The sequence below is a fragment of the Cuculus canorus genome, chromosome 2 (assembly GCF_017976375.1).
Source record: "Cuculus canorus isolate bCucCan1 chromosome 2, bCucCan1.pri, whole genome shotgun sequence".
Lineage (NCBI taxonomy): Eukaryota > Metazoa > Chordata > Aves > Cuculiformes > Cuculidae > Cuculus > Cuculus canorus.
Window position 1 is genome coordinate 141,801,554 of NC_071402.1, and position 517,758 is coordinate 142,319,311.

Consider the following 517,758-nt stretch of genomic DNA (forward strand, 5'->3'; position numbering starts at 1 on the left):
GAGTAATGACCTATGGACCTGAATCTGGAGGGACTCTCTGCTTGGAATAAAAGTTTGCCATACTGACAGTTCTCCTCAAAGGAAGTAGCAGATAAGTAATGGGATTTGGATAGATTGTGGTTTTTTTTTTTTTTCTGTAAGAACACCACCTCCTGCTTGTGTTCCATGTTTTCTTCTTTTCAATAGCAAAATAAATATTTTTAAGGCAAAAGTCACTGTGATAGCATCCAAGTAATTTAGCAGGTTCCAAAACTCTGAAGAAATACAATATTTGCACAATTTTAGTACTCCCATAAAAATGTTTGACTGAATTTGCAATGCACGGTATAACAATGTATATCAGTTCGTGTCTGGAGAGGGTTTTAAATAGCAGTGTTCTACCATAGACAACAGGAAGGTGAATTTACAATCAAAACTGTGAGACCGCACAGTGAATTCTACCCTTTGCAAGACACTCTATAAGCGAACAGAACATAAACAAATAGACAAATCGTTATGTCTCTCTCCTTTGTATTAAGCTATGTAGTACCCCTCAGAAGGCCCTGCAGGAAAGCATGATTGATGCATGTAACAGTGAATTTCATCCTGCACCCGGAGGACACAAGCAATTGCCGAGCCTTTGCTCTTCATCTTATGCAGTACACCATACTCTGCTTCATGCTTTTCAAGTCCTTGAGCATAATCAAAATAGTGCAGGCCATCTGTAATCTTGAAGTAAAGAAGACAGTTTAGAAAACATTTTCATGTATCCTTTTCCTCCTGTTTTTTTTATTTGGCCTCAGATTAGTTTGTTTTTCTTCTTTAGGCAGCCAACATGTTGGCATCTAAACCCAAAGATTATACCACTAAGGTCAGCCCCTGCAATATGTCTACGAAAGGCAGCCCCACACACTCAGACTCATAAGGGTGCTTGACTAGATGGCACCATTTGAAAAAATAAAGTCTCATATGCCTGCAATAAAATATTAATTCAAAATTTTGCATTAGCTGTTCTTATTTCCTTGTGTGCAGCATACTTTCATACAATTCTGGTATGTTTGAATAACTCTACAGACCTAAGAGGGAAAACATGCTTCTAAAAACTTCTTGCTAATGGGATATTGAACTTACAAGTCGGTCATCTTAAAACCACTGAGTTACAGCAATTTCCTGTTTACTAAAAACACTGTTTACTTTTTTTCCAAATGTCTTTATCTTCCTCTTAGATTTTCCATCTTAGCCTGTTCACCTGCAAAAATAAATAAATAAATACAATTATCTGTTGTGGCCAAAACCTGGGTCTGCAACAGCTGTCTCTGGGAAGCCTGTAGAACATTTCTGTGGTACCAGCACTCAGGTACATCATCACTATTTAATTTAGGAGCTTTCAACGTTCCACCAAAAAAATTTGAGTGTTCAACATATTCCTCTTTTACTCTTTTCCTCTCAGTTAATTTTATGAACTTCCACTGAAGCCAGCAGCAGAATGGCTCACTTAGCTGGGAAGAGAATTGAGAGTATTTGGGTTGCCTTCCCATTAATGCTGTTGTGTCACTGTTAATTTCTATTGTATTGAAATGGTTATGATTTTTGGTATTTTAATGTAATTTCAGTGGACACAGTCCAGTACAGAGTTCAAACCTCTTTTTTTATGTGAGCTTTTATTTTCTAGTGTGTTCTTCACTACATTTTATTCAAAGCTAGATGAGTTCAAGGTCATTGTGTTCTTGTAGCACCAGAAACAGAGCCTTCTTCAGCAATGCGTAGAAAAGACACAAGTAAATTAAACTGTAAAGTAAGTGAAACTGAATTGCTAGGAAGGGTAGAAAAATGTCCTTTCCCCACTTCAGTGCCAAAATGGGCAGAGGAGTCAATTGATTCTCTATAATGTCTTAAACAAACCCAAGTGTAATGCTTGGGGTAGGGAGAAGGCAAAAGGAAGCTTTCAGCTATTTGAGGGATCCAAAACTTCCAATTAGTGTTGAAAGAAAAAAATTAATTAGGGGATTTTTCCAGCAGAAGCAGAGAAAAATGCACACACCCACATCGGAGATGATGACTGGCACTAGAGTTGGAGGTTGTCCCCTGACCTTCCAGCCTGGATTCCACCAGTGTCTGCTCAGCTGATATGTAACACTCCTCATTTACAAACCCAGATCTGGGCATTCACAATAGGCCTGACTTTGTGTTTTCCAGCATTTCACAGAGCTGCCCTGGAAAGTGTTGGTGCTCCAGAGAAAACGGTAGCTCAGGGAATCGTAATCCTAGGAAATGCTGCTGCACTGGAGATGACTTAGCTGAATTCTACCTGTCTTTTTCTGGATATGAACTCTCAAGCAGTCGATTTTCATAGGAATTCAATTATTTTTGAGACCTCTCTCTTGCTTTAAAACACTGTTGAAATGTACAGGGTGCTCTGCCACATCTATTACAAAACCCTGTGATAGTCTATGATAAACATAAATGTTTTATGTGTATTTTCTTAATTTCTCTAAAAAACTCTCTTTCCTCTGCTGCTTGGTGTTTCAAGGAGGATTATGTGCTCCAAGACAAGGGCAAATGTTGCCAGAATGAGACCATGTCTTGCAGTATTTCTTTCTTTTTAAATGCAGAAAGTTCTGAAGGACAGTTTTTCTGCAGAGTTCCCTGCTTGCAGATTCAGGAAAACAGATAATAAAGTCCAAAGATCATTCCACAAAAAAAAAAAAAAAAAAAAAACCCCAAAAAAGAAAACAAATTAAGAAAAAGAAAAAAATTAATACTATAGCCACAGAAAATGTAAAAGTCTAAATGAATTCCTCATTGACGTGGATGCCAGTTTGTGCTGCAAAGGGGATGAATTTGGCTCAGAAGCTGAACTGCAAGTTTGCAGCTTCCCCAGGGGTTTGGTTCTGTTGCAGTGACTCTGTGCTGCTGCAAACAGCGCTTTCCGGGAGCTGCATCTTCCCTAAGTAATTCTGCAGCAGTGCAATCCTATATTTAATCAATTCAGGTACGTTGAAATACTTCATTGCCCAGCATGAACGTCACTGCACAGACACTGGGATCAAGTGAATGCGTATTTGGTCCTTGTTCATAAAAGTTATATATTCCTTTGTAGAGGAACAGAGGGTAGGGAGCAGATGAAAGAAAGAATGAAAATACTGTATTAGAATTTTCCTCCCTTTTGTAAGGGGATAAAACTTTGGGGAAGTTTAAACATAAGAATAACTTAAAGCAACCTCATGTTTTTCTCAGAAAGACAACAGAGCAATAAAATCAATGAATGCAGAAGTTTTATGGATATCACACCTACAAAAATGTCCTTCTTTTCTCACTGTGTGATTGGGAATGAGAACTTTCTCATAAATGGGATGCTTAGTGAAGCACAACACATCCTCACAAGAACCCTGTCACAATACCAAATATTTTTAGGAAAGTAAATTATCATCTTAGGATGCAATATCTCCAGCTTACTCAATATTTTGCTTACTGCTTTCCACTTGTGAATATCTGCATATCAGTACCTGCTGTTTCTGACCGTCACAGAAGCTATAACAGCCAGCAGATATCAGATAATTAAATTTACATGCAGAAAATGTTGAAAAGGGATTCCTTTTGCAAAATCCCACTGAATGAAGAAGTTGGTACTTTTAGCATCTCTATGACCCTTGTTCCGCCTGAAGGAAAAATTATTGTTTAGTTCAGTGGGAGTATATGAAATATTAGTACTTGTCTGCAGATAGAAATGCAGTATTTTAATGTAAAGTTGTGTGAACAGTGGGCATGTACTTTCTAAGGTCATGTTACATTGATTAAAAATGGGTTTGGATTAATCCCAGACAAGAATTTCTTCAGTGCAGTTTCCATTGGCGAAAATAAGTTGTTGCAAGTTCATGTTTACAAGGCTTTGGGCTGTAAACTGCTTGTTAGGCCAGGAGTGGGTCTTGGTCCTCTACCACACCTGATGGATATCACCGGGATTTTCCTATAAGATGAAGTAATTTTCCGTGTACAGATCACTGTGTAGGACTGGGACATTCAGTACCCCCATCAAGCAGGGCTCGGGGAACATCCTGTGAGACGGCAGGAGACCTTGACTCTGCCACTGTCGGTAAAAGCAGAAATCACTCAGGACCTCAGTGGGTGCTGTGAAGCAGCATCTCCACAACAGGACCACTTCATGCAGAACACGGCAGTGTACAGATGAGCACTTGCAGGGTAGAATCTTCCTTTCAGACCCTCACAGCTTCCTTTTTTGTTTTTCTTTCTGGAGAGAAATTATACAGATTTGGTCTCAGCTGGACTGAATAGCTCCCTTTGAAAATGCTGAGGTGGATAATTTCAGCTGGTTTTCAAAGAAACCATCTGAAACATTGCTAAATGCAAAGGCATTTTTTTTTCAGTTTATTATAATGATATTGTTAATATTATGAGTGCATCCATTACAAAAGTTTCCTTTAAGGTTACCCCAGTTCAGAGTAATCATCATCCTGTTAGCTATATAAAAGCACAATCTGCTGCAGGAACTTATGGACCAAGAGGAATTACAAGTGATGACAGTAAACAAGTCCTTAGGATTACTTGAAGTGAAAAATTCAAAACTGGAAAAATGTAGCTAGCATTATTGTAGGTATAATATTTTACATAAAGGCATATAGGGCATAGATGTTCTTATTTTATTTCTGGTGTGTAGAGTCAAATGTCATTCAAAAAATATTCCTTTCACAAGTATCTTCAGTGGAGGGGCAATAATTTGTAGTAACGCTTGGGAAACCCAATCTGAATTAATTAATTTTGCAATTTGGTAATAAATGGGCAGATTTAGGAAGAAAGAGCAAAACTCTACTGAAATTGCCTGGCTTCACGACAGCAGCATGAAACTGCATTGAGCATCTTTTGCTGCTAGTGCTTAGCGCAGTTGAGAAGAACAACCAAACCTCAATAAATGAATGCACCATAACAACAAACACTTTTACAAAAAACACTGTTTTACCTTTCACCTCTCCATGCCTTTTTTTTTCTCCTGCCATCTCTTGCCTGTCTTATCTGCTTTGTCTGGAGTGCAAACCTTCAAGATGGGCAGTTTCTCTCTGTATGGTCAGTTGAAAGCCCAGCCAAAATGCAGCTGAGCTGCACGCCTGTGCATTGCTATAACAAATATACAAGTTCTATCTCTTAACACAGGTGTAAGTGCAGTGTACCCTACTTAGCAAAACCAATGTTCCAGTAACAAGGTCTCCCTCTAAAGAATCTGTTCTAATATCTCAGAGAGATGGGCAAACTGCCAATTAATTATTTACTTATATTGGCAAGCATTAAGTTTGGAAGAATATGCATAAATGATGTTTTGATGCAGCTCTAACTCATGTTTAAGTGGTATTACTCAACTTCATGGCTGCTGGGTTTTCCCCCAGCACTTCATGCAGACAAAGCTGTATCCTTCATGACAGAAAGGTCAAGCTCAAACTGTCCAGTTTCCAGACAGAAGTGTCAGCTGGTTGGGAACAGGAGGTGCAGAAAAGCAGAAACCAAAATGGTGTTACTAGCTAATTCCATTTTAGAGATCACCTGCGAAATAAAACCAGCACTCTGTCAAATTAAGCCAAGGCAAGCTTATGCCTTTGTGATCAGGGTTTTTCATTGCTTTCTGTCTTGATCTTTCTCACTCTGATAAGCAAGATTTACATAGATGCCAACAGTTGCAGGATGTATTGCAAGCTTGGGGAGCCTCTCGGTGTTGTAAGCCATTTGGCATCAAGAATCATTTTTGTAAGGAAGAAAAACAAAAACAAAAAAAGAGATTAATCTTGTACATTTCATTCCTAACCATTTTTCCTGTCTTGAGAGACACCCATTCCCCTTTTCCTCACACATAAACAATTGCAGAAAGTTCCTACAATTTCTTATCTTTTAGAGGGATTTGACAGTTGACCGCATCCTAGATTTGCTTCTTATTTCAGGGCTTCCTGTGCATTTATGTTCTCGCTTAAGATATTTTTCACAGCTCTATTAGAGCATGAAGGCCCAGTTTGGCCAAACGGAGCTGATAATGTGATGCTCCTTCAGAAGAAGATGGTCCTCTCCTTGCAGATGGATATGTTCTTATGGAAACCACCCAAAACAGCAAGCATTTGGCTGCCCTCAAAAAGGAAGGAGGAGGGTTTCAGGTGTTGGGGCACCCGCTGATGCTCTGATGGTGAATCTCTCCACCTGAGCAGGGCGGGAGACCCCTTCCTCGGCACAGAGCCAGCCGGGGCAGTACAGGAGCAAGTTAAAATAATGCAGGTGTAGGGCTGGTTTTGGAGTCAGAGGAGCAACACGAATAGAAGTGCCCTGCTCAGCTCGATGCAGCTATTAGGATGCATAATAAATATTTATAGCCCCTCACCGGGGAGGTGATTGACAGCACGGGGCAAATCCCTCCCCAGCAACCGCAGGAAGGCTCCCGCGGGGCAGGCGAGCGCGCAGCTGCCTCCGCACCCGCGAAAGGACTTGAGACGGTCCCCGGCACCCCGGAGGTCCTTTCTCGCTCCGCAGGGCCTGCGGACACCCCCGGGGCAGGGCTCACCTCGTCCCCCGGCGGGACGAGGGGCTGCGCGGGGAGCGCAGGGCGCTGCCGCAGTGACTGCGGTCCCGCGGAGAGCTGCGGAGCAGCCCGCCCCGCCGCAGCCGGGCCGCCTGCAGGTGAACTGAAAGTCGTCGGAGAGAGGGAGGAGGAGGAGGAGGAGAAGGAGGAGGAGGAGGAGGCGCGCAGCCCGCCCTGCGCGCTGCAGCCGGCGGAGCCTCCGCGCCGCCCCCGGCTCTCCGCGGCCGCTGCCGGCGCTCTGCTCCACCCGAGTGAGTGGTACCCAAAGTTTGCTTTTCCCGGGGAGGGGGTGACCTTGGGGTGGGGCTGAGCGGGGCGGGGGTCGGTGGGGCTGCGACACCCTCAATTTCCCCTGAGGCTGCCTTTGCCGCCCGGGACCCTCCGAACTTGGGGAGGCGAAGGGCAGCGCGGGAGGAGGCGCGCGGGGGTGCGGAGGCGCCGGCAGCCCCGGGACAGCGAGCAGGGCGCGCCGGGGGGGGCTGGGGCTGCTGCCCCGCTGCATCCTCGGGCTGTCCCCGAGCCTGCCGCTGCCTCCGGCTGGAGAGTAAACTTATAAATATGTCAAACTTACGAGTTACTTATTGGTAAGCGTGGAGTACCGCAAAAATGGCTTTACCCTCAAAGAAAAATACGAAGAGAGGGGTGTATGTTGCGTGTGCTGACTGTAGTCAGACTCTATCCACAACAGAGTTACCGTGCTTTTTGGAGGAGAAAAAAAAAATCCATTAAAGCTTTGCAATTTGAGTCAGAAGCTTTTCCTTTGATGAAAGCACGGCTCTCCAGACATCTCAAGTGCAGGGTCCTTCGGCCTCCACTCGCTGTCCGGCTTGCAGGAACTGCGTGAGAGTGAAAGATGCTCAGGGGGGTGCTTTTGTGTGTGTCTTTGCCCATGTGTTTGCCCTGAGGTATGATCTGCTGTCAGCCAACTTTTTCTGCTGCTTCTGGAGTTAATGCAGCAGTGTTGTTAACTTCAAGAACAGCAAAATTTGGCTTGTCCCTGTTCGGCAAAGTTCAGCCCCTGCGTGCGGTGTTGGTGGGCATGGTGGTACAAGCTTCTCGGAATAGTTAAATGTAATGTTTAGTGCTTTATTTTTGTGCTGCTTTTAAAAATCAGTCGTTGTTAATTCACTTTAATTTTTTTTTCTTTCTCTGTCCTGACACCTTCAAAATACATGTTTGGAGCTCTGCAGATGAGCATTGTGTACTACTGGAGAAATCGCCAGCTGATCATTTGCGTGTTTTTGGTTACTCAGAAAGGCTACATGGACAGTAGCTTCTTTTTTTTTTTCTATTGTGAAAGCACAGTTAGACTATTAGAGAAAGTATTGCATAATATCAAAGATTAAGATGTAAACTTTAACATGCTTTCTGCAAGGTAGAGATGAAAATCAAAGCCACGTTTATTTATTTATTTATTCTGACCTTGTGAACTGTGCAAAGCAAAGTGCAGTGAGTATGCAGTGTGTAGAAGTCTGTACCATCTAGCTCTCTAAGAATGACGTCTTTATACAGAGACAAGCTAGAAGACATCTGACTAGATGTAATGGCTTTTTTTTTTCTTTCGTAACTGTATGTTTACCAAGAAATATAACCTAATCTCAAATTCCTTTGATAACACCCAAGCTAATTGCATATTATGTTCTATGTGCACGGCTTGTCGTCTTGTATGTACAGTGAATGTGCCATCTGCAGTGTTAATAGTGCACAACTCTTTCTGCAGCCAGAAACTAGCTCTTACTTTGTACTGTGTGTACCAGGAGCTCTGATTGATGTGCAAAGGCTCAAAGATTTTATATGATGTCATAGTTCAGGCTTGTGGTTTTTAGAGAACCTTTATTCACAGATCACTGCAAAATTAGAGGAAGAGATTTAGTACTAAGTATTTTCAGTGCTTCTGTGCTGGGATCTACATACTGTTTTTTCCTATACAACAAATGAATTATACTAAAACTGTTTTAACAATTTGCTACAGTTTAGACTTCCTATGTTTTCTAAAGCTTTCAGTGTACAACAATAAAACTGCCATTGGAGAAAACTACTGCATTTAGAGACTTTTTTTTTTTTTTTCTGGAATATGCTTCCTCTCCCTCCATAAAAGCATTGCCTTTGTATTCCTATTCATCATGAGGTTTGTGGGGTGGGTTGTTTTTTTTTTTTTGTTTGCTTGGTTGTTTTTTTTTTTTTAAAAAAAAAGATAGATGTTCTGAATAGCTAACTTGCTGTCTACCTACTTTCACTATCTGAAATAGCAATCTCCTATTTATTGCTTTGTGATAAATTACTGTGCTGTTACTCCATGTGCGTAGCTTTTGGTTTAGGCAATAGGAAGAGGTAGGAGAAGATAGCTTGCCTTTTTTTTTCCCCTGACACATTCCTAAGGAAACCAGTATTCTGATATGGCAGAATTGTGTCTTGAGAGAATAAATTGATTTCCTTTCATTGAAGGTTAAAGCTTGGCAGCTCTCTAATGTGGAGTCTTGTGTAACAGCTGCTGTCCGGACAGTGGTTTTGCTGGGGCGAAGATGATGTCTAAGCTGCTGTTGGTAATAGTTTGGATTTTGTAAGGCTGCTCTTAGTTGAACAGCTCTGTTATGTTTGACATTTTTGCTGTGACCTCTTGCTGTAAGCAAAAGGAGAGACAGTTAATGATTTTGATGCTTGTCTTTCACTCGGAGTTGAAAATGAAGATGTTTAGTTCTAGTTCCCCTTCTAATTCTCAGCAATGGCTGAATTTTTTCTTTTTTGATATTTTGTTTCATCTCTGTGACAACTGGGATTTTTACATACACATAGAAAATTTATCCATGTACTGAGAACTGAAGCTCTTAGAAGTTCTTTTGTAGATACTTGAGTCTTAAATACAAGACTTACTTAATTTTATAATCGTTATCTTGATTAATCAGTTAGTGTATACGGAGGACTATTAGAAGTTAGCTTACAAGTGGTGAAGAAAGTAATGAGGAAGAAGTAGACGATGGGTGGCAAATATGGGACTAAGTAAAAGGACAATGTAATGAAGCAAGGGACGTAAAGCAAGCTGAGAGGGAGGGAACTGGAGGATAACTGGGAAAATGGGGTGGAACTAATGTTAACTGGCAGGGAAAGAGGGAAAATGTGGACTTTCTTTTTCTTTTTAACCCATCACTTATATTGAATTGTAATGAGTTGACAATCGGATGGAGGATGAAAGGTTATTTTTACTTACCATTCCTTATGCTGATCCTGCATTTGGCACTTGTGGTGGGCAGCAGCTCAAGCCTGGAGAGAGGACTTGTACTGCAGACCAATCTTAGTTATCTTAGTCCAGTTCTGGTAACTGATTAATTAATTTTGTGCACTGCCTTGGTCCTGGGGGTCTTCTGCTGAAGCAGAGCACGTGACTGGTATAGAATTGTAGAATGGTTTGGGTTGGAAGGGACCCTAAAGATCACCTAGTTCCAACCCCCCTGCCATGGGCAGGGACGCGTCCTACTAGATCAGGCTGGATGTATGGTATCTGTACCTGTTTGTGCCCTGATAATGGTACTGAAACGGGCAACTTGAGCATTCAAGTGTTGATTGCTGGTAACTGCTTTCCCTCATAAATAGCCTGGCTGGCATGTAAATTGCTGACCTGGGGTGAAGGCCTTTCCAGTCCATTGCAATTATTTGGGCCTTTGGGGCTCTTCCAGAACAGTGCTTTCCAGCCAGCCAGGCCTCACTGATTCTTTAATTCTGAAAAAAAATAAGTTGCTTTTCCTCGAATGTGTTGCGCTGTGGTGCAAAGGGATATTCTTCTGTTGTACCAGACATCTAAATCCATCCGACTGAAAATGGTGAGGTCATTGGTCTTGATCCAGTGAAGTCTCGCACATAATGCTTGACATTAAGTTTTTCTATAAGTCTCTCTAGGTTTGTATTCGTAGACTTGGATCCGCTGAGAACTTGTAGCTTATAGCCACCTTTTTTTTTTTTTTTTCTATAAACACAGTTGAATAAGTAGTGTTTCTTCCATTTTCCATTTAATATAAGCTGGAATTGGCTATATTCTTGAATGCCTCAGAATTCATTAAATAATGGAACAGTAGTTTTCCAAGCCACCATGAAATGAAGTAACTCCAAACATGCATACAAAAATCAAGGAAAACGCTGAAATGTTTGCTGCCAGATCTCGGAGTAATAATGTTAGTTGTGCCAGTGCGGTGGGTTATGCTGGGACAAAAACTAGGATTTGTGGCGGGAACAGAATGCATTGGGACAGTGCAGTGGTCCCTCCAGAAATAAACCTTGATGGTAAAGGTTTTCCTTTTTTGATTAAGGGGACATTAAAAAGACCAGTCATTATCCCTTTTGCTCCAGTTCCCTTGATTGGAGGAAGGGGAACAAAACATCCTTTAGCTCCCTGTTGCAGATTTCTTAGGGAAACCCTTCACTGAGTCACTGGAGTGTCTCCAAATCTCTGGAGTTTGAGTATTTGCAATTTAATGGTAAGTCTGTAAAATCTTGCAAGCCATGGATGTCTTGTTTGGTTTTTTTTATACAGTGTGTTTCTTACCATATAGTGTGGTGGTGGGTTCCCTGCCCTTGCATCTCTTTTCTAGTATTCTGCATTTTTACTGTAGGCTCTGAACTGACCCAGCTGATGCTGGTGTGTGCTCTCTCTCTCTGTTCCTGTGTCTGGATATACAGTTCAAACTGACCTCTCCCTAGCTGGATTCCCAAGTGTCAGAGGAGATTTTCTGGGAAACAAAAAATGATGTATTATTTACTAATTTGGACTACGTGATGTGTTCATAGTATTTCAAAAACGTTACATACTGCGAAATGCATTGGTGAATGACTAATGTTGCTACCTAATGCTGTAGTTTCCTTAGAATTCATTGAAATTATATTGAGTAAATCCAGTTTTATTGCATAAATCCATTCTTGCAGCATAACTTGCGTATAATGTACAGCATAATATGCAAGACTACTTATAATTAGGCATTTACTAATTGTTTTAGAAACTAATTGTGTATAGCTTTTCAAGCTAGGAAAGTTATTAGATGTGAAATGTAGCAGTATTAAGTTTTTCTCATAATTGGCATGCTATTTCCTGTTTAAATCAACTTTTTTTGCAGTATTGTGTAAAACAGAATAATATAAGACCCCCTACAAGCATGTCAGAATTCAGCATTGCGATGCTGTTGGATATTGGGGTGCCAGTTGGGAAAAGCTCCAGGATTCTCCTGGGGTCACACAGAACGTGGACTCTCAAGACTGTTAAGACTAAGTATCAATTTACTAAAGATAAGTCCTACCTTGGAAACTGCATCTGTCTGGCATAAGTCTAAATTCTGCAATTGGGAAATATTTTCTATCCTTTATGGCTATGATTTTGTATGGAGGCTACTTGGAAATTTTTGCTGGAAAAAAATTTGTAGAATTATTTGTCTTCATTTTGAAATCCATAAGGATGGATTATACATAGTTGTTACTTAGTCGTAGAGTATGCAGTTAATACTTTGGCTGAACATGTATTATGCATTTAGTGAGGAAATGCTTTCTATTGTAACATTTAGTCCAATAAAGCGTATTTTAGTATAGATACCCTCTTTTAACATAATTGAAACGTGGTGCTAGTACTTACACATCTTTAGTTTAAAGACTGATGGAATAGTTGTAGTATGATACTGATTATCAGCAAAGCAAAATTAAAGAGAAGCACAAAGTAGTCATGTATTATTTTTTTTACCTCATCCAGTCTCATTTCTAGCAGTCTCGTATGTGGTGGTATAGTCATTATAAAGACTTTAATTGGCTAAGAGCTTGCCAGCTTGCATTTGCCAACTATGCTGAAATCCTGGCCAAACTTTTCAAGAGCATGTAGTTATCTGCAGTTGGCTGAGAACAGTGGATATAAATAGATGATATGGTGCTGAATTACAATTGATTATTGAAATTCAGCTAGTATGTCACAGATAGCCTTAAAAAGGCAACATCGTTTCCCTAATATGGGGCTTTAAATGAATGCAGTCTCTTTTTTTATTTGGCAAATTTAATGTTTATCACAAAATCATAGAATCTAGCTCATAGTTTCATGACTCTCTGCAAACAAAAATCTTTCTCAGCTTTTGAAGAAAAGAGTTGTGGTCTACAGTCTGGTTGGTTTCCAGTAGGAACAGTTCATTATTTTTATTAGAGACAAAAGTTGGATGAAAACAATGTATTTAATACATAAATTGCTTTTCAAATATCTTGCTCCAGAAATCATATTGGAGAACAGTGGTATCTTGCTGACATGCTTGTCAAAATTATTTGCATTATGTCCTCTTAATAACAAAGAATGTTTTTGGCCAGTTGGAACTTTAAAAATGATAAAATATAAAGTCTTATTCATGGAATCAATTTTTACTAATCTGTGTTTAATTTCATAATGGTAGCTTCCAGAGGCTAGAATAGCATCAAGGTCCAGTTGCGTGACACGCTGTGGCATGTATCTTAAGAACTTATGGGATAAATCAGGCTGAAAGGAACCTCAGAGGAACTCTAGATCACAGCAGCTGTGCTATCAGACCAAGTTGCGCAGGGCTTGATTCAGTCATGTCTTGAAAAACTCAAAGGACAGAGCCTGCGCAACCTCTCAGGGCAACCTGTGCTGCTGTTTGACTCTCCTCACAGTGAAAATAGCTTTATGGGTTATGATTTTCTCTAACCTGTATGTTTGATGTGTGCTTCTGTGTTATATCTTGCCTTAATTGTTTATGTTGCCTAAGGGGAGGTTTTGCAGTTTGATTTTAGAAAAGGGTCAGTTTCCTGACTTAGGTGTTTCACCTATGTGCTTTGGCAGTTTCTTTTGCATGCAGAGAAGTTGGGTGTCTCAGAACCCAAGCTAAAACCGACTTCCTGGGCAGGAGGTGTGAAGAGTGAGAGTGTGGATCATGTTTGATATCCTGTCCTCATGGAGTTTAGGTACCTGAGACAATGCCAAGTATTGGGTGTTCTTGAAGCTTCATAACTTTGTGATGTGCAGCTAGAAAACCCAACATTTAGTTTTTTGCTTACCTCTGCTCCTTTGAAGCTTGACACCTCGTTCTGAATAGTTCAGGTCATTGTAGGTCAAACACAGGCCAGGTTAGTTGGAAGCTCTTTCAGTAATATTGCAAGTTAGCTTGTATGCTGCTGCCATCAAACTAGCAGTTCTTCTGTAGTAGGTGTCACTTAAGTGCCAATTTAAGGAATTACTACTCTTCAGCCCCTAGTGAGCACTTACAGCATCACTTGGCATGAAAGTGGAAAGACATTTGGCAATTCCTCTGCCTAGGTAGGTTTAACCTTGCATACCCTGTTCCTACTACCTTAAGTTGCTGAGGGCTTTTTATGTGTCTTCTGTTGAAACTTTGCAGCTGAATGAACAAACCTCAACATTCATAAGGACAGGAAAGCATAAAGCTGTTTGCTTTATTTTAGTGTGGTGGCAATGATGAGAAAACGGACCAATGAGTGCTAAAGCCACTGAGCCAGAGGTCACTGTCTGCAGATGCAGTCTCTTGGGCTTTATCCCTGTTACTGTGAAGTTTCTAGCTGTTGCTGTGTTCACTAACGGTATTAAGGATGGATACATCAGCTGTCAGTATGCTAATAAGCATCATTAATGATACTCAAAGCAGGTAAATGACACAGCTGTTGAAAAGGCAGGGGTTGCATGCAGCCTGAAGTCTGAGCTCCTCTTTAAGCTCTAGTGAATGGAGCTCGGTGAGGGAAAACTTGAGGGCTAAAACTTGGAGGCAGATGAGTCTAAGTGTGAGAGATTGTTCCTTTTTGATGTTTCCTATAATGTTAACAGAGGACTAGAGTACACTGCAATTGTTTAACTGCAGTGGTATTGTTTGGTCTCCAACAACCTATGACTGTTTATTTCTGATGTTATTACTGAAGTTGCAATGTGTCACCTAAAAGTTACTAAATGATGCAGTGAGCACATTAAATCTATTTTAACTTTGGTTTAACTTTAAAAGTGTATCCCTAACGTATGAGAAATGTTTTTTTCTGTGTCTACCTGTCAAAGGTCGCTTGGTTACTCATAGGTGCGGATTTACTGACAGGTCAATTTTAATTTTTTTTAAACTAGTTTCAAGGTGCTGTCTCACTTATACTAAATGTCGAAAATTTTCTGTTTAAACCGAATGTCTCCATGGGTAGCTATTAAGATCCTATTAGTGTATTTTTCTGATTTCATAATGCAAGTCTTGTAACCAATTCTTTTATGGGTTTTGCTTTATGGTCTCTGGCACAGAGCTTGGTCTCTGGATTGCTCAATAAAGACCAGACCTCTGAACGCTTTATATCATTCACAATAAATTAGATCATTCACTAGCATCCAGCACAGCAATTCAGTGTTTTAAATTTCTTTACCTATGAAGGAACAAATCTTACTGGTGTTTGTGGGAGGACTGGGAAGAGAACCGGCACGCATCTGGGAGGGCGAGGTTAAATGGAAGTAGAGGCATGAGATCCGCGGCACAGGGAGGAGTTCAGCACCCGCTGTCCCTCCTTGAACTCGGGATTCGTGTGCTTAAGGCAAAGGAGGGGAGGAGCCGGCTGGGCTGCCGCTGGAGCGAGTCCTCCTCGGCCCCGGGAGGGAGCGCAGCGGCTCCGCGCCGGGGATGCTCTGCCCTGGGCTGGGCGGACAAGGCGGGGTTTGTGCTTGACGGTGGCTTAGCTCTCTTATTTGCGAGGCCTTGTTTCTCAAGGCTCTGGGATCAATGCTACTTTATGTATCCAACAGCGTTGTAAAGGTTATGAAGGGCGTTGTGAGCGGGGCAAGAACAAGAGCCTCTTTCTCAGGCAGGCTGCCGGCGTGCAGTGCCTTCTGGAGTTGCTGGCAGCTTTTGACCAATGATAAAGTTTTACTTTTCCTCACTAGCTTTATTTTTATGGCTGGCATTTTAAAAATTCAGAACAAATAACTGTAAAGGGCACCAAGTAAGCTGAAAATTATTGAGACACAAAGATGTGAAGTACAGCGATGTAAATACTTATAACACAAATCTCGTTTGTCCTTTCCCTTCCTCGGTGAATTATGCTAGTCGGAGACAATCCTGAATGGCGTTCTGTTGCCAACTCCCCCAAAGGGAACCCCCGTTTTTGCACATTTAACTTGTCTTGCTCTGTTATGCAAGAGGAATTCAGTGAAGGTATTCTTTATCCCAAAGAATTTTGAAGAATAGCAGAGACCTAAATTATATGAATTTATAATAGCTTTATAGCTTACCTGGTTGACAATACCAGTTCTTTTCTTGACTAGATTTCTGATTTCAAGGCACCATGGCTAAAGGCAGATGTTATCCTGCACAGTTGCTAGGGGTGTTGGGCCCCTTGGCTTACACCTGAAATGATGTCGATGATGCAGAGCTGCGTAAGGAACATTTGGATGCTTTTATGTATCCAAAATGGAAGCTCTTGTGTTTTACAGGAGCATTCCATTCATTTCAAGCCAAAAGTATGTTAAGAGCTACTTTTGTTTACAAAAGCACACATCATTGCTGAAGAGACTTGGAAGGATTTCAGATCTGCTTGTACTCTTGCATTAGGTTGGTGGTTTCTGGTATTTCTGTTTCTCTGCCTTCTATCCATTGCTGTTTTTGTTTCTGCATTTCCCCATCATGTTGCCCCTCGTTGTCCCAGGAAAAGTCCTTAAGCCTTCCCACATAGGTACTCTGTATTTTGCTCTGTAGATGCAGGCATCGTCTCTGCTTTGGCCCGTGGATAGGAGGGGAAATGTACTGTTCTTCCCAGGTTACCCTGTGTTATACAGTTCAATGAGTTACACTCTATATAGTTTATTGTGGCATAACTGCCTCCCCAGCAGAATTTCTTTCTCTTGGGGCAGCTGTCGGACCTTGCCCCTTGTGTGAATTCTCATGTGTCAGGAAAGGGAAAGCCAAAAGGGGAAAACACTTTTTTTCACACAGGCACTTGCCTCCCCAACATGTGGTGGTGGTGGTGAGAGGTCTTCTCTGAGTCCCAAATGTTAAAACAAAAGTCTGCAGCCCACCCAGACCAAAGCCCTGTTCCAGTGCTGGGGAAGAGCAGCGTGGGAGGCGATGTCTGGGATGCACAGGGGGTTTGGTTAGTAACCCAGCTCTACTAGCTGCTACTTCCATGCCTGGCTGCCATGGTGAAACCCTTGCCTCTTTCAGAGCTTTGTATGGAAGTTGGTGGTGTTCCCTTCTGGGAGCCTTAATCTGAGTTTTAAAAAAAGGTGTGGGCTAAGGGGGCAAGAGTGAAAAGCAAAATGTGTGAGAGCATCGCTGTAAGAGAATAGGGCAACTCATGTTTTCTGAGGTGCACAAGGAAGCTTAAACATTTAGAATTTAACTTCATTTGATTATTTCTTTATTTACCATTAAATTAGTTTTCAGTTATTCTTGTTGTTAATCTCCCATCTTTACTTTCTACACCATTTAGGAACACATATTGTGCTGCCTGGTCACAGGGAAGGGAGCATCAAGAGAAGGAGCTGGCTCCTCCCTCTTCTTAAAAACAAAATTCTGAAATATGCTAATGTTATTAGTAGCTTGCAAAATTCTTAATTTTTAAATAGCTGGATTTCTATTTCTTTTGCTTTTTCTGGATATACTGAAGTCCCAAAGTCTTTAGAACATGTTAGTATCCAAATTCTCTCATTTTAAATGAATTTTCTGTTTCCTATCCATCTGCTTGTTGGCTGTATCAGGAAGTTCTATTATCTAAGCACCTATGAAGTTATTAGGAACTCTGCCTTCTATCAAAAGACTGGTGTATCACGTAGGAGAAACGTGTTAAAAAAAACCCCGAAATAAAACCCAAATAAACAAAAAACAAGCTCTCAATAAAAGTGAAATCCAGTTGATAAATATTTGAAAGAGAAAAAATGCTTCGAGACGTCAAATAAGTTTGGAGCTGAGTGTCTTAAAGGGCAGTTAGACACACAAGGTAATATCACAAGATAATAGAAGCATATTTTATAAATTGAATTATGTAGCTATTTTTTTTTTCCAAATAAGTAGTTTAATTTCAAAAATTATAGTGGTGATTCAGAATTTAGCTAAATTTCATTGTGAAGTTTATAATTTGTAGTCTTGAAGCTGCAGCACAAAGAGCCAGGTCATGTGAGAATTTGAATTGTTTTTTAAGAAATAATAATAATAATAAATTAAAAATGTAATAAAATTAAAAAAAATGATGATAATAATAATTAAAAAAATCCAGTGGAGAAATCATGTATTCAGTGAATGTTCCAAAGCATTAGAACATGAAAAGGATTTAAGGTAATATTTTAAGAAACAATAGTCTTCCAGATCAAACTCCCTCTTCAGTAGATAAAGAGATAACTTATGACTTTTCAATACTTGGGGTTTGTGATAATTGCTGTTCTTCACGTAAGATGACTGAGCAACATCAACTAATAATGCAGGTCTTTGATTGTCACCTGTAGTTTTATTTTAAAAGTTATAAGAGTTGTCATTTAGTCAGTCTGGGATTACATTAAATCTACAAACTAATATTAAAATAAATGAATAAAAAATCCTAGAAGAACTGTACACTGAAGTTAAGTTTGGGAGTGCAGTATTTTCTTGTCATATGGTATTTGGGAAAGTTGAACTTTACTGAAGTTGAATCTTTACATGGTATTGTTTCCTCTGAAAATTTATTAGGGATGTATATAATGTATGTTGTTCAGAATTTTGCTTGAGGGTTCACCAGAAGAGTAATTTTCAAGTCTTGAAGAGTTAGTCTGAACTACTGGGGAGAGTGGTAGTGGTGAGCATGTGGACGGTTTGATTTTGTGTTGGGGTTTTTTTTTTTTTTATTTTGTTATTTGGGACCTCTTATTTAGAATGGCATTTTGTAATAAAGTCCCCATATCAGGCCAATAAGTGTTGGTGGCTGAGTTTGTAGTACTTTACTCCAATATTTCAATTCTATTTGATTCTGAAATTAAAGGAAAAAAGAGATCTCTGAAAAGACAGGAGTCCATGATAGTTTATAAGCAGAATATCTGTTTGTAAATGTGCGTGTGTGTGTGTATATATATAAAAAAAATTGAGCTATGTGGGTACATAAGTCATTTTGTATTGTAATACAAATATATTGACAAACTACAAATTTCTTTTGGATTAACATTATTATTCATTCAAAGAGTCTCACTATGAAAAATAATGAACAAATATTTTAAAGGTGTAGAAACTTTTGTTTTTCAATTTTTAGGATCTAGCTTGAGCATAGTGAGGCTCTAAGAAAGAATTAAAGCGACCGCTCCCACCTTGGTTCCGTCTACATTAATTCCCTCATAGAACTTCCCTAGAGAGCCAGGTGCCCGCAGCACTTACCCAGCCCAAAGTGAACCATTTCTTCTTTGTTGTGGGCAGTGAAGGATCTTGCTGAGGTCATTTGGGGAGCAGGTCAAGATCCCTAAACTTGGTGTTGAAGGCTGCTTGAGCTCCTGCCACTGAAGATGGAAGGGTAGCATGTCAATTCCACTGTCTGAGAGTAAACAGGCAGTAAATAGTTCAGTTCATGTAATGTATACCATCCCTGCTTTAAAGTTGAAACTGAGTTCATGTTTATTCCTTTGAATGTTTCATATTTAAAAATGTAGAGTAATTATCTGTAGCGGCACACTAAATAAACTGCTGCTTTTTCCCCTCTTCAGAAACACTTTTCCCCTGGAGTATTCGGCAGCAGAAGCAGTACAAGGCAGTTGCTGTGTTCAGAGAATATGATTTCTTTCCTGGCCCTGATGTTTCATTGAACTTTTATCTTGCTAAAACGAATATTTTACCATTAAGAACACTTGGTCACATCTGGTACTTCTCGAAAATGGTTGCTTTTCCAAGAATAGCATGCAAACATGAAATCAGAATTGCAAGCAGATGTTTGCTAATGTGGCCATAGATAACCTTTTGGCTTCATGCTTAATTTTCATAAGTAACCATCTGTAAAGAATGCAAATTAATAGAGAACAGAGATAATCTCTGTCAGTGTTAATATGTTAACTTCACTGTGTTGCGGATGTTATACTTTTTACTATAAAAATCATGTTATTTATTGTATAAAATTGTCAGCAGTGGTTTTCAGAAAAGTGACATTTTGTCATTGCTTTTTTTACAACCTGAAAATGCTTTTTAAAGAACACAAGATGACTACCTGGGTCAAAAAGATTGCTAATTATGGCTTAATTCCTCCACCCATCTATATATTATTTGTCAGAGTGCTGCAGATTGGAGGGTATTTGTGGCTCTTTCTCCGTGTTTGCCTTTGCATTTTTCCGTGAGCTTGGTGTGGCTCTTGCATTGGGGCTGGTAAAAGTGGGATATTGGCTTTCTTGACTGCTGGCCTTGATGAAAAACAATTAAGCTTATTTAAAAAAAAAAAAAAATCTGTTCATAAGGCAGACCAGTATCCTTTGGTTCTTTTCTCGTAATATTAATCTAATAAATAATATTTAGTTGTGGATAGTTCAGTTTAGAGATGCAGCTCACAGTAGTTCTTTTTCACTGAAAGACCCGTCTGTCACTGCTAGAGTGGGAGACAAAGGCAGATGCTGTGCTGCGCACTGCCTGTGCCCTTCAGGAGGGGTTCCGGTCACTGTGGAGCCTTAATTGGTGGCAAAACGTAGTCAGATACCGTCATAGGGAGAGCATGATGTGGGACGATGTTAGAAGTGTCCCCTAAGCAGTAAGAACCGTGGCCTAAGCAGTAAGAGCTGTGGTGTCTGGGCTATCTAAGCATGAGGTGACTGCCTTCTGCTTTCTGCTGAGGTATCCAGTGTGTCCAGTCTCAATGCAACTATCAGTGGTGGTTTGGGAGTTCAGGATGGAGTGACTACTTGTGAATCTGAAAATGGCATATTGGCAGAGGCAAGTTTGGAGAGGGATGTGAATTACCAAATCTGCTTGCCCAAGGGAGGAATCTACAAAAGGACAAGTGTGGAGGACATTGGTGTGCTCCAGAGATCTGTGCTTCCTGGTGAAGCTGTGTGGTTTAGCAGAACTGGTCAGGAACAGGGCAGGTGTTCCTGATGGATTAAGCGCTGTAACAGGTTCATGTGAGAAAATAACAAACCCATAGAAGGGATTTTTTTAAAGTTCAGAAGCGTGTTCCTTGATGAGAATATTGACATTCTTCATAGAGACTCACATAAGCATAGGAACCACATCTTGGCATCCAGAGTTGTAGATGATGTAAAATAACTATTTGGAAAAATAGCACAGTGCTGAGAATTCATTAGAGCATTGCTCGCATTAAAATACCTTCAAAGAGAAGCTAACAATTAAAATAAGCTCAGAAGCAGAAGAGCCTTGCAGGCATTAGGGATGGGGTGGGTAGAGGCTTAAGTGTTAACAAAATATCCTTAGCTAGAATATTATTTTACATCCCATGTTCTCTAGTTAGCTCCCTTGGTAATTTACAAATGGAAAATAAAATTTACAATTATAGCTGATTAGATATTATGAGCTCTCAACAAAGCATGTTTGTGTTCTGTATGCAATTATTACAAAGTTGCTGGGCACAACTTGATTGTTAAATTTGAGTTATATTTTGTGTTCAAGCAATTTAGCCTCTTCTGTTTCATAAGAAGAATGAACTGTGTTCTCTTCAAAGTACAGCAGTCTTTGGATAAAGGATATTTTATGTAATTTCTTAACCAGTAAATATCTTCAAACTTCTTAGTGAGAATTAACCCAATTTCATCAAGTATTGCCTGCACAAAAGATTTTGATTAAGCCAGTTGTGATTGTGTAGACTGCGTTCAGGTTTTGAAAAGTCATGTTGCCATCCTCGATTTGGAAGACATAGACCCAGCAACCCTCTCTGGCTTCTGTCCTCCTCCTGGCTCATTTGCCTCTATATATTCAAATACGTCAGCTCTTTTAATCCTAGATGTGAATCTGTGGTTCTTATTTATGGATTGTCTGGGCTTGTTCTGAAAAATGTCACTTGTGCATCTTGACATGGATGTTGGAGACAATACCAAAGCATCTTTCTAGTGCCACGCTCTTTTTCTGGGAAACTGCAGCAAGGAGATGCAGAGGCTCTGGGATTCTGCCTTTTGCTTTCTCCTAGGTGATTTGAGTCTCACTTCCCCGCTGTTGAGCGTTCTTCTTAAAAATATTTTTGTTTTACAGTTTTGAGAAAGCATAGACTTTGTGACTATGGACTGTTGACCTTCAGTTTGTGAAATGTCACTTAAAACCATTGTCAAATGCAAGTTAAAGGGAAAATTGCATAATTGTATCTCAGCTTTCCAGTTGATTTAATGTAATTGTTTGGTGTACTTTTGATAAGGCTGATTGTTTCAAGGTATCATCATTTTGAACCTAAATTGCATTAATTGCATAGTTAATCTTTAAACTCATACTGCTACTCCTGATTGATTGGAAATCTTGTTGCTTCTAGATTGTTTTACTTGAAGTGGCTAAAAGTAACTTACAAATGGGTGAAGCCTGGAAGTTGGTATTGGTGAAATAAAGCTGCAAGACAGCATTACAGTGCTTAGAACTCATAATTTCTTCAGGCGTGTGTCACCTCTGCCTTGTGACACACTAAAGGGCAGCTGATACTTTAAAAGTCTGATCACCTGTTTGATAACAACTGCTTTATGGTGTTGCTGCTGGGTAAAAAATGTTTGGATTTGAGATCATTGCAATATTTTCTGGTGTGTATAGCCGGTAAATTGCTCGTAGTTTCAACTTTAATTGCGTTTTAACACACAATATTTTGGTTAGTCAACCTTAATGATGTGTTGTTTGTAGGGATTTAAGCTGTGGCAGTGCTGCAGCTGCCTGTGGGAGGCTGTCAGTGCTGCTTTCAAAAGGGGCTTCAGCACATTCATTCCCTCTTGACTCACTTTTTTCCTGTTTTAGGTTTCCTGAAGTTGCAGCTTTCCAGCAGCTGCCGTGCTGCGATGTCCCGGAATGCCTCATGGCAGAGGTACCAGGCCGCCCCGCTGGAGCGTGGCGCTCCCCTGTAAGGAGCTTGGTAAGTGTGAAACCTTGTACCTGGAGTGGAAAACACTGCCTGCTTGCATCTCTCCTGTGTCCAGACACAGTGGTAGCTGTCACAAATCTGGTGACGCGGGCTGCTTTCATCAGCCCCTTCTTAAGTGTCATCTTGTTCTTTCCTGGCTTTGTGTACATGGGAAGAAGCTCTGCTCCGTAGTGATGGTTGCATGCACATTTTCTTTAATTTTTGAAGTGCTAAGAAGACACTCCTCTGAAGAGCTGGTTATGCATTGGATGGATAGGGAGGATACGGAAACAGAGTTAACAGAAGTTGGAGATATTCACTAAGATGGGGAGTTGTCCATTATCTGTTTTGTTATACAAAAGATAAGCATTGGGATGAGAAACTGTAATTTAGAGGACATGTGTCTGTGACATCCTCTTGCTCCCCTCTTTTAAAAGTAAAAGGTTTTGGGAAAATCATTGTCTTTTCTGCCATGAGCATGTTGATTTCCTTCACATGCCATGAATCCATCATATCTTCCATGTACTGCTAGAATTTGTTAGGTGATGCTACCTATTTTTGAATAATTAGTCTCTATGCAATACTCCTGTTAAATTACTTCCCTCTTGCAAAACTAAGGTGTGGTGGGTAGCTGGGATCTCCTGTTTGACTCTTTAAGAAAGGCATTTGGTTGTTTTCAGTGCCTGAATTAGAATTGGGCCATTCTTTATGGCTTTATCAGTGTATAGATCAGTATGTCTGCTAGGGAGTCTTGCTGAGCCACAGCAAACACTGCTGATGATTCTTGTCTTTGGGAATAAATCTAAATATTTATGTCAGTGGTTGTGGGTTTATGGATGGTTATCAGCTGTTAGACAGAACTGTGGGCTTCTGGACATGAGTCCTTGTCCTGATAGCCCTGTCAAGGAGTCCCTTGGGTCTAAGGGTAATCTCTAGGAATTAATCCAGCTGCACAGTATGTCCAAGGGGGAAAACACAATTAGAGAGCTGATTAGCATCTGATAGGTTTCTTTAACTCTGTGCATATATGGGCAGGATGGAGGCATGTATTTGAAATGAAGAAATATTGTCTCTTGGTTTTGTACAACAAAGAACAGTTCAGCTGAATCTTGTTAGACAGCATGGACCCTGAATACACCAGGTAGAGCTGAGAAGAAATTATTCCATTTTATGTAGCTAATGCAGGATGATGCTGGGGACACTTCCTCAGACCTTTGGTTTAGAAAACTTGTAGGTTACTGATGTACTGTTACACTTTGAGTTTAATTTAGGCTCTCTAACAAGAATGCATTTTGATTCTTTGAATTCCCTGAGGCCAAATACTTGGATTTTTTGTCTATTACTGTAGTTGCTTTAGCAAGTACCAGCTCATTTATGCGGTGATTGACATCCATTGTCAGTGTCTGAATTAATGGGGGAAGATTTTGAAAAATAGTCTGCTTCTCAGGAAATGATCTTTCAAAGTAATGTGGTTAACCAGTTATTTCCCACCTTGTCCCATCATCTTGTTTGGGAGAAGATGTTTGAGAGGGAGAGGATTTTCTGTCTGGAGGCCTGTGAATTCAGAGGACAGTCTGACACTGTTTTCCTGCCTACCTCTGGAATGGAGACTGCATGGACCAAGGGTCTGTCTGTACGATCAGGGCTAATTTATTTTGTTAAACTGGGTTATTTTGGCTCTTGAGGGCACTGATTGTGGTCTTCCCTGAGGGGTGGTGCATTGGGGCAGCTCCTTTGCAAATACTTGCAGCACAGGCAGGTGATTGCTGTGGCTGTGAAACAATGTCAATTGTTGTCACTCCTATGTTGATATGAAGCTGCTTGTGAAATTGTTATCAGCATAGCACCACGAAGCTTCTGATCATGTTCTGTTCCAGGAATAATATGTTGAAGACCATGATTGCTTTCTGTGTCCCCGGAAGGATTGCACCCCTGCTTGCCTTTTGGGTAGGTGGTGGTAGCAACTCTTGTTCCTTTTGCCTTCGAGATTTCATTAGTGCAGTTACAGTCTCACCAGGTTTCATGAGACTGAGCCACCAATGTCAACTCAAATGTTTGAAGTTGCTTCTGTTCATCATGCTTTGCATTTATTACCGGCTGGCTATAAATATATTGAGTTTAAATTCGTCTTTCTGCTACACTTGTGGTTCTGAAGGCCAGGCTCTGAATCTGTGCAAGAGACCTTCTTTGAATCTGAGGCTCTACATTTTCCTTTAAAAGTAGATTTAATACTTGCAAGTGACCTCCCATTTGGGGTTTTGCAGTCAACTGAAGCTGAGAGGCAGCAAAGCTTTGGAGTGGGGTCCCGGAAGGTGATATCTCAGTCTTTCCCTGTAAATCTGGTTAGTGCTACTCCAACTTTAGTATCTGCTTTAAGCCTATCTATTTAAGAGATTTTTTTAAAAAACTCTTTCCACATTCATTCATTTATTTAGAACAGAGTGGTTTTAGTTTGGTAGAAATTTGCCTTGTTAATGGTGCTTTTATGTGTGAGTGCTTTCCAACAGAAGATTTTTTTTTTTTTATCAGTTGATTCACATCCAGCCATGACTGCCATTCACTACAGATTGATTATTGTTTATGCCAGTAGCTCTTTTTAGCCAGTTTGATAGTATCAAAAGAAAATGTTCCATTTTGGGCAGCCTGATGTCAGAATGGAAAGAGTTGTGTGGTAGGTTGGAGCTGCAGGACACGACTGTTCCCTAGCCTTGACCAAACCTGCCTGGGTTCCTGATGCGAAGCTGAAGTTCTCCTCCAGATCCAACCCAGTAAGGTGTTGTTTAGGAGTTGAAAAGAAGCCACTGCAGTAGCTGGGTAGCTGAGGGTGAGGGCTGTTGAGTAGCTCAAGCTTCATGAAATTGTCTCTACTATACCTCTCCGTCCACTTGCTCCTAGACTTTTACTTAGAAAATCCTGTAAAAATAAGGAGGTTAAAGGGAATCTTGTGATAGTTTATTGCTATTTATTGCCATTACCCTCACTGCTATGAATATGCACTACATGGCTAGTTGCATTAAATGTACATCAGGACTGTTTTCTCTCCTTGTTCTTTTAGATGTATGGTTTCTACATTTCTACTTCTGCCTTGCTTTGCATGTTGATCAAGAGGGAATATCCTAGTTGTATGGCACTTCTCTACCTCCCCTTTCTTCCTTTTTATTAATTTCCTTCCTCCCCTTCTGGGATGACTGTAAACTTTGCTCATCCTGTGATGGAGTACTTGTAACGCAGATGTTCACATGAGGTGATCATATCATATGGGAGGAAACTACATCCTGAGTAAAGCTCAACTGGCTGATCTTCTAAGCGCTACTCTGTTTTTTTAAAAAAAATATGTATGTGTGTGTGACCATATTTATTTGGTCAGGCTGGATTCAGTCTCAAACCTGGCAGCACATCCCTATCTCTGCAGCCACTTAGATACATGCTTTTTTAAAAAAATAAAGTATGCAAAATTATTCTTTTGAATACTGCAAGATCCTGACAGAGGCAGATGGTCTGCAAGAACGAGTAGCACAAGATGCTTTTTATCTTCTTCTGTTCTTATTATGAACTCCAAGATGTAGCTCTTGGATGCTGCTGGACTCTAACATGATGGACACAGCTGGAAAGGGGCCTTGCGTTCATTCTTATCTCTTCTGTGCTGGAGCAGATTTGTTTACCACTTGCTGTAGCCTCAGTTCTGTAGCTTCAGCGCTGTCCTACTACTGTTGGTGAGATAATAAAGATGTCTGTTTTGACTGGAGACTTAAATTTAGCTGCTTTAGATGGTATTTCCACTCCCTCCTCCTCAAGCTGTGGAAATGCTGTGTCTTCCACAGAAATTCCAGAAAAGAGGCCATCTACTATCACGTTGTCTAGAAAGTCTGGGCTCAACATTTACCATAGGCATGACCTGGGCAACATTAACACAGTAAACGTGATTCCTTGTGGTGACCCCAGTGCATCATGTTCCTCCTTTTGCAATTCTCAAGGCATCTACGACTTAAGATTAAAAACCGCCCACAGAATGTAGCCAGAGAAGCAGGGATCTCACCCGTCTGGATGTTGATGTCTGCCACCTTGCCAAGAGCTGCAGAGCTTTTACCACCTTTTTTTTTTCTCGTTTTATTCAGGAGAACTTACAGGACTTATGTAGAAGAGAGGAACGTTTTCTTTTAACACTGCCAGTCCTTCAATGGCGTAGTATCTTGAGGAACTGCTCCATTTCTTCATCTTTGTTCCTCATTAGCTGTAAGGCTATCTTGCGCTCTGACTACCCAATTGCTCCTTTCAAGAAGGATCGTTCCTTTCCTCTGAAATGGGAGAGGGTGAATTTTGATCCCTCAGTAACTTGAGGAGGATGGGTAATTCTTCCAGTGAGAACTGTAGAAGAACTTGTATTTTTGGCAGTGGGTAGCACGACTAAGGAAGCGTATTGGAATTTTCCATTATCTGAAGTTTAAGTCCATACCATTAATGTAGCGATGTGGGGACTGAACCTTGTGTCAGGATAGGGAGATATCTCTTTGCTTCTGTGCAGAAGTTTTATTTGTTCAACATCCACCAGTGATGATCAGTTGGTGTTTGCTGTTCTCTGCAGGGTTAAAATTTGTCAGTCCGTTGTCACTTATGGGGCCCTCTGCCCGAATCAAACTCAGGTCTGATAGTCGGTAATGTCATGTGTCAGTTGCTTGAACCTGGGACCAATTCCTCACTTCTGTCTTTCTCTGCTGAGGTGTTTTGTTCCCCTCTCTTCTACCACCATTTTTAGGGGGGTAGGAAACGCTGCATGGCTAACCTCCACTGCAGAATTTTATTCCTATCAGACTTTTTGTTGTCCCTCAAAGCTCCCTCCCAGTTTTGTGTCAGCACACCAGTTTCTCCCTAGCTTTTTTATTTGCTTGTTTTTTAACTCCTACTGCCTATCTCTGCTGATTAAATATTCCTACAGTTTTTTGGTTGCCAGGAGGGCTGCAGGTACCTGCTGTGCAGCTGCTGATGGGCTTTCAATTGCTGGCCACAGCTAGTGAGAGATCAGTAGCATCACTTAACCTCTGCTGATCTCTGGGAGCCTTAGCTGAAGCTCCCTTACAGTTTCTGCCGTGGGCTGTTGCTGAGATATGTAGAGATTATTTGACCTTTAAGTAATACAGGGGAGCAATTATTTATCAACTTTTTTCTTTAAAATGTTTGAAGTGCAAGGACTGTTGTGCAGCCCTGTTGGTGCCATTCAGGTACAGAAGAGCATGTGCTGGAACACAGTGATGCATAGGCAGAAAATGCATTGTCAAATACAGCATGTATCAGCCAATAACCTCTGTAGGTGTTTTCTGTTAAAATTAACCTTTGGCATATCTCAGCATTCAAAAAAAAAAAATCAGTGGTGGAATTTTGATGGTAGGACTTATAATATGGGGAAAATGTTACAGCAGTGAAGTTTGTCAGTGCTGTTCAAATACTTTTCCTTGTACCACTTCTGTTGCTGTCTTGCTTGCACAGCTTAGGTCGCCTGTTGTAGTGGAGTAGCCTATGCGTGGCTCTTCACCTGCCTGAAGCTTTGCTAATACAAGTGTACATTCTGTGTTGGGGCTACATGCATGACTGGCAGGGGAGCTGTGATGGGGCAGGGGCTGGTGGTTAATTCTGGTTCCTGACCATGGGGCAATAAATAAAGTAGTGCCAAGGCAAAGTAGTGATGCTGGCTTGGAGCTAGGGTACAATCCTGATACAACTGTGGTCAGTAAAGGGGCCCCCAAATCCCCCTATCCTCAGTGATGTGCTTCCTGATGCCTCCTGAGGTATTGTAGCAGGGCAATCATGGCTAGTGGACACATAATTTATGGCTTGTGGATTGAGGCTTGGCAGGGTGGTATTAGTGGGGACTCTTTTGCTAGATATTAGTGGTATCATGGAGGTTTATTTGCTATTCCAAGCTTGTCACTCTAAGAAGTGTATTAAATATGAAATGAAAATGGAGAGATTTTTAAAATAGGAAAGAATTTAAGCAAAACCAAAAATCTGTCTACCAACTCTTAAAGTTTTTATTCCTTAAATATTAAAGGCTAGAAGTCTATTGTTTTTTTTTGGTGAGCTTTTTAAAAGTAAGTGTGGCTCTTCCACAAACACCTGACTTCAAGAACTAAGACTTTGAAAGAGCCAGACAATATCATGAGACTCTGAGGGGAGAAATATGACGTTTATAACACTATAGATAGCCTATTAAAGTACTCCCTCTTCTTTCCACATCCTTTTATTCTGGGACATGAAAGAAAAACTTGAGCCTATACAGGATTACAGAACTAGGTTACAAACCTGGAGCTAGGCTATTTGTAGTTAAAGCGTCGGAAATTTATTTTATATGCTTACTTTAGTTTAAAAATTTTATGCAGTTAGGAAACTCCTTCTCCCCTTGTGAGAATTCTTCTTTTCAAGTAATTAAACCAAGACAGTAAGCAGCAGAGACAATGAATTGTAAAAATTCATTGCTAGTTATAACAAGAATTTGAACCTCATCCGTCATCAGGGGAAAAAAAAAAAAAGCCTGTATAAAGCAGATGGTCTTGTAACTAAGACAAGTCTGGATTCTAGCAGACAGGGTGAGAAATGAACATTATGAGAACCAGGGAAACACTGCCCTGGGAACTGTTCATCTTAGTGGAGTGCTCTAGCTGTGAATACCTCTGCTAATGTTATCGCACATGGTAGGAATAATCAGAGGTTAAAATCAGTAACTTCAATTCTATCTGCAGGCTCACAAGAAATTAGTGTTGTTTCTGGAGCACAGCTTTTATGTGCTGTATCTGAAAGGTGCTGTCTCCTGATAGGTATTTCAGAGCGTGCTAGGCACAGTTTAAGTGTTCCCAACAAAGAATGCCATGTAGGAGGATTTAGTCCTCATGGATGAAATTGTGGACTAGCATTGCAAGAACTTCATTCAAAATAAAACTCTGTTTACAGTGCTATGTTTATACGCAAGTGTTTGATCTTATGAGTACAGTCTAGCAAGATTGTTAAATTATCAAAATAATTAATAAGTAATGCCAGTTCTCTATCGTTTAATGGTACTTTAGATGACAGGAGAAAAAAACCCTAACTTGCTAGAAGCTCATTTCTGCCTATTACTCTTCTGTTGGTTTTACCTAGCTGAATGCAGCTGTATGACTTTTTTGGGGACTTATTCTCTCTAGGAATTCCTGAGTCTTCATCAGATTCATTGGCTACAATAGATAACTGAAATTTTAGCATTGCTCTTATACTTGCCACATATACTATCATCTATGGCTGATAATTGAAATACTTATGGGCTGTGCATACTGCTTGCATGTGGCTTGGACACAAGTAGCCTAGCAAGTAGCCTATTAAAAACACTTTTATAAGTGATTGACTTTACTCAAAATCATATTGAACCTTCTCTCTGACAGAAGAAATGCTCTCTGGAGTTACTCTAATGTCCTCATCTAGAGCTAGTGGCCTTTTCAGTAGTAAATATTGAGAAACACTCGAATACTGTTAAAAAATACAGTAGCTCAAACACAATCCTCGTTTGTAGTAGGAAAATCATTAATTAGTTTTAGGGCCATCCTATGTTTAAAAACAGATTAGAAATCTGAAGACAAGTATTTTGATAACAACAAAATTGCTACCTATTTATGTCCCCCAAGGCAGGAAAACGATCATGAACAAGAAAGTCATTAGCATCACATGGAGTCTCCCTGGTGGGAGCATCCTTTCTGTTGTGCAGCATTGGTTTGTGCCTGCTGACTGAAGCAGAAAACAAGGATATGCTATGGGTGGTCCCTCAGAACGATTTTTTTTTTTTCTCCCTAAAGAGACAACGTTTGCTGTGCGAATATAAAAAAAAAAGCCAAACTAAAGTCTTTTGCATGATTAGTGAATATGTAGTGGCTCCTGCATGGATTCAACATGAATTAAAAAAATGCAAACACCTTGACAGTCATGGCAACCAGCTTTAAAACTGCCCACAAGAAAAGGAATATAGTTGTCAAACATGCTAACTCTCTCTTCTGTCTCTTTAGCCAAACTATGTTGACCAGAAGATGTGAACATCAACCCCCTGCCCCGGCACCCAAAATACAGTGCTATGTGCATTGGGAGGCTTCTTCCAGAGCTCGTAAATCTTTTTTGTTGTATCCAGGAACCTGAGAACAGTAAGGACTCTTCCAGTCTTCATCTTCATGCATATCCAATATTATATCTTAGATGAATCCTCAGCTATGTGATCTTTTAGTCTCACTAAAATACATGAATAAAAGATGTGAATATCGGTGTGGGTTTTTCTTCTGAAGCACTGGTGATGCTGTTTCACAGCTTCTGTATTGATGTGCTTTAAAAATAATTTCTTTTAATGCATGTCATTACATTTCACTGACCCGCACAATGAAAGTCAGGGAATGTCCTTAGCTTGATAAGTAAAATATTAGAGGGAAGAGATCCAATTTCGAATCCGTTCTCTGCCCTGCTCACAGCAGAATCTGAGCTGTAGTTTCTTGCCTCAGTATTTTGTGTTGAGCTGGGCTAGAGGGTCTGCCTTGATGCTGTACTGAAGGTGCATCCTTTGGCCTCAGTAACTTCTCTGTTTCAGGAGCTGGGTTGTGACTACTGGGGCATGGTCTGGAACAAGAGACGTCCCTGTCCCATCCCTTGTCCTTGTGGGGTATGAACTTGCTAAGGCAGAGCCCCAAAGGTAAGGGAGAAGGGGATTCCTTGTCTCAGAGCACTCTCTCATGCTCCATGAGGACAGATAAGTGCTCAGGATCCTCTAATGATGGGAAGGAATTAGATGTATGCAAATCCTTCATGCTCTGCACAGCCTTTACATTTGGCTGCTAAAAGAACAAGTCGATGCCTTCTTTTCCTCCTTTTGCTCCCGTCAGCTATGAGCTTGCACATGAGTGAAATGTTGCAGCATGTGAGGCAATCAGAGCTGAGCTTCCTACGCTGCCTGGAGCAGTGCCTGGCTCAGCTGCTTGCTACCCTCCACACATGTTGGGACCTGGATGCACAGACCTGGATTTCAGTGCCTTCATCTTCCCGCTGAACCCCATGCCAATTCCTGCTGTGGCCTGTCCCAGAGTGATGTGCCTCATTTTGTATCAAAGGGAACTCTTTATGCTTTGGTTAAACTGAATGTTTTCATTTATTTTGGTGAAATGTAATTTTGGAGGGCTTCTGAGTTTGTGTGTGTTTGTCACATAGCTACCAAATAAAATCAGAAGATTGAATAGCTCTGGGTGTAGTGTTGAGGCACTATGGCATGAGTTTGTACAGGTATATGCTAACATATATTCAGTTTTGCTTGCGGTCTGTTTTATTGTTGCAGTGTTCCATTTATTTAAATATTTAGTTTTATTTAAAATCATTCTTGTTCCTCTCTGGGATGCTTTTACCTGTCAAGCTGCTGTGCTGCGCTGTTTCTCATATTAATTCTTTGGTCCTTTGTAGGAGGCAGGAGAGTTACAGCTGTTCAGGTTAATCATCACTGCTGCAGTGCTATCCTTGCTCTTTTGTGTGACAAATGCATGTTGGGTTTTGTTGAGGATGAGATGGTCAGTAAAGCTTGGCTTCTGCCAGGGTGGAACAGCTTTCTGTTTCTTTGACTTCACAGCTAACAAAACAAAGTGAATCGCTGCTGGCTGTGGGAGGACGGTGTGGTATAAGGGCAGCTAAGCCCCATAACGCTGCTGCGGGATGCAGAGAAAAACCCCAGACAGGAGGTGTAATGTTGGCATGACCTCACTTCCCAGGCATGGACCCTCATCCTTTAGTCACGTCCTTGGCACGTTGTGACAGTGTGCTTATGCTGAGCAGTGAAACTACTGAATTCAGAGCATGTGCGTGCTGTGATTTGAAAATTTATCTCTAGTTTTCTGTCAATCCAGTGTGCTGTTGTAAATATTACTGTAAGAAGCTATTATTTAGTTCTCAGAGTACCTTTAGATCACATTTCAAGTTGTATTTTTTTTTTTTTGTGGTCAGTGACAATGTGCTGTGTTTGTCAATACTAATTTATTCAGATCTGCTAATGGATTGAAAAAGAAAATGAATTTTGCAATTCTGTGCATCTCCCAGTCGTCTTGCTCAGACTGATTTTTATCAAAGAGCTCCCTGTCTGTAGTTGTTCACACCTTTTAAGGTTGCCTTTGCTAGGCTGTTGGTACAGTAATTTCTTGAAAATATTAGTGGAAAAATGGGATTTGAAGGGAAGGTCAGACTTATGGTCTTGAGATAGGAGTAGCAAAGGAATGGAAAAAAGTAGAAATTCACAGACATTCTTGCTATTGTAACTTTCTGTGAAGTTCTTGGAGGAAAATGAATTCTGGGTCATGTTTAGAGATTCTCCTCCTCACCCCCCACTCCCCCTTTTTAAAAGGAGCAAATTGAAACCTTTTGAAAATCTGCAAAAAGGCATTAGTAAAGCAGTAAATCTGAGGACCGCAGCCCCTGCAGGACTTAATCTCTTATTATAATTTCTCCATAATGCACGTTATATTTAAGATCTTTCTGTGTTATCTTTGATGCATCCAAGAGCAATTATTATCTGCTAAGTAGATAATACGGTGAATATTTCTTGGAATGTGGTACTTCTTAGAACATATTAGAGATGTAAAATTTCTATGAGGATACCCTTGTAGTAAGTATTCAGTGTAAGTTTAATTATGGATTGGGAAATCGGATACTGCATTAGTAAGCCAACATTCTGCAAACTAATTTTTGGCTAAGACACAGCCTTTCATGCAAAAGGCAGTTGAAATGGGAGAAAACAAAAACAGTTGTTGTCTTACAGCAAAGGATTAAAATTATCCCACACTAGTCTGGGGAACAGTGTAGCCAGGATGGAAAGAGTGATATCTTCAGCTGACTTTAATATGCCAGAAATCATCCTGCCTGCTCTTTTAATATTAGCTGTTGGAGAGCTGTGATTAAGTGTTTTCCCTGTTGATAACAGCTCACTGAGAAGTGGCTGACAGGTAGAAACAGCAGCCAAACTGCTGCATGTTTTAGAAGGTGTTTGCTCATGCACCAGCATCCCTTGTCAGCACTGCTGATAAGCTCTAAGGCAAACTGCCACCCAGAATTTCTTTGGCAGCCCAGTGTATGGCCAGATGAATTGTGCTAGGGACAATGTGCTAATTGCCACAAATTGACTACATTTGGTTGGGAATGACAGGGTGACTGTGTATGGTAGGGTTTTTTATAATCTAGTTCTTACATACTTTGTTTGTACCAATTTTATTCTGAGAACAGGCATTGAGACTTTTTTGTACATTGGCAGCAAAAAGAATTTTTGTTAACCTCAGAAATACTGTTGATTAACCACAATGCAAAATTCAAAGCAGTTTTGTTTAAAACTAATTGAAAAGTGCGAGAAAAAGTTCTGGATTACAATGTGAAGACCACTTATATAGTTGAAGTGTTTTAAAAATACTGTAGCAAATATTTAATTTTTCTTTCAAAGACTTTCTGAAGTCAGAAGTACCTTCTAGCCAAAAAGGAGTTGGCCTCCAACAGCTCACAACTGAGTGTCCCTTTGCATCCCCTCAGAGATGGATAGGATGAACCTGCGCCTTCTTCTCGACGGGCATTGCGTATTGGTTTATCATTTTCTACCTTCTGCCATCTACATTAAAATATTTCTTTAACTGTGAGAGCAGTTCAAGTCCACAAGATGGGGGTTTACAGAAATGTGGAGGAGCGTTGGTGTTTCTGTCTCCTGTGTGAAGGAGTTTAGGAGGATTTAGTCCCTTTGTTTAAGGTGGGAGCTGGAGCACTGTTGAGCCATCTTCTGTAGTGGATGGAGATGTTGGGGGATCCCTGATGTGGAGGTTAACCCTGTTGCACCTTTGTTGCTCCCTGTCATGTGGCGGTGGCATTGGCATGGTACCACCCAGCTACTGCTATCAGGAATGATGATAGTGACCCATTGGACTTTGACAACACTCAGCTTTAGACTGCAGGGCAGACATGGCCGGTGTTTCTGAACATCTCATCTTTTCATGGTCAGGAGACACAACTTGTAGCACTGTCCAGAGAGGCACAAAGCAGGCAGTTTTTGCTTGCCCAAAACTAAAGACACATAGCAAATACAGATTAAAGGTAGTATCTGCCTTTCCTTTCCCAGCCAATTTATGATGTTGATCCTAGGACCATGGTGGATATGCTTATTTCTCTTTGAAATACAAAGCTGTTGCCTTTCTGCCTTCCTCTAGCTGCAATTCAAAAAGAACAATGGAGGTACGCAGGGACAGGAGTTGTGAATATGGATGTGATGGCAAGAATATTTCATGTTATTGTTCTTTGCTATGATACAGCAAATAATAAAGTGCTTTGTAGTCATAATACCACATGTTCACTGTGCTAAGGGAATTGGCAAAGGCTGAGAGACAGAACAGTATTAAGAGAAAACAGTACGTTGGCATGTTTGATTTCTGTCCAAGAGCCTAGTAAATGAGGAGAGTGAATAAATAGTGGAAGAAGATCCTGTACAGATTGTTAGTCAAGTTGGGCAAATAGTCTTGTCAATTGAAAGAAAGCAAATGGTGAGAGTAGGACTTTCAGAGGGCTTTGAACAGCACCCAAGGCAGGAAACAAAGAATGATGTTTAGAGACTGAAAAGTGTCTTGTGTGGGTTTGTTTGTTTTTTTTAAAAATTTTTAATCTTTTGTACTCCCAGTGGTAATATATGTAGTTCTTTCATCCAGCAGAAATGATGTATGTCACTGTAATACTGTGTGAAGCATGAGATAAATGAGAGAACATTCTGAAGGAAAGAACATGTTTATTCTGATTAAGAAAGGCAGTGGACTGACTTCCATTTAGCTTTCTGAAGTAGAGCTGCATTCACTGCGCATTTACTTTGTCTTCTTTTTTTAAACCCCCTTTTTAAAGAAGTATATTTAATGTCAGGAAATAATTGTTATATAGTCCTTGAATAATCATGCCTTTTAGTTTAGAGTTGTTTAACTTTTTAGATTTCATCTATAATCATAATAAATCCACAATAAGTTTTTTGAAGATATTCCCAATTTTGTTATATATTTAGTTATTTTTTTTTTCTAATTACAGACTTTGTCTTGTGGTTTTCCATTGGAGTTCAACATACATGACAAATATCAGGGATGCACTCTCTTAAAATTAACCTGTTTATCAGCGTTCTTGGCTGCTTAATTCTGAATTAACAATCTATGGCCTTTTCTCGAAAGCACTACTAAGGAGAGCTCTGCAATCTCCGTAGCCATGACACTTCTTTCATGAGCAATGAGTTGCTCTGTGGGCTGCGATCTGAGCCTAGGCACCCTCCTGTCCCCTGAGGTGCCAGGGAGAAAACAGAGCAGCTTAACCCACAAACCTGCTTACATCCCCCTTTGACTCTACCATCACTGTCTTTGAGTGGATCTTACACATGTGGATTCAGTTACCCAAGTCAGGATTTAATGCACCCGAGATGCTGTTGGCCAAATATATTTGTGTTGGGTTTCTATCTATGCTTTTTTGCCCTTCTCAGAAAAGACTTTCTTGCCCAGACTTTCTTGAAAGCAGAGGAGGTGTTATGTGGGGTGCAGAAAGCTTGGAGGTTGTATAGAGTCTGGTTTGTTTGGGAAGATGTGGCATTTCTTACTCATGTGGTCATAAACTTTGGACTTCAGGGGCAATTTGCTTCTCTCCTTCAAATTAGGTGTGCTGATATTTCAGCCCTGTGATGGGACTCTGATCATAGCGTGTCAGTTCTCCATGAAGTTACAGCATCAGTTGCTGTCTTTAATACTGTATTTTACTTGTAGGACAAACATTTTCTGATGTGTCCTAAAGAGTCTTTGGGCTTGAAGTGGGGTTGAGGGAGAAATGTGATGTTTCATGAATGCAGGTGATGGGACTAGATGATTGAATAGTCCCTTCTGGCCTTAACATCTATGAAAAAGTAGAGCTGTTTTGCTGGGGCTTGACTTCGAGGACTGATTTAGCATTGTGTCCTGCAGATGGATATGGCATGCTTTGAAGGCATTTTCCAGGCTATCCAGTAAGATGGAATAATTACCAATTGCACAAATCATTAGAGGCCTTTTGTGGTATTCAGAGAATGCTAAAATAGATGGAATAAAATAAGCCTTGTCCTTTTGTAGCTATTGAAAGATTGCCAGAAGGCTTCCTGAACTGAAGTGTAACGCACAACCTCACCCCACCCTCAGTTTGCCTCTTCTGGAGCTTTAAGTTGTAGATTTATGTTGTCAGAGCTGTTCACTGCTTTTTGTTTTTGAAGAGATTATTTGCTGCTGTTACAGTACATTTATATATTTCAAAGATTTTAGAGGGTTCCAAATTGTTGTACTTTAATCAGATGCCAGAAGTTATTAACAATAACTTGCTGCTTTTACTGTAAAATTAACAAATGCAGGAAGTAATAAATTTTATGTCTGAAATTTCACATTAACTTGCTAAACTTCTCATTAGCCATGAAGTGCACATTCATTGCAATGTTTGTCAAAGTGCAGTACAGAGTAACTTGCTTCAAAGCAAAACCAGTATGAAATGAGACTGAAGGTAGGGGGGACCATTCTGCCCTCCCTCTAATGTAGTGGGTGATGTATTCTGTCCTGGGTGCCTGGTGAGAGCTCCAGACTTCTGTCCTAATAGTTCACACATGAAGTGCTGGTACAAAATTTCAAGGTTACGTTGCCTACTGTCATACGGTACTTAGGTTTGGAAATTAACTATGGCTTAAACCACTTTTTCATAGTGGTGCTTTGGACAGACACACTTTTGCAAAGCCATTTCCAATTTTTGCTAGTTTTCTTTCAAAAGTTTATATTCATGTTTCGTTAAAATTCTTGTGAATGGACCCTTCTGTGCAATAAAAGTTACATCTCAAACTATGCAAAAATTCCTACTTCCACATATATATAAAAAAAAAGAGTAAAGTGCAGATCACTAGAGAGAAACACTGAATTTTCTAGGCTTACTTTATCCTGACATAAGCCTGCTGAAATTGAATAGCTGTGTCAGCCAAAACCAGTTTTTAGCGGAATTGAAGACTCTGACTCAGTCTGCAGGAGCTTCTGGGGTTTTTTTGACCTCCCAGTGTTCTGCATCTTGCATTGTTTGAATGATGTCACAGCAAATTTTACAGGCCTTCAGTTTTCCTGGCTTTGTTCTTTTTTTCTTCTCTCTCCTCCCCCCCGCCTCCCTTCTTATATCCTATGCTGTTCCCATATGCAATTAAAAAGGTGTATCTTCCTGCTCTTCTGCTGGTTACTGTAAACTTGAAACAAGAGCTGGCCCACTGCGTAGGACACATGGAGGAAGAGGTGGTGATGAAGTCCACCTGCCACTGTGTCTGGTGGTAACGGACTTTGTGGTTACAAAGGAGTGCCCTTTCGCCGACAAGTGGCTGCTGGGAATGTCTGTGATGGGGATCTTGAAATACTTTGATTGATTTTTTTGGTAGCTATTGAGATTTTATTGAATTGCCTTGTGTTGCTATCTACAGCTTCATCTCAAAGTCCTGTGATTGTGAGTAATGCAGCTTTAGTTCTTCACACACCAGTAATCCCTTGCTGTTGTCAGTATTGCAGAAAGACATGAAGATGTGAAGGGTGAAATCTGCAAGATGAAAAAAACCCTCACATGAGTAATGTTTTCATAGAATGTTTGGGTTGGAAGGGACCATGAAAGTCACTAGTACAACCCCCCCTGCAGTAAGCAGGGACAACTTCAACTGGATCAGGTTGCTCCAACCTGACCTTGAATGTTTCCAGGGATGGGGCACTTGCCACCTCTCTGGGTAACCTGTGCCAGTGTTTCACTGCCCTTAGCATAAAAACATTTCTTCCTAATATGTAGTTGAAACCTCTTCTCTTTTAGTTTAAAACCATTGCCCCTTGTCCTATTGCTCCAGGCCCTGCTAAAAAGTTTTTCCCCATCTCTCTTATAAGCCCCCCTTGAATATTGAAAGGCTGCAGTAAGGTCTCCTTAGAGTCTTCTCTTCTCTGAGCTGAACAACCCCAGCTCTCTCAGCCTCTGATAATTTTTCTGGCCCTGTTCTGGACCTGCTCAGACAAGTCTATACCTTTTCTGTGCTGAGGGCTCCAGAGCTGGACACAATATTCCAGGTGAGATCTCACCAGCGCAGAACAGAGGGGCAAAATCACCTCCCTCAACCTGCTGGCCACGCTTCTTTTAATGCAGACTAGGATACTGTTGGCATTCTGGGCTGCAAACACACATTTTGCCAGCTTATTTCCAGCTTCTCATCCACGAAGACCCACCAGGTCCTTCTCTGCAGGGTTGCTGTCAATCTCTTCATCCTCCAGCATGTATCGATACTGAAGGTTGCCCTGATCCAGATGCGGGACCTTGTACTTGCCTTGTTGAACCTCATGAGGTTTTCACAATCCCACTTCTTAGGCTTGTCAAAGTCCCTTTGGATGGCATGCTGTCCATCAGGGGTGTCAACCTCACCCCTCAGCTTGGCGTCATCCACAAACTTGCTGAGGGTGCACTTGATCCCATTGTCTATGTCATCGATCAAGATATTAGACAACACCGGCACCCGAACAAACCCCTGAGGGATACCACTTGTCACTGATCTCCATCTGGACAGTGAGCCCTTGACCACAAGTCTCTGGGTGTGAAAGTCCAACCAATTTCTTATCCACTGAATAGTCTGTCTATCAAATCTGTATTTCTCCACTTTAGAGAGAAGGATGTTGTGGGGGACCATGCCAAAGGCCTTAAAGAAGTCCAGATAGATCACATCTGTGGGTCTTCCCTTGTCCACTGATATAGTCACTCCCTCATAGAAGGCCTCTAGGCTGCTGAGGCAGGACTTGCCCTTGATGGTGCTGTGCTGACTGTCTTGAATCACCTACTTGATTTCCATGTGCCTTAAGGACGTTCCTGGAGGATCTGTTCAGTGATCATCCCAGGCACAGAGGTGAGGCTGACAGGTCTGTAGTTCCCAGCGTCCTTCTTTTTACCTGTTTAAAAAATGGTTGCAATATTTTCTTTTTTCCAGTCACCAAGGAATTCTCCTGACTGCCATGACTTTTCAAATATTATGGAGAGTGGCTTAGCGACTACATCGGCCAGTTCCCTCAGGACTCTGGGACGCATCTCATCTGGTCCCATGGACTTACATACATCCAGATTCCTCAGGTGGTCATGAGCCTTCTCTTACAGTGGGAAGGACTTTGCTCTCCCAGATAGTGTCTTGCAGCCCATCCCCTCAAGAGGTGTGGGAGGGGAGGTTCCTAGTGAAGACTGGGGCAAAAAAGTTGTTGACTGCTTCAGCCTTCGCATCGTTTGTTGATGCCAGCTTGGCAGTCTTGCTCCTTGGGGCAGGTACACACTCTTTGAACTTTCTTTTCTTATTTCCTTGAGCTACATTTTTTTTTTCCAATGCTTAGGGTTGGGAATGCTGTTTGAAATGAGCGAACAGCGCGAACGTACTGTTGTGTGTGCCTGTTTTGTGACTTGGGAATGACTCCTTTAATTTTCAGCGAATAAAGAGCTTTATGCATTTTCATCATATAATGGGAACTGTTTTTTCCACTTGGTAGGGAACAATTTTTGTTCCTTTTAATTGTGATTATGACGTTAGCAGAGTCTTTGTCAGAAAGCAGTTAAGATGTGCAGTAAAGTGTCCATTTTGTATTAGATTCATAACTTTGTTTTTAAATGATCTAGTTCAGGTACTATAAAATAATCTAAATAAAAAATGGAATATGTGTCAGGTGTATTATATAATTTTCTGTGCTATACATCAGGTTTGTAGTCTTGTACCCTATGCGTGCCCAATCTCAAAGTAAACTTTTTGAGGTCTGGTCCATAATTTTGTGTACATTCTCAAGATTTATCTGCAGTTTGAACTTCAAGTATGTATTCAGAAATAATGTTTTCCCGAGGACAGTTTCACTTATAAGCTTTCTAATGTGATGAAGAAAGGCGTAGTGTGAGTTTGGAGAGAAACAAAGTGAACTAATTTGCTGAAAATTGCTCTGGAAATTACTATAAATACAATATAAATGTTGTGCAATTCTTGGAACTTTCAGCGATCCTGGTCAGCAGATAATCTTTTGATAAAAAGTGTCTACTATAAGGCAAAAAAAATGCACAAAAAAATGAGAAAAAGCGTACTTCATGTGAAAGTCGATTAGTCTTATAATTGCTTCTTGTTGACTAATCTCTTCTTAACTTAGGTATTATGAATCCCAAATATTAAGCAATGTGGGAGTATGTCCCAATGTAAAGGACTCTGCTAGTGGTGTGTGTACCTAAGCAAAATGGGAGAGCATTTACCAGTGTTGCCCCCTTTCTCCCTTTTTTAAAATGCCTTGTCGGGGGCACACGTAACACATGCTCTGTCTTGCTGGAGCTTGGACAAATTCTGGTTAGCCAAGTTCCATGCTGACGTGCAGTGACAGGAGTTCACTATTAGATTGATTGGTCTTCTTACCCAGAGCTGATCTTGACCTCATTTCTGTGTGCAGTCCATTCATATAAAACCAGATGCCAACAAATGTATATTAACTGTAAATTATCAGTTATCAGTTCTTATCAAAATGAGTTGCCCCAGTTTGTGGTGAAACAAGCAGCCCATATGCCTTTTTCCAAAAATTGTACCATCTGGCTGATAAAGCTGATTATCCATAAGTGTTACTAAAAATGTCTACAGAGGAGCAAACTATTGGCCTTAGGAAGGAAAAAAAATCCTGCTGTTACTTCTGAAAGTTATGCTGATTGATATGGTGATTTGGTGTCCCAGAATGACTGCAGATGAGGAGCTGCGGGGGAGGTTGTTTATGGGGTGGGATTCTGTCTCCTGCAGATAAGAGAAGGGCTGAGTTATGAACCTTGTCTGTGCACCATACTTTTACTCGTCTTGCATTTCAGAAATGCTGACTCTTACAACCATGAAACATAATTATCTCTAAGACTTGCTTGATAAGGTTGTGGGAGCAATTCTGAAGCAAAATGTCTACAATATAGGTGAATCAAGAACTCAGATGGTTTGTCTTAAAATTGCAAGGCAGGTCATGTTTAAGAAGAATTAAATATTAAATGAGAGAGGAAATACATTGCAGCAGAACCCAGATTCTAAAGGTAAATTGTTGAAGACCATAACCTGGTTTCCTCAATGAGTATTAATCCAATTGTGTATAGCAGATATGATGGCGAGTAGTAGTAGTTAAGCTAAGGATCAAGAGTCCCATTTCCTTCACGTGTTTCTAGGAAATATAAGACCTAGTGTTGCATAGCAACAGTGGAAGGTATAGCACTATTTACAATTGAAAATGTTCAGTGCTTTGGGAAGCATTAGATGGCTGATGAGATAGGTAGTGAGGAAATGATATTATTCTCTCTTAGGGTTTAAATTCAGTCTTGACTGTCATGGCTGAAGACCAATAGTATCTGAATAACTAGCTAGAGGTCTGCCAAAGGAGTTATTGGTCTCAGTCCAGTTTTCAAAGCACTCATATTCATATTTCAAAAACTATTCCTGTAATTGGCAATGTTGTTGCTGTGCTCTGAAGGCAAAGCAGATACAAATAGCTATGGAGGTGGCCACAGAGCTCCCTGCTTCAGAGCACTCCTGCCCCATCACAGAGGGCAACCTGCTCTTGCCCTACTGCCAGGTAGAGGAGTTTCTGCTGTTGCCAGCTTATGACTTTTCTCTACAGCTGTGTGGTAAACTTGAAAGGACATTATTTAAATTTCCCAAGATCCTGGTATCTTCTTTGCATTTTGAGTTAACTGTAAGTATTTTGTATAAAAGATGATGCCTATAACTTTTTTTGATCTTTGGACAGCCTCCTAAATTGTTTTATATTTAATTTTTTCATAATAAAATGTGAGTTCCCATTGAAGCTAAGAGTTTTGCAGAAATCTGCAATATCTGTGATAACCAGTTGTCGTAGTGTTTCATAGTGTTATCACCCAGCACACCTGGAAATAGTTGCTCTGAAAACCAGGAGACCATCAGAAGAAGCAGGAGAGTTAAGTTACCTGGAACTGCACTACAAGATTTTGGTAGTGCTGTAATTACATTAGCTGTTTATTGCTTAAAATTTAGCCACCTGTTGTCAGAACAGCTTGTCAGATGCTTAGTATTGCCTGAGTGTATGCTGTAGCTGAGCTAAGGGATGTTCCTGGTAGAATAACTATGAGCAAAAGGCAGCCAGAAGCATACAACAGTCATAAGGCTATTTGCTAGATTTTTTGTTAAACATCTAGTTTTACCTTATTTTAATAGTATTTAATATTCTTTAAAGGAAGTGTGTGTAGTAGATCTTTAGATGTTGTGGTTTAACCTCAGCAAGCAACTAAGCTGTTTGCTTACTCCTTGGTGGGATAAGGAGGAGAATGGGAGGAAAAGTAAAAATCATGGGTCGAGATAAAGACAGTTGAATAGGACAGAAAAGGGAGAGGATAATAATAATAATAACATAACAGAATATAGAAAACAACTAAAAACATTGCTGTGTTATCAACATTAATCTCACACTAAATCCAAACCACAACACTATACCAGCTGCTAGAAAGAAAATTAACTCTGTCCCAGCCAAAACCAGGACATCAAGGTAAATCCAGTACAATTGGGAAGCGTGGAAGGGCTCAAGGATGTTCTTTACCACATGCAATTTTCACTCGGTACCAGTGCTGACTCTTCTTTTTCTTAACTGTCTGGAGTAAGCTTGGTAATGAACTCAGTATGAACATTGATAACGGGAGAGAGGCTCAGATTTAAGATCTACTGATCTTTAAGTATTCTGTCATTACTCTGGTTCATTGCTTTAATATAGGAGACCTCAGGACATGCCAAATTAAATGAATGATGGATTTACAGAACATCTTAAACTATTTTCTTTTCTCTAAAAATTAATCTTTGAATCTTAGAGTAATTTCAAAAAGTTGTAGCCATTTCTGGATAAAGATTTATAGCTATTCCACTTCTATAGCTTTCCCTCAAGGTAAGAATTTGTGCTTATGATGTTTGACTGGTAGTAGCAGGGATGAGGAAAGGTGTTTATTAGCAAAGTTACTCATATTAGTAAAGTAAATAAAGGAAAAGAAAATCCACTGGACACTGGTTGAGAGGCTAATTCTTGTGTAATTTGGAGTTTTGAAGGTAGAAAACTTAGTTTTCTTTGGTAGAAAGCTATTCACCATTCTTGAGCTTTCCTTTGTTATCTGAACAATATACCAGCATGTTTGGAAGTTTCTGGCCTCTCATATGTAGAGATGAAGAGTAACATTCCTTACCCGAATCTGGCAAAAAAGCAGCAGATCCAAAAGAATTTAGAGACTGCACCACCTTGAATATGAATTTTCCATATTTTCTCTAGGTACTGTACAAACAATGTGCTTGGCATATGTGTTATCTAACTTAATTTTAATATTGGTGCATTCAAAACTACATCTAGCGGAAAAATTCATTTTCTTATCAATAAACTGCTGTTATTTTAAAAGAAAATTCCTTTTTTTCACCTCACACTTTTAATAATCCTCTCTCTCTTGAATATTTTATATTTCTCACATTTTAAAGTGGTGCAGGCACACATGAAATGCGTTTTTCTAGCATTACTTGAGAGATAATGAAGGGCTAGGGGGAGTGGACTGTGAGTGGAAGCAGGTGGTGTCCTTAGTTTTTCTGTCTTCTTAAGGAATTCTGCAACAGCCAGCTTTAAGATACAGGAAAGATTGTGCTTAGTAATATTTTATGATATTTGGAGCCTAAACAACTTACCGTGTATTTTTAAGTACCTTATTTTTTTCCGGAGCTTCTAATGTATTCTTTTTCCTTTTGACTGTAAGACTTTTTATGATACATGGTTTAAAATACGCTTTTGTCTGTCTATTAAATGTGAGACAAAGCGGTTTTAAGCTGTGATTTTTCTTTAAGAGGAAAGTGATGCCTAAAAAGGAATTTTAAAAAATGTTTGATATCATTTCTTATCCAAAGCACATATGCTTTTTCTTGTAGGGGGAAGTTAGAGTTTAATTGAAGAGATTGTGGAATTTCTGTTACCTTAGTGACAACCTGTATCCACAACAAAACAGTTAGTTGTGATCTGCTTTTCAGTCTCAGAGTCTGTTTCGGTTTTCCTTTTCGTTTCAGGACCAATGATACGAAAAGTGGAACAGGAGGAGTATGCCTCATTTGTACAGTTAGGGTCAGCATCAGCATGTAAATACAGACAGGAGTACCTCTTACTACATATCTGTGCTTTTGTTTAAAGTGCATTAAGCTCTGCAACTTCTTTGGCTTTAGTGGGAATTATGCATGCCCCACAAACCTGAAAAAACAGTCACGTTCACTTAGATTCCTAAATACAGTTTTGATTTAAGTACTTATTTTAGGCATCTTTGGGCCTGACTTCAAAGTTAACTAGATCCAAAAAGAAAATAAACGTTCTGTATGGAGGTATGGCATCTTCTATACAAAGCAGATAAAGTTAGTGCACAAATTACTTTTTTGCTTTTAACCTTGGCTGAAGAAATTTGCTAGTGCTTCTTGACATTTACAAGAAATCTTTTTAAAAATGTATCCAAAAACATGGGAAGATTCATAAAACACTTTGTTTCTTTGCTGTTGCTGCACTTCAGTTGTGCTTTCATGAAGTGTCCTAGCTTTGAATTAATTTTTGAATTAAGCTATATTAAGGTAATTTTTTTTGAGATTTCATGTGTTTTTACATTTTTCAATCAATTTTTATAGCAGCAGGAGTTCTTATTTGCTCAATGCATGTTGGGTCTGATCTCATGCCTTTGTGTATTATAAATTTTATACATATATGTACAAACTTAACTTACCTTTTATGTATATCTCAACTGAATTTATATATATAATAAACTTAACTGATGTTTCGCCATTTGCAAGGAGAACTTGGTTGTGCATTAGTGAATTTGTAAGTGGTTTTCTCATATGGGAGTAGTACTTAAATATGTAACCCTGTGTCTTCTGAGTTTACACAGTGAAAGGAAGATGATATTTCTACTGTAATGAGCTACTTATAAAAACAAACAAATGCCCTACTTAGTGCATTAAGCCAGTTTGCCAGCTTTAGCATAGAAGTAGTTGTTTATTTGAAGCATTCTAAAAATAGGTAAAAAAGTGATGATAGCTATCCCTTTTTTGTTTTGCTTAAGTTTTCATGAGTCCATCATAGAACAAAACAAAAGGTTATTTCTTTTGCTTTGAAATATTTCCTTGTGTAATTTTTTAAAGATTCTATGTTAAATGCACGTATATCACATGAAAAATACATTTAATCTTTTTGGTTATGTAGAATATTCATGTAAACAATGTCCTACTCTCAGGAAGTTCATAAGATAAAATGTGGATTTCTTGGTGTACAATTTTTACTTAGCAACTAGCTTGAGAAAGCCCCAGCCCTCCCCCTGCCACCTGCCTTCCCCTTTCTCCCTCCCTGCAACCAAAACCACCAAGAATTTGTAGGTCATTTTGTTGATCTTTAGTTCATTATACAGGTTGTCTTTCTTTAAATTCCTAAGAGACAAAGACCTTGCTAAGCCGTTTCCAATATTTTAAGGCTCAGCACTGCAGAAGTAGAAGGGTGCTTTGGTATACTTGTATATACTGGGACAGAGGGAGGCATTTTTAATTTCATGCATGTGAAGTAGTTTGTGCAAAACATATGGATGAAGGCATTATAACGTACTCTGAAATAATCTTGACCTGATATGTCTCTTGATGCTTTGTGTCACTAGATATTTTCTTGAACTGTTGGAATGACTGAATTGCAGAGTATGAAAAGGCTTTGTATGAGAGAGATTGAGGACCCAAAATACACATTCATGGTTGTTTCTCAGCACAGGTCTACCTGTCGCCTTGAGGAAGTGATTGTGGCTGTGAGGTTTGTGTGCGTACACACATAAGTACGTACGAGGCTGTTGCTCTGAAGGTTTAACCAGGATTGTGCTTCTAGGAACATCTTCGTCAAAATGAGCTGGAGATCTTCAGCATTATACCCACTGTGTATGGGTTTTAGGTTTTGTCCATCTTTAAAGGACCACAAAAAGAGGGCAGACTGGGCAAAGTATCCTCAATTTGAAGCACACAACATCCTACAATTTGTTCTGCCACTTCCTGGGAGTGCAAAAGCAGATAAAGCAGCCTGTGAGGATTGGTGGTGGTCTGCATCCATACTGTCTCCCGACAACAGGCCTGAGTTCTTTGTACATTTGTTCTGCCATTACAGTGCTGGGGAGGTCAAAGATGGCATTTTGAATCTGCACGAAAACAAAACTTTCCCATAAATCAAACTTTTTTCAAAAGTCATGCCTGGATCTGTGATCATCAAAGCAAGATGCCAGTCTGGGCTTCCGTGTCCAGTTCTGCTTTCAGGATAGGTTTCCATGGCTGCCAATGAGAAGGAATTGTTGATATTTTGGAGTTCATGAACATTATAGGGAGATTACAGAAACATGCAGTCTTTTAGGACCTTCCAAGGCCCAGTCCTGTTGTGAAACCCAAGGGAAATTTTCCATATGTGAATTGGTGGGACATCACAGTGGCAGTGTAGAGGATTTACTTGACCACCAGGTCTTGATGTTACGTGGGACTTGGCAGGCAATTGACAACGCACACTAGAAAGCTGAAAAATCCCCAACATGAAATCCTAAGGGAAGTGTTAGGCAGGGTGTCAAACTGACTGTCTGAACCATAAAAAGAAGTGAGTAGGTGCCTGTTTCCAAACAATGTGGCATATAACTGGCAGAGTGTGGGGGAGGCTGTCTCTGGGAGGATAAAGAGCTGTGAGTGGAAAAACTGGCAGATGGAGAGGAATGGAGATGTATTAAGAATATATATATAGAGAAAGGAGCTTCCTGTTCTTGGGGAGGTGCTGGGAAAGGTTAGCACCAACTGGAGGAGATGGTGGTGAGGGGGATGGGTGAGCCTTCTTGGGTCCAGGCATACTGTAGTTCTTTGATCTGAATATACTGACGTTGTGTGGCTGCACACCTGAGTTTAAAGCTTGTGATACTTAAGTTTCCTCTAATCCTGATCTTCACTATGATGTTCTTCATGTCTTGGCTCTGGGTTTCACCTTTATGGCTTCTTGCCATACTTTTCCTTCTGGTTGCAATTGGCTGCAAAACAGGGCTTTGGCTGGATTACGCAGGCTGGTGTACTCTGCTTAGCTTGTTCTAACTTCCTCTCCTTGGCTGTTTATTTCTTGGTATAGTACTGTCTTCCCAAATGTGACTGAACAAATGCTGATTTGGGGCAGATTTTCTGCCTGACCCTCCTGGTTTTCAAAACAGAAAAGAAAACCAACAAAAGAAAAAACTAGAGAAGAAAAAATGTTGCTAAAATTATAATCACGCTTCTAAAGTGAATTCCTTTCTCTGTAGATAACTTCAGAACAACGCTGTCGTGGGACCCTAGGCAGGACTCATCCCATCCGCTGAAGAAATGGGGCAGGAGCAGCTCACGTGATGCAGAGGCTGATGGCTTTGTCATTCCTCCGACCTCTGCTGTCAGTGGCTGACTGCATATGAGTATTGTGTTAACAGATGTCACAAATAATTAACTGTATATAACAAACTTCTTGTGGGATTCATAGAAGCATCTGTTTCATTTAAGAGTGCTGCAATTGCAGGGAGTATGGGAATGGCAGAGGGAAATGGCACGATCCAAAATGCTGCTAGTGTATTGAACAAAACTACTCGCTGTCTCCTTATGTTAATGAAAAACTTCCATAATTGGGTACCTCCAGAGTGCTCTGTGAGATGTCCTTCTTTTAAATTCTAATTTGCATTTTGGTGAAATTAGAAACTTTTAGCACCTACTTTAGCACTCTCTTCTTTAAAGAGAAGTCAGTAAATATTCATGAAGATGGATCTTGTGGAAGCGTAGTTAGGCCAAACATGAGGCATGACAGGGTAGAAAAATCTTTCCGGTCCAAATAATTGCTAACAAAGGTTTTAATTTTCCGTAGTTGAAAACAACAACCTCAAATTTGGAATGACATTGATCAGCTGGTATGCTTATGCTTAGTTTTTTTGATGCAAGTACTCTAGTTCAAAACCAGTGCAATTACTTCTATTGATATGTCTGCAACGGTCAGTTCTCTTTAAAAATGGGTTGAAAAGTCTTTCTGTAGGGAAAAAAAGAAATACATTTCCTAAAGTAGAAGTGCTTGAATAGGTTATGAGGGAAGTCCTATGGATGGCTGGTTTGGTTTGATTTTGTTCTGTTTTTACAATGAGATCTGTGGTGGAGATAGAGCTCAGGGTTGTGTTTGGAGGAACCACTGGCAGTCATGAATATGGGAGGCAGAACACCAGGGCAGTCTCTGCTGGCGGTGTGGGAGCAGCTGTTCCTGTTGGCTGCGCTGTGTCTGCGGAGCTGGTTATATACATGGTCAGCGATGTCCTGAAAAGCACTGGACTGTGCTTTAAATTGGATAGTATTTCCATGGAGAAAGGCAAAGGATGAATCGTTTCAAATGAGATCTGGCACTAAGTAATGCGTTTCAGATGTGGCAGCACAATACTGTTTAATTTGCAGATGAAGGGCTTATACTCTCTCCAATCTGAAACTGAGTTTCTACTGATGCTGGCTGCCATTGTGATCATGGAACAAATTGCTTAATTTACTAACTCAGAAATGTCTGCCCGGTGCTGGTGTTTTGTCTTTTCTTGTTTCGATAGTCCTTTGAGTAGCTGAGTTGACTGCTGTGAACAAGAGCAGAGCACATTCTGCAGCTGGAGGGCCAAGTTACCACCAATAATTGTTTCCATCACTTTGCTCTCAGAACAATTGCTTTCCTTCAGGATGTTGTTTGTCTGTGACTTGAAAACTGTTAAAATTCTCATTTAGAAACTTAGGGCTTTCAGTTCATCCTGGTATGCATACTGTCTTTTTTAATGGATTGTACTACATGCACTGAGTGCTTTTTAGTATTTTTTTCAGAAATTTTGAGTACTGTTTCCTGCTTCTTTCAGAGCTGTATGTATGCATGTGGCTTTAGCACTCGATTTTATCCTGCAATTCAGTAATTTTTACTGTAGTAGTGGTTTTACTGCTTAAATACCAAATACTATAGGTACTCAGTCATCGTGTTTTCTTGTTTCAGTCAAACTAGGATTACTTCTGTCACTGCTGCAAATACGTGTGAGCTCTCTCTTTTTATTTTTCTAAGATGAATGCATTATTTTAACAACTGCTTCCTCAAGTAGTAACTTGAAGAGATAAAATGTATTTTAGCTAATTCAAGATTATATTTTATCTTACTTGAAACTGATGTTCTAATAACCGTAGAATAGCATGAAGTAATTGAAAACTTTACTAAATATTTGTTTTTGTGCTACTGAAAAGGCTTTTTACCTAGTGTTTAACTTCCATTTCTTTCTGTGAATGAGAAATGTGACACCAGCCATTTGTGACACCAGTTTTCCATGTTGTTGAAAATAAATATAGGACTAGTTATTGTCCTGCCTTTCCATAGATATGAAACATGATTTCATTTTAGTTGTTATTCTAGGAGGGAATATCATAAATTTAAAATTACTTGGAACATTTCTGTGAGGTTTTTTGTTCTCTTTCCCTTTGTAAGTTTTCTGGATTAAAACTTTGAAATGTTGGGGCAAACAGCGTGTCACAGCATTTTTCCAGTAAAATGTCTGGACATCATTTAAAAAAAAATAGAATTGTGACAGCTTGATAATGACAGACAAAAAAATTTTTTTTTTTTAATCCTAGAAGAGTTGATTGGTGCATTCTTTTTTTAATTGGTACTTGTCATTTTCTGACCTGTACTGTGAGCTCCTGTTTGTGAAGTTACATCACTGGGAAACAGCAGGACACTTGTACATGCTGATAGTAATTTCCAAAGGAGTGTAAACTGGAAACTATTCAACTGTTACTGGCATAAGTCTGTCTGGCGTGTTGCTCATGGAGTTTCAGAGATACAAGCAAGCGTTGTGAGTGTACAGACTAGTTTGGAGCTTAATCTGAAAACAAATATTCTGTGTCAACAGAGGTGTTTGTCTTTTAGCCCAATGTAAAAAGAAAATTTGATTATAAGGAATTACTGATATTGGCCAACTAATTTGTTGGCTATTTAAATTAAGACTTTTGGGGACAATATTGTTAGTTCAGTATCCTTGCACAGATCCTTGCAAGAGCTAGGAATTGAAAACAATGTTGGCTTGGAGTAATTTCTGTATATAATATCCTTCTGCATTTGCTGAAGGAAATCTAGTGGAGACAGCTAGTCTGTTTTTATGAGTAAATTTTATTCACATATGCATTGTTGTGAATTTATTCACGCACTCATTTTCAAAAATTAAGGGCACTTTAAAATGTCTGTGAAGGAAAATTGCTGACCATTAAATGGTGATAATTTTTTAAATTTCCCATACTGTTTCCCCATACATTATATACTTTCCTGTGTGTTCTGCCCTAGATTACAGCAAAATAACTTCTTCCAAGCACAGGTAGTAACCTTGTGCCTGCTCCTCTCCATGCTTAGATCTTCTCCAAGGGAAGTAAGTGTGGTTCTATGACTATGCTTGGTGGATGTCAATAGGGCAAAGAGGGAAACGTAGACTTCTAGCACTATAAGAAAAGCTTCTAGAAAGTCCTCCGGGATGCATATGTGAGTAGAGAAACAACCGCAATCCTCTTTTCTCTGTTAGGAAATCAATAAGCAAACTGAGTAACATCCCACTGTGGAACAATTCAGTCTACTCTTTACAGAAATTACTGAGGTACGTATTAGTAGTTGAGGTTGTGTGCATCTGTGTAAACCTATTAACAACAGTAAATTACTTATATTTTCTGCAACCTTACAAAATCTATGTAGTGCTATGTAATTGAGTTGTCATAATTGTGCTAGATTTCTTGATGTTGTCTGTCATAAGACTTCTCAGCAAGTAGAGAGATAAGTAGTATTTTGCTAATGAACTTTTGAACCTTTGCTAAGATAAGATGTGCGAAAAATAGTAACAAGGTAGAGACAAATTTATGAGTTGGTAGGCGCCAGCAGTCTTATGTGGGAGTGTGATAGGAAAACACCCTGCAGTAAAAGCAGTAAATTCAAACTTCGAATTCTAGCCAAATGTCTTAAGGCCCCTTGAGAACAAAAAGTGTAAATATTACTAATTTTTTTTTAAAAGGTTAAGATTACTTGGAACATGAATAGTTGATAAATATGCAAGACACCCATGGCGTAATTGGTGAGATGCCTGTTAACAGATCATAAAATCTGATCTGGGTACTGCTGGGAACTTGAAAATATTGTTGGGGTAGTATCTTTAGCTGTTGTTCTATGTTAAGAGGGATTAATTAGATTATGTGTAAGAAACACTGGAGTAGTAAATCCTGGGCATCCTTTCTCTGTTTGGTGGGGAGGGAGAGGTGGGGAGGGTGAGCTACCTGCAACATATTCCAGTGAAAAAGAGGAGACATCTTGCTTGTAGAATTGCACCTCTTTAAATAGTTGTCTCTGCACTGAGAATTAATTTCTCCTCTCTTTCCCTAATGTTTTAAGCTTTATTTGTGTTTACTTTCATTGTGTGCACATAAGTGCCCGAACTCCAGAGGTGCAGCTTCTGCCCTCAGCTAGCTCTACATGGTCTGGATGTGTCCTGGTGTCCTGCTTTCCACACTTCTGAAGAGTAATTATGAAGAGTACTCAATTGTAGTCAGTTACAAGGCTTCCAGGATGACTTGCTGGAGTGTTATAGGAAAATTTGAAGGAAATAGTGGATTTTTCAATTACTTGGCTTGTCCATGTTGTGACCCCTCTCCTGGTTCCTGTGTCAATAGTGGAGAGTTGGGGCTCGCCCCAACATGCAGCCAATACTGTGCAGTGCTGTGTTTCTTTTATATGATGAGTACAAGTCAGAGTAAGAGAAACTCTAACTCATGTCATAACATGAAAGATTTCTTAGGCTACTTATTTTTTTTTAATATTTAATGAAGCCTCTCTCGGTGTACCAGAAATGAGGATCTTGCATCAGAGTAGTGTCGTAGAAGATCATAGATAGGACCTTAGAAATGTCATTTTATTGCATGACAGGAAAAGCTTGAAGTGTCAAGGAGTTTAAAAAGTGTCAGCTGTAATACTGCGAAGAGGTGAAGGAGAAATTTGATTATAGAAATCATGTCAGGGGAATCGCCAGTGTGTGTGTCTTGCATGTATTTTGTAATAGTTATCGTGCACCTTTATAGTAGCAGCAGTTCTGCACAGAAGCAGTTTCCTCTTTTCATCAGCTACGCATTGCCTTATGCATGGTGCTTTTAGTGACTCGTTCTCTCCCACTTCGCATTGTGTTTTGCTTACTGTTATTGTGGCGCTTTGTTAACTAATACATCAGAAGTGATGATGGTGCAGTGAAAGGGCAGGGAGAGCTGTGTGCAGTGCAGATCGGGCTTTCTTTTAGAAAAAGCCCAGAATAAAGCTTTGACACCAAGCTTCTCATAATTTGGGCTCCTTTTTAGTGTGATTAAGTAGAGATTACTCTTTTCTAAAAGCAGAACTAGAGCAAATTGATACTGTCAAAGAACTCAAATTTCCTTGTTCTCATATGTACTTTTCCTTCTGCATCTTGAATTTTAGGCCTTGAATAAATAATTAAGACAGAGAACAATCTGTCTCATTTCATTGTCAGCGTGAGGTTCATTCTCTACTGAAATACAGTAATGGTCACTGCAAAACAAGTGTCTGCATGAAAACAGGCACCAAAACAGGTATTTTACCTCAGAAGCATCCCATCTTGGGGTTTCCTGTAAAACTTCAGCCATTCCAATCTGCTCAAAAGCTTGCTTTTTTGCAGTCTTGTCTGAAAGTGAACCAGTTGATTTCCAGTGTCAGGCAAATGAGGTTGAACTCCAAGGGAGCTCATTTTGGGGCTCTCTATGAGCTTGATTGCCTCTCTTTTGTACTACGGTGAGTTGGGCTGAATGTCTCTACTCAGCTGCTGTGGTGGAAAACCACTGGTGTCTTAGGCAGTTGCAAAGTTCATAGGTTGCAGCTCTTGTCTAAGGAAGGTAAGAGCTGGCAAGTGCCTTGCCTTTTGAATATAGCCCAGGGGCTTTGCTCAATTTACCGCATATTCCAGGGTTTGGGCCTGGAGGTGACAGAATACATATTGTAGCGGTAATGCCAGCATGTCTAAGCAGTCACAATCATCTTGTTAACGATAGATGGAAAGCAGAAACTTGCTGCTGTTCTTTAATCATCCAACCAGGCCTTCATATCATTGAAGACAGATAATAAAATGATAGTTACGATTTGTCATGGGGCCTTGTAAGAGGTTCAGCCAAATCCTTTGGCAGCTTCCCCAGGCTTATTGAGATGTGGGTTTGGGTAGGTTATGAGGCTATTAAATCAGCTGCCTCTAGTAAATAGCATTGGATTGAGTACTCACAATTAATGGAAAGATAAGTACAAACATGCATGTAAGTAAGGTTTTGGGCTTGGAAAGAACAGACTATATTAATCTGATTCCTTAGTTTATCTAAGTCTGCTGTGCTGTGCTGGTTGGATATAGAAGTGGCTTAAATATAGAAGTCTTTTTTTTTTAATTCCCCCCATCCCAGATTAGAAATAGTACATATCTGGAATGCATATCTGAAGCCAAGAAGGACATTTTGGAGAACAAAGCATTGTGCTTGAATGACATTTTAAAGTAGAAATTAAAAAGAGGATCTCTAAAAAAATAATGAGGGGTAGCTTTGTATTGAGTGTGTCAGAGGCAAAAAATGAAAGTGCTTATGATATGGAACTCATCAAATAAATTAAGAGGAGCTAGATATGGTGCTGGAGATAAACAGGGTATTGGGCTTGCTTAGGGAGTTGTTCTTTATCCAGTTACCATAGTTGTCTTGGTGCTGTGACAACCCCAAGACTTGCCTGGGCATCAGCAAAGCAAATCACATCATGACATACAGTTTTGAGTTAGCTCTGATTTGTAATTGCTCTCATAGGCCATGCCTTAACTAGTAAGCAGGACCATGGCATAGGTGTGAACGCCAACAGCATCGGTTAGGGCTCAGCTTGGCCTGGAACAACCAGCACTGACCTGGGTGGCTGACTTGTTGCTCCCCGTCAGCAAGAGGTCTGTTTGCAGGTGCAGGACTCCACCAGCTTAAGACACAGCAGACGGGCTCTGCCCCAAACTAGTTTGGAAAGAAGGGGTGTTGCTCTGGTTGTTGCTCTGGTCCATGGATTGGGTCAGGTCTGTTGTCATGGTGCACTTACATGCTCCAGACTAACATTGAACAACAGTTTGCTGATGCTTCCTTTCTGTGTCAGCTGTATGCCTGTGGATATGATATTCTCTTGATGTATACAAGAATTGAGTCAATGATTTTATTAGCATTAATTGATTTTAAGTGTCTTTATCTTCTCATAGCACATTGTGAGTGGTCTGATCATATAGGAAGACAGAAATGTAACGTAATATTTTGAAGTAATTAAATCCTCTATAAAGCAACATACTTAAGATTTAAAAAAACCTTAATCTTTTAATACTTCTGTCTGTAGCTCTATTTAGTCTACTCCCTGCAAACTATTCTCTTACACTTCTCCTCCCCGTGTTGCACCAAGCTACATCTCTCTTGTCTGTCTCTTACTTCCCAGTCACAAAATCTCCTATGTTACATGTTATCACTGTAATAACGTCTTCTGTTGTTCTCAGAGTGTCCTTTAAATCTTATCTGAAAGTCTCTTTACCCAGGAGTTCTGTACTCTCTACTGCTGCTCACGTGCCAGTTCAGTGTTTGCTTGTACTGGGTTGGAGGTTTTCCTTGCTCTAGCCATGATGCCAGGGTCTAACCCTGTTTTTCATAGGCAAATCCCTATGCATTTTTTAGGGATAATTGTAGTTAGCTGAAGCTGAAGGACCAGTGGTCACACAGGCAGAGTTGACCCTGAAAACCTTTGTGTGGGTAGAATAGTAAGAAGCTTGCTGTAATTGATGTCCTTGTGAAGGACAGCAAGGGTCAGGGACACAGAGACATAGGAGAAGCCTTTGAGAAGGCTGTATACAGGCTTTGATAGAAGCAAGTACAAATTTAACTTGATAAATGGTGTAGAGTACCACAGAGGAGGGTAAAAATAGTGGTTGCTGTTCCTGAATATCCTTGTTAGCTCACTTTATAACACAAGTGGCAGCTGTGGCACCCACTTGTGATTGACCTTTCAGGATGCTTCTCTCATAGCTGGTGCTTGACAGCTGTGTGCCACAATCCCATGCAGCTGGAGAGAGTTGGTTTTGGTACTGTCACGGGCTGTCTGGGATGGCTACATTACATCAGCCACTACTAAGGTAGATATGGGTGATGCTCACAGTAATGCAAAACCAGTTTTATTATGAAATGGCATTTTTACTCCTCCGTCCCCCTTTCTTCTCCCTCCTTTGAAAGGTACTCATAATAATGAATTATTAGAGTATGATGCAAGCTCTTTCCACAGGGCTTCTGTTGAAGTGGGATAAGTGAGTAGCTTGTGTTTTCTGCTCAGCTACCTGTTTTGCAATAGTTAATTCTAAAAATGTATAAAATTATGAACTCTAGACAGTTGTTGATAAGAACTCCTGATAAAGTAATTCTGTGCATCTGCTGCCAGATAGTCTGGCTCTGTAGCTATCGCTCTCTTGTAGGTGGACTTTTAAAAATAAAGCTGAATGATCTCTTCATTTGTCTCCAACTGACCTGCTTGGCATTGAGTTATAAAGTAATAATGAAATATTCTCAAATGTAGCTCCTAAATAAATCTGAAATATAAACCCATCATCAGATTCCCAAGGAACTGCTCACTAAGGCCAGGCACTTCTCTAGGGAAGCTGCAAGGGAAGAAGTAGCCATCTGAGGAATTAAAAAGCAGAGCTCAGAATGTACTCCAAGAGTAAGAGAGATGGGAAACTAAGGAAAATAAGAAAGGGAAGAGGAAGAGCTCCACCCAAAAAGAAGAAAAAATCCAAAGAACAGGAGCAGTTACAGGAGAAGGGATGCTGTGAGAATAACTTTCTCAACCACTCTTCCATAGAAATAAGAGGTGAATTAGTTTAATTGTGATGAAATGTTTCCGAATGATTGTTAAAGAAGTTGGGAAGTCTGTTCTATCAGCATCATAAGGTAATGATATTTTTCATGTGTTTTTATAGAAAATAGTCAAATGTTTATGCAGTTCACACTAACATGGAATTCAGTATTGTCTCTGCACTTTCCATTTTGGAAAGTTTGGTTTTTTCAGTAGTTTGTTTCTGAAAGCAGCTGTTCAGAGGTAAAATAATGAATTATCAGTCTTATGTAGTAGTCTATCCAATCACCCCAATAATTTTTTAAAACGTTTTCAGTGTGGCAATATAAGAATATTCAACCTTTGATTTTCTTTTTAATTATTTTCTTTTGTCACTTTAAAGCTTTATTTAATTGAACAATTTCTTTTTCTTATTCTTCTGACCTTTTCTCACCTTACAGTACTCTCATTTTTGTTTGTGGAGTGGGGAAGGTAGTACATTTTTAAGTAAGTATGTTTCTTTCAATATTAATTTTATATGGTATCATTGCTCATAAATCACTTGGATTTACCAGTTTTCGTTTAAAGTTTGATGCAGTCTTTATGAGGTAATTATTCTTTTTTTTGGTCATAAATAGTAATTAATATCCTAGTTGTCAGGTATTAGATGTTTTAGAGTAGATACATCCTCTCACAATACACTCTCTCCTATTTTTCTGTTTTCTTTCAGTGCGTTTTCTTGTTGGGTACAGTTCTACCTCTTCTCTTTTTTTTTTGCCTTTCTCTCCTGGGCTTTTGGTGATTGCTGGCTATCTTTCGAGCAATCTTATCTTCTGATTATCTTTCCATCCTCACAAGGATATGTCTTCCTTTTCAGTTTTCATGTTAATTTAATTGTATAACTGCAGCAAGGGAGAGATTAAATGGTATGCTTTCTGGGAGATCTAAAAAATGGAATTTTCTGAATGATGAAATGTCCATGAGCCTATGGGCTAGTCTCTTATGAGAGAATGGAAGTTCAGTATTTCCATACACATATCTTTTATTGGAAAAAGCACTACCTGTAAACCATGTATGGGCAGTAGGGGAATTTGGTGGCAACAAGCCCATCTGGTTGAATGGAAGCTTCTTGCAGTAGCAACTTTCAGAGTGGACTATCCTTGTAACTGCTTGTAATTCAGAAGCTGTGAGAGGTGAAGCTAAATTAAAATAAAAAAAAAAATCCTCCTCTGCTCATTCAAAGCTATAACAGTTTAACTTTGCCTAATTTTGTGTGGGAGCATCACAGTCTCTTGGAAGGCAGTATAGCTCCTTGTGTGGAGTTCTCCTCAGTGAAAGAGGTTGGCTCTGGTTAGTAGGTCTTTCCCAGCCACCTCGGAGCACTTTCTGCTGGGTCACCCCAGAAGGTCACCAAGTCCTCTCTGGTTCACTGGTCTTGCTTGCTCCCTTCCCTTTTGGACAGATTTTGTGTTTCAGCTGTGGCCCCGGCAGACTTTTCAATTTCTCCCTGTGCTGTAGAATATGCTCAGTAGTATTTTGTGGCATAGCATTTTGTGTCACTTTTAATTTATTCAGTTGTTTCTGATTATTAGTCAGTGGGGAATGCATCCATTTCTGCTCTAGGTCATGTGTGCTTGCTTCAAATTTTTTTCAACAGCGTATAGATGCTATTCAGCGCTGAAAACTGCCTAAAAACATCAGTAAGATTTAATGGTTTCTATTTCAATATGTGCCTAGGTTAAAAATAAGTGAAGATTATGATTTTTCTGGTTTTAATTATTATTATTTATTCCATACTACACAAATTCATTCCGTGATCTAAGAGTCAAGCTGAGTTCATTCATTCTCAAGCAAACTTTTCTGAAGAAATTATGTCTTAATTAACAATTGTATAATAGCCAAGTCTTATCAAGTCATTAGTGATAACTGCGTAGATCATCTGAGACTCATTCTTACAAAAGAATAAGTGTTGAATTTTGTGTAGCAGTTCTGGTAATTAATTTCCTCCCCCGCTCCCCAGCTTATGCCCTCATGGTTCTGAGGAGAGTGATGGAGCACTATGCTGTGCCGTGCTGTGCCAACCCTAAGTTCTTTCTGCGTTTTCTTGGAGTTGCTAGATTTTTCTCTCTTAAAAAAGAAAAAAATAGAGAGATACTTCTTGCCTTTTTTTTTCCTTTTTTCCTGGTATGGCTTTGATTTTTTTCTAATTTAAGTAATAAACTGACGCACTTAATTTTTAAGGCAATTCACTTGATAATAGGATTTCAGGGTTGCTGCTTTTATCCTCCCAGAGAACCAGTGTGCGTGCATCCTGAGTGGAATTAATGCTTTGTAATGTATGCATTTTGGTTTTCCTATAAACTGATTCTCTCTGTTCAAAGGGAAGAGAGTTGCAACTCAAACTCAGGGAAATGCTGAATGTATATTTACTAATAATTTAGACAGTTATTTGTCTTACATATCCTACACCATCTAGTGGAAACTTTTTGCATTGGCAGTGCGAGGTCAAGGACCTGAAGGAATCCAGATATTTGAGAGTGTGAAAGACTATGCAGGTTGTGAATCTGCTTTCCCTCAGCTGCTATATAAAAAGTGCCACAAGAATTAATGGTTGATTTTTACTCCACCTCCTTAAAAAGCACTTACAATGGCCTGTAACTCCAGAGAGAGGGAACCTACAGACAAACCTTTTTTTTGTTAACATTAAACCGATTCTTATTGAAAGCCTCATGGACAAATTTAAACTGGAAAATATAGTGGTTGGAAGAGGGGCCAGGCAGAAGGTTAGAGCCCCTGGTCTTTAAAACACTGTAGATTTTGAGTGGGGATTGACCATGCTGTATCTTTTGATACCTTATGGTAATTCTTACAAAGTGTATCAACAGTTTTATTACACAAGAGGAATGCTGACATTTATATACTGCAGTAGTTGTGTAGATTGGCTGGCTGCTGGGTGGCAATCTGTGGCTGGCACTCAAGTGTAACAACTCGGGACAGCTGGCAACACGCCGTGTGTTGTTTTCTTGCAAAAATACTTACATGAATATTATTTCATCAGGAGTAATAAACTACTTGATTTTTATGAAACTGCTGCTGGGTTTCTGGCTCAAAGCAATAGCTAAATATGTTCCTTAGGTTGGCTTCTTAGTTAAATGTGAATTTTACCTGAAAAGTCATATCACTCACTCCATAGGCAGTGCAGAGGGCTGAAGCAAATTGAGGGTTGTTTCATTACATCAGATTTAGTAGAGCTTCCTGCTACAGGGATAGCTATAGTGGTATGTGTTAGAAATGAATTCACAATTTTATGAAACAACAGATAATTTTGTCAATGATTTTTTTTTTAAAAAAAAAAGTAAGAGTATTAAAATTCTGAATTTTGTGATGCATTTTTTGTGCTTTTCACCTGTAATGGCGAAGTGGTTTTTTTCAGTATGTGTTGCTGTCAGATTTTAGAAGACCGAGTGCTTCCCGTAAAGTCTGCACGTTATTCCCTCATTTTCTCCTGAAATGTGGGGCAAAAGTGGAAATATGGCTTGGCTTCAAATTATTTTCTGAAGATATAATTTTCCTGTAAGCAGTATATAGAGAAGAAGATATAATCTACCCAGTTTGTGCTAGGCAGTGGTGTGGCAGGATCCTGGACAGCCCTTCTTTGTGCAATACAAGAGATGCAGAAGAGGTACTGGATGGTTGTAGATCAGTGATACCCTGGTTCAAGCTGTTGTAGCACTGCAGTTTCTCTTCATGTATCATCAGCCCTTCTACTCATGTACAGGTTTTCCTCCAAAGCAATTAAAGTAAGTGCATAGAGTTGTTAGTGGTCTGGAAAGTACCTTGTGTATCAGTTGCTGCTTTGACATACAACCCTATTTCAGCTTATGTGCATTTTATTAGATAAGGGTTAAGCAAGAATGTTTTGGATGATCACTACTGAATTTTGGCCAAATAAGGAAAATATAGATCAGTATCATTGTTCCCTGACAAATGCCAGAAATGTGAAAAGAGCTGATCTGTCTGAAATGAAGGAGTTGTCCGGCTTCTGCACACCATGTAGCTGCAGCGTTTTGTTTGTTGCTCTATGCCAAAGCAGGACCCTGTTGGAAATGTGCAATGCAATAACCTTGGTCTTCTGGGTTGAAAGCCTCTGGAGGCTTTTGGGGATTACTGTGTCAAACCACTCTCTGACCAAATCTGGCCTACACTTCATCCGGGAGCAGAGATAGAAATGCTTTTGCTTTGGCAGCTGCAGCCAATTGGCATTGTGTCATTGATTAGAAAGGAGCAGCTCCTGAGAAAGCATTTTGGATGGTTTCTGATTCTAGCATAGTGGCCAGCAGAATTGGTGGCACTTCACATCTAACCTCGAGATTGTCACTTCTTTGTTGAATAGTCACTTTGTCATCTTCTTGGGTGTAGTGCTACTATGTAATGGTTGCAAACTCATACAGACAGCGGTGTGCTTGGTTGCAGTTGTAAAGGAAGAAATGGTAGCTGATAGATGGCTTTATGTGGAGATAAAGGAGGAGCAATGAAACTTCAGCTGTGTTTAAGTCTGACTAGATATTGTACTGCAGGAATTACCTTCTGTGTTTATAAATGTACTGTGCCATGCACTGGAAAATGGATTATGGTCTATGATGTAACACCACCTGAGCATTTTAACTTAAATTCCCTGCTGTTCTGGTAATGGTTTTCATTAGTGATGCCTTTAGTTCTTCTTTCTGATCACCATAGCTCAGACTTGCAGCATTTTGTACCATAGGTCCTGGGTTTGGCATAGTTGTATGTGTGCTTTGAGTTAGGTATGTGAGTAGATGGGTTCTGACTGCCTCTGGGCTGGACAGGTGGGCTGCTTGACATGGATTCAGTACTCAAGCAGTTTATTCTGGTGTTAGGGTATGATCTCATTGGACTCCATGCTACAGCGTGGCGTTGTTGTAAAGTCTGAACTTCATCTTGTGTGTGCAGTTCAAAGAAGGATGAACCTTCTTTTATGTAGTTCTACATTAGAAAGCCTATTTTCTTATGTTGCTGGGATGAAGGTGAGACATAGGGGAGAAGAAAACCATTAATTCAACAGTAAAGCACTTAGCTACTTCGAAACTCTGAAATGTGATTTATTGAGCAGGGTTTTTTATGCTGTTTCTGAGTTTAAGAGGTTCAGTTTAAATAAACTCTGAGCCAAGCATGTGTCTGATGTCTGTGCTAACTACTGGCTTCCAAATGGAATGGCTTGGTGAAAATGAAGCTTCCTGTACTTTGATTTCTGTACCTAAATTTCTACTCCAACATAGAATGGTCACCTTCTCAAGAGGTGGGAGGTATTTAGTGGGGTCACAACACAGAAAAAGTTTTCTTTTTTTGCATGTTTCTTCCTTTTAGAAATATACCTTAGTTCCTGAAAGTTATCTATCACATTCCTTACAAAAGACAAACTGGTTTTATTGCATGGATTTTCTAAACATGGCTGTGGTGATATTGACAACAGATCTGGAATTTAATGTTTGTAATGGTAAGCTAGGCTGTGTTTTGCTTTGTGCTACCTATTTCTTCTGTCATGAAACAGAGATGAAGATCTGTTTCTTTTCTGAAGAAGTTTGTAGTGTCACTAAATGGAGTTTTTTTCTCACTTGCATCAAAATCTTGGCAAACTGTTTTCCAGGAGATTTTGTTTTGCTGCTTCTTGTCTCTCTCAGTTTGCTGTCACGTGAACCCAAGTGTAAACATTTTTACATTTACAAGCATTTTGTAGCATTCATAAAAACATGGCTTATTCCACCTCATGCAAACACCTGCTGTTCCTCACTGAAGGCTAAATTAATCTCTTCTTTGTATACTGTGATGTCTTGAAGTCTGTTGTGAGCATCTGCAGGATGGAAGAGGTCTGTCAAAACATACAGCAATTTGGTCTTGGAAGGCTCAGAGCTTTTCTGACTTCAGTCAGTTTGTCAAGGCTGGCCATGGCTATGTGTCCCAGACTGCAGACAGCAAGCTGGGTTGTGCTCTGGGGTTTTTAATCTGGTATCAGAAGGTTCCTATTTGAAACAGTCACATTCTTCAGCACTTATTAGTCCCTTCTGAACTTGTAATAATAAATTGATGCATAGTTACCTATCTGAGGTTTTTACTAGGCGCTTCTTGCTGTGGATTTAAAGTTACCTTATTTCTGAAATTGTCACCGGAATTTTAAACTGAAGTCGTGCTTTCTTCTGGTGATGCTAATTTCTAGCAGAGGTCCGGCTGCTGTAGTCTGTGACTCTGCTGGCTGCAGTGTCTGTTTAATTCGGGAACATTCAAGTAGAGGTTTCCCACTGCCTCAGGGGTTGCTGCTGGACTGGGAATTTTTAAATGTTGCTTGGCTGTTTCCACGCTGGCAAAGCCTTGTGAAACCTGCATGTTTTAACAGTCCAGCCAGTGAGATTTGTTGTTCACATGGACGTTCATGGAAGAGTCGTTTAGCTCAAGAACTACTTTTGTTTCATAATAAATTGCACTTAAAAAGTCAATATTTAATGATGAAAGAGGGAAGAGGGTTTGAGGAAGAAATTCATAAGTGCGAAGTCCTTCTGAGGGTGAGTATCTTAATGTCCCTGTTAATAGCTGCAGTTTTAGACTGATTTCCAAATTCAATATATGTTAACTCGAAACGTATCATGTCTTTCTGCCACTTCAGGGAATTAGCAAATTGTGAATCTGTAGATACTAGTTATAAATTGGAGAGGGGAAGATTTAGACTAGACATAAGGAGGAAATTCTTCACCATGAAGGTGGTGAGGTACTGGTACAGGTTGCCCAGGGCAGTTGTGAATGCCCCATCTGTGGAAGTGTTCAAGGCCAGGTTGGATGGGGCCTTGGGCAGCCTGATCTAGTGGGAGGTGACCCTGCCCATGGCAGGGGAGTTGGGACTGGATGATCTATAAGGTCCCTTCCAACTCAAACCATTCTATGATTCTGTGATACTGATTTATAGGGAAAAAATGCCTTGTATTCCTTATACAACCTTGGTGTCTCGTACATTCATCTATGGAGAGAAAAGCAATTGACTTCTCATTTTCTGTGTTTCACATTCTTTTATGATGCAGAAAGAAGCTTGTGATGAACTGTTACAACTTCTTGTTTAATGCATATATTAAATCATTATGCTGGAACTTTAGCTCAGTAACTGTTTCAAGGATGGTTAGCTACAAGTCTTGCAGGTGTCAGTCAGTAGTTCTATGACATGCAGAAATTTTTTGTAGCACAATAATGGGCGTAAGAAACTTTATCATTATTTTCACTTCCTAGGCTTTTTAAAAGTTACGTTTGGATGCTGATCAAACTGTGCAGGGCCACTAATGAGCACTTTGGAGAAGGGTATTTATACATGCAGGTGTGGCTGTTCCTAGGCTTGCTTAGATTAGATTACTTGCTGGATAACTCTGGCTTTGCAAAACAAATTTTTGGGAGGTCAAGATGGGTGAGAGTGATTTACTGTAAGTAGGGAGTGAAAGTAATTTGTGCTGTCTGTTGTCTGTGTGGCAGCTTGGGTCGTACCTGGTGACTCCACTGCCTGTAATAGCTGGGGGCTGCACTTGTATTCTTTGCAGGATCATTTCTCCTTGATTTATTTTCACATGCTTTCTCTGCTGGGGAGGCACAGAAGAAAAGATTTCTAAGTGAGTTACTATATTACATGGATAACCAAAGTGAAATCCCTTTTTGTAATGCCTGTTTTGCTGTTGTTGTGCTCTTCCTCTCACCCAGCCTTTGGTACATATAGCATGTCTCTGTCTTGTTTATGTCTGAGAAAATACAGGTTTAATTTATGTTGTGGATCTAATTATGTTCATGTACCTCTTTTTGGTGCCTGTAAGCCAAGCTGTGCTAGCTCCTTGGCATAAATCAAACTGGTTGTCTGCAGGACTTCAGTAAGGAACATACATTTTACATGAGAAGTTGTCTGTGGGATATTTGAAATACTTAATGTGCAAGAAGAGTGCTGAGAAGGGCTCTGTATGCTGGTGACGAGGGTGGGGTCCTTACTCCCTGGGTGCAGGAAGAGAAGTGAGTGTGAGTTTCCTGCAGAGCGCAAGAGTGCTGTAGTCGCTGTGCAGCCATCCATGAAGGATGGAAGCAGCGTAGGTGTCATGATTGCCGCTGCAGTCCCCTGTTCGCTACTGCTTTGGGGCCAGAAGTCCAATGGATTAGCTTGACAGTGCCACCTGTGTTGGACTCTTCAGGGAAGGTTATGTTAGGAGTTTAGCCAATGCTCAGGAGAGAGGGCTCTGAGCAGCTCTGCAGTAAGGAGGCTGTCCTTGTGGTTGAGCTAAATGGCAAGGGGACTTCACTTATTTCTCTGATTTTCAGTAATTAATTATCTATGGCTTTCATTGCTGGCCAGTGTTAATTAGTTTTGTGCTGCAGCTCCATGTCAGTGGTTTTCAATGCCTTCCTCACTGGGTACTTTCCAGAAACCTCTTTAACAGTTATAGTTTGCTTTCTTTTCCTTTTTCCTATTCATTCAATAGTTCAAGCTAAAATGTTAATAAATAAATATATAGTCAATAGTATATGTAGCTAGATCATTATTCACATTTAAGAATGTTTATATGGAAGACAGAAATATATATCCCTCTACCAACAGGAGAGACATTGATTGAGATCCTGCTGTGAAACAAATAAATAACTGGGGAGAAAAATGTTAAAGCTTACTGGTCATGATAATTAGGTCAAAAAAATCCTCCTGTAGTCCACTAAGCTATCTGTTACCTTCTAGACAGAATTTACTATGAAAAAGTTTAAGACTGGGAAACAGAATCTTCTGCCAAAATCCCCTTCAAATAGGTAAGAAAACCTAATTGGATATAAAAAACCAGTTCAGACAAATTTAATCTGTAATCTTATGAAAAGAAGCAACACCATTCTGGTAGTTATAATGCAAATAATTGTGGATTTCTGTCTCAAGGGAACGTTTTATTCTCTTTAAAGTATTTTATGAGCATTAATGTTTTGTTTCTAGCTTTGCAATCTTTTAAATGCATTCCATAACTACATTAATATTTAATTCACGTCCACTTTGAATTAACTATCTGTTTTAATGGAGAAATGATTCTACCATGTAAATGAAAACAAAACTAAATTTCATAATTTAGTTTTCAGAACAAAACTCTTGAATGATGTTAGCTATAGCTAATTTTGGCATATAGTCATGAACTGTAACCTGACTTAAGAAAACTAAAAAGTCAAAGTATAAAGTTTAGAAATGCCTAATTTATCTTGTTACCAAGTGTCTGCATTACTCAACCTACCTTCCTTTAAATATGATACATTATCACTAAATTTATAGTAATAGTACTTCTTTTATTCCTACCATTTACCTCTCTTTTATTAACTTAAATGTGCTATAATCTTATATGGGAAAAAATGTGGCTGTCTAGGGCTAGAATTCATATTTCATTTTCCATTTTTTTTACTATATTTTATATTTTTTCCTAAAACCAGAAAAGATAAATTAAAATTCGCCTCTGTGCTGTACCTTGAGAACTAATGTTAATTTTCACTTCGTGATTTTATTGACCTGGATAGGTTTAAAAATGTGGCAAAGTATGTGTTTTAGCTTTGCAAATAAAATTTCACAAAATTTGGTTCACTGCTATAGTATAAATCTGAAATTTATAGATTGCATTTACAGTCATGCTCTTTGAAGCTAGATGATGTCTTGGATGTGAATTTGGCTTGCGACTGACTGAAATCCAGCTCAGTCTTCTGGTTTAACACATTATGAAGTTATTGAAATATCTTTTTTCCTCAAAGTTAGCATATAAACACAGGAGACAGATAAATGAATTGGAAGTTGTCATGTGCTAGTTGCAGTGTTTCAGAGACCAGATGTTATTACTTATGCAGGATTTCTGTGTTTGTGGTCTTCCAAACAGCATTGAACTTCATAATGTGGGGCATCTGCTCAGCTCCACCTGTGAGAGTTTTTTTCAGGATATTACTAGCTCCTGCGTGCTGTGCTCCATGCCAGCCATCCAGAAGCGTGCCTGGGAGCTCGCTGCACATTAACTCAAAACCCATTTAGAAAAATCAGTGCTAACTTCTGTCTGAAGAGACTGCTCTTGTAGGAGCTAGAGCAACGCTTTCAAATCAGGCTCCACATGAGACACAATATACCCTTAAATGTATTTCTTCCGTTACCTTGAGTGACCCGAGTTGGCATGGTCGCCTTATGTCATAGTCAGGCTTTACATCAGTAGAGAAACTTGATGCATTTGAGGGTCATGAGCTTTCATAAAAGCATACAGAACCGAAAGTGTGGTCCTGGATGAGAGTGGATGCTGCATAATCCCCTTGATATAACCAACAAATAGATAAGAGTACTTGTAACTGCAGAAGTATTTGAAAGCAGTATTTTCATTTCTGCCAGAATTCTAATGCCAAATTATCTCTTGAGTGTAATTTTCAGTAATTTTACAGATCTTAACATTAATCATAATTAGTGACTCCCAGGTACAGTGAGTCTGGCCAACAGTTGTGGTTCACTCTGTTATTTTGAAAGAAATACACAAATTCAGTGTGAAAAGCAGAAGCCAATTCTCCATATCTTTTTATTTTTATGTTCCTTTACTATATTTCAAAGAAGCAATCCCCATTTTTATCAGTTTGTCAAGAAGATAAAAATGATGCCAAAATAACCTTGCTGAGCTACTTGTACTACATGAAAATATCCAATTCCCTTTGATGCCCAGATGTTCAGAGTAATTCTGCATTTTCAAGGAAGTAAAAAAAAGGCTATAACTTTTCTGTGGTGGCAGATTTCAGCCCCTTACTGAAACAGTGAGGCATACAGTAATCGAAGAAGAGTAAAATAAACTGAAAATAATGATTCTGTAAAACTTCTGTAAATTTCTTAATTAATGTAACAAAATGTCCTTTTTTTCTTTTCTGAAATGTTTTACAGTAACCTTGTAAAATTTATTGGAGATAGATTAAACATATAATAAGTGAGAAGAATGTTCCTAACAGTGATTTAGGAAGTGCTTAGGGAAAATAAATGTTCAGTGGAAGAAGGTGTTGTGAAATAAATGGTAGAACATTTTGAGAAGATGCAAAAGAGGCAATAAAAAAAACAAACTGGTTTTCTACGAATGAAAATGGGCAATGACTTTGTTAGTTGTGGAAAATAAATGGTATAAAGGTAAAACCAAATTAAAAAAATAGAAAAGCACTTTGCCCCTGTTGACATTTAGCGCCCAAATAACTAGGAAGACTCTTCAAGAGCCTTGAAGGAGCACTGTAGATAGATAACATTTTAAACATTGCTTAGCCCTATCCCTGAAGACTTGTCGGGATAATGACACAGTTTAGGAAACTGCCTCAGGATATGTTAGGAAATTACAGGCATTCAGTTATAAAATAAGCTGTTAAAACCGTTTTTAACATGTCAAGTGGGAGAACACTTAGGCACCCCGGCTTTGTTAAGTGTGGGTAGTGTCGGTTAGGGAAAAGAGTGGTGTGTTAGCCAGGGGCAGGGAGGTGGAAGAGGAGATGATAATTGATTAAGACTTGAATTTTTATATAGGAAATATGCATGGCAGCCTCAGAATTACCAGGAAGTTTTCAATGTAGCAGAACAACCCTGTGGTTTCTTTTATGATATTCCAATTAGATTTTGCTTTTCTTAGGAAATTACACCTACAAACATTGTCAGACAACTGCACTGTTTACAGAAGATAGCCGGGCACAGGAGAATTGTTCACTTTTCCATCTCTGAAGCAGAAACCTAGAGTAAGTGTATACAAAAGTCCATTTTTATGTGCTCATTAGCCATTCCTGCAGCTTTTACTGCTCTGAAAAGCAGAGATGCTCTGTTCATGATTGACAGAAACCACTTACAAATGAATGAATGAGAGTTTAATAAATATTTAATGTAGGGATGTTTACTAACAGAAATGTATTTATAAATTAAAATACTAATGAAAAGATCCTGGGTTCATTTTGTGCCTTCATAGTTCATGGACAACTGCTAAATAAAGAGAGGGAAGCACCACTGGTAGGTGTATTGGGATCTTAACAGGCTGGACAGCAGGGCTGAGACCAATGGCATGAGGTTTAACATGGCCACATGCCGGGTCCTGCACTTGGGGCACAACGACCCTGTGCAGCTACAGACTAGGAGAAATCTGTCTAGAAAGCTGCCTGGAGGAGAAGGACCTGGGAGTGTTGGTTGATAGCCAACTGAACACGAGCCAGCAATTTGACCAGGTGGCCAAGAAGGCCAATGGCATCTTGGCTTGTATCAGAAATGGTGTGACCAGCAGGTCCAGGGAGGTTATTCTCCCTCTGTACTCGGCACTGGTGGGACTGCACCTCGAATACTGTGTTCAGTTCTGGTCCCCTCACCACAAGAAGGATGTTGAGGCTCTGGAGCATGTCCTCAGAAGAGCAATGAGATTGGTGAATGGGCTGGAGAACAAGTCTTACAAGGAGCGGCTGAGAGAGCTGGGGTTGTTTGGCCTGGAGAAGAGGAGGCTGAGGGGAGACCTTATTGCTCTCTACAACTACCTGAAAGGAGGTTGTGGAGCAGAGGTTGCTGGCCTCTTCTCCCAAGTGACAGGGGACAGGACAAGGGGGAATGGCCTCAAGCTGCGCCAGGGGAGGTTCAGGCTGGACATCAGGAAAAAAATTTTCACAGAAAGGGTCATTGGGCACTGGCAGAGGCTGCCCAGGGGGGTGGTTGAGTCACCATCCCTGGAGGAGTTTAAGGGACGGGTGGATGAGGTGTGGAGGGGCACGGTTTAGGGATTGATATGAATGATTGGACTCGATGATCCGGTAGGTCCTTTCCAACCCAGTGATTCTATGATTCTGTTGGAGGGTAGAGATGGTATTTAAAGGATGACAGTGAACTTTAAAAGTAAAGTTTGACCCTCTTCCTGTGGCTGTCTTGTTGCATATTTTGAATTTGTAATAATTTACTGATGAGATGTATATATATGTATGCATTTTTTATCTGTGTGAAAATATTTCACCATTAGTAAAGGAAATACCAGTGGTTTGCATACTGTAGGTATTTAGTAAGGAAGTTTGCATGAAGTCCAGTTTACAGCGCAAAAAGCCAAGCTCATTAAAAAAAAAAAAAAAGAGAAAAAAAGCGACATCAATTTCAGTGATCCCTGAAGTCTAACTTTTAAATATTCAAGCAGATTGGATATTATGAAGAGCTGTCAGTAATTCACAGTTATGGATGCCAAAGCAATTATGTTTGCAAACCTTGAGATGCATCAGCCTGTTTTTTTACCCTCCTACTTGGGAGCAGGGAAGCAATTTGGCTGAATATTTAGGCAATTAATGTTGGAATTAGCTCCAACTCTTGAATTTTAAGGAGTTTATAAAACTATTACCAGATATAAATGAACTTTCTGGCACTTTTGAAAAAAATCCCATTTTCTGAATTGGGCATTAGCTTGCAATCAGCAAAAACTGGACTTTAAAATGTGAATGGAGGCAAGAGTAGGGCTCTCACAATCCTGTACCTGCCTGAGCTTGGAGCTTTTGTGAGGCATAAAGTGCTGGTGCACCAGCCCAAAGTCTTGCTGACAGCACCTAGGACCTTGTAGCTTAGGGACAAAGTAAGTGAAGAGGTCCAATGAAGATGGTTTGGGAGATGGAAATTTTCTGACCTATATTCATAGGATCCCCTCTCATAGCTGGTTCCAAAGATGACTGAAAAAGGTGATGATCCTCTTATGAGAAACAGAGAAGATATTGCTGCTTTTTTACTCAGTCTTGAAAATAATTTATTAAGAATCAGTGAAAGATTCCAGTGCAGAGAAGTCATTCATAATTTTTGAGGAATGACTGTTTATGCAGTTCAGCTTTACATTGTTTTAAAATACTATACAACACTGGTGAAGGTGGAAATGAATGACTATTTATTATTCAGCTTTTTCCATTATCCTATGGCCAAAGTAAACCACAGACTCTTGTGGCCAATATGTTATTTCCTCAGTATTAGAGCACTAAGTCCCAGGCAAACTTTTTACATGGATGTGAAATTATCTTCTAAGATGCCCAGGTGAGTTGTTCTATTTAGTTGATTTATGTTTTTTTCTTTTAATCTCATTGGAGGCTTTTTGTTTGAAAGCAAGGCACACAGAGCTAAAGTAACATTGATACTAAACTTGGACTTTAGAGAGCTAGAGGCTGATATGTTTGAGGTTTGAAAGGATGGAGAACATTTCAGACAAATTTTAATTATTGGTTTTTGAAATAAATACTTCAAAATTGTAAAATAATTTGTACCAGTTTTAGAGAATGGTGTTAGTATTCAACAACTCTGAACAAAATTATTATTAATTATGATTAAAATACAGAACAAACTGTTAATATTGGCAAAATAGTCATATGGCTGCAAGTAAACTAGTCATTATTTATGCAGTATACAATCACATTTTTTTGGTGGATTATGACAGCAATTTGATTTAAATTTTTCTTTCCCATTTTCAATTTGATGTTTGTGCTTAAATGGGCTCCAGTAATGTAAGGTTTGATTCCCATCTCTGCCTGCATAACGCCGGGAAAGTTATATCATCATTGTGTGATTTTTAGTTCTTCACTGAATTCATAATGGTAGTGATGTCAAGCCTGTAGCTGACAGCCTGTTCTGTTTAGGTGTAGGTTTTGCCTGTAGACACCTATATCTAAACATAAATTAAAAGACCATTTTGGCAAACAATGCTTGAAAAACAGCCTATATGTCTCACATAATTTTATATGATGATACCTAATGGTGTAAGTAACCTGACTGCATTTATGAGATATACTGTGGGAGGGATTTGAGCCTTTTTGTTTGATTAGAAGAATTATGTAGTCTATAATGAATTTTGATATGAATTTTTATATAGTCCATTCCAAAATACCCATGATCCACCGGACTATAAAAACATAATTAATATCAGTCAAGGAACGAACAAAAATTTCATTATGATATTTGGCTTTACACAATGAGTAGGCAAATATTCCTTTGAAATTTAAGAGACTGTGATTGATGTGAAGCAACAAAGAGTAACATATTTGGGTACTGTCACATAGAGAGGTATTAATAATGCAGCTAAATCATAGAATCATAGAATAGTTAGGGTTGGAAGGGACCTTAAAGATCATCTAGTTCCAATGCCCCTGCCATGGGCACTTGCTGTTTTCCAAAAGCTTAGTTATTCTCCTGTCCAGAAGGAGGGAAGGAACAGAGATGTACAGTGTCCGCAGGAATAATTAGCGAATGATGCTTGTAGGACCCGACTCTGAGTAGAACTGCAGTGATGATAGATTTTACCTATTATGGATGTTGGGATGGTTTGGTTGCTTATTAGGAACTGATCTGAAAGAAGGAAAGGGGGCTGATCTCTACACAGATGAATTCCTGGGTTGTATGGAGCTTAAGGAGCACAACCCCCTGATAAAGAAGCACAGATTAGTGCATGTGGCTCTGCCACTTGGATCCTTTTTTATTACCCTCCAAAAATTCCCTTTGAATCTGAGAAATAAGTTGATGAATTGTATGGCAAAGAGTCACAGGAAGAAGACACAGACCAAGGGAGGAACTGCTGTTAGGAACATCTGGTGGTTGCAATATAACCTGCATAGTTTTTCAGTATTATTTGAACACTGTTAGTCTCCCTGTGCGCTTGGTGATTTCCAGGTTATCTGTGATTTGTCTCTGGATGCAACAAACTTCTGTCATCCCCATCATTCAGTGTAGCCTGGTTCTGCAGAGTGCTGTATTGCAATGACTCCTGCAGACATCCTTCCTGTGATGGTGGTGGCATGTGTGTTTTCAGTTTCTCTGTGTTTTCAGGCCATTTTATGTGGAAAAAAAAGAGGAAGGATGAAGGTTTTGGTCAGTGCAGCTGTGGCACAGGAGGTCAGGGTGACATCTACATCACCCCAGTGGAGGTCAGGAGAAGGGTTTCTACAGTTTGCTATATGCGATAAGGTAGGAACTGAGTTTACCTCCTTACTCTCTGAATAAATCTCTGAAACTGAATAAATGATCCAGTGGTAGTATTGTTGAACTAAAAAGCAGTCCTCACTATTGTGACTTCCCCTCTACTCAGCTCTTGTGAGACCCTGCCTGGAATATTGTTCTGGAATCCTCAACATGAGAGGGATATGGAGCTGTTGGAACAAGTCCAGATGAGGACTGAGAAGATGATGAGAGGGCTGGGGCACCTCTGCTGTAAGGACAGGCTGAGAGAGTTGGGATTGTTCAGCCTGGAGAAGAGAAAGCTTCAGGGAGATCTTATAGTGACTTTCTAGTACTGGAAGGGGACCTACAAGAAAGCTGGGGAGGGACTTTTTACAAGGGCGTGTAGTGATAGGATGGGGGGGAATGGCTTTAAATTAGAAGAGGGAAGATTTGGATTAGACATTAGGAAGAAATTCTTCATGATAGGGGTGGTGAAGCACTGGAACAGGTTGCCCCATTCCTGGAAGTGTTCAAGGCCAGGCTGGATGGGCTCTTGAGCAGCCTGATCTAGTGGGAGGTGTCTCAGCCCATGGCAGGGGGGTTGGAACTGGGTGGTTTTGAAGGTCCCTTGCAACCCAAACCATTCTATGATTCTGTTGTCTTATACTGGCTTATACTAATTCCCATTTTTCAATCAACTGACTTATAGTAAAATCTATATTTAACCAAACCTGGTTATATGCACATTGTGAAGATGAAGAGATGGGATTTTTTTTAGAGGAGTTGTGTATGTGGATTCCTTGTAAGGAATTTTCTGTTGCTCCATATAAATTGTCTCTTTATTTTTCTGCTCTCATTTTAACCTCAAATTTTCTTTTTGTGAGTGTTTTGAATATTTAAAATTCTGATTATTGTTTTGGGAAAAATATTGTTGTAGAACAGCCATGCCTTAACAGTGCATATATATGGCCTACAGGAGGGTGAGTGCCTGGAGAGAAAGGTTTCTTAGTTCTGTATGCATGTTGTTTTATTTATATCTGTGTAGCAAAAATCTACATACAGCCTATGTCTTCTGATCATATATATTATTTAAGAAATATATATAAGCATGTTGTCACAAAAGATGCAAATGACGTGTCTGTAATTTCCTGACATACCCTTCAAGGCACAAACCAGTTTGGTGAAGGGGTTGGGTTGCAGTTGCTTGAAGTTGCTACATCCCAATGAGGTAAGAAGGAGTGTCTGTGCTTCCTCCTTTAACGTGCCTGTGCATGCTTCATCCTGTTGTTTTCTCTCCCTCCTTTGGATCCTAAGTGATAAGAGCTGTGGAGTTCTCTTAGAGTTTCTCCTAGGATATCTCCAACGGTAACATTTGAAAAGTTACGGTAAGTGTGTGGTATGTTTTAGAGTATTTATGGTTTAGGCTATTTTCATCTTATGAAACGTCAGCCTGGTAGCAAGCTGGGACAGTTGGGTACTCTTCTTGATAAACCAGGCAGAAGTGGTGAAGTGAAGGTGTAAATAGGCAACAAAAATACCCAGAACTTCTCTTATTTCCTATAAGGCTTTGGGCAATAGCAATACGCAGGGTGGAGGCTTTTACTGCCAGGGAAAGGTGTGGCTTTGTACCAGCCACGACCAACCTGAGAACAGAAAATTTCTCTTGGCTTACTTAAAATACAGGAGGAGCTGTATGGAGAAATCCATTTGACTGTCCTTCTTCAATCAGAAGAGATAAAGAGATTTATCTGCACCAGGTATGCTGTTGCTGCTACAGCACAAACACCTGAAAAATAATGGCTTCGTGGTGAGAAGGAACTGCAGTCTTGGGTTATTTCCTCCTGTAGTAGGTGGTAACTTCTGAGGTTTTGAGCTAGCATAGCTCAGGATTTTGGGTGACGGAAGCTGGGTTACAGCTGGGCCTGTTGCGCTAGTTTTGGATGGCAATATCTGGGACTGGCTCGGGATGGACTCTGCTCCGGTCCTGGTGAGTGGCAAACATTTTTCAGTCTGTGGATGCTACTTTAAGCAGGTCTTCTGTCTGCAATTTTCTGAATTTGGCTTATTTTATTAAACCCCCCCACCCCCCACCATTTAGAATCCTTGAACAGAGAAACAATAATGGTTCATATCCTATTTTGAAGGAGTTAGGTGGGAAGAACCACCAGACTTCCTTCTGCAAATGGATAATCACAGTGTTTCTAGATGGCTTGGGTAATTTTGCCTTGGGTAGAAGCACCTAACTAAGCAAAAGTTAGGCAGCATCCTTTCTCTTTGCTCTAACAGGGGATTTGTTGAAGTAGGAGACAGGGAGCCAAAGGGTGTAATAGAGCTGTTCAACAAAACACATGGCATGCTTCTTGGCATTGCCACAGAAATAGTTTTGTGATGGTTAGACTGTTTTCATGCTGTTATTTTTTTTCTCCTGGAAAATCCCATTTGGTCAAAATTATGCTTCTGTACTGGAATAATCAGATTTCAATGGTTCTTTGGGGTTTTTCTATAGGTGGGGTAGCAGTTAGGAGGGAGACAGAAGCGGTGTCCTGTAACACTGAAAACACTGGTTGCAAGGTGATATGTTTCTGTATTAGTATTGACTTTTTATTTTGAATGTGTGTGTGTCTTGAAGCTAAAATCAGCTGAAATAAAAACTTCAGTTTTACCATATACTATGCTTTTAATTTACCTGAAATCCCTTTTAATTGTTCTGGTTTTTTGCCTCAGAAAACCCTGTTGTTGTTAATACTGACTTGGAATGTTATTGGTTTAAAAAAAACCAAAAAACTGGAATTTTTCAGTGAGAATGAATATCAGTTCTAGAAAATCTTTCATTGTCACTGTATTGTTCAAGTGTTGAAATAATTAACCAGGTGGTTGTTTTGTCTTATCAGGCTAAGTGCAGGCTACAATACAATAACATTACATTCTAATAAGATAGTAATTATCCTATTGTCTTTGTTCTGATCTGCACCTGAGATGGATATTTCAAATGTTCCATATGACTGTATGTTATATCTACTGTAATGTCATATATAAGCCACACCCTTATTGAATTTTGTTTTGTGGACATGCGCCAATTGATTAAACTCATTGCTTTAAAAGTTTTTGATCCCTATTGAAGACCTTGGAATTGTGCATCAGCAGTGTCAACTGCAAGTCATCAGCTATTGGAAGAATTTATACTCAGGTTTATTTTGTAGATACTCCCTCTATCATAGTACTTCATTTGGTGAGTACCTTTAATGGGTCCAGATTAGTAATGCTGAGAGAGGTGCACAGCAAGAAATACAGTGGTTGCTTTGGATAACTTATTATGCAGAATCCTTTGGGTCTTTTTTTTTTTTTTTTTTTTTTTTTAGTCTTTTGGATGTTTCTGTGTGCAGCATTAGACCCTGGCACAACAGTGGGCCTTATGTCCAGTACTGCCATACTAGGTGTGGAGTAGTGATTATGGATGTGAGCTTGGGAGCTTGCTGAAACAGACTTGCAATCTAGAGTTGAGAAAAATAGATCCTTGGACTCTTAGCCATCCCTTTCATGCTGCTGTTGTTTTCTGCTGAAGAACAGCATGAGGCACAGGTCAGATGTAGAAACACAAGGGACTAGAAAAGAGCTGTGGAAACATAAATGGTTGGTATTACAAAAGAGACCAGAAATATTCTCTCTCTCTTTTTAAATTTTTTTCTTTTTTCTTTTTTTTTTTTTACTGGAGGTTGACAATTGCAAATTTTGCTTGGAGCCGAGCTTGCTGCTGAAGTATGAAATTTATCCAGTACAGGATTAAGCAATGCATTGTTTCATTGAGAACAGTGCTTTAAAAAACTGAAGCATTTTGCGAGTGGATCAGATGGGAATTCTGAACTCTAGATGACTATGGTCAAAGTCTTTGTGGTGCTTTGAAACTGAGGGTCTTTAGCACCTTGTGGAAAGAGATCTGAAATTAGCCACCTCTCTTCAGAGCCAGTGTAACTATCTCAATAGTTTTCTGTCTAGAAAACAGGGTTCTTAAATTCATGCTAGCAACTCAGTAGTCTTAAGCCAAACCATTATGCTTTCAAGTCAATGTGGAATTCTAAAAGAGTAATGATAGTATGGCCAAATAAAATAAGCGTAAAACTTGCCAGACTGCTACTGAAGTGGTAAGCTTATTGATGGGTGGGTAGGAGTTACGTTCCTACATTGTGGTGGTGTCTACGTCAGAATTTTTGCCAAAGAAAATTTTCTAAGGATGTATTTGCATCTGGATGATCTGGATAAAGAAGTTATTTGCAGAATATCCTTGGTGTATTTGAAATGTTATCCCTAGAAAATTACTGGACATAGCTAGACCTCAAAATTTATTCTTGTTAGCTTGTGCAAGCAGCTTTTTTTTTGTGCACCTCCAATTCTCCTCCCTCTCTAACAATTTCCATTGTCTATTAATTTTCTCTTCTTTCTTGCTTCCTCTTTCTTTTCTGTCATTACTGTTTACACAGTCATTTTCTTTCTACTCTTTGCTTCTCTTTCTATTAGCTCCAAATCACCTGTCTATCTCAACCAGCAAAAATCTAATGTTGATGCCCTGCTCATTTCAGTTTAGTGATAATCTTGTCTTTCTCTTGATAGTTGCCTCTCTTCTTTCAAACCTTAGTAGAAATTTAGACCGGTCTTAAGTCTGAGGTGGCTCAAGTGTTGCATCTGTGAACTACAGCTGCTGCATGGGGCAGTGACTGGCTGTAGAGCAGGCGGTGCTTGTGCTGCTGAAACAGCCTCCTCTTGTGCAGGCTTCAGTCGACTGGTTTTGCTTTCTTTCCCCCAGGATTTGGCCTAACAGTTTGAGCTCTTAACTGCTTGCTCTAATTATGTTAAAATGCTCATATATAACATATTATTGAACATTAGTAGTTTTTTTCTCTCATCTGAATGTTTCCTATTTTCATTTAAAGTTGATGTTTCACAAATACCTGAAGAGAGACACTAGTGCATCCTGAATTAGTGCAGTGCACAGTGCTGATGTTCTTGACTTCCATTTGACTGATGAATAATCCCATTCTCAGTCTGGCCTGTGTGTATTTTTATTTGTCATTATGTTTATCTGTCCATTAGCCTATTATGACACTGTCAATTCTGAGTAGTAATTTGCTGAGCTTAAACAACAGAAGTTTTGAACTTTCTGACCAGTATTATTAAATAGTGACAGGATTGGTCAAGGAGAAAAAAGCCTGTCCTTGATGAACTGCTGTAATGCTATTGAATAGACTAAAATTAGCCCTGTCATTCTTCTTCTTGCTTTGAGGCATCTCAGGGTAATTATAAATGGCAAAGCAGGCCAAGCTGTACCTCAAATAAGCTAAAGTTTTAGTGCAATTTTTTTTGATGATTTGCCTTTCCCGCTAAGTAAAACAAAGATAATAAGGATTAAGGTAATGGTTGCTTTTTCTTACAGAGTGCGTCTCAGGTAAATAATAACCAGTGGTAAATTAAAAGTAAGTTCAAGCAGAATAAAATAATAATAAGAAAAAGTAGAGTAGGCAGCAAATGCAGCTGATGCTAAAGAGAGTTGGGTGTAGTCCTACTTCTGACGTTTTGGTTAGTTGAATGTTGTGATTATGTTCCACATGAACTGCAACTCTGTATATGCGTTTTGCATTTATTAACTACGTTATGAAGATGGTACAGAGACAAAACTGTGTTATGGAGGATTTGGATGGAACAAACATGCTAATGAGCCTAAGCGAAAATGCATCTATTAGCCAGATGGTGAGTTACACTGGCATTAGCTTCTGTTTGCCATCTGTTTAATCCTCAGAAAGAGGCAGGAAAGGAGCAAGTGGTATAGAGGAACAGCAAACAGTAATAGTGTAGTAACCTTCACAGTATGTCCCGAATGTTGCTTTTCTTAAGTAGACTGAAATACCTGTTTTTTTGTCTCTGTCAGTGACTACCAAAATACTGCAAGTTCCGTAAGTTTCTGCACTGCTCAGATCTCCCCTGCATCCCCCACCTTCAGCATTCCCTGTAAAAGGAAGACATATAGTCCCTCATCATGAAGAAAACAGTTACCATGATTAAAAGCAAGTTACAATTCTTTAAACTAGACAGTGTGAATCACTGGGATGAATAAGAAAAAGTCTGAATTGAGAGAGGGAAGGACTTTAAGGTCAACTAGTCTAATCACCTCCTCAATAAAAATGTTTTGTTAAAATGCAATTTGCATTCTTAAACTTATCAAAATTATAGAGCAACAGAGTCATGAAAAATAATTGCCTAAAGTGGTATTGACAGAGTCTGTATTTTGGGCTGGAACTGGGAAACTGAGTTGATTAACATTGTCCTTATGCAAAGGCATTTGAATTTTACAGTTTATTTTTGCGTGTTCACTAGAGGGTAGCAGAGAGACCAAGCGAGAGCATTTCGGCACAGCTTGTGCTGGGTAGTAATGAGTTCACTTGCTGATTTCTACATTCTTAGACAAATCTGGTGCCCTTCAGGCTCCTTGGCAGAGCAGAAAGGGTACCCTTGATGTTTTTAAGTCTAAACCAACAGTATAAAACTTAAGAGCATTCTTAATGTGATTTGATAGAATTCTAAATAATTTCTGGGTTTAGCATTGTTGATAATCACATTTTTTTTTAGCTTATAAATATAATCATTTTCTAGATGCACATTTTTCAGGAAGCGCATTTTCAAGAGGACTAAATCGTGCATAGGGGACACTGTCAAATTTAATTCTTTGATCTTAGAAGGTAACTGCTCTTCTAAGCTGTATTTTTATACATTCCATTTGCAATAAACTCCTGTGGTCCAAAGTTTCCTGCTGCCATCACATTAAATACCTGACAAAACTAACCGTGCTATTGTATACCAATAACAATAATAATGAACTTGTGGCATCTCTGCTCTTACTGCCTGAAAATTCGATGGATTTCAGTATGAGTTACCCGTATCCTTTCCAGGGCACAGTTCTCCAGAGGAATATAATGAGAAGAGTTTCAGAAAGCTGTATTGAAGTGTAGGCATCTACTCTTATGGTATTCATAGACAAGCAAAAATGTTGGCCAATAGAAACACAGCCCTGCCATCAGTATTTATTGCAGTGTCCACTCTCTGGCATATGAGAAATACTTTAAAGTTATGCAGGTTTATGAGGTGTTCTTTCAGGTAATACTTAACTGGCTGAGACTGATGTTAGTATGTTAGAAATAATTATTTTTTTCCTCAAAATAATTCATATTGTGGTTTGCCTTTGTTTGCCTGTGATGTTGTAGAAAAAATGGATCAGGAAACAACTAGCTTAAAATTGTTTGCCTATGTTTGTTGTATGTAATCTATTGGGCATATAGTAATAAAAAGGGACATTTCATTAAGTAGTGGGACCATTTGCCAACAACAGGAACCAGTGAAGTATTGCTCATTTCCCAAATAGCACTTAAGATCCAAAGAAACACCTTTTTGTAATCTATTTATGTTGTTCTTATCTAAGAAAACTATGGACTGAAAACCTGTGTTGCCATCCTCCTTCCTGTCCCCATACACATGCAAAGATGAGATGTCCCCTAATGTGTCTGCTGCCCCTTGCAGCCTTTGAAGCTTTTATATGTGCGTTTGTGCCAGTCTGCATTGCAGACGGAGACTGAGTCTTCTTCGGTGTTGCTCAGCTTGATGTTCCGCCCATCAAGTGGTTTCTGTAGAGAAAAAAATGTTTGTGAATCCTTTGAATGGCTCATCCCCTGGCATTAAAACCTTTCACAATTTCTGCCTAACTTCTGATCTGAATTCCACAAAGAGACTGAAATCCACAGAGGGGATTCATAAACGTGCTCTTTATTAAATATTATGGAAAACAAAAAAGAAAACATGTTGATGTAGAGAACCATCCTCCTTGTTTTGCTGATTCAGATGTTTCATGATTAAACATTTAGAAACCAAAACTGAAATATGAACTCACTTTGTATGCTGTATAAGAAATTAAATATGGTCCTTTTAATCAAATTGAATTACCACATCAGTCTTCAAAGACTTTGGAGGCTTTGGAAGCTTTGTGTTGCAGCACAGCAGACAGATGTCCTGCCTAGGGTTCGAGCTTTATTGTGTTTCACTTGTGTGATGGATCATGTCTGTGCTCAGTTCTTTTATCTCTGTTACAGAAGACATTTAGGACTTTGATTCATACTAGGGACTGTAAATAATGCAATTGCTTCTGATAGGCTCCAGTGAGGGGGAGAGATCAGGCAAGCAAAAGCCAGATAATATCTCATCTACCTGAAATCTGTATTGAAATTAGCTGCAGAATCGGTTATATTGCCCATTTAAAATGGGTTTCTTATGCATTTTTTATGAATTCTTTTAAGACAACTTCTAAAAACAAATTTCTACAAAATTATGAATTTCAGTTTTATAGATATAGCACTCGATACTTATTTTTACTGTAAAGCTGCCCAGGAAACTGAGGTTTGAATAGCAGTTCTGAGACTGCTGCTCCACTGCAGCAGTAATTAATGCAGTCTCAAGCAACTTCTTACTACTCTTTCCGTCATCACAAGGGGCTCACATCTGCCTTTTCCCCATTGCTTTAAGTCTGTGATTTTCAGCTCCTCATCCTTACCCCCTCCAGTCTGCAGATTCCTGTGTAGCAAATGTACAGCAGCCTGCCAACAATTTGCTTGCTTGTCTTCACTGAGGGTGAGAGAAGCCTAATACTTTCTGTTAGCATACTTGTTCAAAAAAGTATATTAGGAAGTGTTGGGAATATAAGGAGCTGTCATGTGTAGGTAAGAAGTGGTCAACTTATCTTTGACTGGGTAAATTTAAGACTTTTCCAGTCCCTATCTCTGCAGTGATGTATAGTATTCCAGTTAAAAATAACTGGTTTTAAGTTCATATTTGTCTAGGACCCTGTTAGTGCTTGTACAATGTATATATGTTCAAAAATCCCTATACTCCATGCCCCAAAACAACAGAAGCACCAGTCTCTCCCAGTCCAAGAACTTTGATATCTCAACCACTTTGGTGTCTGGGGCTATAGTGATTTGAGGAATCTGTTTGAAATATTAGCTCCTGTCTCTGCTTTTGTTTTATGGTCTTTTCTTGGATTCCTTCACCCTGTGCTTTTTGTCCTCAGTTTGGTAAAAGATGAGCACCAAGCTGCTGTGTTTTGAGTCCTGCCATCTGGGTGCTTAAACCTTTCATATAGGCTGATGCAATCTCCATTTCTTTGGCTTCTCAAGCAGTTTTTCTACTCAGAAGTATGTGTCTGTTGTTTAAGGACAACTTTTCACGAGAAAAGGCTGAAGAATACTTTGCAAGTGTCATGCATGATAATATAATCTAGATGTTAGTATATAATCTAGAAGTTAGTACCATTGGACATTGATGCTTGAAACCAAACTGCTCAGTTCAGGATCGTGCTTTCCCTAGTGTTAGCCCTCTGGTGAGTCTGACAGTTTTTCTCCAGATGTTCCCAACAGATGTTGTCTCAGTAGTGGGGAAGAGGGGCCTCACCTTCAGAACCAAAGGGCAGCTTATGTAGATTCATGGACCAGTCTACTGTATGTATTAAATAGAATTTATGCAGTATCAAAGTAATTAACAGTTATGAAGTAGAAATGTAATGATCTCATCATCCCTATTATTTATCTCATTTGCTTTTTCCTTCTGTTGTCTGCTTTTTATATGTCAATATACGTGTGGTTTTTCGAGGGTGAGGCTGTTTAGAAAATGCATCATATTATTGATACTATCAAATCATAAGTAATAGCAGTGTGATTCAATGTGCATAGCATATGCGTACCAGTATTTAAGAATTTTATTAATTTTATTACACTGTATTTGTGAGCCCCCAGAGTATTTTACATGCATTCAGGCCACTTCAGTTCCTTGTGCTTGATGTAATTAAACTGGACTGTAGAATTGATGACCTCTCATTAATATACAGCTTGTTAAATGATACATTTCTGCAAGCATGGACTTATTATTGAAGAAGTTAGTGAAAATAATAGTTTGGAAGGCACTAAGACATCTACAAATTTACAGCTTATGAAAGGATAGCCTAGAATATGGAAAAGTTGCAGTAAAGGCTGAAATGTTTTTAAAGCAGGACAATCATGCAAAACCGTGTATGCATATTACTTCTGTGAGCCATTCAACCAATTTTTGCTCAGTGCGAAACCTTGCATCTTTGTTATTTCCACCTTCCAGTTCTTGACCCTGCAAATGTTTGTGAACCCGTTGTTGCTGGCTTGTTCTTTAGAAATACTTTTGCCTTTCCCTGTCCCTAGTGCCCTGTTGACATGTGAACACCACACCTCTTCATGCCCGTGTATCAGTTCATCTGAGATACACAAAATCTGAAAAACTTGCATGGTGGGTTTCAGCCTCTTCTGTCAGAGTGATAAGACTGATGCAATGCGTTAAATATTTTGATGCCTACTCCCATGATTATCCTCTGTGCATGGCTGTCCACTTCAGAGAGTGAGGATGGTGGAGGGGTACAGCCAGGATCCATCCTGTCACAAGGATGCCCAGCTCCTGCTGCTGACTTTATGCCATTGTGAGGCACTAGCTGGGTAACACTGCCCCCTCTCTTCCTCTGTGTTTTTGTTCTGCTTTGATACTGTCCTCTGTATACTTCCTCCATGGCAAGGTACAAACTACCTTGGTTTGTAAGGAAGAGGAAAAGAGAACCTTGGTTGAACAAACCACTTTAGCTTTCACAGCGCTATCCATTGGAAACTACAGCAAGTTATTTTTAAAATATTTTATATATTTACTTTGTGTAGGTAGGATCTTATGTAAATTGAGTTTAATAGACAGACACATGAACATGGCCATGTGTGTACAGCCTCATGCCTGAAGTGCATCCCCTGCTCCAGCTTGCTGCGAGTTCCTTTTGATTCCTTGTTATGCTGTGACTGAGTAATCTCATTAAAAATTGTCCAAAGCCTGCACTTTAAAATAGTCCCATTGCACTGTGTTAGGTTAATATAGATATCCCCTGAATATAGGCATCCTAGGGAAACTAGGACAGTGCACTTGGTGAGTGTGTGCTTCCATGTAAAATCTAAAAACTGAGTTTGGATACTTAATTGATGTTGATATTGTAGCAGGTTATTTAAATTCTTAATCTGTGAATATTTTAATAATAAAACCTGCATATATTCTGATTTATGTGTGCCTTTATAATTTGCTATGAAGACCTTTTTCCACCACTTATGTTTCTGGTTAAGAAGAAATGTGGGTTTTAAATCTAGTAAGCAGATGCTTTCAGATAGTCTATATAAATGAGAGTTATGAAAGCACAGTGTGTTTAGCGAGGGAAGGTGCATGCTGACCTTGCCTCCCTGAGGACAAGGAGCATTCTGGATGCCATCCACAATCTTTCATTCTTATTGGATATTTGGAATATCTTCATTGAGAAGTTCCTGCCCTTTGTTGTGGATTGTAAGAGTATGACCTATGAGGTATGGAGGCAGCATGGATTGTCCACAGGGTGCCTAGAAGTTTTAATAATTTAAAATGTTTAATATATCCTACCTATCAGGAATGTCTGGGGAAGGGAGTACAGGGGAAGTCATCCTCACCAGCAGTGCTTTCTGTCTAGTGGTGGAAGACCTTGTTCAGTGGGTATGAGGACCATTTTATTCTTTTTAATCTCCCTTGTACTGATGCATGTGGAAAGTGTATTTGGCACATCATGAGCGCTGGTTTTCTCCGAAGGAGGAAGAAGACGGCAACAAATGAAACTGCACAACAGGCTCCAATCCCTGGGGTTATATGAGGAAAGTCCCCTTTATATCTGAAGGGAAAGGGGTATTTAGGGTGCAGCCTTGCCTGCTTTGTCTCGGTCAGGCATGCAAAACCATGGGATTAGCAGATGCAGTTCAAGTGGCCTCACGCTGGAAGTGACACAATAGTTTATTGGTGCATAACTTGTGTCTGTTGACCTGGTTGCTGGTGCCTCAGTGTTAATACCCAGACAGAGGAGTCAGCAGTCACTTTCACTATGTCTGCTTTGTAAGAACAGCCAGGAAAATAAAGCAAATGCCCAGTGGAGATTAAATCTATACACACTGAGTTTTCATTCGCAAAGTCCTAACAGTCGTGGTAGAAACAGGAGGGGAAACGACAAGTTTTTACAGAGTTATTCATCCTCTTTTGCTGAGGAAAAAGACAAAAATGCAGTCTCAGGAACTTTCCATCTCACTGGATGGTTTCTCATTCTCATATGAATCTGGTTGGTCAATAGGTGATGCGGTCAGCAACAGCTTTCTGGTGCTCCTTCTGACTGCAAAAGCCCTGACATGTGAGTATACAGTTTGCAAAGCTTCCACATCAGCTCTCAATTTCAGCAGTAATTTGTTTTCAGTATCTCAAGGTAGAGCTAATGATTTTAATTTTTCCTGAGTATTTCTGAATCTGTCCCTTGTTTATCTTAGTGATTTGTCTAACCGCCAGTAAGTTTTTTTAATAACGGTGTAGGTTAGAGAAGCCTCGAGAGAAGTAAGGCAGTTAACTTCACAGAAACTTTGTGGAATTTGGATATATGAATTATTTATCGTGTTTTGAAAGTCTAATTGGTAGTGCTACTTGTTATTTTTTGTTTTCAAAAGAAGCGCAGAGTAACACTGGTAAGTTTTATGCATTTGTTTTTTGTGCAAGATACTGTATTGCGCGCGTCTCTTGGGGTCTGCTTGTGTTGCGGCTCTGACTGCTATGCTGCAACAAAGAAACTGCTTAATAATGTTAATTCAGTGTTTTGATCAGAAATAGTTTTTTGTTGTTGTTTGTTTCCAAACAAGAATGAGTGCCTTCCTCTGTTTCCTTGTAGTCCTCTTGTAGCATTACAGGCTCCTTTGTTCTTTTCTGTTCTCGCTAGGGAACTACCCCAGTTTCAGCAGCAAGGCAGACTGCTTGCCAAGCCAACTCCTCTTGAGTTGAGCTCCACCACCACAGATCAGCTTCGAGTGTGAGATTAGGGACCTGCTGTATGGCAGCAGGCAAAGGCATAGCAAGCAGCAAGAGCAGAAATGAACTTTTTAAGGCTGTGTTTGAAAATCTGCTGTTTGTTTGTGCCAACAGAATAGGATACATCCAGAGAAGAAGCAATTTTTTTTTTTTTAAAATCTTATTTACACTGTTCTTGACTTTAGCAGAAAGTCTTGCTCTACAGACTTGTTTTCAGAGGTTGCCTGGTGACAGTATTGTTGAGTTTTATAAGGACAGCGAGACTAGGGGAAAAACAGTGGTAGTGTCTAAAACATGCATTATTTTTCAGCATTTTTTATAATACTAGATCCTCTCTTCTCTCCTCAACTTTCCTGCTGCCTTTTCAGCACTGCACAGGCATTGCTGTCAGCAACAGAGAGAACCAATGACTCTTGCCTAAAAGGAGATACAGCAGGGCCTTTGATCCCAGTCTGGAGAGCATAAGGAAAACATTGAGGAGAAGTATCCAAACAGGGACTTGAAAGAGATTGCTGGCAATAAAAAGGAGATGGGGAGAGGAATTGGGAGAGGATTTCCTCACAAAAAGAAAAACTCAGCCAACTCTGAGCCCCGCTACTTAACCTGGCTGCAATGAGCTTCCCATCTGCAGGTTTTCCTTCTGATTCTGAAGAGGAGATTAGAAAGTAATCAGTGAGTGAGTGTGCATGTGGTTTTTTTGGGAGGAAGAGAAACAGAGAGGGATCCAACCTGCTGTGTTCTTCCTTGCATGGGATTTTTTTTACTCAGGCATTTAGGGGATCAATAAAATACTACAGACACTGTTCAGTATCGTTAGTGCTCTGTGCCTTCAATAGACCCTTGGGTCATTCAGCAAATCTAATCCACTCTTTTTTTAGGCTTTAGGCATTCTCAGATTTTGTTCTTAGAAGCTGACTATTCTTATTGAACAAACACCATGTATAATTATTTACATGAATTTTTATTTCTAATGCAAAGGATTAAAAATTGCTTGCAAATGAAGTAATAACTTTTTGCTTTCTTTAAAGTACAATTCAATATTTCCTATAATTTATTTATAAGAAGCAAATATTTATATCTGTTACATATGCAAGTATGAGAAGCAGTTCAAAAAGTGCAGATAATGGTGGACAGCATCTCTTTTACTTCACTTTTTAAAGAGAAAAGCCTCTGGTTAGTTGATATTTCAGAATAAATATTTCCAAAAAGCACAAGATTTAAAGTTAAATCAGAGTACGTTGTGGAAGTATTTGGAAAGGTTTGACCAGATTTGGTTGTCTCATGTGACAACTGCTTGGAAGGCTGAGGCTTTATACCTATGTCTGTTTCAAGATCTGAGTCTATACTTACGTATTTATTACATAAGAAGGATGTTGAGGCTCTGGAGCGTGTCCAGAGAAGAGCAACGAAGCTGGTGAGGGGGCTGGAGAACAAGTCTTATGAGGAGCGGCTGAGAGAGCTGGGGTTGTTTAGCCTGGAGAAGAAGAGGCTGAGGGGAGACCTTATTACTCTCTACAACTACCTAAAAGGAGGTTGTGGAGAGGAGGGAGCTGGCCTCTTCTCCCAAGTGACAGGGGACAGGACAAGAGGGAATGGCCTGAAGCTCCGCCAGGGGAGGTTCAGGTTGGATATCAGGAAAAAATTCATCACAGAGTCATTGGGCACTGGCAGAGGCTGCCCAGGGAGGTGGTCGAGTCGCCTTCCCTGGAGGTGTTTAAGGAACGGGTGGATGAAGTGCTTAGGGACATGGTTTGGGGAGTGTTAGGAATGGTTGGACTCGATGATCCAGTGGGTCCTTTCCAACCTGGTGATTCTGTGATTTTGTGATTTTTTAAAAATATAATTTATATCACTACAGCAGCAGAACTCAGTAAAAATTCCTGATGTAACCGTTGAAAATATGTTGACATTGTATATAGAGATGTATTGAGCAAAGATTAATGATTGTTCTCTAGCCTGCTCTTGAAGTGCTGCTCAAGTTTCAGGAGGTACTTTATGACTGGGTTGACATCTAGGTCATGTTATTAATGACTTAATTAGAATATAGATACCACCTATTCATGTTTACATCTTGCTGACTTTATGCTGCAAAACAGTTTCAGAAAAATGTCCCTTATAAAGGTGGAGGGTGAGAGTTGGAATTGCAGTATCGATTCAATTATGTGCGTCCACTGTGGCAGCCTCTTGTAGTCTGTGCCAACAGCCCCCTCCACATAGGTGCTGCATAACTCATCTGCAGGACAGGGAAAAATGGCTTCAAATGATGGATGAAAAAAAGATGACATGAGGTTTCATAATTCCCATAGATCTTCATGTAAAAAGGCTTCCTAGCAATAGCACAGGTTTTCTAGATGCACTTCTTCAATATTCCAAATGGATCACTAGGTAACTGGAAGGTGATTGCCTGACATATGAGTTGTGCTTCTACTGCTGATAGTAACAGTTCTTATACTAAAGACAGTAAATTTTATCAGGTAAGCTCAATTTAGCAACTGTTTAAGAGCACAAATCTTAGTCTCTTCCACCACTTTTCTTTACAACTAAGAAAACATTTTTAAACAACTCACTGGGTCAGTATTTTGGATATGTTTTACTCTCAAAGTTAGACGTCTAGTGTTTAGTGGTCATCTCATATAGTAAATGTTGTCTATTTCTATGAACCAGAAGGAGTAGCAAATATTCTGTTACTTTCTGAGAAAAAGAGTGTGAAAATATTTTAAACTATGCAAAAATAGTAGTAAAAAATAATCACTTAAACTTGATTATGTGTTATCTGATGCTAGCCTGCCAGCAGACTAAAATAATGTAGCAGAAGTATATGAACTGTTCCTGTATGTGAAGTAAAAGCAAACTTAAATTAAAAACATTAAATAATTTTGTGCATCAGGGACCGAGTGGTTGAAAGCTCCCCAAATTCAAGTTCTCTTTGGATTGAGTTAAGTGAATGAATCCCTGGGGCTGGTGAGAATTTTATTAGTGATTCTTAGGGACATTGTACACCTGGTGTCCTGTGATGAAGATGCTTGATGCCAAGCATCATAGGAGAGCAGGGCTGCAACAGCATGGTTGGTTCCTTGGAAGAGATCCCAACATCATCTGTGGTAATAAGCAGGATTCACTCTGCTGTCACAAGAAAGGAGAAATTTCTACCCTTTTAACTTCGGATGGTAACAAAAAAAATACTTGTTTTGATTTGGAGCACTAGGAGGTGAATACCATTTACTGGATAAAATTATGTCTTGCATCTGCATGTTCAAATATTATACACATTTTAATTTCCTGAGTCAAATTGCCTGGGCCAGACTCGAAGTCCAGCAGGTGACATAAATGGGATTGAGCCATTCAGCGTCTTTTGAGGAATGGTCCTGTATATTTGTCTGTCTTTTAACATAGAAAATGGAGCTGTGGCTCACTGAAGTGAACAAATTGTGTTCTCTATTATTGCTAGCAGTGTACTTTAATCACTGTAACTGATTGCGTCTGCATTTTCCAGTTCTAGGGTTCTTATTTTTGTGTTTAAGTATGTATTTAAAGTAAGGATACAAATATTTGTTATTTATTAAGTTTTAGATGTGAAAGCATTTGTAAATAAGTGTAAGTATACATAAAAGATTACAGTATAAAATTAATAAAAAGTGAACTATATTAACATCCTGCAGTGAGCATGTGCCTCATCAATGCAGTTCCTGAGGCTCAGTGGGCCTGCAGTGATTCCTCACTTGCATTAGGGATATAGAAAGTCTACCAGCAGAGTAAAGGAGATTAAACAGGAGATGAAGCCTAAACTCATTTTATTTTGTAGTAATGTTTTTTAGCAAAAGCCTGGCTTTAGCTGCATTTTGGATAAAACTTCTTCATTCCTCCTCTATGTTTTGCTCTCAATAAGCTGCATATAAAGTTGTTGCAAATAAGTCAATGCATACCATTGTATGGGAGAAATGCTTCCTAGATAATTTTTTTTGTATTTCATCCATCATTCACATTCCCAATTTATGCTAATTTAACAGGACTATTCACTTATAAATTCGTGGGTTTACAATTTTTTAAGGTGTTTCATAAAACAAATATCAGCAGAAATTGAAAATAAGACTTTGTTCTTCTTGGATAGATGTTGGAAACAGCCAGGTTTGCAGCATCACTCTTCTGTACTTCCTCTTGAGTAATGAAATTACAGGAAGTAATTTCATTATCTGATGCAGAGTATAACTAGTTGAACGAGAAACCTTGTCTCAGCATTCCCTGCAATATGTTGGTGAAACCTTGGTCTGGTTGGTTGGGGTTGTGGTTTCAGGCTGAACGTGGCAGCGGACATTTGAACTTGCCTCTCCTGCCTGCGGCACTGCTTGTGGTCTGGGTCTTTGTGGTCGCAGGTGAAATAGCTGGCATGCATGGAAAAAAAGGTGGTGTAAGATCCTCCTCTCTTCTCTTGTTTCCCATCTGCTGGCTTAGACTTGTCCCCACTGAACATGCTGGTACCTGTGGTTTCTGTGGAGGAAACCAACGTGCTGAGTTTCCTCCCTTGCTGTAAAGGGACCTTAGAGGTCTTCCCATGGTGTAGAAAGCCAGGAGCAATAATGCCCAGCAATAGGCTCTCATCCTTCTTTGAAGCTGAATGTAGGCCTAATAGGCACTATGTAATTGTGGTTTTCCCAACAAATGAAGGAGCAGATCTGGACTTTATCTGAAGAAGTATGCGGAAGCGTCTTGTATGTATTGAGTTAAATGGTGAGATTGAAAAAAAAATCCAAACAACCCACTATTTACTGCTAATAGGTTAGCTTTTATAATAGTTAATCCTTTTGTGAGTTGTTTTGATGCTTTAGAGTTTCATGTTAGTTCCTTATTTAATGAAAACTATTATTCAGCAGCTGAGTGGCATATGATGAAGGGTTTGTGGTTAACTGCCATGTGAAAGGGGTTGTTAGTAAGCCATTTTCTCTACCCTGTGAAAATTAGTTATGTGACAAGCTAGTTTAGGTAGTGATTAAAACCGAGTTGCTTAGATACCTAGGCATGTGAACACAAGATAAAAATGAAAATTTTGGTAAGTGTTTTCTTGGTTTCTCTTATTTAGGTAGGTATTTTTGTTTGATTTTAAGATCAATGTCTGTAAATTACATATTCAACACAAAAATTGAAATTCAGGTATAAAGGCAAGCATAGTTACTTTGATGTGACAGCATAACCTCACTAGTCCTCTTGCACATTAAAATTAAGGGACAGCTTTGGGGGAAATGAAAAATGAAACAATTTTACTTCCTTCTTTTCACAGCTTTTTGTAGTTATATCTCATTTTTCAGTAGAAATTAAAAAATCTTGGTTCACTTAACTAATTGTATATTTTTGCTCTGAAAACACTATCCAAACTCTGCAGTAAAAATTAATGTTTTATGTTTATGGGATTCTTAGTGACCTAAAAAAGAATACAAGCAGTCAGTTTCTGTGGCTAAAGTAGTTTCAAAGTTCTCAGCTTTATTCTACATTTAATATTACACATTAAAAAATATTTCCCCACAGGACAGTTATGATATAGCACACATTAATTTAATGTGGGGGATAAATAACACCAACATCTGTTCCAGATGTTAAATTAGCAAAAACTTAAAATAAGAGCAATGCACAGCTGTTGTGGCTCTGCTCCCCTGGGGCTGGGACATGGGATGGGATCTGGTCTTTTGGTTAGGTGTCTCACCTAGGCACTGCCTCAGCAGAATTTTAGGTGCCTTTCCCAGGAGGGTGATCCACTCCCATCCAGCCCCCCCGCGTAACTGCCTACATTGCCTGGGCAGCTGTGGAGACCTGTGCCTCCAGGGACATGCAATGAGCAATCCTGCTTGCTTGGCTTAGATGTTTGCTCTGCTATGTCAACTGTATAAGAAACACAAATACTTCAGAAGAGTGATCCATGCAGTTTACCTTACATGAATGCCTGTTTGTCACATCTTGTGTGAGCATCTCAGCTGAGAGTGAAGGTTGTAAGCACTTTCTGCTCTTTAAGTTCAGTTTGGTCCACTCCACGGTTGCAGAGCAAAAAGATGGAGTCAGGTTCCCAGGCAGCGATGAGGATGCTTACCTGTCTGGCTCATGTTTCCAAGACAGTTCTTGCTTTTAAAATGCTTATTCAGTGACTAAAAGTGTGAAATGCCTATAAGTGCTTCCATCATTACTGCCACTACTGCAGTCTTGGCCACATCTCATTTTTCAGCATTTTTAAATAGAGTAAGGTGTTTGCTGGAGTCTGTGTGTCTTGGAGCACAGCTGATAAGCAGATGCCTATCTAGCATAAGCATATGTGTGAGTAGTTAAGGTTAGTGTACAGGGAACTTCTAGAAATAGGAGTCACCTATTGAGTACTAGTACCTTGAAGGTTAGGTAATTCTGGGTAATGAGTTCTAAAAAAAAAAATAGGTTTTAAGGTTCAACTTTGTATCTTATGTCCTTGTCATTTTGTCCTTTTTGCTGCCTCTGCGCTCCTGTCAGGGCTCTTAGCATGTGGTAACTTTGTGGCTTCCCTCTCTCATCAGCAACTTAACACCTCTTCTGGCAGAAAGCTGAAATAAGTATATGCTTCAGCTGGTGCTAGCTAGAATTTTCTTCCCCTCTCTCTCTTTTTTTTTTTTTTTTCTTTAAATGCAAGGGATGGTGAAGTGAGGAGCATCTTGGAAACATTTCTGAGCTCATACTCCTGGCTTCTCTGATATTTATCAAGGAGGGAGTTGGTTATGTCTTTTATCTTGGCGTTGGGGGTTATATCATATTGAAATACACATTTTAGTAAAAGGAAACGATACTTAGATATTGTGCACAAAGAGTCACCTAAATTGATAATGATAAATTGATCAGTTTATGTTTGATCAATTTAGTGTGCTTACTCTTTTTAAATAATATTAACTGAAACAAAAATTTCATGAAAATATATTTTATTGGGAAATAGTGTATGAGCAAATCTAGGATCTGGTTATCAAATAGTTTTTTAGCTAGATAATACACCAGAATATCACCATGACAAAAAGCTAAGTAGAAAAAAAGAGATTTAGTTTGTAGAGATGTGCTTTGCAAGATTTTGTCCATCTCCAAACAAAGAAAGCCTGGATCAGACATTGGGTCCGTTGTGATATTTTTGCTCAATTAATTTCCAGTTGTTTTCCCCTTGCAGCAGCCTGGGATGAAAAGGCTTAGGAGAGGGAAGTATTTTTAAGGAAAAAAATAATTTCAGCCAAAGTGAGAAATTAGCACCTGTGATAGATAGTGATAGATAGGGAGGAAGGAATGAAAGTGGCAGGGGAAGAAAAGGGAAGTGATTTAAAATAATAATAAACAAGTAATAAAGGGAGGACCACAAAAAAATGTTACTTGAAGCTCAATACTAACTAAATTATTATGGAGGAGAAACTGAGAAGCAGGAGTAAAATTGCCACTATTTTTTTATACCTTAGTTAAGGAAAATAAAAACTGTAACTGTTCCCAGTAGCATCATTTCCTCTTCAAAACCCACTTGACACATGCAGTAAAAAATAAAAAAATGCATAGATGGATTTCTCCACACTGGTTTTCCAGGTGAAATTTATGGTGTAAAGACTGCTGGGTGTTGCAGCAAACTAGTTTTATCTTATGAGTAAGTCTACAAAGACTGCAGTGATGCTAAAGTCATAATTTCTTAGGTGTTACCCTATCCCCCTTTGGATATTGTTGGACTAGTGATTAGCAACTTGTGTCATGAGAACCGTGTAAGTATCATGATTTAGGTGGGATTGATTGCTGGTAGAACAAGGTACAAATGAATTATGTTTAACAAATATTCTAGTATTACAAAATATAAAAAGTTACTAAACCAGAGAAAATAAAATATCCACTTTACAAGCCCCATAGCAGGGTTCAGTAAACAACATTATTAAGTTAATATTCTGGATTTCTATCTTGATGCTTTCAAAAGTAGCATCTAGTGAATTAGCCTTTGGACAAACTCTTTTGATACTGAAGTTTGCTCATTAAGAGCAAACCTTCTGCTTCTGCATTTCGAAAACCTAAAGAATTAAGTAATTTGTTTCAGGACAAGGATATTTTTAACTTCACAGGCCAGGAACTAATAGCTTTGTAGACAGGCTACAGAAGACGCAGTATCAGAGCGCTGTTTCCATGGATGGAGAGACGTTTCCTATTCGTGCAACATAGCAATAGCACGAGTGGCTTCCCAGGGCTGCTCAAGCTCTGCTCCCTCGGCTGTTTACTGACATTCTGCTTCCTTGGTCCTGCTGCAGATTTTTTTCTTTAGGTATCCTAAATTATATCCGTTATTACTTATCATTCATATCTATTAGATCATTTGAATTCAAACTGTGAAGGGAATTCTGCAGCAAATAATGGCCTACACCTCGAACAACTTAAAACTAATAAAATGCTTGTGTAAAAACAACTTTGGAAAAAAAATGCCAGTTGTATTGGAATAGAAGATCAATTGAATTTACTTCCCTGAACATAGCACACTTCGTGGGTATTTCCACAATCAGCCTAAGTAGAAGAGTAACTTTATTCATGGGAATGTAGGTCAGCCAGTATTACAAAACCCTTTTTTTTTAATCCATAAAGGGCCCATATTTGACAGTCTATATTTAATAGATAAGTAGTGATTGTGTGTGGACAAAACAAGCTAAACACTATAAAACTTGGAGAAAAACTAGCTAGACAGTCTTGATCCTGTCGGTGCCTCTGATTCACTTTGAGGTGGTCTCCAGAGCCTCCGCCGCAAAAACGATATCGTTTGGCACATCTGCAGCATCTTCCCTTGCCTTCCAGGCCTGCAGCTGGCTATCTCATATGTCACATATGTATTCAGTCTTGACAGAGGGGAGCATTTTGCTGCAGAGATGGCCACGGAGGTGAGAGCCCAGGGACAGCCAACTCATGTGGAGGGGAGATGAGGCAGGTGTGCTCATCTTCAGTTTCCCACTTGTGTCTCTGAAAAATACCAACTTTTTCTTAATGGAGATAATGAGGCAAGTCAAAGTATTTGAAGGTGGCAATGTGTGACCCAAGAGATGGGAGATGTGCTGCAGCATATTTCTTGGTGAGTTGTTTCTCTAGTGAGGGAGTGAGGGGGGCTGGGAAGATGAAGGCATTGCATGAATGAAGTGTGTGCGGAAAAGGATTGCTAGCTTCTGTGAGTATCATAATTGAGACAGCTAAACTATTTTATGTTGCTTCCAAAAGACTTTGCCCCATCATGTTTTGTCATGTTCTCCATGATGACTCCATCCCATTAAATCTCATTTGAGTGAGCTCTTCCAGAGTCAGATGCTGCTGAAAAGCGTGATTTACACCTGAAGGATGATGTTATTGGAAAGACCTTTTTTCTTTGTAAAAACACTCTTCTCTTGGCCCGTTTGTATGTTACTGCATTCAAATCCAGTGATTTATCCAACAATGAATGGATATTACTGCTCTGTAAATTGTGTTGTGAAAAAGGCACCACATAGACATATTTATACACACACCCCATACTGTAAACTTGAATTTACTCTGGAATAACTTCTGGATTTAATCTATCTGGACAATACCACTGTTAATGGTTTTGGGTAGCATGCTGTGCTTTTGTGACAGAATACGTACGTGATGAACGGAGATACGTTTCTAGGACTGCTATTTTTTTCTGTAGCAGATCGTAGTGGTGTTCTGTGAGCTGATGGACAGCAAACAGATGAGAAAATGTATGAAACTCCTGTGGATCTGTAAAGTGACAACTCTATCCTTGCTATCCTGTCTCATACATAATTGCCTTCTTTTCCTAATGAATTGTGGCAATTTAAAAGTTAAAGCAGTTTTATGGTACTAGAAGGATGACAATCTGATGATACCTTCCACTGAAAACTTTGGCAACAAAATTCTAACATATCTTTACTCAATACTCTCCCAATCCCAGGTGTGTTGTGGCTGCCTTATTTGCTGCTCTTTCATGCTTTCTTTTTTCCCCCTCAAAGTATGTATAAACATTAAACAAAAACCTTATAAACTTCATATGTAATGGCCCCGGTATGCATTCATGTGTATTTTGGTGAGTCTGTTCTACACAAGATAAGAAATACAAGTTTCCAAAAGGTGAGCAGGATGAGATGATGAGAGAGAAGACAACTTTTATTTATTTACTCTTCTGTTAGGCTTCATCTTCTGAAAAGACTCCAAGTACATTTGTAAATGCAACTTTGTGATGCCTTGGTGTTACTGTTGGCAACGTCTAACATGTTAAGAGACATTTATTAGGAATTTAATTTTTTATCATGTACAACTATAATCATAGGTTATCTATGATTAGAAGTATGATACAGCCCTTTTATATCTGTGACGTTAATTATAGCAACTCTAGTCTTAGCTTATTAAAAATGTTTGTGGATCCTGCCTAAAGAAATGAAAAAAAACCCCAATGAATGAGTCCTCTTTTTCTCCCTTGAACCTATGTGAAACAGTTGCTGCATTCCCTTGCATGCTAGGCAAGGCTTTACAAGTTCTTGTGGGACGTAAGTAAATGGATATGTGGCTGAGATGGTGCCTTGGGGCTAAATGTTCATGTAATGACAAATCTGAACAAGGAACAAAGCAACCCGCCAAAAATAGCGCTCATTGTTAGATGTTGTTGCTTGAAGGCTGGGAGAGATGGATTGCGTGAGGAATGATACAAATGATGATGCTTACAAGAAGACACGTTAAGTTGCATAGAATGAGTACATATTTCAGTACAGAAATTGCATTAAAGGTAGAGGGAAAATATGTCTGCCTCCGGCTTTTGTTTCCAGGCTGGGAAGAGCATTGCAGGCTGAACCCTGGGCTTTCCTTGCAGCTCACTGGCGTTGTGGTATGGCAAGGTCCAGCCTCTGTCACTGAAGCCTTTATGGAACTGGAGCCAGGCTTTAACTGGGTCCAAATTGGAGGATGATCTGTTCTGATCTTTGAAACGTCTGGAAATATTGCTCTCCTGCTGACTCTGCGTAGACTTCTGTACGTGCTATAGCTTGTAGCTTGTACTTGGATCTCCATCTCTTGTGTACAGCCAGCAGTCAACTGCTGTGCCTTCTTTTATTTTGTGCCCCAAAGCCACCTTTTTTTTTTTTTTATCCCTGAAGAGTTTCTATCTATTTGTTGTTTATTTTCAAAATATTTGACCATTTAAATCAGATACTTTGTATTCTACAAGGACTTCTGAAGAACATCATTTGTGTTTCTGCATTTTGGATGGTGGAGTAAAGAGCCTCTGTGAAGCCAGTGCTGCATGGAAGAAGTACAGATTGGAGTTGATATGCAAGTAATTTTCTCTGTGCTTTTTAGGTCAACAAACAATTCCAGCTTCTAAAGCTTTCCTCAGAATTCTCTGTATTACTAAGACATATCTCTCTCTTAAGTTGTGTAAACTGCAGTTGAACTATGTGTATTTATAAGAAAAGGTCGGTTGTAATTCTTGGAACAGGTTTTGGTGGTTGTTGTGCTGAGAGGTAGGATTTTTTTTTTTTTTTACTTCTATCTGAAGTTTATCAGAAGTACTCTATAAATGTTTCTTTTTCTACTCAGGTGTTAGACCTCCAACATAAATCACTATAAATATAATTGTTCTGGGAGGGAATTGCTTTTGGTGAGACCAGGAAAGAGAGGCTCAAAGGTTACATGCCAGAAAGATGTCTCTTGAGATCATGTGGGTGGATAGGTATGTTAAAACTGGGTATGCAATTTTGATAAAGAAACCGTTGTGCTGTTTTGGATTCCACAGCTCTAAGCAAACACTCTTGTATGCTGAGAGAGGCAATTCTGCTCTGATCCTTTTCTTTCTCCCTGCAAGGTTACTTTGAACCTGGACACTAACCAAGTCCCCCACCCCTAGCCATGCAGGGGAAGAGGACAGCATGGGGGCATACGACTGGCAGCTGAGGACAAAGAGGTGGCTTCTTTCTAGGGACAAACATGTTGCCTCTTTATTTCTTTTGGATTATTACTTTTGCCTGAATGGTACAAAAAGCGCAGATACACAAATTCAAATACCTGCATAAAATGGCAGGTTTAATTTTCATTTAGTGGAGAAACAGGAACCTAAATTTTAACTTCTCTAGAGACTCAATTTTTAGAAACTGCATAGAATATTACTTAGTGAAAAGCAACTTATTCTACAGTATGCTTATTTTCTGATAATGTGAAAAGGTTTATAGCATGGCTTGAAATTAAGTACTAATTTAATCATTCATTCTTTGTGGCCTGTAGCTGAAATGTAGTTTAATTTCAATGACAAACTTCAAACTTCTATTTTAGCCAAGGCATTTTCAATTAAAGTGGAGCATTCAGTGAATAGAATAAAAAGAAATACAGGTACTTGTCTTCATCTAGTTGGTTAATAGATTATTCTGGAATGCTGATAGAGAGAAGCAGACTTTTCCCCAGGTTCTGTTTGGAAAGAGACAAAGTACTGTGGTTAATGATAGAAGCTTCTTCAGATTGTCATATCTCCCTGTTACATGTCTTTATGCAGGTTTTTATGCCTGATTGCTTAGTAGATAAACCTCATGTCTCCCATGAATAGATATATTTCATCACTTATGTCAGCTCTGGCCTTTAATGTCAATACTCTACCTCCTATATAAGATAGTTTTTAGTGCTGTTTCTTTTCCCAGGTCTTTGTGTTGTGAATCTGGATTCTGCTTAATCATGTATGTAACAGAGAGTCTCATGAAAAGTAGCAGAGTAACATTCAGAATTTGCTTTATGTCTCTATCCTTTGAGGTAATGCACAGATTATGTTTTTCATATCCAAAATGCAGCAAGCCCAAACATAATATTTTGCCAGAATTAGTGGAAATTTTTGACCTACTGCCTGGGATTGCTGTGGAGAAACTGTTCTCTGGAATTTTTCATCCTGTTACCAAGTGAATGCAAGTGATGGCTCCAACCCAAGCAAAGCACAGAGTTTTGCTCCAGAGGAGATGCGAGTAATGCAAGCTCCCAGGTTTACTTGAAGACTGCCATTTCCCTCCCATGGTGGTCTTGGTAATGCCACCAGGATGGCAGGAAAGCTGCTGCCTTTCACTACATGGTACTCTTAATACAATGAACTGGCTGCTCTCTGGTGCTGGATCCTCTTGGAAGAAGTATTAAGTGGCTCTAATTATAGTATAAAGAGCTGGTAACCTCTTTCTTGTTATGCTTGTCTTCACGAAGCCATGGACCATGCTGATGATCAGTGCCACAATGACCAGAGACCCTTTGCAATTATGAGGCTGCCCTTCCTAATGGGAGGCTTCTGCACAGCCGTGGAAGATCTCCTGCATTCAGAGTTGGAACTTAAACAGTTGAAGGGCTGCAGAGGAAGTTTATTAATAAAGTTGGTGAGTTGGAAGGGGAGCGCCAGTTTTCTGGAAGCCCGCCTTCTGTGTGTTGCTTTCCTAGCTGATGCTTGGAACAAACACAGCTGAAGGTGTCGTGGGTGTTGCCACATGACTCCCATCTCCCTAAAAGTCCAGAAAGATGAATCATTGCAACAGGAGCCTCCAAAAATTGGTATCCTGATGTTCTGGGAGCAGAGAGGAAATGTAGCAGTTGAAACGCAGGGAAGCTTGCTGAGGGAGCCAGAAACGAGCCTAGCTGATGGTGAGGTCATCCTCTGGCTTTTATAGGTTTTGCTAGCCAAAAGGGGGAATGCAGAAGAAGATGGTTTATCTTAAATGTCATTTAATGAATGCAGTGATTAAAGTGCTTACACTAAGAGTGAGATTTTGATAAAATACTTTTCTTTTCCTGACAGAATTTCAACCCACCTCCTCTAAATTAAATGCTCAGGAATTAAGTGATTAAGGTACTCAGAAATCAGCGGATGAGGTTTTTTTGTGCCATTCTCTGCTGCCAGGACTGCTTCTGTGTTTTACGTTTAATAATTATGAGAGTACAAGTTCGTTCCTTTCTCTCTCTTCAGGTTCATGAAACTTAGAATCCAGACAAGCCACAACGTGAAAGGTTTTTAAAATAAGCTAAAAATGTTCACATATACTATCCATCTAGACTTTAATGCTATTCATATTCCTATTGTATTGACAGTTCTGACATATATGAGTGTTTCTCACAGCTGTGCTTCTCCATTTCATTTTGGCTTAGAAATAATGAAGGTAAGCTTGAAAGTGATGATGTCCTTACTGGGCAGGTTTGGAGCCCTTAGTAAAGATGAATTGTCCTTGGGGCGACTGTGAGCACGTTTGATTGTTTGCATGGTTAGGGCCTCCACAGCCTGGGCAGTGGTTCCAGGATTTATCTCTATAACGTGGATGAGCTCAGCTAGGAAAAGCAGTAAGTTCTGAGGGATGTTGCAGAGGAGTATAAAAGGATTTTGATATTTTATGTGCCTGGGTTAACAGATGGCAGATGCAATGCAGTACACATTAATGTAGAATAAATAATGAATCTTAGAGAAAAGAATAAGAGGAAACATCTGCTGAATTGAAACATGATGTGTCATATTGGCCCAGAGAAGAAGAACAAGTTACCATGGAGAAGTTCTCAAAATGGGCAATACGAAGAGCAAAAAACCCTGTTACTGCAACACTGTTGTTCTAACAAAACAAAACCAACACAATTCATTCATTTAGGGGTATATCATTGCTATGCAGGAACGTGTATAATTTACTGATTTAAAGAGCTACTCCTACTTGGACATTGAGTTGTAGAGCATGTACAGCCATACCCTGTTGCCCGCCAAGGATATGTTTCTGAGAAAAGTGCTAGTGAAATATCAGAGAGCGAAGCAACTTTTCCCCTCTGAACTAAAGTAGCAAAAGTGGTGTGGTGCAGGGGCTTAAAAAATACACAGCTTTGTGCTTAAGGGCAGGCTCTAGTAGCTTCTCAAAGTCATTTTGCATGAACATGTAAATCAGCCAATTTCTGGCAATGCTGCTTCACAGTAACCAGGGAGGGACCAATTTTGTTATAAGCAAGTAAATTGTCTGAGTATTTTGTTTAGTGAAAAAGTTACTTCCTGGGGAAATGATCTTCTGGTTTCTTCCAGCGCTGATTATTTGTGTATAGACGTTAGTGAATTTTAATTATATCTTAGTGTTTCTATTTTTAGATTGTGAAATGAAAGGTGGCATTTATAATGTTGGCAGGTTCAATCCTTCTTTTTAGGACCGTATTTAAATATCAGTGCTGTAGCTGGCTTTATGCAAGGGAAGTGAAAAAGGGTCAATTTCCACCTTGTGAATCCTATGAACTAAAACCAGAAATATTGGTAAAAAACTTTTTTTATTTTTGAGCTTTAATTTGTTTTGGGCTTGTTTTATGAATGCTAAATCAAAGAAATTTAATACAATTCCAGTTAACATTAAACTTGCATGCTAGCCAGGAGAAGATACATATAAACTCATAAATGCTGTACAGCTGTGTATTGCTATACAAATTTGAGCAGTGCTGTTAATATTTAAAGACTGCTACTGTGGTGTTTCAATTTTAACATATGTCAGAAAAACAGTCAATACTTTTAACCTTTGTATCCAGAAACTGTGCTTATTGATACATTCACAGAATAAATGATCTAGAAATCAGTAAGACTGTGATGTACTTACTGTGTATATTTTATAAAGATACACTGACAGAGATTCTGAGATACATATCGCAGTTTCTCCATTTAAAAAATAAATTCAGTAATATGACATTTACATTAGTTCGCTGCCCGATTATTGCAGTTGCAGTACTTGCGTGCTGCAGGACAAGTACTATAAAATGGAAGGGAAGTTTTTTGAATTGTCAGGTCCAGTGTGCTGCAGTGCAGGGCAGCAGCACAGGGGAAGGGTCCACACAGTGTTCATTTTGTGATACACTTTTCCTTAATGACAGAATCAAGCACCTACAAAACTGAATGGTGTTAAGATGACCTTGTTAAGTCAAATGAAAATGTGCTGTTGCTTGAAGAGCTAACCATGCCAAATTCTTCTAGAACAGAGGTGCTGTTGGCAGCAGCATTTTAAAGTGCTTGTTCTAGCGGTTCTTTCCTGCTCAAAATAAAACCAGGAATTATTTTTTAAAGAAATAAAAAATATCACAACAATGCTACAGTAACAGGAGAAATTTGTGTCTTGATGCTTGTGTCTTCTACAGTCTGCTCCCGTAGACCAGGTCAATGAGGAAATACAGTTGTTCATCAAATATGTTCTTACCCTTGCTTTTGCACCTGTGTTTTTCCTATCAGGTTTGTTTCTGACTGATTCTCTTAGGTTGGGACAGAATCTGGGTGTTGCGATATTGACGTCTTTCTTGAAAGCTTACTGTGAATTAATTTTGTCCTTCAGTGTTCTAATGAAAGTAGTACCATAAGAAGCCACAAAGCTATTCACTGTTATCTCGGTAATTTTATAGGTCACTTGCAGTTGTGTTATCTAATTCAACACATTTTAAAAAAATAGGAACCTGGTAGAAAAAATGGAACATGATTTATATAAAAAAATTAAGAGTGAAATGCCTGGAAAACTTGCTGAATCAGTATGTCCTGTTTACTTTATCTATAGAGTATCTGCTTAAAATAAGACCAGCAAGCATGCAAACAAATATATGAGATGTCATTCGTAATAAACATACATGAGCATTGGATTTAACATATAAGGAAATAGATTAAATTGCATTAAACATTTAAGGAACTATATGGTGTTGGAACAAGGAAAAAATAAAATGAGAAATGGGGTGACTGGAAAAAGTCAAACTCAGTGAAGTGGAGTACTGAAAATTACATAGTAATTTCTGTGTATTATGAATGTTATAATGATTAATAAAATGATCTTAACAGAAATACTAAAAGGCAGTATAGGTTCTGCTGAGAGTTGTGAAGTTTTCCATGGAAAGCAGGCTTTAAAACTCTGTGCAATATAGTAAAACTAAGAATTTTCATGGGTCACTATGGATCCCGTAAAATGAATTTTCACCAAATGTTATTCTATTTTGAACTGTTGATGTCTGTGAATTATTGGCAGCTGTGACCTAACAATTATGCCATCTTTCCTTATTTGTTTCCTGTCTGATGTAAAATCTTAGCAGTTATTGTATATCATTTGGCCTTTTCCCGTGCTCTGTATTTTTCATCTAAGTCAACAAGAAAAATATTTAAATTTGCATTACAGAATAATCCTTTAACACATAAATATGTTTGCTGATTGAATGTACAGAAAGTGACTAAGGAAAAACAGTTATAAAATATCTCTCCTACTATGAAATATAATCATTTACATTTTTTAAACATTATGTTACTTGAGTAATGTTACTTGTAACATATCGAGCATGTTGCTTCGGTTTGATGTGTGACTGCAAATAAGTTAGTGGAAGACTGAGTTGATTTTGACATGGGCTCTGTGCGTAAGCGTGTGTGTATAAAATGTACTTTATAAACATATATGTGCGATGCAGCAAATGTGATAAATAGTGCATGATATATGTACTTCTATGGTTTTGGCAACTTCAGTTGCAGTGTTTAAGCCACTAGGCTTATTTTTCACATTCCAGATCTAGAAAGGCTTCAAAGAGGTGCTAATTATAAAACAAGCCAAACCCCTGCTTGCTTTGCTAAGTATTTGAGAAATGGGTATGCTCTCATTCTTCAGAAGAGAAACCATATAATTTGAAGTGCCTCAGCTGATGCAGCACGTTGGCAGAAGAACCAGGAATGGAGTTTTCGGGCTACCCTGGTGTCTGAGGCTGGGCTCCAGCACTGGGCTTGGGCAGCCTCTGCCCTGGCCCCAGGAACCCAGCCTTTGTGGGCACGAAATGCACTACAGCAAGGATTACTTATTCTGGCTGCAGTAGTTTATTTCCAGTCACCATCTTTTTTCCGGGCATTCTCCCTTACCCCTTCATTTTCAGTAAATTCAAAATTTTCATTCATGCAGCTGGAAGCAGGCTGTGGCTGCCAGAATAAGGTATGTTGCCTGTGTAACTGAAAAGAGAAACAGGTTTTAATTCAGTAAAACTTATCACAATATTTCTGTATAGACATCTTTATCTTCTTTGTTTAGAGGCTCAAAACCATTTGCTAAAATGTAAATGGTCTAATTATAACTGAATAAGGAGCTGGAGAGTTGCCATCAAAATAAGTACCTCAGTCATAAGGTAGGTGCTTTCTTTTATTGAGACATTGCTTAGAGTCTACTTAATTAAGCTTTGCTTAGAATTGTGAATGCTAAATATTTGACTATAAGCAAATAAAAGGGTTCCACCTCCCCTCCAGTGTTCTCATTTTCATGATTAACTTAATGGTTACACCAGTAGGCTTTATCTTATACCGGGAAGCTCTGTGCTTCTCAAATGAGACTTGTTATTACGCAAATTTATAATTGTTTTGCCACCTGGATTTTGAAAGGGGGGGGAAAAAATTGTAGGAACATTAGGTAGAACCAGGGAAGAATATTTTTATATCGACTGAAAAACAGTACAGAACCAATATTATTATTATTTTTATGACCAATGTGACATTTTGCCCATTCAACCACTGAAAGGCATATTAAATGAAGACTCTCTGAATATGTGCAAATATTTGTAGTTATCAGGTACTCATGACATTTGCATATTTAAATAGCTGATGTTTTTAATGTATCAAGCTTTGATCAGGGGTTAAAGATACAAGATCTGCTTCTGATACCACTACTGCCACTCTGTAAGACTTTCACAGTCCCTTGCTCCTGTTCCTTTTCCCATACTTTACAGTCTAATACAGAGGATAACATCTTTGGGACAAATGGTCAGTCTTCAGCAGCCAAACCATGTCCAAAATAAAACTATCCCAGTCTTGACTGGAACTTCACTACCATGTGAAAACACATGTCTTTTTTAACCATAGAATATTTCCTGAAGCTGATTTCAGGTTTAAGAGAGAAATTGACTGCATAGAAGTTGGTCTTGAGAGTTACAGAATTGTTGTAGGTAAGCTTTATAGCCTGCAGTGTCTGGCAGCACAATCACTCACGTTTCAAATAATTAATTAACATTCCTCTTTACTGCATTCTATGCCCATATACAGAAACAGCCCGTACCACAGCCCAGGGAGTTTAATGATGTTACAATAAAAGTGTCCTTGACTTGACTGGGCAGTCTTACTCAGGCGTACCTTCTAGGAGGCGTCTGGCAGCCTTGCACTACCCTTTTTGCAGGAGCTCTTCTCAATGCTGCTTTAGTGCAAACCAACATGCAGCCCCCAAAAAAGCCATGAGAGCTCCTTGGGAAATAGATGGCAGCTGACTTGGGAATCTCCCTTCTTCCTGTGTTTGTCCCCTGTCTTCATTTTTCTAGTGCTGAACATAAGTCAGACCATGAGTCTGTGTTGTGCTGGAGCCTGGTGTGTGATGGCATTAACCTGAGAGCTGGGCACTCCCTGTGTAGATGTGCAGTGAGTGACAGTTCAACCTTCTAAAGCACATAATCAAGTATTTGGTGCCTAATCATGATTTTGCTATCTTTGGTCTGGTGCCAGAAAAGTCTCCAGTATAAGACAAAATTAAATGGAAGAGTATTAAACATTGCATTGCCATACTGGTGGTGATGAAGCAGTCTGTGTGCTATTGCATATGGTAGCACCTGGATAGGCATCACATAGTTGTGTTGATGAAATCTGTATCTCAGATTTTAATGAGACTACAGTAAAGGAAGTCCACCATTTATTTAAAACCTGCTGTTTGAAATATGTTTGGAGAGGATAAATTGTGGTTTGTGCACATTTTTGATGAGATGTTTTGGTTGCCAGAGCCGGCTTCTGCTTTGGCCTTAGTTGCTTTAGATTCTGTGCTGAGGACAGTTGTCAGTGCTTCAGAGAAGTGTGTGCTGTGTAGTGAGTCAAATGAAGGATGGTCCTCAAATAGCCATGACAAGTTTGTTTGGGTTTTCTGCAGCATGGGTAATCAAAATGTTGGGTTCTGATCCTAATAACAAGCTAGTAATATAACCTGTTTCCATCTGTCACTTCTGTGTTACACTGGTATTTTGTGAGATGAACTCCTGTGTTTTGATCGTGCGTTCTCTGCAGGGCAGCAGCCCGTGCATCTGCAGGTAGTGAGCTCAGCGGAGCCAGCTCCCATCCCTATCTGATGAAGCCACAGAGATGAATCCCTGTGGTTGCTTTCCCAGAAAAAAACCAACACAGTAGGCAACTTCATTTTTGACCACAGAAGACAGTGTGGAATAGTTATTTCCGTGTTATCAATCTAATTTCAGAATGCCCAGTAGGGAGATTCCAGTGGGATTCTGTCCTGCAGGATGTCAGGCTAGTTCTTCCTTCAGTTGGTCTCTAAACTTCCTTTCCGACATTGCTGGAAAGACTTTGAGTTCATTTCCATCTGGAATTTAGGTAACACACTTTGATTGGTTGTTCTTTTCAGTGCTGCTGATAGAAACTTTCACCTGGTACAGGTTAGAAATTTATTTTTAGAGACACAGGTCTGACCTAAAGGCAAAATATAGAAATCAGTAGAGCTCAAAACTGACTTTGCTGCTTTTGTGAGTTGTCTGCAAGTCCCATGGTGCCTGCGTAATGCTGGTCTGCAGGGAGTCGGAACACCAGATCTGATGGACTCATTGCTACCCTGCAAGAGGCTGCTTGGGAGGACAGAGTGGTGTCACCGGGGAGAGGTACAAAAGGACAGCATGCGGTGCGATCATAGAGCTCACACCTTGAATTTGTGATTTGGCTGCTTGACTAGTGGATGACTTACACCAGGATGGCCTGTCCTTTGGAGGTATGTGGACTGCATCCAGGTTTTGGGAGTACCCGCTCTGCCTTGCCAGCTGACAGGGTGCTGGGACAGGCAAACACGTGCCCTGCACTGCCTGATGCTGATGCAAGCTCTTAGCAGCACAGCACTCTGTGGCTGGAAGGTGATTACATTTTTGGCAGAAATAGAATAGTTGAGATTAATCTGAAACCCAAGCCATTATTAGTAGTGTTGCAGTGAGATAGTATTTGCGGGAAAAGTGGTACTTTCAAAGTTATCACAGCATGAAATGGAGGGGGAATCGCTGGGTTTACTGAGCAGCTCCCAGACCTCAGGGCTTTTTTTTTTTTTTTTTTTTTAATTGGTCGTGAACATCCTAAGTAGGTCAGAGCATATTTCAAACATTTCACAAAATACTAGATCTCTTAAAGCCTGATTAGGAGAGGTTACTAAATGCTTGCTTTCGATGTTTGTGCCTTCTTTCAATGTGCCTTTTTTTCAGTTTGTGTTCTTTGCATCTTAATATCGCTTTGTTGCTTGTGGAACAGACTGCAAATAATTTTTATTATTTTCTTTAAAAAAATCTAAATAGCTTGGAGGTTTTCTGTTTGCTTTGGGTTTTTTTTGATGTAATGGCTTTTAGTACTTGGCATCATTTTATTATAGAGTGAAACTTTATGTTGTTTCCTCATGTCTGTTTTGTAATACTTTGTGTCTTTTAAAAATGTCCATTAAATATAATGACTTTGCTTTACTTACTCCCTATATTGGACTGCTGAGACTCATGTAATCTTTTCCTTTCTTGCTTATGAGTTCTGTTTTCCTTTTTGGACATGGTCTCCCTTTAAGTGAATATTTTTCCTGTCCAATAACCTTCTTTGCTCTCTTCCTCATACTGTCTTTTGGAAATGGAGAAGTGAGGACAACCATTAGAATGGTGCTGTTTGTGTTTGGTGTTTTTTACTCATATGCTGTGCTATTACTGTGGCTTTCTTATATGGTATCTTCATAGAGTATCCTGGCATATGCAATTAATTTAGTCTTTTAATCACTCTTTTAGGTTTTCTTTTAGCTGACTTCCCTGTTTTTATGTAATTCGTCTCCTTAACAAGTGAAACAGGGACAGACTCTGCATATGGGGACAGGCATTTTCTTCAGTGCTGTGTTGAACAGCAAGTACTGCAGGTGGAGAGGAAGACCTGGGCTTGCTGAGGGAATTGAGAATGTGCTGTGCAAAGGGGAACTCCAGGATTGTAAGGAGGAGGAAGTGGCAGGAAAGTGGCAGTAAAAGATACCAGCTTCAAACTAATTAGAAAAAATACAAGGTATTTGAGCCCTTGTGGGGAAAGGAGAGAGAAAGAGAGACAGAAAGAAGAGAAATCAAAAGGAGAATTGGAGAAGAAAATAAAGACACTATGACTATTACAGTGTGGATGGATGTTACATGTGAGCAATAGGGATATGTTAGCCTCACGTCTGTGCCTGGGAAGATCATGGAACAAATCTTCCTAGAAGCTATGCTAAAGCACATGGAGGACGGAGAGGTGATTAGTGGCAGCCAACATGGCTTCAACAGGGGCAAGTCATGTCTGACCAACTTACTGGCTTTCTATGATGGGCTGGCCACAGCTGTGGATGTCGGAAAACCAACAGATGTAATCTACTTGGACTACTATAAAGCCTTTGACATGGTCCCCCACAACATCCTTCTCTCTAATTTGGAGAGATATGGGTTTGATAGGTGGACTGTTTGGTGGATAAGGAATTGGTTGGATGGTCATATTCAGAGAGTAGTGGTCAATGGTTTGATGTCCAGATGGAGATCTGTGACAAGTGGTGTTCCTCAGAGGTCTGTGCTATTTAATATCTTCATCAATGATACAGTTAGCGGGATCGAGTGCACCCTCAGCAAGTTTGCAGGTGACACCAAGCTGAGTGGTGCAGTTGCCACACTGGAAGGATGGGATGCCATCCAGAGGGACCTGGACAAGCAGGAGAAGTGGGCCCATATGAAACTCATGAGGTTCAACAAGGCCAAGTGCAAGGTCCTACACCTGGGTCGGGGTAATCTGCAGTTTCAATACAGGATGGATGATGATGTGATTGAGAGCAGCCCTGCAGAGAAGGACTTGGGGGTGCTGGCTGATGAGAAGCTTGACATGAGCCAGCAATGCACATTTGCAGCCCAGAAGTCCAAGCATATCCTGGGTGATATCAAAAGAATTGTAGCCAGCAGGTCAGGGGAGGTGATTCTTCCCCTTTCCTCCACCCTCGTGAGACCCCACCTGGAGTATTGTATCCAGTTCTGGAATCCTCAACATAAAAAGGATATGGAACTGTTGGAACAGGTCCAGAGGAGGGCTATGAAGATGATCAGAGGGCTGGAGCACCTCCCACATGAGAACAGCTTGAGAGTTGGGGTCGTTCAGCCTGGAGAAGAGAAGGCTCTGAGGAGACCTTATAGCGACCTTCCAGTACCAGAAGGAGGCCTACAAGAAAGTTTAGGAGGAACTTTTTACAAAGGCATGTAGTGATAGGAGTAGGGGAAATGGCTATAAATGGGAGAGGGGCAGATTTAGACCAGATATAAGGAGGAAATTCATCCCAATGAGGGTGGTGATGCACTGGCACAGGATGCCCAGGGAGGTTGTGGATGCCCCATCCGTGGAAGTGTTTAAGGCCAGGTTGTATGGGGCCATGAGCAGCCTGATCTAGTGGGAGATGTCGCTGCCCATGGCAGGGGGGAGCGATTGGAATTAGATGATCTTCAATGTCCCTTCCAACTCAAACTGTTCTATGATTCTATGTTCAGACATCCCTGCTGATATAGAACTGCTTTGATACAAAAAGAAACTCTCCTCCATAGTGGCTATTCCTAGTCTGAGCTTTACATAGTATGTCTGCACACAACATTATTTGTTTCTGTCATGAAAGAAGGAGCAAGAACTATTTGCGTGGCCCAGTTTAGTAAAGGGATACTTAAACTTGAATTCTTATCCCTGCATGAAATGCTGTTGGTTTGACTCTGGAGTTGTAGGAATTCGGAGTCCTCTGGTGGTCTGAAAGTCCACATCAGAAAAAATAAATGTGTATGAGTTACATATATACTTTAATAATATTTGTACAGCTGTAAGAGTTTTACTTTACTTAAAAATTTCAGTAACTGCATGTAATCCAGAAATATTTCCATCAGCCTTTTGAGCAACAAGTTTAAGGTGTTACAGTGAAAGTCCAACAATCTTACCTGAAAGCCTGTGCATGTAACACATTGTATTGTGAGTTGATAAATCTAAACACCGGTTCCTTGTTTCTACCTTTTTTTTTTTTTTCTTTCTGAAGTTTATTTACTTTGCTGCCTTAAAACTGATACAGTAAGCAGCTCAATAGCATCGAGGTGTATTCCTGAAAAATAGGATAGACATCTATGGTAGCTGTAGATGTTATGAAAGTTTGACAAAAGATGTCTGATAACTTCTGTAGTGTTCAATGTCATAGAGCAAAAATTTCTCACATACTGTAGGAACTTCATTTTAACCTGAGAGTCATAAAACAGAGGCTGTAAAACAAGTCTGTGAAATATAGTAGAAGAATATTAGTTGTTTTCAACTGGCAATTCATTTTGTAGGTACTGAAGTAGACTCTGCTGTGTATCAATCCATTCCTGGGGGAGAGAAAGTGTATGGTCAGCATAGACTAATGTCTTTTTATGAGGGAAGATTTTTATTCCATTAGTACAGTAGGTTGTTGAAATAATAAAGTATGTACTCTTCACCTCTTATTTTCATTTCCTGATGTATGATAGCTTGAACTGCTGTTGAGTAAAATTTGCAGCAAATGTTCTCCTTGTGCTCATTTGATATAGTTCACACTCCATTAACATCTTGATAGAGAGAAAGACATTACTGTGTAACTTTTTATTTTCCTGTACCTCTGAGATGACTTTGGGACACCCTACTGTGACTGCAGATGACTGCAGAACCTCACACGGGTGTTAGGTCCTGTCAGTGCAGTGGAAGAGATTCTGCAGTGCTACTCGCAGACTCCTAATAAACTTCATAATCATATTCTGAATTAATTGTTCTGTTTTAATTTTTTAATCGTTAGTTTATAGCTGAATGTATCCCATTGTGCACACACTTATTGGAGCACTCGCACTGTGAAAGCTACTTTGGTTCTCGTAATTACTTTAGCTACGCAAGTCTGCAGGCTCCCCCTTTAAAGAAAATTATTTCATATTGTTAAACAAACAAACAAACAAAACCAGCAAAAATCACCTGTCCATGACATTGCAGTAGAAAGGTGTTTTCTGTAAAAATTATTTATTTTGTCTGTTTCCGGTTGTTTCAGGCAATTAAATATTCTTTATTTTTCCTCTTAAGCATTTTTTTTTCATGTTTATCTTTAGTCATTACTTCAGTCACAGATTATATAAAGGCAGTGTTTGTATTTGAAAAAATGTCTCTTCTACAGGTAGGACCAAACTAGACTCAGCAAGTCACCTGATGGAGAGGAGATACTGAATAGAATACAAAATTAGTTTGAATACAAACAGTAGTTAAAGAGGTAAAGATCTAAAGACAGATACTAAAAGAGCTGTCTGGGTTGAGTAGATAAGGTGGCAGGGATCACTTTAATGAGCGTTTCAGCCAAAATTGAAAATTAAAGTGCCTATACTTAGCAGCAAGAAATGCTGAATGCTTTTCGTTCTTCTTAACTGGAATTAAAATAGCAAGTCCTTTGTTCTTCTGACAGGGTTATGTTTATCAATCCAAATACATGGCCTGTCAGAAACAATAAGTATTTGCAGATTCCTTTGAGGTCACTGGGAGTTGAGTGTTAAGCAACCTTTTAAATCTACCCTGAGTGTCTGTGACAGGGTGCATGAGCCTTGGGACTGGCGATGTAAGGAAAGGGTTAATTAGCCAACGCTCAGTGAAGGGGCCCAGGCTGCTCATTCTTGTCAGAGGATCTGTAGGGGTCTTTGGTAGGATCTGTGGGTGTCTGTGACTCTTTCCAGTCTCTGTCAAGTGAGACAGAGGAAAAAAGGAGTAAAATGAAGCTGGAAGGAGTGTGGCTGTTGCTGCAGAGGCTGAGATCAAGCAAATACAGGGATGGGGGCACCCACATAAGGAAGATCTTGTTGTTTAACTTAGCCTTTAAATGGACATCACTCTGTTATGATAAGAAGGGTCTTAGTATCTTCAGTAATGTGTTCTACCGCATCACATTGGCCAACAGGCTATATTTTATTCTTTTGATTCCTTTGTGATCTGTACAAACAGCACTCAGAGGAAACTGATGCTTCCGTGACCCTCTGCTAGTTTGCCCTGTGTTTTTAACTGAGTGTAAGTCCCAGAGGCCACAGACCAGTGCCAAGCTGGTCTCCTTATCATCTGACCCCCAAATTAGCCATAGAAATTGTTTATTATCTGCAAAACAAACCATAGAAACAGGTAAACCCTTTTGTGAGGTACCTGTGCTATTGTAATGTTTGTGTGGATAATAAACAGATTTCATCCCCACGGTGTGACTTCTGGCCATAGCTCAAGAGTAACAACATTAACGGTAAGAGCTGCTACTTTCCAAGAGGAATAAGGAAGGGGGAAATAAGGACACTAAGTTATTTTTGTTTTGCTAAGAAATGCTTTAATTTCAATTGTTGTTAAACTTATTTTCTAGGATTTGTATTTTGGATTCCTAATGTCATTTACAACAAGCTACTCTTAATCAGATTTGAGAATCCTGGAAATTGGATACATCTTTTCAGTAGACAAAACATGAGGTATTTTTTGCTTGTGATTTAAGCTGGATTTTCAATTGATATATTTGAAGACTGACCTGAGTCAACCCTAGAGGCAATAAATCAAAGCGTTCTGATGTGGTCTTTGGATCAGATTGTGCTCAGCATCTTCTAATTGTGTAAACCAGGAGCCTAAGAAGCCTCAGTTCATGCTAGCAGCCTAAGCTAGCATGCTAGCTAAGAAGAGCTGAGACTGTCTGAGCATCTCATGGAACACTGTACCGTTTGACTCACTGTTTTCTTGGCACCTTTGTAAGTCATTGTAAAGCACTGTGCAGAGGGGAGAACATCTACATCTGTTCTGGTGATTGTGTTTCAGTTTGTGTTCAGTTCAGAAAATGTTGAGATTTTGCAAACTCATGGTGTCTTGACTTGCGTCAGTTTTTCATCCTTATTCTTTAAAAAACAGCCAGACTAACTGAAGAGGCATCCCAGCTACTCGCTCTTGTGACACAGAAGCAAAGACATGTCGATGTACAATGCATGCTTGAACCATTGTTGAGAAGGGGTTCCTAAGCAGAGTGTCGTGAACGTGTTCATGAGACTCAGAATAACAACTTGGAACACACTCAGGGTAAGTCACTTTAAAGGCTTTGGAGTCTGGGAAGAAATCCTTGATGTGACTTCAGGGTTGTGATTGTGCTGTTAGATGAGAATTTGGTTTCGTCTTGGACTGAAGGTGAGCTGCGATTTTTGTTAATAAACAGAACATCACAAGAAACTTCTGAAGAAGATAATGGGCTTTGTAGACACCCTTAACTGATTTATGGCTTCTTTGTCATTATCTTAGATTTCTGTGTGCTCCATAGGGATAGATAAGAAATAGCGGGTGATGTGTTGATTTTTTTAAAAGAAACTTTCTGAGAGATCAGGAGATGTGGCAGACCACCACTTTAGGCTGATTGCATCAAGTAAGAACTTAGTACTTGTCATGCCCAATTTCATTCCATATATGCAATGATACATTTGCTTTTCTATATCTGGAAATTTTCCTCTTTCATTATTTGCCCATGAGGAAAAGTAAACTCATTGGCACTCTTTGTCAGCCTCCTAGAGTTGTAACACTTGTGTCTAACTTACAGTTCATGTTTTCTTTGTGATTTAAAATGTTTCACATAGCATCTGCTTCCTTGCTCTCATTTTTTTTCTGCCTGTCTGCTGTACAAAAAATTCTTCCACTGGTGTGATCTTTTAGGAAGCTTCAGTCTCTGAAGTTTTTTAATTGTTTAGTAAAGAAAAAGCATTGAATGGTATTTGGATGAAAATTCCTTTTGCTCTTAATTTTGTATAGTACATGAATTGCATTTTGACTCCTGGAATTTCTGAAATATAATAAATATGGTACTATCTAGAAGTGATAGGTATCAAGTAAGCAGCCTCAAAATAAACAGTGCATTTGCTGGCACTGCAGATTTCAGCCCATGCTAAAGAAATAAGTGTTGTCCTGGGGAGGCATTCTTTCCTTTTCCATGACAGTCTTCTCCTTTCTTTTGGAACACCTCAAAAAATGTGGCACTTTTTTTTTTTTGCTGCACTATCTCAAGAAATTTTACTTGCTTGAAAATTCTTGCCTATTCTAGAAGTTGGCAGGCTCTTAATTGAGTGTATCTGGCTGTATCCTGGTTTTAGTAGTGACGTGTTTTGACTCATCCATCTGCCACCACACCACCATAGACCAGGTCCCATGCGAGCAGTGTAGTCAGTGGGAAGGATGAGCTAATAGCATACAGTCCATCCCATTTTTGTCAGAGCACTAGAGTCCAAGTTTGCACTAGTCTGGCTCAAACTAAACATCACCTGTTTCTTCAACCTTCCCATATGGCATTTATTGTGAAAAAGCGTTTAAGTGACCATCTATATAAGATGTTGCTGAGCAGCCACGTGTAATATGTCAAAACGCTAGGAAAATGACCATTTTTCATAAGATTAATAATACTGAAAAAGGAAGTGCAGTCTTTGTGATTGAAGACAGCTGTTTAGTGGAGAAACATAATCCTGGGGACAGCTCATAGGAGCTGAGTCTTGCTTCAGTTTGTCAGCATGGCCTCTATGGCAGTTCATTATGGAACAGTGTTGATATTCTTGCCAAAGTTGTGATGCTAAACTTGCAGAGTGTTTTTATTGTCGACGTGATTCCTAGTGACCTGATAAAAAAAGAAAGGGTGCAAATGAAGTACCAAGAAGTATTTGGACACACCAGGTGTCTAGTCTCCTGCTTCCCTGCTGCCACAGAAAATAGTCTGCAAACTTATGGCAGGGGCTACGTGCCCTTCTGTCTGTCCTGGACATGTGAGGAGCCCTTGTTGTAGGGAAAGAATCTAAAGAGTTTTGAAGGTGCTTCATGCCAGAAGAAAACACATGCTTTAGTTCCAAACTCCAGGTACTTGATCTGGCTCATCGATTTACTCGCAAGTACAGCATTGTATATTTTATCGAGGTGACTGGTAAGTATGCATTTCAGGCAAAGATCCAGCAGTTCTCTTCTATCTGTCTATTGTTTAGTGACACCTGAAGAACAGAATAAAAATCACACAGGCATATAGGCTTTGTGCAGTGGTCTGGGTAAAATGCAAGAAACTGAATCCAAATTCTGTGACACTGCATATTTGTGCAAATGTGTTTGTTGGACAGGAATAAATGATGTGAATTAATACAGTGTTCATAAATAATATTTATTTGCCTTTTAGTCTTGGATGAACTTCAGCTTGCTGAAAAGCTTAACTGTCTGAAGAAAGAGTGGTGTCTGTGTAGAGGAAGCTTGTATGGCTTGTGACACTTAGTGAAAAAAGAACTTTAAAATCACAGTGTAAAGTATTTAATGATTGTTCAAGGTTGACTTAGGGAACAGACTGAGGTTATATCTAATTTGATAAAACTACGGGCTATGGAGAAAACAGGGGCCCATTTCTGAGTAGTCCTTCAGCTTCCCTTCTGTTAGATGTAGTGCTTATATGGATTCAGGGTAAGCAGTTAAACCAGCTTGGCAGGTGAAAAGGTGGCCACTAAGAGAGGGATTTAACGTTGTATGGCTTGCTTTGAAGGTTAGATGCAAGGTCTGTATCTGTCTTGGAGGAAGGAGAAAAGCAGATATTTTCAGTAGTCAGCTTTTGCATTTATGAAGTATTTGTAATGTAAAACTTCACACTTATAAATGCAACGACATACTGATTTGTATGCCAGTTTGTCATTCAAATGTTATTCTGTGAGTCGGGGGACTATAACCATCCTTCCTGCCTCAGTGCACACCACTTCTGGCATGTGGGTGCTCAGCCACATTTTGTGGTTGTGGTTGGTTCCAAGGTAGGGAATTTCACAATATATGTTGTACTTGCAGTTTAATTTGTGAAATAAGTAAATAAGCTCTAATTTGCTCTTGATTTTTTTTTCTTTTTTTTTTTTTTTTTTGTAAAGTTTCAATGGTAATCATATTTGGCCACATTTTTTAATAATGCCATATATATACCTACATAGATACGTATGCTTTGAAACCTTCTCAACAAAGCATTTGTAAAACTTGCACAGTCTAACCACTGAGCACATGAATTCAAAGTCCTTGTGCTTCCGTGCTGCTGGCAAAATAAGAATACTGCTTGCATAAATTCTATAGAGAACTACTGGGGTTTTTTGAAAAAAAAGGGTGGGTTTTTTTTTGTGGTTCTATGGAAAAAATATGATTCCACATAGTACAGAAACTGTAGCCAATCGACTATATTTGAGTTCCATTTAAAGTAAAATGTGCAGAATTTTTAAAAGGTCACTATTTTGTGAGTTCTGGGTGATAGCTGGTTTTTTCTCAATAGCAATTTTTTTTTCACACTCATGCATAAAACAAGGAAGTCAGAAGAGTCAAGATCACATCATCAGCTTCAAAATCTAGCTCATCCACTGATAATGCCTAAGCCACAAACACACAAAACAGCTTGTCGTCTAGTGTCTGATCCTGGTCTAGGATAAGTTGTGTAGTACAAGTCTTTCCTCTAATAGTAAAAGTCTCATTTTTAAATCTTTTTTAAATGACTTTAATATGCAATGCATTTAAATTAGTCCATAAATAATGGAAAATCTGTTTTCAGAAAAATAAAAATGCTGTCACGTAAGATTAGTTCAAGTATACCCTTATTTTATATAAAGTTGATACATTTCTTGTATTTTTTGTAAACTGTGATTAAGTCAATTGGAATATGCATAAGACTATCATTTAACACAGACAGGAATTTATATCAGGTGCTGAACCACAGAAGAAAACAGAAACATCTCAAATTAATATAGCTAAAATGGATGCCAAGTAGTTTGTTCTCTTCATAAGATGATTTATGCTTTTTTTCTGAGTGCTTAAAATTCACTTTCTCTTTGCCTGTTGACATGTTTAAATTTACACTCTAGGTGCAAAATGTCTCTGAAAATACATAATGCTGTGTAAAGAGCTGGGCCTGGGCAATGCTCATTCATTCATCCTCTTCATCCTTCCTACAGCTTTTGTGCTTATTATTGCGATAGCTCCATTAAAGACTGATTTCTGTTGTCACCTTTAGTTTAAATGAAAATGTTTCATAGCTGTAACTGAGTCAAATGTCCGAATGAAAAAGTGGTTTGTCTGTATGTGTCTGCCTACCTATTTCAGAAGCTCTTGTGCCAGTGGAATATTTCTCCTACGAAAATCAATAGTAAAAGTGTGGTTTGGGGAGTGGGGGGTGGGGGGGAATCTTTGCCTGGCCTGGTTTTTTTTTATTGCTTCCACCATTCTTCTTGTCTCCCATGGTAATGATGGATTGATATGTTTTTACTCATTTTGTTAAGTTCTGTAACCAGATATTTGTGCCTGACCAACTCAACTATCTTCTGTGGCAGAATGACTGGATTTGGAGATGAGGGCATAGCTGTCCACACCATTTGTCTTGATGTTAAATGGTCATTCTTTATTGTCTCCCACAGTATTTCTTTGTTCAAGTTGGTCTGTGGTAGGGGTGGACAAAGCACTGGTGGAAAGTTGGGGCTCAGGGGGTGTGGCCAGTGCTGTGCTCTGCCTGGAGGCTGGTGGCAGGGTGATCTTGCTGTGGCTCATGTGGGACTTGTCATATTTAACCTCTTTATCAGGACTAGAAGAGGTGATGGAGGGCACCCTCATTGAGTTTGGAAAGGACGCCCAGCTCGGAGGGCCTCAGGGGCAGGGCAGCCATCCAGAGGGACCACAAGAGGCTGGAGGGGTGGTCCAAGAGGGACCTCATGAGACTTGACGGTGGCAAACACTAAGTCCTGCCTCTTGGAAAGAAGACCCCCTTGCAGAGGCTCAGTTGCTGGTGGCAGTGAGGGACAGCAGTGCCCCAGGCCCAGGGGCATGGCCAGGAGATCAAGGTTAGGAATCAACCTCCTCTGCTTGGCACTCATTAAAACTCATCTAGATACAGGCTGGCTGCATGCTGGGAGTGCAGGCATTCCTGAACAATCTCTGTATGTCTTTCACACTTCGCTGTCCCTTTTTTCAAGAGTCTGTGTTACGTGTTATCTTAAAAGTTACTGCAGAGCTTTAAAGTGTGCAGAGAGTCAATTTAAATGAAGAGGCATGGAGTATTTTCTTATCAGTGATTGATGTGTTGCTGTGATACAGCAATGGCATAACTGGCTAAACACAAATAACTTCTACAAAGCCATCTAACATGGGATGCTGCCAACAGTGGTACCATCAAAGACTTGCTGTTGCTTTTTACTAAGCTTGAAGTTAATGAAAATTTAATGAGTTGTAATTAAGGACTGAAGGAATTGAAGATTCTTTATCAAAGTTCCCAAATTCTGCTTGGTGAATAACAGTAATTGATAAAAATAAACATATCGATTTTTTCCTTATCCTAATTGTTAATTCTGTGAATGGAATGGGCATTTTACCCCTAAATTAATACAAGATCACTTTTGAGGGTTTAATTAACTGTTCTTTGAATTCTTCATTCATCTAAAATTAAACTTCTGTGACAATTATGCAACTTTAAAAACATTCCTCCTATGTAACACAAACTACAGAGGCATACTTTGACTTGGCAACCTACTATTATCTTGCAAATGGAAAGACTTATGGCTGGAAAAAGCCAGCTGCACCTGTTGTTTTTGCTGAACAAATCGCCCTGAAGTTCCCCATTGCTCCAGTCTGCCACTCTGTCGTTTGTTTTGCTAGGAAAGATTATTTTCTCATCAATAGTGTATGCTTTCTTAGAAATGAGTAAAACCATACAGTTCCCTCAAGTCTGCCTGGTATATTTATGATTTTAATAGGGTCTTATGTGGACCATTGGTAAAATAAAGCATTTTGATTCATGAGTAATATTAGTTATAAAGAAAAGTCTTAAATAAGGTTTCAGAGGTTTTTTTTTTTCCACCTTTCATAGAGCCAGTCTGAGATTTGTGCTTTGCAGATTGCATGGATCCACTAGCACTGTGTTGAAATTTGACCTTGTTTTTTCATAGTAACCAAAATAAAAAGATTGTCCAATTATAAACTTTCTGGAAATAATGGATAGTAATCACAGCTGTGGGCAAGGCAGCTTTATGGGATCACATTTGTGTATCACCTGAGCGCAGTTTTAAGTTTATTTTGTGCTGACCTGAATTGGTCCTGAGTGTTGTTCAGGGCTGCGCTCCACCGTGGATGTAGAGGTGAAGGGGACCTCTTCCCGAACACTCTGTCAGGCATTTGGAAAGGGGAGAGAGTCAAAGTGGCTCTCTCAGGAAAATCCACAGAGTAGCTCCCTGCAGTTGTGTGAGCAGGCAAATGGATATCTCTTGCGTTTCCACACAGCACATTTCTGTAACAACTTATCATCATATATTCTCTCTTATTTGAAAATATGCCTAATGTGGTACAGCCATAATAACTGACTGCCTTTCCCCGTCTTTCTTTTATTCTAATTTTGCCCTATGATTACTAAATCTTTGCTTCTTTCCCTTCTTCTCTGCTCCAAATTGCCTTTGGGCAGAGGAGACCTCTCTGTGTGGGTGCTTGCCAGGCTTCCTTGCTGTCATGGTTCAGGTGCGTGATGGGCAGTTGTCACCCTGCAAACTGCAAGCCTTTCTTTTTGATAGGCTTAGTAGTGTAGTTAACACAGTAAAACTTGATGCTCAGTAGAATAAATGGAAAGAACAACACAAGGAGCAACTAACTGTAGAGTCTGGTGGCTGAGATAGAGATGACACCAAGTATGATGTACAACGTCGCAGCGACTGTAAAATAATTTAGATATGCAATAGTGCCCTTTGAAAGTAGAGGATTAAATCCTGAATCTAGACCAGACTCTTGTTAGATTGCTAGGTTTTACTGAATTAAAATTAGTTGTGCAAAGATGTTTGAGTGTAGTATCATAAATGGATGGGATTGCTAGAATGAAATTAGTGTTACTAAGGGATAAGTGACTGTGATCTTAGCTGCAGAAAGACAAACAGAGGTAGTTGCTGCTAGTGGAAAAAAAGATGGCTAACTTGTTTGCTGGAGAAAATTGTGGGTAAGCTTGGGAAGAAAAGTTCAGACAGAAAATTGTCCGAATCATTGCTAATTAAAAAGCATTTTTCTTTTTTTCCTGTTGAATAATACTGCTCTTCAAAAGCATTAAGATATGTGCCATACTACTTGGCAAGTGTCTGAGAATGGGATTATTTTGTTCAGTTGAAGACATCGCCATATGTGAAAATACGTTAATTAAGTTCTCATCTTTAGACCTGGAGAGGTTACTTGCTTGAAGCTATCTTTGTTGTCACTGCCTCCATTTTTACTATGTTTTATGGCTATTAGTATTGCAGAGTTGTTACATGCAAAGGAGAGACAGTAGTTTTCTTTGGATTCATATGTTGTCTGGGAGCTATTTGAATTCCCAGTTGCAAAACATAATGTTGATGTGGGAGTAAATAATTTACAAACTGGTCTTTAAAGGACAACTAAGATGGAAAAGATCAATTTAATTCTAATGTTAAATAAAGAAGTTACTCAGATTCTATTCTTCCCCCTCAAAGGAGTCTTTATTGAGGTGAGGATTCTGATTTTCTTGACCCAAGTTGCTCTAGACTTCCCCTAGTAAAGGCTTTTATACTGAAAGGCATTTTAAGGACTTTTAAAAGGAGGGATATCATGAAGAGTTACTCTCAGAATTTATAACATTAATTTTTAATAGCTTCTGAATTATTCTGTTTATTTTATGTTTCATATAATAACATAGTAAGTGTGATGTTGTATTTCAGTGCAGAGAATTCAGGTCAGACTTGCTGAAGCCTCGCTGGTAAGAGACTGGTGCCTGTTAGTAGCACAAGAGAGCTTACTGGAGGGGAGTTACTGTTCTCCTTCCTGGTGTTCTTTTTGCCTATTTTCTTTCTGTTTCTTGATTATTATGTCTTTCTAAGTACATGTGTCTGTCTGCTCTTTACGTAGCAGTCCTTACAGCATCATTTTTATTTTAACCCTTTAAGATTGATCAAGAACATACTGCAGTTAAATTTTTGATTAATCCATCAGCACAAATGAAACAACTTTGAACTAAGACTGTGTATTTTTAGCTCTTGCAGTCATTGCAGCCAACCCATATAGCATTAAGAACAGCCAGATCACAAAATGCTGTTTAGAGCATAGTAAATAATGTGCTCTTTGGGAAACAGAATATATATTCAAAACATCATGTTCCTGTTTTCCTGAATGGTGGTTCTAGGTAGAAATGCTAATAGTGCAGTGTGGTCTTTATTTTAACTTGTGTTAACCTGCCTTCACAAACGGCCATTGAGTTTGTTTTCAAATGGGATTTTATGTTTATATATTGCACTTGGCATGGTTTCAGTTTGGTTTTCCAGGCAGAAAATAGTTTGAGGTTGTTAATAATGTACTTCATAGACCCTTATGTTTTAATGGTAAGTTTATTGCTTCTTTTTAAGGCCTTTCTTGGCTAGAAAAACTACTACTTCAGATTTCCTTACTTCAACTATTGTCTGTTGTTTGAGCACTGTATTGGATTTTCCCTTTATGTTCCTGATAAGCAGTACTTAATGATGGAGGCTGGAGGAACCATCAGGGTAACCTGGATGCCACCCCAAATACACATGCCAGAAATAAAGAAAATAGCAGTTGCTGCATTCATAAAGCATGCTCTGTGCTGCAGCCTTTTCAGACTTAAGTGCTAGTAATTGGGACCATTTGTTGTCACTTATGTAAATAAGGTAATGAATCATCAAATATGCAAAGCAGGATATTAAGTCATCTGCATAAAGTCTCCAGATTTCAGAACATTTAGTCTCTAAAAGTATGGGCAGATCGAAACCAAGAAATATCTTTCCAGATGGCTTGATGCACTGCCCGGGCTTTTTAGGGGTGTAGTGGTAAACTTAGATTACCTGAACTATCATGTATAGCTATATAAACATAGATAGACTGAGTTGCAGATTTCTTTGTTGTTGTTTTGCCAAACATGTTCCACTCTCCAGAGCTGCTCAGACAGCAAGGCATGGAGCAGCTGTCCATGGAAATTTACTCAAACCCATGCAGTCAGCATTATGGGGTGCTTGATACGGTGCTGTAAGGGCAGTAAGTAACAGAAGGGATCAAATTCAACACCAGTCACTTGCAATTTTGACATAGAAGAAAACTTTGTGTGTAATATATGTTGTATTGAGTTAAGCAACACTGCAAAAATAAAGCTTGCTGTAGTGTGATGCTGTGCATCTTAAATGAGATTTGCAGGAAAGAAGCTTTACTGTGGCAGTCAAAAAGACATATGAAAAAATACAGATTCTCACATTTTCGCTCTTTGTCTCTCCACAAACACCAAAAAAACCCCCACAAAATCACAGAAAACAGATCTGATTAATATCATGAGATATTCATTAATGAGTCTCTGAAAAAAATCATCTCACAAAAAGACGAATAATTTTTTTTTCTGCTGTTGACTAAGTCATCATTCTCAGGGCTGCTCCTGAGAAGGGGACACTGAATTGATAGAGTGCTCTTTCTGTGCCTGTTTGCAGTTTAGATTGTGGCTCTAGCTAATTATTTTTGCTAAAGAAAGGCCCCAAATGAATTCTTTTCTGAGTTGTTATTGTAGCACCTGATTATAAAGAATCCTGTATTTGCTTATTTGCCTATTTCCATAGGCCTATGAAGATTTTTCTTTACATCCAAAGTCTGTGTGGAGAAAGACTGATAGTCCAGTCAAGAGTGCCAAAGCTATGACTGCCCCAGACAGCTATTCCTTCTCACCATCATCTGCAGAGGATGACCATTATCTTCCCATTGTTCTCTTTTATTTGTAGTTTGGCTCCTTCCTAGGAGAGCATCCACTGCAGCACCCATTCAGGGGTGTTACTAATGTGACTTCGCTGGCTGAGGGATAGTTAAAATTCTTTATGTGGTGTATGAGTGGATTACCTTCACGCCTGAAGTTTGTTTTCCTTTCAGTCGCTCCTTTTACTTACTTTTCCTATCTATCTATCTATCTATCTATCTATCTATCTATTTTCACATGTGGGTGATGTAGAACTTCAGGATAAAAGAGGAAATGATTTATCTGTGCATTGCCCATACGGGCAGGATTCTATGAGTCAAGGATTGCGTTTGACTCCTGGCATATCCTGTCCCTGCTTCCTACCGGTTTCCTCTTCTCTTCATTCAAAGATTTCATTGAAACCATTGTATGGGCTGGGTTTCTGTAGTGCATGTTTTATCTTCTGTAAAACTTAAAGCTCTCCACCTTGTATTTTGGATATGTAGAGTTCTTCAAAAGGTTATTCTTTCATTAAGAGGTGGGCATTTGACAGTAATGATGCACAAAGCTAGAGAAAGCTGCAGCTATGCTAAAACAAATTAGCAACTAACATTTGAAACTAATATTTTTCTCTAAAGTAAAATGTCAGTGTAGTGTTTGATGTTTTTCCTCTCCTTCTCCTTTGTTTAGAGGCATTAAAGACTAAGCCAGCCATACTTTCACTGCTATAATTTCAGAAGGGATTTTTAAACATGGAAACTTTTCTCTTTCATCAAAAAACTACTGAAATTTTAAATTTGGCAGAGGATATTTTTGTGCACATCTTTAAAATGCTTTAAGACTCTAATGCTTTAAGACTTTAAATAGCTGCAGATGTGGAAGGCAGTATTCATATGTTATTTAACAACAAGGTAATAATGGTAAGGATCTGCTGTGATTTATAGCTAAGAGGTATTGCTTTAAGAATATACCGAGCATAGGTTCTTATTTGATTTGATTAAAACATCAGAACAAGCAAAACAACTTTGAACTGAGATTGTATAGACTTTAGCTCTTTTAGTTGTTATAGCCAACCAGTATAGCTCCAAGAACAGCCAAATCACTCAACACAACTTGTAATAATTTACATACGGAATAAATATTTGATTTTTTAAATTCATCTGTGAGTTGTTGATATACTAAAAGGTAACATTCTGAAAAAAACCCTATTTGTTATGAATTGGATGGGCAGCTGCTCGCAGCTGATTGCTCCTTCTGGAATTGCTTAGTGATTAACATCATCTCATCAGGATAATGTACCCAAACCTGTTATCACAGTTAGCACCAACTGGAAATCTTAGCAACAGTCTTGGCAAATAATTTAGATGTTACTTGCTGTATTTGCATGCAAATGTCCCACTGCTTTGTTCTTCTGTACTGTCCGTCCATGGGTGGATGCAGTTACAGGTGTGCAAGCGGGCTTAAGCTTGTATGACCCTGCAGATGGGAAGGGAACCAAGTGCACTATCAAAAAGCACCTGAGGGCACAAGAATACCAGATGAGGGACAGTAGTGATGTAACTATATTGGTTTAGAAAAACTGTAACCATGATATAGTTCAATACAGGTAAACACTTTATTAGTAGGCCATAGACCTGTGTACTCAAGCTTATACAGGACTTCAAAGGTCTTGAACCAAAGCCAAATATAAGATGCAGCAGTGATAGAAAAACAAAGAAAATTCATTCTGCCCTTACTGATGGTATTTCTGGCTTTGGGGCAGAATAAGGTGTTCAGATTCAACAGCTGTATAGTCTTCTGTCTTTAACAAAGATCTTGCTATGGTTTCATTTTCTAAAACTTGAAGAAAAGGAATTCAACTAGACCTGAAGGGTTATTTTTTTTCTGATTTTGATTTTTTTTAAAGTCTTAGAGCTGAGATTAAATTTTTATGGCTGAGTAGTAAATCTCTGGAACAGGGTTTCCTGATAGAAATGACAACTCTGCTTTAATTATAGCGTCTTCTAGGCAGCTATTATATTACAGCAGGACCCTTAAAAGACTTTTCTTTTTAAGACCATATTAAAGAGTAGCAGGACTTGCCATAATTACAGCTTGCTTTCTGTTGAGAGGTTCACCTGTCATTGAATGACTGACTGGGTTCCTTTTGCATGGCTTATTTTTCCAGAAAGAATGTTTTCAGATTCACGTGAAATGTTTTAAAATGGGTCTCAATATATTGAACATGAAGCACCTTCTGTATTATGCAACTATTTCAGAAATCGTGTATGGAAAAATAAAGCACTAGCACATCATTCTAAGAAAGCTTTAACATCTGGAAAATGAACTTGTCACTAATTTTGCATGCTTCAGTTACTAGAAAATGTACCTCTCTGAAGCACTGAACTTTTTTTTTATCACATTACATACCTATCTGTGACTTGCATCTGAAATTGTTTTCGTCACTGATCTTGTTCTTCTGGTGTCTATACATTTATTTCTCATTTCATGCTGAAAATGTTATGCCATCTGGTTACTTGCTGAATTTTGTAGAGAAGACTTCGTTAATTTATCGTTTTAACTTCTGCACCTGCAACTTCCATTTACTCGTGCAGCAGTTGTTGCCTCTCAATAGTTTAGAAACAGTCTGCTGAATCTGAAATATCCAAGTATGCAAGCCTCTTTCTTCTTTAGATAGTTGCAGGCCAAATTATGGGAGAGGATTTGGTGAGGCTGAGAAAACACATCTTAAACAGTATGGCACCAGCTACCAGTTTTTCCTGGTTCACGTGCAAGGGATCCTCTCCCTTCCCCAGTTCTTTATGGGCGAATGTAAACTAGAACTTGACGTGTACCCAAAAAAGGAAATTTCAAGCGATGCAAATTCTTTGTTTGGATTACTAACATCTCTAGTCGTGTTTCTTTTATCCCAGAGGGCACAAAGTTAAGTTAACAGCAGGATAATAGCCTATTTAATATGCTGTGGTAAAAACGCCTTCTGTTAGCCATCTTAACAAATTCTTGTCATGTTTCAGCAGTAACTTATTTTCTAGGCAGGAAAGAGGAGATTTCTATTTTGAAACTAATAGGACAGTGTTTTAAACACTGTATGGGAAGTGTATATTATTCTAAAAATATTATTTGTTTACATATATATATATTCAAAAGCATAGGCTGCACTGTTGGTCCCTTAATATTAATTTCTGCTGTCTTGAGGCAGTGACAAAGTTTATTCATTCACCCAAAGCCTAGAGAACTTCCCACAGCACTTCACAAAAACCTGACAAACTGAGCTACTTTTTGCTTAATGGTACGTTACATCAATGTGATGTCTGTACCCCGCTGAAACCGGCTATCTGCAATCCCAGGGGAAAGGGGCTGGGTTTGGTCGGGGCTTTTTTATTTTATGTTGTTTGGGTTTTGGTTTAGGTTTCTTTTGTTAGTTTGTTTTGTGGCTTTTTAAGTAGTTGAAAAGAGCACCTTGGGGCTTCAGAAAGCTTGAGAGCTAATGAAAGACTTACTGCACGGGGAGCGTCGTGGAGGGGGCTGGATGGTAGGGAGGGACCTGCCCCGCAGCCGGGGAAGCCCAGGGCTTCAGGGCACTGCGATAGGGGGAGAACCAGTGCGACTGCGATGTGGGTTATGGGGTGCTGGCAGCAACCCTGGGCTGCATGTTCTCATCCCACGACTGAAGTAATTTATTTTGTCTAGATCCAGCCTGAAACACAGTCGGCTAAGCAGCCTGGGCTTATGTTTTGGTGTGTTTTTTGGGTTTTTTTGAGAGGCTTGATGCTTATGGCTGGAATCACCAGCTTCATATCTCAGAGCCTTAAAAACAAACACAGAAATAGGACCTTTTTTTGAGAACACCGTGCCACAGACTGCAAGAGGCTCGAGGGGAGCAACGACGAGGATGGAAGCAAATCCTCCCAGAAGTGGCACTCGGGCATGGGATAGTTCAGTTGCTGGGACATCAGAGAAAGAAGGCTGGGCATCTGCTGCTGAACAAATTTAAAGATATTGAAGTATCCACATTGTAAATAGGCTCTGAATATATTTTGACAATACAGAATCACAGAACAGCTAGGATAGGAAGGCATCTCTGAAGACTGCCTAGTCCAACCCCCAGCTCAGGCAGGCTCAGCTACAGTGGATTGTTTGCAGCTCTGCGCAGTCATGTGTGAATTATCTCCAAGGGTGGAAACTTCATGACCTCTCTGGTTAACCTGTGCCAGTGTATGACCACCCTCACGGGGAAAAAAAAAACCCAAAAAACCCCAAGCAATTTTGTCTTATGTTTAAATGGAGTTTCTTGTATTTTATTTTGTGTCCATTGCTTCTTGTCTTATCACTGAGGAGAGCCTGTCTCCTTTACTACCCCATCAGATATTTATACATGCACATAAGACCCCCTGAGCATTCTCTCCTGTGGGCTGAACAGTCTCAGCGCTTTCAGCCCCTCCTCATGGCATAATGCCATTAGACACCTGATTGCTCTTTAGGGTCTGTGACATTACTGAAAATGGTTTTCTTTGAGTGGAGTATTCTGGGAATTTTACGTGTTTGGGGAACCTATTTGACTCATCCCGTTTCTGTATGGCTACATCTCTGCTGTAAATCAAAAAGCTTCTTCCTTGTCGAAAGTGTATGTCAGTCAGGATGTCGCTTCTGTCTCACAGTCCAGAAGTGTCACCTTGATATCTGAATGGACAAGACTTAGGACCGGTGCTTTTCCTGTCAGAAGCAAATGGATAACATCTCCCTTTTCAAATCCTCTCTCTTGTTGGTATAGTCAGGGCCTTAGGAAAAACTTGAATTCATGATGTCTCTGTTTTGCTTAGAAATTCGGTTATTTTAAGATTACAGGTAACACAACTGTCTGGTTGGACTCCTGCTGCACAGATGAGCTTGCTGTTTCCAAGAGCACCCTGTTCAGGTTAAAGTGCTGAGTTAGAGTAAATGTGCAATGTGCAGTAATCTCAGTAGGATTTCACCTTAGCGATATTGATTCCCAAACTGAAAAGCTATTGTTTGTCAGTCAAAGGTGATGTTGCACTTGCCCTGTGTTAGGGAGAAATACAATATGTATATGGAGTATTGGAGGCGTTGTTGTCACTGCTTAGAAACTCTGCTTAAGTACAGAGTATTTGATTTGGTAAACATATCATAGTGGAAGATCTTCAAAATAAGCCTGTTTGCAAAACACTCTGGGATCTTAAGAGGGAATGATGGTACTTCTCAGGCTCAGTACAACTGAGCTCTCACGTGCTTCTCTCACTTTTTCTCTGCCTTATTCACTTGCTTCTCGTTCCAGTTATGTGATTAACTCTCTATTCACCTTATTTCACTCCTGTTTCTGTTCTCCGTCTTCTGCATGACCTGCTGTGCCTGAGTACTACTAATCAGCCCAGAGTTGCTCTCCTGTCCTGAAGTCCCTCCCTGAGAGTTGAAGTCTTCCCACTCACTTAGAGGTCCCACTGTGTGATAAAATAGTATGCAGAATATTATCAATGTTGTGGCAAGTCTTGCTGTATTGCACTTAATCTGTCCCTTTCTTGATGGGGCAACAAAGCAATAGACAATATGCTTTATAGAGGAAACATAAATAATTACCTCATTAATGTGGGATTTTTGAAAAAAAATATGAAAATAGCATGCAAAAATATTTTTCTGTGTTGCACAATTGCCATTTCAGAAAATGAGGAATATATGTAATAATTTAGTCATGTTTTCCTGTATTTTTGCTTGTTAAGTGTTTCTCCTAAATAACTGTTGGTATCTTAACTCTGGTAGTATTGATTTGCTTCTGTGTGTTCGAGCTTTGAAATAAAATGGTCCCTCAAACTGTTATTGATATAGCATACTGGTTGCCTGGGATATTGAGGAATACGTTTTAAAATTCAGAGTGAGGATTTTACTGTTACTGTAGCTGTGATGTTTTCTGTGGTTTACACTATGTATTGTGTTTTGTTTTTCTTTTCTCTTTGGAAGTTGTTTGCAAAATTAGGGTGAATGGAATTATCGTGTGACCAAATACATTGAGTCTTGGCAGCATTCACAAGTGTGGGGCTGGCAGAGAAAGTTAGGCAGGTTTTGCCTAGGCATTTTCAAAGAAAAGCATCCAGGGACTGAGGCTTGAAATAATGTAGCCTGTGGTTGGGATTTTTTTTATTTGGGGAGTCAGTAGAGAATATGGTTGTCTATAGTGTGTGTGTATATATATGGGGCTTTTATATGTACCAGTGAAAAAGGAAAGTATAATAGCAATATTCTGTGCAGTGTTATTTCCTAAGCCATGCCAGTTAATAAGGGATTTGGGCCATTTTTCAAACAGAGATGATATTCGCTCTCAATCCTTCATTTAGTTTGGCAAGTTGGAAAATACAATGGTAGGAGAATATGCATCATTTAATGCAATTGAAGCTTGCACCACGCTTAACTCAGACAAATGGATTCTTGACATCAGACATTTACTATTTAGCACTGAAGCAGTGTGGTTTTGGCGCGCAGTGAAGGAATCTGCTAAAACAAGAATGCATTTGTTTGAGAGAGAGGGTTGGGAGAGGAATGTGGGAAGGTCCTGCTTGCAGAGGTAACCCTGCGCCTGGGTAGTTTTTCACTTTGTACCTGTGTAGGTGGGGCATTCCCTTTCTGCTGCAGTGCTGCCCAGTGCCTTGTTGGTGCACGCGGGGAGCTTGGTGTAGTCCCTGGAAGAGCATCTGCTCCCCACAGTGAGGTTGGGACTCAGTACTGGAACAGTCTCATCTGTTTTACCCCAGAACACATTTACATTCTACAGGTCCGGGAAACTGTCTGTGTGACCACCCAACGCCTGGTGTTTAAAACTGATCGAACTGGCAGCACAGCACTTCACATCCAGCTGCGCTGCATGCACAAACTCTCCAGCCTCTGTGCTGGAAAGGGAGCTGGGAAGGATTTTTTTAGAAATCGCTTTTGGAGCAGGTACACTCCTGCACGGGCACAATGTCCAAACCCTCTCGCTTGGCTCGACCTCTGTCAGCTAATACAGCGCGTAAATCACCTTTGTCTAGGACAGAAGATTTTAACAGCCGATCACGAAAAATTAGGCTAGGTGAAAAGATTTTGAGAGCTGGCAGCGAAGGAAACCTGGCTAAACAGCATCAGCAAGAGCAGGTGGAAATCACAGAAGTGCTTGTGCCACGGAGGGCTTCTTTCCTGAAAGGTAACTGGTTATTTCATGCTGCAAAAGAAATAATCAAATGCATTTGCAGTTACTGCCTTTTTAATGAACCCCAAACATTAATTACTATATAATAGGGCATGTGTATGTATGCATGTGTGTATATATATATATGTGTGTGCATTGTTTCTAAATGGCAGATTCTGGTACCTAAAGCATTTGTTTTGAATATAAAAGGACTTAAGATATTTTTGTTGTTCATTTGTGGCTAGGTGCTGTATACAAGCTAAAGATGTTGGTCTGTCAGAGTGCTAAATCACTATCTTTTTCAGTCTAAATGTGACCCTGTATTGTGAAGCTTCCTTTGAAATGATAATTTGAAAATATTAGGACATGTGAGAAAGATTAAATATTGTGAGAAAATAGACATCAGTGCAGGCACAGGATCTTATTCAACCTTGCAAGTAAAACTCTTGTTGGTGCGTCCTGACAAGGCAACTGTAAGTTGATATCTTGTATAAAAACTGAACAGATCAAGTGTATTTGGAAAGGCTTATGTGCTTTCAGAATGCAAACAAATGTGAAGGATAATATAAGATTATGATCTACTTTCACTGATCTGATCATTACCATTGCCTCTTTTTAACTTAGTTTTTGTGACAGGACTGCTTAAAACTACATTTAAAAGTAGCTATTTAATCTATGTGGTGAAAAATGAGGGCAAATTGCCATTCTATTAGGAAACAAAAGAAGTAGTGTTCTAATTGGACTTTTAGTAAGTTTTGTATTTAACCATGAGTGGAAGCAGAATTTTTTCAAGCCAGAACAGAAATTGCTGCCCCTCCATCCTAAATCCACAGGAAAAAGAAGTGTAAATTGCAGACCTTTGTAACTTGAAACTGTGTATTTTCATTTCACACACATGGCATCCAAGGTTACAGTTTTTATTCCTGGCTGAATAAGGTTTAAAAGATCTTTTTTCCCCTGCGGTATGACTTTTATTGTTTCACAGAGAAGGGAGAAGTGATGACACCTAATCTTACTCAGGGAGATGGATGATCTGTTTGTTGCTACAAAGGAAACTGGGTCTGGAGCACTTTATTAAAGGCAGAAGAGAGCAAACTGAAAAACTGGAGATGGGAGGGCTTAGACTTCTGGTATCACTCACAGACTGTCTTGCTTTTGTTTAGCAATATAATGTGGAAACATCAATTTAAAAGCTTTTTAAACAGTAGTTTGTCCCCTTTCTGTTCTCTTACTTATTTGGTGCCTTGAGAAAAGGAAGTTATATAGCATTTACAGAGCAGCAAGTGTGTCCTTTTAAGGGATGTGATTTTTATGCCTCTCTCAGGGCCTGCTTTTATCCATTTTTTAAAAATATTTTTGTGCTGTATAATGCTTTGCAACTAAAAGCAAGGGTTGCTCTCACTGCTTAGTGTTTTAGGTGAGATTTCTCTAATAGAAAAACCTAGTGGCTATCAGGAGTTCTGACACTTGCCATGTGCTTTTAGTATTTATAGCATTATGCTTACTGTTTTCTGGAGCATGAATTAATCCGTTATGTACTGGCTTTCTGCATTGGGATGATTCGTGTACATTAGGCAAGACATCACTGGGAGTTGTTTTTGCAAGAGATGTTGAACGAATATTGATACTTCTGAAGGGAGTGTATTACGAGGGAGATGGAAATGCAGAGTGTGTGGCTTTTCTCTGAAAGCGGGACTGTCTGGACGGCCCCAGTGGAGTTTAAGGACTGCCCAAAGCAATTTGGAAGATGTTTTATGAGAAACAGGTACAGAACTGGATGGTGGAAGGGCAGCAGATATAGCAGAAGCCAAAAAATGCAGTGAAAGGTATAGGAGCCACAGGGCAGTGCCCTGGGGACAAGGCTGAGTAATGCAGGAGAGTGGGAGTAGCAGCCAAAAAGGGTGTTTGAGTGTTGAAGAGTAAAAGAGGGAAAATGGAAGAGGTGCCAGAGGGCAGGTGCTGGCTGAACGTGGTGGCTGGAATAAAGAACATGGTGAGGAGAGGCTGAGAGCTCCCATGGGAAGAGGACTGGGACTTGGGGGAGAAAAATGGCAAAGAAAGATTGGATTTTAGGAACAGGTAGGTTGGAGGGGTTGGGGTGGGGAAATGGGAGCAGGAGGCTCTGGCAGGTTGGGAGCAAAGTCCTGAACAACATGACATGGAAGAGAGGGATCTATCTGACCAATCTTCATCTGTTGTCATTAATGCCAGTGAAGCATTATGGCCTGGTGTGTGCCTTACTCCTTCAAATCCTGTTCCGTATGCAAGGGAACAACCTGCAACTGCTGGACTAGCTCCTACTAGTGAGCTTTGCATGTCTTCATGGGCAATACAGTGGGATTTCTGGTTTTGTTTAAATTCTTTTAAATTACAAACAAAGAGATAACATGTGTGAATGGAGCCACAGACAACAATCCAGCAAAGCTTGGTGCTTAACAGATTAAGAAATCCAAAACTGCAGTTACAATTTTAATGGGACTGTAAAGCATGACAGCTCATTCTACTTATGATTTTATGTTGCTTTTCTTTTTTTCCTACAGAATTCCTGCCCTGTGTTGTGCATGGCATGAGTTGTGCTTGAGTGATAAATTGATTGTACAGGCAGGGGTGCAGCTTGTGGCAGGGAGAAAAGTAGCCCTTATAGGTAGAGCCATTAAAGGTTGGAGTAGATCTCCCTCTGCCTCAGTCACAGAGGTCTGTGTGGTATCAGTCTGCTATCTCAGCTTTCACAGGGGAATGCTCGCTTTGTGCTTTTTGGTTTAGTTTTTGGAAGTGCAAGTCTGAGACCAATGGTTCTGATATGCAGTGCTGAATGCACATAACAGTAACTGAAGTCAGTGTCAGCTGTGATTTTATTGCGTGAAGTACTGTCTAATAAAAAGGACTCAAAGAGGTCATCTTGTACTTATCTGTTACTCTTCACCTGAATTTAATGAACATCTTTGACCATAATTTCTCTGGATGTTAGCTTCTCATCTCACTAGGAAAGGGAAAAAGAGGTAGAATAGGATCCTTATTTTACAGGGAATGTTGTGAGAAGGGTATTTCACAAATATTTACCTGTTTAATACAGTAGTGAAGAATAATGAGGCCTAGGCTACAAAATTAACTGCTTGGTCTTCAGACCAAGGTCTGACAAGCATGCAATATGTGAACCCTAAGTCCAAATCCAAAATAGTTAATGTAAAGCATTTGACCCCCTGCATGTGAAACAAGCCCTGTTCATTCTGTGCAGAGAATGAGACGATGGCCCGTGCCAAGGATGGGGTGTGTAAAGGGGCAAGGAAAGACTGTACTGCAGCACATTTGCATGTGGGGTGCAAAAGAGGGTGGCAGAAACAGTCTGAGTTTTGGTATTTCCCATTTGGCAAATGACTGTCTTTGCACACTTGACATCATTTTAGGATTTGCTGTTTTGAAGAAAAAATGGAGATAGGTAAACCTTTCATTTTTCATTCTCTCTTTCAAGACTGACTCAATTAAAATATTTTTTTTCACCTCTGGGATATGTTACTAATAGGAGAGCTTTATGAATTTCTGTCAGCCATACTTTTTTTTTTAAGAAAAGCAGAGAATATACTAATGACTGTCTTTTCAATTTCCTTTCTCTGTCCTATTTTATTGAGTTTTGATATTTGCTCTAGTATTTGGCTTCACATCATTTCACTTTGCTTTATTTTTCACTTTTTTTTCCTCTTAGATTTTCCTCCCTGGTTTCTCCTCTGCACTTTACTTTGCAGACTATGGTAATTGGAATGCAGGGCCAATAGTTTTAGACTAAAAATATTGGTATCTCATATTCAGTTGGATCCAAAACTAGACAAACCCAGTTTGTCCTATCCCTGGTTATTAGACATGGGCCAAAGGACTGTAGGGATATAGTGGAATTCATGTATATGGGCTCTTCGTGAAAACAAGCAATAACAGCACCATAAAAAGTGCAATTATGTTTTCCCCATTTTATTTTTATGGCAAACTTCAACATGACTGTATAATCAATATCTGCATTACTAATTATCTCCAAGCTTGTTATGGTTTTAAAATAGAGAGATATTGAATTGTGGGCAAAGTTTGGAAATGACTCTTTCCGACATTCAAGTAATATCTGCAGCATTTTTTAAGGCCAAAGAGTTTTATCTGTCAAGAACTTCCATTTCACAGCATTTCCTGGCAGTGATGTACCTACAAATACAAAACACATGTAAGATTGGGGGTTAGCCTTACAAGGAAGTTCATTATTGAAAGAATAGCAAAGTAAAGAATGTTTGTGTTTAGCCTATGGTATTTTTGCTTCCTCTGCAACTGTTTAATAGTGATCAAGACAGAGAACACAGATCTTACAAGTACTTGTAAGACAAATGTTCATCATCTGACGAATTTGATGCTAGCTGTCTATTTTACTGCCAATACATATTTTTTTGCTTTTAAAATGCTGACTCTCTACTGCAATCTTTAAATAAATAAAAACTGAGAAATTTTGTTAAAAAATTAACAGTTAATTGTTCAAAATTTTGAGATTGAGACACAGACTTGCAAATCAATAGAAATGTATTATTTCATTTTGGTATATTAGTATTAGAAAGGAACAAATATCATGGAGCATTAGGTATCAAAATACAAAAGAAATCTAGATAAAAACTTTTCAAGCTGGAAAAGAGCATTATTAAAATACTCTTGGAGTTTACACAATTGCATTGCAGAAACAGGGGTCAGGTATGAGACAGTAGACATTCTCTCATAGCCCATGTACATTTATTTCTCTAGTTGTTGAGGTATGACTTTACCTGGAGGATGAATAGGGTAACCAAACATGCTTCCTTCCAATTAAGCTTATGCAGTATATAAACTGGAGTTATGGTTATTGAAAATTGAACGTTTGGGCATTTGTTTAGGTAAAGAATGATAGGCCAGCCTCTGTTCTTACTTGCTGTGAGATCATGACTCATACTCAAGCATAAAGTATACCTTAGCTTTTCTTTAAGCATGATTCCCTGCAAAAATTGGGCATGTCAAAGCACCCTGGCAGGCTTTCCTTCATCGGTAACCTTTTTACCTATTACCTGAATCTGTGAAATTATGATAAAGGTAAGTGTCTCAAAAATACTGCATTTCTATGATATACTGTGTACACTGTACACTGCATAGGATACTCTGTTCTGTACCTGTCAAATACTATATGTCTATATTTTTCTGTAATTTTATGGAATATTGCTGGCTGGGTGGAGAAGGAAGACCTGATTAATATCACATAAAAAAAGCTGTAGTACATGTTCGACTCCTCTTACGCATCAGAATGCTCATGTGTGGGTGAGACCCCACGAAAACCATACCCCAGGGAGAAGCTTGGGTTGTAGCCCACAGCTCAGACGGTTCAGCAGAGAGGCAAACTCAGACTGCGGAGGAGTTTGCATGAATTGTGATGGAAACGTTTTGGAGCTGAATGCATGCTGCAGCCTAAGTATAATTCAGTTTAGAACATCAGTAGTCAGTAACAGGAAAAAAAAAGGTGCATTGGAAACCAGGTTACAGTACTTGCGCTGCTTACAGAACTATTTTTCAATTGCAAAAGTATATCCACTTTGAAATCTCTTCCCTTGGGACCTGGCAGAATTAGGAGGAGAGCACTATACATCCCCTTGGGAAACTCAGGATATTTTGTAAGAGATAATAATATGGGATGGGAAAAAAACTCCACTAGTTATGCCTACAACTCAAGAAAAGCTTAAACCGTCCAGAAAAGGCTACATTTTTTGAGGGAAAATTAGGAAAATCTTTTTGAAGATTGATTTTCTCTTAAAGTGTGTCTTTCAGAAATGCGTCAGAGGTTTTGGAGTTTAGAATAAATTAAGGAAATTACTAAGTGCCACAGACTTTAGGTACTTTAAATTTTCTTCATTAGTAGATCCCTATTCCATAATGTAACTTGCCAATATCACTTTGCCATATGTAGGGTGTAAGTATATATGTCACACAGAGTATATAACTTTTAACGTATATACAACATCTATAGTGGTTTAAGAGTGTAGTGCAATATTAAAGTACCATTTGAACCATAGTATTTCAATATCAGAGTTTTAAACAGTCAGCTCCTTTCTTTTGTTGTTATTCTTGCCTGCTAATTAAGTGATGAGATTAATGGAACTTTGTTTAATCCAAATTCCTATCATTATTTGAAGCCCTATTGCATGGATTTGAAAACCAATGTGAAAACTCCAATTATTTTGTAGAAGAGACTTTCGTTTAGGGTGCTTGTGTCATGGTGGGAATACTTGAGCAGCACAAGACCTGTGGTCAGCTTTTAGAAATTAGTATCAGTAGGGCCAGAAATGTTGAGATCACTTGCTCTGAGAAATGCTAAATTCTCTTTCAATTTTTATTTTCTTCATATGATCATTCTTAGAATTTGGATTCTGAGGAATCTCATAGGACTCTGGAAAGTCCATTGGTGAAAACAGTCCTTGCCATCCATACACAAATGGTGATGCTGATGAAAATACTGGTATCAATGAGCTCCTGAAGAGTCCAGTTTTGACCCTCTGGAGTTTCTCAGGTTAGCCTATGTCTCTTCTAAAGTGGAATTTTCAAAGCTGGACATGGTATTCCAACACTGAGGGCAGTGAAAGAATTATGTTACATTTCTTACAGGCAAATATTTGTAAATCTTAGTGCAAGTACAGATTTTTGTACAATGGCATGGTAATGTTTTAAGCTTCTGATGAATTCCTAGAGCCATTTTTGCTGTTAATCATCTTTTAAGTCTTGTAGGCATTTAGAGGGTTTCCCCTTGCCCCAGAAAGATGATCATCCTAGCTGATCTTAATTCCTAAATCCTTTCTTGTGCTTTAAGGGTAGGCGAAACATTGGTGCTTTTTGAATCTTTTGGTATTTCACCCATCCTGAGCGAATTCAGATAAATATTAAGAATACAGACGTTTTCATCAGTTAGTTTGCTGAGTAATGGATCGATCATTCTTTTCTTTGCCCTTCCTCTGAGAGCTCAGTCATTTGTGCAATAAGTAGTGACCCAGGCCTGGTGAGAAAACTTAAGGCTCAGTCATGAAAAAAAATAAAGCAAATATTAATGCTGCCTTAAAAAAAAAAAAAAAAAAAAAAAAAAAAAAAGAAGAAAAGGCATAGCTGCAAATACATGAAAAATGAAAACATCTGGAATGTGCAACTAGCTGGCGGGACATATGCAGGGTATTAACATATCTAGATACTTAAGAACAGACAAAGTAGTACTGTTACTGAGGAATGTGTGTTTTATGATATCCATCTCCTGCTGACATAGGCTGTGGTTGTGTCCTGGCTTGGATAACATTTATCTTGAGCCTTTTACTTCAGGTTTGTGAACAGGCTAATGTTTCTGCTGTCACCTGGACATACAAGAAGCTTTCTGGGCAGTGGAAGCTTTGGAGAGAGACTTCCTCAACCTCCTGTCTTCCAAAACTCAGATTCATCTGCAGCACCTAGTGGGAGATAGACTTTATACGGTTGTTTAAAATTGAATTTGTAAGCACCTCTTGTTGGAAGTCACAGGAAAAGAGGTTTAGCAAGAGGTGAGACTGCAGCGCTGCTCTCTGAGGTGCAGACACTGCCTGGCTAACACGCAAGTTTCAGAAAGGGCTCCCCTACCTGGCTGCATCTTGCCCATAATCTTGCAGAGCCTGAGCTGGCAGTTAGGACGTGGAACATGCATTGCTTCCTTTTGAGGCTGTAGCTTTATCTTTCGGCAATGGAGTTCTGTCTGCCTGGAGATGCCCTCTCTCTCCTGTTACGTATGGTTGCCAGTGTTTGGCGATTAGGATCTGTCTCTTTCAAATCTCTGTTTCATTAGGGCAGAGGGTAAATACCAAGCACAGCTCTGATGTGGGTGATCAAATAGCATCTAAAGGCGTTAAAATTAATCCAGCAATTTGAGACCGAAGTCCAGCCTGTCCTAAGAATGTTTCCAATCCAACAATCCCTATGGTGTCCTATTAGTTATTATTTTGTAATGCAGATTTATGGCATGAGTGTGTGATAAATGGCCTCATCCACGTGCTGGACATTTCAGGCAGTGTTGAAGTCATGCACTCAGTTCATGCAGTAGCCATATAAACTTACGTGTTACACTTTGCCATTTTCTAGCCTGCACATCTCCCTGTGCATTTTGCTTTTTGGACTAAACACATGCACACTGTTTGTAAGTAACTGAGGGTCATCTGCCACATGTTTCACATTGTTTTAGTGAACATAGTTATGTGAATCAGTTTAGCTCTGTGCTGATTTCCCTCGTATTACCATTTGATCTCAGCACAGATAATTACGCTTCCTGTTCTTCAAGGCTGAATAGCTGAGGTATCACTTTGAGTGCCGACCTTGACCACAGTGGTACTCACTGACCTCTTCCTCCACAGAGCTCTGTAGCTCACAGCCCCACATGCTGCAAAGGTTTGCATTGTCCATGGTCGTACTAGAGGCTTGGTATGGGGGAAAGCTGGAGATTTTGGGCAAATCAGGCAATTGGCATGACAAGATATGTCTACACAACCTCAGAAAGTCCTTCAGGATCAAGGAAATAATTTAAATTGTGCTGCCTTGAATGATGACTCTACTCAAGTCATCCACCTACAGCTGGGGAAAACAGCTTCCAGGGAATTTTCCTGGGGACTTGGTAGTTATAGTAATTGCTCTGTGAGTATCAAATTGGAGCTAGCTGGTCAGGAGATAAAAGCAGAAAAACAGTATAACTAGAACTTGCTTGCTGATGACCAGGCATGTAAAATATATGACTGACAAAGCGAGTGGGTGCTCCATGCACTGCTTAAGAAAGAGCAGAGAGGAAACCCTCCTCCCAGGCACTTATAATTGATTGATTTTGTATATCCATTGAATGCAGATTACCCCAGGCTAAGAGGCTTATTAGTTTATGTGGAAGCTACATGAGTTATAACACACAGCTCAACTTGGTTCATGAGTTGAGTACTAGACCCACAAAGTCAAAGCATCAGAAGGTGCAGTGAGTTTTCACACCCCCTTTTTATTCTGCTCCAGAAAGTTTCTTATGTGTTAATCTCCCATATAACACATCAGAAGCAATAGGTAAATGGAAGACACTGAAATAGGTCTGGAAGGGAATCCTTAGATATTATAAATATTATTTTCTTTATAATCTGAAGCTTTCTGTCCAAAACATAAATGCAGAAAGGTTACTATTTTCTTCTTGGAAGTTTGCAGAATGATTGCATTCATAATCATGAAATCAAATTAACAAATTTTCATCGTATATAGTTAAAGCAGTGACTTGGTAACTTCACCTGAAAAATAAAACAATGTTTTCCCATTGCCTGAGGAAATGTATTTAAACAAACCTTGTTCTTTTTGGTTTATATTGTGTTCTTTGTTGGGATTTTCTTTTTTAATATAATTGATCTGATATGTATAACTGCATGTAAAGTAAATAGGAATACAAATGATACTTCAGGTAAGCTTCAGCTACTTCTGTATTAAAGATGTTCAGAGGCTTATCAAACATAGAGGTATTTCTCCATGAAAGATATCTCTGTTCAAATGTCACTATGTTCTAAATATAATCAAAAGCATAGCAAAGAAAAGTTTAACTTACGTAAATATATTTGGTTTGTTTTCCGTGTTTTTGCAAACTAGTCTTTGCTAGATAAGTGTGATGCAGTACTGGAGAGTGATTGTAACTAATCCACTGCCATGCTTGTCTTCACAACTGGTGAAATTAGGGAATGGTCATACTTAGCATCAGGCTAGCTGCTGCTAGTTAGCTATGTGGACAAAACAATTCCTTCCTTCTTGACTAGCAAGTTATTTTAACACAGTGTAAATTAAAGATTTCAGTGGTGTTCCTAGCTGCATGAAATCCCCTTGGATGCCTTACTTGACATGACCTCCTTAAATGTATTGCTGGTCTTGGTGCTTGTTTTCGGGGTACTAGGAGTTGCTTTCTCATCCAGTATGCCATGAAGCTACTCTCGGAAGTTGTGGAAGCCTAGGATCTTAATTTAGCAATATTTTCCTGCTTAAAGGATTGGAGGCCAGTGGCAATAGCCTTGATCTCTCCTTTTAATCGTGTGCTAAATCTGTACTGTGCATCCAGAGATAAAAATGGTGGCCTGTAGTCATCATCTTAATTTAGTAATTCCTGTTCAGCATTTCATGAAAATTGTAATTTTTCCTTTTTTTTTTTCTTAGTCAGCTAATCACTTCTTTTGTCAAAAGAAGGACATTTCCACCAGTGCCAAGCCAAAAGCTTTAGTGAGGAAAATATGGGAAGCTCCAGACTGCTTCCTTGGTGCGTGGTACAGAACATCACTCCTTCACAGCTGACCCAAAAAGATCCACAGAGGTGAAATACAGTAGTTTAATATGATTTCTGTATTTTCTTCTCAGTAGTAACACAGCAGTTAAATTTCAGATGGTAAGTTACAACTAAAAGCATCCATTTTAATTTCTTTAAGTCTCTCCCCTTTTCTGTCCGTGAGCACAAGTCTTATTGCAGGTGACAAGGTAGAGATTTTTCCAAGTCCTCTGTGAAAATATTGGTAGTATGTAGCAGAAGCAGCCCTAATTTTCACTCTTTATCACTGAACATTTAAGCATGCGGTCAAAACACCAGTTTGTCTTTTATCTTCCTCAAAAAGTTGTGTAATGCTTAGCAGTACATTGACTTAAGCCATATCCATGACAGCTGGAGCTGTTCTGTGCTGCTCCATGGCATGTAACAGCTCATATCTTTATGTCCTATATAATCTACATATTTATTACGTGTAATAATTCTGATAAAATGTCATCTCTCAGCAGAAGCGTTGTCACACTACATATTTGAAAGCCAAATCCAGCATTTACTGATCATTTTGAAAAGGTGCTGATAGGCTATGTCGCCGATCAGCTTAAGCATTCAGTAGTTTCTCAGAGTGTTCTGGAGAGATAGGAGAGTGAGTTTACCCAAGTATCCTTATCTCTTCAGGAAGAACATTCTATCTCATAGCAGTAAGGAAATGCAGCCAGCTGATGGGACTAGATATGCTTGCATCATTGAATTAGCTAATATGAGAGATGAGAGATGAAAGATCCCATAGATTGTGACAGGACCTTTTTAAAGAGAGTTTCTGAACCCTCTAAAAAGGTTTTGAGTAGGTTTGTTTCTGGTTTTCACCTGTATGCTTGCTTAGGGGACATTAAAAGCAGATACAGATGCACTTACAGTGTGACTGGTCTTTCACGCATTTGTTTGCTGTATCTGCCGTGGAGATATTTGATGAGGGCAGAAGGGGCTGACCTGCAGGCAGTGTCAATGTGGAATTGCAACCTGCTCATTGTAGGTCAGTGGATCCCCAGTCAAAAGATATGTTTGAAAAATGTGTGCTTCAGTATGTGAAAATATACACTACCTGTGCGGACAGAACAGTGAGGACTCCCTCGCCTTAGCTGTGCACCAGGATGTCTTTAGGGGGAACAGGACTCCACCAGCAGCAAGGGTTGGGTGGTAACTGAAAGACACTGGAAAGTAAGGTGATGAGTTGTGTGTTAGGAAACTTTTTAGAAGCTGAATTCTGACTGAGTCAGAATTGGTGGCAAAATCTGTATCTTCTTTTCACTGTGGTGACAATATAGTTACAAATACTTGAAGCCTTTTTTGAAGGATTCTGAAATTTTTAAATGAGAGCTGACATACATGCAGACAACATTACTGATACATTCAATGGAAAAACTGAAGAAACATCTGATAACAGTTGTGTTGAAATTGGTAAAAATACTGTATAAGATCTCTTAAATTACCACAAAAGTACTCCTACAGAAATGCATACAAATACCTTTTTCATCTTCAATGACTTTCTAAAGAACACATTCAGTAACATCAAAACTGATTCTAACTACTTCCACTCTAGTTTGTGAATTAGAAGAAAAATTATTCGCTTTTTCCAAGGACTGAAAGAATGTCTGATCCCTGGGCTTTTCTCTTCTAATTTCTTAGCTCACTATAACTGGACTTAAAATAGACTTGAAGTAAACAAAGCAAGCACCCTCACTATTTATTGTATTAGGTGGTCTTATCACAGGCAAGCCTTGTAAAGTCAGCTAGCTATGTGTTTAAGCCCCTTGGGAGCCTTGTAGCTGGGGAAAGGTAAGCAAGAAGTTTATACATTTTTTCAGAAGGGAAGTGCTATTAAACTGTCAGAGCTCTTCTTAGAGTTTTTAAAAAGAGCAAGAAACTCCAAACAACTGAAGAAAATATTGTTCATTGATTGATTGTCATATGAATTGCATCCTAACTGCATTGGAACTAAACATTCTAATAAACATTGTTGATTATCAGGCACTTTTACTAAACTGAAGTGGTGTGTATACATCAGTTTAATTAAGTGATTATAGTCAGCATTCCCAGATAAGTGGATTTCATGTTTCTGGATGTGTCTTGATCTGTGGGACAATCAACTGTAAGGGTGGGGGAAGAAAAGTGATTTGCACTAGCTCATTTATTAATGAGTAGTAAGTCAGCTATTCACTAGCCAGGGAAATATTTGGACTCTCTATGCAGCCAAGTCAGAATCCATAGGCTTTGTTTTATAGCGAACAAGAATTGTGGTTTCTCTTAGTTAAAAAAAAAAAAAAAAATCTGCAGCAGGAGTAATGCAATTCATTTTTGATCTGTCTGGTTTTGCTTTCACCTTCATCTATCCACAAAAGTTGGGGTACGCTTCATTTGTTATTAGCAGACAGCCTGAGCACCCAGTTGCTCTGTTATTAGCACTGTTTCAGCCCTCCTGCAAGGGTCAGAACTGGAGAGTCTGTTTCCTTGCCTGAGTACCTTCTCATGGCTGCACGCACCCGTTTCATCAGCCAAGGGATGCAAGGCTAATTCCTGTGTTGTGTCCCACAGACAGCAGTGAGTTATGTTTGCAGCCCCAGTCCAGCTTGCCACAGTCTCATCTGGGCTATTGATGAGCTGCAAGGTTGAGCTACGATGAGGACACTGATACTTTATTGGATGTGGCTGTCTACCAGGTGTGTATGTAATGACAGTAAATAACATTGACCAGCAATGTATCAATATGCTCAAGGTGTCACAATAATATAACACACTCTGTCTTAGGGTATATTTACTGTCTCTAATGTTAGTTTTTAAAATTGCAGCTTGGTTAATCTAACACTATGGCTGTATATTATGAAAGATTTCCCCTTAATATGGTAATAGGAGTATTACCTTTAAAAGGTTCTGTTATTTCTTTCATCCTCTTTCCAATAAGTCTGATTCCAAAGAAAACCTTTTTAACTGTTTCTGGAGTCTATAAAGAAATGTGTCCACTTATTAAAGCCAGACATGCCATTTGTTAAAGGAATTGCATCCCGTGAGGCATCCTGGCAAATGTTCCTTTCATCTTTCAGAAACTGCTTCAGCTAAATAACACAGGTATTCAGTCTCTCTGAGTTCACTTAATAAGTGTTGTAATGCTGACTTTAAAATAGATATTTGGAAGGAGCATGTTCCTCCCCTGCTATGCTGCAGTTCTGGTATTTGCAGAATGGTGCAAGATGCCTTATAAACGTTGTGTATCTGGCCAACTCAATATAATGTATTTAAAGACAACTCTTCAGGTTTCTTGAAAGCCTTCTCATTGTAAATCTCTACTTTCTGACAAATCATTATGGGGGAATATCCTTGCCCTGCTCTAGTCTGATAATAGCAAAGTAGGAAAGTGAAGGTTGTAACTCATTAAATGAAATTCAGCTTTTTAATGCCTGTGGAACGTCGTTGTAGACTTTACGATGAGCAACTTGAGAACAGAGTTTTGCCTTGGAAGGTGATGGGCAGCTTTAATTATAAGCAAAAATAAAATTTATCTTCAATGAGAAAGGTATGTAGGCGACATAAATTTGTTGTCTGTCTGTTGTATATCTTGTAGGCTCTCTGTGGCACTTTCATCTGAAAATAAAACAGTGTTCCCAGGGCCAGCAAGGACAGCAATATGTTTTCTTTCAGAGTTGCTTCTTGTATTGGAGCAGAGAGATAGAGTAACGTGTGCTCTAAAGACTGCTTCCTTGCTGGACGGGTTGGTTTTATCGTGTTTCCCCCAAAGCTTGAACAAAAATGAGGAGTGGGAGCGAAAGGAATTTGCTGGAAGAATATTTGTGGTTGGTCTTAGTATGTATATGGAGGAGCCTGCCATGAAGCTTGGATGTGAGGCATCAGAGTGTGTGGAAGAGAAGCTGATGAGCTGGACTATTTTCACTGTAGTGGCTGTGCTGAAACTATGCGAGTATCTGCGGTACTGCTGTGGGCACTCAGCACTGCTGTGTTTCGTAGAGCCACATGCCGTGGCTAAATCTCCTGAGAATCAAACAAATATTAAACATTGTCTGTGGGCTTGTGTTTAAAGAATACAGGAAAAAAAAAGACATTTAAAGCAATAAGGAATCCTTTTTGAAAGGTCACCAGTTGAATGGTGGCCTTATTGTGCGTCCCAGATGAGTAGTTTGTGATATATCCAAACTTAATTCCTCATCTATCTGATGGGAGCCGTTTTTCTTCTAACTCTGGAAGAGCTCTAAAGGTCTGCCCGAAGGCTGGCATTCAGTGGGAAATGAATCATCTTTAGTAAGGTATAAATGTCTGGGAATTGAATCAGGGCGGGGTTAAGTTTGGCTTAAACTCACGTTAGCAAACTGTAGGAAACAGTGAACCGTTAAGACATATTTCATAGGAAAATTCAGTGGTTCTAGCAGTACACCAGTGAGAGCTTACAACATAAAACATTCAAAAGCTATTCACTAGGGTCACTAAAATTATTAAACTGCTTAAGAATTATAGTATTTTTAAAATGTGTACACATTGGGTTCTTCATTATTTTCTCTCTGATTTTGAGGTTTTGGTATTCCTACTTGAAAATACCATACGTGTACTTTATGAATGATATCCAAAAACTTACTTTAAAAACAGTGAAAAAAAGGTTAAACAGTAAAATTGAAAGGACACACAGCTTGCACATTTAGGCTTAAAAAACACTGCTGGATAATTTAAAGCTCAGGAAGAATCGCAGGAAATTCTTAGTATTATATCAAAGCAAAACTGGAAAATGCATCGTGGCATCAGATAAGATTTTTATTTGCAACTTGACTCTGCATTTAGCAGGAAGAAATTTTCCATCAAAAACTTCCAGTGTTCTGTAGTTTTGTACTTCTCCTACTGTCTGATTCCATCGGTATAATGTTGTTTTTATCAACGTATTTGAATATAGTTGAGTTTATGCTGAAGCCATTGCTCTTAAGACATGTCAGCCCAGATGGATACAAGAATTAATAATTTGTAGTTCAGTTCATCAAAATGGCTTGGAAATCTGAAAGGAGTTGTACTTTGGGTAGTAAAGAGTAGAAAATGTGACTGTTTCAGAAACTGTAAAATAATGCACTACCCAGAGAAGTGGATGCCCCATCCCTGAAGGTGTTCAAGGCCAGGCTGGATGAGGCTTTGAGCAACCTGATGTAGTGGAAGGTGTCTCTGTCCATGGCAGGAGGATTGGAACTGGATGATCTTTAAGGTTTGTTCCAACCCAAACCATTCTGTGATACCTAGAATCAGGCAGTATATAATTTCTTTCTTGGCCCCAGTTTGAGGAAGCTGGAGGGGGAAGCACTAGCATGCATTTGCAAGTGCAACATGAGCTGGATGGCTGGTTTAGGTGATGGAGTAATAGATAATTTTGCTGGGAAGTTATACAAGACTGTTGAAGAGAACTGCTAAGTAGATAAGGAGGGGAAATCTGGGACTTCTAAGAGAATAAGCAGAGCAAGACACCAAGAATTCTTAAGGTTTTTGGGAAACAAGAGATGAGAGAAGGCTTTGGGATCATACAGCTAATTACATCTGATAAAGTTTGCACTATATTGAAGGAATAGTTGGAGATCTGGGTTAATTTATGGCAGTATTGGTAAATGAAAGTAATTGGACTTAGACACGTTGTGATGAAAAAGAAATAAAGAGGATTTGAATTTTGGACTGGGCTGTGCATCTGTTGTGATGGTATTGTTAATGCATTAAAATGTTGATACTTACTGTGTACTAATAGACATGTTGTTTTGTAATTATTCAGTGTTGTTCTCTTCTGTTGCCAGCATTTTAGGTGCATTAAATCACATAAGGGAATAAAATAAAAATGTGAGCACAGGCATGCAGCTCCGTTCCTGCAATGTCAGATGGATTTCTAATACAAATGAAAACGCATGTTGGGTTTAGATTGCGATCATTATAGATTACCTCCAGAGTACAGATGGAAACACCAGAGGGGATCTGGAGAGCAAAAAGTTTGCTGCTTGCAAGGTTATAAGATACCTAAATCTGAAAAGAAACCAGAGAGGAATGGGAAGAGTGCTTATGAACACTATTTGGAGTGACGAATGGCTTTGTAAGACTCTGGTTGGAGCAGATCAAGAGTGACAGTAGAACTATGGGAAGTGGCACAGGTGAGAGCTGAGATGATCTCCAGTAGATCTGTCGGTCTCTAGAGAAAGCGTGTGAAGACATGAGAAAGTTGTGACATGAGATGTGCAATGAAGAAAGCTTTGGGCTATTTCATTATTATATTTTAGTAACAGAATCGGGTTATTGTCAGTGAGTGGACAGTACGCTGCTTCCTCATTTTATGGGATTGATGAGAATAGTTTTAAACTGGTCTAATGGGATACAAGAGAAAGTGCAAGTGAGATGCGTGTGATGCCTGTACAAACCTTGAGGGCACAGGGAAATTAAAATTGGATAAATGAGACTGCAGAAGTGGGTAAAGGAACAATATTATTAGATGATAGCTAGCAAGAAAAAACAAGTCCCACTGTTGGTAAAAACTGTGACATGAAGATGTAGTTACTAAAAGGGTCCCACCCCATCTGGCTGGGAGTATGGGTGAGGTCAGTGTGAATCGTGGAAGCATTGATGCATCAGTGTAGTATCTATGCTGAAGGGGAAAAAGAGGTGTTGCCAAAAAAAAAGGTAATGTCTCCAGGAAGCCTTGTATTGACAAATGGATTCAGTTGAGTGTTTGTGCACAATAAAGGCATAAAGCTTTGAGAAAAGGAAGATGGAATAAACCAGAACCACCTGGAATGAAATACATTTGGAAGAAAAACAAACATAAAAGCTCTACTGAAGTAGTGTTACAGTAAGCCAAAAGTGGATCAGAATAAAGACGGGGAGATAACAACTCAGAAATTGCAGTAGGTCTGTAAGGTTTCCAAAGGAGAAGTACTTGAGAAGTTGCTGACAGTAGTTTATTAATCTGGAATAAAAAGTGCGGAGACTACTATGTAAATCTGGCATTAATGACATCTTTAGTCAAAGGTTCAAAAAAACTGCTGGAGTTAATACAAATATACGATTGATATACATTGTAGAAAATTCCCCATATTTCACTGGATAAATAATCATCCTAAAAATAGTATTAAGCATAAGAAAGGAGTCTGCAACAAATGGAAAGAGTGTTGACTGATACATGGAACTGTGCCTTACAAATCAGAAAACATTGTAAATTGTAATAAATTGTAAATTTCTAAGATTCCACCTAGGATTTTCTTTCTTTTAAACAAAAATTATAAGAAGAAGAATGGAAGTACAGTCAGTGTAAAAAGATGAAAGTTTAGACATCAGCAGTGATATAGATGTGTAGGATTTAGATGCAACAGGTACTGTTCCTCATATTTTAGTGATGCTATCAAACCTGGGACAAAAACAGGGCGGCTAATAGGAATAATTATGCAGAAATGGAAATTCTCACCTCCAGGGGGAAGCAAAACTTAAATTATGTAATTGTTAAAATCCAAAGAGACCATATAGTCCACATCCAATAACTTGCATAATATAATTGCAATTCCAACAGCAAGTACTTTTAATAAATATATCACATCTGAATTTGGTGTTACATAGGGAATAAATTAAAAATAGTACTTAAATTGGAAAAAATGACTTCAGTTAAGGAGCGTCAGTATGGTCTCAATGGTATGCAAAGTCTTACAAAAAAGTTTTAAGGAAAGAGTAAGCAAATGTCACAAAACATGATAAATGAGTTAAAATGCAATGTAGCATCTCCACAAGAAGGTCACGCTTGACTAAGCCGATATCTTTAATTGAAAAGATATCTAAGTTAATTCTCTAAACAAAAGAAGGAATCATATGGAATCCATATGGACTTTAAAAAAATACTGTATGTCATCTGCTGTGTAGAGATTTGTTAACATAGGAATTAAGAATGATTTGTAGGAGAGGAAAGAGGATGAAAAAATTAACTAGAGGAAAAATTAGAGCTGGAAGGCAGGCTGGGGGTCACCAAAGGAGTTCCCAAGGACTGATACAGGATCAATCTAACAGAATGTTTCTTTTAGTGATTGCACTACAAAAGCAACAACATTGCAAAAAATCTTGATGACAATCTTGATGATACAAGTTATCAGAAGGATTATGAGGAAGACTGGAGTTTCATGTGGAAGAAATGGGATGAGCATATGAAGTGGAAAAATAGTGCAAGTGGGATGAAAAGCCACTCACTGTCAGAAATGCAGATCATGCACTTGGGGACTTGTACCAGGGTCATAGGGAGAGACTGGACAGACTCACAAGATAATTGAGGCATCAGAATGATACATTAGCGGGAAAAGGACAAATTTGAATGTAGCATGGATCATCTAACATCTGGCAGTGTTAGGAAGTGTGTTTCCAACGCAAGGAAGCTTTAATGCTGTTTTGTATGAGACATGCGTAAAGTATAACAGAAAAATCTGTGCCAATGTGATCATATGTACTTACGAAAAGTAAATTCAAATTGGATTAGGTGCCAAGGCAGCCTTGGGGAATGGAGAGACTGTTTTATGAGGGGAGATTGAAATGCTTGCTTTGGCTGACTCTGTAAAAAAGAAAACTGAGAGGAAATACAATTGCTGTCTTGCACAGAGGAGGATTTATACATAAAAGATAATATTAGCACACAAAAAAAATAATTACAAACTGATTTTGAGCACCTGTGGGGTGGAAACTTAGACAGCTTCCAAATATGAAGCACAGCGGGATAAGGCACCTGACTAATTTTTAGATGAAGCTGTGTTGAATGATGAAAAAAAAGTATGTGAGGTAGTGCCTATGAAGGAGAAACTTCTTCTCCCAGGAGAAACTGGGGACTTGGGCAGGGAAGACTGTTCAAAATAATATTGGTAAAGGTAACATGGTGATATTCTCATGAATTACATAATTCATGTGTTTTGCATTCAGAAAGCAGCAAAAACCTGTATTTTCTGATCTCTTAAAAAATTGCTTTTTAAACAGAATTTTGCTTGTTTGGGGAGGCTTATCTTAATTTGGCACTTTTTACTACATGGACAGTTTTGTTTAAGGAAAACCTATTTTATATTTCTAAGCATGTTTTATTTTGAACATTGTTTCCTACTTTACCTTGGTAAAAGCCATTTTTACACTGTATGTCTGAAAGAAAAAAAAAAAGCAAAACTACTGCAGCCGGCATTGTGCTAAATTTTTCACATAAAACTTTGATATGTGCCAAGCGTGACTGTATTTTGCTGTGTGTTTATAACAGTAATTATTTTTGATGTTAGCTTTCTGCAGTAAAACACAATTTCTTGCAACTTATGGGAAGCATAAACTTTATGGGTCTCCTATTTAGCATAGAGAAGAAAATCTCACAGCAAAAGAGTAGTTAGTGTCTTGTATTAATATTTCTATGATTAGTATGAGTAGCTGAGCTGATTATTTTTATAGCCTGATTAAAAAAATAGAATGGAATAAATGGGCTTAGTGCAGCGCTATGTAATACAATACTTCTCACAGCAGCAAAGAAGGAAGGCTTTCTGCTGGAAATAGCATTTGGTCTAGCTGGGTAATACAGTCTTTCCTTCAATGCGTAGAAAAATATTGGCAGCCTTAGGCTATGTTTCATATAATGTCACTTCAGTTATTCAGATTTTTTTGGGCTTCCTTTTTGAGCTTGAAGGAATGAAGTCCCAATGAGATGGAAAAGATCCATATCTGAAATAGTGCAAATTGTTTGTTGATTTTCTGAAATGTGTAAGTCATAACTATGTGAGCAAAACGAAATCTTTAACTTTGATGGCATACTGTGTGCTTTTTCTTTCTGCCAAAATGTTTGTCCTCGGAGGTGATACATGGTGGAAGCCTTCTAAGGGTAAAGATAACAACACAGTGATGTTTCCTGGGACTAGTGGGGACTAGTGCACTGGGTTGTTTGGCTTGTTTGAGATTTTTTTTTCCAATTCATTTGAAGTAACTGATTATAATTTACACAGACTTAGCAGGTTTGGTGAGTAAGTGAATCCCAGGAAAATGTTGCTCATAGTCTTGTTTAGAAGAGTGAGCATTTTCAGAGAAGGAGGGTATTCCTGCTGGCGGGTGGTGTTCGTGATGGGTGTTATGGGGTGGGAGCCAGCCATGATCCCCTTACACTGCTGTGCTGCTCTTGTCCTGGCATTTTCTCTGCAAATGAGTAGTCCTGTTTCACGCATAGTTGCCTTTTGTATTTTGGTTACATCAATGCAATTGCATTGCTTTCAGCTCAGTTATGATGGTGTAGCTGAGACAGGAATCTGGTGTAGGGCCCCAGAGGGGGAAGGATGCTCCCTTCAGCAGCAGCGTCCGTGCTGAGCCGGGCACCATGAGGCAGGGGAGAAGTGACCCACATAGAAGGCAAGTACTTGACTCCTGGAGAGATGCAGAACTTGATCTAGTGTTGTCTTTGATTCACACTATTCTAAATCTTTCTGCAAAGTCACCAGTGGGTGTAGGCATGGGGAAGATTTTCTCTGGAAGGCAATTATGAGTCACTAGTGGAAACCGCTGCAGGTGGGAGACTGCCTATTTCAGGAGTTATAAGCTATAAACTAGTTAAGAAATGTAGGTGGAATAGGGATGAACCAAATATGAAGCTAGACTATTTGGAAATTTGTGATTTTCTCAATCTTTTTTATTTTGAATGTTCAGACATCTCTACACTTCATAACTAAGTATGTTGGTGTTTTAGTGTTATGTCCTGATTAGACATAACTAGGGCATGTGGAGGATTTTGGAGGAGATCTAAGATAGCTATCATTTGAGATTTCTATCCTCAATTTGCAGACCATGCTGCAGAACAAGATCTGAATATTCATTTTGAACTTTTGGGGGTTGTTTATCCAAACTATTTGAAATTTGCCAATCAGTATCAAAGCTTAAATCTTGTTGCTTCAATTACTGAGAGAGATTGCAAATTCTTACTTGGGAGAGTAGTTACTATATGGAGATGTACTACATAGCCCCAACTTTGAAAGTGGGACAGTTCAAGTAACGTCCTATTTTTCTGTTTGAAAAGCCCCCTAAAGTAAACAAGAATGGACATCTAAAGATTAATGTTTCCTTTTCGGAATATATAAATAGAGGTGGTCCTGCCTTAGCAAACTGTAATAGCCAGCTTTGCTATTTGCAGGTTTATTTGAGCAATGATAAAGTTACATAACTTTTATTTAAGTAATGTACTCATTTATGTAAGCAAAGTCAGTTCCTGTCCTTTATATCTGGTTTTACAGCTTTCCCATTATTCCTATATCCTAGATACAAATTACATAGGCTTCCTATATATGAATGACACAGTCTTAGCTCTTGAACAATTAATTGCGCCTCAAGAGTAGGAGAATATGGTATCAGTGGAGCATCTAGTTCAGTACACCCCTGTGAAATGGGTTTTTATAATAAAATTTGGGGATGCACATGTCACAGGCTTTTGAAGTTTGTCTTGTATTCAAGATTTAAGTGTCTTCTTTTATTCACTGTTGTCGTGGTTTTCTGTCCCTTAGCTTTATTTCATCTTACTCTCTTATCTTGCCTCTCTCCTCCCTCAGCTTTCTTACCTCTTATTCTCAATGTTGTCAAAGATTTTTTTTTCCCCTTACTGCAGTGCCGCATTTGAATTAAATTTTTGCTGTTTCTCCTGTTGTCTATGCATATTTTTCTTTCTATGATTAATGTTTCCCCTTTGTTCATGGTATGAACCATTATCTGTGTTAGGCAAGCACGGAGAACATGGTCTTGGGGGTGGAAGGTTAAAGCTGCTTTGACGGCCAAATCCATAATTGCAGTCAGGGTGACTACTGTGGAGGCCAGAAGACCACCTCTTTCTTAAAACAAGGTGAGGAGGGTGTGCAGGTTAGCCTGTTTTCTCCTTGCTGTTCCATAATATAAAAATGGTTGCTCTTTAGGGTGATCCAAAGGTCTCGATGGATTTTTTTCTGGGGCACTGGTCTGGACAATTGAGAAGCAGAGGAGCACATATGTAACATAGGAGGCTGGAGGTGGGGAAGAAATCATTGCAAATATTAGAAGGGAGTGTGTGTCTGATTCCTCAAGAGGAAAATCACTGATTCTTGCAAAGAATAGGATGCTGGTAAGAGGTGGTACGATGAGCCCCGTCAGAACAGAAGCATGGAGCCCTGTTTGGAAGGGTTTTGACTACAATGTGCCATGAATTGAAAGGCAGGCAATAGGAAATGATGATTTTTTTCCCCCTTGTTTGTATTTGAAGGACAGGAAGGACAGGCCTTTGCATGTAATTTCAGTTCTGTGCAAAACACAAGGGGAAGGCATTTAAAAATGAGTCAAAATGAGTGTAGAAATTTCCTAAATTTCCAAAGGGCTAGGCTGCTATTGCACAGAATAGAGAATGGCAAAAAAAACCTTCCCAGAAAGTACGACAGTGCCTGGAGAGGGTGCAGAAGGTCTCTTTTTTTTCCCTTTCCCTTTTTTTTTTTTTTTTTTTTTTTTTTTTTTTTTTGAGAGAGAGAGGAAATAGCTTTGATTACTTTCTGAGTATTCAATTGCATCAATATGAGACACCATGTTACTTTGGAAATTAGAATTATTCCTACACTGGGCTGTGTGCTTCTTTCCTTTTGTACGGAAGAGAAATGTTCCCCTGTGCCAGAGTAAGCAGTGCCCCATCTACTTGCGAAGTGAAATGTGTCATCTCCAGAAGCAGAAACATATTTGTGATAGGAGGGGAAAAAATATTAATCCTTTCAAGAATTAATTTTCCAGAACATGCTTTTGCAAGGTAGCGTGTGTGTAACCTGAAGCTGTTTATCTTAGATAAGGATAGAAGGGAAGGACAGAAGACTGTAAGCAGGAAAGAAGAGAAACAAATGGCAAAGCACAGACTCAAGGTGCAACACAATATATTTCTGTGTTCCTATAAACAGAAATGTGACTATAAAAATGACAGTGAATGTGAAAAATGTTAGAAGGTAGAAAATGCCCCTTTGGCATTAGGGGTGAGCATTGCATAGGACTGGGGGATGGCATAGCAAGGAAGCATCCCTCTGTTTCTGCACTCACACTCTGAATGCCAGTCAGTTCCTCACCCCTTGAATCTGTGTCCCACCGGGGAGGCTGCAGCAGGAAATCCTTTAGCACGCACAGCTTCTGAGCCCGTTTCATTTTCCTTCAGATGTTCGCACACTGTTGTAACACACTGTGAGCTAGGTGATGATAAATGTCACTGGCAGTACAAGGGACCCATTCAAAGGCTCAGGCTGATTCTGCTGGGTTACATTTTTATTGATTAGAAAGACATGTATCTTTAATAAAAGACTTTTTTAAAAAAATTACTTTTGAAGCTAGAAGTATGACAAGAAATGTAATGTGAGGAAGTTCAAAAGATTTCAATACCTTCTAAGAAAAAAACCCACAAAATAACTCTCATGTGCTTTGTATTTGTTTACTAACGGGAAACCCTGGATTATTTTAACAAGAAAACTACAAGTAAGTACTTTTTCTTTGGACTTCTGCTGCTGTAAATAAAATGCTAAATACTTTCCCTATGAAGGAAAATTATTTTATTAGTTTCCTTGTGTTTTGCAAACTGAAGCTTACTTTCACCTTTCTGATGATGAAAATGGGTAAGTTACTTCAACCTGCCTATATACATGTATTCTTACTTTGTTATTAATAAACTTTTTTGGTATGGGCTGTAAGCAGGCATCTGAACCAAAATATTTTATCCTGAAGTTCTGTTCTACTAATTTCTGAGTAATTTCTTTCCACTGTTTTATTAAGTAGGTGATTAGAGGAATAGGCACATACTGATTTTTTGAATTATTTTGACTTACACTAAAATAAAATTCCATTTAGAATGAGAATATTTTTTAATGTGTCTTTCAGAATATAGCTATCTCAAGATAATGGCCTAACTTTCACTTGCAGCTATATCCATCAAACACGAAGTAAGGGCGAATTGAAAAATTAGAGTAATAAAAGAGCAGATACTTTTCTTTACTGAGAAACTGTGTGTGACCTGCCCTGGTGAACATTAGGAGAAAATTGCCTTCCTGCAACTACTTAACATTAGAATGGTGTGTTAGCAGCCATCAGATTGAGCAAAAGATCCAGACATTTGGGCAAGGATTTTTTTTTTATTCCTTCCTTATTAATTTATTTTAGCATGACTGTGAACCCATGAATGTATTGTTTTAAATAAGCTACCTGTAGTGTTAATAGGGAAAAAAAAAAAAAAATCTCTTTTCCAGCTTTTGGCTGTCTTTGGTATTCCAGCTTCTGGAATCCTAAAAGTGGATTTAAACCTCTGATTTCAGGGAAAGAGAATCTTGACATCAGAGTCGAAAATAAGAGTTGTGGAAGTATTACTTTCCTGTAACTTAAGTACTCAAAATCCAAAAAAGAAATTAAGAGTCCGAAGTTTATGTTCGATTTCACGAATATGTCCCCTGGGGACAGGGATGTACTAAACCCAAGAACTTTTTAACTCTTTAGGTTCAAAATACCACAGAGTACTTTCAAGAGCTTCTACTCTGTCTCCTCTGCAAATCTCCCAAAGAGGATGTGGATTAGTAATAAAAGCTTTGTGAAAACTGGCAGAAAAAAAATAGGAGTTCTGAGCGGCTTTAATCCTGTGCTTTGAATTAATACAAAGAAGCTAGCTAATTGTCATTTCATTTTTCATGTTGCTTCTCTACCTTCACTAAATACACTGATGAGCAGCTTCACATCAGATGTAAATGCAAGGAAAGCCACAGCCTTTCTTAGAGAAAGTGTCGGTTGTGGCTGAGAGGGTCTGAAGGACGAGAAGAACCCATCCTATTAACTTATTTTACCTTGTTTAGCTTCCCTTTGAATTGTCATTGGCTTTGCTTCACATAGATCCTCTGACACCTGGAGAGGGATGAGATGCCATCTTCTTTCACAAGTTGTCCTGGATCATGATTCTCCCTGGTGCCCTTCACGTGTAACAGCGCAAAGGCAAGAAGTCCCCTGAGCCCAGAAGAGCCTGCTCCTTCAGCGAGGCACTGCAGTGCCACTGCTCCTGACAGCATGGATTCAAAAACTATGAATTTGCTCAAGTGGATGTTTTCTTCTTACAATAGGAGCAAATTATTTAGTTTAAGTGCTCCCAAATTCAGCCACAGTTACTTGTAGATACAAAGAAAGAAGGCTGAGTTAGAAGCTCCTTCTTACAGAACTCTTAAGAAGAAAAAAATGTTTGGCTTCTTCTTGTGCTTGGTGGGACCAACACGGATAGCCAACAATTTTTGGTGATGCTTAGGTTAGGAAGTGCAGGACCACTTCTCCCACCCTTCACCCTGGCTGCCTCCTGGCACTCTGCTGGGGTAAGATGAGGCAGGGGCTGTCCCTGTCATTTGCCACGACCTGGATCAGAAGGGCAGAATGGAAGCTGCAGAGGTGCATGGGACGTGGCCTTCACTTGGGCTCATGGTCTCATTAGATGGGTTGCCATCACTGAGGGTAAAGGATATAGGGATGTGCTGGTGAGAAAAGTGGCAGGAAAAGAGCAGTGTTCCCACTGTGCTGGAAGAGGAATAAACTCCACTGAGATTTTGGCCAGATTGTATGTAGGTAGGAGTCATGGTTCCCATGGGGGCACAGGAGATGCTGTAGCTGTGTGTCTAAACAGGCTGCCTAGCCTGTTTTTCTTACTAGGTTAGTGTTTCACTGGATAGGTTCCTTGAGGCACTTGTCTGAGCAACCACAGAGGTAGCTGGGAGTGGGGAGGTACCAGATGGAGGCAGGTGGTGAGCTCGGTGATGGCATGGGCTTCAGTGGGGCATGAGGGGATGCAGGGACAGTGGAGGCAAAGAAGGTCTGCTGTCCTCGACAAGGACTTTGCTCCAGCACGTCCCAAATCACCAAATGTCCTCCCAAGTAGCTGTAAGACCCTCTTATCCTTCAAAAATGTCTTCTCTGTGATGCATCGCTCATGCTGTATTTTTCATAATGTCATCATTCCAGTCACAGATGGAATATTTTACAAAGTATTCTGTCTATAATATAAGAAATATGCTAAACATCACCATTATGCTGTATTTGAAATGTAGAAATGAAAATATAAGTTGAAAGATAGAACTATTGCCTCTGCTGGGTTTATAGCATGCTGTGGATGGGAGTTGTTAACCCTAAAACCACCTGGGAGCAGCTCATTCACTGTGGGGAAAATGCTGGGACAGAAATAAGGGTTAATAAAAATGTAACAAATTGCATTCTTTACAGCTATATCTGACCGTTATTTTTCAAGTTCTGTAATAAATCATTTTACATAGAATGGTAACACAAACTACTGCAAAAATAAAAATGCATGTTAAATTCCACTTTTGTTTTGATTGAGGCGGAGTCAGCGATTAACTGCATGATCAGAGCGCAGACGCTGAGTCCTATTCTTTCCTTAATTGAGAATTGCTGTTACAGATACTTGACAGTGGTTCATAGTAGCAATAATCCCTTTTGAAAATGGTTGTTATTCTAGTTCATAAGTAGCTTGCCGGGGCGTTAACCTCAGCTTCACCTCTGATGGTTAGGAAAATAATCCGGTCAGTATCAAGTGGTGATGTTTAGTGATTTCCTGCTAGATGATTGCCAAAGTTATAATGCAAGAAAACGTAACTTTTAAACTATTTTACGATACTTTTGGTTAGAAGGAAAGTATAGGCTGTGAAAAATACTGTAACTTTCATTGTTCAAAATGAAAATCTGTCGCTTATCGAGAGTGCTGACTTAAAAATTCTTGCACGTCTTTTGTTGATCTTGCATGCTGATGCACACGACCTGCTAATGCAATGCTTGGCTTTCCATACAGAGCCATTCATCCATGTTATATGTGAATGAAGCTTCCTGGTTTGTACATGTGCTGTGTCACATTCCTCTGGTTTTCTAACAAAGCTTTTAATTGGTATGCTGTGACTAATGAGCATGAAGTCTCAGAGGAAATGGAGCAGAATTTTCCATTATCCACCAAGATAAGCTTCAAGCACATAGATTATCAGGGCTTGAACTCCAGTATAAACTAGGGTCAAAGTGTCCAAGTATAATGGAACCTCATAGCTGAATATTTTGCTTCCATAACATTAAATTAATAGTTTCCCAGCAAAACTGCATTGTCTGTCTGATGCCATTGCACAAACTGTAACTGGCATTTTGCTTGGACATCAGATAAGTTCCTGACCCTTCACCATTAAAGTTCCTATAACACTTGAGTGCTGATGTCCTGCCTTCGTTCTGGTTTGGGAAATGATGTGTTGCATACTTCTGTGGGATAAATCTCTCTTCAGTTTCAAACAGAGAACTTGCTTTTTGTTCTTCTTCTGAAAAACTATTGTAAAGTGTTGCTGACACAGGATTGCTGCCATATGGTGCACCAGAAGTGGCTGCATTTTTGTGGGGAATAAGAGCTCTGACTCAGACTTGAGTATATTCAGGACCACTTTGCTTTTGAGATAAGACAAGGTTGGATGTAGTGAGACCAGCATACCTATAGACTACATATGCCAAGTAAAGCAAAGTAATTATCTTCTATACTGCACGTTAAGCACGCCTACTAAGTGTCCCCAACAGGTGCAATATCAAAGAAATAGTAAAAGCATAGAAAGATATTCCTGTTGCCACTGGAACTGCTGGGAAAATAACAGTTAGCTTTCCAATAAACTATATTGAATATTTTTTTTAACAAGTCACTGTTTTCCTATTTAACCCAATTTACAATTAATCATTTCCTCCTTCCAAATAGAGTCTCAGTTTGAATTATGTTTTGGAGTGAAATCATCAACCCAGAAAAAGAAAAAAAAAAAGAGATTAGTTTGGGGTTGTTTTTTTTTTTTTTAAAAAAAGAGGGTTAGTTTTAGTAAGGTCTCTGGCCTGTTGCAGTTCATTGTGTGGCTGCGCAGAAGTTTGTGGGGACAGGGACTGGGAGAGAGTGGCTGCGGGAAGAAGGGCTGTCTTTTTGCAGTGACATTACCACTTCATGCCAGGTTAAAGTTTGTGGAACTATGTTTTATGTCTTGGGAGTCCAGAATTAAAAAAAAATATATAATATGTAATTTGTCTTGCATGTTGAAGCTTTCTATTGCAGAAGAACAATGTGGAGCTGGATGGGGACAAGCTGTGTGGGTAGGTTGGTCCTTCTCACGCAGGTGGCTCCTCACCTCCCCAGCAGCTGTGGCTGCACAAAAGCAACATTTGGTTTGCTCCTCTCTTACATAGCTGGTTTGCTTCATTTGCTACCTCTGGAAAGGTGGTTGCTTTCTGATGGACTCTAGTAGACCCTCTCTGTTCTCATCTTGGGAGGGAGTTACTAAGGGTTGTAGTCAGCCTGTGCCATAACCTGTCGTGCTTGGTGCACACATGCCCAGTTTCTCTGGGCAGTGGATGCATATGTTGCACAGTGAGGTGTGTGAAATGCAGTGAGGCAGTATACAAAGAGTTCTGTGCGTCTTTTTGAGAAACAATAAGGGATTTGATGCTCCACGGTATCTTTGTGAGTTGTTTCACAAAAATTGTTTTCTTTTCTTTGCATAGTAAACAAAAAGAAAGGAAATTCTATATAACCACTGTATTGATAGAGTATTAACACTTTATTATTAGATTCAAAGGTTAGCAAATGGAAATACCAAGAGCAGTAAGTACATTATGTATTCAGATTGTATTACCTTTTTATGCTGTGAGGATGAGGTTTATGCTTTGTCTGTAATCAGAATTTCTATGTGCACTATTAACTGTGGATAGCTGTAAATAATTGCTTGTCCTTTTCTTACTGTCACATATACCAAGAGGACAACCTAACTGTGCACCAAAGCATGGTTCCTATTATTGCTTTAAGGCCTAATGAGATGGGAAGGGGGAGGGTAGTTTAAAGGTTTGGATACATTTGCAATGCAGGTAGAGAGTACAGTTGGTGTACTCCAGTACGGCATGGAGTCCATCATTTACTTGTCCGTGTCACTGTACCTTAAGTACATAAAACCAAGGGAGCTGTTGTGAAGATCAGGCCTAGCTTTCATTTTTATTTGACAGATTCCGTGAAACTCAGAGTGCAGATGTCTGCTAACCACTGTTACATTGCAGATTGTATTTGGTGACCCTAGTGGTATTGCAAAATATGCTATAGTTTTCATTCGTAGAACACATTCTGGCTTGCAGCAATGTAAAGCACCTTGAAGCCTTGGAGGAGGTCACACAGCTGCAGCCCTTCTGGGAGGGATGATGTCAGGGGCTGCTGGAGCTCCCCAGTAGATGTCCTTGGCCTTAGAGCTGCTCTGAAATTCTGGCATCTTACTTTTCTTTGGGAGTCTATAGCTGAAGAGAGGACTCCCATGTCCAGTCCAGCCTCTTTGTTGTCCCAGACAGCAGCAATGTGATATCACACTGGCAGATGTGCTGCTTTCCAACTCAAAAACCAGCTCGGTTTTCATATTTACTGTGCATGTTGGAAAGCTGCTTGGTTCATCACTCCTTTTCTTAGCAAGCACTGTGGCACCCCTGCTATGCAAAGAGCGTTTACCTTTACCTTTACCAGTTAAAACAACTCCTGTATGTCAAGGGTGAAAATTGTTAAGGCCAGTTTGTTTCTGTGTGTGAGCAAATGCTTGGGGTATCTTCCTCTCATCCCTCTCTGGTTTTTCGACCCCATGTGCTGTCATGACAGTCTGGAGAATTCACTTGTGTGTTTTTAATTTCATAAGGGTGAGAGAGAAGTTATTAAAAGCATGATTTGGGACCCTTCCCTTGATGCCTCACGTGAAAAGTGTTACCTGGCAAAAATTCCAACCTTGTGCCTTTAAAAAACAGACACGTTTTCCCCTTGACTTTTAACAGGTATCCAAATGGAGAAGAGCCTTAAAAAATTGTCAGGCAACAGCAAGGATCTTGAAAACTGCTCTTCGCAGATCCCACAGATTTATTTCACATAAAATGAAAAACAAGCCTTACTTTTTTTGCAGACAGGATTTTGGTAACAGTATAGAAATGCCCTTTTCCCAGGCAGTAGTTCAGCTGTTCTTAGAAGTGTGTATAGAGTAATAAAAGTTCTTAAAGAAAATTAATGCTGATATATGCTAAATGTCTAATATTTTCACATTTGTATAGAATAATACAAGTTCTTAATGAAAATAAATGCTAATATATGCTAAATGTCTAATATTTTCACATTTGTATTGGTTTTATTATTTTCATTAAAAGCTTTAAAACTTTTTTCTTGATTTTATGGTTACAGATTAAGGAATTATAAGGCCATAACCTTTAAGATCCTTACCTGCTTTGCAAAATGAGGGTAACTGTGTTTGCTTTTTTAGTGCTTTGAGAGAGATTCATATCCTAGTAAAATATACCACACTAGTTAATCTGGAGCAAATGTAAAAGTTGAACTTTTTAGAAGAGTGAGAAATACTTGAATTTTTAACATCTCTCTGAAATGAGATGCCATCTACTTCTTTTTAGTGCTTGGTTTGTTGGAAAGCTCAGAAGTACAACCCTTATTGACTTAGTCCTGTGCTGAGTGTAAATTCACACAAAGAAGAGCAATTTAACACGTGACTGACCTTTTACAGTGTGAAATAAAAAAATGTACTGTTAAGGTTACCGGAGTGTGGCAGGATGTTTAATCAGCTTCTTTGCTTTAAAGAACAGTAGGAAGGAGATGATGTATTAAAGATGATAGCTTCTTGTAGATTTTAACTCGTAATGTCAGGATCTGAGCACAATAGCAGATTAAATCTCAGTAGGGGAACTTCCTACTGGACTTTCTATTTTTAGATGTTTGTGGCGGCGTCTTCCTTCACTTCTAACTGGCTGTCTTTTGCTCCCTTGAAAACCTGAGTTGCTTACTTTGAGATACGCTTCCAACTCATAATGTATTTTTGATTAGAGCAATCTTTTTTTTCCCCTCAGTTTTGTAGTAAAAGGTAGAAGACAACAGCATAAATGGAACCATGCATTTTCCAATTTTATATTAGTACAAAGATGAGGTAAATTCATGGCTTTGAGCACTAAATATTTGCAACACACTTAGCATGTGTGTAAAAGCACAGTCAGCTTCCAGGTAATAACAATAAATCAACCCAGATTTGCTTTTGCAGCTGGGTAGGTCGGATAGTCTGGTGTTCTTTCACCTCACAATTGAAAACTCTCAGTAGGTGTGAGTACTTCCACTGAGGCATGCACACATCCATAAGTCAGATGGCTTCAACTGACTGTCTTTTATCTCTGACCAACACTGACTGGGTCCAGAATAGCTCTGTATTTTAGGAACCTAAAACACGGCACATCTAGAGTTATGATATTAATTTTAATTACAGACATTTTTCCTTCTCTCCACTCTTTGTCCTCAGGATGTTGCAGTTCTGTGCATTGACACCGCCCTCTGCCCCTCCCACCCTCTCTACTATGTCTTCAGAGATCACACCTCTTGCATTTCACTGCCTTTCAAAGATGTATTTTGGGTCCATCTGCCTTGCTATTTAATTTAGGTGATCCGTATGCATTTTCTAGAAGTTTAAGTAACCATTTCTTTATCTATAATTTGTATTTTTGTATCATACATTTAATAGTGAGCTTCATCATTATACTAGTCATTGTTGTTTATTTCTAATAAGGTATATTAACATGGTAAAACAATTATAATATTGCAGAAATATCATCCTACTAGTCTTGTGCCTTCAAAAGGATGTTCTTTTTCACTGTAATGAGTTTTCATTTTATTGGCTTTTAATGAATCAGCTTCCCAGTCTCAAGTCTCTTGGATGTTTTGTTCTACTTCATCTGTCACCATTCTAAAGCAGTGTTTGGCTTTTGCTTGCTCTTGAACCCACTAGTGGAGTTGTCTTTATTCTGTTCTAGTGGGTTCTCAAGTTGCAAGTTCTTTTACTTCCTTGCTTTGTCAAAAGTACACCAAGTACTGTGCAGCTCCTGTGTCATTTAATAGTGGCTGTATTTTGTCCTTGTCAGTTGTGAGGACACAGACAGATCAGAGCACGAATTTAAGTCAAAGGTACTAAAAAGCCTGTAATCTTAGAAGCCCCCTTTGAGGATGCTAGAGTGAATGTTGTCACTGACATTCAGCTGTCTTTGTTATGATGAGTCTCTAGCTCCGAGTAATGCCCATGTCTTCAGCATCAGATCTACTGTCTGCCTCTTGCGATGCCAAACAGTCCAGCACACGCAGTGAGATAGTGATAGACGATAGCAGCCACACGTGGTGCAATTTAAATGCCTTAAATCCAAGAGAACAACCTGAGCACCTGCTTCTTGTCCTGTCATCTTAACCTGCTCTTCGGCTCCATGTACTGTGCTGTCATCACAGAACTAACATACACACACGTTTTTGTCACTGGACTCTCCTTTGACTGCATTGTTTTGTCTGTGGCTTCCCGTTGTGCTGGTGGTGCCCTGGCTGCTGGGTTGTAGGCTGATGGAGATGGGATAACTCTTGCTGTGCCTGCTGACATGAGTCCAGCTAGGAGTGCAGAGGACAGAGGTCCGAGAAGTGAGGAAATGTGAAGAAGAGTAGTGGGATAGATGTGTTTTGGATAGGGAAAAGCCTCTTCCCTCTTCTAACTTCTAGGCATCTCTTGGGTCCCCCTTGGATCCTGCTCAGGTTGTTTGGAAGATGGAATAAAGTCTGTATAAAATTTTACTCTGTGTCATAAGGATTGTCAAAACCAGAAGTATAAGCATTAATTATGTTTTCCAACGACACTGACGCATTACTCTTGCAGAGGACCCTTATGTGGGTTATTTAAGGGACTATTCTTGAAAAGTGCAAGGTTACATCTTCAAAGGATGTTTCTGTGGCAGGCATGGGAAAACATGCATGTACAGAGGCAGCAGGTTCTCAGAGGTTACACCAGTACTTTCTGGAAGAGAATTAAGGCAAAACAGGGACGCACCAAGTTTTTGGAAGAACTGGGATAAAACGTCCAAGTCTCCGTTTAAGATGCGGTGTCTGAGCTTTGCAGCAGCTGCTTCTCCCCACCTACATCCTAGCTGTGTCCAGAGCGACTCTGACAGAGGAGGCTACAGTCAGTAATGGTTTTCATTGAAAAAAAAATTAAGTATTAGCAGCAGCAAAAAACCCTTCTGTAACTTTAAAATCAGAGTTAACGTGATGGGTAAAATGAGGCTATGGTAAAGAGCATTACAGACAGTTCATTCACTGCTAAACAGCAATTTCCTGCAAACTGTGGATGCAGCCCAGTACTGGGTCCTGCCGCTACCTTTCTTTCATCTTTCTTCCAAGCACAGATAAAGTCTGTGGGTGCAGGAAAGGTGACTCTGCTCTCTTTACACCCCAAGGATGTTTTCTGGGCATTGCAAAATGAGATTTCAATTTTGCAGAGCTCTAAGTAACCTGTGTAAGGCTCTGTGGAGGTTGTGACCCTACTCTGGGAGCCACTGTCTTGGATTTTAAATGTGAAATCAAGATGGCATCTGTTAGCATTTAGTCTGATACTTAGATGAGCCTGGATTTTGGTATGGAAACCTAATTAGTCTGAGATGGCACTCCATTTTCTCATACAAAATAAAAATCATCATCAACTGAATAGATCTGTAACAAATTTTATTGGCGTTTTGGGAGGTGCAAGCATTGCCAGTGTTAATTAAATATTGTCACATGCTTTCCCAGGACAGGATTTCAGTATATTAGTGCTTTTTCTTATGTTCTGCCTATATAGTAGGAACACTCACTGCTAATCAGATGGCAGGTAGCCATGAGCCATCAAAAACTTCTCTGCATTTCTTACTTCTCCCAGAAGCATGCTCGGTTTTATTTCCTTGCTTCCAAATGGAAGATTTCTTTGCCAGATAACTTGTGGAAATATTTTTCCTGTATTTCTTCATGCTTTTCCCAATAGAGAGTATCTTTCAATTTTGGTTCTTTTCCTTTGTCTCATTGACCCTGATACTGTTCTTTCTGGATTTCCTGCATGCTTTGTTTTTCCAAGTTTCTGTTTTCAGTTTGTGATCATTCTTTTGCACTGATGGAGCAACTGCCCATAATTTGCATTTCTCTATTGTGAAAAGCCATTTTGTTACATTGAGACTTTGAGTCAGGGATGAACTCCACTTTTGTCTGTTACTCTCAAACGTCACTTTTGCTCATCTAACTTCAGTGCCTGAATGAGCAGCCTAGGCTACTGATAAAGCAAATAAACCCTCCATAGAGAAGTCCGGAGCACTTTGGTCTTCCCGATGATGGATCGGATTGTCCTGAATTGATCTGGGGTGGAGGAAGGCATGTCCTCAGGAAGGACTTTCTTTGTCTCATGCTTTTTATGGAAGATGATGATTCTATTGTGCTGTTAAAATTCTTCTGTCTCACATATAAATATTAAAGGCTTAGATCATGGTTTCTCTGTTTCTCAAGTTTACGGCAGGGTTGGAAAAAGGTAAGAGTAAGGAACTGGTAAATCCATGACTGGCATGATGTATTGAGGATGCCTGTAATTACCCATTCAGTGCTTCTGTAAATCTTGCAGAGAACTCTTTGGCTCCACAGAAGAGTCCTGGGAAGTTTGTGTCAGGGCTGAAGTGTTCATAGCACAGCAGAACTTTCAAGCTTCATTGTCAGATCCCATGCTGAAGGCATGGGCTACCGAGGGACAGCTCTCGCCTTCCGCGTTTCTTAAGATTATAAGTGATGCTGGGTCATAGCCCTGGCCTCTCTTTGCCAAAATCCCTTAATGATACAGAGAGATGTCTAAAACCGAGTCTCATGAGCTGTTGTGCAAAGCCCCCTTCCTCAGCCTTTTAGAGAGGAAGGGATCTGGTCCAGCCTGAGGAAATGAAGACAGAGAACATTGTGTTTTTAAAAACAAAACGAAACCCAAACTAACCCCCAAAATGAATGACTCCTCTATTTGCTCAGTTACTGAACTCAGCAGTCTGACAAGTGGGCTAATGCCCACCTTTCATCATTGCTGCAGACAATGCTGATATCGGGGTCTAGCATATGGTTTAGCTATTGATTTGGCTTCTGTTTAATTGAGATCTTCAAAATGAGATTGTTCCATACTGCACAGTGCACGTTTATACAGCCACTCAGTAAATATTTTGCCTTTTCCTTGCCTATTAATGAGAGCTGCTTGGAGTAGAGTTGTCAGGAGGCCATTACCACCTGAGCCTTTTTGTTGTTGTTTGTTTTCTGACTGTTGGCCCTGTTGTATGGGGTGAATTCCCAGATCTTGCCAAACTGTGTGGGTCTGATACAGAAATTTTCATTCAGCGTTCACAGCAAAAACAATCTGCTCACTATTGCCCTTAAATGTCACTGGTTTATTTACAAGATTGGCTTACAAAAATACACATACAGAGTGAGTGAAAACTTATTTCCTTACTAAAAGTGATCTTAGCAAAGAGCTTTCCGGACTTGAAAGGCAAGACAAGTAAGCATTATGCTATGACTTAGGTTTCTGCAGTAGAAAGTCTATTAAAACAGCTCGTAGAGATCTTATTTCTTAAATGGCTGTGTTGACCTTTAATAAAGGGCTAGTCAAAATTTTGGGAGGGAGGGTTGGTTTTGTGGGGTTTTTTTTTAGTTTGCGAGGTTGTTCCTGCCTGTAGATTGAGAGTTGCTTCCTTTTGCTGTTGAAAGCTGAGATTGGAAAGGAAGACTTACTGCAATCTATTTCAAGAATAGTCTGAGGAGGAAATTCCCTTCTTGTCGCTAATAGCTGGTGCGGAACACTCTGCTGGAGGAGGAGAATAGTTCAGTAAGTTAAAATTATATGAAGTTTTGATTTCATGCATCTTGTTATTACCTAGAAATATCATTGTCCGTATTGCAAACATAGTATCTTCTTTGTTGAGGGGTGGGGGAACTGTGATAGTGCTTTGATCTCAGATACTAATTTAGTGATATAGCCAGGGTTTCAGTTAGAAAAGAGAACAAAAGCAGATCAGCTGCAGCTTGTATGACAAAGCATCAGCCTAAACTGATGAGGTAACCTCTGAGAAACATCAGCAGTGCATTTCATTATCCAGTCGCTTGGATTGAGAGACAGAGGTAATTTTGCCCATCCATGCATCTGTGAAGTCCTTATTTTTTCAGATGTTTCAGGTTGCTTTAGGGTACTTCTATCAACTTTCAAATCAAGGGCTCTGTTTAAATATCAATAGCAGGGCAATTCAAAGCTCCCTCAAGGCAGAGCCAGATATCCTAGGTGAACATATTAGAATGATGGTGTTTGTCTAAATGCATTTCTCTTTCACTTTAATCGAAGGTAGAGAGGTGTTGAAGGAATACCTAATTCTGTACTTTATCCAGAAGCCTGTGCTGTCATGCTGGAAGCACAGCAGGCTGTGGTCAGTGGACCTGGAGGCGAGGTGAAAGCCTTTATACTCCTGCATTACACGGAGAAGGTGCTCCTGTTGCAGCAGTGTGTGTGCTGAAGAAGAGTGGGACCCCCTGAAGTCCCCTTGCCCCCATCTCATCCCCCATGGGGCTTGTGAGGGGAGGAGGAGCTTGGGTGAAGTGAAGCAAAGCTCAGGATCTCAGGCAGGTCGGGCATGATCCGTGCCTCCCTGTCTGTTCCTTGACTGTTGATAGGAAATCTGTTTTAATCCCAGTGGCTAGGGATCCACTGCTGCTTAGGGGCCCTTTGTAGAACTGTTGTACAGATGTCAAAGAGCCTGTGTACCCCAAAAGTCTTAAACTGTTGAAAATTCACATTTGTTCTCCTTTTGTTGTCCTAAGGAATTTGTCTGGTAAGCAAATTAGGGAGTTTCTTAAACTTCTGTGCAGTAGAACTCAAAAGAAAATAGTTATTTAAAAAAAAAAAAAAAAAAAAAAAGCTGGAGATAGAAGTATCTTTCACCAGATAATTTATTGAGGTATTCTCTGCAGCACCTTTCAAGGCAAAAAAATATTGATGCAGGTGTGAAGGCGTGAAGTGCCTTTGCCTGTGAAGCTGCTTGTACAGCCAGGTGTGCCATGATCACACACTGTCCCTGTCACGTATGTGCTAGCCTTTGAGAAGAGACACATGCTGGTCTTGAGTGTCTGATCCCATCCCATGTTCTGTTTTGGGACTCGGCCAAGTGGGGCTTATTTTCAATTTTATCTTCCACAGACAGTATCACCTGCTTTGGATTTCTTAAAGCTCTCTGCCAAATATGCATGCCAAAATGTGAAACTATTAATGTTCATTTCATTCATGCATCTGTTTAAGAAGACTATTATTCCTTTTAAATGAAAATAAAATATTTAACTGAGAGAGAGTTTCTGCAATCCATTTTAAAGTATCTTTTTTTTTTTTTACATTATGAGTAGTAGCCTGAAACCCATGCTAGAATTCAGTGGACTGTTATACCACACGCTGTACCGGAAGTTTTTGCTCTTCTTGATACAATTTATAACTTAGTTGATGATGAGCAATATAGAGAGGGAGAGATAATCTGTGAAACACACAGGTGTAGCATTAAATGTTTGCGAATGCAAGTGTATATATGGGATAGTTAGAACATGAATGAATGGAGAATGTCAGATTGTCTTCCAGCCTACCTATATGAATTTATAACTTATTTTGAAGTGTCAGATAACTAAAGGCTGCAGCATTTTCTTTATTTCACTTCTCTTATATCACTTTTATTTTACTCTAACTTTAGGCCTTTGTATTTCTTGCAAGTAAAAGCCCAAATTTCAACTTTTAAACTACACCTTAGACATTCAGGGATTCACTTGCCTTACTTTCATTTTTATCCTGCCATTGGAAATCCTGAAAGAAAACTGGTAATTTATCTGTAAAACATGTTGGGTGCTTTTAGTGCATTTCAAGTATTCAGAAATTTTACAATTATCTCTTCTTTTAAACAGAACTGCATCCATTTTCATTCCAAGTGCTGAGAAGTGGCACTGTAAGGCAATTCTTTTTGTACTTGTAAACAAGCTTCCATATGACAGTGCTTTGAAAGTGTTTTTTAAATTGTGCTACATCTGTGTCTGATGTTAAAAGCATTACAAAACAGCCAAACCCAAGCCCTCCTAACAGCCTCAAAATGCAGAATATGTATATATCTTATATATTCAGAACTGCCTATCTTTAATTTAAATAGCAAACATAAATGTCCCCCTAAGCTTTCTCCACAAGCTTTACTGCTTTATAGACTTCCTCTGCCAAACTTCTTTGTTCTTGCTTACAGTTTCGCTGGCTGGGCAGATACAGTCCTTCCCTTCCACACTCTGACCAGAGCTATTTGGATGTCACCTTGTCTACAGGGTAACATGACAAAATACCTTGTCTGTCTGTTTTGAAGCTGGGAGCACCTGGTGCCCCCCACCTTTGCACCTTATTTAATTGACTCTTGCCACCCTGCCCCAGGGCTGGTGCAGGCAGGGCTCCGGAGGTACAGTGGCACTGCTGAATGAACCACAGCAGCCAAACCCCACCTGTCTGTGGTGCAAGAAAAAATGTGTTTAATTTAGTGTTGGAGAGGCAGTACAGATAAGGGGTGCACTGTTGCTGCAGTCTGTAAGCAGGATGTGCACAATGCCTTTGAAGGGCAGGCTGATCATGCTGTGAGGTGGTGAAGTAGCAGAAACCACAACCTGGCACAGATTGAGTGGGGGTGGGTTTGTGCAAGGTATGTGATATTGTGAACACACTTGTACTGAATTTGTGTAAGGGTGGCAGAAGCTGTAAAGGCCCAGCAGCTGCATATTGTTAAATTAAGCCAATGGTGGGCTGAGAGAGACTAGGTCAGGAAAATAATACTGGTTTGAAGTTTAATAGGTGCACAGAGTTCACTAAAAAAGAAACCTTCATTACATTTTAAATTTTCAACTAATATATATTTAGAAATATTATGTTGAAGTAAATTATGGTGTCTTTTTAGGAGTCAGTAAGGCCTCATATGTATATAAAACAGAAGTTAAAACACATTAGTAAAGGTATGTATATGTGGGAACAACCTTATGGAGATATTACTAAGCTTTCGCCTTGACAGTTTAGCTTTGCCCCCCCAAAGTTAATGTATTGGGTTTTCAAGAGCTTTAAGTCAAAACTAACAGATTTTTTTACATTGTAATTTTGCAGCAAATTATGACTTTTATACAGACTGGTAAGAGGAAATCCAACCATCATTTGAAACCATGTGAAAATGAGTTTTACTTATTGTTTGCATTTAAATTTATTCTTATTTTATTTCCATGCTTATTGATTAATTTAAAGTATAATAATAAAAATTACAAGGTTATATTACAATAGCTAAATCTTGACAATTGTTCTGTAGGAAACAGACCATGTAAATGCAAAATCAGAATGGTGTGTTTTCCTAAAGTGGTACCATATGTTATTTGATTAACAAGTTGTAGGGATATTAGAAGATCTTGGCTGCTGGTAAGAAGGAGCATCTGTTTTTTAAGTCTTTTATCTAATATGTGTAAAGACTTTGCCAAGTCAAGCTTAAGCATTTTGGTTTGGGTTTGTTTGTTTGGTTTTTTTTCGATATATCAGCTATAAGTTCCTTGGGTATTTTTCTTTCTGTAGGCAACACCAATGTGTTCTTGGCATTTAAATCTAACCTCATCCTTGTGAAGAAAATGCAGTAATGTTAAGAAGTAATGCAGAATATCCCATATGCAAGTATTTTATGCAAGCAGTTCAAAATCCTTGCAGCATCACAGCTTGTATTTGGTGCAACAATTTAAGTTTTGTTTTGATTTTATCTTCAACCAGACATCAACCCCAGTAACAAAAGAGCATTTATAAAAGTTGAATTTTCCTTCAGAACTTAGCAGTTCACATTGATGGCAATGGAGTGAGTGTGCAAAATGCCACATGTGCATGCCTGCGTTGTCAGTGTAACTCCAAAAACAAGTGTCATGAGATCTTAAGTAGAGTTTAAGTGGTTAATCAATCTTATTATACTGGCTTGCAGCAGATTCTGTTGTGGTTTAGCCAGTTTTGCGGCTGTGTTGAGAGCCAACAGTCTCAGGCTTCACCCTGAGAACAAAGAGTGGACATTTTAAGTTGTTTCGTGCCTGCCTTATAGAGAATTTCTACTCCTCTCTGTTCAAGAAGATCACAGTTTGAGGTTTCCTAAACACAGCATCTAAGAATAACTTTAACTTTTCTTATCCAGGCCTCATAAATTTTTTTGACTTTTCTCTCAGATCGGGATCTTACCTTAGCAGTCTGCTTTGATGTGACTTCAGGCTTGAGGTTTGTGCACAGCTCTTTGCTCAGTTACTTGCAAGGAGTAGCAGGAACTGCTGAAGCAGGCACTGGCTGGTCATTAGATGCTGTAGATCACCAAGGAAGGTCATATGAACTCCAGAGAGCTGTGCTGGTTCCCTGTCTGCTGAATCCTACAGTGTCTCTCATTTATGCAGTGCTGCACATCATCCTATGTGGCTGTTTCAGTGGAGGAAAGCGGTAGTTGAGGTTAGATGAGGCTTTACAAGCCCCAGATTTAAATATCAAGAGACTTTCCTCTTGGTCTGAGGGAAACTGAGCACATCGACCCTTCAGAGTGGGCGCGAGCCTTTGGTACAAGGAGTAAGTACATCACAGAAATCATTTCTCTCAACATCTTTTTTTGGTGTGTGACTCAGGATTACGAAGAATAAGCTTTGTCTTGGATCCAGATGTAAACCGGCTGGGAATGTTTCTGTTATTGTTTGTCTGTCTGTTTTATAATTTGATTATGTATCGTCTGCCATGGGAGAGGGGTCTATCAGCGGGACCCCTCTAGGAGCAGCCTGTCTGCTCTCTCTCCTTTGGCACTCCCACTCTTTCTGCCAGCTACAGTTCTCAAGTGTCTCTGGAATAACTTCACCATCCCTGGTAATTCCAGGAGCCGTGTAGTTCTTGCCAAGCGGCCGAACCAGTGCAGAGCCAGCCGTTCGCCTTTGTCCCTTCTTTAAAAAATGTCACGCACCGCCACCTCGGAAATGCACGAGGGGTCCTGGATGGCCGCGACCCCCGCGGCCGGGGCTGTCCAGGAGGGGGCAGCAGCGCACCGGCTGCCGGGACCCCGCGCCGGGGCTGCCTCGGGCCCCTGCCCCCTACTCCCCCTGCCCCCTGCTGCCCCTACCCGCTGTTCCTCCTCGTCCTCTGCTCCCCCTGCCCTCTGCTCCCCCCTGCCCCCTACTCCCCCTGCCCCCTGCTGCCCCTACCCGCTGTTCCTCCTCATCCTCTGCTCCCCCCTGCCCTCTGCTCCCCCCTGCCCCCTACTCCCCTTGCCCCCTGCTGCCCCTACCCGCTGTTCCTCCTGCCCCCTGCTGCCCCTGCCCCCTACTCCCCCTGCCCTCTTCTCCTCCTGCTCGCTGCTCCCCCTGATCCTCTATTCCCTTTGCCCTGTGCTCCTCCTGCCCTCTGCTCCCCCGATCCTCCATTACCCCTGCCCGCTGCTCCCTCTGCCCTCTGCTCCCCCCTGCCTCCTTGCCCACGCCAATACCAGGTGCAGGGAGCACACAGGACATGTTTTTGCGTGTTCTTCTTTTGGGGCTCATTTTATTTCCATGAAGATTAGAAGGTCCAGTCCTGTTCAATATCTTTATCAATGACCTCGATGAAGGCATTGAGTGCACCCTTAGCAAGTTTATAGATGACACTAAGGTGGGTGGTAGTGTGGATTTGCTGGAGGGTAGGGAGGCTCTGCAAAGGGATCTCAACAGCCTGGACCGCTGGGCCGAGACCAATGGCATGAGGTTCAACAAGGCCAAATGCCGGGTCCTGCACTTGGGGCACAACAACCCCGTGCAGCTACAGACTGGGGGAAGAGTGGCTGGAGAGCTGCCCAGAGAAGGACCTGGGGGTGTTGGTTGACAACTGACTGAACATGAGCCAGCAGTGTGCCCAGGTGGCCAAGAAGGGCAATGGTATCTTGGCTTGTATCAGAAACGGCATGACCAGCAGGTCCAGGGAGGTGCCTGTACTCGGCACTGGTGATACCACACCTCGAATCCTGTGTTCAGTTCTAGGCCCCTCACTCCAAGAAGGATGTTGAGACTCTGGAGCCTGTCCAGAGAAGAACAACCAAGCTGGTGAAGGGGCTGGAGAACAGGGTCTTACGAGGAACCGCTGAGGGAACTGGGGTTGTTTGACTTTGAGAAGAGGAGGCTGAGGGGAGACCTTATTGCTCTCTACAGCTACCTGAAAGGAGGTTGTGGAGAGGAGGGAGCTGGACTCTTCTCCCAAGTGACAGGACAAGAGGGAATGGCCTCAAACTGTGCCAGGGGAGGTTCAGACTGGATATCAGGAAAAAATTTTTCACAGAAAGGGTCATCGGGCACTGGAACAGGCTGCCCAGGGAGGTGATTGAATCACCTTCCCTGGAGGTATTTAAAGGAAGGTTAGACAAGGTACTCAGGGACATGGCTTAGTGGCAGATAAGAACGGTTGGCCTCAATCTAAGAGGTCTTTTCCAACCTGGTGTTTCTGTGATTCTGTGAAATGCAAATTTAGTAAGTGTTTTGCGTGTTGTTAATATCTCTATTAACAAAGTTTGATTTCTCTGTTCATCTGTTTTCCTCTTACTGTCGTTAGAAGGTTGCACTTTGAAGCTGCAAAGGAAGTTTTGAAACAGGCAGTGGGTGGAGAGCAACTAATTTTCTCAGTGCTTTGGGACTTTCCATGTTTGTTTAATTTTGGAAAGATTGCCTGTATTTCATTGGCAGGATATTGAGCACAGCCGTCTGATGACCACAAAGTGAAAAGCTAGGACAAGTCTTAAGATGAAGTAGCAAGACAGGAAGCAATTTAGCTTTCCTGCTGGGCTGTGTGCTTTAAGGGACTGCAGCTTCAGCACCTGAGGAGGTGGGTGCTTGCTTTCCCTAGACGGAGTCTTACTGATGCTGAACAGGCTTCAGGTGTTGTAAACCCCCAACCCAGCTGTCTGCCTCTCACTAGTCCAACTATCTATTCTGTCCAGCTACCGACAGCTTTGAAGTATCAGCCTTTTAACTGTTCTTTAATCTCTACGTACACAATAGCTTTTCTTGATTTGTTTTCCACAGGGGGCTATAAAGGACAGAAAAATATATGTTGTCAGCAAAATACATTGATGATGATGAGCCGAGTGATGAGAGAAGAAACAGCTAAGTAGGCAATTACAGCATGCATGTGTGTGTGTTCGTGTGAGAGGAAGAAATGTTACCTTCTCAGTGTGGTGCCATATACTGCACAGACCTGAGATCCCAGCACTGCTCAGCAGAGCCTGGCGTGGATGCCGCGATGTGTCTACGTGGATTGGGGTCAAACTGTAGAAGGAAGTGCTGTTTGCAACTCTTTGGGCACAGCCACAACAAATGCTTATGAAATGTTATGGACAGAAGTTTAAGAGCAGGCTTCATGCTTGTGTTTTCAAAGTTTGGCCTGGAGTCGTGCAACAACACCATCTGGTATGGGATTGCAAATAGAAATGTAGTGCGAGGGGAAGACAGACGTCAGCTTGTAAAACTGCATTGTGTGATGGTGAGAGTCTCCTTAGAATATGCTCTTGGTTGGGTTGCTTTATTTTAGGAGAGAAGTGTTTAAAAAACTGATTGTCTAGGCTGTTGGCAGCAAAATAGAGTGACAAAAAGTGTCGGGCAAAAATAGAAATAGGAAGGTCTTCATACAGAGAATCAGGAACATAAGCCTAAAATTTAGAATTTAATATATGCTTGGCTCTTGAGGAAAACAGTCTACATGAGACTCACTCACTGTCAAATATGTTGTGGAAATTAAAAGATAATTTGAAGATACTTCCATATATAGAGAGTAGATGTTTTCACAAATAAAAAATTAATTATATTTTATTCTCAGAACTATTTAAGGAAGTGTTACACCATCCAAAAACCACATGTGCAGATGTTTTCAATATCCCCTCACTACCTCCAATAGAGAGCTGCCCACTGAACAATCAGTGCTCTGCTCCACCTGTGTGTGAGTTACTCCTGTAACATTGGCCTTATATACATTGGGCATTTATTCTACTGTGTACACTGTTCTACAGTCGTGGAGAGACATCTCAGGAGACTATTTCACCCCATCCTAAAACTGGCATCTAGAATGAGTAGGATGAGTAAACTTCAGCAGGTTACTGTTCACCACTGTGGTTTACTAGGCAAATGGCTTACACTAGTTGCTTCCATTTTTGATGGCTGAGACTAGGTGAGGTGAGACTTGGTGAGGTTGCCTTCACTTCAGAAGAAGGAAGCTCTGGGATTCTTTGGTGGTACCTAAGGAGAATTTTTGCAGATGGGCTTAAAGCAGCTGTAGAACAACAGATGCTTCTGCTAGCTTCTAGCCACCTTCACAGGTCAGTGTGCAGGGGCCCTGTCTCCTGCAGAGGCCAGGTTTGGCTGCCCTGATCAAAGAGCAGTATGCAAAGATTGCTTATGCAAGGTGTTGTGAACTGTGTGTGCCTCACACCCATGAAGCTTTTGTGTTTTGTTTTGATTTTTTTAACCACTTCAGATTTTCTGGGTCAAGAGTTACTGAGATACATCACTGTAGATTATGTCATATGTGCATCATTCTGAAAAACAGTATTTAATCATGCAAATAAAATGTTTATGAAGAGTCTTCTCCAACATACGCCAGCAGCTCCCTGTTACTTCAGCAGCTACGAGTATATGACACGCTTTACAAGTCTAATATGTTTCTGCAGTTAATACAGAATTGTGTAATCTCAGGTAAGAAACTGCCATTGCTTCCCCGCAAGTTTGATAATTCAGTAAGAACTGTATTCTAAGGTATTTGAAAATCTAATGAGATTCTAGATGGGCCTCTTTCAAGTCAGCTAGTCATAACGCTCCTTGAGAAATTGCTAGTAAAAAGTTTCTTACTGTGCTTAGCTGCTTAATAAAAGTGTATTATTCTTTGTCCTTGAAAAATCTCCTGACTAACAACAACAACAAAAAAAAGTTTTCTGTTTTCTTGGAACAGAAAAGCAAGGAGGTGGTTAGATATCTCAATAAGGTAAGGGAATAGTAAAGTAAATTTACAAAGAACTAGAGGGAGAATATGTCTGATGCCTTTATGGAGAGGTTGTGTGCATTAGAGTGGATGGATATTTCATGCTTCTAAATAAGCAGAGTGCCAATGATCCTACTACTACCAGATCCCAGTACACTGCGGAGTACTGTGCACTTATCTGCCCAGCCTTGCCTGCCCTTACCCTCGGTGCCATATCCCAGAAAGATGGGGAAGGGCAAGAGTGGCTTGGTGCTACTGGGGTAGCACCTAAAGTCCTCCAGAGTGGCCTCTTAGTAGTGGGGAGTTAATGAGGGAGAAAAGATGATCTCCGCCTCTCAAAGTTGTACAGAACCCTTGTTCAAATAGTTTAATAGCATTCTGACACTTGGTGGTAGCCAAAGCTTTGGACATTTAAGCTACGTAAGATTAACCCTGCATTGTCCACCACCCCTGTGGAATAGCTGAAGCACTGCAAATTCATTCTCTAGCTTCCACTACAGTAACTCTCCTGTGTAGACAAATGTTTCAGGCCATTTACAACAGATGAGATGATGACTTAATATATTGTATGCCATTCATTCTCTCCCATATCCTCACTCCAGGAGATATCCATACGATTCTCACTACACAGCAGAGTGTTTTGATTAGGTCTGGGGTTGTTATTTTTCTGTTGTAATGTAAGTGCTTCTGTTTCTTTATGTTTAGGACATATGACAAAGTGGTACTGTCAGCATTAGGGCTTCTTGTACCTCGTCAAGTGTAAGAGCAGTCATAGCAGGTCAGACCAGAGGTCAAGCCCAACAACCATTGGTGATGGTTACCTAGGGAAGAATACAGGATTAAAGACAGTATATGGTGATACTTCTGGAATATCCTCCCAGCTTCTTGCAATATATGATTAAGAGTTTACTTGAAAGAAATAATAAAACAATGCCCTTTTTTAACAGTGCTCAATAGAAATTTTTGGCCATTAATTTGGGTGTTTTTTTATTTTTTTAAACTCTTGTAAACTCAGCAACTGCAGTGCCCTACAGCAAGAAGTCCACCAGCTTATCAATACTTCCATAGTGCTCTGTGAAATTAATATTCATATCTATGTATTTTTAAATTATTAGCCTACTTGTTTAATTTGATAACCCTAGAGTCAGTATTGAGACAACGAACAGTCTTTCCCTATTCAGCTTCTCTCTGTCACTCATGTTTATAGACCTCAAACAAATGTTTGAATCATCTGTTTTCAGAATGGAGAGTCCTACATAATTTAGTTGTTGCTTGTACAGAAACTCTTCCATAACTTTGATCATCTATGCTGCCTTTTTCTTAACATTTGTATTTCTGCTGTATCTTCTTTGACCTGGAGGGAATTAAAACTGCATGCAATATTCAAAATGTGGGTAGGCTGTGGATTTGTGCAGTAGCATAATAATATCTGTCTTGTTTGCTATTCTTTTCCTAGCATTTTCTAATATCTATTTGTTTTTTTAATCACTAATGAGCACTGAGCTGAAGTTTTTCTAGAATTATTGCAACCTCAAACTCTCTTTTAGAGTGGTAATAATTTGTTCAAAGTCTATGTGCATCACTTTCCATTTATCTACATAGGATTTCATCCCTCATTTTACTGCCTAGTCAGTGAATCTTGTGCAGTCTCTTCTTCATAATCAGACCTTGTCTCTAATTTCCTGAGTATCATCGTGTTCTCAGCAAGCTCTACCACCTCACTTATACCTTCTTTCCAACTCATTAATATTGAGAGCTGCCTGGACCAGTGCATTTTCTGTGGTGACACTGGTAATCTCCATCCCCTTGGTAATTTGGCTTTTGTTCCTATAGGGTCTTTCCTATCTTTAGTCCATTTCTTATCAACGGGAGGATCTCTTCTCTTTGTTTCTCTACGAAGAGATGTTGCTACATGCCCTGTGGAAATCCCAGGAAATGGTATCTGCTGTCTGTTCTCTCACATGTCTGTTCTCTCACTGGGCTGGGAAAAGGAAATGCAGTTCTGCTTCTGCTTTCCACGACCCATATGATCCCTTGTTTCAGGTTCGCTTTGCAGCATTGAATTATTAATTTAACAAGACCACATTGGGTTTTGCTACTTGCCTAACACGTTGTCCACATGTAACGTGTCAAGAGTCGTATTGGGGAGTGACACACACTGCTTTCTGAAGTTCAGGGGAAGTGTTTATGGTTCTTATTTTAGCTCCATCAGCAAAAGGAAATTACAAGTGATAGTGCTTCTGTGGCTGAATTTGTGGTTTATTGAAAACTGTGGCAGAGCCCACAAGATGAGGAGAGAAAATAATGTCTGATTTTAAATTTCAGCTGTTGGCTGCAGCTGCAGCTTTCAGAAAGCTTTTCAGCCTGGTTCCTGCCCCATTTTCTCCTAGCTTCCTTTTACTGCAAAAGGAAGCTATATTGTGACACTGAACACTCTGTGACTTAGGTTTTTTCAGTACATAAGCAACTTAGACTTTAAATGGTATGAGTTTGAGTATAGGCATTATCAGATGTACATTATTTAAGAAGGGGGTGAAGATACAAAAAAATTTAATTCACTTTTTAAAATCTGAATGTGTAGCAACATATTAGGTATTTAAAAAAAGAATAGAAGATGAGTGATTTAAGCTGTCTGCAAGAGACTGAGTTTTTATGTTTATGTTTTATTGACATGTCACTCCCTCAATGAACTAATAGCCTCAGAATTCCCAGTTACTTGCAATATATCAAATAGGGCTGCTACATTCTTATGACTGGTGACAACTTCTGAAGATGAAGGGAAATCAGTCTTTAACCAAATAAGGAATCCCTCCAGTATGGAAGTCCCATGCTGATGAAGACAGCTGAGGAACTGAAAACATGCTACCTTTCAACAACGGAGGCTTTATTCATGTCTTGGAAATGCTCCTGAGATTTGCATGGAGCTATGAGGAAAACGTATTCAGTGATGATTTGCAAAGCACTGCCTCAGTGTTAATAGCTGTGACTAAAATAAGTACAGTGTAAGACAGTATTGAAAATGGACCTCATGCTGCCCAGGAAGCCCAGTGTGGCCTTTTATTTGAGAGGAATATTTCTCAGACTCTTAAAGTTAGAAGACCACCCAGTCTTTTCCTTGCAGGGTGGGAAAAACAAACAAATTACCTTCTTTGATGGTTGGGAAAAGAAAGTGATTGATAATTACTGCCTGTAGCATTTTACCCCCTAATCGTGGTATTCAGCCTGTGTTTTCTGTCTGGGTTCAGTCACTACTTTAGAAAACTATTCCGATTTTATTTAGGTGTTTCAAGTGATGTGAGACTTGTAAAGCCCTCTGCCCTACATTCCATTCTGCAGACCATCTTCTGCACTTACATTTACTCCCACAGTCCTGGATAGAGGATAGCTCTGGATAGAGCTTCTCTACCAGGATCCAGCTATTTTTTATTTGAGCTCTTATGGCAAGACTCCTTGAAAAAAAGCAGACTTAAAGACATTGAAGGAAAACTACCCAGGGGTTGCAAACTCATCCTTTGCTTACACAATACCCGCTTCCAAGGGCATTTGTGCGTTACTGTCTTCTGTGAGAGAGGATTTATAGGAGCTTATAAAACTGAAATGAGGGCATGTAGGTAATATTGGCAACTTGTCTCCAAGAGATTTTGTTACTTTTTTCCTTCTAGTTCTTTGCCCAGAATTTCCTCCAGTTGGCTAAAGGATTCTAGCTGCAGTCTTGAAGTACTACATTTTAATGCCAGTTGTAGAGCAAAAAAAAAGCACAAGAGGGAAAAAGTGTGAATTTATATTGGACTTTGTCATTTATGAAAGGCAATAAGACTATTAAGACAATAGTATGAAAATCATACATAAAATGGAATAAATCACCAAGTTATACTTTTGCAGATGAGTCTTGGAAATCAGAGTAGTGGAGTATAGGTGTATGCATCAAAGCTGTCCATATTACCAATTAGTATTTAATAACCTTTTATTTGGATTGAAGGAAAACCCGTCATTGTCATTACTCACTGCCTGTTCCTTATCCTCAGCTACACTGCATGTAAAGGCATGTGCTATATTATGAGAGATATTTGTATACCTCAGTGCAGACTTGCAGTTTGTAAAGGAAGATAACGAAAACAATGTCATTTTATGTTGTCACTGGAGAGCTCAGCTGTGAGTCATCACCTTGTTTGAAAAGATTTTTTAAGAAATACAACACAGTTGGACTTAAGATGTCTTGGGTTATGCATTTATTCATGAGAGAGACAGAGGCTTTACCTCTGAATAAGCTTAAACCTTATATGACACCTTTCTGTGCTGACATTGCTCATTCTTGCCTTCACTCTAGGCAATTCTATGTGCTTCCTGGTGCCTGACGAGATGGATCATTGTTACTTTTCCTCACTTTCTATCTTCTGCAAAAGTGTTGCAGAGAAGGAGCAGACTTCCCCTTGTAGGAGAAATAGGATTTGATACCTGAGTCATGTCACTGTGGCTTGCGCAGGGCTTGGACATTTTGCCCTTGCCAGACCTGAAGCACGCTCTCCCTTGTGGGGAAGAGGTAGCCATGGCCACAGGCTCCTTGCAGCAGCCTCCGAAAGTGCCTCAGCCTCATACCCCTTTTCCCGGGGGTTCTGTGCTGTCTTGCAGCATCCAGCTGCTGCAGTGGTGTTTTCAGAGGTGAACTTAGGTTGCATACCTCTTTATTACTGTTAGTTGTATTAAGTTCAGAACAGGCTCTGATAATCCTGCTAGCTGTACTGCAAGGAGGAGATGGGAATAGTAGAAATAAAGTGAAGAGAAGACTTGTTTTCCAAGATGAAAACAAATAATGCAAGTCTTCAGGAGTTCAGCTCATGTGAGTGATCAAGGAGGAGGCTGTGAGGTGGCTTTCCCACCGAGTGCAGGTTCTACAGCACCAGTAGGTCTGGCTGACAAAGGGGGAGTAAGTACGATTGCTGGAAACTGAAGTTAAGTCAATTTTACCCTGAAGAAACAAGAAGCAGTTTCTTAGTGCTGAGGGTAATTAAACATCAGTCAATTAACTCTAACATAATCTGTGAAATGAGAATGGGTATATTTGCAAAACCATGTTAGCCCCAGGTGCAGCAAGAAAGCTTGTATTCATGGAGGTGTTTGTTGCAGGGTGGAGGGTTGTGGCAGTCCCACTGCTGCTGGACGCAGTGTGCCAGAGCCATCAGCTCCATGAGCCACCTTTGTGGGCCTGCTTGCTGAAATACTCTCAAATAACACACTTGTAGCACTGGCAGCTCTGTATTAAAGACAGTGATTATAATCAACTGTTGCACTTCAGCTTTTCAGCTGGTAATCTGCAGTGTTGAGGAGCATTTGCCCTCCTCCATGTACATCAGGCTAGGTATGTTTTCAGGTGCTTTTCTTATTCCCCTTCAGGTTTTTTTTCATGCATAAGAGACTGACTGTGCTGGAGAGTGTGACTGGCTGTGTGCACCACAGTTTTGAGGTTAGGATAGTTTGGAGGGGTTTTTTAAGGTGGATGTCTGATCTGGGAAATTAAAGGTAGAGGAAAAAACTTTCATCAAGGTTAAGTCATTTGGGAGCTTGATGTCTTTCACTTTGGTATGCTGATCATCTGGGTAGATCTCATTGCATGTGTGGTGTGGTTTGAAACAAGCGCTAGTGCAGATACAGCTTTGGTCTCCTGAGATCAGTAATGTCATCTTCTTCATCTCATTTAAGTATTTGGCCTTCATGTGAGGACTCCACATCAAATTTAATGGCTTGTGATAGATGGGAAGTTGGACAAGATAATCAAATAGTCCCTGTTGCCCTAAAGTCATGAATCGTAAATACTGAAGAGTGAATTAATAAGCATGCATTACAGCAGAACAGATTGGGCAGGCCTGAGAAAGGAGTGCCTCTGCTGTCAACTCTGATTGTTTTCTTGCTAATCATCTGTCTTAATGATAGCACCAGTATGGTCTGGGAAGGGCAAAGAGGCGCTTTTGAAGGAACAGGATGTACATGCTGTTGAACAGGTCACTGATGCATTTACAAATTGTAAGTTCTACACTAGCTAGAGATGGTGCTCTACCAGGAGTAGAATCAGAAGCTTTACAAACCACAATTTATGACCATCCATGCTGGATTAGAAATCAGATCTGCATGGAAACAAAGCTGTAAGATTTTATTCTGCTCGTCTTTATCTCTTCTCAGACATTCAGATTGTCATTTGCTGTGTAGTACTGCCTTTGTGGCAGAAGACAAGGAGAAACTGCAATAAGAACAATTAAAAATGCCCAACTAATTAAGTCACAGTGGCTCTGACCTCTCGCATGATTTTAATCTGAGTCTCAGAAAAAATCTGGTTCTTACCAGTGACATTGTGGAGGAAAGTCAAATACATGATTTCGTACAGCCCAGAAATTGATAAAATGAATAAAGTTCACAGAACTGTGACTTTTTGAGAAAGATCATCATCATGAATTGTGTGAGTGCTCTGGGTTGGCAATACCAGTGCAATTGTGCTAATTTCTAAAAATTATTTAATACTTAATTTAAAGTATTCTTTTGTGGTAAAATATTTATCAGAATTGCCAGTTGATAGGTAAGCAGTTATGGTAATCACAACATAACTTGAACTGTTATATGATTTCTGGACCTAGGTTCCACCAAAATACACTTTGCATTTCCTATTAATTCAAGTATTCACCTAAAAGCTGTATAAGGTCCATGTGTGCTTGGTAAGAGCTGAAATAAAGTCTCTCTCATATTTCTTTTAAAGTATAATTCTACTTTGCAGAGAGCAATTCTTGATACTTCTGATAACTAAAGTATGCCAGCTCGTACATTTACAACGAGGTCCAGCAGACATCCATGAAAACAGCAATAGTCAGTGTTTCAGGTGTTAAGTCTGTTGTTCTGGCACTGCTAAAAATTTGGACCTATTCACATCCAGACTCTCACAAGAGCTCTGTTTGAGTGAATACATCCAGAAGGGAACTTATCAAAACCAAAATATTTTACACTGGGGAGAAATATAATTTGAATGTACAGCAGATGGACTTAAAAGTGACTTTTTCCTCTCCATTTCTTTCACCTGTCTCAGAAACAATTCCCAACACTGTTCCTTGCCACCCACATATTGCTTCTTATTTGATTAAACCCCAGTGATTGAAACTTCTGTGATGTAAGGCATTTTCCTTTTACAGAGTTATTTTTTTTGGTACTTTACAAAAACAGATGTTCATATTTTCTATTTCTGTGTTTGCAGGTTGATCTCATTCCTTACCACAGGTGATCCTGTATGGGAAGTGCGATGAGTGCAATGGTAGGCCAGACTGGCAGGCTTGAGGAGGAGCTGTAGTGTGCCAGGGTCTTCAGTTCAAAGTTGACTCTGCTGGTGGCAATGTACTAATATTAATGTTAGCTTGGGACAGTGGGATGACAACAATGGGGGGTATAAAAATTCTGAAATAAGGTGTTGCATTAGATAAGTCAGAAACATGCATCATGTAATTATGCTCATTTAGCTCTGTTCCATCTTACATTGGGCAGTGGGAAGAGAAGTCCTGTTAATGTGTATCTAGAGTTAGCTTTGTTGGGATTGTCCCAAATTAGCCGATAGAGTTATGGATGAAAGACAAGATTTACCTTTTTTTTTTTCCTTCTCACTTGAATGATAGCACTTCTTTGTAATGACCACAGTCTTTTTTCTTAGTTTGATTTAGGGCATGCACAAGTGTTTACTGCTTTCAGACCTTTCCATTTATTTAAAAAATTGGAGGGGAAGAAAGGAAACAGAAATAAAACTTGGGAAAAAAGTAAACCTAACCTATTTAACCTGATGTAAGTGTCCAGTTGTGAAAGTTGTGAGTTTGAGCAAAATGACTTTCAGAGTGAGTGAAGGATGCTTTGTTACTTGGAGATGTGTAGCACAGTGCTTGTTGATGGGAGGTGGGCTGGGACACTGCACCTTCCTTTGGCAATGTCAAGTTGCAGGCAATTACAGCTGCTCCCCAGAGCTCCATCTGAAATGGAATTGGAAAGATAAATATATCTTCTGCCTGAATATCTCATGTTCAGCCTCTTCATGACTCTCTTTAATATCTGTTCTAGTTATTAAGGCTAGTGGTAGCTCTTGGCACCACTGTCAGTCTCTGAACGGCTCTGAAGAGCTGAAACCTGTAGGTCTGACAAGCCATGATGAAAGTCTGTTGTGGAGCTGTGTAGAGAAGCTCATACTTATTTTTTCTTTATTTTCCTTCAGCTGGAGTGTTACCATTTCACTCTTTGGGCTAATTTTTTCTTGCAAGTATGAGAATTCTTAACTGAACTTGAATGTGCAGAGCATAAATACTGAAACTCTCCACAGATACTTTAATAGCAGAGGTAATTTCATGATAAATAATCCCAGAGGTTGTATTAGATTGTTTGTCATTATAAATTTTAAAATAAACTTCAGATGTTTCCTTTTGTTTAACCACTGAATAGTTTAACCACTCTCCTTACATGAGAAATAGGACCCAGTTCATTGAAATCCCTTACTAAGATGATGAGACCAAATGTTCATAAAGCCCCTCTCCACATTTTAAAAATCTGTGATTCCTTGTTGTATAATACCAAATCAGTAGATAATAGTGTAAAATTCTTTCCCCCTAGATCTACTTGCATAGATTCCTATTGATACACTTCAGAGATTATTTTTTTTCATATTGCTTGTACAAGATAGTGGCTATTATAGCTATTATATAATTTCTGATAATATATATACCTGAACATAGTCCTTTACTTTTAGGAGTAAGCCTATTTTAGTTTTAAGTATTGAGAGACCACACCAAGGCCCGCAGTGAACTCACTGAGCACAAACTAGAACGGAGATGTGCTCTAATTAATTCCAGCACTGAAGCTGCTCTCTTCTGGCCGAGGTGGAAATTGGAGTTTCACCACCCTTAGTGATGTTTTTCCGTAGTTAGTTAAAGTTCCTTTCTCCATTTCAGATCCGGATGGTTGGTAGCAAATCATCACCCATAACTCCCTGGTGTGCAGGGGAGTTTTCCTGACAGGCTGGAGCATCCTCGTGAGGCTTCCCTCCTCCAGGGCAGGCCTGAGTGATCTCTGGCTGTGTAATAGCTTGGAGAGGTGCTGTGGTGTGACCTGCTCATAATTCCTCCCACTCTTCTACCTCACCACTTGAAGAGGGCTAATATTTATTTTGTTTCTGTACTACGGTAGGCTAGACAGTATCAGCTGGTTCCTACAGAGTATATTGATGATGTTTTTCTCAGTGTTTACATGATTTCACATGGACATTGAGACAGGTCTTTAATTATGGGGTGCTTCTTCTGATTTAACTATTAATTATTAACTTCCCATTTTTTTAGTTGGCAATAATTGCTAGAACCATGTAGCGATTGTTGCATATTATGTTTGACTAATTGAGCACAGCCAGTATTTGTTAATTGTTCTTTTTATGCATATGCTAAACCCAGAAGTGTTTAAGTTGCTCTGGGACATTAATTTTAAACTCAATTATAAAGGCATAACCTGTTAGCAATTATTCTTCATGCATTGTTTTGATATTGATGGGTCCAGATCTGAGCAAAGTAATTAAAAGGAATCACTGTTATTGTTGATCCTGCAGATAAACAAATGCTGATTTCATGCTGTGAACTGGTTAATCAAGTTTATTAGTGATTCATCCCAGTGACTGTGCTGGGGAGCTCTCTCTTTGAGCCTAACTGTATAATGGTTCTGGCCGTCTCCAGTTTCTCAGCTGCTAAAGAGGTTTCACTATTTTTTTAAAAATAGATTTAGGTAACATCTTAAGGAATGGCATAGATACTTAGATTAATTAAATCCAGTTTGGCACCAAAAACTTTTCTTTTAGAGACCTTGCTGCCCCCACTGTTCCCTGTCCTGAGCAGAAGCAGAAGAGATTGTTTCCTTTGAGGATGGGCATGCTCTTTTGAGATCTTGATGATACCTAAGTGTGCCATCTTTAGCCTCACCTTTTTCCAGTGCTCTCTAATGCCACTGGAGATACTCCTTCGGCAGCCACAGAAGTTGTCCTGAGGTGACAAACAGTTTTCAAGTCACGCATCCGCAACCAATTAAGCAGTCTCTCTTTGTTCATCTCTGCATTTTGGGGGTCTATGTTGCTCAAGCTCCCCAGCAGTATCAGCAATACCATTTACGGTTAGTCTCAGTAATGGGAGCATCTTGCTGTGGTGACGAGAGTGGCAGTTTCAGACCAGTCTGTCACCATCCCAGAGGGCGCCTGGCTGCTAATTAGGACACATCAGCAGAGGAGTCAAGAGACCAACTCTCTGTCTCTTACTTGTGGCTGTGGAAACTAATTTTAATTGTTTTTTAAGTTTTTTAGTTTTAAACTAATTTCCCAGTTTTTTTCCCCCTATCGTGGATGGAGATAAAGCCTCTGAAGGGGCTAGAGTACATTTATTTTGATCTTATTAAGGCTCTTGGTACAAACTCTACTGCTCTCCAGAGCTAACCATGTTTCTGTACAAGTCTGGAAAAGCACCTTCATTTCGGGCATTTGTAAGCAAGTAAGTTCTGTGCTTTCCATCATGGTATTTCAGGATAAGGTCTTTTTAAATGTCATTAGTTTCCTTAACTCTCAGTTTCTTACCCCTGTATACAGGTAATGCCTTGGTTCAGCTTTCATGTTGCTTTTCCAGGCAACTCTACTGGCTTTCTTTTCCTATCAGGGGTTTCCAAGTTATTTTATATTTCTTGAAGTTGATGGCGTTCAGTGAACACTATTCCTGTAAGAGCCCTCTTCTCCTTCCAGCTGGCTGTGAATATAAGTTGCAAGAGGCTCATCACGCTTGTCCAGACTCTGGAAAACCTCAGTGTTAAAGGCACATTCCTCCATATCACAAAGGCAACATCAGATAAGTAAGAGTGGCTGGCCATTACTTCTCCTAAAATAGTCCACAATCAGAGTGAGCACGGCCAGTAAAAACACTACTCAAAATACAATGTGTATTACACTGTTTTGTTTATATTGCAGTGCAACTATAGGAGTATTCTGTTGGGACCACTGTACTACAGACCTTAAATAGCAATGCTAATGCTTAGAATGTATTTTCATCTTTTCTGTGTTTTTTGTGCCAGATTTCTGGGACCTTTGCCAGCTCCAAGACCATATAGAATTAATTGCTAAAAAGGAAAATAAATATATCTTAAGTGCTAGAGAATATGTATGTCTGATCTAACGAGCTATAATTTTGTTCATTTATCAGTTGTTAATTGTCATTCAGTTATATGGATTTTCTGTCTGGAAGGGGGAGGATTGAGGCATGAGAAGAGTGATTCTCCTTAAGGTTCTGTATTGAGTTGATATATACAGAAAACATTTCTGCATTCAATAATCTAAGTAGACAGGGTGACATTTCTGCCAGATAGACGTGTAGAAGGAAACACGGGAATTCTCCTAGCCTGTCTGGACTGTGTGGTAGGGAGGTCATTGCCAGCAATTTAGCTGAGGTTACATTGAAGTCATAGTCAAAGAAATCTTGGAAGACCAGATTATGTTAGGTCTATTTAAAAAGACATGCAAGATACTAACTGTTATCTGGTGTTGCACTATGAGGTTGATTTAAATGAGAAACTGCATATTTTTATTGATACGCTTTGTTCTTAACCTAATTCAGAAGTTGTCCATGGATAAACTTTCTGGTCCTCATGCTGAAACTCAACACTTGGTTTGTTCCACCAGCTTTGGCTCTGCATTATGATTTTGATAGACTAATTCAGTCTGGTATTCTCCACTAAATAAACACATGTGGCATCTACTGGAATCCGTGGGATTTGATCTCGTACTTCTTAGCCACATTATGTTTTGCCTCGCAGCCCAGTAGATCTGTTGATTCTCATGCAAGCTTCCCGCCTCTGATCTGCCAAAAGAGAATTAGTTATATATTTCTATATGCTCTGCTACTGAGGCTTCAAAATCCCTCTTAACTGAAGTCCCTGCTTACATATCGCTACCATTCATTTTTATTGGCTTCACTAAAGTTGAATTCCTATATCTTGATTTTTCCGTAATTCATTCTGTGAGCAGCTTGAAAGAATTCAACAGAAAACAAAACCTCAAAGCGCTTATAGAAAGAATTACTTTAAAACTCGATGCTAAAAAAGACAGAGGAGCATTTATCAGGAATGTTTGTGGGCTTGGTGGTTACGAGCTTAAAAAAATATTTTGTGGAAAGGCTTTTGTCCCATGACAGAGATTTAAAAGGCTGCGGATTCGGATTCCAGCAGAGGCTCAGGCCTGCGATCCCGCTCCAAACGCCGCGCGGCTGCCGCGGGCAGGGAGCCGGCCGGGGGCTCTCCCGCAGGAAGCCCCGTCACCTGTTGGGGCCCCGGCGCGGAGGGCATGCGGGGGGTTCGCTCCGGGGAAGGGCCAGTTTCCTTCCTCCGCCCCGAGACCGGCGCTGACAGCCCCGCCGGGGCGGCTTCCAAGTTGGAGAGGGGAGCTTGGGCGGTAGGCAGGGACAATGGAGGAGAACGAAAGCCAGAAACTTGAGCTGTGCCTGGCTGGCTCGGCAGACAGCGGAGAGATGAAGGGTAAGTAGGGGAGTCAGGCAAAGATGGAGTTGCATTTAAACGTCTCCCTCCTGGCTGCTTTTTAGAGCTGGAGGCAGAACGCATGGGGGGGAAAAGCATGTCTTTCTTGTCCTAATGGCTCTGTGGATTTCCCCGACACTCCAACTTTGTGAGTTTAACTTTGTCTTTGGCGAGTTTCTGTCTAAATCCGGGAGCGCGCTGTGCCGCTGTCACAGCTTGCGGGACGCTGGAGCGGAGGGAATAACAGCACTTTCCCTTTAGACGCTCTGCGTGTTTCACCTATGGCAGATGAATAAAAGCGGGTTCGAGCTTGTCTTTTCTGCGGGGTGTCTTAAAAGAGTGGGATTCATGGCAGATTGTCACAGGGCTAGTTTACTTTGCGTGAAACCAATTGAGTTTGTTCTGGAGCGAAGCCAAGAAATTATAAGCATGGTTTTCATGGCCAGTCAGCTGTGGTGCATTTGTACAATTACTGTTGCACTCTATATTTTGTCTAAAAGCAAATGAGAACTACTCTTGTTGAATTGTACGTGGGCTGTTCCATGTGGAGCATAACATTCCGGTAGCACGACAATACCTAATCTCATATCTGTTATAGTATTTGTGGAGCACCTGCGAACACTCCCTGTTCGTGTGTGAGTTGTGTTACTGTACCTCTGTGAAACAAATAGGGCACGGTCAGGTGCATGTGGTTTTTGAACAATTGCACGAGTTTAGGGGTATGTAATACCAGAAAATAGTGCATAAAACCAATACTGTTCTTCCTTAGGGGTTCATTCATTGCTTGATGCTCTTTTCAATATTTTTTTTTTTAGTTAAAATACTTGTCAGTGCAAGTCACCTGCATCAGTGTATGTTTGTGTTTAGTGGGACGGAAATCTTCACTTAAAGGATGTGTCTGTGTAGGAGGAAAAAAAAGTGCCTTCAGTAAAATATTTCTTCTATATGGATTGTATGAAGCTGCCTGAGATACAAATGAAGCTAGAAAAACAGACGTCTGACCAGACCTATGCTACGATTCCCAAAAATTTCTAATGCTGGAAGCTCAGAACCAAATGTAGTGGGTTTGGCCCATATTCAAAATCTACATTTAAAAGTTCTTTGGAAAGAGAGCTAATTGTAGAGACAGTGGAGTAAATTAGAAAGATTCCAAATAACCTCAAATTTACTGCTAGCATAAATATAATGGAGGTGGGTTTGACTCCCGCTGTTAAAATTGTATTCTTTTTCAAACTTTAAGTATTGAGTATGGTTTGCTTCAAGTTTTATAATATCTGTATGGGTCAGGTTCATACTTGCTCCTTTCTGAAATTATTCTGAAAATGTTCTTCTCTCATGTCACCTGGGTTGCAAAACGGGACTATTAAAATATGCACAGCATTTAAAGTAATGAAGCAAAGTGACTTTTCTGACCTTTCTAGACTTCATGAAGGGTGCGACTTAGAAGAATTGCATACCAGGGCGTGTTGAAGGACTTTTTCCCCCTTTTTTTAAGTTCAATTTCTAGCTTACAGCAATTACTCCTTGGTGGTAATCTTTGTGATAATCCTAAGCATACTGCTTCTACGCCGCAGACCTGGGCCTTTCCTATAATTATATCCACTGTAGCAATGACTGATGTTAAGAAACCTTGAAAGTTGTCTTCAATTCAGAGAAGCGTCTTGAGAGTAAGGGTTACACAAGCCTTTGGATAACCAAAGCCTGTCCCTGTCAATCAGCAAGTTTTGCTTTTCATGGCCTTCTAGACTTGCTACTTTATTGAACAGAAAGACCTTCAACTTTTAGCTTCTGAATATGAGGGAGGGAGAGAGGGAGACAAGCTTATCTCACACCTCTGTGTTTTCTCTTGGCTTCTCTTTACTCCTTTTCCAGGAGGGGTACTCGCATAATTTATCCTTTTGCTAGTTTTACCCTTTTTCTGGGAACCATCACATGATCCGTCACACATTTCACAGTTATCAGTGGGGATTGATTTTCTAGGGCTATTATCTCCACTTGGAAGATATGGAAAGTTTGCCCATGCTGTTATTGAGCAACTCCAGGATCCAGAAAACCTCTCTTAAGTTTCTCCTCCCTCTAACTCAGTGGCCCACACAGCAGGAGCTTATGTGCCCTGAGGTGCATGGGGGTGGGGTGGGGTTTCGCCATCCCAGCTTTCAGCCTTGCCATCAAAGTCATTTGTCCCTGTCTAGGAGGTGGCCAAGGAAGATTTTTTTCACCAATTACTGGTGGAAAGGCCCATATTCAAACGTGACAGGGAGTTTGGTTTGCAAAGAAAATCACATGCTGCTGTGTGCTGTAATGCTGCAGGATTGTGCTGAATGCCCAGGTCATCTCACTCGCAAGACTAGCAATTAGTTTGCATAGTTTACATTCCTTTCATTTCACTCGTATTTATACAGTATTTTCGAAATATATGAAGGAAAAATACGAGAATTTGTTGATCTTTCTAATATCATGTAAGAAAAATATGTTATTCTTGATTCCTTCTCAAGGTTTCACCCAATAACAAATAGTGGTAAAACACTTTACTTGATATGTCTCTTTGTGCTCTAAACAACTAGCTTTTCTTTTCCTTAAACTATTGAAATGACTGAAATGCAGAGTAGGTGAAAGGCTTTGCATGAGAGACATTTAGGACCCAAAATACACATTCATGAGCCCTGGCTGTGTTTGTCAGTATAGGTTTACCTGCCTTCTTGAGGAAGTGCCTGCCACCAAGTCAGTGATTTAAACTGCTGCTGTGGCCATACTTTGAAGGTTTATACCAAATTGCTGCATTCAGTCACCCACGCTCACACTGGTTCCCTCGAGCTCCAAGGAAATCCCTTATTTATGTCTGCTGCCTTTGTTCCAGCAGTTTCAGGGATATAACCTCCGGGCTCCTAGTGCAACAAATTAGAGATGGTAAATTCCAGCCAGCCCCTTCCCACCTCTTTTTCCTCCTGTGTAAAATCCATTGAAAATACTGTGCAGCTTTCGGAAACCATTTTGACTGAGTGTAGCTGGAGTAGTCATGCTTCCTTCTTGCAAACAAAACTCTCCTTGTTGCCAGTTTTCTCAAACAAGCTGAGTGTACCTGGCTGTCAGTGCTCTGGATTTTCAGTAGTCAGTGAGGCTGGGTGCTTTTTAATTGACTTGTGCTTGGAAAAGTTGTGTGTCCGAGTGTGTGTGTACATGCAGCCATGAGGCTGCTGCTCTGAAAGTTTAACGAAGATTGTGCTTCTAAGAAGGTCTTAGAAGGTGCTGTGGAGATCAAAGGTGGCTCTGAATCTGTGTGAGAGTAAAACTTCCCCATGAACCAAGCCTGTTTCCAAAGTTGTGCCTGGAACTGTAGTCATCAAAGTGTGGTGCCACCTGCAGTCTGGGCTTTTGTGTCCAGTTCCAGTTCTGCTTTCAGGATAGGTTTCCATGAGTGCAAATGAGAGGGTGGTGTTAATATTTTGGAGTCTTCTAGCTATAGGGAGCTTACAGAAACATGCAAAATCTTAGAGGACCTTCCAGGGCCCAGTCCTATGAAACCCAGGGGAGTTGGTTCCACACATGTATTGGTGGGACATCACAGTGGCAGGGGCTCCACCAGTGGATAATTTACTCTGTTACCAGGTCTTGATGTTGCATGGGACTTGGCAGGCAGTTGACCACACACTGAAAGCTGGAAGCTGAAAAACCCTCAGCATAAAATCCTGAGGCACCTGGTAGGCAGGGTGTCAGACTGACAGACTCAGCCATAAAGAGGAGAGAGTAGGTGCCTGTTTCCAAACAACAGTGCTGTATAACTGTCAGCATGCAGAGGAGACAGTCACTGGGAGGATAAATGGATCTGAGGCAAAAAGTGTCAGCTGAGAGAAATAGAGACGTGTTAAAAATATGTAAAGGAAGGAGCTTCCTGCTCCTGGGAGGTTCTGGAAAGGGTTAACACTCACAGGGATGGCAGCAGCTGCCCAGTAAAGATGGGGAAAGCCACATCAGACTTGAAGAGCTGGAGAGGCCTTTTCAATGCTTCTGGGATGGGTTTTTGGTTTTTGGTTTTTTTATTTTTTTTCTTTGCTGACAAAGGGGTGAGGGGTTTTTCAAAGGTATTAGGTAACAAGGCTCCAGACTACACTTCTTCATGCACCAGAGGGTTCATGTTACAGTTACCTGAAGATAAGCCAGCACTTACATACCCTCCGTGTCTGCCTATCTCCTTACAGATGTCTTAAAGCAGGTTTTAGAGTTGTAAAATTTATCTGAAGGGTTTTTTTTCCTTTTTATATCACACAAAACTTGCCTTTATTCTGTTTCTTAAGAAAAGGTTTATTGAAAAAGTGATGTAGTATTTTCCAGCCCGCTGTCCTGAGACACATAAAATCCAAGGGAGATCCATGAAATTTAAAACCACACCATAGTCAGAAATAGGGGAAAAAAGCCTCCCAAACCCTCTTATTATTTCATAGGTGTTTCAGAGCATGTTGAAAACACACTGAAAAAAGATTAAGGATTTCAAATCTCCTTGTCAAAGGAATTTTATCAGTTGGTATCCTGAAGGATACTAGTTACGGGGCCATTAAGTGAACTGAAGCCTATTGAAGAAACCTGTTTCTTTTCCTGGGAAGCATCCTGTATATTTTAAAGGTCAGGGAATAAGGGCCTTGCCAGATCTTTTCAAGTCACATAGTGGTAAAAGTTATATAAAAGGAACATCTGCTTTAATGATGCTCCATTTTTTTTTTTAGGCAATACTGCGGTTGTGTGTTAAAAGTATGTAAGGACTTGTGCATAGCTGATACAAATGATTATTTCTGGGCTGCTTCTTACAATGTATGGGGGCTTAATGAAGCAGAGCATGCCATTGGACACTAACAGACTTGCAAAAGAACCTAGCTTTTATATTGATTATTTTCTTTTTCTTATTAATGTGAATGTTGGGATTAAGTTCTTATAATATTCTGGTTTGGGTTTTTGTGTTTTTTCAGACCAGGCAAAACCCAGTTTGCATGTAACATCACTAGACGATGCAGAATGTCTTCGATCTAAAGAACTTCTTTCAAACGCGAACAGTCACACTTCTCATTCAAAGTCCACCCGCAACATCCCTCGAAGACATACAGTAGGTGGCCCTCGCAGTTCCAAAGAAATACTGGGGATGCAAACCTCGGAAATGGACAGGAAGAGAGAGGCTTTTCTTGAGCATCTGAAACAGAAATATCCCCACCATGCTACAGCAATAATGGGACACCAGGAGAGACTGAGAGATCAGGTATGAAGCTTGAATGCATATCTTGCTTTTTGTTAAATGGTCGTTGTAAGTTCAACGGAGTTGAGTATGACCTCATTACAAAAGTTGAGAATCATAGAATCGCTTGGTTGGAAAAGATCTTTGAGATCGTCGAATCCAACCATACCCATCCACTAAGTCATATCCCTAAGCAATCTACCCATCTTTTAAATACCTATTGGAATCGTGACTCAACTACCTCCCTAGGCAGCCTGTTCCAGTGCCCGATAACCCTTTCTGTGAAGAAATTTCTCCTAATGTCTAATCTGTACCTCCCCTGGTGCAACTTGAGGCCATTCCTTCTTGTCATATCGCCAATCACTTTGGAGGAGAGACTAACGCACACCTTGTTACAACCTCCTTTGAGGTAGTTGTAGACAGTGATAAGGTCTCCCTTCAGCCTCCTCTTCTCTAGACTAAACAGCCCCAGTTCCCTCAGACACTCCTCATAAAACTTGTGCTTCAGCCCCTTCACCAGCTTCGTTGCCCTTCTCTGGACACACTGCAGGACCTCACTGTCTTTCTTGTAGTGAGGGGCCCAACAGAGGATTCAAAGTGCGTCCTCACCAATGCTGAGTACAGGGGCACAATCACTTCCCTGGTCCTGCTGTAACAGGAATGTAACAAAGCATTAGGGAGATTTTTTTTAATATAGACTAAGATTCGGTTGCTCCCTTGAAACTCAAAGAAGCAATAATAAAAATTAGACTATTCAATATTACCGTGGAATTATTTGTTGAAACTGATGTTTTTTAAAGAGCTTTTAATTTTTTTTTAGAATATACACGAAGAAGGGGATGAAGGTGAGACTCTTGATCTAAGTATGTGGGTCTTCACAGCTGAAGGGAAAATATGGAACAGCTGTTAATTTCTGTTACACTTTCAGTATTGGCAGCGCTGCCCAGGAGAAAAGAAAATATCTGTGGAGTGTGTCTGTATGCTTTAGCTGGCTCTGTTATCGTTTCATTTGCTTTCTTTTCTATTTTTGAGTCTTTTATTACAAACAGAACAGACTTACCCACAGGTATCTGCCTCCTCCAAGCTGTTTTGACATCCACGTTGGTCTGTCAGCAGCGAGCCTTAAGGTGGTCTGCTTTTTGCCTACCTCCAATTGCTTTTCAGCAATGAAAACTAGATGAAGCACTGAAAATGAAAAGAGATGTGGCAGTTTAATGTGTTTCTTAGAGCAGGTGGGGGTGGTGGCTGTGGTCACACTGACCTTCTGAATTCAGGGAATGCCATGCAAGGATCTGTTTACAGCCTAACTCTGGGCTCTGATTTTGGGTGTGATGTTAGTTTCATCTCTTCAGCTTTACAGACAATCTGTGTTCCATTATTTTTGTTTTCAATCAAACAGCAGAATTTAGATTTCAAGCTCAAAAATCTTGTGGTAGTTATTCTCTCTGTAACAAATGATTGACAGCAAACCTTTTCTAAAAGGTTTTCTAAAAGGTTTTCTAAAAACCTTTTCTTTTTTCTTACCATTTTGTAGGTATTTCAGCACTAGCAGCAAATTGATTGTAAATAAGGAATAAAAACTCGTTGGAAAAATACTGTATTTGACTATGGGAAATCTTACTGAATTCCTAGCATCTTTTGAATCCTCCAGACCTTTAGAGACTTGCCCATTGACATAGGTTTGGAAAGACTGTCATTTGATAACTCCCCCTTACAACTTCTCTTTGACAGAGTCTCTGGAGATCCCAGGTGCTATCCCTGCCTCAAACCCCAACTGCTAGAATCCATATGTATTCAGCTAAAATTGCTGCAAGACTTTTGATCTGAGGAGGGTGATTTATTTCTTATTTTTAAACAGCTTCCCCCCTTTCCTTTGAAAGTCTTATTTTTTTTTTTTTTCCTTCCCACTTATCTCTCCTATGAACTTTAGTGACTGTGTGGAATGTGCTGGGTGGTGGATAAAGATAGCATACAAATTAAATAAAGGGGGTGGAAGGGGGGTGAAATTCAGAGATTAGATCTTCTGGAGTCATGTAAATATTTAGTTCCAGTGTTGCAGACACTGCAAACCTAGTTTGAACAGACTACAGCATTACACTCGACACGTTTTGTAATATGAGCTTTTTCTGAAGGCAGTAAATTACAGAAGGAATGCAGTAACCGTTCCTACTATTTGTTTAAAATGTGTCATCCTTGCTAATTTATTGAGGGTAAAATTCATGCAAATGTCTCCTGCTTCTATTTTCTGATGATTAGACATATGTATCGTACGTAATGAGTGTGAATTTTAAAACAAAATAACTTCAAAATTGCTCTTAGAACATCTATCTTTCTTGGGAATGAGAAAGACTGAAGAATCCATCCATTCAGCATAACTAAGAAAAAAAGATAAGCTGAACAGAAGCCACATTAAAAACATGCAGAAATAAGTTATTCCAGCTGATTGTAAGAATCTTGCATATTTGAAATGTATCAACAATCTGGATCGTTAGGTGCAGTAACATATTATTATGGTCATGGCATTACAATTCAGAGTTTTTTTTTCTTACCAGTTGTCTGTGTGCATACACACGTACCTGTGTGTTTTGTGTGTGTTTGTGCATGTGTGTAGCAGTACTGTAGAAGACAAACTACTAACACATGTAGTAGGTAAGTGTATGTAACATCTAGACTTAACATGCAAAATCTGTAAGATGTACAGGAAGGCATATATTACAATGTTACAATTATTTTTCTAGGTTTCTTTCCTTCCTTCTTACTTTTCTAGCTGCTGTAGTATCTGGAAAGTGGCAATATTATCCATGGCGAGAATTTCCCTCACTGTGGGGGATCTATCAAGGACAGTAGACACTGCAACATCATTTTCTAATCACCATGTCAAATGGTGCACCTGGAACATAAAACATCCTGATATTTACAGTCGGGAGATAGTCCCTTGTACATCATATCACTTGTCTTCCAGATTGCTCTAAATCTTGTCAGGTCCATAACCAACAAAAATGGACCAGAAAATCAAGATTAGTAATTGTCTCCTTTTTTTTCCCAAAAAGTGTTTGGTCTTGTCAGAACATACTGTATCACCTCCATCGGCAAGGTTAGCTCTGAATGTTGTCCATATCTTCTGCTACATACTAATGTTTCCTCCAGGCTTCATTTATTCAGATAAATGCCTCCCTGGATATGCCTCCTGAGGACCCATTCTTCCTCTTGATAACTTGCCACAAATCAGAAGTACAGTCGTGGTCAGGTAAAATGTCAGTGGGAATTACTGATGGTTAACTAATGCGGTGACCTGAAACCTCCCAGCTGTGCACACAGCTCATCCACTCCACTGGTTTGTTACCCTGTTTGTGATACATTATTCTGGAAAGGAGAGATTGAAAACTCAGAGAGACAGGGGCTGTCTTTCTTTGCACAGGGCATTGGGATACTGCCACAAGGCAAATAACCTGCAGCTAAGCTGGTTTGTGTAGTATAAACCAGGGTGTGAGTTTCCGGCAGCTGGAGAGGTGCAGGCATGCCATGCGTTATGCACCCCAAAACACCAGCAAGGGAACACAGCACCCCACGGCTTCAGCTCTGTGAACCACAGGTTGGTGACTTGCACTCACACTGCAGGTTTTCCCCCTTACAAGACAACCCTGCAGCCAGGCACCAGAGCTCCCTTCACCTGAAAGCGTGGAAAGCGGAGGAGCAAAATCAGTTTTTATAGGCAATGCAAGTTTCTGCAAGAGCTTTGGATGCCTTGCCTCTGCCAAGGCTGTCTTATCTGCGTTAATGAAAGCAAGGCACAAACGTAATCCCCTGGAAAATTAGAAGGAAAAGGAGAAAGGAAAGAGGAAAACAGTCTTGTTCTTCTGAAGTTTGAGATGGTGTGAATCATCTGCTGCTGAGCTCATAGTAGGATGCAGTCACTGCTTAGGTGAGGTTGACTCTGGTCAGCAGCAAAGGAAAGCAGGAACAAGTATAAAAGCTGGGCCAGCGTCTGCGAGGATGGAAAGGAGCTTGCAATTAAGAGGTTAAAAATGCTAACCTGGCCATGGGAGGGGGATAATCCCTGCTTCGAACCTGTTTTACAAGTCACCCGATGAAAGAAATCTTTCTGAGGGGCAGAGAGCAAAAAAGAGTGTGTAGAAGTTTTTCAGAACCGGGGCTTTTGAGCATGCCTTTAGAATGTGAGCTCGAATATGTTTACCGTGGCTTTCTTTTGTTGTTGTTTGACTAGGAAATACCCTGGGAGATGTGAAAGGTCGGGAAAAGCTCTAGTGTTTCAGAGTAAGTTTATTGGCAAAGGAAAAGAGATTTCCATCAATTTTTTGGAAAAAAAAAAAACCCAAACCAACCAACCAACCAACAACAATCTCCTGGTGTCTGCAAGGCTTGAGTGCCTAGAAAATGGTGGTTGAGGTTTTTTTTGTTGTGTTCAGTTAGGTCAGGACATGACAGGTAACTCTGGCATCTGGGCAGGTGTGGTTAAGGTCACCATGGAGATTCATGATGTCATGCTTGATAGAGCATGTCAAGACAGCTAATCTAACATGTAGGTGTTCAAAAAGTCCCATAGGCCAGAACTATGCTTTATGCAAATAACGAAGTTAGACTGCAAAAGGGTAAAAGAAACTACAGCTACGATATGGCGTGCATTTTACCTGGCAGCTTGAAAGGATTATTACAGGCTTCATCATAAATCTTAACTTTTGGAACTAAAGGAAGTGGATTTCAAACTGTCTCTGGCCTCACCTGTGGAATCTCGCATTTCGGTAAATAAGCCTCTTTCTCTCTCTGCCCTCTCTGTAAAAAATGCTTTCGAAATCATGGAGTTTGCTTCACCACATTGTTCTTTCTGGCAGTAGGGCTGAGTCAATAAAGCAAGTTTTCTGGCATGGCATGCTCCCCTTTCTGTTTCGAAAATGAGTTCTTTATTGAATGAACAGAGAATTCTGAATTATTTGAAAGACTTTGTAATGTATTGTGTTGGTTATATGAATCATGCTGAAAAAATGTCCTAGGTAGTGTTTTGGAGGAGAAAATAAGAATGGAGACTATTTATTTATTTATAGATTATTGCCAGATGTCTCTTCTTCTACTGTTAAAATAGAACCCTAAAATTAAAACAGCATTTATTCCAGCATTTGATGTCTGCAAAAATACTGAGGTTTTTTTTTTTTTATTTTAATGGAACATAGTGTCGGTTGGTTAAACAGATTTTGAGTATATGTTTTGATCTTACAGGGTAGCACTGAGACGTTCCTTAATAGATTTTTTTCTTGGATAAAAGTACATTAGTATAGGGTAAACATATTTGAAGGTAAAAGTCCAGCAACAGAACTGCTATTGGGAGTTTTGGGGTTTAGGGGATCTTTTCAGTCCCTCTGAAGAAAGAGTAAAATCCCTAGGTTCTTACTTGCAACCACTTTTGTGCTTACATCAATCACAACAGATCAAGTAAACATCAGTGGGTAAGGGGTGCCCCCCCCCCGCTCGCAGTGCTGTAATACCATAACGGGAAGCAGATTTGGGGCTACAAAGTTTAGTTGGTTCAAATCACTTTTTTTGAAAAGGGTTAAATCTGCGTGGGCAAGGGTAGGGGCTTGCAGTAATTAGTGTCTGAGCTTAAAAACACAAAAAGAACTGTAAACTTGAGAGAAACTTCAGTTCAATATAAGTCCTTGGTGGGATTTAGGGAAAGAGGAGGCTGCAGAATATGGTAAGCACGTTATCTAATTCCAGGTGAAAAAACAGGGTGTAAAGGATTTCTGACGTTCTGCATTGCTTGATTTGGCAAGGGTAAACAAGCTTTTTTTTTTTTTTTCACAGCTCTTTTGCTTTTATGCTCATAGTTATATGTTGAAATTAAGTCAGTAATAGGACTATTATAGAATTAATTTCAATTTAATCTTTTTTCCCAAAGTCTGAGTATTAATTATTTAGTACTAGAGCATGTACAAATGACGTTTGTCAAATGAACTAGCATATTTTGCATTCATTGCAATGTTGTTGGCTGGTGCCATGGAATCACATAGGGAGAAATTGATTTAGTGTTAATAGTGTGTGAATACTTTTCTGGTGTGTACCAGATAAAAAAACAGAGTTAAAAAATTATGTTTGATTTTAAAATGTGCACAGTGTCTGTGAAAAATGTGATTTTAATCTACATATGTGTTGCAGTTTTCTCTAGATCATAAAATCCATTTTGTTGAATTACTGCTTGATTCACATACTACTGTATATAATGTGTGATCAAAAAATCCTTATTTTTATCTGAGAGGTCAATGACATACAGCTAGGATGTGCAGTTGTGTTAGCACAGGCTGTAGGTATTCGGGGAAAAAATATTTCAGAAGTTGTTTCAGGAGATTTCTGTGAGTTCCTGGCTTCTCTCCACCAATGGGTACTTCTTCTGTGGCCAAATGAGACGTGATCTGCCCTCCTCCCTGGATAGTCTTTGTAAGCTCAACTGAGCATGTTGCATGTTCAGGAAGGGGGGACTTTCTGCAGCATTCACGCGTGTCCCCTGCCTCATGTACAACAATTTATTGCTGCTGTATGTTAAGGGCAACTGCTCTCGTTTTCCATTGTTGAAAGCATCTAAGTAAAGCTGTGAAACTGAACATGTGAAACATGATTACAAGCTTAAATCTCTGCTGGAATCCGAGCCCTTAGCTCATGTTTATGGAAGGACATAAGATGACATGTCCATTTGTTTTGAGTTGAAACTCACTCTTTAGCCCCCAGATAATGCTGTGATTGTGAGATATTTATAAATAGCTTGATAGATAAGTGAAGAAAGAGCTGTTCATTACCGAAGTGAAGTGGATTTACTTTGTGTTGACTGTAAGTGGAAATGTTGAGAAAGAATATTCCTAGTAGAATGTCTCAATCTTTCAATTTTACTTTTTACTTTAAAAAAGTAAGGCAACACATTAAGGTACATATTAAACTCCTAACCCTAAGGTATCTCTGAAAGTAAGTGGAGTTTAACTAGAGTGATAATAGCTGCTTTGATAAACATAAGTATCTTAATTTATAACTATTAATTAAAATAATAACAAAAGCTGTTCATTTGAAAAAGCAAACAAGACAAAGCTGCAAAAAGGCTAATAAAGCAATTCCTTTTCTTTTTGCTTCCCTCCCCCCATGCAAACCACACACAAGCGCAGTTACTTTGCCCCAACAGGATTGGTAACTTTTCTGCTGTGGCAACGCCTCTGCAATTTAAATAGCAGGTATTGTTTGTAACTCAGAAGACTCAGGTAGTTGTTATATCCTTGCTTTTGTTCATGTAAGTTTTGTATGTGTATTTCTTTAAGTTTATGAGAAAGAAAAGTATATTTAGAGTACTTTATATTCAGCTGACTGAATAATTGCCCACAGTAATCTTGTTTCGGTACTTACTGTTAGATCCGATAAAGAATCTAGGACTTTGGTATCCCTTAAAGCAGAGTTCTGGCAGCTGTATTAAAGAGAGTCACCTGTGGAAACCTCTCTGAGGTATAGACACCTGAGAATTCTTTAGGTTTCAGAAATGTAAACTTTTCTGGCCAAAAAAATATCCTGAGACGTTTTTAGATGTGTTTTTGCACATTCTCAGTTTAGTCTTGGTGGGTTTTGGGTTGTCTCTTGCAGATGACTATGAAACACTCTGTGGAAGCAATCAGCAGGGCCTCACTTGGTGGATGGGTTCAGTGCAAGGCTAACTCCTTCAGCAGTGGTAGAGGAGGGAGCCCTTGTCCTCTGCAGTGGCCTAGCAGTGACCACCCCTATGACAAAGGCACCTCCTGCCTCCTCTGAACCTGTGCCTGATGCACTCCTTCCTTTGGGGATGTTTGGAGGCATTCAGAGTAGTTAAACCTTAGATTTTCCCTTTTGAAGTTGAGCCACTGGGCAGTGATGTCTTAGCGAGTTCGGCCTCTGTAGCCTTGTGGTTAGCCCTGTAGGTCAGGCACTGAATGAACCTCATCACAGGACTGTAGAATTGAGCTCCTGATGTCACGCTATCCCTGGCCATGAGGACCTCGTGCTTCTTTCTTCTCAGCAGCAAAGTTTCAGGAGTCAGTGATGGAAAGCCCTGGCCCCTTGTTGCTGTAGCCTGGTTATCAAGGTCCTCTGCCCAGAGATGGAGACGTGGCTGTTGAAAGTCCTTCCGACTTAGGCAGCCAGAAATCTTCCCCTCCTTCTTTACATATCCTGCAGAAGTAAATTGGTGTATGAAGTGTGCTGTGCCACCGCTTACTCTTCCAACTCTACTTTTAAACCAAACCACCTGAGGTTGTTGTGCTTCATGCCCAGCTCAGGGGTGAACAGCATGGGAGATGTCCTCTTAGCATTGTTCTGGATGGGGTTTGTCAGTGACCCCAAAGTTCATTTCAGTCTCTTGTTCACTTATGGGAGCATAACAATTTTGTGATGGAAGTAAAAATGAAGTCCTGGGCTAGAGACATATTTGGCCATACTGGTTTTGAGCAGACATTCTCTGTTGTCCATAGTTCTGGAGGTGTGTTAGAAAAGGTGTGAGGTTAGTCTGTTTGGCAGTGGTGTTGGGTGAGAGCAACAGATTGTGCTGGTGGTACAGCTGAGGTTACAACGTAGCTTCCTTGGTCACTGGTCAGGGTTTCCTTATGTAGCCTGTGATAAGCCTCAATATTTATGAGTATTTCCTGCATCTCAAGCTTATTTCCCTGTGTGTGTTTGTGAATGTGCTTGGGTTGTTCTTTTTGTAGCTGAATAGTCCTGTTACCTTCACACTGGAACATTTTTGTGCTCTTTGCACATTGTTACTTGGGAGGGGAGCACGTATTTATGTCAGTTGTTAGCAAAGTAAATACACCTCTGGACCATCCCTGCTGCATTACAGCATTTTTCAGTTGATTTTCTAGCAAAGGCAGATTGCACCAAAGTCACCTGATTGACTAGTTGGTTTAACCGTAATCACTTGGGATTTAAATCTCCTTTCAGGGCTCAAATAAGAGAAGAAGAGCAAATAAGACAAGCAAATCTCTTATGAACATATATTCCAATTTCCTTTCTCTTCAAATGGGTTGAATACGCTAGGAGAAAAAGTCCTGTTGTTAGAATTGCAGCTAACACCTGTGATTTTGACAGCAGCCACCAAAATGTGCGTTTTTAGCATTCACTCTGTCATTGTGTCAGTTTAGTAAATCCAGAATCTGGTGGTATTAAGTTTTCCAACTTGACACAACAAACTAACACAGGGACCTTTGGTGGGATGAAATTACATTTTAGAGTCCTTTTTAGGTTTTGTGAGGTATTTTTGGTTATTAATTAGTACTTTTTGTACTGCTGCATTTTGTGTGGTCCCTTGTGTTGAGGATTGTAGTGATCCCATTCACTGACTAGGATATTTCAGCCTTAGTAAACACTGAGTGTTGTCATTTGTTTGCATTTAGAAAAGGTTTTCACTGGTTGGTTGATACCCTGCCATTGGTACAGCTCATTAAAAAAAAAAATTGCCTGAAAATCATAATTAGTTGTTAAAAAGAGGAATAGAGAAACCGTTCTCTTAGGCTATGTCTGAAATCCAGGAAGATCAAGAATATAGTTTCCACCATGGGTTCTGCCATGACTTCTTAAGGAGGTTCTAACAACTTCTCAGGAAGTGGATCTTGGATAATGAGCCATGCACATCATATACATTCTGATCTTTAGTAGATACAGAGTATTTTGTCCCATGTCTTGAGATTTATTTTATTTTCCAAAATTATGTTCTTGTTAGTTGTAAGACTGTCCAGTTCTGTTTTGGATTGCTAAATTCTTGACAATGTTAATGTCTCACAACTGTCTCACCTTCCCTCGAGGTGTTTAAGGAATGGGTTGATGAAGTGCTTAGGGACATGGTTTAAGGGAGTGTTGGGAATGGTTGGACTCGATGATCCAGTGGGTCCTTTCCAACCTGGTGATTCTATGATTCTATGTAAGTTCCAGAGCTCAAGTTTTAAGAATATTTCAGCCTTTAAGGGATTTACATTTCTTGCATATACATGTAATAGACTCTCTTAATGCTCTTGCATTGATGTAATTCAAAATAGAAAAGCTAATTGTAATTCAAAGTCAATCAGTGTTAGGTAGATGTCTGTCTTCCAAGGAAGGCGGAGAGCAGCAGGAGGAAGAAGTAAACAATGAAAAACCAAAGTGTTAAAACATTTTTTTTGTATGATGTATTCACTTCCAGGTACACTTACTGCCAGATGCATAAGCAGAGGCTTTTGCAGTTTGCACCTATTTGGTGGATATGTGGATATCTAAAGTCTAGAAACAGACCTGCTGTCAATGTCTGTGTATGAGCTTTGGTCTTTCTTCCACTGTGCTTTGAAACATAATTTCAGCTACATTTATTCATTTATAGTCCTATTTTTAGTAACACAAAACACCATACATTAGACTATTGTAATTATTAATGAATTACTCACACAGAAGGAGCAAATATTTGACTTTGGTTAGAATAAGTAAGAAGAAATGTCACTTATTTCCCATTGGCTGACTAGATAAATAATTGAACAGCATTCGTTGGTTAATTTGAATAACAGTGAATACTATTTGGAAGGAAGATTTATTTAGCATAATGTAAAGAAACTCATAAACATATACATGTAACATAAACACTTCCATTAAAAATGTGTACATGAAAAGCTAGGAAATTGATAAGATTTCCCACGGAAACTCTTATTTCTATTTTTTTTTTTACAGAGAAATGTTAATTTTAGTAAATTCTTAATTTAGGTTATATTTTTTCCCAAGAAGTGTTTAAAAAAACCTCAGACCTCTGAAACCTCACAGATACTGTGTGCTGACTTCACTCTCTCATTATGCATATCATGCATTCTTTATTTTTTAAAAAGCTGTTTCATATTAAAATTGCTTAATAGCTTTGCATTAAAAAGACAACATAATGTCAACATCTACTGCCCAGGGATATGGGAGAGTCTCAATATTCTGTTCTTAGACTGGGATCACTGTTGTATCACAGGAACTGTGATTTGGCAGGAACTGCTGGCAGTGTTTTGGGTTTTTTTACTGAGGATCACTACTGTTCCAATTAGTTTTTAGCTGTTAATCCACACTGCCATCTCTTTGGCTAATGCTAAATCCAGCACTTGGGGGTCAGGTGCCTTCTGCCAGCCCCTGACGTGTTCCTGAGTGGGTCAGCAGTGCCGGAAAGGGCTTCTGCGCTACACAGCTCAGGGACTTGCTCTGTTTTACCACAAGCAATTAGTTGGTGTCTGTCACTGGAGAATTTAAATGAAAACATGAGAGGAACAGTATCAAAAGCTTTCTGGAAGTCAGTGGAAAACATCTCCCTTCTAAATATTGCAAAAAGGCGGGGTGGGAGGGTGTGAGGAGGCACAGATCACAAAATGTTTTTCTTGGCCCTCATGGTACTGCTATCGATGTCAATAAAAATGTTCCTGCTGACCAGAGTACAGTTGGCTCAAACTCCTAGCAGGTTGTCTCACCTATATGCTCTTCCTCTGATATCAGATTCAAGCATTTAATTTCTGGCTCCCATGTACTTCCCTTCTGTTTTATTTTTACCAAGTGTTTTCAGCACTGGACTCAGTGGCAGGCGCATTCCAGCGTGGGCAGATCCTGCAGGCACCTGCTGCTGCTGCTCCCCGGCACGCTGGGCTCTCGCAGCTCCCTCACACTTGGCAGCTGATGGGCATTGCTGCAAAGGCAGGGCTCCCAGCCACATCTTTCTAATCCAGTCCGGAACAACTGGGTTAATCCCATGCTGAGCCTGGGACTCTGCTGCAAGTAGGAGTCAGGTTTCTTCCTGAGGCCAGTGAATAGCTTGCAGTAAATAGCTTTCAGGACCCTTGCTGAGGTCCCATATGAGAATTGCTTGTGCTATAGCTTAATTCTGCAACAGATTTCAACACAGTGTTAAATATTTGTATTATTTTGATGGCACTTTCTGCATGTGTCTTTTTACTGTGCATATTTTACCTTCTTTTTTTCACTGTTAAATCGTGAGCTGCTTGGTCTAAGGTATTAATCCTGCCACAAAAGGATAGTTCTAGCCCATGTGCAAATGTGTATTTGTTCAATCCCCACCCGTACGCAAGCATGCAGCCATGAGAAACCAGTATTTTTTATATATGAGTCATTCATAACACCCGGATGTGTAACAAAATTTCACATTGGATGAAGGTCTGTTGCATATGCGCACCTATAGAAAACCTGCACTGCACGGGGAGTAAGAGGGACTCATGCTTCTCCTGGTTCTGTCGCTCTATGCTGGTGGCAGTCTGCTAGCAAGAGGATGGATTTTGAGGAAGAGATAACAACTTGTGCTCCTGCGGCACATCCAAGAAGGAAAAGCAGCCTCTCGGCTCTTTGCTGCTCTTCTGGAGCCTCTTCTGCCAGCCAGGTATAGGTTGAAGAGCCAGGGCTTTTGTCTGTGGAACTTGTATAAGAGTTAATGGGAGCTTTTGGATAGATCATATTTTCCAAAAGACTGATGCCTGCAAGAATGTCCTCAAGTTTTCAGTATTATTATCCTGTTGTCTATACATGTTTCTAGGTTGACTTTGAAAAATGTGAAAAGCTTTAGGTTACTAGAGTTACGTCAGACGTTTTTGGGAGGGAGACTGACAGTTTATAGAAGAAAGGCTTCCCATGTTAAAATACAATTTGATTTTATTTCATGGTTTTAAAATTTGTCATACGCTGTCCAAAAACCAAGGTGCTTGCTTCTCTAATTATGGAGAGTGGTTATACGTAAGTTTTAATCTGTTTATTGGAAACCTTTTAGGACTCTGGAGTAAGCGCTACGTTCTGGGCCTCTTCTCGGTTGAAGGGGTTAGAAAACAGTAGACTGCTACTGCAAAGATATTTGGACAGTGGAGATGAGTGAGCTACTTTTTTCCCGATATCTTCGCTTGTTTCTGCTGTAATATTTTGGGTTTGAGATATCTTTTATCCTCGTGCTGTCACAGCAGGTATTGCTTTGTTTTAAAAAAACTGAAGTAACAAGTTCAGTTTTGTTTCTGCATGACTTAAACCTGTCTGAGAGACGTTATTTTGCCAAGAATAGTTCTACTTATAATGTGTTTGACAGTTTCTTTGTGACTGTGTTATACAGGCAAAGCTAGCTTGGAATTTAAGGAAACTTAATAGTTTATAAAAGGAGAACTGAGGAATTTTTTTTTTTAGAAAGGTTTACAAGTACTCAAACAGTTACCTGTGAGATGCTTGTCATGTTGGGTTGGGGGGAGGGGAGGGGGGTTAGTGTACTTCTGTGGATTTCTCACAATAGAATAGCTATTAGCATGTGTTACTAGAGAGAGAAGGGGTTGGGCTTTTTGTGATGTATCACAGCTGTGTGAATACATTTGTATCACAGTTGTAGAAAGTGGGGCAAATAACTCTGAATTGATACCAAAAAGATTTTCTGTTTAAGGTGATCTCCCTCTGTGAAGACTGTTTTTCCTGAGATTATGTATAACCTTTTAGATGAAATGTATTTGCTGTGTAGCACTTTAAACACACCAGACTAAAACTAATGTGGGATAAAACCTACACATGTATTGAGTCACCTGGCAAAACAAGAGCGGCTTAGATAACCATTCAGTAGCTTATTGTGGTAAGATAAACATGGAATTCTAGGTATTTTCTACAGTAAAAGAACTTATTTGTTCTTTTGATCTGTACTTTCTGCTGCTGCTTGTCAGACTTTCCTGGATATTGCCAAAATGTCTGTGCTTTTGTCATTGACTTTCCCATTTATATTTTTTTTTCATTTTAGGATCACAGTGTTAGATTTTGAGAGCAGAAAGCTTTTCTAACTTTTAACTTCCTCTGAAAAAAAGCAGCCAGACAAAAGTTATCAAGCCTTTCAAGTGAGGTTTGTCTAGCCACTGCTGCTTTGTTTTTGGCTTATCTTCTCTGTGGTTTGAAACCTTTCTTGAATGTCTGGGTTCTGTGATCTTTAAGAAGTCTTTTAAAATGCAGTCATCATTTCAAAATGTTCACCATGCCTTCAAATAGTTTCAGTGGAGAAAAGGGTGATGAGCTGGTTTTACTTACCTCTCTACATGGCAAGGGACCTATTGTTTGGAAATATAAGCGTACATGTTGTTTGACTGCTCGTGTAACTAAAAGTCAGCCTGATTTCATATTGATATCTCTGCCAACCCACAAAATCACCTACATTTGTTAACCCAAATTCATCAAAGTAGGTGAGTCTGGCAGTGGCCTGTTGCATATTTAAGTTATTTTATCTGAAATGTAAGAGGGAGGGAAAGTTGAATAAGAGTTATGTGAGGAAGAAAAGCCTTGATTAGCCATGAAAAATGTTTTTCCTTTTCAATCAGAGGCTGATAGCGTAGGAGCCTTTTCTGTTTGCAGGTATGGTAGCAGCACACCCTGAGTCAGTTCTAGGTGTGTTGGGTGTTGCACCTAAGAGCCAGAACCATTAGAATCCTTTGAAAACAATTGACTGTCACAGACTGCTAGGTTATCAATGTTTTATGACACCATGCCGAACAAAACAACATAGATTCTCTTTTACATGACTAGACTGCCTTAGTTGACAAATAAAGGGAGAATTTCCAGTTTCCTTGCTAATAACTAAGACAGGTAAGCAGTCATAACCATGGCTCTACTGTTTGATCTTTTGAAATTTCAGGCACCAAGAAGCATTTTAAAGAGCAAATCTGCTCAGCCCCACAGCCCATGTGATCTCTCTTATCCCTCCTATCACTTTGTTCTCATCTAAGAAGAGGATCAGCCATTTGTTACTCATCTAAGCCCCTGCTTCAGACACACGTTAGTCATGAAGCTCAAATATCCCCTATGGAAGTTAAGTTGGTTGTCAGCAGTGTAATAAAGGCATCGTTTTCCCCCTGCCTTTCCTAAAAGCTCCATGTAAATATGTGACAAGGCAAATGCTGTGTAATAACCTAGTTCTTCCTATTGGCAAACCTGAATAAGTATGAATATACAAACATCAAACTTACGTCACCACCCACGTGGATGTTTGGGTTAGCTGTTATTCACTGTAGGTGATTTCAAAAGCATCTGATTATACTACAAGTACTGGTTTTCAGACGTATTTTTCAACTGATAATATGATTGTGGTTTGCTTCTGTGAGTGAAAAGTGCACTGATCAAAAGAAAAGTGATGCTGAGATCTGGAGACATTGTGGGAGTCGGACTTCTTTTCCTCAGTCTAATCCAAAAAGACACAATCAAAATAAGTTAATATTTCATCATATTGAAAATTTCTTAGATAAATACTGTACTATGAGCTTTGTTTGACTTGAAGGAGAGCAGCCACTATACCCTCACTTAAAAGAGAGGAAGATATTCCTTCTTATCAGTAGAGCTATTTCTTTCCTGCCAGATTGTGCTGGTCAAAGAGGATAAGATCACAGACCATGTAAAAGGGCCTTTCCCCCTTTTTTCATAATTAGCAGTATGAGAGTCAACAGGACAAAACCTCTATTTGTTTCTCTGACATGTTGCTGTGCTACTTCACATGAAAGCAATGCAGTCTTAATCTAAGCACTTTTATACAATTTGAACTAATCCAACCATTAAGAACGAGCTCATTGTTTAAAGATTTGCAGGTACTGTTTCACAGGCCAAGAAACTTCTCAAGAGTTTTGTTCAGCTACAGTATTAGATAAACAAAATGAAAGCAAACCGTGATGCAGTTGTTTTGCTTTTTCTTTCTTCTGTAGGCTATTTGTTTGTCATCCCTCCTGCATTATGGCTGCCACAAATCATTTGTAGAGTACAGTGACCTTTACAGAAAGACTGGTAGTAGCAAGTGCTTAGGGATCCCTGTCTTGATAGATAGAGAGAGAAGATCTGTTGTAGCATCCAGGAAATTATCTAAAGGATGAAATAGCAAAAAGATACAGATTCCTCCCAACCTCAACCCCTTGTAGAGGAACTAGAGATGTAATATCCTCCAGCATAGCTGGACCGTAGGAACAGATCATCTGGCATGGTTTTAGTCCTGGGAAGTAGGTGGTCAGTGATACCAGCATAGTTTCTGTTCCTGAAAACTGAAATCAGGGATGTGATTTACCTGCAGACAAGAACAGGGGGAGAGCTGTCATCTGGATATTTCCCTGTAGAGGTTTTAAGGAGAATGATCGGGATGCCTCAAGAATGACTGGCCCTTGGGACAATTAGAGGGAGAAGGAGGTAACATTTAACATCTGCAGAAATCTGTGAATTGCTCCAAAGGCTGGTAATAAAGTGCTCCCATCCTTGTTTGCCAGCTTGAGTTTAACAAAACTTTGAGTTTGCTTTTTCAACCTTTTTTTTTTTTTTTTTTGTAAATTTGCTGTGATATGAGCTCATTTGAGAGGAGGTAAGTACAGCCAGAAGTTAAAATTTTCAATGTAGAAGAATGTTAAATGTGGTTAACTCTTGAAACAGTTGTTGGGAATATGTTAAAAGGCAGCTTTTATAGAAATGAAGCGTTTTACTGGGATCTGGACTTTGGTGAAGAAATTCACCAAGAGCTGCCAAACAATTGCATTACAATCTTTTGTAATAGGAGTTTGATACATTGTCTTGTTAGGTACACAGCATCTTGTTACAAAATCAGAGTGTATCCCAACCTTATAGAGCATGTTTAAATCATAATATAAGATTATGTTTTAGTTAATCATTAAAATACAAAAAAAAAGGTCGACAAGCAAGTTTTTAAAGACGTGAAGAGAGACAGTGTTAGAATGGTGATTTTGCAATGAAAATGACAGATAAAAGAGACAAAGAGTTTAGTCAGATATGTGAACATATCCTTTGGGCTGAGAAGTAAAGCCAGAGGTAATGAACTGTCAGACCCAAGTAACCATCTTAGGAAACCTGCGCATGGTTTTGTGCCCAGACAAGCGTATGCCCCAGACACATTTGCTGCATGACTGAATCTGCTGCTGGTGGTGTAGAAGTGTGCAGCTTCCTGCAGAGTCACTTTTTGGTGATAAAGAGAAGAGCCAATTAATGATGATGAGCGTGGTATAAATACACGGTGTATTTCAGGTAAGTGTTTAATATATTGCAATACTACATGGGCCAAACTTTTCACATATAAGAGCTTAAAAGAAGAGACTGAGTTGGTATTGAGAGAATTAGCAGTGGCATTACAAACATACAGGACCCAATGACTTTGTAAACTTTTGCCTTAGCTTTTGAAAACTTCAGTAGAGCATGACGTAACTGCATTTGAGCAAGCACTTGATCATGTGCCCCATAGCAGAGCCTGAGTTCAAAAGGGCCTCTGGACAGCATCTGAACTGTTGTAGAAAGGAGAAAGCAGAGACTTAGATTAGGTTATGCACAGCCCATCAAACTGAATCTTGAATATTCCCAGTGAAGGAGATCCCACCATTTCTCTAGATGGAATTTCTAGGAATGGACTAAGTTGTACCTGTTAAGTCTGGAAGGCGTGTAAGGATCTTTAGAGCTGCAGGTTCTCAGAACTTCCTAGTATGATGCTATCATAAAAGGGGAAGGCATTATTTTTCAGGAAGGCAGTGGTTAGGGCTCAAGAATGGCCTTACCTCTGGATGTGTGCTGTAGTTTCATACAGTATTTTTGAAGGAGTGTTGAACAATGGGAGTGTTGCAGAAGACAGTAATCCAAAATGGTTTGAGATCTGATGAAACTATTTATTTCTGAGAACCATTTTTTTTTTGTCTATTGACCCTATCAAAGTAGAGAGCTTCCTTGATTAAGAAATGTAAGTCTACTGAAGCAGGAGAAAATGTACTGGTTCTGTATTGGCTCTTTAGAACAGCAGTGAAAGTCATAACACAAACTAAAGGTTATAGTTGGAGAGCTGAGAAGATTCAAATCAGGAGTAATGCACAACATTTTTCACAGTAGAAATGATTCATTATACTGACAAATTATTAAGGGAAGCAAGAGGTTCTTCATCTCTCTAAATCTTTGAACTATGACAGGTTGCTTTTCTAGCTGATATGCTTTAGTCAAACAAAAGTTACTGATGAATAGGGCAAACTGGCAGAGATTTATTGGCTCCTCCTTGGCCTTGGTTATGCAATTGAGCCTTTTGGCTATTCATGCAATTTTAGTGTTTCAAGGACTGTTCATAAGGAACTGAGTTTGAACCAGCTGCTTTTGAATATAGCGCTGTAACAAGGCTGACAATTTTTTGTTTTCGGAAATAAAAAATTGATTTAGTATTTAGAAACAGGTTACTCGAAAATTTAAAATACAAATACCAATACTATGTATTTTCTTGGTATGCTAGTCAAGGTACCAGTAAATAGCTATCATAGACAAGCAAAAGAAAGGTGTGAATGGTCACTGCCTCAAAAATTTCTTAGATTTAAGATGTCCTTAATTCAGAGGAGTTTTCCACTTTGAGCAAAACTTTTAATTTCTCCTAAGTTATTCCTTGGGAAAGTTCTTGCTTACATCAGTAAAAGTTTGGCAGTGTTAGAGTTCTCAGGATTGCTCCACCCTGAAATTGTTGCTTCGAAAGGTACCACTGAAGTCCCCCATTGCTTCATGTACTGTCACTTGCAAGTAAAGGGTCTGGTTACAGTAGTTTGTTCTGAACACAGCCAAAGCTAAACTACATCTTAAAGCAATCAAGAAATAACCCACAACCAAATTATTTTGGGGCATGGTAGGCTAAAGAAGAGACAAAAATGCCCCGTCACTGAAGCAGTGTTCAACAATTCACATAAGTGTGCCTGAAAATGGGACATCGCACTATATGACAATTATTTGCTGGCATAGCCGAATGAGAAATGGGAGTCTGTGTAGAGGAAGAATGTAACAGAAATCAGAAAGAGTTCTCTGAAAACTGAGAACAAAGTGACGTAGTCTGAGAATGAGAAACTTATGTTAGCACCAGAAACAATAAAAAGGCAAATGCTATGTTTGCTAATGTAATACAGGAAATCTCTAAGCAGAAAATAATTTTTGATAGGCTCTTATAACCATAGAAATATGTAAAGAAAGGAAGGGAAGCAAAGGGGGTATTGCATGTGTAGTGTTACAGGCCTGAGGCATAGCATGGATCTTGCTGAAAGGCATACACAGTTTTAGAAGAGGTTAAGTGAACTCCTGCTGTGCTGCAGAGCAGCAGGAGAAGACTTTGTGAACCCAGTGTTGGCCAAACCTGCTAGTGCTGAGGAGCTTCATTTTAGTAGCTGGGAAGGATGCCCTGAGTGACGTATAGGAGGTCTCTATGCCTATGCATGGGGAAGTTAGGCTTTGATTTGGTTGTGTGTAGCTCGGCTAGAGGCAGTGGTAATCTTCACTCCGTAGTATGGGTGGTTTGGATTTTGGACTAATGGTTCTAGAGAGACGTATCTGCTTTAGTATGTGGACTGTGCAAATTTGGATCAGTTTCAGATGAAAAATCCACTGCGTTTAAAAAGATGAGTCCATAACTAAGACTGGGGCATGAGACTTGATTCACTAACATGGTAGGTACTTTGTTAAACTAAGTCTCTTTAGCTCTGCTACCAAACTGTCATTCCTTAGGCCCCTGTAAAAATAAACACCTTTGAATGGAAATTTTCTGAAGGATAGAAGTTATTTTATGTTTTCCAGGTAACTGTGATCAAAAACATTTCCTTTTACCAAGAATATGTCATATTCCCTATAACGTTCATTTTAACTAGTAGTTCCGCCCTTTTAAAATGAATGAATGTTTTGTTATATAAAACGTAAGTCTAGCATATGTCACTTTTGATTAGAAATGTTTTAATTGTCTACCTGACATGAAATAAATAGTTTATAGGAAAACAAAGCACCCAGATAAACTGCTAATAAGTCAGTTGCTTTTTATTATCATTCTTGATGGGGCTGAATATTATTTGGCACAGGCTCTTTGTGTCTCGCTAACAGCCACAGCACGCCTGTAGGATGTGGGTGATAGAGTCAACCAATTAATTCCTCCAAAAATAAGCGTAACACCGAAATGCCACCCTGCCATGTGTTACAGAGTCCTGACTTTGGACCTTGTTCTCTACAAAGTCTCCAGACTGCGTGCAGAGCATTGCAACTGATGAGAAGTGTACTTCCGATGTTTTACACTGCTCAGCCAAGGTCGTCGTCATTTCTACCTGGAAAATGATGCATCCCATTCTCGAGTCGTGGCCTGCAGGTGTAATACAAATTCTGTGAATAACACTAAGCTTATGGAAGATCTTTAAAATTACTTGTTGACTGGCATGAGACAGTATGACTGAGGTTGTAAAGCTCTTTGAAAATCATGCTGGACTGCGACGTTGTTTTTTTCCCCTCCATCCCCTTGACTCTGCTGTTGTTACAGATGCAATATTATCTCACTAACCATCCTCTCCACAAACACCCACCCTGTGCTTTGTTCCACTACTTGGTGAAGCCTCAATTTCATCATTTCTGGAAGCTTCTGACCATTTCTCTGTGGTCAGACTGTCAAAATGGGTGTGGTGCACCCTTTCTTTCAAGGACCTCTGCTTGGCTTCCATGGCTCTATGGCTTTACCCTGCCACAGAGCCCTGAAGTGAAGCCAACACTTGAATACTTGCTACCAAGTTTTACTCTGGAATGCAAGCACATTGTATATTTGAATTAACACTGTCTCACTTCTGCACATAAATGGTACTTTTAAGCTGTTTCCTTAATTGCTGCTTCCAGATTGCTGCTTCCGCTCACTGTCATGACACTGGAGTGCCTGGGGAGGGGAGGGATGACTGAGAACACAGATGAGCATGGCAGAGTGGTGGGGGCAGCCTGTGGATTCGTGCTATTAGCCAAGTGCAGCTGGGCAGCAGTGACCTTCAGCATTTCTTGTTTGTCCTGTGCCAGCGGCCAGGGTCAGTGATATCATGATGTGACCTTTCCCAGGGGAAAGCTTTCTCCCACGGCATTTTTCGTGGGAGTCTTGTATTCAGGCTTGGAGAGGAGGGGTTTTGGGGTTTTGTCCTCTGTTTATGCTAAGGGAGCATATGTATAGTTGCTGCCAGTGAAGCATTTTGCAAAGCATAATGCTATTTGGATAGTAAGGTGAGGACATCAGAGTTCACACCACTTTCTAAATTTCATGAAAATGTTACTTGAAGGAATGTCTGTGTGCTGTTGTGTTGCAAGAGTAAAACAATAACACATTTTACTTGAGACCTTGAAAACACTAATCTTTGTAATAAGATTGAAATAACTTTCCAACCACTTGCCTGCAAAGTAGGCAAGAAGCTGAAGAAGACTTATAGTATTTCACTATTTAAGTTAACTTATATGATCGTGTTTGTACCTGGATGGAGAGACATTTTTTAATCAACTGTGCAGGAGAAAATCTCACCTGTGGGAAACAAATCTTAGAATGTGTTTACTTTTTATTGTTTTCTTCACTGAAAGTTGTGGAAACTCAGACTCCTGGATTAAAATGAACATTCAAATGTCGCTCAATATCTTAAAAAAGAACCCAAGATGTTTCATCACAGCTACAGCTGATAGAGGATTTTACAGTGATGTGTGTTATGTGTGTAGTGTTTGTTTATCATGAAGGCAGCCATCGTTTTAGAAATATAAAATCAAGTATGTTTTAGAGTGTGTGCATATCCAAAAGTGACTTAAAAGGCATATGAACCACAGAAAATTCAACACTGCCACACAAGGTTTTTAATAGCATTTTTATGTTCCTTAAAAGTGATGACCAGCTTTATATTCGGTTCTAAATATGTATGAACAGTAGCATCTATTACAGATATTACTTTAAGGTTTGTGAAGTGAGCTAGTACTTGTGCAGCTCATGCGTCATGGCATGGAGGCTTTCTCTGCAAAATAAAAGGAAAAATAGAACAAAATCTTATCCAGATGGAACTGAGCCAAAGGTGGATATTCAGAGCTGTGAGCACAATGAGGATGCATTTGGTTAGGAGTAAGGGCATCCACAAGCCGGCTTTAAATACGTCTTGTCCCCAGGAAAGACAATTTTTTTTTCTTGGTTTTTCATCCAAAATCAATAGGTAACTCTTGAAAGTGTGCATTGTGATGTTTGTGTGATGAGGGTTAAGGGCACTGTCCAAGCAACTTCCCAACACACCCACGTGAGCAAAGCATCGCAAGTGGGATTTTGACTCATTCTTTTGATGGTGCAGATAAGCCATAAGCTCTGACTAGACAACAGGAATTTCTTCAGTCATAGGAAATTGCCAGGTGGTTTAAAGCAAATATGTCCAACTCTACCCAATTTCCTTTGATGGTAGTGCAGGATGAAGCAGAGGGGTCATGGCAGTGCTGTCAGTGTCTGGTAGTTCGTGTCTATTGGCAATTTTCTGGGGACAGCAGAAGCTTAGAAAGTCCATGGGCTACTCATGGTTTTACCAGGGCTGCCAAGCCAAGTGTTTATTACAGAAACAAGGAGGTAGTTGCCTCCTCACTCATCTCCCTAAATTCAGCCAGGAAGGTGGTTCATGTAAGTTTGGTCATGATAATTTTAATAATATCTGAAAAGCTCGGATTTTGATTCACTGAAGCAGAATATTTACATTTGACAGGCACTCAAGTAAAATGGATGAGAACAGTAAAAATGCCTTGGACCTAACAAATCTGAAAATATCCTTCAGGATTTGTATTAAAAGCAGAAAAAAGGACAGGGTAATTTTCCTTTTTTATTAAAAAAACAGCAAACCAGACAGATGGGAAACATCTCAGATTTGTGTCTTCTTAATGTGAAGTACCAAAGGGTATTTTTTTGTTTTTCATTTTGAACATGGGGGTGGAGATAGATTAATGGGTTTTGGTTTAGCCTGCAGTTCATACATGTCCTGTACTTGAAAACAAAGTTTTTCTCCTCCCTTATACCAGCTGTTACACTCTGGAGAATAATTTCTTAGTATTTTCCAAATTCAATGAACTGGCTTCTATTTTAATGATGTTGGTTAGGAAACGTACCAGTTCGTAACAAATGATGTACCTGAGGTTGTTTGTAGACTGCGCTGTGGGATCCATCATGACTGAAATGGCTTAGGGAGCAGAAGCTTGATCCTTTTGGACAGCTGTGTACTTGCACTAAGAAGGGACAGTCGAAAGAGGAAAGATGGCACTGATTTTTTTACATGATGAGAAGTTTGGGAGTTTGCAGTTACTTAAACAATTCTTCAGCATTTACAGGATCTAAATGATCCCCAGACAGCAGGGCAGCACACAGTAAGTTCGGATGGTTGATGACTTGCTTAAGCTAAGTATGTTAAGGTAATTTGGATAATATTTGTGAGCATATTTTTGTTATTTTACAGGGATGGCTTAGTGAAATATGAGTAATTTCCTGATGGATTTATTTTGTCTTCTTTTTGTGGACAGGGTGTAGCACTAGGCTTTTCTCTGAAATTCTCTATTCGATTTCCAAGCATTATTTCCAGCAAACTAATAGTGAGAGATTGTGTACTATTAGTCACTTCATTACGCCTTTTCCTTTGTTTTGCAACGTGTTTCTCAGCTTGCTTTTTTCACTTTCTTTTATGCAGCTGTTAAGCCCTGGACAAGCCACTTGAATGAGTTTGTCCCTTAAGATTTTCTGCTTTTAAATCCCTCTTGCAGACTGGCACATTCTTCTGTGAGATCTGTGTGTACCATGGCATCTTTGTGGACTAAACTGGAGCAGCTGCATGGCTAGCTAGTGCAAGCAATCTTGCTAATTAAGAGAGACTCCCCTTAGGGAGTGCAATCCACAATTCAGTACTTACCCTCAAGCAGTTATCTAAAATGGATCAGGTGACAGGGGTCTTAAAAATGCCCACTGATTATTAAGGGAATCTGGAGTGACAAGCTCAGCTGTGGGAATCTACAATGTAGGTGTCCTAGGTTAGGGAAGCTCAGTTTTTAAATAATTTTGTCTTCCAAAAAGTTTTAATTAGTGGAGTTGGTGCATTGCTGTCCTTTACTTGTTTCTCTTAAACTTTGAGCATTTTGGGGTAGGAGCCATTTAACTTCTTGTTTGCCCAGTGCTTGATATGTAGTGGATACTGTCATTATGTTAGTTAATTAGGGTTTTAATTTTATAACTTGAGGTCAAGGTTGACAAAACCACAGGTGTTACAGGGCAGTACAGGGGCTGGAAAACTCAGATAAAAATTTGGAATTCTTACTGCAGGATCCTGTCCTGTTTCATGGAAAAATATTGAGACACCTGAGGATCTTTTAGATAAATTACAGTTTTTAAACAGCTGCATCAATCAGGTTACAAATACAAAGTGTAAAGCACTGTGGAATGGTACATTTCCTTTATATAGTAAGAACATTGTGGCAGTAGTTCAAAAAACAGTAGAAGGAAGAAACAAAATATGGTTGGTTAGTTCAAATATGAGGATATATAAAATGTCACATAGGGCATAGAATCAAATAGTTACTGGGAAGGATGCCAGAAAGGCTTATAGTTTCAGTTCAGAAGAGCTTTGAGTTACGTATCTTTTTTTTTTTTTAAATTAATTAAAGTACCATTTTTTTGCCCTATGACTTTTCCTTCAAGGGCTTCTCATGTAGTTGTTTATTAGTAAACAGCTGCTTGCAGTGAAAGATGATTACTTTATAGCCACAGCAGTTTCTGCTAGATGTGTTTGTTGATTGGGGACTGGTTGCTCTTCTGTTTGTTCTAATATAATCCAGATACGAATATGTAAGTATTCTTAAACTAGGCAGATAATTCACAGAAAAGCTGCATAAAGACAGATAACAACCATGATTATACATAGAATTCTGACCTTTAGAATTCCTTAAAGTAAAATAATTCATTAGAGTGTACTAAATACACATGCTTATATGAAGGCTTTTATATATAATATATATAATTACAATCTATATAGTATCAGCCCATATATTATATGCGTATATATAAAAATAAAGATTATTAGAAATGTGTTTATTGAGCTCTCCTTATTAGGTAGATGGTTGAAAATACTGAAGTAAGATGTTTGCTTGATATTTAGGTACAACAGAATCAGAATTGCCGGTGTTGTCAGTTGGTATCTTACTTCCTCAGACTGTTCAAAACGTAGGATTTATTGAAGATTGAAATCTATAATATTGAAATAATTAAAAAATCTAGGTATAAAATATCATTCAAATCCATAAGATACAGATTCATGAAATTGCGCTCTCTTGTCAAGAATTTGAGGCTAGGTAATTGTAGCTTAGTACTGATATAAGTTGATCTTTCGATTGGGAGTCAAAAGGGGATTGAAATCTGAGCACTTAAAATTTTGTATAGACTTGAAGCTTGCTGAACAGATGAAAGATGCCAAGCTACAACATAACTCATATTGGCAGTGTATTCTTACAGCTTTAAAAAAAACAGGAAAATATTGTCTCTAGGATGTGGGAAATATAATTTAACACAAGCAGGTCACTATAGTTTCACTTGATTTGCTTTATTGAGGTATAGGGGATAGTGGATACAGTAGCCTAAAAGACTGAGCTTATATGAACATCAGAATTAGCGTATTATATCCTAGTCTGTAGATTTTTTTTTTGAAGTGAAAAATTTGTATTTCTTTTCTATGGTTACATGAGATGAGCTACGCAAAAACTCTTAAGGAATATGTCACAAAATAATTGATAATTGGTGATTTCTAAAGGCCAGCTGTGAAAAACTGCAAAATGATCATCAGGCTTGGTGTTAAAATGACAGGTGATGTTCAGTTTAAATAACTATAAGATATACCATGCAATGAAGACTAACCTTACCTCCATGTATAAAATAGTAAGCACGAAGCTGATTGTTACCACTCAGGTACCACTCACAATAAGATGTGGAAGTTACTATAGATCCATGGAAATGTCAATGCACTGTTCAATAGCAATCAAAAAAGCAGATCTGATGTTCGTGATTATCAGAAAAAGAGAACAGAGAGCAAGACAGAGCGTCTCTTGCCATTATAAATGCATGAGACACCTGTGATGTGTGCAGTTCGGGTGTCTCCAACACCAAAAAGGTGTAGTAGAGCTAGGGAAAAGGCTTAGAGAAGAACATCAGTGATCAAAGTTTAGGGGGTGGCTCCAGCAGCAACTCAGCAGAGTAAGAAATGAACTGACTGAGAAGGATGTGGTGAAGGGGAGGAAGAATAGAAAAGTTACAGAACTGCAAATTTCTGAGGACTAGGAGAGAGTTTTAGAGAAGCATCACTATTTGTGTCCTGTTCTCAACCTCTTTCTTGGGTATTTGCTTCAAGCTAGTGGTGGAAACAGGCTACTGGAGTAGGTGGACCTTTGGTCTGGTCCTTCTTGTTCCTGAAATAATCTCTAGGCCACAGTAACCCCTGGGTGGCTAGGATGAAGTACAACTTAACACCAAGAGAAGCACCAGTTCTGGGGAGAAAAGAGAAGATTTTGTCATTTGAACCCCCAGCTATAATCACTGAGTCCAGAACATCTCCAGCTCTCCAAATCCACTAGGCTGTCTTTCTCCAGCTGCTCCCCAATGCTCTGCTTCAAGTAGTTTTTCTTCTCCCCAGAAGACTATTGTTTCTTGTCAGTATTTTCCCCGTTGGCATGCCATTGTTTCAACTGTTTCTTGAGGATGCTTTGACTATCTGTTTCTGTGACTCGGACAAGCAGTTTTTTCTTTTTTTCATTCGCTGATCCGCGATACAAATGAAGCCTGTTTGCATACAGCCAGCTTGCTCTGTTCAGAGTATGAAGGTTGGAGAAGTGGCAGGCAGGAATGTATTGTTGAAAAATTTCCAGCCCTATCAATACTTGTGTTGCACCAAGTTAAACTCTCACCTACTTAGTGACATGCAGTTTGTATCATCTTACATATGAGCTGTGACTTTGTCCTGCTAAATTGAGCTTGAGCTTGTGAGACTTAAATGTCAGAAGGCTAGAGCAGGTCAGAGCAGCAGAAGAGCATAAGTTAAAGTTTGCCTTACTATTAAATTTGTGCTTTACTATACACAGCTGCAGTTGCCTTTAGAGAAGCACTATTGACTAAGAATTTGCACTTTGTCTTGAAGAAAATGTGCAAGTGATAAATGAAATCATTAGACAGAAGGCTTAGAGAAAATTTCCCTTTTATTTCAGCTTATTTATCCTCTTGCTGACATTTGTTGTGCACTTGGTCAATACTGCATCTCTGGTTTGGATTTTTTTTTTTTCCCAGAAGAAAACATAACTAAATCCACATCACCAATAAGTAACACAGTGGTCTTAAACTGCTTTTGCTTTGTTGACATCTTTTGAAAGAGAAAATGACTTGGTACTGATTTAGAGATGGGCCTGTATTTGTGTAAGTAATTACAAATTCAATTTAGAGCAAGTTAACATTACCTAATGTACATTTTTAATGCGAATAGGATTTGATGGTCTGACTTCTGTTTCTCCCCTAGAATACATGCATATGCACTAGAAAACTTATTTTTAATATGTTTATATAAACACTCTGACTGTTCAGTAACGTTTTTTTCCACACGTGAGCTATGTGTGCTTTTGGATACTTGTTTATAGGGGTAAAGACCTTCCATTCTAGGATATGCTCTTGGTGCCTCTCTACTGATTTTCATCACTTTGTTGTCGTGTGTTGTTTTGGTTGCAGAAGACTGTTGAAACCCAAATGAACTGGGCAGAGAATTTGGTTGTGACCTATGATCTCTTGCTTTCTATGGACTTACTCATGATCTAAATTGTCCTTTGGTAGTGGTTAATAAGAGTAGCGTGTGGAGTTTAAATACTTAGAAATTATTCTACATAAAGAGCAAAAAAAATAAATATATGTTTCATGACCTGCATACTCATGAGTAACTTTGCCTGAGGTATCTGATTTGTAAACCTGAAGAACAAGGAAGAGGAGTGTGTATGAGCTGCTTTTGAGGTTTTGTGGCCAAGTGCCTTTCTGGTTCCCTTTCCTGGAGGTTTTGTGGGCAGCAGGGAGTAAATAGGTTTTGGCTCTTGGAGATCAAAAATATCGTGTCTAACCTTAAAAAAGATGAAAATATGAAAAATTGACACTAGTCTGCTGTGTAGTTTAGTTTAGTCATAATTGTGGCTCTTTTTTTTAGCACGTAATTACATCCAGAAGTGGACAGTTTTCAGCTGTGTTTAAATTGTTCCTTCCTACTTGAACATAATAAGCTACAGGCAAAGTTGTTTCTCAGTGTGATCATCACATGATTTCTCCAAATCCCAAACCAGTCTGTTGTTGAGTACACTCACTGTTCTTGCCTGCATGAGGATGTTGAACTGATAAGTTTCTAACGCCAAAGCTTCATTTTCCTGAGATTGCCTCAGAAGAAATCTCAGCCAAAGAAGGCTTAGTTTTCAAATTCCTTAGTTTTCAAAAATAAAAATATCCATTCCTGTTGCAGGTCTTGGAAATCTTGTCCAAGTGCTTATGAATGTAACTGTTGAAGTGCACTGATCCTGCATACATGCAGTGTGTTATTTCAGCTCTCCAGTCTCACTCCTGGAGCTAAAAAATGCTAAGAAGTAGCATTTTTTTATTGGATTAATAGGAAGAAGGATCTGCTGCTTTCTTCTTCAGCAGTGGCTGCAGCCGTTAACTGTGTGGCCTGACTGGCTGGCCATCAGGCAGACAGCCAGCTTGCTCTGTTCAGAGTGTGAAGGTTGGAGAAGTGGGAGGCAGGAATCAGCACATCTCTCCTTCAGCACATCTCTCCTTCTACGAAAAGCTCAACACACAAGCAAGAGCTAAGCTAGATAAAGTTTAGAAAATTTAGTGGTGTGGAGTGAGGAGTGTTTTGGGCGGAAAGATAAGCTCAGAGGGCTGGAATGGAAAGATACTGAGGTTTAAAGCTGCTTTCTTCCTCCTGTCCTGAGAACAAAGGTGACCTATGAGCAACAGCTTGTGGCTCAGTCATCCTGAATAGTTTCTCTGGAAGAAAGAGAGGAGCAGAGGGCAAGGACAGGCTGTCTCACTTGTTCTTACCTCCTTGGTAAGAGAGTAAGACTCAAACTAGTCCCTTGGCCACACCGTTGCTGAGGGGATTAGGTCTCTGGGAAACAAGTCTTGGGAAACAAAGCACGAGTAAGAAATGTAGTAATCAATACATTAAATTGTATAGAGAGAAGGTTATGTAAGTGTTTACCTTTTTTTAATAATCTTTTTTTCTTGGGAAGGTCTTTCTAATAGGCAGAGGATACAGCCTAGACTGTAATACTTCACTGCACTAAGGGAAATCCCTCCTCTATGCAGTAGGAAATGCCGTAAATGCATTCCCTGTGAAGTGTAACCATTCTACATGGCAAATGCAAACCCAAACTTTTCAGGAAAAACATGAGCCTTCAAATAGACTCTGTGGTTAAAACACATTATATTTAATCCTTTTCTAACAGCAGAAAAAGCACAGCCTGGTTACACTGTGTGGGTTATTGGCAAGTTCCTCAGGCAGTTCCTGAAGGCAATTTGTTTTCATCCTTGTGCCTTTGAGCATTTGCAAGGTGAAAACATAACCATGTCCTGTGGCTTTGCTAAGATTTGCAGTTTGCAAAGTGTAAGTATGAACTCAGGTGAGTTGATCGAAAAAGAGATATTTGTACGTACTAATGCATATTGCTGTGAACCAGGGCAAAACAAGTAAATCTTTTTGTCATCTGCTAATGTTGGAAATGCAGTAACCCCAGGGTGGAAATAAAAGGCGAGTCAGAAGCTGAGCTATGCATCTGTATTGTCCCAGTGGCTGCCTTGGGTGCAGTATTGAGCAGTGGTTATGAAACTATGCCCCATGTTTACTCATGTCATTTATGATTTGCTGACTTGGTGGCTGAGTGGCAGGCTGCTGCCTGCCTGCCCTGGCACCAAACACTCCTATCGCTCTCATCTGCAGCCATTGCCAGAAGCCCTTCTAGAATGTGCCTTCATCTGAGGAAGAGCGCAGACACTGAAGTGATGATATGTGCAGCAGAAGCGCAAATGGGGATGATTTAATACAGCAGGCAGGCAAGCTCTGTTACTCTGGCCTGTGACAGGGGACTTAGTATTTCCATTTCTTCAAGAAACTTCTGTCTGTTGGAGGTGGTGTACATGGCACTGCTGTGTTTGTTGGTCCTGTCCTGTTTGCATCTCTTATTCTGGCATGGGTATTCCTTAATCTGGGACAGTATTGGGCTTTTAAAGAGGAAGTTAGGTGTCTCATCTCTTCCTAGGTTAATACTGCTGAATGCGAATCAAGCATCTTGATTTCCAGTTTCGTAGAAGTGCTTTGGTGTTGATGCAGACCTGGGGAAAGATGCTCTTACTTGCCACAAAGGTATCTGGAAGGATATGGAAGTTGATCTCTCTCTCTCTCACACACAGATACAATGTTCAAGATGTGCTGTCCTGGCCTTGTATTTAGATTTTAATATCTACTCTTTTTTTGCACCTGTATTTGACATAGCTGATCTGCATAGCAGTTAAGTGCACTATGTTCCTGAGATAGTGACACAAGGTTTGGGAGGATGCTAGGCAGAGAACACAACAAGGTTTCCTCCTTCTTTATTGGGGTTCTCGTTCACTAGAAGATCACAGGATTAGCTTAAATGTGTTTTAGCCTGTCAGTGGTCCATGTGGCAATGAAGAGGAATACCAGAGCACTGACAGCGTTAGGTGAAGAGAAGTAGAAGGTTCTTATTCACAGTGTTCTTCAGAAATTGAAGTGCAACTTAAATTTCAAGACCTTAGCTTAAGTCTTAGAAAATAAATCTGTGTTAAAAGAATGAAAACAGGCCATTGCTTACCAGTGATCTTGGAGGTGGATAGAATGAAGGAGGGAATTCTGCTTTCAAATGAAGCAAGTCTTCAAACATTAGCATTTGCTGGCTGCCTAGAAGCTTGCCCTCTGTGTTTTAGACTGCTTCACACTAGCTAAATATACATCTCACCTGTTTCCCCTGGGCTGTTTTGTTTAGATCTCCTCAGAATGTCTTCTTTAGCCAAGTACAAGAAGGTAGTTCACCTTGAGAGAATCTGAGGAGGAAGATGGATGGCCTGTAATCCACTTTTAAAAAAATGCAGAGACAAATAGTAGGCAGTTTGTGGACTTGTCCAAGAACTCTAAAGGAGCAGCAGTGAAGACATGAGCTGGGGCTGCTCCGCAACCCAAAACAGCACCACGATGTGAGCAGAACTGTCTCTGTGGGACCATCACCTTCAGGAGCATGGAGAGTCATCTCCATCTGCCGCTGTGTCCATCTCACCTGAGGGACCATGCAGTCTGGGAGCGAGACCCAGAGTAAATCTGGGTTCCTGATTGGGGACAGTGCTTTGGCAAGGAAGAGGCCAGCTGGTCAGCCTTGTCATAGGCTTTTAAAATCTTATACAAAGGCTTGTAATTACATTTGAGTTGGATTTAAATAATACATAAAAAGCTAAGCCTATGTTCCTGCATTTAAATACAGCAACTACTCTGCTCTTCTGGTTTTGTGAGGATTTTGTGAATCGAAAATACCTTACTCATCTGTAAAAAAGCTTAGTCCCAGCAAATCGTGGCTTTAATTACAGGAAATAATCATAAACTACTTCATATGCAATTAAAGACACTTTCTTTTGGAGATATTTTTGTAATTTGTATTTTTTCTTAAAACCAATTATCCAAAATATTATACTCTTTTATGCCTGCAGTGCAACTTTGACTTGCATATAAATTGATTTTTTTGAAATGAAATGTTCTTTATGTATAATTGAAACTTGAGACTATTTTACCTTTATCTAGGTAATTGATTAACAGGTCAGATTACGGCTGCTGGCTAGTAGTATCATCTAACAGTTTTATGATACAGTTTGCTCATTTAGATAATGGTATTAATTTAGAATGTAAATTGACACGATTACAACGACATTTTTTAAAATGTCAACATATTTTATGTTGATGTCTAATCAGCATTTAATCAAATACCGAAACTGTTTGAAACAGAAAATACCTTTCATGTTTAATACAATGTTGGTCCAGAGCTCATTAGTCTCGTAGGAAGACCAATGTTGGTTTTGGACCATACTCATAATTTTATTGATCTATGGAAACAACATTCAAATTCAGACTGAACAGTGGTGTAGCCTAGAGCTTTCCAAAGCAGCCACAAACAAGTAATGGAGTGTTTCATGGCAGTGGTAGACTTGAAGACTGGGGAAAATGTGTCCTGAAGAATATGTGCTCCTGTAGTACCTACAACCCATGATGTGGGAAGAAGAGAAAGGAAGAAATTTCGTCTTCTTATTCTCAAATTGACAGTTCAGGGAAGATCCTTCACATGTGATGAATATCTATGAGTCAGGTACAGAAACTAAGTAAACTTCCATTAAAACATCTGCATGATATTTTCTGCTTAGCAGCTGGGATGAGAAGCTGTGCTGCTTTCAGGCCGGATTCGGGCCAGAGCACTGCTGATGCCTGCTCTCCTGGTGCTGGCCTGCCTCTGGCTGGTGGTTTATGTCCCTCATGGGCAATAGATCACGTTTCCTAGTGATCTAGCTTTAACTAGAGAGATCACCCCAAAGAGAGAAGGGCATGGAGGACATCTTGGGAACTTGTGGGCTAAGCGGAAACAAGCAGAAGGTCTTGAAAAAATGGTGTCCCTTTGCAGAGAACTTTGATAATGGAGGTGTTCGATTGTTCTCTGTAAATTCATTAGATGGATGAAAAAGGGGCACAATGGGCCTAGTTAGATTGCTGGCATAAGGTGGGCTGTTATTCGTTGCCTTGGGCGAATTTAGGCAGAGACTCTTACTGCCGGGGTATCTGGAATGCTGTTCTGGAGCAGTGGGAGCAAAGAGGATGCTTCAAAAAAATCATCTCCTATGCCTGACTGCCTGCAAGGAATGGACATGATAATCCAGCAAAAGTTGTTATGCCTGTGTGCTCTCATGGCCGTTACAGCTGAGCCATCTTGACGCCATCCTCCTTTGTAAATACATGACTGGATTATTGACAAGATATGGCATGAACGATTGAAAAGCCATCGCAGTTTTCTAGATACTGCCTTGGGAAAACCTTCTGCCTCAAAACCCAGTCTGTCCATGAAGCGAATTTCACGGGGCTACATTGCACCACCAGCTAGTGCCATCACCGAAGTGCTGCTGTCAGTGTGGGACTCGGCCACCTGAGCACAGCAGGAGTTGGTGCACCTCTGTGAGTACTGCTTGTGCTTTCAATCAGTCCTGATCTGAAACATGATCTGGGGAATTTACAGAATCTTTTAATTCAGCTGTCAAGACTAAGCAAACTTAATTACAGACTGGATTTGGCATAAAAGCTTAGACACAGTGTTTTCCCCCAGCATTTTTATTTGCTGTTGGAAATGCTTCAGCCCATAAATCTGTGCAGGTAATGCCAGTAGGGAAAATCACTAACAAAACATAGTTTTACTGGTGGTTTTAGGTGAATTTTCCATCAACTTTATGTGCCTGTACCATATCATTATATTCTTTTCTCAACCATTAACTTCTGCTGTGAAGCATGAGATATTGGATTCCTTTTGTCTTTATCATTTGTGTCTGTTGCCCTTGTACATGTGCCTGGTTAATGTCCCTTGGCCTTTGGGGTGTCTTGTGACCCCTGAGGAGGTGCAGAGGTGGGAGTCCCCATGGTGAAGAACAGAGATTCCTGTGGAGGCCAGGACAGAGGTGGGCATGGGGGGACAGGGTAAGCTGGAGGCGGCTGCTGGAACAGCCAAGAGACAGGATGTGGTTCCTGGTGGCTCTGTCTGTACCTGATATGAGAAACCCTGTGAATGCCAGTGGTAATGGCGTTGGGTTAACGAAACAAGAGATCTCCAGATTTTGCTTTCTCAAAGGCTATGAAAATGTATCTGTTGAAGGAGAAAGGCACAGTCTGCACTGAAACTTGTAAGTGCCAGTTGGAAGATTAGGGTATCCAGGGCCACTGGTTTCCTCTTTTGTGACTTTGGGCAAGCCTTTTATCCGATCAGTATAAATCAGCTGTTTCCATTAATTTTTACTGCAGCGAGGCTAACAGGGTAAAATTGTGCATTATGGCTATAACTGATCTGTTAGATCCTTCTTTACAGTTTTCCCACACGCTGGTTAAAGACTCACCGAAACAGGTGAAAATTAACCTTGGTGTTTGGGAGTGAGAGGAGAAGGCAAGTTCTTTCGTGTTATGCATAGAAAAGAAATGGGTATGTGTGGTGGGGATGGGGACAGCAGGAGACTTCCCCTTCCAGCTGCACCGAGCTATTAGATCAGCTGAGCCATAGATGTATGTCTTCAGCCTTAGATTAGTTCAGGATGTGATCCTTCATCTTTGCCATTTCCATGGAGTCACTGCTGAAGCTCTTTTACTAATAGCAAAAATATTTATTCAGATACAAGTATAACCATTTGTTTCACTTATCCCTCCAGAGACACCAGAGTATATCCCATTTAAGTAAATGAGAGTGCTGCATACCTAATTAGAGACAGAGTTTAAGTCCACAGTCCTGTGCCAAATTGCTACATCATGAACTAAAACTCATGGAAACTTAATATCTCTATATCTCACAATTTATTTGTTGTATTTAAATCAGACTTTAAAAATTAAATGAAAGCCAATACACCAAATAAACCCCTGTAATTCAGGCTGTAAGTGCATTGACATTAATACCATAGTGCTTCTTGACTTCAGTAGATCTAGGATTTCTTTGGTAACGTGCTCAGAGTATTAATTTACTACTAAAGTAAGTCATTTGGGATTTCCCGTTTTCCCCACTGCCACTGATGATGTGATCAGCTCCTGGGACAATACTAGAATATACTCAGCTGGATTTCACTGTCAGCATCAGCTGCCTGCTTTCTTCATCTGCCTCCCAAAGCCATTCTCTGTTTCTTGCTGACCTGCCTGTAGTACACAATCAGGTCAGGTGCGCTGTCTTATTTGTTTTTTAGACTAGTTTCCTAAGAGGAGCAGGCTTATACAATTGATTATGTGTCTTTTTGTCTGCAAAACTGTCTTGGCCAATTTTATTAAAATTTGAAAGGAGAATAGCTATCCTAAATGTCACGGAATAAAGGAGGCAACCCCAAGTGAGCGCCCTACCTGCCCCGAGCCTGCTTTGGGAGGGATACGGCAGCAGCACTGCAGACAGCTGCCTGCATGCAGCACATGCATTGTTCCGGACTAAAGGTGGCAGAGCCTTTCTGGTGGAGGGAACATGGGTGGATTTGACACTGTTGTGGTGAGTCGGTGAGGGTGGGTCGGAGACAAAGGATGCAAAGGACAGGCAAAACAAACTTCAGAGTTGTGTGTTTTGCAGTACTCTTCCCCCCCACCTCTCCTTTAACAGTTTTGTTTCATGTGACTTCAGTTCCTTCCATTGAACTGTGGCAATATGATGGTCTTTGTCAAAGTAGTTGATTACATTTATTTAAGAGATATCTAGTAGTAGCAAATCAATAATAACAACTGATTTGCAACTTTTCTGTGCTTTGCAAAAGGCAGATGAGTTTCATTTGCACTAGCTGTGCAAATAGAAGCAAGTGAAAGGAAAATAGTTCATAAGCTAAGTGATAATTATTAGTACACAGCTGTAAAACTTAAAGACTTACTTCTTGAAGAAAATTAATTGCTATTATTGCATATTACATTACCATACACGAGTGGTAATTCATTTAATGTCCTTGGAGACATAAAACAATATGGAAGCCTGCATAAATACTCCTAGTATATAATTTTAACAGCTTTTGTGCTCAATTATTACCATTGGATTGATGTGGAATATCTAGTAGTCTGTTGGTTTAGCTGTATTTGAAGCTGGGGCTTATGAGCTGGGAGAAAGGTAAGGTGTATGTTCAGTCTGTACTTTCTTTTATTCTCTGTGTACCCATATTCTTATTGCCTTCAAAAATGTTTGCAGATGTGCAAGAGGCACAAGACTGGTTGCTAATGTGCTGACTGCTCCCTCTTATTGTTTTGAAAGGTTTAGTAACTCCTTTATGGAGACTTTTTCATTCATTCTACATTTTTTTCCTGGTCTTACCTAAAGACCTCATTTTGCAGGCTCCTGCACATGTGTTTATCTATGAAAGCACCACTATTACAGTACTACAGGTGTTACGCAGGCTTCTTGAAGTTAAGCATCTGTGTGTTTCTGCAAAGTTTAAGGAGAGACAGGGAGACATTGAGTTAGCATCTGAAAAACAAATACCTTCATTTTCAGTAGAGGTGAGAAGTGAAATGTTCCTTAGAAGGTTGCAGGTGCATTAAATGAACAGCAAATACATTGGGGACTGATCTATGGCATCTCTTGTCTGCTAGATCAGAGCATAAATATGTCTATTCTTATATATCAGGATAATGAGGGCAGTGCAGGGGCAAGCAGACACCTGTCTGACCAGCAGATTGGAAGCGTGAAGAGAGCATTTGTAGTTCTTCTTTGATCTTCTGAACCAAGTTAATGGTTCTAGTGTGCCTGGAACTAGGGTAGGAAAAAAAGGATGTACTACGAGTAATCAGAAATCAGATTCTAGTTATGTTTCTAATGAAAAGGACAATTCAGTTATAATGTTTACTCCCTTATTATTTATTTTCTTTTCTATAAGAGAGTCTTTTCTCTTTGGTCAGTAGGATTCATCTGTAGCCCAGTCTGCTTACCCTACCCTCCAACCTGTGCATGTCAGGAGAAGGGTCCTACATGTAATTGCTCCTGAGCTAAGTCCTTGCTGCCTTCAAGCAGCAGTGGAGAGAGTCATTTAGTGCTTATACAGTGCCTCCTCTAGAGGCAAGCTCCTGCCTCTAAGTTTTTCCTTCCTGTCCGTTATTTAATACCTATTTCATTTTGGGCACAAAAAAACCAAACCCAAAACCCCACAGGTAAATGGGCACTGTTCTCCACATCAACCGTTTCTGCCCTGCAGGTATAAGAGGAATAGTTTCTATTCCACAGGAGGAGTAGCCAGGGGCCTTTTAGCCAATTACTGCAGTGGTGTGTAGACTGCAGCAAAAGGGATTACTTTTGCCTTCCGTAGTGAACGTTAACCACTGCTGTGCTACACAAATGGACCTTTTATATTTTAGCTACTTTAATATTCTAAGGAAATGAGAAGTCTTGAAATAACAAAGCCCTGGTAATAATCAGGTGAGTTATCACCACATGATTACTATCAAGTGCATTTTCTTTTTATGCTAATGAGTGTTAGAGAATAGTCATGTCCCTTATTTGTCTTGGAAGGAAAACCATTCAAGTTTATTCTTGTCAGATTTATGGGAAGAATAGAACATTGTTATTGTTCGTGAAAGAAAGATGACCTAGTCAAACCTGGCCCACCGGTTGTCTTCCTGGAAGCCTCACACAGTCGTGGCTCTTGTCGTGTCTGAGGTTTGTCTAATTCCTGTAATAACTCTTCAGCAGGTTCAGCTGCTGATGCTGGCAATCACTTCTGCATTCTTCATCTCCAGTAAAGCTACCTTATCTGCAATTAATCAAACAGTGTGAAAAGAAGCTGGACTTGGGTATTTTGTGACCAATATAGACATCAGCTGTAAGGCAGGAATTCTTTAGACAATGAACTAGAGCAGTTCTGTAGAAGCTGGTAAACCTGGAAGTGAGAGGCACTATTTAGCACCCACTATGTCCCTAAGGTAAGGTTGTTTTAAAGTATATCCCTGTTCATGGCCTGATGTCCTTCATGCCATATTTGGAGTAGACTGACCATAGACAGAACCTGATGTAGATGCAATTAATTGCGAATAGACCATATACTTAAATTTTACACAACAAGTGCAGAGGGAATTTGTAAATCACTATTCACTGTGACTTCTACATTAACCTTGTTTTCATGTAAAACCCTCTAATCACGTTTTGTGCGTCAGTCAGTGAGTTTTCACTGAAAACAACCAGATGCATAAGGATCGTTGTGGTAGTGCTGTCCTCCAGAAGCACTAGCACAAGCATGAAGCCATCTCTTTGAAGACAATTGCAACTTCTTTGTTGAATTTCAAGCATGAAATTACATTTCTGCCCAGTGAAGCTGTGGAGCAAACCACAAGAGCCTTTGCAGTGTTACACTGTGGTATACACTTAGAGTGTAGTGTTACGCTACTACGTTGTAGTATCAGCATACCTAAAAAATAATCACAGGGTGTAAATTAACATATGAGCTTTCCAGAATTACATATAGTGAATTTTAGTTTAGACATAGTTAACAACATGGGTAAGGTGGCATAACCTATTTAAATATTGGTGTAACTTTATCCCTGTCTGCTTTTAACGTAGATACTCTCAGATGATTGTGGATGCCATCTATAAAACTTTCACGTACTACAAGGACTTATATTAAGTTTCTCCATATGTCCAGCAGCCTTCACAAGCAAGAAGAACTTAATTGAAAACAGGACACTTTTAGTCTCTGATAAGGGATTGTTTGAAAATTTGTTAGAGTAAAAAGCTGAATTCATAAGGAGTTTGTACTATTTTTAAGCCTAGCAAAGTAACACATTTGGATTCTAGAGTTAATTGGAAAGCAGGTTTTAGTAATTGTTCAAGTGTCAAGAGCAAATGAACTTAAAAATCAACAAACAAGGAGTGCAAGTAACTTTATAAAGCTTTGCAAAAGCTTTATAATGATCATATACTGCATAGCTGGGTGTGCTACCATGAATGATCTGGAAGAACTACAGAAGTAGAAGCTCTGGGATTCTGTGAAGTAATGCCTTGCATTATTATGTGAGTAAGGCTGTTTTTCTTGGCTGTAATTTAGGAAGGATTTTGTATGTTATCATCAACAAATTAGAACTTGAATAACAAATCTTGGACATAATAATCATAATCTGTTCTGGTTGGGGAGGAACAGAAGAGAAAAAGCTTACTGTAAAATAGTTTAAACTTGTTTGATGAAAAATTACGTATAACTTATATGCTTAGAGTTGCTCGTTATTGAGGCGGATTTTTATTGTTGAGTGATAGTCTGCTTTTAGAGTTCCTGACTCAATAATATGGCAGCAGTGAGCTCTTTGTACTGTGCTTCTTGGTATCTCCTGTCTGCTTTGAGTTCCATACTGAAATGGAGTAATTGAACATGCCAGGCTGTCCCATAAACCAAAAATGAACAAAGTAAAATTGATTGCAACTATTTGCCTTAGTGTGTACCTGCCCTAAGAAATTACTCTTTATAGGTCTTTGGAACACAGTGTAACTCTAGCTCATATGGATTCGTGTACATGCTTATGTCCATTTATAAATTATTTTTACGTGTGTCAATAGGTATCAGAACTTATCCTCTCTCTTGCCCTGTGATTGTGAGTATTCTTTGAAGTTGCCTATGTGAAGGTGTCAGGTGGTGACACCACGTGGAACCTTCAGGCAGTCATACTAAGCGTCATGTGCTGCAGTATAAGAATGATATCAAATTACTGGAGAGTGTCCAGAGGAGGTCACAAAGCTGGGAAAGGGTCTAGAGGGAAAGCAGTATGAGGAGCAGCTGAAGTCACTTGGTCTGTTCAGCCTGGAGAAGAGGAGACTGAGGGGGAACCTCGTAGGATTTTACTGCTTCCTCACAAGGAAAGGAGGAGGAGCTGATCTCTTCTCTCTGGTGAACAATGATAGGACCCAGGGAATGGCAGGATGATGTTCCAGAGGAGGTTTAGATTGTATATTAGGAAAAGGTTCTTCTCTCGGAGGGTAGTGGAGCACTGAGACATCTCCCCGGGGGAGCAGTCCTGGTGCCAAGCCTGACAATATCCAAGAAGCATTTGGACAATGCACTCAGACACATTGTGTAAATTTTGGGGTTGTCCTCTGCAGGGACAGGAGTTGGACTCGATGATCCTTGTGACTCCCTTCCAACTCAGGTCATTCTGTGATTCTGTGAAGTGGTGTTTGTTAGTTCTCTGTTCAGGAATCTGAAAGGTGGAGCATATTTCGAACAATGAAGTGCATAAGATAGAGATTTTGCAGAAGAATTTTGCCTGGTCTGGGTAAAAACTAAGAAGAAGTTAAGTTTCTAATATGTGGGAATGAAAGAAATGCAAATTTGTGAGCAAGAGGGATGAGAGAGGTGCATATATACTCATTTGCAATATATGGAATGTCAAAGGTAGTAGGAATTACTTCTGGTTTTTTGCTTGCTTTTTTTTCTTTCTTTTTTTTTTCTTTTTTTGAAGGAAAACCCACCATTTAAGTGAAAAATTATACATGAACAAAACCTTTTTCATTAATTTTATTACTTGGCTATCACACTACGCAAAAGAGATTCAAATTCCTCGTTTTTCCAGCAGTTTCTAATTTCTAACTGATGACTCCATTTGCATCCATTTTTTTCCCAGTTGCACCTAAACACAACATCTGCAGTCTGATTTGGTAGTATTTTCAATAACTTAAAAATTTCTAATACATTTATTTGGAGGAATGAAGTGACTTGTTGAAACTTCTTTAAGTGACTGACTTATAACACTTATAATTAGAAAGATACCCAGCAAATTTGTTCGTCTTTAGATGAGTTTCTTGGTGGCTGAAGGTTTTGTGGGGCACAGGGCTGGGGGGGGATCATTTCATAATAACCTTCATTTAGTAGGTTTTGGTCCACTACATTTCAGATCCAGAAGGATTGACATTGTTCTGCTTTGAAGCATATTGCGTCATTATTATGACAATTACACTGACAGTTACGGGAGAAATGTCCTGGAAGTCCCTAGGCTACATCAACATTTTGAAATTCCCACATACTTCTTCCCATTTTTATTAGTATTTCCTGAAAGTTGCTTATGGACCGTCTTTCAAACTGTTCTGTGTAACTCAGGGCTATCGTGTTGCCTGTAGAGCACTCGTATGGCTGGGCAGCTGATATGCTAATTGCTACCTTATAGGACATAATGGCATGTGCTTTCTTTTGTTCTTGCAACCTTTTTGTATATTCCTTTTCTCTTTCACTATACATTTTGTTTGTTGTTGCTTTCAAGTGGATTTTGTTGCCTTCTTCAAGCTTTGCAGTGTCTTTGTACAGCATCTTGCGCTGTTAGACCCAAGTTCCCAGACGGGATTCTCCCTAACAGTGCAGCACAAATACATCATATTTCAACATTTTTTATTTTATTTTGGCTTCATTCAAAAGAGGTTTTGTTGCTATTTCTCAATTCCTATTTGACATACTAGTTTTGCAGTAATTTTCTGGCTATTTTAAGCAGTTTATTTTGGGGAAACCCAATTCAATGTTTTACAAATAAGGCGCTACATAGCATAAGAAACTAATCCCTGTATATATGGGTTAGGGAGTTGATTTATGGTACGTCTCTATATGTTGCACACACCAGTCTGCTTGAAAGGTGAGATGCGTGAATTGCTTATACATCTTAATAGCTTTGCAAAGCATGGAACTGAAGATCTGTGCTAGTCTGCTTGTTTGCTTTCCCATGTTAAAGTGGTAACTGTATACCATTATGGTGTGTTACTGCACTTCAGAGAAAAAAAAAAAAAAAAAAAGAGAGGAGATTGTGCTGGAGGTTTCTGGAGCATTTGGCATTGCATGTTCAACCTTGGCATTTTGTCATTAAAAAAAAAACGAAGCAGAGCTCAGGCTTTCAAATATGCAGTTGGGCCTCTTGAGATCCTGTAAAAATAAGCTGGAAAACAAACCCCTCTAATAAAATGCTGGTGCTGGAAAAGATACAGAGTCATCACTTCGTTATGCTACTTTTCTCAGCATGTCTCATTTACTTCCGACAGTAAAAGACAGAGATGATTACCAGATTAGCGAGAGTTGTGATGAGGGGAAATCCTAGCCTCACTGAGATGGGACAGTTCAGCCACTGAGGAGGCCTCTGAGCCAGGAGATGACCCAGTGGCCTGGCTAGGTCACTGGTTTCAATGGCCACTAACTTGATTTAAGCCAAAGCAGTTCTTTCTTCTTGCTTTTATGCTGTCCATTATCAAGTGATGTCTAAGGGGCTTATGATTTTTACTTTGGGCTTTTAATTATCCTGTAGCCAGCCAAAATGCCCCCTTGGAACCTCCCAGAGGTTGACTACATTGGGGAGGCAAGAGAAGGCCTCTGGCGTTAGGAACATTTGGGCATTGCACTGCTGTTGATAATCTAGGGGGTGACAGGTGACAGTGCTCTAGAAATAGCCTGCGGATTTTCTCCTTACTGATACTGTTGTTTTTCTTAGTAATTTTTCTTCAGATGGTTCACTTAGAATTTTTGGCTCAATATATGTCTTTATTCCAAATCCGCATAGCTACTTGCCATACCTGTAACCTTTTCTTAATCATCCTGCTTTCTTGCCTTCAAAAGGAACTATGTGTTTTTAATATATATTGTGTAGGACAGTTGAAGGAGAAAATGGGAGTTAAACTTTCTTGAATACAAAGAGAAGGTGAGGGTAGAGAAACAGCTTTTAAAACAAACACTTTGCTGGAAGTGGTAACTCCAGTACTGTTACAGAATTGCACACTGGCAAGTGGGAGACTGGAATAAGAAAAGCATTGACTTGAGCATCAAAATAATTTGGTGGAGAGGGTGTCCATGGAGACACCATGTGTTGCAGACTAGGTGCACTAACAAAGCTATTACTCTTGTCTGTAATAGTCATCAAGTATGTTTTTTTTTAAAAAAAAAAAAAGAAGATACTTTCTCTTTGCAAATGAAATGCTCTTGTACTGCCGTCCCACTTCTCTGGCCAGCTCTGCCAGGCACCCATTACTGCCTCTGAAGAAGCCCACATGCACCTGGCAGACTAGGCATGTTGACTGAAGGCAGGAACTAAATAACAGTCTAATTAAGAGAGTAGTAATTTTTAAACTGCAGAGCTTTACATAAGAAGGAAAGAGTACTTCCAGTCATCTGTAGTGACATCAGTCTTAACTTTTGCTTGTTCCTGTTCAAATATGGGGGAAATATTTAATCATAAACAGCTCACATGTTTCTAAAGCAACTCTCCTCAGTTTTGAAAAATCTAAACAAAAGCGGTCTATCAGGAAAATACTGTCATTGAGTCTCTAACCAGTAATGTGCTCTGTGTATTCTAATAGTGTGGAGATCAGTCACATTAGTTGTTTGTGGATTCTTGCTGAATTCAGTAATTGTTGTCTCACAAGGCATTGAACAGGATGGTTTGCATGTGATCTCTGCTACTCATATAAGAACTCCAGGGATTTTTTAAGTAGTGTATTTTTTTAAGTTTCTTGAGCCTGGCTTAAGCTCACAGGAATACAGCATGTCCTGTGTGCTGCATTCTCCTCATCCCACATCAGAATTGCTCTGAGTGTGCATCCACTACCCCTCTCTCACTTCTTATGGCTTCTCCTGTGCAAGCTGTTTTTTGCAGCCAGCTTCCCTTCTCTGTCTTCTGAAACAGCCTCTAGCATTGGAGCAGGGACCAAGACTCAAATCTACAAAGATCTAGTAAATGAAATTTCTTGTGGGCATACAAATATTGTGACATTGTATTTGTGGTCATGGCCAGATGTTACCCTTAATCCTCTGTGGACAACATTCCTGATATTCCAGCAGTGTTTGCAGAGTAGGGATGGACCTCATTCCTTTAGTTCTGAAGTTCCATGAGAGCGAAGATTGCTCTTGTGAAGCTTCAATTTGCTGTGTATGAACTGCCACTGGAAAATTTTTAGGGGATTGTAAAAAGAAATTCTTTAAGTTAGACAGTTTCAAAACTCAGAAAGAGTGGCTTTGGCGTGTTAGTAATGAGTGAGATGAAACACAGAAATTTCTAACATTTTCACTCCCTTTATCCTCTCTGTAGGAGCCCAGCAGGCAGGATGTACAGTAATTTGGAAATCTGTGTGTTCAGTTCCTCAAACAGCTGAGTCAGCTCCAGGGTTTCTCATGGCTGTGTTTTTAGCTGTCTGTTAAATAAATGGTGATAGGACTGTGGACTGTCAGTGATGATAAAAACAAATATATATTTGTGGCAATTAGACATTGATGTATCTGGAGCTAAGCGGTACTGTTTTGGAAGGATTGCAAGAGCTAGGTTGCTTTGAGATTTAATGTTCTTATTGCAGCTGTTGTAGAGCAATACTGAAAGCGCACAAAACTGGAGGCAGGGCATATCAACAGACCAATTAAACAGTGTGTATCATAGATACAAACGTTTGTGAGCTATACTGCTTGCAGAGTGATCGTTATTTTTGACCTTTCAGCTTGAACTCTTTTGTTTCCCCATCACTTTTTCATGCAGGGTAGTCTGCTAGAGAAAAACGCTGTCAGACATGACTTCATACAGACACTGACTTTATTCAGAATTCTGCAGTCCTACTGATTTAAACTAACTCAGTTTTACTAGAGTGATGTAGGGGACAGAGCAAGCCAAATTTTCCTTTGTGTGGTTTTTACTGTGTAGGTCATCTAAAAAGACAAAGATGTGGTTTTCCCAACAAGTGTCCTTTGCCCCATTAGTTTCATTACTAAAGTGGAGTTTGGGTGGATGATAATGGTGTTGAGTGACATTTGCTTCCTTTAATTACATGTTTGCAGCTTGCAGTCAGTGTCTTTTTCGCCAGGAGAAGGTCAAAGTATTTTTTCTGCTAGTGATGCAGCCACTGGAATAGCAACAAGATAACTCAGTTTGCGACCATGAAGCTGTTAAAAAACAGATGACTTTAGACACCTGCACTCAAAACATGTCTTGTCAGTTCCTGACCAATTTCTAATAAAACAAAGCTTTAGATCGTCTTTTGTCCTGTTTGCATAGAGGCTTGTTTGCGTGATGCAGATGCAAAGGAAATACCTGTTTAGCTTCACTTTGACATTTCCATTAAGATTAGACTCGGTATCATCTTGCATCACAAAAACTGATCCAAACCTAGGCAAGGCCTTCTTTTGTGGTAGGATGTTGCTGAGCCCGTCTGAGGAGGGATGTTCTTAGTCGCTATGACTTGAAGAGGAAAATGCACAGATTTGGGGCTTTTGTTGAATGCTTTTTTACTGTGTCACCAGTTCTCACCGAAAACAAACTCAGCCAGAATGTCAGTGCCCTGATTCCAGTTGAGAAGGTCAATATGGTCCTGAGTATTATCTTCTTGTCATATCATAATTGTGACAGAAATTAAATACTGTCAACTGGAAGCTGACCTAGCATCCTTCTTTACAATATATTTTCTCTCTGACTGTTGAGTTGAATATGCACCTGAGTTAAAATTTTTCAAACCACTATTTCCTATGCCTTTTTCATTATAATTTTTTTTAATACCATGGCAACCAGACCTTGCAATAAGTAATAAAGAAATACATGATGAACAAATTTCAGTTCTTAAAGCTGTCTTTAATAATATGAATGAAAGCTAATCCTGCGTCTCAGATTTTTGTCCTGCTGAAGTTCTGAGTCTTTCCATCAGCTAAAATCAGAGTTTCACCTCCAGAAAAATAATCTAATATTAAAAAATATTGTACATCTCTACATTTTAGGACCAAACTGATTGCTATAATAGTTTTTTTTTCCTTTCTCACATATTTTTCCTTCAGAATGGAAGTGTACTTTTCTATCAGAACTTTCTCACAGGTACCCATATTACATGATCAAGTAACTTTTTCATATTGTATTGGATAAAGCCTGTAGGGAGAAGTTCTCTGGCTTCTCCCATAATTTAGAATTTTATGGCAATTTTCTGAAGTGCTGAAGTTTATCAACATTGTTTTTGAAATATACACACCAGAACTAACCTTGTGTTATTTTGTGGTTCTGTCAGAGCCCTACAAAGGAGTAGTGCTGCTTTCCTGCTGTTACTTATTATTCTCCTTATATATCTAGAGGTTGTATTTACTGGTCAGATCATAGCACTAGGAGTTCATGCTCTGTTGTTGTTTTGGGGGTTTTTTTCAAGCTGTTACCTTAAAGACTGTCAATGTCAGTGGCCAGACTGGCAAAAATCTCCCAGATTTCCTAAATTTAATTATGGAAGATAGGAGGAAATTCACCTCATTTTGTCTTTATTTAGGTTTTTAGTTGGCTCTTTACGTTTCTAAAGCTGTTACATTACATTACTAAGCAAAACTCTTTAACTGATCGCAAGGCATATCAATAATCATATAGTTAGTAATGTGATTTATTATTCCTTAAGGTTTTTGATACTTGTCATAGCCAATAAAGAATTGCAGTCCTACAGTCTCTCTATGGAGTGAGGGGGCACTGTTTCATTTTGAAGTGTGGGAACAGGCATAAATTCATCAACGGTCAGAGTGTTGGTATACCTGTACTGAACCCAGTTCTATTTGAGTCCATGACTTTTTAGTTCATCCTTCTTGGGCTGCTTAGCAGAATAAATGTTTTCTATTTAACATTATTCCATCATGATGTTATGCTGAAAGTAGTTCCTTCTGTGTGAGGGATTGTGTGTTTTTAGGACAGTCCTGTTCACGCTAGTGGTTATCAGGGCGTGAAAAGGAATGTGGTAGCATGAATTGCATCATGCAACAGATCTGCATTCCTTGGCACGTGGAGCAGAATAATACTGCTTACTGTGTCCAGGCTTACTGTTTTTATAGTCCTGTTTCCTCACTAATAGCTTATGAGGCATTGTTTAAGTGCTTTTTTGTTATGTATTCTCCTTTTATCTCATTATTTATAGAATAGCTGCAGAAGGTTTTTGCTTCAGTGTACTTGATATTTTTACCTGTCCCGATCACCCAATATTGCAGGAGCAAAGGGCTCTTTGGGGTATTGTTCTGCTCTGGAGACTCGTCAGCTGATCCCTTGAAGCCCGCTTTGAACTACAGGCCCTCATCTTGCCTGGAAGGGGATTCCCCTTTCTCCTCTTCCCAGTCCCTGCAGACAGCCAGATTTACCTCACATCCGAGATTTGTCTTCTGTGCCTTCCCTGTCTGGAAGCAAAGGCAGGAGATGACAGGAGCTGTTAAGGTTGCTGGAGCTGGAAAGATGCTGCTGCTGATCCTGGAGAAGCTAAAGGAATCCTAGTCTGAGAGGTTTTGTTCTGAGCTGCAGTTTCAGCACCTCTACATTCCGTACTGTGGCTTTGCTGGTGCAAAGCGGAGTGAGGGGATGCTGTGCTGCCTGTCCCTGCCACATGGCATGGCCTGCTTCTACCGAAGGGCAGAGCTAAAGATTTTCTGCAGCTCAGGGAAGTACGAGAGGATCAAACATGGTCTCCCCAAGCCTGGCTCCCTGCTTCCTTTTCACTGCCTGTGCCAACCTGCTGCTCCAGGGCCAGCCTTGCAGTCTTGCACAGCCCACAGGCTGCAATTTCCAACATCTCATTTGCTAGAAGAAGGGAAGAGGTTTTTTTAATTATTATTTTGGAGTTGATTGGAGTTTTTTTCTGTAGAACATGCATGAGTCTCTAAGAGGTCTGGAAACTAGGGTCCCGTACAAAATCTTAAGTTACTGCCCTGATTGAGCCCGTGTCCTCTCCCAGTGATCAGTCCTTTGGCTTGGCAGGTCTGGTGTTTAGGTGCACCCCCTAAACAGGGTACTGGATCAGGATCCCACCTTCTGCCATAAGTAGAACCAGTGATCCACCACTACAAGAGACTGTTAAAGAAGATAGTAATATGGATTTTGGCTAGGGAGTGTTTGTTTATCATGGTTCCTTTTTTTTTAGTTTTTACGTGTAATTAGCAGTTATTCTAAGACATCTTCTTTTCAAGTATTGCCCAAGCATTTGCAGAGGGGAATGATGCTCGCTGTGTGGCCCATTCATGCTTCCAGTCACTGCCTTATTATGGTGTCATTACCCAAAGTTTATTTTAAATGTCTGAAGTCCAGAGCTATGCTGGTATGTTAACCCACCACCTTTGTGTAGTCTGGAAATGTTAAAACCATAAATTATTATAAACAAAGTGCCTTTGGAGGAACTTATATACCATGGTTATTTAAGTAGTCCTGTAGATTTCTGCCTTACTGTTGTGCTGGTAGAATGTATACGTGATCAGAGAAATACTCCACAATTCACTGAAGAGTAAAGGTATATTTAACAGAACATGTATTTCTACTGAATATATACTTTTTAAATTATGATTTTAACTTAAAAAAATAATTCCAGCTTGCCTTCATCTGCTTTCCATATGTAGCTGTTTCAGCTAAAGCACATTGTTAAAGGTTTAATTGAATCAATTGAAATTTCTGTATATGTACATTCCTCATTCTTATAGCTTCCAAAAGATAGCTAAGTGACCATTAGAATAATTTAACAAGAAACGTATTTTTAAGTGTTTTATGAGACATAAGTTCTCCAACATAAAATACAGCATGCTGGAACTAATTTTCTTTGCATGTTTATGGTTAATAGTAAAAAATTTCTAGTCTGTGCAGAACCATTTCCATACTGTTGACCCATCTGTTTTGAAGAGACTTTGTCTTGAATAATACATATTTGATCATTGAGGAAAGCTCCCCCAGTCCAATGTATACTCACTGCATCCTTGAAATAGTTAGTCCTTGAGTTTGAAAGGTGCAGTGTTGCAGTCTCTGGGCGTCTTTAGCCCTCAATGAATATTTTGCCAGAATAGATAAAGTGCATGCCAAGTAAATGGCTATAGTTTCCAACTGCAGTGATGAGAAGCAAAGTGAATTAAGGCTGGAGCCTAAGATTTCTGTGCAGAAGTAATAAAGCTTCTCTTTGTTGAGGTTTTAGATGCTGCTTTGTTCTCATATGCCATGGTGAAAAAAAAGCTTGTCTTTTAAAGTATACTTTACAGACACTTAATCTTGGTTGCGTCTGATGCCTTTCAATATTTTTAAAAGAAATTCCAAGTAGATGAGTTATTTATGTGTTTAGCTTTTATTTTCCATTATGTCTTTTAATAGATTCCAGATCTCATCCATATTGTAATGGCTTCTGTGTTACGGAGCAACACAATTTACTGGGTTAAATATCCATTTGTCTTGCCTCTGACATAAAAGCATGATAGACCTCTACTGTAAATTGTTAACACATTTGTGAAATTTAAAGTCCATACCGTCACCCTCACTGTCTGCATGCATTCTCCACCAGACATGAGGAGCCCCTGGTGCACTACAGCACACCTGGAAGCATCATGTTATTCCTAGTAGTCAGGTTAATGTTCTTGGAAGACATGATGATTAAAGGCTGCAAATGGAGAAGTGTTCAGACTTGTATTCTTTCTAAACTCACTTCCCTAAGCCAACATGTTGAAGCACATGTACAGTATAATAGATTTGTCTGAGACCTGGAGTGTAGAGATGGAATATGTGAGATGATGGAAAAAAGAAGAGATAACCTGAACTGCTGTTTGTGCCTCCCCCTTCCCATCTTTTTCTTCCCAGGCATTTCTTACTTTCCTTTTTTTTTTCCCCATGAGGCTAGGTTTATTTGAGTTTCTAGGGAAAGCAGGTGTCAGGAGACAGAACAACACAGGGAGTGGGGCTGAGCTTTTAGCATCTTGGAATTGCCACTACAAATCCCTGATTTTTTATTTTTTTTTACTGTTCCCTGAGAGTATAAGCTCCAGGAATTGAAATATAGCATTCCGTGCTCAAGAATTGTTCCACAGAATATGTGAGAGAGCCTATAATTAAGCACTTGTGCACAGATAGCAGTATTGGAAGAATAAATTTGGTGCCTGTCTCTCCAAAAGTAGTTGAAAACCATAAATCATTTGTAGAATAGATAATCACAGATATAACACTGTAGCTGCATCTGCAATTATTTTCTCCTCAACCTCTTGTGTACAATTAAGAATTCAGATTTAACAGCTGGGAATGATGTTCAAATGTTGATCTGAAGTAGAAAGTTCTATTTAGAAAATTTTCAGCAGTTCTTTTATCCTCCCCGTTCATTATTTTTTTCTGGAATAGGTTAAAAAATATAGTACTTGACCTGCTCTGCACTGAGATAGGAAAGAGATCATTATAAACTCAGATATGGATTTATGCTTAATAATCCATCTTCTCATGTGGCTGAGTTCAATGGCAGACAGACTGAATGTCTATCAACAGGCTGAACTTTCTTTGGTCAAGAAACTTTGTTAATATTTTATTTTCCTAGTTCAGCGGGGAAATATTTTTCAAAGGTTTCTTGTTGATAGTTGTGGCAAAGCAGCTAACGTATAAAGCTCAAAGTGAGTGCCTGTCAAATTAGAGATGATAAACAAGTGAAAACTGTAAGAAATGGAAAGTAGATATTAATGCAATCACACTTCATTATATACACTGATTAGTTTAGAGTTCTATGCATAAATATAACAATATGCTGAATGGATAGGTGTGTGGACTTTGTGTACACATAAAATTCCCACAGAAAGGTCTCGCATATGTCACGATACTCTGCATGCATGTGAATTCAAAGCATTTGGCATTTAGGGAGTCAAAAGCAGCTGCTCAAGCTTTAGGAGTGAGGTTTTATGAGTTTATATTTCATCAGTGGTTTTTTATTCTGCCAGTAAAACCTCTGTCTTTAATGGGCCAACAAGCAGGTACTGGGTCTGTTATCTGAATATGTATGCACGGGCACTTACACACTTCTTTGCAACAACAGATACTCAGAAATCTTTCCTTAGTCTAGCAAAGTGAATTGTGAAACTTTGCTGATGTGGTAGAGGATTATCGTGATGAACTTGATTCTTCATCAGCTTGGTTCTTGATGAACTAATTAGTCCCTCTAAAATTGAGGGGAAAAAGAATTGCATTTGTTGGAGAGTTATATCCTAACAGGAGGCACTTAGGGCATGGGTATGGCAGGAGTAAATACTGGTAAATTTAGTCTCATTAGACACGTATAGTAGTGGTGTACATTTTACCTCCATATATATTCAGTTTGGGGATTTCCAGTTTCTTTGCAGTGAAATAATGTATTTTTATTTTTTAACAAAACTTTCAGCTCTTACCACGTTCTTTGCAGATCAGGCCTAGGAAACACATCTGAAGTTTGATCACTCTACACAGTTTGAGACTGGAATTAGAAACCGTGGCATGTTTAGCAATTTTGTAAGATAATCTGTGTATCAGCCAAGGAACCATTATTCTTTAGAGCCAATATTTTACTATTTATCTTTCTCCTTTTTTTATATATCTTGTTTCCTTGGTTTATTGGGGGATTTTATTTTTTTTTTTATTACAGCAGTATGCCCAGGGGTAAGATTTTTTTTTTCTTTTTTTTATTTAGTTTTCTTCTGTTCTAAAGGGACAGAATTATGCCCCCTTCTTTAAGTTGGCCTTTTACTCATGGTATCTGGTCTAAGGAGTTTGCTTGTACAGACTAGTGTTCAGGTTAGGGACTTTTCTTCCTATTGCCTTTGTGGTTTGGGTATTTTCAGTGATAGAGACATAACAGTTTTTTACATAGTTTTACTAGCAGAATACTGGAAATATTAATTCAGTATTAATTGAAGCATCCAGTATTCCAGAAAATTTGCACAGAATGGAGTAAATATGATCAACTCCACTTTGTATTCTAGACTGGTGATACTAATTTTCAGTGCACCAAGAAGAATTATGGAAATTCTTCTCATGATAGCCTGTGATATTTACTGATGTTGCAGCTAGAATAAAACAGTAAAACTAGCTAGTGGTGAAAGTTTGCAAATGGTGCGAGATTGATAACTAGTCAACAATGAGAAAGTTCTTCGTACAAAATGGTCTGGATTAACGCAACTCAAAGCGATAGGACAATTTTCAGTGCAGCCAGATGTCAAGACGTACATTCAGGAGCAAACAGCACAGGCCATGCAAGAGGACTTGGGCCTGTAAAGCACTGACTTCAGAAGAAATCAAGAGCTGTCATAGGTATTCAACCAGTCCTGACGCCCCAATAGGACTCGGAGTGGTAGAACCTGCATGGTCTTGGGGTTGTAAAAGCAGGAGACTCTTGAATGCTCGGCGTACTATGCTGCTTAACCTGACCAGAACTGAAAGAATTACTTCTGAAAGACTTTTTCTAATTCTGCTTTCCCCAATTCAAAAAAAGTGTTGAAAAATGGTTAAGATCCAGAAAAGCCTTCTAGTGAATAGCCTGAGGGTATTATTTATCAGTTTAAGCAGGAGTTCCCAGCTTTAGTCAAGATCCAAACAGCTGGAATTCAAGGCAAGATACGTGCTGTTTGGAGTCTGTGTGTGTTTTCACATGAGGAAAATTATCCACTGGAATAGCTGGCTAGGGGGATGAGGAGCTCTAATTTCATCCTTTTTCTTTCTAGGTTCCTCTTAACTTAATCTTGGTTTGCGTATTTTAATTTTTAGGAGGAATGTGAGCATTTCTAATTTTCACCTATTTAAATAATTAGAAAATTTATAATAACAGTTTGTGGGATACTAGCTTTTCTGCTTTTCTGTTATACTTGGGAGATGAAAACTTTCCAATAATAGGGTAGCAAACTGGAGAAACAGTCTTACGAACAAAGAACTATTGAACCCTCTGAATTAAAATAAAAGCAGCATTACTCTCCGCCTTAATCAGTAGAAGCGGCTGCTTGGCCTGTAGGTTGGTTTTTTTTTCTTGTTTGTTTACACGTTTACCAAGAAAAATTTCAAAAGTTGTCTTCATCAGAGCACAGCTGCAATGTAATTGTTGGGTATATATAATGGAGAAGAGGGAGCACGGAGAGATAGCAGTGATGATGGTTTTCAAATAATATATCTTTATACAGCAGGAAGAAAGTGATTACTGAAAGGTTAGCCTAGATTACTATTCATGAGTTTTCTGAGCTTTTAAACAAATTGTTGTGCAAATGTTCATAACCTCATAATTTTCTCTTTCTCAGGAGGTGTTCAGATCCCTACATGTGCAGTAGATCAAGCGTACTTCCAAAAATAGGCACATTGTTTGTGCTTGCAATTCCAGATGATCTTGTTATGGCAACTGAGCCCCTGAAAGTTATCTGTGGCCTCTGTGGATGCTTCTTCACACAGTTCCTCTCATGGCTGGGAGCGGCTATTGTACTGCGGAACAACCCTCTCCTTTTTGGGCACAGTCCTTTGGTTTCAAAGCCAAATGCAATTAAGTCATCCTCATTAGATCATTAGAGCCTTCACTGAAATCTCCTCAGTAACATGCCTGAACTTTCATTGTGGTTCCAAATGGATAATTTTTTGGAATTTGACTTTGCTTTGAAATGTGGATCGCTCTTTGCCCAAAGGCGTATCTGGTTTTGTATAAACATGGAAGTTTCAGGCCATTTGAGGGACACAGTGCAGAATAATTCAGCTGTGCTAAGGATCTAAAGTGTTTCAGCGTTATTATTAACAATGTGTTTTGTGTCTGCTTCATCTTTTGAAAATTTTAAGAATCAGATGGTGTCCTCACAAACACATCTGGCAGATCTTGCCAGGCAGAACCAACTGAGATCTCTCCTTCCTGTATAACTGGTATATGTGACCCCACGTACATTCGGCATTGGGCATAAAGTATTTAAAGAGCACCTCCCTCCCCAGCTGCCTTGCTCCTATGGTATGCCATATGCCATCAGAGTGGTAGGTAAGTGTTGCAAAGCATGGAATGTTGGATATTGAATATTCTTAGTGTAAAAGCTGGCACAGGAAATGTGTATCTTTAGAGAAAATAACAAATTGCTTTGTAAATCAGTGTCATTTTCCGACGCTGGGTGCCAGTGAGCTATTTCCTGTGGCAAGACTCTTCTGTCATCGCTGTGGTCCTTAGGACAGTCCATATAAGCTACAAGAACAGACAGACACCAGATGCATGCGACATTTTTACCTTGCATGTCTTCACAGTATCATAGAGGTAATACATGGCTCTAAGAATCACCAGTTGAAGAAGATACAGGGAGGAGTATGAAGGTAATAATGAATGATGAAAATAAAGATACAAAACTGTGAACACAAAATATACAGAAGAAATCCCCTAAACATCTAAAACCACCAGCTGCGTCTCTACCTACTTGAAAGTAGTTGGCTCATTTCTTATGAGCCCTCTGACTTTGTTTTTATTTGTTTGTTTTCAATGCCAGAAATTCAGAGATATTTACTGTGGGATTAATCACCGCTCGATATGAGTTAGAATTTGACTTGCTGAGAATATTTGAGATCCAAATGTATCTCAGTTTGAGTTCACGTACATTGTGGTTAGTGCCTAGTCTCCAGTTCAGTAAATAGTAAGCAGTTGTTTTTTTCTTCTCTGAGATATGAATATTTGTTGGCAGATTGGGCTTGTCTTGTTTGGACCAGGGTAAATCAAGCAGTTATAGCTGAAGCGTAAATAGTATGATGGGATAGTACATGCTTTATTTAGCAAGTAAATTAAGGTGAATTAGTGTAAGACCTCTTTGTCAAAAACAAAACAGCCACTGAAAATTCAAAGTAAGGCTGGTAATAGTTCACATTATTTCTTTTAGTCACCATGGCATCAAACTAATAATTGATAGTTAACACCATTTTGGTGACTCTTGTTTTAGAAGCCAGACTGTTAAAGCTGCTTACTTTCAGAGTTCCAAGCTTTTGTTTGCAGTTTATAGAAATACAGCATTAGTGCTTTAGATTTTACATCAACTCTGTGCTGCTGAATTCAACTGTATGAATAGCTGACTTCTTCCTTCCAGCAAAATGTGTACTGCACAACTAGCATTTTTGTGTGCTTTTCTGAACCACTCCAGTTAGCATAAGTAAATGAAGACAATGAATGATAGCCTGAAACATAATTGGCAAACATTTTATACTTTAATACCGAAATGTGTTTCTTTTGCCTGTAAGTTTACTAAAATTCCAGTGCCTCAAGAAAGCTGTAGTACTTGCTAGGGAGGTTGTATTTATTAATCAGAAAACAGTAATTGGAAAAGAGATGAAGCATGGTCTGTTGCTTTAGAAATTATTCTTTGAATTGGCCAATTTCCAACTGTAAGGAGCTCTAGAAGGATTTTATCCTTTATTTCTGCCTCATAGCTTTTTTCATCACGCTGATAAAAGGTTTCTTGTGAGGCTTCTATTTTTTCCAATAGGCAGAGGAAATCTAAATTGCCTCTGGGCATTTTCTTAGTTCTAATGAGTTGAGCCTGGTCTGGAAACAATACATACAAAATGGAGAGATACAACTTGGAAATGTGTTTCGCAGTTACAACGGGATGTTGTGAAATAGCAGATTCAGGCATTAGGAATGCAGCACTTTGAGATGGTAGGTTGTGACTGTACTTGCAGCAATTTGCATAGCGTTTTCTACAGGTCCTTATCAGTTTACTTTTATTGCTATTTCATTTCCCATGATAAAGAAGTGGAAGACCTCCTTCTGGCAAAGCAAATAGTCTTTGCAAATTATGCTGCTCAAAGGAAGAGCTGCCCTTATGGATCTCACTATTCCATACCCATCATAAAAGTTTTTAAGTTTACACAGTTACTGGTTTTCCCATCTTTGTGCTGCCTTTAGTTTTAACTATGAAAGAGACACACTGTATCTTACCCAAAAAGAGCAGATATTTAGAAAAAATTCAGAAGTGCTATGATAGGTTCTGATTGCACTTTTTAAATGCTGCTTTTTTATTCCTTTTAGCTAAAAAGACAGATATTTATGACTCTCAGGAAATACCAGATAATTTATAAAGCATATGTGAACGCTAGGTATGGTCTGTCAGATGTTCTTAGCTATGGTCAATGGATGGTTTGTTGCAGTCTAAAGAGAGAGACCTAGGTCTTTGCATGTACCTGATTTTTCTTCTTGCACATGAACTGGATTAAGCTAAACCTATTCCATATATTGCCTTATAGTATTTTCACATAGAAGCATTTGCAACATTTTACACAAGCAACACATGCAAGTGCTGTTGAGGAGATGCCATCCCAGAGGCCATGACTGGAAGAGCTGCTGTGTTATGGGCCATAGGTCCTTGTTTCCCCTGATGATCTGTCCTGCACCAACATGACTCAAGTAGCTTGAGAGCCAGCAAAAATTGCTGCTTGATTTACCTACAGATTTTAACATATGCAGCTCTACAGGCAACACCCGGCAGTTGAAGAGTGTGTGGTTGGAACTGTGTTCCCCACTGCTTGTAGCCTCCTTCAAACTTCCCAATTTGAGGCAATTTAGGAGAGCTCTGCAGCCACCTTATCTGAGCTATAACATGGTATTTATAGCCTCAGCTTGAAGAGCTGAGGGTGTTCAGATTAGGTGATAGCTACTTGCCTTCAGCATCCTTACAGATGAAATCAGGCGTATCCCATCTATTAATGTGTAGTCCAGAGCTTGAGAGCTTGCCTGAAAAATAGTTTGTTCACTTTGTGAATGTTAACATTTGGTAGTGCTTTTTTGTTTGTTCCCTTGCTTGGAGTATACATTTGAGAAAGTAACAGGAGTTTGCAAGCTCTTTTACTTCTTACTTGGAGCACATTGTTAACGTACCTTTCTCAGTCTTTGCATGACAAATACTGTAGCTAGTGTTGCAGACTTTAGTAAGCTGGGATCTATTGTAGATCCTCAGAAGAAAATTTGCAAAGGGTAAGTACTGTTTTGTTCCCTCTTTCCCCTATTTTAAATGCTATCTGATAAGGATTCATTCTGGACTATGCATTATAATTATTTAACTAACCTTTACTGAGGCATAAAGAGAGAGTTGCTCACTTTCAGGATAGTTTTTGTTTGAAGTTTCTACTAAGTATTTTATGTAAACAGAACATGCAGGCTCTGTTAACTAGCTTGAAAGGGTTCATGTTGGGAAAGGGTCTTTCCAAATTAGCATTCTCTACAAAATGCTTTTAAAGACAGTTGTGTTTTTTTTTTTTTACTCTTAGGCCACACAAACATAGATTTTTCATTTTTAATTTACTTTTCAGGCCAGAAAAAAATAAGAATATCTAGCAAATTTTGAAACTTGCTTTTCTTTATTATTCAACTGTCTTCCTTTCTCTTGGTCCTCTTGGTAGAATAATTTCAGTTTTCCTTCTATACAGAAGTTATCTTTACAGAATTAAATCTTCAACATCTATACAGAAGTAATCTTCAACATAAGCAATAGTGGCTTGGGAGCTCTGTCTGCCCTTATCAGTCAAACCTTTCCTAAAGGAGGGTCTATCTTTTTAATGAAAAAAAAAAAGTCGAGTTTTAAATCATTCATTTATAACTCATATAAACTGATACTGAATTACCTCTGTGTCCTACAAACAAGTGGCCACCTGCATGTAAACTTCACACCTTTAAATTCTGGAATTCAGCAAATGCTGTCTTAACAATTATTACCATTTAGAAATTCCTCCATGAGAATTTTCCTAAAAGCTTTCAGTTTTCCAGACAGGCAGATTTTAATGCAATTTACAAATAAGTAATAGGTATTAGGAAAGAATCTAAACCATTACTTATAAAATCAACAAAGGGTCTCCCAGTTCACATCCTGAAAGACTCTGTGGAATCACAGATTTTTTTTGAATTACACTACTGAATCAGAAAAGACAACTAGGTATTGCTGCTGCTGGGTCCTTTTGCTATGCCCTACTTCTTCTGCTAGAGCTCTGGCAGAAAGATATATGGCATGAAACTATTTATCAATAGCCTCTGAAATAATCAAATTATTATTTCTTTTTAGAATTCAGTGTTCCTTCAGAAAAATGAAACATATGTTTATTTCTTTCAGCGGTGTTGTACAACTTACACCCTTGTCTTAACTGGATACTATCAAAATTACTGACCATTTATTCAGTTCCTGAGATAAGCAGAACTGAAAGTCAGTGCATGTTAGTGGATGTGATCATCCACTAGACTTTTTTTTCCACTTGGCTTTCTTACATTACCTAACCTTCGGTGAACTCCCTTTAACATCTGCTTTCACAGAATTCTCCTTAATCCAGCGTCATTGTCAGATTGGGGCTTCTGTTTGATTTTTAGAAATAGAGAAATAATAATGCTTCTGAGAATTTCAGTAACTAGAGAAAATTACTGATGATGGGTAGTCATTTAAAAGAGGGTTAAAGGGTTATTAGGGTAACAGTGTGAACAGAAGTATGGAATATTTTCATGTCTTCATAAGAACTTACATAAGTATTACGTCTTGAGTTACTCTGATCAGAGTTTCTCTTCAGTTTTTAATTACTTTTTTCCAGAATCTTCAGGGTTTAAAAAAAATTAAAATAAAATATAAAAAAAAAAAGTTTCTCTGCCAAAAGATCTTACACTATGGAATATTTATCATACACCTATTATCTGCAATATAAACCATCTCTGCATCTCCTTTCTGTGTGGATGGGAATAAGAGCTGTCTTTTCTAGCTAGTCAATCTGGAGATTATCCCTGAGACCAACTATGCCAATGGCATCAGTTTATGTTGTGAACAACATGTTGAGTAGTACAGCACTGATGAGTGTATCTCAGGGTCATCATCTCTCTCAATCAGAATTGATGCAAGGTGTAAGAAAGAAGATAATCTTTTGGGAACACTGAAGGGAAAAAATGTACCCGTACAGTGCACATTTAGATGCTCTAACCTACGTGCACAAAATTCTCCTTACTAGCAGTTACTACAGAGAATGGGAGGTCTTGATGTTTGGAAATAGAAAATATACAATTCACTGCTGTTTGGAGAATAAAGATGTATTTCTATCCATCTAAAATAGGCAAGTGAATGGTGAGGAACAAAGACCAGAAAAAGAATGCAAGTCTTACTCCATGGCCAAAATAGGAACTATTTTCTAGTTTCCAAGATGACACCAAGACAGAGCAGGCAAAACCTGCCATAGAATGTCTGCAGAATCTATTAACACATTTATTTTTACCAGTTTAGGCACGTTCACCCCTGTTTGGACATGTATAAAAAGGACTACTGCCAGTACGTTTTACTTTGTAAGTTATTTCCTACAGGATCACCTGTTTAAAAGTGAATTATTCTCAGAGAAATCCTGAAAAAACAATATGTTAGAACCCATTCTTTCTTCACTTTAAATCTTTCAAATCCATTTTTAAGGCATAGAGACACTAAAAGAGGGTAACACTGAAGGGATGAAATCGTGGCCCTCTTTTTAATGCCTATGGCAAAGCACATTCCATGAGCTTCTGTGGAGGCAGGATTCCTTTTGTGTGCATACCTGTACATAATGAGGCACATGTGCTCACAAAAGTTTCAGTAACCAGGCAAATGTATAATGCTCAAATACAAACCTATGTTGTGTTCTGGCTAGTGTATTTATTGCCTTGTGAAGACTGTGCCGTGTAGTTGGAAGACTGAGACACAGCTTTTTCAAATATTTGTGAATTATCTTTTTTGATTGAACAGATAACATTGATTTTTGCTGAATTTAGGGGAGAGAAGGCACTGAGAAATATGAGGTTGTTGAATGTTCATGCAAGAGCAGAAGACACTGTATACTGCACATCTGGTTTTGTCTACTAAAGGTTACTCCATTTCAAAGTTTTACACTTTGATTTGGTAAATTTTCACCAGCTTTAAGAATACTAATGCATATGTGCTAAAAGGAAAGTAATTCAGCAAAGAGAAAATTCAAAAGTACATACTGTTTTCCCTGCCTCTACCTCTGATATCCAGAAAATATATCTGTTGGCTCATATTAGGCTTCCTTTCTCTTATGTTTTGATACTTTGTCATTTATGAGCAGTGCTAGCACTGGAACTATAAAGAAAGCTTTTTAATGAACAAAGATGTAAAAAGTAAAGATACCAACTTGGGATATGTTTAAGCTTTTGAAGAGAGAACATGTACAAGAAAACAAGGTTTTAGAAAGACATCTCTCTTTGCAGCACGTAAGAATATGGAATTGCACATTCCTTTGCGCATGATTGTGTTATATTGCCCCCACCCCTAGTTTCTCCTCTGAAAAAACCTAAACTGTATTGCAAATTATTATCCAGTCGCATGGGTCCTGGATCTCTTACAAGTTGGAAACCATTTTATATGCTGTGGATTCCTTTCAGTTTTAGAGCCCTGTCTTGGCTTGTGAACAATGATGACATCAAGTCTTGAAATCCAGCTTTAGCTCTATTCCCTGTTCTGTAAGGCTTATAAAGCCAGTAGCACCTGTCTGTTGTTTCCAAATGGGTTATATTTTAACTGACATTTCTGATTGATGTGCTGACATTATGGTTTATTATTTATTGGTTTTACATTATATCCCTTAAATGTGAGGTGATCATTTAAATAGATTTTGCAATATGTGATAAATATGTTGTCATAAAGACGTTTGAATAATACATAATATTTGACTATCACTCTATGTATAAATGTTAAATTGAAATTAATATTTACATTTCCTTATCAATGAAAACTTACAGTGCTATTTTGCAATACTGATGTCAAGATAATTTTCCATAACTTAATGTTGGTGGTGTTAATTAGCACGTAGTATCGTAGCAGTAATATCTGATTGTATCAAAAACAGAATTCACTCAGGATCTTGAAGAATCTCGCTGTTTGTCTATAGCATTATAAGTACTTAATATCTATCTCACTAATATGAGATAACTGATTATGGGATAATATGACTGACTTATTCAGCTGGATTCCACTGTAATTACCCTGTAACTATTCAAGTGTAAGCTAGTAGGTACTGCACAAATGCATTTTTGAGCTCATATCTCTCTTGTAGTTGTGTAGATGACAGGTATGTGTTTAAGAAACAGTGGAAGGTAATAAATTGAGCTAAAAGTAAGACAGGTGGGATTTTTGTGTTTGATGTAGTTCAGGTTTTAGGTATTGTAAGAGAAAATCTAGGAGACTGTGGTTAAGAAAACCTCACTACTATGCTAAGAGAGACTGTGATCCTTACAACAGGTGAAGAGCAAACTTAATATGGTGTATAAATGTGATACTGTTCTATAGCAGTTTTCCCCGCAGTGTGCTGGAAACTGTTTATGAGTTAATTATTGCAGAAGCCTTATAAGATAGATAGGTATTGTGAATTCTCTTCTATTTCATTGTGTTTCCAAGGACAGGAAAAGTTATTTTGTAAGGACTGAAATGGTAAATGAAGCTTGATAACTCTTATACCATAGAAAGCTATGACTGGACATCTTTGCAGGCCTATATAAACAAGAATTTAGGGTGTTTTTTTTTTAAAAAAAAGGAGACTGGATTTTTTAGGAGAAGAGGACTAGAGCGATTTTGGAAGATTACTGCTGTATACAGTTTAAAGTGAATATAATCAAATTTATTCACCCATTTCTCTATAGTCAAAGGAATTCTGATTAATGAAAGTTTCCTAAGAGCTCTGTAGTATATCAAGAAATAATTGGTAAGAGAACACTCTCCAAGGATTAGGGTTGCCATTAGAGTTCTGCATTGATTTGTCTTACCCAAATTGCCCTTGATGGATGTTGTATAAATTCTTTCTGTTCTGCAACCTATTTTCTTAAAAGAAATTAGGCCCATTGAAATAAATAAATAAAGTCATTTATGACTTTCTATAAGAGCTGAGCAGAAAAGCTGGCAACCGAGTGCAGTCCCCTGCCATCGTGACATAGACAGGTACTATACTGCATGAGGATTTTTGTCTAGGGCAGTAGCTGAAATGGTAGTTCTTGGCAGGCACCTGCAGATCCCATCATTTAGAGTTGTGGGGTTTAAGTTGTTAAAAAAACTATCTGTTAATGTTGTTTTGTCTTACAGAGGAATACAGCAGAAAAGTGGAACAAAATGTGTGTACAACTACATTTTTGTTTATGCTGTCTTCTGAGTAATTGCTTTTTTTTTTTTTTTTTTAACAGAGGGGAAGCAATTCCTTTAACCTTAACATTTTGAATAGGAAATAATCCAAATTTGATCACTTTGAGTAGCTTTTATAAGTTTTAATTGGATGAGCTGATCACAGCATAGAAAATAAAGTACACTTAATCAATAGTGAAGACTAAAATGAAACTTATAAAACCAAAAAGAACTTATAAAAGAAGCATTACAATTAAATCTGAGTGATGAAAGGTAACAAGGCCATGCATTTTTATGTATTTCAGAGCATGTTGTTCTCAGTAGACCATTGGTTGTCATTGCATACACCATAATGTGCTTTTCAGTGATGTTTATTATTGTATGAATAACCAGGTCAGCCGGTTGTTTAAATAAATTTGAGAGAAAAATACCACAGAAAAATGGGCAAGAGGAACGGCTATATTCTTTAAACATCATTTTTTCTCTATTATTCTTTCTTAGTTTCCAAAATACTGGAGGCAGCTCATGAAAATCTTTTCCTCCTTAGGTCATCATTGTTTCTTTAGATTCATAATATTTTTTGTTGTTTGTCTTCAGCAATATATTGTGATTCCAAGAAGAGATGATAACAATAGGAGAAGAGGAATGAATAATAGGAGAGACAGACTGTTGGAAACAAATATACTGTGTTTGTCTAATTGTCTCCATTTCTAACTGTGGGACAGATACAGAAGAATGGTGAACAATATTCTTGCCACTTAGTGAAGTTTAGTATCAAAATCCATATTCAAGCTGCCAGATATCTCAGATATTAAATGTCAGTGGCTGAAAAGCACGAATTGAACTAACAATTCAAAATTGCTCTGCTCCCTACAAATCTTACCAGAATTGGTAGGAGGCATGGTGAGGTACCTCCTTCTAAACTTCTATACCTCATTAGACAACCAACTTTGAGATCTTCAGCCAATGTTTTTTTCAGTTTTCCATGTCTGTACAATGTAGGCTTTTTCACATGCAGAATTTTGTGTCACAGAAGAGTGAGGTTCAGATTCACAGATTCAAATATGGTTGAAACCTTAGAGAAACGAGCAAACTATCATTTTTTCACTCTTTTATTTATTTTATTACTTTTATGTGAAATGTGGAAAGCAGAGAGTCTGGTGAGCACTCAGAAGTATAGTTGTTAGGATCCAAGAATGACCAAATGCATAACTTTGTTAAAGAAAATAGTCTCATGGACCTCTTATATGATTATTAGTAATTACATGCTTAATTATATACTTTAAAGCATAAATCTGAAATGGAGGCAGGGCTGAAATATACAGTACCATGCAAGGTCTTGCTTAAAACTCCCTAAACTGTCATCTTAAGGTGAACAAGAAGTCATGTTTGTCCTTGATATTACAGGTGAACTGAAATATAGATACAATGTTGTATGTCTGTTCACAGTGTAAAATATGGAGCTTAGCATAGCATATCTGCATGGGTGGAGCGGCAGCAAAAGGCAGAAGTCTACATGACCGTGGAGAACTACTGAAGCTCTTGAATACCAGACTGTTTTTTACTTTAAAGGTGCAACTATTTTTCATCTCTAAAAAAGTATGGTTTGGAATATGATCTGGATTCCCTTGAGATGTTTAAAAACATGTCTAGTTCTGGTTGTTTGATTATAATGTTTATTAAATATTATATGAAATTATATGAAATATTAACAGATTTAATTCTTACTGAAATGAAATTAAACAAGTTTTTAGGAATTTTTTTACAGAAACTGAGAAAAAGACATAAACAACAATGAAGAAGAGACCCTTCACTTTTTTTTTAATTTCCAAACAAAAGAAATGTTTGCGAAGTTAACACACATGTCATGTTCAGCTATAATTTTCAAAAAGTTGGAGCCAAAGAACATATACAGTTTGAGGGATGCTGTAGATGTAGAGTATGCTGGAAAACATAAATCCTGAAACATAAGTAGCCCTAATGTTTTGTGCAGACCTCTTTCTTTGTTCTCATCTTTCTGACTGCATTCCTGGTTTACATTTCACTGGGTTTTTTTGTTTCTGTGCTTTCTTTTGAACCATTTGTCACAGGCCATCTCCATTTTTTCTGCAGTTGCTTAAATGCTGTCTTGCAGGTTGCTTGCAGTTGATCCTGTACATTGCCTGTATTTTCATGTGATATAAGACATCACCCTTTCCCTTCTTTGGCAGATAGTTGTGTGCTTAAAATTTCTGTTGGAAGAATCTCTTTGGCCTGAACCCAGCTGAGTTACCATCCTGACTTTTTCCCATCCCAGCATTGTTGAGAAACATCAGTTTCTTGTATCCTCCCCACAAAACCGTTGTTCACAGGAAATAGGCAGTTGATCCTCATTTCCTTCTGTTTCAAGCTGTTTAAGAGGACTTATGAGTCAGCATCTCATTTAGTTGTATATCATCATCTATATGCTCATCTCTAGCCCTTTGTGTTTTCATTATTGTTTCCTTCCAGCGCTGCATGTCTCTGCAGGATCTCACCTAGAGACTGTAAACCTAGGGAACACCAGTTGGTAGTGTTGGCTAACCCAGCTTTTCTTCATACCATAGCCATGCATTTCTCTGATTTTAGCCACTTCTTGTCTCAGCAACTGTATCGTCTTCCTGGGTGACCCATGATAAATGAAACCTGTTTAATGCATTATGTCTTTGTAAGAGCTTCCCTTTAAAAATTCATCAGAAGCATAAATCCAGGATGTATTATACAGACTGGAAAAAAAGAGGAAAGCTTAACATGCTCCTAGATTTCTCCACTTTCACAGCACTGCCAGGACCTCTGTGAAAAGGCACTTCAGCTTGTATTGTCACTGCAAGGCAGAACAGCAGTGCTGCATTCCTGCAATGGGAGCACCTAACACCCTTCTGTGACATTATTTCAGACTGACTCAGGGAGACAGATGTCTCCTACTAAGTCATCAATACAAATGTCTCAAGCATATGCTTTTTCTTTCAGAGACTTTTTTTTTAGTGTTCAACAGACCTGATCCTGCTTAAAATAGTGAATACTTTCCTTTGATCTGCTTAGCAAGCAGATCCCACAAGGCAGACTTACAGTTCATTCACCCTTGTTTTGAAGGCCCTGGCATAATGACTAATACAGCCAGTCACCTCAAAATATTAAACCTTTTCCTCACTAGGTTACTGGTAATCCTCTGGGTACTACTTCAAAAGTGGTATTGACCAGACTTTTCTTATGACTTTGTTTGACAGTGTTCAATGCATTCTTGGCAACTTTGCATTTCTGCTATGACACTTAAATTTCTGCACCACCTGGAAAGCTCCATTTAGATTTAGAGTTCAAAACCAGCATGTTTGGAAGCTGTTTCCCTTATCTCTATTACCTTCCTGTTACAGTAAAGACTGGCTCTTGAAAATAGTTTGTCTTCATTTAACACCCTATCCTGCTCATACTTGCTGTTAGCGTGAGACTCTGCAGCTGTTCTGGTAGCTGCACACCTTGTCCCAGCCCCAGTTTCCACTCTTCTCCTTGGCCTCTAACAATTTCCACTTTTTTCCAGTAGAAATTATTTATACTCTTTTCTTGTTTCTCTCCATATCACCTTTATATGTCTCTCTGCCTGTATTAATGTGTTTATTTGCATACCAGGCCAACACGGACAAGAGGTGGTACGTCTTGTGTTCTGCTTTCACAACTCATGAAGACCTTACACTAGTTTCAACAGGAACATCTCTGCTCTGAGGGTATTTGGTAACAGAAAGTGGGAAATCCCTGTTATTCTTCCAGGTCATTGGGACAGACTCACCTTTTATAGGTTGTACTCATGCTGTTCGGACTGGTAAAGTAACGTTCATTCAAGCCAGCTAGAGATCTGCACACTTATACATGGGAATGAAATCACAGACTCTATACAAGTCCACTTGGTAGAGGGCATAGGATACTATCTGCTAGCCAGCAGAGGTTGCTCAGTGCACATTAGTTGAGTGTTCTGTGCTCTACAGCTCTCTGTTTCTTAGTCAGTCAAATCCAGGGTATTTTAATTGTCTGTGGGATTTACTCCATCATCCTGTTTCTCCTCTCATGCTGGGTGTTTGCTTGGATGCCTCACCTCTTTGAAACAATGATGGAGTTGGTGAGGGAAGCAGGAGATGGGGGATTGTCCCAAGAACCTCTCCTTGTGTTGGGTGCGGTTGCAGTCCTTGCTACATTTGGAAATTGCGAAGTTCTCCTTGAATTCATTTCCCATCATTGTGGACTATATATATCCACTCGCATGCCCACAAATTGGAAAAAAATAGTATTCCCCTACAATCTAGGAGGAAAGGAAGAAGTAGATCATTATTGTTTTCCCTCTCTAAATACCCATGAGGTCATCAGAGTGCTGATGAAGGCATCAGTGTGGTGTTGAGTTTGGAAAGGAATATAGCAAATTAAAAAATATTTTGGAGAGTTCCGAAGGAAGCCATGCTTCAGGTTTGGATTTCAGACCCAAACGTCTTCAAATTTCATTCATGATAAGGTCTTTACATGTTCTGCAGTAGGGGTTTTGGTTATAGTTCTCCCATATTGGCACATCTAGATCTTCTTTAGGTGATCTGAAGTTTGCTGTATAACGCTGTGAAGGCCTTGTTTGCCTCCCTGTGCTACTTTATGCAGGAATTGGTGAAGCCTGCTGCACCACTCCTGCTGGGGTTCTATATTTGTGTGTGGTTCACTTTTTCCTGCAAGACTGTTTATTCAGACTCTTAATCCTGCATCACATTCATATGATTTCAGATCAACACCCATAAGAGGAGGGAGAGATATCTCAGTGTAGGTGGACTAGATTTATATATTTTAACTGCAAACCCTCATCTATCTACTTCCTTTAAAATTAAAATAAATAGCATGTTACGATAAGAGGAGGGGGAAAGGTAGGGCTATAGACAACATTTTTGCTGGATGGAGAGTGAGAAGTGTTGCTGCTTTCGTCAGGCATCCTAATGTCCTTACCCACCATTAGGTCAGAATTGATGTTTCACTTCCTTTGGGAGTAGGAAAGTCCAGAGAAAAGTGACAGAGTAGTAATACCTATGAGGTGGCAGGGTTAGTGGAAACTAAGTAGTTCAAGTTGATCCTATAGAATAGCTTTAGGAAGAGCAACTGTTGCACCCTTTTAATGCTGCCCTTGTGCAGAGTAATGCCCCCTCCAGAGCGTGGTCTTGATGTGTAATGACATCTGAATGTCAAGCAGATATGCAGTATGACTTTTTCCTTTGGAAGTCTTGTGTATTTGGCATTGAGATGGGCTTTAGTCCTTAGAAAATACATAACTTTTTTTTGGTTTTAATCAGGAGTTTTAATTAAAGGGCAAATAGTACTTCTCAGGTCTGCATGTGTGGGGTAGCGACATTATAAAAACATGAAAAACCCTAATACAGTTTCAGTATTACCGAGACATTAGCAACAGACTGTTTTGTCTTTGTGGTTTGGAATTGGAACTTATCCAGTTGTTGCCGGAAGGCTGCATTTAATTTGTACTGTGTTTGCATAAATAGATTATTTGTAAAAATCGCATATTACTTAACAATTCTAAATGATGCATTTATCATAGGGAGTAAAATGATCTATTGTTCTCTTTAAATAAAATGGTACTGCCCTTCCAAAGTATCCAATCGACAACAACATGAAAAATCACAGCGTGCTTATATGTTGCTTATCTCGTCCCTAGAATCAGTTCTCATATGCTCATATCCTCTGGGTTTGTAAAATTCAAAAGATTCTTTGAATTGCTCTCTTAATTATGGTGTTGGCATTATAATTACTTGCTAAATAAGATTCTTTAACAATGACGTCCTTGTTATCAAAGCAGTTGTGTTTCTTTGCCTGGTATAAATAGCTGCATGCTCTGAATGGGGCAGCAGCAGTTGTCGTGGGAGCCTGACTCTGGCTGAAGGAGGAATCAGTTACTCAGAGAAGGTTGTTTAGAGCGCTATACAAAATCTCTTTTACTCCCACCTCCACCCCACAGGCAAATGAAGATTAAGGAAAATACAGGACTTGCACCTACAAGGAGTCAAACAGCAGCAGGCAATTTCCCCTCCAACTGGCATATCATTTGTATGTTGGAGGGAAAAATGTTAGGGCTTTTTTGGCCCATAAGTCCCTTTTAGCACATTTTCACAGTCTGCGTGCTTTAAGATCCATTATAGAATAATAAAAAGAAACGTGATTGGAAAGTACTTTTTAGTCATACTATAGTTTATCTTTTATTCTTTTTAAAATTGTGGTTAATCAAGAGTAATACAGGACTTGTAAATCCTGCTTGAAGGATTCCATGTCTCTGTAGTAAGTGTGAAACCAACACAGAAGAGTAATGACTGCTGCTAACTCCAGCCAAGAATTGCATAATTTCTTAGGAAAAATGCATATTTTTCCATTTCTTGTCAGATATGGTTGCTAGATATATATTTGAATCTGCATGGCTCAACTCTCGGCTGTTAACTTGTGTATGTCTTTGACAGACACACCACCACATGTAGTGCATCCAAACTGAGTCCAGCAAAGGTCCAGAGAATATTGCATATAAAGTATTGATAGAGCATATTGTTTCCTGGCACATGTGCCTTTCCTTCATTGTTTTTCAGTGCCTTTTCTCTTCTCTTCTCTTCTCTTCTCTTCTCTTCTCTTCTCTTCTCTTCTCTTCTCTTCTCTTCTCTTCTCTTCTCTTCTCCACTATGTACAGGTTATTCTCTTAATTTCTGTTGTTCACCTTTTCCTTCCCTGTTAACCATTATCTCTTCCCTTCCCCTTCTTTTCTCTCTTTGATCCACAGGTTTTGCAGTGCATGTTGGTCTCCCTTCATTCAGAACTTGACATTCAAAGGTACTTGATGAAAATTGAATCCTCTCAGAGAGTTAGTACTGTACTTTCTTTTTTTTTGCACTCTGCTGTAGATTGAGTTTTTTACCCTTTAACTGTGTGTGCCTTGCTTCACAACTAGCATTCTCAAATAAATATGGATCTGCATGCATTTTCCCTCTGTATTTCACAGCAGTGTGTCATTCATATGGATTAATTGCATACGGGAGTGTGATGCATGTGCATCCTTTGACAATTTTTTTTTTAACTCTGACTGCTTTTAATGGCATGAAAGACATGAAGTCCGCACTTTTTTCTTAGATGCTTTGAAATCCACCAAAATGCAGTGGGAGGTCGTAGATAAATAAGTGATCCCTACCAGCTGTCTCAATTCTAGCTTTATTTATGTATTTATACATACTTGGACCTCGCTTAAGGGGTAAAAGAGCTGCTGCAAAGTTGAGGACAGCTCCACGGGCACAGGAGCAAATATTTCTGTATTTGTTATGCAAAAAAAGCTTAGATCTGCAACTGGAAAATTTGTTATATGTACACTGTGCACCTGTGAGGTCACCTGTATCTCACCAGTCTTCCTATTGAGCTCCTCTACCACTCTACCAATGATATAGCTTGTAATGCTATATAGAATGGGTATCTACTAGAGTTACTTCCTCCATCCGACAGTCTATGTACTCATGCCTGTTAGATAGGTACTTAAAAAAGGTGCCTCTGCATGATTTCTACTGCAGTCAAAAGTGCAGTCACAAAAGCAAGCAAGGAATGAGGCCTTGGAGCATGCAGAGTGCAACAGCGGCTTATTTGCACCTGATTTGTCACTTCCCAGCTCGTTTTGTTTCCATGTACAGGATTTAAATAGGCTAATAAACATACCCACCACAGGGAAGGATGGGAGAGGCAGAGGTGTGGAGAGCAGTAAGGCTTCTCCCTCCTTTGCCACGGAGGTGGCCTCAAGGGATGTGAAAATAAGGGAAGAAAGGGCATGTGACAAGTCGGAAGAGAGGAGCAGGCGAGGCTCCTCTCTTCCACAGCATCTGTCTAACAGAAGCCCATTAATTCTTCCCAAGTGCTGGAGCAGCAAGCTCTGGTGGTGCTTCATGGCACGTTTACATCCATGAGCAGAGGCTAAAAATAAGTCAGTGGTGTGGGTGTGCTGCTGCTGGAGGCAGCTGTCTCCTGCTTGCTTTTCCCAGGCGTTTGTTCTTGCTGGGGTCTGGCAGCATCCAGCAGGTGCCCAGGCTGGCCCACGCAGAGGGCAGCTCGCACCCTGCCCCACGGAGCTCGCTCCACTCACAAACCTGCTAGTGGATGGCTTTCTTTTCGGTTATTTTTCAAATAGCATGTTAATTAAGAACTCCTTCTTAGCTTGTAGAAACACAGAAAAACAGGTTTAGCCAGGACTGCTGCATCGTGTTCCTTTGCTTTGGGAAACACACCCCACAAAACCAGACCCTTCTCCTGTTTTCCTCTGGGACATGTGTGGGAGAACAGGGATGGGTAGATAATAATTTTCTTGAATCAGAACACACTATCCCCTAGGTACATTTAGACATCTGGTATATATTCTTTCCCCCTCCCCCCCTCTCCTTTTTGCATGTGGTTTTAAGCATGTAAGGATCTTTCCCCTTTAATCAGCATAATGACAGTTTTTGTTTAAATCATCTCTTTTAATCTTCAGAGTTCTTATGACAGTGTTGGGGATTGTGTAGGTAGGAGTTACCTCACCCGCTGCTGATGAAACGCAGCCATCTCCGGGCTGGAACAAGAGGTCGTGCTGGCTCAGGAATACTTCACAGTAGGGTTTTTAGAAGGGAAAAGAGAAATAGCTTCCAACTGAAACTGCCATAAGATTTTAATTAAGACAAATGTTGATGTCCAGGCTGGAATTTATGGATAACTTATTTAAACAAAGTAATAATAAACTGAAGCTATGATGCAAGAATATGACAGAGGCTGTGAAAGAACAAATTTTGCTCAGAGCAAAATTGCTGGAGCCATAGAAGCCTTTGTGGGGAAAAATAGTGAGGTGATCAGTCACTTTTAAAATTTGTCTGTCACATATAAATAAATACTTAATGTCACAAAGCTTTTGAATAAAGCAGAGTAATACAATTGTATTTTAAAATGAAAGATTTATTTCATTCAGTGTGATTTTTGGTTATGACTAATGGGTTTCTATTAGTTTTGACTATCATTTTACTTCAATTTCTATCCTAAAATCTCAGTCTGGGATTTGTAGGAGAAAACCTTAGATTTGGACAGAACATACTGAGAAATGTTTTTACACTTAAACGTGGATGGCTTGTTTTTTTCTGATATTTCAAGTGTACCAATGAGATGACACAGCATGTTGCATATTTCAGTCTGGACTTGTCTGGACCAATTAAGCTGCTCTTTGATGGGCTGCTGGATTCCTTAGGGCAACATTTTCAAATGCAAGTTCCTCCAATTAAGCATCTGAATAAGAGGTCTGGCAGTGTAAGTGCTGAGCACCTACAGCTTTTATTGCTTCTAATGAATATCTTTACTGTAAACACACAGCTGTCCTGAAAAACAGGCTTCTGTTTATCTAGGCCTTACAGTTAGAAACCAAAGTTTGAAATGTTGCATCAGGTCAGTCATTTATAACAGAGTTTCATGACAAACATTCTCTGCTAACTCTGGGGATCACCCTACTGAAGAGCAAGCCGTGGTTCTGCAAAGGGCAAGCGGGAGTCAACATCCTATGGATGTCCTGCTCCTGATTCACAGCACTCAGGATTAAAAGAAATGGGTTTTGGCAGCTTGCCACAGCAGGGAGCATGCAGCTAGCCACCAACAGGAGCTAGCAAAGCTCGTGGGAAAATGTATAGATTTTTAGGATGATTTGAATACCATTCCGACCTAAAAATATGGCAGATAAATTCTAGTATGTCATTAGACGTGTTTTTTTCTGCTAGGTGAAAGAAACTGGGATCAACATCAGTCAATGAAAACCCTGGTGATAAAGATCCTGTCATAAGCAGAAAAGAGTTTTGCATTCAGATAAATTCAAAGAATAGAGTAGAAAAACCACTTGATGTGGCATCCTTACCCTGCCAATGCAATGGGCTCTGGTAATGTGTGCCTGTGACTGAGCATTACTAGGTTTTAATACAGCACCTTCCTTGGCAGCTAGTGCCATTGGCTGAGTTGTCTTCCCCTCTTTCCCCTTCACAGGGCAAGGGAAGGGGAGCCATTTATTTTACCTTATCTGGGAAAATTCTTCTGGTTCTGTTTCCTCCCTTCCTCGTGGAATGAAAAGATCTGAACTGGGGCTATACCTCAGGTTCATATACACTGAATTAATTGCTTTACTTAATTATCGTGCTGCAAGCAGCCTGGGGAGGGCTGTGATTTGTGCTCTGCTTTGTGACTTCTGCGGTGAGTATGGTGCGCACAGGCTTTCCTCGGGACTGCCGGCAGCAAGGGAAGGCCAGTGTTGTTGCAGCTGATTGGCATCTTGAGCAGCAGCTTGAGCAGCATCCAGCGCAGAACATGCCTCAAAGTCAGGGAGGCGGCAGGCAAGTGGGGTCTCTTGGTTCAGTGTTGGGGATGGTGGTCAACCATGACTCAGGCACTGTGTCTCTCCTTATCAAGGAGGAGAGCCATCAAGCCATTCATGCCATAGAAATTAATATTGCCACCAGACTGAGAGTATTTGTAAGCAAGGACCAACTTTGTAAGTTATTGTCATTGTTCCTACAGGAAACAGTGAAATATTTGTGTTTGAAATACAGAAATAAAAGCCAGAGGCACCTCCTAGCCCATGAGCAGGCAACAGGGAATACTATAAATAACTCCTACAGAGTCTCATGGTGTTGAGTGGGCAGCTGCCCTACTGCTATCTTCAGCTCCCGAGAGCATGGGTGCTAGTGTGTGCCTGCTGTAGTCATGGTATTGTCTCCAATTGATGGTATCTGAAAGGAACGTGAAATAGATTTTTCCATATAATAATGGTGAAATAACACACAGAGAAAAGTGAGCTTGTCACGGAAGACAGTTTGATGTTGTTCAGCTGCTGAATCACCTCCCCACCCCCAGTTCCACCAGTGAGAGAGAGTATCCAAATGCATCCATTGCATAGATGTAATATGAACTTCAATTGATATAGACATGTATAAGCATTTAACTTTTCTGAGAAAGTGCTGTGGAAAACACTGTTACAATAAATGCTTAAGAATAAGAATGTGTGGGTAGTACTCACTTTCTCTCCAGCAGTTGTATGTCACTAATAGCTTGTCCAGACAAGCACAACCATGTAGTTGCGATAATATGGGATGCCAAAGACTCCGTATCTTTGGAAAAAACAGATCCTTTCTTCAGACAACTATAACTTGGATATCACACAAATGTGAGGAAGAAATATTATCATTGCAGTAATAAGAGCTCACGCGCTGTGGCAATATTTCAGAGTTAATAATCTCATCATATATTAAACACAACTGATTTATTTGCATATTTTCAGTCTGTCACATATCCTGTGGCCATCTTGGCACAAGTCACAGGACAGAGAGTTTACTTGAAGGTCAAGAAAAGTGGCTTTACATTTTTCTTCTCATGTTTCTTCTTTATTTGCAATGTCAAGAATGGGGCAGGGGCTGCCTATGTTAAGTGTGTTCTTTAGAGCACATGATTGGAAAGAGTTATTTTACTAACACTTCATTATGTTTTTGATGTCTTTGTTTACCATTTATATATTACCAGAACTGTTAGCAACTTCAGAGATGTGTATAGGTAAGTTTCTGTCAAGATGAAGGCTAAGGAAGATCCTGGAGACAGGAAATAAAAACTGTGAATTGATCAAGAGGTGAAGTAAAATCCTTCTTCAGGCCATGGGATTTTTTTCTTAGTTATTTTATTGTCTGTGGAAAATGTGTGAAGCAAATTTGCAGAAGAGATTTTTTAAAAGGAAAAACAGAAAAAAAAAAAAGTTTCAGTTATGTAGAGCAGTATGGAAAATAACTGGAAATGAGCATGGAAGGATGTTATGAAGAGCAGAGCCATAAAACCACGTAGAAAAAGCAGGTGAGAGGATTAGTGGGGGCAAACGTGAGTAGAGGGCCAGAGGCAGAAGCATGCACAGCACTTAAATAACATCTTTGGTGCCCTGTAACTGCTCATTGCATTGGCATCTTTGCAGTATTTCACTTTTCCTTGTTCGGGTACCTTCACTCTTTATTATTTGAAACTTTATTGGATTCAAAGAGCCTTGCACTTTTTTATGGTTTTTTTTTCCCCCTAAGTCAGTGAAAGAGTATAAATATATATAAAATAATAGATGAAATATATAAAAACATATAAAATATTATTATATAAATATATAATATAAAGCAGATGTATTTAAAATGCATACTTGGACAAAATGTAACAGGTAGACATCGGTCATGAGACATGATTAACAACAGTTTTAATTCTTGATCAAATCTCAAGAGCAGTTGAAATATATTGGATCTTCTGTAACTGATACCACCATGCATTATACCTAAATATTCCCTGAAAAGATTACTATAGATATTTATATCCTTGTAAATAGAACAGTATATCCTAAATAAAATAGTTATCTCAAAGCACTACATAATTATGTGTAAGTTCTCTGAAGAACTGTTCATCCTCATTTGGGCCTTTCCTGTCTGCTGAGCTTCTTACCCACAACTGGCATAGGCAGTATCTTTTACCAGGGAAGTCTTCAAGGAGGTTCAGCTCTGGAACCAAGCCTACTGCACAACAAAACATGCGGGAGGATGTCCCCTAGTGTATAGCTGGGGTAGTCATGACTGACTGAGGAAATGGTAACTAGTATTGGCACAGGAGAAAAAGTTGTGGCTCCATAAATGTTGCTTGTCCTCTCCCCACTTTGTGAGCTGGTTTTCCTTTGAAGTGCTGCATAGGAATCCACTTGATTATTAAGTAGCATCAAGCCTGCTGCTCATTGCCGGTAATAAAAATGCTTTCCTATCAGATATGCACTCATATAGCCACTGTTGTTACTGTGTTTGAGGATTCTTTCTAATCTGTTTAAAATTCAGAATTACTCTTGAAAGGCAATGTTTACATGAGTTGAGCATGACAGATAGCTTGAAGCCATTCATAAATGGTATGGGCATATATGGTGAATCTCATTAATAGCTTGCATTTGGTTTACACTTGTATTACTCCGCCTACTAGAGTGGAACTACTGTGGATTTGGTGTATGTTAAGAGGATTGGACTTCATGTCTGAGCAGAATCCGTGATGTTCATCTGCCTTGCTTCAGAAGGCTTTGGCATACCTGTTGGGGCTGAGGATTTGGCTGCCAAAATCAGTCTTTTTTTAGTCACAGTGATGCTGGTATTAACAACTGGAGGGATCTGAGATGCTGGATATTGGGTCCTAAAGAATTGCCCCAAGAACAGTCAAAGAAACACAGCTTTGCTGGGGTTGGCTCCATCTGCACATTGACAAGACACACTGAGGAACTGCACAGCTGAAACTGTCTGTGGCTTCTGGTAATGAAGTATCCCCTTACTGCTTAAGTATGCACCTGTTCATGTGTGTTGATAAACGATATACCTGCAATTGCAAGTCTCAAATGACATCTAGGGATTCAATTAAAAGAGCAACAAAAATAACCAAAAGCAAAGCAAAATAAGTTTAATTTATGTTATCAGGATCTTTGGCTTTTTTTCTTAAAGAAACAGAAGTGATCCCCTTTCTAACAAACTCTGAAGCTAAAGCCTTTTGCAGGTTGATTTTGTTGCTTTTTTCATATTTTGTTTTATTTTTAGTTATGGTTTTCTGGAAAGTGAGAATTATGTGCCTTCTAGCACCCTAATAATGGACACATACAGATAAGTTATTAATCAGTATAAGGAACTGCAGAGTTGTAATGATTTGGCTTCGTATTACTCCGGTAATATGCCTGTGTAAATAAATGCTTCAGCAGTGATGGTTCCCAAGCCAGTTTAGAAAGCTGAATGAAGGAAGTACTGACTAATCAAATTCTTTCTCTGTGTTTGCAGGTGACTTGTCACCTCTTTAAGTTTTCAGGCACAAGTCTCTGTATTTACAACCTGCAGACTAGTGCTGACCATGTCAGAGGCACTTCAAAGCATACTTTAGTTTGCTGAGAACTAATGTTGTAACCTTTAAGTCTTTCAAAAATTCAGTTCAACTGTTGAACAGTTTCACTGTGGGACTTTGGATAATACCTAATATTTTGATATTAGCATTTCAGAAGTAAAAGGTTCTGGAGGATTTACCTTTTTTGTGAGGAATTTCTAATCTATTGTAGTTTGTGAGCAATTGCACGACTTGGCAACAACAGGTGTCTATAGCCAGCTAATGAAAATCTAATCTAGTTAAAGTTCTTCATACTTTCAAGGTCACATAGGGAATATTAAATGATGCATGCATTACTGAAACTAGCTCACCTCATTTCAGTTGAAAAGCCACTGAAGGAACCAGATGTCAGGAAGATAAGTCATCTTGGCTTTCCAGAAAGAAGCAAAATGTTTTCTGGACCTTGACAGTGTCTTCAAACCTAGAGCTGAAGTTGATTTTAATGCAGGGGAATTTTGGTGTATTAGCATCTGACCTTAAATCATAGGGAAGAGGAAAACATATATGTTTTATGATATCTTGTGCCTGGTGCTGATTACAGGTCTTTCTAAAATTCATATTTACATACTGGTTTTGGGACAGGGTAAGCTTGCTTTGCTTTGAATTTCTGCTTGTACAGTGTCTGCTCTAGTTTGTTGTAATATAGAGTTTGCTTGAGAGACTGGAAAATTATAGTTCCAAAGTAATAGTAACATGTGGTCGAGGGAGATTCACTACATTATATTGAGTGTACTTCTTAAAGCAACCTCTCTTTCTAGAAAGCACTTAAATGAAAAGGCAGTAGAAGTGCATAAATGAAACCATCTCTCTCCTCTCCTGAGAGACAGCTTTTTCCAGATACTGTGTTTTGCAATTTACTAGTATGATTGCCTAGTAAAAAATAAAATTAATTTTTGATCAGTGAATTAAGAGATTTCTGACATGTTGGTGCAACAAAACCCAAATAATTGTTTGTGATTTCAGATAGAAATGTTGGATGGCTATTTTAGTCTTGCTGCATGACCTTTACCTTTCATAGATGGCACAGCAGAATATACTGGTAGCTTACAACTACATCACAGTAATTCTTTTCAGGGAATTTTACTTGGTAGCCTTGTCAACATAAATGTGTGGACATGCCTATGCTATAGTGATTGTTTGAGCAGCATTACCATACATCTCCTCCACACACATCTTATCCTCAGGGCCTTGTTAGCAACAAGATTTGCAATGTGGATGTACAACCATCAAAACCTTTGCAGAATATCCAAGGACACCATTTTCCTAAATAACTTACATGGAAATGACCTTCAGCATACCAGTAGTTGAAGAAGTTTGGACTTCTTCCTTCTTCCCACTGTTTTCCCCCCCTCCCATATTCCGATTTCAGTAGACTGATAATGTAATGCTCTGTTTTGCAGACAAGAAGCCCAAAGCCGTCCCAGAGCCCACAGCCCAATTTGGGTGACCAGGCAGAACACCTTTCTGAAGCGTCGGCAGATTCCTTAGAGGCCATGTCTGAGGGCGATTCTCCCACCCCCTTTTCAAGGGGCAGTCGCACGCGGGCAAGCCTTCCTGTGGTGCGGTCAGCAAACCAAACAAAAGAAAGATCACTGGGTAAGACCCTGCTTCAGTCTTTCTCTCTGCTCTTAGCCTGTCTCTTCCCTTTGTGCATTTAAAATAGTTTTTAAATACTTTGGGATTGAAAAAGTGAAAGCTTAGGTAGCATGTTATTGTGCTTTGCCGTGAAATGCTAACCAATGATTAAAACCCAATATAGCAAATACTTTTTGCCAAGCCTGCATGCTATGTGACATGAACCTTGTACTGCATTTTACCCTCATTCTCAAGACGGGAGACAAGGGCTTTATTTTCTTTATCATTTCTTCAAAGCCAGGCCTGGTTGTTATTGCCTGACAGATACAGCTCTTAGTGAAAAGACTTGGAAAGCGGTAGCTCTCCAGGCAAAGGATTTGGATGGATGTGCTGACAGAGATGCCCTTTCCTTTGGGGTAGTACCCTTCCATTGCGTGATGATGCAGGTGATAATGTTAGTGCACGTGGATGACTCTGCTTCCTTCATTGTTTCCGTATTTCAGGGAAGAACTAAGCCCAGCTGTGAACCAGAGCTCTATTTTAAAGAGTGAATTTTGTCCCGGAGACTCTGCTCTCAGCTAATTGATGGTACTAGTAAAGGCTGTTTTTTTTGAGGGAGAACACCAGAGGGCAGTTAAACTGCTGTGAGAAGGCTCCATTAACTCACATGTGGATTGCTGAGGAAGGCAGGGTTTTGCTCAGAGGTAATGAACTGAAATGCTGCTTTCCTGTAGACTCATCTCCCCACATACAGAGTGACATAAACTGAAGGCTGGTCTGTAAATCATGCCGCGCTTGTAAGCTTGTCACAGTGGTTTACTCGTTCCTCAACAGTCTAAGACAGTTTCTGTCAAGAGTGTTATGATATCTGACAAACACATCAAATGAGAAGAAAACAAGGCTAAAAGAGGTCCTTGCACCCCCAGAGCTGGCAAGTGCAGAGCATTGGGGCTGGGGACAAAGAACTGATCCCATGTCAGCTTGTGGAGTGGCATTGCCACCTTCTGAAAGCCTGTTAGGCCACCAATATGTCAGACTCTCTGGGGAGAAATTCTGAAGACTTCAATCTGGAAAAGACTTTTTGTTTTAGAGGTGTTTTTAAGAGCAAGCATGTAGCACATGTATGTTTACTATACATGCAGAAGATTCAGTTCCACCTGTATGTCAGAGCAGGCTAGAGAATCCTCAGAGTGGCTTGTTTCACCCTGAGATTTTCTGCAAAACATGTATTTGCTTCAGTGTGACATCAAGTGGATGGGCATCAAAGTTGGGGGGCTGCTGTGCACCAGTGCTTTTTGCAGTGTATTCTCCCCCAAGAGCCGAGACAGAGACAGCTTTTTTTTTGTCAGTGTGTTACCGCTGAAAGGAATACAACAGCCCTGTTTCTGGAGAAGACTTAAGGGGCTCATCATTACAAATAAAGGTGGTAGGTTATAGGGAGGGCTGTACTGGATTACACCAAGCGTCTGCCTGGCCCTGTGTTTGGTCCCCAAGAGAGACCACAGGCAGCTAGTCTAGGCAAGAGTAAGAACAGGGTAAGTATGTGTATGCGTGATCCTTACCCCGAGTACTCTCCCAGCCTCGAGCTATCTTTAGCGTAAGGATTTCGTAGTTATGATTTCTCCCTGCATAATAACCCTCAAGAGATGCCTCCTCCAGGTATTTGTTCAGTCTCCCTTTGAACCCTTGTAAATTTTTCACATCTGCAACAGTGCAGCTGTGACTTTGGCAGCAAGTTTTGTTGGTTTACTGCCTAACCATTGCTTTTCTCTTCCTTTGTTTTTTATTTGCTTATCTGCTCCAAGTTAATGTCATACCCCCTTGTCCTTGTGTTGGAAGTAACAGCAAACATTAGATCACTCCCTGCTTCCCCTGAGCCATCTCTGATTTTGTAGGCTTATCATTTCCCTCAGGTCATCCCTTCACCGTTCTAAGAAATGCTGCTGTAATCACTTGTTCCTCGCCCAGAAACCGTCTTGGACATTTGATTATCATTGATGCCCTTCTTTGCTCTTTTTCTGATTTAACAGTACTTTTGCTGAGACAAGAGGACCAGAGCTGCAGAAGCTCACTCTTTATTAGTCTACTCCTAAACCAGTTTCTTAGCATCTGTTGCATAAACGAAATGTGTTGTCAGGTCGTAATGGAGGGCGGTCACATGGAGATGTACCATTTATTTTATTTAATAGCCAGGATTTCAGACCTTGCAAGGCACCCTACCTCAGCCTGTGTTTCATATACCAGAGCCCAGACCCCGGCTTATCTCAGCATGAACAGGCAAAATGCAAGGAGGGGTGGAATAAAAAGGAGGGAAACAATGTAAGATGAAGCATTTGACAATCAGGAAGGGTAGGAGCTATGTGTGTGGCTTAAGGGATCATCATATTAGCTAAATAGGAGATAATATACTGTTACCACTGCACAATCTGTCATTTTCAAGTTGTTCCAGGAGCTATTAATAGCAGATAATTTGTTTTCAAGGATGGTATAAAAATAATTCTAAATAGTTCAATTTTAGGTTATTATTCTTCAATTCATTTCTTTTACAATAATGTCCTTTTCAGTCTTTTCTGCCAGTGTGTTGTAACCACCCTCCACGATGTTCTAAGATTTTCATTTTGAGACACTTCTGCAGAGTGTGGCCCTCTTAGGACTGTTTTTACTTCCAACCTTACAAGGGGAGTGTTTATTTTTAAAAACATGGGAATCTGTATATAGTTTCGGTTTTAAAAGCATCATGAAAATATTTCTGTTCACATGATTTTAAACAAGCTATGTATAGTCACCTCCCTTTTCATCTCTATTTTTTTTTAATTTAATCCAATTCAAATACAAATTATGTTTTGATCCTCAGCCAACATAATTTCCTCAGTGAGGAAGTGACCAACTTCTGTGAATTTTTATTAATTTTCATCTCAATCTCATTGTTCTAAAAACTTGATTTTTTTTCTTTTTGAAATTCTGATTCTTCTGTAGGTTCCTCTTTTATTAATAATGAGTCAATTTATTTTTAAGTTGTAGTCTGAATCAACATGGAGCCTGACAAGGAAAAGTGGTAATGCATTTTGGCTACCACAACATCATAATTTTGTCAGTCATGACTAATTTAATGGGACACGGTATTCTGACATGCAGTGCTGTTGCATGCCATGTGGAGTCAACCCAGAAAACGGTATTCCAGTTGTAGGCCTATCTAAAATCTCAGCTGCAGCTTTTGAAATAAAGGTCTTTCTTGGTTTAGAGGTCTATCAGAAATCAGCACTTGTCTCATCAATCAGCAGCCTGGAGACAAAACGAGGTATTAAAATAAATTAATTCACTATGCAAGAGAAAATTAAATGTATTTTAAAATGTCTATTTGAAAGCTGGGAGTTTTTCCAGTGCGATAACTGTGGGAAAAAATTATCTAGCAAAACTGTCAGAGTGAGCATCAGCTGAAACCTGGAAAGCGCTCAAAAGCTTTCAGCAGGCTTCACTTGTAATTTGCCTGGAGGAAGCAGAACCTGACAAGCGCCCAGTGCGGTTATGCTAGCAGCCAGGCTGTGCCCACGCTGCAGCTCGCTACTGTCGCTGCTCTGGTTCCACTGCAGGGAAATGAAGGCTGACAAATATTTTCACTTGTAGTCACTCTTGAGGCACATCTGTATAAATGTAAGGGCAAGTGCCAGCATCTTCTGTGGTGACTGAGCGACTGGAGAGGTTGACACAATGAGTTGCAGCCCAGAAGGGCAGGGTGTGGTTGCAACCTCTGATTGCAGCAATAGCTGTAGGTGCTCCTGCAGGATCGGGCTGTACGTGCCAGGTTGGATTAAGGAAGAATATAGTATTAGGGGGATTTCATAAATGCACAAGGATTTGGGTTTGAGAAGTCTCTGAGGAGGATGAAGCTTTATGGCCCATGGGGGCCAGGTGCCTTTTCTGGGTGTCCCAGCCTGAGTGCCCAGCTGCTCTAGTCCAGATGAATAAGAAGCAGAGGATGACTGGGCTCCTTGCTGGCAAACCTGTGTTTAAAATCAGGTGGCATTGAAAGACCTCTGCAAAAAAGTCTGATTCTGCAAACATTTACATTTTCTTTTCTTTCAGTGGGATTACTCACTGGAGTAAAATTACACAACTGCTTAAGGGTTGACACAGGAGCAGTCTTAAACAGCCATGGAATAGTCTGAATATTATTTATTAACCACCCAACCCCACGTTTTAGCAGGTCCAGATTTTAGTATCTGATTAATTTGTTTGCTGCCATCTTCTATGGGAATGCTGTTACTGATTATAATAGTAACACCTGGTACTTTTGTAGCATTTCTTGCAGGTATTTCTCAAAACCTGTTAAAAGAGAGTAAGGGCCATAGTTACAATTTGCCTTTAGGAAAACTTTTGTGAAGAGAGGAATAGCGACTTCTGACAGTAGCAATAACTCTCTATACATGTATATACAAGGTACTGTAAAACTTAGAGAAAAATATAAATGGTAAAGGTTGATTTATAAGTTTTATTAGTGGTAATTAATTGTTATTTACTATTTATGAGCTTGAAATTAAAACAGACATGTTAAATCAGGCAGAAGATCTGTGAACATCCATAGATTTTATAAGGGAAGTCTGTGATTTGTTAGCAGTGGCACTGCCCTCTTAGTGTCCCTAGGGCGTGATTCAAGCCTAATGAAGTTAGCAGGATCTTCAGTTTAATTTATGGGAGAGAAACTCCCTGGGAAATGCATTTCAAGTTAAGGCTGAATATAGCTTTAATGTATCCAGTCATCTTAAAGAAATTTTCTCTATCTCGTCTTTTTACAGTGTATGCAAAGCAGCCAACATGCAAAAAGTTTATGTAAATATTTGCTGTCGTGGTCAGATACGTAACCATGGGCTGTGAGGTCTATAGGAAAAACAGCCTGAAATGACTAGTTCCAATCATTTAATTGAAACACAAATCCTGGGAAATTAAAATATTCCAAGGTAACAGTAGTTTTCCTTTCCAACTGCTTTAGACTTTATTTTCTCTCATATTTCTTCAAATTATAGCTGAAGTTTTTGGACTTGAAAAGGAAAAAAAAAACCCAACAAACCAACACCTCCTACCTGAAATATTTTGCGTCAAAAGAGCAAAATAAGGTAAACAATCAAATTGACATATCCTAATGCTCCGAGTCTTTTCTATTTCATTTATTGTCCTTTCATGATTTGTGAAAGTCAGTTATATGGAAGAGTGATATATGGATCTTCCCAGGCTAACACTCACGCACTCCGTTATTGTTTACTTCACATATTTTTCCTCCTATGAGAGATTGTCTCATGTGTACCTGAAAAAAATGCTTCCAAGAAGCAAGATCTTACGTATTACATCCTGGTTTTTGAATGCAGCTTCTATTATTTAATTGCACTGCAATAATACTAAAGAACCCTGATGAAAAATAGTACCTCACCATGTCAGGTAGTATACATAGTGAGAAAATACTCCTATTGCAAGAGCTTACAATTGTAAATAAACTAGAATGAAAAGTGGTGAAGATAAAGGGTAATCAGGTTGCAAATTGATCAACTGAATAGAGCTATATCAAGGTGGCAGTGGCTTTCCTCTTTACCCCAAATCATACAAACACAGAAGATGCAATGTCTTTGTTATGCTCTACTGCCATTTCTTATTCTGACTTAGCAGCAGCAGTTTGGACATTCAGCATTTGATGTCTGTTAGAAGAGGGGTTTGGCAGATAGAATAGCTTGTACAGGCCAAACTACCCTTCAGAGGAAAGGTAGGAGGCCAGATGGAGCTATCCCATAAGTTGTATCTGGCACAGTAGCTATCACTTGAACAAATTTGATCTATTTTAACATTAGGTAAAGTTTGTAGGTCTACCTCTAATACAGTAAGTCACACAAAAACCAGACCCTTCCATTTGCACCAGGACATGGAAAGAAAAAAGCCTATGGAATTCTGTGCTTTGCAAGATGTACAAATTTTGGCCAAGCAGAGAAGCATAGTGCTAGCCCTCAGCACAGTGTATTTAAGATTTGCTGCCAGTGCTGACAGCCAGTCCCTGAATGAGGACAGCTCTTAGATTTAGTCATTGGTCCCAAAACTGTTTATATATTTAGCTAGTGATTCTAATGCATAGTTATTGTGCTGGGCCTGAGTTCAGGTTTCTGTTCTCAAAGAGAAATACCGTCATCTCTGTAGCATCATGTAAGGTAATCTCTTGGTTTTGTTCTCTTTCTTTTGCTCACTGTCTTTTGCGTTTTTCTCTATAGAGTAATCCAATTTAAACAGGATAAGAGAATACTCATTGCCTCTAAGGCTTGTTGATAGCCTCCTGACTAGAGTACACACTTGGGATATTATAGGCAATGGTCTGAGCACTTTCAGGGTGGGAGCCCTTCTGAATAAATTTTTAACTTCTCAACTGTTTCATATTGCCCAGGGAGGTGGTTGAGTCACCTTCCCTGGAGGTGTTTAAGGGACGAGTGGATGAGGTGCTGAGGGGCATGGTTTAAGGATTGTTAGGAATGGTTGGACTCGATGATCCAGTATGTCCTTTCCAACCTAGTGATTCTATGATTCTATATTCTACAAAAGACAAGCTCTTGGTACCATTGCTTCTACACACTTACCTTCTGTGATGAATAGACCAGCTGTGGGGACGAGGGCAGAGCAGTGAATATTGTTTATTTTGTTTTTAACAAGGCCTTTCATATGTCTCTTATAGCATCCTTGTATTCACACAGGGAGATGTAAGTGGCCTCCAAGATGGGTAGGACTTAAAGCTTTAAAGTCTAATTGGCAGCTGGTTTTCAGGGGTCTCCCTCTGGGGTAGACTGGGTAGAATTTTTAGCATCAACAACCTGTCTGTTGGGATGGAATGAACCATCAACAGGATCAAGTATGACACTGAGTTTGGGAGAGCTTTTAATATGCTGGAGCGTTGGGCAGCCACTTGGGCAGCCACTCACTGGGACCCAGTGAGCCAGAGGAATGGGCTAACAGGAACTTCATGAAGCTCTACAGAGGCAAATCAAGGCATTCAACAGGGACAGAATAGCCCTGTGCAACAAAATAGGCAGGAGCTGGCTTGGGAGCAGCTTTGCAGGAAGGACCTAGGGTCTGACAAGAAGCAGGTTGAGGAAGAGTGGTTATTACCCTTTACACAACATTTGTGAGGTCACACATGGAATGTTATGACCAGTTTTTATTCCAGTATTATGAAAGAGATAATAACAAACTGTCGAGAAACCAGCAAATGACCTCCTGACGTTTTTCTCCTTAACCACACTACCTAAGCTACTGGGTCCAAGTTTCTCTTTAGTGTGGTCTTAACAACTTAACAAAAATCAGGCTGCTTGTTGGAGGCCATGCAGGTGGATTTCTGTGTGAGGCTGCAACCAGCTGTGCTCTCACATGCTGATGGCTCCACCCTTTAACTTGATACTGACAGTAGTGAAACTTTATAAATGGAATAACTACAGAAGTATTGAAGATAATTCCTACAGGAAATACAGGACATTTGGTAGATGCGGTAGAGTTACCAAGTCATGAATGGCCTACATGACTTTAGTCAAATCTACATGCGTTAGTACTAAAAATCAGGGTTTATAAAATTAGTCACCACTCAAGTAATGTGTGTTTGATACAGGTGATTTATATAAGAAGGAAATGTAATTGGGTAGGATCTCTCTGTGTTTCTTCAAGAGGAAGAACATATACCCCAAGAAATTTAATTTATCTTTTGTTGTTGTTTTTCGCTCTTGTCCCTCTAAGAGTTAGTAATAAAAATGTCAAATACTTGCTCACAGTGTCCATAAATATGTAACATGTCTATGTAGTCTTTGGAAGACATCCTCTGAAGCTGTATTAGCCAGCTTTCTACCTTAGCAAGCCGGTTGGCCATGGCTTACTGGCTTCTTCAGAGGTCAGGACCTCAGTCTGTGGTAGGAAAAAAGCAGTGCAGCTGCAAAAGCCTGCATAGGCATCTCCTCTGCCAGTTTGTGAGTAGTTCTCTGATTTTACTGTGCTGCATTAGTGAATGTGCACTGACGTGAATGCAGCATGGCAAAGCCTATGGCCCCTCTGGAAAATGGCTCTGGTACACGTGAAATTTCTGGTTCATCTCACTGAATTGTTCAGTTGTAATTTTTTATATTTTGTCATTAAGTATCATAGGATTTTTGTGTTCTTCCAAGTTTACTGGCATTGTTTTGTCAGTTAAGGGTATGAAAAAGTCATCTTCCTCGTCAGTTGGGCTATTCTGGCAAGGCCGAGAGTTTAGATGCAGTTATTGTCCAGAAGTCACCCTACCAGAACATTGTTTTCTGTTTGGGGATCTGGGTTAAACTGAAATATTCCCTCAGACTCTCTGGATGATAGAAGTAACTGTCTACACTTGATGGACTTGCTGACATAGGTATATTGGAAAAAAGCTATTCCACAGGTTTTATCTGCAACCAGATAGGACAAGCACCTAAAGTGCTAAAGTTTTTCTTTAGGTAAAAAAGTAATTCATTTTCTTCTTGGGTTTTGCTTTTCTTCTTAGACAGCTAGATGTATCCATTTGTAGAAAAGTGATATTTGAGTGACAGTTAAAAAAACTATTTCTCATAGCACTTTGGTAGAAATTTTATATGTGTACTGAATTTTCTATGTGTTTTTTTTCATTAGGTAACAAATCTATTACAGAATTACAGCAAGTCACTATAAATAGCAGAAAAGAATGAAATAGCAGTAAGAAGTGTTATTGGACTAAATTAAATAGTTCCTGTTTTTATTAGAATTATTATCAAAGAACTTAATACCTTGAGCAAAACTCTTCAGGCTATTCTGGAAGAAAATTATATAAAATAAGTAATTGTTTTTATTTTATTAAAATATCTGCTTTTTGTTTCTCGCAATACTTCAAGACAGCTAAAGATATTTATAGATATTTTCTGAATGTGGAGTATAGATTATCAGCAGGGAGCAGTTAATGGAAACTAGTATGAGAGCTTCAGGGTAGAAATACCAGAAGGGTCATGACAATGACCTCAGACTAGTTGAAAATGTGTGTGAAGAGACAAGTCTCGAGGATGTGGAAAGTAAGAACTGCATACTAAGGAATTTCTTCCACACTGCAAGAGTTGTTACTGTAATAAACTATGTCTGCATAACTTTTGCAGATTGTGATGAAAAGGGTAGCAACTATGTGTTCTCTTCTTCTATTTGACAGCTGGGAGAGTGGAGAGTGGAGAACAATATGGGCCTTTGCCACCATCACAATCTTATGTATTACAATTTTGTCAAATAAAAATCAAAGAAAAATTAGAAGGGTCTTGGCATTTTGATTTATTTAAAAAAATAATAGTAGACTGGATTTTGATGAAATGCTTGGCATTTTTTATTGTGCTGCCCTCTGAATTGTCCTGAATAGCTATTGACAAGATTTTAAAAGTTATTCTCACTTTTTAAAACTGATGTAAGTCTTAACTAGTGATTCAACATAAATATGAGGAAGAAATAATGGTGCATTTTCTCAATTTTGTTTGTCAGCATTGCTGCTGACTTCACTGTGAGGGAAAGTACAGACAGAGCCAGTGACCCGGTGGAAGATCAAGCTAAACCAGCATGAAAGATGAAGAATGTACATCGTCTCAAAGGGATGTGGTTAACTGATGATTAAGTAAAGAGTGAAGGATGATCTTAATGACAACTTTACCAACCCCTAACTCAATATCATGTTATTTAATTCACTTTACAAAGCATAGCTCAGCTTGATTTCTGGCAGTTCTCAGTGCTTTTTCTCACTATATACTCCATATTTCATCACCTTAACATACAGTTTTTCTTTGCTAGTTTGTCTAGTTTTCCATTCCTTATATATCCTGTACTAATTCCTAATATACTTGTTTGATGTTATTGTTCACCCAGCAAAGTCCTAATGGCCTCTTATGCATATTTTCTACCTGCTTTAGTTTTACCTAGTTTTCACCTTTGATTTAAAGAAATCGCAGAGCTCCTATTGCATCCAGGTTTTGATTACTGCAGTCCAACCAGCTTTACTAATTACATTTTAAAAATGGACACAAAATTTCCAGAGGATACATAGAGTGGCTGGGTCAGAAAAGAGTAGCAATGCCGTGTTGATGCCAGTGATTTCTGGTTCTCTGGGGATTTTTCAATGCTTCAGCACCCAAGCATCCAACGTCAGCCGAATATGGATATTATCATCAGTTAATACTCCTTTTCAGATGGGAGCCCATACATTAAAGTGTTGCCAAATGTCAGTAAGATTTTTCATTGTAGAAATTTGCAAGATTTCTTGCCTACAGAGAGCTGTCTTTCTGGTAGCTTCACAGGAAAGAAACTCATGAACTCCAGTTTAAGCTTTGACTGTATTTTATATCATAACGCTGAGGAGTTATTTAACTTCTCTGCCTGTTTTTCTCCTCTTCATTATGAGAAGAGAATTATGAGAGGATTATGTGAGTACCAGTATTTTTTCCATTTAAAATTCCTTGTGTCAGAGAATAAAGTGATATCTGTAAAGGTCACAGAAGGTGACTCAATCATGTTTGTTATTTTTGATTTATCAGGATTTAGTTTTGCTGTAGTGTGCATGTTTTTCTCTCTTAAATAAAACGGTTGTAAGGATAATTTCTGTTCTGTAAATAAAAGCAAGTTGTGATTAAAAGTCTTCTAAGCATCTAAGCTGCCCAGCACTGAGATTGTTGGTAGTATAACCCTGACCGCATGATGCTTAGTGAGGGTCAGCACTGTGTTTTATATGGAGTTGCTGAGAGATGTGAGCTGGGTAGTGTCTTACTACCGGCATAACATTAGCTTTTGCCATGGGGAGTAAATCTTTACTAGTGGTAACTAAGGAGTTATGATCTTACTGATTTGGGTACAGTGCTGAGCCGTTTTGGTTATGCTCCTTGCTCTAAAGCCAGCCTGGACCCTATGTGTTCAGATACGGTTCACTGTTATGCCATGTGGGCACGTCCTCAGCTGCCGAGTGGGGTTTTACAGCCCAGTGGCCATATCTGAGCCAAACGCCTGGTCTGTATGTGAGCTGCAGCTGCAGCGTGGGCAGTCCGCAAAGCTGGACTACAGGTACAGCATTCCTGCTTCAGGCACCCCCTAAACCCAGTGCTGATGGGTTTGCAGGAGGCCCTGCCTATGTAAATCAGGTTAACAGCACATGTTTCATTGCACGGTTTGGCGCTTCATGTAAACCAGCCCTGAGAGAAATCATGAGCGATTTTGCATGTCCTTCTGTTACTGACCCATAGTAAAGTCGGAACAGAAAGCTCTTTGGTTTTGAAAGAGCTCTGTATGCAGGGAAGTAAGGGGTGATCATGTGGTGTGTTCCCATGATCATCATCAGATCTGGGGTTTATGCTTGAAAACCTTTCTTTGAACATGTCCTTTCACCTCTCAGGTGTTTAATTTCCCCTACTATAAAACATAACTTTCTGTTGACAGGACTGTAGTGAAGCAATTTGTAGAGAGGCTTAAGTTTCTGAGGTCTGACTTACACGTAAATGTTTTCTGCTGTGGCCTGTGTTTAATGCTGTTGCCTGTTGCCCACTGAGTGAAGAATGATCAGAAATTCCAGAGGTATTGCTGAAACTAAGTTATACCAGCATGATGAAGGGGAAAGCTTAACATCACAGTTTGCCTTGTAGCTGTAGGAGAGTGCAGGGCTGGCAGTATCTAGGAACACCTAAAAGTGGTAGCCACAGTATCGTCTGACTTGGGCTTTCAAAACAGTTGCGTGGTGTAGTTTCCTCGTTCACTCTGTTTTTCAGATCTGTCTTCCTACAGCAGCAGGGCATTTCCATTTGGTTTGTGTTTTATAAAACATCACAATCTTCACATTTTGGGTAAATCCATTGTAACAGAAGCAGAAGTGCAGGAGAAACTTCAGGGTAGATGGAGGCATACTAACACCCATTGTGTTTTACTTTCTTTCCAGCAGTTTTGCTAGCATATGTGCTCTACCCTAACAAAAGCTGTGCCTGAGTTATATTCTATGTTTTTCTTGCTTTAATTCTTCTTTAGCTGAAGGTAAAAGAAAACTCAGAGTCCCAGCAGCTTCCATGAAGTTGGGCCTGTAGGTATTGCTGTTGTTCAGAATTTCATTGCAGCAATGTGTGGGAGAAAAATAACGTCAATGACTTAAAATAGTGGATTTTGAGTCTCTTTATCTTGTCATGCTGAAACTGGATTTTTAGAAGTGAGTGGTTAGTTTTGTCAAATAGGAAATGCCCTAAGGCATTGCTATATCATGATAGAGATCAGACAACTCAAGAGGAAAGGCAGTAGTTTTTTTTAAGGGTGTGTGGTTTAAGGGATAGTAAGGAAAAAATAATTTACTATGCCTTCAAAAATGTCTTTTACCCCTGTGGTAAGACCGTGTCCAAAACATTTCTCTGAGTCGTCTGTTAAAGCTGGGTATTCTAAGGCATGATCTTTTTGGATAATGTGCATATTTGCTTTGAAAATCTCGGACCCAAAGATAACTGTAATTTTGCTTTGGATCAATATTTTATGGGAGTATTGGAGGACAGGCAGAGTCAAGACTGTTCTGAAATGGTTTAGACTTGTGTATAAGGAAGATTTTTCAACTCTACCATTTCTTTTGTGTTAACAGTTTCAGTAGCTCAATATTCAGCATATTTTTAGCGGCCTGAAATGCAAACCCAGCGTTTTCTGCATTCTGCCCTAATTTTTAAAGCTGGGCAGAAGAAAGAGTCACACGCGCCTGCAAAGCTGATATGCAAAGTCTGTATTTTTAGGCAAAAAATATCTTTTCCTGTTTAAGCCAAGAAAACTTCATATGCCAAAATATGGAAGATTCCTTATGTTCTTTCTAAGAACTGAAAGCTATCATAAAAAATGAATATGTTTATGCACATCTTGGAAGAGTTAAATATATACAATAATTATAAACATTTGTACATTTTTTTTTAAATATGGTTAGTTTCTGAATTCTAAGGAGTTTTTAGTTGCACAGAATATTTGAGCACTAAAAAATCAATTTTAACTAGAACATAACAAAGTAAATTATGTCTCAAATTAAAATTTTTAGAAAAGGAAAAATAGTTTAATTAGTCATTAAATATTTGCATTAGAAATAAAATTCTCAGGAAAATTCTCTTCAATCTTTGAAACAAAACTAGAGGGTTTTCAGTCTGAAACAATTCTTCCACTGAAAGGAAAATGGAAATTTGTGGTAGGATTCATATAGGAGCTGATTGCATGCTTACTGACGAAAAAGATAACTCTTTATAGTAGTAGGAAAGTGATGTGAACACCTCAATTTTAAAAAAGCAGGCTAATATCAAATGATAGTCAGGTAGTGTTGAGTAGTCTGTTTTGTATTCTGAAGAATTAATAGCTTCCTTCCCTAGACGCAAGCACAATTATCTACCCACTGATTGCAGAAACATCTGCCTATGTGTATGTTCATTCCTCTATAGCAATTAATGGCGATATAGGGACAAAACCACTAAAGACAAAAGAGAAATAGGGCTAGTCTTAGATTAAAATGCCTTCTCTTCTTTTCTTTAAATGCCTTTGTATTCTAGGACCTTGGCTTTTCCCATTGCTTTTGCTCAGTGTTGGTATTTCAGGACTATAAACTGCCTATCCCATTGCTGATAACTTTCAGTTGTGAGTCACTGAGTTACCATCAAAGTTTTGTGATTTGCTGAGATTTGATGATGACTGATGGTAACCGCATTGAGGACCTTGTGTTTCTAACCCTCTTGTTTATACTGGGCAGGGGAGCACAGCATATGGTGCATCTACACCTGAAATTACTGTGGTGAATTCAGTTAATGTAAAGTAGAATCGTAGAATAGTTTGGTTTATCCTGCCTGTGTTGGTTATTGGTAGATGCAAAGAAATGGCAGCACAAAATCTGCTTAGGCCCCTGAAAAGTTTGCCTGAAAATTTAATGAAGACTGGTGATTAGTGCAGCTTGAATGCTTCCTACCATTATGTCACTAGAGCATCCAAACTGGGAGGTGTAAAACTGCTCTGATTGGTATATACATGAGCTGCAGTGAATTCAGTGTCGATGTTTCCGTAATCGCTAATTCTTTAGCAGATCTAATATTGTATTCCTTTTCCAAGTACTTTCCAATGGCCAGATAGCTTTTGAGCTATTCACAGAGCGTTTAGCTGTGGCAGTGCCTCTCAGACAATCGGTGCTCAGACTTCAGTGCTGTTTTTTAATTACTACATTTTTTTTTCATTTCCATCTCATTCTGAGCTGCTAAATGTCTGCAGAGTGGATGTATCAGTGTATCTTGGAATAGCTGGAAAGCTGGCAGAAAAGCATTTGAGGATCCTGGCAGATTCAAAATCGAACATGAGCCAGCAGTGTGCCCATACGGCGAAGAAGGGTAGTGGTATCCTGGGCTGCATTAGACAAAGTATTGCCAGCAGGTCGAGGGAGGTGATCCTTCCCCTCAGCACTGGTGAGAACACTCCTGAAGGGCTGTGTTAAGTTCTGAACTCCTCAGTGCAAGAGACATGGTCATACTGGAGAGAGTCCAACAAAGGATCATAAGGACAATTAACGTTGTTGGAGCATCTCTTCTATAAGGAAAGGCTGAGAGAGCTGGAACTGTTCATCTTGGAGAAGAGAAGTCTCAGAAGGGCATCTCATCAATGTATCAAAGTACCTGGAGAGTGTGGAAAGAATGTGAAGCCAGGCTCTTTTCAGTGATGCCCAGTGAAAGGACCAGATGCAATGGCACCGTGTGAAACATGTGAGATTGCCTCTGAACGTCTTGGGAACATGTTTTTTCTGTGACAGAGGTTTCCCAGAAAGGTTGTGGAATCTTCCTCCTTGGAGATATTCAAAAGCTGTCTGGACACCATCCTTGGCAACTGTTGGTGCCCCTGCTTGAGAGGGGTAGTGGCTGGACCAGCTGACTTCCAGAAGTACTTTCCAATTCAAGCATTTTGCAATTCTGTGAACTACCATTTTAGTGCATTTTGACACTACTGCAGAAGCTGTATCTGCTCCATCTCTTGTAGATAGCAAGATATTAAAGGTGTTTCTTTCTGGCTCAATGCAGTGTTGTACAGAGACATCCGAACTGGCTCAGAAAGAGCACCATGTGCTCTCATCAATCCATGTCCAGGCAGGATACCCATACCTTGGGTACAAACTGAACATGTAGGCCCATCCAGGTTTACCAGTTCCTGTTTCCTGTGTAACCAGATTAGCTTGGCTGAGCGTTAACGTCGACATCTACTCCCTAGTGCTGTGGATCCCAGGAAGTTTCATAGTTTCCTGCAATCCAGTGGCAGCCTGCTCCCAGCTGTGCAGGTCCTAATGAGCCTTTTCACATTGGAGGTGCTCATAAGAAGACATTTTGGTGGTCTTAAGGAGCCAGGCCCATCATGGTCAGAGCTAATCAACCTCATTAAGTCCAGTCTGATTTCTGTTGTTGTCTGAGGTGTCTCTTAGTGCTTCAGTCCTTGGAGGACTTTGTAGCTTGGGATGATGTGGGATCGACTGTAGCAATGCTAATGAGTCATGCTTGTTCTGCAGTACCGGCCAGTGGAGTACAGGCACTCCCTGGTTGTGTGGAGTCATCATGGCCCTGGCAGGGCCCATGTATCCCTTCATATCTTAGGAAATGTCCCGTCACTAGGTCTCTGGTCTACATTATCCATGTTTTTTCCATTATCAAGCATCTCACAGCCACCCATTCCCCCAAATCAGAGAGCTAGCTATATCAGAATGGTGTTCTTTCTGTCTTGAGTGAATAAAAGTGTCTGTATTTCATAATTCAGCATCTAGGATTACTCATGTTTTTCCCCAAGTGCTAAGGATGACTATTAACACTATGTGAAAATGAAAGGACCTGAAATTGCTCTTGTTTTTGTGTAAGACCTCAATTTTCCTCCTGCTCAGAGTTTCATCCAGGACTTTATAATGCCAGCAAATTGTATTGCAAATATAAAATCTCAGGTGCTATAATGGAAATCTGTTTGGGGGGAGGTTTAATGGGTAAGGATGAGGCGAAAATGCAAAATTTATGTTCAAAGAAAACTGGGTGATATATAGGGAGAAAGTTCTTCCTCAACTGCTTTAAAAAAAGTACTTTGCAACTTACCAACACCTTCCATTACCAAGCAGACTTGGTGTGTTTAGGACTCTTTGTTATTCTTCTTAAGGTAAAATTCTTATTAATCTAACTGAAGAACAGTGAAAATAAGCTGCTCAGCAAAGTGCAGTACTGGAGTGAGGATATTTACCAAGGCACAACCATATCACAGTTCTAACGCTCTCTTCCAGTGGCACATTGAAAAGGAAAATGTTGTACGTGTTTTATGAGTAAGGAGTGTGAGTTGATTTTTCTCTACTCATTATGGGCTTGGTCTGTGTTTCCCTGTGGACTTCAAAGCCCAGATCATTTCTGCACTCAAGAATACGTAATTTGCTATTATATTTTACTTGTAGGTGTTTTATATCTTCAGTATGGAGATGAAACAAAGCAGTTGAGGATGCCGAATGAAATCACAAGCACAGACACAATTCGTGCCCTTTTTGTAAGTGCCTTCCCTCAGCAGTTGACGATGAAAATGCTGGAATCACCCAGTGTGGCCATTTACATCAAGGATGAGAGCAGAAACATATACTATGAATTGTGTGATGTGAGGTAAGTAAACTTGGAATTACAGCTGCTAGATTTCCCTTTCCCTTTCCCTTTCCCTTTTCCTTTCCCTTTCCCTTTCCCTTTCCCTTTCCCTTTCCCTCCCCCTCCCCTCCCCTCCCCTTCCCTTTTTTGTAGTTCACGTACAGAATAAAAATGAATGAAGTTGATAAGTAGCTGACAGATGGTGGCCTGACACATAATGGCATGTTCAGTGGTATCTGAGTTATGTAGGAGGTTTGGTCTGACACTGCCTTCAGCTGTAGGTGCAATATCTGTTGCACAAGCTATTGATAAATGGTGTACTTTGTTCAAATATTCATATAATAAATGCAGGTTCACATCTTTAATAATTTATTGAATTTTTAGTGAGTCATAAATATTTAAAATATGGAGCAAAAAATAAACATTTACAGAAAAAGTATTTTTTTCTTTGCTAGCAGAGCAAAATCTAATCCTTGTAAGCCTGAAATTACAAATATGAATGTCACCTGTGTCCTCACAGCATTCATCAGTTCATCATCTAAATCTGCTAAAGATCTGTAGCACTGGTGACTGCTGCTGAAGCAACCCCATCATCTTCCTATTTTATGTTAGGATACAGCCACTGATGCAGTCATATTCCTTTACTAATCTGGGACTTTATCTATACATGATCTGACTAACATCTGGGTGCATCTTTGTATCCTTTATTCTGTGGGAGTGCAGCTGCTTAACTGAATCATAGAATTACTAGGTTGGAAAGGACCCACTGGCTCATCGAGTCCAACTATTGACCGTGTTCCTATGGTCCTGAGGTGTGTGCTCTTCAAGCAGAAAGACTGGGTTCTCAGGGTCCCTAATAAGTCCCAAATCATGTAGCAACAAAGTTCTCTGGTACACCTCAGACATGTTACACTCTGTTAAAACTGTGCAAGGAAATATGGTGGGCCTTCTTGCCATCAATTTAATAAATAAAAAAAATTGGACAGAGTAGCATAAGAAGATGGAGGAGAAAGCAGTAAAGGAGTTTCCTCTCTGCTAGTCTACTGCTAATGTAGGAAAATGACATGAAAGTAAGAGAAGTGTACTGTCCACTGCTGGCTTGTTTCTTCTGGAGATCATGTGGCTCAAGTGCTTCTCTATATCATATTGTAGATATAAGAGAAAGTTGGAACTTCTCTAGCATTGCCACTTCTAACTACCCCATTTCTCTTCTTCATCTTTGAACAGCACCGCACTCTATTTTCTCTCCTCTGTCTTGCTCTCCTCTGGCTGTCTATCCAGTGTCTTCTCATTAGCCAGCCTCTTGGATTTCAGTTTTTGATTTTCTCATCTTCTTTGCTTTGCTTTTCCCACACCTCTGTTTAGCCACTGTAATGCCTGTGTTAAGACCCATCTGATGTTTTGCATCAACATTCATCATATGCTCAAGTTTCTTATGCATCAGTCTATTCACAAGATTGGATCAACAGATTAAATCAAGGTACAGGTTACTCTGTTTCTGTTGCCAGGCACATTATTGCCAACTATCATCTGACCCATCGGTTCCTTCTCTCTTGCTTTATCCCTCCATCTTCCCTTGAGTTTCAGACTAACAGTTCATGACTTCATCTGCTCCCTGGCCCAGAGAATGTAGATGTTGGTTATCTAAACCCTACTCCACCTTTTCTCCCCCTTGCTCCCATTGCAGGCGTCAATCTGCCAACCTCAGGCCTGGCGCAATACAAACATCTGCTTCCTCTGTTCCTATGCCTGTATTGTAGAGCATTTCTAGAGGAAATCCCGTGGTCCAGCTGACTTCCTCCATAACAAAATTCTCCTCTTCAGTTCTGCCACCCTTCTCACTAAGGAAACCTCAATAATTCCAGTTTAATAGTCATGCAACATCAGCTGCGTTTTCACTGCTCTTGAATAATTTCCACAATTTCTCCATTTCTGTTCCTTACTTTTCACAAGATCTTGCCAGTATCTCCCCTCAGAGAACAAATGAAATGTAATATCATTTTTCTCTCCTTTGCTTGCTATGTCTTCCCTCAATTCTTTTCTTTCTTGTCTTAAACACAGGTGTTTCAGTCAACTCTTCAAGCTTTCTACCTTCCTTGGAGGCTACCTCATGTTCCTCTGTGCCTTGCATCCCTTGCTTTGTGTTTTTATTAACTTATTACTCTATTTAAAAGTGCCTACTCTTACATTGCTAACATGTTTCTGTGCCTGCCAGCAAAACTGTCCCTGAACACAACATACACTTACACTTCCCACCCCATCACCTTTCTCTCTTGCAATGAGTACTCACTGCAGCTGTGGGCTGGAGTTCTACTCTTCTTTCCTAGAATAATTTCGAACCTGTCTACAATTTTATTCTTCTAATTCCAACTTGTCTTTTGTTTTCTACTGTTCCAGTACAATTGTCAAAGCCAATAAATGTCCAGCTTTTGTGAACACCCTCTTTTTCTCAAATGGCTCGTGTAGTTTTAATGTTTTCTCCTTGCAACTTTGATCTCCCTTTGTTTCAATATCTGGTCTTCCCTGATTTCTTCTTGTCTCTCTCCTCTCCTTTCAGTTATTGTTAGACAGTTCCTCTTGTCAAACATTGATTTTCAGTTGTGTTTTTTCAGGACTTTGTCCTCCTTCCTTTTCCTTGTCTGTACCTGCCTCCATCGTCTTAATCCTTGTAGATTAGTTGAATTACCATACCTATCTGTTTGACGGTCCCAGTTATTTTTCTTTCTCTCCTTTAGGATGGGATTCATTTGACCAGATGGAGATTTTTACATCCACATTCTGAGCTGGTTGTGATTAATCCTATAAAATTGTCTGATAAATTATGCCTGCCAGAGAGCTTAGCTCTTGATATCTTCCCTGTGAAAGTCTGTAGTTGGATGACATGTATCGTGCCTCTTCCATCTGTGCTAAAATCTTTGTCTTCTCCTTTAGTATAGTCCATTTAATATATACCATTAGTTTCAGTGTAGCTTTTGTTCTTCTTTATTAGGCCATCAAGGTCTTCCCCCATCCCTTTTTTTTATTTATTCAGTTTTTAATAACTGGGGACAAAGCGCTGTCTCTAAGCTGAGTACCTAGTCCTTTTATGAAGTGGTTCAGGGCTCTGCATCCAGTGTAAATTTCAGATTTTTTTTTACATAAAATCTCTATGATGCAGCCTTTGCTTTCCCACCATGTAGTGAAGAAACACTCTGCTAATTCATCAGGTTTTTAATAGCAACTGCTGTAATGGTCTTTTCTTGGCAATTGACACAGGTAATCTTGTTCTCTCTTAACCATTCAAATGAAGCAACAAAGATCACTCTCCAAGTTTGATGAGCAGACTGTTTCACATGCTTTTTTTTCATTTGTCCTCTGGCTGTATCTTTTCCATCTCATTAAATATAAACTACTTGTCTTCATTATGAGGGCTCCTTTAAGCCCTCTTCAATGCTACTTTTCATTTCTTGTTCTGTACCAAGTGCCATCTGCTTCCACTTGGTGAATAATGCCAACTTCCATTTTACATGCCTTTAACTTTCAAACAAGTGCCTTCATGCTCGCTCTCTCTCTCAGGCAGCTCTGTAATGCGCTTGAAAGGTGTCCTCTGAAGACATTTGCAAAGCCACTGCATTCATCTCCTTCCAGTCCCACCTTCCTTCTATCTCTGTTGCACTGGCTACTTGGAGCATGCCCGTGGTCCCAGGATCTGTTTATTGCTCCTGTGGTCTTCCCTTATCTTTCTGCATCTATCCTGTTGTCTTTTGTGTCATACTCACCTTGTAAGCTGTTGAAGAGGTTGTATTCCTGGGGTTTTTATACAGCACACACAGATCAGTGAGGCCTTTGAACATGCCAAGGATATCTGGAAGCTACAGTAATGCAAATAATGGTAATAATAAAAGCACGGTAATATATACCTGTTATCAGTAATGTTTATCTTAGAATAGCAACATGAAGTGAAATAGAATTCACTTGAGATCAAATGTCTAGTATTTTGGTGTTTTGCCTTGCAGCGGTGGTTTACTTTAAAGTGTCATGTTTCTACAAGAAATACTTAATGGAGAATGCTTTTAAAACAATCTCCAGTTAGTTGAGGTACCATCTCATAACCATCAGACAGAAAGGACAGCAGATAAAATTTATTTAAATGAATGATATACTGTTTCTCGAACCTGGAGATAGGAGAGCTTGCTTTGTATTGAAAGGAACATATTTCCAAGTCTGAGGCAGAATTTGGTAACTGAGACTCCCAATGCAAACCTCAAAGCGAAAGGGTCACATTTGAGAGATAGAAAACGGTTTATGTTACCGTAAATAATTGAAAAACTTAAACTTGCCACAAGGTAGCTATTTTCCTATGCACTCTACAAGTAAACACTCATAAATACTAAACTTCTTATCAGCCCTGTAGTTCTTAAACAGAAGGCTCTAATCTGTCTTTTAAGCTGTTGGGTTTCTTTAATAATTACTTGACATCTACAACAGCAGCGCAAGTTCTGACTAGCTACCCATTCAAAGCAATCACTGGTTGTAATATGACATTGTAAGAATGAAATTGGACCTGCCCGAGAATCCGTTCCTTCATTTTTAAATGATAATCCCAGTGATTAAGATCAGTTACTAGACTTGTAGCTGCACCTGGAGGAAAGGAATTGAGTCACATATGTAAGTAGATTCTTTAGAGATCACTACTGGGAAATTAAAGGAGTTGCAGCTTTGAAAGGATGCAAGTGAGCACAGAGTGGGGGCTTTGCTGCTCATTAAGTGTGAGCAAGAACTCAGTGCAAATGTCTAAGCCATAAAATTATTAGAAGGTAGGTTTTGAAACAAAAGAGCAAACTAATGCCAGCTAACTCTTTCCTACATGTAGTATTTTAAAAGTGGACTAGTGAATGCAAAAATGTTGGGTCCTTACTAAACAAAAATATTCTCTTTGGGCTTTCCAACTAAAGAGTTTCTTTGGTAGCTTTCATCAAAACTTTTGCTTGTTTGTTTGCTTTTTGTAATTCCTCTGTTTTCCCTTAAAAACCTGCTTTTATTAAGTTTAGAGGAAGGATTTATCTGCTACTGAATTTTTAGCTTTTGTGGATATTTTTTCAGGTTTGTGAACAAGCTGATAATTAGAATTGCCTCAAGAATAACTGCAGTTAGAAAGACTGCTTTTCTTTTGATACTCTTGCTTCTCAGAATAGCAAAAATTCACATGGTCTGAGTACACAATAAAATATGTAAATATTAACTAAATCCTTTTGAGTGCCGTGTAAATGTTGAAGCTCTATTGTTTTCAAAATGTTTTCACTCTATGGCAGGATCTTGAAAGAAACTTAACACTATCTAATTTTTATGGGTGTGGAGTTGTAGCAAAAGAATGATACTTCCCATGGGAAACAGAATCAAAGTAGACTTTTGTTTGTTTGCGTGTGTCTAATTTATGGCATTTAGGCTTTCCTTCTAGGGAGGCTGCAGACCTACTGTGTTTGTCTATTACCTGAAACTTTTCAGCAACAAAGTAAATAAAACTACTTTCATCTGTTATCATTGCTGATTCTTTTGATTCCAGGAATATTCAAGACCGATCTTTCCTTAAAGTTTACAACAAAGATCCTGCACATGCATTTAATCACACTTCCAGAGCTATAAATGGAGACATAAGGGTAAGTACTAGTGCTGCATTTATACTTCTCTTTCCTCTAGCTCTTATGTTAAATGTTTAAATTCTTAGCTGTAGTGTGTACACAATTCATAAAATCAAGAGTATATGGATGACGTGTATACAGAAGAAGGAATTAATAATTCTTACCATAGTGTTTCTTAACTGCTTTACTTTTTCCAATTACTTGCCCCGAGCATTAACTGTTTCTTCATTCTTGTTTACTAGCATCAAAGCAAAAGAAACAAAACGTAGCCTTTAATTACTTATTTTGGGATACAGGCAGTTTAGACAACAACTTTTTTTGTGTTTCAGAACTGCTTATAGCGAAGTACAGCATGGTATTAATTAACTCCAGCAAGGCTTTGGGATGTACTGGTTTGCAGTAGATGAGAAGGTCTACCTAGCTTGAAGCCTATTGAAACATTTTGTAAATGACCATTTCAAATAAGAAATTATGATAAATACCCAGGTGGTGTAGATGGTTTTGTCTTTTTCTGAAATTTCCTACCTCTACTGAACAAGGACTAGTATATTTGCATTTTGAAGTGAATATTTTGTATTGGGAAACTGTAACATCTGAAAGGTATTTGATTTCTCTGTTACTGCCTCTACCTTTTGGTGGGCTATAATCTCCCACCTTGATGCCAAGAGGGCCGAAAATGTGGCTGTACAGTACCTCTTCCACCATGTTATCCACAACTAGCGTTGCAACAGAAGGTGGTGGTGGTGAGATTACTTCAGCTTCTCCATACCCATCCTAGGTCTGTCCTCTGGAAACAGTACAACCAAATGAGCTCAATGCGGCCAGAAGGGGATGCCTCTACTGTCCTACCTGCTTTGTGGCTTTTATGTGTGCTCCAAAGCTAATTTAACTGTGCAGAACATTTCCTGTGAAGTGATTTGCTTAACTGTACGTTTGCTTCTTGTTTTCATTATCAATTCTGAGCATGTCACACTGCTTTGTTATTAACATTTGAGTATGTACTTTTGCCGTTTCAACAGTTTAGGACCTCATCATTTTAGAAAGATTGCAGTAGTTTATTTACAGGCACTGTTCTCAACCACCTTTCATTTATTTACTTCAATTATAAAATGGTCCTTTTGATAGGTCAGAAATCTAATTACTTGATTAGTCACACTGCTGCACACAGAACATGACAGAGCAAAAAGATGTGCTTCAGAGGGCCGATGTGATAGTTTTTAGTGTCTTCTTTAAAGTCATGAAATTTTTCAGTTCTAGTCATATTCCTGTAGTGTAACTGGATGTATCCGATACATCTCATTCATATTCAAAGGTGTGACATACTGTCACTGCACATTATGGCATCAATTCATGCAACGATTTCAATGTGGCTTTATAAAGTTATGCAATACTATTCTTGTTCCATATGCAGTGGATGCTGAATGTACTGACTGTGACTTTATTTTTGTGCTCTAGAACTGTGTTAGCTACATACATTCAAAAGAAAAGATTACTTCTTTGGCCCTTTTCCAGGTGTTTACTGCCTACCAGAGTTGTTTTGAACACAGGTGCTGCTTCTGTGCAAAAACTGTATTAATTCCTATTGCTTATTTTAAAATAACATGTGGTACAACAGATACGTACACTTTACACCTCCTGATTATGTCTGAGTTCTCTCTCTTCGGCCATAACTCAAAAATAATGGTGACAAAGTGATGATCTTTGCAGAAGTTGTTTTTGTGGTAGAACATTGTATTTTACTCTGCTAGGTAGAAGGTGTTTTTGTGGTAGAACATTGTATTTTGCTCTGCTGAAATGCTAAAGATTTCAACATTCTGTGCTTCCAACAGAACAGATATTTTCTCATTTGGCTTTTCCTTTGCGCTGGCAAATTTCTTGTCTTCCTGGTCTGAGAGATGAAGTCAGAGCCAGGATGTTCGTAAGGCCTTTGTGGAGAAAAAACAGTCTTCCCTTTGATCTATGTGAACTTCTGCACTTCAAAGTTATGAGCATGGAAACAAACGCTTTCTTGAGCTCTGGAAGTAATGAAACCTGTTTGTCTAAGGATATGTGTCTTCTGGTTGGATTCTTCCTTGTGCAGCAACACTCAAGTCCTAACTGAGGCTTTTCCCAAAGTAGGAGGATCTAATAACACTCTCTCCATTCCTCATCCTCCAGGGTCTAAAAAGCTGGAGCTCACACTGCAACTTTTCCTCTGTTTGGCAGAAGTACTGTAGGATCTTCCTACAAATCTCTAATGTGGCAAAATTTGTTTGGACATAGTATTTCAATGATTTCTACTCTTTGGTTAAATCTGGTTGAAATTTGCCTGCAGATTCACAGGTTATTAGGTCAGGGAAGATAGCAACCAACAAGCAGATGGATTATCTATCCCTCTTTCCTTAGCAAACCAGATTAACAGGAGTGAAAATGCAGGGAGAGTAAATGAGAAATATGTACCTTTTATGTACTGATATTGCACCATACCCAAAGGATTGTGGAAAAAGCTTTGCTTCTCATCTCTCCTTTTTTGTTTGTACATCTTTGCACTGCATACTTTGGTGTTCTTCAGTCTCATGCGACAACACGAGTGCTAACTTCACTACAGTAGGAAGTAACTCTTGTCACTACTGTGCTCTGCATCATGGTTAACTGTTTCAAAAAACCTACAGAAAAGCAGCCTGTTGTCAGACCAGTTGAAAGAACAGTATTTAGAAAATCATGAATTAGCCATTGTAAGTACATTTTTCCATGGTAGTACTATGAGTGTCATTGTATCTCCTGCCATATGTGAGTTAAAGCTTTGTTTTTCTGAGGTTTGAGAAAGTATTGCCTTTACAGATTTTTCTACTGTTTGCCTTATTCTCCCTTTGGAACCTTTATCCCTGGGTTTGATGATGTTTAGGCTTCTATTCATGTGATTTATAATCATTTCCATGTAACAGACCCAAAATAATCTCAGAAAATAATGTTAGCTGCCAGCTTGGACACCTGTTTTAACTACCAAACAGATGTGAGACCTGTGTAAGAATTGGCAGTAACTTTTGAAGTATTAAGTATTATTCACATGAATATGAATGAATATGAATATGAATATGAATACTCAGAACATGCAAGAGGAGTGTGGAATCTGTGAGTTTTAGATCTATCTAACCATTCCTTCATGTACATAAATTCTAATTTTCTTGGTCTTTTTTCTATTTCATGCATTTTTCTGAATGAGTTGTGGCTTTGAAAAGGTGTTTTGCTTGGGGTCTAAGCAAGTTCTAAAGGACAGTTTCTTCTGAAATCCTTGGGTGCCTTACTGGCTTATTGATACTGTGCCATGACTGTTTACATCTTGAAGAGCGTAGTTTGTTTGACACATCTGCCATGTTGAATGCCACGTTCAATGCTGTTCAGGCAAGAGTTAGCCACATAAGTGCAGTCTCACTGAATATTTGCGTTTGTACTTGTTATTATTGTTTCTTTCCCAAAATATATGCTGAAAACCTATAGCATCTGTTTTCATTGAAGAAATGTATCTTCATATTGCTTATTTCATTCATTTTATTCCTTAGCCTGAGCCTGTAACATTTATCAGCACTTTTTAGCTCTCTGTGCAACGATACTTTCTCCTGACAAAATACTCTCTCATGTCCAGAAGTTTAGATACTCTTTTTATTCTCTCTGGCGTTGTTTTGAATTCCAGTGCAAGTGCATGTACACAGCCATGCTGGTCTGTGCCATTAGAGTTAATGTTTGTGATTTGCATAGATTTGAACAGGGAACAACTTTCTTAGCCTTACAAGGAATGGCGTCCAGGTTGCCTCTTTTTTCACATTTAGAGGGGGTATATAGTTTCAACATCAACAGATGACACTGAAGAACTGACAGCAAATTTTCTTGTATTGCTGGATGAATTTGATTTCTTTGGATGTGTTGCGGATCGTTTTATCCAGTGTTGTTGCTGTGATCCCCTGGTGACTCCAAGTGGAAGTGATTCCCCCATCAGATGTGCACAGAGTATTTTCTGTCCTCATGCCTTACACTCTACCTTTATGGAGTGCCTAAAAGGGGAAGAATCCTAAACAATAATCTACCCCTTCTGTCATTGCAACTTGCCTGCATTTCTGGTGTCACAGTTGTGTCCTAATAATGTTAGTTTATGCAGTGGTTTGGTTTGGGCTTCATCAGTCTGCCAACGTTGAGAACTGGGAGGGAATTTTTACTTCATAACAAACGTGTGGCTGTTTCACTTGGCAATCTTTCTCTTCCCAATCACCTGCCATAAAGTCTGTGGGTGATACTTTATTTTGAAATGTCCTAGACCCACCATGTTTTTGCTTAACTCCCTAACTTGCGTAAGACCTTAGCAGGTCAACTCTTTATCCCAGACCTCTGCTGGGTGGATGAGGCCAGAATATCCAAAGAATGCTTGTTTTGTTTGCTGTTGTATCAAGGCACGCTTTGAGGTATTTTGGATTTTTTTAGAGATTATTTCTCCAAGAAAAAAATTAATAGGGTAAGTGGAGTCAGAGCTGAGCTGGGGGAGTAGGGGGTACCTGGTATCTCATTTTCTGAGATCTAGAATGACAAAAAGGAGATCATGTTCTTGGCAGCAAGGGGGGGGGGGGGGTTGGGCTGCCAAGACAAGAGGGGATGAGTTAAAATGGTTTGTACAGTAAAATGAGACAGACATTTGAGAAGTTGGATAAACTGTTGTGCTGAATAGGTTTTATTACTGAAATTACACAACAGCAACTTTAAATTTTATCCCTGAATGTGTCTGGCTAGTAAGTTGCTAACACTTTACTCTCTAGAGTTAGATGCAATTTTTGAACTTAAAAAAATCCTACAAGTGCAAAACCCCCTGAAACAGCTCCCCAAGAATTTCAAGCATCTGAGGAGCGTGAAATTCAGTGCTGGTTTGCGGGAAAGATGGAGAGATAATAAAAGCGGTATCATCCTTCTATGTTCTTAAGGTACCTGTAAACATACATGCAGCTTCTTTGAGATGTTTAACTTCTTTTCATTGGATTGTTTGCAACCTTAACATCAATAAACATAAAAGCTGCAAATGCTGCCAAAATGACAACATTTGTTCATTGCATACTATGGCCAAAAAAAACCCCAAAACCAGCTCCTTGAACTACATAGAGGTATTTAGAACAAAAGTATTTATTGGAAAAGGATTCAAGCGATAAATTGAGTGAATGCATTTTAGTGCTTGGATGCCTATAGGACAGCATTTATATAAGTTGCCATGTGTTTGCCTTACTGATCCTATTACTATAAAACTTTGTTTTCTTTTGGGAAGAAAAAGAAAAAAGAAAAAGCAAACGCTAATACCTCTATTATCTGATAGAGACCTTCCAAATGATACAAATCTCATCTTTCCTGCTGTTCTGCTGTCTGCTTCTTCTAATGCTCTTTTTGTCATTGAGAGGTTATGACAACATGAGCCATATTGTATTTATAAACATCACGTGTTTCCTTGATATGACTTGCAGCGTCTGCCAAACAGAACACATGGAAGAAACATTTCTCATTAGCTCAGCATTGGTTTTGGTTATACTGATTTCCGGGACAGGAAAAATGCCTTCCTTACTCAGATTTAACTTTCATACAGTAGAAAGAAAGCCTCTGAGTGTCTATGAAATCGCTTGAACAGAGACGCTGCAGCTCTTTTAGCCCACATACTTTGTCTGAGGAAAAGACAAAAAGCAGTTTGTTTTAAAGAGAAGATGTAATGACGTGCATTGCTGAAATTAATTCTGAATTAAAATACCTGCCAAAGTCATCTGGAAACGGAGCTCACTGAGAGATGTAAGGTAAGATGATGCTTATAAATAACGAAAGATGCCTAATTCCTTTTTTTCTTTCTTTTTTTTTCCAAACTGAAAGATATTTTCAGATAAACTGGGAATTTAAATCAGAACAATGAAAACTGTTTCTTGTTCCTCGAGACCTCTGTGAAAATAAATGTTTAATTGCTCTCTAAATCACCGAACTCTGGTCTCAAATTTGTCTCGTTTCAGACTTACATATTAAACATAAACAGTTATTTTCCAACTTGCCATTACAAATTTTGATGAGATGTGAACAAATTATATAAAAGATGTCTCTGATGTTCTGAGGGAGCTTTTTTAATGATATAGATTTTACTACTTTTGCTTTGAATGGGTTGTCAGGAATTGCCAATTATTTATGCAGCTACAGAGCTGCAGACACTGAGAAGTAGCTGCATCAAAACAGACTGTGCTGAAAGACTGTAAATGTACCTGTTTGCTTTCATTCATATATCTGTTGATATACAATACCTACTGCTGTGTGAAGCCTAAGTTAGTAGGGAAGTGGATAGAATTCTAAAGGAAAAATCTTTTTTTTTTTTTTATTTTAGCTACACATAAAAGAATATATAAATTTCAAATGTTATCTGGCAGAAAGTCATTCTGCTTAAAGATATAGATCCTGTGTTATAGTTGGATGAAAACTGCATTGTAGCTTTTTATATGATGGCTATGTGCTTTGGTATATTATATTTATTTTTCAAACATCACACGTAAGGAATACAACCATGTAGATCCTGTTACTTTACTGGCATTTTAAAAGACAACTTTTTAAAATATTTTCAAATAATGAAGATGGATTTTAAGTTTATATCAAGCTCGCTGTTGAAAGAAAGTGTCATGTGCTTGATATTAAACTGTTCAAGGAACATGAGCTTGCCGCACCCATGCAGTAATCTTCCAGTTAGTCTAAGAGGAGTGTCATAGGGTAGATATCACAAGCCAGTTACCTGGAAACCCCTAGAGAGTTTCGTTTGTGGAAACAGATCAACTTGCAACCACAATACAGTTGTTTTAGTGGATTTTTTATTTCCCACTAACAGGCCTGTATTCAAGCTAGCCTGCCTTTCGTGTTGAGGTTTGCTTAGAGTTTGCCCTGGAGCTGATTAAGTTAATGACAACGTATGATCCATCTTATGTGAAGTTCTCTCCAGCCCTTCATTAAAATTAGAAGCCTTATCTTTCATTAAGTCTGAGGTTCTCAGGGAAAACTTTCACTGCCTTCACTGGGAGCTTGCCCTGTATAAAAACATAAGTATTAGATTGGAGTCCATTCTTATTGGCTACTTGTTTCTGGTTTTAATCTTATTCCACCTCTTTTTACATAATATTTCCATATTCTAATTCTTTAGATGTTCTGACTGCCCCCTCTCCATGGTTGTGCTTTTAGTAGAACAATTTGCACTAATTTGGCTAGAAGTTCCTAGCTGGCAGAGTCATATGCTGCCAGAGCTCCCTAAACATGTTGACAGATTATAAAAATTCTCATAGCTGTGACCTCCCTTACTAGGAGAGGAGGTCCTCCCTTACCTCCTTTGAAAACCAAGTAGCTTATCTACTTATGGAGTCCCATAAACCAAAGTCCAGCCAAGCTTTATGACTTTGAGTTAGCTTTCCAAATGAGCTGTTACTCAAATATGGGTTAAAAATCACTTGTGGAGGTGGATGTTTGTATCACGGTTCCTAGAGTACAAGTAAAGTGAGAAGCAATGTTTTTTCTTCAAACCTGCCCTTCACTTGTCGTTGAGGACCTTAGCTTTCCTAGGAATTTTTCACAAATCCTAAATGTGATACTTCATGATCATAACTCAAATTCTCTGCTTTCCACTGAATCTTCACAGCAATATATTATTAGTTACCTGTCTTAGATAAGCCTAATGAATACTAAAGAGAATTATTTCTGTCCTCATCTTCCTTTTAACTTAGAGGAGTTAGCCAGTGCTTGGTGTCTAGGAGAGCACGGATATATGTCTGAGGACCATAATTCTTCGCCATGTTGGATCATACTTTTTCTAATAAGGCCTCTGGAAAACTAATCAGACTTCTGAAAATATGAAGAGTAAAAATATCTTTTCTTGGATACGTATGCGATCTGGGTTAAAAAAAAAAGCCTGAGCTGGCACAAGCAAGACAGTTGCAAATATCAGCAGGCTACAGGACTCCATGAGAAATGATGCGATGCTGAAAATATTTTTTTGTGTGAATATATGCCTTTCTTACATAATTGCAAATCAGAACTCTGTGTGACTAAGTGAAAAGACCAAAAGGGTGTGTTGAGTAAAGGGTTAGTCCTTCAGTCACTTAATATTTACTTTAGATAGCTTGACGTTAGGCTAAACTAAGTTGTTTACTTCAGTCATGCTAAACAATTTGTATATTTTTTAGGCTAGGAGGAAATAAAATGAAAAGGCAACGTAGAGCTCAAACAGTATAAAAAGAAGTTTACAAAGGGGGAAGGTTTAGATTAGACATGAGGAAGAATTTCTTCACGATGAGGGTGGTGAGGCACTGGAACAGGCTGCCCGGGGAAGCTGTACATGCCTCCTACCTGGAGGTGTTCAAGGTCAGGCTGGCTGGGGCCTTGGGCAGCCTGGTCTGGTGGGTGTCCCTGCCCACGGCAGGAGGGTTGGAATTAGATGATCTTTTAGGTCCCTTCCAACCCAAACCGTTCTATGATTCTATGATCTACAACAACTCTTAGTGAAGCACTCATAGTGCCTCTAATGTTGCAAAAGATGTATAACTGCAAATGCTGCTGGCACTTAGCAGGTATGAGAAGCAGTGCAGCTTAGACCCTTGCATTGCAACACCCAGGTGTGCAAAAAGCTCCACGACCATTTCTCCTACTAATAGTGAAATTCCTTGTACTGGAAGAAACAGCTGGCTACAGGTGTAACATGCTGCTTAAGTCTTCTAACTATCAATCATCATCTCTGTTTTATAATATTTTTATATTATTTGTGTCCTAACCTATTCCATATATCTGTAATAGAAGTTGTGTTTTGACTCAGTTCAGTAATGCCGGATGAGACCAAGGGTTATGCTTTCCTTTATGTTCATTTAACCATACCAACTTGTTCAGTTTTATTTGGCTTCAGTGCAGTGAATTAAGATAGAAATACGGAATAAAAATAAGAGCTGAATTGCTAGTACAGCCAGTCAGAAAGCCATGCATTTATTTTGATTTATGAGTGCAGTTACTAACTATTTCTTTTTTTTAAAGAGAAGAAATCTGATATATAGCATATTTAAACCAAATAAAAGTGCTGATCTGTACAAGAACTGTATGTATTTTGAAACTATTCCTTTTTTGGTAAAAAAAAAAGGATGATCCCATCAGTTCAGTGGTGCCCTGAGGAAATGCTGCAATTGAGACTGGTTTGAAGGGTTTGGCTCCCTGTGTTCGTGGTGGCTGTGTCTATGTTATGTACATGATGTGCTTGATCTCTTCAAGGAGAATGAGGAGAAGGGAGGAAATATCCACTACATCTTTGAGTCACCATCCCTGGAGGTATTTAAAAGATGTGTAGATGTGGCACTTACAAAACGTTGTTTAGTGGTGGACTTGGCAGTGTTAGGTTTACAGTTGGACTCAATGATCTTAAAGGTCTTTTCAAACCTAAATGAGTCTGTGATCTTCATAAATTACATGATTCCTGCTTGTTGTCAGAAAATTCTACCTACAAAGCAGCTGTGAAAAGGCAAAAGAAATAAACAGTTGTTTTGAAAGCCAAAGGAACAGTTGATTTGAATGCAGCACTAGTTACAAGGGCTGTCATAATGTTAACTTAAAAACAAATAAATTGGTAACTGCTTTTATATGTTCAGTCCAAACAGTCCAATAGCTTATGGGATGGATCGGCCATGTTATACTGATGAGATAAATGTGGATATTGGCAGACCAATGGTGTAATTATGTAAATCCAGCCTTTTTAACATTGAAATGTGTTATGTTTCAATGTGTTTATATTTTTGTCATTTGTGATACCACCCTGAAAAATCTTGGCTGAAAGGCCAAGAGGTTTCTTAGTGTACTCACCATGCTATTCTGTCTGCAAAGTACATTAAGGAAGCATAGAAAACTCAAGCATGAGAGATTTATTAACTCCTTTCTGCTTAATTTGATAATTTTAACATTTATTTTTTAACTCTCCCAATCTGTTTGTTTGTAGGAAATTAAATGTAAATATGCAGGATGAGTGCCTAGTAGGTTCACCGATCTGGATGTTTGTCTCACCGATCAGGAATAAAGTAATACAGAATGGTAGCAGGGAGATAGCTCAAACAGTGGAATGTTGCTAAGGGAATAAACCTCCATGCGGAGGCACTGTAGTTTCAGTCAAGCCAACGAAAATTTGCTGCATCTCATGCAGCATTTTGCCCAGATTGCCTAAAGCATGTCTAGACTGGAAGCCCTCATGGGACTGCCTTGGGTCAGTCTCTACATAGCCTTGTGCTCCCTTCCCTTCTGAGCAGAGTTCACCCAGTATATCGCCAAAGTTGTTTCAGTGACAGATAATCTGTGACGTCAACTAGGGAGCATTAGCAGGTTCAGTACGGGTGTAACCAGGCTAGTGCAAATACAGAGCCCACTCCTCTAGTTAGGATTAAACTGATGCATGTTGTAAGCTCAACATTTTATGGCAAGAAGTGTGATAATTGCTTTCCCCTTATCTTTCTGTTGGATTCTTGTTTTACGCCTGAAAAAAAGGTGGTGTTAGTCTAGCGTTGGAAAGGCCATTGGACATTTTGATGGCCAAAGAGCTCTTGATGTGCAGGTGTGCTTGGGGTCACAAGGATGGAGAAACAGGAGAATGGAACATGGAGGTGCTTCTGTATTGTTCTGTTGATAAATAAATAATTTTTGTTACCAGCTTCAGGCTAGAGACACAATTCTTAGCTCAATCAAATGGGAACCACAGCTCAGGATAGATCCACCAAGTTGGATCAGAGGCAAGTCCATTGCATGGATTAGCATGCAGCAGCTGGAATGAAGCTGCCATTATGACTTCTAGTTATAGTATCTCAGCTTGACTTATAAAAAAGAAAAAATAAAGGGGGAAATGGGATGAAAAGCAAGGCAGAGAGTGAACTAGGTGAAAAGACATAGAGGCAGGTTTGCTATAGAGAATTAGGAAAAAAGTCTAATCCTCTTAAGCTTAGAGTAGAAATTGCCGCCCACTTCAGTCAGTGGAGAGAGACGGGGAATGCCAAAGGGCAGCTTGTCACACCTGGCTGTAGAGGGAATGAGCTGACTCCGGAGGATGCCTGGCTGTCTTTTAATGCAACATTAGGTGAGACAAGTCCTCAATACAGAGCAACAAATAGTGCTGTCTTAACTTTTCAGAGGTGCTTAATGCATATAAGTCTGTGATGCATACCACGGTAGTTTCTCATAGCTAGGAAAATGTCTTTGTTTAAATCAGTACAGAAATGAGGAGTGAAGCATGAGGCTTAAATTACAGGGTGGAGAGACAGTCTGCAGACCTGACATAATAGTTCAGTTTTGCAGAACCTTCGTCATGAGATTCCAGTGAGAGTTGGCTGTATTTGCTCTAGTAAACTTAAAATAAATTTTGAGAGGCTTATAGAGTTTCCAGCACGGGATTTCCCACTTGCACATGCTTGCCTTGAATTTGTTAAGTCTGTAAAGATCTGGAATTCCCAATTATGTTGATCTGCCATCACGAAAGGATAGGCCAAAAATTTACTGCTAGTATGCAAAACATGTATGTATGTATGTATGTATGTAAGCCTAATGTTAATATACATGTTACAATGAAGCACCATTCTCTTGGAGCTCAAATGCTCACTGTGTGCTAGTTCAAAGGCTTTGTGTACAGGTTGCTCCACACTGCATTCACCAGCTGTTCTATGGAGTGTGCTTTGCCAGCAGTGAAGCTGTAAAGCTGCCTGCTCCCTTCACGGTGTTCATTCTAGCTAGTAGTGATATGTGCTGTGCTGTGGGAGAGTTTGTTGTTTGTTTGTGGTTTTTTTTAAGAACTAGGGAGTCTGGACTAATTATAAGAGAACTTTATGGTACTTGTGTTTACTCCAAGGCATATCTGTTGAACTGCATGCCTTCAGAATCAGTAAACAGAAGAAATAACAAACGGTATGTATCTTTAGCAGAAGATAGTGGAGTCTGTATATAATCTCAGGTCCCATATGTGTCAGGCAGCCAGAACTGTTCTGTTCCCTCCCTGTTTGTTTAGCTTGGCCTCTCAAATTCAAAGAGCTTCTGTAGGATTTTGAGTCTTCAGGGAAATACCACACACATCCTTGTAGGTATAAATATGGGCAGTGGGCTAGAGAGCTGATACAGGAAAGTTGAAGCCAATTTGAAAAAGTTATTCAAGGTCATGAAGAGCAATGTGGAGTGCAGGGTAGCACCAACACAGCCTGGCTGGGTGCCAATGTGTGGCACCTCGGTACTTTTTTGAAGGGCAGCAGCTTAGAGGTCTGTATTCTACTCCCCATTTTTGCCATGGGGAAGCAGCTGAGGCTGAGGTCAGGGTTGGATACGACCACTTTTTTCTTTCACTGCTGAATATTTGAAGGCAAAACAAGGGGTTTTGTCTTTCCTTTCATTGCAGAAAGTGGATAACCAAACTGAGAGGTTTCTGTCATGGTGCCTGCCTAAGCAGAGGGAAGAAACATACTGATGGTTGTTCTCCAGCTACCTTGAAAAGTTTTGTGTATCAGAGACTGCAGATTTAGTAGATCCTGCAGACAGCTCCATACATTCGTCTTTGTCCTCCTACACTGCTTGTTCCTTGGGTCAGAATTAGATGCTAGGTGAGAAATTCATTGACAAAAAAAAATTCCCCAAAACCATAAACCTAACCAAAATAACCCAGGAGAAGATAATGCTGCTTTTGTAATGCAGCTACAAAAGCCACCATCAGCAAACTCTTGCCATTTGGATTCTGCTGGACTGAACTAACTTGTCACATTTAAGCAAAACCCCATTGACTCCATCACAAGCTTTGCTCCAGAGCGCTAAGAACAAAACCAAGTCCTTGATTAGCAAGAAGCAATCCAGCCTGTAAATGCTTCCCTGTTTTCTGTCAAGGAAATGGTTGTTTACAGCACTACAAGGCATTAACTGCTTAATTATTTCCATCCATGGAAGTATTATTAAGGGAATAGGAACCAAAAGAGCTGTTATCAGGAACAGAATGAACTTTGATTAGCAGTCAAGCAATAAGTTACATCTATGCCACATGTTTATACTCCACAGTAGACTTCAAAATATTCTATGGCTGTATAATTATGTGTTTTACTGATGTTGTGACTCTTAAAATTTTTTCGCTTAAAAATGAGGGAAGCAAAGAGAAAATAAATTAATGTGATGGGAAAATTGGTTGAAATGTCCAGCAGACCAACACTGTTAATAACTTAGAAGAATGTAGGGTGACAGGTGGTTTAGCTCAATGGTAGCTTAGGCCTAATAACATAGATGTTAACATTGAATTTAAATTAATATGCTAACCTAAACTTCCAGGCTTGGTCATAGTGAAGCATAGGGGTTTGCACCTTTTAAGGACATTCTCTTTGTTTATACAGGAGGTTAAACTGAAAAGGAGCTTGTGTTCTGTACAGTACTTTAAAACCAAATATATAGCAAGTAATTAAACACAGGATGATACATGGCAAGTTAGGCAAGGCTTGAGGGCTCTGATAAAGTAATTGAAATGGGAAGTGATGCTTGAATGGTTTGTATGCATTGTTAGAACCTATGGATTAAATTACAGCCTCAGTTATGGTTTATCTGCAATATTTCTGATGTAGTGCCTGATGTATTTTAAAATAAAAAGAAAATTAATTCTCTCTTGATAAACTTTTCATATGCATCAGACACACTTGAAGACTCTTGCATATCGTGCCAGATGTATGGAGAACTAGTTACAGTATGTCTGATGATCGGGGATATACTTTATCATGCTGGAGTCCAATTACTGAAAATGTGCATTCTTCCAGCTTGCAATTCATTGCAGAGAAAGTGCAGTGAAAGATAGTGGTCCTTTTTATCCTGCATATTAGTATAATAATGTGAGTTCTTACTGCAGGTTTGTTAGCGTGTAAGGAATAATGTGCGTGAAGAATATACTCTGCAACAGTTGGAAAGCATGTGTGGCGTAGAAGTGTACTAGGATAATTTGCTTGTGTTTTTTACTCTTGATGTTTTTGTGTCTGGTTGGTCAGCAGACCTGAGCAGCTTTTTAACTAGGTCAAGTATATGCATCCATTCATTAAAAGGGGATGCTTGACTGGTTAGTTAAACCTGCCAAATAAAAACCAGATGCTTCGATGTTAAATGCTACTTCACTCCTGTACTGCAAGAAAGAAACATTGACTGATTAAATCTGAAATAAAAATAAATAGGTTTAGCATTGTTTCTGTGCCATAATACTACTTCATTATCATTCTAGTGCAAATATTTAATAAAAATAATATTTTAAAATATTTTACAATGGAACTGAAAACTAAATATTTAAGACAAAAATGAATATTTTTTATATTTCTGAAAAGACTATTTATATTACACTACATGCAAGTTTTGTGAAGTTCTAGTGAAGACCAATAATGGTACACAAATTCACAACGTACATTACAAATCAGAATACACAGCAGATGTCTACAAAACTTGAGAACTTCCCTGCTGTTGGGCTGGGTGTAGTGAGGGGTGGAACACCTGGATTTTCAGTTTCAGCTAGCAGATCTGCTCTGATCTTTGTCCTGTGACTGAAATGCTTTGTGTCAGATTGCCCTTTTGTAGCGGAAATGAATGATGCCTCCCTTACTAATGGCTGAGAGACTGAGAGCAGTATTGTGAAACAGAAATGCTACTCCAGTAAGTTCCCATTATGACTGGTTCTTTACAGGGCTATTAGCTGATGGTCATGTGCTTAAGCTGTATTTTGATCCATTTGAATGCCAGTCACAATGGTATAGGCAATTTTTTACTTGCATTAGAAAAAAATAAGCAAGCAAAAAAACCCCCAATTCGACATCAAAAAAAACTCACTCCCCCCCAAACCAGAAGATAACTCCTAAACCGGGAAGTGCTTGTGTTGTGAGATTTTCCCCGTGATATTTAAGTGCGATCTGTTTTAGAGATGTAAATAATGTATTTTTAAGAAAGACATTTTCCATATTCTGTAGTCTTTTGAGGTGAGAGGATAGAATGGACGGAAACATCCTTTCTGTTCTAATTTTATTTCTAATTTTATTTTCTAATTCTATTGTACCCTTTTTCAAAAAAAAACCCCACAAAACCCAAAACCTAATCATAATGGCTAGTGTGGGGTGCTGCAGAGATAACAGTGAGATTGATTTATGGGGGCCCCAAAGTTCAGGTTAGCCAAGCAGCTCAGGTGCCTGGTTAATGAGTAGACAGCCTCCTCCACGGGAGGGGCTTGCACTTCCTTCTGCCAAATGTCACTACCAATCTGAGTGTGTGAAAAGCTTCTGAGGTTTAGAACTCCTGTATTTTTTTTCAAGTATTGTATGTACTGGGTTTGCTACGTAACCATAGGTCTTCACCTGTTGGGGAAATTAATATATGTTTCACGTTGTTGCCTTTGAAATGTGCACTCTTACTTAAGCGGAAGTTACTCACTATTTTATTTATAGCTTTCTCCTTTGTGAATCTCTCTCTTGTGCTTCATTCCATAACATTAATCTTTTTCTATATATCTTATAGGCACACATTAAAAAATGGTTGAATGATTGAATCACATAGCGTTGCACAGTTTGTGACTGGGTGACATGCCAAGGAGGTTATTTAGTGACTAATTTCGAAGGGGAGGAGAAATTGAAAGCTTGTCATGTGGAAAAATACTTCAGTCTATTGAAGCGGCATTACTTAGATGACCGAGTAAAGCAAGATGGCCTGCCCCTGTTGTGAGGAGAACGAATGAGCAACATTTTACTGTTTCAGAATCTTTTCCCAGAAGTCGTGGATATACAAAATATTATACTGTAGACTGAGAATTTAGATTAAAGGCTGAAAACAAAGAGTGCTTTATTAGAAGAAGTGGAACCAAATGTTCATCTTACTGCTGTAGTCATAGAGGTGATTTCCTTAAGTAACAGTAAGTGGCTTTAATTATTTCAGAGCAAAAATCTTATCAAAGATTTGTTTTATTTGTCTGTTGCTAACAATACTGTCTAAGAGTGTAATGGGAGTGCTGCTGTTTTTAATTGTAGAAACAAATACTCAGAGTAGCATCTGGATAGCTGAAGAAATTATGCCTGAAAGAGCAGACTCTGTAGGATTTGGTCTGAAACTCTCCTCTCTGCTTGTTTGCATGATACATCCTCAGCGTACACATTGACTTAGAGGCAAGGTGAAGCAATCAAACATTATTGTTGATATTACCATTAAATTTATTTTGTGGTTAGCTTAGAATTTTATGTTTTACATTCAGTAAAAACTGAACTAGAAATTCTTTGTTTTCCCCATGGGAGCTTTAGAATATGGTATGAATTAAGTTTATATGTAGCCAGGGGTATAAAGAATATACTTAGACATGTAAAGTACCTTGAGGAAAAATATTTCAATCGCTGTAGGGGATGAGTTCATGCAGAAGTGTGTTAGAGATGTAGGTATAAAATAAGGGACAATAATGTTAAGAATGTATTTGATGCTCTATTACAGGGAAAGGGAAGTGATGGTATGGCTAAGTTTCAAGCCAGTGTATGGGCAATTACAATATGGTATCCTAAAAGTTCTGCTCTTGAGGATGAAATAGTGCTTATGTTGTTACCTTTGTGTACACCTGCACAAGTAGCAGAAGGGTACAGAGATTGGATGTTGCAGTGATACTGGATAGTGTAGTGATGACACCCGATTAAGGTTCACTGAGGATGCCTCCTTTCTGTAGAGTCACACTTACGTGCTCTGAATTCCACCTCCTAGGATAGTGAACATCGTCTTCTTGTTCTCTTATTTTGCTCATGTCAGCTTTTAGCCAGCTGAACCTGGCAAATGAAAGTCTGTGAACATAGAAATTGGAGGACTGTGTGGGTTCACCATCACTTACCGTTACAGGCTCATCCCTGAGCAGCATCTTACATTGGCTGATTGCAGTGCTGTTGATCAGAGGAAAGAAAAAACAGAATTAAGAGCATGAATGGAAGAAGAAAAACCAAGTGATTCTCTTGCCATGTCCATATATGTTCAACTAAGTATTCTGTTCTGGTGTAATCGGAACCAGAAAATTACAGTTTCACAAATGTTCTGAGTTTTTAGCTCAGCTCTTCTTTTGCTATAGTACGGAGATTTTACAGCTAGGCATGTACCAAAACTGTGCAAAAGGAGCTAAAGAACTGAAACCTAGATGCATGCTAATAACAGGAAGTTAATTATAATAAATGCTCAAGTTTATCGGGGGCATGTGCAACTCCTTCTCTGGAAAATTATCCAGCAAAAAACAACGGAAATATGTGGGACATGCTAAGAAGAGTTAGCTGGGTCTTGGAGTTCCCCATTCATGGGAAGTTTGAACATTTTAAATCAGTTTTTTGAATGGGGCTCATTCTTACCTAAAATTGCCAAATAAACATCTAGTCTGGAAGCATAGCTGAGAAGCAATGGATGTTGAAAGCCCTGGCAAGTCTTACTACTTTGTCCAGATCACCACCCCAAAACTACCAAGAGAAGCAACCATGGCAACCGAGTTGCCCCAGGTCTATGAATCTGGAAAGCCAAAACTCTAGAGCACTCCGGGGATGTCTGATAAGAAATCAGTCCGTGTTTGGCTGAAATCTGCTGGGTGTTTTTTTTCTAACTTTTGTCTTTACTGATGTTTTTACCAGATGTTTCAGCTTTTTTGGATTAGGATTGTCTGCTGAAAACATTTTTCATTGGAAAGTTCCTGACCAGAAAAAGCTAAAACTGTGCTAATGTGTTTGCAGTTTTCTAGTATGACATTGGGCAAGTGGAGGAACCCGCAGCAGCAGCCAGCACAGATTTTTTTTTTCCTGTGATGACCCAGTAGTATGGGGAAATTTATAGGAAATAAAGGGCACACTGTGGGGAGGCAGAAACAGACATGGGTGACAACATCTCAGTGATGTCTGATAGCATAAGAATCTGGCTTCAGACAGATATTCATGGCACAGGTACTTAAAAATTGTCATTTCCAGAGAGTTTACCAATTTTGTGATTTTCAACTGCACTATTTCTTACTGTAAATGATATTATTTTAGAAATAGGAAAATGATATATGAATTTTTTTTTTTCAAAATGAGATTTGCACTTTCAGCTATCCAGACCCAACCTGTAGGAATGATCAGTCATTACAGAAGTGGTATTTCATAGTGCAACTACTGATTAAACTGAGGTTTTGGACAACTAGTCAGTAAAGCTGTCAATTTGTTTTTATGAAGAAAGAACAAACTAAGGCGTTGCATCATAGTTGGATTTCTGGTTCTTTAATTAAGACTTTCGTGATTAGAAAAGTGAAGGATTGCTTCAGTTTTTAGATGATTTTCTTCTGGTGAGCAATTTCCATAAAAGAAATCTATCTGTCCTTACAGATAGATTACTTTATCAGTACTTAGCTTTTCTGCAGCGTTTTCATCAAAAACTCCCCAAGCTGTTAATAAAATTCTTTGCTGGTATCCTCTGTTTACTGTTGGGTGTGCGAGCTTGAGGAGCGTAGGTGTAGATTCCTCAGGGAAACGCAGAGTATGAACAGGAGAGTAAGAAAACGAATAGATTCATGTGCCTGAGAGGTGATTGATGGAGTCTGTTGGGAACTCCACGGTGTCGCCAAGAGGTTGCATGGGTAAGGTCCATCGAGAAAACATTCTCCATATAGGTATTTTGGCAGGCTGATATACTTGGGTTAAAGCCAGTTGCTGTGTTCTCTTTTGATGTAGACAAGGCCTGAGAGAGCAATGGGAAAGGCTGCCAGGTCAGAAACTCTGGCCTACTTTTCCCTTTGCCCATGTTTTGCTATGAGATGTTAGCAGATAATGGCATGAGTCAGGCTGTGCCTCTGGTATTCAGTTGTGTGGTGAGGTGAAGGGTTGGTGTGGTGCCCACGAATCAGCGGCAGGCTTAGTGCTTGGTGTTGGCTGGCATTGCTCTGGTGTGCCTGCCGGTACGGCTCTGCTTGCCCTCTCTAGTGTGTGCCACAGGTGTGAATGATGTGTTGAGGCAGCTGGAAAGGCAGAAGTAAGGGTGGTTTCTTCATTGTGAGATGCCCGTGTTGGGAAAGACCACAAGATTGACCTATGGGACAGGACAGCCCTAACAAATTCAGAATAAAGATCAGCACAGTGTTATATTGGTCTTGATGGACAACAAAACAGGCTGGATTGTATGGCAGAAATCACCAGCTGTTGAACCACTACATAGCAGTTTGCTCTGTGCTATCCATAAGTTTTTATGATACCATGATTGTGTCCTTCTTTCATGGGAGCTATGATATTCGAGAGGCCAGGGTATATGTTCTGCTGTATGCAGAGACACTGGCTCTGCCTGCACTTTATGTGATCTACCAGGAGCAAGACTCTTTATAAGGTCATCTGTTTGGGTGGATGGATAGCTGATATGCTAGCTTTTTTGCATATAGTCATATTCAAGCTACAGCAAGTCATTGAGTATGCCAACTAGTTTTGAAATAAAAGAACTGGTTTTATGTTATGTTCACTCTTCAGTATATAGAAACACTCCTCACTATCTCTGTTGTTCTGTTCTAAAAAAGATTCTAAATCTGTATCTTACAGACTTAAGTGCTGTTAGACTGACCAAAAACCTCCACAAGAGATTATTAAACATGGTGTGATCTTTTTTACTACAGGAAGTGAAAGATTCCTAGTGATCCCTTTTTCCTTCAAATGTTTTATACGGAAATTGTTGCTAGCCATTTGCTGTATTTTACCACAAGGATTGACAAACCAAGTTTCCATTTCAAGAATGTAAAGTCTACAGGCAGTAAGAACAAGGAAGAGCTGTGTGCTAAAGAACCCACACCCTCAGGCAAATGTATTACATGGCTGCAGTCCAAAAGCACATGATCCTAGGTTTGCACTAAAAAATCTTCTTCCTTTTGCCCCCAAAGCAATTGGCTGTGATAGCACCTAGTATTTAGAGACTCAGATAAGCCCAGTGTCCTCTTTCTCTGTCTCTGAGTCATGGAGCTGAAGTCCAAGAACATGTGGCTCAAGACAGCCTGCATATTAGAATATGTGTTTTCATTGAGTACATGGGCTTTTTTTGGTGGAGGACAGAAGAACAGCACAGGAGGTGGGGCGTATATGAGAGAGAGTAGTGTGCCTTGATTATCACACAAAAGATGTATAAATGAGAAGCAAGAGGAGACTGGCATTTGCCGTTTTAAAGTTGCCATTAGCAAAGAACCTGAAGATTTTGGAGAAGAGAGAAAAGTGGAAAGATGTAAAATATTGACCAGGTGGCAGAAGACCGAGTAATCTGACCAGTAAGGATGCCTGGCTGCTGGTCATTGGCTCGTGTCCCTGCCCAGCCCACATACTGTGATCCACCTGCCCTGGGTACCCTGGACTCTCTGACTCCGACTGTTCTCCCCTTCTCCACACTCCACCCAGGGACTGAGTCATGGCTTAAAATAGAAAGTTAACTTTTCAAGAAGGGGTTGTCAGCCTAGGCATTCATGCCCTGCCCAGCCCTATGGGGGCTTGACTCAGGCTGTGTACTCCAAGCGCTATTTTAAAGCAAAAGTAAATAGCATTATATATGTCAGTATTCAGACCCAGGGTTTTGAGCTCAGCCTCACATTTGAACTTCTCATTTCCATCCTGAAGTATGGCAATGCGGTAAGGTGAAAACCAGGAGGTTTTCTTTGACATATTTCTTTGAATTATGAGAAATGAATTCACATATACAGAAATATGGAGTCCAGAACTTAGAGGACATTAAACCTTTTGCTTTCAAAGATTCTCATGGAAATGTTCTCCTCTCTACAAGGTAACACTGGAATTTTCCTCTCACTGCAATCCCAGTATCCCAGTGTCTATGGATTTTGTGCCAGATATTGTTACATCTGTTGTAGCTTTAGCTGAAGCAGGTGATCAGGGCATGGTATAGCTTGTACAATAGAAACCCAGGAGGATTTTTCTTTCTCTGGGCTCTTCTCTCAATGCAAAACATCTATGGCTGCTTACCCTGGACGCATGATCCAAAAGCTGCTCAAGTCAGTAGTCTTATTGTTCTACTGGCCCAGGTCCAGAATCCAAACGCACATTACAGCTCAGTATGTTGCAGTGTTTCTTCAAATCAATAGAAAATTGTGTTGAATGGACACTGATAATTTCATTAATACTGTTTAGTTATAACTTATTCTAAATTCCAGGCTACAGTAATTCTCTGTCCAAATGACAGAACTATCCCATGTTCCCCTTTGACTTGAGGACTTTTTGTCTGGCTCATTTATAACCTCCTTTGTTTAGTTACACTTATTTATTATTGCCGCTGCCACAACCGGGTTATCTGCTTTCTCCTTTCTGATACCTGATACTCCAGACTTTTGGTCTCTGGCCGTGGGGAATGTCATTTGTAATTCCCAAGTGCAGAGCCTGCTGTGATGAGAAGAGCTATTGTTTATATACTGCTATTGTAATTCCCTTTCCAGTGGAAAAAACTGTGGTGGGGCAGGGATAGAATATAATTTCTTGCTTCATCAGCCACAGATCATCGTAACTGCGATGAATCCAGTCAAAGCAAGGAGTGAGAGGGGAGAAAAATAGTGAAGATTTCAGAGCAGTGACTTCTACCACACATTAGTGTGTGCTCTGTATCTTCAGGAATGTGTAGTTGGCCTTGATGGTGCTTGGTTTTCTACAATCTCTTGGAATTGATGGAGGGGGAAGCTGAAATTGCCAAAACGAATTTTAAAAGCTGTAATTTTTTTTCTTATGTAGTTGGTGAAACCCAGTTGATTTTTTTCTCCCCCTGTTTATTCACCTTACCCTAGTGGCACCAGAGCAGGCACATGATGCTTGCTAGAGGGAGAGTTTCTCCTGTGTCTGTCATTGACAGTATTCAGCCTACTAGGGAGGGCATTGCTGGGTAGAGTGAGACTCTACAGTCTCAGAAGCACATGTATCCATTGCAGATTTTTGCCAAGGCCTCTGTCAATAAAGCACTGGTATGGAAGTTTTTCTTTTACTTGTTTGCTCATTGCTTACTGCTAGGAGTTACATCTGCTGCTTCCAAAACTATGAAAAATGTTCAGTGATTTTCTGAGTGCGTGCTCCACAAACTGCCTGAAGCACTCTTATCTTTGCAATGAAGGAAATCCGTGGTATGTATTTTGTAGGGTCAAACAGTTTTCATGCAACTGGACTGTGTTACAGTCAGTAAATGTTTGTGTGTATGTTCTTCTCCTATGCTTTGTGTATCCTTTGTGTAATAAAGACCACATCACGTTATCAGCAAAAGGCTAAATCCTGCACTGAAACAAATAGCCAATTAGTTGTAATATTTATTTTTCTTTTCTAAGGTCTTCAGGTCTGTTTGTGATGACAGAGCATCAGCATTTTCTACCATGTTTGGGATTGGTGTACTGTAGTCGGTGTATCTGATCAGTAGACTGTTTAAGTCTGTCACTGGCTACGTGCATTTAGAACGCTTGACACTGAAACTCCTGATTTCAGTTTTGGTAGCTGTGAATATCCGATTAGGGTAAAATGGTATTTGCATAAATAAAAGCATTTTTGAAACTCTCATATTCCTTTAACAGGCAGCCCATTTTATTATTTTCTTTAGTCACTGAGGTCCCAAAGTGTTTTGTTTATGCAGATGACAAAGTATTTGGTCTTGAGGGTTTGGAGGTTTTTTTTTTTCCCCTGTTGTTAATGTAGATGTCAAGCTCATTGCAACCCACATCATGTTTTGCTCATTCAGTAATTTTATATTACTGTAATATTGCATGTTTTTCCTTTCCTTTCCAGATGCAGAGGGAAATTGCTTATACAGGCCGAGATGGCCCAAGTGTATCCCGCCCTGGATCTGCCACGCACCCTCCGCACGTGATGCCCAGCTCTCCACCTTCCACCCCGGTGCCTCACTCAATGCCTCCCTCTCCGTCTAGGATCCCATATGGTGGGGGCCGGCCCATGGGTGTTCCAGGCAATGCCACCATCCCCAGAGACCGGCTCTCCAGTGTGCCAGCTTCGCGTTCAATATCTCCTAGCCCAAGCGCCATTTTGGAGAGACGGGACGTGAAGCCAGACGAGGACATGAGTAACAAAAACCTTGCACTGATCCGAAATGAAGGTCTGTATGGTGACCCCTACTTGTTTCACGAAGGGAGGATGAGTGTGGCTGCATCTCATTCTGGACACCCCTTTGATGTCCCTGATCACATTGTAGCCTACCATCGCAGTGCCATGAGGTCATCAAGCACTTACTGCAACCCTTCTCTACAGCCTGAAATGCTGGAGCAGTCCTTGTACAGACAAAAGTCACGGAAGTACCCAGAGAGCCACTTGCCTACTCTTGGCTCAAAAACGCCTCCCGCCTCACCCCACAGAGTGGCTGACATGAGAATGATTGATATTCATCCTCACCATAGCGCTCACATTCCCCCGCACACCATCCAGCCTGACAGGTCTTCCCCCAGCCGCCAGTCCTTCAAAAAGGAGCCAGGACCACCTGTGTTTGTGGATGCGAAAGCACGGAGTGCCCTTGGCCTCCCGGGCATGGCCGAGGTGGTGCCCTCTCCAGTTGACAAGCAGGCTTTTGGCTATGGATCACCTGTGACGCCCAAGGACAAGGAGACAAGGTAAGGCACAGCAGGGGCTTAATTTATGCAAATGAGAAATGTTCAAAATCTGTGCATCTTGTGTTGTTTAACACCCAGAGGACAATGTAATGTGCAGGAGGCTGCTGCACTGGGCTGCAGTGTTTATTAGACGTATGTCAAGGTAGTTATTAATTTAGAAGAGATGCAACACCACCCGTTATTAATCTGAAAGTATTGTCAACCCATGATGAATCTTTAGTTATTTTCATTTGTGTAAATTTCAGTCATTGGAAAAATTATGATAAAATAAAATGATTAACTAGGATTTTTCTTTCCAGGCAACCAGATCATGTTGCAAGAGCAAATGATGTTCTGTTCCTGCTAATAAGGGAATATATTTCACCCGTGTTAAGAATGACACTCTGATATTACAGTTTTGGTTCTTTATGGAGTGAAGTTGTTCTCATCTAGTGTTAGTGAATGAGAAGAATTTATTGTTACTGCCTTATCTCCTGTAGAACATGAATTTGCATAAAAATAGGACAATTGTTTATAATAATGTTCCTCGAGGGGAACTTGCTGAGTCTTTCCCAGGGAAGAAATTGAAACACAAATGCTTTTCCAAATGATTTTTCCAGCATCAAAAATAGTTGGTGACCTGACTGTTGTTAGCTTTTGTGTGCTGATAATGATGAAAATTATCTCTCCTGTCTTTTTAAGGACCAGATTTACGCAAAGGTCTGTGAAGGCTTCTCCTGCCATAGACCCTGCCATAGGAGAGAAAAATCGTTAAGTTGCCAGTCATTTGCTGTGTATTTGTATGAATTGCATTAATCTCTAGCGTATTGTTTGTGCTGTTAACTTTTATAGAGTTATTTAGAAAAGTGAAGATGAATAGCTGGAAAATGCTGAGCTCACAGAGGCAAAAGGTAACTGCTGACTGACTTAACGACTGGGGAGATATGGCGCTTCATATAGCCTGCAAACTTCCCTTCCACCTGAGCAACTTGCTCAGCAATTAGTCTCCTCTGATCATGCTTGGCCAGAAAAAAGAATTTGTTGTGAGGTCCATTGGTGGGGAAAAAATGGAGGACAGAAGAAAATCAGCCATCCACAAAAATTACAAGCTTATAGCTTGGTAGTTATGTTAACACAAGGGTATGAGAGCATATTATAGTCTACAGTCAGTGAAAGCTGATTTGCACCTATTCATTTTCAAGTAGAAAATGCAGGTATGTGAAATTTCATCTCAAGCTTCCGTTAATTATAACTAGGAAATAATTTGGACTGTATTTGCCAATTCTAATCCAAGAGATCAGAAATTTTACAAGGTTCATGTTAAGGGGTTGAAAATAAGGGAAGGCGCCAACAACTTTTCTGTCTATGTGACTTTATCTCCTGCCAGTGAGCAGCATCTCATTTGTTCACTCAGCTACACAGGCATGCACAAGGCTACGTTTTTATGAATATACAAACAGTGTCTATACAGATAATTCTGCAGCTCCTTAAGGGGAGCTTTGCACCACCATGCTACTAGGGAGCTACAATCTAGTTGCCATCGCGGAAACTTGGTGGGATGAATCCCATGACTGGAGTGTGGCTGTCAATAGCTACAGGCTGTTCAGAAGGGACAGACCAGGAAGGAGGGGTGGAGGCATTGCCCTCTATCTCAGGAAAGGGATAGAAGGTGAAGAGCTGCTGTTGAAGAGTAGCCACAAACAGGTTGAAAGCTTGTGGGTCTGAATAAAAGATAGAGGAACCAATAGGAACCTTGTGGTTGGTGTATACTACAGGCCAGCCGATCAAGCAGAGCCTACTGATGGAGCCTTCTTCCTCCACCTACAGAAGACTTCACACTTGCAAGCTCTCATCCTACTCGGGGACTTCAGTCACCCTGGCATATGCTGGAAAAGTAGCATAGCAAGCCGTAGGCAATCCAGGAGACTCCTGGAGTGCATTAAAGATAATTTCTTAGTCCAGCTGATAGAGACCCCCACCTAAGGGGATGCAATACTGGACCTGATGGTCACTAATACAAGTGAGCTCATCAGTGACATTAGGACTGGATGCAGCCTGGGCTGCAGGATCACACACTGATAGAGTTCCAAAGTCCAGAGGGATATGAGACAGGCGAGGAGTATAGTCAGGACCCTAAATTTCAGCAAAGCAGAATTCCAGCTCTTCAAGGAGTTACTCGGTAGGACCCCCTGGGACATGGTCCTTGGGGACAAGGGAGCAGAAGAAAAAATGAAAACCAGTATTGATGATCTTTTCTTTTGGAGTTTTCCATTTTAGTTTTGCATTGCAGAAACCAGTCTTGTTGGGCTTGTTATTTAAGCCAGAGTTGAGGGGGATTTAATTGGTTCACTTAATTCTTTCTTATATAAGTTTTAGCTCAGGTGTTTTCAAGGTAGCTACTTCTAAGGTATAAAGCACTGAATAAATTCTCACGCTAATTCATTTAGCAGAAGAGTTCCCTGTAAAGGTCTTTTACAATAGCAAGAAGCAACAAGTACCTGGAGATTTAAAAAGATAAATGATGTTAATTTTCATATGCATAAAATCTATTAGAATTTGTAACAGATTGCAGCAGTTCATCTTCAAAGAATGATCGTCCCTTAAACTGATGTTTACAGGAAGAATGAGTGAAGCATGAGTTATTTAAACAGTTACTTGCTGTTACATTTTTGGATGGCCTGCTTATGTAGCTTATGGCGGACAGTTCTGGAAGTTACTACAGGCAAGGCAGATGTTTCGATGTTGATAAATTTGAGAAGAAGCTGTTTACCCAGAGATGCATTAAATTAAATGCAATTTACCTTACAGGCCTTAAAAACATAACCACTATACAACTTTTTTCCCTCCAAATGCATTTCAGGAGTGTACTGTGGTTCTCTACTGTCTGAACACGACTTTTGTCCTCTTCTTTTTATGCTTACATGGCTTGCAGTTAGAGACTAAAATATAATAGCCACATATAGGTTATCAGATACTGCTCCCATCACAAAAACACTTTATCGTTTGATACGTAAAAATACAGATGGAGACTCTATGCCTCAGGAAAAAATGGTAATACTCTGTAAAGCCATGGGCTGTGGGAGAGTCTCATCAGCAATACACTAAGAATTATATAAGGGAGCTGAACTTTGCAGAAATAGTTTCTCTGACACTTTCCAGAGGGACAGAATTGCATGCTCCTACGTGAAAGATGTTGAATAACCAGGTGGAAAAAGATTAATGCAGATGACCAATACAGATTGGAGGGAAGGTAAATTGTACTTTGGCTTCCTTCTGTTGGATGAATAGTTTGTAGGAAAATTAGATGCAGACTCTAGGGTAAGAGTTGTCAAATGGTATCATAGCTGGCAGTGCTTCTGAGCTTCCCTTTTCCCTTTAGCTTCAAGCTGTAAAAAGTCCAAATTTAACCTTATTTTTAGAGGTTTGTAATATTCACCTCTGTGTATCTTTCCCTTGGGAGAAGAGAAATAGTATGGAAGACCTCTGCTATTCTTTGCTTCACACCCTTCCTGGAGAACCACTCTGCTATTTTGGGCCTGACTATGCTACTTGCACTTGGTGCTAGGGAAGCCCTCAGGAAAGACAACCTACTCCTGCTTCCTTTTTTTTTTTTTTTCCCAGCGAGGTATTAGAGTATTCCATCTCTAATGAAACGTTCCTCTCATAGGGTAATGTAGAAAAAATTGTATTTTTTCATCTCTGACCCTCTTTTTTATTTCTATACAGACTTCACTTGAGGTTTAACTATAAATACAAAGTCACTGAAAATCTCTCCAGGATAGTGTGCCAATTAGTTTGTGGTGTCAAACTTGGTGTTTGAGTACATCTGTTATGGGTGATGCGCTGCACAGCCTGGGGTCAGACAGGAACAACAATGAGCAGATACATAGCCCAGTTCTAGTTTGTGTCTGTACGAAGCGTATTCTCAGTGATGCGAATATTAAAGATGTCCCCAGGAAGGGGAAACAACATGCAAGTCACGCGTTGATAGTATTGCTGTGAGAAGTGGGTGCCAATTTAGCAATACACTGTACCCTGCTTAGGATTCCTTCCAGTTAATTGCAGTAGATGAAATGACATGAAACCTCAGTGAAGCTGTAAGGAAGAAATTTAGTGATGAAATTTGATGTCTCAATGCACAGTCCTCAAAGAAGCAAGGGCTTGTTTTGCTTCTGCTTAATTTGTGGAGTGGGATGCTCAGGCAGGGCTTTAGTGCCTGGACTTGGCAGGGGGGTTGGAACTAGATGATCTTTAAGGTCCCTTCCAACCCTAACTACTCTATGATTCTATGACTCTATGATTCTATGATTCTGTGATTCTGTTACATGTCTGGGGCCAGGGCTGTGGATCAGGCTGCTGGGGAGAACAGGGCGGGCAAGCAGCCGTTGCTGGCCGTATGACAAGCCAAGGCCAAGTCTGACAGAGAGGGCTGCTGGAGCTGGAAGTTGCTTCTGACCTTGCTCTCTCCGTTGGTCCCTACCATGCTACCACCGCTGCCTCTCCCAGCATTCACAGGAGAACAATGCGGAACAATGACCTTCCATGTTCAGGCTGATAAAATAGCCATTTCTTTCCCAACTACTGTAGCGGGGACCCTTTCTGCTCTTCCTGGGTGGTGGAGAGATGCAGATTTATCTGGGAAGTTACTCTGGGAACAGAGGTGGAGTTCAACTTTTTCATGCTACCACTGCCAGCAAAGAGGCACCGCTGCATTTTGTTCTGCCTGACCCTTGGTCCTAGTGCTCTGCATACCAGCCTGCCCCATGCCTTGGGCCCCACCCTGCCCAGTGCAGGAAGGGGTGGCAGGGCAGATTTGTCCCCCCAGCTTCCATCTACACAGCAAAAGAAGTGAGAAGGGAGAGGTAGAGAAGATAATGTTGAGAACCGAAAGTTTCTGTCGTGATGATGCCAGCTTCCCTGAGAGACTCCAGCCTAGCGGAGGCTGAGGAAAGCACTCAGGGGCCAAGGTTGCTCCAGACCTTCACAGCCAGGCCCCTCTGGGACCATGTGGTGGGTGGCAGGACTCGGTCACTGGCCCTACAACCACATCAGCCCAAGGAACAGCCTTGCCACTGGGCCAGCCACTTCCCTCCCTGTCCGCACTGGAGTGTGCTGCCTCCCACCACCTTCTGTGTGACCGCCAGGTCACTGAAAATGAGGTCTTCTTATTTATTGCCTAAAAGGTGCCTCCTTTGAGACACTTGTTTTTGAAGTGTTTGGTGCTGATGGCCATAGCGAGTCTGGGCATTACAGTGAAACAATTACAGGAAAAATCCTGCCTTGTCGTTAACAGAGTGACTCCAGAACACATGTAGATTCTTCACATTCTTAATGCTTTTACCATATGAAAAATAATGTGCTCTGTGCAATTGATTCCAGTATTTCATTTGTTTTTCATCATCTTCTATCTCTGGAACATCCCTCTCCCTCTTAACAACATATTTTCCTAGATTTCATGGCGAAGGACAAGATCAGCTTTGTGTTGCCATAATCTCTTTTGAAGCAGAAAATTGTTTCCAGATTATTGAATGTGGGATGGAAAAAACATCATATTTGTGAATTGGTAAAACAGAAGACTTCCAATTGAGTTTAGCTGCGGGAAGGGTTTGTGATGGTTATCTGGGGAGAAAAAATGTTTTCATTATTAAGTGTCAAAAATGCTGCATTAAAGTTTTTTTGGATATATTTATCCCAGGCTTTTAGTACTTGTTTTTGTTCCAAAGGTAACTGTAGCCTGAACCAGATTCTTATTTTAAAACTTATAATAGTGGAAATTCTGTAATGTATTTCTTGGTTTGAAATGAATGAGGTCAGATTCACTAGTCTTCTCATCACTATTCAAAATACCTTTCAACATGGAGGCAAAAAAGACAGGCATGATGTATTAAATCGTAGTAAGAACACGTCTGCTGGCGAGGGACTGGCTGATTCCCTCCCTGTGTCTGTTAGCATCTCGTTACTTGTTTTGCTGCACTGTATTCTCAACGTCTGGATGTCGCGGAGACTTTCCTGTCTATGGTATCTGCGTGCTACTCCATTAAACCTCTGTCTCATCCCCCAAATGTGAATTAAATAATTAGCCTGGATAATCTGGCTGGCCATGAGCTGGGCTGGTTACTCCCTCTATATCATGTCAGTTTGTGTTTGCCTGATATTGGTATCTACATTTGACTTTTATGGCCCTTTTTTATTTGCATTACTGCTTTGGCCACCATATAGCAGCTGGAAATATGGGGTGGCTGGAGCTTGTCTGCTCCCATGTGCCCAGGACACCACAGCAGCGATGGATGGCCCCTGCAGCAAGCTAAGTGTGGGGCTGCATGTGTCTGTCCCGTCTTATTTCATCAGTCATCACTGCTGGTCTTAGTCACTTGCTTTTGTGAGAAGTTTTGTTCTCAGTCATCTTCCAAAATCATCGCACACTATTCACATTTGCTTTTTGTCCCTCCTCTGTCACTTGACTGCTGGCAGATAGGGACACATTTTCAGAAGGTTCTGTCTGAAGTCCCATATTGATGTGTGTCTGTGTTGTGGTGTGTTGACATAGTGGCACGAGAAAGTACGCAACTGTGAGAGCAAAAGGCTGTTTGTAGCCTACTGAGCAAGTCAGCTGGTACGCGACTAATATATACGTTTTGTGAACAGATAAACACTCAAATATTAGTCTTCCTATCCAAAAGAGTCCTTGTTATTGTTTAGTGACTTTTTGTACCTATGGAAAACACTGACTGTATCTGTTACAGTTCTGCTTCATCTCTTTACTTCTGCTTTTTACAAAATTCTCAGGATATGTGCATGAAAGCAAATCTTTTTTGTGATAATTGCTGTACAGTCTGCATTTAGTATCCTATGCCTGTGTTTGCATTGCTGTCCTTTCCAAAGCAGACAGTTGTGATGACAGGTGAAAAGGATTTGGGCTGGGAAATAGTCAGCTTGGGCAGATTAAATGCTTTGCAGACAAAAATCCTGGGTTTGGAGAAAGTGAAAATAGTAACAAGAAGTGTAAAATCTTTAATCCTGAAATCTTATATATAGGCGAAACTATTGGCCCAGTGTATTGAAAATATATGAAATACTGAAAAAAAAAAGATTTTTTCACTAGTTCCAAGAGGCATTAACTGATTGTCTTAGGTGCCTGAATCATGAGATCACTAGGAGTTTATTATCTCGGTGGTTGGTTGTTTTGTTCTTTTTTAACCAAGCAGATGTCTTTTTTATTGTCTGTTGCCATGCAAAAGCTGTTCAAACCAAGAAGCGGTAAGCTGCTGCAGCAAGGTATATGCAAACTGGTACCTCTGAGCCTTTGCACAAATTCTGTAGTGTCTTTCCAGTCCTGTGGTAATCATTCACCTAGAAAAACAAGTCTGAAAGCAAATATATCTGGCTTTAACAAACGATTCTCTTGTCTTACAGAGAGAGGATACAAGCCATGGAGAAACAGATTGCCAGTTTAACTGGTCTTGTTCAGTCTGCGCTTTTTAAAGGGCCAAATACAAGTAATAGCAAAGATGCTTCTAGGTAAAAAAAGAATTCATTAAATCTGTTTCTCTGTAATGATTTTAGTAATCAATCAACAAAAATAATATTTGAACTGTAACAGTAAAAAAATCCAGAATGCTCAATCATTTTTAAATATCTTTATCATCCCCATGAGAATGTGAGGCAGAGAGGAAAAATATGCCAAATAATAGATGGAGATTAACTGCATTACTTTTCTTTGTGTTAAAAAGAATTAATGTAGCTACATCTCTGTGCTTTCTACTACTTATACTCTGTTCCTTGCTTAATTTGTATTAAAAGCTGATTTTAAAAGAAAACAATGACAAGCTACTGGTGATTTAAATTAAAAATATATATGCTAGACAAGGCCATTTCATTGCTGATTATAAACTTCATTACAGTTTTATTGTTAGTAATTTAAAATCATGATTTTTCTTTTTATTACTTAGTGAGAAGATGATGTTGAAAACTGTGTCCAGCAAGAGTAGCACTGATGCTGCAGGTAAGATAACGAACTTTTAATTTACAAAATATTCAGGTATATGAATAGCTCTAACATTACCACCACAGGAATATACATAAATTCCAAATTTCCAAATTTATTGAAATTCCTGTAGCTGTACTGTCAGAACTGAAATTTAAGTTCAGAACATGGGAATCAATCACTTCTTTGTTAAGAAAGGAATTTCTGACAGGTTGAGGTGGCCTTTGGAATGAATTTCACACCTGAGCTTAGTGGTTTAAATGAGATAGAGTCTCTGCATATAGTGAGTTTTGTAGTGACTCATCCTGTCTATAGAATATATCTACCACTAACCGTAGATGTATCCAAATTGCTGTAGAGGGCTAAATATTTCAATCCTATTCTGCTCACCTGAACTTTTCGCTAAGGTTCTTCTGTCAGTAGGGTGCTATGGATGCAATGACACTGGCGTTAGCAGTCAGCAAGATAGCACTTTCCCTAATTAAGGCTTATTGATCTGTTACTAATTATTAGCATGGGGCTAAACTGTTCTGAGCAAGCATCAATTATGAAGCCAATAAGAACTGGTCTTATTTTAACTTTCCACTTCGAAAGCTGTTGTAGTGTTGAAAAGTTGGAGATAAGGCTACTGTGAAAGAAGATCTCCATGTGATTGGAGCTCTTTGTGTACAGGCTGCTGTTGGAGGTGTCTGCAAGGCATGCGTATGTTTGCATGCCTCCCCTTCACCCTTTGTCATGCACTGAATGCAAATAAAGGCAGTAACCTACTTCCTGGTAATGCTGTTCCCACAGGAAGGTCTGTGCTCCAGCAGGTAGTAAACCACACACATTTATTAGCAAATCTATTATGCTCTTAACTAACCCTTCTGTTGGAGCTGTTAGCTCACGTTCAGGATTCCTGTTTACCTGGAATTGCCTAATCAGCAGAAATCAAAACAGACCTGGAAACTATCAAGCATATACACGAGCAATTTAACTAAAGCCCTGATGCTGGAGCATTGCTCCCAAGCCACTCTGCGGTTGTCTTCCAGTTCTTCCCTTCCCACTGACCCCTGGATGGGCAGAGCAATACTTCAGGCTGTGAGAAATAAGTTGCTATTTATCAGTTTCAGACAACTTACTGAAAAGTCCATCATTTTTCAAAAAGACTGGAAAATGCTTTTCTTTATTTCGATGTCATAATACACTGAGAATTTATGGTATTTCCCATGCACTGGCCTCATGTCATACAAAGCACCTATGAAGCCATCAAAATCTGCACACACATTGCCTGTTCTCCTCTTGGTATTGTGCTGCTGTTTGGCCTTTCTGCTTTCCTTGTGTTTGTACTAATTCAGAGAAGTACTTCGCAGGGGGCACTGAGTTGGAAATCCTGACCTAAGTGGGCCCTGCTTTCAGTAGGAGTTTGGGCCAGATGACCTCCAGATATCTTTTTCAACCTAATTTATTCAGTTATTTGTGAGTCACCGAGTTAATGAGCTCTCAATGAAATGAGAAATGAAATAATATTCATTGGGAAAACAGCACTACACAAAGTGAAGGTGGGGATTCCTCAGTGTGGAAGTCATGCCCAGACCACCAGAACAGCATGGTTCACCTGACCAGAAGCTGTTTCCTGCCATTGTTGTACCCAAATGCTCCTCACTACCTTGTTGTATTGGTGAATGCATGTCCCTGAAATGGCAAAATTACATATAACGGTTGCATTTGAACGGTTGTCCAGCTCTGTTCAATGTCTTTATCAATGACCTGGATGAAGGCATCGAGTGCACCCTTAGCAAGTTTGCAGATGACACTAAACTGGGAGGAAGTGTCGATCTGCTGGAGGGTAGGGAGGCTCTGCAAAGGGATCTGAACAGGCTGGACTGCTGGGCCGAGACCAATGGGATGAGGTTTAACAAGGCCAAATGCCGGGTCCTGCACTTGGGGCACAACAACCCTATGCAGCGCTACAGACTGGGGGAAGAATGGCTGGAGAGCTGCACGGAAGAGAAGGACCTGGGGGTGCTGGTTGACAGCCGACTGAACATGAGCCAGCAGTGTGCCCAGGTGGCCAAGAAGGCCAACGGCATCTTGGCTTGTATCAGAAATGGGGTCACCAGCAGGTCCAGGGAGGTGATTCTCCCTCTGTACTCAGCACTGGTGAGACCGCACCTTGAGTACTGTGTTCAGTTCTGGACCCCTCACCACAAGAAGGATGTTGAGGCTCTGGAGCGTGTCCAGAGAAGAGCAACGAAGCTGGTGAGGGGGCTGGAGGACAAGTCGTATGAGGAGCGGCTGAGAGAGCTGGGGTTGTTTGGCCTGGAGAAGAGGAGGCTGAGGGGAGACCTTTTTACTCTCTACAACTACCTGAAAGGAGGTTGTGGAGAGGAGGGAGCTGGCCTCTTCTCCCAGGTGACAGGGGACAGGACAAGAGGGAATGGCCTGAAGCTCCGTCAGGGGAGGTTCAGGTTGGATATCAGAAAAAAATTCCTCACAGTAAGAGTCATTGGGTACTGGAACAGGCTGCCCAGGGAGGTGGTCGAGTCGCCTTCCCTGGAGGTGTTTAAGGAACGGGTGGATGAAGTGCTGAGGGACATGGTTTAGGGAGTGTTAGGAATGGTTGGACTCGATGATCCAATGGGTCCTTTCCAACCTTGTGATTCTGTGATTCTGTGATTTCCAAGCATGAGCCAGGAGGGCACGTATAAGTCATGTACTGACAGAAACATTGACTTTGTCACATAGCTTTGCCCGTATCATAGAATCATAGAATGGTTTAAGTTGGAAGGGACTTAAAGATCATCTAATTCAACCCCGCCTGCCATGGCAGGGGCACCTCCCACTAGATCAGGCTGCTCAAGGCCCCATCCAACATGATCCTGAACGCTTCCAGGGATAGGGTATCTACAAATTCCCTTGGCAACCTGTTCCAGTGCCTCACCACCCTCATTGTGAAAAATTTCCTCCTTATGTCTAGTATAAATCTGCCCCTCTCCAATTTAGAGCCATTCCCCCTACTCCTATCACTACATGCTTTTGTAAAAAGTCCCTCCCTAGTTTTCTTGTAGCCCCTTCAGGGACTGGAAGGGCGCTATAAGGTCTCCTCAGAGCCTTCGCTTCTGCAGACTGAAAAACCCCAACTCTCTCAGCCTGTCCTCATATGGGAGGTGCTCTAGCTCTGTGATCATCCTTGTAACCTTCCTCTGGACCCATTCCAACAGTTCCATATCGTTCTTATGTTGAGGATTCCAGAACTGGACACAATACTGGAGATAGGGTCTCACAAGAGCTGAACAGTGCGGCAGAATCACCTCCCTTGACCTGCTGACCATGCATCTTTTGATGCAGCCCAGGATACGGTCGGCCTTCTGGGCTGCGAGCACACATTGCCAGCTCATGTAGAGCTTCTCATCAATCAGCACCCCCAAGTCCTTCTCTGCAGGGCTGCTCTCAATCACATCATCCCCCATCCTGTATTGAAACTGCAGATTGCCCCGACCCAGGTGTAGGACCTTGCACTTGGCCTTGTTGAACCTCATGAGATTCATACAGGCCCACTTCTCCAGCTTGTCCAGGTCCCTCTGGATGACATCCCATCCTTCCAGTGTGGCGACTGCACCACTCAGCTTGGTGTCATCTGCAAACTTGCTGAGAGGCACTTGATCTCCTGTCTACATAATTGATGAAGATATTAAACAGCACTGGTCCCAGTACGGACCCCTGATGGACACCACTTGTCATGGATCTCCATCTGGACATCAAGATGTTGACCACTACTCTCTGAATATGACCATCCAACTGATTTCTTATCCACTGAACAGTCCACCCATCAAATATCCCTCCAATTTAGAGAGAAGGATCCTGTGGGGGGACCGTGTCAAAGGCTTTACAGAAGTCCAGATAGATCACATCCATTGGTTTTCTTGTGTCCACTGCTGTGGTTACCCCCATCATAGAAAGCCACTGGGTTGGTCAGACAAGACTTGCCCTTGTTGAAGCCATGCTGGCTGCCAATAATCACCTCCCCGTCCTCCATGTGCTTTAGCATAGCTTCTAGGAGGATCTGTTCTATGGTCTTCTCAGGTACAGAGGTGAGGCTGACAGGTCGATAGGTCCCAGGGTCATCTCTTCTACCTTTTTTAAAAATGGGCACAATGTTAGCCTTCTTCCAGTCACCAGGGACTTCTCCTGACTGTCGTGACTTTCCAAATATCATGGAGAGTGGCTTGGCAACCACATCAGCCAATTCCCTCAGGATTCTGGAATACATCTCGTCAGGACCCATAGACTTATATATGTTCAGGTTCCTCAGGTGGTGACGAACCTGATCCTTCCCTACAGTGGGAGGGGCTTTATCCCCCTGGTTCCCATCTTGTTGTCCATTGACCCAGGAGGGGTGAGGAGAACAATTGTTGATGAAGGCTGAGGAAAAAAAGTTGTTGAGTACCTCAGCCTTCTCTTCATCTGTTGATATGAGGTCACCATTTTCATCCATCAGTAAGGATATACTTTCTTTAATCTTCCTTTTCTGATTGACATACCGTACTGACATATCCAGCATGTCAGTAAGGATATCAGCATTCAGGTTGTGCAATAAATGCCTTTCTGATCACCTGGGAGACAGGGATAGGGCAGTAGAGCCAGCCATGCAGCCACCCATCAGCAAGGATCTTTATCAGTGCTATAGAGTATAGCTGTATCCTTCCAGTGTGACTCAGCCTCAAAATTAGACTGTAGCAGGTAAGCGAAACAAGGTGTGATGCTGACCTCAATATACTACAGTATTGTAACCCACATCAGCTATTATTTAAGACTGCTGTATAATAGAATAGTTCTGTATAAATAGAATAGTTTGCTTTTGCACCTGCTTTTGAAATTGCGTGTGATAGGGTGTAATGAGTCAATGTAGTCACTGCTTCATTGAAAAATAGGCAGTCTGCCAGAATATGCTACAGAATGTTTCTTCTTTTTGTAAGTAAGCTTGGGTTTAAGTGTGCCAGCAACATTTACAAACACTTCTGCTGACCGCTATTTTTTCCTTCAGTTCACCCCAATCCTTATTAAGTATAGCCATTTAGACAGTCGACACTCTTAGAACACAATTCCACTAGACAACTGTGCACTGAGATACCAGTTCTAGCAATTTCAAAGTCTATTTGAAAGAAAAAGTGGTATAAAATGTTGATTGAGCCTTCCTTTCTAGAGCACTGGTAAGCAGAAAAGTGAATTGCTTCTCATCCTGAACAATAAAACATCTGTGCAGGATAAAATTGGCTCATCAATGTTGAACCAACATTGTATTTTATAGCGTGTGTTCCAATGACAGGAAACTTCCGTGCAAAAAATAACTAGCTCACATAGGAAGGGAAAAAACCCAAATTTTCTAAATCCTAGATAACTCTGTATAGCTAGATTGTGAATTCTCTGTTTGGTATTTCATATGAACCAAATTGTTGTATTTAACATGTTTCTGCTTTGCCAGTCTGTAGCAGATTCTTCAGGCTCAAATAATAAAGAGCCTAAATAAGAATTGCTTTTTCACTGGGGGAAAATGAGCCTGTAATAATCATGCTTGTCTGCATTTCTTATGTTTCATTGCTTTAGGCTCAGTTCTTTCATGAGGGGTGGGTTCAAAGAGCACTAACCTTCCACAGACTAGCTATGTCTCTTTTACAAATATTGGGAGAAATCCCATGACGGAATCCTTACAACTTTCTCCAGTTCATCAAAAGTTAGTGACATCAAAGGGACTATTCACTTAGGAACATGTGACTCTTAAAAAAAAAAACAATACTAGGAAGACTATCCTTGAAGTTACCAACAAATATGCTGAGAAATGCTTACCTACGATCTTTTCTGTCATATTTATTTCATCATGTGCTGAGATTGATAGATTCAATCCTGGATTCATTGATCAAATTGAGATCAGTTGTATCATGGATTGCCAGAAAAAGCAGTGGTTCCTTGCTAGTTGCTGACTTTTTGGAAGAGGAAGAAGGACATTTCAATATTTCCTAAAAAGGAATCAAGGAGTCTTTCTGCACCAACACCACTAGTACAAACCAAGGGAGGGAGATGACAGCAGGGAGAAGAATTACACTTGTGGGACTTGGATTGGATTTCTCATGCTTTGTGAACTGTCTTGTCATCTGTGCATATCTGTGTGCATTTTTTACATGCATGACTCTTACTATTATGATCTGTGAATTAAAAACATTGTCCAAATCTGCTTGCTTATCTCAGATTCAAAGACAGATATTTGATAGAGTCTTTGAACTCTATTGGCATTTGCAGGTAAAACATGATCCTGAATTCATTCTGGATCAATGAGGCGAAGCTGCACACTAGTGTGTGTGTGTGTGTGTGTGTGTGTGTATATGTATACATATACATATGTATTTATAATAATCTCTTTTTCTAAGTGGTTTAGTGCCTACCATTAATAGCTTGTTAATGATGGAATTCCAACCTTAACATTGCATTTGTCTATATTTTAGTGGATTCTGTGTGGTTGGTAAGAAAGCTAAGTAACTGTCACGTGTCTCTCTAAATGATGCTTAAAAATGTTGTAGGTCTTTAATAAGAAGGGTGAAAGTTGTGTTCTTTATCGTCTGGACAAACAAAACCTGTCCTCTTCCTGCACACCAGTTCTCTTTGTACTTCAAAAATGGCAGCTTAGTTCATTAGTCTTGTAAGAAAAAGTTAACCTTTGAGTTTTGTCCTAAGTTAGAGAATTATGGAGGGTGGTTGCATTCAGGACCCCTTACCTAGCTCCAGCAAGGGTTTATTTAAAACGCTGAGAGCCAGCGCTGTTTCTTTCCCTTCAGTCCATCTGGCTGTACATTTAATTGCAAAGCTACAGCCTGGGACTACTTCCGAAAGAGAGCCGTGCTCCCCAAATGAAGCAGCCCCTCATTCAGCTGCCCCTCTGTTCCCTTTTGATGAAAATATGTATCTCTGAGAAGAGAGTTGATGATCTTTACTGCACTCCCATGCTCACTCAAGGTCTCTGCTTGTTTCACATCCTCCAAAGTCCCTGCTTCACAGGCTCTGAGCATGCCCTACAGCAGGAACACCGTGGCAGCTGAGAACTCCTAACGGTGCCTAAGAGGCAGCTGAGAATGCGAAGCAGGAGGAGAGCTGCTTTGTAGGGAGTTGGAGACATTTATTGTTTACAGAAGCAGATCACAGTCCATCTACACTAAAAGGAAAGCAGGCACTCCTTCCTGAGAAAATATGTGAATTTGGTGGGGTCCAGCATGGGGGAGGAGACACTGTGGAGACTGATTCATGCCTTGGCTGCTTCATCACAGGGTCAGAGGCTGAGGTTTTGGAGCTTTGCTTGAGGCAAAGAATAGCAGAAAGGTAGATGTGCTTTCAAAAAATAGTCCAGATTTGTGGCTAGGGTTCAGAACTCTTGGAGGCTTACCCACATTTTTCAGACTCTCTGGGGGTTTCTGTCTGTAGAGTTTATGCATTAAATAGTCTTTTCTTAAAAAAAAAATACCCAAAAATAGTGTGTGTGGGAGGGAAATATATGCTTGACTGTAGGCAAAACTGCAGTGTACATGTAGACAGATAAGTATTAGCATATATTAGACTGAAGCATGGAGTGGGTACAGTATGGCAGTGAACAAGGACTATTTATTTCTAGACTGTTGCTTTCTGTTAAGCAGCTCGTTGAAAGTCAAGAGAGCATTGAATCATACTGGAGTATAGCAAAAATGTGCAGCAGCTTTCTCAGCAGTGAAATGAAAAGTGCTGTTACTGAAACACCGAGCAAATCTAGCTGAAGCACATTTTGGAAAGATATAGCATTACAATGGCCAGCACTGGGCTAGAACAGCTTTTTGTTTGAGCATGTTTCCGGAAGCCTATGGCATGGCGCACCATACGTAGCACAGGTCCAGTCAAAGAGGGCTGTGCTGTACATTTGCAACAGGAATTGCAAATGTAGATAAAGCAAGAAACACAATTCTTCAGAAACCTTTTAGCCTATTTTTAAATAAAATTAGTCTGTCATTATTTCCATCCTTTAAAAATGCTTCCCTCAGATGAATTTTGCAAAGGCTGTGTTTGAGGTATCCACACCTGTTGGCAGAGGAATAATAATTTGTCGTTATGCTGAGCTGTACTCACCTGGGCAGACTTTACTGGCTGAAAATACTGGGGGTGAGAGGGCAGGGATAAAACTTACCACTCTTGGATTCATACACATTCCAGCCAGGATAATGTGTCATGCCCCATGGTGCGCTGAAAAATTGCCTTCAACAGACAAAGAAAAGCTCACAACACTAGTTTCTGCTTGACTTCTTGAACTTGATAGAATGTGTGCTTGTGGGAACAAATGATGACCACAGTCCCTGTACAGATCCATTGATGAGTTATTTTCTGTTTCCTCAGATTTTTTTGTTTTACTCATACAGAAGGAAGAAAATGAAGTGGGAAATTACGTAGTTCAGGGAGTGACAGCTATCTGAGCCTGAGGGACAAGGTGGATCTGGTGCTGTAATCAGAAGAGTAGACAGGGCTACATAGTGCTGGACTTAGAAAATTAAGTGCATCCTACTGTTATTTTGCTTTTGGCAGTGGGGAGGGGAAGGGACACATTAGAAAGAAAATTTGAAGAATATGGGTGTGTAAGTGCAAATTATCCAAAGAAACGGTAACATATCTATTAGCTGATGAGCTGGAATTTGCTGTACCCTGTAATAAAGCTTCTTCCCAGGTACTTGAGACTGAAAAGAACAAGCTTGACATTGATGCTGTGTAGAGAAACAGCATTATTTAATGAAGAAAGTCTTGTGAGGACACTGATGGTTATTCTTAGAATGTGGTTCAGCACACTTCCTTATGTTACAATGTATTCCCTTGTAAACACAGTCCTGAATAAATGACAGACTAAAGGAGAGAGCTGGAGAGCAATTCTTTGCCACACCATTTCATCTCTTCTCCTGGTTTTATACCTTGCTGTTGGAGACACCTGATAGAAATAAAGCAATTGCACTTTAAGCAGCGAAGCAAGATTCTCTATACAAAACTTTTCCCTGCACGTGGCAGTTTGACTGAATCTGTCTCCACTGATAATTAACCAACAAATACACAGTTGAGGAGTCCTGTGAATTGGCATCAGCTTGGTCTCAGGTGGCTTCTAGGAGGACAATCTTGAAGCTACTTTCAGCACCAATTTGATTTGCTGTTGTTTTGTATAATCTGCAGTTATAGCTTATTATTCCATCTCCATTACATGTGATAGGAGTTGTGTTAATGCAGTGCTCTGATATGGCTGAGTTTCCAACACAGATGCACTCTGATATTGTACAGTCTTCCCTTAAAATATATTGGCAAGAAGGTGCCAGTCCATTTTTAATACTGAGCATTGGCAGCTGTAATTTTATTTTCTTGTCCATCTGTCTGAAATACACATGGATTCAGTTGTCAGAGGAAGGATCGTGTTGCACTTTCTCTACTGGTGAGCTCAACCTGTGCTGCTGGTTATTGCAGGCACTGCTAACATATCTGGGGGAAAGAACGCATTGGCAACTGTGGAGTCAGCTGTCATCCACCATCCTGCTGGAGCCCCATCAATGCAAGTCAGCCTGCATGGTATGAAACGCAACGTCTCAGATCTGCGACTGCAGCTGCATCAGATGAAGCAGCTACAGGTATGCCTGTCTGAGTAAAGCCAGGAAAGTGGTTGGTTGGTTTGTTGGTTGGTTGGTTGGTTGGTTGGTTGGTTCCTTCCTTCCTTCCTTCCTTCCTTCCTTCCTTCCTTCCTTCCTTCCTTCCTTCCCTCCCTCCCTCCCTCCCTCCCTCCCTCCCTCCCTTCCTTCCAAAGCTACTGCAAAGGCTTGTTGTGCCCTGTTTATATTCACGTTTTACCAGTACCTTCCTAACCCACATTGGCACCTCAAAACTTGCAAGAAATAATAAAAATAATGAAGAGTTAACCAAAATGTTATGTTGACACGTACTGTCATGCATGGAAGTGTAAATATATGATGTTCATCTCAGATACTCATGAACATAAGCTTATGCAGCTGTACAGATCTTCCACTCTTCACTGTGTTGAAGAGCCCTGTGTATTGTCTCAGAAGATGTAAAAGGAGGTAAAGCAATTTCTTGTAAGACAAAGTGGACAGCAGGGGTAACTTCAATACTCTGCCAGTCCTCCTTGCCTGGAAAGCAATATCGTGTTTGATGTTGTAAGGCTGTAGCTACTACTGTTATGGCCAGGGTGGTACTATGTCAGTTACCTTTGGTATGCTGATTAATTTTAGAACAGAATAATGATAATACAGATCGGAATTCAGAGCACATTTTGACTTCACTTCCTTAACTGAAGGAGAGAGGACAGGGGAGCAGAAGGGCAAGATAAACATCAGGGTAGAGAAAAATGTGGCTGAGACTGAAGATGCTGTGGCAAGATCCTGTACTCATTTTGCTGGTAATGAAGACATGGCAGAAGGTATTTGGAGTAAACAGTTGTGCCAGCCAGGCAGCCTCTGCCTGTCATACAGCACCCATTTATTTACATTTTTGGTGTAAGGCGAGTATGTTCCTATAGCAAATGTATCTTTCAGAAACTGTTGCCAGCAGTGCTGCCAATATGCTGGCCATCATGGTCCCCATCTGATTTGGATGGGATCTCTGATGGATTTGGCTTGGGATCTCTGTCCCTGGCACATGATGTATAAGTGTGTATTCTTCCACATTTGTACCACAAACCACTAGTTTCTCTGTCCTTCTTTAACTCCATGTGCCAAATGAAGCTCTCGGCAAATGCCTGCAGTCTGGCCACCAGCTGTGCTTAGCATGTGACCTTCTAAAGTCAGATGGAGGTTGCAGTGAGTGCATCACTCTCACAGGGCCTGCTCATCGAGGAGGTGGCATTTCCCCAGTTGCTCCATGTCTCCACAAGCCCTGCCTGGGGCGATAACCTTGCTTTTGATTAGATATAGAATTGTGGCACACAGGAGTGAAGAAACTTGGGTACCATCTGCACAAATCAGTGCTGCCAAGGAAGTCTTGAGAAGAAAAAAAGGACGTATCCCGAGTGTGCTCATTAACTCTGGCTTACTTCCCTTATTTCAGAAATGATAGCAAAATTGGTGCATCGTGCCAGTAGGAAGTGGGCAGATTTGTGATAGTCGAATGGAAGAACCTGTACTCAAGGGAAACTTTGGTATATTATATATAAATTACATTCATGAGAGTGAGTTTTTGTCATGGCTTTTCTGAATGGGTGGCATTATTTTGAAAAAGAGCTCACAGTTTGTAGGGCAGAAAGTGAAACAGGTAGTGTTTTAAATTGAAGAGTGTTGAAATGTCACACTTCAAATGAAGAAAAATTGCACTATGTTTTTTAGAAAATAATTCTAAGTAAAAGGGAAAAGTATTTTCCTGTTTTTCCAGATTGTTTGCATTGCATAATATGTTAGCCAATACTTTGTATTTTTCACTTTTCACAGTGTCTTCTGGATTGGCTGTCAGTTCTTGCTGTTTGTGTGAATGTTTCATGCAGTGACAGACTAAAAGAAATACTTCCAGAGAACTGAAAGAAATGATTGCACAGGGACAAAAGTTGGCGGGATAACTTAAGAAATGGGAACAGAACATGAAACTATATTTAATACTGTCTGTGGTTCAATTTTTAATTGATGATATCACTGATGATATCATTTGTTTAAAAGAATCATGGAAACACGTGATGGAAAAGACCCATTCATTTATGTAGCCTTTGTTTGTGCAGGCATAATCCTCTTTTTGAAACATATGTAGCAGCAATTGATCAAGGTGTATTGATTCACATACCATTTAAACATATGTGTTACCAGGTGCAACCAGAAAGTCAAGACTGTTTCATTCTGTGGTTGGATTTTAACCAGACATTCTTGAATGACATTTGCTTTATGGCTGTAGCTAGAGGTTAGATACACTTACTGATGTTCCACTAGTGTCTTCCTTAAGTGCTCTCATTTTCAGAGATACTCAAGAATGACTAGTTTCATGGTGCCATGGAGTTTTCCTCATTGCCAGAGAAAGGCTATAACCCAGCCTTGTCCTGGATGCATATGTTGTTGGTAAGACTGGAGCCCATGGTAAGTTTGTTGGGGTTGTTCATTCTGCCCTCCCAGATGAGAATTCTTAGTGGCAGTTTTGAACTGAGCCTTAGAGCACATGTTCGTAGTATATATCATTAACTTATTTGTACATTGGATGTTTTTTCTTATTTCTTCCTTTCTGTAATTGAACTCATTTTAAGGGAAAGCAGTTAGATATGATTAAGGCTGTCTTAGGAATGTGTATGCATGCATGGTTTTCCTTCAGTCAGTGTATTATTTGCAGGGAAATGAGTGCTGCAGAAAGCACAGAAAATGTAATAATAATACTGTCACAAATGGTGTATGATACTCAGTCTCACATTTTTAACTTTGAGTTAGAATTTCAAATATGTTTTGAGCTGCATTATAGAACTGGTCAGGGTTTGTTTAATCTAGGTATGGTAAAAAACTTTAGGAATTAGATAATTAGATTCTACAGAGATCCTTGGCTGCAGTCAGACAGTCCCTGTTTGTGCACTGTAGCGTGTGGGGAGGTGGGTGGCCAGAAGTCTCTCCCAGCAGCGCCTATGAGACTTCCACTGGACAGGTCATGCTTGTCTCCTGATGAGAAGCAGGGCTGTAAACTAGTTCCTGGTGTTCAAGTTAACCTGGCTAATAGATAATAGTTGGTTCAAAGTGAACTAAACTGTTTATAGGATTATCCTTGAAGTGCCTGCCAGAGGTAGTACTGGGGTACGTGTGAGAGAATATCATAGATAAGGGCTAAAGCGGTAGCCAAAGAGGAGGGACAATGTAGCTATCTGAAGAGATTGGTAAGGCAGGGAGTGAGAGCCAAGGATAGTGAGTGTAGGAGAGGTTGCTAAAATTATAAAAAAAAAACTTGTTAAATATCTTTCTGTTTGATTGCTATTTGCAGATATTAAGCTAACTCTAATTAGCAAGAAATTGCCATTTGGTGGTGACAGGAGAGCCTGCATTGCATTTCCTTACCTTTGGGCACTTGACTTTGTGACTTGAACACTATTTTAACAGTTTCTTTCAAGTGTGAATTTCTACTTGAAAACAAGCCAAGTAAAAACTTAAAGTACAAAAAGTTCTGCTCTGTGGAATCACAGAATCACAGAATCACAAGGTTGGAAAGGACCCATTGGATCATCGAGTCCAACCATTCCTAACACTCCCTAAACCATGTCCCTCAGCACTTCATCCACCCGTTCCTTAAACACCTCCAGGGAAGGCGACTCGACCACCTCCCTGGGCAGCCTGTGCCAGTACCCAATGACTCTTACTGTGAAGAATTTTTTTCTGATATCCAACCTGAACCTCCCCTGACGGAGCTTCAGGCCATTCCCTCTTGTCCTGTCCCCTGTCACTTGGGAGAAGAGGCCAGCTCCCTCCTCTCCACAACCTCCTTTCAGGTAGTTGTAGAGAGTAAAAAGGTCTCCCCTCAGCCTCCTCTTCTCCAGGCCAAACAACCCCAGCTCTCTCAGCCGCTCCTCATACGACTTGTCCTCCAGCCCCCTCACCAGCTTCGTTGCTCTTCTCTGGACACGCTCCAGAGCCTCAACATCCTTCTTGTGGTGAGGGGTCCAGAACTGAACACAGTACTCAAGGTGCGGTCTCACCAGTGCTGGGTACAGAGGGAGAATCACCTCCCTGGACCTGCTGGTGACCCCATTTCTGATACAAGCCAAGATGCCGTTGGCCTTCTTGGCCACCTGGGCACACTGCTGGCTCATGTTCAGTCGGCTGTCAACCAGCACCCCCAGGTCCTTCTCTTCCGTGCAGCTCTCCAGCCATTCTTCCCCCAGTCTGTAGCGCTGCATAGGGTTGTTGTGCCCCAAGTGCAGGACCCGGCATTTGGCCTTGTTAAACCTCGTCCCATTGGTTTTGGCCCAGCAGTCCAGCCTGTTCAGATCCCTAGAATAACCAGAATAACTCTGGCAGATCATAAAACTTCTTCCACTTGAGGTGGTGGAGTAACTGGCAGAGGTGGTCTGAGGGTCAGATAGGGTGTGCATTTAGCCAGGGAGTCTCAGATCTGATACCTACTGGCAGAAGAAAGGGAAGAGTCAAGTTCAGTTCCAGAATGCAGAGGTAAACATGTTGCAGTGGCCAGAGACTGCCTCTTCTTCGTCACCCACAGCTCTTCCCCTCTGCTTCTGCTCACCCTGCCTCAGTGCTTTGGCTGGTGACTCTGCCCTGCTAAAACCTACAATTACTTCTTTCCTTTGGTTTCTTTTCTTCTTTCCCTGCACTAATCTGTACCTCTCCCTTCTCATCTTCTGTCCCTGTTCCCCAAGCATGAACAAACTCAGGTTCTCCAGAACTAGCTAAGTGTTGCATGAATTTTCACAGAAATGGCAAAATCTTTTCTTTGATACCAAGGTGATTAATTTCCCAGACTTCAGGAGCTCACTACTGATGTTTGGGAGTCATCAGCATACAACTATTTTGAAATATTGCTGAGCTGATTTTATCCCTTAATCTTATAATATTATAAGAAATGGATGAACTTCTATTACTGAAACTTTCTAATACTGTTCAAGCACTGCATAAATGGAAGTGACAAGCACCTTAGCTGTAGGTGTCACTACAATACATATAGATCCCCTGTATACCCCCATAAATAGAAAAAACAGCTTACCTGCCATTGCACAACCTCACACACACACATACTCAGCTTTGATATTTCTAAGGGCCACTGCTAACAGCTGAGGAACACAGAGGATGTAAATTCTGGACACCCGAGACTTAAGTCTGTCTCCATTATCGAGCTTCTCACTGAACTCAGATCAGTTGATTCATGTTTCTGAAGTCACTTCCTTATGTTAAATTTCCCTGCTTTTTTAAAGATCTGCGAATGAACTTTATGACTGAAGTTTTACATGCTCGTGCATTCGTTTATTCATTCATTTATGTTTTCCTTCTTAAAAATATGGTACAATGAAAGAGATCTGTGTCTCAGATAGCAGTGCTGGTCTTGCTGTAAGAGGTTTAATTTATCAAACCCGAACATTAATTCCATAGTGGGAAAAAGTAGACATATGCATTGTCTTCAAAAGAATCCAGTCTGGTTTAAAGCAGCTGACAATGTTTATAAATCTGTGCTGTTTCAAGTGTTTTCCAGCTTCATTTTTTTTCCCTGACTGCTAACACTTATGTGCGGTTGAGTTTTGAGCTAACACCTCCTGCTTGTCACAGCTCAGACCACCCTACACACTTGCAGTGAAGTGTTACCCTCCCTCTCATCACAATTGTGTCCCTGGATAAGGCAGAGTCAGGCACAAGGACTGAAGAGTGGAGGGGAGAGCTGAGTTTGTTCCTCTAATTCCCATACTGATTGGAAAGAATGACATGAGCAAAGCCTTTTTTTCCTGGATTCCGTGAATTCTCTTAAATCAACTTTGAAAGAAGTTTTGTTGCCTTACGCTGTCTTGTAGATAATCCATTTTTGTGATTCTTCCTATGAGGCAGTGGTATTACTTTGTATGTTAAACGTAGCTTTGCTGCTAAGCTTGGATGTTTAGAAGACAGATGATTTGGCTGCTGGTTTTAAAACTATACATTTCTCCCTCAAGTAACACAGGTGTTTTTGAAAATCTTTCGGTCTGTTAACCTAGGCTGCTAGGCTAGCAGAGTTGTGTCCCAAAGCTGTGACTAGATGGAGTCCTGCTAATCACTTTGAATCTTGCGAATTTCAAAAGAGACTTAAATACATTTGGTTTATGTAAGTGTGGGACACAGTTGGTCTAGGGCTACCCACAGAAAAGCATGGTCTAGTTTGCTTTCTTAAGTGTGTTTTGCTCTGCAAACTTAATATCATTAAGAAAACTAATGCTTTAAGTACTTAACATAAGGCTAAGATAAGAAAGATATTAATTTTGCAGGTCTCAGAAAATTACCATATTTTAAAGGAGGGTTTTTTTGGCAGGTGAAGGAGGTTTTATATATTGCAGGTGAGCTGTATGTCTGTCACCAAATTACACTGGATGGCACAATCCTTCCTCTGCCACTTGAGAGACTGAAAAATTCCATTCTGAGAACAGCAGTGCGTTCCAGCCTTGTCATTAATGTGAGGGATTATCCACTAGGCATGTATGGGCTGTGTGACGCATAAGCTTATGAGATACACACGAAGTGGAAGTCAAACTTCTGGCATTCTCGTGAGGCATGATTAGTTCTTGATTTATGCTGGACTGAACAGAATAAAAGGGCCACAATTCTTGCAGAAGTTATGCACTGAAGGTGATTGCAACTGGAAGTTAGATATGTACATTAGAAGTTGATCAGATTTAGGCTTTTCTCACCCCCTACGCTTCCTTGTGGAATAATACTTATAGGTAAAGTTAAAAGAGGGGAAAAGAAGGTAAAAACTCTCTCACTGTAGGGCTGTGTTTATCCCAATGTATTACTGAGTTCTACAATGTATTCTGTTGCCAGGGATGTCAGTCAAGCAGGAAAAATTTAGGTTGATTTCTTTTGTGCAACAGCTGCAGAACCAGGAGATGCTGAAGGCAATGGTGAAGAAAGCAGAGCTGGAAATCAATGGTAAAATGATTGAAGCAGTGAAGAGGCTTGAAGATCCTGTGCAGCGACAGCGCAACCTGGTGGAACAAGAAAGGCAGAAATACCTCAACGAGGAAGAGAAGATTGTAAAGAAGTTATGGTGGGTTGAGAAACCTCTTAGAATTTGTTGCTCTTGTCTGTCTTTTTCTTCCATGAAGTAGGAACTCTCACCACTGTCTTCCGTAAAACTGCACCTGTCTGTATTGCTTTAGCTGTGTTCCGTTGCACTCATGTTGACTATAAAACTGTATCTGTGCTGTTCAAATCACTGGTCCTGACTGGGAGTCTTGACTGGGAGTCCTCGTTACTACAGCCCAGTGGGTGAGTCCCACAAATACAAAGAGTTTCAACCTCTTCTGAAGTCTCTCCCCTTCAGCGTTAAGTCTTACACTTTAGGGAAGGACAGATGGATTTCCTCAAGAGCAAAAGGATGCAAAGGAAGCCAAGGGGTCTGGCTTTAAGTACAAAAAACCAGATTTCAATAGTGAGTGCTCTGGCTATTGTATGGGAGAGGTAGGGGAAGCTCATACATAGAGGATTAAAGTTTAGTTGCAGTCAGCAATGCAAGTCTCCATCTAAAATTTACTCACTGGGATTTCTATACACTTAACTACAGATAAAAATACTTTGTTGTTGTTGTTGTTATTGTTGTCGTTGTCATGTAAGGGCTCTTGGCAAGACTTTTTTTTTCCCCAGAACTTTGGCCTACCAGGACTGATGGAATCCAGTTGTTTGTTCTAGTCCATGTTCAGAGTCAGCAAGAGGCAAGATGAAGCTGAAATCAATAAACAGTTTAACTAGTTCTGAGTCACATTTGTAAGATGCTAGATAACTAATTATTTCTCATTACTTCATTTAGTTCACACCTGAAGAAATGCTCGATAATAGAGAGAAACCTTCTAGTCAGATTGTCATTGGAAATGATGGTTAAGAGCCATAGGAGTACAGTTATTGACAACTAAGGAGAGTAAATCTTTCCTGATGATCAGTGCCTTGTCAGATGAAGATTTGTAATAGAAGTGGTGCATCTGTAAAGACAAAGTAGTTTTACTAAGGAAGTGTATGTTTTCTGTGAAGAAATGTTGAATGTACAGTAACAATCCATGCTAGTGTATATAATACTCTTAGCTGGTACGTAGTCAGAAATACCATTGTGTTGTAGTCTTAAGTAATTAACTTCCTGTTCATCACTTTATTCCTGTGTACCTCATCGCTTAGTTTCTAGATTGTTTGTTCTCTTTGGAAAGAACAGTTTGTGTGATGGCTGTTTATTGCATTGCCTCATAAAATGGATACTGAGTGAGGTCAAGTGCAAATGGCATTAGTTGTTACAGCTCTTTGTTTAGGATATGACTTTGATTGCAGTATGGCTTTGTTTTATCAGTGTTTGGAATTTTTTCTGTTCATAGAGCTTCTTTGAGTTACTTCTGTGCTACTTCGTTTGTAATGTTACAGAAAAATGTCTTACTTGGATCATTCATAGGCTGTAAGTGTTTGTTCAGCCCTTTTAGAAACAGGCTAGAAACAAACCTTGAATCACAAAGAATTATTTTTCATCAGTTGTGTCAATGAGATTTTTTTGGTCATGTAGTTGCATGTTTGCAAGATCAGCATCCAAAAGAAAAAGCACATCTGACAACATTGCTTTAAGTTCAACAGCTGATGACTGTTAATAATAAAGAGTATACATCGCAGAATCACACACCAAATGTCACTGGCAGTATTCAGAAAAAAGGTTAATATTCTATATGATTACTTTCAATTAAGCTGATTCCAGTGCAGATGTATAAACAAATGCAAAGCAACAGAGCAAAAAAATTACCATTTCTTAGTCTTTCAACTGTTGCCCTCTTGACCTTTCCCAAATCATAGGACTTAATCAGTAGACTGGCTTCTTGAAAGGCAGGGAGCTTAAGGATTTCTGCAGTACTTAGGAAAGTGTATTTACTACCGTGAAGTGGTAAATCTGAGCTTAAAAAGCTCTCTTTCTGCAATTCTGAAGATCATCGCAGGGAAATAAAGAAATAAAATTTTTGGCAGTTTCATATTGTAAATAGCAGAAATGTTGGTGTATATTTCAGAGCAAGTTTTCTGTTGAGCAGCTATTCATGATGGTGCCTACAGAAGTGTGTCCATGTATGTCACAGCTGTAGCAGGGTAACCGTTCAGAGATATTTAATGAAGTCTAAGGAATGCTGTTAAACGTAGTGTTTGCGCATGCTTCTGACATGAAATGCACACTCAGAATTAACTGGATAGATATTTTTCAGTCTAATCTTTTGATTCAACGTGAGAAATGTCATCTCTTTGGAGCTGTAGATGCTAGCCTTAAAATTTACCAGACCAAGGACAGATTTCAATAATGTGACAAATCAACTAATGAAGTATTTTGAGGAGCATGTTACAGGAATGACTACTGTATGTTGTAGATTATTGTAAGCACTTTAATGGAGGGGATTTTATAAGCACAGTATTTAAATTATAGCCACGTCCAATCTGTCTAATTGGATATGATCCATAGTAAGTTACAGTTTATGTTTTGCTAGGAGAAGTGTTAGACTTTTTTATAAGAATAACCATACTCAGTAAAAACAAAACTCCGCTTAGCATTCTTAGGCAGTCATTAGTAGCAGATACTTGGAAAAGGATATAAGAACATGGCAAAATGCTCAGCGCGCATCTTCTTGCTTTTAGTGACTTGTAGCTCAGGGGATTTCCAAGCCAGAGATGGTATCTTTATATGCAAAAGCTCTTCATGGATTGTTTACTTTTCATTAACTTACCCATTTTTAAAAATTTATGTAAACTTCGTTGTGTACAGCATCTAGGCAGAATGAGTTCTATAGAGTAATTCTTTTTTGGGTAGAAAGAACCTCCTTTTGTTTGTTTTTCAATCTTTCATCTGTCAGTCAATTCCCAAACTCTTAAAACATGCACAGCACGGTATTCACTCTTGCCATGCTAGTCATCATGTTACAGCTGCTGTCCCACTCCCTTTCCTGATCATGCCTCTTCCAGCCTGAAGAGTCCTAGTCTTAGGTGTTCCTTGTGTACAACCCTTTCCATACATTGTGTTATGTCTTGCCTTTCTTTATGCCCTTTCTAACTTTAGTGTATATCTGTGGGATGAAGGTGGGGAGAGCCGTGCAACAGCTAATATCGGATGTGGGCTCACCATGACTTCATGCAGTGGCATGGTGATGGTGTCCCTGTCCTCGTGTTCCGCATGACCTGTCCATTTCAAATCCAACATCTCACTTACAATGGATGATTATCAATTCAAAGTTCATGACTGTGTATAAAAAATTAGAGCGTTTGGAGGTGATGGTTTCAGGTGGGGTTGGTTTTGGTTTTATTTCTCCTCTTTTCATAATCATTACTTACATTTATTAGGAGTTTAATCTTTGGTTTTTTCCCTGGTCAACTGGTATCAGGTAGTCCACTTGCAGGCTTTTGTAGTCACCTTTCATTTTCATGTCCCTGAATAATGTAATGTCTCTTTGAGACGTTTTTGCTCTACTATTCATCCTCTTTTCTAAATAATTAATAATATGTTGAAAAGCACCAGCCCTAGCATCAATCCCTATGGAATCCACCAGCAAACGACATTTGTTGAGTAAGCTGCTCATTGATCCCTCACTTATTTCCAGTACTTTATCCATGAGAGAATTTCCTCTCTTGTCCCATGGCAACTGTGCCTTCTTAAAAGTTTTTCCTCAAAATACCTTGGTGAAAGCCTTTTGGGCTATAACCTGTCCCCATGCTTATGTTGTTTCCTTGTGGATTAGTGAGACTTACCTTCTCTGTACACAAATCACATTAATTCCTCCCTAACACGCCATATTTATCCATTGCGCCACTAATTCTTTATTGTTGTTTTGGGGATTTTTTTGGTATCTATGAATTACATCAGTCTGACCGTCAGTCTCACTAGAGTACAGTTTCCAGGATAGCCCCAACCCCTTTTAAAAAATTCATTTTTATCGTCTGTGACACTTTCCAATACTTTGGTGCTAAAGCAATTTTAATCAAGAAGTTAGATACTTAGCGTTATTAGTTCTCCTGTTTCACCCTGGGGCTGCTATTGAACTCCAGGGCAAATACCGTCTCACCTGGGTAATTTCATGGAATCATAGAATCACTAGGGTGGAAAAGAACTCTTGGATCATCGAGTCCAACCATTCCTATCAACCACTAAACCATGTCCCCGAGCACCTCATCTACCCTTCTTTTAACTACCTCCAGGGATGGTGACTCAATCACCTCCCTGGGCAGCCTCTGCCAGCGTCCGATGACCCTTTCTGTGAAAAACTTTTTTCTGATGTCCAGCCTGAATCTCCCCTGGCAGAGCTTGAGGCCATTCCCCCTTGTCCTGTCCCCTGTCACTTGGGAGAAGAGGCCAGCTCCCTCCTCTCTACAACCTCCTTTCAGGTAATTGTAGAGAGCAATAAGGTCTCCCCTCAGCCTCCTCTTCTCAAGGCTGAACTATTAATTATTACTATTAATTTTGTCAGTTTGTTTTGTAACCTGTTCTACTGATACTGCAATCTGAGGCAGATCCTCTGATGCTTTTTTGCTTAAAAAAAATCTCTGCATAAGAGTTTGCCTTGGCTCCCCTGTGTGAAACATAGGATCAGAAAAATCATTTATCTTGTAGTAGCCTTCTGAAACTGCATAATGTGAGTGTCTTCTTAATTGGGTTTGCTCAGTCCAATGTATAAAGCCAATTTGTTCTCCCAGTTACAGAAAAGAAATGCTGGAGACTGCAGACTTTGGCCTCTGAAGGCTGAAGTTTCTTTTCCTTTCTAGGTAGCCACACAAGGCAGCTTAATATCCCGTGGGTAATTGCAGAATCACATGTCTTGTTTGATAGTATCACTGGATGGAATCAAAGGGGTTTATGATGACCCTTTATTTCTGCTCAAGGAAGAAAGGGCAAAGAAAGCCATTGTCAGCTGCCTAGAAATCTTTCCTTTATCCCTACATTTCCAAAACCATAAAACTTTCAGAACATCGTAACATTTTTTATTTTTTTTTTTTTTTATAGTTTGGGTTGGAAGGGACCTTAAAGATCATCCAGTTCCAACCCCCCTGCCATGGGCAGGGACACCTCCACCAGACCAGGCTGCCCAAGGCCCCATCCAACCTGGCCTTGAACACCTCCAGGGATGGGGCAGCCACAACTTCCCTGGGCAGCCTGTGCCAGTGCCCCACCACTCTCATAGTGAAGAAATTTTCCTAATATCCAGTCTAAATCTGTCCCTCTCCAGTTTATACCCATTCCCCCTAGTCCTATCCCCACAAGCCCTTACCGATAGCCCCTCTCCAGCTTTCCTGTAGGCCCCCTTCAGGTACTGGGAGGTCGCTATAAGATCTCCTCGGAGCCTTCTCTTCTCCAGGCTGAACAACCCCGACTGTCTCAGCCTGTCCTTGTAGGGAAGGTGCTTCAGCCCTCCAATCATCTTTGTAGCCCTCCTCTGGACCCATTCCAAATTTTTCTTTGTTCCTTTCTCTTCCTTCCACCTCTGAAAAAATTTAAGCTTCTGCCCTTGTTTTTTGGTTGCCTGGTGGATGCAAGTATCTGCGAAACTGCTTTCCTAGTGCTAATCTACAAAAGGGAGGGGGGGAGTCATAGTTACTCTGATTCCCAAAGTAGCACCGCCTAGTCCTGAGTGCATTAAGAGTGACTGTGAAGCATCATTCTGGAAGGAAGAAGCCTTTGCATTGTAGTGGGTGACAGAAAGCTGGATTCTTTTTCCAGCTCTTCTTAGACTCTATCTGTGCCCTTTATTGCAAAGGCAGACACAGAGACAGCAGATATCTGCGTTATTACAGCCTCTTCCACTGGAAAAATACCCCAAGAAACGTTCCCTTGCTGCCATCGTGTGGCCCCTTGGATTGCTTCCTGCAAAAATGCTTGTGCTACTGGAAATTGACTCTCCAGCCTTTCTCTAGGCAGTCTTTGGGAGAAATGGTCGTAAGTGAGAAGGGCATCATTTACCTCCTCTTTTCTGTGATCTGTTCAGAAGCAACTTGTGAATCTTATTTCAGAATTGTTTTATAGTTCCTATGGTTCTTTGTTTTCGGATTGAAATGAACTCTTTGCTGTGTGCACTTGATATTCAGATCCTGTTACTATTTCTGTTTCTCTGTATATCAGAGGTACTTTGTATTGCCGTTTGTTGTTCTGTGTGACTGTGCTTCCACTTTGACCTAAATGTGGAATGGTGCTGCAATTTGGCCACCTACTCCTCCCTTTTCCTCCTTATGTTGCTTATCCATAGTGACGGATCTACAAAGTGACCTTGCTGAAAATAAGTTTTTTCTGCTATATTTCCATGGCAGTGCTGGCACAAGGGAAGTGTGTGGAAATGCAAGACCATGCTTGGTGCAGAAAGCAGTCTTCCCGTACCTCTTTTCAGGCAATTGGCCTGTATCTTGGTTCTCTTACAGCAACTGCAAAACTGGTACCTGAGTGGATGCAAGAAATGAGGCGCAAAATTAATATGAGAGGGCAGTTTGTCAGTTCAGGGTTTAATTTGGATTGTTTTCTACCATGCAATTAAATCACTTATCAGAATATTCATGTTATTATGTTTGGTATCTTAATAGAGGTGGATTTGTCTTCCAATAAATATTCAAGAGATGATCCTTTTAAGGTATTTGAATGGGTTTTTATGTGGTTGTGCGTAATACATTTCAGCTTTCTTTAAGAAATCTTTAAGCTTCTGTGTGGAAACTTCAGGTAAAAAAATGTGGTCTCAGCCTTAAATGGAAAAAAGTGGCTCCCCCTCAAACAAAAATAAAGTGCATGTGTTTGAAGGATTGTGAAAATTTATGTGAAGAATGGAAGCGCTGGAAAAAATACTGGTGAAAGATGATGAGGAAGCACCAGATGGAGCCAGAGGAAGCACAGGACAGCACTGGTTGGAAAAAAAGCATCTGAAGTGATTCATTCTTGAATCTGAATGCTGCACACAGTGAGAGCTGCACACAATGCTCACTTGCTGTTTCAGTCTGGCTATTTGTGGAAACAACCCTGTATTCTGTCTAGCAGGACCCAGCAAATAAACAGGGTAGCATCAAGGGGCCATTAGTGCTGGGGTTTGAGTTGTTACTTCACTGTTGAGCTTTCCTTGGCACGTCATTAACAATGAGAAAATACAAGGTGCAAACCAGTACTGGATGTAGTGGCATATTGTGTCTGTACCCCTCTAGGACTTGCATCCCTAGAGAAATGGCTGCTAGGTGGTCTGTGTACTGAGGTCTATATACTCTGCACATCTGCAGCCTGTCAGAGAAAGCAATGACTTGGGCTAGTTACAAGCCTGTTGTTGTGCTGTGAACGTGAGCGTCCAGCATCCTCCCCTCCCCTCATGGTACCCCGCTGCTTTTCCAGCCCGTGGTGTGAGATTTAAAGATGCGAGAGTTGGGGTTTCTGGTTTACCTTAGTGCATTAATTGGCATATATTTGATTGTAATGAGAAGGTCTTGCTTACATTTTATGTCCACTTCTTTGTTCTGCCAGTGAATTGGAGGCGTTTGTCGAAGACCTGAAGAGGGATTCCAGTGCTTCCAGCAAGACAGTTACACTGAAAGATGTCGAAGATGGAGCCTTTCTTTTGCGTCAGGTGGGAGAAGCTGTTGCCACACTGAAAGGTATGTATTTTTACTTTTCACTCTTCTCTTTTAAACAGTGGCTGAGAACAGTTTTGCCTTTGATCTGGGAGCATTAACTTTCACTTCCCAAAAGATTTAAAGTCGGGATTAAGGAACTTGTTGCAGGGCCCCTAGAGAAAAGTAGACACTCAACTATTTAACATTCACCTCATAACCTGTTTCTCCCCAGGGCTTTTATGATTTTCTCTTGAGCTTTACAGCTATTCTCTTTGCAGGAGAGTTCCCAACGTTGCAGAATAAAATGCGTGCAATCCTCCGGATTGAGGTAGAAGCCGTGAGGTTCCTAAAGGAAGAACCACACAAGCTAGACAGCTTGCTGAAACGTGTGCGCAGCATGACAGATATCCTTACCATGCTCAGGAGGTGATTTTTCATTTTTCTTCGTAACTGAAGATTTTCTTCAAGCAGAGCTGGAGCAGCTTTTGGTCTTGGTCTCTTCCCCTCTCCCCAGGCAATTTTGAGGAATGTAACTTGCCCGCAGTATTTCATAGATTCTTGCTAGAGCCCTCTCAAGGGAAATCAAATTAGCCTTTCCTGTGCTCAGTGCAGTGGTTCTGTTCTGACCAACAGACCAAGTCACTGAGATCTTATGACTGAAATTAGCTCCATCTGAACTCAACACTTCCAGATGTGGGAGGTATCTGGATGAGAAAGCTTACAGAGCTAATTAGCTAACTGCAGACATTTACAGCAATCTAAGCTAATAGGAATGTTCTGAGATGCCAGTACATGCATCCCCAAAAATCTAACAGTAAGAAATAAAACAGAAAAATATTCTAAGTGGATAAACATATCCTAAAGCTTCCAAAAGAAAGAAATGTTTCTTCAGTATGCTTGTGAATTCATGCAAATTCTTTATTCTCTCCGTTGCAAGGAAGATGCATTAGAGAAAGTTGAAATATTACATAAAATTTGCTTCTCCTAAGTGCCACTGTTTAGCTATGTTTGTCAGAATATATGGGCAGCAAATGACTGCTGATTTATATGAGGCAATAGGCATTGAATTTAATTCCTCTCAAAACCGGTGAATCAGACCATCTGGTCAGTGGTGGTGGTCCTGATTTTACTTCAATTACAAGAAAATGTGAATCTTAAGCCTATTGTTGCTACCATTATTCTAAGGAATGGAGGGTTGTCATTGTTTCCATATATCCTGGAGCATATGTAAAATGGATTTGTACTAGCAGGTGGATAAAATGGTTTATGTAACAGGTCTTGTAAGAGCCATCACTTAATTTTCCACGTAGATAAACATCTGTATCCTTTTATATTAGATTCCTTTTCTTAAAAATGATGACAGTTATTTCCTGTCTCACCCTGTTGGGTAAAAAAAAAACAATGCTATGCATGCCAAAGTTTTACCAGAACTGTTTTTTTGCAGCAAAATTACGTATTAAGCCTCATAAAGTCTGTTTCAGTAATGGAAAAAATGATGGTGTTTCATGGCTAGCTACACTCCAAAGCTCAGCCATTTCACAGCTAACTGCCAGAAATAATTGACTCCTTAGATCTTTAGCTGATTTTACCCCAGGCTCTTGACAGATAGGACCTTCATGAAGTATCGTTTGAAGACTTCGTTTGGGCAATTTGCCAGGCTGCTAGTTCACATTCTATGTAGCTGCCACTTTCTGCGCTAATGGACCAGGAACACCTTGTTTAGCTAGATACCGTGTATAAAATTTAAGTCAACTGATTTCCATTCTCCCTCTAAAATCAACCCACTGTAATTCATTGTTTAGTCAAAAAGTTCCAGTGTGTCTGTGAAGGTTTGTAAACATTTTAAAAGACAAAATATCCTAATTAGAGTGGCCTCTTTAAAGTCTCTGATTCTGAGAGGAAGCTATGAAATCACACAACTGAGAGCACCAAGAAGGAAAAAACACCATTTTGATGTTTCCGATGTAGGTGCTTTTCCCTTGCAAAAGTTTATTGTTAAATATTGCTCATGACTCGCCTCTATGCTAACCACATTTCACACTGTTGTTTTCAATTTGGCTGGGCAGACATGTTACAGAAGGACTGCTGAGGGGTATGGATCCATCCCAAGCCGTGCAATATTCTGCTGTGGAAAAGGTCACTGCAGCTGATACTGTGAAAAAACAAGAGGAGCTCAAGCATGCCCAGGGGCATGCACAGCCAAACATCACAGCAATTACATCAGAGTCCCAGGTGTCATCAGTCAAGTCAGAAGTCGTCCCCGTCTCAACAATGACGGTCCACCATGTGCAAAGCTCACCTGTTGTCATCCATCAGTCTCAGCACTCATCAGCCTTGGTCAACCATGCCCAGGGTTCACCCACTGCAGCCAGCCACAGCGAAGGTGTGCTGGCAAGTGGCCACCTCGCAGCCACCCCACCAGCCCTACCACAAGAGCCCACAACAGGATCCCAGCCCACACAAACTACGTCAGCACCACAGGTGTCTGTCAATGGCACAACCATGCAAAGTCTTTTCATTGAGGAAATTCACAATGCAAGTACCAGAAACCGAGCTGTATCGATTGAGGTACGAAGTATTCTACTCAACCAGCTGTCCCTTCTATGGGTCTGAGCTCCCAGTCTCACTCTTGAGACTGCAGGTGGGATTTTTCAAATGCATTCTGAGGATTATGTGCTTAACTCCTAACTACACTGTGCTCTTCCAAAGATACCTTCTGATTTTAAATGCAACATGATAATAACATGTAACCAAAATTAGTAGCTACATTTTTAAAATAACCTTTATTCTTAAAAAAAGTTCCTTTTTAGAATACCTTGGTTTTGAACAATAATATAGGATTCTCTGGCAACACTTGCATCAGTGGATTTCATTCACACTTTAAATCTCTGTATCCCCCATTATGGAGAGGTAAAAGTGAAAGTGTGAAGTTCTAGTGGTTTCACACAGAGATATTGAGAACATCCACACGTGAACTCTCATACCTTATTACAGATGTGCACCTCAATCACCGGTGCAATATAGCAAGGCAATGACTCAGATTTAAATTTTACTTTCATTCTTTTAGCAAGCAGTGGCTGCTGCCAGTCTGTCATGTGTTTATGCCATATCTGCATGCACAATGGAAGTCAGAACAGTGTACAATTAATGTTAATATATTTCCTCTTGTTGCTGACTAGAAGTGAAAGAATCTGTCCATACTGACCTCTGTTTACACATGGATTTTTTTTAAAGTAAGTGATCATAACAGAAATCAGAAAGCTAAATAGGTGCTTTACTATTTTTTCTAGAGAGCTGAAAAGAAATGGGAAGAGAAAAGACAAAACCTTGATCACTATAATGGAAAGGAATTTGAAAAGCTCTTAGAAGAAGCCCAGGCCAATATAATGAAGTCAATTCCTAACCTGGAGATGCCTCCTCAGCCAGCAGCCGTGACTAAAAGGGATGCAGCGGAAAAGCTGGAAGTCTCAGGTAAGAGTAAATGGTGCTAAAGGATTGCACACATGGAAAAGAGGGGTTATTTTTCTACTTTCCAGAATGGTTTCAGTTTGCAGATTTCTGTGTTGTTGGTCATACCTGTGAGTATGTCCCTGAAGAATAATGCAGTTCCTGAGGACAGGATGCAATGATTTTACAGATCCCAGTGTGGGTAACCAGCTGCACACAAATTTCCCTGAATTGAGGTAGGGAATTTGTCCCCTGGAGATAAAGAGTCCTCATGAGCAGGAGAGTAAGAGTACACCTTGCTTTTGACAGAGATGAGAGTGTCTGTATAGTATGTTATATCTATATTTAGTACACGGTGTTCAGTTTTCCACTTGGAAGTTAAGTATTACAGAGAGGTCTGGACAAAAACACAAAGAGACTGAGCACAAATTACCTTAACATCAGAAACCTGAAAAGCTCCTTTTGTAGACATATTTATTATCAAAAGAAGATCAAGACGTGCCTGAAGTTTCTGAGGGTGAGGAGGTCTTTTAACTTTGCAGAAAATTTTCCAACAAGTTCCAGCAATTGGTTGCTGAAGCTAGAAAAAGCCACATTAAAAATTAGCTGTCAGTTTTAACATCTAGAGTAACCAATCACTGCAGTTTAATTATGAACATATGGGATTCTCTGCCACTTCACATCTTTAAGCTATACTACGTTTTCTTCTGAAAATCTGTTCAGACACAAGCTCTGTGCATGGTGGAAGACCTACTTAAAGAAACCCTTGAACCTGTGTTAAGTGGAAAGTCAGAGTATTTGATCTTAATGATCCTTGCTAACTTCATAATCTTAGACTATAAATACAACCAATGTTCTGGATGAGTGCATTAAAAGCCTGAAAATAACCTATATAACTGAGCTGCCCATGTAGGAATGAATGAGACTGACTTTCATAATAAACATTCTGGCTGTTCATAGCTATGATATAGATGTACTGAGTTTCAAGGTCAGATTGTAACCCTGTAGCAAAAAAGGCAAATGTCATAATGAAGACAATGGGAATATCTACAAGATACATGAATCTGCTCAGCAGTGCTGAGCTCTCACATAGAAATTCCCAGACTCAATGTTTTGGATTTCAAGGAAGACTAAACTAGGAGGGAGTCAAGAGGACAGCGGTGATAATGACCAGAACACTAAAAAAAACATGATCCCTGGGAAACAAAAAAGCAAGAATTGATTTTATTTAGCATGAGGCAGCAGAGGCTGAGGAAGGACAGAGCAATCTCTGAATACATAAAAATCTGCTTAAAAAACAGAAGAGCAACTTGCTTTGTGTGGGTAGGATAGCAGTAGAAGTTGACAGTTGCAACAAGGAAGATCCAGGTTACCTATTAGGAAAAAAAGCTCATCATGATAAGGAAAGTGAAGCAATGAAGGTGGCAGTTTGAGGCAATGAGAAGGATGTAAGATGCCCATCACTGGAGAGAATGGCTTAGACATTAGCATTGATCAAGAATGATAAAGGCAGAGCTACTTTGTGGTAGCAACATGATGAGGGGGGGTCTTCCAGTTCTATTTCTTTCACAATTTAAGATATAAATCCATGTCTGAATTTCTTCAAAGTTTAAGGATTAAAGAAGATGCCTCATGTAAACCTTGAATTTACATCATTAGCAAAACATAATTAGGTGCAAAATTCTTATCCAGCTACTTAAGCAATAGTCCATCAGGCTCAGCAGTCTGTGCCTGACAGAGGCAATGGGAGATACTGTCTGTGGGCAGCAGAGAACCTGGCCACCTTCTGCAGTCTGCTCTCCCTCAGCACCTCCAATTGATATTAAAAGGAATATTCCAGCCTCTTCCTTTTCATTATAGGCTTTTTATCCAGTAATTTCTCTATACCTGCTTATAGCATTTGCCTCCCCACTGCTGTGTCAGCAAGCTCCAGGAGCTCACTCCCCATCCTGTGACGGCTTGGTGTTTCACCTGTTTTAAAATTGCCTCATACCAGCTTCATTGAGTTCCCCTAATATTCTGCGATTTGACAAAACCCACATCTCTGCATTCCCTTTATAAAATCATGAAGGTAGTGGATAAACCTTGATCATATCCTGAAGATCTCAGCCTGCCCCATTGCCTCCATACTGCAAACTTGCAGCCTTTCTGGTCTCTCCATCTAGGCCAGCTTCTCCTTCCCCAGGCTCATTTCAGTTGCCCTTCTTTAACTCCAGCGTTTCCTTCTGGAGCTATGGAGACAAGAGATGCATGCTGCACCCAACAGGTTGATATGCCAAGATTGTAAATAGCTGCAAAAAAGTGCCCTGGGGCCCATCTACGCAAATTCATGTAGAATTTGGGAAGAATGTTATCAGATTCAGCGTTTTGGTCTGGGTGCACCTTTAGCACTGACAAGTTGTGGCTCCTTGGATGTTTAACAGCATACATCTTTAAAATTAATTCTGTTGAACCTCATAAAATAGTTCAGAATTCTGGCATGATTTCAGTGAGATTACTGGCTATCAACACAATTATCTTGTATAATGTGTGGCATAAATAGAAAATGTCAGTGAAAATAAATACCATATGGGTCCAGTAAGCTGTGTCATCTTAAAAAGCGCAGAACACAGTAACAGAGAAGTTTTTTAACGCGCATGGTTGAATAATCCACTTCTAGAATACAATTTTGCACAGTGTGTAGCCAGCAGATTTAAGGAGAAGTTTGATGAGGTTGAGACATTTGCCTTCTGTTGTGTGTGATGAATCCTGTTAATAGCATATTAGATTGCACCAGGGTGCGTGCACTAAATCACGGTTAAATCAAATATGCTTTATTGTTCAAACACACTACAATATCTTAACCTATTACACCTACTTTAAACGTATAAACTCACAGACCTGCCAGATAGTGCCAGCTCACCAAGTAAGAGAAGGAGGTGGAGCATAGTGCTTGGACAGTCAAAGTCGATAGGTACTGCACCTGACAGGGTGTCCCCTTGGTAACAAGACACGCACGTATTCCTTCCTGACCCACCCTGTCCAGCCCAGCTCCTTTTATTCTTTTCCCAGGAACTGCAAAAAAAGGGCCAGTGCATGAGCAGGCCAAGTGCCAGCTTGTTATTTGTCCCACACTAACTGCGATTCCAACACCATGCCCTGTTCTCATAACACCTTTCATGGCTGTGCATGCTTCTTGGGCTCTGCTTCAAGGTCTTGTAAATACCAGACAGTTCTGACTGCTTTTCTACGTTTTTTATCCGATTCCCTGCCTGTTGTCTGCCTAGTTAAGTACAAACAGTCATATATTTTCTCACTGCAAGTTGGCTAAGAATTGATGCATAAGCTAATTCACTACTTTAAAATTCGACTGTACAATACTTTAACAATGTATGTACATATATATATAGTTTGTCAACATATATATAGATCATGTCCAACAACAGACCATTATTTATTATTTCCAATACATGCCACCACGTGGTCCATTGTTGGGACACAGCGATATTCAACTACTTTTTAAACTTACCTAACATGACATTCGAGTGTACGATACTTTAACAACTTATATGTATATCATTTGTCTATGTCATGTCATGTACAACAATAGACCACTATTTATTATTTCTGATACAAATAGTAACGCAAATACAAAAACAAAAAAACCTTTTTCTTCAATATCTGGTTAAATATCTCACATGCCAACTCTTCTATGATTCAAGATGGAAATGTCGATTACAGTTCACTGTAGACTAGGAAGCTGAGCAACATAAGGAAAAGAGGCCACCTACCTACTAATATAGTGCATAAGACATTTTTGCCATACATTAGCGTAGTCTTCTGTTGACTTTGCTGCAGAAGCCAGATAGATCACGTTGCCATCATACGTTGTTGTCTCAGCCATTCTCCACACAGAACCCAATTAAGAAACTTTTTTCTCCCCTGCAAAGCACAAAACAAAGTAAAATTACGCACTTTATACAGTTTTGCAGATGATTGCAAGTACTTCTTTAGTGTCTTGAGTCTAACTTAACTTTGTTATCACGATTGCTCACTGAAAAATATGAGTGTCTCTAGAATATACATTATAAGCTGGGTACCTTCATCTCTCTCTGTGTCTTCATATGTGCAAATGACCTGATTTTTGCAAGTTGGAGGTAGTTTGCTTATGACTACTAAGGCTACCTCATATTGTTTTGAGATCATTTTTAGACATGTTGAACTTCTTTTTTGTACAAGTAAAAATTTCTGTGGTGGGAGAGATTAATTCCAGTCTGGCCGTGCCTGTCAATGAATGCTCAGTTCAGTGAAATGGCTAGCAATGAAAAACTCCTGTTTGGTGTACAGAAGTGTTGAGCCCTTCAGCACCAAAGAAGATTCCATAATGTAGTGGTTTTGATTGTGGTTAGTCTCTGACCGAGTGAATTTTACTGGTCCATTTATTCCTCCCTCTGTAAATATGCTAGAAGAACTCAGTTAATTTTTTCCTCCCAATTTTTTTTCCTTCCCATTTAGACTGGAGAAATAACATTGTTTATTAAAGAAAATAGAAATCCAGCTTTGAAGTTTTACTTCTTGCCCAGTGTTGCTGCATTGACTGTGAGCGAACTCCATCACTACCTCTCCTTAGTGACTCCATTTAAGGGATGTGAGGGGATTAGCCTTTGATAGCCTGTGCACCTGCAACTCACTCAGTTTCTTTTGCCTGTGTCTCCTTTTTTTTTCATTTTTGAAAATGGAGGTGGATGAATATTACACAAATATGAAAGACATGATAGGAATCATTCTGTCTTTGTGCCTCCCATGTCTTGCATCATCCAGCCTTGCTCTTGTTAAGTGTGAGAAAAACTTTAATGTTCTTGTAGTCAGAGCTGCTACCAGTTTGAGGATAATACATTGAGCACATTAAAAGGAGGAGGGATTGCACAGGCCCTGCATTATAGTCTGCTAAACACCATCTTAGAGAATTTCTCTAATTTTACAGCAGCAGGATGTCTGATGTCATAAAAAGCTTTTTGGTGTGTATTGACCAAATAAGTGGTCTAATGTCAAATGCATCTGGAAATGCACTGTTCTTGCAATCTTGCGAGTGCCAGATAAGCAGGGAGAGAAATAGTACCACAGACCATTTCTTTAGGCTTAACCAGTTTCAAAGAACATTAGAGCTAAGAAAGAAACAAAGATAAAGACTGGGTCAGACAAGGGCTCTGCTCAGCCCCAAGGGCCAGCTGGCATGTTGGAGGAGCCTGACACAGCCCTGCAAGTGGGCAGTTATGCAATAACTTGCTCAGAGGGAATACTTAGCACTAAAGCAGCTGGATAATCCCAAAAGCAAGAGGTTTTATCTTTCTGGGTTATATTTATCCCAGCTGTTTATATAACACTGAGTAGCTGTGGAAAGGTCGTTCTGTCACTTTTGAAAACAAACATTGTAAACGGCAGTGTGAACATGGTGGTTGTTGCCATGTATGATGCTTCTATGACCAGAAACACATAAGGCCAGGTCACAAGCAGAGTAATGCTGCTTCTGGAAAAATGCCATCCCATGACAGTGGGGAAGAGGAACAACACCTCAGCAGGGAAGCATCGTGGTGAGGAAATACCAGTCTGAGAAACTGGTCTTCCTTCGAAAGGCTTTCCTGAGAAAGTAAGTGCTGCTCTGCTCAGCTGTCAGATTTGGTATTTGAATCTTTGTGGGTTAGCAAAATACACATATAAGGCTCTCATAGGATAACTAAAAGGCAACCGTATGCTTTGCTGAAGTAGTTAGTAGTAAATACTGTGGAAACAAATGGTCTCTTAGAAGAGAAGCAAGTGCAGTTGCCCTTGGCGCTCCTCTGCCTTGCTCAGGAGAAAGATGACTCACTGAAGTGGGGAGGTGGCATCTCCAGAGCAGTATTTATGTTTTTCCTCTCAGCCTTTGTCTAAACTTAGCTAGTTTTGTCCAGTTATGAAATGGACGAGACACTTCAGCTCGTCTGCTAGCAGTTTGCCAGCAGCACCTCCCAGGCGTGCTAGTTGTTTCAGAATTGCCGAGAATGACAAGAAGCCTCCAGGTTTGATGTCTTGCTTGTAGCCATGCCAGTGGCCACATTCTCAAGTGTTCTGTGCTGTCAGTCATGTACACCAAGGCTTGAAACACAGCCACAGTTATGTGGAGGATGAGAGTTTTGCTGAAAATTTCTGGGTGAAGTGACATGTTTTTTCTGGGCAAGTGCAGCACTCTCTGTTTTTGCACAAGGTGTTTCCACTTGAATCTCAAATGTGTTTCTATTTGTAGATACTCATCAGCAGGACCTTTCAAGATATGTTTTTCCTTTCCAGTTGAGGCAAGGATGCAAATACCTTTTGCCCTCATTCACCTGTACTCACTTTGTGCTGCTCTGTTTGCTTGCAGAAGAAGTTCCTGATGGAGAACAGGATAATGAGAAACTGACCAAGTCTCCACCTCCTCCACCTCCGCGGCGCAGTTACCTGCCAGGTTCAGGACTAACCACAGCGAGATCAGGAGATGTTGTCTATGCAGCCAGAAAAGAGTCTGCTGCTGCCAAGGTTTGATGATTCAAATTCTAGGCAATCAGACTGTTGATGAACAGAGAAACATTCTCAGGCTTGGGCTGTGTCTATAAATCATGAAGTAAGTTGAGACAGAGCTGTGTCCTGGAGAGCTACTGGAACTCCATAACAGGAAACACACCTGTTAGGCCAAATGAACTAGTAAGGTTTGATCTGCTCTGTTTAGAGGAATCTTGCTTCTCCTATCTCCTGGCAGTGTAGAAGGCAAGTCACAGGCTGCTTTCATTTAGAGTGGTAAGAAGATTAAAAATAAAAAAAAGCAAGCCTTTCACAGACGAAGAAAATCAGCTCAAATTTAAGAGCATTTTTACAGAAATGTTGCAAATTTGTTTCTTTGAACTTCATTTTCCCATCTGTTCTTTTCCCTGAAGGAAGTGGAGGGAGTCCCATGTTTGGAGGCTTTTAAATTTGTGAACATGCTATCATATCAGCAATATTGTTTGCTTTTGATCTGATGAAGTAGCGGTCTCCTTAAAAAAGAAAGAAGGGCCTTGCAACAGGGCAACTGCAGTAGTGTTAGATTTTTGGTGTTTGCTCTGCATCAGAAGGGTTCAACTGTATTATCTGTGCTTTGTCATCCCTGTGCAGGAATGCAGTGAAGATGCTGGGCAAGTATCACAATCCAAAGCCCCTAAAGAGGATCAGGCATTGTCTTGGAGCACAGAGCATGCTGTAGCATCAGCTTCAAAAGATGAAGAGGAAGAGGAAGGAGATAAAATAATGGCAGAATTACAGGTATGTCCTTTGGGTTTCACATGAAGACATCTGTGACCAATATCCCTTCTAGGGCCTCAACACAATTTATAGGTCCGAACATGAAGGAAAGGAGGCCTGTCAGTTGTACCTGGTCCTGCTTTATTGCACTGGAGGGGGCACATTTTGTAGGCACCACCTAAATTTTGTTCAAGAGGTCTAGAGGTGAGAGAATGGTCGAGAATGTAGGGGTTACCACTGAAGGATCTTACATAAGTGCATTTCTTACTTAGTACCAGACCAACAAGGTGCCGAGAGCCCATCATTCATGTTAACATTTGTGGGAACATAGATTACGGGATCTGCTCCTGACAGGTTGTGCTTACTTGTTCTGTACCTCATCCAATGTTTTCCAGAGTGTTTGAACATTGAGACCTTTGCTGTTCCCTGTTGTGTTACTGGTACATTACTCTACCAGTGGCATAGGAGCAGTGCTCTCTTGCTGGTCCTTTGGTTGATAGAACATGGGCTGGTTTAGTTCAGCGATGGCAGTGCTGCAGTAAAAGCCAACTATTCCAGCTGCCATCAGCAAGCTCCAGCAGGGGCATCCTCTGTCCTCTTCCATGCCCATGTGAGGAAAGGCCATGTGGATCAGCTTAACTGGCTATAACTTCTGTTGTTCGGGTATTTCAAAGCACTTATTGTGCATGACATGACATGATCCTGCTGTCCATCTTCCAAAGGGTGGGTTTGATGCTGCCCAGGGAGTGTTTGCAGCCCAGGAAAACTGGATACTAAGCAGAAACTGTTACTTGTGGTAGGTGCACCCTGCCTAACCCTCACCTGCTGGGGTACTGGGTTCAATCAGTGAAGAAGTAAAGGACAGATACAAACAGTTACCCTAGTAAACACAATATAAAGGAACACATTTATCAAAGCAGACAACAGTTTTTGATCAGATAACAGGTTTGTCTGCTTAGACAGAATTGTATATATCTGTAAACGTTCTTGTCAGTCGTTTGATTAAACTTCATACAACATTTTGATAAAAAACTGGCACCATGGAGTGTACCAAAACAAAAAAAAAATCATAGGGTGATTGAGAGATTTCTGCTCTGAAAGCATTGCCTTTTATGCAGGTAATTGTAGTTATGTCCCACAGACACCAGCTCCAGGCCCAGTGCCACTCTGTATTTTCATCAATGGCATGGAAATACATGTAAAATACTTACTGTTTAAATCAGTTTAATTAAAACTAGAGAAATATGAGAGCAGGGAGACGATAACGATCACTTAATGGTCATAATACCTTCGCTGAAATATGAAGTCTGCATGAAGAACAACAAATTTAGGCCAGACCACGAGTGCATGTCTTGGAAAGGAAGAGCAGTTGGAGTAGCAAGTTGACAGGAGCTCCCAGGTCAGTGCTGTTGCCACAAAGTTAGTGTCTGCTTTGGAGATAGATGTGAAAACAGGGAGTGTTCTCACTGTATAGGATCTGTGAGATCGGCGTTGGGCTGTTGCATCCATGACTAAGTGTCCATGCCTTCCCTGTCTGAAAAGGCTGTTAGGCATATGAAGGTTTGGAAGGTACAATGTGGAGGTATATTCATGGGAAGTACCTTTTTAATCTGGCAGGAAAAGGCCAGATACTAATATCAGCTGCTATAGCACAAAATGTATATGGACAGTGTTATAGATACATCAGAGCAAAAGTGATAAATAAACAAATTACCAAGGGAAGTAGTGGATTCTTCTTCACTTAAAGACTAAGGACTCAGAGGATGCCTTTGTAGATGGTGTGCCTAAATCAAAAGCACATCACTGTTTTACAGATTGGTAAACTGGGGTGAGTCCATACCCTGTATTATGAGGAGAAAGACTGCTTGTTCTAATAGTTCCCCGTTGTCTTAGTTACTTTGGTCTATAAACACATACAAATAAGACATAATGGAAAACCAAAAGAAACTCTATAGCCTGAATTTTGCACTGAATTTTTTCAGTATTGTTACTTTTCTCATTTTGTATAAACATGCAATGCGTACAAAGTGTACGATATTTAAAGAACAGGCCTGATTCTAATCTGTAATCAGGGCTATTAATTTCATAAGAATTCCCAGGAATTAATAAATAATTAATTTTCCTAATACATGGTAGAAGGATACAATCTTCTTGCATGTCACAGTGTGTTTGACTCCTGTAAGCACCTCACTCCCTTATTCCCCTGACTGGCAGAGATGTCCTGCCTGTACATCTCACCAATAGTAGAGCATGCCACTAGAGGCCTGCAGAAATCTCAGTGATGCACGCTCAGAGGCAACACTGTGCAGTGGTACCAGTGATGATTCTGCTTCTCTGGATCTGGGAGCTGAGCCAGATGGATAGAGAAACCCAAAGGAAAGAAGATAGCAAGATAAAGGGCAGATAAGTCCAGGCCATGTCCTGGGGTACACAGGGTGGGAGGCCAGTGATTCACAAGCCTGTATACTGGAATGTTTCCAGACCAGGAGGAACTTGAACTGGACTGTAACCGTCTGGAGCGTTACTGAAGGTGGCGGCAAAGAAACATGTCTCTAAATTTTAAAAAGAGTTTGTGTGGGGGAGAAGTGGAGTTACGTAGCTCTTGTATGAGGTACTGTGAGACAGAGAAATCTGGGAGCTGAGTGGACAACAAGGGGTGGGTAAGAGGTATTAGATGCTGCCTTCTCTCATTTATTGAATGTGTAAGGCCTGCTGCTCCCACTTCTTCCTCACATTTCTGCATATATATTGGTTCCAGATGAGAACATCTGGGGAAGAAAATTTATATTTCCACTCTGCTTGTGCTACCCAGGGAAACAGCAAACGCCTCCTAATACTTACTGGGAATGGAAGTGAGACAGCTTAAATGAAACACAGGGGAAGTGTTTGGGGACTGTAAATGGAGTAAACTGAGCTAAGCAGTGGAATTTGTTTATTTTAACAAATAAAACCACAGGTTTAGTTAATAAATCATGAATGTTGAGGCCAAAATAAGTCTGATGTGGATTTTGAGGAGATGTCAGACATTAGGAAGTAGGTGGTGTCGCAGGCTCAAAGTTTGTCATGGGCTTCCTACTTAAGTTTGGATAGTTTGCAGCACCTCTGTGTGCCTTCATCTCCCCATCTTTAAAAATATGGATCAGCTTTTCTCCCTGCAGGGGACATTGAGGTTAGCATTATGAGTTAGAGAGCAGTCTTGGCAGATTGAAGGGTTTGCCCAATTTATCTTAGTCTGATAGTCTGAAATCTCTTATTATCTCATGAGGCTGTTGAGTTGTGGATGTTAAAAACAAATGCGCTCTTTGTAGATGGTCATCTCCAGACATTTCTGTATATAAGCACCTTGGTCTCCTGATAACCTGCAGTATTTATTTCCTAGGCTTTCCAGAAGTGCTCTTTTATGGATGTAAACTCAAACAGTCATGCTGAACAGTCCAGAAATGATACACATGTTAAAGACATAAGGCCTGGGACTTTAATGCATCACAAGGAAAAGAAGGTAACAAGTGGCATTTGTAAACATGCCACCCATCTTGGCATAACCTTCTTTTCTTCAAAACTAATCTTATATCTTGCGTATTGTTCTCTCTAACCCCCACCTGCCACCACTCAGTGGTTTCTTTCCTTTTATCTCAGTATGGCTCAGAAACACTCAAATGGAATGTTATATCAATCTACATTATGTGTCTTATTAGCAATTATATAAGGGTTGCATGAAGTTTTATGGTTCTTTGAAATCAAAATTAAAAGAAGATTCATCAGTTTCCACCAAGAAAATGCTCATACTCCTCAGAACATCCTTCCAGTGCCTTTCTGGCAATAGTTGGAGAAGCATTTCTCTTAAGCTTTGTGCTTGTCTTGACGAGAAAGTGGTCCTCTCAGTCTCAAGAGCCCCTTTAGAGAATTTATGCTTTATTTAGCTTCATTTGTTGATCCCAGATATCTTTATTAAATATTCAGAAATCCCATTCAGTTTACTGGAAGATAAAGTCAAGGTGGATGGGCCAAATTTGCCCTTATTCTAAAAGTTAGTGCACAAGATTTACTCTTCTGTGATGAGACTCAGGAGAAGTGTCTGGGGCCATAGCCAAGCCAGGATGAATTTCACAGCTGTGTCTGGACTGGGGTTGCCATTTGAGTTGATTGGTCTTAGTGGCATTTCTGCCTTTGCAGATCTATTTTTAAGTTTAAGAATAGTGAGTTGAATCATTGCTGGGTTTAGGAAGTCATGCAGGCATGACAGTTTGTCAACCAAATCCCAGTTTGCAATGAAGCCGGGTGTGATGAGGAAGAAAACACAGCTGTTTAGCACAACATTTCAACTTTGTCATGCAATTTGTGTGTGTGTTTGCAAATTGGAAATAGCAGCAATACCTCCTCTTTTGTAGCATCATGAGTAGCTCCAAAGGATTTTATGGGAGACATTGCACTTCAGCTTCACTTAACAGAAACTGAGGCAGGGAGAGAGAAAATGACTTTGCCAGGTCCCCAAGGCAGAGAAAGAACCCACTGCCCTAACCACAGTCAGCTGCATCTGTATGGGGCACTGTGGCTGTAAAGTACGAGGTGACAGCTAGATGGTGGTGTCTGATATGTTATTAACATCAAAATTCATAGTCCCCCAGAAGGCACTGCTGCCCGGTTAGGGCATTGCACACAAGGAGTTGGCTTGGAGCTGCTCAAACAGCAGTTCTGGTCTACAGCTGGCTAGGTGAGGGTTCAAGTGCACGGATATGAGTAAAATCACTTTGTTGTGGAGTGTATGGTAGTGTCATGGAGAAAAAAAATCTCTGTTCATCCTCATTACTACTGGTGTCAGAATGAGAAGGTCATATTGTTACATGAAAGCCTGGGTCACCACTCAAGACACTGCACATCCTGTAGCACAAATCTTTCTTTGAAAGGTGCTGCCAAGTAATTGCCATAAACTGCTATTTGTTGGAATAACACAGAGTCCAGGAAATTAAGGTTAATGGGATCTGGTTTTATCATCCGACATGATAGACTGTTTATTGGCTTTAAATATGGAACCTTATGGTCATGAGAAACTCATAGAGGAAATGAATTCTGTTGTGGTTTTATTTTTTAGTAGAAAGGCAGCAGTTCCTAAAATGATATATATTCTACAGTGACACCACAAGGTGTTGTGCTGATGTTTGGAACGAGAAGTGGAAATTGCTAAAAAAGATACAGAGATCTGAAATTAGAGTTCAGTCACCAAGTCAGCATAACCACAGGCAACAAGTGCCATTAAATGTCCTGACCTCATGCTGGGAGCGTTGGGTAAATGTAAATGGGATAGGAAGGCACCTACTCACTTAGCAAGTCTGGGCCTGAGGTGACCATGAGCCCTGACATTTTTCCCCTGATACCAGCTCTCAGCACAAAGTGCAGACAGTGCCAGGCTGCCCACTGATACCTTGCTGGCTGTGGCTGGTTTGTGTGATAGCTCCTCCTTATTTAGAAATAAGAGGGATGTCAGGGTATTCAGGAAGCAGCTGAAAAGCCTTGTTACTGCTAATAAGCCTCTGTAGAGGTGAACTGCAACTCTGGTTTATCAGCAACTTTCTTGCTCCTGCATTTTGATTGTGTGTAAAGTTTTTCTGTGTAAAATCCTCAGACCGTATATAAGAAAATATCACATGAAGTGTAGAAACTACACATTGTGAACCGTCCTATGCGTGGAGAGTACATGCACTAGCCAACTTGTGGATTTCTGTGCTGTCACTCATTCATCTCAGCTGGGGGAGTGACTCGTCTAACCGATCTTCTGCACATCTTGATGCTCATACAAGTATAATCTGTCCTTCTGGTGTGTTAGGAGTCAGCTTCTAGTCTCAAGTAGTGTCAGCAGTAATGCTTTATGCTCACTGGCTTCAAGCACTTGAGGCCAGAATAATTTCCTTCTTGGTGAGCCATGAAATTTTAACTGTAGATTTCTCTGTTGCTCGTTCATAGGCATGGCGTCTCTTCTGGTCGTTCCCTTACTCTAATGATTCGTGTTTATCCTAAGCTGTGACTAGCACTTAACAAACCAAGGCCCAGGGAAAAGCCTGCTATTATGAAACACTCATTTGAAAATAAAGAAAAATGTCTCCTTAATTTGCATTGCTGGGAATATATTACTTGTAAACTAGGGGATTACCTCTCTGTGTGCTGTTTAAAGGCGTTTCTATAAATGAATGTAGATCAGTGTTTCGTCCTGCACTTTCACAGGCACTGCAGAGTGCCACTGGTAATTTTGAAGGAGTACTTTTAAGCTGCAGCAAAGATTTAGAAATGCACAGACTGTGATCATATTAACTGTGATGGAACAGTGCTGCTCAGGTGTGGGCAACATTAGAAGTAGCAAATGTCATCAATTGAAAATCAGCTTTTATCATACAAAATTTCCTTTCAAGGCTAGCCAGACTGTTGCATTCGTTGCTGAGGTGAGCTAGCAAGCTGTAGCGCCTGCTGTCAGCTCTTTCCACGTCAGGCTTCCTTTGATGCGTCCCAGCAGAACTTAATAAAATACTGTGAATCTTTTCAACTTCAGTCTTTCACAAACTAGGAGTTTTCTTTAACTGCCAAGGAAGCACTGTGTTGGAAATAAGGTAATTAGTGTGTGTTTGCATATTCTGGAGGCCTTGTTAAGACAGGAGCCCTGCGTACCAACCCATGCAGGCCACATGCATAGCAGAGAGCAGTAACATCACATGCTGTTCTGCCAGAATTCGGAATTTTTGCTCCGAAGAAAGACAGGAATTAGATGACAACTTCAGATATGCTTCTGCAGCAGTAAACAGAGTGGTGAGTTCACAAGGTCTGCACTTCCCCTGAGGATATGATACTTTATTTTTGGGGAAAAAAAGTCCTGTAAAGGTAACAGCCCTGAATAACTAAGTAATCCGACTTTCCCCCTTAGGTGTATGGGGCTACAACAGGATCTCCCACAGATAGTGACCATCATAAAGAGAAGAGGGAAGGGAAAACTGAAGAAGAATTGAGTTCTGATTCATCCAGCACAACTGACAGTAAAATTGGCTTTTCAATAAATGGGAGTCCTACATTTAGCAAGGGTTTGTTTGTAGATGGTAGAGACTATTCTAAGAAAAACCTCCAAAATATGAGCACAAACCTGTCTGGTGTCAGTTTGCCAGAGGAGGACAAACGAAGAGGGGCTCAAGATACTTTAGGATCCCATTTTCCAGCTGTTGATACAGGAAAACAAAAGCTAAATGGTGGACTCTCACGGGATGCTTGCCAGGGCCTGCCACAGATTGAAGCCTTGCAGACCACGGGCAAGCATATGCCTATCAGCAGCATTACCCCTCTCATGAGGCACACACAGGAGGCTACAGGGCCTCAACCTTCATTGCAGGAGCAAGAAGCTGCTGCAGTCAACTACAATCAGGCTGTGCTAAGAACCAAAGTGTCCAGAAGTAACAGTGTGAACAGCATTGAAGAGATAGACTCTCCAGCTAGCTCTCCAAGTGAAGACAACCCACCAACAGAAAACATTGCCTTCATGATTACTAAAACTGCTGTCCAAGTCCTCTCAAGTGGGGAAGTTCATGACATAGTCAGCAGGAAAGGTGGAGATGTGCAGACAGTGAACATCGATGCGAGGAAGGACATGGCATTGGAGAAGGGTATCCCAGAGAGCACAGACAGTGACGAGCCAGTGGTGTGTCTGGACAAAAAACCTGTCATCATCATTTTTGATGAACCAATGGATATTAGGTCAGCTTATAAGCGTCTTTCTACAATTTTTGAGGAATGTGATGAGGAGTTGGAGAAAATGATGACAGAGGAAAAGATAGAAGAGGAAGAGGAGGAGGAAGAAAATGAAGCACAGGAAATCTCCAAGAGCCAGAAGGAAGAGCCACCAGTAGTTAATGACAGAAAAGCAACTGCAGAGTATTCAGCAGCGCAGGGTCTCAATGAGGGTCTCACGTTTAATCTTCAGTCTTCCTCTAACCCTGCAGAAACCAGACCTCCTGCAGAGGAGGAAAGCATAAAGACAAATTTTAACAAATACCGTCAGATCTATGGGCTAAACACAGACACAAACTTGGACTCTGCCGATCAGTTTGGAAGCAGGCAGGATGCTAAGAAAAAGTTTAAGTTCAAATTCCCTAAGAAGCAGCTGGCTGCTCTGACACAGGCGATACGGACAGGAACCAAGACTGGGAAGAAGACCTTGCAGGTTGTGGTCTATGAAGAAGAGGAGGAAGATGGGACCCTGAAGCAGCACAAGGAAGCAAAGAGATTTGAAATCACCAGGTCTCAGCCAGAGGACAGTGACAAAAGTCCTTCTGGGAAACAAGAGGGCCCCCATGGAGCTGCAGTGTCCTTTTCCAGAACTGATGAAATTCGGCAGAGTACATACCGAACACTAGACAGCCTTGAGCAGACTATAAAGCAGCTGGAAAACACCATCAGTGAAATGAGTCCAAAAACTATCCCTGAAAGCACACACAGCTCTGAGGGAAGCACTGTCCCCTTCTCTGCCCAGATAGTACCAGAGACCCCGCCCCGAGAGCTTGTAGTGCTGGATGAGAGCCTTGCTGGCGTAGAGTCCCCTCCGTCAATCCCAGGCACTTCACGTAAGGTACCTTAGTCTGACAAATGAAACCTCCAGCTGCTTTCTAAAATCTGCAATAATCACCATTAAACAAGAGGGCCTTGTGATTTGTTCGCTTCCTTTCAGGTGGCTTGTTTGGGCTCCCCAGGAGGTGTCTAACAGCTAATAGACTGTGGGGTTTGGGGTTTTTTTTTAATCTTTGCTGCTGATTGGTGATGGGCAAATGCAGGGGAGCTGGGTCAAATAATCCGCTGTGTGAAATGACAAGCGTCACTGACATGAAATCCAGGCTGATCAGTAGCTGAGCAGTTTTCTCCATTTGATTCTGGAAATTAACGCCTGTGGTGTGAAGCTCCTGAACTCTCCCTGCATGTAGTACTGTGGCTTTTTTTTTGGCGCATGGTGTGCATCCTCCTCTTCAAGCACACTGGTACTGATCACGCCTTCTCCTTGTCTTCCTCCCTGCCCCTCCACTCGTTTCCGCAGGGCTCCAGCACTGCCTCCCAGACAAGTCGGATGCCGGTCCCCATGTCTTCAAAAACTAGACAAGGAAGCATAGAGAAGGCAGGCAAACAGCACAAGCTGCAGGATCCACGCCAATACAGACAGGTAGTTTTACCCTAAACCGGGTGTTTGGATGGACATTTCATGTTGTTTGTCTGTTTAAAAACTCGAGTAACTGACTGAGATTATACCAAATAATGGATGCCTGTCTTTCAAGTGAGGCCTAACTGGACATCCTGGATCCTGGGGGCATGACAGTATCTACTGATCTTTTCACCATGTTTGTGCATGCATGTCTGCAATAAAACACCTGCTGCTTTGGGTTTGGTTTGGTTTGGTTTTTGGGGGGATTTTTTTTGTGTGTTTTGTTTTTTTTTTTTTAAAAAAAAACCTCTGGTATTCAGCTGTAATTTTAAGATTTCAACTACCTGTTTACTTCCCCTTTGGTAAATGTGGCAGTTCCTCAGGAGAGCTGGGAATGGTTCTGTTCAGAAAGCCTATACAGGAAGCCTTGGACACTAACCTGTCAGTGTGATAGATGGCAGTAGATGCACGTTAACTCTTCGGCCAGATGTGTCTGTTCACATGTTAATAACCCAGAAGCATGGCCAATGTAGTGTCTGGTCTGTAACCCATAGATCGCGTCTTCTCACAAAGTCTTTGTTCTCTCTCTCTCTCTCTCTCTCTCTCTGCATTCTTTGTTGGGCACTTTTGGGTTTTCTACCAGGTCCAGTCCATGGCTGCAAGTCTTAGCTCAGGCCTCAAACTGTTAATTCTTATTCTCTGCAGGGCTGTTTTCCCAGGTCCTGTTGGTTTATCATGTTACTGGCTTTCTGACAAACTGTCTCCTGCCGTCTTTATTTGCAGGCTAATGGAAGTGCTAAGAAAGCTGGTGGGGACTATAAGGCTACTTCCCCTACCCTACCTGCTTCTAAGATCCCAGCCTTTTCTCCCACTTCTGGGAAGAGCAGCTCAGCACCTGCTTCTAGCGGTGACAGCTCTAACCCTCTTACTCCACCTACTAAATCCTCCCTTCCTTCCTCTAACCTTCTCGGTCCTCAGGCAGGTCGCATAACTTACTCTACCTCCCTCATCCCCTCTGTCTCTAATGGCTCCTCCAAGTTCCAGAGCCCCACTTACCCAGGGAAAGGTCACCATCTCTCGTTCTCACTACAGACCCAAAACGGCCGGTCACCCCCTCCTTCTTCCTCTACCTCCCCCCCCTCCTCTACCTCTCCCACCTCACTGAACCAAGGTATGAAGAGCATCAGGACAATCCACACACCTAGCTTCACCAGCTACAAGGCACAGAACGGAAATGCCGGCAAGTCCACGCCCTCCACGGCCAAGGAGCCATCCTAAAGGCTAAGCACAGCACACGTGCAAGTTCACCAAGGCTTTTTGTTCATTTTCAAAGAATCCACAGCCAATATTTTAACCAGGGAATGTAACCATTTTGCTGTATTGCTGGAGGCTTAATACTAATCACGTGCTAAATACTGAATAGTACACTAGATTAGAGTGAAGCTTTTTTGTAAAACTCTTGCTGTTGTAATGATAAATGAGTGTTTTCTTCCTATGGGCAGCACCTCTTACGAAAAAGCACGAAGGTGTGTGTGTGTGTGAACTCGACTGCGTGTGCACAACGGTGTGCTGAGCATGGGGAAATATATGGCTAAAAATTTAGTAAGTTGTTTTGTATAAAGCTATTTTTCATTAAGGGAACTAGAAGTGAACAGAGCTATACTAAAGTGTGATTATACACAACTGTAAAACTGAAACTAAAATATTTTTCTTTTATTTTGGTGTTATTTAGCTTTGTTACAGATTTCTATTTTTGTCAACAAATGTTATGGTTCCTTTCAAGATCTTTTTGCCAAAACATTTTGATACTATTGTAATGTACATTTGAAAGTAGTATGCTGGACAGTAAACCTCTACACAAGGAACAGAACAAGACTGGTCTTAGTGTGTAGGAGGCAACTCAACCTATTGCACTGCCATTCAGATTATATTTAAGAATTAGCCAAGCCAAGAAAAAAAAAATTGTTTCACATGTATAGGTAGTTGCTGATTACTTTTTTCTTAGCTAAATCCACCCTCTTTTCCTTCTGTTTTATTTTGCTGAGACCTGGTAACCCATTAATGTATTGCATTGTGGATTTTAAACTGTACACTTCTGTACTGTTCTGTATACTGGCAAACGTTTGTACATATCTATAAATATATATATAAATAAATAAATACTGTATGTGGCTGGGCACATAGAGTAGTTTTACCACACCAAAGTTAATTTTTATGCATGCTTAAAAATATATATGGGGCAGGGTTGAAGAAGATGGATCAGTCAGGATAAAAAGCATAGCTCATGGTTTTGTAAATAAGTTTATTTGTATAACACCATAATGTAATATACAGAACTATGATAAGCAAAGATCTTTACAAGAATAAAGGGCTGCATGCTTATGTATTTGTATTTTGTCACTAATAACTTCTATAATGGTCTCAGCTAGCTGTTACGCCTTTTGCCTGACAGCATGAAACCATCAGGAGAAAAACTGACTTTATTTTCCCCAAACTAAAGCCATACACAAGTATTAGTTTTAAAGTGGGGTGTTTCAAATTTACCTGGACAAAAAGCTAATAGTTGTAACACCAGATTAGAAGATTAGCAAGGATAAAAAACGGTACCGGAACCTTTGCCTGAGGGATCATCGCTTCCTCCTTTAAGTATTATGTGGTTTATTCCTTCTTGGGAAACAGGAAGTTTCTTAGAAGTGTCATTGCAAGGATGAACCCTCAAATGGTGCAGTGGAAGTACTTAAAGAATGCAAACGTTAACTGACAGCTGATGAATGCGAGACAGTGTCAGCAGTGCTCACGCCAAATGCCATCCCTTCCGCCAACACAGCAGCCAAGGCCCGAGGTGCCTGCAGAAAGCAGGAGCAGCAGCGCTGGGCTGAGCCAAGCCGGGGAAAAACTGGGTGGCTCCGAAGCTGAAGCAAAGAATAAGATGCAGTTCAGAGCCAACGGAGTGAAGCCAGTGCCCTTTCAGCCAGTACAGAAAAGCAGAGGCGCTGAAGCCCGTTCTAGGCACAGCTGATCGAGGTGGGAAGAACCCCTGAAAACCTTCAGTCGGGCTGCCCACCCTGGGCCATGCGCTTCCTAAGGGTGATTCTGCTTTCTCAAGTGGTGAGTGCATTATTCCCTTGCTCTGAAGGGAACAAGCCCAATCCGGCACTATGTTTTAGTACCAACTAAGGCTACTGCACGTCCCCACACAACAGATGGCAAATACAGAGAGCACCAGGAGACTGGGTACTGCTTTTCCTTTACCATACACAGCCAAACTATAAGTTCAAGCTACACACCAGACATGCTCATTTTTGTTCTTAAAGTTAGTCTGGCAGCCCCAGGGATCTGACACTTACTGAAAAATTGTGACATGCTAATCCCCGATCCTCTCTTAGGTGCCACAAGAGCAGCCCCCCACAAGCCATCGTACAGCCAGGCAGGGTCCCTGATGGCAGACGGCACCCCTGGCCTCATTCCCGAGCCCGTGGTGCCACAGCAGGGACCTGTGGGCAGCAGCTTCGGCACAGCTCCAGCTGCTGCTTCTCACAGCCCCTCTCTGTCTGAATTTAGATGCTGACAGTGGTTGTATAAATAATCGAGAGTCCCTGCAGAGCCTCTGGGCGTGCTGCGGGCAGTAAGGCAGTGCTCTGCTCAGTAGGTAATTATTGCTTGTGGTGGAGAATGTGGAAATCACCATCAGGGAGTGAACACAACACCCACTCGTGGCCTCAGCTACGCTGCAACACGCACGTCTTCCAGCATCCGCCATGCTTTGTGCATTTCCATGTCTCGCCATCAGCGCCGGTGTGCAGCACTCACCAGGAAACCAACCACAGGCTCAGACAGCACATCAGGACCATCAGGCGTTCAGGCTGTGTTGATTCCCTCCTCATCCTCTTTGTACATCAATGAAGTTGTCAGGGTTTCACAAACGCAGGCGGGGAGGGGCTGAGCACAGGTGCAGCCTCGGCACCAGGAAAGCTTCTGAACACTGGTCAGAGGATTTAGAAAAAATCAGTAGGTCTCTAAAAATACCTCTTGAGCATACAAGGAAACAGCAAAAGCTAGCGATTAAAAAGCCAAGTTTCCCACTGCAAACCAGTTATGAAGAGGCAGTTTTAGTTGAGGTGACTGCAGCCAGTTGGGGACGAGAGCCAGTGGGCAGCTCGCACTGTGATAGGGAGCTCAGCGCCAGCAGAGCAGCCCCCAGCCTGCGAGCAGCTGCATTCCCCACAGCTCACCTGTGCTTAGAAAAAAAAAAAAAGCAGCCAGCCCATCCTTCTTGCTGTCAGCAGAGCATTCTGGTCTGGCACATGCAATTCCAGCTCTCAGGCAGTTTAAAGATGACAGAAGTTCTTCAGCAAAAAAATCCCCAGCCGATTGCTGCATCTCTAGAGTACCAGACCTACCAGCGCTTGTGTTCACAGCACAAGTTTCTTCCGTGAGCAGCCATTGAGCTCGTACAATTCCCAGGCTGGAAAAGACCTTTGAGATCAAGTCCAACTGTACCTGTCCACTACTAAATCATATCCCTGAACACTTCATCTACCCAGCTTTTACCTTCAGGAATGGTGACTCAACCACCTCCCTGGGCAGACTGCCGGTGCTTGATAACCCTTTCTGTGAAGAAATTTTTCCTGATCTCTAATCAGAACCTCTGCTGGTGCAACTTGAGGCTATTCCCCCCTGTCCCATCACTTGGGTGAAGAGGCCAACACCCTCCTCTCTACAAACTCTTTTCAGGTAGTTGAAGACAGTGACAAGGCCTTCCCTCAGCATCCTCTTCTCAAGGCTAAACAGCCCCAGTTCCCTCAGCTGCTCCTCATAAGACTTATTCTCCAGCTCCTTCGCCAGCTTTGTTGCCCTTCTCTGGATGTGCCCCAGTACTTCAATGTCTCCAATGTAAAGAGGCAGTAAAACCTCCCTGGACCTGCTGGTCACACCGTTTCTGATACAAAGCCAAGACACCATTGGCCTTCTTGGCCACCTGGGCACACTGCTGGCTCATGTTCAGTCGGCTGTCAACCAACACCCCCAGGTCCTTCTCCTCTGTACAGCTCTCCAGCCACTCTTCCCCCAGTCTGTAGCACTGCATAGGGTTGTTGTGCCCCAAGTGCAGGACCCGGCATTTGGCCTTGTTAAACCTCATGCCATTGGTCTCGGCCCAGCGGTCCAGGCTGTTGAGATCCCTTTGCAGAGCCTCCCTACCCTCCAGCAGATCCACACTTCCACCCAGCTTAGTATCATCCGCAAACTTGCTGAGGGTGCACTCAATGCCTTCATCCAGGTCATTGATAAAGACATTGAACAGGGCTGGACGCAGTACCGAGCCCTGAGGAACCCCACTTGTGACTGGCCTCCAGCTGGAGTTAACTCCATTGACCACCACTCTCTGGGCCCGGCCATCCCACCAGTTTTCAACGCAGGAGAGTGTGCACCAGTCCAGGCCAGAGGTTGACAGTTTCTGAAGCAGAATGCTGTGAGAAACTGTGTCAAAGGCTTTACTGAAGTCCAAGAGGACTACATCCACAGCCTTTCCCTCTTCCAGTAGGTGGGGCACTTTGTCATAGAAGGCGATCAGGTTAGTTTGGTAGGACCTGCCTTTCATGAACCAGTGTTGACTGGGCCTGATCACCCGGTTCTCTTGCATGTGTTGTATGATAGCACTCAAAATCACCTGTTCCATGACTTTCCGCGGCACTGAGGTCAGAGTGACAGGCCTGTAGTTCCCTGGATCCTCCCTCTGATCCTCCTTGTAGATGGGTATAACATCAGCCAGCCTCCACCAAGTGGAACTTCCACAGTCAGCCAGGACTGCTGGCAGATGTTGGAAAGGGGTTTGGCAAGCACATCCCTCAGCTCCCCCCCAGCTCCCTCAATACCCTCAGGTGGATCCCATCTGGCCCCACAGACTTGTGTCTCATTGGCCAAGTAAGTCTCTAACCACTTCTTCTAGGATCATGGGAGCTTTGTTCTGCTCCTCTAGCTCATGGGGAGGTACACACAGGGAACAGTTTTCCTTACTATTGAAGACTGAAGCAAAGGAGGCATTAAGTACCTCAGCCTTGTCCTCATCCTTTGTCACAGTTGTTCCCTTTGCATCCAATAAAGACTGAATATTCTCCCTGGTCCTCCATTTACTATTGGTGTATTTGTAGAAAGATTTTTTTTATTACCTTTCACAGAACTGGCCAGTCTGAGCTCTAGTTGATTTTTCCTCTGCGTGATCTCACTTCATCCCTGTAGTCCTCCCGAGATGCCTGCCTCTTCTTCCAAAGCTTACAGACATTCCTCTTCTTTTTGATGTCCACCCTTATCTCCCTGCTCAACCAGGCTGGTTTTTTTCCCTGACGGCTCATGTTCCAGCACATGGAGACTGCTTGCTCCTGCGCTGCCAGGATTTCCTTCCTGAAGAGCACCCAGGCCTCTTGGGCTCCCTTGCCCTTATGGGAGATAGTTCTTTGGACTTTATCAACCAGCCTTCTGAGCAGTCCAGTCTGCCCCCTGGAAGTTTAAGGTGGCTGTTCTGCTACCCCTCCTCCTCACCTAACCTAGAAAGGGGAATTCTACCATCTCACGATCGCTTTGCCCCAGTCGTCCTTCAGCTGTCACATTCCCCACAAGGCCTTCTCCATTCACAAACAGCAGGTCCAGGAGGGCGCCTTCCCTTGTCAGCTCACTCACCAGTTGTGTGAGGGAGTTGCCTTCCACACACTCCAGGAATCTCCTAGACTGCTTCCTCTTTGCTGTATCGTACCTCCAGAAGGCATCTGGTAGGTTAAAGTCTCCCACAAGGGCAAGAGCGGGCAATCTTGAGACTTCTCTCAGTTGTTTGTAATAAAGCTCATCAGCCTCTTCTTCCTGGCTGGGTGATCTACGACAGACTCCCATCACAACATCTGCCTTCTTGTGGACTCCTCTGATCTTTACCCACAGACATTCAATCCTATCACCACCACAATCGGGCTCGAGGGTATCGAAGCGCTAATGTAGACAGCTACCCCATTACCTCTCCTGCCTTTCCTATCCCACCTGAAGAGTTTATATTCCACCATAGCAGCACTCCAGTTCTGAGTTGTCTCACCACGTTTCTGTGATGGCAACTATGTTGTAGTCTCCTTGCCCTACAATAGCTTCCAATTCCTTCTGTTTATTGCCTGTGCTGCATGCATTGGTGTAGATGCATTTCAGTTGGGCTGTTATTCCCGCAGCACTCAAAGGGAATATTCATTCCCAAATGACTGGTCCTTAAATTATCTAACCCATCAGTGCCATTTACATCTATTCCATCGCAAGATGTACTCACCCTCGCATGCTCTGAGGTGACATACTGGAGGTTCTCGCCAGTACACCATCTCTTGGGCACTGGAGTGCCATTTCCAGGCTCTTTTCTGTCAAGCCTGGCTTCATCCCCCTCCCCCCCCCCCCCGCGCATCTAATTTAAAATTCTATTAATAAGCCCTGCTAGATTTTGGACAGAATTCTTACATCCCTGGGGGACAAGCGTGCCCCATCCCTGGAAAGGAAGCCTGGAGGTGTGTAGCCCAGTCTATAATCAAAGAACCCCAAGTTTTGTTGGTCACACCAGGTTTGGACCCAGGTATTAATTATCTGATTTTTCTTCTCTCCCTCTTCATTCCTTGTTATTAAAATGGCAAACACTGCCCTGCAGCCCTTCACCATTCTTCCCAGGGCCCTGAAGCCCCTCTTAATTGCTCTCTGTTTCTTCCTCTGGATATCATTATTGTCTACTTGGAATATTAATAGAGGGCAATAATCCATAGGCTTTACGAGGGTAGGAAACTTTCTTATGATGTCTTTCACAGAGGCCGCAGGCAAGCAGCAGACCTCCCTGCGTAGTGGATCCAGCCTGCTGATCAGGCCCTCTGTTCCTTCCAGAAGGGAATCGCCCAAGACAATGACTCTTTTCTTCTTCACAGAGGTTGTTTGATGGCCAGTTGAGGATGGCTAAACCTAGGGAATGTTTCTAGGCTGTGGGAGTCATCCCCCTCTGTGGAGTTTGATTCCACTTGCAGCGCTTCGTATCTATTTTGCAAGGGAACCTGGGAGTTTGTTGTTGGAATGGGGACAACGCACCTGCTGCACTGGGCAGGAACTTGCTGCCATTTCCGATTGTTCTTCTCAATCAAACAGGCAGTGGATGGGGAGTTCTCAACGGTGCTATCTCCGACTGTGTGCTTGTTTGTGAGAAGGGGCACAGGGTGTTGTTCTGTTTGTCTATTTCCCTCTCACACTTCCTATTCACCACAGGGCAGGTTATGAAACACATCCCTTCCCGAGTCAGACTGTCACCCTTCTCTTCCAGAACACGAGAAGAAAAAGCACCATCTCCTAAAAATATACCATCTCTGTTACCACACTGGCCAGGAATTTAAGGTGGTCCCAAATCTTGGCATTCTTCAAAGAGCAGGAAAAGCATCAGTGCTTCATAGTCTCAGATAAGGTGCCATACACTATTTTCTTTGAGGGGACTCAGTAATGATCTCTCCCTGATGCACCTCAGATTGCTTCCTGTATCTCCCCCTGCAAGCCGAGTGCTTTCCCAGAGCTTCCCTACCATCCTGCCTGACAGGTTATCCCCTCCAAGCCCTGATTTACATGAAGGCCGCAAGGCAGTGGCCTAATCCTTTTCTTACACCCCCACAGATATCCCTGACTTTTGTCCAAGCTCCTTCCACAACTGCTCTGCAGCTTCCATGCAGCCAGGGCAGCACCAGAACATAAGAGAGAGGCTGTTGAGACCTTAATTTTGCACCTGAAGCACTGTCAGGCAATACCGTGTGCATTTGCAGCGGTGGGTGTTATGTTCTGAATTTTTCAAGGGATCTTGTGCTCTATTCCAGTCAATACAGTAGAATTTCCATGTTCTCAAGCGTAAGAGCTGGCAGCCGCATATCTAGACTCAGGAATCAAGATCGTTAGTTATCTATAAACACAACAACACGTAAACTTGATCCATCAAAATCACTGTCAAATCAGAATAAGATGCTGACCCCAGCACCTCCACAAGTATATACTGCTGCTTTGGTTTTAAGCTGAAAGAGAGGAGATTTAAATTAGATATTACGAAAAAATTTTATACTCTGAGGGTGTTGAGGCACTGGCACAGGTTGCCCAGAGAAGTCGTGGCTGCCCCATCCCTGGAGGTGTTCAAGACCAGGCTAGATGAGGCTTTGAGCAACATCATCCAGTGGAAGGTGTCCCTGCCCGTGGCAGGAGGCTTGGAACTGGATCACCATTAAGGTCTTTTCCAAACCAAACCATTCTACAATTAGTACTGAAACAAAAATCATCAGTCAATTACTGCGTTTCGCAAAACCTACCATCCTTCCTTGCACTGCACAGAGAAACACTGCTAATGCGCCAGCTTCCTGTTCCCTCTGGAGGGAAAAGACATTTTAGTCTGCAAGGAGACCACAAGAACATGATTCATATTATGTGAACTGGTCCTAGATGCACACCAAAGTGATGAACAACTGCTCCGTTTTCAAGTAGGTATGCAAGAAAACAGAAGAAAAAATGTAACTGGTAGAGAGTTCATGCACGGAAGGACTTTCAGGCTACATACAGTTCATTAGAATCAATTCGCATCATGCCAAGAGTCACCAAAACAATTTTATTTCCAGTGTTTAAGTGGGTATGCACACAGGCATGATACAGGTTTGGATTCATTAGGTCTTCATGCAGAATTATATTCTCGATAAAAGAAACCAGTTTCATCCAGTATCCACTATCTACACGCCTATGTTACAACATTTATATCAAATCTGGTATCTTAAGAAAAGATACACATGTAATATGTACATTTAAGTTACTTATTTTACAGAAAGATTAAAAATTCAAGTCACATAAAACTCAAAATCTGTATTAAAATTGGAAATATAAAACTCCAATATTTACTGGAATGCCTAAGGAATGGAAGCTCTGTAGCCACCTGTGTTAACATTTGTAAAATGTAATGAAACTCGTTAACAGTAAAATGCATCCATTTGTTTGTAATAAGTTTCTCTAATTTAACAATATGGCACCCTAACAAACCAAATGAATTTATGATGAGGCACTTGTTAGTGACTAAACCAAAAGAACAATTTTTCTGCATACTAATGCCAGGCCAACTCCCAGTCAGAAAACCATGTATAGACTACACAGCATGTTGCATCAGATGCTTTGTTCAACATTTGTATGCAGCCATCAAATATACTTTTTCTTAAAATATATATATATACTTTAACTTTAGTGTTCTTCTGGCTGTGGTAATGCACTGTGAAGACGTTCCACAGAGCATATTGATGAAACCAGCCCAAATGAAGGCTGCATAACAACAACAGTACAGGAAAATATATATATATGTACACACACACACGCGCACACACACAGTTACTGGGAAGCGTAACAGTAAGTTAATGAATTGCTGTAGTGGACATCTCTCCCCATTTCAAAGATACTGATAGAATCGAGATCTAACCACTTGAGTCCCAGACAGTTTATGAGGATGGGCATCAACTGCTGGGCTGAAGTTGGTTTTGTTCATATTCTGATAATTTTCACCGTTTACCTGGTCTGGTGGCTGAAATGGTCCCAAAGGTGGTGTTCTATTAGTTAAAGTCAAGCTGCTGGAAGAACTGCCTTCATCTGCCTGCATCTCTGCAGATGAGGGCAGATCTACCTTTGATACATCTGCTAAGCTAGTGTTCTCAAGTTTGGGCTTTCCAGTTTCACCCGTATTAAGGTCAGTTGTGCTAGTGCGTAAACGTTCCCGTGCAAGCCAGTCTGAGATCGAGAGGTCCTGCGCTGGACACTTTGGCTTCAACCGATTCACAGCTGAAAGCTCAGATTCTCTTTCTTTACTTTGACTTGGCTCTTGAGCTTTCCAAGCATTCAGGACACTTATTTCGGCAAAATCCCTCTGTCCTCCAAGCGTATGCCTTCGCCTGATATTTTTTCTCTTTGCAGTCTCTGCAGAATTAGATTTTTGATTCCCTACTCCAAACATGTCATCTGCAGATGACTTGAGTCGCAGCTTTAACCTATCTGTAATTTTAAGTCTCCAGGTAGGTTCTTGTTTGTCAGCCTCACTTCTGGCTGATGTAGCTAAACTGCTTGTCGATCTCCCTTTTTTCATGATGTCAAACATTTTGGTCACAGTAGGTAAGTCCTTCTCACTCTTTGCATCCCCTGAACCCTCACTGTCCGTTTTGTGCCTCGAAGACTTTCTCCTAGACAGTGTATCACATTCAATAAGTTTGTGTGAGCTAAAAAGTCTGCGACTCTCTAACTTTGGTGTTGAACTTCCCTCAGTACAACTTACTTCGCTTTCTTCAGAGTTCCTCCGACTGGTCTTTACCACTTCTGGAACTTTCCCCTTGGGCAGCCTTTCAGCAGCAGCGCTGGTGGCAAAGACAGGGAAGTCACTTTCACTGTCTGTCTCCATAGGACGCCCTTCGCTGATCAATTCACTTCTTTCATCATCAGCATCTTCTCCCTTACTTTCTGTCACAGACTGAACCTCAGGGCTCAGCATACTGGCATCTAAACCAGTTAGATACATAGTAGATGAAGTAGTTGAATAATCTGAGGTGATGGAACTGACATCAGCTGCTAAAAACTCATTGTGTTTAATTTCAGGGCTGGTTACTTTTTTGCATGAGTATCTGTGCTGAGAAGCCTGGGAGGAAGTGCTAAGCATAGTGCCAGAGTCAGACACTGTGTCCTCAACCTGGGAAGAAGATTGTGAAACAGGCATTTTTGGGCTATTCTTCTGCACAGCTTGCAGACAGCTAAGATTTGTTGATTTTACACATTTTTCATGGTAAGGCAGTGAAGGTTCCTCTGACAGGACAATTTCTTTCTTTAATGACTTCTTTTCATCCTTTACAACATTCACATCTTTTTTACTGCTGTTCTCTTTTTCCTTCAGGACAAACATCCTCTGTTTTCTCCCTATGTCTCTCTCTCTTTCATATTCCCCCTTAGCTATGTCCTCTTTTGTTGTGTCACCACGAGATTGTTCCGCAAGCTCCTTCTTGAAAAACACATTATCCAACTCATCCTCTGAGCTGCTTGGTTGCGGTTTCTCTTTTGGTTTTTTCCGCTTGCGACTAGCTGCTGCAAAAATGGAGGACACAAGCAGTTCCTTGCTATACTGATCCTTTCCAGAACCCCAAGAACCCTGTTAAAAAAAGAAGAGGGGAGAAGGCATAATTAGAAATCAGAAAGAAACATTCGTTAGACTGAGACTTTCTAAAGAAACATATTCTGAGCTTCACAGAGAAAGTCTGTCTTTATTCATAAAATATTTCCATGCTCTTTCTGTAGTCTAGATGACATTACCCAAGAGTCAGTTTTCATCCTGAGAATTCCACTTTTTAACTGAATCACTTCAACTTTAACGCTAGGTCAGTATACACAGCTATTTAGTTTTTGATTGACTAATAAATCAGGACCCATTACAGCAAGACAACCTTTTTCAGGATTGGTTTGCAACAGAAACTGCTTCACAGACAAGACTGAAACAATAGTGTGGTTTGAATCCCCCCTTTCAAGGTCTTACCTATGTGAAAAGGCTTGTTTCTCAAACTAATATTCAGCTGATCTTTCACCTTTCAGGCTGGGTTTTTAAATTGTATCACAATTCACTAGCTCACATAAAACGAAAACTATAAAATCCCCTAGTGTAGGCACAAATACAGAAAATCCACAGAAATAAATTTCTTCCTGTAGGCACAAATACAGAAAATCCACAGAAATAAATTTCTTCCTGATTTTTGAAAAATCTACCTTTAGAACTGCACAGAAGCAATAAAGGAACAAACCCAATTTTTTTTCCATTTATAAAATTAAAACCTATTTTCACTATACTGACGTTACCACCTTGCCACTCCAAGGCTATGCTCCTTTCCTACTTACTGCCCCACTGCTACCTGTGAAAGAGGTATCACCCTGCCTTTGACGCTGATCAGTGCCGTTTGCACACTGCAGACATTTGTGAAAAGAACACAGCAGCGCAATACGCTGTCCTGGAAGTTGGGCTTTTTTGAGGCAGTGGCTGAGCCACCAAGAATCCTCACAAAGCAGCTGGTCTGGCATCTCACCAATGAGCCAGAAGGATACGTTAAGTCTTGTTCTTGGCTCAAAGGGTGGAAATCACTGATACACCTAGACTGCAAGCCAGCATAAAGCTGTATTCATGTGCTCACGGCTGATGAAGGTCAGCATCCTGCAACATCACCCAGCACTACAGACATCTTCTGTTAGCAACTATTGAAATACAGCTGAAGAGACAAAGATTTGTCCATGGGTCAGATGACAACTTCCTTGTTAAACTGAGGACTGAACTACTGCCTATGTCCCAGTCTTACTCCCCAACGACCCCTAGGCTATCCTTCTAAGCACAGCAGAATTTCCAAGGGAGATTTTACATAGCAACCTTTAACCACAGCCTTTGGCTTCCTGTAAGACAAGGAGCTATTACCTCCTGAGGAAGGAAAGGCTAAATTCTATGCATACGCTTCTCAGTGAAATAGGGAAACGCAAATACTGCCTGGGAGTAAGCAGTATGCCAACAATGACAGGGAACATACTAAATACATTTACTTCCACTAAATGAGATGCAAAAAGGAGGTAAGTGCTCACAATTGCAAGAATCTGGAACACAGCTGTTCATGTCTGCAGCTGACTGTTCTGGAGATGCAGCCAACTACAAACAAGTGATGCTTTTGCAATGTCACCCTTGAAAATTATTTGATGATAATGTTGTTTGCATTAGCACTTACTCAGAAAATTCTACATACACTCTGTAGTACATCTGCATATGAGCCATTTAATAAAACAAGCAAATATCTAACAGATTTCAGAAGCTTAGAATTACATCATGTCACAAAATTATTTACCTTAGATTTTGCTGAGTCACTAGTAGCCGAATCTGTGGAAAAATTAAAACAAACAATTCTGCTCAGTTCTGTGCAATTTTTTTGATGTTGCTACAGACAACGCTGGACTTATGGAAAAAGACAAGCACAGAACAAAATGTGAAGCAAATAAAAACCAGAACAGAGTGAATAGTTAGAGCTCACAAAGATGCAAGCTGCACCACAGAAAGCCACCGCCATGAAAGGATGCTGTGAATTGTAGGCAGAATCAGCTCAATGATAGGAATGGCAAAGGAGCCCTGTTCTTCTAAATAAAAAACAGAAATACTAATGTTTATTCGATGGTTTAAGTATACAGCTCCTGCAAAACCGCAGCTGAGAGACCTTTTCAGGATCGTACTGTGTACTCTCCTGAGATTCAGTATACACAAAGCAAAATTGAAAGTCTTGGTAGTGTTGGCTGCCCTAGATACAAATCATGGTTCATGTAGTCACATTCTTTTTGTGAGTTTTTAAAGAAATTAAGTTACGTTTTGTGTGTAAAACCCCAATTATACATCTCTTTCCACCTCTGACTAGGTATAGAAAAAATTTCATTTTGCAGTCTGCTAGATTCCAGCAGCTACCAGTTTTGTACTTTTCAACAACAAGCGCTATTATGAAATGAAAAATGGACACCATAGTTTCACTGTCTTGCAAAACCCAAGATTATACAATTATAAAGGGGGTAGGAAGGGGCTAGCACAATGACTAAAAAATATGAACTTTTTATGCTTTAGGGACTTTCTCCCTAGGAAGAAAGAGCTGAGCCCCCTGCCACACCCCTTTTTGACACATGGCTAATGCTTTATGACTAGAAAGACTGGTAGACCATACCATGCTATTTTCTCCTCAGGGTCTGCTTCAGAGATAACAAAAAACAGCAGAAAAACTTTTAAAAAGTAGCATTGATCTGTTTAAAATACTCTTAAAAGAAAATTTACAGCACAGATCAACTTTTTTTTCTCCATTTACAAGAAACGGGGGTTTCTGCAGACAAGGCAGCTACAGTGTGGGCAACAGTCCTCCTTCTTCCTACAGTTCCAGCTGTCCATCAGTGACATCACAGAATCCACTAATGACATCACCGTGTGATAGACTCCTCCCACTTCGCCTGTTACAACATCAGTATAAAGTGACTGTTTCAGTAAGTGCTGAACAACCTTTTGAAAACTGAAACAAAAGCTAGAGATGGAGGGATAACATTTGTGGGATACAACATGCTGGGTTAGTGCAATAGTATAGTGAAGGGAAGGGGGGAAAAAAGTCACCAAAAAAGAGCCTGCAATGCTTGTCCTTAGCCACACAAGAGGATGGCATTTATAAACAGAAGGAAATCAGCTTTAGTATAGACATACTGCAACAATACTTATTACTAATGTGTCCATTACTTGATAAAAGAACATAACTCAATTTTTTGCATTCCTAATGTTGAAAGGAGCAATATTAGAACACCACTGAAGATAAGTCTTTCTGCCATCACAACAAACCATTTTTACAGCAGCATATCTGCTTCACCTCACGATGATGATTGCATGGGTTACTGTGAATAAATAAAATAGTATGTGCAAGCCTCATCTTTTTAATGATTGTATTCCTATTAGACAACAAAAGTTCCAAATTATATCATGCACGATTATCAACAATTCAAGTCTTTAAGAAGTGTTAATGATCTCTTGGAAAAGAGAAAAACAGTTTATTAGTAAAAAGAAAATAGGAAGAGAGAGTTACAGTGAGTTAGAGTATGTTATTCTAGCCTACGGACTAACACCGTCCGGGCAAGAGTTACCTGATACGTCTCCAGGAGATACTCCCGTTCTTCCAATGTTGGTGAGTAAATGATCTATGTTTGGCACTGGCTGAGATTCTACAGTGTTTTCCTCCTGACCTGTTGTCTATAGTTAATAAACAAAGATCTCTTCATCATCGTTTCACAAATAGTTCATTATGATTCAACAGCATTTAGAAAACTGCATTATTCACATGAGGATATGCATTCCTCATGTGTTCTTATTTTTCCATTTTGCTTTAAGATTTAAAACAAATATATGGCTTTTTAAAAAAAATCATTACTGCAAAGACTGGAGAGCTAAAAAGGCGCTTCTGAAGAGCAAACCATACAGTGATTTAATAAAAAAAAAATATACAGACATTCCAGAGGCAGCAGAAGCAGATTCTAAACTAAGATAATTACGATACAAATATTTATGACAATACTTACAAGAGGTTCTTCAGCATCATCTTCTGTGAAAAACCAGTCATGCTACAATTTAAAATAAAAAAGGTGAAAACACCACAAGAAGTACAAAATCCAAATGTGGAACAATCATACATGGACATTACTAAAAATGATATCCCGGAGTTCAAAGGAATAAATACCAGACTCAAACTGGCCCAGTAAGAGAAAAGCTGGCAGATCTGTATACGGTCTTTCTTTTTTTCAATAATGAAATGCATCCACTTACTTTTTGGATGAGTGTTTCTACAATTTTATATTGGTCTGGCATATGCGTAACCATGTGTGTCATGTTATCATCGGACGTCCTCACGAGTGTTGGACCAAATACTATTGCCAGGTTTCTTGGTTCCATCTAAGAAATTAAATATTTCCACATCATATATTTATAATGAGAAAACACAATAATATGGGGGAAGTACATTAATATAACACTACTCATATCTGAGAACTATTTTAAATAGGTAGAGAGGTTTTTAAAAACATATTACTAGCTCAGATAGGCTCTTTCACTACATTAAAACTCTCCTACACACAGCTGCAATAAATACATCTAAGATTTCTGCAACTGAGAATCCAGCCTTCCTTAAACCAATGCAAGTAAACAGCTCCACAAGCTCAGAAAACTCAAACTCAATACATTCTTTAGCCTTTCAGGGTTTTTTATTTCATAAAGAGTATTTGCTTTGCTTAGAAACACTCACGTTGTAAGAATTTATTTTTTTTTATTAAAAGATACTGGTTGTTTTCTGGTTGGTTTTTTTTTCCTGAAAAATCTTTACATGACACGTGAAAAAATTAAACTGGTAATCGAAAACGGTATTATGTCTCCTGACAACGAACTCATTCAATTCAGTTTGCAGGAGGCAGCAGCAACAAACATCACAGACCCAACACATCTACTCATGAGACAAGACTCAGGAATTATCCCGTCATCTCACAGTATTAATTAGCCACTTAATCTACTTTCAATATTACATCTCTGACAAATAATTCCAAGAAAGCAGCAGCATTATACTTACCTCTATTTTCCTTACTTCTGACTTACAGTCTACTGTTGTGACATAGGATAGACCAGTAATTTATAGGAGGCAAGGTCCTTGTGCTTACCAGAAGGAAGTTCAAATATAATGACACAAGCCACTAATGCTCTCTTTTGACTTGTATGACTTGCTTAAGACCACAATTCAACTATAACATCACCTCGCTAATCCAGCCTTATATTGTCTATAATATTAATATCATTTAAACAACATTTATACAGCACACCAAAACCATAACATGACAAATGCTCCCTTTAGGCATTGCACTTAAAAATGTAATTTACCATCATTTCCCTATCATGTCAGCTATTATTCCACTAAAGGTTATAATTTGGTAAATATTTCCATATATATACACAGATCCACATTTTTCTGTCACATTTAACTAGAAGGTTTTATTTGCAGAACTGATGTTTGACCCTACCATATTGATTTGAACTGAGGCATTTTCTGATCTTCTAAAAGCCTCAAGACTGGCCACAGATACCTCTATATAGCATCAATCACACAGGTTTTTTTCCTGTACTCCGCGAATTGGTAGCCAAGTCACAAACCACTATATTACCTGCCCTAGGGTAAGCATCCATAGGCATGCCGTATTGAGCACAGCTTTGCATTCAGCTACCCTTCCCTGAGAGGTAAAAAAAGCAATACTATTATTTGCATTTACCGTAAGTGTTCAAGGCCAGGTCGGATGGGGCCTTGGGCAGCCTGATCTAGTGGGAGGTGTCCCTGCCCATCGCAGGGGGGTGGAATCAGATGATCTTTAAGGTTCTTTCTAACCCAAACCATTCTATGATTCTATGATTATAGCATCAACAGAAGTACTTAATGCAAACTAACTCTTCATCATCCTATAGAAATGGCAAAAAGCTATTCCTATTGGTGGACTAAGACCCTGAGGTGGACTACCACCCTTTATATCACAAATTTTCCTCCTTAAAACTAGCCAAACCAGGAGCTACAGTATCAAACATCCAAGTAATTACAGGAAGACTTAGTTTTAAAAAAAAATTACTCAAGTGCCCAGGCAGTCAGGCTTGACACAAAGCTGGTGCAACAGCCTCTCCCAACAGGTTTTTCAGGTCATAGACATTCACCTGTGTCCCGCCCAGGCACACTTACTGGTGTGCAGACAGGATTATATGAAATTTAAAGACTCAGAATAAATTTTGTATCTAAGCAATTATTCCCAAAAGAATTAATGCCAGTTTGAATAAACTTGAGTCACACTAAGGAGCTGCATGTTTTGTAGGAGTCCTTAGTCTACTCCAAAAATCTTCTCGATGTAGCAAAGGTCTGAATTTTACCTAGAAGAACCAATTATCACCTTAACAGAAATAATCCTGTACTTAATGAATGAAAACAACAAATACATTATATTTTTGTTCCCGATACCTTGTTCTTTTCTGAATTCTCTGCTACTGTCTTCAGGTGTGCAGAAAGAAACTTTAGAGTCTCATAATGATGTTCAGGCAAATCATGAATCTGAAACAAACAATCACTATTAAACACTTAATGCTAATTTTGTGCTGCACAAACAAGACATCCGATTTCAGCTTACCAGTCGCTTCAGCGTTTTCAGGCGTTCAACAGGATCTTCTTTTCTATTAGCATCTATAAAATCTGCATATTTATCTGTTGAAAAAGCAGGATTTAATCATGTATATATATTTTTTTATATATACATATACAGCTGCAGTCCCCCCAAAATACAGGTAACATATACATATACACACACAAGTGTGCGCGCGTGTGTGTATATATGTATGAATGACCTTTGCAAGTCACAAATTAGTCCATTATACTGTATAAGATGGTAGTGGAGAAAAAACAGCTTTTCTAGAATGCTAAACAGTCCAAGTTTTACTCAGTGTTTTTGCAAATTCATAATTCCTTCACCATCAGAGAAATTCTATTTACAGCTATCATTCTTGAGCTCTACAGTCATGACGACTGCCTGCTCTTTCAGGAAGACAGAATACATTTATTAGAGTTAGGATGATTCCACTGGATTTTTCTCTCAATCTGAAAGATGTAAGACAACTTTTTAAGAGTAGCTGCTAAAGACAAAAATTATGATGTCAACAACTCACCGTTGGTAAAAAGGGGTTCAGGAAGCTTTCTGAAGAAGGATTTCAGCAAACTGCTTATCACATTCAAGTCTCGCCATTTCTACACATTTATAGAAAAAGGAAAGACATGCTTTATATTTCTATAATCACAACACAACCAGAAGGTTTTGGGAATTCAACCTGGAAATAGCGTGATCGAAGACTTACATCATCATGGACATCAATGTCAGTCATTCCTTTGTTGAGCTCTTCTTGCATGCTTGAAATGGCAGCATTATTCCCAGGAACTCTGTAAATACCTGTGTACTCAAGACCTCGTTCTTCAACCAGTTTGCAACATATATCAACAATCAGTGGAATATACTGAAGAAAAAGAAAAGTTATATATACACATTTTAAAGTAATTAATGCAAAAGGTATTTTAAAATCTCAATGGAAAGAAAAATTGTCCTTCCATACCTTGTTGGTATGAGCTGGGGGGCAGTCATCTAGTCTAACACCAAATGTTCCTACAGCAGATGGCTTCTTTTCAAACGTCTTCCTCATAATGCTTGGAATGCCTTTTCTCCAGGTTCCCTTGTCTTTCGGTGGGCTTGTCTCATCTTTTTCTTGTTAGTATAACGCAAACAAGGAAATAAAGCAACAAAATAAGAGCATTTAAGTTACCGAAACTACTGTGAACGCAGATAACAGATTTGCAAGGTCAAGCGACACCTACTGCATTTTTCACCCTTTACTGGCCTAGGCTCCTGCAATAACTCCCTAAACATTAGTCTGTCTTAAACATACCGTCTCTTACTCTGTTGTGATTCAAGAGACATTTGAACATACTCACACCCTAGATTTAGAAAATCAAGTAGGTCGATGTTACTGTGAGATTTTATCATTCTAAGACTAAAGGTACACAGATTACATTTTTAAAATATTAAAATCTACAAACAAGATTTAAGTCAGTATTGCAGAAAATACCTATGAAACTATACAGCCGTGCTCACACTTGGGCAGACTTACTCATTCTTTCAAAAATTAACACACTTTGGTCATTCCCAAATCATTCCAAACAGGACTCAAATACCTAAAAGTATTATCTATACAAAAATCAGATTAAAAGTTCAGTTGCTCTGTTTATCTCTCCTATATGATTAATGCAGCAAATTACACCTCCCATTTGTCCTGTACTGCAAGTCACCTAAAGCAGTAGTACTTCCTTCCTAATCAAGTGTTTCTGGAAGTATTGTTTCAGCAGATACGATATTTACTTAACACCTGCAATTTATTTACATAATCAAAGGCATAGCAGGAGAAAAGGGGCATTTGTTGGAGCACAAAAGATAATTCACTCATAGCTTAAATTCAAGACCGAATTGTTCTGAAGTGTTTAATCAAAGTGACTGCTCAACCAGTTTCTTGAATTTCTGTGTGACATCCTTACAAGCAGAGTCTGACCAGAAATACCAGACATCACACATTCTTTGGAGAGGGAAAAAAAAAAAAAAAAGAAGTAGCATATGACATTATTTGATGGAGTTCAGTTTGCACTGCCAGCTCAGCAGACTCTTTTAGAACTCAGCAGGCAGTAATTTTGTTCTGGAAAAATAATAATTTCACTCCTGTATTTTAAAGATTAGGAAAAAAAAATGGTTCTATACTTCTAAAACACTTTAGTGGACAACTGTGGTTTCTCAATAGCATTATTTAAAATATGAATTTACATTGTTATTTGTAAGTCAGCTGGAGACAAAAGTATGAATTACAAATAGAATTCTTTCCAAAGCTTGGCACACTATTGGTCACAAGAAGTATAGCACCTGCATTTTGCTACTTTTAACACTATATGGAGTTGTAGGAAAAAAACAAAACTAACTCTTCTGAGAGAGGACTGGAATAAAAAGCCTCAGGGATATGAGAAGACCTGAAATATACCTAAGATAACAACTAAATGAAGTAGTTACAAGAAATGAGAGATTACAGCTGTAGCTTAACCACCCCGCCCCCGCCCCCCCCGCCCCCCGATTAATACTTGGTTTGCATCTGTATATTCATGAGCTCGAAGAAACTGCGCAAGGCACCTCAATGGCCTCACACCGGGGCTATATGGAATCAAAGCAACACAGAAAACATATAGACCTTTAGTGAGAAGCTTCCTTTCAGACTCATCCTTAGGAGAATGTGGACTCTGGGTCCTCTGCTCTGCTTTAGCTCCTAGCAGAGTCTGTCTGATACTTAGACTCTGGCGAGGCGTTTTGGGAGATGGCTCCGTTTTGCTGCTTGAAGAACTGAAATGAGATGCATTAATTCAGTAAAAAGAAGCTAGATAAGAAGTATACAAAAATCACTGGCAGCATATAATCCACCTACCTCATCATTGTACTGTATTCTTTAATCCTTCGACTAATTAGATCTCTACTAGTAACACCAGTATCCTGTAAGACAAATTGAGATGTATTTTACAATCTTATAAAATATAACAAATATTTTTTATTTTCAGAATACAACTGACTCTTCCCATCAACAGACCACAGGTGAATAAAGAACTTCTCAGTACAGTTTAAAAAAAATAAAAAAATTAGGCAGACCTTGGGAACAATAAGGACAAAACATTTGAAAACTACGAGGAAAACTGGAGTGAATAATTACAACTTAAATTCTGCTATTTAGACTTTTTTTTCAAAGCAATACAATCTGATTGAATCCTCTTGAACTGAAAGTAAGCTTAAATAGAAAACATGTTAAGTCAGCATACCCTAACACTATCAAAAATCCAAATTTATCTGTACACAGTACTTATAGAACTAACTACTACTACACATACAGCTGAAACAGCCATGAATTCAAATATGATTTTATTCATCTGTCTAATAATGTTTATTAATCTGTTGTTCTTTGCATAATTATTTCAGATCTGAACCGAAGTGCACAATCACAGACATGAAAATATTCCCTCTGGGGCTCATCACTGAAATGAAAATATCCCTCTGTGGCTCATCACTGAAATGAAAATGTACTGAAGACAACAGCCAGACAGATATCACTATGTTATATACAATAGTGTATGTTGCCTTTTGTAATTAGCACTAACATTTAATTCATAGAAATATCAAACTTTAACCAGAAAACCAGGCATCCTTCAAAGTTTCACTTTTTAGCTACTAAGAAACTCATTACACTGTACCATTGCACTCACCATTTCGCAACGCAAGCCTAAAGACAGAACGTACCAGTTCTAATACTGCAATTACCTTCTAAAAAAAATTAGGGATTTGACAGATCAGTTTAATATATGTAAAGTGTATCTTTAGTCAAATCAGCAGTGCTGTTAATTAATTTATTTCAGAAGTCTGTTTTCATTATAAGTACATCAGGATTTTCTTAATTCTATTTACTTACTCATTTACCTTGCCTTTCACTGCATTTTGGTTTATGTTCCTATACACATTTCGCTCTATTGTGTAATGGTAAATTATTTCTTTGGCTTAAGTGTTAATTACAAAAAACACAAGCAATTTTTAATTATAAGACTAGAACTATGGCTTCTACGTGATATAAAATTACCTCATCATTTAAGTTGCTGTTGTCTTGTATTGCTTTAATCCATGCTAGCATATTATCTCTGTCCTCTGCTTGAAATAGATACTCGCAGTCTGATGTGGTGAGTCTAAATACATTTTTCCTCTTGGTTTCACAGTATGAGATGTCTATCAAACAAGCATTGATGCTTATAGGTTGTTCTTCTTCAGACAGGGTCACTTGTTCCTTTTTATCCTTGTACAAATAAAGTGAATGACCTCGAAGAACAACATACAATTGCTTCCATGGCCGAATGCTCCCTCCAACTCGCTGAAAAACACCAACTGATATGTTAGTTTGCTTATTTGTAACAAGGAATGTTTCTGGATTTTAAAAAAAAAATCTACCTCCAGAAGTTTTTAAAAAAAGACTAACCATCTACCTGTACCATTCTTAAAAACTGCCTGTGGAAAGACTACAAGTGCTCTAGTTGCTCAATAGCCAGCCTTCTCACGTCACTCATTAACAGTGTGTTCACTTATGACAGCAGAAACAGAATGTAACAACTAGAATTTCACAAAGGCATTAATAAAAATATAGTAAAAAATATTTAGTGGCCTCCTCCCCATGACTTGTAAACTTCATTTAAGTCACACTCACATTTACACATCAATGCAATTCCAGATTCCCAGTTTTCTTCAAGTGTTAGTCTATTGTTGCACAGAAGGTTAATCTGAACTCAACTCCACAATATTCAGGAAAATCACAGCTTTTTCAAACTATACTATCAAGGGACTGATTCTTACTACTTAATTAGTCTTTTGAAATTATTTTACTTCACAGATTCTTTGAAATATAAAATTACAATCAGAAAAAAATCACAACATCATTTAGGTTGGAAAAGACCTTTAAGATTGAGTCCAACTAAAAACAGAGTCCATCACTAAACCATGTCCCTAAGCACTGCATCTACACTTGTAAATACATCCAGGGATGGTGACTCAACCCCCTCCCTGGGCAGTCTGTGCCAGGGCCTGACAACCCTTTCAGCAAAGAAATAACATCCAATCTAAACCTCCCCTGGCACAACTTGAGGCCATCTACTCTCATCCTATCAGTTCTCCTTTCAGAAGACAGTTCAGAAAGAAATCTGTAAAAGAAGCTGAGGAATTCAGTTAAGTCAGTGGTCTAAAATTTTGTCAGTCGTATTATTGATGTGCATATCCCAAAAATTTTAATTAAAAAAGCAAAACAGGAAGGCTTCCAGTTTCTTATCTTTGGTTTCCACCAGCTTAACATTTGTGCTGGGTTAAAAAAAACCAAACACAACAGGTACCTTTCCCTTGTCTGTAACAAGCTGTCGAAAATGGAGCCATCCTTCCTTGGAGGCATCACCAAAGACCTCTGAAGAAGAATCTTTTTGGGAACCAGAGTCTTCTGAAGATTTCTGGCTGTCGGTGACCTAAGAAAACATCACAGAAATAACTCCACAGTGTACTTCTAAACACCACAATCCCTACATTCAAGATGACTGCCTCTTTAAAAGCCGACATCCAATTCAGCAAAAAAAGCCCCTAAATAACCCCCTGGGAAAATATAATTTCTAAAGTTTCCATACAACAGTGACCTTACACATCCCAGGAATACTCTGAGAAACTGCAGGAGTCTTAGACTCTGATTAGGAAGTTTTTACAAAAGCACTTTATATAGGGGCTGAGGAAAATGAAAAAATCAAGGACGATGTGGTGAGGTTAGTAAAAAAATGAGACCGTGTTTACTTATGCAATGCATACAGTACCAATTGGGAAAAAACATTATGATGGATTCAAATATCAAAATTGGTCAAAATTAAGAACAATTTGATGAGTAGCAATTCCAACAAACTTCATGTATGTGTTTAACATATCAGTTTGTATAACAGTTATATAATTCACACAACTTTTCACAGTAGTATGTGCAATTTTTAGGAGTTGTTATATACATATTGACCTACCTTAATCCCTTTTAAACTAGATACATGCTTAATGGATCTGTTGGGAGAAAAACAAATGTTAAAATGAGATTCTATACACTTAGAGAAACAGATCTCCAAACTACCTGCTATTTTTCACGAACTTACGATTTTGCCTCTTCTCTGTAGTCATCCAGTCCTTCATCATAGGACTTTGACCTCTCAGTTTTTGCAGCAGGCTGGCTATCCAGGACACTAGGTCGGATGGATTCTAAAAACAAATTGGAATTTTTTGAGTAAGAACCTGAATCTCATTTTTGCAAATTATTTCAAGCAATAGAAGAGTCTACTATTCTCACTCCTGTTCTCCAGGGTGTAAAAGGAAAAAGATGCATGAGAAAATAAATTAAAAATCAATGCTCACCATGATCATGTGAAAGCTGTCGCCGAATTAAAGGAGCTGGAGATGTAGGAGTGGGAGGAACAGTTGTTACAGCTGGCGTTTGAGAAGCAGATGCAGAAATCACAGCAGAAGCAGGAATGTGTGCAATATCATGGTCAATACTAGGACTAGTCGGTTCATCTACAAAGGCAATGTGTCATATATCAACATATTAAGTACATTAATCAAATGTTCAAACTAAATAGCTGTGTGAACTCATTACTGGGATATTGGATTAAGCATCTTAAACATGAAGCCTTTCAAACAAGCATAAGGGGTCAATTAATTCATACTATCAAATGTACTTGTTTGTTTGAAGAAAGAGAAACCTGTTTAATTTTATAAGAACATTAATTGTACAGTAGAGATAAGGGCAAAGAACATCATACCCAACTGTAGATTTCGCTGTGAGTGAATAAACCAGGAATTATCTGCTAAACTTTCGTAATATTATTTTCAAATAGACTAGTTTTGTTTATGTGCATAAGTGAAAGAAACACACTTATTACATCATTAAGTCTAAACTCAACAGACAAATAATTATCATTTGCTAAAATAAAGTATGGGCATTCAGACTACCAATACCCATTTTGCTTAAACCAATGTTCAAATAACAAAGCCAAGTTACAATCAAGCCAACCCAAATTTTAAGCAGATTTCCAGCACCCAAGGAACCAGTTCCTGCCCTCCCATATATTCAAATAGATTAGCAAGTATTCGTATTGTTAAAAGATGGTGCTACTACATACCAATTAGTTCTTCCACTAATTGTTCATACAAACGATTGCATGCCATACAAGCCCAGCACCTCACAGTCTCAATAGCCACAAGGGTCATCATGAAAGATTCCAGAAATCTCTACATATTTCTACCATTTAACATGTTTCTTACAAGATGGAAGAAGCCAAAAGATGTATTTTCAATCATTCTGAGAGAAGAGCTGAAACATCTTCTAGAATACATTACTAGGAATAAAAAAAATAATTCTACTTCATGCTCCGGTAGAAGAAGGAATGGGAAGAAGAAAAAAATCAAGTCGCAAGCAGGGGCTGAACCGTACTGCCACAATGAATATGAATGTATGCTAGGTGCTAAGAATTGTAATATGCAGAGCTACTGAAAAGCCCATTGAAATCAATGAACACTCACAGACAGAGGTTTATTCTTTGCTTTGTGTGAACACAACTGTGTGTGCTGCATTGTGCTTTCCTAACAGTCACTAACAGTTCTGTTAAGGCAGCACTTGTACCATCAAAATTTGGCAATGGAAATTTAAAACAAGGCAGTAATTTAAGTACAGGAAAGTCTAGTAATGACAGCCCTCTAAATTGTGTGAGCTGAAAACATTATAATAATTGAAATTACATATTAAAAATGGCATATTACCCTCCCCCCCCAAAAAAACCTAGCAGTAAACTAGAAACATTAATAAAAAGGGAAAGCAAAAGAATTCACAGCAAACCTGGGATACTACAATTTAAAAAACCTGAGATTTCCTTGCATCCACAGTGATAAATCAGAAGCATTCACAGACCTTTTCTATACAGCAGCTAGGAGATAAGAAGGAACCTCAGTTACACTTCCATTCCAAAACTACAACAGATCACTGCATTGCCTGTTGGCTCAGCTTCCATGCAGCAAATCCCAAGAAACCACATGGACAGCGACAAAAGAATACAACCACTCACTGAACAATTCATTAGTTTATAGCATGCAAACTTGAAGTGCTCAGCTTTAAGTTACTGATGTTACAGACTTATCTCAATGGGTTGCAGTCTACTCCCAAAAGTTACAAAAATGCTACTGCTTAAAATAAATCTGGGCAAGCTGTGAAATCTGGGCAAGCTGTGAATGTTAGGCACCACTAGACCATTTCCCACAACACTTAAATCCAAGAAGCCAGCTGAGGAAAGGCAGTTCCTAAGTCCTTGAAAGCAACAATAACTATTCAAATTATTATTCCTTCACAGTAGATCTAAATCCCAGATGAATCAAAGTTAAAGTGGTTTTAGAACCAGGCAAGCTTTAAAGAAACAGTAAAAAACATTGGTACAGGAGGGAAATAACACCGTTCATTCTCTGAAGAGGCTGAAGGTTAGATAATGGCAAGTTTTTACATAATGTAAAGTGATGTTAGAGCAAACCATGACGTACACTGTATGAGTTACTGCTGCCTACTAATTCAATGCATTGGTAAACTCCACCCCTGCTGTCCAATAAAAAACCAAAATCCAGATGGCTATATATAAACATATCTTGCTTCTATTTTCCTGTTCAGTGCTTGCAGGTTTTGTCTCCTTTTTCAGTTTCCTTCATCAATCACTGTATTTGCACCCAAAAACTCCTTGCACAGCCTGTGAAAGTATGTGTTCAACTCACTGATCAATGAAAATGACTGCGTCCAAAACGCGGTGAAGTGTGCAGGACAAACAAGCCAAAGGAGAAGCCACACAAAACAATTCCCTTTCAGTTTGTCATCTCATGGATTATCAATGTCCTTTAAAAAAAAATGTAACAAAAAGGTCAAAGACTCCAATACTACTTAAAAAGTTTTACTTTTCATTTGAGAAAAGGACACAAATACAGCATTACTGTCTAGGAAGCGACCCAAGAGATGAGCCATCAGAAAATGAGCCAGCATTGCATCTCTATCAAACGGCAAGATGCCACTTGTCACCTCTGTTTGACCATGAGCGTGCAACTGGACCACAGGTGCAACTAGTGATCTTCATTCAGGAAGAACTTTTAAATGCAAAAACATTTATAGTGTGCAAGACACTGAAACACATCAGGCAGCACAGCTCCAATTTACAGTTACCTTGCACTAACTGATTTGCTGGCTACAGCAGAGAAATTCATGTATCAAAGGACATTTGTATTGCAGTGCAGCTGGAGATCAAGGACCTTCGAGAAGAGGGAGCATCCGTACACAATGCAAGTGATCTGGAAAAATGTTAACTTTCTGCAAAGACACAAATTTACACTGAATGGGCTCAGTGGCAGAACTAGAGATTTCAAACCTGAGGATTACATGGATGAGAAAGCATGACAAAGAGGATGCATTATCCCCATTCTGTGCATGAGAAACTAAGTAACAGTATTAACCAATTTTACAAAGACTCAAAGGAATGAACACATTAAAAAAAACACTGGAAAAAAGCATAGGTCTGCACCATACCCTCCCATGCTGCTACAATACAATTCTGTTGTGATTAATATAATATTTTATGTCTTTGTTTCTACCTGAAGCTCCCGAAGTGGTCCTTCATGATACCACAGGAAGGTTTAAAAGTAACAACCTGAACACTTGAACACAAAAGGGGGTGCATTCTGAGAACCTTAAACATAATTTAATCACAGAATTATTCGTGTGGGAGTGAGCCTTGGAAGCTTCCCTAGCCCAACCTCCTCCGAGCAGGGTTAGCACTTAATTCAAACCACATGGCCCAGGGCCTTTGTGCAACAAGTGCTAAACAGCAGAGGGGTGATCTCTTCCCTCAATACCCCCTCCCTTCATGTTGGCAGCAGGCAGCCCATGAGGCGTCAAGTGAAGGCACAAGCAGAGTGAGGGAGAGAAGAGCAGGGGACAGAGGCCACAAGGAAGAGACACCAATGGAAAGAATGCAGGAAGAAAGGAGAGAGGACAGACACTATATGGGAGGTAGGAAGACGATCTTCATTGACACACAGAAAGGAAGTTAAAAAAGGTCTATCTTAGAAGGTACTCATCTCCAAATAACATCAAAAGAAGGTCAGTTTAAGGTAAACACAGACATACTACTACAGACCATTTCTCTTAAAAGCCTGTCAGGAAGACAATCAAACAAAAAGACCATGTATACTATTTTATCTGCATAGTAAGAAGACCAGAAATAACCAATAAAAAAAATTAATTGTTCAACCAAAAATAAACCCTGCTATCAAACAAGACAGAGCATAGGGCCAATCAATACCCCACAACAATGATGTTTTGCTGCAGATCCTGAAGTACGAGCTGCTGCATTTTATCCTTCCACCTGCAACCATAAAAGCTCCAAAAATTAAAGACTTGCAAGTCTAAAACACATGATTTGGAAAGAAGATACATCATGACTCACTACCTCATTTTTCAAAATATAACCTTTAAAAAGGGGGTTTTTTTTTCTTAGTTTTTAAGTACTTCCAGCAGTGAAAGCACTGATTGTCTTTACAAAGAACCTCTTCATATGTTTACTTTATGTAGTTATCCTCATGCAGCCAGAAGAATATAATGAGAACACGTCTGCATGCTGAGCACATTCATTTCCGTAAGCCACAGAAACACAAGAGCTGGAACAAGCCTCTTGAATCATCAAATCCAGTGCTCTGCTAATGCGCTCATGTAAATAATATATTTATTATACCGAGTTTCACACAAACAGAAAAAGGCTACCCAAGGTTATTCTTCATATGAAACTATCCTGAAAACCTAATCTATGATAGTCTGTTGTTTATTTCAGTGCTAAATAAACAAATGCATTACTACCTTTCTATGTAAAGTAATACAAAACAATTCTAAAGAATCCTGTTTGCAGTGCTACCTCACCACATAAAAAAAGTAAAACTGTCAATAACTTTTTTTTTTTTTTGGTCAAGAACCTAACAGCATTCCTTTATTACCTGCAATTGTTATTTTATGTTATAAAGATATACTAGGAAGATTTATACCTTGAAAACATTACTCATTACCAAACAAATCTGATGCTTCTACTCAATTCGAACTCTTCTAGATATTAGGAATCATTGACTTCAAATTTTAAGCTTATTTAAAAAAAAAATTTAGAGTTAGAGAAACATTTAAACAGTATTTGAAACGCTAATTTGTAGTTTTCTGTTTTAGCTGCTATACTTGAAAATATCACAATGATTTTAAAATTGTTCTTTGGATAAGAAACACTGACATTTTCAGCCTGGAGCAACAGTGATTTGGCAGGCCAAACTGTAAAACCCTGAAAAAAAAAATATAGCAAGACTGATGCTTATCTTAGAAACACTGATGACACATTAAAAGCTGTGCCAATGCTATGACTAAAATAATGGAAGCAATAGTCCCTCAAAAATGAACATCTGCCAGCTCTAATTTCTATTGCAGTTAAATTTCTGCTTTCACAGTGTGGAGTAAGTAGGTAGTAGCTTGCAGAAAACAGAAATTACTACAATGGCTGAAGATGCTCATATCCATCCTGATTGCCAACAGTTTTCGCTAAAATTAAAGTTTCCTTAAAACATGCTATATCAGCCATCTGTATTCCAGCCACCATTTGCCCTTAAGGTATTCACACATTTTGGGTTGACAAGTGACAACACCTGCTGCAGAAGTTTGAGGTTTTGAATTTTCATCTGCCTGATGCTTATCTCATCTTACAAGGAGAAAAATCGAAAAAGTATAGTCTTTCTATTATTTTTTTATTGCAGGTGAGAAAATTGCTAATTATTTCCCCTGATCTTTCTCTACTCCAGCCATCATAATCCTTTTCACTGTGTGTGAAAATTTATCGATTTGTTTTCTGCTGTCAAGAATAGAACTGCTTTCAATATGTGTGCATTTACACTGTCGTCCTCTGTACCAGAGCCTAAGCAGCCTGCAGAGAGGGGCTTAACGGAGTAGGGGGAAAGACAGAAAAGGTATGGCACATATTTCACTAAAAAAAGACAGTAAAGTCATCACACTTGCGAAAAAAAAAAAGTTCTTGGAGCTTTGTAAATGGCTTCTTATTTAAAGGTAGGTACTGAAAGAAATCCTATAGACCTCTACTTCCAGCATTACAGAAGAATGCAACCATATGTACAATAGAGATATCTGAAAATTTTAACTAATGCTGAGTGCTTTAGATGTGTCATCTCCTAAATCCACAGCTGATTTATTTTAAAAAAAGAAAGTATTTGGTAACAAAAAAAGAGAAGAATTAAAAAGAAGGTTGAGCAGAATTGACTAGAAGCCACCTAAATTTATCCTGGGTTAATCAACAAGTATCCAAACACTTTTACTATGACAGAAGTTTGTAGGAAAACATATACTGGAACACAGTTACAAAATATTTTTGGTTTTGAAAACTAGCATGAAGATCAGCTCTCAAAGCATGGTGAGAAACAGGGTCTGCCTAATTACTAGCACAGAAACTACTACATTTTTTTTGCCTGCAGTAAGGGTAGAAGCAATAGAGAGATAAAACCATGAATGGCATGGAAAGGGTGAATCAAGAGTAGCATTCTGCCTGTCACTCTTACAACATTCGTATCAGAAATTCAGCCAGCAGGAGACAGGTTGCAAAAAAACACAAAAGAGAATAAATACCAAGTAGCTAAAGCTACAAAACCTGGCAAATCTTCTTTTAAATCAATACAGGGTATTGGATAGTAAAATTTTACTGTAATACAAAAGAGAATGAAGAAATTTATGGAGCACTTAAAATCACATTTGGCTCAGGAAAGCTGTAAACTGCAAATGGATAGATAACTGAAAGCACCAATATTAAGTATCGTATATCCTTGTCCTGTTCTTACACTTTTCCTTAAGTACCCATTTCAGCCAGAGAGAGGACACTCATCTAATTTTTACAACACTTTGGTGTTATCAAAGTCTAGTCAAATATTTCTACCTGGCTAATTTTCTCTCATTTATTCACAAATTAATAGTGGAATGAAGTGACCTAAAATTTTTCTAGGGTAAGGATGTACTAGATATTTTAAAAAATGGGATCACACCTCTCAGGAAAAGCCTCTGTACTTACCCAACGCTACTGCACTCCTGGAAGTAAAGCTCTATAACAGGATGACTATAAACTTGTTTGATATGAAAAACAGTTAAACTTTAAGATTACAATTATTTAGGCTAAGCATCTTAAAACATATCAATTAAAAAATTAATTTTCATGTGACAACCCACTGTGAAGTTAGAAGAACATTCACCTAGTAGTAATGGTGACCAAAACACTACACTGCGCTGGCAGCCTGACATACTGCAGCCAGGTTTGGTATTGAAGCAGCTCCGTTCCTCCTTTTTACTCAAGTGGGTAGTTAATTTAACTCAGTTTGGGAGTTGTATTACCCTTTTTTTAAAAAAAAAATTGTTTTCTGTTCAAAGAGGTACAAATCAGCTGCAAATCTCAGACATGCACACAAGACATCTATGTCTAAGAAATGTATTACAATAAATGTATTAATATATATTCTAAATCATTTTTTCCTGACAGTTACAAAAATATTAACTAGCGTTCTAATTTCTGTCTCAGTGCAGGTTAACACATACAAAATTACCCAGTATGTCAGAAATTTATCATTTGCTGCTCTCTAACAGAGAAATTGTACACAAATTATAAGTCTGAAAATAAGGTACATTAAACAACACACTGGCTAATACAGTCACTGAGAGATAATGGTACTTATAGTGGTTTAGAGAATAGGTAAGACTGTTTCCCAGTAAAACAAGTAACTTTTCATTAGACTACCTATTACAGTTTGAAACTATAGAGAGCATTTCAAGAACAGAGTCTTTCTTCGGATCTGAAACAGAAACAGCAGCTTTCCAAGTCAACCACAATACCCTGCATTTAGTAGCACACGGAAAGTACTGAAGCTTGCAGTACCAGGGTACCTTTTCTGTAGCACCGGCAGCTTCCTCATTCCTCAAGAATCATAGAATTATAGAATGGTTTGGGTTGGAAGGGACCTCAAGGATCACCCAGCTCCAATCCCCCTGCCATAGGCAGGGACACCTTCCCCTGGACCATGTTGCTCAAAGCCTCATCCAACCTGGTCTTGAACACCTCCAGGGATGGGGCAGTTACGACTTCTCTGCGCAACCTGTGCCAGCGCCTCACCACCCTCACAGGAAAAAAAAAGTATTTCCTAACACCTAATCTAAATCTCCCCTCTTTCAGCTTTAAACTGTTACCCCTGGTCCCATCCCTGCACTCCCTGATAAATCAATCCCTCCCCAGCTTTCTTGTAGACCCCCTTCAGGGAACGGAAGGCTGCTATAACGTCTCCCTGAAGCCTTCTCCAGGCTGAACAACCCCAACTCCCTCAGCCTGTGCTCATGTGGGAGGTGCTCCAGCCCTCTGATCATCTCTGTGGCCCTCATCTGGACTCATCCCAACAGATCCATGTCCTTCTTGTGCTGAGGACTCCAGAACTGAAGGCAGTATTCCAGGTGAGATCTCACGAGTGTAAAGGGGCAGAAACACCTCCCTTGAGCTGTTGGTCACACTTCTTTCAATGCAGCCCAGGATGGATGGCTTTCTGGGCTGCAAGCACACAATGCCAGCTCAGTTTGAGCTTCTCATCAACCAGCACCTCCGTGTCCTTCTCTTCAGGGACACTCTCAATCCATTCTCCATTCGGCCTGTATTTGTGCTTGGGATTGCAGGTCCTACCCAGGTGCAGGACCTCACCCTTGGCCTTGCTGAACTTCATGAGGTTTGCACACGCCCACCTCTTAAGCCTGTTGAGGTCCCTCTGGATGGCATGCCTTCCCTCCAGCCTGGAAAAGTGCTTGAGCACACAGTATCTTGCCTAATTTTTTCAAATAGTTTCCTCATATAAAAGGGATTATATCTACCTATACTAACTAGCTTTGCTCTGAATAGATCTCTCATTTCTATTAACAAATGCAACTCAAAAGTTTATCTTCCCGCTTCAGAACAGCATTTTGTGCAAGGTCTGGTGTCAAAAGGCAGTTTTTCAGTCACACACCATAAGCCCTGCAAGAACCTGCTCTGAGCAAGCTCAACTGAAACTCTGCTTGGATTTCTGTTCGCAGTGCAAGGCAGCGTGCTGCTTACAAAGAGATAGTCTAAAATCATCGTGATGTGCTGTTTCCAAGAGCAAGTTAGTCACAAACCACTGCTGCAGAAGCCAACTGTTTCTGGCTGAATTTCTATCCAAGTATGGTCTGGCCATATCTACTATTTTAATGAGCAGAAAGTGATAATAAAAATAAACACACCACAAAGTATTTAAAATGGCAATAATATGTAACCATGGAAGATACTTATTCCCCAAATTACATTTTTACACTGCTCCAAAGATCTACTGTACAAATAACTTTAGAAAGTGTTTTTATGGAATGAACCATAGTTAATATAACCCAATACTGCAAAAAACAATTACATTGATATAAAGCTACAGTAAGCAGGAAGGTTACTAACATCAAGGCACATCTTTATTCAAAGTAACACCCTTCTCAATCATCAGACAGAAGGAAAAAGGAAAAAAAAAAAAAGAAAAAACCTGAACCAAAACACAAGCGATTTTCCATCACAAGAGTTAAATAGCCTTTAACTGAGTTTCAAAGTAGATCTAGGGTTTTATCCGCCTGATTAAGTAAGGCTTTTAACACCTTAAGCTGTAATTAGGCATAATAATAGTGGAACAAGCAAAGTTAGCATTATGCATGTTAATTGTAACTTCAGACGATGCCCATTATTAGTGGCATTTGATGCTCTTTCTATTCAGAGAAGATTATTTCATCTTCAATGTGCTGGAGCTGTGGTGGAAGTTTTCCATAGTATGTGTACTGGCTCAGAAATTTCTCGCTAGGAAGACAGTTACAAGCACTGTGTTGGCTCAGACTGTGCCCATGCTCCAGCAGCACCAATTTAATATTTCTGGAGTATTCAAGAAGTTTCCGCTCACAAGAATTCACACAACCCCATGTGGCGTTATGCCAAGAGGCTGCAGTGGAGCATTACAACTTTGTTTCTTCTGAACTGCTCAGCTGCTACCAGAATGCAGTATGATTGCCATGTTTAAGGCTTCTTTGAACTTAAATCAACACGTTTCTCGAAAATCTGGAAGCAAGCCACGTAAGTAGGAGTTCATCGGAAATCTTCATCAAAATCAAGATAGGATATTCTGTAGAAAAGGTTGGTCTCAATTTTGACAATCTTGATCTGACTTTTACATGACATTTAAATTGAATTAGATTAGAAAAATCCCAACAGCCACTCCAAAGTGAGTGCAGATACATAGCTTAAATCAAGTGCCAAACACTGATTTTAGCCATACTATTAAGAAGCTCTACACAAAAAAAACAGTTATATGCCTTACAAACTTGAACTAACCTATAAAAAAAGACCAACCGGCTGTAAGGAAGAATCCAAAATTACACTGGATACTGAAGCATCCAGTAATCAAAAAAAAAAAATCCATAAAACATCCATTTAAGAAGAAAAAGCCAATTTCAAAACCATCTGCTAGCTAAGAATGCTTTTTGTTACATCGTAACAAAATTCTCTCCAAAGAACAAAATTATTATATCTTTTGCATGATTTCCATTCTTCAATGCGCATGAAGCTTCTTTGCTATTTTTGGTTATTTAATAGTAGAAGACCTTGGAGACAATTCTAGGGGAAAAAATCACTGCTGCAGATCCACAATAGAAGACAACTGTGCTCAGACAACGTACCTGTAATTCCCTTAATCTAATCTGTAAAAACCTGGGGAATATGAAGACTTGTTTTACACATATCTCAGATTGAAAATATAAATTCAGTATTTTCTAAATACTACTTATACTAAATCTAAGAACACACAGTCGAGTATAAACACACACATGTGGAAAACGGTCTGCAGACATCTAGAGTCTGAAAGATTAAACCAGTCACAATAAAAGACAAGTCAACTCAATGACAACAGCATGGTAAAGGTGACACAGGCACTGACTACTTGACTAGGAATCAAAATGCTTTGCTACTGAAATACTCTTCAGCAGATAACTCTAATTCCTCACACGCACAAAACTAGATTGCTTTGGTTTTTTCTACTTACACTCCTTCCGAGTTCCTCTTCCAAATTAACTAAAAAATGCTGACGCCCCTTCCTATAAACTCTCTGAAATTCCAGCCTTGTTTATGTCACAGTCCACAGGTAAATCTTAGTGGCTTCTCACATTCTGCTTCCACAAACCCTGTAATTCCTATTCACATTAGCATCTCCTGCCCATATTGGTCGCCAAAAGCTTTCACCTTTTTACCTATTCAGCTGAAAAGCTTTTTTTCACAAACTACCCTTATATGGATTTGTACCTGTATTTTCTCTTTACTGGGTTCCAAATAGATTTTATACTAGAGGAGTAAAAGTATTTTGAACGGTGTCGCAAACGTTAGTTGTCCTTATATGCAGAATCAGAGCATTATGGAGTGATAACCAGACACAGTTATATAACATAGGTTTCTCCAGTAGGTTAAGGAAAATTCTAGAAAAATATCAACACACTGTAGACTTTGTTTTATATCAATCCTCTAGGACTCCAAACAAAACAGAACATTTTTTTCCTCCACTAAGAATATATTTACTTTTACCAACCTAATATTACTCCAGATGAGAAAGGAGCCCCCATGCCCTGACCCTTAGGGCAGACAGGAACAGCAGCCTGCTACCCGGCATGGTGGCCTCCATCATCTATAGCAGAGAGAAGCATTTGATGTACATTGGAATAGTTTAACTCACCAATAAACGGAATAGAAGCCAGCGAGTCACCAGGTGGGCTGGAACCTGATGCTTTCCTTTCTTCTATTCTTTTTATGTGGACTTCCCTCCGAGCATCATTGGGTAACCAACAGGTAGTGTCTGAGGCTGCCTCTTGTTCGTTTACAGCAAGAATGTAGGACTGATGCCTCAAAGGCTGTGGAGTTTGGTGGCCAGAAGGTGATTTGTCCCGCATGACCACTGTGTCTTTGTCTTTTTCCTGAACATCTGTTTGCAGGATTTCAGGCTCGTGGACTTCTTCCCTTTCAAAATCATGAATCTTTTGTCTGATGGAGCCATCTATCTTGTCAGAGGTAGTTGAACTCTCACTTGTTGGCTGAACAAGTTTGGCGGAAGCTGGAGACATGGAGAAGGGTTGGATGGTTTTGCCAGTTTCTGTTCTATGATCTGGGGCACCTTCTGCTCGGATCCTTGACTGTTGGTTTAACAGACCACCCTGATGCAAGTGATTTACTGTTCTTTGGTCTTTGCTGGCGATAGCATCCAGGCCCTGGTTAAGGGGAAATGATGGTTTTGCTGCATAGGGAAGAGAGTTCTTTGAAGAGCTGCTTTTAGAACTTCTGGCTGGTGTGAGAGACAATCTTTCCTGCGAAACAGCTGAAGCTTTTGAAACTCCCCCAGGAGTTTGCAAATCTTGAGAAGACTGCAATATTTTTATATCTGGCGGTACTTTTTGAAAATGAGATCCAGGCAGAGAAGCTCGACTACCTGTTCTCCTGCTGTCTGCCATATAAGCACTTGGAGCCACAGAAAAATTTTGACCCCGAAGGGACATATGTAATGGATGCTGTCTAGATCGCTCATAAATACCTCGCCGATCATCTTGTTCATTAAACCCTGTCCACTTATAAGTCTTTCTCCTATCTCCATTACTATCTGCAATCAGATTCTCAGAATGATAATTTTCTACCACTTCACCCTGTTTGCAGAGATAATCCCACGACCGAGCCCTGTGATTCCTAGCATTAACTGACGGTGAAGTTAGAGTATCTTGTGAAGCACTCCGTGGCCACTCTTTCATCAACACAGGATCTTCAAGTCTTTCCTGGGATATGCTTCTCTGCCTGATCTGAACAGACTGCGGAACCCTGTCGTGAGAGGTGCTCCTGCGCCGTACCTGTGAAGCAGTGCGATTTGGCACCACTTGATTATAATCAGTTGTATTCTGAGAAGCTGCTCTTAAACTATCCAACCTTTCCTGTATTGTTCGGGAGCCATACATGTGCATGCGTCTGTTATCAATGTACTCTTTATAAGTTTTGTATGTCTTCCAGTCTATATGCTGGTGGGATGTTGGAGAACTGTAATGATTAGTAGAGACTGAGGGCGAGTCTGTGGCTTGAGCAGGAGGTCTAGTGCTTGGGATTCCCTCTGGACACACTACATAATTAGAAGCTTTACTTAGTGTTCCAGTTGGATCAACTGGCCTTGTTATTGGAGTCTGTGGAAGTACAATGGCAGTGGACACTGAAGAAGGTGGTGATGTGGTCCGCGCTTTTAGACTGGTTTGATCTTGTAAGCCATATCTTACTTCCTCTGTCCTATGTGATGGACCAGCATGATTATTTCTACAAGATGGCAAATCTACAGCCTTCTCAGAAGGCACAATAACAGTCCTTACAGTTTCATTGCAAACACACACAGCGGTATTTGATTTTGCAATGTCTATTGGTGATGGAGGCACTTGTATTTCCATTCTGTAGGCCCTCTCTGGCTGTGTCAATGCCCGTACTGGTCTACTGCCTTGCTGCTTCCCCAGTGAGAAGTCAGAAGACAGCTTGTCACCAGCTTGTGCCATAACAGAAGCTGTGGATGTCAGGCGTGGGTAGCATATTGGTGGTGGTTCAGGTATGTTGTGAGCATTACCACTGTAGGCTTCATTGCCTTTCAGGTAGGCATCTTGGGAATATGCCTGTGGAAAGAAGATTATATGAGTATTCAAGTAGCAAGTGAGATGGAAAAGTTCACCATCTAGCATTTGCGTGATCAAGCTTCCAGAAAAGGAACACAAACACAGAATTCACACTATATAATTTTAGATAAAATGTTAGGTTAGACAAGATAAAAACAGCATTTCATCCTCTTAGTAAGCAGAAACAGAAGCAGCAAAATCATTACATACAATCTCTCCCTAAAGAATAAGAAAAATGAAGCAATGACCATTTCTAGGAAATACTGCAGATAGGGCACTGAGGCAGGTGTTCCAAAATCCAAGAGCACAAATCACAGTATTTTTCTCCCCCTTAGTTTTGCTTTCTACCATGATGCTTCATGCACCCTTCCTGTTTAAGCTTCATATTCCTGGAAACCAGAATTTCACAGCAATAGACAGGTTAAAATGCTGCATAAAGTATTCAGCTAGCACTAGAAAATTCTCTGTTCACTTAGTGTATAAAAACTCCATTCACTTACTGTAGTGCCTATGAAAAGTACACACACACACGAAAGGAATAAATCATGTTGTGAGCCAACACCCTATAAGTCACCTTACATTTTACAGGAGACACCCAGTACAAGGCACACAAATCTTACTGCAAAAGTACTAATAAAAGGTAAAGGTATTGCCTCCAAGGTACAAACAGTATGAAAATTCAGATATCCATTACTGTCCACACAACATTAAAACAAACTAAAATTTCTAATTTCCTTACTGCATTTATTGGCTTATTTATGTATAAGAGCCTAACTCCTGAGAAAAAAAAGGTTATATTACACTTAATATTTTTCTGTAGCCTTTTAGAAAAGCAGCATCTCTTACTGTGAAATTAATAGAACATTCAAAATAATAAACAGAAGCATACAGCATACTTAAAACAATATCCTATTATTGCAAAACTTTAGCATGACTTCTTTCAGTTTAAACATAATGAAATAAAGAGCCAATCCAGAGCTTGCCAATGCAACAGAAGATTAAAATAATTTCTCAGGGCTTTTACACACATAGGCATGGTATCATATCACAACATTTCCTGTACAAATTGTAACATGCTCAATTCCAGAATATCAGCGTGCCCTGTCTAAACAGCAGACAGGTTATAAAAGCCCAAGAACAGCCATAAAATAAATACAGAGCAGAAGGATGGAAGAGGGCGAGGCATTTACAACATTGCTGCAATAAACGTTATACCGAGCATTAGTGAAGTGCAAAATATTAAAGCACACAGAGAAAACCAACCAAATTACCCAGGCATAAACCACAAATTAAGAGATTAGCATTAAGAACAAAATTCAGCTCAGATTATCTAGCTCATTTCCAAACTTGCTACTTCATATTCTTGCTTCTCACAGATCATTAAGAAAAACATGCCTTACAAAACCGTCAGAGAAATGGCTACTGTACATTTCTTACCAGTGCTGTGACATCCTTTGTAAATTGCAGCTGGCAGAAAACAGGAAAACATAGTAAAAGCTGCTTACAGATGTAAAGGCAGAATTATGTTGTCATATTGATGTTGGATACAGCAAGCTAAAAATGCAACTACACTGATTTCACTGGAAGGTACCAACAGAGGTAAAGAAAGGGCAGTAGTGCAAAAAAAAAAAAGCTTCACCTTCCTTGTGAGCATGTCCATCTTGGGCTTTTACCTGCTCCCCACATTTATCCACTGCCCTTATAGAAAACAAAATACAATTGTGCCATTTTGTCTTGGTGCATCCCTACAGCTGTCTGCAGAGAGCTCTAGTTCTATACAACAAGACTTCCCTTCCACTACAGCAGCATTACTGTCTCTCATTTCCCCTGGGCTCCTACCATCCCCGCTTCCTGGTGACGAAACAACGGCTTTATTATGCATTTAAAACAGCACGCCCCTTCCCCATATATATCTGAACATGCTCACAAGCTGTCAGCTGACTGCAGCTGCTTTCATGCTCTACATCTGAAATGAGCAGTGATGCTGCAGAAACACTCTATTCATGTGATTTGTAATTTTTTTCCTCTACTCACAGTAAAAAAAAAATATAAAAAAAAAATCAAGCCAGCTTTCCACTGGCACATTTGATAGAGGAGAGGAACATATGAAGATAAATATTTCTGAATCCTTAAATAAATGGCTATTTATGATCTTGATAGAGTACGTAAGAAATTAAAAAGATGGAAAAGATGCTGAAGATCCAGAAAACAGATAAAGCAAGAGACTACTGGCATGCACAACAAACAGTCACCCCTCCCTGCCCCCAATCAGAAAACAATTATTACTTGATATAGCTGACAAAACAGTTCAGAACCTGGGATATGGCACATAATGCTAATATAAAATACACCGTTTTTAAGTTTTGTGCCCAAGATAAACAATGCTTCATTGACTTTGACAGGAGAAAGGATAAATTCCAAAACTGGGGTGATCTGATCATAGCCAAACATTACAAATGAATATAAAAACCAGTTCTCAGCTCTTGACAAAATTTATCATAGGTATCAAAACATGATCTGTAAAAGATAGCATTCTCACAGGGTCCAAAATGAGACTAGTCAAACTTTCTTCTCCCTTCTCTCAATCAAGACAGTATTTCCATATGCAGACAGACTGCCAGTGCTCAGGAACACAGAGGTATGGAAAAAAGCTTTTCATGCTGGGAAACTCAGTTCTCTTTTCAACCTCATTCCACACACTTCCCAAGAAATCACTGAAACAAAGCTGAACTTCCTGCCAAGAAAGCAATAATTATAAAAGGAGGCTCTGACATTCCCACAAAGGAATATTCAATAGCTTTAGCTTTTTTTCATGATTCTGATTATGGGCCTAGAGAGAAATATTGCAACTTAAAGAAATGCACAGATCTGTTTTAATAACATTATGCTGAATGATGCTTCACCAGCCCTTTCACTATGAAATATTTTAATTGCTCTAGCAAGAAGGTGATGGTTAAATTTTAAAAGGTTTAAAGACTAACAAAAATGAAGTACACCAATATATGTATTACAATATTTTGATACTTAGCATATTTTGCAACTACATATAAAATACAGTTTGACTATTACTCTCCTCTTATAAATATATATATATATTTAATATCTAGGTCAGCGATGTTCTCAATTCAGACACCAGCCAAGCCACTACGACTCCTAGAGGAGCTGGGTACTCAGCAGGTATTCAGAAGTTCCAATGTTATTGAAAAAAAAAAAAAAAAAAACCAAAACCCATCAATCTGGAAGTTTTAAGAGCTCTTTCCCCACTTTCTCAAAACAATGGCAGTTATGGAAAGCTTACCATACAAATACAACGATTTAGAATGATGTTGACAGCTTTTCTAGATAACAGCTCTGCAACAATTACTAGAAGCAAACTGCTGTGCTTACAGTAAAAGCTCAGTGTACTTCCAGTTATTGGGTGCAATTTCTTCCCCATCTTGCAATCTGGTTTCGTTTGCACCAAGTTCGCAAACTCCTCTAGCAAAGAATTAATCTCTTACTGTGAATCTGCATAACCATTAGCACACTAAGGGTTTAACTGGTAAGGGAATACATTCATTTCGTATGATATACAAAATAATTTTAAGCAAAGAAAGCATTCCACAATATACTTCATGAACCCTCAAATTCAGATGAAAAGTTTTGCCAACATTTTTCTCCCCACTTGATTTTATGCCACTTGATGTAAGAGTAACAGCAGTCAACATAGAAGGGCTCCTCTTAGTAAGAATCGTAGTGAAACCCTGTACTTCCAAGAGCTTGAGTCAACCATGGCCTACAACCCTTAGTCCAAAACCATAAAAGCACATAGGCATATGCTTCACTGAGGATGAGTACGCTTCACTACACTTCACTAAAGGGTGAATAATAACGCTGATTTCAACTGAACTACCTGCAAAATTGGAGATAAGTGTTTTGATGAATCAGAAGCCAATGTGCCAAGTGCCTTGCAAGACTGAGCTTGAGGCATTCTTCCTTCTTTCACCAACCAGTCTGGCTTCAGATTATGTTTCTTTACTACTAAATTCTTCTCTTCCCTAGTCCTACCCTTATTCTGCTCTTTAGCATCAAATACAGGAACTGCACATCAAAAGAGTTTTCAACTGTCAACATTTTCCAGCTATAGCTTGCTCTGGCAAGAATGGAAGTAATACAGCTCAAGTGGTTTCATATTACTCCAAGACACCCAGCAAACACTACAGTTAAATAAACATTACTCAAACCTGCACTCCCTTTGTTAACAATGACAGTGAAATTTTAGTATACAAAATTTAATGCCTTAAGCTCAAGAAAATTATTTTCCAAATACAAGCTGTGTAAGAGACTTTCTTGTAAATATTAGTATTAAATGAGGTGAAGAGGGTTGACACAAATGGTATTTCTAACATACGCAATGTTAGATAACAAAGTTTAAGTCATTTCTAGGTCACTACGTCTTTATACCACGCCCCTCCTTCCATTGTGCTTGCTGGCAGAACTTTAATATTAATCTGTGCATATTAGTAACTGCGTCAGTACAAAATCTGAAAGTAAACAAATGCATCAAGACTCTGGACTAAATACAGCTACTTACGAAACATCCCTATTTATTATAAAAAAGCATATTAAAATATTTCACAGTTTGCCAATGAAATGGTCACAGTGCTCCGTTAGGTCTGATACAACTGGAGGGTATCAGGAAAAAAAAGACAATATTGTTAAAAGTTGACTGTGGGCAGATCCATTGTCAGAAGGACATTGTTACTGGGGCATATAAAACTCTCAAATAAAATTTCCTTTTCCAACTTATTTTTGGTTTTTCTTATTTTTTAATACAGGTGCATCACCAGCAATTTCAGGATACTACAAGGCCTCAAGAGCTGCTGAATTCCACAAATATTTTAAGTATCAGAAATTACAAAGCAGCAAGCTCTTCTGCCTAAATCCCCCAATATACTGAAAATTTCCATATTCCCTCACTAAAGAGGAAGAAAACAGAAGATATGCTTCAGCTGGCTTTCACTCACTTTCCTGCTCATTCCCATCTAGGATTTTTTTTGTTTCCCGACTATGTATGACAAGAGAAACATTTCTGTTTAAATGTGCTCACCTTTCAGGCATCAATATGCAGTTTCTATGGTCTGTAATCTTAAAGAAAGATTAAGAACTAAATTAAAAAAATGATCAGCTCCAAATTTGATCCTATTGAAGATGGAGTTTTTTTAAGAGAGTGATATTTTCAAGTGCCTGACACTTAAAAATTCAGTGACTTGCAAGCTGTATTGTTCTTTACATACACAGGAATGATTAGCAAACAAGCAAATTCTAATATGAACCTACCTCCAAAAAATGTTCAAAAAATCCTGCATAGTAAGGACACTAACACGTATGTGTTAACCACCACAAAGTCTACTGATGAGAGTTATCATAAAGCTGACCTCCAAGCAAACTTAGCAATTTCAACTTTCTCTCTCTAGAGAACGCCTTTACATTCAATATTTTCTGTGCAGCACAAAAAACTTTTGAATGACTGAAGAGTGTCACAGTTTCAACAACTTTCTAGTATTAAACTTGTTATCCAAAGGCTACAAACTAGCAACAATTTCCATTAAACACACTTGAGAAAAGCAGTTGACCTAAAGTTCCCATTCCTATGGCCAGTGGTACTAAAACCTACGAGATCCCAGAGTCTTCTGACAAAAAAAGACTGTGAATGCTACAGAAATTGGATATAGATACATCAAATTTGAAACACTGAGTATAATACAATAATAATCCTCCTCCTCATGGTCTCAAAATGGTCACATATCTACAAACATTTCAAAATCATCCAGAGAGATTTCAAGTAAACTAATCTCAGATTTAAGAGGAGCATAAAAAAAGCCAACAGTCACAGCTGTCAAGAGTTCAATTTTTTCTCACAGATAAAGATGTTTTTAATATCCTTTACCCCACGCCCAAAGTGACATTTCCAAGCTCATGCTAGTGAACGAACACGACTGACACCAACTTCACTAACATTTCTCATATAATTTTTCCCTTTAAGTAAGGAGTGTGTACATGCTGCAGAGGGTGGTGACCTGTGGATTGGATCACTTCATTGTTACTATTAACGAATGGATTTATAACACTGTTTTCAGGAAATTCAATATACCAAGATGTTCACAGACATATGTGGATATTTCTGAAGACTAAACTCAACATTTATAAACAGCAGACTAAGGATAGGAACAAGCAACTGTGTTCTTTATGTACTTAACCTACCAATCCATCATCACCACATGGAGTAGACTGCCAAGTACCATAAAAATTACCACAACCAGCATCATTCCTGAATATAATGAAACTATTTTGTCCTCATTGCACTAGATAAAACTTTCATCAACTCCTACTGCAGTACACAGTAGTGCTTTGAGATTTTCTATTTTTATAGCACCCCAGTATTTAACATCAACAGTTGACGAGTGATACCATCTGAAGACATTTACAGTGAAATTTAGACATATATGGAAGAAAATAACTAAATTCTTTAGCATGCTATAATTCACGTAACACAACTTCAGTGACAAAGGTCTTAAGTTTTTCCTCTATTAATAAGGGCATTTATCGTTCACTTTACACTTACACTGACACCACCACCACACTGTTACTCTCAAAATGTTTTCAATAGGAGTGTGCTCGGGTTTGAGGAGAGTTCTTTACCAAATCTTTTAATGAGAACAGTAGATACTAGCACCTAAAGGCTGAAGACTAACAATCACCATCTTTAGGGAAACCGCACAGTTTTTTTTTTGACTGAAGGCGCAGTGGTGCACTGCCTCTCAAAAGACTACTAATTGTTATTTTAGACGTGAAAAGAATTTTCTTCCTCTGTGGTGATCCAAAACGGAGAAAACTACAGGCCACAGCCGATGACTTCTGTTGTATGATGTAATTAAATTTTATCATCTGCATCTTCACATGTAGCAACTCTGCCATCACAGATTGACACTTGAAAACATATATACTAAAATACAGACCGTAACAGAACCTCATCAACAAGGTGCAGTTATCCTAAGTCTTTTCCAATAGGCCTGAGTACACACAATGCTCAGCCTTGCAGACTACCAAAACCACCTGTCTCTTCACGGCTTTCCTCTGGAAGCTGCTATGTGGAACAGCCAGTCCTCAAGAGAAACCTACTTTTACCCAAAAAGATGCATAGCAGGAAACAGGAGTATGAACTTCCCCAAGTTGTATCACAAACCAACCAAACACAACACAAACAACTGTCAGAAGGAACACACACAAGCTATGGAGGCAATGCAAAGCATTTTTTGCAAAACAATGGCTCCATCTCTCAAACCTAATCCTCTATCTTCAAAAAAAGGAGTCTGCTATACAAAATTCACAACTCTACCACGTCTTATGACTCGAAATTTTTTTTTTCCCAATGACAGCTAGAAATCATCCCCACACATGTCCAGTTTTTTCCTAGAACTCGCACAGTCAGATATTTTTTTTTCTATCCTTTATCGCTCAGTCTCCTCCAGAATGGCCTATTGTCTTTTTACTAATATCCTTCTCTAGCCCAAAGGCAACAATCATTTGTGTTTCTTCCTCTGCCCTTATCTTACTCATTGGTACAAGTTAAATTCCAATCAATTGTTTTGCATCTATACTTCACCTGAAGCTTGTGCTAGTGCTTCATCAGCAGAGGAAGATGTGTCCGAGAGCTTCTTGCCCGGTCAAATAAACTTTGTCAGTTTAGCATTAAACTGACAAACCTTGCCTCCCACAGATCCTTGGATTGTTATGGCTACAAGACTGAGTTAGATGCTCATGGTCATTCAGATCACTTAGAAGTTAGATCTAGTCCTGCAATTCTACATATTCACAGTTCAAATTAAAGTTAAAAAAAAAAAAAGGAAAAAAAAGAAAGAAAAAACCACCCAGCTTTTCCTTCTCACTTACTCATGCAACCAAAACTCACCTACACCCCCACATTTTCTGTACTGAATTACTGAAATATCTCATTATCAAATATTCTCAAAATATCACTTCTATTCTAATAATCTTGGCTTGTTGGCCTAACTGGCTGAATTCCTCTACTAGCCTCTATCGCAACCTTCAGCTCAAAACAGCGTTTCTTGGGTTTGTTTCTTTACCCATTAATTCGTCCCTTAATACTGGAAATGAGCTACTGAAACCCAAAAGTTTTTCCCAACTGTTTTTTAAAGTCAAGCCTTACTGTTTCTGTGATTAGAAAGCAAAAAATCACCTCACTTTATATGCAACACTTCAGTTCAAATTGAGAACATATGGGCACTAGTGTAACAAAATATTTACAGCAGTTACAATTAAAAAATTTGTTAATACCCTTCATCAAATGCATCCCTTTGCTTCTTTCCTGGAAATCCGCTGACAATTCAGGAGTTATTAACAAAAGCTAATTTTAAATGCCACATACTAGTTTTTTTATTCAAATTTAGTAATTATTTGCAACTTTTTTGAAATTAGACAACCAAGTTGAAGAAAACAATCAAATTAATGAATTCTAACATAAGGAAACATTTATTCCAAGACTTAAACGAGACACTAGAAATATCATGTGAAGAAGGTATTGTCCCCTGTATTTGGATTCCTCTGAAATTTCAGGGATGTCAGTAGAGAAATATCTAAGGATTGACAGAGATAAATGTAAACTCTTTAATGATTCACTGGTAGCACAGTTCAAAGACTTCCTAACTAACAACATGACATTTTTCTGTCTCGATATAAGCTTCATAAACATACCAACTGAAGGATGTCCTCATCTTTTGGCATCACACTAAGTTCCAATATGCTGTCACTGAAACAATAGAAAAAAAAACACCATGCATAAACTTTTGGAAACATTTTTGATTCTTGTTACAAAGACGATCCACTAACTTATATACTCCAAAACCATTCAAAACCCACCACTGTTCTGTTGCATAAAGTAATTTGACAGAAATTAACACTGGTTTTCATTAGTCTTAGCAAATAAGATAGTAAAAGAAACCTGAAGAAAGAATTCATCCACGTTCTCAGCAAAACAAGTGCAGTACAGACAGCAGCTGCCTTTGTCAGTTTTACTTTGGAAGTGTTTTTCCCCCCCTTCCAGCCCTAAGGCACGTTAGGTTTTTAGAGCTTCTCAGGCAAAACAAAGTGGAAAATTTGTGAAAACAAGTTAAAATGTCGCTCTCTTCCATTTGAAACTAATGTCTCTTAGCACTCTTTAAAATTGCTAGGGAAACATCATAACCAACACATCATATGAAAAGCAAGGCAATAGCATGGCGAGCACTGACACCTTTCCAATTCAATCATCTCCTAGCAGAATCTAACTATTTGGTCAGCCAGGTGAAAACTGGCATATGGATGAAAAATGCTTGCTATTTACGTGCCGAGTTTGTCACTCTTAATTGCTGAAACCAAAAGCAGCAGCAGCATAAAGATCCAGGAATCCAGATAGTTCAATCAATATAATTTAACTACAGGCAAAACCAGGACACTGACTGTACAATGTACCAATTATCCAGAGTCAAATATTGTACAGCAGTGAAACTACAGTTAGTGCCTACCAGAAAAAAGTATTTTCCCGAGCAAGAGAAATATGTGCTTGTACAGCCCACCTGCTATAAAACAAAACCAGCACAGAGACTGGCCATCAACTTCAGCGTCCACAGAACAGTCTACAAAACCACTGAGCACCATGTTTCTTATGGCTGCAGAAAGGAAAGTCATCTTCCCAAACAGGTAATGTGTGATCTATTATTCTCTTATGAAAAATGGTTTTATTTTCTGGTTCCTTTTCCATTTGTTCACACCACCAGACATAGGTCTGCATTCCAAAGTGGCAGAGTAAGGGTATTTGGTTTCACAATCTTCTTAAACCGTTATTCACTTCAAAAAAAAGGGTTCTCCAAGCAGCATAAATTACTTCAGTTTTAAAACCAAAGATCAGCAGTCATAGTTTTTTAACATCATCTAACACCTTTTTTAGCAGTCATCCAAAAGAAGAAAAGATTCCATTCAAGAACAATGTTTTTTGTCTCATTCAAACAACTATTTAACTCTTCTATTCCAGTTTGCCTGGAAAAACCTCCAGGGGACAATTTGGATATTCCTACTTTATATTCTCTGAAGTGCTCTCAGAACAGTTTGCAATTCTCATATCAGAAAAAAACCGATGTATTGTACTAAATAACGTGCACAGAAATTGTGTACTAGAAGGTATTAACAAGAACTAGCACAGAGAAAGAGGCAGTTTGCACTACCATATTAGACACTAGTATTGTGAATCCCCAGACCCATCTATCATGCAAATAGCTTTCACTACAAATTTTGAGAGTTAAATATAAATTTATTGACTCAGAGTCATCAAAATAGAACACTAATCATAAAGACTATCTTTTGATCTATTATTTTATATTACGGAAACAGATTCAGTAGCTGAACTCTGTGCATTCCTGTGTAATCCAAACACTTTCAAGAAGAATTTGCAAAGAGCAACATGCAGAATAGACTCATGCATTTAATTTCCCTACAGTTTTTTTTTTTTAAAAAGCAAACAGCAAACAAAAAACCCCCAAATTTTTGGTAATCAGAATCTGTTTCTTATTTTATTTAGAACCATAAATAAATAATGGATATTATCACTATCTCCAAGTTGATTATGTAAGCAGATGAGAATAAATTCCAATAACTACTGGTAAAGAGTAGGAAACCTACACTTCAGTGAGTCATGGTTAATCTTACATGACATAGTTATTTCTACCAACTGTTTTGAGGTGTGCCTATCACTTTCCAGTGAAAACAATTAGTGTAACTTTAGCTCTGCTATCACCAAACAGAGCAAAACAGATAACAATCTAGACAGCTTGAAACTTTCCTGAGAACAATAAAAAACACAGATGAATTATATCCCACCTATAAGTCTCACTGGAATTTATGAGGATCAGTTCATTTAAGGCAGTTACGTTCTGATGGTAGTGGCATTATATAATGAGGAGCAACAGCTACAACTGAATATTTTTACAGAAAAATAATGAGCAGCTATGGAAATGGAGCTTCAGGAATAACCTAATTCAAGATCACTAAGTCCAATATCACTCTATAGTTTCATTGTTTTCATAGTCTTCTCCTAAGAATCCACTACTGGATGTTATCACAGAAGATGCTGACATAAACAGACCATCCGTTTGAGCCAGGATGGCTATACTGATGCAAGAGCAGCATGCTTAAGCAAGCAGCATACACCATAACGTAATTTTACTTGCTGTGAAATAACAGCATGAGAAATAGAATCACAGAATCACTAGGTTGGAAGGGACCCACTGGGTCATCGAGTCCAACCATTCCTAACACTCCCTAAACCATGCCCCTCAGCACCTCGTCCACCCATCCCTTAAACACCTCCAGGGAAGGTTACTCAACCACCTCCCTGGGCAGCCTCTGCCAGTGCCCAATGACCCCTTCCGTGAAAAATTTTTTTCCTGATGTCCAGCCTGAACCTCCCCTGGCAGAGCTTCAGGCCATTCCCCCTTGTCCTGTTCCCTGTCACTTGGGAGAAGAGGCCAGCTCCCTCCTCTCTACAACCTCCTCTCAGGTAGTTGTAGAGAGCAATAAGGTCTCCCCTCAGCCTCCTCTTGTCCAGGCTAAACAACCCCAGCTCTCTCAGCCGCTCCTTGTAAGACTTGTTCTCCAGCCCCCTCACAGGCTGCGTTGCTCTTCTCTGGACACACTCCAGAGCCTCAACATCCTTCTTGTGGTGAGGAGCCCAGAATTGAACAACGTATTCAAGCTGCAGTCTCACCAGTGCCGAGTACAGAGGGAGAATAACCTCCCTGGACCTGCTGGTCATGCCGTTTCTGATACAAGCCAAGATGCCATTGGCCTTCTTGGCCACCTGGGCACATTGCTGGCTAATGTTCAGTCGGCTGTCAACCAGCACCCCCAGGTCCTTCTCCTCCAGGCAGCTTTCTAGCCAGACTTCTCCTAGTCTGTAGCACTGCATAGGGTTGTTACGTGCCAAGTGCAGGACCCGGCATTTGGCCTTGTTAAACCTCATGCCATTGGTCTCAGCCCAACGTTCCAGCCTGTTGAGATCCCTTTGCAGAGCCTCCCTACCCTCGATCAGATCCACGCTTCCACCCAGCAGTGTCATCTGCAAACTTGCTGAGGGTGCACTCAATGCCTTCATCCAGGTCATCGATAAAGACATTGAAATAGAATACTTCATGTGTAGAACAAACTACTGAAAGCTCAAAAATACTGTTTTCAAGCAAAGAATTAGAGTTCTTTCTCTAGTTAGACGAGAAGCATTGTCTGTAAGCTACAAGGAGGATACACGTGATCTGGAGTCTAAGCTCTCTTTATGGATCAGAACTAATATTGATCTGTTTATTTTAAGAGGTTCAGATGAAGACTTCTGTATGTTTTTCTGTATAAAACACTCAAGGATACACATGATCTTTTGGTATGTACACATCTGGCTCAAGATAAATTATCCTCCTCTCCTAACTAACAATGGCCTCCTTTCATCCTGTCTGCACTCATGGAAATTACGGGGGGCAGATGCAGCAGCATACTATATCATTCCTGGCTGCACTAGACAATCACTGATACAGGCTTGTTCAGGTTTCCCTGGTTTATCCACAGTGGCAGGGGCTGCATTCTACTGGAATAGTTTGCTACCTACACTCACAGGGCTGAAAATAGAACCTTACTCACAGGCAGACCTAGAGCTAAGTATCTCTGACCATACAGGCCTCTGGAAGATGTAATTCGTCTCTTTCTTTTCTGGATTAAGATGCGATACTTTATTAACTGCTGGACCTGCTGGGCATGTAAAATAATGTCCTGTCTCTTGGGTATACACTGTACAAGATTTCTGTCTTGTACATTGCTGTCTTTTTGTTCATTGCTATGAACCAAAAAAAAAAACCAAAACCCCACGCATGGCTAGTGTTATCCCCCAAAAATGTTATTAAAAAAAAAAGATACTTTCCAGCTCCTGTATAGAAAGTACTAATGACAAACTACATTTCCATCTACCTTACTTTTCACGTCGTTGAACATAGGGTTTTGTTGATTCAAGAAAAATACACCCAAGACATACATATTTGTAATGAAATCTTCAACAGAGTCCACTGAAAGAGGGAGACCAGGATTTAACCTATCCTACTTCTAACAGCGAGCAAAACTGTCTTACGGCATGAAGATTCAGTAAAAATAGCATGTGACATGTATTTAGAAAACATTCTTTCATGCTGATCATAATGTATCTTTTTTCCATATAACTCATTATTATATTGGAAAATTCTTGCTATAGAACAGAAACCAGCACCAAGAAAACTCTAAAAAGGAAGCAGATATGAGACATGAAAACAAGTATGTAGATTAATGTACAGACTTGATTTAACAAGCCCTTGCTAGTTGCAGAAGCAGTAAATATTACCATTCCCTCAACTCTGTGCAAGGTTCCTAACTTGTTGCAAAATACAAGACAGCCTGGATGCACTGCACATGTGTTCTGCAGGTGTGCACTAGCATAAAATTTTCCTTTACCAGAGACACTCCTTTCTAATTATCAGATCACAAAAGCAAGGAAGATTTTTCTGATTTTCGTTTTGAACTGACACTTGTATGACTGCTGTACGTATATCTAATCTGCCTATTTTAAGTTTAGTCAGCCTTCTTCTACAGCACTGTGCATTTTGCTAACAACAGGGAAGCACTGACATAAAAGGACTGCGGCACAATTCAGCACACCTATTCTCAATCCTCTCTCAGCAACAAGTAAATACATGAAAACAGAAACAGTAAAACTGACTGTGTATTAATGAAAATTTAGAAATATAATTACTTTTTCAGAACTACCATAAGTGGTCATTTCCTGCTTAGTATTAAAAAAAAAACCAAAAAAACAAGCATGGCACACATACTAATATATCTTACCTGTTCTGTATTAAAGCAATGACTTGAGAATATGTCTTCCCAATAACACTTTCTCCATTGACTTTTATAATTCTGTCACCTATAAAGGAAAAGACACAAAAATTAGTTTGTCAAGGTATTTTTTTGATCATTTTTATTGTGTACTTCTGAACCTCACAATAATCAAGATCACCAATTCAAGATTAGTCATCTTTAAAAATGAAAAAATAAGAGAATAAAAGATGCCAAGAGAATAAAAGATGCAAAACACAACTACATGTAACCATATACAGTTTCTACTCCTTTCTGAGAACATTTTCAGGTATGAAAGCTTCCAAATTAATCACTTAGAAACTCACAGAAAGCAAGCCAGAAGCAGGTGTAAGCTATACCAGAGGCTCATTTACATATCCCATCTTCCAAACAAAGTTTTTGAAGTATGGCAACACAGATTAATAACTTTGCCCAATTCTTAAGCTAATTATAAGTAGACATTTCATTCAAGCACTTAATCTCAAAGCAAACCCGAACTTCAACTGAGAGAAGTGCCAGGTGTAGCTGTACACCTCTCCTTTAAGGGCAGTAAATACATGTGTACTACTTCCTTCTGAGAAACAAAGAACAAATATTTTTAAAGGCCCAGTTTCTTCCTTAAAAATCTGGGTTGTTTCCAAGAGATTAATGTCCCTTCATTGCATTTTGGACAGTGTCATGGGTTATTTCTTATCCATATAGATCAATCTCTAGACCTATCACTTTTATCATATTTCTAAAATAGTTTGTTGTACATTCCTCATTGACAGCTTCATAAATTAAGTGGCAAATACATCACATACATCCATATTCACCTTTTGACGAAAACCCCATCCCATTTCTTCACAAAAAATGGTATTTACACCATCTCTGACGAGAAAAGCAGAAAGGTATCTTGAAATTACTAATGAGAAGAAAAGGTAAGGAGCTTTGGAAAGCTGCTGCAGAAAGAATTCAAAGAAAAGACCTTTGCAAAGTGAGCCAAAGGAAATGGCTTTTTCAACATTGCTTTAGAAACTGAAAACCTTTTTGGCATTTCTGGCATGATCAGATTAAAGCAAGGAAAAAGCTTTTCACTCTGAAGACTCAGCCTCACTTGGTGGCAGCAACACTCTAAATGATCATGCTCGGTGGAAGCTCCCTATACAGACCCCAGGGATTTCCAGACTTACCAAACCACATGGATCTGCCAACTGTTTTTAGTTTGGTTTGCACACACAACATAATGCATCATGCAAATAAAATTGGTGCGATACTTTCAACTTTATAGAAGTTTATATATGCCTTTCTTTCAGCCAGTTATTGTTATTTTCCTTCCCTGAAAAAACTCCTAAGAACTTTGTATCTTGCTTCCTAAGTGATGAAAGAAAGGTTGTGGCAACATTTAATGGCTGCAATCCATATGACTGACAGGCATCTGTGATAGATGGCAAACCCTATCCTACTGCTGCACAAATGCAGACTCCTTACCTAATTAGGTTGAGAAACAACTTCTATGAAAGCAAAGTTAATTGTTAAATCATCAGTATCACACCAAAATAAGTCCTTTCAAAAAAGTTGCAGGAAAAAGAAATTATACAGTTTGTGCCAAAAAATATTCTTATTTACAAGCTCTGAACCTTGGTCTACTAGGTTGCAATGGCACGACTTCCTCAGAACACATCAGATCCTTCTCTAGAACTTAAAATTGCCTTTTTTCCAGGCTGTCTCAGAACCTGCCCATGGCTGTAGATCTCTACTCAGTATTCCCATTAAAAACTGTAATTAGCAATATCCTTAAAGTAAATCACATTACCTTATCTATTCTTGTGCAGTTTTTATTTTTCAAAGAAACAGAGTAGGTTGCACACAGCAGTAGAACAAGTCTGCTTGAAGCATGCGTCAAATGAACCTGCAAAAACTCAGGCCAGCCACACTGCAGAACTGGTCAAATGAAAGTAGTGGGCACAGGTAACTCTGCACAATACAGTTTTTGCTCAGTTTCAGGCACATACAAAGGTGAAGGCCAGTGCCTGCAGTTTGAAAAGATACAGAAGCACGGAAAGCTTTTTCTAACAGCCCTCTATCAATCCTGGGTCCCACTATAATAGTTTATATAACCTTTATAACCTTTAGTCAAACTGAAAAATCAATCTCAATGCATGTAAACCATCTCCCTTTCCACAAACATTTTAGCTCTTTATATTCTTGAATATATATCAAGACATGAGAAATATGGATCTCTTTTGGCTGTCTGAATTTCAATATTTCTAAAATATTTATGTTTGGAGCTCACAGATACGTTCTTTTTTAATGATATGACTCAGAGGTGAAATATGGGAACTATCAGCCAGGTGAGTTCCTGAGGCAGAGCTCATTGATCCTGGGTAACTGTTGAAGAAGCTTCTGTTGAGATTTTGAGTATTACAAAAGGACCCTGCAGCACTGAAATAAGAATTGACAAACAAACATAACTACCTAAACTCATACTAGATTTTTGAGTGTTTTCTTTCCACTAGTGCGACCATGAAAAAAAGCCAAGTTGGATTTAAACAAACAAAAAAAAATTCACAAAAAAAAAAAAGCCCAGCTGATTCTACAAAATAAGAAACGTGTACAGGGTCTGTATAAGAGCTTAAGCAATCTACCCGGCTGATCATTCCCTGAGTGTTTCACAACATAATTTCAAGACAGAGATATAGTAATATATTTTATCTAAAGTTTTAAATAAGAAATAGTAGCATGACCTAATTAGATATAACTACCATCAGCAATGTATTTAAGAAGAATATTCTGGTAATTTCAAAACATATTTTCTCATTTATTTTCTGTTCTTTATTCTGGGCTCCTGCAAATCTCTTCTATGCCTAAAAATAAAATGCTCTCTATGAATTTCATATCTTTCAATTTGGCAAGCCCTGAACAGAGCAGAAATTAACATGGCTCCTCTGTACAACTTCAATATACGTTGTACTTCATCAACTCAAAACATTTCTTCATATAATAGCATTAAATTAATGTCAAAGTAGCCCTTCCCTGAATAACTACTCAAGGAGGACTTAAAGAAAAATACCTTATGCTGTACGAGTAGGATCTAGTACTGTTTTCAAATTGATGATCATTCTAGAATCTCTATTTCTTTAAGAAGAAACATATAAAAAAATATTCTAGTCAAATGCACGTAAATGACTTTTCGAAAGAAAGTATCAACATCCCATCATCAACACAAACACAATCTTTGCATAGAACCTAAGTTTTGCTATATTTTTAAGAACAGCAACCTGTTTGTAGTATCCAAACAGGTTTTTGTATCCAAATGTTTTATTACTTGTGAGACTTCTCATTTTAACGTAGCTTTTTTCCCTTTGACACTTAAGTGAAAGTGTAACGAAGTACCTGGCACTTCACAAAAAACATGTTTTCTGCTAACCAGTTTGATGTAATCAAACTGAACAAAATTTGATAAGATGAGATAGATTTGGGTTCTCATTTAATTTAAAGGTGGTAGAAAAATGTAATTTCAAGGACAAAAAGCTAAATGTTTTGAGGTTATCAATTTGTAACAAAGCAAAATAAATAGGAGCTTACAGCTATCACTCTTCTCCCTTTTCTACTTCTGCTAACATTTAATCATATACCTGTTCTTATTTTGTAAAATATAATAAACCAAAAAGACTAAGACTTTAATGCCTTAATATATTTTATATAGCCCTTCCTGAGAGAAAACAACAGTGCTTTTGAGATGAAAATGACTGTAAGACAATTTAAAAGAGAGGTCTCAAACTTCCGAAGGAAAGAACAAGGTTTAAATGGAAGATAACTACATTTACAAACTTATATATATTTTATATCATGTACACCAACTGCTACAGAAGAACAGTACCTGTGCACAGTCCAGCTTCAAAAGCAGGTCCACCCTCTTTAACTTGTTTAACAAATATGGTATCCATTGGCTCCAATCTATTTCTTTGTTTTCCTGGGGAAGAAAGAATATTTCTTAAAAGCAGTTAATTATATTGCATTACGATGTTTTCACTTCAATAATTATTTTGAAACATAACCCTGCCATGTTCATCGTTACACTCAATACTCAGGTTCAATTTGGAGTGAAGGAAGAAAGACAGAGTAGGAGTCCTACAGATAGTGTTCCATTTGGCTACACTAACGATCATTTAGTTGTCTGGAGAAAAAAGAAAGGGGAGGGGCATGGGGAGAGAGAGGTGTCTCAAACTTAAAAGTTGTGTGTATGTTCTTGGGTTCATTTCATCAGCTTATTGCTACATCATCCTCACACTGATACCTATACTATTCAGTAAAAATGATCCCTTTCTCTTCTAGATCGCTTCCAAGTCTAAGATATCAAGTCAGAGAAACCTGAGTATGAATTGGTAGTGCAAACTGAAAAAAAAAAATTTTTAAATCTTTCCTTACAAGGAAAAAAACTTAACATTGATTTCCAGTCCTCACAGAGCTGTAACAGTGACTTTCTAACCATGATTTTCAGTTGCTCCAAGATGAAGTCCAAAGTCTTCTTGAAGATTCAAAAAGCAATTAGTATTTCAAAGTAAATTACAATGTCTGCGCTGCTGTAGGTATTCATATATACACAACATAAAAGTTATTCTATCATAGTTAGAAATTGTAACACCTGTATCTTCTTGCCTTCTGAGTATACATCAATCTCTATACTTCCAGAAACACATGGACCTCAAGCTTTGACATGCTTGCCACCAAAACTAAGTCATTCTTAGCTGAAGTAGCCATCTGAATATCAGGGTGGGGGAAGGACTGCAGTTATAAAAACAAAATCACACCACAAACCTGAAAGAAGCTCCACACAAACAAAACCACAAAGCAAAACACTCCACAGTTCCACTGCAGGCGAAAATATAGTGATCCTGTCCTGACCTACATCTGTATGTAGCTGGAGTAAGCCATTTTACAGCCTCTACACAGCTTCACTAGTGCAATTTTTATGCTAGTGAGCTACAATAAAAAACCCACCAACACCACAAAAAATCCCAAACCAAAAACCCCACCCAAAAATAAAATTTGAAACTTTACCTCCTGTCTGCCAGAAAGCTGCATTGAACTTAATCTGTTCTACAGTGTTATCAATCTGTCCTTACCCCTTGCCCTACAAGGTACAAAAACATAACCGGCCTTGGAAATGAGGGCAGAACCTCAAAGGTTACAGCCAGACAAGTTTTTAAGGTGCCAGTGCTGGCTTTAACTGCCTCAGTCCCTCCAAGCTACTATTGTCAATTATTGCTCCTCTACTACACTTGCAGCTGGGAAATACCACCCTGCACGGTGAGCCAGCCTGGGGAACTGACGGTCTAAAAACAAGCAGGGTGTGGGTTCCAGTCTACCAGGAAACCCTAGCATAGTGGAGGGTGGTATAAATGGCAGAAAAAGCAAGACAGAATAAATGGACTCCTTAAAACTGGCATTGCTGATAAATGAAACACTCTTTGAAGATGAAGCCCTAGGTTACAATCACTTCAGTAACCTGTGACTTGGGCTCAAACAGTGTACTTGCACTACACCTTTAAATATCCCACCTGGCCTCGTCTACTAAACCATTATTTACTGAATATAAATAAGGTGCCCCCCTTGCTCCTTTTGTATGGCAAAAGCTCATTATTTGAGGAATTCTAATAAATTCCAGTAAATCAGACTTCCTTCTGACTCTCATTCACATTTTTCAAACACAAGTTTTAGCCAAATGCCTTTGTTCTGCAAACCCTCAGTGTCTTGCCATTTTCCCACAAAGCAGCTGAACAACATGGCTTACTCACATGGCTCTAAATGGCGTTCTCAAAGTAACCCCAGATTGGTAGAGAACAATCAAGAAGTCGATTTGATAGAATCAGATAACTGCTATATACAAAGCAACTGAATCACAAATCAAGCAACTCCATCTGGTAGCTCAGTCTTCAAATACTCCATAATTTGATTAGCTGGGCACAGCTACAGGACATACAAAATGCTTTTTGTAAGCCAAAGCCAATATCTGTCATTTTTAATCTGCTGATATAAATAGACACTGAACACATGATGGGTCTCGTCCTTTAAGAGGCAGTAACGATTCAACAGGTTTAGGCAAGCTCAAAGAAGGATTTACCCAGATGCCATGAACAAAAGTTAGCCTCAAACATTTACAAGAGCGAAGTTAAAGTATGATCTTCTATGGGACCACCAAACATCCTTCTCAGTGCCTCCCACTTATTCTTTTACTGAAGATATGCAACCCCAAAAGTGACAATAAAATAATGGAGCTCTCATGGCACATTTAATTTGTAACACTTAATACCTGATACTTCCAACACCAAGCGGCTACTACCTCCGCTTCCTTTACAAAAAGCTCACCAAAAGTGATAGTGGCCTACTGCAAGTTTGCTTAATGCTCAAATCCTACTTTATGCCTTGCCCATATGTGAACACACAAAGCAAGAGGTCAAGCAAACAGGTTACTCCCATTCAATATCCAACACAGAATACTTTTAACACAGTTCCACTTCAGAGTCAGAGGGGAAAAGTGCACCAATGGATGGAGACCAGAAACTGAAGGATTCCCCAAATATCTTATTTCTGACCTGACCTGTCAGCTACACCAAGACGTTCCTGAATGCTACAGGCACTCACTTCAGGTTTTCACAGCTATTTTATGGACAAATTCACAAAATTGATAACACATTAAACCTGGTTCTTGCCTACATGCAGAAGGAGGTTATACTGAATAGTCATTCTTCTTCATAAAAAAGGTGAAAGGCCACCCTAAAGATAAAGGTCAATTTAGAGGCAAAAAGTTAGGATTAAAGTTTTAAAATGTTGTTTACATTTGCAGTTTCATTTTACAGCTCAGTTATACCCAAATACAAGTAAAGACAAGAAGAAAACCTAGGACCCCCAAACTTTAGTAGATGAATACATGTTCTTTATTTTTCCTTGGTCTTCTACATTCTTGGATACTAGCCATAACTTTCTTCTATCAATAAGATATAAAAGAACTTCCTTGAATACCTATGCTCAGGGTGTACGTTCATATTTTGAGTTTGAAACTCAACGAAAGCTAAAGACTATTTTCTGACAGCAGGAAATAATACCTTCTTCAGACCAACTTACGGGAATCCACACAATTGTGTGGATGTGCATTCAATCATTACAGAAATAAATTCCAAGTGAAACATATAATCTACCAACTTACCTCATGCCTCAAAATTTAACTATCACCACAATTAAATCTGTTAGGTCCCATCTGCACCCAATCATCAGGCAAATGCAAGATGCATTCCAAAATGTGTGCCTAAACTTCCTTCCTTCCAAAGTCCACCACGTAGAGCAGGTTATCACAGTGGAGCTGTCACACTAGAAGTTCTCCAGCTCTTCACTATATACTTTCAGACGAGATTCACAATCTTCCTTTCTAATATTGAAAGGCTCAATTTTTTGGAGCACGCCAGCAATTCCAGGCCATACAACTAAGAACAGTAAAGCAGCTCTCAATACTATTCTGTCAGACATGTAACCTTACTGCACCCTTGCTGGGCACAAATACAAACAGAGTGGAGTGACTGGAGAGCAGCTCTGCAGAAAGAGATCCATGTCTGCTGGTCAACAACAGGCTCAACACAAGTCAGCAGTACGCCCTGGCAACCAAGAGCACTAACCACATTCCAGGGGCATCAAACAGCATAACCAGCCAGTCAAAAGAGGGCATTAGTCCACTGTATTCAGTATTGGTGCAGCCTCACCTTGAGTACTCTGTGCAGTTCTGGGCCCCATAATTTAAGAAAGACGTGCAGGTGTTCGAATGCATCCAGAGGAGGGTAACACAGCTGGTGGAAGGGCTGGAAGGAATTGCCCTGTGAGGAACAGCTAAGGACTTCGGGCTTGCCCAGTTTGGAGAAAGCCAGGCTCAGAAAGGGAGGTGGGAAAGGTGCTGATGTCTTCTCCCTGATATCCAGGGATAGGACACGTAGCAATGGTGGGAATGGTTCAAAGCTGTGCCAGGGGAGGTTTAGATGGGACATCAGGAAGCATCTCTTTACCGAGATGGTGGTCAAGCAGTGCAACAGACTTCCTAGAGAGGCAATCGATGCCCTAAGCCTGTCAGTTAGCAGTTATAATTGACTTATGGTTTTGGGGGGGGAGGATGTTGTGTCACAGCAAAATTCTAACTCCCCTAAACTTGACATAGAAATTAGAATCATAGAATAGTTTGGGTTGGAAGGAACCTTAAAGATCATCCAGCTTCAACCCCCTGCCACGGGCAAGGAGATGTCCCACTAGATCAGGCTGCCTGGCCTTAAAGACCTCCAGGGAGGGGGCAGCCACAGCTTCCCTGGGCAACGTGTTCATTAATTCTATCCAGGTGCCAATTCTAGCTTAATCCCCTAAAAGGCTAGTTTGCAGTACAGTTGCTACAAGGCACATAACTCATTATATCAACTGGAGTAACTACACTTCTGATTCATCTGGAAAACAAAATTACACGGCATAAGTTATATTATCAAACATACCAAAACACTACAAGATAGCAACAAGCACATCACTCCTCTGTAGTCACTGACCTTCCAATATAAAACAGAAAGATAGAAACATCCGAGTCCTAAAGAGTACATAAAGCACACCTCTCTAACAAAGAATCTTTACATTTTGAAGAGAAGGAAGAACAAAACAAAAAACCTGCAATAAAAGAGGCAATAAAAACGCCACACCAACACACTACTGCTGACATAGCTCGTCCTTTCTGACCTGCAGAGCACAAACCTGCAAGCGTTTCAGGACATGTATAACACATATTTTCTTACGAAGTCTCTCCTAAGAATCTGCTGCTTAAATCCATGCTGTTTCTCCTCTTCCTAGAGGAAGAAAAAAACCTTCTGCTCATGGCAGTTGAACTGTGCTTAGAAATCCTCATAACACAGGAACTAAAGAAAGGCTACAGAGTTTTGTTAACCTTATGCCAGATATCTTTACTGCTGGCTCAATGCTCAGCACACACCAAGGCTTTCATTTTTATACTGAAGAATCACCAGCCTCACAAAACACGTTGTATCATTAAATTAAGACAGTCTTTTGTACCTCTTTCTCCAACTCAAGAGAGAGGAACATTCCTCTTGAACATGAAGACCTACAAGTATGCTTTTAGACACCCAAGTACTTTGCATTCTGTTGGTTCAACACTGCCAAGTGGCAGTGATTCCTGGGATGCCTTTCAGGCAAAGGGAGGAGAAATATGTACAGCTACAGTGGGACAAATGCTTCCAAATAATTATTGAATCAAAAACCTGCTAATAATTTCCTGAGCTACTCAAAAAGAGATTGCTGAAAGTACAGCAGAACTTATATTTGATAACAAAGGTTTCATTTAACTAAATATAAATCCCAAAACTGTGAGGATTACATTTAACTGCGAGTCCAACTAAAGACAATTCTGGACTTTATGATCTGCAAACTGAATTTTACACATAATAAGAATTTCTCCACTAGTAATGCATTGCAGAAAAGGAGCCCAAAGGTCTCAGCCCCCCCAAGAGAACTTATTTTGCCCGCTACTAAGCACAAATTAACTCAATTAGGAAATGCTAATAGGCAAAATACAGTGCCAAGGATGAGCATCTAAAAAAGGATAACAAGTGAAATAGTCCCGTGAGTCACACCTGGCATTCAACTCTGATACTAGAAAAAATATATTCTGTTATTACTCAAGGTACCTCTGGCATTTGATTAGGCAACTCAAAGATAGTATTTTTTCTTTTGCTTACTCTTAAATCATAAATCTTAACAGCCTCAACTACATTTTCATAGGGTGCAGGAGAAGGAAGGAGAGAAAATCTGGCACTGTTACGAAAAAAAATGTAACATTTTCAAATTAAACTCTCCAAAACTGTGTTTTCCCACTGCATAATTACCCAATATTATGAGAGGTTTTTTTTGGTTCTCTCAAATCTGAATTTAAATCTTTTCAAGATTAAAAATGTAATGCATGATTTAACAGTCCAGAGGATTTACTCTACTTCTTGGATAAGTATCGAGCCACTCAATTTATATCTGTTGCAGTGAACCCACAGACTCTCTCCCAAACCTATGGAAATTACACTTGCACAGCTCTCAGAGTTTTTGTTAGAAGTTAAAGATGATTTGAACACAATAGTAGTCACTGAGAAACACTGTATGTGTGACTAGTTGGAAGCCCACTCTGCTGGACATTCTGGATGTACTCTAAGCGAACAAAGAATCATCAGGCTGTGGTTTCTGTGAAAACCTGAGCCCTCTTTTTTGTGTTTTTTGTGTTAAAATTTGAACTTGGATTAAAAATGCACAAAATAGAACAATTTACTGTGACGCTACCCTAAAGCATTAGTATTATATACCTCTTACTTCTGTTCCACTATCCTACACCTTAGACCACATCATTCCAGCAACCAATGACCTTTACAAATATTTGCTTTTATGTTCATTGTCATTCCTTATCCACCTTGTTCCCATCATCAGAGGCAGAATTAGTTACTTCCGTAAGAGACTGAATTGACAGACAACGATGCTAGAACACATGTGATTAAATTAAATCCTGGGAGAACCCAAACCAAAATGTCGATTTTACTCTGTTTAAAGAAATAAAACATTAAAAAAAGCACAAGGTGTTACGTAAGTGGCAGCAAGAAATAAGCAGCTTTTCCCACTTTTTCTCCACCAATCCCCCAAAGGCTCTAGGTGTCAAACCAAATTTGCACAGAGCCGAAGGAGCTCAGACAATAAATTGGTACTACTTACCATAGGCAATTAAAGGGTAGAAATTTTAATCCATAGTTAGGCACATTAAAAAAATAACCTGGTGATCACAATTTCAGAATCTAGAAATCTCATTGAAAAGAGATGTTTAAAGTCTCATTAGAAAGTGCAGACAGAAGAGAACACTGTGCAATACACCTAACTTACCTTTCATTTTTATGGGAAGATAAGCTGCTAGTTGCTATAGATACGTCTACATAGAAATAGGAGATAAACTAGGGAAAGCAATAGCATCGCATTAAAAAAAAAAAAATAATGACATTACATGACACTAGACTTCCAAGCACTGGAAAACAAAATAACTCAGCTCTCATATGAAAGATTAAATTCCTTTCAGATTATTTCTATGGGCTTATTACTGTTCATTTAATCATGATCCACAAGCCAAACATTTAAAAAAAAGAAGTGTTAGGAGAAGATACACGAAATGACCCACTTAATATGTACTAAACTTGTTTTTTGTCAGCTACGGCTTCAAAGCATCTTTGAAGGCCAACAACATATTCACCACATTAAGGGCACAACAAAATGACAAAGACAGCACGACAACGGAGATGGATTTCTTCTGCACCACTTCACCATGTGCTGACAGTGCAAGTTTTTATATTAAAATATTACTATTTTTAATAAGTATAGGTATTTTTCAGCTTCTCTTTAAGTATTCCTACAATGCTCTCCTGGGAGACTTCTGCTTGTGAAATACCTTTTAAAATTTTGAAATAGGGCTAACTCCAGGAAATGAAGGATACTGATGGTATATTATCCTCAAAACACATAAATGAAGCACTCGGAGTTAATACAGGCTGGTCAGTATAACAAATCATCAAGAAAATAGCAGAAGTTGATACAAGTTTCTAGTCAGTGACCAAAGAAAGACCCATTTTTTCTGATAAAGTGTACCTGTTAGAAAAGAATTTTAGTAGTGTAGCTTAAAGGGCACAACCTTAAGCAGTACAAGTAGGAAAGAAAAAAAGATTTCAAATAATAAATACAAAACATTTACAGTAAGTCTGCTGTGACACCCTTCCAGCAGATAACAGGGTGCTAAGGCCCCCCAGTAAGGGTGAAGACCTGCACATGTGAGGCTTCCACCAGCTGTCTGAAGAAGGCTTCATTTACTTCTTCCCTGATCAGGCAGCCTGTAACTGACACCCACCAAATCCTGACCGTAAACTCTAAGCCAGCTCCCTATATCCATCCGTGTACATCCCTGCTGCTCTCTTACAATTTGATAACAAAGGCAACTCAATCTCCATGTTCTTCCAACCTGTCCTTCCTTCCCAAGGTGCCTGTACCCATCCACTGCAGCACTCTCACCTGACTCCTGTGAGCTATCCCATCATGTCTGTGACCCCCATGAGACCATAGCCCTGCAACTGCATGCAGACTTCCAGTTCCTCCTGCTTGTTCCTGACGCTGCATCCGTGAGTACACATGGGCTTCAGAGAGGCTTTGAAAAAAAAGCCATGAGTGCTCTCCCCATCCAAATGTCCAGTAGGCATTCCCTTACTTATATGCATACACTTGAGGTGTTCCCCTTTTGTTCCAGCTGTTGCCTGTGAAGTCCTGTCCACAGCATCCTATCCATTTTGCTGGACAACCTAATTCACCCCTTCCTCGCTTGTTTCTTGGACATCTTCTCCTTCCTGGGTCACTCTTAGTTTAGAGCTCTCCTGGGAACATTTGCATTAGCTTTTAGTGTAAATGGTTCAAAATCTTACTGCTTACCAAAAGCAAGAGTTATGCAAGCTGGGAGCATGATTGAAATATATACTAAAAAAAGCTGCACTAGAATTCTATACCAGAATATAAAACAATATTAAAATATTTCTTTCACTGTTAGAATACAGCAAACCTGTTAGATACTTTTATCTTCTGCCCTCTAGCCTTCATTACATGCTCAGCTCCTCTCAAAAAAATATTCAAGTGCTTTCAATAAAAGACAGTGGTAAAAGAGATGCTTTTCTCTACACTCACCTACTCAAATCTGTAAATGTTGAACCTGAAAAAAAAATCTCAACTTTTAAAGGTAAGTTTAACCTGTGGAAAAGAACAAAGCAGAAAGTGCAGGTAATTAGAAATCTTCACTCAAAATCTATTTTAAAAAAAAAGACTATTTTGCACAGGCATACACTGCTTCACAAAAATGAAAAGCCTGACTACCTTTAGCTTAGTCTTTGAAAGAGAAAAGCTCAAGTGAATTAAGCAAATCATTATCTACAGCCTTCAAAAGAAAAATGCTTATCATTAAGATATTTTCATTGTTAATTAAGAGACAGAGAAAGCTTCAGAGGCAAGTTTTCCAATTAAATCTGAAGGAAAATACATGGCATTTGCCACTAGATGGCTCCTCTATACGACACACAAGGCACTGCTCCCTGCCCAGAACCATGCTCTGCCTCAAGCTGCAGAAGCAAGTAGTGCTCCAGCAGCAAGAAACCCATCGCCAGCAACCACGCACACAGCCTCCCGTGCCAAAGCGTCTCAGCCTTGTTATCCAGTGTTAATTACTTTAAGAATCCTTGTGATAATCCTTCACAGAATTTCTGGCATACCTGCTCTTGCTAAATTAACATGATGTACGTGAATACAATAAATGAGATTTGCCTTTTCTGATTTTCTCCTCACGAGCTACGTATTCACCTCATTTGGGAGCAGGAAAAACTTGTAGCAATGTAAACGAAAAACCATTTCATTTCCTCCTCCTCCTCCCAAAAAACACACTAAATGCTGAAGAAAAACATCTTACACGCTTTGTCCCATTTTGCTATTTTTAAAGTTATAATACACAACACTGTTAGGATATGTTCTCCTAATGCCTACATTCTCCACCTCACAGTCACCAGTTCTTGTCTTTCTAGAAGAAACACAAGTCTAACCTTCTCTCCTGCTATTGAGAACACTGATGTCTTTCCAGAGCACTTTGTGCCCATTAATTAGTATTTCAAGGCATACAACCTACTATGTTGCTATAAACGAGCAATATTTGAGCTATACAAAAATTTCCAGAAAGAATCTTGCTTTCACCCACACAGGTCTCATAGTGAGCCAAGCCAGCGGGTGTTTACTGCTGTTCCTCCACTGAAAAACAAACCTCAGATAACATTTTTAGATAGAGACACCCACATTTGCATCTTTAGCTGATCCAGTTCTCCCTGTGAGAAGAATAATACTGGAGAACTTCTCTAGACCACAAGTGATATCTTCCATGCTGGTATGGCACAGAGGATTGACTCCTTTCCCTTCCTAAAGGAATCTGCCTTATCTTTTTGTATGTCAAAAGGACAAAGGAGGTCACAAGTTTGGGGCTTAGATAGGAGTGACAAGGAATGGGAAGATAGTGACTTTCACTGTTTAACAAGCAGGTGATGACAGCCGAGTAAGACTATGAGGATGAAATGGATGAAATCATCTGCTTCCAAGAGAAAATTAAGAAAGTTCAAGTAAACTCGTATTTTCCAAAAGGCTGCTAATATATCACAGTTACACCAAAAACCTGAAACAAAAGTTAAGACATGTTCTCTGCTGTCCAACTAAATGAAATTTTTAAAAGTACATTGAGACTGGCTACCATTCTCTGCTACACTGTAAAGCAAACTGTAACCCATCAGCCAAATAAGCATTCTCCCTACACTGCCCCTGAGCAAAGGTACGCACCTTCAAACCAGCCTGTCCTCAATGAGCTGCCCTGCAGTGCTGGATGAAGCAGACTGCAGCCCAACGCAGCACTCACAATCCAGCTAATCCCACCTCCTCTGCACACCTTACCACCATGACAGACTGGGAAAAACAGAAAGTGGGACTGGGTTCTCAACCTGAAAACCCAGTTTCCTTCCTAAATCAACACATTTCACTCTTCTAAGGAAACAATAAGAAATCAGCAAAAAGGGGGAATGTGGATGAGAAAACAGCTAAATACCAAAGAGAATTTTAAATTAAGCAGGACTGACATGTAGCACCAATTGATAAAAAAATAAAGTAATTGATGAACTAAGAAAAAGAGCAGAGACAGTATGTGAGAGAGACAGCTATGTGAACAGAGGGGACAGGCATACCCTCGACATTCTTCCATCCCTCCTAAATCAAGTGCAAGAATTTTATTCACACATCTTACTGACATCATAGAAGCCCGCTTCATGGATCTCTTAACACGTACATGAGGGTAGTGAAACTGATGAAATAGTTAGATCCGTACTATTAAATACTGAAGAAACTGTATCACAAAGCTAAAAGAAATAACCCTTTTGTCTTCTGGTTTTAAAACAGCTGTATACCACTTTTGTGGATAATTTTTACCATCACTACCAACAACAGGTTTTTATACTTACATTGTTTTTAAAGTAAGTGGCAATAATATTTAAATTTCATACTTGCTGCTCTTGGGGACACTGTATGGTACTGTTTTTAAAATGCAGGTATATAAATATATCCATGAGACTCAAATCCTTTATAGTAGTACTTTGCACAGATAACTGTGGGTCTTGCATGCAGACCAAATTAAGGGGGTGTGAAACATTGCCACTAAATGGCAACACAGCTGGTTTCCAGTCTTCTTGTCATGTACATGACAAGGTGATATACACAGTACAGAAGTGATACAACACATTTTTATTTAGTGGTCACAAACACCTACGCTAAATACATGAAGATAAAATACAGGTAGTTTCTTTCTTTTGCTCGAACACCGTAGACTCTAATGAGCTTGAAGGCCACAGTGAAGTGATTTTCCACTTCAAGATCTTAGGTAGCCACTAAAGTCTATTATACAGCTAAAGAGAAGTGTTCAACATATTGGATCTGTGAAAGAATAAAAATAGGACATACCTTGTCTATTCCCGTTCTCTTCATCCTAAGGAAAAAGAAAGAGAACATATTAAAAATTCAATAAATGGAAAAATGCATATACATCTGTAAGCTATGAAGACTTGAACTGAACCTGAGAAAATAAAACAAAAAACAACCACAACAAAAAAAAAAAACACCAAAACTGACAAACAAAACTAAGCAGTTCCATGAAACATCTGCACAGAAATAAAATTAACAGTTTATCTGTAAACAAATGTACCAAAAGCCCTAAAAAATACCATGAAGCCTAATGTTGCACTGTGTGTTGTCGCAAGCATGTTTCCACTCTGAAAAGCTAGGCAGCAGGTTATACTTTAATAGTCTAAGGATTCAAAGCTAAATAATATGCAAGCGATGCAAAATATTTTTAAGCAAGCTCTGAGTATACTTACTGAAATTTATTTTGCTTTCAGTACTATTGCCTAGAGAAAAATATCTACCCCTATTGCTATTTAGTAGTAACCACAAAGATTCTACTTCTGCTTGTGCACTATAAAAACAGAATCATAACTACCAGGTATCACTGACAGTCCATGAAAAAAAGGAAATCTCACAAGTTGAATATACTATGGGTAAAGGGCATGCTTAAAATAGAAAATCATTACTTAAGTTACTTTCTTGTCGACATTTTAATATGAATGAAAGGCTTTGAAAGATCACAGCTAACTTCTTCCACAAAATTCTACCATTTGAAACGCACAATTGCTTAAAAACGGAAATATGTGCTATCTTTCAAAACTGTAACTTTATGGAGTAATAAACTTTCAACCTAACCACAATTTCTTAGACTAATATGCACTATTTAGGAAATATTCCTAACAATTCACCTCAGCGGATAGAAACAGCTTCATCCTGAAGGAAAGAAGGAACAAGTTTATTACAGAAATAACTTTCACCTGTATATTCCCTCCTACTTTTAATTGTATTAATTCCAAATTTCTAGGTCTTCTGCATTTAAAGATGAATCACTATCTTTTTCACTTTAAATATGTAGAAAGCAATTACACACTGATCTGAGCAAGCTATTCAAGAAAGAAAGACTTGAAGAACGAGAGGAATTAAATCCTGGATATGAATATTATATAACAATAAGGATGAGACAAGTCTCTGGTAAGCGTTTCTGGTAAGACAAACAACGTTTCTGCTCGAGCCTTGTAAGACACTACAGGGAGATAACTTTAGGGAAGGAAAAAAAAAACAAAAAACAAAACAAAAAGAAATTCCCAAAAAGCAGAACACTAAATTAACTGAGATCTGGTACTCATTCTACTTTTAAAAAGCCATTGTAATTATCTCCAATTCTGAGAGCAGCTATCAGTATATCCTTAAGCTGGACAGTCCTGTCCGCTCCATACTTTAGCAAAAATATACCATACTAGTAGACAAATATGGTTAAAATTCATCATTGACTCTCTTAAAGCCTGTAACAGCCAGTTGGTTTTGAACTGTGAGAACTCACAAGAACCACTACAAAGAATTAGACAAGGCTAGCATCTGCACAACTTTAGTTTCTACCCAATCTGTCAAGTAAAAAACATCTTTAGGACTTTGAATATTAGAATTTATAGTCAGCAAAATGTGAGTCCACACACAGGGGAGGCTACCTGGTTCAATGCTATAAAGCAAAAAAATTAGGGAAGTGAGAAGCTAGCTAATATAGAATTGCCATCATTTATGAAATACTGCACTGGATTTGTCAGTTTGTCACTGGGTATGCAAAGCTCTGTTACAAAGGACAGCTGCAAAGCATTAGTTTTTCATGGTATCAAGTGAATAAGCTCAAGCCTTTAAAAAGAGAATGCTTTATAACACAAATGTTTTGGAATTAGCTTTCCCTCTTATATTTACCTCTTTTGCATTGCAAGATGTTAGTATATGCTACTTCCCATACCTAATGAGGTTTTCTTTTATCACTTACTTGCTTCTCAGATTGACTGAGCCTGGAAAATGAACTTCACATGCAAAAAAAAGCATGCTGCTGACTAACAAATCCTAACAAACATCTGATGTTAAAAGCACAATTTAACAGGCTATTTGCAATGCTAGCTTAAGAAATCATCCACACACTCCCCATTCACCTTCTTAAGGGAAAAGAGGCATGAGAAGCAAGAAGGACACATAATGGGTTATTCCTGAGTGTGCAGCTATTCCCAGTTCCATGTGTGGCCCCACATAAGCACAGCCAAGTACTTTTGCCAAAATGAAATGTATTAAACTGCAGCCTCATTTTCCAAGATCATCTTTCAGTCTGTCCTTGACACAGGGCTATCCCTCCCAACAACCTACCAAACAACACTTTCTTCCATAACCCTTCTCTATCATAATGTTTATAAGTTAGCTGATTAATAAAAACTACAATGAGAAAGAGTCCTTTGATCTGTAGTTAATCAGCTATTCTTTGCAGGAACCATGAAAAGATACTAAAACTTAGCACAATATCCTGAATTTGACCTAGGTCTGCAGTACTACGAACATGCTGAATGTTAAACGAAATGAAAGAAATTAAAATCTAATATGTATATTAAAAATATGATGTAAATTAAATATAACATACTAGTATTCAGTATTAAAATATACAGACATACTTCCCTGAATTGATTATAACCAATCATGTTCAATCATTTCAATGACAGCACAGTAAGGCCGGTTTCCTAGTCAAATGCAAATGTAAATGGAGAAAATCAAGCTTTATGGATGCTCCTCATACACAGTCATGCAGGTCATTGCCACCTTGTCACTAAGGTATCAAGTTTTACTCTTGAAACTCATCCTGCTTATCCAGACGTTACACAGGTATATCTAAACATCTAACTTGGGTGTCCCACAGAACCAGGCAGAGCACTGGTCTCATCATCTGACCAGGAATTGTTCCATGACAGTGGAAGTCTACAAAAGTCAGACATCAGATTTGTACACATAAAGCTAGAAATATCCACTAGAGTTTACTCCCACCAAACTCTAAGTCTCTTCGTTAACATGGACTTCATCTATTCCACTCAGGTTTTAAGGAGTGCCTTCTTTTCAGAAAAAAATCAGTAGCATCATTAAAAACAGAAGTTTAGCATTCTTGCTTTTTTCCGATCAGTACTGAAAGAAAAAAAAAAATCCTTATTGAAGTTTGACGACAAGCTGTACTTCGCTTCTGCACAAAAGTGACCTTCATCTGTTAACATGGTGCTCTGCACTTCTGAATAATAGGAAGGGAAGCCTCACAGCTCTCTCCCTACCGAATAGCAAGGGTGAGGTGTGCCACCAGTCTGTGAAGTACTAAGGGAAGGTATCACAAAAAAAGAAAAAATAAAATATCATCAGTTCTTCAGGTGATTTAACTCAAGGCAGTTACTGTTAGGTGTCAATCTACTAGAAGTCAAGTGTGCTGGGGGACTCAATCTGCCCCAGCTTTGAGGCAGAGCTGCCTAGATCTCTTCCTTGCAGCGAGCTCCTCCACACAACTGCAAGAAAAAGCTTTTCAACTAAAGACACCTGTTATCCTACTAACAGCTAAAAGACCGAACTTCTTAAAAATAAGTACAAATAAAACACCTCAAATACATCTAGCCAGAGAACATATTATTAAGGACTTCTATCAAATAACACCCACTCTTCTCCACATCCTTTGGGGTAGAGTTCTTTGATTCCAGGAAAATTCCCCTCAGTGGCTTTCCAAGTTGCAGCTTTCTCCACCCTGTAGGAAGCTTTTCTTCCCATTCCCATGGAATACCCAGCTGTGAGTGAACTCTACCACACCTTGCAGTCTAGAAGCGTCATGCTCTATGTCGTAGAGACTGTTCCCCCCCCAAGTGAAGCCTTGTCCTCTCCTCCCCAGAGAATTCTGCCTGACCTAGCAACAGTTTTTTTAACACGCACAAATTGCAAGCAACAGGAGCAGAACTTGTAGTAGAATAATTTTCACTAGACATTTCTGAATTGGAACAAAGAATAGATATTAAAAAATCCCCAAAACTTATACATCTACAAAAAATGTGGAAAGACTGTCCAAAGGAAAACTCTTTCAGATGCTTTTTTTTTAATTCTTACCTCCTCTACTACTTTATGTTGACTGGCAGTAAGATCTAAGAGCTATTAGGGCAAGCCTACCTTGAAAGACATGAAGAGCTAGAACGCAAAGCTTCCACTGGGGTAGAAAAAGACCTCAGCACTGCTTTACATGGGAAGTGCTAAGGTTGACACTTGTGGTAACAAAAGGACTGCAGCTCTGAGAAACCATCAGGGACTCAAGTAACTCTAGCTGTTAAATCCATGGCATCTTTAACTTCCAGCTGTAACCTCTGTCTTAGGGCAGAGGTAACTCCATGGACTCTCAAGTGTAAAGAAGAGACGAGGCTACAAGATTCAAGACAGAAAACTGAGTCATAGTTACTGTTACTGTACTAACTCTAAGGTGCGCAAAATGAAACCTCTCCACCTTCCAAGCCCATTAAGTTTTGATCAATAAAAAAAGACAAGATTGATACTTGAGCTTAGAATCAATGACAGAGACTAATGAGCTGCTAACCAATACAACCTTTGGTGAAACAAAAACAGCTGAGAAATCAGAGTTGCCTCATATTGGGATCAGACTGACAACAGGTGAATTTCATTCTTTAGTACAATAACTTGGGTACATAGAATTCTATAAAAGCCACGCTTCGAAGACTCAGGAATAGTTATTTTGAAGAGCTGGGTTTTTTTCTACCACCTCACAGACAATAAAAGGAAGAGAAAAGAATATAATTGTTCAGGTTAATTTACAGAATTATTGACCCAGGCTCTGTACAAACAAATCTTCTCATCTTTAGATGTAACTGTATCCCTGGATAAAGGCATTGCAATTGTCCAACAAACTCATTATTTCCTTTTTGAAAAACAGACAGAAATGGAAATTAATTAACTAGATTCTGACATAACAGAGAAGAAACAGGAAAAAAAAAAAGTGCTAAGAGCTCTCTTCCAGAAGAGGGAGGTAGAATTTCAGCACACAACTCAAGATTTACAAACTCACTGTGTACTGTTTGGGTCTTTCTCAGAAACCATTAGATGTGACTGAGAAGGGCTGGGCTGATATTTGTTTGGGGTTTTTTTTAATATTACTTGCCCTTCCTTGTGCCTGTCTCCTTCTATATGTGAAAAATATCAGCCTCCTCAGAAAGACAGAATCACTTAGGTTCAAAAAAACCTTTGAGATCATCGAGTCCAACTGTAAACCTAACACTGCCAAGACTCCACTAAACCATTTCCCTAAGAAAAATGGATGGCAACTCTTCAGTGAAGAGATTTTTCCCAATATCCAGTCTAAACCTCTCCTGGAGCAACTTGAGTCCATTTCCTCTCATCCTATCATTTGTTACTTGGGAGAAGAGACCAACACCCACCTTGATACAAATCACCTTTCAGGCAGTTTCAGGAAGTGGTAAGGTCTCCCCTCAGTTTCCTTTTCTCCAGATTAAATAATCCCAGTTCCCTCTGCTGCTCCTTATAAGACTTGTGCTCCAGATCCTTCACCAGCTTCGCTGTCCTTCTTTGGACACATTCCAGTACCTCAATGTCCTCAAATATATAGTGATACATTCAGGAAGAAACCCACCCAGTCATTTCTTAGTTAAGGAGATTAATCCTGCTCATGTTTGTTTTCACCCTCAACATGAAGAAGGTTTTTTTGGTAAGATGATAAGGAGTACAAGTAATTTGTTCTGCTCAGCTAAGGTTTCCCCACCCTCCTTCCTCTGTTTCACATTGGAATTCAACCAGATCGCTCTTTTCTGACTCCCTCCATGCTGACGGACAGAAATCTTGGGATCACATGATACTGCTAATAGGCTCACTTCCCGTTAGCTTCACTGACTCCTTGTAGAGGGGAAAAGATCTGGGCACTCAAGTGGAGGCTGAATAGCTGAACTTACCTGGAAAAAATGTGCCAATTTTCTCCTGTAAAGCTTTTTCCACTTAAAAAGAAGTCTTACAGCCACTGAGGACATGCAAAAAAAGCAACTTTCACAGAAGACTCTTGCAGAGGCATATGAGTCAAGTAACTATCTAGAAAGATCATGAAGCTTCGATACATATTTCCCATTTTGATAAGAATCTGCTCTTCTGCCTAACTGGAAAAGCAGAAGTGAAAGTGAGAGGTGGTATGGATTATGAGAACTTGCATACTTGATGACTTTTCAATGAGCAAACGTTATTTGAACCTACTAGGAAAAAACCTGGCTCAGTATTCAATTTCTGTCACTATTAAATAGACTTTTTCTCACCACCAGATACCTACAGCAACTTTCAAAACATTCAGTCGTGAAAGGAGAATAAAAACCACCTTTTGCAAGGCAGACCAATTAGCTCCTTAATATCTAGAACTACTTGTTTTAACTTAAAATATTTTACTTTTCTTTACTTAGTAAAGTTGTATTTTAATGTAGAGCTACATATATATTTTGTATATATTGTCTCTTGACTAACAGGAAATTGCGGATTGTTGTTCTTTTCAGCAGAAAGAAGATAATACAGAAACACAATCGATCTTTCTAATGTACATTAGTTTTAGACAACTCAGTTAGAAACTATGTTCAACAAATGTTTCCCCAGGCTATTCCCTCAGTATGATGGTGTGACAAATTCCAATTCGGGGGGGGGGGGGGGGGAAGGGGGCAGGGAAAAAAGGAAAAAACACACCAACAAAACCGCCCCAAGCCTCTCACCCTGGAAGTCTACACTTCAAAAGGTGTACAGACTAATGACACTGGCTTTATGGAAAAAAAATTCCGAACAGAGGAACATTTCCATATTCTGCAATAACCACTGGTCTTACCCACGGTAACAAATATTTTTAACTTAATTGAGCTCATTCAATTCCATTTTCTTGGAACAGCTCAGTGCATGGCTATCAAACGATGCAATAAGTGAGCCCGCCCACCTTACACACAAGGATCTTTCATCTGTGTAAGGCACATCTAAACATACATTTAAGCAACCTGGATTTTTGACCTTAAAAAGTAAAATAAAGCTATAAGTGATTCATTATTAATTTCACTTACTTTAAAAGAAAACTGAACTGCAGATTCTGGCGGGTAAACTATGAAGTGTCTTAAGGTGAAGCCAAAACCCTGAGATGTCCTTCTTAGCACAACAGTTTTGGGACCAGGCCAAGAAAAAGTTTCTTCTTCCTCTGATGGCGATATAGCTTCACTCTGCTCTTTTCCATCTTTGTTTTTCGATGCCTAAAATAAAAAAGACATACACAGAAGTAGTAATTTGGATAATGTTTAACAACAAAAAAAAACCAAACCAAAAAACCCAAAACCACAAAAACTTTCCTGTGCACTTGAAAAAATAATTTCTACCCCTATTACCAAAATAACTTGATGATCATTAATATTTTCAAAATAAATGTGTATTGTAAAGCCGCGTCCCTTACAACATTATACCTCTGGACATATATACAGAATTACTCTTACATTTTAAGTGAAATTAGACATTAAGAAAATCCATGTACAACAGTGAAAAGCTCAAATGAATTGCAAGGAAGGTGTACAACTTGCATGTTTTATTTGCTTTCTGCTTTAGCTCTCACACATACATACAAAATCAAATCCTCTTTTTCTCACTCATAACATAGTATTTGAGAAAACTATGCCTATCTTCTCACTTAAAACAAGTGAGATAGAACTGAAGAACATTTAGGCTTATTCAGCAAGTCACACTTTTCCTCTAGTCATATCTTTGACTTCACCTTTGCTTTTTCTACCCCTAGCTACTTTCTCTGAATATTTCAGTACGCAAATTCTAAACATACAAGTAAAAAAAAAAATCTTAGTTTCCTTTTACATCTCTACTGTAATCCCTCCTCTCATACAGAAAAAGGGGTAATTTTCTACACCTACAACTCAAGAAACATTTTTTAATAAAAATATTTATCCTCAGCCTTCTACGAAATATTGCATTTCAATTTTCAGAGCAAGTGCCACACCACACACACACATAGCATTTCAAATCAAAGGCAGAAGACATACAAAGAAAGCATGCAAAAGCCTATGACCCTCCTCTAAATATTCTAGTCCAACGATGCGTGAAATAAATTTAGATACCAGAGCCTATAGCCTATTCAGAGGGTATTCACACAGAAATAATAGTCTTCTTGTCCTCCCCTAGCTCTGCTGCTGTGGTTCAGCAACTGGCTGATACGTGTCAGAATTTACTGCTTAGTTTTCTCCCCGGGCCACTCAAAAAAACTCCCTTTTTCCTCAAGACTTACAGCTGGGATGTAAAACTGCTTATTGGCAAGGTGGGCGCAGCCAACTCCAATCAACATCTATGAAGAAGACAAAGCATTTCTACTTTAACCACAATGATAACAACATACAGTACAATAAGGAAAATGTTGCAGCTGCTTGGTAAGACAGTTTAACCCATCAGAAGAACATTCTGCATTTGGGTATGTGAAACACAACACATTTAGAACAGAATCATTATGGTTGGAAAAGACCTCTAATCATATCAAGTCCAACGGTCAGCTCAACACCATCATGTCTACTAAACCACATCCTGAACCGTCATGTCTGAATGCTTTTTGAACATCTCTAGGGATGGCAACTCCATAATTTCTCTGGGCAGCTTGTTCCAGTGTTTTACCTCTCTTTCAGTAAAGAAATCTTTTCTAATATCCAATCTAAACTTCCTCTGGTGCAACTTGAGGCCATTTCCTCTTGTCCTATCACTTGTTACTTAGGAGAAGAGACCAACCTTGCCACAGCCTCCTTTCAGATACTTACACAAAGTAATAAGGTGTCCCCTCAGCCTTCTCTTCCCCAGGCTAAACAATTCCTGTTCCCTCAGGCACTCCTTGTAAGACCTGTGCTCCAGAACCTTCACCAACTCCATTACCCTTCTCTGAACACGCTCCAGCAACTCAATGTTCTTCTTGCACTGAGGGGCCCAAAACCGAACACAGTCATTCTACACAGATGCTACCATTTGTCCTTGGAAAACCACATCTTACTAAGCCCAAAAGGAAGGACAAGAAAATACAAGACAGTGCTTCAAAGACCAGCTTCCCTACCTCCAACAACCCTGTTCTTCCACAAATGGAAAACAGTGCTACAACTGAGACAAGAAATGGAGCCACTTCTAGGACCAGAAAATGCAGAGAACCCAGAGCAGCCCAACAGGGCTCCTCTGAAGAGCCTGGGAGGAGCATCAACAGATTTTGGAAAGAACAATAATAAATACCATCAAGGACTCAATCTTGCCCTCGTCTGTCCTCATCTAGCATCATCATACACAGTTTAAGTCCTTAGCGTGAAACTGAAAAGACTGTGCAATTAGATGACTAATGAATGAGAATCAAGAGATAACTGTGGGACAGCCAAGGTGAGCAGCTTTAAAGTTCAACCAATGCAAAGATGAAGTTAAATTACATAATCCTGTAGCCCAAGGCTGGGGTTTGTTATTGAGATGTTCCCCGCCAATCTGTTCAGCTTCTGAACATGACAGTATTTTTTCAGTTCTGCACAGATAAATGTCCCTTCTCAGTCTTTCAGTCTCATGACATGAGCAGAAACCAAAGCCAGCAGGAACATTTTGATCCTAGTAAATTGGCAAAGGAAATAGCTCCTAATAAAAAAATATCACTGGCCTCTAAAAAATGACAGTGATTTCCTCCATTAAGTGACAGGCACCAATCCACCTATTCAACATTCTTCTGCAATCTCTTGTTTCTCCTCTCAAAAATTTATAGGCCACGCTTGATGCAGAAGTCCTGAACAATCATAAACAACTGCACCTATCGCACAAGGTCAAAATATTTTATAAAATCACACATCTATCATTATGAATATGTAAACAGTAAGACTAAACATAGCACTGAAAAACAGAAACATACAACATACTCACATCTTTTTTTCTGACAAAAACTTCCCTAATTAGCCTAAAGATAATTTTAATACGTATAACAACTGATCACTGAGGTTTACACAAAGAAATACTGTAACCCGAGTTCAAATTAAAGTCAATTCAGAGAACTTTACCAAGCCTGAGAAATAGGCTGTGGCAAGAACAGAACCCAAAGTCCTCATCATTTCATGTTAACTTTTAGCATTGATGCAAGTTGCTGAACTAACAGCTATTCATAAACCCTATTTCTTAAAAAAGCCTGCCAGAAGGGGACAGTTATCTTCACACTACCCCTGGATCCCCTGCAAGGTCTGCCAACAGGGCAACACAAAAAGCCAATACTAATAATAAATATGAGACATGTTCAGTAACAGCCACTTTTGGCCACCGATATGAACAAGAATCTGAGTTTTAAAGAAAATAGTCAACATCTGTTGACTCACCCCATAACACGTCCAGCCCCAACACACCCACCAGAATACCACTTGCCAGACTCTGCTTTAAAAAAGAAGAAAAGCTTTCAAAAACACGAACAAAACAAGGACACAAGACAGCAAGCAAGGACAAGATCACGTCCAGCACAGGCAAGAATATGTTACTGAAGGCAGAGGTCCTACACAGATTTCCTTGCAAGCCAAAAGCTATAGTAATCAAGTTAGGAATAAATAAAATCTCATATCCTTAAGGTTATTTGTCATCAAGATAGACTCATTTACACTTTAAGGGAATGAAAAATGAATGCTTTATTTTCATTTTCCATAAAATCCAACAAACCAAGGATTATTTTACTATATTCCTTTCTGAAGATCTATATGTTTGTTTCTCTACAGATTCAGTGCTCAAAGTCAGAATGCGTGGAATTGGGTTCAAGGACTGAAGAATCCCAAGTTACTAAAAATGATTCAAGCATCATTTCCCTTAGGATTTCTCCATACAAGGTTTCTGCACAAAGTGTCTCACAGCATCATTTCCTGTTCTATGCAATCACAAGGACATACACCAGATGCTTAAGTGTATTGAAAATGCATACTTTGTTTTTAATATTGTACTTAACCCTTTTCTGTGAGCAATGAAAGCATCCATGAAGTCAGATGGCAGCTTAAAAAGCTACATGAAACACTGAGCTCAACACACAGTAACTTAATTATATAAAATCAGTAAAGAGCATTGATGTTTATAAATCATACTATTTCCAATTAAAAGTAAATCTCAAATCAATAATTTCTGATTATATCAGTCTAAAAAAAGGTACACACACCCAACCTGCACGCTCCCCAAAGACCCTCTTTTAAACTTCTGAACAATTTACAGACAGACTGGTATTGAGCATGCTAAAAGTGACAGCTGTAACTGCAATGCAAGCTAACAATAAAGAATTGTCTTCCTGACTATCTAAATGGACGAACAGGTAGACTTTGACTTCTGAATATCATCTACATAGATGAGTAATAGTGAACACAAGAAATAATCGATACATTGCACTACCAATCCTTCAAAAACAATCATTCAGGCCAGGGGTACAAACAATGAATTTTCACTGGTATTTCATCTATGTGATCGGTCCACTAGTACAAAATTTTTTGTAGCATATTCTTCGGACTAAATGTCCAGATTTGCTCCATGGTGTTTTTTAATTTTTTTTTTTTTTTTTAACTTGACACAAATAAATTATGTGAAAAATCTCATTGTAAGCAAGACTCAAACCAGCTAGGGGACTTCATTATCAGTACCTCAATGAGAGTACGGAGGCAAGGCTAAGCAGGGCCCACTTCAGCTGCATTTTGCAATGTCAAATTTTAGCTAACCTATCAAGAAATCTAACACCCAAACCAGCAATTCAGATAGATGAATACAAACTGAACAGATTTCACCGTATTTACCGATTCAACACCCATCATGTAACTTTTTTTTTAAAGTTTTTTAAAAAACTTTTAAGTAACTACTGACATAAGCCAGAGCAAAATGGATCTCGAAATGTCATCCTGAGACACAAACAGGGTATTTCAAACACTATAATAAATGCCAGGCTCATTTGAAAACAGTGATATTTCTTGTATCAGGACATTTATTCTCCCTCCTTTCTGTAGCCAATTACTTAATTAACTGCCCTGTTAAAGTTGCAATTTCAGACAAAGACTTTTCTAGAACAGTTTGATCTTATTTTATGTGACAAAGCATGAGATCCTTTAAAAAGGTAACAGAGGGAAAAAAAAGGTCTGTTCTGGCTAAGGCTATAAAATAGAAGGAAAGACAATGGAGCAATAGGGCAAGACAATGTTATCCACAGAACAACTGCAGGTTTCACTGCAAGTCAGACTTTGTTTCTTCAATAATCGGGTTCTTCCACAGATGATTTTAAAATAAAGTTATAACAAGCCACAGGCCATTTTAGCCTCAAACATATAGAGAACCTGGAACTGCTTTTCCAGAATCTGACAAAAAGTCAAATGAAGTAATAATAAATACAATCCTCAAAAAAATTTCTATTTTTTTTTTGTACACCTATCTGATCAGAAGGGATGAAGAAAAGATGTTCTCTTCTGGGCATGGTATGTATCCCCTCAACCCTCATCGTTTTCTCCTGTGGTCACAGATCTAAGAGTCCTGCACACAAGTGAAATCACAGTAAAAGTTCAACCAATTGGAGAACATAAGGTCCCTATGTCCTTCGATGTTACAGAGATCAACCACAACTCTACAAAACACACAGCTCCTATGTGTTCTTAAAACATGTAACACTTCCTCTTAGAAAGATCCAAGACAGATTGATATTTAAGACAGCCAATGAAAAGGTCATACAACTTTCATTTGTGTTGCACTACCTCCATCCTTACTTGCAGTACAGGGAGGTAAATCCAGCACCCAGGGAAAGCCAGCCAAGGTTTTATCCCAGTAGCATCTCAAAAGCACAATCATTCACACAAGGTGCAAAATAAGACTTTTCCTTTTGGTTCCCCTCAAGCTCATGAACCAGACACGAAGGGATGTGGGTCGCATTTATAAAGACAAATACAACATACACATACTGAAATGGTCTCAAGCCGTGGTGAGATAAGGCATTTCTAACATTTTTAAACCAGACTGGAATGTAGAAATAGCATCTTCTACAGAAAGAAGTCATTCTCAGTTGGAGAAAAATAATATCTGACACAAAGGTGGCACCTCAAGCAAATCCATCCTCCAGGTATTGAGGACACAGCTCTGCCTTCAAAACAAACAAACCACTACCATCACTTTCAGCCTCAGCAACACTTTCATCCCTCTCTGAAAAAAAAATCCCCACAAGGATACCAGCAGGAAAACTGGAATGTAGAAAACTTGAAACCTACATAACTATTTCAAGCCTCCATGTCAAATATCCACTAGTCCAAACTTCTGACTGATTTCTATGCTCAACAAAATCCTGTAGTCGTCCCCTAAACAGTTATGAGGAGTACTAGGGAGGACAGAAATTCAGATAGAAAGTACAGTCTGCCAGTATATTTACTGACAGTGCCCTTCCCTCAAAGAAGTCTCCCATCATTTCCTGTTCTCACAAGGTAGCTAGAGAGTGTAACCATCAGCACCTCCAAATCGATGCTCATGGCCAGAAATTAGTCTGCCAGAATGGTGGGATTAAAGAAAACCTATAAAAATCCTAGATGCATCATCTTGGATACCGGCTGCCATGACAAAGAAATACATCTAGGAAGAGAAAAGACAAAAAGGAAGAGAGATGGAAAAAAAAATACGAGAATATAATCAATTAAATATTTAACAGCTCCACTATTAACTTAAGAAACTTTAGGCTAAATTCCAAAAGTAACTGCAGCAGCACCTGCAGAATATCAGTCACTCAAACAGGCTGCTCCTTCTATATTAATACCATAGTTAGCTGGTATAGTATATTAACAAATCACCACAAGCATTTCAGCATTGTAATCAAATTGGAGTATTTATTTTTGCATGCCACTCCAAAGTCATGCTTCACCCTAAACAATATCGAAAAAAATATATGAATGCCAATTACTGCTTAATTAATGTACAGATTTAAGCTTAGGGCAGATAAATAGCAAACATGAATTAGTTGCATCTACCTACATGCTCTAGCAGCTCCATAGGACGTCTCTCTCGCACTCCCTCCATGTAACAAGACGTTACACAGCCTTCAGGATGTGAAGACTTCTGTATGCAAAGTTTCTGCCTTAAATACTATTTCCAAAAAATTATTTTGCTTTGATAGTCTGCCTGTATAATCTCTGACTCCCTTGTGTACACGCTGTCCTCTAAAACTAACTTATAAGCAAACCCTGCCATTAAACATTCCTGTGATTTCTAATGTAATTGGGAAGTACATATTTTTTTTTCTTTTCTACCTTTCAGAACTATAAATATTACTTGGACATGGCTAAGTTTAATCATCTCCTGTTTGTACATCAAACTTTCCTAAGTAGAACTAAATCACTATAATGTTAAAAATAAAACCTTCCATCTATTGAATAATGAGTTCAAGTCTCAAAATCAAACTTATATGCAATACGAACTCACAGTACAAAATATACAACAGTATATACAACCTACTAATGTAATTGTTGACATTTCCTATGTGCTGACATGAACTTTCTATTAACAGCATTTCACTAAAACTAGTATGGACCAAAACACAGCAGATCAGAGCGAAAGCAATTCAGGAGGAATAAGCCTTTATCTACAGAGTGACATCGTAAGAGCCTGGATAGAAGAATCGGGCAAGCGTGAGACAAAGACATACTGAAGCATAGAAGAGGAAAGTGTTTCCTGCCCATAACATCCCTAAGCATTCATCCATCCTTTTGCAGAATGGGCCACAGGGAAATAAGATTGCATCCAGCAGACTGTGTTGGACATACTGACTGGCAGTGAGACCCTCAGAGCATGAGAAAGAAGGTATCTACCTCGATCCTGTCTACTTCAGTGTTATATATTTTAGAGACCTGCAGGAAGGACTCAGTTGCCCAACACTAGTAACTGCTGTGCCTGTTTTCAGCAGATATCAAGAAGAGGCTGACTTGCCATGAAGCACTTGAAACTGGAAATGAAGATGTAAATAAACCCTTAAAGCTCAAAAGATTAAACAACTGCAAATCGCTCTCACCACAAGAGAAAGCTGAGATGCGAAGATAAATGAAGCCTGAATCCTCACACACACAACAATCAGTAGATGGCATTCAAAGAGACAGATAAAACTGGTCCAGTCAGGGCTCTCTCTCTGGAGCATTGCTAACAGCAGAAGACAGTTTGCTTTGGGAATCTGGAGGCGCAGCTGTTTCATCCAGCAGCTTTTCGTGAAGGTGTATGTGGGGAAACTGGTCTCCAGAGGAAGTCTCTTCCAACTCGGAAACACAGGGAAAGTGTCAGCTCTCAGAGTCACGAGGGAGACCCATTCATCTCTCATGGGGCAGGTAGTAGGAATAGGTGAAGCGCAGGATATTTGCCAAGACTCTCCAGCACAAACATTTCTCGAATTGCAGCTGAGAGGAATGTATAACTGGAAAGGATAATAAAGGCAAACAAACTGAAGAACTCAACTAGCTCTCCAGAACAAGATCCAAATCTTTTACGACTCCAGATGGAGAGAAAGTTACTACAATGACAGGTTTCAATATCAAACAAGAAGAAAACAGAAATATATTATTAGTGATTGCCGTAAGGCTAAGAGCAAGGATGAGTAATGCCATTTCTTGTGTCTATTGCTCACCTCGGTTGGTCAGGCAAGCCCCGAGCAGCCCCGAGCAGAAGGTATCTGTGAGCAGCTTTCCTTTACTCAGCCCTCTAATGGGTTTTGCCAATAGCTATAACTAGCTGAACCACTCCAGAGCAAGGGCAAGGCGATACAGAGGTGAACGTCACTGGATGGAGTGACCACAGGTCCACGTGTCTCCTGCACAAGAGCCCACTTTTAATTATTTTAATGCACTGCTGTGGCACTGAGCCCAGCTAGCCACAGTAACAGGTCCTAAGGGAAACTAACAGAAGTTAATTCAGGTATTTCCTAGGAGGTGGAGGTGGTCCCAGCAGTAAACGTGCCACTTTCTTTCAGGAGTATGAATCCCATCCAGATGGAACACAAGCTTGAAATATTCTTTTAATTCAATAATGAAGGGAGTGGCTGCCTGTCTGCAGCAGAGAGCAGCGAGAACACCGACGCAGACTCTGAAATGCACCCCAGAATTCAATAACTCCACTCAATAAAGTACATAAATTATGCCCTCAAACCAAGCCCAGGTAAGGAAAAAGGCTTAATAAAATCATACAGGACCACTCCAAATGTATGAAGCCAAGTGGGAAATCTGCAACCTTTCAAAAACAAAGTGCCTGTGCCAGCATGGCAGATGGCCGGGAGGCACAGGGAAGGAGACAACCACTGCTGCCATGCACCATGCAGCCTACAGAGCCAGCTTGGGGGTGGAAGGAGAAACACAGAGGAACAGGTGTTTCTGCGTGCCTTTGTAACTACTATTGTAGTAAAGGCAATCATTCAAAAGGAGAAACAGTATTTTCAAGAAAAGCAGTTCAATTCTCAAAAAGGCCAAGGAGCACACAGAATATAAACAATAAAAGCCTCCACACAAGCAGCTTATTATACAGCTTAAACTTTCCTTACTGTGCTCTACCGTTCATGACAGGCTGTTTTGTAAAGCTGCCAGCTGGTGCTCATGTCACTCTCATCACTACTCCACAAGACCTGAAAAGCAAAGCTGAAGGCTACCTACAGCAACCCTTACTTTCCTCCCGTTCCTTAAAATGCTCACATTTATATTGCGGTTTTACCCACAAACTCAAATTCAGGAAAACAAGAATGGTTAGAGGAAGCCTATACCTAAAAAAACTCCATCTGCTTGGTTTGAAATCAAGTTCCTCCATCACAAGTAACTAGCTCTACACTGGCAAACCATTCAAGGATTTAGCAACCTATGACAGTCTGAAAATGGATTATCTCAAAAATGTTGCTTCCACATGTCTGTTCCACTGAAAGTTGTATTCATACAAGTATTTGTAGTAGCTTGTCCACATCCAAAACTGTACTACTTTACCAAGATTCTTTTCAGAGGTACTTAAGTTCACCTCTGTTTAGATCATACCTTATACTTCCTCAGAGAAACAGCCAATTTGAAGCAACAGCACCAAGAAACAGACTTTGAAGCACAGAGATGCAAACCATATGTGTTTTTGTTTACATGTTTTATCGTGCACACTAAATGCAAATCACAAAGTTCATAGTATTAAATGCAGTCAGAAAAACATTAAAAACAAAAAGAAATTGAGAGCTTCCTTGTTTTCTTATAGGCTCATTAGTAAAAGCGTCCCCTCTTAACAGCTACATCCTTAAACTGGAAAGAAAGGAAACATCTGCAGGGCTGGTAACATAGAAGCAAAATGTCATGTGATCTTAATTTAGCTAAATTGGAGCTTTTTCTTCTTTGCTTGTTCTGTCACTGCTTGTTAAGAATACGAACTGCTTTGTCCTCACCTTACAGTCTAATCTGGAAATATCAGAAACAGAAGACCAAGAAAGCATGCTTCTACCCCTCAGCACTGAGGCAATGTTTCAGGTTATTCTATGCATGATAAAAGAACCTTCTCAGCAGTCTGACAGAAGTGATAAAGAGTGGTTTGCTGCAAGTCACTGCCTGTCAAGGGCTGCCTTATATAGCTGCTTTCAGCCGATGGGAACTTTTTGGTAGACCCAAGAATACAAGCCACCCAATGACCCACTGCTTCCTACAAATGGGGAGAGAATAATCAGAAATACCACCAACATCCCCAGCTAAGAACACTACTGCAAAACCATGAGTAAGTTTCAACAATGTTTGTACTCTTTTGCTTTCTAGAACAACAAATCAGGTGATGTCCACTACCCTTGTGCCAGACTACACACAACACACACACTTACACACGTGAAGTAGTTTTGCAGAAGTGGTTAAGAAAAGCAAAATCACCACGCAGTGTAAAGCCCAACACACGCAGACCCCATTTCAATAACCAGATGCACCACCGCGTTAAGCTAAAGTCAGCTCTGAAGCTACCTACACATTTTCTTCAGTTCACTGTTTTCTCTCCACTGTAGCCAGAGATTATGTTCTCAGGTCAAAAAATTATCTGTAAGGAACACAGTTGAAGTTGGCCAACCTACCCAAGAGAGCACCCGCTTGTCCACTACTTTTGTCCCTAGTGCAAATCTCTGTGCGTGGACTCAGCTACTCCATGATGCAGCTACAATGCTGAGCAAGGGCTTTGCTTTCTGGACTCCGCAGTGGACTGAAATACACCTTATACCTGCTCTCTATTGAATGCAGGTACAAGGCTGATCTTCTCTTACTGAACTTTTCAAAATGAAGAGAATATGCTCATTCCTGCTCTAAAATCAAGAAAACTAAATCATTTAGAGATTAGCCATGCATTAGTTCATGAAAAGTTTGAACACCAAGACCACCGCTCAAAACACCACAAAACTTGCAAGACAAACAAGTCAAGATTTCTTTACATCCCCACATATACAGCTCCCCTCTTCCAAAACAACATCTAAATATACAGCTTGAGCTACTCTGAATTGAAACTTTCTAATATAGAGACTAATAATTAACTCCCGCAGACAAACTCACCAGTTAAATATAATTCTAGTCCTATGTTTCCAGATATTTAATTTGAGCATACTACCCAAAGTAGAAATTAATGCACTGTAAGTTTCAAAAGCCTTCAACTCAGAAGTGAAAAGGCTGGGATTTTGCACAAAAAAAAAAAAACAAAAAAAACCACCACCATATACAGATGCAAAGCCACATATCCAAAACCTCCAATTTAATTACCTCAAACCCTACTTTTGTAATCTACTGTGCATACAAAACAGATGAAGAAAAGCGGCTTTTTCACTGAAGAGCTTCATTTACAAAGATAATGCACAAGTACACGCTTTTAAAAAAAAAAGCCGATGAAGTCATTAACCTGGAAAAAAAAAAATGTTAAATCTTTCTACCCAAAGATGATCTATCACTAAGAGGATAAAGAGGAGAAAGTTGTCCACAGGATTTTCAGTTCAGCTGCAAATCCAGAAGCTTTTGAACACTAACTTATGATGTGATCACACGTGGCCTGCATATTTCCTCCCAGTTTGCACTGAATATGTCAGCAAGAATGGCTGTACAGATGACTAAATGCACATTTCTATCTGTCTGGAGGTTGGGGTGGGGATGACAGAACCTATTTTAACACAAATCTGTTTGCTTATTTAAGAACTACTTGTCTTTGCACGCCTATTGCTATGGCTTGAATTGCTCACTGTTGCCGAGTAGCTTCCCTGTGCTTCTGAACATTACAAAATGTTTCTCCAACAATGAGTAAAGCCACCAGCTATTTCCTGCAATGATTTTACACCTTTTACTCAATAAAACCCCAAACATCACACCCTGTACTGCTATGAGACAAGATTTTTATCATATTCCTCCCCCATTCCCCCAGGCAGCAGATGAACAGAAATAAGGGCACAGTGAGATAACATAAATATCACATTTCAAATCCATTATCAGCTGCAAATATCTCAGAAAGAATGCAGCCACCTTTGTTATTTCATCGTCCAATCGACACATTTGGAAGACTGAAAAGCTTTTTTAATGTTATTGGAGATCCTCTGAAGGCAGGGAAATGGCTGCAGTGCAGCAGCTGCTGCAGTACTACTGCATTCTGAGGCTTGAAGGCAACACAAGAGCTGGGCTTGCACTGCAACATCTCATTCTCACACACTACCTCACAGAAAACAGACTGCAATAATCAGCTCAAGTTAAAAAAGCAGAAATAAGAGATCTCAGCTGCTATAATGTCACTACATGCTAACATACCTTCATGTACATAAATAGGTTTTGATGAGAGGGTTCCTCCAAGCCCAGCAACTTCAACAGTCAGGCCCACCCCATGCACTGAAATTTTACCAACTCCGAGTTGACCAATCTTCGCACAATACCTGTCTTCGGCTGAAAAATCCAAGATTTAAATATTTACATAGCTGAAAGAACATTATCATTACTTTTAGAGGTTAGGATACAACAATAATAAGAAAAATAGAAACCAGACGTTGCTCAGCAAAGAACCAGTGAGAACAGCAAAAGACAAGTCTTGCCCTCCATGGACTAATAAAAGCCTGCTTAGAGCACAGGGATGACCTACGCTCTTCACTGGTAAGAAGACAACCTACATTTAACTTGTGGTCTTCTGTTCCCTAACTAACACTTGAAAGCAAGTTATAGGTGATGCAAGGATCAAAAACAACAAATCAGTTCTATCATGTACTTCATAGTATCTACCAGTATTTTTTCCAAGCATCTGAAAAAGTGGTATTTATAGGTTTAGACATACTTGTTCTAGTATATCCCACCATGATCACAAGGTGACAAGACATATCAAGCACCTGAAAGGTTTACCTACGTGCTGAAGGATGAAAAAGGATGGCCTTACAAGTATAGAGGGGGTACCCCTTCTACATCCTGATGAAGATGAGCCTAGTTGTGATGTTACTAACTAAAAGGTACTACTAAGTACTTCCTCACATTTGCTGAGGAATTCTTAGTTGGACTACAGCTAGCATGCTAAGGTATGACTACAACCGCATAAATACCAGAATACAGAAGGAAAAAAAAAATTGCCCTAGCTTTAAGATACCATATCTCTTTTTCTATTAAAAAAAATCCACAAAAACAAACAAACAAAATAAAATCAAAAAAGCCACAACACTAAAGATTTCTTGTTTACCAAGACCAGACTATATTAATAATAAAATTAATCATCTATGATACTGTTGAAGCAGTCTGGAAAAGAACAGACATAAATCTGCAAACAGATCTACTTACAACAGTCTCCCACAGGATACAAACTTTCCACCTGCTAGGCTCCTTCACTAAGCCTGCATCTGAAACCACACCGAAGTTCTAAACTGCCTAGAAGACTCCCATTCTTGAATCTACCCTATGTCCAACAATACAACACTTAGATAATACAAAAAAAAAAAAAAGCAAGACACTTCAGTACTTTGCAATAACTCATTTTGAGAAAGATTAGGAGATATGTAATGAAGCTGTCCCATGAACCAAGAATGAAAGAAAAAATTGCAAAAAAATTAGCTTATTTTTGTACTTGCAGATTACTGTGAAAGCAGAAGGCTTCTGAGTGACTATTCACAGACCACCACATGAAAGCCATCAATCCCATCCAAGGTTTGGGCAAAAAGCAGTAATTCATTGACGCCAACAGAACTACACTGATTTTCATCATCTAGTAATTTGATTTTAGAGGTTTCTGTTTTAGTACAGAACACTGCATAGCCTTTGAAAACATTCTAATACACACAACAGCTTGCTGTGCCAGAGTGCAAAGGGCAACTGTCTCCAGCCCTAGGAACTTTCATGCTGCATTGTGAAAGTTCTTGTAAAATCTAAATTATCATGGTAGACAAAAGAAAGAAAATATTCCCGCCTCTTTCATACTTGCTCTCTTCCCGTTTTTTAAAAAAAAAGCTTTGAGAAATCCTTAGAATTACTCCATAAACCAATTTGAGAAATTATTAGCAACACATACAGATTATTAAGTAGGTTTGTGTTTTCTTCTTGAATACATATTTCTGATGACTCTTTAGAAGAAACTTGTTCCTTTATGAAGCATGCCTTCAACTCAGCTCTCAGACCACAAGCGGTAATTCATCCATCAACTTTTTCTTGTGGTCAGAATGGATGGAAATGGTCAAAAAAGCTGTATAACTTTTACTAATTCAAGGATGCCAGGAGCCAAACTAGAGCTGTGCTGTGAGGTTACACTTGAGAAAGAGCTGTTAGTCTCAGACTTCACAGATCACCCATCTGCTTTCTCACCAGAGGCCTGCTGGGACACTGCTAGGAGGAAAAAAACAATTTTGAAAGCAACACTGCTATACGACACAGCATGCATCTCTCATCATGCCTGACAGCTTCCCCTTCTGCCCTGCCTTCAGTGCAGCAGGAAGAGAGTAGCTGCACTGTAATATTCCATAACGAACTTTCAGCTTCATTTCAAAGAAAAATAGCAGCAGCAACTCACTAATATGTATAGTTCATAAGCACTTTCGTTAAAACAAAACAAAACAAAACAAGCACAAACAGACAGCAACTGCATATTCTGTTTAAATAATAACAACTACCAAGATCAAATAGTTCAGCAACTTTTCTACCTCAAGCATCATTCCACGGCATTCGGAGCTGCATCAAAAGAAGTGTGAGCAGTAGATCAAGGGAGGTGATTCTGCCCCTCTGCTCTCGTGAGACCCCATCTCAAGTACTGCGTCCAGCTCTGGGGCCTCCATCATAAGAAGGACATAGACCTGACAGAGCAAGTCCAAAAGAGGGCCACAAAGATGAGAGGGCTGGAGCACCCCCGACATGAAGACAGGCAGAGAGAGCAGGGGTTTATTCAGCCTGGAGAAGAGACAACTCCAAGGATGCCTTATAGCAGCCTTCTTGCCAGTACCTAAGAGGGGGCCTACAAGAAAGCTGAAAAAGGATATTTTACAAAGGCATGTAGCAACAGGATGAGGGGTAATGTCTTTAAACTGAAAGAGGGTAGATTGATATTAGATACAAGGAAGAGACTCTTCACTTTGAGGGTGAAGGTGCTGGAACAGGCTGCCCAGCAAAGCTGTAGATGCCCCCTTCCTGGAGATGTCCAAAGCCAGGTTGGATGAGGCTCTGAACAGCCTGGTCTAGGGGAAGGTGTCCCTGCCCATGGCAGGGGTGTTGGAATGAAGGTGATCTTTAAGGTCCATGCCAACCCAAATCGTTCCATGATTCTGTAAGCACTCGAGTAATTTAAAGTATATTGATCTAAAGCTTGTTTTTCCTTTCCAGCTTGGTAGGATGGTGTTTTTAGATTATGTAAACTCGGTTCTGGGGGAGGGGATTGGTTGTGTTGGGCTGCCTTTTTGGTAGGTTGGTTAGGTTTTTTAGGTTGGTTTATTTTGTCTGTTTATTTTTCCAAACCTTTCACTTCAATCTGCTCAAAAAACAACCCCCTTTTCTCTTCTCCTTAGTTATATCAAGCTCATTTTAAAACTTCACGGGACTGAGCCCATCCTTTTCTTATTTATTCTTGGTTTCTTAAGTATGAGATGTAATTGTCATATTGAATTTGCCTACACAGGTGAATTCCCACGTATGTGTAAACAAACAATGAAGCTTCTGTGACAATTATAACTCTAAGAGAACGGCTCAAGTTTCCTCTGATTGTTTAAATACAACTGAATAGACTTCTTTAACCTACAGCATGCAGGAGATGACTCAAAAAAACCCAGACACTGTGAATCAGCTTTTGCATCATTTAAAAAAAAACAAAAACAAAAACAAAACAAAACACCAAAAGCAAACAAGCATAAAGCCAACACAAAGCAATGTATTTTCTTGATTAACAGGTTTCAGTACAGATTTGACAAAAAGGGACTGCTTGTATTTAGAATGACATTGTTTCAAAGGACTTCTGTGCATAGTGGCAATATTTTTTATCACCTGTCCCTAGTTAACATATTGAACTGCAACTTTATAACAAGTGCTTACCCTCCTCTTGCACCATAGAATAATAAAATAAATTTTCTTCAGTAACTTGATGAATATTATTTAAGAAACACAAATAATGTTTACAGTACCTTAAAAGTAGTATTACAGCAGCACAGTACGATTAAAAAACCTTTAAGTGGATTCTATTTTAAAACATTTCCATTCAAAATCCAGGCAGGCTTGGAGTTTTTTTCCCCCGTCCCGTTCTGCAGCAAGTCAGTCAATTAGACTTAAATCTGTCCATATTAAGAACAGAATAGCATACCCTATGGAAATTTATTTTACCCTGTATGTTTAAAACAAAACATGTAACAAAGTCCTTGTATACTTTTTTTATTATATTCATGATCAAGTATTTTGAAATAGCCAAGATGTTCAAGCCCTTTTAAAGCAGGAAAGCAAATCAGCTTTATATTTATTAACAATGCAGTTTATCCTGGCATATCTCCCTCTTACTCTATGTAATAATTTATCTTTTTGTACAGTTCTTGATGTAAAACCTTTTGAAACTTAGGACTCCAAGAGAACAATCCAAAGTACTCAAAGTGTTAAAACAAGCAATTATATAGTCAAAGCATGCTTTATATGCTTAACTCCAGAAAACTCCTTAGTAGATGGCAACGTTACTAATACATCCTCAGTAGGAAAGGGGGTGGGGAAAAGAGATCACAGAGCCTTTTTTTTCCCTTATACTAAAATCTAATTCCCTTATACTATATAAATCATTAAAATATGTAATGATAAGCAAACAACAAACCTGACCACTCCACGCACAATACAGGTTACATATGAAACTCCACTTGTGATTGATCACGCAGTCCAAAATCCTGAACTGGGCCATGTCTTGCTATAGCGCAGTCTGCTGCTGTGCTTGCTCTGACTCAGCTTTTGCCTGGGTGATCCTGAAGGATATGAGAGCTATGCAGTAATGACATTCAGGAACAACGACCTTCCTTCCTATTCAGGCTCCCTTCCCACCCTAACCATGTGTCAAACTCTACAAGATAAGCTGACACAACTGCGTAACATTCTTCAAAATAATACTTCCGAAGCTGCCAAATTATGCATTCTTAGGGAAAAAAAAAAAAGGAGGAAATAAGACTATCCCAAGAAATCTCAGTGAAGTGAACACAAAGGCCTTCTCAAACTGTGCTTGTTCTCTACTTTTTTTCCCCCCCTTCATTTCTGCTGCTGCTGAAACCACTCTGCATATCAACAATTTAGTAATAATTCAAATCATACGAATCTTAAACTTGCAAGGCATAGTTGTGACAATGGCTTCTGCGTTTCCATGAGATCCAAAAGCTCAGGACTCCTATTTTAAACACAGCACAATATAAGCAACTTTGAAATCCAGAGTTTTCATAAAAATTACATGGGTTCATCTACTTCAGGTTCTTAAATGGCAGATTCCCCTGTAAACCCATCAGAGTACTGTTAGCATTGCACAGAAATGCTGACTGCCTTTGTAATGAAGAATTACAGACTTATCGATAGGGAAATTGAAGATGAAACACTAGAGGGTTCCTGAGAAACTGCAGAAATACTGGAAAAGTTTTTCTTCCTTGACATATTCCTTTTCTGCAATCTGCAAACAACCACCCTATTTTAGCACGCAACTCACCTTCTGTGTCTTTACTGCCTACATTGTATTCTCTCTTCCCCTTCAAAGCTGAAATTCAGAAATACAGGTAATATGTTGCCACAGAAACGTACGCATTTTATTTTATGGTTACATGAACTATTAGAGTGGTCACAGAAATAGCAGCAAACTGTAGTTTAAACACCCAATTAACTAACTAATGCTTCAGAAACAGACAGAGAAGGCTTTGTTTACCAACTGTAGCTCAAAATAATTTCAAACTAAGATGGGTTACTTGCTGAAAGTATGTTTGAGATCCCAAGCATCTCTCTACTGACAGAAGGAGGAACCCAAACCTTCTGACCTGAAGCCAAAGAACAAAGAGACTGGGCTGCAGAAAATGGGCCTCAGGGTCCCCCCATTCCCAGACTCAGCTGCTCCTTCAATAAGAGCAGGATAAGGATCACACAGGAGATGACATGCCTAGAAGGGCAGTCTTGTGTCTGCATCAGCACTCGTGCTCCACCTCAAGGAAGAGCACCTGTGAGACAGGAGAACTTTTCTATCTTGAGAAAGCATGGAGGAATGGCTACAGGAACAAGAGCCCAATTTGCCCTTCGGTTCAGCAGTGGCCAAATGACTGAAAAATGAAAGAAAATCTGTGCTATAAAAGCAGACTGGAAATACAACAAACACGTACATGAGGGTCAAACAAATGGTGTGGACAAAAAGCAGCTTGTCACTTTGAAACAGTCATACAAATAAGGCCTTTTTTTGTTTTAACCAAATCAAAAATCTCATTCTAATTTCTGTTGCCAAGAGCCTGGGGAATTAAAGCCAGAGTCCAAGCCAATCTCTTCCCTTCTCACAAACGCAAGTACTCTGCAAACTTCCAAGACAGAGCTGTGTACAACAAATCTATTGTGGCTCATTTTAAGATGCACATGGCAGAGGTTCTCTATGATTCTTACAACACCTAATTATGAAAAAAAAAGAGAACAGTTGTACCAGAGCAACATGGCACAAAATGAATGTGGTCCCAGAAAAAAGCACTTAAAGAAGGCGATTAACAGCTCAAGATACTAAAACAATAAAATCTTCTCTTCCAAGTTAAATGGTCTGCACCGAAGCAGCCTGTGCTGACAAGGGGCGAGAAGAAACGTCCTGCTTAGCAACTATTACTAGGTGGAACAGATACACTTCCTCAAAACAGACATCATTACTATCCAAGTTTGAGAAATCTTGGAGAGGGAGGATGTTTGGGAAGGTCTTACGGAGTGGGGTGTTACTGCAGAGCTGCTGGAGCAGAATAAGACAGCAAAGTCTCCAGGACAGGAACACTAGAACGAGGAAAGACCCGGCACCCTGCAGAACTGGCAACAGGGATGCTGGCAGAACACTGTGGCAGCCTACACATGGCTGGAAAAGCAGCCTGGCACAGACCAGTTGCACTGTGGAAAAATGTTGTAATCAACTAAATAAGGTGGAGAAAAGAAAGGAAAGGAGATCTGGAAAATTAAAAGAGAAGACTCTGTTTTGTACTAAAAAACCCATCAACCACGTCCTTTTTAAACCATTTTAGTACAACCCTGCAGTGATCAGTTTCATTATCAATGATCAACTTTAAGATTAATAAAGTATTACTCCATATTTATTCCTTTTGAAGTACTTAAACTCCTAATGAAGTTAAACCTCAGAATCAAAACTGGCCAACTCTTCCCACAAAATCAGCAGCCATTATTAATCTGTTACATTTTGGCATTCATCTTCAGGTGTGCTTTAAGGAAATTCTAAAACCATTTTCTTTCCCCTCCTCCAATCTGACTAGTGCTCTACATCCATTGCAATTCATGCAAGTGTCCAACTACTACAGATAAAAACACAAATAAATTAGAGAAGTAGGACAATATTTTCAGAAACAATTGGTATTGGCCTGACGGATGCCACCAAATATCCAGATCAAACTGTTTGTGAATTCCAGTAGGCACAGAATCAGGCGACAAAAACCTTTTGTAGGCTTGAGTCTTTACTGAAGCCCCTTAGATAAAAAGAGTAGCTCAGAAACTGCTGCAAGAGTAGCACCTTCAACAGTATGCTGCAGTTACAGCTTAAAACTGGCTCTCCAGATTTTCTTCTAAGTCAGACTCCGTATGTGAAAATTTTATATGCTATTACCAAAAATTGTTTCTGATAACCTTGACAATTGCTCTCTCACCTACAACAGAATCTCCTTCCTGATACAACATTAAATCGAATTCCACTAGCTTGGCACTTCTCTGTTCTAACTGTATCTTCTTTACTGTTAACAAGTTTTTTGAAAGATCTTATTTATTTCTCCTAAGCATGGTTACTATACATAGGAGATTCAGCTTAGAATATTCTTGTGCAAGTACATGAGAATTGATGAAAACTCCTTATAGTAGGCATACAATAAACTACAGAATGACAGAGGACACATCAATGTCTAATTGACCAAAGAGCTGCTTGTCATACACTGAGCCTTGACTGGAAAAAAAGATGACATCCAGGTTTTGAAGTTCTATGGCTGGTCAGCTTTGCTCCCCCTAGAACAGTGAAGGGACCACTTAAAATTCTAAGAGTACAATGAACTTAAAGCTCAGTTATGCAATTTATAGAGCCTGTCCAAAGCATTATGTCCTCTCAAAGACTGCCTGTCACAGAGCCCAATGCCTTCTCCTTAAAAAACTGCAGGTTTAGGATCTCAATATTTTGAAGTGATTAAGCTAAAAACAAGTCAGAAACATAACTTCCTCAGGTCATTATTTCTCAGAATTTGTCAGTCTTGTAAGCAAATTCTGAAAGGTTAAAAAGCAACAGTAAAAATATGTCCCTAAAGTACCTAGACTTCTATCTAAAAACTGCAGTCAGCCTTCTGAAACAGAAAACACAGCTAATGCTCACAGAAGGGAAGGGCTTCCATTTCCTAATGAGTCCGGATACCTCTTGTAAATGAACAAATATGCAAGCCATACACAAGGGTCAACCACATTTTCAGCACACTGAAGCATATCCCAAAATGATGCCATTCAGAACTTAGAGCACTAGACTTTTAGAAAAAGTAAACTCTCTCCTAAAGAAAGCCTTTTTGTCCCATTAAGCTAATTCTAGTCAGGAATAATCATTATCAAGACTAACTGACTTATTAATAGTCATTCTATTAGAGAACATACCCATCTAAGAAGGCAACATGAATCTTTATATACTAAAGCATCAAAATGACTCTTCTAAGGTTATCTTTTAAGAGTCAGGCATGGAAAACATACTTCAGTAAATGACGACAGGACTGAGAATGCAAATGAACTTAAGTCCCATTACAAGCAAACCTAGTTATTACTTCACCTATCCAGAAATCGGCATGCTTGGAGACAGTAACAGGAACTTCAGCAGCACTACTGTCCAATATAACAACAAAGGCTTTGTTGCACTCTACAAAGAGTGACTAATATTTTCTTCCTTTTACTGACATTTTAATGACTTCTAAAATAAAACAAAGCATACACACACACAAGCAACAAATACCATCTTCACTGGCTCCTCCCTTCTTTTATATTAGAGAAGATGCTTTTCAAATCTGGAAAGTAATTCTTTACCATCAGAAGTTACAAAGCCCTAGGAAGAACAGATTTTGTTCACCCTTGTTCCCCCAATTACAAAAGAGGTACAGTACTTCTCTTTACTACTATTAGTACAGTCCTCTTTGCTACCATTAACCACAGTCACACACAGTGACTACCTAAAGAGAATTTCAAAAGCAGGTGAAATATATTTCAGAGGTTACCAACAAGGTAGACTGATAATGATGATCGTGAAGCTCAAGAGGAAATCTGGCTTAAATCAATTAAAATTGAGATGTGAACAAGAACAAAAAAAGAAAAAAACCCGGAATATTTCCATTGCTCAGCTCACAAGACTGACAATGAAAGAAGTTCCTACAAACTGAGTCAAGAGCAGGAAAAGGCTGAAGTATGATTTCCATTCCAAATTCTTTCCTATCATTGGAATTGGCACAAAAAGCTATAGACATTAAAAAAAGGAAAAAAACAGTGGCTACAAAAAACACCTCTCTCCATATTAAAAAAAAAAAAAATCTGGACCGCTTCCTTCCCCATACATCAACTTTTTTCAGATGCAATACAGTTAACAGAACTAGAAACACAACAGATATCCTTAGGGTGAAAAAATGCACCTCTAGAACTGGCACAGTACAATTTCAGCCTGTTGAACACGCTCCTACGAGTTTGCTACAACTCTCCTAGTAGTCCAAGTACCGACAAACCAAGGAAGTACACAAGACTTACAACTCTTCCATCAGAAACTAAGAGCAAAAGAACATAACTGAATTAGCGTAACTATCATTTCTCTTCTGCATGAACGTAACTTATAGTTTTAATCAACATATAAGCTCATTAGATATACTGAGCTACTTTTGTGATTAATTTTGTGAACACACATACCCCCTGCAAACAAATTAAAAATATCTAAATCATAGAAAGAGAGCTGTTCTGGTAACATTTTAAAGGCTCATGCAGAGTGAAGTACTCATCAATTTGGCTCCTTAAATCTTCAAAAAATCCTTTTATATCCGCTCTCAGACAACTTAACTGCCATCCTGGTTGCTTCCAAGAAGGACACAGTAGAGCAATATTTATCTGACAAGGGTTAGTTTGAGTCATAACAGAGAGAAAACCCCTTTTCTCTTGAGCTACCAGTTTACCAGTTAAGTTGAAGTACTGCTCACTTCCTTGGATTTTATCCTCTGCCATTTTCAGTGGACTAGTCTGACATTAATCTAACCAACTTCTGTTTAGGATATGATACAAGATGCTTTTTCTCTTCCCCTCAATCTAACCTATTCAGTTACAAATTCCTTCCTTTCTTTCAGAGAACAATCAGGTATCCAAACAAGAACTGACTTTATACTAACCTCAGCTATGGGAAAGTATCATTTTGCATGTTATTCCACAAAAATGAATATATTGGAGAGAAAAAGAACATACAAGCCCCCAAACTGAACTGCCTATTAAGGCAGATAGCAATCTTTAGAAACTGGAAGCAAGCTTCTACCACTGTTTTGATTAAGAAATGCACAGCCAAATTTAGTGGAGGTCGAATAATAGATGCAACACGTACTCTTACGCAAACCATGATTCTATGATACTCCTGTAACCTTTACAGTGTCAATGAGATCAAACTCATGAGAATGCAGACGTTTCTCAAGTTATCATCACTATTACCTACAGCTCTGCATTTCACAAGAGCGAATTGCTTGCTTTCCACTTGCAAGTTCTTGGATGACAAAAGAAAGACTGTGTGATCCTGTGGAAATTCCTTTGTCTGACCCAGTGTCCACACAACTGCATCAGTTTTGTCGCAAGTGTTCACTTATTCTCACTATCTTCAGTTTTACATGTCAACAAAGGATGAAAAAGCAAGATCAAGAAAGACTAAAAATATGTATTTCATTGTGTTTTAAAATCACATTAGTACTGTTCACCTGGTTATTTTACATCACCTCCACTCAAACGGGAAACGGAACATGACTTAATTTAAACTTTCCCTTCATGGTAATTTTTTCATGTCCAACCAAAACGTGAAAAAATACTGCAATGCTACCATAACATACCATCACAACTGAATTTGCCCTCATGAGAGTAACAACTATAAGCTACATTATATTAACTGTGTTTGAATTACACGTAAATCTCTAGAAGACAAACTGTACACAGTAGTAATGACACAGTTATGATCAGGTTAGAGGGCAGGGTGATTTTTTTTTTTTCCCTGGGAATGATCGTAGAAGCATCTAAATTAAATCACATCAATTTTAATGCCTTTGGTACCAACATCAAACATACTTTCTCCCAAAGAAGGCTTGCTATTCACAGTACTAGTGATGCTGTATGAACACATGTGAAGCAACTCAAGTTTCTCAGCTAGCAAAATGATGACCTCCTCTACTTCCCCTGCCCTCCTCTTCCCTCAGCTGGAAGCAATCCACTGGCAGAGCAAGAAAGGGACTATACAGAGCTCTCAGTCAGAAAAGTAAGCTCCAACAGAGAGACAAAGGTCTAATCTTAAATACAGTTAAGAATTTCCTAATGTCTCTTTCACTTAAGTAGTACTGCTGACTGAACTGACAAAAACCCAAACCCTGAAAATCAGTTTCGGCATGCTGGGAAATTTACTACATAGCATTATTAATCTTACTTTTCACAGAACATCCTTAGTATGCTATTCTAAACATACAGAGTTTTTTTCCCCCATGAGTATAGTGGAGTAATAAAAACATATTTATGCAAAATTATAAGTTAGCCTTGCAGATAGTCAAACTCTAGAATATTAAGCTTTGCCATCTGCACTATCAGAGTACTATTTTTAATGACGATAACTTGGTTCACAAGGCTTTTCTGCCCTACTTATGTCCAGCCTTACCATTCCTTTTCATTTTAATTTCCTCTGTTGCTCCAAATGCTTCCAATGTTGAAAAAACAAATATGTAAAAGGCAGGCGAGGAGACTGGATTATTAGCGTTAGAATCATAGAATAGTTAGGGTTGAAAGGGACCTTAAAGATCATCTTGTTCCAACCCCCCAGCCATGGGCAGGGACATCCCACTAAATCAGGCTACCCAAGGCCCCATCCAACCTGGCCTTGAATACCAGGGATGGGGCATCCACAACCTCCCTGGTCAACCTGTTCCAGTGTCTCACCACTCTCATAGTGAAGAAATTCTTCCTAATGTCCAGTCTAAATCTGCCCGTCTCCCGTTTATACCCTTTCCCCCTAGTCCTATTCCCACAAGCCATTACGAATAGCCCCTCTCCAGCTTTCTGGCAGGCCCCCTTGAGGTACTGGAAGGTCGCTATAAGATCTCCTCTGAGCCTTCTCTTCTCCAGGCTGAACAAGCCCAACTCTATCAGCCTGTCCTTGTAGTGAAGGTACTCCAGCCCTCCGATCATCTTTGTAGCCCTCCTCTGGACCTGTTCCAAAAGCTCCATGTACTTCTTACATTGAGGATTCCAGAACCGGACACAGTATTCCAGATGAAGTCTCACAAGAGCAGAGTAGAGGGGCAGAATCACTTCCCTCAACCTGCTGGCCCCCCTTCTTTTGATGCAGCCCAGGATACGGTTGGCCTTCTGGGCTGTGAGCACCCATTGTCAGCTCATGTCCAGCTTCTCATTGACCAGCACCCCCAAGTCCTTCTCTGTAGGGCTGCTCTCAATCACATCATCCCCCACCATGTACTGAAAACGGGGACTGTCCCAACCCAGGTGTAGGACCTTATACTTGGCCTTGTTGAACCTCATGAGGTTCTCACAGGCCCACTTCTCCAGCCTGTCTAGGTGTCTCTGGATGACATCCCGCCCTTCCGGTGTGGCAACTACACCACTCAGCTTGGTGTCACCTGCAAACTTGCTGAGGCTGCACTCCATCTTGCTGTCAATATCATTGATAAAGGTACTGAACAGCATCAGTCCCAGTACGGACCCCTGAAGGACACCACTTTTCACAGATCTCCATCTGGACTTCGAGCCATTGACCGCTACTCTCTGAATGTGACCACCCAACCAAGTTTCTTATCCACCAAACAGTTCACCCATCAAATCCATATCTCTCCAATTCAGAGAGAAGGATGTTGTGCGGGACTGTCAAAGGCTTTACAGAAGTCCAGATAGATCACATCCATTGGTTTACCCGTGTCCACTGCTGCAGTTACCCCATCATAGGAAGCCACCAAGTTGGTCAGACAGGACTTGTCACCTCCCTGCCCTCCATGTGCTTTAGCATAGCTTCTAGGAGGATCTGTTCCATGATCTTCTCAGGCACAGAGGTGAGGCTGACAGGTCAGTAGTCCTCAGGGTCGTCTTTTCTACCCTTTTTAAAAATGGGCACAACATTTCCCTTCTTACAGTCACAAGGGACTTCTCCTGACTGCCATGACTTTTCAAACATCATGGAGAGTGGCTTGGCAACCACATCTGCCAATTCCCTCAGGACTCTGGGATGCATCTCATCAGGTCCATGGGCTTAGTATGTTCAGCTCCTCAGGTGTTCGTGAACCTGATCCTCCTCTACTGTGGGAAGGGGTCTACCCCCCTGGTTACCATCTTGCTGTTCCATGACCCAGGAGGGGCAAGGAGAGCAGTTATCAGTGAAGACTGAGGCAAAAAAGTGTCAAGTACCTCAGCCTTTTCCTCATCTGTTGATACATGATCCCCATTTCCAGTCATCAGTGGTGGTACATTCTCTTTGACCTTCCTCTTTTGATTGACATACCTGTAAAAGCCCTTCATGTTAGTCTTTACTTCCCTTGCCAAGTTCAGCTGCAGCTGCGCCTTGGCCTTCCTGACTTCATCCCTACACAACTGGGCAGCATCTCTATATAATGTCCCAGGTTATCTGTCCCTGCTTACACTGCCTGTGCAGTTCCTCCTTCTCTTTTAGTTTAACCAGGAGGCCTCAACTCAGCCATGCTGGTCTCTTCCCTTTCCAGCCTGATTTTCTACATCTGGGGACTAAGCACTCTTGCGCGTTGTGGAAAGCTTTCTTAAATATTTTCCAGCTCTGTTCCACTCCCTTGTCTAAGAAGACCATGTCCCAGGAGGTCCTAACGAGTAATTCCTTGAAGAGCTGGAAGTCTGCTTTCCTGAAATTTAGTGTCCTGACTATACTCCTCACCTGTCTCATATCCCCCTGGACCTTGAACTCCACCAGTGCATGATCACTGCAGCCCAGGCTCCCACGGTCCTAACATCACTGATGAGTTCACTTGTATTGGTTACCATAAGGTCCTGTATTGCTTCTCCTTGGGTGGGGCTCTCTATAAGCTGGACTAAGAAATTATCCTCAATACACTCCAGAATGCACTCCAGAATGATTAAGCATACACTGTTTTCACATCAAGAAGAGATATTTTCTGTCCATTCTGCCTCCCTTCCAACAAAGAACACCCGACTGAGACTCAAACATGCATACACAACTTCATGCTGAGTACCTGTTCTTCAAGGTGTTAGATTTCAGAATTAAAATCTAAGTCTGTGTAGAACAGCTCTCTTGAAATTTGGGTAATTATCACAGTCACAGTGCACATCCTAAAAACTCTACAAAAAAAAAAGCTAAAAGTGAACATCACAAGCAGTCAGTTCTTTAATACCTTGCTGAAGGGTTCCCATCGTAGCTCTCACAGCAAATACCTTGGAGGCAGCTACACTCCAGCCAGCAAGGCCCAGGCATGCCCAAGGCCCTCCCTGGCCACTTCTGCCACCACACCAAATGAGATCTCAAAATACTCTTCACCAGAGCCTTTCCAAATGCCTTTCTCCTGTTCTCACCTGTGATCTTGTTAGTTTAAGGCCTGAGTAGAACTCACACATTTTGAGTGTCATTCAAATGCTACACAGAAAGGTACTATGTGGAAGCATTATTAGTGCCAAATCACTCACTGCAGTTTGAAGCCCAAGTCTCCTTAAATATCACAGCAGAACCCCTACTTCCAAGCAAGTTTTAAAAATATGACATTTAAAAAAAAATCACTCTTCATAGATGGGGAATATATAAAAAGAGGGTCCAAGAGAACACCATTGACTGGAAACCTACAGCTTGCTGAGGAGGAAAACAAGTCATTCACCAGCACATTTGCTACTGCAGATGTATGGATGATGGATGTAGATTCTAAGCCATTACATTACTAATGAACAACAATCTTCACATCAGCACTTCCACTTTCATTTCGTAAGGGGATAAAGTGTAAATATCGCAGATAACATATGCTACCAAATAAAGCTACTGTGTGCTAATTCTCAAACTTGTCAGACCATTTTTTGTATTGATTACAGTCAACATAATGCAGCACACAGAACTCCCATCACATTCTAGCTACACGACACATCAGAGGAACAAGTATCAGCACTTGTCACTCTGAAGTGAAGAAGAGTTCAACACAAACAGCTTGTTAACTAATACAACTCGGTGACTGTTACAGCTAGGCTTTCCATTCCCAAATTTTATGAAGTTGCACAGTGCCAGAGGTTAGTCTAACAGATTTTGATGGAATTTGTTATCAACGTCTTCAGATGAGGCTGAGGTACCCCAACCAACCAACAAAAAAAAAAACCCACACAAAAATCAAACACCCCTACACATCAAATTTACAAATAAAATTTTAGTTTAGACTCCATAACCTTGCTCCCATATGCTGTATTTTCAGAGATTCAACCTCTAGTCTTTATTTCTAAAAAAGAACTCAAAGCTTAAGCTCTATAAACTCTACCTATCTAGTAGTTTCTCCAGGAAATTCAGCAAATGGTAAGCAATTTAAAAAAAAACAAATTTTCCACAAGTTTCTCCGTAATTTTTTCCCTGTAGACCAAGCCCAGCTTTGCAACAACAATGTTATCAAATCAGTCATATTCTGAAACATATTCAAAACATATTCTGAAACTAATGTCAATCGCTTCCAGTCTTATATTGTCGTGCACTTGATCAAGGCCACACACACACACATTGTGCAACTTTCTGCCCTTTCACTAAAGCCTTCATTCATTCCACGGTGGATTTGAAGTGTGTTTTTTTTTCCAAGTCGAATAAGTTAACATATTTTCCAGCCAGTTTTGGAATTCTAAGAAGGCTTAAGGTTTATTTTAGAAACAAACACATCAAGTTGCTACATTAGTAGCAAAACTGACTCTGGTCTCAGACAACTTGTAACTCCCCCTCTTCTTTCCTCCTGTCAGATCACTTGTTAAGGAAAGAATAAAGCTTTTGACTAGGCAGCAGTCACGTGGATGTTGGCTAACTGGCCACCACAGCTACTCCACCTCACCTTCACTGCGAAACATTAACCTGGGCTTCTCTTCCCTTTAGCCACTCAGTTGTCCAAACTTCCAGGCGCTTCATGATCACTGAAACCTTCTTCCCACCTTCAAATTTGACTGAAATTGGCCAAGGAGCTCAAGAGCAATGGCAGGGGAGCAAACAGATAGGTAAACTGATGACATGCACATAAGAAATTGGATTCAAAATTTTCACTTCTTTCCTGCATTGTATCACCTGCTTCCTACCGCATCTTTTGTCTGAAGAACACAGGCACTGCGTTTTCATCTATACTGCCTTCCACTCCTTGCACATGCGGTCGTAATAGCACAAGTTACATTCCATAGCTTTTTTTTTTCCCCACAATAAACCATCCCCTACTCCCTTCACCCTTTTCCCATAAACATACAGGATCTTCATTCTCAAATCGTCCTACAGAAATGCAGAGACTGATCTCATCAGAAGTAGAAAAGAAACCTGCAGAACTGTAGGTCAGTGTGTTTAATATATTTCAATCCTCTAATGCTCATGTGAATTCTTTAGAAAAGACACACAAACTAATCAAAAAGTGTATGAGTACAGGTGGAACAACAATTTTTTTCTGACCAACATTCATTTTGCAATAGGTTAAATGCTATTTTTCCTATTTTCTATATGTCTGTAAGGAAAAACAAAAAAGTGAACTGAAAAGAAGTACAAATTGTGTGTTTTTAGAGACTAGAAGTTCAAATTTGCAAAACACAGGCACAGCAAAGGTGAGGCTGCTCTGCACTTTGTGGGGCACATGCAGCTCCCGGAGCAGCACTGACAAAGTAAGAAACTCAGGTCCCATCTTGGTGATGGACAGATCTGAGCACCTAATACAGAAATTCAGAACAGCAAAGTACTGACCAGGCAGATGCTAAAAGCAGCAATACATTGTGCTGAAGAAAGAATTACGGCCGAAATCCCACTTATTTCTAGAATTCAGATGACTGAACATATTTTTAGAGAGAATAAGAAAAGCACTATGTAAAATCAAGCATTACCATAATGTGTGTCCAAATGATCAAAAGCACAGAAGCCAGGTGTCTGAACTTTTCCATACGTAAAAAGCATTAAGAGACATGACATAATACTTAATTCTTCCATGCACTAGAATTTAAAATCTTTTTTCTTAACCAGAGGACAAAAACTTTTTATGACAAAAACAGACAGTAAGCAAAATACTCCTGCCGTACTGGTAAAGCCTTGTTTTTCCTCAACTAGAAGCACTGCCATATTATATTTACAGAGGAAGTGAATGGCTTCACCCTCTGGCCTCAAAATTTCAATTACACTGTGAATCCAGGGTAATTTTTAGTGGTTACCACTAAAGGGAAATACACTGATTGCAAAAAACCACAGACTGAACATACTTGGTTCCACAGGGAGGGTATCTAAGTAGATCTTAGTAATAATGTGTCACTGAGAAGTATACTGCTAAACCTCACTTTGCTGGTGGTACAATCCATCCTTCCAAAACTCAAAAACACCCAAATGTCAGTGCATTCTCTGAAAGATCAAACAAATACCGCACCTTCCCTCAGTGTAGGAAGGCACCAAAGTAGGCAGCACCTTAAAAAACAGAAGTTTGCTCATATTAGCACGTTTGCTAAAACACACAAAATCCATCAGTATTTAAAAAAACATTTAATAAGAAGGTTTCAGTTTCTAAATGATCTCTCAACTCTACGTGAAAAGCCTACACTACCTAACAGCTTGCTGCTTGACTCTTCAGTGAGCCACTACAGCCCTGCAAAAGCCAGGGCTCTCTGGGAAGGACAAGGACAGCACTGCAGCATATTTAAGAAAAATAAAATATTGAAGCAACACAGTAGAAGCCCAAAAGTCACTAAAAGCCATAGACTGCTAAGAACAACCACCAGAAACATAACCAGGCCTCAAAGAAAATGGAAGGAAAACTTCCATCTTGTCTCTGAGCAGTAGTGATCTTTGTTCAATTCATAAAAATGAATAAATAAAACCCTCTAAATTTAGAAGAAAGGACTTATTCTATTCTAGTCAGCAGGGACTGTAGATACATTCCCTTAACTTCTAACTCAATCTAACAATTTTGCTTTCCTCTCAACTTTCCATATAGAAATCTACTATGTGCAAAATCTTGCTTTTTTTTCGCTTAAAAATATTTTAGGGTGCTCACTCTTACGGCCAACAGTTCTACCCCACCAAATTGAGAGCTATTCCCAAGCCCATCTCCAACCCTGCACGCAAACATCCAAGCAGATTTAACATTATTTTGAAACCATCAGCAGCATTTATTGAAGTAATCTCACTAATAAACAAAGGACAACAATGGTATCTGTAATATGATGGCCTAAATGATAACTCCACCCCAATACACCTTAATGGCATTTTCAGAAGCATACTCATCTCAAATTCATCTTTCCTACTCCTTGTTCCTGAGATCCTGACAGAAAAGAATGAGTTACACTAAAAAATTAAAGCAAAATGAGAGAAACAGAGGGCTTCCAAGAACTTAATTTAAAATACAATTTCTGGAATTCCTTGACATAAGCATAAGCTAAGAAAGAAACTCCCTGAAAGCAGACTTGTACCTTCACTTTACTTGAGTATTGATCCTGCAAAAAGGTAGTTAATGCAGGAGCCACACAGATAAAATAGCTCCTGTGAAAGTCAACCCAATTCCAATTTTCTTCTTATTTTCCTTAGCAAAACTTCTTTAAATAAAGCTAGGTGTTAAAAAGGAACTGTAAATATGACCTGATCATCACCCTAATCATCAATGCCATGTTGCATGATGAAAAGCCATCTCTTATTCAGTCATCACAGTGACATTCAAAACAGACTTAAGATCAAGATGAATGATCCATCATTCTTTCCTTATCCCTGAAACACCTTCATCTCTAACTCAGACGTCACCCCCAGTAGTCCAAAACAGCACAATTCTGCTAGGCTTTAGATTACACTAACACTAATGTTTATCTTCATAATGTACTCACTGCAAGAGCAGTGAGAATGCAGTGTTTTGCAGTGAATCTAATTCCATTTTCCCCAGTTTCTAAGAAAAACTCATCAGGATCAGATAGGTGTCCTTTCCTAACATTATGGCCTCAAGAAGAACCAAGGGAGGTTCAGACTGAACATTAGAAAAAAATTCTTCACAAAAAGCATTATTGAGCACTAGGACAGACTGCCCAGGGAAATGGTTGAGTCATTATCCCTGGAGGTATTTAAAAGATGGGTAAATAAAGTGATTAGGGATATGATTTAGTAGTGGACAGGTACAGTTGGGCTTGATGATGTCAAAGGTGTTTTTCAACCTAGTGATTCTATTACTCTGTAAACCTACTAAGGAATACCTGTTTCTCTTAGAAAGTACAGACCAGTATGGGTTTTACAATGTGACAAAACAGATCTTTATTTAGAGAAGGAACACACAGCTTTAACCACTGTCACTGGAGACTACTGACAAAAACGCTGCTCAGGTCTTTGCACAGTCAAGTCCTAAAGTTTCCAGTGAGGAAGGTTCCAGGACCTCCCACAACTGGTTCCAGTGCTTAACCACCCTCAAGGAGAAGGTTTTCCCCTTGTATTCATCCAAAGTTTCCCTTACTGCAACTGCTCCTTCTTGCCCTTTAACTGTACAGCAGCTGAAGACCCCAGCCAGCTGCCTCCCAGTCTTCACTGCTCCAGGTTGAGCAAAGCTGGTGTCACCAGCCTCCTCTCCAGCCATGCACTCCAGTCCCAAAACATCTTCGCTCTCTCCAGTTTCTCCTGTCTTGTAGGGAGGGCACTGTCTTCCAGGAGGAATCTCAATAGTGCCAAACAGATGGGGAACGACACCAACATGTTTTGAAGATGACAGAGTACAAGTGGTGTGAACAGTCACCAACTATATAACTATGCAAGAAACTATGCTACGCAGGTACAACAACAATAATTACACCACCAGCATTACTCACAATAGTAGTGAGTACTTTTTTCATTGTTGACTTGTTTCAGCCATACCCTCTAGCACTGTAAAACCAGCATGCAATTCCACAGCCTCTCTCAGCTATTTTAGCCATTGAAAGAGGAAGTCTTTGCCACACATTAAATAATAGGAAGAAACCCCAACAGTGAGGGAGGCAATGGTTTAATAGGAAGAGGACAGGATGAGCAAGATGAGAGCATTAAGTGATCCTCATTTGTAGGTTGCCCAGCAGAAGTGATTGACAACATAAAGGAGGAAATAATTGTCACATGTTAAAAACTGTCCCTCTGTACTGAATACAAAACACAAAGTATATTATGAATAATATATTTCTCTTTCTGCAAAAGCTGGATAGAGTCAAGGGTCAAAGATTTTTTTTATTATTTTTTAACTAAAGATTTCTGGGCTACAATGCAAAACAAACAAAAAAAAGATTAAAAAAACCCCACCCTTAAAAGCTCCTAGCAAATATGAAATAAACATACTAGCACTTAAAATCTCAAAGAAAATCCTAAGAATTGTAACACTGAATCAAACAAACCAAGCCAGAAATCTGGTGAACAAACTCAGGAAACAACATAAAAGCCCACTTGAATCACTATACTTCAACTAAAAAGATGTTCGCTCATCAACAGATTTTCTGCATGTGCACGAGCACACCACACAAAGTGCTATCAGAAAGTTCTAAGCAGTTCTAAAGAAAGTTCTAAGAGCTATATTCAAACACTGAAACTAATGTGTCAGTGAAACCTAATGAAATAAGAGTTTCAAGAAAAACATACCATTTTAACAAGCAAGTCCTAAATCAATCGTGATGTATCAGGTATCAGACTTGTGTCAGTGCTCAGGGGAGGACTGATATTATAGCCAAAAAATCCAACTCCAACATTCAAAAAAAAAAAATAAAGAAAGAAAACAACCATCGCTGAATGTGTGAAATACAGAAAAAAAACAACCAAGCTAGTAGAAACCAAAAAACAACCAGGAGGCTTATAAATGGAAGACCATGGGTCGACTATGTAACAAACATGTTGCAAGCTACACAAACTAAATTCAGTTGCTTATATTTCAGCAGAAAGTCTGCCTTGTTATCACCACAACCTTCTTTCAGTCAACAGCGGGTCTTCATCCTTAATGAAAATTCCCTTAGTGTCATATGAAGTTCACAGCCTTTCTTCGGAATGCCTTTTACTAGTCTTGTTCCGAGCACAAATACACATGCTGTGACCCATCAATCACAGAACTCCACTACGCACATAACAAGCTCTTCATTATATAAGGGACAGCAACAGGACTGTGTGAACTACTATAGAAGTGTCTCTCTTCCGCACATTTGTTGTTTTCATTTTACTACATTTGTAAAGGCACTAACCCTGTTTTTCAAGTGAGGAATGATTTTTTTAAAAAATCACCATGCTGCCACTTCAGATCAAACAGAATTTCAAAGACCTAAAATCACACGAGGTGTTTGCACAAAATATCCTATGTCGAGCAATGATACAAGACCTGCATAACAAACACACAGCAAGACATATAGCAATGCAAAATGTACCAATTTATTTTCAATCACATTTTGAATTTGCAACAAAACAGTAACTAAAAGCTAATTAAATTGTAGTAGGAGCGCAAGCTGTTGTTTCAGGTTTTTTTTAATAGTCCTTTATGAAACCTTTTCACTGGTTTTCTTACCAATTTTACATCCTAGCATTTTAATCTTATTGTATGATGAGGCAGATTAATGCTCTAACGAAACTTCCTCTTCCTTGCATTTAATCCTGCTGTACAAGTTCCTGGCCAACAGCCTGTGAGGGCAGTTTCTATTTTACCCTGTGCAAAAACAATTCAGAAAGTATTCAAAAAATATGTATGTAGTAAAAACATTATTATTTTGAATAATTTTATTAACATCACAGCAATGCACAAGCGATCCAGTAGGTTTCTGGAATGTGCTGATAGTTATTGCCAGACACAGGTGACCAAGGATCCAAAAACGAAGAGGCAATGTGCTGGACCTCATACTTAAAGACAAGGAAGAGTTGTTGGGGGTGTGATCTTCAGGGGCTACAGGGACCATGAACGGTAGAGCTCAGGACCCATGAGAAGGGAACAAAGCCAATCAGCAGCATCACAGCCCTGGACTTCAGAAGAACAGGCCTGTAGATGGATCAGCTTGGAAGAATCCCATAGGAGATCATTCTAGAGAGAATGAGGGGTTGTGGAGAACTGGTTGATTTTCACAGATCTGCTCCTCCAAGCTCAAGAATGGTCCATACCCATGCACGCAAAATCAAGCACAAGCGGCTGGAGGCCTGCACGGATAAACAAGAAGCTTCTGACTGACCTTAAATGTAAAAAGGAAGCATACAAGGACTGCAAGCAAGGAATGAAGACATGGCCGGAGAATGCAGTAATGGGAAAGGCAAACCCAAAGCCCACCTAGATTTCAATCTGGGAAGGCACTTGAAGGAAAACGAGAAAGGCTTGCAAACACATGAAGAGCAAAGACGGTGGACTTATAAAGAGGAAAATCAACTCAATAGCCATTTCTAAGGAGTTGACTGGTTTAGCAGATGAGAGAAGAGCAACAAATATTGTTTATCAGGAATAAAAAAAAAATAAATAAAAATAAGGAAGATTTTTGACACTGCCTCCCATAACGTCCTTATGGGTAAGCTGATGAAGTATGGACAAGACAAATGGACAAGGAACTCAACTGGAAACTGTTTGGATTACCAGGCTGAAAGGGATATGACCAACAGCGAAGAGGTCCAGCTGGAGACCAGCACTGGTTATGTGAAGCCCAGAAGTTAATACCAAGGCCAATGCTATCCTCTTCACTGATGACCCAGACAGTCGGGCAGAGTAAAACACCAGCAAGTCTGCAGATGATACAAAACTGCGAGGCACAGTTGGTATACCAGATGGGTTGTGCTACCATTCAGGCAGATGTCGACAAGCTGCAGTAATGGACAGACCGGAACCTAATGAAATTCAAACGGAAACGTCTAGTCCTGCATCTGAGCAGGAATAACCTTAAGCACCAGAACAGGCTTTGGGCCAATCATCTGGAACGCAGCTTTGCACAAAGGGCCCTAGGTTTCCTAAATGGGGAACAGGTTGAACATGAACCACCAACATGACCTTGCAGCAAGGAACGCCAACAGCCTGATGAATTTCATTAAGCAGACTACAGCCAGCAGGATGAGGGAGGGGATCCTTCCCTTCTTTTCAGCGCTGGCAAGATCACATCAGGAGTCATGTGTCCAGTTCTTGGGTCCCTAGCATAAGACAGACACAGACAACCTGAAGCAAGCACAGTTAGGGAACACAAAGATAATTAAAGGACTGGATCACGTGCCGCATGAGGAAAAGCTGAGAGCTGGGACTGTTTAGTTCAGGGAGGCCTGGGGACCCAGGGCAGAAACTTATACATACATACAAATAGCTGATGACAGAAACCTGGAGAGATGAATAAGGTGCCAGACACTCTCAATGAAGTGAAAAGCAGCAATGGACACAAAATGAAATAGAGGAAATCCTGTTTAAAAATTTTAAAAAGCCCCTTTTACTGTAAGCATGATCAAACACTGGGACAGAGTGTCCAGAAAAGCTGCAGAGCCTCCATCCTTGGAGTCAAAACCAGCCTGTATGCAGTCCTCAGCATCCTGCTCCAGTTGGTTGAACTAAACAATCTCCAGAAGTACCTTTCAACCTCAGTGATTCACTGTTTCTGTGAAGAATGTTTTTAAGTCCATGCCTTATTTTCAGTGGTGAGAATGCATTATAGAGCATACACAAATGTCAGCTGCAGACAAATCAGGTTCAGACTGTTTCCTGGCACAGTATTACGTTCTAGCTCAAATCCCCAAGATTCCCTAGCTGTTCAAGTCCGCTACAGCCTGGCAGTACTCTGTGATAACATGCACACAGGCCTTTAGGTCAGTGTAAAGCTGTATCCTTCCCTTCTCCGCCATCTTCATCTAATTGTACAGAAACGATATCATTCATGCAACTGTCATCCTTTTCTCAAAGATTTAAAGGACTGACTGTTACGTATAATCACATGTGTATAGGGAAGGAAGGAGGAGACAGAAGAAGACATTCACCTTGATACTGATCTAAGGGAGCAAGAAACTCTTCAGTCATAGAAAGATATACCAAAGACTAACTGCAGCAAGTGTAGCAGTGGCTTCCAGGCTCCATGTGAAATCCTGTGAATACTACAGAAAAGCCTTGGTTTTGTACAAGAGCTAGTTATCACACGTGTAGCTGGTCCCGGTGTTTTGCTTGCCACTGTGGGCAGTCTTCTACCTCTTACTTCAGGTTCAGACTATACAAAAAAAAAAAAAAAAAAAAGGAGAAAGAAAAAAGAAAGGAAAAAAACCCTCAATATCCCCGTACAATATCGACCCACCAAAAAACATAAAACCACAAACAAAAAAACCCACACTAAAACAGTATGATTCACCCTGCTGGCACTTCCCAAAATGAGACAGAGATGTTTGTGGTGCTTGCGATTCACCTCCCTCACAACAGACACAAAACAATACAGAGATAAAATTCTGTTTCCAAACTTCAGGTTCCCACTGTGAGCTGCAAGGAAGCCTACAGACACCCATTACACTGACTGATGTTGCGTCATCCACAATTTCAGCCACTGACAACTGGCTGTGACATGGATAAAAGTTCATGATGAGGGAGTTGGGGGGAGCAGAATCTTTTTTGCAAATAAACTCATATCAGACAAAGTGATAAAAGGCAACTCCAAATTCTAAGAAGTCTTAAGTTAAAAATCTTGGATCCAGTTTAAGTTTATACAACTCCCCAGTTTAAATGAAACAAGGAAAAAACGATCCTCTACAAACTTCTCAGTGGGATCTGTTTACCCTGAACACGCCTCACTGAGTAACTGTCTAACATTACCACTGTCTCTACTCACTCACCTTAAAGAATTCAGTTTCTCTGAGTCATGAATTGCTGATTACAAGAGCAGAAACCATCTTAGCCACAAATGCCTTTTAATATTTTAGATCTAGCTTTAAAAATAGTTTTGGGGGTGTTGGTTATTGGTCTGCCCAGCTGCAAAAGACTACAACCCTAACTCAGTAAGACTATTTCATGGCCACCTCATTTCATGGTTCTTTAGGTAAAAGTTTACCTTTTTTTTTTTTTTTAAACCTTCTTGATAACCGATTTTCAGGATTGACGAAAGTGAGAAGCTCCTTTTTGCCAGGTCAAGCTTCTCCCTCCAGTACTTTCCGTACCTGCACAACATACTTTGTAGCTGGCTGTGCAGCCCCTCAAAATGCCACTTCCTTTCCCTAAGCTGGTACCACAGAACTGGAGTGGAAGAGTAGTAACTACTCTACAGCAAACACAAGACCCAGTAGCATCATTCACCACTGAAAGAGAAAGTCTTCCACTGGCATTTGGGGATTTACCAGTTTTGCTGCTGCAGTATTTGCAAGACTTGGAATCAAGAATGAAATCCTGCAACGTAATGCAGTCCACTGAAAGAACTAATGCAGAAAATGATTCAACAGACAAAAAAAAATACTTCTCTGACTGAAAACAAGTAGAAAAGAAAAGGTGCTGTTGTAGTTCTCATTAACTTCTGTGTACAAGCCACGTGATCGCCTTGCCTCCTCCATCAAGTGGGAGGAAGAGATGGAGTAAACACAAAGCAGGTTAATTGTGCATTTCATTTTAACTTATCAAAAGTGGATAACATTAGACCCATATGATGCAACAAGAATCGAGGGCAACTTTTACAACTGCAAGCCAAAAACCAAGACTAAGTTTGATATCTAGCCTGAGCTTTCAAGAAGCAAAAATAGGTCCAAGTCCTGAACATTTGACGACTGCATTTCCTGTTGCTGATGGCAAACAGCTGCCTTGTTTCAGCAGGCTTAGTACAGAACCTCCTAGAAGCAGGAGGAATCATGACAAGCTATCATGGAATCAGCATTGTAATCTACAAGAACACCTACAGTTCAGATCAAAGGTCCACCTAGCCCATCTCCAGCAGGGATCAAACGCAGATAGTTGCAGACAATTAGAAAAAACATAAGAGCAAGCATCACTAGAATATCCTCCCAGCTTCTATTATTCACAAATCCATAATTCGTTCCACAATGGTATTCACTAACTCTGAAAGTATTGCTCTTCCGAGAATGCATCTGGGTTATCCTTTACATGCACACTTTTAGCTTCAAAATACTATGGTAGAGTAACAAGCTCAATTAACTTTTATAGAAACGACCATCTCCTTTTGCTTGTTCTCACTCCATCCACCATGCTCAACCAACACTCCCAGGTTCTTGGAGTAGACAGTAAAAAGCTGATCCACAGAAATTCAAGGGAGACTGAGAAAGCTACCACATCTCAAAATCACCTATCCATCTCCACAGTCTCCTCCTTCCTAAAGTACTGTCCTAGCTTTCTCAGTTGCTTTCAGTGCAGAAACAACTCCATATAGTCAACTACTATAGCTGCCCTTTCTCCAAGACTCTTCTGGTTCTACCATCCTACTACTGAGACGGGGAAAAATGAGAGGGGAGTGCACAGAACTAGACTAATTAGACAAACCAGGTGCAAGTGCACTATGGATTTATATACTGAGGCATGACAAAGAACAATAACTGTTCAAAGTTATTAGGAATGTATGACAGTTTGCTTTTTTGACCACCGCTAAGCATTAAGCTGCTGTTTAATCTTTAGAGTTACCTATCAAAACACTAAGACCTCACCCATAAGCTCCTAGTTAATCATTAGCTCAGTATCTTATATGTGACACATTACTTGCCATTTGTACAAGTTGAGTTTTCATTTTACTTTTTATCAACTAGTGCTGAACATCAGCAGGTCCTTCCACATTTCTTCACAGACAATTCATCTGCACTAACCTGAAAAACAGCATCAGAAAGCAAAAGTTCTGTACAAAGGAAGACAGGAAAATAAGCACTTTTCATCTGCTAAATGGCAACAGAGAGGTAAGCAGCAGAAAGCTATCAGACCTATTAGACATACAGCTGAATCATATTTTCAGTCACAGTGTAAACAGAGAAAATTACACATAAACCATCTATAAAGAAGTCATGAAAAACAACACCTAAAGGGCATGGACTATGAAATGCTACTGGCATTGGCCTGCATCCATTATACAACGTCATGCTTGATAACACTTGCATACAGAAAAATCCTTTGTTCCACAGACTCAGCTACAAGGACCATTTGGTCAGGTATGCAGTATTTTATAAAAGCAGCAATACAACTTCTCATTTTAAAAAAAAAATAATAAAATGCTAACAAAAAGAGACAACTAATGAGCTTGAAAAATTATCCCCATGACACCAGGATTAGAACACGACCTTGCCAAACTATTGATGACTGCAGAATTACTCCAGTATCCAATTCAGATGCACAGATTGCAGAAAACATTGAAAACTATTCATGTAAAATCTTTTCACTTTTAACTTTCATATTAATGCCAACATGGTAAGATGGCTTGCTTTAATACTCCAAGAGCAGTACACAAGCCATTCATTCTTCCTTCCTTAAAACAAGAGATCATATTCAAAACCTACCTCATACGCAGCTTCAAAGCAACATGTCTCAACTTTTTTTTTAAAAATAACATAAAACGCAAGATTGTATTCACACAGACCCATATGAAAAACACGTAAGTGCCGAGAACGGAGCAGAACGCCTGTAAAATTGCCATGAAAATTGATTACTCTGGGCCAAGTTCACTCACTCACCTTTTACCATGGTGATTGAGGATAATAAAATCTTAAAATGCATGCAAGAAGGAACAAGTAAGATTTTACAGCCATTGATGAAGAAGAAATGTTTGTGGCTACACATGGGAATATTTTTCACCCGAGTCACAGGCTCCCTATTAAAGTTGCATCAAAACAGGGCAGCTGAGAAAAGCACAGCAACAATAACAAAGCATGAACTGCAATGGGACAGCTTGTTATACAAAAACTGCAGTGCTTCTTTTGGAGGCAACCCTAACCAGATCTTTATCTTACCAAAACAGGTCAGAACCCACAGGTAGAAAGAGCCACCTGCTTGAGGTGTGCATACTAGGTTTGCTACTTCTTTTCCTGGCCAAAACAACAACAAAATGTTCGGCTTTCAATTCTTGCATCACAAGGAAATTCTGACACTTCTGCATACCCCTGCAAGCACCACCTGAACTCTGGCCCTTTAAACACTCTAAAGCTGAGGACATAGGAGTTTAAACATGTCTAAACTATAACAGACATTTTACTTAAATAATGGTATTTAAATATCTGTCAAGTTTCTTAGGAAATCAACCACTTCCACATTCCATTACAGCAGGACAGTCTTTGGACAAGTTAAAATGTTTTCCCAAGAAATAACTGGAACTGTTTTACAGTTTTGAAATCCACGTGATTTTAGCTCCAGTTTTTGAACAACATTTCTCCACATAAAGTTTTCCAATACAAAAATGCAACCTCTAGATTTAGTTCAGTTTTAGTTATCAAAATTGAGAAGCTCAACCCAATGCCATGAACATATCACTGGGTAGACTGTGTCTATCTGTCACAAACCAAATGACCTGGAACGGATTTCTGAGAATTTAAACATTCTCTTTCAGCTCATCCCATGGTCAGAACAGATCATACCCAATACAGTTATTCATTTCAAAGTGTAAACTGCATCACAAGAAAATATTTTTACAGTAGCCTTTTCTGCTCTCACACTTAGAATAAAAGAAGTACACAGATATTTGAAGTACAGGCAACTATATTTTCAATATCAATACTAAAGCAATTCAAGCAGCTTTGGGTTTCAGTATTTTTCGTATTGCAGCGATGTTCATTGTCTTACATTCTCATCAACTTCTACACATTAAAAGCCCCATATATTTAAATGAAAAATTAAAACATAAGGTAAAATACAGTCTTGTAAGAGTGATTTTTAATTAGATTTCAGTAAGAAGTACTACTCTATTAAACCATACACAGATGTAAGCAGGAGGGCATGATACCATTTCTGTCAGTAAAAACACTACATCACTTCAGAAACAGGCTCAGGGTTTTTTTCAACCGATTTGTATCAACTACAACTGTTAACGCAGAAAAGTTTTAAATCTCTTGCCTCAGTGAGAGTTAGAAGGTTTCTATTTGATTTATCCTCCTTGCTCCTCCAAACAAAAAGAACAAACCTCAAAACTAAAACTAAGGAAGATTATGTCATCCAGCCAGCCCAGTGATGTCAGTGAGAGATTATTCCCTACAGTGTATTTGCTAGTCCATACTGTGTGTCCTAACACATTATGCAAATGACACACACATAAAAGAAAATGTCTATCTCAAAGCACACTCCTCCACCAACAGAGATCTGTAATTAGCCATGTCCTCTAAGGAGGCACCTCATTCACTCTCAGCAAAGCAGCAGCTGCTGGCAATGGAAATAAAGCAATTTAGAACAAAAATAAGCCTACTATCTACCTTCCCAAAGGTGTACACTCCTGGTTGCAAGCCAGAGTCAAAACTCAAACAGCTGTTTATATTCTTCCAGAATGCCCACACAGAACCTCTCATGCCCAGTGCCAAATATTTACTGACATGATTTATATCAGGCTCTCAAGCATCAGGCTGTTCAAAGAGCTGCAGCAACAGCTCCCAGTGCTTCACCCTTAAATGCTTTCTGAACTACAAGTTTTCAACGCAGAAAATCAAGAATAGAAAATAGAAAGCAGCAACTTTTCCTGCTGAACACAATCCACTGATGATATACAAAGAGTAACAGGGTACACCGATTCAGAAAGATTCAGTAATTCTACCCTCCAATAAAAATAAAGAGATTCAAAGAACAAAGCATACAGCTGTGTCTACTTTTCAGTTTCCTATTACCAAGTGATCCAACATCTAAACTCTAGTATCGTCCTCAGAAGAACTCTCTTCAAATCTAACAGCAAGGATAAAACAGTAAATTCAGAAAACCGTTTCACCATTACTAATGAAAGATGGTAAATGATAATTCAGGAAGTAGCTGGAGTTCCTTGTAACTGGAGTAAAGGTAAAACACATTTCACCCTGGTTTATAAAAAGAACAAAAAAGAAAAACACAAGAGAGGAAGCCTTCTCATTAAACAATCTTTACCTGTCTAAGAACTGCAAACATAAAACAGCTTATCCCACTGTAAGGTTAGGCATTGTCAGGTTTACAAGACATGTCAAGCCTCTAACATGACCACAGTCAGTCTGTCTGATGTTGCTGCTCCCACCATTCAGAAACACTTCTGCTGTAGGTACCTACTACTAAGTGATGGGAGAGAACACTCAGACCTGTCTTTGCAAAAATTACAAATTACAAGACATAAGAAGCATTTTGACGGGAGAAATGCACATTATTTCTAGTAATCTACATTCTGCATAATAACAAGGCAAAATGTGATGTGATTATCCCCATTCATTCTCCAGTCTGGCCAGACAACGCAACTCACCTCACTGTTTATCTACTATGCTTTGCACACCATATTATTTAGTACATATACGTATTATCTATTATGTTAGGCAGACAAACACTTCCTCTACAGCAAGGCCCTAAATTCGAAGATTTGATGAGATCACAGGATCTGATGCCTTCTACAACCATGGAGTTGCACCTAACAGCTCATCAGACTGACTTCTGGAGCACTGTCCATCCAGACTGTTTCCACACCAATTTAGAAGCCTCACCATTTATGCTAGGGCTAACTCATGTTTTTTAATAACAATAACCCCTGTTAACAAAAGGAAATAAATCTGTTTTCATTTAACATCATTTCCTAATTTTTTTCTATCTGCTTCCTATCTTATGCAACTTAATATACAAACAACTACAAGGAAGAATGCACAACCTCAAAGTGAGAAAATCTTATTCTTTCTTCTAGCTGTTACACAAGAATAAAAAAAATACTAGTTACAAAGCATCAGTGGATATAACAGGTTAGTATAACACTGCTATAGAGACTTCCTTAGGAAGAGATATAGAAAGTTTTTCTTTTGATAAGACTTATACACTGCACATGTCTATATTCTAATCATCACCTACTGAGCAACATATTCACAAAATTTAAAAAGCACAAACAAACAAAAAAAAAAAACCAAAGACCAATTTCTACTCTTTTCAGAGCCCACACTTTTATGCTGAGCCACAAATTGGCCATCTACCTACACAGGAAGACGTTTTCATGCAATTCAAGAGGGACAAGATCACCAATGCATAGAGTGTAAGATGAAACACCTTCTCTTTCGCAGCTGTTCTCTCAACTGTTCTTTGTGTATGCAAGTAAACACAACATACAAGAAACAATGTCTGAAGTAGCAGATGTTACTTTCACATTTTAGTAACAGCAATTATTAAAAACAGCCTATACAAGGAAAACAATCAAATCAGCGTTTTACATTTGTTAGAGCTGTCAAAGAAAAAAATGCACTCATAATACATATACTGAATGCAATAAATTCAATTGCTTTGTACTGACACAGTCAGGATATTCTTCGGTTCATCAGGTTTCTCTTGCAAAAATTATTTTCTTTCAGAAAATTATCAAAGTAGCACAATCAAAGGTTTGCTTCTGGGAAGCAAAAAGTCACTTTAAAAACTACCAGATGCAGTTCTAAGGCATATCCCTTCCTTTTCTTGAAGGAACTATTTGCTGCTTTATATTGTCATTTATCAAATATGTAACATTTCCTCATGGCAAAGGTCCATCTTCTGTCAAATTATCTTAGGCTTACTCCAACATAAATGAGAGCAAAAGTCAGTGTTATACTTTGCATAATTAAACAGGATTTGATTCAAGCTTTCTGAATAGTTGCAACTACAATGCCTAGTAAAGCTGGTATTTACATTGAATTCATTCTTCTGTGATGCAAAGTTTGTGAAGAATTCTCTGTCATTACAGTAATATATACTTCTAATGACTACTTTTGGGTTTTGTATTTGTGTATTATTTTGACATATAAATCTTACAAATGCATTTGTCCAATGCTGATTTTTTACATTATAGTTAAACCTTATTGCCTCTTAGCACCATAGAAAAATCACCAACAATAGAGAATCCCAGAAGAGTTCGCGCGTTTAAAAGCATAAGTACATAAAGACTGAAATGCAAGATTAGAATACAGCCCATCAGTGTATTAGCAGGGAGACCTAACACCTGGGAGTCACCAAAGTTTACCAATGTCACCCCAGAAGGGCTGTTAAAATAGTAAACAATCTATTAATTATTGTTAGTGAGAAGGCAAATAATTTTCTATTTTTAGTGTCATCTTTGCCCTTCTCTGGTTCCTAACTCTTCCAGCACAGGCCTCTCTTCAGGTTATGCAGTCCTGCTCTCTCTGATAAACTACAGGAGTGAGAATTTCAAGTGGTTTTCTACCCTTTTCTGAAACTGAATATTTGTTGTTACAAAGCAAGTAAAAAAATAACACTATTTTTCTTTTAGAGAAGTGTTTGGAAATGTATTTCCTAAGTAGTGCCAAATACAGAAACTCTCAGGAATCTCTAAAGACAGTCAACTATCCCCAATAATGCGCTGTTGAGGAGAAAAAAATAAAATTCCACAAAACCAAAACCCCACTCTCTTAATGCAAACTTGCAGTAAAGTACCAGAAATTTGCAATAAATATATAAATGTATGCATGCTTTAGTGAGTTCCAGCAGAAAAATACCACTCAATAAAATTGTTTGATTAAGCATTTTTAGTATTCATAAAGTGAGGAAACATTATTGTTTACACTAAAAATCTGGCATTTAAAGGCACACACACTGTGGTTTATTTTTTTTCATCCTACATTTAACATTTTGAATTTAAATACAGATGAACAGTAAACTATACCACAAACAGATTTAGCAATTCTTTTAAAGTAAACAAAAACCAGTGGGAATAAAGAAGAAAAAAGGCACTTTTTGTTGTGCCTTTCTAGGCAGAGGAAAGGAGACCAATTTTACACTAATGAAGAAGCCAGTTGCAGCCTTGAACCTGGACAGACCTGTAGATGGGATGTTGTGACTGAAGCAGTACTGCCTGTACCTCAGCAGGGCTTAATCACTCCAGCAAAACACTGCTACAACCTGACGGGACAGAGATAGTATATGCCTATTAATCTAAAAGCCAGAAAGAACACGCTCTCACTTATCTGTCCTTATGAACATCAGCTCAGCAATTCTTGCACCCATTTGCAAATGTGTGTCAGATTTCAAACAGAATGGCAAACAGCCCTGAGAGTCCCTGGCTCTCTCTGCCAGCTCCCCGGAGAGCCCAGAATACATGATTTGTCCCTTTGAACAGGCGCTCTATGTTCAGACAGAAGCCTGCAAGCCTGAATTTGCAATCTTTGTTCTCAACAATGGTTGCAGTGAAGGGGCTCTGAAGTGAGAAAGACCACCAGGTACAGTGTTAAGAGGGGTGAAAAAAAAGAAGCAAAAATAAAAATAGGACAAGGTTTTCAGTTCTTAATCAGACCTTGATGATTATAGCTGTATACTTCCAAAATCTTTAACTGGTTGAAAACCCTAATTTCTGCTGTAACTCCCTTGCCCATGATGAACACGAGCTATGCTTGTCCTCTTCATGACAACGTGCTGTGCATACAGGCCTACAGCTAAACATTAAATGTAGATGAGTTAATACTGCTTTTACAATGCAAACACCATATGGGATACAGTGCCCCAAAAATCTAAGTAATTTCCCAGAACTGCTAATACCTTGCATGGAAGTGTTAGCACTGCAACTGCAGCAATCTTTTTGCAAACTTAAAATTCCTTTTTACAGTAATTAATTGTGTTTCATTAAAGGTATTTTCCAATTTTTTTCCAACAAAAAAGCAGTCTTACTGTTCAGTACAAGTAAGACTTCATTTACAAGGACTTGCTCACACACAGCACAAGCACTGTACACAGTAAGCGTTCCATCAGCTGAACTGAGAGAGCAGATCCCAAAGCCACAAATCCTCACTCTTGTCATTTTACACCCATCTATGAAAAAAAGTTGTAAGAAAATAACGTACACTCTAAGCCACACAGCAAGATGTATTACTTTACTGAAGTAACCGAGAAAGCACTGCAACCTTGATTAGGCATTCACAAGAGCGATCTACGTTCAAGCAAAGATTATGTCAGGCCTGCTGTGATTACAGCATTCATCAGCCTAAGTACTTGTTTTCCAGCAGTTACATGTTAACTGCAACATATAAGTATCAGGCAAAACAAGAGGCAGAGCAGTCCATTTTGCAATTCCATATCTATTAGTAGTCCCTAATTAGACAGCTTTAACAAGATGAGCTCCAGAAGTGCCACAGGGATAGGTGGATTATGACAAATGCCACTGCCAAAAGACCAGCAGTCTCAATACAGTACAATTAAAAAGTAGATTTTCATTTTTACACTTAGACATGCGGTTTCCCTTCCTCTTTCCATTCTATTTGAACAGTATTCAACCACATATTCTCCAAAACTGGCTTTGTTTTCACTTACGTATGTTTTCAAGAAGAATCATAGAATCACAGAACAGAACTCAACAAGAAAAATGCATGATTAAATCTACACACAATTTAAGAAGCATAATTAGTCAAAGTCTTAAATTTTAGCATCTTCTGTGTTCTTAACTAAGGCTCACATTTTGCCCTCAGATAACCCACCTGCTGGAAGAGACTTTGTGAATCTCTTAATTGAGGCGATGGCACTAAGGAAAATCTTACAGTATCATACGTGCCACTTGAAAACCATGGCGGGAGGGTGAATTGAGGACAGCAATAAACTAAAACCTAGCATCCGGAAAAAAAGAAAACAACCCACCCACACTTTCTGCAGGTAGTTCTGTAGGTTTAAAATCACTCTACTATATTTCAGTTTCAGCAAACAGAAGGAGAACTTCTATATAATTGGCATTCATTTCACAGCCCTACAGGTTTAAGTGTGTTTGGCACAATGTGCCCTAACTTTGAGAAAAACAAAAGCAAGTTTGTCTTTGTAAACAAAGTTCGAGACAGGTCTTGGAACTATTCCACTGAAACTGTTAAATATTTTGTTGGATCTTAGCTTACAGTTATCTCACGGACACTTATTGCTATTAATAGGGAGCACAGAAGGAAGCATCAGACAGGGTTCGACGTTAAAAACTCCGTGCTGCGAGTCCAAACATGCAATGGTGCCACCGTAGGGCACGCCACGAAGTGTTTAAACTGAACACACCAAGGACCGTTCCAGCAACAAATGCTACGGGCGGCAACGCTTCAAGAGAAGCCGCTGAGCACAGGGGCGAGCGGGAGGGGGGCGATCAAGGGCGACCAAGAGGGGGGGAAGAGCAGGAGGGAGAGAAAGCAGGGGGCGACCGGGGGGGAGGGGGGGAAAGGAGAGAGACAACAGGGGGCGACCGGGGGAGTGGGGGGGGGGAAGGAGAGAGACAACAGGGGGCGACCGGGGGGGAGCAGCGGGCGACCAGGAGGAACGGGGCGGGGGGGGGGAAGGCGAGCAGGCCCGTATTCCTCCGAAAAAGCAGAGGAACCCGAGAGCGGCGGGGAGGTCGCAGCCGCGCCCCAGCGCCGCCCCGGGACGCGCTCACCCCTCGGGACCGGGGCGGGCAGAGCGGGAACCGTGTGAGGGGCCCGCACGGAGCCGCCGCCCCGGGGCGAGGCCGGCGCGGGAAGCGGAGCCGCCGCCCGGCCCGCGGCCTCCGCGAGCCCTGCTCCCCGCGGCGGGCAGGGAGGGAGAGGAGGAAAGAAGGAAGAGAGAAGGGAAGAGGGAGGGTGCGGCCACGTCGCCGCTCCCGCCGCGCTCGCCTTTACCTGCCCGCCGCCCGGGGGGGGCTCGCGGTCTCCGTCGCCGCCGGGTGTCCCCGCCGCCCACCGGGTCGCCATTATCTCATTCCCGGTGACAAAGGAGGAGCGAACCCTCTGGAGCCCGCATCGGGGAAGGGAATCGAGCGGCGGCGGGGAGCGGGCTCGGCCCCTCACGCGGAGCGGCGCCGCCCGCCTTCCGCCTGCATGGCCGGGGCGGGAGGGAGCAGCTGTGTCAGTCCCGGGGCCGCCGCCCGTCCCTCCCAGGCTAATCGCGCCCGCCCGTCATCTTCCTCTTCCCCGGCTCCTCCTCCTCCTCCCGCGGCCCCGGGGGAGGCGCCGCTCCCTCCGTTGGCCGCGCGGGGCGGGGCCGCCCGGGCTGGGCTCGGCTCGGTTCGGCGCTCGCTGCGGCGCCGCCAACAAAGGAGAGCGGGCAGCGCCCCGGCTTTTGTCCTGACGGCGGGGCGGCCCCGCGCCGATCTCCGGGGGACGCAGGAATAATCCCGGGTCCGCCCTAACTCGGGATTCGGTGCTGCTGCCGCCAGCTCCGCGGCGCCCTCGACCGCGGGACGGAGCCGGGCTGGAGCCCCTCCGCCCGCGGGTGGGAGGGGGGTTCTGTTCTCCCCGTGAAAACACTAAACAGAAACGTTTTCGATACTTCTTCTATGGTTGTCGGACTGTGCGATTTTTATTTCTTTTCCTTCCCTACAGTGGTGACTTCCAGCGTAGAGGCTGGACGAGTTAAGGTCCGTGTGAAAGGGAACAAAGAAGAACAAAGCTTTTGTAGGAAATGGTAAAGGTCTTGTGCGAGATGAAAGGTCGTGTCTCGTTTGTAGTCTCAAAACAGCAGCTTTGATTTGGGTTGCAGTGATTTTTCTACTGTGCTGCTCTTTAGTGATCTGGAAAGAGGTGACTGGCCTGGTTACCCGTCAGCAACTTGCATCAGCAGCAGGTGTAAATACTGGGATCCGGAGTACCAAGGAAAGAGTTGACATCCAGTAGCTGCAGGACAAGTCTCAAGGTCCAAATGCTGATTCTTATCAACCAAAGTCACACCTGCCGAGTTTAAAAGGGTGTTGGAACTTGAGACCTGTTGCATTACTTCAGGTGCTTACCTACAATTCTGTGTGCTGCCATGGATTTCACTAGGTGTGCAGCCAGTTAAAAATCTGTAGTAATTCCTGAAGAATCTGAGTTCCTCATAAATTTCTGATACTAAAAACTACTTTGTAGATGAACCTGACCTGGACCAGAGTTTATATATACATATTTTAAGTAAGCATGCTGCTGTCCAGCTGGCAATCCACAAGATGCTCCTGTCCAGCTCCACAATTGTTTCTCATAAAACATTTAAAGATTTTTTTGCCATCCAGACCCTCAGCAAACTGTTATAATATAGTTTGGTCCATGACTGTCAAGAAGTTGAAAAGGCCAGAATTAAACCACTTGAGATTTTTGAAGAGTGGAGGAGAGGAACAGTCAGAGCACTTTTCCTAGTTAGAAGCTGTTATCAAACAAGCTCTGTGCTTGGCTGCATGCTGCTTTCTGCACTGTAGTCAACATGACAATTGGCAGAACATTGTCAAAAATACATAGTGTATATAAAATCAGTTTTGTGATCCATAATAATCACTTTTTCTGTAGGAGCTACAGTACTGACTCCAAATCTAAATTAGCATCTTAACTAATATCCATCTAGGAACTTGTCAGATTTACGAAATGTCTCAGAGATTAAGCCACAAGTAGACTCAGTGATCATTTGGTATCTATCAAGAATCTATTTATATCAGCACAGCTACATCAGTACCATAACAAGAGGTACATTTTTACTTTTCTTATGTTGCCAATCAGTTTCTCTAGCTTTAGCTTTCAAACTAAAAAAAAAAATTTTCATCTCTGAAAATATCACAGAGGAAGATGTGATCCTAGAGTCACATAGCTAGGCTGAGGAAATAGATATTATTAACTCTGAGAAGGTTATATTTGTGTAATTATCAAAAGAATATTTACATTAGCAAATCTTTATTAAACTGTGTACTTCATTTTCTTCCTCTTAATCAAATGTTGCAGATGTTTTTGAGATGCTGGGGTGGTTTTAGGACATCAATGTATAAGGCTGTGCTGCTGTAATTTTCCATTCTAAATACGGTGTCATAGATACAACAGAAAAACTTTAAGAAGGAGGCAAGCTTTCGGAAACACAGTCATTATCTTGGATTCATAACACACAAGCAAAACCTCAGAGTCCCTTAACCACCCTTGAAAATTATTTAATAAAAGAGGTTGCAAAAGCAGAACTGGGGTAACTGAAAACTATAATTTCACTTTCTCACCTTCCAGTCTGAAGGTGTTGACACATATTCTCTTAGAAGACAGCTGCAGCAGCTTAAAGTGTTAGCACCATCCTACTGTTTATTATCGCTTCTTGCTAAAGAGTACCATCCCCAAAGGAGAGCCAGTGCAGACATCTCTGAGCGCATCTCCACGACTTCAGTGCAAAGTCTAGCAGCTGAATTTAAATTGCTGAAGTAGGCAGAGTAATTCTGCACTGCAGTCCAGATGCTGAGGTGTGCACAGTACTTCTGTTCTGCTGGGTTGGTAGTGGCACAATTATGGGGGTCCATCTTCTTAAACTATCATTTGCTGAATTAATGTGTTGCTACCTTGAGAATATGGAAATTCTAGAGGCCAAATTAAGGACATCGACATTCCCTTGGCCAGATAGACTGGAGGCCTGAAATTCAGTACAGTAGACGTGTTTTATGTACCTGCATCCTTCCCCCGCGGTTCTTCCCATCTGCCTCTAGCAGGCCCCAGGGGCATGCCTTTCTCTTTTGAGTACAACATGTATTTACACATCCAATCTGTGCCATGCCCATTGTGAAGCAACTTGCTTCCCAAGCAGCTATCTTGTCCTTGCCATCTTGAAGGCCCTCTCTTTCTCACCACCTGCAGCCCACCATGATATGCCAGACCTGAGGTGCCACCAGCAGTGAAGACTCTCAGCCACAGCCAGTCCCAAAAGCCCTACCTTTGGGTTAGAGAACACCACTAGTGGAATGAAACAGAAGTTAAACCGAGAGCAGGTTTCTTACAGAACTTTTTAAGATTACATAAGCATGGAGTACCTGGGTAGTAGTAGTGGGAGATAGCAGCAAATCTTGTGTCTTTCGTTCTGGGATAAGGAGAGTAGAAAGTCTGAGAAGTTACGTAGGAAAAAGTCCAAGTTTTACAGGGCCTGAGTTTGGGGATGAAAGAAAGAGTGGGAGGAGATAATGCCCCTGAGCAAGCAGATGTTTGTACTGACGTTCCCTGAGCAAGCAGATGTTTGTACCGACGTTTGCTCTCAGAAACTGTCACTTTTAGGAGCTGCTGAGGTAATGATTGATCTGATAACAGTTTCTACCATATTCCCCAGCTGCTTAAACGTCACAGTCAGGGCCCACTTTGAGAGGTTCAGGCTGAACATAAACACCTCTGCCATCTCCTCTGTTTTGGAGGTAGTGAATGCTACTGCCTCCCTGAAAGCGTTGGTGAACACTGCTGTGAGCATCCTGGCTACAGACTTTTTCATGCATGGCCATAGCACTGATTAGCATCAGTCTAACAGCTTCTCCTTTCCAGAAGATGTTGACAGGTGCCCTGCATGAAAACAATTCATTCTCCCTGCAATGGCAGATGAAGAAGTGGATGACACATACGTTTTTCATTAATTGGTATTTCCACAATACTGCAGCTAGTAGACAGTCCCTTCATTACTAAAGCTACACAATAACGGGACCATTGTCTGTAACTGTATTTGCGTTACAGATTTCTGCACTGAGATTCCTGAGATTCAGTCATAATACAGGTACCTGTTTCCTTTCCAGCACTAGTAATTTATTCATCTTGGACAACTCTGGTGACAGCTGTTTTCCTGGTGACTCTACCACAATATTCCCCTCTCACTCTACAGACATGCCCATCACCTACACTCTGGCAACGGAAATAAATGTCTCCACTGCCATGCCTGCCTCTTGGCTCCCATTAATACACTGAACTCTGACTAAGGTGCCTCTTTTATTTATTTCAGTCTTCTCTTCGCAGGAGATTACACCTAGCTCATTTGGCCCCAGACGCCAATGCTTTTCAAGTACTCCAGAGGACTGCCAAAGAGAATTGCAGCCAGACCTGCCACTGGGTCCGTGGTAAGAGAGGCTTTTGTCATCCTGAAGCATCAGTCATGCTGTCTCCACCAGTGCTAGGCAATATCCTTTAGAAGTGACACCATTTTTAGGGCATACAGTATTCTGTAAGAGGCATCAGGGAAAATCTCTGCCTACCTGAAATTGTGGTGAAAAGGAGGCATTTGCCTACGGAAAGCCAAGGAGGATGCTCAAGATGTGTGGCAGGGTATGCATCTTGAGAGTGTTTAAGATGTCACATATGAGCTGGAACACTGGTCACCATAGCACCACTGATCAGAGACATCCAAAGATCCTATGAACAGAGAAGTGGCAACAGAAAGTAGCAGACCTTGCAAGAGGTGACCATCAAGGCACAAGTAGTGAGATTGGACATAAGAGGACTATACTTCAGACATCCAGAGAAGGATTAACAGTTTGGAGCAAAATTAAGGTGGATAAAGTTAAAAGAAAATGGATCTACTACAGAAAGAAGAATGTATTGAAGTGACTTATGGAAAAAATGTATGCAGGGGGCTCCAGTCTGAGATATGAGGTTGATTGCAAGCAGTGCCCATGAATAATGAGGTGTGCAGAGCAGATACAGGACTAGGCTGCAGGCAGGAGTTGGGTTTGAACAAAGGCGAAACAGAGTCTCCTGTGAGTTCTTGGGCACTGAAGCAGAGCCGAGCCAGAACCACCAGGCTTGCTGAATACTGGTGAGGGGAGAGAAAGGGATTTTCTGTAAGACCAGAAGTGTATCGCTAGTGACTCCTATGTCTTCAAAGTATCCTCCAGCACTAAGCTAACCAGTCTGATGGGCAGTGCAGCCTCTTGCCTTCCTCCGTGATCCTTCCTCTTGCCATAGCTGTAAATGACTTGAGGCAATAAGATACCTCGAGTGTGACATTGCACAAATGCATGGCAGGTCCAGGACCAAGAGGTAAAGATCACTACTGGGTATGCTAAAGGAAGAAATATTGAGGAATATTTCTGGCTATGCTCTCAGGACCCATGCCCTAAGGCTATGGTCATTGACTAGAGATGTGCATGGGAAGATAGCTGCCCGTTCCATGCAGGAACTACAAGGAGCTGACTTCCTTGGCTTATTTTGTATGCTGTGCCAGGACAACTCCTCCACTCACTGCTTTGAGGACACCTCAGCATCTTTCCAGCAGCATCATGAGACCACTGAACTTATCCCACAGCGTGAGTAACAGCCCTGGTGTCCTGACCTGAAATGTGTGTAGAAATGGTCAGGCTGTCTTTTTCCATATCAACCATGGGATGATGATGGTAGATGGAGGGAGAGGTGGTTTACCAGGCACCATGGGTTTGGCTCAGCTTTCTCTGAGGCAGGAAACCGAGTCTTGCCTTTCAGTGCTACCTGAAAGAGATTTTATTTTTTTTAATCCAGACTGTGTGTTGCTGTTGTTTTCTGGCCCTTTATGTTCTTAGAAGCAGAGCAAGCGTGTGTGTGCACATACATATGCCTCAAACACCTTTGCAAAGAGGATATGTGGCACAACCATGATGACAGAGGAGTATGTCTGTGCACAGGCTAAAACAGTGGGTTTGGAAGATGAGGCAATGAACTGTGCACTCTCAAAAACTTTGTGGGTTTGAGGGTACCAGCTGACAGCAACGTTATAACTTGAGTGGACGTCTGGGCATCTAGTCCTTATCCTGGTGGATTTTAGAGAGAAAGAAGACATTTAGCTTCTGGCAATTGTCTGCTTTCGGGAACCGGCTAGCTACCCTATGAAAATCAATGCCGTAGCTGATGTGTCTTTCACTCTTCAGTGTAGTCTTCTCAGATAACAAAGCTGAGGTGTGAAAGGAGAGTTCTCTCTGTCAGGATGCTGCTCCTCATGCAGTCTGAGTGCTGGTTTTGGATAAGAGGCTCATGGTATTTCATTTCCCTCAGAGCAGTGAGGTAGGTTATTCTTCCATGATAAACGTATCCAAAGCAGAGATAGTGAAAAGTTTCTGATGTTGTATGGATTCTCTACAAATTTGGTACTGACTAATGCTCCCGTGTGTGCCTGCGTATAGTCTCCCTGAACTTGACCTGGAAGTGTTTGTGTGAGGCTACTGATGTGTGCCAAGACAAGCTGGTGCATGACTGTTACAGCGATAAGCCTTAGTTGTTCACACTAACCATCCTTGCTAATTCCAAGTCTGGAGTTTGATACATTTTGGTGGGTTTGGGGCATTAGTATTTCAGCTCCAACGGCAAACTTGGTATTCTGTAAAGAAATATAGAATGGTTCAAGCCTGCAGGAATTTACCATCATCTAGCCAGAGACAAAAACAATTTCAAGAATAATTCTGTGAGCCCAGAAGAACTGCAGTGTAAAATTTGAGCAAGCAAGATTATGGCTAGAAGGAGTCCAGCTTAACCAACTCACTGTGCTTTTAACTTAGGTTCCTAGCAATGAAAATCTACTGAAACACTGAGAACATAAGCGAAGAAAAATTCTTTGTTTTTCATGTTCTGCTGTTGGAAACTGTCGCTGTGGAATAACAACTTGTTTCTGAAAATGCCATGCCTGTTGTTTACAGCAAGATTTGCTAATTTTGTAAAAGTCTAGGGGAAAAACATATAATTCCCACCTCTTCTACATTCACTTATACTATCTACATTCTTTCACTTGTTTTAAATTAGAGGAGCTGGAGTTTAACAGATAAAGTCATCAGCCTCAGTTCTGCTGAGGATTTATTCTCTTTAGGTCAAACAATGTTAACTAGTTTTAGAAAGCCAGCAGGGACTATTAAATGTGCAGCATTTTCCCTCAGAAACCCTCCCCTCCCACACATGCACAGTTTAAAAGAGTTCAACACAATAAATATCCAATCTATTTAAAATTGGCCATGACAGAAAAGGTTTAAGTGCTTGAATGGCAGAGAAAAGTGAAATGACAATCTGGGTTACCTTAGCTCCTCTACTGAAATAACAGCTCTGTGTTTAGTGCTATACTGTTCACTGAGAGGTGATAAATCAGCCCTGTTTTGTAAAACATTCAGTTTGACTACTGAATTGACAGTTTAGGTGGAAGTAGCTGGTGGTGAATTGACAACAGTGTTATCACTCTCTCCTTGCTTCGTCACATAATCAGCAGCTTGATCCACTGATTAGTGAAATCAGTTTTAGTAGCACAGAGGTGCTAACAGCCGTCTCCAAAATTCAGGCTATCCGTCTCATATTTCTTGTGGCTATCCACAGCTTCCCTCCTGATGGACAAAGTGTGACAGCTTTCTCCTCAGCCCTGTCATTTAACAGATCTTCCCCTATGGGTGAGACTTGGTCAAGATAGCTTCCAGGCATTGAGAGAAAGCTCAGGAGTAAAAATAATACATTTATATCATACAAGTATATTAATTTCATCAGAATCCTCCCTCCTTCCAACAGTGATGTGCTCCACCCAAAGGCACTGTAGCAGTTGCTGCTTTCTTATTTTGCCTGCTCTGCAGAAAGAGCTTTTACTTTGCATTGAGCTCATCAGAACCGCACTACCAGATACCTTGTAGAAATGGTACTTGGCTCTTACTGGCTTCTAAACCTGACTCCATAGGCTGCTACGTATGCTGACCAACTGCTGCTCAGCTCTCTCTTCACTGAAGAGAGACCCAAGAGATGCTCTCTGGGACAGCAGGAGTCATCCAAAGGCCAGGAGGTTTCTAAACCTGTAAGCTGATTACTATTTATGGGGACTAGGCTCTGAAACTGATATTACACCCTTTTTTTTTTTTTTTTTTTTTAATCTCACTGCTTTCCCACCACCCATCTTCCTGCTCTTGCTTTTAAAAAGTTGAGATAAGAAACGGGGAGACAGTATCCAGCAAAGCATGACACCTCCTCCCCCCTAAAAAAAATCTGTGAGGCAAGCTGGACTGTATTTATGTCTGTATGGTATGAATTTTCCAGAAGAAGCTGGATTAGGAATATGTTTGGTATTTTAACACAGCTAAACTGTCACCATAGCTTCCTGGAATTATGTTATAGTACATGTATTATAAATTCCCCAGCAAGCTACATCCTGTTTTCAAGGAAAGGATAGTCTATGAATGATGCTTTCAAGGAGAAGAAAATACTGGATTTATTCTCTTTCAGTGTTTCACAAACCCTTTGAACAAATGTCAAATGTTACAGAAGATGCTGGCTGATTAGAGATGTCATCTAATGAGTGATCCTGCTCTAGTTTTAGACACTGTCAGAGACAAATCTAGGAATTGGGGACACCTGAGGCTGGGTTCAGGATCTAAGTGGCTCATCTGCCTGTATGGAGAAAAAAATTATAGGTGCTCATCCATATAAATTATTGTAACTAATGAACAGAAACTCGTTTATTTTCTGTCAACAGGCAATGATGACTGCCTATGCAAACTGTAGTATATAAAGATGAAACAGGCTTTTGAACTGACTGAAGAAAGCCTTGAATATAATATGTTTCTAGTGAGACTAATTAGTTGCTATCACTCTCCACAAGATTGTCTCTGTTCGGCAATAGACTTAGAGTTGCAAATCTAGACAAAAATCAACTTAGAAATCTGGTCAGCAATAACATAATGCTGGGAGAAGTCGAAGTGCAAGAAATGAGCTAAGGAACAAAGCCACGTTTACAAAATATTTTCAGCTCAGTCTTCTGCTGAGACACCCTCAGATGTTCATTTCAGAACTGCTTTCCCAGAAGAAAGCAGCAGCCAAATATTTTAACTCATTAGATATACTTGAACTCTTCACTGCAGTACTGTGCTGTTTCACATGCACCAAACTCCAAATGGCTCCATGTGGATGCAAAGTATGTCCGCACAAAGGTCATTTTGCAGGATTAGACCAAAGCATTACAAGGGAGGCAAGGGGAAATAGTCCAAGTTAATTTAATTCTCAAGGCGGTCCTTAAACTCTAAGCAAAATACGAAACAGAATCTGAGCACAGTAATGCAAAGCATTTTTCCCCAAAGTCTAAGGACAGGGCTTAATCTTTTTGATACAGTTAAGAGCGATCTTTCTTTTTTATCAGGCAGAGATGGACTACAAGATCTCAGGGCTACACAACTACCTAAAGCGGGGACCACAATTATTATACAATTTCTGTAAAGGTAATTAGCCTCGATAACTGTGTCTGTCTAGTAGAAAAAAGTAAATTTAAAGGGAAAACCCTCCTCCTTGACATGCCACATTCCTGTTTGTTCTTCTCAGTCTCAGACCTGTAGGACCAGCTGCAGGAGCAACAGGTTCTGCTCCATGTGCCAAGCTCCTCTTTTGGAGAAATCCTTTAGTTTTAAAGAAACCCTTTAGTTTTAGACAAACCTTGATGAAAGCCAGAGAAAAAGCAGAGACTTTAACGAGGCGTCATCTGTGAAACTTCACTATTTGCTAAGATTTTTTTTCCCTGTTGATAGCTTCTGTGTTTCCTTAAGCTGCTTTCTCATATTTATTGCTTTTCTTACAGAGAAACAGTTGTTAAAACACTGCCAGCTCAGTAATTTTCTTGAAATTTATTCATATTGCCTTTTAAACTGTGTGATACTTCTGAAGCACAAAAGAGTTAAAGAGTTAAAGAAAAATAAACAGATTACTGCAACTTTGTGCATTTCAAAACAGAGGTAAATAACAGCTGTGCAGAGCTCAAGTCGCCTTCCAATACTTAGCTGCTTTAGCAAAGGGGATGAACTGAGTGGAAGCCCTGCAGCAGTCATCTTTTGGCTTTTTCTCCTGCAAGATGTTTTGTGACTCCAGCCTAGAGGATTACACTCTTCTTGAACATGACAATGTTGTTCTTGCAAAAACAAATACAAACGCAGAGAGTGAGGCTGCTTGAATGGTCCATGTTTATGTCTCTTGAAAACAGCTACCTCCAATAGCGGCCTATTTTAGCTACACCTAAAGCCAAATGGCTATTTCACAGACTATTGGACTAGTGAAGCACTGCCCCACCTTTGATGCCACTCTGCATTGAAAGAGGGTATAGAAACAGTAACTGTCCCAGCCAGAGCATATACCTACTATGGGGAGACTGGCACAGGAGGAAGACCTTATTGCGGTCAAATGTGGCACTCGGCACAAAGCAGACTAGCAGGTTGCTCTAAACTGCATCAAGGCTTACTTGCCACTCTTCAACAGATAATGGGTCTACTTAGGAGCTAAATATTTTGGTTCTTCTCTGAGAAATGCCAGAGCCTTATTCTCTTAATCTAGGGTCTAGACTATTGTAGTCTTCGCTCATTTCACATTAGCTTCCTTCAAGCCTTTTCAGCCACTGCTCACGTGATTTCCATTTGCTATGCATAAAATACGCACAGATCCTAAACTAGTTCCTTAGTGTATTGGCAGGAAATGTTTTAATTAAATGCATTTCATACTCCCTCTCTTCTTCTGGTTTTTAGTGAAAAGACTTGCTTTTGCTTCCAATTCCAAGCAGGAGTTGAAATATTGAAAACATTAATGGATTAGCATAGTGTATGCTGGGTACTCCCTTTTGAAAATATGAATGTCTTATTCACCTTTAGTTTAGCTCACTGTGAAGACAAGAATGAGAGGCTCTTGTTCTGGATAAAGGTGTTCCATCATGGCTACTGTAGCTGCCTCCAGGCATAAATCCTTGTAAATCTGTCTGCAATAGGACTCTCATTCTGGACAAGCAGGGAGCCTAATAACAGAACCCACTAACATAAGGAAGCAAAGGAAATTTTCTGCCTGTTTTTCAAGTGCATTAGACAGTGAGGTTGGTATTCATGACACCTGATTTTACCCATGTATAAATTATTCATTCGATCTGATCAGCTAGGCTCTCTCAGTAGTCAATGAAGAGATCCAGAAGCTGATCAGGCACGTTAATACTGCAATTTCAGATGGCTTGCATTGACTTCCTAGGGTTCTAACTTCTCTTCATTGACTTCTAGGAGAGCCCAGACTACTGTAGCTGTAATGACATTCCCTTTTCGTCCACCCTCTTATTGTGAGAATTACAATAAAAGTAACACTTTATTCCTGTACAGAAAACAGCATCCCTTTGGTGACTTGCAAGGAACAGCTGTGCAATTCTGCTCTATGTAACTGCATATATACAAGTATTAATTATTTCTATATTAAGAAATAAGTATGACATGAATTAACAGTAAGCCTTTCATCCAAATGTGTAGGGGGAGTTTTCTGCCGGTAGCATTGCTGTTAACCAAGTACATTAACTCAGACACTTCAATTATCTTAATTAGTTATTTCCTAATTCTTTGGCTTATCACTTTCTAAATCATTATGCTGTTTTGCGGCATGAGAGCAACAGCGTGACTGTGCTGCAGGATCTGTATTACTTGAGGTTTGCTTTTAGGAAGGACTTTTCACTATGAGCAAGGCACCAGGACTTGTATTTTGAAAGATTCTGTAAAAGAAAACATTGATTTTCAGTTTAGTTTCATCTATCATGTTACAAAATTTAGAGTCTGTCTGTCAAGGACTATACCAGGAATGGTTGGGAGCCTGGAAACATTATGCCCAGTATATGTCATTTTTATTGACTTAGAAATTGAGTCTATTTAATCGTAATAAAGAATTGAGCAGTGGTGTCCACTACCATAAGAAATTATGAGCAGATCTGTTTCACAACTGACTTGCGTCTAAGTCCAGAGAAAAGCAAAATACTAAGACATGATATAACTGACCTCTGTTGAGGTGAGGAGTTAAGCATCATATACTGTGTGCCAAATGCACTAAAAAATTATTTCAAATCTTGTCTTTTCACGGTACATGCTCTCACAAGGGCTGAGTGTTTTGGTTTTTTTGTTCATTAGAGGTCTCTATGTCAGCATTGTAGAAAGATTTTCAGTACAAATATTCTCTAAGCTATTGTGTTGCAAGGAGTAACTAAATCCTTATCTTCTTCACTGCTGGATAAGATAATAGTTGGAGATGTGTCTCTTTCATGGAACTGGGAATCAAAGCCTCCCTACAGCAGATTATTTTTCAGTCCTTGTGGCTGTAAAGGCAGCCTTTGGTGTGTGACTTGAACTGAGACCACTGCAATTATTCCCCTGATGCTGCCAGCAAACAGCATGAAACAATAACTTTGTTTTCCAAGGACTGCCACGTTTATCACAGCTGGGATGCTAATTCAGAAAGCAAATGCAATTCAGGGTTTTAACAGTTTGTCTACCTTAAGGTAGCCCACCAACAGCTGAGAAGTACGAAGGCAGCACGAGGACTGAAAAATAATCTGTGCTGGATATTGATCATTATTTTAACACACGTGTATGTGAAATAATGAATACAGTACTCAATATACTGGGTTTTTTCCTTCTTGATTACAAGAAACCCCTTTTTTGGCTTTGTATGACACTGACATAAAAATATTCTTGTGTCACAGGACCTGCAAAGCCCACATTTTCTTTTTTTAAGACACTTCATCTTGAATATCATGATTTTCAGTAGTATAACTATGTCAGTGAAGTAAAACAAATCAACAAGTCATCTCACATACTCTTGTATTAGCCTTTGGGCAGCTCAGGCCTCACTACTCCTTTCAGGAAGCTGTAGTGGTACAATCACCGTTTTAAGAAGCTGAGAGCCTTTGGGCAATTAGCAGCGTGTTAGATATCCTACCTGATGTTCATGAACTTGAGAGTTTTTAATAATTTTCCTTTGGAGAAATCCCAGCAAAAGTAGGAACCAATTTCTATTCACCTAACTGGTCATACATGCAACCTGTAATTACAGCATTTCTCTTCAGTAAGCAACGCTTACAATGATTGTTTTACCCCCCATGTAACTGGATGGATGTACGCGGCTCTATACTTATTTCAGTATAAAAAGCATGCAAGTATTTAGCACTAAACCAGAAGAATATCCTTTCCTGTCTTACCTCCAAAGTAGTTCTGTTATGAAGATCTATTCCTAAACTAGCACATAGATGTCACTTAGAGACAGGTTGTAATGGGAAACATTTGCTTTTTGGCTAGATTAGTGCATTTAAATGGATCAATGATGATATGCAGCTGTAGGGTGGAGGCTCTTTAAAAGCTGCACTTCTCAGTGCCAAATATAATGAAATACGGATGACTTCCAGCTAACTTATTGTTGATCTTCATATGAGGGGAAATTTTGCAACATTAGTATTTGATATTGTGAAGCTGTGCTGTGGAAAATAAATAAATTAAAAAAAAATATATACAGGAGTTATAAAGATAAGACAGATAAAAGGAAGAAGTAAAAGCTGACACAATAGGTAAAGTAAGTGTGAAATAAGCTGGAGACAATCAAAGATGAGTAAGAAATAAAATTCTTAGCAAGAAAGTAGTGAAAGTAATGGAAACTACAATGGATAGAAGGTGTAATAAGGAAATTATCAGTAAAAGAATGGGTGCAAGAAGTCAGAATAACCATGATATAAAGAAGAAAATTCCTCAGGGAATAAACTGTGAAGTTGCATAAATTCAGAGCTAAGAAGGTCAGCTTGATTCTGAACCAGGTAAAATAACAACACAGGTAAAATAATTTATTATAATTTTTTTTGCTCTGCTCTGCTCACTACTCTTGATTTGGATTGCATTGCTTACCTAAACTTATAAGCTTAGATGTGTAAGAAAAGGAGATTCTTGAAATAATTTGTATCGATCTTCTTGCTTCCCAAGTAATTTCCTTTTTCCCCCTATGTATCTACCACAGACATTATTAGTTTATTTCCCTTGTCTCTGTCTGTAAGATGGGAAACTCTCAAGCATCTTGTGCTAATCCAACAACAGCTCAAAAAAAAGTCTTTTGGTAGCTGAAGAATGCAATACACCATGTGGAGCTGCTCAGCTGAGAAAGAAATAACACACAAAATAAGCTCCTGACCTGTTGTGCTCTTCTGCAAATTGTACAGAATGAAAATGGTTCTGGAGGTAACAGGAGTCAAATAATTTTTATCAGGTTCTTAAATTTACAGAAAGTTATGTGTGTAATTTCAATAGAAATCCTCAAAACGTTACCCAATTTGGGTTCCACTTTCTTCAGCACTTTAAACCCAAAAATGCATTGCAGTAGAATTCAATTAGTTATTCAACATCCCAAACTGGGTGGACTACTGCTGCTAGTGGGGGAACCTGTAGTTTTATGTAACAGAAGGCTTAAAAAGTGTAAATGGACACAAAGGTCACTTGTAGCTTCTCTGAATTCGCCCCATCACATTTTTGGCTTTTGCAGGCATTTGTACAACTGTATCAAAGCTGATTTTTTTTGAAAAGTCAGTGTAGCTGGGCCATGGGGGTTTGCTAAAGACACAGCCGTAAAGGAACTGTGTCCTTGGCCTGGTGTTTTTGAGAACTGGAAACCTGAATTGTTTGTAGCAAACAATATCCTTTTGGGACTGCGTTTACTGTACGTGGAGTTGGACCGTCTCTCACATGTAGCAGAGAGTGAGAAATGACAACAGAAGCCGTTTCTAGCCAGTAGCTCTCAGGAAATTACTGGGCTGCCTATGGCAGTCCTTGTTACAGCAAGGACACAAAGCATTTTGCATTTAAATTGCTTCAGCTCTGCCATCTAGGGGAGCTCAGCCCAACAGGGTACATAGTAGAGGAAATAACAAGGAATTGGTCCAAAACAAAGAAGCATTTTGGCAGAAAAATCCTCTGACAGTCCCCAGCCAGGTCTGCAATATGGGGAGAGGGTGGGCCCCGCGGGAGGCTCCTCTGGTTACGCTCACAGGCTTGAGCTGTAACATTACCACAACACAGAAAAATGATCAGTTAGAGTCACATTAGCATTTCAACCTGGCCGTAATGAGGAGAACATTGTGCAGCTGCAGGTTTGGCAGTCCTGCGTGAACAGACCCTAAACAAGGCATGTTATTCAATTTCAGAGTAAGACAAACTGAGACTAAAACCGTCTTTCAAAACCATCCAGTTCATCCCCTTCCCATTTCAATTGGGTTGTTCCCAGCCCTCTGTTTTTTAGTGATTTATCTGTTCTAATTTTAAATGACTCAAGAGATGGAGTTTCGACCGCTTCCCATGGGAAATGAGTCCATGGTCTGATAGACACGGCCAGGATATTTTCCTGATGTTCAACCTTCAGCGGTTTTCCTTTGTTCAGTTTAATCTCATTACTCCCAGTTATTCTCCATTGGTCAGTGCTAAGCACTCAGCCCCTCTCTTTTGTGTTTACACCTTCACAGTTGGATACAGTTGTCTTTAAAAAAAAATCTGGTAGGCTCAATTATATATTATTCATCTTTTCAAATGCAGAGACGATAAAATATAAGCAAAGGATAGTATAGTTAGTCTTAAAGGATGTTTTTAATACTTAATCTACTTCCATCCATCAAAGCTAGCTGAGACCTGCTCACATTTTTTAGGATACAGCAGCTCATGGCCCTCCAAAAACCTACCACCTCTTTTCTACCTGTGTCAGAACTCAGGGAACATGTTATATAGAGTGGGAGTAACGGATGTGGGAAACTGAAATCAGGTTTCTATAATAAGAGGACACAGAAGCTAAAGAGTTGCAAGAAAATGTGTTTAGTGGAGTGGCATTAAAAAAGATTACTTAAAATATCTCAATGTGGGCGCTGCACAGGCTCAACTTAAGAAACACCAGACAGTCGTGTGGCAATTAATGCCAGAGAGACAAGTCAAAATTTTCACTTGGAAAGAATATGACATATCTGAAGTAGAAAGGCCGGTAAATCATAAGCATGGAGAAAGCTGCTGAAATGGTATTTATGCTGAGATCCTTCAGCAACAAAATACAGAAAAGTAAGAAATGGTGATTGAACACAGCTATTCTTGAATTTGCAGAAAATGCAGAAAAGAATGATGATCCTTTAACACCTTGTAAGAAAGATTAAAGACACGGAAGCTGAAATAGAATTGCGGAAGCTAAATGAAAACATGAAGAGTAACCTGAGCAAATCTCTTGAAAGTAGGGGACAGAACAGAGGAGGGAGCAGTAATATTAGCTGGAAATAAATCAATAGAGGCTTTGATGGGACCCTTAAGAGATAACGGCTTTCTGGAAGCTTGGGCTGAAATGCAGCATAAGTAGAACAGTCTGTTCCTTGTTAGCCTTCATTGTGAGGAAGCTGCTGAGAGAGATACACTATTATTTCTTCTTCCCCCACAAGCTCCTGTGTTTAAAATATCTGAGTTTTACAAGTAACAGTTTAAAATGTTTTCAAAATGGCAGTTTAAAATTAGAAGGAAAGACTCATTTTGTCTCCGTTTCTGAACTTTATGGAAATCATGAGCTAGGCATCCTAATTCAGTGGAGCAAAGGTGGCAGAAGCCAAGTTGGGGAGGATCTAAGTCAGAACTTAAGAAGAAAAACATGAGCAATGATTGTAGATGTGCTGTGCTGCTGAAGAAGCAGACCCACAGCAAGGAGGAGAGAGCACTTGGATAGGCAAGGACAGGTTTCTTAAGGTAGGAGAGACTAAAGTATATAAAGTCATTGCTCTTGGCACCTACAGATACGCTACTTCTTCTTTCACAGTGAACTCACTGAAGAGACAGAAAAAGAACATTGCTCTTATCAGGGATAATGACTCTGGCAGTGCCATTATCAAGGGCCACTTTAATAGCATGTGCACAAGCTCCAGGCTCTTATCCTTTGGATACAACTGAAAACATAAAGAACATTCAGATACTAAGCAGGAGAAAAAAAAAAACCCGGTTGTTATGGGCTAAGGCACAGCTGCTCCCAGGATGCTGCATTTACTTGCAGCCAGTCTGGACTGCAGCGAGATGTGGAAGAAGATTTTCTGGCATATCTTCATGAGCTAAGTGTAAAGTTATTGTTGTCATGTGATGGGCTAGTGATAGAAATTGGATGAACTTGTCTGGAGACAGCAGAATCTCCTTCCAACTACTCAATTCAGACAACACCAAATAGACAGACTGTAGCCAGAGACCTCCAAGCCCAGAGACATATTTTAAAATGTGTTAGACATTCAGATTTTTAATTTTAGATATTTAAACGCGATACCCTGTAGTGCCAGAGGTAACCTTTCGTAATGTATATTTAAAAGATAATTTTCTCTATTTCCTCCTCCTTTTTTTCCTTATACATTTTTCTCTCATTGGACAGATTGTAAGGTTTAAGATGGTGCATTTTCAGTTTGACCTCCTACAGCATGGAACAAGCTGAAGCACCTGATGGCTGGCTGGAATTGCCAGCACTCCAGTTCTCGGGCAGGAGTGAAGAAAGGCTGTAAAACGGCAAATAGGAAGTCAGGCTGAACTTTTTGAAAAAGAAAATAAATATGGAGTTATACCGATAGATAACATGGAGGGAGATTTTAAACACTGACTTAGGAGTTGTCAGGCTATGTCATTTTTATCTTGTCTGGAAAGAAATAGTACAAACATAAAAATATTGTATAGGCCAAAATCTAGTAATCTTTTTTTAATTCTGCATTTTGTAGTGACTCCACCTAAGCCATTTGTCTAGATAGTATTTGGCTGGCGTGCAGTGGCATGGTATGCAATTTCACTTCATTATCCACTTTAAAGATCAGCCTTCAACTCAAAAAGATAAGAGAAATGTCAGGACTGAAACCCAAAATCTGTGATTCACAAGATGTCACATGCCTCAGTTTCTTGACTGAAATTTCTGAAATGAGAACCACCTGCTTCTGGTAGTAATGCAGCATCTCTTACTGGAAAGTCAAACAGCTATTTCAGTAAAGTCTGGAGGAAAAAAGCGCTACAAGAAAGAAACTGTGCCAGGAGCTCCAGCAGCAGTCCTGGGAGACCAGAAAGGATGCACAGCAGATCCTTCAGAGTTTGAGAGCCCAGCAGAAGGCTGCTGGTTCCATCAAAATTAGGACAAAGCAGACTTAAAAATACAATAAAAGATGAAGGAAGACAGTAAAAGAAATGCAGCAATGGAAAAAGGAGATGGTATGAGGAAGAGGTCATGGTGCAGCAAGCTAAGTATGATCTAGCAGTTGATCTACTGGGCAAGACAACGAGGACAAGTAGCTAAACCCCAGTGCAACTGGCCAAGGCTCTGGTGAGGGCATCCCCTCAGGATGATGATGCTGAACAGGACATTTTGCTGTGGGCAGGGCTGCTGCTGGATGCAAAAAAAAGAGTTAATACTATAGCTTCTGCAGCAGTTTGTGTTCATTTGTTGTGGCATAGTCCCTAATAGCTTGATATCAGAGCTGATACCCATCTCTAAAATCAGGGCTGTAACTTCTTTTTTCTTTTTCAAAAGAGAAAATCTAAGGCTCTGTGCTTGCCCACACCATGTTTTTGTGTTGTGAAAGCCAGCTTAGAAATGTCTGCAAAAGGCCAGCTTGTAACACTGTTATCTAAAGTAGCACTTTGCTCTTGGATGTCACCACACATGGCTGTCTACTTAATTAGATGAACTTCCATGTGTTTCAAGAGCAATTTGAAAATATGAATAATAGAGGGGAAGATGATATCCAGAAAGAAGAAGAGGGCTGGAAGCTGGCCTCAAGCGATATGCAGTATTTGGGTGGGAGGTGGTGAAAGCACGCAACTGTTGCTTTCGATTTTGATTGCGATGGAATTTAAACGAATTGTAATTAATATGACATGAAAGCTCAGATGGAGTGGCCCAACATAAACCAAGCCTGTGGTTAGTTTAAACATTTATCATGCTGACCTCTCGTAAATCAGGGTCGGGAAACAATGAGAGGGCAGGCACGTGTTTGCGCTGTTGTTTGCTGACTGGATGTTCAGAGCAATGCTGGAAGAATGTGCCAAGAATCTGGCTTTGTCAGGAAAAAAAATGTTCTTTTTTTTTTAAAAGACTAACAGATCTCCAGAGATAAAGAGGAGTGAGTTGGCGCACAGGTGAAGATCTGCAAGCCAGAAGCAGGACTTCTAGAAGTTTCTCCAGGTGTTAAAAATAATTAAAAATAGTAGGAGAGGCAGGAGGCATATGGCTGTAGTTCTGCATCATGCTGTGCCTGTGTGTTTAACAAGTGCCGAGAATGGCAGCAAGATGGGGGTTGCAGCACCTTGGCACCGCATGAAGCTCATGCCCAGTGCGGAGAGTCAGGGAAAGCAGAGCTGGGGCTGCTGAGGGAACTGTCAACTGCAGCCGGGAGAGCAGGGTACAGCTGCAGTTCCGGCACATTCTGGCATTGCCACAGAAATCCAAGCCAGGAACTAAAATGAAGCTCAGTGTATATTTTATGCTATTGTCATAGCCAGAAGGGCTGAAATGGTGCAAGACATTCCTCTAAAGCCAGTTGTTCTTAGGTTGAGGCTGCTTTATTGTGCCATAAAATGTCACTGGAGCAAGAGAAAACAATTTCTTGGTTGCTGAAATAATTCAGCATTGAAACGAGAGCCCTGTGATGGACTGTGAGAACACACAGGATGTATCGGGAAAGGCAAGGACCTGCTGTGCAGTGCAACGAGGAAAGCAAAAAGAAATTTAATTGGAACAAGCAATCTGGATGCCACCTTTGGGGTATAGTGGTTGGAGGGAGGGAAAGTGAGCATCCTTAGTTAAAACCCAACTTGTGAGGGTTCCCTTAACTGTAATTTCTGAGATAAATAAAGTAGAGCCAACAAAGTACACTCAATAGGCCATCAGGCAGGAATCCTGTGGATGACTTAAAATGCTGAACACAGAGGTTCAGGGAGAGCTCTGTAAAAACACTGAAACAATGATAAATAGGAAAATACCTTTTAGCTGAGATTTGATTAAAAACAGGGATAAAAATACTGATTTTTATTTTCTGCTGTTTTTCTATGTCCACATTTCTCCTAACAATCATTAAAATAGGAATAGTATCTGTAAATAAGAACTACTTTTTGTCTTTCACAAAGCAATTAATGCAGACAGTGACATATGAATGCTTAATTGCATATTTAAAACTAACTTCTAGAGCAATTTTGGTATGATGACTTTGCACTGAATTAACTCAGAAAAGTGATGGCAACTTCCCAGGATTTTTTCAACTTAGATGAACTAATAGACAAAAGATCAAGTCATAAATGCTTGTTTTCCTGGAATGACTAATTAGAAGACTTTTGAAAATATGCTAGCAAAGGACTTTTGCAAAGCGTGTCAAGGCAGAAGAAAATATATTAAAAAAAAAGCCAAAACCCCTCCAAACCGTAACTTCTTAAATAATTTTTTATAAGCTTGCAGCTCTTTATCTGTTAGCTATTAGTTATGTTATGGGTAAATACAGTACTGTCTACTGGGACACTGCATTTCCCTATACATCGAAACTGTTGGAAGGAGTGAAAGAAGCGGCTTCATTCAACAGCAGCAGAGGACATTATCCAGGCCTTGATGCCTTAGGGTTTCATGGATCTTGGTACTATAATTTTAATTAAACCTAAACATGGAAATCACCGACTTCCTTGATTTTCAAAGTACTTTCCACCCACCCAATTATTTCAGCTGTCAAGGGAACGGTAGGTCAGGAACGGCAGTTTTGGACTGTGAAATACACAGTTCTAGAGCAGTCTGGCAGCAAGAGCGAGAGCCAGCAGAGAATGAGAAAAACTGGTCTGGAAAGAAGCTGAATAGAGGTAGCAGTCAGGGAGGGCAGCCCAAACCCTCAGAAGAAGGGCAGGGATGTTTAAAGATATTAACTGGGTGACATTTTTTTTTTTATATAGAGCTTGTTCTCAGTGAAAAGCCACTCCTACATCTTTACAGTTTTAAACTGTGATCCCATCTGCTCTAACACTGAGAACTAAGCTTGGAATATACTAGGGGACCTCAGCAGGATGCTGGAGATAACACTGGTAGCTGTATTGCTGTCTCTTCTCTAGCACAAGGGCCTCCCAGTCCTGAGGTAGCACTGTGCGTCTGGCAAGGCACTCAGGCTGCTGCATAAACCAGAGACAATGACAGTTCTCATCCTCCCAGCCTAACCCTTCCAGAAACAGCAGGGCAAAACACCACCATCCTTGTCCCAGTTCAGCTCAAGTGTGTTACCCCATAGGCCTAGCTGATACTTAGTACTTTGTGGCCACTCCTGCAACACATGTAATAATTTTACATGATTTGGTGCTTTGACTGGGGAAGGGTTTATCTTAGCAAATTATGGTAGGAGATGCAGAGGTTCTGCTTGCTCTGTCAGGATAATGCCTGTGTTGCAACATGGATGAAACTACGGCTTTGGGCAGACCAGGTATGGCTTTGAAGAGCCTCAGGGAAGGGTGCTCTGGCACTTAAAAGCAGGTGAACTACAGAGCACAAAAAAGCAGCTATGCTCTGTGTTGATTGCTATGATTCAAACCCAAGATTTTATATTCTACTTTTTTTTTTCTTACTAGAAATGGGAGTTGTAAGTTTTTGTTATGAACTTCGGAAACCCTACTTAATGATGACTGAGAACGGCTATGACATATCTTTCTGTCAAGAGCTGTGACTCCACATTGGTGGATGGACTTTTGGTGAGCCTTACCACCAATTGCACAACTGTGTTTTGGTGCTATTTAGTATGTATTAAATGTCATACAAAAAATTTAAATTCTCAGAGCATTCTTAGTTTGTCATTATCCTAAAGGAGGATAAAGGACTGTTCAGAATAAAATAATAGTAATTTCATGCACACACCTAAACTAACTGAAAACTGTGGCTCTGGTCTAAGATTTAGCAGGGGCTTAACAGGGCGTGTGAGTGATTGTGGTCAGTTGGTCTGTGTTTCTTGGTACGAAGGGGGCCTGTACGCTGTGGCATTAGGTTGCTCTTCAAATACAGAGAACATGCACTCCATCAGTAGCTTTATGTAACAGTTTTCCCAAACTATTTTTGACTTCACAAAACACTGTCGTCCTTCTGCATAAAGTAATTTATATGTTTCAGAGACCGCTCAAGTCGAGACAGTCTAAACACAGTTTAGGGGATGGGAAATAACCCTGGTAAACCTGTACCTGACCAAAGCCTTCAGATCAGGCTGGGGCAGTGCCATGACGTGCCTTGACTTCCTGCTTCCTTTCTGCACGGGAAATGTGTTCTTATATTGGACTCTTTTTCTATAAATAAATGGAACATAATCAGGAAAACAGTTGCTAGCTTTGGACTCCAGCTTGTGACCTGTGTGTGGAAAACATCAAAATATTTTGAGGTATATTTTGGCTAGGCTGCTGCAAGATGCAGTTGAGGCTTAATAGAATCAACTGTGTGCCAGATGTGACCTGGATAAACCCACTTCTGCGCTGATCTGAGCACTGGAGATGGAAATACTACAGCAAAGTGGGATGTTTGTTGGGCTGATTTGCTTCTCAATAGCTGGATTCCTCCTCCAGCACAGCTGCTGCCTAAGCTTCTGCCCAAGCCCTGGGGGCAAACCATGTTGGGCAGTGGTAGTGACACAGAGTGCTCTCCCCTTGCCTCGCAAGCCACTTAGTCTCTCCACTCTCATACTTTTGGACACAAATCAGAGAATTTTTTCCTTAAATTAGGTATTTGTGACTTTTCTTAAAATTCCTGATAAAAGACTCACTAGTGCAAAACAGGGTTGCAAACTCACCAGTGTTTGTGCCATGGCTCCAGATCATCCTTCACCTCGCTCCCAAGCACATGCCGAACTTGTACAGTGGTTTGTGCCCAACAAAAACTAAGAAGAATTGGAAGAAATTAAAATACTGATCTAAGTACAGGGTAAAGCTTGAGATGGGAAGACCTAAAAACCTCAGGAAATATGACAGGAAGACTGTTAGTAACAACACTCTTTGGATGGAGTAACATGGGTGTCTAATGGGGTTGATTAAATTTAAGATACAGAGAGATTCAGACTGACTTTACAGAATTGAGCCTGTCTCATACACAGCTCAGGCAAAATAGTACTGGAAGCTTAAAATGGGTGTTTGTAGTTAAAAGCTTGAATGCAGTTAATAGCACCACGTTATTATGTGGAATGCCTTCTGGAGGAAGATAAACAATTTCAGTTTATTATGGTTTTCTTTCCCATATGGCACAAATGGGCCCAGGACCAAGCTGGCTCTCAGCAGAAAGCCTCCCACCTCCACAGTCATTCAGCAGGTCGTATTTAACCAATCTTAATGTCCTTCCTGTACACTCGCTGGTGGATCCATTCCAGACAATACTCTACAGTTAAAGTTTTTAATGATGCTTCATTTTTCACCTTCCTTGACTCTTATGCTGCTCATGCTATTGTTGAATATTCCTTTGTATCTGCTTTGCTTTTTATCTCTCTGTGCTAGTGTTTACGCTGAGCTATCATTTCCAAGACCTAAATTTTAAGCACTCTCACCCCATTCCAAATTTCCAAAGAAAAAGCAGAAACAGTGCTACAATAATTCTCACGGAAACCCAAACAAATAAATCAAATAAAAAACACTGACATGATTCAGAAAGACAAAGATTCATGCCCACATCAAAGAATGACACAATTGTTCTTGTCTCTCTTTTTTATAGTGGTACCCCATTTTCATTGCAAGTTATATTACTGTGTGTTTTCCCAGCCTATCTGGATTAGGCAGGAAACACATTTTCAAAGGTACCAAATCAGTGAAGGATGCAGGTAGGCACTGACCTAAGCAGGTGAAATCCCACAAAATTTTCTTGGATGCTTAAGCACCTTTGAAAAATCTGTCCCTGAATGTTTCAGAACAAGAGTTTGTCTTTCCTAGAAAACAACAAACATTTCTGAATGTCATTAAAAAGTACAGGTCTGACAAGGATTTGGTTGAAAGACACCAGGATAGAACACAACATAAAAACAGGGTATACTTGGAGAAATGCAATCTGTAGAAAAGAGATTAATACTTCCAATGGGTTAGGAAAATGGAAAATGACTGAGAAAAGGCTCTTCCAAGACAATCCTGTTTTCTGGCTTTGAAAGCATCTTAGCAAAATTCCGGTAGTTTTGTACGCAAATTCAATAGCTGTGAAGGCATAACATACATCTTCCAGCAACAGAGTTGTCCCTTGCATAACCTCATGAATTAACAATGCTGAGAAATGTATAAAGCTTCATTAACAGTTGGACTGATGGCTTTTGGAATATGTGGTAATGATTTAATGGAGTGAAATTTTGCATCAAGATTAGAAATGTGATTTTCTTATCATTATCAGAGGCCAAATCATGCAGTCTAAGAGAGACTGGTAGATCACAATATTACAAGTCATTTTTGTCTTTCTGTTACGGAACAAAAGGGAAAATCTTTCATGCCACCCCTGACACAAACTAAAGGCCAGCTTTTGAATAGTATCCAAACCTTTTTCTCTCTTAGTATTACACATAAATTGTGGTACTGCAGACTCCAGTAGTTTGTCAGTAATTCATTGCTCTGTGCAGCAGCAGAATGAACAAGGCATGGCAGCAAAATATTTAAGTAATTGAGCCTAAGTTTCTACAGATTTGGAACCCCCTTAGTGTTCCAAAACAACCACGGGCTCCAGTGAAAAGTTCAGCTGTGGATACACGTGTTCACATGAAGGTACAAGGAAACTAAGCATGAATGCATTGATGGAAAGGAAGATGGTGTCAACAAGCACTTCATAACAGCCCAAATAGGTATCTGAACTACAGCTGACAGCCTTCAAGGAGCTCACAGAACCTTACCCAAAACTGATGTCCCCTTTTTCCCTTCTACAAAATACAAGGCATTCTCTACGTTTCCTGCAAAATAAATTACAACCTTTCTCTAATAAGGTAGCACGCCCTTCTCTTGATTATCTTTTCTCTCTCATCATTTACAGTAAGTGCAGAACATTGCTCTGTCTAAACAAATAATTATCCTTGCAACACCACAAAATAATCCCATAGTATAGTTTGTGGCTTGTGATCAGTCTTTTCTAGCTGGCCACGTGTTGTGGTGTTGCTTACTGCTCTGGATGTCCCTGGCAAGCACAGCAGGCATTTTCTCATGGTACAAACACTATTAGTTCAGGCGCTGGGATAGCTGTGTGTGGCTGAATCCCTAGAAGGCGGCACATAGCCTCAACTGAAAAATTGTGAAGGGTCTATGAAGTTAGTATGACACCTTTTATTGCCCCTTTCTCATTTTCTGGAAAGGATGGATGAAGTACCTGACGCTCTGCTTCTCTCACCTACGAGGTTTCAAACAGGGACCACTGAAATAAGCATAGCAAGAGGTTGACTCATCCTTTCTTGTGTGCTCTGGTGAGTACAGCCAGAGCAGAATTTGGAAGTCTAAATTGAGGTAACACACCTCTACATTACCTTAAATGGGTAAATTTCTTTCTTCAACCTAAGGAGGAAGAGAACTTAAGATAACTTTCACAGTGCACTTAGATATTGTGTTCATCTCAGATTTACATAGAGACTGTCAGTTTTTGGAAAACATTTTAAAAGGTAAAAGACAGGAAAAAAGCGTTTCCAGATATGATGATTTTACAGAAAGGAACAGATCCCTCTACCTCTTCCTATGATACCCTGTAATTTTTTTTCTTTCATCTTATTTTTAACTGAAACTGAAAACTATCAAGTTTTTTAGGCAGCCAGAGTCAATGTCAGTCTGCACGTGTACAGGTTCAATTACAATAGCTGCTTTCACTGCTGTTATATCTGGAGAAAATGAAAATGCAAACATATGCAGAGAAGTTGATTTGGCCTTTACCTTCTTCAGTCTAAAGAAATGTTAAAATTTAAAACTCCAATATTTTTATTGAAATAAACATTATTCTTACCTCAGAGCAGTAATAATCTGGTGCCAAAAGTACATTTCCAAGTTGTGCATAGATTGTGATGGTTTGACTCTTTCACAGATCAGAAACTGTTCTGAAGCTGAAGATCACATCCAGCTAATATTGTATTTGGGGGGAAATGTTGGAATTCTACATTATAGAAATGTAATAATAAAACCTTGAGCATTAACATAATATGGTCAGAAACACTAATAGTAAGCAATCAACAAACCAGATACTATTTTCTCCTTTGTTTAACAGTAAACACAAGGATATTTTAATTACATACCTTTAAATTCTATTAAACACTATTAAAATTCTAATTTTTAAGCAGAAACTACTTATATATATTCAGACCATATCTATAGCTGGTAACATGAAATCCTAAATGATATTCAGTTAACTAACTTGCAGGAATTATTCTTCCTACTTTGTCTTTCTGTCCAGAAAATCACTATCAGATATTTTGGAACTGGACCAGACATAAGCATGAATGAACCTAATAAAGTCTAAAACTGGATGGCTGCTAAACATATATGCAACTTTCAACCAAATTACTGCCCGTGTTAAGCTGCATTCAACAGGTAGGGCAAAGATGCTGGTGTTAATAGTGCATGAGAAGAAAAACTGAAATAAAAATGGATGCCTGCCAAAACCATAAACACAATGTCCAGAAAAATAACAGATTGTAAAGAACATCCTCTCTTCTTCAGCAGCAGATGTTGCTGAACTGATTTAAAAAAAAAATTAACAACATTGCTTTGTGAGTCACTGGGTGCAACCACAACCAAAAAAATGTTTAGTGACCTTTCAGTTACAGTACTAAAAAACATTCCAGGTTTTCTGATCTTGTCTATAACTCTTGTCTTTTCTATTAAGCATTTAGATATTAATAATCTGAATCTTCCCACGAAACATCTCTAACACAGTCTGAATTATGCACATTTACCATACTTCATACTTTTGTGATAATTTCACAATATTTCACTTGTTATATTTTTGCTGTTATTGCTGAAGGCCGTTCATAGTAGCAAGGTGAATTGAATTGT

General features: G+C 39.8%; 2 protein-coding genes across 22 annotated transcripts; one reads left to right on the forward strand and one right to left on the reverse strand.

The window, feature by feature from the left end:
* The first annotated feature begins 6,687 nt into the window (after window positions 1-6,687).
* Window positions 6,688-369,436, forward strand: KIAA1217 (KIAA1217 ortholog). Of its 19 annotated transcripts, XM_054058353.1 has the most exons (22): window positions 6,688-6,798; window positions 22,417-22,531; window positions 192,040-192,323; window positions 260,471-260,551; window positions 269,034-269,229; window positions 285,659-285,857; window positions 291,379-291,472; window positions 314,215-315,047; window positions 322,440-322,544; window positions 322,976-323,028; window positions 332,497-332,657; window positions 339,551-339,726; window positions 347,155-347,285; window positions 347,522-347,669; window positions 349,310-349,811; window positions 350,534-350,714; window positions 357,067-357,221; window positions 357,834-357,980; window positions 361,339-361,458; window positions 364,867-366,555; window positions 367,015-367,137; window positions 367,900-369,435. In XM_054058353.1, exons 2-22 carry the CDS (start codon window positions 22,468-22,470, stop codon window positions 368,392-368,394), a joined length of 5,937 nt encoding a protein of 1,978 aa, XP_053914328.1. In that variant the 5' UTR covers window positions 6,688-6,798; window positions 22,417-22,467; the 3' UTR covers window positions 368,395-369,435. The 19 variants fall into 19 exon arrangements, with proteins under 19 accessions (XP_053914328.1, XP_053914327.1, XP_053914334.1 ...); XM_054058352.1 differs by lacking the exons at window positions 6,688-6,798; window positions 22,417-22,531 and adding an exon at window positions 30,538-30,669; XM_054058359.1 differs by lacking the exons at window positions 6,688-6,798; window positions 22,417-22,531 and adding an exon at window positions 73,765-73,851 and having other exon boundaries at window positions 367,900-369,431.
* Window positions 369,437-376,750: 7,314 nt separating this feature from the next.
* Window positions 376,751-491,204, reverse strand: ARHGAP21 (Rho GTPase activating protein 21). Of its 3 annotated transcripts, none has more exons than XM_054058370.1 (25): window positions 490,955-491,204; window positions 442,315-442,497; window positions 435,266-435,290; window positions 423,525-423,617; window positions 419,651-419,729; window positions 414,464-414,518; window positions 407,147-407,176; window positions 403,759-405,709; window positions 392,272-392,430; window positions 392,016-392,118; window positions 391,890-391,926; window positions 391,233-391,358; window positions 389,942-390,226; window positions 388,748-388,812; window positions 388,517-388,665; window positions 386,849-386,997; window positions 386,597-386,752; window positions 386,411-386,489; window positions 385,879-385,952; window positions 385,713-385,802; window positions 383,501-383,626; window positions 383,257-383,298; window positions 382,825-382,930; window positions 381,018-381,049; window positions 376,751-379,297 (listed from the first exon to the last, which is right to left on the reverse strand). In XM_054058370.1, the coding sequence occupies exons 1-25, from the start codon at window positions 491,024-491,026 to the stop codon at window positions 377,564-377,566; spliced, it is 6,000 nt and encodes a 1,999-aa protein (XP_053914345.1). In that variant the 5' UTR covers window positions 491,027-491,204; the 3' UTR covers window positions 376,751-377,563. The 3 variants fall into 3 exon arrangements, with proteins under 3 accessions (XP_053914345.1, XP_053914344.1, XP_053914346.1); XM_054058369.1 differs by lacking the exon at window positions 490,955-491,204 and adding an exon at window positions 459,506-459,619; XM_054058371.1 differs by lacking the exons at window positions 407,147-407,176; window positions 490,955-491,204 and adding an exon at window positions 459,506-459,618 and having other exon boundaries at window positions 376,752-379,297.
* Between the last annotated feature and the right edge of the window lie 26,554 nt (window positions 491,205-517,758).

Coding starts and splice junctions, on each gene's coding strand:
- KIAA1217 (XM_054058349.1), top strand. CDS start 129,082: ATGTCCAAACCCTCTCGCTTGGCTCGACCTCTGTCAGCTAATACAGCG. Junction 285,858..291,378: donor TATGAATTGTGTGATGTGAG/GTAAGTAAACTT, acceptor TTTTGATTCCAG/GAATATTCAAGACCGATCTT. Junction 315,048..322,439: donor CCCAAGGACAAGGAGACAAG/GTAAGGCACAGC, acceptor CTTGTCTTACAG/AGAGAGGATACAAGCCATGG.
- ARHGAP21 (XM_054058369.1), bottom strand. CDS start 459,589: ATGGCCCAGTTCAGGATTTTGGACTGCGTGATCAATCACAAGTGGAGT. Junction 435,291..442,314: donor CAGTTCAGTTTTCTTTTAAA/GTAAGTGAAATT, acceptor CTTTTTCCTTAG/GATGAAGAGAACGGGAATAG. Junction 392,119..392,271: donor ACAGCTTTCACATGATCATG/GTGAGCATTGAT, acceptor ATTTGTTTTTAG/AATCCATCCGACCTAGTGTC.